The 561,665-nt window shown below is 35.2% G+C and overlaps 60 protein-coding genes, 1 long non-coding RNA gene, 6 other non-coding genes and 3 pseudogenes across 105 annotated transcripts; 36 read left to right on the forward strand and 34 right to left on the reverse strand.

Moving 5' to 3' along the window:
- The first annotated feature begins 584 nt into the window (after positions 1–584).
- LOC121238572 (autophagy-related protein 8f-like) lies at positions 585–4,885 on the forward strand. 6 transcript variants are annotated; one of them, XM_041135502.1, is made up of 6 exons: positions 585–1,075; positions 1,326–1,380; positions 1,517–1,572; positions 3,884–3,945; positions 4,330–4,448; positions 4,641–4,885. In XM_041135502.1, exons 2-6 carry the CDS (start codon positions 1,344–1,346, stop codon positions 4,727–4,729), a joined length of 363 nt encoding a protein of 120 aa, XP_040991436.1. In that variant the 5' UTR covers positions 585–1,075; positions 1,326–1,343; the 3' UTR covers positions 4,730–4,885. The 6 variants fall into 6 exon arrangements, with proteins under 6 accessions (XP_040991436.1, XP_040991438.1, XP_040991434.1 ...); XM_041135504.1 differs by having other exon boundaries at positions 640–1,075; positions 3,893–3,945; XM_041135500.1 differs by lacking the exon at positions 585–1,075 and adding an exon at positions 1,094–1,213.
- Positions 4,886–9,928: 5,043 nt separating this feature from the next.
- On the forward strand, positions 9,929–10,480 carry LOC121239441 (root meristem growth factor 10). The gene is made up of 2 exons (XM_041136689.1): positions 9,929–10,051; positions 10,160–10,480. Exons 1-2 carry the CDS (start codon positions 9,929–9,931, stop codon positions 10,478–10,480), a joined length of 444 nt encoding a protein of 147 aa, XP_040992623.1.
- A 5,203-nt stretch (positions 10,481–15,683) lies between these two features.
- LOC121238575 lies at positions 15,684–17,696 on the reverse strand. Of its 6 annotated transcripts, none has more exons than XM_041135513.1 (4): positions 17,540–17,674; positions 16,704–16,767; positions 16,497–16,565; positions 15,684–16,320 (listed from the first exon to the last, which is right to left on the reverse strand). In XM_041135513.1, exon 4 carries the CDS (start codon positions 16,310–16,312, stop codon positions 15,992–15,994), a length of 321 nt encoding a protein of 106 aa, XP_040991447.1. In that variant the 5' UTR covers positions 16,313–16,320; positions 16,497–16,565; positions 16,704–16,767; positions 17,540–17,674; the 3' UTR covers positions 15,684–15,991. The 6 variants fall into 6 exon arrangements, with proteins under 6 accessions (XP_040991447.1, XP_040991443.1, XP_040991446.1 ...); XM_041135509.1 differs by having other exon boundaries at positions 15,684–16,342; XM_041135512.1 differs by lacking the exon at positions 16,704–16,767 and having other exon boundaries at positions 17,540–17,680.
- Positions 17,697–17,742: 46 nt separating this feature from the next.
- On the forward strand, positions 17,743–22,372 carry LOC121238573 (spindle and kinetochore-associated protein 1 homolog). The gene is made up of 9 exons (XM_041135506.1): positions 17,743–17,966; positions 18,063–18,187; positions 18,911–19,023; positions 19,120–19,198; positions 20,169–20,236; positions 20,806–20,911; positions 21,003–21,032; positions 21,783–21,896; positions 22,228–22,372. Exons 1-9 carry the CDS (start codon positions 17,870–17,872, stop codon positions 22,303–22,305), a joined length of 810 nt encoding a protein of 269 aa, XP_040991440.1. The 5' UTR covers positions 17,743–17,869; the 3' UTR covers positions 22,306–22,372.
- A 474-nt stretch (positions 22,373–22,846) lies between these two features.
- Positions 22,847–23,549, reverse strand: LOC121238576 (putative lipid-binding protein At4g00165). Its single transcript, XM_041135514.1, has one exon. The coding sequence runs from the start codon at positions 23,364–23,366 to the stop codon at positions 22,962–22,964; it is 405 nt and encodes a 134-aa protein (XP_040991448.1). The 5' UTR covers positions 23,367–23,549; the 3' UTR covers positions 22,847–22,961.
- A 503-nt stretch (positions 23,550–24,052) lies between these two features.
- Positions 24,053–24,126, reverse strand: TRNAI-AAU. Its single transcript has one exon. It is a non-coding gene; the product is annotated as a tRNA-Ile (tRNA).
- Positions 24,127–29,631: 5,505 nt separating this feature from the next.
- Positions 29,632–30,158, forward strand: LOC121238577. The gene has a single exon (XM_041135515.1). It carries the CDS (start codon positions 29,737–29,739, stop codon positions 29,926–29,928), a length of 192 nt encoding a protein of 63 aa, XP_040991449.1. The 5' UTR covers positions 29,632–29,736; the 3' UTR covers positions 29,929–30,158.
- Positions 30,159–31,258: 1,100 nt separating this feature from the next.
- On the forward strand, positions 31,259–34,663 carry LOC121238578 (flavin-containing monooxygenase FMO GS-OX5-like). The gene is made up of 7 exons (XM_041135516.1): positions 31,259–31,850; positions 32,516–32,586; positions 33,075–33,224; positions 33,310–33,392; positions 33,535–33,670; positions 34,088–34,261; positions 34,336–34,663. The coding sequence occupies exons 1-7, from the start codon at positions 31,322–31,324 to the stop codon at positions 34,489–34,491; spliced, it is 1,299 nt and encodes a 432-aa protein (XP_040991450.1). The 5' UTR covers positions 31,259–31,321; the 3' UTR covers positions 34,492–34,663.
- A 1,517-nt stretch (positions 34,664–36,180) lies between these two features.
- Positions 36,181–40,200, reverse strand: LOC121238579 (annotated as a pseudogene).
- Positions 40,201–43,939: 3,739 nt separating this feature from the next.
- LOC121238580 (protein RGF1 INDUCIBLE TRANSCRIPTION FACTOR 1) lies at positions 43,940–46,236 on the reverse strand. 2 transcript variants are annotated; one of them, XM_041135518.1, is made up of 5 exons: positions 45,957–46,236; positions 45,682–45,861; positions 45,463–45,537; positions 44,854–44,994; positions 43,940–44,543 (listed from the first exon to the last, which is right to left on the reverse strand). In XM_041135518.1, the coding sequence occupies exons 1-5, from the start codon at positions 45,960–45,962 to the stop codon at positions 44,202–44,204; spliced, it is 744 nt and encodes a 247-aa protein (XP_040991452.1). In that variant the 5' UTR covers positions 45,963–46,236; the 3' UTR covers positions 43,940–44,201. The 2 variants fall into 2 exon arrangements, with proteins under 2 accessions (XP_040991452.1, XP_040991451.1); XM_041135517.1 differs by having other exon boundaries at positions 45,682–45,870; positions 45,957–46,233.
- Positions 46,237–53,336: 7,100 nt separating this feature from the next.
- LOC121238582 (protein GRAVITROPIC IN THE LIGHT 1) lies at positions 53,337–55,530 on the forward strand. Its single transcript, XM_041135519.1, has one exon. The coding sequence runs from the start codon at positions 53,543–53,545 to the stop codon at positions 55,001–55,003; it is 1,461 nt and encodes a 486-aa protein (XP_040991453.1). The 5' UTR covers positions 53,337–53,542; the 3' UTR covers positions 55,004–55,530.
- A 4,853-nt stretch (positions 55,531–60,383) lies between these two features.
- LOC121238584 (axial regulator YABBY 1) lies at positions 60,384–63,972 on the reverse strand. The gene is made up of 7 exons (XM_041135521.1): positions 63,423–63,972; positions 63,111–63,263; positions 62,844–62,958; positions 61,677–61,725; positions 61,181–61,256; positions 60,896–60,961; positions 60,384–60,726 (listed from the first exon to the last, which is right to left on the reverse strand). Exons 1-7 carry the CDS (start codon positions 63,516–63,518, stop codon positions 60,655–60,657), a joined length of 627 nt encoding a protein of 208 aa, XP_040991455.1. The 5' UTR covers positions 63,519–63,972; the 3' UTR covers positions 60,384–60,654.
- An 8,453-nt stretch (positions 63,973–72,425) lies between these two features.
- Positions 72,426–77,436, reverse strand: LOC121238583 (Golgi SNAP receptor complex member 1-2). Its single transcript, XM_041135520.1, has 6 exons — positions 77,112–77,436; positions 75,873–76,069; positions 75,352–75,441; positions 75,160–75,225; positions 72,728–72,857; positions 72,426–72,642 (listed from the first exon to the last, which is right to left on the reverse strand). The coding sequence occupies exons 1-6, from the start codon at positions 77,242–77,244 to the stop codon at positions 72,545–72,547; spliced, it is 714 nt and encodes a 237-aa protein (XP_040991454.1). The 5' UTR covers positions 77,245–77,436; the 3' UTR covers positions 72,426–72,544.
- A 9,149-nt stretch (positions 77,437–86,585) lies between these two features.
- Positions 86,586–87,875, forward strand: LOC121238585 (auxin-responsive protein SAUR36-like). Its single transcript, XM_041135523.1, has one exon. The coding sequence runs from the start codon at positions 87,036–87,038 to the stop codon at positions 87,555–87,557; it is 522 nt and encodes a 173-aa protein (XP_040991457.1). The 5' UTR covers positions 86,586–87,035; the 3' UTR covers positions 87,558–87,875.
- A 3,870-nt stretch (positions 87,876–91,745) lies between these two features.
- Positions 91,746–94,130, forward strand: LOC121238586 (plasmodesmata-located protein 8-like). The gene is made up of 3 exons (XM_041135524.1): positions 91,746–92,692; positions 93,765–93,872; positions 93,974–94,130. The coding sequence occupies exons 1-3, from the start codon at positions 91,945–91,947 to the stop codon at positions 93,976–93,978; spliced, it is 861 nt and encodes a 286-aa protein (XP_040991458.1). The 5' UTR covers positions 91,746–91,944; the 3' UTR covers positions 93,979–94,130.
- A 17,851-nt stretch (positions 94,131–111,981) lies between these two features.
- On the reverse strand, positions 111,982–115,567 carry LOC121238588 (pectinesterase 2). The gene is made up of 2 exons (XM_041135526.1): positions 114,617–115,567; positions 111,982–112,869 (listed from the first exon to the last, which is right to left on the reverse strand). Exons 1-2 carry the CDS (start codon positions 115,464–115,466, stop codon positions 112,181–112,183), a joined length of 1,539 nt encoding a protein of 512 aa, XP_040991460.1. The 5' UTR covers positions 115,467–115,567; the 3' UTR covers positions 111,982–112,180.
- Positions 115,568–124,552: 8,985 nt separating this feature from the next.
- On the reverse strand, positions 124,553–124,625 carry TRNAR-CCU. Its single transcript has one exon. It is a non-coding gene; the product is annotated as a tRNA-Arg (tRNA).
- Positions 124,626–124,724: 99 nt separating this feature from the next.
- On the forward strand, positions 124,725–139,113 carry LOC121238589 (methionine aminopeptidase 1A). Of its 2 annotated transcripts, XM_041135527.1 has the most exons (16): positions 124,725–125,023; positions 125,449–125,499; positions 125,817–126,002; positions 127,244–127,319; positions 127,625–127,672; positions 127,776–127,820; positions 133,931–134,030; positions 135,674–135,725; positions 135,823–135,864; positions 136,362–136,423; positions 136,507–136,605; positions 137,240–137,313; positions 137,412–137,481; positions 137,664–137,729; positions 137,811–137,899; positions 138,840–139,113. In XM_041135527.1, exons 1-16 carry the CDS (start codon positions 124,956–124,958, stop codon positions 138,915–138,917), a joined length of 1,206 nt encoding a protein of 401 aa, XP_040991461.1. In that variant the 5' UTR covers positions 124,725–124,955; the 3' UTR covers positions 138,918–139,113. The 2 variants fall into 2 exon arrangements, with proteins under 2 accessions (XP_040991461.1, XP_040991462.1); XM_041135528.1 differs by lacking the exon at positions 138,840–139,113 and having other exon boundaries at positions 124,735–125,023; positions 137,664–137,752; positions 137,811–137,903.
- Positions 139,114–141,808: 2,695 nt separating this feature from the next.
- LOC121238587 (lysosomal Pro-X carboxypeptidase-like) lies at positions 141,809–145,081 on the forward strand. Its single transcript, XM_041135525.1, has 9 exons — positions 141,809–142,278; positions 142,827–143,016; positions 143,142–143,275; positions 143,407–143,519; positions 143,699–143,948; positions 144,094–144,249; positions 144,379–144,458; positions 144,638–144,687; positions 144,803–145,081. The coding sequence occupies exons 1-9, from the start codon at positions 141,838–141,840 to the stop codon at positions 144,943–144,945; spliced, it is 1,557 nt and encodes a 518-aa protein (XP_040991459.1). The 5' UTR covers positions 141,809–141,837; the 3' UTR covers positions 144,946–145,081.
- Positions 145,082–147,319: 2,238 nt separating this feature from the next.
- LOC121238590 (SEC12-like protein 1) lies at positions 147,320–153,478 on the reverse strand. Its single transcript, XM_041135529.1, has 10 exons — positions 153,074–153,478; positions 152,568–152,668; positions 152,193–152,325; positions 151,993–152,084; positions 151,308–151,407; positions 151,140–151,212; positions 150,937–151,057; positions 149,605–149,724; positions 147,792–147,862; positions 147,320–147,701 (listed from the first exon to the last, which is right to left on the reverse strand). Exons 1-10 carry the CDS (start codon positions 153,245–153,247, stop codon positions 147,499–147,501), a joined length of 1,188 nt encoding a protein of 395 aa, XP_040991463.1. The 5' UTR covers positions 153,248–153,478; the 3' UTR covers positions 147,320–147,498.
- A 5,265-nt stretch (positions 153,479–158,743) lies between these two features.
- Positions 158,744–161,604, forward strand: LOC121238591 (probable phytol kinase 1, chloroplastic). Its single transcript, XM_041135531.1, has 6 exons — positions 158,744–159,121; positions 160,280–160,347; positions 160,451–160,582; positions 160,686–160,801; positions 160,888–161,002; positions 161,108–161,604. Exons 1-6 carry the CDS (start codon positions 158,789–158,791, stop codon positions 161,292–161,294), a joined length of 951 nt encoding a protein of 316 aa, XP_040991465.1. The 5' UTR covers positions 158,744–158,788; the 3' UTR covers positions 161,295–161,604.
- Positions 161,605–178,955: 17,351 nt separating this feature from the next.
- On the forward strand, positions 178,956–184,199 carry LOC121238592 (glucosamine inositolphosphorylceramide transferase 1-like). Its single transcript, XM_041135532.1, has 4 exons — positions 178,956–179,578; positions 179,790–179,912; positions 181,728–181,895; positions 182,288–184,199. Exons 1-4 carry the CDS (start codon positions 179,201–179,203, stop codon positions 183,968–183,970), a joined length of 2,352 nt encoding a protein of 783 aa, XP_040991466.1. The 5' UTR covers positions 178,956–179,200; the 3' UTR covers positions 183,971–184,199.
- Positions 184,200–186,031: 1,832 nt separating this feature from the next.
- On the forward strand, positions 186,032–193,195 carry LOC121238593 (3-phosphoinositide-dependent protein kinase 1-like). 2 transcript variants are annotated; one of them, XM_041135533.1, is made up of 11 exons: positions 186,034–186,741; positions 187,907–188,087; positions 188,219–188,271; positions 188,634–188,735; positions 188,801–188,909; positions 188,995–189,073; positions 189,296–189,461; positions 191,133–191,267; positions 191,362–191,528; positions 192,286–192,508; positions 192,659–193,195. In XM_041135533.1, the coding sequence occupies exons 1-11, from the start codon at positions 186,571–186,573 to the stop codon at positions 192,740–192,742; spliced, it is 1,470 nt and encodes a 489-aa protein (XP_040991467.1). In that variant the 5' UTR covers positions 186,034–186,570; the 3' UTR covers positions 192,743–193,195. The 2 variants fall into 2 exon arrangements, with proteins under 2 accessions (XP_040991468.1, XP_040991467.1); XM_041135534.1 differs by lacking the exon at positions 191,362–191,528 and having other exon boundaries at positions 186,032–186,741.
- An 818-nt stretch (positions 193,196–194,013) lies between these two features.
- Positions 194,014–196,224, forward strand: LOC121238594 (60S ribosomal protein L24-like). Its single transcript, XM_041135535.1, has 5 exons — positions 194,014–194,165; positions 194,561–194,636; positions 194,792–194,893; positions 194,985–195,133; positions 195,825–196,224. The coding sequence occupies exons 1-5, from the start codon at positions 194,155–194,157 to the stop codon at positions 195,979–195,981; spliced, it is 495 nt and encodes a 164-aa protein (XP_040991469.1). The 5' UTR covers positions 194,014–194,154; the 3' UTR covers positions 195,982–196,224.
- A 6,029-nt stretch (positions 196,225–202,253) lies between these two features.
- LOC121238595 lies at positions 202,254–202,853 on the reverse strand. The gene has a single exon (XM_041135536.1). It carries the CDS (start codon positions 202,757–202,759, stop codon positions 202,502–202,504), a length of 258 nt encoding a protein of 85 aa, XP_040991470.1. The 5' UTR covers positions 202,760–202,853; the 3' UTR covers positions 202,254–202,501.
- A 3,407-nt stretch (positions 202,854–206,260) lies between these two features.
- On the forward strand, positions 206,261–206,710 carry LOC121238596 (annotated as a pseudogene).
- An 8,511-nt stretch (positions 206,711–215,221) lies between these two features.
- LOC121238597 (dihydrolipoyllysine-residue acetyltransferase component 1 of pyruvate dehydrogenase complex, mitochondrial) lies at positions 215,222–228,930 on the forward strand. Of its 3 annotated transcripts, none has more exons than XM_041135538.1 (23): positions 215,222–215,477; positions 216,653–216,703; positions 216,905–216,959; positions 217,035–217,071; positions 218,362–218,408; positions 218,524–218,568; positions 218,744–218,817; positions 219,358–219,427; positions 219,909–220,100; positions 220,195–220,239; positions 220,359–220,432; positions 220,821–220,890; positions 221,149–221,550; positions 224,612–224,672; positions 224,771–224,815; positions 224,903–224,986; positions 225,582–225,658; positions 225,828–225,890; positions 226,770–226,840; positions 226,986–227,046; positions 227,593–227,653; positions 227,735–227,815; positions 228,461–228,930. In XM_041135538.1, exons 1-23 carry the CDS (start codon positions 215,371–215,373, stop codon positions 228,517–228,519), a joined length of 1,932 nt encoding a protein of 643 aa, XP_040991472.1. In that variant the 5' UTR covers positions 215,222–215,370; the 3' UTR covers positions 228,520–228,930. The 3 variants fall into 3 exon arrangements, with proteins under 3 accessions (XP_040991472.1, XP_040991474.1, XP_040991473.1); XM_041135539.1 differs by having other exon boundaries at positions 215,442–215,477; positions 218,291–218,408; XM_041135540.1 differs by lacking the exons at positions 219,358–219,427; positions 219,909–220,100; positions 220,195–220,239; positions 220,359–220,432.
- Positions 215,920–216,044, forward strand: LOC121240149. The gene has a single exon (XR_005935476.1). It is a non-coding gene; the product is annotated as a small nucleolar RNA snoR80 (small nucleolar RNA).
- A 488-nt stretch (positions 228,931–229,418) lies between the features above and the next one.
- On the reverse strand, positions 229,419–231,528 carry LOC121238598 (uncharacterized protein HI_0077). The gene is made up of 4 exons (XM_041135541.1): positions 231,225–231,528; positions 231,005–231,124; positions 230,357–230,587; positions 229,419–230,046 (listed from the first exon to the last, which is right to left on the reverse strand). The coding sequence occupies exons 1-4, from the start codon at positions 231,444–231,446 to the stop codon at positions 229,666–229,668; spliced, it is 954 nt and encodes a 317-aa protein (XP_040991475.1). The 5' UTR covers positions 231,447–231,528; the 3' UTR covers positions 229,419–229,665.
- A 178-nt stretch (positions 231,529–231,706) lies between these two features.
- On the forward strand, positions 231,707–235,646 carry LOC121238599 (mRNA cap guanine-N7 methyltransferase 2). Of its 2 annotated transcripts, XM_041135542.1 has the most exons (10): positions 231,707–231,963; positions 232,077–232,171; positions 232,420–232,491; positions 232,572–232,681; positions 233,653–233,775; positions 233,864–233,956; positions 234,401–234,469; positions 234,650–234,738; positions 234,854–234,951; positions 235,252–235,646. In XM_041135542.1, the coding sequence occupies exons 1-10, from the start codon at positions 231,783–231,785 to the stop codon at positions 235,393–235,395; spliced, it is 1,074 nt and encodes a 357-aa protein (XP_040991476.1). In that variant the 5' UTR covers positions 231,707–231,782; the 3' UTR covers positions 235,396–235,646. The 2 variants fall into 2 exon arrangements, with proteins under 2 accessions (XP_040991476.1, XP_040991477.1); XM_041135543.1 differs by lacking the exon at positions 234,401–234,469.
- A 295-nt stretch (positions 235,647–235,941) lies between these two features.
- Positions 235,942–236,014, reverse strand: TRNAR-UCU. The gene has a single exon. It is a non-coding gene; the product is annotated as a tRNA-Arg (tRNA).
- A 684-nt stretch (positions 236,015–236,698) lies between these two features.
- LOC121238600 (phosphatidylinositol-3-phosphatase myotubularin-1-like) lies at positions 236,699–248,470 on the reverse strand. 4 transcript variants are annotated; one of them, XM_041135544.1, is made up of 20 exons: positions 248,267–248,470; positions 248,047–248,115; positions 246,770–246,844; positions 245,907–245,978; positions 244,479–244,548; positions 243,557–243,606; positions 243,020–243,309; positions 242,824–242,897; positions 242,677–242,740; positions 242,396–242,461; positions 241,677–241,776; positions 241,461–241,574; positions 241,000–241,169; positions 240,663–240,747; positions 240,133–240,360; positions 239,474–239,533; positions 239,256–239,320; positions 237,963–238,242; positions 237,364–237,797; positions 236,699–237,266 (listed from the first exon to the last, which is right to left on the reverse strand). In XM_041135544.1, the coding sequence occupies exons 1-20, from the start codon at positions 248,381–248,383 to the stop codon at positions 237,098–237,100; spliced, it is 2,652 nt and encodes an 883-aa protein (XP_040991478.1). In that variant the 5' UTR covers positions 248,384–248,470; the 3' UTR covers positions 236,699–237,097. The 4 variants fall into 4 exon arrangements, with proteins under 4 accessions (XP_040991478.1, XP_040991481.1, XP_040991482.1 ...); XM_041135545.1 differs by lacking the exon at positions 236,699–237,266 and having other exon boundaries at positions 237,280–237,797; XM_041135547.1 differs by lacking the exons at positions 248,047–248,115; positions 248,267–248,470 and having other exon boundaries at positions 236,784–237,266; positions 244,479–244,557; positions 246,770–246,825.
- Positions 248,471–250,241: 1,771 nt separating this feature from the next.
- LOC121238601 lies at positions 250,242–253,544 on the reverse strand. Of its 4 annotated transcripts, none has more exons than XM_041135549.1 (2): positions 253,388–253,544; positions 250,242–252,587 (listed from the first exon to the last, which is right to left on the reverse strand). In XM_041135549.1, exon 2 carries the CDS (start codon positions 252,520–252,522, stop codon positions 250,720–250,722), a length of 1,803 nt encoding a protein of 600 aa, XP_040991483.1. In that variant the 5' UTR covers positions 252,523–252,587; positions 253,388–253,544; the 3' UTR covers positions 250,242–250,719. The 4 variants fall into 4 exon arrangements, with proteins under 4 accessions (XP_040991483.1, XP_040991486.1, XP_040991484.1 ...); XM_041135552.1 differs by lacking the exon at positions 253,388–253,544 and adding an exon at positions 253,198–253,377; XM_041135550.1 differs by lacking the exon at positions 253,388–253,544 and adding an exon at positions 253,115–253,377.
- A 3,068-nt stretch (positions 253,545–256,612) lies between these two features.
- Positions 256,613–260,071, reverse strand: LOC121238602 (GABA transporter 1-like). Its single transcript, XM_041135553.1, has 7 exons — positions 259,789–260,071; positions 259,445–259,675; positions 258,679–258,776; positions 257,878–258,064; positions 257,645–257,775; positions 257,218–257,451; positions 256,613–257,095 (listed from the first exon to the last, which is right to left on the reverse strand). Exons 1-7 carry the CDS (start codon positions 259,913–259,915, stop codon positions 256,715–256,717), a joined length of 1,389 nt encoding a protein of 462 aa, XP_040991487.1. The 5' UTR covers positions 259,916–260,071; the 3' UTR covers positions 256,613–256,714.
- Positions 260,072–264,879: 4,808 nt separating this feature from the next.
- On the forward strand, positions 264,880–272,967 carry LOC121238603 (pre-mRNA-processing ATP-dependent RNA helicase prp5). Its single transcript, XM_041135554.1, has 7 exons — positions 264,880–265,112; positions 267,111–267,713; positions 268,445–268,533; positions 268,923–269,022; positions 270,231–270,485; positions 271,505–271,677; positions 272,349–272,967. Exons 1-7 carry the CDS (start codon positions 264,957–264,959, stop codon positions 272,617–272,619), a joined length of 1,647 nt encoding a protein of 548 aa, XP_040991488.1. The 5' UTR covers positions 264,880–264,956; the 3' UTR covers positions 272,620–272,967.
- Positions 272,822–273,262, reverse strand: LOC121238604. The gene is made up of 2 exons (XR_005935145.1): positions 273,124–273,262; positions 272,822–272,989 (listed from the first exon to the last, which is right to left on the reverse strand). It is a non-coding gene; the product is annotated as an uncharacterized LOC121238604 (long non-coding RNA).
- A 3,990-nt stretch (positions 273,263–277,252) lies between these two features.
- On the forward strand, positions 277,253–283,087 carry LOC121238605 (glucomannan 4-beta-mannosyltransferase 9-like). Its single transcript, XM_041135556.1, has 9 exons — positions 277,253–278,186; positions 278,313–278,411; positions 279,697–279,949; positions 280,430–280,540; positions 280,640–280,776; positions 281,107–281,220; positions 281,393–281,592; positions 281,719–281,913; positions 282,490–283,087. Exons 1-9 carry the CDS (start codon positions 277,848–277,850, stop codon positions 282,653–282,655), a joined length of 1,614 nt encoding a protein of 537 aa, XP_040991490.1. The 5' UTR covers positions 277,253–277,847; the 3' UTR covers positions 282,656–283,087.
- A 368-nt stretch (positions 283,088–283,455) lies between these two features.
- Positions 283,456–283,538, reverse strand: TRNAL-UAA. The gene has a single exon. It is a non-coding gene; the product is annotated as a tRNA-Leu (tRNA).
- A 2,209-nt stretch (positions 283,539–285,747) lies between these two features.
- LOC121238606 lies at positions 285,748–288,356 on the reverse strand. Its single transcript, XM_041135557.1, has 6 exons — positions 288,276–288,356; positions 287,555–288,225; positions 286,955–287,076; positions 286,838–286,878; positions 286,650–286,748; positions 285,748–286,216 (listed from the first exon to the last, which is right to left on the reverse strand). The coding sequence occupies exons 2-6, from the start codon at positions 288,129–288,131 to the stop codon at positions 286,072–286,074; spliced, it is 984 nt and encodes a 327-aa protein (XP_040991491.1). The 5' UTR covers positions 288,132–288,225; positions 288,276–288,356; the 3' UTR covers positions 285,748–286,071.
- Positions 288,357–289,355: 999 nt separating this feature from the next.
- TRNAH-GUG lies at positions 289,356–289,427 on the reverse strand. The gene has a single exon. It is a non-coding gene; the product is annotated as a tRNA-His (tRNA).
- A 13,065-nt stretch (positions 289,428–302,492) lies between these two features.
- LOC121238607 (transcriptional activator DEMETER) lies at positions 302,493–313,053 on the forward strand. Its single transcript, XM_041135558.1, has 19 exons — positions 302,493–303,225; positions 303,929–305,770; positions 305,873–306,238; positions 306,660–306,750; positions 306,852–308,253; positions 308,409–308,488; positions 308,585–308,669; positions 308,765–308,856; positions 308,928–308,996; positions 309,122–309,158; positions 309,268–309,350; positions 309,901–310,338; positions 310,513–310,549; positions 310,633–310,690; positions 310,980–311,119; positions 311,232–311,297; positions 311,486–311,600; positions 311,686–311,724; positions 312,608–313,053. The coding sequence occupies exons 1-19, from the start codon at positions 302,493–302,495 to the stop codon at positions 312,721–312,723; spliced, it is 5,889 nt and encodes a 1,962-aa protein (XP_040991492.1). The 3' UTR covers positions 312,724–313,053.
- Positions 313,054–315,772: 2,719 nt separating this feature from the next.
- On the forward strand, positions 315,773–319,477 carry LOC121238610 (ribosomal protein S14, mitochondrial). Of its 3 annotated transcripts, none has more exons than XM_041135563.1 (3): positions 315,773–315,976; positions 317,371–317,690; positions 319,032–319,477. In XM_041135563.1, exon 2 carries the CDS (start codon positions 317,375–317,377, stop codon positions 317,684–317,686), a length of 312 nt encoding a protein of 103 aa, XP_040991497.1. In that variant the 5' UTR covers positions 315,773–315,976; positions 317,371–317,374; the 3' UTR covers positions 317,687–317,690; positions 319,032–319,477. The 3 variants fall into 3 exon arrangements, with proteins under 3 accessions (XP_040991497.1, XP_040991496.1, XP_040991495.1); XM_041135562.1 differs by lacking the exon at positions 319,032–319,477 and adding an exon at positions 318,178–318,435; XM_041135561.1 differs by lacking the exon at positions 319,032–319,477 and having other exon boundaries at positions 315,776–315,976; positions 317,371–317,957.
- Positions 319,478–320,932: 1,455 nt separating this feature from the next.
- Positions 320,933–328,734, forward strand: LOC121238608 (serine/threonine-protein kinase CTR1-like). Its single transcript, XM_041135559.1, is given in 16 exon segments — positions 320,933–321,407; positions 321,615–321,916; positions 321,999–322,036; positions 322,039–322,139; positions 322,429–322,532; positions 323,065–323,270; positions 323,827–324,024; positions 324,148–324,188; positions 325,329–325,397; positions 325,507–325,607; positions 325,731–325,815; positions 326,147–326,245; positions 326,523–326,591; positions 326,712–326,843; positions 327,561–327,655; positions 327,940–328,734. Coding segments are annotated over 16 exon segments (2,013 nt in total). The 5' UTR covers positions 320,933–321,134; the 3' UTR covers positions 328,040–328,734.
- Positions 328,735–337,271: 8,537 nt separating this feature from the next.
- On the forward strand, positions 337,272–340,425 carry LOC121238609 (trihelix transcription factor PTL-like). Its single transcript, XM_041135560.1, has 2 exons — positions 337,272–337,802; positions 338,639–340,425. The coding sequence occupies exons 1-2, from the start codon at positions 337,399–337,401 to the stop codon at positions 339,894–339,896; spliced, it is 1,662 nt and encodes a 553-aa protein (XP_040991494.1). The 5' UTR covers positions 337,272–337,398; the 3' UTR covers positions 339,897–340,425.
- A 4,910-nt stretch (positions 340,426–345,335) lies between these two features.
- LOC121238612 (cytochrome P450 77A3-like) lies at positions 345,336–347,370 on the forward strand. Its single transcript, XM_041135564.1, has one exon. The coding sequence runs from the start codon at positions 345,459–345,461 to the stop codon at positions 347,085–347,087; it is 1,629 nt and encodes a 542-aa protein (XP_040991498.1). The 5' UTR covers positions 345,336–345,458; the 3' UTR covers positions 347,088–347,370.
- Positions 347,371–350,742: 3,372 nt separating this feature from the next.
- On the reverse strand, positions 350,743–354,479 carry LOC121238613 (RING-H2 finger protein ATL8-like). The gene is made up of 3 exons (XM_041135565.1): positions 353,875–354,479; positions 353,210–353,307; positions 350,743–351,400 (listed from the first exon to the last, which is right to left on the reverse strand). Exons 1-3 carry the CDS (start codon positions 354,025–354,027, stop codon positions 350,971–350,973), a joined length of 681 nt encoding a protein of 226 aa, XP_040991499.1. The 5' UTR covers positions 354,028–354,479; the 3' UTR covers positions 350,743–350,970.
- Positions 354,480–364,137: 9,658 nt separating this feature from the next.
- LOC121238614 lies at positions 364,138–364,965 on the reverse strand. The gene has a single exon (XM_041135567.1). It carries the CDS (start codon positions 364,850–364,852, stop codon positions 364,241–364,243), a length of 612 nt encoding a protein of 203 aa, XP_040991501.1. The 5' UTR covers positions 364,853–364,965; the 3' UTR covers positions 364,138–364,240.
- A 16,321-nt stretch (positions 364,966–381,286) lies between these two features.
- LOC121238615 (UDP-glucosyltransferase 29-like) lies at positions 381,287–382,903 on the forward strand. The gene has a single exon (XM_041135568.1). The coding sequence runs from the start codon at positions 381,342–381,344 to the stop codon at positions 382,698–382,700; it is 1,359 nt and encodes a 452-aa protein (XP_040991502.1). The 5' UTR covers positions 381,287–381,341; the 3' UTR covers positions 382,701–382,903.
- Positions 382,904–383,547: 644 nt separating this feature from the next.
- Positions 383,548–391,720, forward strand: LOC121238616 (protein GLUTELIN PRECURSOR ACCUMULATION 3). 3 transcript variants are annotated; one of them, XM_041135569.1, is made up of 16 exons: positions 383,548–383,683; positions 383,773–383,870; positions 385,514–385,652; positions 385,749–385,777; positions 385,900–385,996; positions 386,135–386,190; positions 386,303–386,410; positions 386,801–386,857; positions 388,460–388,551; positions 388,697–388,781; positions 389,422–389,574; positions 390,141–390,238; positions 390,683–390,847; positions 390,929–391,041; positions 391,225–391,315; positions 391,462–391,720. In XM_041135569.1, the coding sequence occupies exons 1-16, from the start codon at positions 383,622–383,624 to the stop codon at positions 391,519–391,521; spliced, it is 1,503 nt and encodes a 500-aa protein (XP_040991503.1). In that variant the 5' UTR covers positions 383,548–383,621; the 3' UTR covers positions 391,522–391,720. The 3 variants fall into 3 exon arrangements, with proteins under 3 accessions (XP_040991503.1, XP_040991504.1, XP_040991505.1); XM_041135570.1 differs by having other exon boundaries at positions 383,773–383,866; positions 385,534–385,652; XM_041135571.1 differs by lacking the exon at positions 383,548–383,683 and having other exon boundaries at positions 383,776–383,866.
- A 417-nt stretch (positions 391,721–392,137) lies between these two features.
- On the reverse strand, positions 392,138–393,978 carry LOC121238617. The gene is made up of 4 exons (XM_041135572.1): positions 393,229–393,978; positions 392,782–392,892; positions 392,501–392,581; positions 392,138–392,408 (listed from the first exon to the last, which is right to left on the reverse strand). Exons 1-4 carry the CDS (start codon positions 393,442–393,444, stop codon positions 392,334–392,336), a joined length of 483 nt encoding a protein of 160 aa, XP_040991506.1. The 5' UTR covers positions 393,445–393,978; the 3' UTR covers positions 392,138–392,333.
- A 2,238-nt stretch (positions 393,979–396,216) lies between these two features.
- LOC121238618 lies at positions 396,217–402,498 on the forward strand. The gene is made up of 3 exons (XM_041135573.1): positions 396,217–399,007; positions 401,317–401,627; positions 401,946–402,498. Exons 1-3 carry the CDS (start codon positions 396,720–396,722, stop codon positions 402,314–402,316), a joined length of 2,970 nt encoding a protein of 989 aa, XP_040991507.1. The 5' UTR covers positions 396,217–396,719; the 3' UTR covers positions 402,317–402,498.
- A 418-nt stretch (positions 402,499–402,916) lies between these two features.
- LOC121238619 lies at positions 402,917–414,118 on the reverse strand. Of its 2 annotated transcripts, none has more exons than XM_041135574.1 (7): positions 413,898–414,118; positions 413,778–413,821; positions 412,086–412,249; positions 407,389–408,224; positions 405,864–407,231; positions 404,185–404,299; positions 402,917–403,492 (listed from the first exon to the last, which is right to left on the reverse strand). In XM_041135574.1, the coding sequence occupies exons 3-7, from the start codon at positions 412,117–412,119 to the stop codon at positions 403,254–403,256; spliced, it is 2,592 nt and encodes an 863-aa protein (XP_040991508.1). In that variant the 5' UTR covers positions 412,120–412,249; positions 413,778–413,821; positions 413,898–414,118; the 3' UTR covers positions 402,917–403,253. The 2 variants fall into 2 exon arrangements, with proteins under 2 accessions (XP_040991508.1, XP_040991509.1); XM_041135575.1 differs by having other exon boundaries at positions 413,755–413,821.
- An 8,142-nt stretch (positions 414,119–422,260) lies between these two features.
- Positions 422,261–425,419, forward strand: LOC121238622 (serine/threonine-protein kinase D6PK-like). The gene is made up of 2 exons (XM_041135577.1): positions 422,261–423,080; positions 424,517–425,419. Exons 1-2 carry the CDS (start codon positions 422,296–422,298, stop codon positions 425,313–425,315), a joined length of 1,584 nt encoding a protein of 527 aa, XP_040991511.1. The 5' UTR covers positions 422,261–422,295; the 3' UTR covers positions 425,316–425,419.
- A 904-nt stretch (positions 425,420–426,323) lies between these two features.
- Positions 426,324–428,835, reverse strand: LOC121238623 (60S acidic ribosomal protein P2-4-like). Its single transcript, XM_041135579.1, has 4 exons — positions 428,680–428,835; positions 428,497–428,595; positions 427,021–427,244; positions 426,324–426,600 (listed from the first exon to the last, which is right to left on the reverse strand). Exons 2-4 carry the CDS (start codon positions 428,582–428,584, stop codon positions 426,574–426,576), a joined length of 339 nt encoding a protein of 112 aa, XP_040991513.1. The 5' UTR covers positions 428,585–428,595; positions 428,680–428,835; the 3' UTR covers positions 426,324–426,573.
- A 1,273-nt stretch (positions 428,836–430,108) lies between these two features.
- On the reverse strand, positions 430,109–433,969 carry LOC121238621 (pentatricopeptide repeat-containing protein At2g27610-like). Its single transcript, XM_041135576.1, has 2 exons — positions 433,465–433,969; positions 430,109–433,343 (listed from the first exon to the last, which is right to left on the reverse strand). Exon 2 carries the CDS (start codon positions 433,309–433,311, stop codon positions 431,218–431,220), a length of 2,094 nt encoding a protein of 697 aa, XP_040991510.1. The 5' UTR covers positions 433,312–433,343; positions 433,465–433,969; the 3' UTR covers positions 430,109–431,217.
- Positions 433,970–434,775: 806 nt separating this feature from the next.
- Positions 434,776–436,786, reverse strand: LOC121238624 (copper transport protein ATX1-like). Its single transcript, XM_041135580.1, has 3 exons — positions 436,629–436,786; positions 435,918–435,993; positions 434,776–435,103 (listed from the first exon to the last, which is right to left on the reverse strand). Exons 1-3 carry the CDS (start codon positions 436,635–436,637, stop codon positions 434,949–434,951), a joined length of 240 nt encoding a protein of 79 aa, XP_040991514.1. The 5' UTR covers positions 436,638–436,786; the 3' UTR covers positions 434,776–434,948.
- Positions 436,787–440,065: 3,279 nt separating this feature from the next.
- Positions 440,066–447,047, reverse strand: LOC121238625 (hippocampus abundant transcript-like protein 1). 3 transcript variants are annotated; one of them, XM_041135583.1, is made up of 15 exons: positions 446,491–446,621; positions 444,963–445,040; positions 444,606–444,717; positions 444,189–444,301; positions 443,990–444,112; positions 443,718–443,890; positions 443,486–443,561; positions 442,069–442,155; positions 441,737–441,817; positions 441,588–441,620; positions 441,322–441,375; positions 441,172–441,213; positions 440,534–440,612; positions 440,378–440,448; positions 440,066–440,283 (listed from the first exon to the last, which is right to left on the reverse strand). In XM_041135583.1, the coding sequence occupies exons 3-15, from the start codon at positions 444,697–444,699 to the stop codon at positions 440,188–440,190; spliced, it is 1,122 nt and encodes a 373-aa protein (XP_040991517.1). In that variant the 5' UTR covers positions 444,700–444,717; positions 444,963–445,040; positions 446,491–446,621; the 3' UTR covers positions 440,066–440,187. The 3 variants fall into 3 exon arrangements, with proteins under 3 accessions (XP_040991517.1, XP_040991516.1, XP_040991515.1); XM_041135582.1 differs by lacking the exon at positions 444,963–445,040 and having other exon boundaries at positions 444,061–444,108; positions 446,491–447,047; XM_041135581.1 differs by lacking the exon at positions 444,963–445,040 and having other exon boundaries at positions 446,491–447,046.
- A 3,976-nt stretch (positions 447,048–451,023) lies between these two features.
- LOC121238626 (nifU-like protein 4, mitochondrial) lies at positions 451,024–459,333 on the reverse strand. Of its 2 annotated transcripts, none has more exons than XM_041135584.1 (6): positions 458,946–459,333; positions 458,650–458,811; positions 458,160–458,335; positions 452,030–452,133; positions 451,761–451,872; positions 451,024–451,338 (listed from the first exon to the last, which is right to left on the reverse strand). In XM_041135584.1, the coding sequence occupies exons 1-6, from the start codon at positions 459,196–459,198 to the stop codon at positions 451,270–451,272; spliced, it is 876 nt and encodes a 291-aa protein (XP_040991518.1). In that variant the 5' UTR covers positions 459,199–459,333; the 3' UTR covers positions 451,024–451,269. The 2 variants fall into 2 exon arrangements, with proteins under 2 accessions (XP_040991518.1, XP_040991519.1); XM_041135585.1 differs by having other exon boundaries at positions 458,650–458,806; positions 458,946–459,087.
- Positions 459,334–467,442: 8,109 nt separating this feature from the next.
- LOC121238627 (probable aspartyl aminopeptidase) lies at positions 467,443–486,832 on the reverse strand. Of its 4 annotated transcripts, none has more exons than XR_005935146.1 (11): positions 486,607–486,832; positions 486,402–486,492; positions 483,998–484,133; positions 483,387–483,659; positions 482,174–482,321; positions 481,432–481,671; positions 480,780–480,912; positions 480,426–480,607; positions 479,458–479,570; positions 478,562–478,720; positions 467,443–467,472 (listed from the first exon to the last, which is right to left on the reverse strand). XR_005935146.1 is itself a non-coding variant. In XM_041135587.1 (10 exons), exons 1-10 carry the CDS (start codon positions 486,772–486,774, stop codon positions 478,612–478,614), a joined length of 1,584 nt encoding a protein of 527 aa, XP_040991521.1. In that variant the 5' UTR covers positions 486,775–486,832; the 3' UTR covers positions 478,192–478,611. The 4 variants fall into 4 exon arrangements, 2 of the variants coding, with proteins under 2 accessions (XP_040991521.1, XP_040991520.1); XR_005935147.1 differs by lacking the exon at positions 467,443–467,472 and adding an exon at positions 470,174–470,190; XM_041135587.1 differs by lacking the exon at positions 467,443–467,472 and having other exon boundaries at positions 478,192–478,720; positions 480,426–480,598.
- Positions 470,197–476,568, forward strand: LOC121238629. Its single transcript, XM_041135588.1, has 5 exons — positions 470,197–470,750; positions 471,738–472,446; positions 472,629–472,998; positions 475,545–476,102; positions 476,242–476,568. Exons 1-4 carry the CDS (start codon positions 470,453–470,455, stop codon positions 475,593–475,595), a joined length of 1,428 nt encoding a protein of 475 aa, XP_040991522.1. The 5' UTR covers positions 470,197–470,452; the 3' UTR covers positions 475,596–476,102; positions 476,242–476,568.
- LOC121238630 lies at positions 474,039–474,675 on the reverse strand (annotated as a pseudogene).
- A 1,293-nt stretch (positions 486,833–488,125) lies between the features above and the next one.
- LOC121238631 (protein YIPF5 homolog) lies at positions 488,126–489,078 on the forward strand. The gene is given in 2 exon segments (XM_041135590.1): positions 488,126–488,653; positions 488,655–489,078. Coding segments are annotated over 2 exon segments (747 nt in total). The 5' UTR covers positions 488,126–488,203; the 3' UTR covers positions 488,952–489,078.
- A 2,621-nt stretch (positions 489,079–491,699) lies between these two features.
- Positions 491,700–493,649, forward strand: LOC121238632 (iron-sulfur assembly protein IscA-like 3, mitochondrial). The gene is made up of 3 exons (XM_041135591.1): positions 491,700–491,965; positions 492,337–492,454; positions 493,206–493,649. The coding sequence occupies exons 1-3, from the start codon at positions 491,767–491,769 to the stop codon at positions 493,309–493,311; spliced, it is 423 nt and encodes a 140-aa protein (XP_040991525.1). The 5' UTR covers positions 491,700–491,766; the 3' UTR covers positions 493,312–493,649.
- A 4,750-nt stretch (positions 493,650–498,399) lies between these two features.
- LOC121238633 lies at positions 498,400–511,694 on the reverse strand. 2 transcript variants are annotated; one of them, XM_041135592.1, is made up of 16 exons: positions 511,567–511,694; positions 510,203–510,695; positions 509,669–509,903; positions 508,485–508,762; positions 507,155–507,319; positions 506,265–507,026; positions 506,043–506,134; positions 504,744–504,806; positions 504,551–504,639; positions 504,374–504,439; positions 503,153–503,806; positions 502,737–502,811; positions 501,555–501,625; positions 501,366–501,423; positions 499,538–499,772; positions 498,400–499,276 (listed from the first exon to the last, which is right to left on the reverse strand). In XM_041135592.1, exons 2-16 carry the CDS (start codon positions 510,595–510,597, stop codon positions 498,594–498,596), a joined length of 3,921 nt encoding a protein of 1,306 aa, XP_040991526.1. In that variant the 5' UTR covers positions 510,598–510,695; positions 511,567–511,694; the 3' UTR covers positions 498,400–498,593. The 2 variants fall into 2 exon arrangements, with proteins under 2 accessions (XP_040991526.1, XP_040991527.1); XM_041135593.1 differs by having other exon boundaries at positions 510,203–510,536; positions 511,567–511,674.
- Positions 511,695–514,545: 2,851 nt separating this feature from the next.
- Positions 514,546–520,458, forward strand: LOC121238635 (ACT domain-containing protein ACR12-like). The gene is made up of 10 exons (XM_041135595.1): positions 514,546–514,789; positions 516,085–516,139; positions 516,960–517,082; positions 517,566–517,660; positions 518,834–518,918; positions 519,074–519,133; positions 519,568–519,623; positions 519,817–519,922; positions 519,991–520,059; positions 520,174–520,458. Exons 1-10 carry the CDS (start codon positions 514,557–514,559, stop codon positions 520,234–520,236), a joined length of 945 nt encoding a protein of 314 aa, XP_040991529.1. The 5' UTR covers positions 514,546–514,556; the 3' UTR covers positions 520,237–520,458.
- A 963-nt stretch (positions 520,459–521,421) lies between these two features.
- On the forward strand, positions 521,422–522,617 carry LOC121238636 (germin-like protein subfamily 3 member 2). Its single transcript, XM_041135596.1, has one exon. The coding sequence runs from the start codon at positions 521,813–521,815 to the stop codon at positions 522,452–522,454; it is 642 nt and encodes a 213-aa protein (XP_040991530.1). The 5' UTR covers positions 521,422–521,812; the 3' UTR covers positions 522,455–522,617.
- Positions 522,618–523,476: 859 nt separating this feature from the next.
- Positions 523,477–525,729, reverse strand: LOC121238634 (protein trichome birefringence-like 36). The gene is given in 6 exon segments (XM_041135594.1): positions 523,477–524,008; positions 524,098–524,256; positions 524,412–524,593; positions 524,732–524,903; positions 525,381–525,685; positions 525,688–525,729. Coding segments are annotated over 6 exon segments (1,161 nt in total). The 5' UTR covers positions 525,715–525,729; the 3' UTR covers positions 523,477–523,692.
- A 5,228-nt stretch (positions 525,730–530,957) lies between these two features.
- On the forward strand, positions 530,958–554,107 carry LOC121238638 (proline-, glutamic acid- and leucine-rich protein 1). Of its 3 annotated transcripts, none has more exons than XM_041135597.1 (13): positions 530,958–531,381; positions 532,366–532,482; positions 534,627–534,691; positions 536,229–536,334; positions 537,247–537,336; positions 541,012–541,071; positions 541,184–541,313; positions 541,380–541,582; positions 541,737–541,921; positions 542,220–542,347; positions 550,737–551,014; positions 551,903–552,146; positions 553,132–554,107. In XM_041135597.1, the coding sequence occupies exons 1-13, from the start codon at positions 531,112–531,114 to the stop codon at positions 553,707–553,709; spliced, it is 2,454 nt and encodes an 817-aa protein (XP_040991531.1). In that variant the 5' UTR covers positions 530,958–531,111; the 3' UTR covers positions 553,710–554,107. The 3 variants fall into 3 exon arrangements, with proteins under 3 accessions (XP_040991531.1, XP_040991532.1, XP_040991533.1); XM_041135598.1 differs by having other exon boundaries at positions 530,965–531,381; positions 541,389–541,582; XM_041135599.1 differs by having other exon boundaries at positions 531,243–531,381; positions 532,370–532,482.
- Positions 554,108–555,755: 1,648 nt separating this feature from the next.
- Positions 555,756–559,103, forward strand: LOC121238639 (pentatricopeptide repeat-containing protein At4g18975, chloroplastic). 2 transcript variants are annotated; one of them, XM_041135602.1, is made up of 6 exons: positions 555,756–556,227; positions 556,329–556,457; positions 556,597–556,710; positions 557,422–557,565; positions 558,020–558,291; positions 558,323–558,697. In XM_041135602.1, the coding sequence occupies exons 1-5, from the start codon at positions 556,198–556,200 to the stop codon at positions 558,269–558,271; spliced, it is 669 nt and encodes a 222-aa protein (XP_040991536.1). In that variant the 5' UTR covers positions 555,756–556,197; the 3' UTR covers positions 558,272–558,291; positions 558,323–558,697. The 2 variants fall into 2 exon arrangements, with proteins under 2 accessions (XP_040991536.1, XP_040991534.1); XM_041135600.1 differs by lacking the exon at positions 558,323–558,697 and adding an exon at positions 558,758–559,103 and having other exon boundaries at positions 555,757–556,227; positions 558,020–558,232.
- A 570-nt stretch (positions 559,104–559,673) lies between these two features.
- LOC121238640 (replication protein A 14 kDa subunit B-like) lies at positions 559,674–561,032 on the reverse strand. 2 transcript variants are annotated; one of them, XM_041135603.1, is made up of 3 exons: positions 560,880–561,032; positions 560,240–560,498; positions 559,674–559,994 (listed from the first exon to the last, which is right to left on the reverse strand). In XM_041135603.1, the coding sequence occupies exons 2-3, from the start codon at positions 560,493–560,495 to the stop codon at positions 559,930–559,932; spliced, it is 321 nt and encodes a 106-aa protein (XP_040991537.1). In that variant the 5' UTR covers positions 560,496–560,498; positions 560,880–561,032; the 3' UTR covers positions 559,674–559,929. The 2 variants fall into 2 exon arrangements, with proteins under 2 accessions (XP_040991537.1, XP_040991538.1); XM_041135604.1 differs by having other exon boundaries at positions 560,945–560,969.
- Between the last annotated feature and the right edge of the window lie 633 nt (positions 561,033–561,665).

The raw sequence follows: 561,665 nt of genomic DNA on the forward strand, positions 1-561,665 counted from the left end.
AAAAGTAAGTAAATTTGAACTCACATAAAAAAGTAATTTTTTAAAAATTGGATTCTACTTTTTTTAAGAAAATGTGTGGATTTACATATCTTAAAAATATATCTAACATGAGTACTGATATATATACAATTATTTTTTACAATATTTTTGCAATTATGTGTTAAAATAAAGATATTTAATATAAAGTGATCTTAATTTTACTAAAATATCTCTTATTTAAGACGTAATTATATAAAAAAAAATGATTATAGATATATCATTTTCATCCAACATTACTCTTGGAAAAAAAAAAAAAAAAAACATTAAGTTGCGAGTTATTTCGAAAATACATAGGGTACCCCTACCTACTCAATTTGGAAGGTCCTCAACCTGTGTCTGCAACCTTTATGTGTTCATGACAAATAGGACAAATGACCTATAATGCTCAGCTAAGATTTTACCTATGAGTGATGAGTATGAACCATGGTCAGGGAATAGCCATGTTGGAGGGCATCTTCTTCGAGCCCTTTAAAGAGTTGGTGGATATTATTAACAATGGTTGAGATCGCAGAGCTAGTCTTCTTCAACTGAAAACGAAACTTTCCTAATTCATAAAACCCAGAAGTCACTCTCTTGAAAGTGTGGAGTTCTTTCATCCAATTATCAGGTGTCATTTTCTTTCCATTGTTAGTTTCCTTCCAAGTAAGTTCATAAAATCAATTCAATTTGAATATCTGAGACGCTCCTCGTTCAAGTGTCAGTTTAAACAGTTTCATGAGAGGATTCTAACATGGAGACCGGAGAGTATACCCACTTTAATAATAATCAAGAACTGTTTGTAAAATAAAATAAAATAAAATAAAACCACTCGTTTTGGCTTTTACGGAAGTACCCCTAAATTCGTCAAAATCAAAGTTCGTCAAATTACAAAGAAACGTTAAGCAACGGGACGAAACGTTCAAGGCGGATTCTAGAAGGTGCTGGCCTCATTAATGGTTTCATCATTATCATCATCAACTCTTATCTTGCATAGTAAGAGCTCTGGAAGACTGTTTCTTTATCTATTCGGTTTTTCCTCGCTTTGTTCATTATTGGCGTAAGTTTTTCTTCAGCGTTGTACATTACTTTCTCTCTGTCTTTTAGATCATATTTGTTTCCCCTGATTTCTGCAGAAATGTACCAAAAAAGAAAAGACAGTATTTTGTTCGGGCTGTGGTTCTTAAGTCAAGCAATTTTATTATTTCCAAACTTAAGCAGTTGTATTAGGTATAATTGTTTTGGGGTTTTTAATATTGATTGAAAAGCTTTTTTTTTTTTTCTTCCTTTGATGTCGTTGTTCTTATTAGTCAGTAAATCCAACAAGAATGGCTAAGAGCGTATTCAAGCGAGAGCATGACTTGGGTATGGATTATAATCCTGTTGTTTTGCAAAATACTTATTCCATCTTATATTGTTTGTAAAACCAATTTAATTAATTACAGTTAATTTCTATACTTATGAGCTCAATTCCATTAATCTATGGTGGCTTTATTTGCAGAACAGAGGCGTGCTGAGGCTGCGAGAATTAGGAAGAAATACGTTGATAGAATTCCAGTGAGAATTGGATGCCCTTTTATGATTTATGAGTTTAGCTTATTTTCCATGAGTTGAATTCTGGTATTTAACTTTCCATTTGATAATACCTGGAGTTCTCTTTATAGGTCAACTTGGGTTTCGTCTTTTGTATCTTGAGGTTTTTTTTTTTTTTTTTTCATTTCCGAACATGATTGCATTTGAATTGTGCATCGTTTTTCTCTCCACATTGGGATTGTAGTAACTAAATCTTAGTGAGCACATGGTTTCTCATATTTACTTCTAATTAGGCATAGCGATATAGGTTTAATTATTTAAGTATGACATTATTGTTGATTACGACTTTAGGACTTGTTTACATGGTTTTTTTTTTCGCGGGGGGTGGTGATTGAATGCCCTTCAAGCTGCTAAATTATTTCTTTTTATTCTGTGCTCAAAATGCTACTTGGTGCAGTTTAGCTGTGTTTCATGACGTGATGAGTTTATTGGATAGGCTTAAATTAGGTATTTTCCCCTTAACCATGGTTTTGGGCTTAGTCTTGAAGAGACGATCCTTTCACGGTTGGAAGGGAAGACAAAGATTCATGTAGCTGACCGAATACATACTTGAATCCTCCTTAAATCATACCTACTGAACCTTCTCCAACCTAAAGGTTCTTATTTGAGGTCTGATAAGTAAATGATTGTAGGAACATGGTTGTTTATGATAATTTCGATTCCATAAAAATAAAAAAATTCATGGTTTACTGATGATTGACATGTAGCTCTATTGCAAGCTGTGGGTCCAACTACTTGAATGTTTTATGCTTGGGACTGGAGGGATGGAGTTAGCAGAATTTCTTCCAGAAACTTTAGTAACTTCTACTTACTTTTAGTGGTCTCCTATTAGTGAGCATATCAATAGTAGCTGTAATTGAAAATTTTAAGATATAAAAGGGAGAAGAGAACAGGCATCCATCTTCTTGTTTGCTTGCATGATCAAAAGAGGGGGAAAGAATAATGTATTGTCTAAATTGGTAATTGGTGAGAGTTGGAAGGAAAAAGCAGAACAACTAATTAAACCTGGTATCCTCCCTCTTCAAGTTCTTTCTACTTGAAGGAATTGAAAAAGGGGTTTTGAGGGGTATGATATGCCTCCAAATCCCCTCAAATCTTCTCTGCCTCCCAATCCTCTTCCATCCAAACATACCCTTAGTGTTAAATAGTACTCCAATGGGTCATGCAGTGAGGGCCTCTGTGTTAAACATTTTTAGCATCGAATATTTGCACCTGAAACAAACTTGTTCCAGGTGTTTGAAACCACCCCTCACACATGCAGCGTTTGCTTCTTTTGTGTACTTCGTTGTATGTTAAATTATTGTATCTTTGTTAAGAAGTTCAACAACATTAAGGGGTTGTTTGTAAGAGGTTTCATCTCATCTCATCTCATTCCCAAACATCACTCAATCACAGACTACTTTTCAATTTCAAATATTCAACATTTTCATCTGATCATTATTTGACAAACTTCCAAACAAAACACAAAAAACAATTCAACTTTTTCAAATCCCAAATCAAATATAATATTAAAAACTTATATTCTAACAATATTTGAACTTTATAATATTTTTATTCAACTTTTTCTCTTTCTTTTTCCAAAACCCAATAAAACATCATAACTCAAAGCATTTCACTACTATTCACAAATTTCTCATCTCATCTCATTTCATTTCCTTTTCTCTTTCTGTTGTATCTTTTGTGAATTCCTATACCTATGACATATGATATGGTTTTATAATCAAAAGCCTCATGATCTGCAATGTTATGTCTGAATTTACCTGAAGATATGCTTCATGTGTTGTTAAACTCTTTATTTCTGCCGACCGTTCACAACATGATAGAGGAAGTTCGACTCTTTATCAGATGGATACTTTTTTTCCCTATGTATGTGCAAACATTATAGCAGCAGATGCTGATGGCAAGACAAGATTCTGCCCTGTTAAGTGACTATAATGGAATTGAAGTCACTCATTTAATCATGCCTTTTATACTTGGAAACCCAATCATTTAATAAGCATCAGACTCTTGTAATCTTTTCTTTTTCCTAATCAAGCTCCATATACTAATCTGATTGTTCACTAATTTGTTAATTGAAAATAAAGGCAACTGTTTAAAACATCCTTTGAAGTATGAATTTATTTTGCAAAAATAGTGTTTAGACAGTTCCATTCTTTTACTTGGTTACTGCTGCTGTGTTTGATTTATGCTCAATACAGTTATAAATCTATCACATGGGTATTATTTGATACTGTCATTTTAACCAAATTGTCCTTCTGTTTTTTATTTTCTTTTGTCCTTGAAGGTGATTGTAGAGAAGGCTGAGAGAAGTGATATCCCCTACATCGACAAGAAAAAGTGAGTCCAGTTCCATGTCCTAATACTTTATCTCTCTTGTTCCTTTGTCTTTTCAAGATGATTACTGTTGGCGATAAATGAGAATTCCCCATAGTTTAAGTGCTTCTCTGTGTGTATGTGAGTGGGTCCCTGTTTTCTCTTTTAGAAAACTGCACGAAACAAAAGAACCCAAGACTTGTCTTGGCTTCTAAAATGAAGACGTCTTAGCTACCTTTTTGCTGCCCTTCCCTATTCCAGTTCTATGTTTGACCTTCAAATAGAGATAAAAGCGAGTATTGGAATAGAAAATGAGGACACATTACCTAGGAGACCAAATTTGTGCTCAAGTGTCTGCTTGCAAGTGGTGATAATTTTTATGTATCAATGACGATTACAAAATTGCAGATACCTTGTCCCTGCTGACCTGACAGTGGGCCAATTTGTATATGTAATTCGGAAGAGAATTAAACTGAGTGCAGAAAAGACAATCTTTATATTTGTGGACAATGTCCTTCCACCAACAGGTAACTGCTGTTCAATTTCATGAGCTCTGTGCACCCACGTGATGCTAGGTTTTAATTTCCTTTCTATCGCTGATTGATTCACTGTTACTCCTAATCAGTTCATAACTGAAGTGGAAAGATCACGAAGATAGTGGTTTGAAATGGTATAAACCTCAAGATCAATAAGTACTAATTGTGATTAAACATTTGCAGGAACTATAATGTCCACCATTTATGATCAAAAGAAGGATGAAGATGGATTTCTTTATGTTACTTACAGTGGGGAAAACACATTTGGGTAGAATAAGATTGTGAAGCCTGATTTTCTCTTTCACCGGTTTCCTATCCAGAATTTTCTGGCATCACAAAACTGGCATCGTGCCAAATGGATGTACTTGTTCTGTGTCGACCTGTACAGTTCTACTTTGTACATAACATAACAACAAACTGTTTATTGATGTTCCTGGGGCGTAAGATATCACAAGGGTTCTTCAGCGCCCTTGGGAAAAAGTGATTCTGAACTACATAGAAACTGAACTGACTGCACTCATCTTTGCTCCTCTTCTTTTCTTTGTAAACAGTCTATGATTTGTGACTTAATTTGCATAACGAACGAATTGATTTGGTGAAAATTTTCACCAAATTTAGGTCGTACTTACGTACTGTAGCCGCTATGCTTTGGTTCCAAATCAATATGTAAAGCTGCCCTTAATTTCTTAATTCAAGATTAGATTATCATTTGATTCAGAGTTCTAGTGATCTTCTTGTTTGAATGTTTTCATTATATAGGAGACGGTAGTATCTTCTTGTTCAGATGAAAGTCGCATTGTGATCATGTTTTATGAGAAAGGATAGATAATATTGAAACTTTTGCATATTAAGCATGTGATTAGTGCAGTCTGAATTAGTTTTGCTTCTTGGTTTGTGTCCTTATCAACCTAAGTGGGTTGTGATTCTCCCTGACTCTTGGACTTGTTTCAAATTAGTTCTGTTATCAATTTGAATACCTCCTAACTCAATTATTATTGGGTATTATCACCATTCCGCTTATAAAAGCCTTCTTTTATTTATAACATTCCCTCTCGAAAAATCGAGTAACTAATTCTGAGTTTCTCTAGACCAAGATTCGCCTGAAATTTGTCTATGTCGTTGGGTTTTCTGTTCTATCAGCTATTATCCATTTCTATGTTCTTCTCACTCTTGCCAACTTATTATGGGAAAAAAAAAGGTAAAGAAAGAATAAGGATGGCAACACGTACAGTTTATGCATGGTTGCTCTGTAAGTATAATTCAATGGTTGCTCTGATTCTTGACATTCACGAATATCATTCTGCGACTTTGAATTATATATTGACTCTACCTTAAGGTAGATTCATCGGTCGTATATATATATAGAATTTGTATATATCCTCAAGCAGAAGAGAAATCATTGGTTGTCGATATAATTAGGATTATAATTATTTACAAATTTGTAATCTAAATATTTTCTACAATTTAAACATATATAAGCATAAGATATGTATTGATCCCATTATATACAATTTAATATGGTGGTTCCAACATTATTATCAATGCAATTTGTCCAACTATATAGCCATCCAAATGAAATCCCCTAACGGACCGACACACAGTGGCTTAAGTACCACAACTAATTAATTCAGACAAATGCAGAAAAGTCAGAATCATGGAACCGGCAGTTGTCTAGCATAAGCCGAGGCTGCGAAGATTAAGCGAGGTGCCGTGGGGACACCGTTGCCGAGCCGATCGAGGCTGCTCGACTTTTGAAAGACACACACACAGGACGTGGGACGAGACGATCGTCAACGCTCAGCCCGAATCCCCAGCCACCTCGGCAACTGAGCCTGTCCCGCCGTCTCTCTAATCCAACCGAAACATCCCCCCATGCACGAGGCAAATGAATACAAACAAGCGTCTTCTATTTTTTTTTTTTTTTTTTTTTCTGTTTTAAACAAAAATTCTGATACAGGGTAGGTAATCTAATCTCAAGGACATTGATTAAAAAAGTTGTTGGCGGACTCAAACTATCTGGGACGTCCATCATCATATATTCTAGTTCTAGCATGCAGTAGTTTTGGTTCAATCGACCAAGTATAGTCTTTCTTTCATGGTCTCCGTTTACACTTGCCGGCATTCAATGGTTTGGCTTATTGGAAATGGAAGTTACCTTATGTTGACGCTCGAGAGTCGAGAGGAAGAGAGGAGTTCGAGCTACTAACATGGCTAAGGCAGCTTAGACTTTAGGGTAGTAATTAACGCACGAGAGACGACAAGAGATCAAGAGGCCAGAGGTGAGACCAGCATGCGAGAGAGAATGAGGATCTGACAGTCTCTACGCGCGGTTCGCCGAGAATAAAAATTCAATAAGGTGTATATATATATATATATATATATATATATATATATATTATAGAGAGAGAACTACTATAGATATAAAGTAAATCTATAAATTGATGTGATTTCATAAAATCCATTTATATCTACTTTATAATAAAAATAATTTTACAATCTGACATCATATCAAATCACATCAGTTTGTATGTTTACTTTTGTATAATCACTTTGTGGCTAAAGTATTTTCTAAACTAATAATGGTCATCAACATCCCAAGGAGTTAGTGTTAAATATGGAATATCATTAGTCCCGAATAATATTGCATGTTCTTGGGTTCGTAAAGTTAGGCAGCTAATAGGTTGGTCGATCGGCAATACGGATGCTTATCGATCGATCCCCATAAACGATGCTGATTATTTCATGATCACTCCTAATTCCCATCAGTATTCAATAGCAAAGGAGGTGTCATTGTTACTTAATTCGATCAACTTCTTAGCTGAGGCAATTGTATGTGCATGACTTAAGTTTGTGATCAAGAAACAGCTAGCTTGATTTGGTGATCTCGTTTTCTTTTATTTAATAGGTAGTATAAATGTGTATCACTTTTTAATTACTCTACAAAAAGGGACTACTCCTACACTAGTCAATGACGTGTTTCATGTGCTAGCTAGTTTGATTAGATGTTGCACGTTGGAATGACTACTTTTGTTATAAACGGTAACTCCCGCGCGCACATCATGATCGAAAGAAACAAAGCTTAAGTACTCACACCACAATTCTGTAGATGGTTAAGCAAAGATGGATGTACACAACGTTTTGAATTATACAACATTCAAAGTTCGATCGGAAAATGTGGGTAGCGTGGAGAATTACTCCCCCTTTTGTCGAATTTCCCCAATGCTAGACATCGATTTTGCTATCAAATGTCCTGATAATACATAGAGGATGAATGAATACAAAATTAAATAACCTGATCATAATTCATTATATTGGGATGAAATCATGCATTTATGCCTTGGAAAAAAAAAGAAATTAGTCAAAATAGGCTTTGGCGGCTACAATTGGGTCATGACCGCGTGGCATTGATTGTATAACATGGATGCTTGCCACGTGTCTTGCAAAGCCGGTAATGACGGTTAGCGCACTCTCTAGTGTTCCTCGGCACAGGAACAAAGGAAGGATGGTCCATGCATCCTTGTCTCCTGTCCCCACATTTCTACCGTTCCCATGGGCCATATGCGTGTTTTACTGATCATGTGGGCCCTCGTTTCAACTGGTCCAACAGCCAACAGGTTCTATCTCTCGTTTTGTCCCGTCTCCAATCGCCATGTACATTTCACATGCATTCCATCTTCATTTTACGTTAAAATGTTTTTTCTTTTTATTATTTGAATACGAGAATGATATCATGGTCCATGGATGCAACTTCTATACAAGTACATAAATTTTGTAGACGGTTAATTTGAAGTTCGATAAATTGAGAATTTAAAGTGATGAATGCAAAAGTATGTTACGGTTAAATTAAGAATAAAGAGAGGACTGGTAGTACTTTCTGATAGGGAGCCGTATGTACACCCACGTGCATCAAAATTATATATATATACACATTGAGCAGTAAAATTATGTGAAACTGAATTTAGAAAAAAAAAACTTTTGGTATTATATTTATTTTTGCACGTATTACAAAAAAACTATTTATTTGTGACTAGTTATTTTTAGAACAAAATATTTTTATTGCAAATAGTCGTTATCGTCGCAAATATTAATCTATTACAAATATTTATTTTTCTTGTAGTAACAATGTGTTAATATTTAAGATTACTGATCTTGCATAATTATATATTAATGTTGATTTTTTGATAGATTGTACAAAAGCGTGTCGTCATGACTGATCAATATTTAATCACCGCATGCACTAATTTGCTACATATTATTAGTCACTAATGGGAGCATGCATGCAAAGACAATTATTTCTAACTCATAGGGCGCAGATTTGGGGGGATCGATCGTATAATTAGTGAAAATAGTAGAACTTGTCCTCGAAAAGAATATGTTCATTATCTCTTAAATGCATGTCATGATTGTTTTTGAAAGAAAAGAAAAGAAGAAAAGGAAGACCTAATTATCGGCTCTAGCTTTTGGAATATTATTAATGCTGGCCTGCTAACTCATGAAAGTCATTTTGGCTGTTTGGAATAAGCGTGTAAACCAACTCAAACATGTTACAAAATAGAGCTAGCATGACGTGCTCACCGAGCTAGCTAGCTACTTCCTGAAATGCGTCGGTCAAGCACTAATTAGATAGCAATTAGCTGCGAGCCCTGGACCTGAACCGGACAAACTTTAACGCCATGAATTTCATGAACCCTCTCTCTCACTCTCTCTCCCTGCACTGCACATATTCAATTTTCTATCCCTGAGACATTGCCGGCCCATTGATCTCATGCTCTTGGCTTTCAAGGCAATCAAGGGACGCGCACGCACTAGTCATTATCACAATATCAAAGCTAAAAAGGCTTCCTACTTTTTGATGATAGAATAATATTGTGCATAAGTTTTTCAAGGTAAAAAGGCAGGTAAGAGCAAGAAACAAGGAGGCAAAACTAAGCAAAATAGTGGATCTCTAGCACAAAGACAAGCTGGAGTGGACTAATTCCTCGGTAGAAACTCTTTTTCTTTTTCTTGTTGCGTCCTCGGTACAAACAATTAGGCACACTCGCTTTCCTTATTATTATTTTGTTTTTAATTCTCTTCAATGCTGCTTTTATAAAAGAAAATCTCTCTTTTGGACTCTCTCTCTCTCTCTCCATATATTTAGGAGAAGGCCTCCGAGTTGGTTCTCTTAATTCCTTGGGGGGGTCTGTTTTCCGGGACCAATATAGATTGAAATGTGAGTCTGAGCAGAGGGAAGGGACAAAACGGAGGAGGCCGCCCATATCTTCATTTCATTTATTACTTCTCTTAACCCATACATCTTCATGTTCTGCAATATTAGAACCTCTTAAATCTCCTGATGTACCCGCATTTAATGCTTTTTTTTGCTCTCTCACTACATATAGACCGCTACCATTTCTACTAGCTGCCAACATACAGTTTTCTTTAGTTTCTATCTATCAACCTTTCGAGCTTTCGAGACTACATTTCTTAAAATGTCACTCCATTCTTGCCTTCTTCTTTTCCTTCTATGCCTTTCTTTGCACGCATGTAATGCCCGGCATTTTCGTGCAGTTGACAACAATCTGGAAAAGAAAATTACCCACTTTTCCAACGAGGTAAGTGCTGGTTTTTTATTCTTTTTTTTTTCATCTGTTCTCATCATTCATATTCATTTCTTTTTCATCTTCTTCAACTCCTAATTTACATCCTCTGGGTTTTTGCAGAATGATGAGAAGATGGGTTTTGAATATGAGATTTCAGCTCTATCAAATGTGAAGTCTTCCCCGGCAAAACAACATGGAGAGGCAAAAAGAGGTAGCATAGCTGTAAACCCCTCAAATGACAGTACTACTGACCAAAAGCGAAAAGAGACAACTACAAACCAGAAAGTTCCTAGAGTGGAAGGAAAAACTCCAGTTTCTGTTCAAACTGAGTCTCTTGCATCGGTTTCTTGGCGTGTGCCTCACAAGAAACCCAGTGAAAAAAATCCCGGGTTCAACTTGGACTATTCACCACCAAAGACACACCCTCCTTCTCACAACTGAGCAAGACTTCGAGAAAAAAGGAAAAAATCAGAAGCTCCCTAATTAACTTCTTCTTGTTTTTCTCTGCTTGAAGAGTATCTTTTTCCTAGCTATCATCCGACCAGAGTCGGAGAACCAAGGTATCACTGAAGATCAACTTGTTACGGTCTCGCTTATCCTAGGCTCAAGTATGTAGTCTTGCCATGCAAGCGCATATAAATATAGCACCTTATTATATATGGCTGTAAAACATAGGCTAGCTCTTAGATTTCATGTGTTAAACGCCTTTTTTTTTCCTTTACTAATGTACCTCAGATAATAACAATATCGGTGAGAAATATCTCTACTTCTTATCATTTTCTGATCTTATTATTCAGTCTAGCTAGGATATTGCTTCACTATTATGGCTGTTTTGTCACAATCACGCCATAATCTTTTCGAAACTAATTATCACTGCGCGCTTTGTTGATCTTATTAAACTTGACCTCTTCACCATGATGATCATCATTCTCATACTGTTACGTACTACACCATAATATATTTTCTTTTCCGTATATATATGACGCATCATCTCCAATATAAGTACAGTACGAACGAGTTGCTATATATTCTAAGATATATAAATTACTTCAGTTCTTGATATGCAGTGATGATCAGTATCATGATTACTCGCAGTGTTGCAAAATCACTCGCAGTGTTATTACGACTAATATTAGTGTTGCAAAATCACTCGCAAGATCAGTCATCAGTGTTATTACTCAGTAATCGCACCGCGAATTAATGGGACTGCAGGAAATGAGATAAAGAACCTCCTTTTACGTGAGCTATAGGTTTGAGACTACCGTAATAAAGTCATGAAGTACCGCATCTTATATAGTATATATGGTTAATTATTATAAGTTGGTTAGGTGTACTACGTAGTTTAGTAGTTAATGCATGTGTAGGAATAGCAGTGTTCAAGTTGACGCTATCAAATCATGATATTCTTCATTAAAGAGGGTGGAATTAAATGGTGGTCAAGAAAATGGAAAATGCATGCATATACATATTTAGACGGTAAAAATACATGGAATGGATGCATGCATGTGCATATCAACGTAGTGCAATATTGGGCGTGGATGTATATGTAGTGTGTGCATCAGCATATCAGTAGATACCATGCATGCTGTGACGAGATCTGATCTCTGATCTTCTTGAAGAGTACTTCCTGATCATTAATTTTTTCCTCTTCTTATTGAAGTCCCTCTTTCGGGCCTCCTCCTACCTGCCGCCTCAGCTTCTTCTTCTTCCTCCCGATCTTCTTCATATAGATGCTATGGTACTTCCAGGCATGTGCACGTTAATGCGTGCGTACGTAGTGCAGTATCATGAAATGAAATTGCATCTGTAAACATTCAAGGCAGGCATAAATCAGTAGACATGACTGCATTGCCGAGTTCTCAGCTGATCCCTTAATTCCTGGCATATTATTTTGCTTTTAAATATAAGAGTTATTAATTAATTGATTCTAATTCTTCTTCTTCTTCTTCTTCTTCTTCAAATCACAGCTGAAGTTTTGAATTAAGCTTATAATTGCTCGAACCCTTCCCATCATTCATTTTAGTTGAACAACTAGTATGCATGCATGGTTAAATGATCCTATGGTAGTAGCTAGTAATTACTAGTATATATGCATCGTAGTAGCTAGTATTTGAATTGAGAATGCTACATATATAAAGAGATTATACAAAAATAAACTCATAAACTGACATGACTTTACATGATATGTTAGATCTACTTTACATTAAAAATAACTTTATAATCTGACGCACTGCATCAAGCTACGTTAATTTGTAGATTTATTTTTATGTAATTTATTTGTGACTAAAGTATTTCACATTTGAATTTATTTATTTATTTTATTTTTTCGTGTTGGTAGAAGTATTTGAATTTAATTGACTGAAAAGAAACATAAGAATCCCATAGATGGGCATGTGTCGGGTGTGAGATGATGTGGTTGGTTACTCTTAAATGAGGGCGGCAGTTAAAGATTCATGTACCTGCTCTCTTAATTAGTTTTTTTTTTTTTTTTGGGTGAATTACGTTCCTATGATATATATTGAATGATATATAAATAGTAGTGAAATAATAAATAATAGTAAAAAAATAATAAATTACTTATTGATAAATTATTTATAAATAATAATAAATAGTAACGAAGTAGTCTAAAACTATTTCATTTACCAAACACAATCTCTTATTTTTGTTGGGGTCCATATGACAAAGGAGGTGAGGATGCAATGGTTTTCGATCGAGTGACATGACCAAAAGCAAATTCAACATCGTTTCTCTAATTTCAATTTCATGTTGGAGTACTTATAATATGTGTACAATGTGAGAGGCTTAAATCTCGCATTATATACTAGTATTAGTGAAAAAGTGAAATATTATTAACATATGCATGTAATATAGCCGGCCAAATCTATAAACTTTAGGTTTTGAAGTAAAATCGTGTCCCGACCGACGCATATATATAAATTAATGTATTAAAGTACAGAATTTCAAGCATAGCGATCGGTCAATAAATTAGCTTAATTAATCTTGAGATTAAGTTCTAATTCTGAAGTAGTACTCATGTATATATGTATCTCTCAAATTGAGCAATCATTAATTCTTTTTTCTTGGCTACAAGAACGAATTAATTAATTCGTACGTTATAATTGTCTCACGCACGCTATATATATAACCTTAAAACCTGCTTATAATTCCCTAGAAAATTAATACTATTCATCGATCCGTGCATGCATGCCTTACTTCCGGAGATCAATATCATTTCTTGATCGCTTTCTTATTATTTTTTAAACTAATAATTAATTAACTAGTCAGTTTTCACATCTGGCAGAATATATATTAATAAAACTTATTGTATTTCTAGCCTCGATCAATCCAACGATCGATAACAAACTAAATAGATCATCATTTGAATGAGTTAATTTATTCTTAAGCTGATGTTTAGTGTATGTAAACCATCCATATCACTAATTACATGGTAATTAAGATATGATTTGTAATATTTAAATTTTAAAATTTATCTTTAAAATTAAATTAAATTATATAAATACTTTATTAAACGTGCTCTACACACCGACAATAGGATTCTACTTTTGATATAATTGATCAAGCAATTAAAATTTTTTTTTTCCCTCTCTGATCTGTCTTCGATCTTTCTGATAAGGTGGAACATTGGTACATGTTTAGCACAAATGGGGCTCCATTTTGCATTCCGTACCACACGGTGTCGGTTAAGGAAAAGAAAAAGAAAATCGTTAGAAGAATCGCATATGATCGATCAGAACGTATGGTAACCGTTGGATGCATATCATGATCACCAAGCTAGCTAGATCAGGGGAACATCACTTGGTCAAATTATTTAAGTGAAAAATAAAATAAAAGGAATGGTGATTAGGATCCTGTGCCCGACATAAGAAGGGCCGACATAGAATGCAGCAGTTTCGAGAGTGTTCCCAAGACATGATATATAAATAAATAAATAAATTATTCTTATGTAAATCAAGCCAATATTAAAATGCATGCAGGCCTATGATCAATAATACGAAAAGAAAAAAGCAGATATTTTTGCTACAAGCAAACAAACATCCCATATCTTAATCCTGAACAGACGCCCACAACTACGTGAATTTGTCACTTCCCAATGTGATGAAAAGGGTTTAGAATAATTAATTTGAACTCCAAACATCTACCAGACATTGTTCTTAAATTTTGTTCCTCTAATTTATTATTAATCATGTCTTGTACATGGAGGATACAGATTCAGATTCATTATATTTTTAAATATATATTTCTTTTATATAAAATTATTCAACTTTACTTATTTATTTTTAAATAATAAAATGATATATAGTGTCATTAGAAATTTAGATACTCATATCTCGAGATATGTCTATGATCTTTATGATTGGATTCTTGTGAAAAGTTTTTAGGCCTTGGTTATTCCTTTGGACAGCTTCGTGCACTTTTGAAGGGTACTCAAATAAGAAGCTAACAATGTATTAAGTTGGAATAGAAATAGTTGGAAGAGAGATTGGTTGCGAAGATTTGCTTGTCCCGGGCCAAGATAATTAATTTCTCTTTGTTTTCCTCCTTGCGTTTGTTTATAAGGCCACACCAAGGAGAAAACAACATTTTATCAAGATTGATATCTTCATACAGACCACATCAAAACTAATTAGAGCACTCCCAATAGATTTTTCATCTTATTCTTTAAAATATATCACTAAAATCCATTTTTTCTATTTTACATATTGATTTTTACAATATACCATACACCAGTTTCATACAAACCACATCAAAACTAATTAGAGCACTTTCAATGGATTTTTCATCTCATTCTTTAAAATATATCACTAAAATCCGTTTTTTCTATTTTACATATTGACTTTTACAATATACCATACACCAGTTTATCTATTTTTTCTTCATATCATTTAAATATTATACTTTTTAATATTTTTTATTCATTTCAAATATTTTCTCTAACTAACAATAATATTTTTATATCTTTTGATATTTGTAATATCTCATCATATACAATATCATATAATTATGTTCTATTTTAAATTAATCTAAATTTATAAGTTAAATCAAAATATAAATTAATTTAAAAAAAAAAGAAAAAGAAGATATTTTGTTTGCATTTGGAAAATAGTTCACTTGAATATACGGAATTGTTATTCGAAAGGAACCCAGAAGCTAAAAATCATTATTTGAGCAAAACTTGGTGCCTAGTGGTGTTATTTGAAAGAAACCTAGAGTCTTTGACGGAAGAAAGCGTGGGAGAGAGAGAGAGAGAGAGGGGTCTGAAATGAAGATAAAATATTTTAAAGAAATGGGAAAAATCAGACAAGGAGAGAGAAATGAATTAAAAAATGTTTCACATAGATGAACATTTTACTCTAGATGTAGCTAGATCACTGTAGCAAAATAGAAAATGAAAGATGAAATACAACATACATTGTATATCATTTTTGAACAAATTTCTTCATATTTTAAAGAAAAATGTATGATTGAGCATCTATTGAGAATGCTCTAAGGGCTTATTTGGATAGAGAAACCATCTCACTTCATCTAATTTCATCTCATTATTATAACTTTTCTAAATTTCCACACAAAATATAATAAATAATTCATCTTTTTTAAATATCAAAATAATAATAATATTAAAAAATAATATTCTAATAATATTTTATTCAACTCATCTCATCTCATCTCATCTCACTATCTAAACGAGTCCTAAAAGGCACTCAGTGCTTGCACATATGAAACAACATTTTATCAATATTGGAATCTTGGATATTGACCAAAAACAAGGAAGAGGATTGTTCTTCCTGAATTCTAACAAGCTCTTGAAATCATCATCATTTGAGATTTCTTCGATTCTCAAAATATATTTTGGGAAGCATAAGCAGTCTGTTTCCATACTGTGGAAGTATTGATGGTAAAAGAGACAGTGAATAGAATTAGCTGCAAACCCAACTATCTGGGGGGTTTATCGGCAGATGGTGAAGTCTTTTGAACCGATGCGGCAGAGCTTTTGGACTCCTCAGCTTCAACGAGCTTGCGTAGTCTCTCTTGTAGGACCCGTACCCTGTCCTCAGTCTTGCGAAGCTTCCTCCATCTGTAGGTAAACCATAGTCCAAAACCACCATACACAACAATATATGAAGCCCACACGTACGGATAAGTTTCTGCGTTTTCTTTGATTTTCTGGTACCGTTCTTCTACCATTGCTCTCCATCCAAGAACTGGGGCACCTGTGGTTTGCTGATCTTCTTCTCCTTTTTGTTCATTTGACATTCTTTTTACTGTGTGACACCATTAGGCAAACTGATTAAGTTGAGGACACAGGAGAACAAATTAATCTTTTGCATTTATATAATAGGAAGAAAGTCATGTTCATAACCTGCTATAGTTATGCTATTTCAAGTGCATATATACTACAAATATACTTCAAATATTGGGACATGCTAAACTCCTATACCTGGTATAACATATGCTTGGTTTTTTTTTTTTTTTTACTCCCTCCCTCCCTTATTCTGGTAACTTCGTTCTACCACCATAACCAATACATCACATATTAATGATTATAGTAATAGCAATTCTGGATATCATGTAAACTTGAAAAATCTCTAATTCTTAAAATTCATTGTAACAAAAAAATGCAAGAAGCCATTGTAGTCTCATTTACAATAAGAAAGCTGTCAGCGATCCTCCCAGATAGGCGGGTTCCCACATCCCAACCCCACATCTTCCTAGGAAAAGGAAAAAACTTCACATCAAAACATAGCCTATCAAAGAGATTTTTTATATTTGTAAAACAAGAAGAGAAAAAATGTCAATATACTGGGAGAGTTCCAACACAGAATTAACACGAATGAATCATGAATGCCTCTAAAATAACGATACAAAAACTCTGGTTAAGGCTTACACAGGCTCAAAATACCACAGGTCATGTAAGACTTCTAATTCAACTGGTTGATTGGCATTAAGAAGATAATAAAACGGCAAAAGTAAATATGAATGAAAGAAATTAAATAACTACGAGAGAATGTTATTATCCAATCCATCCGCCCCCCCCGGGAGAGGGGGGGGGGGGGGAGAGAGAGAGAGAGAGAGAGAGAGAGAGAGAGAATCTTTTTCCTCGTGAGTGATTGAGTATTACGCTTCATTGATTTCATATAACCCATACATTTTATCGCCCGATTCCAATACAAAACAAACAAACAAGTCAACTCAAGTTAGCCAAAGAACCGAAGGAGACTCATTTAATTGAGTTAATTTCCCTTGTTAATATGTTTCTCTGAGGCAATAAATTAGGAAAAGTTAAACCCTTAATTTCAATAACCCCTATCCAGAATTTATCACCGTTTATGGATATGAGTTATAATATCCCAAGAAGTCAAGCAAGCAGAGCGAGAAGGACGTTATGCAGGAAAAAAAAAAAAAAAACAATACAAGATTACAATATTTAGCAACCCGAGTGGAGCGATTGAAAGAAAAAAAAGTTAAAACGGATTAAGATACCTGGCCAAATATCTCCCTAGTAAGTTGCAGTAATTCTGCGGAAGAAAAATTCACAGAGAAAATGGCAGTCTTGAGAGAGAGAGAGAGAGAGAGAGAGAGGGTTTAGAAATTGGGGGTTAGGCTTTTGATTCTTGAATGTCGAGAGGGAAGATGGATGGGCCTAAAACATTCGGCCCTATTATTTTGTCTCGACAAAATCCACAATAAACGCACAGTGGACAAAACGGCATCGTTTTTGTGAATTTTCTGATTCTCTTCCCGCCAGAAACCACTTCTTGTGATTCAGGAAAAAAAGTCGAAATTCAATTCTAGAGAGAGAGAGGGAGAGGGATGGAGGCGAAGAAAGCTGGGTCATCGTTGGACGATCTGATGTCCTCGTTCAACACTCGCATAGCCGAACTTCAGGAGCTCGTTATTGCACGTAACAGTGAGTCGTTTTTTAAAATCATATTTTCTTTTTTCTTTCAGCCAATATTTCTGTATGGATTACGTCGAATCGAACGCTACCATGTTTTGTTTTCAGTGTACCCCGCTACAAGCATCACTGATTTGTCTGCGGTGGATGCTGCATTGAAGGCGATGGAGCTTCAGCTGCAAGCTATCAAGGACCGCTTGCGCGACGAAACCCTTGCCATTCCCAAAGCTAAAGTACCTCTCTCTCTGTCCGTTTCAATTTTTGTAATACTTTCTATTCGATAGCGAGAGTGAGTTAGCGTTTCTTTGTTGGCCATTATTTAATCGATTTTTCATTTCTTGGGAATTCAATTTGAGAGAGAGAGAGAGAGAGAGAGCGTGCAACTAAGGTAGTGGTGAATTAATGAAGAATGATTTTCAAGTTTGAGTTTTGATTTTTGTTAGTCTCATGTTTTATGAAAAGAATCGATGTTATTAATATTTCGGGGTTTTAATTTTTATTAATTTGGCTTTGAAATGGCAACGAATGGATGAAAAGAATAGATGCTATAAGAGACGACAACAAACTGTAGGAATAGAAGATAATGGTAGTTTATAGTTTTTTTTATTATTCTGGATTTATATTATCATGGTGATAAATGAGATGATTCACTCGACAGTGCCTCATACCACCATATCACATGGTCAAGTTGTTTTCTCATAATACCAATTTATTTCTGAGCTAGTTTTGGGAAAAGAGAGGACTTCAAGATTTTAAAACAAATAAATTATACTTGTGGTTTCTTTGGAACCAATTCCTTTATAAAACCTTGACTACTGCTTATATATTTTTTTCTTTGTGAAAATAAAAGTGTACTTAATTTTCACTTGATATTTCCATATGTTTTCCCTAAGTAACCAACTGGAGTGAGGATTTGAATTACTTGGTTGACTGTCACTTTCTTCCCATGGTTGCAGAGCATCATCGGCGCATCACTTCAACAGCAGAAGAAATTGCAGAATATGTCTGTTTACGTTCCATCATTTTTACCTGAAAGATTGTCAATAACAAACTTGGAAACTAATAGATGGTAATACTATTTTTTCATCTTTACTAGGTTATATTTTGTGATTTGGTGTTATTTTTGTCCCTTAGGTAACCAGTTCTTGTCATTGTGGGGTTTCAGCTTGCTGCCAGAGTTCTCCAAACAAGATCCAGGTTTTGGGTCTTTAAAACTCGAGGAAGAGCCTGCAGCATTACCTAAGGCAAGTGGAACATCTATTAGCAGGATTAAATGAAAAAAGAAATGACTTGGATTGGAACTGCGTCTTTATGCATTTTTTAACAAAGTCTGCAATACTTATAAGAAAGTGTAGGTAAACCATCTTAGAAGTTTACATTAAAAATTTAGTATCCAGAAGCATGAGTAGGTCCCTTGCAATGACCTTTAGCTCAAACATCTCCTCCCTTATAAGAACAGGAAGGAGGGTATAATCATGTTTAGCTTGCTGTCCTTGCATTATTGTACGGTGAACCAGCTGGCGTATCGCTAGATGTTTTTTAGACATACCAGTATATGGTGGAAAAAGTTGATTCCTTCAATAGCACTAGCTTAAAAGTGGTCAACATCCATGGTTTGAGGCGGCAAGCTCAGTAATAATTTGTAGGTTCTCTTTTTTGGTCTCAAATAATGTTCAAGGCAGAATTTCATAGTGGATGTTTCTATTCATTGATAAATAAATATGAAGGCTCCATGTTATCATGATCTATCTGGAAATGAATCTTGTAAGGGACTTACATTGTTTGATTTCTGAGTGGGCATAAAAGATGCAGAAGGTTGCATAAGTATGTATATTGAAATGTCTATCCTTTATCATTGAAATGAATATCCTCAAACAAAGACAGCCATAACTTGTAGCATGTTGAATGGGAGTCTGTGCAAGAACATGAATTGAAAAATAGCAACACTACTTCACTCAGAAGAAACTTTAACCCGGTTGTTCACGGGGACTACACTGTCAATTCAACTTTTTGGAAGTCCTTTTTTTTTTTTTGGCCATTCACCATTAAATTCTGAGTTGTCTCTGGCTATAATGGTTTAGACGAATACTTGGTGACCCCTTCTGCATGCTAATTTTCAAAAGAACTGTTGGCATCATCATTTCAAGTCATGCAGCTGCACTGTGGAGAACTTACTGCAAGAATATGTTTTTCTATTTTCTATTTTCAAATCAGGAGAAAAAAGGTCGTGGCTCTCCACCATTGTGGTATATAACAGCTGATGAACTGGATTCTCTGTCCTCGTAAGTGCATTTCCTGCAATATTTGTTACAGATTTGATGTTAAAGAGAGTTTCAGCTACACCATCTGCTTATGAATCATAACAGCCTACTCAAAGCTGGTCAATTACATTGTAGCATTTGTAATGGATGTCTAATACCACATCTGTAAATTTGTACACCGGGTTACTGAATATGTAGTTCTGCTTGTATGTCTGAAAGTAACCTATATTGTGCATATGCACTTATATGTTCCAAAATTCCAAATCCCTCTCTACAAATAGGGAAGGAAAGGGAACCATAGTTATGATCGTCAGCTGTGTTTCAGTCTCTGATGTTTTCCACATATGTGCTTGTTTTAAGAAACAGAGGTGAACCTCTTTGAAAGTACCCAACAAGTATCAGGCATGGTTGTGAAGTTGGGTATCAGGCATGCCAATTATCAATGGGAAAATGAGTCCATGTCATAGTTTTAGTCTACAGATCCTTGGTAGTTCTAGTCTTTATTTTCTCCTGGGGAATATATGGTACATTAACTTTAATTTTATAAAATGATATTCCATTAATTTCTCTCTAAGAGTCGCCAAATACAGATACATGAGAGGAAGGCTGACACAGGAGAAGGTCAATGCAGCTATCAATGACATGGCCACTTATGCTGAAGCAAATGTGCAGCTTATTGCAGCTCCAAAGAAGAAGGTCCATTTTCAAGTTGTTTGATTGTTTCTGATACCGAGAAATATGTGTTTAATCTTAAACCCATCCTAAATATGGTTCTTTCTTGATGAAGCTGGCAGAAAATCTTTGGGAAAAAGCCCTGGTAAGTGAAGTACACTTCAATTAGGTGACTGTTATATCTCCAGATGAATGCTTCCCTGAGCCCCTTTTACCTGGCTGGTGATTATGTATCTTCAAAACAGTGCTGGCTCGTTGGAAACTATAATCCAAGTTACTGTGACAAAACTATAATCCAAGTTACTGTGACAACACTATCTAATTCAATGTCTTGGGGAGCCCAACAGACCCATAGAAGTGCCGATTTTGTAGTGCAAATCGCCAAATGTGCTGCTATCAATGGTTTAGTTGGTTGCATTCCCATTCATTCTGTCCTCACCCGGCTCCTAGATCCCTACTTTGTATTCAAACCACTTTGATCCATGTCCCCAAGTTCTGTTTTGTGATATTTGCCCAGGGAAAAAATCTTATTAGGTCTCATATGACTGATGATTACTTATCTTTCAAATGGCAATGGTCAGCACCATCTAATTAAAGGTTTACATCCCGTGGCATAATCTCAAAGCGATAACCAGGGGGAACCTGTACTCTTATTTCAGAAAATTGGCTTGTATATGTCATGTCACAGTTGATTACCTCCTTTTTCTTTTTTCTTTCTTTCTTTTTTTTTTTTTTTTTTTTTTTTTTTTTTTTTTTTTTTTTTATAAAGGAGGACGACACCCCAATTTATTCAACTCCTCACTTTTGGCTGATTACCTCTTGATCTTGTCTTCAAGCATGGTAATTAAGGTTTGGTTTATGTTCTTCTAATTTTCTGAACTGCTGAAACATGCAGGAACTAAGAGATATTGCAATGGCAGAAGCTGTTAAGGGAAAACACTTTTTTATAGAAAATGACATAAAAGGACCAGCACTGAAACTTGACAATACTGGAAAAGCGATACTGACTGTGAGTGTTTCCCTCTTATAGGCAATTTGAATAGCTAGTCCATGCATTATCATTGAAATGAAATGATCTTTGGCATAATCTCAATGGTCACTGTCATCTATACATGCTTCATGTACCCTATTTGATTTCAATGATATACTCTTGTTAACTTTCTGTTCTCCGTAAAGTGGATTTGATATTGTCAAATTTGCAACAGTAGTTTCATGTTGTATGCTGGAATGTCTGATGCTTGACTTGAAATAAGTAAATAGATGTCCTTCATGACTGTCTACAAGGTTTGGTTTCTTCTGTAAAGTGAACCTCGTCATAGTGGCATCATGGTGTTTTGCAGGTCCTTCGTCATCTTGGTCGGATAAGTGAGACTCGGATTGGGCATCACCGAGTGATTATTCTTTTGAAACCTCAATGAAGCTTCCCAAAGAATCCCATCTTGAGTGTTTGTAATTTGTAATCATCCACTGTTTTTCTTTCAAAAAAAAAAAAAAGAAGGGGGGGGGGGGGGGGGTAAGGGGTCACAATTATATGTTCTTTATATGCAAGGTTTAGGAAATTAGCCAAGAGGTTGACGTTGGTTTTCAAAACTGAACTTAGTAAGCATTGTAAAATCTCATTGAAGTTTTTCCAAGAATACTGGTCTGATATAGATTATAGATCTATTTGGTACACATCTGGTTCATTTACGTGCTATAATTGAGATTGTATCTCATCATTGTGTTAATAATGTTTACTTGGAATATTAGAATTGTGGTAATTATTATCTTCACACTATATTTGGGACAGTTTTGGATGATACCTCATTGACAGAGAGACAGACAATGACCAAATCTATGACTTAGTAATTCCTTGCATGCTAACATATTGTCATGTTTCCATTTGTCCATTAAAGAATTTCGCAAAAATGGTCAATAGAAAGATCTTGAAATTCGAGGGCATATGAAGAGAGACTTCTGCGCAGACAATTTTGCTTTATTAAATGAGAAACACAGACCAACAAGGTTACAAGAGCATCAAAATCAACACTGATCCAGAAAAGAGACATCTGATTCTGAGACACTCGAGCTTCATCTATGCACACACAAAGCCTTCAGGGACCTTCTTGCCGCACCCATTAACAAGCAAACTGAGGGCAACAGGTACCTCCAGCTTCACAACTCCCAATACATTTGCCTTAATAGCGGTGCACAAACACAATGCAGCTTCAAGATCTGCTAGGCCTTTCACCACCGTACAGCATTCCTCGCTTGGTTTAGTCCCCACAACCTCAGTTACCAACCCTAGCCAGCTGCCACAAACCCCAAACTTGAGAGTGTCTTTTGGGCATTTGGCAGGCTTCTCTGGAGTAGAGGGAGTTAAGGGAGGACTTTTTGGAGTGCATGGAACGTTACTAGATGAAACAGTGGTGAAAAATATGACGTTGAGTAGAATGAAAGAAGCTGCTGCGGCCTTGCAACCCCTGAAGAAACCCCCCATTTTATCATACAACAAACTAGAGGCAGGCAGCAATTCTCATCGGGTATGGATTTGAGGTTGGTGTTCAGCCTATATTATAATAGAAGCAACAGGCGAGGCTAACAAGCATGAGTAAATAATGGCCACAATTAGGCGGCCATGCATATTGCAGATAGATTTTTATCCTCGGGTGATTGGAACTACTCAGCAAAAGATCTCTGTCCATGGCCAAGAACATGGATTGGGGGCACCTAATAGGTCTAAATCTTGTCTAAAATCCCACATGCATGCACATCTGTTTGTCAGCTTGGGTACTTGTCTCTGTTCTACCATGGCAGAAACATCCAAGCGAGTTCAAAGGCCCATATGCTTGGATGCTGCTTTATAAGTTTGTCTGCTTTCTTCAAGGATTTTTGTCCTCTGGGACCATTTTTTATAAGAAAAAATAATGACGACTGAAGAGAGTAGGAATCATTTTTCCCTAGATCTTCTTTCAAAGATTAATTAATGCCAATAGCTAAATCGATCATTATTCTATATTACATATATATATATATATATATGAGAAAAAAATGGCATTTTTAAGAAGTCTGCTGCTATCTGCATAAGTTGACATCATCGCCAAGCCTAAATGCAGCTAATTGAGAAAAACTTAGATGAACGTAATTTGTAAGCACAATTCACAAAATTGTAAAACTTTCATGCTTTGGCCCATGCAGGTCTCGAACCTGCGACCTTCGCGTTATTAGCACGACGCTCTAACCAACTGAGCTAATAGGCCACGGTCTATCAGTTGCTCTACTCTATTAGGTGGATTGGACTAACATTTCCGACCTGATTAGATATAGGGACTGGGAGTTGCAAGAGTACAATTTAAAACTCGAAATCATATCTTGTTCAGAAATTCAGTTATGAATTCAAAATTGAGAAAATTAAACTTAAACTTGCATGCAATCTAAAGGAAATTCTTAAGTCAAAAGAGAGAGAAAATAAGTTCAAAGTTGCAAATACAAGGCAATGATCCTGCAAGTGACAGCTAAACACCTAGTTTCAAAATCAAGAGCATCCATTTTTTTATCTTTTATTCATTTAGTAATGTTATATACAGTCTTAGAGTGTACACATTTATATTCCATTTGAATAAAAATGAGAACCGCCATTAAAAATAAAATTTGTTACATGATTCTTAAATTTATCTATTTTTAAGTATGTGAAACTTACATACTAACTATACACCAATCATTTCTCATTTTTATTCCTTTAATTGTATATTCTGAACCACGATTAAAAAGCGATTTTTTTTTTTGGTGATATATCTGATCTAATATTGCACAAACAGTAGATATATCTTATATATAATAAACGTCAATAAGCAGGCAGGTGTCGTTCATAATTTCTTCCGAATTTGCCCCTATATTTCAATTCATTTTACTGATGTCTGCCGTCATGTGTGTGTTTAATAAATTTTGTGTAAAATCACTTTTCCTTTACGGGAATGTCCCCGCAAACTGGTGTCGGTTCTGCAAAATATTTTAATGTTATTTTCTTTTCCACTTCTTCCGGACTTCACATAAATTCTACTATTTTATCTACTTATTTTTTTAATCTGTTTTATTTATTTATTGGATATAGTTTCTTTTACTTTTGGATATGGTTTTATTTATTGGATATACTTTCATTTACTTTTGGATATGGTTTTTTCGCATGGCTGACGAAGCAGTCACTGCTTGGATTGTTTGGCATTTGTTAATGTCGAATTTGTAGAAATTGGATAGTCTTTCACGTTCTCTCCACGTCTGCCACCGCTTCCACCGTTTGCAGTATTATTATCAGATTAGTAAAAATTAAATAATTTTTTTTTTTGTTCTTATCCTTCTGTTCTGCTGATTTCACCCCTTCTCGATTCATATAAAAGCAAAACTCATTTTTACTTTCTACTCTATTTCCTGTTACGTCCTACACCTTTAAAATCAAAATCCTCTCACTCACATCGCACAAACTTTCAGTGGTTCAGTGTTGATAGATTAGTTCCTGGTTTTGAAATTCCAAAGATAACTAGGTATGTAATTCTTTTCCTTCTCCGATTAATTTTTCCTCTATTTTTAGGTCTATTATATGGGTCTGTTTGTTCTCCTTTCAATTATGTCATATACAATATCTGCTCTTATGGACTCGTCCTAACTTATTTTTATTTTATGGATGCCTAAATTCTTTTTTTTTTCACTTTGATATGCTCTGTTTTTTTCCTTTGTTGCTTCTTCTATCGTGAATCTACAGATAAATCAATGGATGTTTTTTGGTTTTTTTTTTTTTTTTATGCTCTATAGATCTCAACATATGTTCACATATTTGAAGAGATTGTACGAATATATTTATGTCGTTATTTTGCTATCATTTTTGTTTGGCTGTGATCTGAAATTATCTGGATTCTTTGAGTTTATAAAAGTTTTTTGTTATGTTTTGTAGATCTGTGGTTGAACTCTTTATTTGTTAGATATTTAGCTTTGGAAGTAGAAGAGATGTCGGATATCATCTCTCACATCTAAAAATCCTATTAGTTTTTTTTCCCTTTTTTTTTTTTTGGTGAATCTGTAAAGAAATGAATGGATATTGTTTGTTTTGATTTTTTGTTTTATAGATGTAGATCTCAATACAAATAGAAGTATGAAATTTTTTTATTTTGTTTTGTAGATTTATGTATCTTTATTTATGTGTTATAATTTTTTTTTTTCTCTCTTGTCTCATTTCACATTTTTTGTTGGTTCTGTGCAGTTGTTCATCTGTTATGTTCCCTTATAAGAAACAGTACGTTGGTAATGGAAAGCTATTCAGAGTTATTAATACATTTTACATTTTCTTCACCTCTTCATCTCAATCCATTGCACACAATTCTTTACACCACTAAGGCTTAAATAAAATAAAATAGAATCCACATCAAGCATGACAATAATAAAACAAAACAGCACGACCATTAATAATAATAACATATGTTCTATTTAAGAATTATAACCATACATTTTTCTTGTTTATTTTTCTAATTTTATTTTTAATAGATTTGTTACTTTTGTTCTTCATTTAACGTTCTTCAAGCTGGATCTTGTCAATCTCCTCAAAGTAAATATTTTTTCTCATATTATAGAGTTAAAAATTTTTACATTATAATTAGAATATATTAATTGCTAATATCAATAAATAATAATTTATTTACAATTTTTAGATATTAAGTTTATTTAGAAACATACATAGTGCATCAACTCCAATAGTCGCTTTTGAATCTGTAATAGAAAATTGTGTCGTTGTAAATGTGTTTGTGAGAATTTCTATATTATAGTTATGGATATTCTGCAGATAATATATGTAATATTTTTATGATAAATGAGAAAATTTTAAAATATAGACAAAACTATTACATTTTATAATTATATATATTAATCTATTTTTTATTATTACATATTTTTATAGCAAATTCTTATTTTTAAAAATATTTTTTAAATTTTTGCTACAGGGCACACGTACAATACACGTGTTTGCCCTTTACTAGTACTCATGAAATGAGAGAAAAAGTAGATATATATACTTAAAAAAGATAAATAAGATGTGATCAATCAATTGTTTATGGGCCCGGTTTTGTGATTGTTCAATGTTCACAATAACACGTGCAGCTGACTCCATCTTTAAGCTCCCACAAAAACGCAACACCTGTCACCCACCTTTCATTTTCCATTGGGGATTTTCTAAAGCCATGCATCATCAATTTTATAACAATGGTGGGCGGGTTGACCTGACTGACCCTTGGAGAGGGGGTTAGCCTTTTGTTTAATCTCATCCAGAAAATGGCTTGGGCTTTACGACATCAGAAAAAAACCACCCCAGCAAAGGCTGGTCATCTTCTTTTCCTGCACGCCATTCAAAAGTGTGTACATATATACAGCATAACATCCATATAGAGTGAATATACAACAGCTGAAAAGCCAAAACCATGAGTACGATGATCAGACCCGGTATTACGTTCGTGTTGGGAGCCATGTGTGGGATCGTTGTAGCTCGTGGGGCACAACGTTGCCATCATCACGAAGCTCGCCGCAAGTGGTCTTGTCCTCGTCAAGCTCCAGTTGACAAAACTACCGCAATCCCAGGAGTGGATGAGAAGACTGTCGAAACTATCCCAAATAATTAGCGGCCACCTCTCACGCACAGTACCTTAGTTCCGCTTATTGTCGTATCTTGTTGTATTTGTAATAATTAATTATTAATATGAAGAGTAGTTGTCATGTTAAGAAGGAAATGACGATGTGCGTTTAATTTGGAGAGTTCGATTTGTGGGTGATCAAGTTCGTTCAATGGTTTATAAGAATTCCATGGAGTTTACATTCATATGTACTTGGGAAAACAATAACGGTCAATATATATCCTGACATCTTGCTCTTTTACATTCTGGCTCAATTGATTTTTTTTTTTTTTTTTTTACCATTTAATTTCCACGACGAGAACTTTGGTAGCCTGAATTGGGTATGAAAATGTGAATTTCCAGATCAAAAGGATCGGACTCATGCAGTTCTGTTCATCTTTATAACTCAGATACAAACAATGGATCTGACATTGAAGCATGATCAGTTTTCCCTTATTAACTAGCTATATGTACGTAACATTCAAGCTGAATGCCATATAGAGAGAGAGAGAGAGAGAGAGAGAGAGAGCCCTGCAGGCAACTTGAATATTCCAGTACTCGACAAAATTCTAAAAAAAATGATCACCTGGTGGGGTTATTTCTTATTCCAAATATTTCAACAAATCTTATGTTTGCAATAATATATATAGGTACGGGAACTTCGTATATATTTTCTCTTTTTCGATAAATTAAGGTTCGGTTTAGATTAAGAAGCGATTTCAATTCATTTCATATCATTATTACAATTTTTGTAGATTTTCATACAAAATATAATAAAAAATTCAATTTTTTCAAATCTCAAAACAATAATAATATTAAAAAATAATGGTCTAATGGTTAATGTCGTGTTTCACACACCTTTGGGCTAAGTCCTGACAACTCAGGTCTTTAAAAATAGATCATGTACAAGGTAGAAAAGACTGTGGCTTTGAAAGGGCAGCCTAAGGGCCGAAGAACCTTCGATGTCAAAGTTAATAAATATTCATAGAGGGTAGCAAATAAGTAAGAGAATCTAGAAATCAGAGAGTTTTTTTATACTTGGAGCTCACTATTTATACAATGTCTGGAGAGTGTGCATGCTTTCTTCTTTTGTATGTTGTCAAACCTTCTTTAATACGGTGTGGCTCTACGTCGACTCCATAAATGTGGCGTGTGACTTAATCACATCATTAATGTGATGTTGTTTCCTGACCCCTAACCTGGTTTATATGAGCCGTAGATGACCTGATGCAATGAATTAAGAGTCTTTCGTGTTTCCCGTGCATTCTATACAAACACTATTCTCGAGGACTGTCGCGGAATGTCAAGTCGATCATCTTGTCGACTAGACGGCGCCCCTCTATGGTTGATGTTCTGTTCCTTACTTTGATAGGAAACCTTTTGGGCCGGGTTTTGGGTCGAGACCCGATGATCCTTTCCTGGGAGAGAAAATCCTTTTATACTAACAATATTTTATTCAATTTTTAACTTTCATCTCAACTCACTATACAAACGGCACCATAACAACTGACAATAAGCCAATCGGGATATATATATAAATGAAACTCAGGATATTTGACTAGTTAATTATTAGGATAATATCATTGTGGTATTCAGAAAATTATATTTTACACTATACACCAAATAGACCTAATTAATTACTTGTAAGTTACCACACGTCACATCATGTACATCTAAGAACATTTCAAATTTGGGCCATAATATATGTTTTTATTTTGACAATTTATATATGTTATCATTCTGTGCTGATTCACTTGAAAAATGACCCCGATCGGCATAGTTTGTTTTTAGAAAATATCTAATCTTATTTAATTATTATAATTTTAATATAAAATAAAATAAATAATTTAATTATTTTAAATTTTAAAATTAAAATAATATTAAAAAATATATTCTAATAATATTTTATTTAATTTTTTAACTTTAATTTCAATTCATCTCATCTCATTTTATTTGTAAAAACAAACGAGGCCATTACTTCAACAGCAAGGGCCGACCCTTGGAGGAGGAGTTACCAATACAAGGGAACCTTATCTGCAAAGTCTTGGGCAATACGATACCTCTCAGTAAGTCCCCCAAACTTATAAAGACACACGAGTATTCGTACGCTCAAAATAAGTCAAACCCATCAAACCTCTCTCACCAAGTTTTATCTTTCTTCCTGTATATACAACCATACAAAGTATATATATTTGCTTGGCTTTTTGTTGATTGATCAGCCAAATGGGTTTGATGGGATCTACGTTCTCGTTAATGGTGGGGACTCTATGTGGGGTTTATATAGCTCAGAACTACAACATCCCCAACATCAGGAAGCTAGCCGATTCTGGCTTTACGATGGCCAAGCACGTCGAGGAAACCTATCGCAAGCCCAAGACCAAGACCAAGACAGAGGACGACGAAGGTCTGAATTAGAATCGTTTTGCAAGGCCAAGATCACCACCATGCAACTTTATTCAAAATAAATCTAGCCATCTTCTCATGATGCAAATATATATATATATATATATATATATATATGAAGTTCTCCTCGAATTATATATATAGGTTAGGAATAGGCCGTGTGTATGTCAGTATGTATGTGGTTGTAGTCTATATATATATATATATATATATATATATGAATTGGTTTGAATGTTCAGGTCTTTGATTTCTTGGTTCAAGTTTAGTGTTTTTGGGTAAATATTTTGTGTTATCTTTCTTGACATCTTGTGTTGTTGGGAATATGAAGGTTATGATCTCATTCTCCATGATTCACAACTTGGATTATTAATTTTCGTTTAAGAACCAATGTGATTTGAGAGTTTAAGCCCTTTTGGTCTTTTGGATGCCTTTGCCCCTTTGCCATAATGGTTTGCGTTTGAGATGATTGTTTATCCTTCCATTTACAGACAAGAGTAGCTCATTATTTTTTTCTCCTATAACTTCAGCCAACTTTTACTCAGAAAATGGCATGATTGTTGAGGCTACCAAGCTTGCTACAAAAGCCCTAAACTCTACATATTTTGCGGTTTCTTTCATTTTTCATTTCTCTTCTGATGAATAATTGCGATTAGTAAACTATGAAATTTGATCTCTCATCACTAAATTGCACTAAGCAACCCATGACTCAGTAGTATACCTTGTGCCTTGCAATAAGATTATTTCTATCGTCTAATGATTCGTATAAGTTTCAAATATACTTCGAATTTTTGTAAAACAGTCAACCTCATTATGAAAAAGTATAAAATAGATTACTTTTTTAATAAAACTCACTTTTTTATAAAGGTTGTGTACAAAATTTGTACAATTTAATCTTATACATAGCATTACTCAAATACTTAATTACTAGCTTTAGATAATTATTTCTTTTAGACAGAGATCGACTCAAATTATCCCACCAAATTGATTGATATAATTTTTAAAGAAAAACAGACAAACCTATACAATATCAATGCTATTTAAAAAGTATAACATAAGCATCCAATATCATGTCAATTTCTATTGGAATTAAACTGTACGATCGATGAGCATAGACTGTCCGTACCACTACCATGTATTCTCTCATTGGATATCGGAAATGTTGATATCATTTCATATATCTATTATATCATTATAATTTTTTTAAATTTTTATATAAAATATAATAAATAATTTAATCTTTTTAAATTTTAAAATAATAATAAAATTAAAAAATAATATTTTAATAATATTTTATTTAACTTTTACTTCTTTACCGAATTCATCCTATTTAAAATTAACATCCAAACCGCATCTAATAAAATAGGAAAAAATGTAATGTTTTCTCTTCTTTTATTGCAAAATCCCAATGAAAGAACAATCCTTAAGAGTAGCAGTGATCGGAGCTGGCATGGCCGGCCTACTCGCCGCTCGTGAGCTTAAAAGAGAAGGCCACCGGGTCATCGTCTTCGAGAAAAGCAGTAGGCTCGGTGGCACCTGGGTCTATGACCCACGTGTAGAAACCGACCCATTGGGTCTTGACCCGTCCCGCAAGATTGTCCATTGCAGCATGTACAGCTCGCTCCGGGTCAACCTTCCGAGGCGGCTCATGGGCTTCTTGGATTACCCGTTTCTGAAAAAACAGGGTGGGGACCCAAGGGAGTTTCCGGGTCATCGGGAGGTGCTCCGGTACCTGGAAGATTTCGCCCGAGATTTCTGGTTGGTTGAGTTGATACGGTTCGAGCACGAAGTGTTCCGGGTTGAACGAGTTAATGGAGTGAGTCACGAGTGGATCGTTGAGTGGAGGACTCGGGAAGGTGAGTCAGAAAAAGAGGTGTTTGAAGCCGTGGTTGTATGTAACGGTCATCACACAGAGCCAAGAATCGCCGAGTTTCCAGGTTTTTCCCAAACAGGAAGCTTGTCTCCTGGAAATGGAATTGTTTGTTGTTATTTCTCTCTTTCCTTTCTCAAGTGGGAAGCATTTTAATGTTATCCGTTCGGGACAAAAGGCGTTTTGATGCTGTATATCAAGGAGCTTGATTTCGAGTTACACTTAGTACTGCTCAATGATGTTGGATTGCTTTTCATTCCTAGTCCCGAAATTATCATCAACCATTCTCCAATCTGCAGGGAATTTTTCATTTTATTTTTCCTACTTAAATAGCATTGATTCCTTTGGGATTGACCAAAGTTGACAAAGGGGTTTTGCAGATGTGAAGCACAAGTTGGTTGTCTCCAGAAATATATAGAAGTTACGAGGTTAAAAAATGCACCCATTTTGCTGATTAATAGTTGCTTAATCTCAAATACAAGAATGCAGGCCAAGAAAAAGAATTTTTCTAAAGCTAAGTATAAAAACAATGTGGCATATATAATCATCATGTGGTAGTAACTATTTCTCTGTTAATAACAAAATGGATTTTTTTTTTTTTTGGTGATAAGTAATAACAAAAAGGATTTTATAGAGTTTCTTGCTCTTGCATGTTTTGTTGCAGATTGTAATTCTTTACTTTTCCTTTTTATCCATTTTCATTACCCTAGCCAGTTTTGTACTATGTGACAGGCATGGATACTTGGCCAGGAGTGCAAATACACAGCCACAACTACCGGACGCCTGAACCATTTAAAACTAAAGTATGCAAATGTCAGCATTTGCTTATTTCCCATCATCACCAATTTCCTACTTTTAAAACATCGAGTTAGTTTACTGCTATATATCGCTGATAATGCAACGAACGTTGTTAAGCAAAAAAAAAAGGGTTAATGGAAGAATGATTTATAAGCTGTTTTTACTCATAAAAAAATATTTATAAACTACTTTACAGAACAGGGTTCAGGTATGGTTTTGGTCCTCACTATTAAAGATGTTTCTTGGGCATCACCAGCGTGCAAACCGATGCATGCTAGGGGGCCCGATTAAGTCATGCTGCAAACTTGCTGCTAACTATATTTTCTGAAGAGTGGAAATTGACAGTCTTCTCTTAGTCTCTTCACAACTTCTTGCACATAGCTTTCCATGACTTGCTTAAACTGAAACTGTCATCTCTTAATATTTCATGAATTCCCGTTGTGGCAACTTGCTTCCGGTGCTTTTCTTAAGATTCTACAATCACGGTTGACAGATTGTTGTGCTAATTGGAAATGGACCTAGTGCACATGACATCTTGAGAGAGATTTCCTCTGTTGCAAAAGAAGTTCATCAAGCCCTACGAGCCTCAGATGTCCATTTCAAAAAGTTGGAAAATCGCAATAATATCTGGCAACATCCAGTGGTATTGTATTCTCTATACTAGAAAATTATTGTTTATCAAGAAGTTTGAAATTGATTAGTTGCTCCCCTAATGGGATCTTCTGCAGATAGAACGCGTTGATGAAGGTGGTAAAGTAATATTCCAAGATGGATCATTTGTCTGTGCAGATATCATCATCCACTGTACTGGGTAATTCAATAAAAGTTAGTCTGCTTTGTTTTTTGTATCTTATTGGATATATTAACTACTTTTGTTTGTATATAGCCGAATGACTTCCAAAAAATTCAATCTCTCCTGTTTGATGTGGTTGAATAATATTCTCCTTCTGCAGGTACAAGTACCATTTCCCATTCTTAAGAACAAATGGAATAGTGAGCGTGGATGACAACTGTGTTGGTCCCCTGTACAAACATGTTTTTCCGCCAGACTTGGCTCCTTGGCTTTCTTTTGTTGGGCTACCCTACAGGGTAATGCTCTTATTCATCATGAATTTGAAAATGAGTGTTCTAAAAAAAGATAAATAAGTTCTTGAAGCAACGTTGGTTTGGCATGGTGAGATGAACTAGTCACGTGGATTTCTCTCTTTTTAGTTACTTATTCCTAATTTCTCATCAAACATTCTTGCAAAGAAGTGGTTCTGGTAGTCTCCACTTGGTCGAAATGATGAACATTGGCATTCAAACTTTTCTTTAGGTATTCCATCTTATCTACACTAGCAATTTCTCGGCCATCAAAGCATCAAATTCTATGTTCTTGTTTAGATGATGAGATCTACTTATTCAATAGCACTCTTTTAGTGCACATAACATCTCTCTTTGGGTATATTCAGTAGTTCTTACTGTATCATCTGTTAGGCTAAGTATTATAATTCAATGTGCCACCAGGCTGTTCCCACGTTAATAATTGAGTTACAGTCCCGTTGGTTGGCAAAAGTTTTATCTGGCAAGTTAGCGCTTCCATGTCATGAAGAGATGGCATCATCTGTGGAAGAACTCTACCAGCACATGAAAGAGAGTGGAAGGCCTAAGCATCACACTCATCAGTTTCAGCAGAACAAGGTTTGACAGTGCCATAGTCAGTAACTCTCTCTCTCGCGCACACATCATATTGACTTTTGTTTCTTTGGTGTCAGTTTGATTATGAGAACTGGTTGGTCAAGCAATTGGGATTACCACCCCTGGAGGACTGGAGAGAACAGTTGTATTTCTATGCGTTGAAGAAGATTACCTCAGAAGCTGGTGATGATTATAGGTACACATGGGATATCAACAAATGGATGCAAGAATAATGCAATGTGCTAAATGCCGAATATTTTGTAAGATATAATGCGACGGTGATTAATTTTAAGGGGTGTAATATCTGTAACTTCACAATTTAAAAGATGGGTCGAGTTACTAGTCTCCGACTGTTGTACTATAATAATTACATTCTATGGCAATTACAACAATCTTTTTACTCGAGAGAACTATCTAAAGTTATATTCTTGTTTGTTCTACCACCCAGAAAGCCAAAAATAGTCTTTTTAAACAGATATTTGGATGTAAATTACAATAACAATGGTGAAAATAGGTATAATGAAAGAGAAATAGCAGAAGCTGAAATAAATTAAGAGGTTCGATAACGAAGTCAGGCCAGAGAAGTTAAGACACTGGGGATGCCTAGAAACGAGATGAGACTAGAATTTTGTGAATGGTATAGTAAAATGGTTTATGAATAGTAATGAGATAGATTGAATTAAATATTTATTGGGTTTTGGGAAAGGAGAAAAAAAAAGTTGTATAAAAAATATTATAAAGTTTAAATATTATTATAATATAATATTTTAATATTATTTTTATTTTAGATTTGAAATAGTTGAATTATTTTTTGGTTTTTATTTGAAAATTTGGAAAAAGTTATGATAATTAGTTTGAAAGCGTGTGTTTGAATGTTATTTTGAAAGAAAATGAGATGGGATAAGATGAGATGAATATTTTTATGGATATGCCCTCGCAACCCAACATTTTCAGTTTTTATTAACAATAGCTTTTATGATACACCTTTTCAAATGAAATACAATAAATTTCGACAACAGGATCATATCTTTTCACTTTTAAAATATGCTGACAAAAACCTATAAAAAATATGATGACAAAAGTTAAAATTAACCCAAAACCCATAACACCTTGCCAAAAGTCATCATTTCTAAGCAACTCTTAGTTCCAACTAAAAGTCTTATTTGTTTAAATAAGAACTCATTGAAATAATCCAACAATTCATGCACAGGATAACTAGTTATAATTTGTAGCCATTGAAATAACATCTCCATGTGACAGGAATAACCAAGTTGGAAGGCTATGTTAAAAGATGCTGCTACAATGATGGCGAGAAGAATGATCACATCAACATGCATTAAGAATAAGGATTTTTTTTTTTTTTTTCCCCACCTGTGTTGCTGAAGGATGTAAGACCATAATCTTGTGGCTGCCACGGGATGACCTGATATGTGGATGCTTGAAGGTTTCGCTTCAGCCTGTCTGTATATGTGTCTCACATGTATTCCTACTTTTATACCTGAGCCTTAGAATACAAAGATTTTTAAAGCCTGGTACTTGGATTGATCACATGCAGTTTGGACATTGGGGTACATTCTGTATAACTGACATAAGATTGTGGGGGTCTCTCCTTATGCAGTTTGGACATTGGGGTAAGGTTATAGCCTCACAAGTTGGAGAGATCCAACGCCTCTGCAAAAACCATATTCGTATACTAAGGAAACAGGAAACAGATCTGGCAGATCGGATGACTTATTGCAGTCCAACTTTTTGAACGTACCCCTATTGGTTAAGAATGAATTTCCTATCACTTCCAAAAGGTAACCTTTAAACTAAACGTTTCATTTAATAGCTAAGCATGTTTGTCTAGATAGAGAGATTCAGGAGGTAAGAACCATATTACAAGAATTTTAATAAGCTTTCCAGCTAAAAAACAGACCATAAATGAGATGCAACGGATTCATTCACCCTTTTTGTATCATGATAAATAACAATGAGCAAATACATTTACAGTTAAACCCAACCAAACATTTAGTTCTGCAACAAACCGGGTCATGGCCCATCTAACCACCTATGAACCAGAAAGTTGTCTTGAGACTTCGATAAATCAATCATACATAATATCATAATGTCAAAATAAGATAGGAAGAGGCTACAATTTACAGTACACACTAAAAGGAGAGAAGTCCCAAAACAGGTCTTGGGAAGATCAGGAGCATCAATGATATTGATTCCAATACCCAGTGCAGGTCCGATGTTTACTTGACCAAGTAGCCAACCAGGATGCTAAGGAAACCAACCAGCACCACATGTAAGAACGAGAAAGCACCGGCACCACTTTTGTCAATTTCTTTCTTCAGTAGATCTTGTCAAATGTGGTTATGACATTATGACAAGGCATAGCAAGTATGAACCACAATTTTATTGAGAAGACAGAAAAGCTGGATGTAGGAAAGTGATGTAATGCATAACCAGTTCATCACAGAGAATTTCCTTTTCATTTTCCTGATACATTAACTTTTCAACCAACGATGCAAGTGCAAAGTCCCAAGCCAGAAAAAGTGTACTGAAGAGTTCAAACAGAAAATACCCAAAACAGGGTAACCCGCATGAGTATAATCATTGACATAACTACGTACATTTCTTAAGGAACTAGAGTTTCCTTATACACATAACAATCAAATCCAGGATGTGAGGCTACAGTTCATCCCAAGCCCATCCCTAGACCACTAGGCTCTACCCTGACGGTTAATTAAATGTGTCTTAGCAATCTCACTAAAAATGTGTTTACATTAACATTACATGGCCATATCAAGTCATGGAACAACATAGCGGTCAAGGGATAGGCTCAGGATGGACTGTACACTCGGCCATCCTGGATTTGATTCCGTCCTAAAAGTTCTACTGAATTACCTGATAAACAGTTTTGATGAGTGGGTCATGTACCTGGGGTTTACTCCCCAAGGCCGGGTCCAATAGGCCCAGCCTAGGTGAGGTTCCATGTCATCAAAAAACTTATTTTCAGCTAAGTGAAATAGGATCTTCAAATGAAACAATTCGTGCAGGGACACATGACAAAACAAATAACACAGACCAAATCATATTCAACACAAGCAATACAAATCTGAACTACTGGGAGAACTGCAGGGGTGAAGAGATAATTGATACTATATTACACCCAAACAAAATCAATACCAGTTCCCTATGTAGATTCTGATTTTGTTGCAATGCAGAAGTTTTCTCCTCAGTCAACCTGGAAATTATTGACCAAGCCTGAAGAAAAAAGATGCATTATTAGTCATTTCCATGAAATGACTACAATCAAGAACAACCGGAAAAATAATAAATAGGTGTTTATAAAAACTCTAAGCAAAATTAAATGAGGTCACGGAGTTACATTAATAAATGGGCCAAGATAAAAGCAAGGGTTCTAAATCGCCAAGGTACACCTCTGACCTCATACTTAAATTACTTTATTTAAGTCATAAAGTCCCTCTAATGCTTGAGGCCTGGTTTAAATATCCCATGATCAGAGAGACAGACCAGGCTACCACCATCAATATTTCACAGGAGATGCCTTTCCCGGAACAACTAAGATAAAAAGAGCCTGGTTGAAGAAGTATAGTTTCCTAGAATAGCTCCTAACAATAACAACTCTTTTACTAAAATGTCACCAAATCAATTGCAATAGATGGGTGAAGGTTCCAACACCCACCTGCTAGGTTCTAAGTTCCAAAGCAAAATTTCTGTTTATGCTGGACCAGGCACAAATGCAATGTTAAATGGTAGTCACAATCAGCAATCATCACAATTTTCCCTTCGAATGAAGTGCCCCACTCAAATCAGTCTTGACACAGTACTACCTACAGGCTAACACATTTTCACGAGGTTGTCAAAACCCTATGACTCGGATGAAATTAGAAGGCATAAATGTCTTATTAATATAAGGACACCTAGTACCACCATTTACTACCCTTTATAATGCTTCTTGCCACTTTGTCTCAACATCTAAGGACATTCTACAATGAACCTCGAGAGAGTATCAAGCAGACAGCATGTCTGCCCTGGAGAATGATAGCTATCAACAAATGGTTATATATTGGCAATACCAATTAAGTGACAACCAACCATGGAGAAAGGAAAATATAAACTGAAGAGTTAACAGAATTAAACAAAAACACTCATAAACTATTAGAATGAACTATACAGTAGTCATTAAGTATGACAATAATTTGTCACAAGAGGGTAGAGGGGCATTTCACCTCTGAAGACTTCTCTTTAGGGTCCTCTAAAGATCTTGATACCTAAGTTTACAACATTTAAAAACATACCAAACCAAAAGAATACCTGTCAGTGTCTCCATCAAAACTTGTGGAATATTTTCGAAAAAAAATGTAAAGGGAAACAAAAAGGAATAAATTTCCATAAAGGCAGAGTGAAAACACTTACAGCATCAAACAATAACTGATTTTGATGCCCATTCTCAAGCACTGATGATCTGGGAGGAGAACCTTCTTCAGATTCTTCGGGGACAGGTGATGGGGACTTGCAGGAATGTAAATGACCCTTAACGTAAACTCTTCCACAACCTTACCATCCTCTTTGTTAAACTAAAAAACCAGCACACTTCATCTGAGTCAATGAAAGAAAAAACTCAAAACACAGAACAGACATAAAGAAGGGGAACGGGGAAGCCATGGCACCATTTCCTGGGTAATGTCTTTTGTGATTGCACCATCCAGTGCAACAACACTTTGAAGTAGAAATTTGTCCTTGCACTGCAAATCCGGGGGTGCCTCTTTTGGAGCTTGCATTGTAACTTCCAGAATACATGCCAACAAAATTAGATGGATAGAGACAAGTTACAACTCTTAGAACCTAGTGATAAGATTTTCAAAATTCAAATTTGAGCAATATATTTTGTAAGCAGATATAAGCATTTACGTACCCACACAAATGGCATAAAGGACCACTAACTAAAGTTACAAGTAAGTATTTACCGGTAACATTGCATGTGGTTCGAGGCAAAAGGACACCAACATTGGGACGGACACAATATTTTTTGGGGTTGGTTGTTTTAACCTAATCAATAGCAGGAAGTAAATTAAACATAATAACTTGATCATATATCATAGATAAACCAGATAAAGTAAACACACTGTTAAAAATTCTGAAGGAAACTACCTTGAATGCCACGTATTTATCTGTTTTATTGGTCAATTGTAAAGAACACGAACTCTGTTTCTTCAATTCAACTTAGCCATCACGTGTCAACAAAAAAAGAAAGACCCAAAATCAGAAACAATTTAAACAAACACATTACATAAGTCTCAAAGAGTAAAACTGACATCACAAACAACTGGACCAAGCAGTAAACATAAATAGCATAATGCCTACAGATACCGAAAGAAAACTAAAACTACTATTTTGGCCCAATTCAGGTGACTATAAATATTTTAAAAACAAGTCTTTTATTCTATTTTCCACAATTTTCTCCCCAAACAAAGCCAGGACGACGAAACCGACCAGAAACAGGTCGCCTATCAATTAAGTAGATAAGCTCACATGAGGATGAAAAACACCGCAAATTATACAATTCATGATATTATCTTCACCCTCCATATTTCTTGGCAACCAAGCAGAGAAATAAGGTAAATAGGAGTACGGAAAAACAGTGGCAAACGACGCCCCGTCGAACAATTTGCTAAATAATCAATGAGTTCTCGGTATTCCTATTAAGCCAAATGAGCCAAAAACATGACATGCAAGTTTTTCTCTCATATTTTCTAGATTTTCTATGGGACAAAAAAAAGTAAAGTAGACTGATAAAAAAGAAATTAAGCAAAAGAAAAAACAAACACTTACACTGGAATTTGAGTTCTGAAGGGTGAATGTTTATAAGATCCCCAGTACCCATGGCTATGAATCCAAAAAGGAACTATATTTACTTCTCCCAGACAGAATATTAAAAGTAAAAAGATTTTGTAAGAACGAGATATGGGGGTTTCGGACAACGAGAATGAGACATATGATCGGTTGAGCACAAACGGATAGCAGAAAACAGTTTTCGTGATTTCAAAAATTTGAAGAGAGAACGTCACAAGACTGATTTTTTATTGGAGTGTTCCATTTGTGCGTTAATCGGACGGTGGTGCATTGGCTGTCACCAAGATTTCGAACAGAGATTTTTTATTGAAGAAAAGGCACCTAAGATTTTCAAATTTATTATAAGATGTGATATGAGGAGAGGATACTGAAGAAGGGCAGAATGGTAAAAAATGAAATCAGCAGAAAGTTCTTAATTGTGGCAATTTGTGGACGCGAGGCCCGACCGGACAATGACAAATGGGAGCATCTTTGAAAAGTCACCTGCATCATCATGTGGACATGAGAAGCATAATATAACGTTGTTTTTATGAAAAATACAAGTTATAGTATTTACTTGACGCAGGAATTCTCAAAATATAATGGGTATGCAAGCAGGACGTCTTTGAAAAATACAAGTGCATGTTCTGTCTATGTGATTCTTGAGTCTTGACCACTTCACATGGACAAAAACAACACATGTAACTATGTTCCAATGTTCTCTATCCCTGACGTTTTTATGAAAACAAAAATGATGAATATGCATGTTTTGATTTAGAGATGAGTTGAATAAAATATTATTATAATATTATTTTTAATATTATTATTATTATTTTGAGATTTAAAAAAATTGAATTATTTATTATATTCTATGTAAAAATTTAAAAAAATTATAATGATGAAATGAATTGAGGTTAAGTTTTGAATCCAAATGGAGCCCGACTGGATCATATATAAGAGATGGGCAAGATTTTTACTTAAATCATAGCTTTATTCTATAAGAAATGTTTCAATCATAAGGTAATTTCCCGTAAATATGACGTGGTATATTAGGTTTAGAATTTTTTATTATAAAATAAATCTTATAAACTCATAAATTGATGCGTCTTCTTCCATTCTCCCATATTCTTACATCCACAATTGGATTGAATTCGTTTTACACCCTATTTTTCAGATAATTGTAGGCTCATGAATTTTGGCCCTAGTACATGTTGAGGAATAATAATCTAACATTATTTATGGACAAGATCTTAGACATATTTATAAAAAATAATCAATTCTCTATTGTAGAACTGATTTTATGAGATGAGTTAGACTCATAAATTTCTTCATGATATCAGAGTCTGCCACAAGACGAATGGGGGCCTACATTACTTATCCCGTGACAAGGATCAGGAAAAAATACTGGACTGCACGTGAGGAAGAGTATTAAGAAATAATCTCACATTACCTGTGGATAAGGTCTTGAGCATGTTTATAAAAAATATTAAACAACCGATCTCTCTTATAGAACTGATTTTATGAGATGAATAAGGCTCATAAAAATTTTAGTACATACCTTGTTTGCATGCGCATACATGTCATTTCCATCGATCCACTGGCTAGCTCCTCCGTTCATGGTGTGTAAAGCCATATAATATATGTTCCTCGTCAAGCGTGCGTAGATCCAACATTACTGATCTAAAATCATTCACTTCGATCAGTTCCCAGCCAACTAATTTGAAATCATGTCCTAGACATTAATTCACAAGTAACTCTATATATATATATATATATATATATATATGTACCTAGAGAGATCATCATAAGATTTTGTTATGGGAGAAAACAAAGAAAAAAACATTACCTCCTCTCTCTACAATTTCCTATTAAGTAAACTCTAGTGGCACGTACGTACGATATATGGTCGTTACTTAGTGGTTTTGTTTTTTGTAGTTAGTGACACGTACGATATATGGTCGTTAAATGTGCATGCATATAAACGATCCCAATTATTATTACGTGGTCCGGCCAGCTTGTGTGTAACCTGAATATTCCTCTAATAATAACCATATACTAGCTAGCTAGCTAGTAGTACTGATGAGTGATCGATGACATTCTAAGAACTGCAATATTTTTGCAGATACCACGTTGCATGCAGAAAGGCTCGAAATCAGGCTGGCTAGCTATATGCATGAATAAAACTACACTAAATACAACATGCGTCTACTGTCTAGCAAAAGACACCAACAAAAGCCATTATGGTACCTGATACGTATCAGATAGCGAGGCCATAAAATGCCAAAATTCTTGTCCTTTTTTTGTTTATTGCAGTTGAAGAAATGAGCAATTACAACGAGAGAGAGAGAAAGAGAGAGAGGGGTACGAAGGGAGCATGATCAGGAGGCCATTCTCGGGGCTTTTGATCACTGCATGTAGTAGTAGTACTTCACAACAATACGAAACCTTTCTTCAAAATTCTGTACAAGACAAAAAGGACATCAGCCAGCCAGGTAATGGATCATCATCATCGCAATGGGAAAAATAAAAACAAAATACTAGTTTGCTGGCCACTTGTTTTTCTTTTTCCCTAATAAATGGTCGAGAATTTCAGAAATGGGGGGGGTCAGAGAATCTTTCCTCTGCCATTGGATATCATTCATGTGTAGTGTTTTGGATAGAAATCCATTGGATTAGATTGTGAACTCATGCTAATCTAACTGTTTGTTCTGGGTTGATAATTAGATGATTAGGACCCATCATTACAACATCTACATAAAATCCCTTCAGAGGATCAGTGTATCTTAAATATTCCTATTTATGTATTTGGAACAATAATAACACGAATAAACCAAAAATAAGAGGGGGGGGGGGGGGGATTATATACAAATATAAATTTCGAAGTACTAAAGATGTCTAATCTCAACAAATTAAAAAAATTAGTTTGTATAGCGAGATGAGATGATTTTAAATAAATTGAATAAAATATTATTAGAATATTATTTATTATTATTATTATTATTATTTTAGAATTTAAAAAAATTAAATTATTTATTATATTTTATATAAAAATTTTAAAAAATTATAATGATAAGATGTGACCAAACTAACCGTAACTCTAAGCACAAAAAGGGGGCCAACTTTAAAATAAAAAGAGTAATTATGTTATTATTGTCATATATAGACTCCGCATATGATGAAATTGAATAATAGTATTGATAATAGTCAAAGTCTTCATGACTTCTCAAATGTGGAGACATTGGGAGGAAAAACAGTAAGTAAATAATTGGCAAAACCATTGCCTTCACATTGTTGTCACCATCCTTTCCTAGGGAAGAAGGAAATTTCAAAAAAAAAAAAACGAAAGAAAACAAATTAAGAGGATACGCTGTCGGTTTTGCCATTCTAGGACCATCCATTTAAAATTGGATGGTTGCCATCTTCTACTCTTTCAAATTGCATTTTTTTTTTTTTTTTTGAAAATTCTTTCAAATTGCATTGGTTCCTCCTAATTGAACCCACCTCCACCAACCCCTAATTTCTATGAAAAATGTGGTTTCCCCTCGTATTAATTGCTCCATCATCCATGCACCCTTTCTATGGTTGGAAACTTGAAAATGAATGCAAATCATTTTATTGTAAAACTTTTTATTATTATAAAAAATACTTCTCAATATAAATATTTTTTTATACTAATTGATGTGCTAAGCTTCCACATAAACTATATGCTTATTTTGTTTTAATAAGTAGACTTGTAAATGAATTTTTAATACACACATCAATGTCATCAAGTAAATATATATATATATATATAAGTTGCACCCTCAAGAACGACCCAAAATCAGAGTTATGCAATACTAGAACTCTTTAAACAAATTATATAAACCCCTAATACAAGGGAGTACAAAATATAACAGGAAACTTTTGTCGGTATTGTGAATCTATAAAGGGCCCAAAAAAAGAACCAATCCATCCACCACCTCGAGAAGAGAGTTCTTCAACAAAACTGGGAGATTTTTCCTAATATCCTGAAATTAGTCTGAAGGAAACAAATAAAGCTACCAAATTCATCATCCCAAACCCTCCCTAAATCTCTCCCATTCCATATCGGCGGCGAAATTCAATAAAGCGGAGATCTTTGTGGAGTCCCTTTTCTCCGGTTCATCAAACTGGCCGAAATTTCGGATACGGGTGAAAATACAGGTCGACATGCCGCCCGATATGCAGACAGGCTACTCCTCTTCTTCCTCACTATCTCGGTTGTGGCAGTGCTACCAAGCGTCTTGCAGTCCACCCCACCATATCCGCCCGATCCAGACGAGGTATGGCTCGAACCAGCCGGTTCAAGAACCGATTCAGGTGTCATCGAACCGTCGTCTAAACCCGGTGCGGGTAAGGACAAGGACTTGAAGTCGGAGAGGTACTCCGAAATCCCACCTTTCGTTCGAATGAGATAATCAATCTGTAACAAAGAAAGGGAAACAGTACGTAAGAAATGAGAGAAACCCAGGCGAGAATTAAAAATTGAAATGGGTGTAAGAGAATTGAGGAAGAGCGAGACTTGATTGGGACTTGTGTAGGAGACAGAAGAGAACAAATGGAAAACTGCAGACGTTTCGTCGTCGTTGTACACGAGAGACAGACAGAGAACAAAGTGGGAAAATTGAAGTGGAAAAAAGTGAAAGAACTCAGAAAGAGTACGAGATGAGAAGGTGAGGGAAGGTGGAGAAGAAAAGTAAGTGTGAGAGAATTTGGGTATAGGGTAAAAGGACCTTGCAGGAGAGGGAGCAGAAGAGGTATGGGTCCTGCAGGCTTCTGTCACAGGAACTGCAAAAGTTGCCGGAGCCCCTGAAGTTCCTTGTCTGTGGCCTTTGGTGCAAAAACACTACCTTTGCACTGTTGGTTGTGTATGACTGTAGAGAGAGAAGGTAAGACTAGCAAATTAATAATAAAAGATACACAACAAAAAATGGCTATGCAGTATTCATTCAACGTCAGTGTTCTTCATTTCTCATGGTAATCAACTCTTCTGTTCCTTTAAAGCTTTTTCCACAGGTGTTTATCCATAAATTTCCCGGTATGCAAAGGAAAAAAAAAGGAAGGAAAGGTCAACACAAGAAAATTGGAACAAGCACGAGGAACACAAACAAGGGGTTCCTCTAATCTTCAATTTTCTAACTTCAAGTTCAACAAAGTCATACTCCTCTGAGAAACCCAACAAGGAAAAGAAGAAAAAGAAAACACCTGAATTAACTCCTGTGTTTATTATTTCTTTTATAAATAAAAAACGTGGTTCTTTTGCGTTCCGTCTTCATTTTTAGGTTCTACATCGCAATATTCGCCTGTAGAGGATGAGATGACAGTTTCAATAATTTACTTACTTGAACAAAGGCACAGTCCATCAACTTCGCAGCATCATCCAACCTTATAACATCGTGGTAAACATACCTTCTTATCTGAAAGCGCCAGCATAAAGGATTTCAGTTCAACATTAAACGAAGGTCACGAACTAAAAAGAAGTTTTCAAACGGAAAATTTTGAAAGGAGATTGTAAGGAATTTTCAGAGATCGTGTTGTGGTTGAATTTTGAAAGCAGAAACCTGCAAGATTCGGTGAGAGCGGTGAGGGGACAAGCAGTGAGGGCAGAGACTGGTGCAACAGTCCAGGCAATAGACGTTCTTTTCATTCTTCTTGGCCTCTTCATGAATTATGCATGCGTTGTAGAACTTCTCTGTTAGAAGGACTTCAAGCCACCGAGGTAGAAGATGGGAAGCAATAAGCTGAGAAAACTAGAAGCAAAACAATTGAAACTAAACTACTAATTTTCTGAAGAATAAGGGAGAAATATAACAGCAAACGAGATAGAAATCCTTACCACCATGTTTTCTTTAATTTGCTATTGGTTTCGATTTTAATGAGAGAGAGAGGGAGAGTTTCACGGTCAGGGTTTCATTTCATGAAGATATTGGTGTACACCCCCCATTGATTGAGAGAGAGAGAGAGAGAGAGAGAGAGAGATGTGCAGGAAAAGGGCAACGGCGCCTGGTTATTGACACAAGAATTACTGTTACCAATGAAAGCGCAGTAGAGAGAGAAGGGTTGGCCTCATTTAAAGAGGAGGAGTGGGACACTATCATACAATTTACACTAATTTATTGTGCGAGGATTAGACGATAAACAATAAAAAAAGCAGAGATAACAAAACTCAAATCAACATGTTAAATACTTTTCCCTTCCCAATTGCTGTTTACTAAAAGCCCACGTCCCAAGAACCCTAAAACTCTAACCAAAGGGTTCTTTATGAATGGCTGGGTAGATGGGTCTTTCTCTCACAGCCTGTGCTAAGTGCTAAGTGACAAGACAAGAAACAGTGACTTTTTCTCGTTCTCGGTGGAAAACGGTAAAAAGTAGCGAGTGGGAATAGAACTTTGAAAATGACTACTTTTGAGTACCAGTTTTACCCATGAGCTTTACACACTGTGCCCAAATCATCCTCAAATTAAAGGTAAAATGTTATGTGAAAGAGGAATTTATGGTGGGTGGCAAAAAATATTTAATTTGATAAATCATATTGCAATGTATTTCAATTATAGTCTTATCCACTTATATAAATTTTTCTAAGAGAAATGACAATTTGTATGTATATGCATTCTCTACTTGAAGCTATTGAAGTCATGTTGGTTTTGAATTTCATTCCCATATATTTGACTGTTTTTGAGTTGAATTGCGTCCATTCAGAGTGCCTCGTGTACCGCTTTGTACTTGTAGTTCGCACCCAACCATCCTAATGAAAAAATCTAGATAATTTTTTACTGTTCACACAATCTTTACATATTATATATATATTTTATTAAATATTTAATATATATAAATAATAAATAAAAGAATTGAATTAATTTAAAAAAAAATAAACTTAAAATAAAATTTAAAAGAATATTAAAAAATTTAAAATATATAATTTATAGAAATTAAAAATATTGTGTAGCATTACTCTCATTCCAATAATGGATGTCAAAAAAGCAAAACACAAACGTTTACCCCCATCCAACAATTTGGGTGGATGCAACAACATCAGTCCAAGACAAATAAATATTTGAATCAACTCTTTGAAATAACTTATATGTATTTACGTGTTTTGTAAAGTTCATTTTATATTTAGATTAATATAAGATAAATAGATTTAGTGCATTATATTAAATCATGTCCATTTATAATTGTTTTTTATAAAATCGATCCAACTCTTCTCTAATTTTAATTAAAGGCCCCCTTTGATATCGCTTCTTTTAATACAATTACCTCACTATTATTTATTGAATTCAAATATAAGTTGAAATGATTTGTAAATAATAGAATAAAAGTTAAATTATTTATTATATTTTATGTAAAAATTTAAAAAAATTATTTTAAAATTTAAAAAAATTAAATTATTTATTATATTTTATATAAAAATTAAAAAAAATTATAACGATGATATAAGATAAATTGAGATAGATTTTGAATATAAACTAATCCTAATAATAAGGCAAGGTTATACGCTTTGACTTTTAGGCTTATAATTACCCTAAAAGTAATATTGTACTGGAATCAGGACCTTGACCCTTTGATAAGAGGCATTCATGATTTCGTTCGCCTTTTATTTGATTTACCCTGCTTATAATATTGTACTGGAGTCAGGACCCTGGGATTGAACCTCAAAGAATCCCCCTTTATAATCTTGTTTTACTGATCAGGCTTCTTTCAGGCTTGCTTCTTCAGGAAAAAATAAAAAAAGAACAGTCACGTTCAAGCTAAGAGTATTGATATTGAATTAATCAAATGTCAGTGAAACAAAAATATAGCTAAATTTTATTTAAATCAATTGTATTGAATTAGCTAAAATTTATTCAGGTGAAATTCTGACTACGGTAAATGAAAAGGAAAATCTAAACTTTGCAAGTCACTGTTCATGGATAAAATCCATATTTTATTGACAAATAATCTGATTTTATTTTGTATTTAGACTGTGGGGCGTATGATTTGAATTTAATTTCCAAACTTTTGATTATTTGCATTTTAATATTAACACTAGTTAAACATTATTATTATTAAAAAAAATTATTATATTATTATTTTAACTTAAAATTACCAATTTAATGTAATTGAATAGTTTTGACTTTTAGACAAAAACATCTAATTTTAGCCAAACTTTGACTTTAACTTTGGTGCTAGACTTGTGTCAATCCTCTAAAAAAGAACACAAAGTCACACACATACACAGTCAGATTAAGCTTGATCTGAAGGGTTGGTTTCATTTGCATAAAAAACAACGTGAACATCATGGTTGGAGTGCTCCGGTGCCCATTCTCACTTCATCTACTTCTCAAACTTACATATAAAAAGAGAAATTAAAAAAAAAAAAAAATGAAGAAAATCGTGCTTTCTGAAACTTTAATGCTAGAACACAGCTACACCTACACTGCAACACCTTAAGATCAGGCACACGTTTGCCTACATATCTGGTCGTGCTTTTCAACTAGCTATGCAAGTTGTCCCATTCTGACCTTAGTAATCGTGATCAATCAATAGTGGCAATGCATACATTATAATAATAATAATAATAATAATAATAATAATATAAATTATATTCTGCATCAACCGTTATATCAGTCAAAAACATATTTTTCCATTTTCCATTTTTTTTATCGCCTTGCTATGAAATATGTACAGTAGACCTTGGTAGTCCAGAGTTACAAAATGATTAGAGATGGTAGGGGGGTAACAGTGGTAATTTAGACAAGACAATGAGATTAGCAAAGAGAGGGTGGGGGTGCTTGGTGCCAAGATTCTTGAGGAGCAGACAAAAGAGGGGTTAGGCATTGGCGTGTGACCGTACGCAGTGCTCAGCAGCAGCAACAGCAACAGCAACAGCACTAGGCAGCCTAAAGCCAGAGCCACGCAGCTCTCTGTCTGAGCACAGCAGCCCCGACCTCATCAGCTCCAGATAACAATAGCATACATATCACATCCCACAGGTTCTTGCCTCCAACCCCGGGATCTCCTCTTTTATGAATTGACTAAAAGTCAGCCTCTTTTTTAGCCATGTTTAGCTTATAGCTCCTTTAGACTCTTGTCGATGTTGATTTGTGACCACACAGCAGCAGTGAGGCTCCTGTTTTCGTTGGAGCAAAATAAGTTCTCTTTCGATTGTTCAAAAAAATTGCCTAAAACAAAAGGTCAAAGATACTGATTTCTTTGAGCAGTAGCATGGAGTTTTATCTTTTGTTGTTATTTCAGTACAAGCCAAAATATGAAATAGCATGGAGTTGTGTAAGTTTGTAACACTATTCTTGGCTCGTAGCATTGGACTAGCTGATAATATAAATTTAAACTTTAGTTAAATGTGAGAAAAAACTTTTATATTAGACTAATTAATAGTTCAAAGCTTAAAATTTGAGCTACAGTAAATCTTAAATCATCTCTACATATGACTAGCTACTATTTACAATGAAAAATAATATTTTATTATTTTATCACTTCTCTCTCTCTTTGAATGATAAAACATGCATGACATGCACTAGTAAATTTTTTTATTTATTCTACTAATTGTGAATATTGATAGAGTAGGCATATTATTTCTACAAAGTATGAAAATTTAAGAAATATATGAATTGTATTTATAAAAAAAAAATTATATTATTATTTTAACTTTAAAATAGTTAGTCCAATATAAACTTATTTAGTTAAAAATTAATATTATAATTAAAAATTAAGATTCTAACTAAATTTTAGACTTGCGGCTATTGCCAATGCTCTCAATTCCCCTCCATTTGGGCGCAAAGTTTCGAAGATCTGCCCCAATAAATCTCACGATTTTTACCATGGTTGGGCCGGAAGAATGGTTTGAAAGTCCATCTGTTTCACGATAGCGTTTAGGTTTCTAGGCCCTGATCTATTCTTTGCTAGTTGGGTTTAGCCCACCTAAAGTACCGAAACTTGAAAAAAGTAAGACATGACGTTTATCCCTTTTCATTAAAGGTCAACGTAGTTCGACCTCCGAGGATGCTGAATGCATGCATATCAATTCGTTAAAGAACGTTGAAATGTGAATTAATTTAAATTTTTTATAAATAATACTGAGTTAAAATAGTTGAATAAATTTTATGAGATTATAAGTTTAAAATATATTTAGATGTTAGAATGAGTTTAAATATATTTATAAGAAGTAATATTATTGGGACCAACCATAAATATTTACTGTTTACTAACTTTATTGTCTCCCCACAGTTCGCCAAACCTTAAAAAAAAAAAAAAAAAGTTTTATATACTTCATATTAGCGCAAGGATTAAGAAACAAATGTCATACTGTGGGTTTGAGTTGTTAGGCCCAACAACACATGTCAATGAGTAATGCACTTGAAATGCTATGTCCAGCCGATGTCAATTGTCAGCTCACGTTTGGAGAACCATAAAGTCCCTTTTGGTAGTTGCAGGTGCTATTTACGTGGGGGTCCAGTCAACGAGTCCAAGTTGAACTGCACTCATTTGTGTGTTTGGATGTACAGAGGATCTTAAAAGTAAAGTGCATTCAGCTACTTTGTATATCCAAATAGAGCCTTAGGGAAAACCATTAAGATAAGGTAAATCAAGCTTAGTCCAAGAAAATAAAAATCAATTCAGGTTGAGTTGAGAGCAAAAAACATCAGCCAAAACATGTATTTTCATCAAATTTGGAAAACAAATCCAATCTCTCGTGAACATGGGAGTGTATGAAAGCTTTATTAATCATGTTTATAGGCTTTGTTTTTTCCTAATAGCTGGTATAATTTTCAAGTTGACGATCTCTGTCCTCTCTAAAGAGAAAACTGAAGCAATAACTAGGGAAGCTTGGGTTAATGTAAGGATGGAAAGGCAGGCAGACAGATATTTCAAAATCCACAACAATGTAGAGCTTCCTGAACTCTTATAACAAAAAGCCTTAATAGAAAAAGGGTTGCAAAAAGTTGTGTGGAATAGGTCAATATCACAAGGTTTAAAAGAAATTATCAGTACCTTTCTTCATCATTTCCAGGCTGGGGCCATTTAGGGGTTCTTTAAAAAAACAAACAAACTTGAACAATATTATAGTAGGCCCTTAGAAGAGCACGCCCACCACCTCTGTGGACAGCATGATTGCTGAGACAAGTTTCACAAAACCTGTGTCTTATGCAACAAATATATAGTCATAATTATGGAGCAGTCGACCATTGTTCTAAGCTCTAACAATATAGTATTAAGACATATAACAAATTTCCTACCTAATCTCAATTTTAAATGACGCCATGATTGTTCATAATTAGTTTAAAATAAAAAACATTATGCATTAAAAGTCGTTGAAAATTGGGGTTGTTGGGAGCTTTGACTAGCAGTGGGATCAAAGGCTTTTAGTTCACACTCCCCACCAGCTTTCACAGTGTGAAAATTAATCAGAGTACCAAAAAAACAAACTGTAACGAGAAAATATAAAATAAAGTAGACAAAGAAAATAAAAAAGAGTTGGAAATGAGAACTCACTCTTATATATGAAGAAGTTAATAAATTATATTACTTTTGTCCTGTATCATTAATCTCTCACTCCCAACTCTCACCTTGATTCCATGTGGAAACCCTGCCCAACCTTATATATCCCACACCAGAGTTGGTACCAAATGAATGTCATCATCCTAAATGGCATTTTCTCGTTGGGCCAAGCATATATATACATATACAAACAAACTGACGGGCCAACCTACCACTAAAGGTATGTCTTGGCATATATCCAAATAATTGATACGACTGATCTGCATCAACTTCCACTGATCTAGAGTCATTAGCATTTTCACATTTTTTCTCTTTGCAAAACGTTTCAATATTATTCCTCAAATACAAAAATCATGAACCCTCTTCTAATTTGTAAATAATTCTTTTAGTCTTAATATAGGAGCATTCATCATAAAAAAAAAAAAAAAAAAAAAAAACGTTTATTCTTTGCCACGTATTTATGATAAAAACGACAATTTGATACGATATTGGGCTAACATAAGTTGAAAAGTGAAACTAAAAAGAATGGTAAGTGTTGCGTAAAGTTTCATATTGGATGGGTAATTAGTCATTATGAGATACAACACATGAAAAATTATTCTTATCAGTTACTATTTACTACCCCATACCTTATGAAATATGAAAAAAAAGTTATAGATAGGCGTGGAGTGTGAAAGTGAATAGTAGCTGATACATATATTTCCTCATAACACATATGATCACTAATAGTTCTTCAACGATACTTCACTGTGTTGGATAGGTGACTCATGAACATGTTGTACGTATGTGTGTATATATATATATATATGAATAAATGAGCGTTCTGTCTCACATTGATTGTATACTAATTAATAAGAGATTTATCTTGTAAACAAATTAGGGAGACTTGTTATTTCTCTTATATATATATATTTTTTTCACTTCATTAATATTTCTAATTTTCCTACATTCTAGCCTTGGTTATTTGGTTGGTAGTTGGAAAGGTGGGATCATAACTTAAGCCGTGAAGAGTTCCACTACCAAGTGTCTACCTAAAGCACTGCATATATATGATTTAAAGGTGGATAAAGCAAGCACGATCTCATTCTAAAATACACTTCCTTCAGGGTACGAAATTTGGCATGGAAAGCCACTTTATCAATCTGACTCTCAGGACAGAAAAACACATTGGAGTGACAAAAAAGCACAGGTCACAACTCACATATATTTACCAAGAGACCCCTAAAGTGGCACCAAATTAATTCCCCCCTGATTTTATGCCATCATGGTTATCTTATTAACAGTTAAAACCTTGTTGGAAAGGAACTGAAATCTCAACCCATGAATGCCTAGATCAGTCTATGGATTTGATTTCCCTAATTAAATTACTCGTATATATGGCATCCAATTTTACATTGAGAATAGATGATCATATCTGTATAAACAGCTTTTAAAGGTTTACTGTAGGACAATGGGTGCTTCATACAGTCCACTATCACGGTCAAGTGGTCAACTAACTAAAGCTGAATTCAGGAAAAAAAAAAAAGTGGTCAACTTTCCAACACCAAACTTTTTTTACATGACCAGGCGTTCCATTGGCCAGTAGTAGGTATTAATCACCGCAGCTGTCACTTTAGTTTTGCTCTTATTACCGTTAATCAAAAGACCTCAAAAAGTCAAGGGGCCCCTCCAAAAAAAGAAAATAAAGGAGGACCCCAAAATTAATAAACAAAATAAAATAGAGCTCCAGAGTCCAGAGTCCGGCAAGCGAAGCCGAACCCATGTTGCCTTCCTTCCAAGACATTCAAAGCACCGCGCAACAAGCACGAGTAGTAGTGTAACCCAAGAATTCTCGTTCTCTCTGTTTCTTCCTCTCCTTCTCTGAGAGGGATAAAGAGAGAAGACTCCAATTCCTCTCCGAACAAGACCCCGAGAAAAAACGAAAAAATGCCGGACACGGATTGCTCCTCAAAACCCCCACAAATCTCTGAAATGTTCCAGAAATTTGCCCAGGCTTTTAAGTCCAAGACCATTGAGTTCTTCGCCGAAATCGAACCCGTCGAAGATTCCGATGGCTTTTCGCTTCTTGACTCCGCCGAAGAAGTCATCACTGACCAGAAAGTCGTGGTCATCAAACCGGACCCAATTCGCGGTTCCTCTCTGCCAGCACGGCCGTCACCATCACCACCACAATCGGTGATAACAAGGCCGTTGAGCCGGACCCAGAATATAATTATCAATACCCGGATGACCCAGACCCTGATTTCTTACATTTTCGCAACCGTTTCCTCGTTTGAAGCTTCGTACTTTCAGTTACAGGCTGCTCACGTTCCGTTTGTTGGGGAAAGCGTGAAGGACGCAGATAGAGCTTTGGTCTCACACCTCCAAAGGCTGTCTGAGTTCAAGAAATTCTATAAAGATTTTTGTAGAAACCCGGATTCTGGTGCTGATTTGCCAATTGGGTCTTGCTTGGAAGCTCAGGTGGAAGAGAATCAGAGCAAGCTGCGGATACTCGGGAGCGTATCAAACCGGTTGCAGACAGAGATTGATCAGAAAGACAACCAGGTCTTGGCTTTGAAGAAGAAGTTGGGTGAGATTCAAAAGTCCAATTTGGAATTGTCAAAGAGGTTGTCTGGTAATTTGAATTCATCTTATGAGGTTTTGTTTTCTGTTAGAGTATTTGATTCTATGTTACATGATGCTTGTAGAGAAACACATAGGTTTACAAAAATTTTGATCGAATTGATGAGAAAAGCTATGTGGGATTTGGATTTGGCAGCCAATTCTGTCTATTCGGATATTGAATATGCTAAGAAAGGGCATAATCGGTATGCTTTTCTGTCGTATGTTTGTTTATTGATGTTCAAAGGATTTGATTTAGAAGGGTTCGGATTGGGTGAGAATGAAATTGCGTGCAATGGGCAGATTTTGAGTTCAGAAAAGAATAGAACCTCTTTGAAGCAATTGCTCGAGCACGTATCTAGCAACCCTATGGAGTTGCTAAGTATGAGTCGGAATTGTGATTTTTCTAGATTTTGTGAGACTAAGTATCAGGAGCTTATCCACCCTACCATGGAATCATCCATTTTCAGTAATCTGGATCAAAATGAAACGATATTGAATTCGTGGAGATCACTGAGTGTCTTCTATGAGTCATTTGTCAGAATGGCAAGCTCAATATGGACGCTACATAAGCTGGCCTTTTCGTTTAATCCTGTGGTTGAGATTTTTAAATTGGAGAGAGGCGTGGATTTCTCAATGGTGTACATGGAAGATGTCACAAGGAGATGTATGTTTCCCGGTAAAACTAGATCAAAGGTGGGGTTCACAGTGGTTCCAGGATTTAAAATCGGAAGGGCAGTAATTCAGTCTCAGGTTTATTTAAGTGGCTTGCAATGTACAGAGTAGTAATCCATGGTTCTGGTTATGGAAGTTGTGACAATGGTAATGAACAGAACAATTAGATTCCATGATCCCAAACTAGCTGTTTTGGTTTTATTCTCACAGGCTTTGTTTTCTGGTCAAGGTTTAGGGATTGAGTTCCATGACGTATCAAAGAATGTGGAGAGGTTCCCCAACATAAAAAAAAAAGAAAGAAAGAAAGAAAGAATGCACCGCTTCCCTTTTCGCTCTGATTGGGAGAAACTGCTTGAAATACACAGTTATCAGCCTCTTGCTATGCTGCTGAACGGGGAGCTGCAGGTAGCATAGCAGGCTCTTTTCTGGCTATCTCACGATATGTAGCTGCAATTCGATCTGCTTTGTGAATTTGGTTTTCCTTATTTATGTTTGTTAACTCACATGTAGAGTAAACTGTATAGTACCTTCTTCTTTTCTCCCCCTGGTTTTTGGGTTCACCTAACAAATAATCATAGTATTTTGACTTTCAAGTGTAAATTGTTACTGCAGGAGAAAATAGACAAAATTGTTACATACCCTTTAGAAAAAAGTTTTCTTGGTCTGAATGACAGATGAAATGTTGGATGTCCACCACCATCTTATCCCAACTTTCTCTCTCTTTGGTACTGCTGAGATGTTAGACTCCTTGTGTTTTCTTTTCAAGTCGGCTTGGATTGAGCTTGATGAAACACTAGTGCATAGATTCTAGACAGCATAGTACTTGTTTCATTTCGACCACCGGCATTGTGACTTTGCAGATGATTTGTTAGTGTAAACTTGTATATAATTGTATGCCGCCCAGAGGCTCAATTTCCTGCTTGGTTGTGACCTTGTTATTATACCCACACAAAGCGGATGGCCTGGATTGGTAGTCAAGAATTGCTTCAAGAATACTGAGCCCAACTCTTTTGATAGCCAAAACATCAATCTTTTTTGTAGGGTTGCTACCTCCCTACCACCCATCCCGTATGGGCCGGGGGTGAGGTTTTCACCCCCAGCACCTGCCCCTGGGGTGTGGGGGCGGGGTACCCGTCTGGATACTAGGGTGCGGGGGCGGACACCCCCCCTCCCTCCCCCAAAAAAAAAAAAAAAAAACAAAGCATCTTTTGGGCCTAGAACCAGATTCATTTTGAGCCCATAAATCAAAGCATTCGCTCGAGCGAGGTGTCGAGCGGACATTTAGGACAGGCACTCGCTCGAGCTAACTGTCGAGCAAACTCATGGGTTGGCCTCCCCTCAAACTGATTGTTGAGTGGATGTCGAGCGAACTCATGGGTTGGCTTCTCTCTCAAGCCACAGTCGAGCAATAGTCAAGCCAAGTCTCTGAAAGACATTTTCAACAGGAAATCAAGCTAATTAGGTGATCCTTTTTTTCCTCTCTCTTCTTACACATGCAACACCTATTTAGGGGCTCTTAATACTCTAAACCAAAATGAAACCCTTTTTTTAGATACAAAACAACGTCATTTTGTGACATGGGGTTTTTTTTTATATATATAATTATATATATTATTAATAATATATAATATATGCGGGGCAGGAGAGAACTGGAGCGCGGCTGGGCCCCTTCTGTCCCCCGCCTCTGCTGGACGCCCTAGATGCTGGCGGGGCCACCCGCCCCCTGTGTCTACGGGTTGGATCCCCCATCCCACCTAGTTAGGGGCAGGCTGGGGGCAGTGTAGTGGGCTGCGGGGTCCCGCTGCCCACCCCTACTTTTTTGTATCTTAATTTTTCATGGAACTTTTGCGTGCAAGAAATTTGATGGTTTGGTCCTAGTTTTCGTTTTTTTTAAAATTTATTTTTATTATTATTATTTTTTAAACGGGTCGTTTTACATGATGTTTGTGTTTAGCTTATTCGAGATTTTGACTCCTTTGGTCATTTCCCAACTAATGTTGGGCTTGAAGACGTACATTTATGTACGTGAAGTTCCGACCTAGCTAGCTAAATCGGAGTTGTTCTATATATGGGCTTTTATACTCATTCAAACAGCATATATAAACCATGCACTAAAAACTCAACTATCCTCGAGCGGCCGAGCCCAATGAAATCGGCCGACTTATTAATTTGGGGAGTTCATTTCCAATTTGGTGATCTACCGGAGCCATCATTTTGTTTTGAATGAAAGTATATATGTGTTTAATTTATAAGATAATAAAAATCCAGTTTAGTTATAATTATGATTGATATAGCCTTCGAGGTCCAGCATATACATATCTGGAAAATATATGCCCCAAGTAATTATACACGCACACACTGACGCATGCCTGGGTAACAAAACCGATCGATGTTACCTGTCAATTACCTCACCGGCCCACGCCTTGCTCAGATTTTATTTGAAAAAACGAACTAGCTAGAATGAGGTAGCAACTAATTACTTGGGCCATCCCATTCAATATTTTATTTTTCTTAATTTGAAAAATATTCCATTGCAAAAAAATAATGTCATCTATCATGTCATGATACCATGCAAGTTGTCTGGTTATTATAAATCTGTTGATGGTTGTAGGTAATTGTATTTCTTAATTCGATCCATGCCATAAACACAAAAATGGTGCGCGCGTGTGACTTCTTTATATATATATATATATATGTATATATATGTAAAGTTTAGGAGAAATTATATATATTTTGTGTCTCCAAACTTATACCATTCTTTTTGCAATCATGTGCAGAACTCCAAGTAGATGTGGAGTATGCATGCTTTGTTAATTAGATGACTGATAATAGAAATGAAGAAAAGAACATGATGCCATGTAATGTCAATAGCTAAATGTTTAACGAGCTACTTAATTGATCGATGTGCTTTAGTGCTTGTACATTTATGCCTTTCTACTAGTTAGATATAACTGGATATCTACACTCCTGTTTGACCTTACTCACATCCTTAATTTGCAATATGGGTCGTTATACTTAATTGGTTTATAAAATTATAACTCATATCTAACGTATTAATCCTCTATAGTTTTGCATTCCAAATTAATCAGGATAGGAGTAAGGGGTGGAAAAGACTAGATTATACAAACAAGTCTGGTTTGGATAGTAAGTAATTGAGATGAGATGAGTTGAGATGGTTTGTGAATAGTAGTGAGAAATCTGAATTAAGATGAGATGAGTTAGAAATGGTTTGAGTTAAAATGTTTTACGAGGTTTTGAGAAAGAAGAGAGAAAAAGTTAAATAAAAATATTATAAAATTAAAATATTCATATACTATTATTTTTGTTTTGGGATTTAAAAAAATTGAATTATTTTTTATGTTTTGTTTGAAAATTTAGAAAATTTGTAATAATTAAATAATGATCATTAGATGAAAAAGTTGAAGATTTAAAATTGAAAAATATTTGTGTTTGTGGTGTTTGGCTATTGAGATGAGATAAGATGAGATCATGGGATGAGATGTAAGCAATATCTCTCTATCCAAACTAGGCCTAGATCGATCCCCAGCTTTGCTTTCCATGCAATGCATATATGCAATACCTTATTCTCAATATGTTTAAGGAATAACTAATTCATGTGTCCTATATATATATATATATATATATATATATATTGATGATTAAAGAGGAGCAAAGAGATTTATAAGGAAGACTATAAGCTCTTGCATGTGTTCTTTGCAGTATGCAGTTAGAAGAGGAATACAAGTTCCTAGCTAGCTAGGTATTTCAAATCCTAGAAATTATTACGCTATCGTACTGTTGTTTGAACATGCTTTTATAGTAGTATTTGTTGGGAAATATTTTAAAACGCTTTGTAAACTAAAGAATATGTAAAATAACAAAAATAAATTAGAAAAAGAAAAGCCGGTGTTGAGGCATGTTGTGATGGATGCTTTCCTTAGAGTAGATTCCGCCGCCACTAAATTTAAACATGCACTAGGTTTCTTGACAGTTTACTCCCAATATACAACAATGCCGGTTCCCATTAATCCCATTATCAGTGCACACAAAAGTAGATTATCGAACCCGATATAAAATAGTCAAAACTCAAAGAAAGAAAGACAAAAAGAAGAATTGAGTGTTTTTCTAATTTTTGTAGAGAATTTGGAGTTCATGAATTTGTGGGTGGGGTTCCCTATTTATAGAGAAAGAAATGACACTTATGAAAAGTCACAACTGGAATGAAATGACACTTGTGAAAAGTTACAACTTATATAAATAAAAATGTATTTTTGAGAAGTCACAACTTCTCAAATATTAGAGAATACATTAAAAAAGCTTCTAATTCACCAAAAAACACAACTCTTTGTTTAGTTGGCAAGCGGTTAAGACTTATATCTCCAAAATGTATACTTTGATTCAAATTACCATGACACATTTTCATTTAAATCTAGACAACCGAACCGATACATTGAACAATAGTAATGGTTCACATAATTTTTTTACTTTACATCAAATATTTTAATCTTTTCTAAGTTTAAAAACCAACAGTATTTATATATTTATATAGTATGTTTTGATCTGCATACCTATTTGTGTTTTGTCATAAGCACTTGACTATTTATGTGTATTTTGATGTATTTAACGTACTTATCTTTAATATGAAAAATAATATTATATGGAGGGGGAAGTTTTTGCCCTTTTGCAAAAATTGGATATATATCTGACTGTGAAGTGGCTCAAATAAATGTCAAAACTCATTAACATGGCGAGAAAAATATGCAATTAAGCCAATGAGCTTTAGCTCCAATATCATGATCTTATCCTTTAATTTACTAAAAGAGTGATCATCAAGATCAGCGTGATCATATATGGTTCAAGATCCACAGCAATCTATAAATTAGCTAGAAACTGAAGATCAATAAAAGCGAAAGTGAAATAAATCATTGTTTTTCTCTAAGCTGTACCTTGAATGATATTTTTGGGACTCATTGATACGAATCCAACATTTCAAAACAAGAATACTCATAAGCATACGCACATAATTATATGTTCTTTATTGTGGTGATCTTCTAAACTTTAAGAATAATACTACAAAATTTAGTTTCGAAATTCTGTTCGTTTCACTTTTGGATATTACGTACGTAGTTGCAACAGAATAATTAATCATGAATGACGTATTTTTCAGAGAAAGGTATCTCATAATTAAGGCTATATTCTATCCCAATTACGTACCAATTCCTCTTTCATGTACTGCAAACCGAGTGCATGACGCCTGCATGGGGATTATACATAATTAAGCAAGGTTTTCAAATCACATAGCCTAGGCGATCGAGATAATATATATATGCTTATCAATTAGGTTCATTTTGCTTGTCACTTGAGCCCCCGGCCCCCTGCTAGCTTGTGGTTTGATCATAAATTATATATGAAGTAACTAGACCGGTTATAAGAATAAGGATTAGGTTTTTGACACACGAATGGAGAGGTTTAACATTATTTGGGATAGATGATCAACACGCATTCAAATATGACTTTAATCAGTGACCATGCTTAGACCGGTTATAAGAACATTATGTATGATCGTCAGGTTGATCACCAACATTTAGTAGAGTTCAAAATGCTCTCCCCGGCCCACATGTACAACAAAAAATAAGCTGCAACCCAAACTTAGAGATAAATAGTCTGATATTAGAATTAAGAAACTGAAAACAAGACTCCTAACTTCTACAACATAGTGAAAGAAGAGAGAACGCAAAGCAGAACTGACATGCACTTCCTAGCTAGTAGGGGGAGACACCCACATTGGCAGGAGCAAAAAACCCATCTTTCACGACCACGTCCTGATCTCCTTCCTACACAAATTAACCCAAACACGCGGTATCAAATTATTAAGACAAAAAGCATTAAGAATTTATATAAAGTCACTTAGTTTTATGAGTTCTTTTAGCAGCCATGCATGCATATATATGACAGAAGAGAGGATGGATTAGGGTTTAGTGTATCTGTTGATCATGCACGTACGTTAACTCTCTTCACGGGTTGATCATCTGGCATAAGTCCGAAGTGGATGTGTGGGAAGTGGGCCCACTGAAAAGAAAAGAAGAAAGGTACGTACAAAGAAATAAGTTAAAAAAAAAAAAAAAAACAACTCGAAAATATATAATTGTAAAATACTGGTAATTTATATCATAATTAAATGAAGTGTATATATGGCCTAGTTAAATTAATTTGGCAAGAAAAATGAAACCCTAGTTAAAAGAGAAGAAGCCCCGGGAAAGAAAGAGTTGGGATTTTCTTGGATCTCACGTTCTTTGCAGCAGCACTAAAGGCCTCTCTGTGGCTTATATCAGGATTCCCAGCTTTAATTCGTTGGATCTCGTCCCTGCAGATTGAATAATTAATGTCAAATTAGTCACTTCATAGATACAAGCAGGAAAATGTCATGATATAAATTAAAAAAAAAAAAAAGGGAGCGGGAGCTACCAGCGGTAGCCCCAGCAGGACAAATTTCATTTCCCATATATATTGGGTGATGTTACTGGACTGCTGTCCTACCGATAATCCAATCGAAAGTTTAATATTTTTTTTTTGGTTTTTTTATCTATTTTTTAATATTTTTTTATACAAAAAATACATAAACTCAATAATATTTACTTACTTAATCATTAAAAAAATTAAAAACAAAAAAGAAAAGAATCTATCAAAACATCGGTATATATCATATCTGTTCAAGCAGCATTAATCATATATGACTAGCTATTATGTGATACATATGATCAGTATCGAGTTGAATATTTCTTACTTGATGAAGCGGTTGTAGGCAGATGGGACTCTCTGTCTCTTCTCCGGAGCTGGACATGACGGAGTGCACGAACATTACGCAGACAAAGAGACAGAGACATTAAAATCATTTTGCTGACAATTTCTGTAACTTTTGTGCTTAATTTCATTCTCTCTCCCTATATCATTACTTCACCATCGTCGCTAACGATCCATTTTCTCCTAGATTCTACACTATATTTCCGGGAGAAACTCTGTCTCTCTGTCTCTCTCTCTCTCTCTCTCTCTCTCTCTCCTCTCTCTCTCTCTCTCTATATCATTACTTCATCATCGTCGCTAACAATCCATTTTCTCCTAGATTCTACACTACATTTCCTAGGGGATCTCTCTCTCTCTCTCACACATCAACATCCCTTACAATTCGTTTTCTTCTCCCAGATTCTGCACTATATTTCGGGGGAAATTTTCCTCTCTCCCTCACCCCCTCCCACAGTGCAAACAATAAATAAAGACGAGTAGGTATTTTGAACATCAGTGTGATATAAGACCAAGTTAAAAGAAAGACAAGACACACTCGAGGACCCATTTCAGAACAAATAAAACATTTTTTTGTTTGTCGATTGCTTCTATAAAACTTAAGGGGAATTGTGGAGGATTATAGGTATTGGAGTCCATGGGGTAGGGTTTAAAGTTCAGTTTCAAAACTGTTAAAGAATAATACTGCTAGACGTGATGCGCGCAGATCTGAAGTGGGCTTTCTTCTACTACTACAAAAATTAGCTGGAAAAGCTTGAAGAAGGACGGCTAATCCCTTGATAACCGAAAGAAAAATTCCTCTTCTGCTTGCACGAGAGCAAGAAATCATTGGATTCTGTTGTGAAGTAAGATTTAAAAGCTTGCAGTCTTAATTTTTTCAAACTTCTTTCTGGACTTGATACAGACACCACTGTAAAGGTAAAGGAAATTTTCAACTCGATCCCTTAAAAGATAATAACTATGAAGTCATGGACTCAAAAGCATTTGGAGTGGCTGCTCATAGATATGCTAGGATAAGGTCATGTGTGGGACATCAAAGAAATTAAAAAAATAATAATAATGAATATATCACTTCTAACAACTAGGGATGCCCTGGAATGGCTAAATCATATGAAAGACATCAAATAAACAACTTAAGTGCAGGAAATCTCACGTCTGGAAACAACTGGAGGTTTAGGGATCTCCTCAGCTCCTCGAATAGGTGGAACCGATTCGTTTGGGTTGGGTTGATTGATCATAATGTTTGACGGAGCGCTTCTGATACCCTCCTGATATATTCCACCCGCCCAAAAAAAGAGTAACAACAACGTGATACATGTAGGAATCTTAGTTCGGAAAATGGATTAAGAAACAGCCCAAACAAAATGCGCAACAAAAACAGTGCGCTTTTATACTTGAAACCCTAGAGAATTTTATGTACCAGGAGATTTTGAGGAGTGAAGAAAGCATGTCCAAGATGAAGCTGGTTAGCTGTAGGAAGAAGCAGGCCGCGCATGTTCACAGACAGGAGGTTGTTGCAGTGACCACATCGAACCGTGACAGTCTTGAACAGACTGCTGCAGGGAACACTCACCTAACAAAACACACATATGTGTAAATAAACATGTACATATTCATTAAAGAAGAAAAGGATGACGAGGAAGAAGAAGAAGAAGAAGAAGAGGAAGGGGCAAAGGATAAGATAGATCGTGAAGACAGAGAGATCAGAGAGAGAGAGAGAGATAGAGGATACCGCGAGGACAGTGTCACAGAAGTTGCAATGGACATAACAGAGCTGGTCGGAGGGGGAGAGGTGGTCCGGAGAAAAGGCAGCGGATGAGGCAGACATTTTTCTTGATTCTCTTTCTGCCTTTTGTGTTTGATTTGATTGATGTTTGTGACTGATCAGAGTGATTTTGAGGATAGACAGATGACCTCCTTTGGATCTGATCTTGTTGAGTTACTATTAAGGGGAAGAAGGAGAAAGGGAAGAGAGAGATGCCACTAATATATTGGGCTATGGAAGAGACTTGGAAGGTGTTTTCCTAAGTATTTTATTGCTGATGTACTTAGGCAGTACAAGTTGTTGATGTATAATAAACAAGCCACGGTTGAGGGAGAGAGAGTACTGCCTGTAATAAACGGCTGAGGTTAATGAGGGAGGAAATGTATGGTTGGCATTCCCAATGGATGATTATCATGTGTGTATGCTAGAGAGAGAGAGAGTGAGAAAGAGACGCAGAGGCGGCAGAGGCGGCAGAGGTGGGGGGAGAGGGAGAGAGAAAGGGACGTTTGCATGGATGGGAGTAATTAGCTTTGGCTCATTCACCTGTTGTTTTCATAGTTAAGAGGTTGTGAAGGCTTTTCTTGGTTTCCTACAATTCCATTTCATGATTACCCCCACACTATAAAACTAATTCATGTTTGTTCTCAAGCCTCCGGTTAAGTTCCTTTTCTTCTTACACTGGTTACATGCATAAAGCCTTGAGTAACGGGCATCTGCCCTATGCAAGCTGCGCTCGTCCGTCTAGAAAAATACTCCAACACACGTAAATCATATGCTAGCTCAGCTCAAACATGTTTATAATCTGCTAGCTGTGCTTGATGTAGCCTTTTTGTTTTGAAATTGTTTCCAATGCATAGGTAATTAGGTTTTCTAGGCCTGTATACAGTTGGGCCGAAATTAACCTGGCCGATCTAAATCGATCGAGCTCGATGATCAAATGATATTTCAAACTGATCAATTATTGCAACCTGATTAATTAGGTAGTACTACTGATCATCAACCGGCCATATCTCAAAACATTGAATGAATTGGCCAGTCCAACCGAAATCGAACCGATCCATATAATTATGATTCTGTGAACTATATAGAAAAGATTAAACAAATATTTTATAATTTTAAAAAGAGTTAAAAACATAAACGTACATTTTCTAAGTACAGTAGTACTCTCCATACCTTCCTCTTAATTCCTTTACCCAAGAATGGTTTTTTTCCCTCTCTGTTTCTCTCTCAACTTCTCCAGTACTACTCTCTCGCCACCAACAGTACTAACGATGCCTCCCTCTCGCCAAATCGCCATTGCAATCCGCCACTTCTAATTTCCTCTCCCTCTCCGTGTCTCAGATTAATGGTCTTTTTATAAGCCTGGAACACGTTGCCTTAAAACACTAATTGTCCTTCCATTCGTGTTCAAAGCTTAAATATGATGCCTTCCCTTTCAGACTTTCATACAACTTTATTTGTTCTTGTTTTTGTTTGGAGATGGTTATTTTCTTCTCCTCTTTTTAAATGTCAATATAGTTTTTCTTGGTTTAATTGTTTCGAGATTGTGATCCTCATCAGCATGCTTTGCATGCACTCTCTTCCAATCTCGTGATATATATAAAGGAATTGCTCAACAGAAATGCCTAGCTCAATATATAGCCATGGGTCTTTTATTTGTTGTTGTAGATCAACTAGCTCCCAGCTCAGTGCCGTCCGGTAAAGCTGTACACCAAGGACCTAGATCGGTTTTCTTTGGCCGTCACAGGTGAATGCAATCAAGAACAAGCTGGTGTGTATATATATATATATATATATATATATAGATAGATATATATTTCTGCACAAAGTAGCAATAGATATTAACTTCAGATGACAGCACTAGTACTGATAAAAAGATCCCTCCTCCCTCCTGGCTGCTTATACATATCTTCTAAAACGTTCTTGGTGAAGATCAGAAATTAGTAACATATTATATTTAACGAGCTCAACTCGAGCAATTCTGTAGCGACAAACTAGGGCTCGCGTTTGTCTGAGTGTCCTAGAGGAAAACAACCACCAAATTATTTACACAATGATACCATAATCACGCATAAAGCATTATTCAGTAAATATTTTACCACCGATTTGACCTCTCAGAGATCGCTAGCTGTCTGATCTTTCTTATACGTACAGAGATAAGTAATTGTCAGTGTCAACAGAAGACAGAGATCCCTTAAATTTAATTTACATTTTACATTGTCCTTTGTATATATATTTATGTAGTCTTTCATATTTTTTGATAATGTTTGCCGATTTAGTTACCCATCTACCTATACTCTATCTCCTATAGAGAGGTTACTTTTTTGTTGCAACATGTTTGCTACGTAACTCTCATGACTCTACCTTATCTTGGAAAATAACGAAATTTAAATTATATAAAAATAAATATATATATATATATAAAATAAAAGCCCATAATCGCGGAAAAAAGAATCCTGCCATATTTCGGCCATTTTGAAACCATTAGCATCCACCTCATGATATATGCACGAGGGATTTCATCTCCCCAAAATTGACCATGAAGGTAAAAAAACCTACAGGCTCTGTGAAGTTCTTGTGCAACTCGAACGATTCACTAAAGGTCGAATACATGTTTGGCTGGATTTTTTGGATATCATGCCTTTGACTAGTCGATAGATTTTTGGACTCATATTGCATGCATGGGAGTCTAATTAATTAAAAAGGTATTCCACTTTTTTTTTTTTTTTTAAAAAAAAAAAAAAAAACCATTTCCACCAAATTAATGGGATGAGCACGATATATACGTACATTAATTGGAAGCTAAAGTCTTCCTGTTAATTACGTGGATTATTTTATAAGAATATGTTTCTTGGTTTTTTATTTAAAAATTAATTAATTAAGTTGGTTCTGAATTCCAACTTTTATGTAAGACATATAGACGAATTAACTGGATCCATTCCAATTCATGAACACAGTACTTATAATATATTTGACCTTTACTTCTTCTTCTTCTTTTCCACGGCCTGCTGATCAAGACCATTTGACTGAGAAGTAATAATATTCACATAATATATTTCACAATATATTTTATAATACATATTATAAAATAAATATATTTTGATAAAATAATATTATTTTATAAATTAATTTACAAAAATATCCTTCCTTTTATGTAAAATATTATAAAAAAATATTTGTGTTTATCATTTTTCTTAACTGAGATCGAAGACAAAACATAAAATCCTAAAAAGACAAAAACAAAGATGGGAATTAGAGTCAGATATATAATTGATTGTATGCTGCTAGGGATCAGACCTTCCATGACAAAGCTAGCTAGCTAGCTAGGCATTTTTCCAGCTAGCCCCGAGCCCATTCACCATATGAAAGTACATCTCACATCAATTCTAGGTGGATTTAATGAGCTTTCCCAGCTTGTTCCTCTGCATGATGTTACAAATTTCTTGATCAACTAATTATATTGTGATGCCAAATTGGAAGGTCATACTTGGAAATATTGCAATTGAAAAGGCTAAATATATAAAAATATATATATGTCGTCTTAGTTAATGTATATATCGATATACAAATATTATAAATATCACCAACATCAATGTTTTAGTGCTGTCAAACAAAAACAGTACGTGCTGATGATCACGGCGAAAATACTGTGGTAGCTAAGGCGACAGGAGGTACTGCACGCGAAAATGGCCCACCGATTGGTACAATACTGAGACAATGGGCATGTTACCCTTTGGCTTGTAATTACTATATAATTGGAGGAGTCCCTTTAGTTTTGCAAATGTACTACTGGCCGCGGGGAGTACTTTTATTTACGAAATATCTTGAAAATAAAGTATGCATGAGTTCAATATATATATATAGAAGCTAGCTAGCACCCTCAAGCTCTGAATTTAGCATATGCGTGAAACCTCTTAAATTTTACTATATTTCTTTTTTACCTTCCATGAACAAATAATACAGCTTTTATATAGGTTCTTTATCCTCGATCATAATTTGAGGACTGGTAGCTGATATGATCTGCGATATGTGACTTGTTATCTTAATTTCATCCCCATAAAATTAATTAAACTTTAAGGGCATGCATGACTTCGTCATTTCAAGTCTTTGTGGATAATAAGTTTTACGTGTAATCAATTCAGTTTTCTCAAAATTGCAGAGAGTCAATACATTTTTGTCCCAAGTGGTGTTGGAATGCACCGATGATTTAGATAGACGTGGAAGTACTGTTCTGAGAGCAATGACAGTGACCTGAGATAGCCCCTCGTTTCTTTACTTCTGAGCCACTGTCTATGCATGCGCATCTATATATTAACCTTGTGTATGTTGCTGATCATGACTTTCTTCCACAGTCTCAATGATACATGAGCTCTAATATATATTGATGAAGCACCAATAAGCTCATGAAGCAGAATCGAAAGGTCCAAATTAATTCAAGTTTTGAAATTTGCTAATAATTATGTGAACTTTGGGCTATTGACGAGTTTATTAAGCTAGTTAGGAATTCTTGAACGCTACGATTTGATATTCTCTTGCGTAACAGCTAGCCGCGTTAAGTTAATAAGCTGAAATTGTTGGGTTTTTCTTTCCTATTACCAAATTAAATAAGTACTACTCTGCATGTATTCATGCAATGGCGTGGATCGCCAATTCCTTATTGCTCAAAACCAAATCAGTTTCCACAATGAAAAATGCATGCAAATTAAAACTTGAGGCAATTTAAGAAAACGCTGATGTTTATTTGTATTTCATTTTGATACCTAGGTTTGGATTTTATGACTATATGCAATGTCAGGTGTTGATTGTAATCACGGTATTCCACCATTATAAGAGATGGCTATTAATAAAATTGTATTACCATCATCTTCTCTTAAAAGAAAAAAAAAAAGGAATATATACGATATTTACGGGCATTAATTTATGGCGGAATTCATTCGATCAAATTACGTTATAACTTCGTATCCTCGTGGTAAGATTAATGCTTAAAATATACGCTAGACTAATTACCCATATAAGAAAAGTTGAAATCTCTTCCAGCCTCGTCAAAATTAATGCGTTAGTGCGGGAACATCGCCCTTCGAAAACGATAGAACCAATTACTCTCTCCTTTTAACGTCTGAGAGAGAGGTTTCTGTCTTAAATACAATGGTCAAAAGGAAAAACCCTACTACGAACTTCCTGAACTCAGAAAATATACCAAATTTTGTGATGTGTTATTGTAAAGCCATATGTTTTGGTACCCTTGGGTATAACCAACAAACAAACGCCCTGATCATGTCAACTCTGGAGAGAGATAGAACTCCTTTTTATACCAGATTCCGGCTATTATTTCATAGGAAGTTAATAATTAATGTCAACTCCTCAGGTCAGGTCTGAAAGCAGCTGCATCCACTGATCATGTAAACAAGCACAAGTACATGCACGGTACTAGAGACCTTTCTCTGAAAAAGCCTGTGACTCCGCGCGCCACCCCCCCCCCCCCCCCCCTTCTCTCTCTCTCTGTCTCTCTGTGGGGCCGGGCCGGGTAGAAAACCAATAAAGATGGTATTTATAATTCAGCTGTGTTTTGGCAACCCAAACTGAGCAGTTGGGAGTGCCTATGTACAGTTTACTGAAACATGACAAAAGTTCACATATAAACTGGGTTCAACCCTATAACCTATCTATAGATATTGCATATCTTCTCAAGCATTGGCCTCTAGGCATTTTATAAATGCGAGACATGATGCATGGAACTCTTGCGCGCTTCATTCAGCTTGTTTGCTTCTAAACATGAGATCAGCCACCGCTAACGAACGGCGAACGCCCATAAATATTGGTAAATCTCGACTTCTGCTGGTTTCACTTCACGTACAGGCTTCCAAACCCTCCATCAATAGGAACTGATCACCAGGGTGGCATATAAAATATAAAAATTATATTCATAATTTTTACGCCACACATTATACATGATTTTTATTTTTTTTATTTTTTTTACTAAATGTGTATTGTATTCAATTAGTTTAGGAATAATAAATTTAAAAAAATAAAAGTAATAAAGGTATGTGAGATGACGAGCGGAAAAACTCAAATGTTAAATTCGTTACTTTGCCAAAAGACAAATATATTTTGCGAAAAGCTAGGATTCTTGACTTGTACAGCTTAATTGAAGGCTTGTTTTTTCTATGGTAGTATATGTTAGTTTTACTCGAAATTCATTATTTTGTTCTGATTGTATCCGAATTAAGAACCCACCTCTACACTCTGGTTTTGGGACACTTTAATGACATGATGTATATATGTCATTCGAGACTGTGGCGTAAGGTGGTTAGGTTAGCTGGCGTGAGCATTAATTTTGTCAATTTTGATATGTCGATGCCAAACCCCAAAACCACAAAGTTTTTGTGTTCTCATTTGACATTTCTCCGTGTCAGACTTTCCCCAGTAAAATTGATTCAATACGTGAGATTTTGATCTTACAATGAGAGATAAAATTAGTCGGGTCTGGATTCATCGTTTCATCACCTATCTATCTCAAAAACAGATAATAAAAGATGAATTTAATGATCACTTTTGCATTATTCTTTAATGCCCAGCTACTTAATTTGCTAGAATGTTCAAAGTAATTTATTGGGTTTTGTGCATTGGGTAAACGATCCTTCTATTTGTCCAGACAATGCCTGGCCCTCCCTTCCCAGAGAATTAAACGAGGAACAATAAATGCTTTCACACATGTATATAGCTTTCAGAATTACATTAGGGCTGGTTTGCTTTAAGATATGAGATAAGATTAAAGGTAAAAAATTAAATAAAATATTATTAAAATATATTTTTTAAAATTATTTTTATTTTAAAATTTAAAAAAATTGAATTATTTATTTTATTTTATTATATATAAAAATTTGAAAAAATTATAATAATAAAATAGTATGAAATAAAATGAGTTGAGATATTTTTTAAAAATAAAAACTCGTTAATCTAGAATGGAAAGAACTTTAATTTTATCTGAGTGAGAAAAAGAAAACTAGAGGTAGCTAGCCTAGCTAGTAACTCATGGTGAGCATCCTCCTCCTCTAGAGTTTAATTATTCACTTAGCTAACTTTGTACCTCAAAGGATTGAATTATAACAGACATTTCACCCTCCCGACTATACAAAATAAACATTGTACGTGTTAGGCCGCTTGTTTCACCAAATTATTTTATTCATCTTAATAGTTGGTGCACATTATAATTTTTTAGTAAGAAATCTTGCATAAGTCATTTGTAAAAAATAAAATAAAATAAAATAAAATATATCTTTTTTTAGTGACATCCATGGCTTTGGGGAGATTTGTGGGGGGCTGGTGGTGATGAGATGTTATCAAGACATGCATGGTGGTGGTCCAGCCTGAAAGTTAAGACACTCGCATGCAGTACCAATTAAGCTAATCAGGGGCGCGCTGCTGTCCGGGTCCCATATGAAGGGCCCCAAGGGGTTGTAGGCAGGGGCAGCAGGGCACCCTTAAAAAAGACTCTTGGTCAAAGGCCCATCTGGTCCCCCTGGCTATGCCCTTCTCTGCTTTTAAAATTTCTTTAGATAAAAAAATATATATAAAATAAAAAGTCAGCATTAATTATGTAATTACTGACATGATTTAATTAGCATCCATGTAGGCCTTTAATCGAACGTAACATTTGAATATTCAAACATCGTTCTTTTAAAATGCAGTCAGTCAGTCATAAATTGGTATAAATTAACGGTTTGATAGTCGTATTTCAGAAGGCTTTTGCATTTTCCGCTATTATTGTAACAAAGTTTTAGGTTGCGTTTAGATATTAAATTGAGTTGAATTGAATTGAGTTGAGATAATAAAATATTATTAAAATATTATTTTTTAATATTATTATTATTATAAAATTTAAAAAAGTTAAATTATTTATTATATTTTGTGCTAGAATTTGAAAAAGTTATAATGATAAATTAAAAAAGTTATACTTTAAACCCGTCTATCTATTTTTTACTAAATAACAACCATCCAATGAACAAATATCACGTATAGGTTCCATTTTATCAACACTATAACCGCACACAGACTAATCTTATGGGAACAAAAAGAAATCCGAAATCCTTCTCCCCTCCCCCCCTCTAGGCGATATCCCTTCCCTCCAGGCGAACCCCCTGCGGCCCTCCTCCCCCCACCGCCTCTTGCAACCACCTCACACTGGCGTCGAGCCCTCCCTCCACCCCCTTTCGCAACCACTTGGCATCGGCGTCAAGCCCTGCCCCCACCCCCTCTCGCAACCACCTCACACCGATGTCGAACCCTGCCCCCACCACCTCTTGAGCCGAACCCCTCACCCGTGGAACCTCCCTCCAAGCGAACCCCACACTCAGATCTCACCATCTCAGCCCAACACCCACCTCTCGCCCACCGCTTAGAACCTTCGTCGACAAACTCCCTCTCAACTTTCGCTGTTATTCAAGCATCTGGTAAAGTAATCTTTATAGTTTCATACTTTGCTCCACCGTCATGAAATGAAGATTTTGCAAAGCTGCGTAATGTACCTTGTGATTATTCATTGTCGCTTGTGGTTCTTAACCTTTATGAAAAATTGTAATTGGATTTGTGTTTATCTAAAATGGGATGTTTGAAATGACTCTGTGATTATATTTGAGTACGGCGGCGAGAGGGAACGGTGGCGATGGACATTGTTGAGGCAAACGCACTACTATTAACGACGGTGAATGTGAATGTGAATGTTGGGCAACAGACGATGATGAAAGATAATGTAATTATCAGGTGCTTTGATTTAATGTTTTTTAGCATAAAAACTTTCTGACGTGGCACCTTTTGACTAGGGACTGTTAAATGCCCAAAACCAGCCTGACCGTTCCAAAGAGGAACTCATTGACTCAAGTAGAATCCCTTCTAAATCCAAGGTGTTTATTATTAATCTTTTCGAAAAGAAAACAAAAGTGAGAAGAAGAAAGAAAGACGGCAAGCGTCGTCAGGAAGAATAATTGCCTATGGAGACAAAACACAGCTAGATTTGTTGGAACAGTTACATAAACAAAATTCGGAGAAAAAACACCATCATTTTCCATATCAATAAATCACACGATCTATAGTTACTTTGAAAGCCAATAGATGATGAGAAACAAGGTACAAGCGGCAATGACGGCTGACAAAATAAGAGTGTCTCTTGATCGCCGCCGTTTGATTGAACCTGCAAAAGATGTTACCATGATTAATACCATTTCGGCTTTAAATGTTAGTGACCAATAATATCAAGAAAGCACACTGGGAGGTACCAAGAAGACCACGGATTATGGGAAATTTGTCGCTTAGATGCTTCACTTTCCCTTGAACATCTCCAAACAAACCCTTTTGAGAGCCTAGGACCTGCCTCGTTGTTTGAGCCTGACTAATCACATCATCTATCTGCACAACAGTGAACCCAACATTGCAAATTTAGATGTTTATTTCTCATTAAAGCTTTCATTCAGAAAGGCACTATATTTCCAGAAGTCCAAATCCACAATGGTATTTAAAGGACGATCGAGAGTTCAGTGCTTACGATAGTAAACGATGTATTTAAAAAAAAGAAGGAAAAAAAAAAGAGAATACAGTAGACCTGCACATACAAAAACTGTAATGCGAGCATCCATACTGTGCAGATTTGAAGACGACAAGATAAGAAAATGGAGAGACAAGCTTGAATCATAGATTTTCCAAACTTAGTTTGATGGATTCAGATACTGAGGGATCGGTGGAATAATGCATCAACCTCTATACAGCTACTACAGAGAAGCCATAATATGGATGTGTGAGAGAGGGAGAAAAGGGGGGGGGGGGGGTGGGGGAGAGAGAGAGAGAGAGAGAGAGAGAGAGAGAGAGAGAGCACTTCAATTTCAATCTATTCACACACAGAAACTCATGGTCTTCATGAAGTCTATGATAGACAATCAAAGCTACAATGTTTCACCTTCTTACAATTTGCTATGACTATCAACTTATGCTGATGCGAAGCAGGCCAGAAAAAAAAATCTGATCTTGCTTATTCTGTGGGACACATGTCACACATCATGGAGAGTAGTGATCCAGGCCTCTCTGAGTCAGCACCATTTTTTTCCCATTAATTACAAAACTAAAATCATCATTTTCGTGTAATCCAGCCCAGACAAGATTCTTAAGCACAGGTTGGGGCCTTGGGGGAGAAGCCATTTCAGGTGCCAAATTCATGGTTAAAGTAATGACAGCAATAAGAAGGCAATCTTTCAACTGACTTAATTGTTTAACCGTGTTGTATTTATTTTATAGGTAACTTAAATGTTTCACCATGTGGATCGCTAACATCCTGAACTGCAAGGATTGAGTATTCTCCAGTTTCTTCAATTTCCCAAAAGCTTTTCCTCTTTATTAGTGTTTTCCAATACCAGTAGGGCAACATAGAATAACTTACTAAAAAAAACCATAGAATAACTCTCTGCACTAACCAGAACCAAAGATATCTCATTTCTGTGGCCAGCACTTATGCTTTAGTTTTCTTAAGCCTAGAAGAACCTCCCTTCTAGGATAACAGACAGCCAACCAACTATCTTTACACCCATTTTCCCTTGAATATTGCCCTTCCATATAAAAGCTCTGAGTAGCTCATTACTTTGCCTCATAACCTTGTCAGGCAAAAGTACACAAATATGTTTCCATGCCAACAGCACTACCTGCACAAACTGCATTAGGACCAATTCCAGTTTTCCTTCCTCTTCCTCAAGATAAGAGGACAATCCTTTGCTACCTAAGTAATAGGCTCACATCAACAGTTCATGTCTCGAAAGTGAAACCCAATGTCTTGTGGGGGAAATCTACCATGAGAAAGTTCATTTTGCAGTTGACTATAAAGCCACATAAAATAACTCAATGTCATCACACCTGTATCTTAATTATGAGATTTGGCTCACCCAAAAGACGGAATACTCAAGGTACTCTGAGCTGTCTTTGTAAACTTGAATACACTTCAGATATGAATGTCAGAAACTCTCAAACAAAAAAAGTATTCATAGCAGTTGGCAATGTGGAAAGTTATTAAAATCCAAGGATAAATAACTTCTAAAAATCATTCTTATATCACGGACATAAGATCCGAGGAACCCACTCCAATGTGCTTCAAAGACTCCGTGAGACCATTTCTCAGCCAAAATGAAGACACAAACCAGATTAACTTTGCAATCAGTTGCTGAAATTCTAAAGCCATTGGAATAGTAGTTGCAATAGTAACTCAATCATTGTCCCTGGGATAATCTATTCAAACAAAGTGTAAAAAACTACTTGTTGAGCTAGATTGCTCCATCTAGAGCCATCTCAAAAATTAATTTCAATGACATCAAATGCTAGACATTCATTTAGCTTTTCCTAGTCATGCTTTTTAACTCAACCAAATGTCCGCAGAACAATCATCTGATCTTCACTCCATATCATTTAATCATCTCTGTCTCGCACGCGCACACACACACATTTACAGTTCATCATGTATTCCAATGGTCCCACATCCAGATTTTAACAAATGATGCCATATATTACCCTATCCATTCATGTACTGCCAGTCAAAAACCTACAAATCTCATTTCTCACATCACTTAAAAAATAGAAAAATAAATTATGGCAAATGCATATTGATATGGGGAAATTTCTTCAAAAAGCGTACGACATGTAATATCACTATAAAATAGAATCTACTTAAGCTTACATGAGCAATACTTCCATGGATGGCTGCTCTCTCCCGTAGTAACTGCATCCTTGGGGACCCAGAGGCCTGCATGAAGTAGAGTAAAACAAACCTTTGAAAAACAACACAATAAACAGAATAAATAGCAACAATTAAAGAAAAACAGAAATAGTTGATGATACAAGATAAGGAAGAGCTTTTAACCAGACTTACCTTATACTCACTAATATCATCCCTGACTGAACTCAGAAGCTCTGCATGCTCCTTCATTGAGTTTATGTTTCCCTTGATTCTTCTAAATTCCTAAAAGAGAAAAACACCATTTCTTCACGGGACAGATGAATGTCGAGTATCACAAGTAATATTACACCGATAAGGTTCTGAATAAATGTCACACACACAAAAATAGAAAAAAGGTCACTGTAAATGTTGAAGCCACATGACTGAGCTAACAGTAAAACACAAACCACTTTTCCTGTTTCCCCATGAAAGACGATATTCGTTAAGAAGGTTTCCGAAATTTTTCAGTTGGAAAGTAAAATTGAACTGGACTATTGACGTTCTGCAAAATATTATAAAGTTTTTTTTTTTTTTTTTAAAAAAAAGTGACATATCCAGAAGACAACATAAATCAGATAGTTTTTTTAAGACAACTTTAAACCTTACTAAACTGAGTACAATTGATAAAAGTAAAATGCAAGGGGGTAAAAAAAAGTTAATGACAGAAAATAAACCTGGGTAAACTCGTGTAGAATATCTCTATGCCTTGCAAGCTTCTGAGTTACAGAAGTTGCTGGTGCAGCAGATGCAGCACATCGACTCATTGCATCATTTATATCCAATAGCTTCTCAAGCAAGGATTGGATTTCCATTTCCATGGACTTCCATGATCTGCTGGACCCAACAGAGGGGGACCCAGAATCTACATATCCTGATTTCAAAATATAGATCATTATAAGGGAGGTGCAATGACCAAGGTATTATGCATTTAAATTTGAAGATGATAAACCAAAATGTGGAGTGCCATTTTCTAAATCATCTGTTAGTTTTTTGTAGCACCGGAATGTAAAGCACCATTTCTTCTAAAAGCATACAATTTGCACATGGATATTTTGACAGCAGAATGTGATTCACAAAAATAGAAAGACAAGTATTTTCTATTTCTATCCGTATGCATATTAACTTGGGTTTTGGAACACTATTCATTTTGGGTACATAATCTTCTCCATAATGCTTAAGAGCTTGGGGAGATATACCTGAATAAAGTGCCACTTTCTAAATGACGAGTCTACTGAGTCGATTGAATTCATGCCATAAGAAAAGTGGTCGAAATGCCATATGCCCTATAGTGGTTTCCAGTTCTCAAACGATATAACCCGACGAAGAAACCCCACCCCCTCCCCCCAACGGGGCCCAAGCATACTGTAAAAATTCGACTCCTTAGACCAGTACCATGTAATTAGGTTAGGACACTAGGAGAACAGGAATGAATGGCTCTTAAGCACTGATTCAACACAATGTTGGCAAAACTACATGAGCCCTACATACTCTAGTCTCAAGGAATACCCAGTTGAATACTTTGAATTTTGACTCAAAGGTTTTTTAGGATGCAGCCAACCACAAGAGCCTCCCCATCTTCTTGGATCAATATAAAAAATTACGCATTTACAATGCCATGATTTCCCATTTACCATTGAATTCCATGCCCTTCACAGTTTCGCCTCTTTTTTTAACAGATCGGTAGCATAAATTCCAAAAGAACAAATATAATGATGGTTCATAAAATTTGGAACTCGAGGACCACAAATTTCCCAAATCCAACAGGGACACATCAATCCCAACGCCAGAGATATTCCGATTACAGAGAGTAGCTAATGGTAACCAAAATGCAATGCAGGAAACGAAGAAGAAGCAGCGAAATCAGACACAGAGAGAGAAAGAGAGAGAGAGAGAGAGAGAGGAGAGAAGGGTACCTCCTTGGGTGAACCTAACGCCAAGTTTAGCATAGGAAGAGAGCTTGACATCGAGATCGCCCTCGATCTTCCGAGCCTCCCTCCTGAGTTCCTCCCAACCCGACTCCTGCAACTCCAGATTCGGATCCGTCATCAGGAGATCTCCCGATTCTGTCCGCCCTCCTAGTCTGGTTCTATCGAATTTCTGCTAGTTTTCTTCTGATCCGAGGGTGGCTATTGGTTCAGTTATTTCAGTTTTCACCCTGCTGCTGCTGCTTCTCTACACTGGCTTTGTTCTTCTGTCTTTGTTCTGAATTGGATCGTCTGCTCTACCCGGATAGTAGACCTGCATGAACGTGGATCTCCTGCTCTCTTCAACAAATAGGGACCCACCTCGGGCCTACCATTGGCCAAGCTGGACACGTTGCAACCATGTGATTAAAATCATTTCTCTGTATTCTTTTGGTATTTGATTCAAACAAAAAAACAAAATACAATTCTCAGAAAAAAAAAAAAAAAAAAAACATAAAGAATTTTCAGAAATGATAAATGTAAGCGTATTGGAGAATAACTTTAGATATTATCATATAACTGTAACTATTATCTCATTGTATTGATTTGAAATTATCAAAGTTTGGATTTTTTTTTATCATATGTTTGGATTAACTCTTATAATCCTATTTTTCAAAATATTGATAAAAAGTAATAATATTAGATACACACACTTCTTTTGAAAAATTATAGAGTTTATTATTAAAAAATTAATATTTTTATCAATTTCATATTTATCTATTTTTTTAAAACGAATGTTTAAAACTTGCTGTTTGCACACCATATAATTATAAATATAATTTTTTGACAAATAACATTACAAATAAAATAAAAATAAGATAAGAGAATAATATATAATATTTTCCAAAAGAAAGTTGTTATCGATTTTACTATTAAGTCACTTACAAACCTATCCACCTATCCTAGTCCCCTTTCTGATCTCCACAAAATGTTTTATGCTGAAACTAATACGTATTCGATCGAACTACAGTTTTTGGGGTTTTTTTTACCAAAAAAAAAAACTCTTCTATAGTTCTATTGGGTGTTGGGTGGGAGAACCTGAGAATCACAGCTGGACTTAAGGAAATAGAACGGGCTGTAAAGAACCTTGAATTCACTACGGCCCAGCTTCATATCAGAGTTGATCAGTCGTTTGGGTTACACATTAATGAGCCGAAGACTGGTCCAAGGAATCCACCACCTGCTTTTTGTAATCAAGTGGTGTCGGCAACCCGCTCACGTGAATACGATTTACATATATTGAATCGGAAATCCGGGTTATAAATCCGGTACCCGAGTCTCATAGTCGTTCCCGGATAAAAGTGGGTGCATGGGTGATGCGATTTTCGACCCAGATAAATTCGGATCGAAAATCTTATCCGAAATCCGGTTACTCGAATTCCAGACCCGGATGAAAAAAAACCTTGACCCAGATTATAAGAGTCTTACCTGGAAATGAGCTTCCAAGTCATTTTGCACACCTTAAACGTCATGATCCAGTAGTACTCTCATATAAATATATATATATATATATATATATAAACGCAAAGTCTGACCAAATTAACCAGCTAGATAGATAGCTAGGTTCTAACTCGTGAAGCGCATACTTCAAAAGCCAGCCCCAATTATATTATAAGCACAAGTGTATCAGGAATAGAAGGAAAAAAAAAAAGGGTATATCTTTTGAGTTTTTGACTGGCCAGCAATGGGCATGCATTACTATAAAATCTTCTTCTAGATAGCTTGACACGTGGCCAAAACTTATAAAGTCCAAACTCATCATGTTAATAGGATATGCATGTATATAATTAGATAAAAAGAGAGACCATCTAGGAGATGATATGGGAGAAAATTTTACATTATAATTTGCATATTCTTAATTATAAATAATAGTACTACATGAGTGCAGGTCGGCCCTATATATATTAATTATAATAACTTAGGTCTATCAAATATGGAATATGATTCCCTTACAATATGGAGTATAGATGGTTGTATACAAAGTACTTATTGGTACGTACGTACGTTCTCAAGTGAAGCTTCTAATTAATTGCCATAAGTTCTAATTTAATTATTCATGTTACGTACGGGCCGGCCGGGTTCTAGATGATCTTCTCTCATTCTCGACTTAATTTCAATTTCAAATGCATGCAATGACTTGCATATTATATTATATATCCAATGTTGAAACTTCCAAACCACTAAATTAATAATGGACACTGTTTAATTTATATATAAGTTAATTAATTATGGAGTGTTATATTTAACAATTTCTTGAAAATCTAATTTAACATTTCATATACTGTATCAATTGCTTCTGCCTAAAAATCCAAATCTGATGTGGACTTGGGAAAAGTATTAAACTCGACAAGACCCCAACAACCAAAAATAAACTTTAACAAATAAAGAATATATATAAACACTAAAAATAAGGGTATAATTTCAACGATCTTTTTCGATTCTTGCACACCTTTAATTTCTTCAGTAAAGTTTTTATTAATTATTATGGTGTGAATTAAAGAAGCTAAAAAGGTACTGATTATTGGTCCTTTGGGTACACGCAACAATTGTTTCTAAATGTAGAATTTAAAAGTATTTATATAAATAATGTTGTGGTTAACGTGTAATTTTTTTTTTTTTTATATTATCTAAATCAGCTAGCATGCAGTTGATGGCCACTATTGTCAAATGGAATTTATCACCATTTTCATTGATGATTTTGTTAGTCATTATAGTATATATGTGTAGAACATTAGTTTATATTTATTCATTATTTTCCTTTGGATATTATACTTTGAAACTAAAAAGCGTTCAAAATTCAAATGTTTTGTCCGATTAGTCAAGCTGAGAGGAGAAATAATAAGCCTCTTTTGTTTTTAAGACTAAAACCTAAAATTTTGAAAATCTCTCATTTCATTATTACAATTTTTTCAAATTTTCACACAAAATAAAATAAACAATTCAACTTTTTCAAATCCCAAAACAAAAACAATATTAAAAAAATTATTTTAATAATATTTTATTTAACTTTTTAATTTTAATCTGAACTCATCTCTGAAAACAAACGATACAAAATTTGTTATTTATAAGAGTTATTAAAACATGTTCTTATTTTTTTAAGCAAACGATATAATATATATATATATATATATATCAATAATTACAAAAGAGACGGCAGTATCATGAAAAAAAAATATTAAAGTAAGAAAAATGATATTTGCAGTGTACTCAAGCGTTACACAATATTTTTTAAAAAATTGAGTAAATACGAAATCCATATGAAAAAAATAATAATTTTTTAATAGTGAACCCATTATTTTTCAAAACGATAGCGTGAAACTAACACACTTTACGACTGTATGTAGCATTACTCATAAAATAATATTAGATACTGTTCTAGAGTTTGCAAGCCTCATGCACTCTGTTTGAAAAAAATTTGAGTTCACAATTAAAAAATTTGATTTTTTCATGTAGATCATATATTTACTCATTTTTTTAAAGAAAATGCATAGAAATTACACATCATAAACCTGCAAATTAATATCATTTCTCAAAATAAAATATAAAAAAAATTGGAAAATTGAGCAAAAGATCAGTTGATGTGTGAATACACGATCCACAGAAAATAGATATCAAGTTGTGTAATGTACGTTGGATAGAAAACAGCCAAGGACATCCTTTTCATCGTCATGTCCCACCTAAACATATATGAAGCTAGAATCGAATTGATAATCTTCTTTTCAAGCCAATTTTTCAAAGTGTACAAATGTTTTTCTTCTGTTCAAAAGACACTTGTAATTAAATATGAGTACTGAAGAATCTCGATAGCCCATATATATGGACAAAGAAGAAAGAGTTAGAAACATCTTATTAATTGTTTGGATGTTTGTGTCTTTCTTTACAAAACATTATAGCTGTTGATGTCATGGTGTGCAGGCCGTCCATCCTTGGCCATTCGGTACATATTGTACGTGACAAAACAATACACATATATAGAAAAGTCCTAGCTAGCTGTCTCCCTCTAGATCATCTGGTCCCATGGACTGCTTTTTCTTCGATCTTTAAAAAAAAGAAAGAAGCAAATTAACCTTCTTTATTCCAAAGCAACTAATAAAGAAAGAAGCAAATTAACCTTCTTTATTCCAAAGCGACTAATTAAGTAAAATATTGTATTAGCATACAAATAGATTCAAGACTAGACCAAATGGGAGTTCAATTGCATCATTATGTAGAAGCAGTCAGGAAGAATCTATCTTCATACAAACAGACTTCATCAATAGCACAAACTCAAATATAGGGGAAGCAATAACAGCTCTGATGGCAATACAAGAGACAGTCAAAAGGAAGATTCTAAAAATTATCATAGAGGGAGACTCAAAGCAAGTCATACAAGCAATATCCAACTCATCAAAGATAGCGGATTGGACCATTCAACCCACCATTAGAGACATCAAGTACTTACTCAGACACTTTGAAGAATAGAGGGTGCAAAAAATACATCGTTTCCAGAATCGGTGCGCGCACAATCTTGCGCAATGGACAGCTTCCAAACTAGCCTATGGAAGCATACCCCAGACTGGATCCCACCTAGCCTTCTTAACTTTCACAATAGAAAGGATCCACCTTCTATTATATAATTATTGGATTGCATAATTAATACTCAGGTCATGTACTATTACTCAGTTTCATTAATAATATATTAATGCTTGCTGAGAAAAAAAATAAAATAGATTCAAGACACTCGCACTGTCTCTCAATCAGGTGCCAGTTCAGCACGGGAAGAATACGAATATATATATATATATATATATATTTATATATATATATATCAACGGCCAGCAACATGAAGAATATATCTACTTCTCCAATACGAGGATCATAGACACTTGCTAATTGAAACATAAAAGATAAATGATTTGTCAGTCATTGGAGGTATAAGCTATCTCGTACATTTTAAAAGTAATGACATTTTTAAAATATACTATATATATTACTTGTTCTTTTTACTTTGATATATTTTTTTTAATTAAAAAAAGAGAGAGAGAGAGAAGTGATATTACTTATAACTGCACCCATAACGTAACATGTTTAATGTCTCAAAAGAAAAAAAAAAAAAAAAACATGTTTAATATTGTTAATGTGACAGACATGATATCGAAGATTAACATTATGCGACTCTCGGCATGGATCTTAAATAACATAGAGTATGGAAACGTTCAAATTCCCAATATATAGGTACATAACTAGGTACTTACCATTAATCCCTCTTTTTTCTTTATTCAAATTCCTTCAGTCTTTGAAATTCATGTCGTTTTTACATTCTCAAAATCAGAATTGGTCTCTGACATCGAAAAAAACTCATATTGTATCAAATAGTCACATAAGTCGCTATTAAAACTTTGAAAAAAAAGTCCTCGTGCTCAAGTGTTTCAATCATTTTTCTTCGTTAAAGTCTCGTTTGTTAATGAATAATAGAAATATAAATTATCTTAAAAAGGTATTTTATTTTTAAATCGATATGTAGAACACATCATTCATATTATTTAAATTTGTAAGATTTTAATTCTAAAATTTATTTTTTAAATCAAATTATAATATATAATCATTTTATTAAATATGTAGACGATATAATTTTTAAATACATACGCCAACCAAAAATTGATTAAATAATGTGAAGGACCAAAAAAAAAGGGAAATGAAAACTCTAGAAAATAGTTACTTCAAAGAAAGTATTGTCCTGATTTTTCTAAAATTTATTACATTTTGATTTTGGGAAGTAGTTTGGACCTCTCAAAGTTTAATTAGGGTCAGACAAGAAAGAGAGAGCCGGTGCCTCGAGGCCCACCGCTTTAGAGAAAATCGTAGGAGTTACGCTAACTGTAACTGATTGGTTCACGTGGTGCAACCGATACCACCATTTTCGGAAATGTCAGAGCCGTTTAACTCCAGATGGCGCCAATAGAGTACGCTCCCCCGTACATCGTACGGAGAATGAAGGTTCGACGTCCTCCCTTGGCCGTAATGGTCAATGCCACACCACGATCTTTTCTTGGCAACAGGGAAACCTACTATGTATCTGAGGTGGACCAAAGACGTGTCTGCATGATAATTTATACTGAATCAAACACGTGGCAGTCAGGGAACAGAAGTAGACAATCAATCGCTCAAGTCAAAAAGACCATTTATACTATTTTACAGCGAAAAAAAAAAAAAAAAAAAAATTAAGTGCATTTGTTCAAAGTTCTGATTCCCAATTTATTTATTGAATGGTATTATTTAAAAGTTTTTATACTACATATTATTTATATTACATAATTTAATTTGTAAATTTAAGTTTTAAAATTTATATTCTAAATTAAATCATATTACTGATGTGTGATTTTTTTTTCAAAATCATTCTTATTGATTTATCAAAATTAAAACTTATTATAATAATTAAGATGGAGGGTATACCGTGTTATCTTTTTCATAATTAATCAACCATGATAAATTATAGTTATATAAGCAAATCAAACTTTATTTGATCTCCTAAATAAACGAATATTATTATATATCCTGAACCAAAACCAATTCCACTAATATTTGCTTAGATTGGTGAAACTTTTCAAATCAAAAGTTTGTCTGTCTTAGATACCACTATTGTAAGATTTGGGGGGAAATCTAAAAATCTAATGACAAAGAATCGTCAGAATACTAACTTTTGGTCATTGTTGATCAAGTATTCGAATTGATTATTTTTAGATTGTGAACTCTCATAAATTTCTATATGAAAAGTATTGGATAGGAGTTTTCAACCTATCTTAATTATTTGCATTAATGAATGTGACTGATGGAGAATCACAGATATATATATATATATATATATATATATATATATAAAAGCCAAGACCCTTATTCACAACTTTCTAATTGTTACTTTTTTCCATCAAGAAATAGAACTGATCGTCTTCAAATGAGTAATTTCTTTATTTTAATTACCTAGAGTTTAATATCAATAGAGAATCTTTTAAAAATAAATAAATATATAATATATTTAAAAAGGCGTGGCACGTAAGCCACCTTTAAGTCTCCCACAAGGATACGTGTTCTTTCATTCTCCCACTTGACTTATGTGATAGTCATTTAAAATCATCTTGATAACTAAATTTGAAAATGGCCACAATTAAAACTACCCAAACAACCGAATAAATATTTTATTCCATCATGTTCTTATAGACAAGAAAATATATTTTTGAGATAAAAGAAATGGGAAGGTCACATTGATTAAAGTTTTCACATCCAATAATTATATAACTTATTAAATTTATAAGCATGTTTGTTGATATACTTAATGAGAATTATATTTGCTATTTTAATATGTGTATGTCTCTTGCACTCTCTTTAAAAGAAGTGGATAAATATAACATCCACATGAAAAATTATTTTTTTAATAGTAAATCCTAATTCTTTTTTCAAATGAAATATTGTTTATTGCTTACACACTATATGATTGTATTTAGCATTATTCATATTCAATATATAAGTGATGTAAAATTATTTTACAATAATTATCATAAAAAAATATGAATTCTTAAATTTCTTCTATAATTATAACTGGTCGTACAATATATGATATTATACATGACCGGTTTATAGGAAATGTAACACTTTAATGATGCAAGCCTTGGAACTAAAAGTGAGGAAATTTGGGCCAATATCTACTTATTGAGTATTTTTATTAGTACGTTTACATTGAACCTTTTTCAATTTTCACATGTGCTATTGTACCTAGCTAAAAACATTAAAAAGAAACTGGATTTGAAGTCTATTTTTTCATTATGGTCTCATTTGCTTTCACAATTATTTTCGTCTAATCTCATCTTATCATTACAACTTTTTTAAATTTATACACAAAATAAAATAAACAATTCAACTTTTTCAAATCCCAAAACAAGAATAATATTAAAAAAAATATTCTAACAACATTTTATTTAATTTTCATAACATATCATCTTATCTCATTTGTGAAAACAAACGAGGCCTAATAATTTTATTTTACTACTTTTTTTTTTATTTAATATAGTACCGTTAGATTTTAGAAATTGAACCAAATTAAGTTAAAAAATACTATGAAGGAGGGAGGAAAAATGAAAACAAAAAATAACAAGGAGCTTTGGATGAAATGAGTTGGCCCCCAAGTGCGAAGTAGAACCAGCATTTGAAGCTGCTGGGAAGGAACATGCAGATGTGGTCGTTGCCGCGTGGCTTAGGCTCCATTAGCAGGATAATAAAATTGTCACGTAGACTCGTACCGCGCATGCATCACCCATGGTGGGTAAACCAGAGACTTGGTCCTTTTGTGTTTAGTCTTTACTCTTTCAAGGTACTTGTGTTTGGTTTGGTATTCTAAAGGCGCGTGCGTGTCCCATTCTACCAATTTCTTCTGCGACACAACGTACGTGGTTGGGTTTCTTTTTTATTTATTTGAGCGTGACCTTAATAGCACATTATCATTTACGAATACATAGATCTTAGAAAAGACTTTCATCGTGGAAGGTTACAATTCTAAAAAATAGGATATGAATATTAAATAATCATATCCGTCGGTCTATATCATGTAAATTTAAAGAAAAATTCTATTTATTGTCCCTATGCATCAAACTTTTTTTATTTTATTTTATTCTCTTATTAAATGTGTGATATATGAATGATGAGTACAAAAATTTAATAAGTACAAAAATTTAATAACTTAGAATATAAAAATATATATATATAATGTATAATGTAGTAAGATAACGATTAGTAAAATTCAAATTTAAATAATATTTTATTGCATGCCAAACTCTCTGGTCAACGTGGGTGAAGACATATTCTTGCTTTTGTTGCCTTCTAGTTGCTGTCGGCAAGGATAGCTTAGTACGAACGAACATGCGCCTGACTCTGCCATTCCAGACATGCAGTACTCCACACATCCAAAGTCAAACTCCGAAATCACCCACCAATTTCCGCCCTCAACTCAAGAGACTACCTGCCGGATCTGACGATAATCAATTCACTATTATTTGTATCTCTTTTATCTTTCATTCTTTGGTGTTTTTATGTACACGTTAAATAATTAGCAAATAATGAAATTAATAAATAGTTTTTTAATCATTAGGAGAAATATATATAATAATTAAAATGAGTTGATATATAATATTTCCCAATACTTATATTTACGTGTTTAATCTATTAATTAACACGTAAAATGAGAATATAAAATCTTAGTTTTTAGTATTTCTTAAATTATACACAAATATATATATATATATGTATATATATTATATGGAAATACGCATTCATATACGCGTTTCAATCGCACGCACCGTTTAAACCTCGCCGCAGCCAGTTATGATCTGACCGTTCCTTCATCTGACTCTTGACTTCCTCGCTCCTACGCTCGCTATATAACACTCGTTTTTCTTCCCAAAACTGCTGCGACGAAAGTACCTCACAGACGTACTGGTTTCTCATCCTCCTACTCCTTCCTACCTTTCTGGCCGTTTTTTTTTTTTTTTTTTCTGGTTTTTGCCGAGTCTTCAAGGTTTTCCACTTAACACCCATCGCCGAAAGAATACTAGTACTATATTTTCCACCATCAAAATTAAAGCCACTACCAGGGAGGTTTTTATTTTCGGATGAAAGAATCTTGCCGGAGTAGAGTTCTCCAGGATGTCAAATATACCAACATCACTCTCTGAAATCTGCCTCACTCTCTCCCGTCTCACCATGTCCGTCGCCGACCCATGGCCTTTTTCTTGAACCCCGTCGACGGCTAGAGAAACACTTCTCCTTCAGAAAAACAAAACAGAACAGACAAAACACCCATTTCATTATATTCACCGTCACCCAGAGCGTACTGTGTAAGTACGTACGATGAGAAAGTTCAGAGGATTCAAGCTCGGGAAACGCCTGGTCCAGGCCTCTAAATGGATCGTTCACAAATCCCGGATCCGACCTAAATACCACCGTCTGAATCCGCCTCCTCCCCCAGCAACGTCGAATAAACCCAAACTGAAGCACATCTCCAAACTTATCACCTGGGGCCGGCGGTTAACTTGCGGGGCGAGGACTCTGTGTTGTAGCAGACCCGGTTCGAGTTATATACCCGTAGGGCTTGACCCGGTCCAAGAGAAGGAGGTGACGGTGCCGAAGGGGCACCTGGCGGTCTACGTTGGCCAGGAAGACGGCGACTTTCGCAGGGTTTTAGTTCCTGTGATTTACTTCAACCATCCTCTGTTTGGTGAGCTTCTGAGGGAGGCCGAGGAGGAGTACGGATTTCAGCACGAGGGTGGGATTACGATCCCGTGCCGGATGGCGGAGTTCGAGAGGGTCCAGACTCGTATAGCCGCCGGCTGCGGTGGTGCCCGGCGGCTAACCTGGAAGCGCCACCATTGAAAGAGAGATAGCGAGATAGATTGTGCGGTGGTTGAACTGAGTTATGATGACGACGATAAAAGATTCCAAATTGATTGTGAAGATGATGTTTTTGAATTTTGTTTGTTACGGTACTAGTGCTTCGCTTCTTTCGATCTTTAGACTTTGTTTTTTTTTATTCGAAAGAACGATCTTTAGACTTTCTTTGTTTTGCTTTTCCTTTGTTTTCTTTTTAATCTTTTTCATACGTGGTGTGATGAACTATATATATATTTTTTTTTTTATAACTGAGTGACGGACTGAATTTTAGATGTAAGTAAATACATGATTTTTTCCCTATATTGTTTTTGTTTCTTTTGTTCTTTTTCTCTAGAAATTATAGACATTTATATGACTAGCAAAATATATTGTGCGTATGCGCATAACACTATTAAATTGATAATTATAAAGTATTTGCCTATTGAATAGTTAAAACTAATTATTTTAATTTAAGTGGTCGAATGTGCATATATAGGTGATCACCACCAATATAATAGACTTTCAACTACTAATTACAACGATTTTTGAGTAATACTACATACAGTGTGGAGTACGCAAGTATCGCAATATCGTTTTGAAAAATAGTAGAGTCCACTATTAAAATTTTTTTCATATAAGTTCTAAATTTACTCACTTTTTTAAAGAGATTGCACAACACTTGCATATTTCAAAATTATAAATATCATTTTTTATGATTTTTATCATCTCTAGTCATTGGCCTAATGGGTACGAGTATCGAGATTTTTTAATTTTGAGTGGAAGGAGGGATGAATTATGGATATATAAAGTAGTAGTTCATATAATTTGTATTTGCACATACACAAAAAAATTATACAAAAGTAAACTCATAAACTAACGTAGTTTTATGTGATTCATTAGATCTATTTTAAGGTAAAAATAAATTTACATTCTAATCATGTACTACATCAAACCATGTCACTTTATAGATTTATTTTGTATAATTTCTTTGTTGCTAAAGTATTATAGATCAAGATGGAGTATTTTTGATAATGTAATTAAATTTGATGGAGTCTAGTCAAATTGTACGTGTATATATATAGGGTGGTGCTACTCCCACCGCTGGGGGCTCTTGCTAGTTGTTTTGTGTATTTTTTTTATGATTTTTTTTACATGTATTTTTTAATACTTTTAAATATTTTTAAAAAAATAAAAAAATTATAATATTATTAAAAAATACTTACTTAATCATTAAGTAAAAAAAATAATAAAAAGAATAAAAAGTACCAGCAGGAAGAATCAGCGAGAAGAGTAGCATTTTCTATATATATATCTTCCGGATCTACGCCTGATTGATTTAAATGACATATTGGAGGAATCATTTAAGCTGAAATGTTAGAAATGTCCACGTTGGAGTTGCTGTTGTTGTCACCTTGATGAAAACATCAACACCCAATATTTCAATTCCTCAACCATAAAAGGAACAACGCAATTCTATAGCAAATATATATAAAAACGACCAAACATAGTACTACGCAGTGTCTTTTTTTTTTTTTCCCCTCTTAAATAATAACATTAATGTGTATGAAGTTAAGGAATATGGGAAACCAACTAATTAAATAGTTGTCGATTAAAATTAGTGATCTCTCGATATTTAGTATATTTATTTAAAAGTAATAACACCAAATGTAACCACAATATCGACCACATATTAATTTAAAGAGAATCTTGTCCTTCTTGATTGCGCGTGTCGTAATATACCATGCATATTTTGATATTTTTTTTTTTCTGATGTCCTACTTTTCTTTCATGTTGTCCATAGGAGTCCGTATCATCCATGATGGTGGTGGCAGTGCAGAATATATTATAAATCTGTAATGGTCTCAGGGTTGATGTGTGGCAAATTGAAGTTGGTGGGGGCGAAAATTGGACGATCTTTTTTCCTATGAAAAAAAATGGGTCGATTAGTCAGTCGGAATGGGTGTGCCATATATTTAAAGTTGTATGGACCCAAGTTCTCCTCTCTCAAGCCTTAGTCTAAATCGAAGCACATCATTCAATGTATAAGAAACGCGACATAATTAATTAAGTGCTCTTCCTCTCCCACAACTTGTTTATAACGACCAATTGCATGGTCCTGCAAGAATAATGATCGGAAAACTCGAATAATTTCGCCGGAAAGCGTTGGTTGAAGGGTTCACAGTCAAGCCTATTATTAATGAAGTTGGGTATATAGCACTGGATCAGAAAACGAAAGGTACCCCCCCCGGGGGCTTTTTAAGTGTATTTTACCGATCGATTGGCAAACATTAGAATAATAAGCTTTGTCATATATAGTAGGAACTGTATATATAAATGAAAATAACTCTGCCGGTCAAAAGTAAGCTGATCAATAATTACTTGATCCATACGATGATCTTAGAAATTAAATTTTCTAGCATTTGGGGGAAATATTAGGATGTGGGTCGTAATCAAGTTGCAATCACGTACAATATGCGTATAATAAATTGCCATAATGAAGCCATGCATTAGTGGTAGCTAGACTTGACCTTTTGAAATGGCCGTCCAGGCCATGCATGCAGGCACTGATAATTATTTGCCTATCATTTTTAGTAACGAGTAATTATACGTAAACGCCGCGTAATTATTTTAAAAAAGAGTGAGATTTATTATTAAAAAATTAATTTTTTTCATGTGAATCTTATATTTTATTCACTTTTTTCAAAACGATTACGTGAGAATTGTACAATTCACGGTTGTAAATATCTTTTATCTTTAGTAATTTATAATATATGCAAATGTTGATTTTTGCATAAAATATTTCTCAAACTATACATGATATATATATATATATATATAGAGAGAGAGAGAGAGAGAGAGAGAGAGAGAGAGGGGGGGGTCTGTTTTGGTTAATTTTGCCCAATTAAACGTTCATAATTTTGTCACGTATATATACGCAACGTTGACATGTATTAAAGCTATTTTTAGGTCTGGTTTGAAAAATAGTCGGGAGCGGACATCATGGGTCGCCTCGGATCACAACTTGCTGGACAGGGCGCACGGAGCCACTGGCCGGTCGCTACTTGATGATTCAAATTTCAACTCGCTTAAAATGGTCAAATCCGAATCATCAGAAGTATATATATAATGATCTACTTGATGGCTCCGGCTGATCAGCACCCGGCCTAGCTAGCTAGATATATAAAATATAATTAAGGCTGGCATTCCTCGTAGCAATTTTCAGCACTTGTACAGATCAGGCCTATAATTAAGCTTAAAGTTGATGGAATAGATATATTTAATTATTTATATTATATTATATCATACCACTGACGTACATTTTCTCCAGGCCGTCAGATTTTTCTTTAATAAATACGTGCCCAGCTTGTTTCAAAAGCTTGAATTGAGTTGATGGAAGTAAAATTATCTCTCAAACAACAATTATATATATACAAACCATGCATTAGCAACCAGAGAGTGTGCATGGCTTGTCACCGATCACTAGGAATCTCTCGATCGTATTATTGCCGACGTTGTCTATATCATCTTCACCAATAGCTTTACATGCAACCCTTCAAATTATCAATTACTTGAACTTTGATCCTTTTCCACTGATTCCACATCATGATCAAGTTGTTGCTTTGTTGTACGAGGCCAGGTCACCATAACCTTCCCGATCAAAACTTTGTTCCCAAACTTGGTTCTTAATATCGTTTTTATCTTGTTTTGGGCGGCGGGGGGCTTAATTCCATTCCTTATTTTCGGCAGAAGTAACTGCTTTATAATATATATATATATATATATATATATATATATATATTGATTTAATTTCTGTACGTGTTTGCTTTGGAACACTAACGTCCAAACCAGGTGTTTCTTTCTTTTGATTTATGACTCCTTAAGATGTTCCTTGTTTTTCCAAAGCGAAAGCCATCTCGTCATTTTATGGGTTGTACGTACTAGAGCATTTGCCCTACTTCCAATTAGCATTTATATATACTGATCTCGCCTTTTACTTTAGGCATAAAGGAGGCTGGCATCAACCAAAACCAGCTGAATAGCCATGTCTACAACCGCCTTGCAATTCAAATCATCCAAGGCCATATTGATTTCCTGGCCAAAGTTAAAAGTAGTCATGTTGTGGTTGATAATCTTTATGACTAAAACTCGGGAGAAAGTAGAATGCATATATAGAAAAGATGCTGCTACTATATGAATACATGGGGTCCATGAAGACCAACTATAGCTGGGGCCTTTTCTTAATAGGAAATGCTCCGCTATAGATTTCAAGAAAAACCAAAAAGCAACCGGCCACTACTCTCTCGGCTCTCTCACAATCACCACCAAAGCAGAACAAAAACAAAAGAGAAGGCAGGCCAGATTAAGGAAAAAAAACAAAACAACTGAAAAAATGTTGAGAAGGCTTCAGTTATACTCCACTCGCCAAACCGTCTTGGCTCTGAAACTTTCTTCTCTTTTCTTTCTCTTATTTTGTCTTAGTAGCCATGGATATCCCATCAACGTGTTCATCTATGCAGGCTGCTCTCAAGAAAAATCCCAACCCAATTCACCCTTTGAAGGAAACCTCAACTCTTTTCTAACATCGGTTGTTAGCTCGTCTTCTCAAGTGTCTTACAACAGCTTCGCTGTAGGAAATGGAAGTTCTACCTCCCCGGAAGGCACCATATATGGCTTATACCAGTGCAGGGGAGATTTGAAGATTTTTGACTGTTCGAAATGCATTGAAAGTGCAGCTAATCAAATAGGATTAGTCTGCCCATATTCTTATGGCGCTTCTTTGCAACTCGAGGGCTGCTACGTAAGATACGAGCATGTTGATTTCTTGGGGAAGCTTGACACAAGTCTTACGCATACTAAGTGCAGTAAAAGTGTAAGCGATGATGTTGAGTTCTTTAGGCGTAGAGATGATGTTCTTGCTGACTTGCAAGGGGCAATTGGCTTTCGAGTCAGCAGTTCAGGATTAGTACAAGGTTTTGCGCAGTGTGCGGGGGATTTGAACCCAACTGATTGCGCTTCTTGCCTTGCGGATGCTGTTGGAAAGTTGAAGAATGTATGTGGATCAGCTGCCGCAGCCGACGTGTTTTTGGCGCAGTGTTATGCTCGGTACTGGGCTTCTGGCTACTATAATTCTGCTTCAGGTAATACTACTCATTTCTCCCAAAATAATAATAATAATAAAAAATTAAAGATCGAAGTTTGTGCATGCTGTCTTTTATCCTGGTTATATTAATTAGAGCCACGAATTAGGTCATTGCAAGCCTTTCGCATCATTAATTCCTAATTAGTTTAGTGCAAAGCATACTGACCACTTCAGTTCTTTAATTTATTTCTTTATTGGAGAGAGGGAGACATGATCTTTATTTTTTGAAATCCAATCTTCAAAATGTAATCTTTCTAAAAGTAAAGAATTAAGGGGCACTAGTACTCAGGACAGCTGCTGCTTTTGGCGACCTCCATTCTGAGTGCCACTGATCCCTTCCCCCCCCCCCCCCCCCCCCCCCCATGCCAGCTTTCATCTTTATGCTTTAAACAATATCTTCAATATTTTTCTTTTTGTTTCAATCAAAGTAATCCATTCTTTTGGTTGCAAAAGGTGTAATTCTATTAATTATTAGACTATCATGAATGAGTGAATTTCCCGGCCCTCTTAGGCTACGTTTGGATAGTGAGAATACCTGATAAGTATTGAGAATGTTTATGAATAGTAGTGAAAAAATAATGAAAAAATAATAATAAAATATTAAAAAGTAAGTAAAAAGTAATGAATAGTAGAAAAGTAGGTAAAAAGTAATAATAAAGTAAAGAATAATAGTGAGAGTACCTCAAGTACTCTCACTTGCCAAACACAGCCTTAATTCGCAATATAATTTGCGACAAAGCTTATTCAAATTGTCAAATGATGGAAGAAAAAGATCATGATAAGCTGCATGCGATTCCAAGACAATCATTCCAACCCAAGTACTTAAAAGATAATATATATATATATATATATATTCTTCCAATCTTCCTCAGATTCTCTGTGCTTATGGAATGGATCAAACAAAATATATAAAAAATGTTTAGAAAGAAAGCCTAATTTATGGAACATGAGTTATGATATATAGGGGCTGCCGTGACTAATCTTCTATAATCTCTTAATTATGTATGGAATTAATTATGTTATATGGTACTAATTATTCCCACTACCTTTTGCATTGAACACCTCTGTAGATTCCTCTAACGAGGATCAAGCGGGGAAAACAGTAGCAATTATTGTTGGGGTACTAGCAGGTGTAGCCGTTCTGATCGTTCTTCTCTCAATTTGCCGAAGAACAATGGGTAATTAATTAATTTTTTTTTTACATGTGTTGCTTACAATTATCAGTTTAATTATTCATGGAATCACGGTAATGATCAACAAATATTCTGATCATGTACAGGTTAAGGAAATATATAGATCAAGATGAGCTTAATTCCTTAATTTGATCCGTAAGTAGAAGCTGGTCATGGTTTAAAAGGTTTGCAAATGTTTGTTCTGATACTCTTGTAACAGCTTATAAGTCAATATTGTACTTTTCTCGTAATTTTCATACAAAATTGTTTTGCACAAAAGATGGTAGATGTTATATATATATATATATATATATATATATATATATATATATCAACAATTTGACCTTCCTCCGATTGCTCTTTCTAGTTAGAAACACAAATACTCTGATAAATTTGCTAAACCTTACGCCAAGAAAAGAAGTAGTAACCGTGATGATTTTTATAAAAACACCTTATAATTTTTACAAGAAAAAACATTTTGGTAAGAAAAAGAGTTTTCAAAATCCTTCAAAAGGAAAATGTTTTAATTGTGGCAAATCTGAACATTTTGCTTATAAATGTACCAAAAAGCCTAATAAGTTTGAAAAAAAGTTTAATCAGTTAAACATTAATGATAATGATCAAGATGATCTATTTCGACTCTTAGAAACAAAATCTTCTGCATCATCTGACATTAATAAATTGAATTCAAGTGATTTTGAGTAATTCTCAGAAACTGAATCATTTGATTCTTCCAATATTAAGTTTGGTTGTAATGATTCTTATTGCAAACCTTTAGGTAAAACAATCAATGTCTTAACATTACAGAACCGTTCGACCAAATAAATATCCATTCAAACAGGATCTTCTGTGACGAATTAGATTGTCTCCAAAATTTTTGTCTGTTCGAACAGAAAAATTTTGGCGGTAAAGTAATTTATTATGCCGGGAAAAGTTTAAAACCGTTCGAACGTAAATGTTGTTGTTCGAAGGGAAAATATTTGGTGGCAAAACCTGGCGGGAAGGTGTTTAGACGGTTTGAACAGAACATATTTAGTTTAAAAATATTAAAACACCACATTTATACATTCGAACGTATAATATTAATCTCGGTATATAACTCAAAATATAAAATATATATATATCATATATACGAATTCATAAATTAATTTTATGTAATTAATTTAAAAATATTTTAATAATTTCTTTTATGTTAAATAAGATTTTTAGTTAAATAAATATTATCAGCTATACACGACATAATATAAATCAGTAATTAATCCAGAACAGAAAAAACATATTTAATTTATAACTAAAGCAAATTATCAAAACACTATATATTGTCCATAACTATGACAAAATATATATAAATTGAAAATAGAAACTATTGTGATGCGAGGTCTCTGCACATATCCTCGACTGCAGTAAATCATCTCTCAATCTGGCCAGTCGAGTACTGATCGTGACCTAAGTTGCATTACTGGCATGAATATCTACACATAACTCAAAGTTGTTAGCATTAATATATGCACGTAACTCAAAGATACTAGCAGTAATCTCTGTACGCAACTTAGACATGGCAATATGCACTACATCGATCAATGCTGATGTGTGTATGCCGATCTCAACATGCAGTATGTCAGCCATCTCCTCGTGAGTAGATGTGTGTGATGCCTCGGCCTGTGCATCTCTCTGAATATAAGTCCTGTCAGAAACATGTCCACGAAAATGGAGTCATGAGTGTCCGTGCTCCGTGACATGGTGGTGCTGTTGATCAGTCTCATCGGCTTCCGTGCACGCTCAGCAACTTCTAGCACTACCTGGAATGTAGCAAAAATCAAGTAATCAAGATCCCGAACGACAGTATATATGTCGTAATGTACCGAGTCTCTAACTGGATCCTCTCAAATTTATACCCCACGAGGTCGTTCAGAATGCTATGAGCAACCCGTATCATAAATTTCACTCGATTCATGCCAACCTCGGTCTTGTGCTACCGATGGTCAATATTACTGACGATTATCAGATTCATGATCTTGAAGAAAGAAGATAAATCTGCCTGCCTAATGCTTTTCGTCTCATTGTACACTAGAGCATCTGGACCAACAATCGGGTCTTTGACCTCATGATCAGCGAGTGTATCGACCTGATCTGTGTAAATTGGTCCGTCATCCTAAACGGTCTCTGCATCACCTGAAGGATCAGACTCTCTAAGCAGCAGGTTCGGATAAGCATCAACCAGCCTAGGAATACTAAAATATAACAGGAGCTCCGCAAACATAAATCATGTATGCCCCTCCATCGTCTGGACTGGTACCACCTAGCTATTTATAGAACTCAACAATGATATCACTATAGGAAATGAGCTACATTTCTTCTTCTCGTTGATCTAAGATTGGTGCCCAACCACAATCGTTGACTACTGATAGGAGGGAATGACCCTCCCATATAGTCATAAAATCAGATAATTTTACCTATTGCTCTAGTAAAATAGTCCACTCTCAAATTGTTTGGATGGAAGGTTCGCTTGATCTGCCACGTTTACTACCCCTATAAGATATTATTATGAACTTGAAATTTAAAAAATAAATAGATATTCAGCATTAGTAATAAAATCTAATATGAGAAAATATTCACAAAATTATATACTAATAGCAATTTAATAAATTAATTGATAGAACAATTTAATGAAAAGATGAAAATAAATTAATAAGCTAATATAAAATAATTGGTTTGAACGGAATTTGTAGTTGTCGAACGAACATTATAATGTTTGAGCAGAGAAAAATGTAGTCGAACGGAAAACATCTTTTCGGTTCAAACCGTTCAAACGTCAAAAAATTGTTCAATTGGACAGCTTAAACGCATTCGAACGGAAAACAGATCGAGCTCACCCATGGCTGAGTCAACTCAACGGCTATGAAAACACTTAAAAATACATCGATTCAGTGAGTTTCTCTCGTTTTCAAACGGTTAGGGATGGCGACATTGAAATACATTCGTTCGCGATATCTTATATGTGCAGAACTGTTCGAACACTATATTTAACCATTCTAACGATTGTAAGATACTGTTCGAACGGTAGTATTTACCGATCAAACAGTATTTGTTTCAAATTTAGTAAAAATGGGTGCTCACTACCCGCTGCACCGCCCCGTTCGCCCCGCCCCCGCCTGGCCGGGATGGGGGATCAGCCCCGCACAGGCGGGGGCCCCGCCCATATGAAAGGGGAGATGCGGAGGCGGGGGACGGAGGGGGCTCAGCCCCTCTCCGTAAATCCCTCGCCTCGCCCCCCAAGTTTTTAGCTTTTGACTTTTACAGTTTTACTTTTCCGGAATCTTCTTCAACAACTCAGTCCCTCTTCTCCCGATCTCTAGTCTTTGTTTCTCTCGATCAAAATCCTCTTTGTAGTTCGCACATGATCTCTCTCGATCTCTCTTGTCTTTGAGCCTCTACCCCTCTTATGTAGATGAATCCATTGCTTCAACCCTCTTCGTCTTCTTCCTCAAAATCTCCTTCCTCTGACCAGTTTTGTGTGCAGGACTCTTTATTTTGCAAGTTCTTGAAGTTTTTGTTTTCCAAACACGTCTGCGAGCTCCACAGACTACAGAGGGCAGAGCCTGTTTCCAAATCTTCAAATGAGGTTGTTTCGCTCCCCTTCGAGTTCACTCTGTGCTAAGACCCAGTACCTCTTCTCTCTCGATCTTCAAACCAGATTTTCACTTTCATTTTCTTTTAGGGGGTTTGAATCGTTTGATTCTGTCGGCAAGTTGTTGGGTTTGGTTTTAATGGTTTGTTGTTGTGGTTGTAAAAATGGTGGACGTTGGACACAGTAATAATCGATTGGGAATGGGAGGGGAGAGGAGGGATAGAAGTCCACCCCCGCACCTCGTGCAGTGGACTGAGTACCCCGCCCCTGCATGGACGGGGTAATATATAGTAGATTATATATACTGTAATATATATGTAATATTATAGTATAATAGTAATATATTATAATACTTTAGTATCAAAGTATTATATATGATAAAATATATATATGATAGTATATAGTACTATATATATGAGTTTATACTTAACTAATATATATCATACTATATATTCCATTATATTTTACTATGCTATATATGGTTCTATATATATGAGAGTATAGATTACGAGTATATATGATCTTCTAAATTTTTCTATACTTTACTATATGATCTTAGTATATTTGAGGGTATATATATGTGAGTATATATTACTAATACATATGATCTTATATTTTCCTTTATACTTTAGTATAGTATAATATATATGATACTATATATATGATAGTATATATTACTAATATATATGATCTTATATTTTCCTTTATATTTTAGTATAGTATAATATTGTTGTTACTTTATAGTATATTATTATTTAATATGTATAATGATGGAAATAAATATATTTAAACATTAAGGTGATACATTCAAACTGTATCCATTAACTGTTCGAAGGCTAAAATTGCGTTTGAACATATGAAAAAACCATTCGAACGGTTTATTGCAATGGTGAAAAAATATTCCGCCAATTAATGACTTGTGGGTTACCATTTGAATGTATTGTTCACCGTTCGAACTGTTTATTGCAGTGATGAAAAAATATCTCGTCAATTAATGACTCGTGGATTACCGTTCAAATGTATTTTATCACTGACAACAATCAAATCTGCTTGATCCATCATACTATTCCCAAGTGATTTTTTGAAGTTACTACTATTATTTGTCATGAATATGAATTTACAATGATTGTTATGACTGATTCCGGATTAGATATTAATTGTATCCAGGAAAGAATATTACCTAATAAATATTATGAAAAATTTACTGAAAAATTATTCTCGACTAATGGATCTCATATGGAGTTCAAGTATTATGAGCTCAATACTCCTCATGTTTACCATAATAATGTTTATTTAAAAATTCTTTCTTGTTAAAAATATGACTGACAAAGTTGGCATTTGGAATTCACTGGGGGGTATTTTTGACAATTTGATTATAGATGGTATTAAAGCCAAACTACTAAACCTGATTTAAAACTGAAAAGTATTTCTACCTCTTCTCATGTCACTTATATCTATTACACTACCAAGGATACTGACGTATCTAAACGTAAAGCCATAAAGGAAGAAGCTAATAAAGAAAAAGAAGATTGATGCAAACCCAAATTGATATGGGGTGTCTAGGTCCAAATTCTACGTTGATTGCATTGAAGTACTACCTTAAGAAGATGAATCTGTACAAACATGGAAGGAAAAACATAATATCTTCCTTGGACTGAGGGCAATATTAGTTATTTTCCTTCAAATCATATATTTATGATCATTATTGCTTTGTTAGTGAATATTTAGTTTCAAGTTTGAAAATGATTTTGATTTTGATTTTGACCAGATTTTTAGTAGGATTCTTGTTTATTTATGTATTAATTTCTCATACAATAATTTAGGTTTTTTCATTTTTTGAAAAATCTTCATAATTTCTAATTTTGCAGCTATTTAAGTCCGGCTTGTGGGCTTCATGAAATAATTTTGAAATTTACTATTAATCAGCATTATTCATACTTGTTTTCTCTGTATTTTGGGTGAATCTCTTGTCTTCTTTGTGTTGATCATCTGTTATACTAGTCATAAGAATAATCACTATTCTATCCGGCATCAGTTGGCATCAGAGTTTAAGCATCTTTCTTGGGGTTATATCTCATCAGTTTCCATGGCTGGTAGTCGTAGTCATCACGGGGCAGGTTTCGAACTAGGAAGTCCCACATCGTGATCGTAACGTTCAAGATGTGATGATTAAGGATTTGTAGAGACAGGTTGTAGAGTTAACCCAGCGTCTAACGGCGCAGGATATCGGTGATTGTGAGATGGAAGATCATGATTCCGATTCTAGTTTTGAGAACTCGTATCACAAGCGTGCTCTATTTTGGGAGTACGGTGGTAAGGAGGTGCATCATGGGGACTTTGGTTTCAGAGTTGATTTACCAGAATTTTCTGGTATTCTTCAAGTTGAATGTTTCGTTGATTTATTGCAAGAAGTTGAGTGGATTTACTACTTTGAGGAAGAAGAGTTTAAGGATGAATATTCTTCTATAGGGTGGAATGCTATACCAATCTACAATACCTATCCTGATGAAGATGATCTAGTGGATAAGGTAACTATTTTTTTTATTGAAAACATAGAATATTTGGAAAAAGAAAATGGTGGCGAAGTTTTGAAATTTGAAGATCATGAAACAACCTTTGAGACAACTAACTTTGTTGATTTTCTTGGAGTTGAGATTTTTTTTTTCAAATCCTCCTATGCAAAATATTTTTTTTGGATTTGAGATGTGAGAAAGAAACTTAATTTTGGAATATAAGATGCTGAATATTATTTTATTTCGAGCCTATAAAATCAATTTTAAATTTTTCATGATCATTGAGACGATACAACAAAGGGAGAGAAATATTAGTCTAATTGGACATCCAAAAGATCGACGCAAGAAAGCTTAGAATTCAAGGACGAGTTCTCTTCAACCCGATGAGAATGATGCAAACTTAAATAGATATGAGGGATCTAAGTCCAGATTCTACGTTGATTGTATTGAAGTACTACCTTAAGAAGATGAATCTGTACAAATATGGAAAGAAAAACTTAATATCTCCCTTGGACTAAGGACAATATTAGTTATTTTCTTTCAGATCATATATTTATGATCATTCTTGCTTTGTTAGTAAATATTTGGTCTCAAGTTTGGAAATAATTCTTATTTTGATTTTGACCAAATTTTGGTAGAATCCTTGTTTATTCATGTATTAATTTCTCATACAATAATTTAGATTTTTTCAATTTTGGAAAAATTTTTATAATTTCAAATTTTGCAGATATTTAAGTCCGGCTTGTGGGTTTCATAAAATAATTTCAAATTTTACTATTAATCAATATTATTCAGAGTTTTCTCTGTGTTTTGGGCAAATCTTTTGTCTTCTCTGTGCTAATTATTTGTTGAAACTAGTCTGCAAAATAATCACTATTCTGTCCAGCGTCAAAGAAGTTTCATCTTTATTTCCAACAGCTTCAGATATAGTTTCTTTTATTCATCACATCTAGCTTATTGTGATTAATAGAGCTTTTTGAAATTGGTTTAATTGCTTTATATAATGAATATAGTTCTGTTAAAAATAATGATAAGAGAAAATCTAATTACCGTACTACTTTTTCTATGTTAAAAGGAAATAGAAAGAAAAAAGAATGCCGTATAGAAGCACATACTTTTGTTTGATTTCCTTAAAAATTAATATGTTTCTAAGTTTAATTTAAATGTGTTAATCTTTCTTTTTAAGATGATGGAGCTAATTAGAGTACTGCTACTTTATGCCAGAATATATATATATATATATATATATATATATTCTGGCATAAAGTAGCAGTACTCTAATTAGCTCCATCATCTTAAAAAGAAAGGGCTGCGGATTCCATTCCCTTCATGCTATCCAACAAAATCCCCATGGCCTCATCAGTCCCTTTCAATATAATAAAATAATAACGTTTTTAAACCACTACTAATTTTCTGAAGCCATGTTTTATACCGAGTTGAGCAATTCTGCTGGTAATTAAGAGTATTCTTCATGTGTCATTGATCTGGTTATAATCAAGCTCGATCGTTCATATAGATCTGCCATTGAGGGAAGAGGCTCATATTATGGCCGAAGAAACAATAGAGGAAATTTTTTAATGATAATACTGTTTATAAGGAGATCACTGCGGCTTTCAATTAAAATTTTCGAGAGCTATATCTGAAAGAGGACTCTTTTAGACCTTTGGTAGTGACTTGTGAGTCATCTTTTAATAGACAAGAAGATATAAAGTGATTAATAATATCTGTACCGGAGCTTTCCACAGAAACCAAGAAGATAAAAAGTGATTAATACCATCAAACTTGCTAACCTCATCGCCCATGCATCACGACCCATATATACACACACACACATATATATATATATATATATATACACACACACACGAGTAGCGATGAAACCTCCAAGAAACTTTTGCCCACTAGAGCAAAATATATATGGTCATTTTATATATATATATATATATATGAAATATATATAGATAGAAATAAAAATAACATAATTGCATTATAAAAAACTGCAAAAAATAAACTAGAGAGAGAAGCCAGAGAGAGTATCGCTTTTAGAGATAAAAACCAGATAGAGAAGTCATGAGAAGACGACGCAGATGCAAAGAGAGAAGATAGAGCAAAATTTTAAAAATAACAACTTAAGAAATTTACATGAAGTGCAGAAAAAGCTAGAAAAACCACAACATACAAGCAAATAACATACAAAAAGAAACAAAATAACAAAACATAAACTGACTTCCATCTAACTACACAACCAAAAAAAACCTCCGACGCACAACATGCAAATCTACATCGAAAAAAAAATGAGAAAAAAAAAACCGTCAATAAAACGGAAAACATGAAAAAAAAAACAAAAAAAAAAACCTAACAAACCTACGAAAAAATATATTTTTTTACAAAAAAACACAAAAACCCACAATATGCAAATCTGAAGAAAAAAGTTAATTTTTTTGCAAAAAATAAAAAATACAAAAAACTCACAACATTCAAACCACAACATGCAAATGTGGAGAGAAAGGTTTATTTCTTCGCAAACGAACGATACTCAAACATGTAAACCTATGTAAAATCTCTAAACGAATGGCACAAAAAAAAAAAAACTCAACAAACTATTGTAAAATCCCCAAACCAACAACACCGAAAAGGAAAAAGATGCAAAAAAAAAAAGCCAGAGAGAAGCCAGAGAAAAAACCATCAATGAAACGGAAAACACGAAAAAATAAATAGCAAACAACACAAAAAAAAAAAAAAAAACCTAACAAACCCACAAAAAAATATATTTTTTTACAAAAAAAACACAAAATCCCACAACATACAAACCCACAACATGCAAATCTGAAGAAAAAAATTAATTTTTTCTCAAAAAATAAAAAAATACAAAAAATTCACAACATCCAAACCCACAACATGCAAATGTGGAGAGAAAAATTTATTTTTTCGCAAACGAATGATACCTGAACATACAAATCCACGTAAAATCTCCAAACCAATAGCACCAAAAAGGAAAAAAAATGCAAAAAAAAAAAAAAGAGAGAGAAGCCAGAGAGAGTGTTGCTTTCGGAGATAAAAACCAGAGAGAGAAGTTGTGAGAAGACAACGCAGATGCAGAGAGAGAAGAGAGAGCGTCGCTTTCAAAAAAGAGAGAAGAAAAAGCATTTGCAGATGCAGAGAGAGAAGATAGAGCATTGCTTTCGGAGAAGAGAGAAGATAGAGCTTTTCAAGAAGGGAAAAAGGTAGAGAGAGTTAAAACAGAAGAATAAAAGCAGAAAGAGAGTTAAAACTGCAGCATATATCTCGAATGAAAAGCAAAAGACTAAAATATCCCTAATTAAATGGACACAAAACACTAAAATAGAAGGAACAAAAGGAAAAAATATACAAAAAATAGATTGCAACATGGAGGACGACAAAAACTACTTTCACAACTATCCACGCTTATTATATATATATAGTGTGTATATATATATATATATATATAAATGTAAATCTCGCCTAGTACGTGCAATATATATAGAAGAAGGGACATGCAAAATACATGTGAGTTTTATGTGATGGTAAATAGTAACATTTTGCGACCAATTATTTGTAGTGAAAATATTTTTATCGTAAAAAATTAATTTTTATGATCTATTTCTTACTAATAAGAAAGTATCGCTAATAAATATTTTTGCAGTGAGTATCAGGTAAGTATTTGGTAGCAAATAAGTATTTGGGACATAATTTTTTCTAAAGAGTTTTATTTTATGGCACATAAGTATTTTTAATTATTAAATTCACATCGTCAGAAAAAATTTTGACTTGAAATATTTATCTTTGACAATTTTATTTGTCACGAGTTATAATTTATCGCAAAAAAATAATCATTATTTATTATGACAAGTTTTGGATATATTTAAATGATAAATTTATCTCAATTTATTATTATAAATTTTTTAAATTTTAATTTAAAATATAATAAATAATTTAATTTTTTTAAATTTTAAAATAATAATAAAATATTTTACTCTCTCAATTCACTTCAACGTCCAAACAAATCATAATGTCTTGCGGTGAACACCTTATAGTTCTTTTAGAAATAGAAAAAGGATAGAAGCTGAAATGGAGAAAAAGAGAGAACGAGAGCTTACGGAAATCGGGACCAGTTAGAGGAGGTGGTGGAATGCCATGGGTTGCAGCGGTTCGGCGACCTGGGCCCTGATCTACAGTTTGGAAGATGATTTTTGTTCTTTGTTCTTTCTGACGGTGCATTTCTTTGTTTTCTCTTAATTTTTTTTTGTTACTTTTTTGCTGTTTTTAATTTGTTAAAGTTGTGTTTTTGTTTATATTCGAGAGCATGTCTTGATTATTGTTTGCAGGGGATTTCTTATATGAGGTTTTTGGGATTTCTGGGTTTGTGTGGGCATTATGCAGATGAATTTCTCGAGGATGCTTCACAATCAGATACTTTACTTAATTAATTTCTTTGTGATCAGTTTTGTTTGTTATAACTAATGCAAAAATAGAAAAATGACAGTTAAACATTAAACAGCTTGCGCTAAATAAGCAAAAAAAAAAAAGGCATGCTCGTGTTGCTGCTGTAGCACCTAAATTGCACATTACCTATGTGCAGAAACATGCGGCATTGGATATGCCATTGGACCCATGTTCATTGGTGCACCAGGAACCACAACTCCGGGTACAGGGGCTCTCATGGTCGAGGTAACAAAAAAAAAAAGAGCTTTAGTAGTTGATATGTGTGGCTTTCTAGATCATACTTATGTCTAGCTCCGATTCATACGCAATTTGGCTTTTATTTGACTACCTTCAAAGTCCTCAAATTCACAAAACATAGGATTATGTTTAAACCGAGTGTTTTAGGTTTAAACATACTTCTGTCTAGCTCTGATTCTTCTGACTGCTGGACTAGTCTGAGTTGTAGGAGTAGCTTCTAATGAACTTCTGTCCATCAAAGACAAGTTTTAAGTTGTTCAGCCAATGGGGCAGGGATTTAAGCTTGTTAAATTCAAGGCATTTGTCTAGTTGGGATGGAGGCTGGGTGTTATACTCGGTGTTCACAGGGGGAAAACAAAACATTGTATTTTCTTATTTTCTTTTTAATAAATTAGTGGGTAAACGGGGAGAGCAAGACTGAAATTCTCCCTATGATTGTAACCATAAAAGCATCAATATTGTAAGTTTCAATTCACACTTCACAAACATTTCACAATTCACACTTCACAGTTTCTTTTTCACAAACACCTTCCTTGCATACACTGGTGCCATTTTACAGTGTTCCACTCCACTGTAATCCATTCCATTTTACATTTACAAGCAACCCAACAGGCCAGCATTAGGCATTCAATGTGACTTTTGATAAACCTCCAAATATTTTAGTTTTGATTTTGATGCATTGTGGACTGAGAAGATACTTGATATAGTTTGTTGCTGTCTGAAACTTAACTTCATTGGATTACTTATTCTAAAGCTAGTATATCTTAGGCTAACTTCATTGGATGTGGTTTGGATGTCTAGTATATCAGCCCGCAGTTGATGCGATGCTTTCAAGGCTTGCTGCCCCAAGGATTTCATTAGACAAATAGACTGATTTTGTTAATTCAACATCTGATCTTTCTAAGGAACATCCTAGATCGTGTGATGTCTGCCATCGGTCTGAGACATTATTAAATCCCATATTAGTCTGTTCAAGTTGCAAGGTTTTCTAGCCTTAGCCACAAATTACTCTTTGAAAAACTTGGTGTTCTCTCTGCTCGAGTTTTAATGATATCTTTTTTTACAGGTTGCTGTTCACTTGAGTTGCTATCGTAGTGTTAAAGAATCTACTGGGCCATGGTACTGTGAATTATGTGAAGAGTTATTGGTTATCAAAAAAAAATTATGTGAAGAGTTATTATCGGCTAGAAGCTATGGAGTTCCAACTGTCAATGTTTGGCAGAAGCACTTTTTTGTTGTGGAATGTGGAATGTGGTGCTTTTAGGAGTTGTGAAAGAATCACATTATATATAAATTAGATTAGAAGTGTGAATGTGTGCTTCTGATTATGTTTCTAGTGTTTGAATCTGGATGAGGCTTGGTACCTGTGCTTTGTCCTTAACATTTGTGCAAGTTTTAGGTGTGAGTCTGCAATATCTTTTTTTCTAGCACCTTACTTTTTTTGTGATTAAATGCAGGGAACAATTTTGAAGGAGGCTGATGTTTGCTATATCTGTCCAAACTTTTTGTCTGCATAAGGGTTAGCGTCATCAGAAAGTTTTTTGCTTTCATCTTCTGTATTGGACTTGATGGACTGATAAAAAACAAATCTTCTATATTTGACTGCATGGGCTCTTTCCAAGTGAGATCATTGATAGGTAACCAATCATGATTTCTTTTTCTGCTGTGTAACTACGTTCACATTCTAAAGCTAAATGCCTAATGAACACAGATCCTACAAAACCATTCACTTGTCATTCTAGAGATTTTGCTTGGTGCTTAATTATTGTCAAGTGCATTTGGTTCTTTTACTTAGAAGTTTTCCCTTTTGCTCATTTGCTCATTCAGTTCATTTTTTCATGATTTAGTACTTGTGCTTATTTCCTGCCATATTTATTGTCTGAAATAGGCATTTCCGGCAATATCATTCGTCACAAAAAACTTTTCTTGCGAGCAAGCTCCACTTGTGTGTGACATTTCCCACAAAAATTTTATATTTCCAACGACCATCATATGCCAAAAATAACAGTATTTGGGACAGCAATTAAATTCGCGGCTATTGACAGCATCCTTTGTCAGTTATTTCTAGGGAGTCTCTTACGAGTCGAAATAGCAGGAAATGGTCATTTGTGGCAATAATGCCGACTATTTCTGACAAAAATTCTAGTGAAAAAAAGATATTTTTGTTGTAGTAAGCGGAAGTCGTCAAAATATGGGTACTATATATATATTGTACGTGGCACGCAGCATTCACATCTTTTTATTATTCCCTTGTTATGCAGTTCCTGTCCTATTTTTTTAAAATAATAAAGAACTCCATAAATTCTCAAAACGTCACTTTATAGCACGCTTTATATATCGATCTTATATGTGGTGGTGACATTTTTTGTGGTGATCTTATTTCAGCTAACTTATTCCAATTTTTAATTTACTAATTAATTTGTTTGCCTCCATCTGATCTTCTCGTCAGAATTAAACTAGGCCAGGAGAGATACAGTAGAAACCGATGTGTGAGCTGAATTAATAGCATCTGCCAACAAACTTTTTATATATAGTACAGTATTATTGATTAGCAATTCATGTTGATGTAATTATTTTCTATTATTGAAAAACTTAATTCTATATATATATATATATATATATATATATATATGTTGATATGAGAACATGGACATGGTTGGAGGCAAGAAACGCGTTGATATATATATATATATATATATATATATATATATGCATGCATCATGTAGCTAGAATTGTGTCAATGATAAAATAGGATTAGAATGTTATATTAATGGAGGCTAGGGAGTACATGCATGCGTAGGTGCAAGCTGCCTGTGTTATGAACTCGGCGGCCTCTTTGCTCTTTAATGCGAATTGCGAACTTGTATTTGTGAATTATATTTATCATGGTTAAGGCACATGACTGGATCATCACCGTCCGATCATCGATAGATGCAATATTATCTAATTTTGATTGTTCATTTACAGTCAGAATCTTTTCAGTATCGATCTTCCCGGTTAAACTGAATTCTATAATCCTAAATTAACCTCCTGGATCAACTATATTATACAGTACCTATTTTTATAATTATTAGATTGCACAATATGTGCTATATATATATATTGTCTATATATACCCATTAAGGTGTACTTGGGCCAATATAATTAAGGATGTAGGTACCATATTGTTTCGTCACAAATGAGAGGCTATCAATAAATAAAAAAAAGAGTCGCGTCTTTTTCTCTGAAAATAATTGTGTGAAAAATAATAGATCCAGTACTTATTATCATACTGTGTTGCAATATTAGAGGGATTGATTCCGTTTGAATAGTAATTGTTTTCTGTGTCTTTTGATTGGATATATATTTCTGCCACTTTTGATGTTAAGAGCACTAGTAATAGAATTCTTTTTCAGATGACCAATGAACGGGACTTCAACCATGGTTGGGCTAGAGAAAGCCGTGTTATGGAGGGATGTATTTTTCGACTTTTTTGTTGGACAAAGGATTTTGATCTCAGGAAGGAGCCTTCTTTTGCTCCTCAATGAATCTTCCTGCTTGGCCTTCCCTTACACATGTATCGACCAGATTGTTTGCAGATCTTGGTTGCAAGGTTTGGGCGTTATTTGGGCACTGATAATGCAACTTTAAGTCGAACTAGAGCGATAGGGGCATGCATTTGTATGGAGGTGGATCTCACAGAAGAACCGATCTAAGGATTCCCTATCATTGTGGCCACTAGGAGATTTTGGTAGGAGGCTAAGTATGAGAAGCAGTGGTTTTACTGTACCAAGTGCAATAGGCAAGGACATTCTTTTGTGGTATGTAGAGCGGGAGAAAAGAAATAGTTGAGGGGGAAGGATGAACGACGTTATGAGATAGATGGTCCCTGGAAGGTTTGGTGTGAAAGACATCATGATTTACAAAATGAGGGTGTTCAAGAAACTGTTGTAGAGGAATTACCACATGTAGTAAAGGTTGGACAACCTAATAATGGGGAGGATTCTGGTACTGTACAAGAAGATAAGGTTACAAGGCCAGTGCAAAGGGATCAGGAAATGCAAGTTACGAAAGGGCAATGAGAGGGGGCCATTGGAGGGTTTGCGGAGGCAACTAGGGTTGTCAGGGTTCATGAACAAGAAAGGGAGAATGTGGTTCCAGTGGCACTAGACCATCGTTTGGGGATTCTGATAGGTTCACAAGATGATCTTGTGGCCAGACAGGTGATTATGGAGATAGAACCAATGCAGGAGGATCTGTTTTCTAAACATTTTGAGACATCAAAGGTGATGCGTGAGGATCTGCTTTTGATGGAGGCATCGTGGTACATGATTACTTGGGGTGGGCATTATGATATGGTTACTAAAGTGTTAGAGCAAGAGAGCAGATAATTGAGCATGAGACTGATGATGATCAAGTGTTGGGAGAAGATAGTCAACATTTCTAGGATAGGGAGGAGCATGTTGATTTGCAAGTGCCCTCTAAAGAAAAGGGATATGGTTCGGATAATGATGTTCGGGGCTCTATGAATATTGGTCAGGTAAATCACAATGTGCGAGTTTCTCAGTGGGTGATATCCCGCCCTAACAAACTTAATCTATGATTTGTCCCTTATTAGTATGGAACGTGCGAGGGATTGACACGTCCAGGAGTCAGTTGAAGAGTCTGGTGAGGAAACATAATATTCAGATTGTGGGGATTTTGGAGCCTTTTCAAGGTGAGGCTCGGCTGCCTCTTCAAAGCTCTGGGTTTTTCAAACTTTTGTGCTAATGAGTCTATGGGTGGTAAGATATGGGTCTTATGGAATGACGGTATTGAGTCTTTGGTTGCTTCGATGTGGCTGAAGTTAACATTCTGGTTATGCCATATATCGAAAACGTTGTCAAAGCTTACCAGGTTATCACCCTCAGACCAAAAATTGCTTAATGCGTTGGATGTGCCCATTGGTTCTATAAAACAGATACCTCCGAGGTTGCTCAAGTGGGAGAAGCCAGCAGCGGGTTGAGTAAAGTTGAATATAGATGGTAGCTGTAAAGGGAATCCTGAACATTGTGGCAGGGGTGGGGTGGTCTATGATGCTAATGGACAATTGCTAGCTGCTTTCTCAGAATATTATGGATTCGGTACTAACAATGAAGCTAAGTTACGAGCTTTGTCTACCAGCGTGAGCATATGTAAGTCGTTGGGATTTCTCATCGTTGAGATAGAAAGTGATTCCTCTGTGGTTTTTAATTGGGACATTCGACGGTGTTGCACTATTTGGTATTTTTGAGATTTTTGGGATGAGTTGTAGGCAACACATAAGAGTATTAATGTTATCATTTCGCATCAATTTAAGGAGGCAAACCAGGCGGCTAATTTATTGGCAAGACAAGCGGAAAATGGTATTGCAATATGATACTCAAGAAATGTTCCTCTTCCCACCAAGCTGAAAGGAGTACTTCGGCTGGATAAGCTTGGACTCCCGTATCTCAGAGTTTAATTATTTTGTTTTATCTATTAGGAGGGTTTTTCTATTGAGCTTGTAATTTTTCAGAATTTTTAGTTTGTTTTGGGTCTTAGTTTTGATACCTGGGTTTTTGTGTTTTGCTTATGTGTAACCCCCAAGTATCTAGATGTAACTACGATTTTCTTTCGTCATACATGAAGACTATCAATACAATTAGGATATTGTTCTCTTCCTTAAAAAAAAGCACTAGTAGTGGACTCAATAAAGTTATATTTTGACCAAAATTTAATTAGATTGCATAAAAATTCACTGTAGTGGACTCAACAAAGGTACAATACTTTTAACTTTGATTATTTTTACTAGCCAAATCCGTTGAGTCGAAGTTGCTGGCCAAATATTATTTTGGCATAAAAAATTATCTTTCCCACATGCTATTTGTTTTGCGCGAGCTCACAACTCCAGAAAATTCATCTTCGTCTCAAAAGCACGAAGTGCCCCAATCCCAAACTCAACTATAGAAGGCGACCTATCTCCATCAGTCATCATTTTAATGACTTGGCATCATCTTGTTAGAGTGCTTCAAGTTATAGTTCTGCAATATTATTATTAGTTGATGCTAATTTTTTCTTTTAAAATCTAATATCAACGTTAGAAAATTGATGTGTACTTTTTTAATAACGAATAAATATTTAAATTATAATTATAATTAAAATAAATAAAAATATCAAAATTAATATTTTAATAGAATAATGATAGATTTTAAAAGTCTGCTATTTAGTATTGTTAAAAAGTATATAGCTAAATTTATAAAAGTTAATTCTCTAACTAAATTTTGGTCAAGCTTTATTGTGTTCACTATTAATACTCTTAAGTTGTTACTTTCTACATGTTAGTCAGGAAGGCCATTATAAAATGGGGTGTTTATTGAGTGAAAAGTTATCCTCTGCATTCTCAAAATTGGAATGCTATGAGGTCTCGACGATGATAAAGCAGGGCTTCATCTTTGTCCCAATGCTATCCTTTTCACCCTCAAGAACACCTGCAACGACGGCTTTGGCAACCCTTTCTAGGGTTTACTCTCCCGCTTCCTCCCCCAACTCCAAAACCCTCTAGTCTTCCCCTCCTCCATCCCCATTCTCCTTGTCCACTTCCACTCTGACGCGGCTGCCTCACTCCCAAACCCTCTACGACATGATGTCTAAGGACCAGCTCCGAGAGTTCAAGCTCTCCGAGAAGAAGTGCCGCAAGCTCCAAGACCGCGTTTCTAAACTCCTCGACGAGGCCCCGTTTCGATGTACCTACATGGGTATAATAATTATTAGGGGTGTGTGTGTGTGTGTGTATGATCACAAGTACTTATAAATTGAACGACGATGATCAGGTTAAAATGCCACGCACCGATAAAGACATCATGATCAGAGTCTCAATTAGCACGGTAATGTATAAGTAGGGAGGAATGTATGTACAACTGTACTACTGTGTTCCACGGGGAGAACACAGGTGTTTTTGTCCCTTCCAAAAGGGTTTGAGACTAATTATAAGCAATTAATTATTTAATTATTAGCAACTGCTATTATATATATATATATATATATATATATATACACACACACACACTTACGCACGAAACAGTTCAATTATTCTCAGCTTGTCCATAAAATATTTCCCAGCCATATTGCCACTTGCTCAATCGATTTGCAACTTATAAGTTCATGACCTCATCAAAAAGGGCGAAAATTAAGATTACAACTTGTATATATATTAACACTTTGCTATTACTTATAAATGAAATGAAACAGTAGCTACGATCGAATATGACACAACGATGTAAATATTTATTATATATATGCTCAAATTTATATTCCTTATTTTGGTTTTTGGACAACATGAATCTGCATTTAATTATCACAGGAGGAACCGATCATGTAGAACCTCTCTAGCTAGCTGCTACCTGGCTATTGCAAATTAAAGTACATTTAATAACCAATTCAAATTATTAATTATAAATTTGAAGGCAACGACAATTTCTTTGTAAAGAAATAAACTAGAGACCAGACGTGTAAGGCACGTTGGTAGCCGGCAACCAAGAACCGCCACCGATGAAGTTTGCGACGGTGAATTGGGCAGCTGTGGATGCACTAGTAATGACATGATAACCAGGCCAATTGACCCTATTGGCGGTCGAGGAGCCAGGCCCTGTGTTGGCATACTCCCCATAGTACAATGTCTCGAGGGCAAAATCACCGCTCCATTCCATCCATCCAGCAGGGTCAATCAAACTGTCTAGGTACGTTTTCATGAAAACTGTGCGTGAATACTTCTGCCATGGCCTCCCTAGGTATGTATTGACAGAGCTTTGGGAAGATTTTAAATCAGAAGCAGCCGTGACTCTGCTAGCGTGAATGGAAATCCCAGTGTTTTGGTTAGGATCTGTCCTTCCTTGTGCAGTGATAGTATTGGTCTTGTTTGGAGGATAACGTGCGTAAATGTTGCAGTTTTGCAGAACAACAGCCGCATTGCCAAAGATAAAGTCCACCGTGCCATATATGTCACATTCCCTATAGAATTGCCTCTCGGAATGCACATAGAGAGTGTCTTGATACCCTTCAAAGCTGCACTTGTAAAATACTGAGAGATCGGACCCTGAACGCAGAGCCACGGCCTGATGATTTGCTGCTCCGGCAGTATTCTGGAATGTGATATCTCGGGCGATGAATCCGTCTCCCACCACAGCTGCAAGTTCCAAACAAACATTTTTTTTTATGTCAAACCAATGATATATCTTAATTAAATTTAGCCCAAAATCTTGATTAGACAAAGCAATCTATGATGGCCACCTTTAAGATAACTGCACTTGATCTTAAGCCACAAAAATCAAACCTTGAAACTTTCTCCAGGCGGGCCATACCTAAAGACTTGCACCAATTTTTTAATGATATATATGTTTTCCTTTCTTCAAATTAGCAAATTAATGGAGCCCTATTGGTTGCCAGAGGACCATCCAAGATTAATTTGTAGATACAGACTGTCTGGTCCATGAGCTACAAAGAAGTTCAAACTGGGTTAATCTTGTCATTTGGTAGATGACATGCATGGCTAGACACGTCTTCGACTTTTTTGACCAATTACAGACGTACAGCACTTGCATATACTATAATCTATTGCCCAGGTAATTTTGATCTTCGAAGTAATACTTAAAACCCAGCCATAAAAAATTCTACCCATCGGTCTCATTTACTAATTTTAAATGGTTAAAAATTATAAACTGTCGACTTCCATGAAGAAAAATCTGCAGGGTAATAATCAATAAATTAAAGCTGCCGTCTTTTTACGAAGAAATACCTCTAGTCCTGTGCAACCAACTATATATGCCCCAATTGGTATTATTTTAAGAAAAATGATTTAGTCACGAATTTATAAATTGACATGATTTGATATGTTACATACGTTAGATTGTAAATTTACTTTTGTTATAAAATAGTTCTAACGTATCATATGAAATCATATCAGTTTGTGAGTTATTTTTGTGACTATAACACTTTCCATTATTTTAGAACATTGATGCCATATATAATTCCAATATGTTCAACTCCAAAAATGGTCATATCGTGTAAATTTATAAAAGAGTGCTACTATTTTAAGATCGATGCTTACGTGACTTAATTTGATTTAGAAGATAAAAATTTTAAAATTCAAATCTTACAAATTAAATCTTATTATTTATATAATGTGAGTGATATGCTCTACACATCAACTTGAGAATAGAATAACTCTATAAAATATGATCAAAACTATATATATGTAGATCATGAATCATGGTCCCCATTCTTTAATTAAGTACTCCTTAAATTCTAAAATCAATTTTCATGGTGACATTAAATGAAATTTCCTTTTGTCCAATCTAGAAATCCGAAGGTGATCATAATACCCAAAATAAAACAAGATAATTATGATAAGAAACCAATCCTAGCAAGATACAGCTACCTAAACAAGTACATGAAGACCTCGCGGATATCAGAGACCTGAAAGGATCATCATGCATCGTCAACAAATAATATTTTAGCATCTCAAATTCAGATTATTCCACAAATCATGATCTCACTTAATTCCTTATTATCCACTCATGATGAAGAACCCATGCCAGTTGCGTTACGTATATATGCCGAATTCAATTTCAAATAGGTCAGTTAACACAGCAAATCATCGTATTACAAGAATTTCGGGTTTAATTAGTAGTGATCCCAAAAAATCACTGCTTAATTTCTTGCGTGAGTTGCTTTCATGCATCTTTTTGAACGTATCTAGTTCCACATCTTTCGTCTCTCTCGTAGAGATTCTCTAAATTAATATTTTAGGTGATACCCAATTAGCTTTAAACTATATAATTTTTCATGACCAGGACGAATCCAAATTATCCAGCACACAACTTCTAATTAATTAATTAATTAATTACCGAAGTAAATTAATTGAATTTGCTTACCAACAGTGGCTGAGTTGAAAGTTGTAGAACCTCCGCCAACACTTTTGCTCCCTGTGACTATGGTCTTTCCCATGCCATCTCCCACCAACATAATGTTGTTCAGATTTATCTGAACGTTTTCTTTGTACGTCCCTTGCTTCACGTATATCACATACCTCCCACTTCCCGATCGCTTCGACGCTGCGGTTATCGCCTCCTGTATCGTCTGATAATTCCCCGACCCATCTTTGGCCACAACGATGTTGGCCTGAGATGCCGGAGAAGAAGATTGCAGGAGTTTCCGGTCCCCGCCCTTGACCCAAGTTGGGAACCCATCTTTATACTCTGGCTCAGAATACGGAACATTGTTGGTAGCCAAAACGTTGCTGATTAACTTGGAAACATTGTTGGACATCAAGGGAAAGATATAGTCGGAGACCCCAAGCTCAAGGAACCCGGCTCGGCACGTCTCGAGGTTGGTCAGAGCAGTGCTGAGCCATGTTTGAGCATCAGTTTTAGTGCACTTGGTGCCAGGGTCTACAGTGTAGTTAAGCCGGAGAATGGTGTGCTCATAGAGCTCAAGACAATCATTCCATGCAGCCTTTTCGAGAGCGTTCCGGCACTTGGTGCCTAGTGAAAGCACGTTGCTTTTGGCTTTGAGGGTACGTTCAAGGGCTAGTTGCTTTGAAATCTTGAGGAAATCGGACTTTTGATGTATGGGGATATGGCTGGGCTTATGGGTTAAGAAATACTCACACGGCTGAGGGTGTGGGGTTTGGCTGCACCATTTTTTCACATCTTCTGAAGAGTAGCAAAAAATTGTTGGCAAAAATAAAAGTGTGACGAATACTCGAAGTGCCATAATATTCATGTTGGCCTTTCGATAGGTATTGGATCGATTGTTTAAATAAACAATAGATAGATGTGCTTAAGTAATGGGACGATATCGAGAGGGATTTTGGGGGTTTGTGTAGGCTTCATGTCCCCCAAAGGGCTACTTATATAGAAGATCAGGAATCAGTAGTACCCGTTGAAATAAGTTGGGTTACTGTCCGTGGCATTATTGATCACAACCTCTAATTTGTTATTAATTCCCGTATTAATCTTTTCCCTATTTTTTTTTAAATAATTCCATATATTTTCTAAACGTCACGTTAATTATAGCACGCAACATTAATTAATTAATTGGGGGGAGGGGGGCATTCTTAATTTTCAGGAGATCCGAAAATTCGATCTTTCTACTAGCGTTTCCTCTAGCTAGCTAGCTGATCTTATCATGCGGTCTTATATATCCCAATTAATTAATTTTAATTAATTTGTTTGCCCTCATCCCTAATGCACGTTGTGGGACTTGCATGTGCCACGTCATGATCCGAAAGAAAATTAAGATCGATCATACGCTAAAATTACCATTTTAAATTTTATGAGCTGAAATAACATCTGCCGACATGATGCAACTTTTTATAGCACGTACGTACACTATATTGATTTGCAATTAATATTGTTGATGTTATTTTCTATAAAATAAAAAATAAATAATTTTGACTCTAACTTTATATATGTTGACCTGAAAATTATGTCACAATATGGTTGGAGGCATGAAACAGCTTGCTGATGACCCATAGATATACACGCAACAATCAATAGCTAGCTAGCGTGCCGGATTAGGATGTATGTTATCGATCAACTGAACTTACCAAAATAATTTCTTAATTCCTAGCTAATTAGTACTTATTTTTTTAAATTATTGGAATATTGTATAATATATATATATATATTCGAATTATTGCATGCCCATTAATACTAGGTACTCTAGATGATCAGTACGTACTTATTATCATGAACTAATTATAACGAAAGCTGGACGACTTTTGGATTCATGAATCGGAAAAGATCGTATTTTCCCCCAAATTATTAAAACATGAGTTTAAAGCTGAAACTCTTTGACAATTATCAATTTCTAGAACTCTCTCTCTCTCTTTCTCTCTCTCTCTCTCTCTCTCTCTCTCTCTATATATATATATATATATATATATATATATATATACACACACACTAGTCAATATTAGATCACATCAAATTAAACCAGCCACTGATGATCGATCACGATGCGCGTCTAAACTATATGGTTAGGGCTCTAATTTTCCATTGAACTTTCGAATGTTGAACTGGGTGGCTTTGGTCCATGGCAAAATCCAAATCGATTTCATTCCCTTAGGTTAATTAAGACTCATATATAGACAAGTAAGAATGGAGGTGCGCGCATGATGATGAATTAGCTTTATATTAATATAATTGTCTTTATATATATATATACAGGTCTGCAACTCTACCTGCCTATTCCTTTTTATTTTCTTTGACTAAGGGCCTTGTATAATTCTTCAATTCTTCAAATATCAATAATTATACATGCATTTTTACTTTATTTTTTAAATGATACAAATTAAGGAAAAAAAAAAAAAACTCAAATTCCTAATTGGTAATGTTTATTAATGAAGACTCGATGATCCTTAATTTGGTCTAGCTAGCTAGGCATAAGGCCCATGCATGTACAAACTCCTTAATTCCTTCGGAGTGCATATATATATATATATATATATATATATATATATATGTCTCCCTTGAGAGCACAAAAAATAATCAGATAATACAGTTTGCTATATTGTATCTTCATTTTATACGTACCATACGTAGATAAAATCCTCTTATAAGAGCTGCTGCATGCCGCGTCACGCGTCACATACTCATGTACATGATTATTCCATTTGAATGGTAATAATTGTTTGCTTTCTTTTTGACTGAATATGCATCGATCTTCGTCATTTTTTATGTGCAGGTTGTGCTTTTCTTTTTAATATGTGTATAGTTCGTGAGACTTGACGTTAATATTATATATAAATAAGCCGCGTGTCGGGTGAGTGATGAATTATTGTCTGCATTAATCTGCTCATTAGAATATTGTTGATAGCTAGCGTACGTGCTTATTTGGTCTCACCTTATTGGTAATCATGTCTTCAAGTTTAGGTTGACTTATTGAGCTGATTTCATAGGCGAAGTTTAATGTAAAACTAGTATAGGCTTAATTTTATTATTAGATGTCACCAGGTATAAACAACCATCATATATATGAGGTTAAATTAATGCCACACACGGATAAAGACATTATATATGGTGATCGATAAGGAATGTACGTACAATTCGGGATGACAAGGTCATGATGTATTAATTGGATTTTGAAAACCTTAACATTGTTTTATTAATACGTTTCTCTTTTTCTTTTTTCTTTTGTAATCAAATTTAAACTCCCATTAATGGTACTACGTACGTTATACGTAGTTATTGCTTAAAAGAAAATTAGCTATATATAGCTTGATACCATGATCTGTCTGCATCCCTCAAAATTGCAGTGCCTAATTCTTTGTGCACTTTAATTTTGGATACAATTTATTTAAGGACAGATAATTAATTAAGTTAATCCTTTTGGATCAACGCTAAGTACTGCATGGATCGAGACACAGATTTAATAAGTAATTCATGTATCAATCTAAAAGATATTTTATAAGATATATATTTATATATAGTTATAAAGAACATGATCATGATCTGGCAAGAATTGAGATTAAACTTCAAACTTGAACACCAGAAGTACTCCTTTTAAATTCTCCAACAGAAGGTGTGTCTTCCCTTTTTAGTAGGAACAGTGTTTTTGTCTTTGACATGATCATTGTTGAGGGAAAAATGAGTTAATTGGCATATTCTTGTGAAAACCTATGTAAAGTTGAGTTGTAACAAGTGTTGATGCATTGGTACATGAAAAAGATTGAAGTGTGCTCAACATGGCTCGACTGGCGCTCGACTGGCGCTCGAGCGGAATCTTCCAGAGAGGTTTGCTCGATGGGCGCTCGACCTGGCGCTCGAGCGGAACCAGGCAGAGTGGTTCGCTCGAGGTGAGCTCGACTTAGCGCTCGAGCGGAACCCAGGCAGAGTGGTTCGCTCGAGGTGAGCTTGACGTAACGCTCGAGCAGAACCCATCCAGAGTGGTTCGCTCGATGTGCGCTCGACTAAGCGCTCGAGCGGAACCCAAACAGAGTGGTTCGCTCGAGGTGAGCTTGACGTGGCGCTCGAGCAGAACCCATCCAGAGTGGTTCGCTCGATGTGCTCTCGATGTTGCGCGCGAGCAGAACTCATCCAGAGACGTTCGCTCGACCTTCGCTCGACACCTCGCTCGAGCGGTTTCAGAAGATAACGTGCGCTCGACCTTCGCTCGACACCTCGCTCGAGCCAATGTTCAAGACAACCTAAAGATTCATGTTTTGAGCGCCGTGACTTGCTGGGACTATAAATAGAACAGATCAATTCTGTTCTGAGGTGTGGAAAAATAGAGAAAAATCCTAAGTGTTTCAAGAGCCAAAGAGAGAAACCTATTTCTCACCTTGTGAATCTCTCTTGGATAAACACATATCCACCACACCACACTCAAGATAAAATCTCATTCAAAGTCCATTGAAATGGACGTGTTGTTGGCCAGAAGGTTTCCGGAGCTGCTGTGATGCAGAGATCGAGAGGTTCTCGTGGAAAGCTATAGAAGGTCGGAGTTCCGACATTACATGCGTGTAGAGATCGAGTGGGTCATTCGTGATGTTGCAAGCCAAGTTTAGGAACTACAAAGGTTTTGTGAGTGTCTCTAAATTGGTTGTAATAAACTTTTTCTATAGTGGATTTTAGGTGATACCTTACACCCGGAGTGGTTTTAGAATTTGAAGAAGTTCTTCAAATGAGTTTCCATTTCGTGACCAAAATCATTGTGTTAATTGTTTTGGTCCATTGATTAACTGTTTATTTGTTTCTAATATTGAAAAGACGATCAAAATTGGAATACACTTATTCACCCCCTCTAGGTGTAGTGATTGGTAGAACCACTGCTTTTCAATCATGAATTAGTTATTTCTCTAGTCATGTCTTCCTTCGTACTTTCCAGCTAGCTAGTTGCCACTTCCTTATTAGTGCTATATATATATATATATATATATATATATATATATTCCTCAATCTCTACAATTATTTCTAAATTGTCGGTTTTAAAAATTTTAAAAAAAATGATGATCATGAAATCTAGTCATGTAGGTATATATAATTGTCAAAGAAAATCCTAAATACTTAGCTTTGGTAGTTAGATCTACATGTGGCTGCAACGTACGTGTTCTAATTAATTAATTTGTGGCTAAAAATTGTCCAAAACATATATATATATATATATATATATATATATATACACACACTATATATATATATATATATATGTTTGCTTTATATTAATAGACTAGATAAAAAAGTTGATCTATTTTTATCAAAATGTTTCAAACAGCTTGACCATGCATTTCTAAATAATTTGCTAACTCATTAAATAAAAATGCGGCCTACCTTATAACTAGAATTCGATCCACTTGTCAACGCTGTTTGATTAGTAATAATATGTATGCATTACGTTATCTTAATATATATTTGAAAATCAGGTGATCACCAAACCTAGCTAGCTAGGGCTTGCGTTGGAGCATGACTCGTTTATGTTCTGCATGCAACATTTGAATCTAATTTCAACCTCCCCCCAAAACTCAAAGAAAGAAAAAAAATAAGAGAAAATAATTAACTGAACTAATCCAGCTTTACGTTGTCTTGAAGAATATTATAAATTGAAATGCTCGAAACGTCATCGGTCAACAAAAGAATATATATGCTCTAGAATTTGGTCCAGATGGAACTCGGCCCTTGCATGCAGGTTTATCTCGTGCATGCAAACCTTTTCAATATTAATCCAACACCTTTTACCTACCAAAAAATTCTCTGATCTTTCTCAAAGAAAAAAAAAAATCATCTAATTTTATATACGTATACATGATGTGTATATATATATATATATATAAGGTGTGGTTCTGACCGGACTGTCAGAGAACGCCCAATTCCATGCATGCATGCCTAATCTATCTCATATAAAACTACAGAAGCCAGAATGAAATTAAGGTCAAACAAAATTAATGTCACTTAATTAGGATATAATATATATTAGTATAAGATTCTTATAAAAAAACAAAAATAAGTTGGAATATAAAATTAAAAATCAAGTAACTATAATTTGTGTAGGGATAGGCGCTAGTTATATATATATAGATATATATATATATATATATATATATAACAATCAAAGAAAATGATGTTCGATAAAATTATATGTCTATTTACACATAAATATTGCCAGTGGGAAACCTTAACCGGCTTGGTTGAACATAAGGCCGAACCACTTGGCAATGATACTGGAAAATAATAACTAATTCCATTGAAAATTCGACTTAAGGGCATGAATAATCAGCAATTATTCGTGTCTATCTGATTAGCCGTTCGGCTATTGGCCATTCGATTGTGTGTAATTCTACGCATGCATAATCCTTAATTTTCTATAACTAAAATACGGTTGCCCAAATGACTAGTACGAAAATTTAGTCATGCTAAAATAAAGCTAATTGTCACTATCTTATCTTATCATGAAGCTAGATGTGATTTTTAATTTGTGTGGATAAAATATATGGAAAATGATAGTATGATTTTCAAATATGTCCACTCTTATTTTTTTATTTTTTTAACGGTTAAAGAAGTGATTATTAGTGAATTTATATTTATATTTTATTTTTTCGTAATGATTAAGAATGTTTAAAAAATGTTTAAAACAAAAACAAAAAAGCTCATTTACATTAGTGTGCATATTTGGGTGCACATTTGGTGTACACCCTCGCATTGTCCAAAATATATATAGCAATGATAATTGAACACAATAATGGCACCAAAAATTATCATTTACATCCTCGTATAAACTACATATACTTAAGTCTCGTTTATTTTTATAACTCCTCTCAACTTATCTAATCTAATCATTACAATTTTATCAAATGTCCACATAAAATAAAATAAATAATTCAACATTTTCAAATCTCAAAACAAAAATTATATTAAAAAATATATTCTAATAATATTTTATTCAATTTTTAACATTAATCTCAACTCATATTTATAACAATATGAGTGAGCATTTGTGAAAACAAACGATGATTCAATCTCAACTTTAACTTTTAATTTTCAGATGATCCTTCATGGGGGAAAAAGCTCTTGAGAAGTCCAATTTGAGTAAAAACATGCATTCATTTTTAAAATTTAATTGAATACTAATCGTGTAACAAAATTATAAGTCCAATATATATATATATATATATATATATATATATATATTCTTAATTTGTTAATAAAATAGAAGTACTACCTCGATCGGCCTGCATGTATATCCGCCAAAAACTAGAATATTACATTATTTAATTTGATTGAATTACCAGTATTTTCCTGGGATTTTAATAGCCTTATTTGTTTATAAAGATGAGATAAAAGTTTAATAAAATATTGTTAGAAATTAATTTTTTAATATAATTTTTATTTTAAAATTTAAAAAAATTAAATTATTTATTATATTTTATATAAAAATTTGAAAAGTCTCATCTCATCTTTAATAACCAAACCAAGCATTAATCTCTCGACTTCGGCTCTTAAATTATTTTGATTTACCCTATTCCTTAAGCAGCTTATAAAAGCCCACCAAAAATGTTCACAGTACGTATAATTAACAAATATGGAAATTCACTGCTATCTGACGTTAGTTTTGACCCGAAGACAGCTTTGACGTAATGGAAACAGACATTATCATTCAAAGCAAGAAAAAGACAAGGAAAGTTAAAGAACATCATCGCTGATCTGATGATCACGTCGTTAATACTGTTATTATATATATATATATATACGACCATGAGTACATACCTTTCGTCTTATTGACTGCTATTAAAACTAGAGACATTAACTTAATTTGGTTTGGACTTTGGACTTTAAACCAATATTCGAGAATGAAGAATCAAAACCATGGATGCATGCAGCAGGTAGCTCACCAACAACTAAATTTTGTGTTTGACTTTGGAATCTAACGCTCGATCTTGAAGTACTTCCTTGGTTTACGTTTCCCGGCCATGCCGCCAGATCAACCCCCCACCCACTACGTACGATGGCATGAAAAATCAGCTTTCATAATGCCTATCAACAGCAATATGGATTCTTGAAAAGTTGACACTTTAATTATAAATATATAAAATAAGCTTTTGAAATTAGTTGGCAATTTTGTTAGTTGGAAGTATATATCATATCTGGTACGTATGATATTTATGTAAAATAATCTTATACATTTACCATCAATCATTTTAGTAATTTAACCCTTATGGATTTTTTTTTTCAAAAAGGAATAATGTTAAACAATATTACGAATCGATCTATCTACGCCTACACGGTAGAGGCACGGGTTATTAAGTTAAATTCTCTCTTAATAAGTATATTCAACAAAATATTTAATTAAAATAAAAATAACACGAGGAGTCAAGACTTAAGTTGAAATATTTTCTGATACTATGGGAAATAGATGAATTTAATTCTTAATTTATTCTACCAAAGGGAATAAGACGAACATTAATCTAAAGGCAGTGAGTTGGGCTTTCGTTTTTGGGCCTCTTGGATTGAGCACAAACAAACCGTACCAAGAAAAAGCCTACATCCAACCCAAACCGAATGTCAGAAATTATGCATGACCCAATGGCAAGTTGCAAAGCTATTTCTCGCTTTCTTTTGTTCCAAATCAGTTTATTCTTTTATTAGAAGGATGAAAAATTCGAATGAAAGTCCTATTATATTAGAAACAAAAAGTCTATTTGCACCCTGGAGGAGGACCCCCCGCGTACACGGGCCTCCACGTGGATAAATGAAACGCTACGTTTCATTTGCAAATTCCCTTCCCTGCGTTTCAACTGCAGATTTCCTTTCCTTCGACGCAACACAAAGCACATCTCTGCTTCCATCTCTCTGCATTCATTTTTATAGGCGAAGAATGTACCCATCCCAAGTGAAGAAGCTTCGCCACCAGAACCAAAGCCAAATACCAAACCAATACCACCATAAAAATCCAGTATTTTAACCAACTATTTTACTAGGTACCCGTCGTTGGTTGCAGAAAGGTAAAACTGTACTAATGGGTGGCTAAAGATATAGACAAATAGAAAAAAAAAACTACATAAAACAGAGCTGCTCATACCCACGACGAGGAGGAAAATGAAGAGGATGAAAACGAGATGGGGGTTCAACGGCACAACGGCTTCTAGCGCAGCGGTGCAGTTTCGACGGCACGAAGACGAGATGGTTGATGCCCGTTGCTTAGATGGCCAAGGAATGAAGAGGATGAAGAAAAGTTTTGAGATGCAAAACAGGGACGAGTTTGGCGCTTGGGAATTGGGGAAAACCTGCGAGAAGTTCCAACGGGAATACCAGAACAAAGAAAAACCTGATCTTGAAGCCGACATAACCTACTTTCTGGTACTTTACAGCTTCTGCAAGAGCCAAATTGATCTAAGTTTCCCTGAAAATAACATAAACTTTCGATCAAGATGGAGACTTTTGCAAGGGGCTAGAATTTGAGGTAGGTGAAAAGCGTGCCTGGCAGAGAAAGTGTTGGGAAAAATATGATTCGCAGGAACAGTAGATCGAGAGAAATATATAATGGTTTTTCAATACACGCTTTATTTGCAGATTAGTCATCGAGTTTTTTTTTAATATATATTAAAATAATAATATAAATGTGACGTGGTTACACGATTCCGCAACAGATACCTAACGGCGGGTACCTGTAACAGAATTGTATTAGAAATAACGCCGGCTGGCCCAAAATAAGACATTCTCATTTACTTTGAAGCCCAGCAGCCAAATTCAGGCTTTTCGAACTTTAGCATCTACCCATGTTTAGCCCACAATTTTGTAAATTGATAATCTCATGCCTTGTCTTTAAATTAAACTAAAAAATAAGAATATAGAATCATGGATACAAATAAAGGACGCGCCAGGTAGGGGTCGAACCTACGACTTTCTGCTTAGGAAACAGACGCTCTATCCACTGAGCTACAGGCGCAACTCTTTGCTTTGAAGCTATAGTACTTAATATTTTAATTGTTTCCACAATTTTTACGTCATGAATCCAAATAAAATGATCTTTAAAAGAAAATTAAATATAAATATTGAAACCCATCCTTTCCCTCTCTCTTTCTTCAGAGAGAACCCTAGCCCTCTCCCTCTGTCTGTGCCTCTGTAACCGTGAAAATCTAAGCTTTTGACCTTTTACATCATCGTATCGTACGGTTCTCTGCGAGTTTGGTACTTCAAGTTATACACCTGATCGAATACTCTGCGTTTTTTCTACTGGTAATCATAAAACCACTGTAATTTGGAAACCCAGTGCTCGATGGCGGAGACGACGACGACTACTACTACTCTCTCCTGCGCTCGATGTGGCAACCCTGCGCATCTTCAGTATGTTTATTTTTCGCTTTTCTGTTTTCTCAACTGAAAAAAGGATTAAAAATTATCTCTTTCTCTGTCTTTCTTGATCAAATGTGATTCTGTTGCTATAATAAGTATTTAGCTGAATTACCTATCGAAAAAATAAGTATTTCGCTGAATTTCTGTTATTAGAGAGAATTGATATAAATTGAGGATGTTAATGAAAAAGTCTAAAAATTGATTGAAACTTATCCGTTTGTGGTTTTTATGGTAGTGCTGAAGAAAATACGTAGAGAAACTTGAAAAGTAAGCTATTTGCACACATAACGCACGAACGTTTTGCTCAACGTTAGGTTCATGGCTGTACCAGAGCTGGTTTAGGATGGTCTATTAATTTTCTTGATGTTGTTGAATGTTCGCCTCACTGTCTCGGATCCAATTTGTTTCGTTTGTAGGTGTCCCAAGTGCATGGAATTAAAGCTTCCTCGTGAAGGTGCTTCTTTCTGGTTTGTAATCTTTCCCTGCTTCGCGTTTTCAATTTGGACAAATATATGCATTATGTATTTGATCTTACTGCTTGAGGAAGCTGGCAGAATGGTTCGTGCCCTAGGCTATCAAGGAGATATTTCTAGAACACATTATGTGTACTAAATTTTATACATACTGTGTGGACACAGGGAGAATGATTTCTTTTTAACTTCCTTCATCATAGTTCGCACATTGGGCTTTGGATGACAACTTGAATTGTATTTGGTCTTTGAAATTTGGAGTGAGCTATGCTTTTTTATTTTTTCCAGTTCGCATATGATTTATTTCTTGACAGCACTCAGGATTGTTTCAAGGCTTCTTGGAGCTCTCATAAATCAGTGCATTTGAAGGCAAAGCTGTCCTCACTTGGGACAGGTACTCCGCATGAACAAAATTCAGACTTACTTAATGAAGGTTGGCTATATTGCTTGAAGAAAGGACAGGCTCGAACACCAAAACTTCCCCATTTTGATTGGACTGGGTATTACTCAAGGATTTTTGCTGCCTTCATATTGATATATCTTACCCTTCTGTTTATCTTAGTCAGACATTTATGTCTGATGGTTTTAATTTAGATATTTCTTCTTTTTTGGTCTCTGCAGGACCTTTGGTTCATTCCTACGCCTCCTCATTTTATTTTTCCTCTTCATATTTTTTTTTTCTTTATTTTTGGGTGGGGGGATGTAACGCCCCTATGGAAAGTCCAAACCACATGGCTTGTACTTCAAAATGACTAGTCACTGATATAATTGGAGCTCATTAGAACGTTATAAAGAGCAAGAATTTCTCTTTCCCAAGTAACATGGAATCTCATACACCATCTACCCTTATCATTGTCATATGAAGTGTCACAATCTACTATTTATAACACCCAAATGGAAGGCCCAAACCACATGACCTATACTCTAAAAAGACTAGTCAATGATGCAATTGGAGCCCCCATTGGAATCTTATAAGGAGCTATAACTTCTGATTCACAAACAATATGGGATCTCATACACCACATACTCTTATCATATGGGGTATCATAGGGATCTCTCTTTTTCAATGATGAAAATCTTTTGTAGAAATGTTCAGGGCTATAAATGCAATATTAGAAATAGACATAAGATTTCCTTGATTGATTTAAAATATTAGGACTGATATCAACCATCTGCCCGATTAATAATAGCTGGGGAAAAAGCATAGAAAATTGTGCCATTATGATTGGTTGAAGATGGAAAAGTATGCCTGCAGCAAAAACAATCTTGAATAGGGGAAGAACCAGCTCGGAGCTATTCTTTTATTGGGGCCGTGTTCTTATTATGAACCTTATTGGTAGTCATTCGACTTTCCCACCCTAATATCATTTATGAGTATATGTTTTTTTTAATAAGTATGATTTTTTCTAGCTTTAACCCCTAGGGGTTGGCTCAAGTGCTAAAAGCCTTGGTCTTGGTGGTATGCTTCCTAGAGTCTAAGGTTCAAATCTTCTTGCGTGCAAACAATTTCTAGGGGCCATTGGACTAGGGGAACTTCCCCTTGAATTACCCGAGATGCACTTGTAGGAAACTCCTTGCCGAGGGCCTGTGCACCTCTAGAATTAGTTGGGACTTTGTTCTCAGACACTCGTACCAATCAAAAAAAAAAATTTCTAGCTTCTATCATTTTCTTGATGCCTGTTGCTTTGCATATTAATTTCTTTTTATTGTCAAACCATGATTACTATCTGTTCTTATTCAGGACACTAAGGCCATATCCAATAGCTGGTAGACGTGCTGTACCAGCCCATATTGAGCATCCTGACTGGGCAGTTGATGTGAGTTATTTTTACTTATTCTGTAGTTGGAATCATTTGTTTTTTTACATGTCTTTATCAGTTTCTATACACGTGTGTCCTGGCCTCTCACTAATGCATTTTCAATCAACAAATATGGATACACAGAAAAATTTTAAATGGACATTGTCTTTACTGACTTATCGAAAAAGAAATATGCTTAAGCTGTGTTGTTGTTGTTCTCTTCTCACAAAAGTTCTGAGGAACAGTCCTCTCTGTTTCTCTCTCTCACGTCTATGGTGTTTGATGGAGTTTTCATGCGACTTTCCTTGCCATTTAACTTGTAGGGTATCCCAAAAATTGAGCCCAATAGTGATCTGCAGCATGTCGTTGAGGTACACGTGCACTCACTCTTTCAGTGTTGTCTAGTTATGGCTATAATTTGGGCCTCTTTTCTTTTCTTTTTTTTCCTTTCTAATTGATGTATTTGTTTTGAAGATCAAAACCGTGGACCAAATTGAGAGAATGAGAGAGACTTGCAAAGTAAGTTCTATTTGTAAGTTTATGTTATAAGAGCAGGTTCTATAATTCAAGCAATTATTGTATGACATCTCATTCTTTCATCCGTGGTCTTCCTTTAACTATGCATTAATTGCCAACTGTATGCACATATAGTAACATATTACTGCATTCTCTTACTCATGTTACAGTGGTGTCGCATGATCTCTAGTGTTTTGCAGAGGGTAGGATAGTGAATCTGGTAACACTGGCTCATCTAAGGCTATCCTAGGAAGATGATTTTTGCAAAAATTCTTGAACATTGTTCAAAAGTTTTCACTTTTATTTTTAATTTTCCCTTGGGTTTCTTCTGTTGCTGATTCTATTTGTGAGTATAGTCAATGATTTTTTTGGATAGTTAGAGCATACTCGATGATTTGAGTAAAAATAATTAAAGAGCCTATATTGAAAACACAAATTCAATATTTTCTGTGAAAATAATAATGCTCCTTATTGTAGTTGTCTACATTTTTTTGGTACTTCTTAGGCAAGGTTTGGGATGGAAAGATGGGTGAGGGTATGAATAGGAAGAAGATAGCTTCGAATGTTGTTTTCAGTGAATTTAAGTCTTTTGTGGTGGTGAGGGATGGTTCTGGGGTGCTTATCACTGAACGTGATTGGAAGTTTGTAAAAAAACTGCACTTGGGTTCAGCTGCAACAAGTTGGTTTATCAAGGCACTGGACGACTGCTTGAAGTTAAGGAGAAGAGAGTTCTACACAGCTCATCGGGAAGGAGATAGGGGATTCATAGCTCAACGATGTTCCAATCCTCAAGGAGCATTCATGGCATTGGTGGAATATAAACAGGGGGGCCGTCGGAACTGTATTTTCATTCCTGAGGATCGTGAGGGAGCGGGATGGAGGAGGATGTTGGAGGTGTTGAGGGAGGTGCTGCCTCAACAACTCCAGTCGACGGCAGTGCTGCCTCATTCCAGCGGCAGCATGGATGCTTTACAGAAACCAAGTTATCTGGACATTACTAGAGGTACTGTTAGACTGGACTCTAGTCCTGACATGCATGGGAGGGATGGTGGTTTGGTTGGGGTGCAGAGTAGTGGGGAGGATGGTAGGGGACGTGATGGCCTTGACAAGGAAGGTATGGTTCGTCTCTTGTCAGATATGCAGGCTCAAATTAGTACTCTGCAGAGTAATTTGGAGAAAGTGAAACGCAGTGTTGTGGAGGGGGATTGGAGGGAGTTGGGCTTGGGGCTGGATTGTTCCAAAGGGAAAGGCCACTCTGCATATGGGCTAGGATACGCCCAGCAGGCCCAGCAAGCCCCCTGCGTGGCTCAACAGGCCCAGCCTGTCAAGTGACAGGCCGTGGAGACTGCTTGGAGACGTCGGCCTCCAAGGGCCGAAACTCCTTCGTCGTCGGGTGGGCCTCAACACCCACCGCCGACAATGGACCAGGGGCCGCCGTCAGAGGGGGTGGGTCTCCCGTCGTCACCTGGGGTGCTGGAAACAGTGGCAGAGCTCCGAGAAACAGGGGAGAAAGGTGCGATGGAGGTTGACGGAGGATGTCGAGGTGCTCACTCATCAGAACTAGCACAGAAAGTTGCGACGGAGGCTCTGAGGTCTCTCTGACGTTATTGCAACAGTTCTGTCCACTGGGGAGTGAAGTTTCAGGGGCGATGGTCATGGATCTAATTTCGGGACCTGCAATGATGGGTGCGACAGAGGTAGCCGATGCCCCTGCGACGTCGGGGTACGCCCAGATCATGTCGCCGACCACCGTCGAAGGCTCAGGAGTAGCTCAGGTACTGCCCATGTTGGCGGAAGTGGAGGAAGAGGCTCTGAAGGTAGTGGAGGTCGAAAATGATGAGCCTGTTGGGAAAACTTTGGAGGATGGGGAGGTGGATGAGGGGTGTAACACTCGGAACTTGTGGGTGGAGGATATGGAAGGGGGGATCGATGGGGGCACTGGGTCAGTGGTGTTGAAGGAGGCTGATTCTATGGTCCAACCAACGGATCAGCTCATGGGCAGCGGCTTTGAGGGCGATAAGGATGAGTTGGAAAGTCCTATCCCATTACGTATTATTTCTCCAAAGCCAGTGTACAATATAACAGACGATTGGCTGTTAAAAAAAGTAGAGGAAGTTCAAGAGTGTGTGGGAATTTCGTTTGCTGGGTATGAAGAACAATTTAAGGCCCTGTTGATTGCAATGGAGGCAGGGAGACCTACGGTTCTGAAATCAGCAGTGAAACGGGACCGGGAGTTGAAACGTCTCAAATGCTCTATTAATTACGACAACAAGGAGGGAAGTGTGGGGAGGGAGAGGTTGAAGGGTAAGGGCATTTCGTTATTTAATGAAACCTAAAATCCTCTCATGGAATGTAAGGGGGATCAATGACGTGAATAAACGTCTCCGTATTAGATCCCTCATTCGGAGTTGGAAGGCTGACATTGTATGCCTTCAAGAGACTAAGTTGTGTGGCGTTGGTAGATACATAATTCGAAGCTTGTGGGGCTGTTCCTTTGTGGGGTGGTGTTCTCTACCCTCATCGGGGGCTTCGGGAGGGGTGTTGGTAATGTGGGATAAGCGTGTGGTGGAGATGGTCGAGAATTGCATGGGGAAATTCACAATGGCTGTATCTTTTAGGAACACTGAGGATGGGTGGTTGTGTGTGTATGGGCCCAATGTAGAAAGAGATAGATGCTTTTTGTGGGAGGAATTGGTAGGTCTTCACTCCTTATGGGATTTACCCTGGGTTTTTTGCGGAAATTTTAATATTGTTCGGTTCCCTAGTGAGAGGGCAGGGGCCTCTACGTCGTCAGGGGCAATGGAAGCCTTTTCAGAGTTGATCTTTGATCTGAATCTTGTGGATCTTCCGCTGGTTGGGGGGGCCTACACTTGGTCCAATAGCCGAGGGGGGTCCCGGCTGGACAGATTTCTAGTCTCCTTTTCTTGGGAGACGCATTTTCCGGACCTATGTCAGAAAAGGCTGCCACGTGTTTGTTCCGATCATTTCCCAATTTTGCTTGATTGTGGTGGTATTCGTGGGGGTAGACGCTCCTTCAAATTTGAGAATATGTGGATGGAAGTTGAAGGATTTGCGGATAAGGTAAAGGTTTGGTGGGACAGTTATTCTTTTGAGGGTACCCCTAGTTTCATAGTGGCGGGACTTAAAGCTCTCAAGTATGACCTGATGAAGTGGAATGAAGAAGAATTTAGACATACGGAAGTGCAGAAAAATATCCTTTGGGATGAGCTGCAGGCTTTGGAGGAAGGGGTAGTTAATGCGGACTCTTTATTATGGAAGAAAGTGGTGGTGACAGAAATTGAGAAAGTATTGTTGCTAGAAGAAATATCTTGGAGGCAAAAATCAAGGGCACTTTGGTTGAAGGAGGGGGATAAATGTACTAAGTTTTTCCACAAGGTGGCTAATTCACATAGGCGCAACAATGCCATTGAAGTACTCCATTCTGGTCCTAGTGTGTTACATTCTTCTGAAGAAATCCAAGACCACATAGTGCAGTATTATGAGGATCTCCTTGCTGAAAAAGAAGAATGGCGCCCCAAACTAGATGGTTTACCCTTTGCTCAATTGGATTTGGATGTAGCTGGATGGTTGGAGAGGCCTTTTGATGAAGAGGAGGTGCATCTCGTGGTGAAAAGTATGTGCAGAGACAAAGCACCCGGTCCGGATGGTTTCTCTTTGGCTTTCTTTCAGGAGAGTTGGGACATTGTGAAGGAGGAAGTGATGCAGATTTTCCATACTTTTCATTCTAGTCAAAAGTTTGAGAAGTCACTAAACGCTACTTTCATTGCTCTCATTCCGAAAATAGCCGGTGCATATGAATTGAAAGACTTCCGGCCTATTAGTTTGGTAGGGGGGATTTATAAAATCATATCAAAGGTGTTAGCTAATCGTATGAGTTTGGTTATGGACAAACTCATTTCCAAACCTCAAAATGCATTTGTAAAGGGCGGCAAATCCTGGACTCAGTGTTGATAGCAAATGAGTGCTTGGATAGTCGGTTGCGAGAGGGCACCCCGGGGGTTCTTTGCAAGCTCGATATGGAGAAAGCTTATGACCATGTATGTTGGGATTTTCTCCTTTATATGCTTAGAAGATGTGGTTTTGGGGATAGATGGTGTGCTTGGATTAAACATTGTCTCTCAACCGCTTGATTTTCGGTCCTAGTCAATGGAAGACCTTGTGGTTTTTTTCAATCTTCCAGGGGTTTGAGACAAGGGGATCCACTATCCCCTTTCCTTTTTGTCATTGTAATGGAGGCATTGAGTCGTATGTGGAGGCTGCTGTAAGGGGGGGAATTCTTGCTGGTTTTTCAGTGGACAGCAATAGTAATACCAGCTCCATTTCGCATTTACTCTTTGCAGATGATACGCTCATTTTTTGTGATGCTGTAAGTGGCCAGATTCAAGCTTTAAGGGCAGTTTTGTTGTGTTTTGAAGCTGTTTCGGGACTCAAGGTGAACTTGGGGAAGTCGGAGCTGGTTCCGGTGGGGGAGGTGAACAATATAGCCTCTTTAGCGGAGTTACTAGGTTGCAAAATTGCCTCTCTCCCTATGACATATCTTGGACTCCCCTTAGGGGCGTCTTTCAAAGCAAAGAGCATTTGGGATGGGGTGGTAGAGAAGGTTGAGCAACGACTTTCAGGATGGAAACGGCTATATCTATTGAGAGGGGGAGATTAACCCTTATTAAAAGCACTCTTTCCAACCTTCCCACTTACTATCTTTCTCTATTTCCATTACCGGTGGGTGTGGCAAACCGGTTACAAAAGTTGTTTAGAGCTTTTTTGTGGGGTGGTATGGGGGAGGAATCCAAATTTCACCTTGTGAGTTGGCAAAGGGTGAGCTGTCCATTGGCGAATGGGGGGTTAGGGGTACGAAACTTGTGTGTTTTCAACAAGGCACTCTTAGGGAAGTGGCTGTGGAGGTATCATAAGGAAGGGAATTCGCTGTGGAGAGAGGTTATTGATCATAAGTATGGTTGTGAGTGGGGGGAATGGTGCTCTAAGGAGGGTAGGGGGACTTACGAAGTAAGCCTGTGGAAATTCATAAGGAAGGGGTGGAATACCTTTGAAAAACATCTTAAGTTTGAGGTGGGTGATGGAACACGTACCCGCTTTTGGTTCGATGTATGGAGTGGGGAGAGTCCTCTTTGCCTGGCTTTCCCAGGTGCTTTTAATTTGGCTGGAAATCAGCAAGCTCCAGTTTCCGAAGTTCTATGTCGTGCCAATGGGATGGTCACTTGGAATGTCACTTTTACAATAAATGCTCAGGACTGGGAATTAGAAGAGCTGGCAGAGTTTTACAGTTACTTATATTCAGCAAAGCTAGGGGTCAATGGGGGAGACCGTATGTTGTGGACTCACACGAGGAAAGAGAAGTTTACTGTTAAATCTTTCTATAAGGCGTTGACAGTCCTACAGCCCACTTTCTTTCCATGGAAGAGTATATGGAAGGTGTTATTGCCTTCTAAAGTTGCTTTTTTCACTTGGACAGCTGCTCATGGGAAGATATTGACGGTTGACAATTTAAGAAAACGAGGTATGGTGATCATGGAGTGGTGCTACATGTGTAAAAAAAGTGGAGAATCGGTAGATCACTTGCTCTTACATTGTGAGGTGGCTGGGGAGCTTTGGGCTGGTATTCTTAGTAGAGCTGGGCTAAGTTGGGCTATGCCCAAGAGTGTGGTGGACCTATTAGCGTGCTGGAATAGGTCTCATAGTAGTGCCCAATTAGCAGCCGTGTGGTGGATGATTCCTTTGTGCTTAATGTGGTGTTTATGGTTGGAAAGGAATGACAGATGTTTTAATAACAAGGAGCGTGCAATGGGGGAAATCTGGAACTTTTTTGTATTCTCTATTTTCCAGTGGTTTTCTGCTATTGTATTGAGGGGAGGGAATGTTCATGAGTTCTTATCTTCTTTCTAGTCTATTAGAATGTAATTAGGTGCCTCTCTTAGTATATTTCCTGTGTACTTGGGCACTGCCTAATTTCATTCACATCAATAAAGATTATTACTTATCAAAAAAAAGGTTTGGGATGGAACTGGGGTAAATTTAGTAAGTTCTGTTCATTGGCATAGATTCTGAAGTTCCTGTTTTACAACCATTACTCTCAGATTGCAAGGGAAGTTCTAGATGCAGCTGCTCATGTAATTCGACCTGGCGTGACAACTGATGAGATCGATCGGGTGGTTCATGATGCAACTATTGCAGCTGGTATGGGTTTTCCATTCTCCAGAATATAGTAATACTTACTAAGTCTTATTCCTGTTTTCTTTGTAAGTAATTAATAAGCACAAAAGGCACCACTTCAGCACACATGGAGTTCATAAGAGAGAATTTTATTCCTTTTTAAACTCTTGATCAAATTTTACATTTAAGCGTGCAATATATGACCAGATGGGTTGATTTAGTGATGAAGAATCAAGGGGAATAGGAAGCAATCTGTAATGGCCTAGATTCCACATGACGAGAGTACAATAAACTTGTTTGTCTCTTGAATTGAGTTTGCTATTGTTACATTTAAACTTTTTGCTGATTAGACACTAATTTGTTTGTACCATATTTGTCAGTGTGAGTACCCAGAGATCAACACATGGGATTAGGTTACTGGCTAGCCCGTTCAGACCACTGGCCTATTTTCACAGTTCAGTTTTTTTAAAATATATATATATATGTATGTATGTATGATAAGAAAAGATCGGCATGAGTATAAAAGTTTTGGTAGGAAGAAACAAAAAAAATGATTTAGGCCTCGTTTGGATAGTCAAATGAGATGATATGAGAAATTTGTGAATAGTAATGAGATTGTTTGTAAATAGTCGTGAAACAGTTTTGAGTTAAGATTTTTATTGAGTTTCGGGAAAGGAAAGAAAAAGTTGAATAAAAATATTATAAAGTTAAAATATTGTTAAATATAATTTTTTAATATAATTTTTGTTTTGGGATTTGAAAAAGTTTAATTGTTTTTTGTGTTTTATATGGAAGTTTGAGAAAGTTGTAATGATTTGATGAATAAGTATGAAAGAGAAATTGAAAAGTGTTTTGTGTTTGAGTGTTTAGATGTTGAGATGAGATGGAATGAGATGAGACCAACTGTGTATCCAAACGGGGCCTTAGCCTAATGTGTTGCACTCATTGCCATAGTAACGGAAATGGGTTTAATACATGGTGGCAGCAAACATTTGAACTTTCGAAACACTTATGCACATCACTTGCTCTCTAGAATTGGTTGAGCCAATGGGTCTTGGAGGGGTGTTATGCGAAACCCATCAATTTTACTGAATTTTTCCTGGTTTTAACTTGTTTTCTTGCTTGTCTTATATTTTAGTTGTAGCAAACCAGAGAATTGTGTCTATGTTACTTAGTCCAATTGCCATGCTGGTCCACTTATGGTAAACTGTGATTTTCATGGGGTACAGTGACACATGATGCTGTGTTAGACACTGATATCTGCTTGCGACTGCCATATTGTTGTCAGTTTTCATTTCTAAATCACTGATCAAAAAAGTTTTCATTTCTTAATTAACCATCGGGGGTGCTTATTGGTTTCCATGAACTTATTTTCTATGGTGGTTTGGATTAGAAGAAAGACAGTACTTATACCACTTTAAAGGGTTTTTTATGCATGTTTGGAGAAATATATATTAAGGTAAGATTCTAAAGAGAAACTGAGGGTAGCTATTCTTTCTTATACTCTGCTAATCATGTTAAACCATATGCCTTAATGTGATTTGTTTATTTACATGGCCATTGGTGATGCTGTATCTTCAGCTTTTTTGAGTTCTAGATCATGGCAGCATGCATTTCTAGCCTATAATTAATAAATTGTGCTTTCTTGAAATTCTACGTCAATGCAGGAGGATATCCATCTCCTCTCAATTATCATTTCTTCCCCAAGTCTTGCTGCACGTAGGTACTTCTATGTGTACTTTTTTTTTTTTTACTTTTCTTAAGATGGTATGGTATTGATCAGGTATATCTGCTTCAACCTGTCTCTTTGTTGCAGGTCAGTTAATGAAGTAATTTGCCATGGAATTCCAGATGCTAGGTATTTTGTCAAACCAATTCCTTAAAAAATTGGGTTATTGTCCTTTTTTAGTCATGAGTTACTTCATGTACATTGTTAGCTCTGCCACTCTCTCCAAACCAAAGTTTGAACACTATTCTCGATTCTTTGCTTCAGATATGTTTTCGTTTTGGGTTATCAGATTATGCTATAATTCTAAATTAAAACATCAATAATTTAAGTTGTCCAACAGTTAAAGGTTTAGAGCTTTTAGTCAGCAATGATAACTTCTAGGATTTCAGGTATGGGCTACGTGTTATATAAGTCACCTCATTTTCTATTCCATTCAGAGTGATTCTAGTTGGATCCGAGAACTGGGCTTTTGCCTGTACTTTCCTTTTGTGTGATCTAATGAGCCATGATTATGTTAATATAATGAGTTCTGCAAGTTATTAATATTTTTGTTTTCAGTATCTATAAACGTCAAGGTTAATCCTGGAGAAAACTTTCCTCACCAGATACTATTCTATTTGCTGCAGGACATTAGAGGATGGTGATATTGTTAATGTGGATGTGACTGTGTACTACAAAGGTGTTCATGGTACGAAGCTTTTTACTTGTATTATGAATTTCTATATTTCCAAAGAAGCTCCTTATTTAACCAATGGTTGATTCATCATGTAGGTGATCTCAATGAAACGTACTTTGTGGGTAATGTTGATGAAGAGTCTCAACGGCTGGTCCGGTGTACATATGAGTGCTTGGAGAAAGCAATATCTATTGGTATGTGTTGGATATGTCAGTTAAGTGATCTCTGAACTGTATGTGACCTCTCTGAGTTTGTAGTGCTGTTTTGGTTGGTGACCCTAGTACTTAAAACCAATGAAAGTACACTGCACTGACCATTATTGGTTAGCTTCTCACATTTTGGTGGCACCATGCGGACTCTGATTATGTGTTTAAAAGTTTATTTATTTATACTTGACATTGCCACCTTTAACCATTTGGTCGAAGTTAAGCTTGTGATTTTTCACAATAATATCTGCCCCACATGTGCATTGCACTGGCAGATCACTTCTTCTTCTTCTTCTTCTTCTTCTTTTTTTTTTTATGTTTTTGATAGGTAATCAAGAAGTTTTATTCATAGAAGTAGGCAAAGCCCAAGTACACGGAGTATGCATGAGTCACTGGTAGATCACTTCTATGGATGGGATAATGCAAATTGTCCTTGTTCTGGATATACCTCTAGTTTGCAGAGTGTTAAAATGTCACTATCATGCTTTATTGATATCTTCCTGTTTTATCTGAAATTTGCAGAATTTATTGTAGTATAATAATTTGAAGACTTTCAATCTTGTATTGAGTTTTAAGGACTTGAAATATAAAATTTGTTTTCTGCTTTTTTTGTCAAAATCAGTGAAACCTGGAGTTCGATTCCGCGAAATTGGGGAGGTCATTAATCGTCATGCTTCAATGTCGGGGCTTTCTGTGGTAATGTTTAACACTGATCTGCAATTGTAAGCATCTTTCATTCTATCATATGACTGATGGTCTTTGGAAACTCTTCTCTATTTCTGTTGCGCAAGTAGGTAAAATCATATTGTGGTCATGGTATTGGAGAGCTCTTTCATTGTGCACCCAATATTCCACACTATGGACGTATCCTAAATTAAGCTGTGGCTTTTTAAACCCCACATTTTTTATAGTATTAAATTACTTCATTCTTTTCATGGGAAATTAACGGTGGAGTATAACAAATGCACTCTTTGATAATACTGTGAAAAAAGTTCTATTACTTTTTGCTTGCCTCATTTATGCATCAGTGACCTTAACGCAAGCAGGAAATAAAGCCGTTGGTGTGATGAAGGCTGGACAAACCTTTACAATTGAACCAATGATCAACGCTGGTATTTGCATATTATATAAATATGTACTAGTTGAATTGATTATTTATCTGCTAGTGACATCTCAATAACTGTTCTGAATAGGGGTTTGGCGTGATCGGATGTGGCCTGATGGATGGACTGCTGTCACTGCTGATGGCAAACGCAGTGCTCAGTTTGAGCACACCCTTTTGGTAACTGCACATTTCCAGCTTCTTTTGGCATTGTTATTGGGTTAAGTTGGTCAATGTTACTGTAATTGGTTTGAAGTGGTCCTCGAAGCATATAATCTGAGACTACTACTAGACCACAGTCTATCATTTTGATTTGGGTGCACTGCCCATATTTCTCCATGACCTCCCACCCTCTTTGAGAAAATGCATACCTGTTAAACATGATCGTTGATAATTTATACTTAGCGTGTGATATTCCCGACTTCTTCTGAAGTCAGTCGTTCATCTTAGGAACCACTCACAACAATCCTTGAGAGGCTGTAGTTTAAGTTTGTAAATCAATTCCATTGTTTCGGTTGAAACTCTCTAACTCAGAAATGCTAGGAAGACAAGACAAAATGTGTTATTGTTTACACGGTAGGATGTTAACATGTCCATGGCTGATGCAAACTCTTGAAAAACTAGCCTGGAATATTCTGGTGATTGATCTTTTGAAGTTAGCCTGATGTCCTGCACTACCTAGCTTAATTTTAACATTGTTTCTATGATTTGAGTTATAAATTTGATTAACCTCTGAGCATATCAAGGAATTAAATGAACATTCAATACCATACATGCCGTGATTAGAATATTAAAAAAAAAAAAAGGTGCAATGCTATATTCCACCTAAAATCATGCCATCCTTTGTCACACGTACGTGGCTTTATACGTCATACACTTGGTAATCACTAGCATGTGCCATATAATAAGTATGACTGGGGATGATAAATTTAGGATATGGATCAGTATTTCTTTAAAAAAAAGATTTGTTGCGTATGTAGATGAATCACCATTCACCATGGTCTCTGTATTGATGTTTATGACCTCAGTTATGCTTGAAGCTCTCGTAAGATATTGACCAGACAACCGGTTGTGTTTGATTTAGCAAACGATATTTACTTTCCTTGTTATCCTCCTTTAGGTGACAGAGACCGGAGTCGAGGTTCTAACAGCGCGATTGCCTTCCTCCCCTCGTGTGTTTCCTTGGCTAAATGCATAACATCGGTGATTGTCTGTGGTGAAGCCAGATAGTGGATACAATACAAGCGAATCATCTCCCAATGACACCATCCCTAAACTATCGCAAATCATTGAGGACATATTACTTTTTACTTTTTCGCTAGTGATGTTTGCGACTGACTGCATAAATACCTTAAATTGATGCGAAAGGTGCAGAAGTGTGCTTTGGTGTTTCACATCTTGATGACCCTTCTTGCCCTTTTTTATTTTCTACATACATAATAGAACCTAAAAATGTTCCTAACATTTATGAAGATTTTTTTTAAATCTGAAGGGTCAAAGACTCAAGCTACATTCTTTTTTACTCTTGAGCTTAGAACAAATTAAGATAAGAAGCTCCCACGCATTAGATCAATGCAACAGATGCGACTAAATTCGTAGTGAAATTCGAACTTCGATGACTGTACTACGCAATTCCAAGATCCCATGGATCAAATGAGCTCAAATTTAGCTGTTTCTTTTAACATTACCAGGAGAGTGGAGACGTAGAGCTATTATCTAGTTAGTAGCTAGTGTGAGAGGTATTTGACGCGAATATATAAAATCTAAGAGAAAAGTGTCCTATCAAGTTCAAGTGTGAGGCTCTTCAAATAAGAGAGATAAACACATGAAGTGAGTTTTATAATATTTATTATTATTATTTGTGTGACTTCCTGCAAATTATATATGGTTCACTTCATTTATCTATTTCTCACTTAAAATCTTGAAATTCGGATTAAAATTAGAGGAAATATTAATTCAGAGTCTAGAGTTCCATGCCCATAGAAATTGGCACGGGCCACTTCGATCGACTGCGGTTAATTTACAAGCCAGGCAAGAATGATAAATTATTAAATATTAATATTTGGTTGGTTTGCCGAATAGAATGCTTTATTATTTTCAGCTTATCCTCGATCATGAGTTGGCAATTGCAATACCAGTTATTGGCCAGCGAGAGCCGAAAACGGTATGTGACTGTGTCCCTATGAGACATATATGATCTTAATGTATTATATTGTCTATTGACAGTGATAGAGTGCAAGTATTACTTTTTTAAAAATAATAAGTAAAATATGAGATCTATATGAAAAATGAATTTTTTTACTCATAGATTTTATTCTTTTTCAAAAGAAGTACGAAGTGCTTGTACAACTCATAATTGTATTTAGTCTTACTCTATATATTGTCAAACTCCATCTAATACACCTTAGCTAACTTTGCCATTTATATTATCTTCTTGATACGATAAACAAAAAACCATCCCATATTTATGAGAAAATATATTTGCAATTGTGAATTGTGCAACCGCCTAATCGCTTTGAAAAAAGTAAATAAAACATAGGACCCACATGAAAAAAATTAATTTTTTTAATAGTAGACTCTACTTTTTTTCAAAGCGATTATACAATGTTTACGCACTTCACGATTGTATGTGAAATTACTTCATATTTATATATACGTGCTAAAAATTTTATCTTCTAGTACTAACCATATAATTTTGTATATATATTCCAAAAAAATAAAAAAGTGAAATAGTTTCCGAATATTTAGTTTTTGCTTCAAATTAGTTACACACACACACACACACACACATATATATATATCCAATTGTATTTTTAACTAAATTTTCTTCTTTAGTTAATTAGTCCTTTTCTATTTTGAGTAAGGTGGTTTGTAGTTATAAGGTGATCTGGCTTGAAACTAAAATAAGACCACCTTATAATGTATCCAGATGATCTGGTGTTGACCGTCAAGCATGCATGCAAGTAATAACAGCTAGCTAGAGATCAGGTGGATAAGAGTCATAAGATCATTGTAAAGCTGCAGTTTTTTTTTTTTTAATTAATTGTTCTCTTTTCATTTTTAATTATTTATTCATTCATTCATTTTAATTTTGGATTCTCTGTTTTGGTTTAATATTTATTTAAATTATATATAATCTAAGTTAATTTTGTAATTTGTTTAATTTTTAGAGTATTTTAGGCTCTTATTTTCATTCCTTGTTTTTAATTTTTGTTATTTTTTAGAAAATTCTTGGGACTTTTTATAAATACTTTTTAGAGTTTTAATAACATAACTAACATGGAACTAAAATGACGCCACTAATCAACTTCTGATTGGTTACAAGCATACTCGTCACCACGCGTGTGGGAATTAGATAAAAAACCAATATAAATTGGATGAATTATAAAATAACTTATCAAAACTTCAAGAAACAGAGATTTGATTTCTCAATCTACATCCTTTTTCACCAACTCGAGATGGATGTCACTTTTTTCGAACGTCCCGATGATATAAATATATATATACCGAAATAAAAACGAATCATTTTTTTATTTTATTTTTTTTAAAATAAACATGAATCAATATTTTTAATACAGAATCAATTCCAAAATCATACATAACAAATCGCCATAATTTAATGAGTTTTGCTATACAACCTCCATCACACTCTATACTTCACACTTTTTAAAATTTTTTAATATTTTTTTTAAAATATTTTTTGAATTTATTCTTTTTAAATTATTTCAAATTTTCTATTCATTATTCATATAATAAATATTTGATAAAAGAAAAAAATAATAAAAATTAAAAAAAAATATGAAGTGTAGAGTGTGAGAAGGTTGTAAAAATTTATTCTAATTTAATTGCTTCGACAAGTGAGCCATATTTTCCTAGACATGGGATATTCATAATTAATGAGGCCAATTAATATTTGATTCTTTTTTCCTTGTGCGTGTATTTAACGTAGTATATATGATCACGATCCCGCATTCTAGGAACTAAAGAAAGAAAGTAAAAAGATTATTGACAAGGTCAATATGCTAATAATAACACACACCAACGTATTTGGATTTCAAATTGTATATATATAGGACGTACCTCGTCTTTCATGCACTGCTTCTGCTCTCCTCTGAAACATGGACATGGCCATTCCAGCCCCAAGATCTCGAGCTCTAAGTACTCTTTCATGGCTGCTGCTTATTTCTCTCTGCATTTCGCTTAGCGATTCTGCTTCACTACAGGGAAGTCGACCAAGGCTGGGTGTTCGACGAGGGCACAACAAGCAAAAAAGCGATCTCTTCAGCCAATCTCTTGCGGCCAGCTTCGATTATATTAATCATGATTATCAAACTTTCCATTACGACCAAACGCTGGATCACTTCAATTATCAGCCGCAAAGTTACGCTACTTTCCAGCAAAGATACGTTGTGAACTTTAAGCATTGGCGTGGAGCTCATGCGGCCGCCCCCATACTTGCATACCTTGGCGATGAGTCTACCGTCGACGGAGATGTTGGTTCCATAGGATTCATTTTGGATAATGTTGGCCCTTTGGGTGCTTTGGAGGTTTACATTGAGGTAATTCTTAGTATGTACGTACGTACGTAGAAATTAAGACGATCTACTAATTAACGGCAAATATTAATACGTACATATATATATATATATATATATATATATATATATATATACACACAGTTCGTCTTATTTTTATTTCATATTAATGAATCATTTATGATGGCAAGTCTGTCGAATTCACAATATAAGATGAAAACGGGATATTAATTACTAGTGTAATATATAAATATAGCATTAATGCTAAAAAAAATATTATAAACATAATTCAAGATCTAAAATTCTTACAAATTACTATAATGAAATATTACAAATTACAACAAGTTTTTTCCATATTAAACCAAAAAAATTAATATGTTCAGTGTTAATTAGAAAAATATGAGATTCTTGCAGGGAATTAATTGAACAAAATAAAAAAGAACAAAAGATAATAAAGAAAGATTACTTGCCATGATTTCTTAATATATATAAAAATTTAATTTTAGGGTTATATTTCGAATTTGAACATAAACCAAAATTATACGTACGTGCCAGCTTGAACTTTTGTGCAGCATCGCTTCTACGGAAAGTCGATACCATTTGGACTGCCAAGAGAAGAAGCATGGAAAAATGCCACCCTTCGAGGGTACTTCAACTCTGCCCAAGCTCTTGCAGATTATGCAGAAATAATCCTGCACTTGAAGAAAAATTTATCAGCTGAGGCATCTCCAGTTATAGTTTCCGGAGGCTCTTATGGTGGAAGTGAGTCATTTTTATATATATTTGCAGATATTGAATCTCACTTGATCATCACTACTCCATACCTAAATCTCATGATCACTTCCTAATCTCTCACCTTTTTTTTTTTTTTTGGCTCGATCTAACAGTGCTTGCGGCGTGGTTCCGCCTAAAATATCCGCACATTGCCATCGGAGCATTAGCCTCTTCAGCCCCCATTCTGTACTTCGATAACCTTACGCCATCGAATACATATTATGCCACTGTCACGGACGACTTTAAGGTGATCATAATCAAACCCTTTTTATGCATGCCTAGCTCGATTGATCTGTTAATTACTTCGAAATCTATATCATAATATAACTGAAGGTAGCTTCGTTCGTATGAACTCTATATGGGTATTAATGCATGCAGGATGCTAGCGTTAGCTGCTACAATACCATAAAGCAATCATGGGCTGAGATCACTAAAATTGCCGCTAAGCCCAATGGTCTTTCCATCCTCAGCAACAAATTCAATACTTGCAAGTAATAAAGCTGATTTCTTTGCTAACCTTGATTATGATATTAATAGCGATTCATTGGAAAACCCTTTTTTTTTTTTTGGAGGAAAAAGAGTTATTGCTTTCATCTCATAATAATTCACACTTGAATTAAGAAAGTTCTCGACTATATATTAATGCTCGATCTTTATTTGACGTGATCAGGCCATTGAAGAAGCGAACCGAACTATTTGATTACTTAAACAGCCTGTATTCAGTCTCGGCTCAGTATGATAGCCCTCCAGATTATCCGGTGAATAGAGTCTGCCAGGGTATTGACAAAGGATCCCAAGGAACCGACATTCTTGGCCGAATTGTCTCTGGAATTGTTGCTTATGGAGGAGGACAAAAGAAGAAGTGCAATGACTTGGGAGAGTTCTATTCTTCAGAAACACTTGAGGGTTGGGACTGGCAGGTAATTATATGCACATATTCTTATCATTATTTGTTATCAGTAATTAAGTTACAATTCACAAAATCACAGGTCAACTAGAGAAGCACATGAGATTCAGCATTTAAAAAAAAAAAAAAAATCATTTTCATCCTCTTCTTGTCTTCAGACATGTAGTGAATTGGTCCAACCGATTGGCTGTGGCGCAAATGACACTATGTTTTATGCTCAACCATTTGATTACAACGACTATAAAGATTACTGCATAAAAAAGTTTGGAGTTGCCCCTAGGCCCCATTGGGTCACAACTTACTACGGTGGTCAAGTAGGGTTTCTCTCTCTCTCTCTCTCTCTCTCTCTCTTTCTCTCTCTGTGCATGAATTTATTGCGTAATGTGTAAGCGATTAAAAAATAATGTACATTTTAATTCTGTTCCTTGATTGTGAAATTGCAGAATATAAAAATGATTCTCAAGAAGTTTGGAAGCAACATCATCTTTTCCAACGGCCTTCGTGACCCCTTTAGCAGAGCCGGGTAACTTCCAAATATATATGCACACACACACACACACACGACCCAAAGAAGAATTTCATCAAAACATGATTCACTCTTTTTGATATATCGATCCTAATATTAGGTATTTTAATTAGTTGCCATTCATATACGCAGCTTGTGCTTATAATTAATAATCTTTTTATCTGCTTATAATTTAGGGTATTGGAAAACATATCAGACAGCATAGTTGCCTTGTATACTAAAGAAGGTACATATTATATACATCAATTTCAGATGATGATTAATTTCAGATAATTAAATCACTTAAAAATCATGAATTGCGTTTCCAATTTTTAATGACGAAAAGTTGATTCTGCAAGCAGGATCTCATTGCTTAGACATAATGCCTTCAACAAAAGATGACCCAGATTGGTTGGTTGCGCAGCGAAAGAAAGAGGCTGAGATCATCAATGGGTGGATTCACAAATACTATGAAGATTTGCACATGATCAGTTCATCATCATGATAATGTACGTGCTGGCTGTAGTACGCTTACGTACTAATATCGGATTACTTACGATCGATCAGTTTGACATTAATGCATGCAGTTATCTCGTGTTAATTAGTCTTTTAGTATCGACCAAATTATACTGGTAAATACATTAATGACAATGCAAACTTTCACTTATATTTGAAGATGAGAATTTTTTTTTTCCCAGAAAGATACTATTTATTAAAAAATCATTGCTTCATGTGGTGGAGCATTAATACTTCGATGCATTTATATTAATGCTGGATTTCGACATATGGGATCAGGCCGGGTGGGCCGGTCGGGTCGCATGAAACATCATTAATGACGTTGTTTCTACGTGCAATTTACGAGTTTTTTTTGGTCAAGATCTTAAATTTGAAGTCGTGGTTGAGTGGAAAAGTCTGTTTTCTTTCTTCAAAGTACTTTTTTTCCTTTTGAGTTGTTAATTTGCAGACAGTTCCTAGGTCACTTTCTAATGCTTTTCAATTTTTGGATATTTTTAAAAGAGTTATCGTTTAAAGATGATGATCAGTACTTCCTTAATTCTACCAATCAACCACCTATATATATGTAACTGTTTCTAAGCATGTGATTCTCAAGATCCAAAAGAAGCACTAAAGAATCATTAAACATGGTCTCTCTGAAATTGTATATATCGAAACCTGCAACAAAAGAAACCCAGATTGGTTGAGCTTGCGCGCAGAGAAAGAAAGAAATTACTGTCTGTCGTCCATGCAAGGCATTGGGTCCCGGATTGGAGCTAGAATGCTCTGTTCATTTTTTGTTTTCTACTTTAATTCCTTCCAGTACATTGAGTAGAATGAGGACTTTTGTTGAGATTCCGGCCTCCTGTCCCTTAGGCTTGCTTAATTCCTTCAGAATTTTAATGCAATGTTGCTTAAAGAAGAAGAAAAAGAAAGGATAAAATGTAATTTTTCCCAGATATGATCAACACAAGATAAATGGCTGCCCAATGTACATATTCATGAATATGCGAGTAATTCCCAACTCACTTCAATATCACGGATGGCTGATTTGTCTGAGAATCCGACTATCCAAGTCCTTGTTTTTTTATTGTGAATGATTTCAACAACCTCTAAGCCCTGGTTTGGTTTCACAAACTTTTAAAATCATCACATCTCATTTTAACATCCAAATACTATTCAAATACAAATATTTCTTAATTTCAAAATTTCAACTTTCTTATCTAATCATTACAACTTTTCCAAACTTCAAAACATGAAAACAATTCAATCTTAACAAAAATTATATTCTAACTCTCTTTTAATTTTATATTTTTTTTGTTGGACTTGTTTTCTCTCCTTTCCCAAAACCCCATAAAAATGTTAACTCAAACCATTTCATGACCATTCACAAATTATCTCACTATTATTCATAAATTTATTATTTTTTTCTCATCTGTTTAACCAAATGAGGCCGTATACAATTTTCATGCATTTTTTTTTTTTTAAAGTAGGTTCCACCATGCAAAACATCAAAAGTGTTAAAAAAGGTTACATTTTCTAGTTGGACCCATTTTTTTACAAAGAATTTGAGCGAGATTTACACACTTTAAACTTGTACATACTTAGCATTATATCTTTTATTGTTCATATATAACTAATAATGTAAATTAATTTTAGAAAAACATTCATAAGTTTCTTTATCTTTTCATTCAATGAAAATTGTATTAATCATTCAACGATGAATTAAGTGTCCCATTTTCAGATTGATTTAAAATTTGTGCCAATGGCGGAGCCTGCAGCCAAGATTTTAGTCATGAACATTCAATTAATTTTGTTATCCACCTTATATTGTTGGAGTTTTACTACTTCTTGTTTATAACTTGGTTTCAATATCTCCATCCTTTTGTATTAATTTTCTTATAAATATATAGTATCATTTGTCGAGAAATAATTAATTAAGAACGTTAATTGATATTAACAAAATGTTAAATATTTTGTCTTGAGAAATTCCACAAGACAAAAGTTTATGCTATCATGTTTAAGTTTGGTGTTCATTAAGAATCTTGTGCACGAATTCATGAATTGGGGCATTATTTTTGTTCGAGCTTTTGTAAAAACTAAATTGAAACAGCAGGTAATGTATCATACAAAAGCTTCTCTTCTTTCTTTTTCCATTATTTTTCCCGCCGCTCGAGAATCAGGAATGGTTACCTAATTGCTAATTAATTCTGACCCCGATTCCATTAAAGCACACCTCCTCCCTCTATAAAGTTTCAAAATAGTTTCAAAACCCATTGGACGTGTGACTTACCATTTAACAACCCAAAAAAAAAAAAAAAAAAAATCCAATTAAATATATTATTTGTCAGTGTCAAGTAAATTCAATTAAATAAAAAAAGGAATTAGCCCAAAACAAAGGAATAAGCTTTATATTGTTCATTTTTCTTTTTTCTTCTTGCGTTTAAGTACTTGACCTGCTTGTTACCACGTTCAAATGACTAGTCTAAATCAATAATATCTGGAAGACTGAAAAAGCTAATAATCATGTATGCTGATGCTACTTCGTGCGAGTCTGTATCCCTCACATATCCAATGCTCCGAATGAACCCCAAACGGTTTGATCATCAGAAGATTGTGGATCTCCTATAACAGCATCAATATTAGGTCTTGCTGGTTGATTTCTAACAGGGACCTTCCAAAATGAATCAGAGTTCTGAAAGAATATGTAAAATGCAACAGCCGATGCCAAAAACATTCCTACAAGTAGTGCATATATCTGCCACTCTGCATGTTTAGACAGAAATCGAATTTAGAACTTGGAAGTGCAATATCCAAAACATTTAGAGAGAGACAGAGAGAAAGAGAGAGAGAGACCTTTCCAATCTGCAGGAACATTTAGCTTAGTCATGACAGCTCCCCATTCAGTTGTAGTGGTAAGCACAACCCTGCAATACATCCCACCCACATAAAATGGAGTAGCCAAAACCAGAAGGAAAAACCGTAAAGCATCTAGACTGATGACAATAGGCTTATTCCAAGAGAGTTTCCATGCAATATATCTCCTCCAAAATTAGTTATAAACGACTTTCTATTGCAATGAACTCTCTTGATTTTGTTTTCTTTGAGATGACATGCTATGACCAAAATTAAAAAGAAATAATTAGAAAACTAGGACTATAAGAGAATGACTTAAACCTTCAGAATGAGAAAAACCATTGAAATGCATGAGTCTCACCAAACCATAAAATTGACACAAAAAAACTTGAGAAACCATCATGTTTGCCTAACTTTTGTTGTTGACAAAGCGAATGTCATCAAAGACCCTCAAACTTTAGCTTCTCTAGCCAAAGAACTCTGAAGCAACTATTCATCAAGATCAATAAAAGAACAAACTAGAGTGATAAATCTTTTTGATGGAAAGACAAAGGGCCCAAGTCATCTGTAATTCACTTGATTATGCTGCAGATATGTTGCTAATTCCGTGAAGTTCTTTCCACCACCTCATGATCGTTGCTCTAAGAGACTTGAAGAGTGTTTAATTTCCTTTAGGTAAGGGACGCATAACTACAGAAAATCCTATGGCTACAAAGATAGGGTAACTGGGTTTATAAACAGATCAGGATTTCTTGTTGATGAGAGCCGCAAAGAAATAGATCTAAAGTACTCGCATAAACTACCAGATCTGGACCTGGGAAATTGACACTAAAGAATGCCCCACATCAACACAGCCATCGTTTGCAACTTTGTTGTCCTGGCAACACTCAAGTCAACATGGACCTCCAATTTGTCAAAAAACTATATTAACATTGACAAAAAAAAAAAAAAAAAAAAATTTGATTGGCTCCGGGTGTCCAGGAACAGCGTCCAATAACATTGACAAAAATTGTATTCAGATGCAACAAAAGTTCAACTGACCAAAATGGGGAAAAAGAAAACAGACGTAAGAACACTACAAGGTCATATTTTCAGTAAATCCGTTGTTTTTAAAGTAGCTATGGCACTAACAGATCATAGAAAAACACATGCTCATGTGCACAGAGAGAGAGAGAGAGAGAGAGATGTATAAGATTGATAGCACTCCAGCGAGCTCTAAAGAAGTCCAGGCAGTGTAATTGAAGGTCAGAACTTTCAGGTAGTAGACAAAAATTGCTCATAACCAAAGCATCAGGACGCAACTGACACAGGTCATCCATAATTTTTTTTTTTTTTTTTCAAAAAATGTGCTTCACATTCTTGGTAGAGCAAAATTAATGTTGGAGTTCTGAATTAGGATGAAGTAACCAAATAAAAACCTATGAAGCTTCATCTCTTTCATTGTGCCTAGTTTAAATCCTGGAAATGAAAAATAAAGGATAGACACCCCGAAAAAACAGGAAAAAAGTCCAACATTCTACACGCCAAGCAAAAGTTTTGATACAGAGCCCATTCAAAACTTTAAGCAGATCATTTATCTGTATTAACAATCTATTTGATGGACAAGGAAGAAATTTAGCTGGTTTCTTATTCAATTTCCATCTTATATAGCCCATCGAAAACATTAAGCAGATCATCAAGGGCCATTCTACTGATTACTAAGAAGATGAAATATGTATATATATATATATATATTTTTAGCTCGACAAGTAAGGAAGAAACTTCTCCGTCAATATTAAAAAACTAATAATAAAGTTTGATTGGTGGACCTTACCTTTCAGTGGGACAAAACTCTAGTACCGCAATAGATGCACCCAGGTGCAACCTCTTACTATAGTGACTGATCTCCATTTTCTTTACCTCAGCCACACAGATATCTCCATCCTTGCTTCCCCTACAGGAAGAAAGATTTAACATATTCTACGGAGAAATATCATGAAGTTCTGCAATACAAATCTAAGAATAATTCTATTTAAAAGCCTTTACACCACACACCCTCCATGTTGCATAATTTGATTCCTCCATGTTGCATAATTTGATTTCAAAGATAATTTTAAAATTTGAATCTTACAAATCAAATTATACCATGCGGATGGTGTTTGGTGTAAAGGCCTTCAAATATCACTTCTCTCTAAGAATCAAAGCACCATTTTTCATCCATGAAACACATAGAACTTGTATTTCCTCTTTGTACACTTAAAGTACTATGTGTACACTTTGTACACAATGTACTTTACACTTAAACACATAGCAAAGTACTTATATTTCCTCTCTCTCTCTCTCTCTCCATGAACCTATAAACACACAATACCACAAATGCCCTCAATTATCCCTTCCTACCGGAAGTCCACTGATAAATTATTGCTAATTGCCAAAGCAAAAATATGTTAATAAATACATTCCTCAACAAATCATCACGACTTTTGAAGTCATGTACGGTATATGAACACCATTTTCATCATTGAAAAATTATGTTCCTATCAATAGAACCAGTTTGCAATAATACCACACAACACAACCACTTCCACCTGATCTAATAGTCAAGAACATTGATAGCTAAAAGGTTGGACGGACATGGTAAGCATGTGCAGCTTCTCTCATTCTGTATCTTTCCTCTCTTTTAGCTATTAGCTTACTTTTTTTTGTGTATCCACTATCATCCTATAATGAAAGAGAATAAAAAGTGGTGAGGTTTTGTAAAAAAAGCAATGGATGAAATCGGCTTTCTTTCTTAACATATTATGAGTGGTCTAGTTTTTCAATAAAATTGTTCCACGTGAATAGTTTCCTCTATGCAATAATATTGATGAAAGTGAATAATTATAGGCTATGTTGAAAGTGCAAACTCATATAACAGTACAATCAAGTTTCCTGCCCTGCAATTAACAAATGCCTAAGCCTAGTTACCAAATAGTTTTTGTTTTATTTGTGATCAGTAAAAAAATACATACATATTTGGTAACTAGGATTAGGCATCTGTTTTATCTGTGATCAGTAAAACAAATACATGTATATTTGGTAACTAGGCTTAGGCATCTGTTTATTGTAAGGTCAAATCTAAACTAAACTCAATAATCAAGTCTAAATTACAAGGTTAAGTGCTTACAAAGCAAGATATTTCCCATCCAGGCTTGTGGACATGATAGAGACAGGTTTTCTAAGCAGCCTCTTATGTCCAATTCTATTCCATGTACTTATGTCCCAGACTGCCGTTACGCACTTATCACCTGTTCATTTAATACAATTACACTCTAAGTTGCTGAGAAATTAGGATAAAATATTTTGAACTGAAAACATGAGATCATTTACCTTTCTGAACAGTGCAGAATAAAAAAGGTTTTGTTCCATCCCTAGAAAACCGACATAATTCAATATTTTCATCCTGCAGGAAAGGGACATCAAACAAGGCACTATAATATAATCATCTCTGCATATTGCATAATACTACAACAGGCTGTTAAATTTAATAAAGCATACCGAGTTGCGAGTCAAAGTAGTCAAGGGAACACCATCTTCCGTCTTCCATATTCTTGCCGAACCATCAGTAGATGTTGAAGCTAAAAACTCCGAGTCTAGGCTAGTATATGATAAACAAAAAAGGTTGAGAAATTCAGAATCTAGGCCCAATATATCTCCAACTCCCTTAAAAAAAATTAGCCAACAGTTAGAAAGGAAAAAAAAATTATATGTTCATAGACCATCAAATTATAAATCTATACCAACATATGAAGTCAGCATCTTCGGTTGGTCTCTTAACCATGAGTATTTTGCCTCTCAAGTAACATTTTTAAAGCAAAGTAAAGGGACTAAAATGACCTTTTCCTAGAAATTCTCCTCCATTTATGAATAATTTCCTTTCAAATTTCAAATCCCACACACTCCTCCCTTTAAAAATAAAAACTAAATTCCCACACACTCCTCCCTTATAAAAAAACACGTAAAAGATTAAGGCAAGACCCGCTTCCAAGAGATTAGTTTGGCCAAAACTACCAATAAGGAAACTGTCCATAAATATGTAACCCAATCTAACCAAATGCATTATTAATTTGAGCATGCTTCGCATGGAACATTTGTAGTGTCTTGGCACGATTTAACTAACATTAAAAAATATATATTTGACAACTACACAGACGCAATACCAAAACGTATAAGCTTGAGTTACCTGAAGTCCATATCCCGTACAGATTTATGTGCTTTTGGTTCATCTAAAATAATGCGCAAGCTTGGCAACTCAAAGATTCTGAGATGCCCATCCTATACTTGATTGAGATGATATATATCAGAATACAAAAAACATTTCAAAATCAATAGTGCCAGAAAGCACATGATAATGATTGATTGGAATATGAGTCATTTACTCACCAGCCCCCCAGTCGCAATTCTAGATCCATCAACACTAAAAGCTATGCATTTCTGTGGACCAACATCTTGGAGAGGAGATAGTTCCTTAGCCAACAGCCTTGCGTCTGATTCTCCACCATAAAACTCAAACAATCTGCATGTCATAAAAGACATTTGTTGAATGAATGGACAGATAGAAAGCCTCAATAAGAAAATGTCCTGAATGCCTTCCACTCAACACCCCCCCCCCCCCGGGGGGTTCAAGTAGTTCATGCAGATCGTATTCAGAGGGTAACAATCATAATTTTTTTCCGCCAGCATCAGTTACAGGAAACAAAAACAAAAACAAATGAAGGGATATCACAAATTGTGAAAATTAATAACAAAGAGACTCACTTGCAGCCACCCATAGTGGTAGAGCAAACAATGTCTTCCCCGCTGGGGTGCACCGCAATTGAAACGAGATCGCCATCCACATGTTCAAGAACATAGGTGGTCTAAAGGAGGAACAAGAGAAAAACAAACAAACACCAAGTGAGATAAATCTCATAATTATGTTCCTCTGGTTGCTGAGAAAGTAAAGAAAACTGTTATTTAAACGAACATGAGAGCGACACTAATAAAGCTTATTAAATAATTTTAAAAAGGCCGAGTTGAAATTAATAAACTCTTAATGAAAAAATTAGTTCGCTTTGGCCCTTTGGGAACCGCTTCAGTCAAAGACTTCGTTAAAAACTCCCAATTAAGGAATTACCCCCAAAAAAATTCAGAAAAACATCGAATATCTGTTTTCCATGCTTCCAGAAACGGAAACTGATTCACAAACTTGAAAACCGTTTAAATTTGGATTTTAGAGAGAGAGAGAGAGAGAGAGAGACACACACACACACACATACACATACCAGGGGAGAGGAAGAGAGAGAAGTGGTCTTGGGATCGAAGGAGAAGATCTCGAGCTGAGAAGGAGAGGCATCCCCAAGCCTCGACCTGCCCAGCACCACCAGATTCACTTTATCGGGCCTCCGAATCCACGAACCACACGTAACCGGACCCTGGTTCGACCCGCCACCGTCCATCGATCAAATTTTCCAAAGTGAAAGAGAGAAACCGTTGACGTTGTGGTTGGAAAACAGGGAGAGAAAAAATCAGAATACTGCTCTGAGTCTTTTATTTATTTTTGACAAAATTCAGGTTCAATGTTTTTATAACAGGAAGGTGCAGAGGCATTCTGTGCAGAGCGCGATGCAAACCACGCCTGGATTTCCTATTTGTTACTTGCTTTCAATTGGGAATATGGGTGGGTCCTGCTTTGGGAAACACCGTCGCAGTAACAATGATAAGAAGAGGAACGTCAACTCTTATGCGACTTTGGGGGTTTTTAGCATATTCCGTATGGATACCCGCGGCGGAGCTAAGGGCCCGTTTGTTTTCAGAGATGAGATGAGATGAGATGAGATTAAAGTTAAAAAGTTAGAATAATATAATATTAGAATATATTTTTTAATATTATTTTTGTTTTGGGATTTGAAAAAGCTAAATTTTTTATTTTATTTTTTGTGAGGATTTGAAAAAGTTGTAATGATGAGATGAGATGAGATGAGATGAGATGAGATGTTTTTCGAAAACAAACAAGGCTTAAGAGCTTCGTTGACGTTATCTCCTTTGGACTCAAAATACTTTTTATATTTATTTTTCATATAGTATTATTTTAAGAGAATTCATAATTGAAAAATGAGAAATAATATTTAAAATTTTTTTTAACATTACTCTTAAAAAATACATCATTACTTTTTTGTACTCCAAGATGTATGAGCCGAAATTCCATTGCATTTCTTTATCATCCCTCGTGTTGAGGTTCTAGGCATAATAAATTAAGGTTACGTTTAAATATTAAGGAGATCTCAGATGGGCTTTAAATTACAATAAAAAATAATGAGTAGTAATAAAATAATTTAAAACTAATTCACTTACCAAACACATCTCAAAGATATTGTCATTTTCAACTATTTACGATAGAGAAATAATTTATCTATAAATAGATTATATAAAAATAAATCCACAAATTAATGTGGTTTGATGCAGCACTTCAAATTATAAATTTATTTTTATTATAAAGTAGATCTAACCAATCACATGAAATCACATTAATTTATGAGTTTCTTTTTTTGTACTCTCTTTATATATGTAGCACTTCTCTTCATAATATGCTTACAACCTTCGCGTATATATATATTTTTTCTAATCAAGCTTTGATCATATTATAGAAAACTGAATAGGTCTTGCAACAAACTAGAGGCATAAAATATAAACATAAATAATGAACATTACAACCAGGTGGGTCTTTTCCATTGTGAAAATCTAATAAACATTGGGGTAGCTTTATAAGAGGTATGCATCCAAACAACTTGTTTGTAACGGCCCATTGCATCAAATTATGCGTCTATCGATTTTGGTGTCAATGAATCTTAATAGGAGAACAATTTTGGAAGGACTGTAACATGTAGCTTATATCGGTTAGAACGTTGAGGATGGACCAGTCCGGGGAGGAGGATGGATTGGCCATGGCATCTGTGATTTTTTGGTTGTCTCCTTCGATGATAATGTTGGGAATCTTTCTGAGGCAGCTTATTCAATTGCAAGTTTTGCAACCATTGCATCTCCAAAGGTTGGATTGATTGAGGCAATATGTTTGGTAAGTGCAAAGATGATATCTCCCTCATGAGATCTACATATTGCAGCTGCAGTAGAGTCCTCATTTCTGACTGCTACATCATAGGAGAGAGAGTGATGACCTTGTGGGGGTGGGGACCATTCAGGTGGGGGAGGTTGAATCTGTAACTTTTTGCTCTACATTTGGAGATGTTCATTGAAAAAATTGGTCACTGTTCTGGAGAAGATAATGGGAGGTTGACACTGAAGGTTATGAATAATCTGATTTCTCTGAAACCAAATTGAGTCCATGGCAATGATGGCAAAAAGTTGGAAACTATGGAACTTTGCATATATGTTTATGGGTAATGATACTCTTTCCTCTGCTCTACAATCGGTCTACAATTGATTGATGTGTCCTCTAGTTTTTAATACACAAAAGTTGTTCTTTCTTAAATTCAAACAAAATTTCAAATCCCTTGGAAAAGAAACAACCTCATCCGTTTGGATCTTCTCTCATCTCCTATCGCGGCTCCGTCCACTGGTTGTCTTGGGTGTGAACCTCTCCTGAGCTCCCTCATTCGCCTCTCTCCCCCACTACCTCTCTCTCTCCCTCTCACGAGTTTGGCCGAAAACCCAATGTTTGTCTTGGGAAGAAACGCCATTTCCCACCCAGACGTTCTCTCCCGATCTCCCTCCCACGTCGCACGTCCCATAGCTCCACCCATTGTTCAACGGCACTGTCCCATTAACTCTGGCCTTTTCAAATCCCTTACGAAAAGAAACAACCTCATCCGTTCGGATCTTCTCCCATCTCCTGTCGCGGCTTCATCCACTATATGTCTTGGGTGTGGACCTCTCATGATCTCCCTTCTTCGCCTCTCCCTCTCTCTCTCTCGTTTGGCCGAAAACCCAATGTTTGTCTTGGGAAGAAACGGCCCTTCCCACCCAGACTTTCTCTCCCGATCTCCCTCTCGTGTTGCACGTCCCATAGCTCCACCCATTGTTCAACGATGTTGTCCCACTAACTCTGGCCTTATTCTTCGACTGGTTTGAGTCTTGGGGTCTTCAAGTAGTAAGGCAGAGAGAAAATAAGTAGAAAAAATAAGGACAAAAGAAAACATTAATGGTCGGGGTTAAGATTGAGGCTCAGATAACATGTGGTTGTTAATAGCTCGAGACAACAAATACGAAATTGAGAGATCCAAGCTAGTTTGTTTCTCTATTTACCAACATTGCTAACATGTTGTAGGCAATTTCTTCATATCATGCGGATTTACACTTCCATTGCCTACATCTATACTCGATTCTAATTTTTTTAAATATAATATTTAATGAGAAATTTCACTCCTTGAGACAAACAAGGACCAGAGCCCATCTAACTCTCTTTCTTTCAACTTCTTTTCATGGATCTGGAAAGCATCCTTAGCTCATGCCATCAACGCCACGGTGGGTTGTTGCTGATTGTGTTGGTTTAATATTAAGCTCACTATGAAACTGCTCCTTTAATAGCAATGGTCATCCCTGCACTTATGCTTCCTCCTCCAATGGTAGCAATTGCAGTATAAACATTGGATTTTCGACCAAATGAGAGAGAGAGAGAGAGAGAGAGAGATCAGACGAGATCCACACCCAAGACAAACAGTAGATGGAGCCGTGGCAGTAGAGGGGAGAGGATCAGATGAGGTTGTTTCTTTTCTTTAAAGGAATTTGAGATTTTGTTTGAATTTAAGAAAGAATAACTTTTATATATTAGAAAATAGAGGAAACATCAGCCAATTGTAGACCAATTGTAGAATAGAGGGAAAATTACCCTATGTTTATTTAGGGAGTTTCATGTCTCATCAACATGTGCCTCGTCAATTTATTTATGAAGATAACGATTTCAGCAACAAAAGTGGTTATGTGTCTCATCAACTAGCAACATGAATGAACCATCTCAATTTATTTATGAAGATAACGATTACAGTAACAAAAGTAGTTATGTGTCTCATCAAGTAGCAACTTGGAAAGAACCATATCAATTTATTTATGAAGATAACGGTTATAGCAACAAAATTATAATGTAAAAGTAATTGTGCAGGTTGACTATCTTTCATATATTTTGTTACATCTATTTTATAATATAAATAATTTTACAGTATAACGAATTATATATAATTACATCAATTTATATGATTATTTTTGTATAATATTTTTGTGCTTAAAATATTTCTCAATTAATTTACCATTCTTAATAAAATAATATTTTTGTTAATATTTATAAAATCAAATGAAAATAAAAGTTAAACTTAAATTTTTTTAAAAAATATATTATTTTAATTCATAATCGTAAACAAATTCTAACAGGCATTAGGTCTAAGATTTTTGTGCCAAATTGAGTTTTCCTATTTAACATGCCATTGGGTCACCCCCCACCACCAAATTAAACTAATATAATTATATCATTTTATTAAAGATAAGTTAAATTTATATAATTATCTTTCCACTTACAATATAATTCTCAAATTACCCAAAGTTATTGTCTATATTAAATTTAAAATATAAATTCTAATTTTATAATTTAACAACTTTTAAGATTAAGGCAAAACTACGTGTATCAAATTTTAATGATTGGATTTTAAATGAATGGATAAATATTAAAATAAATGATAGTTTGTGAATAAAATACAAAATTTAGATAGTTTATGGTTACATGAAAATTGACAATTTAAAAGAAAAAGTAAAATTTTACTTTTTTAGCACTTGTTGATGATATTATTTCTTCGTTCCTTCGTAATTTGGAGTGATAATCATAATTATGACCATCCAGTGAAAGAGAATTTCAATACGTTTTCAAGTAAATGATATGAAGAATTATTAATTATGAGTATTGTTATATGTACTTACAATAATGACGGAATCATAATCACATTTAACCTAGAGGGGCCTTGGTGTCCTCCTAAGCTTTCAAAAAATAATTAATATTTGATATTTAGATTTAAATAAAATTTGATAAAAAAAATATCGATCCCAAAAAATTTGAAAACTTCTTAAAATCTTTCAAATATATGAAAAATTTCTTCTGATCTCATCTAAAATTCTTGAATCTTCTTAAAAGTATGAAAAAAACAGTTTCTACATTTGATTTAAGTCCATAAATTTTGCCTTCAAAATATAAAAATGAGTATACATATCTGAAAAACTAAAAAATATACCTCCAAAATTTTAAAAACTCGAAGATATGAGTTTAAAAAAAAAAAAAATCAAAATCCGGTTGCTAAATTATGAATTTATATATCTATATGCGTTCATATATATTTCTTTTATAAAATTCAAAAGTCATTCATTTTTAAAAAAATTAAAGTGTAGTTTTTTAAAACCTTTAAACAATCAATCTTTTATAATGAAAACTACATGAACAAAAATAAATAGTTTAATTTCTTATTTTATTTGAATTAAAAATTTTAATATGACCGAGTTCGATAAATAAAAAAAAAAGTTATTTATAAATTGAAAGAAAAAGAAATGAAATTGCATCTATAATGTGTTTTTTTTTTTATAATTATAAAAAGTGTATAATATAAACATATACATGCACACACATAATCGGCATGGTATAGATTGAAAGAGTGACCGGGAGAATTGAACCGTGACATGAGCTCCCTTTATTCATTTGCTATTCGAGCAGGGGTCCCACCCCTCGCATAGACGGCCCCAAGCATTTACCACGGCAGGTGGGCGGGCTACCCTTATAAATATATTTATTTTAAATTATGATTATATAAATAATGATAAATATAATCGTGTACATCCTATAATTTTTTTGAAAAAAATATATATTTATATTATTATTAAAAAATTAATTTTTATTATATCAATCTCATTCTTACTCACTTGTTTATACACTGCACAACTACCAATACATTTCTCAATGTTCAAAGCAACTACATACAAACAAACAGAGTGGACAATAGATTAACAAATTCATGACGATGAGCCTCTTGTTTTGTAGCCCATCCGCTCTCCGCTGCAATCTCCATCCTCTACGCCGCCACGTGTGCACCCCCGTCCCCACTGGCCTCACTCTCTCCTCCTCCGCTTCGCTCACTCCGAAGCTTGCTCCTCCCTTCCTCCGTGTCCACCTTCTCCATCCTGCGCCGTGCGCTCCCCTGCACCCTCCCTCTTCTTCTCCCTGCACCCCACGAGCTGCAGCTGGAGATTTCCTGAGAGATTCCGGAGCCACCGCTGCTGTCCTCGCCGGCGCTTACGCCCTCGTCTTCTACTTTGATAACCTCACTCGGAGAAACCTCATCCAACAGGTTCTCTCTCTTTCTCTCTCTGGTACTAACTCATGTTTGGAACAAAATCCGAGGAGTAAATTAATTCAAATTTCTTTGTTTTTTGTTTTTTTTTTCATTTTTGGCATTGTTTGAGCAGTAGAATACTCTTCGTCTGATTGCATGTTGAGCAAAGAATAATGCTATATGCCTCCAATTTTGTCCCCTCCCCTCCACTTTATATATTTAATTTTTTTTAAATGGTTAAATAAGTAAATATTAATGTATTGGTATTTTTTTATTTTTTAAAAATATTTAAATATGTTTTAAAAAATATTTAAAAAATTAAAAAACAATTTATACTGAGCGGGACACAGAGTGGGCACACAGGACGGCAGACTAGCACCACTCGTTGAGCCAAAATTCTTGCTGGTTGCATAACGGAATAGCTGAAGGGATTTGAAAATGTTTAGTGTTGGTCACCGATCAGTGTCAGAGTAATAATAACGTAATATTTAAATGGATTTGAAAAGGAAAATGATAAACTACACCTAGCCACCAGTGGCTACTCCACGGTGGCCGCCACCAGATTTCAACCAGTTTTATAGTAATTTTTAATAATATAATTATATTAATATTTATTATTATTATTATTATTATTATTATTATCAAGCATCTTAAAACCTAATCTCAAGCTCATCTTAGGACTATCCTCCACAAACATTTCTCACATATAGTGTGGGTGGAGGAGTACGATTAGTACATGATGTGGTGTTTGATCATAGCCAAACATTTACTTTGAAATTTGAACCTGATGCAAGGTGGCTGTTTATTATAAACTGAACTTGGTTGGTCCTATGTCCTATGACATGAAATGAATATGGAAGGAAAAATGTTCTGCTAAAATAAAAGAAGATGTAAATGGAAATAATGGACAAGGTTGCAGGGGCATTAATGAATTGAGAGTGACAGCGTACGTAGGCAAAGCTTTTGGAAACAAGCTCTGGGTGAAACTGTCTGTACTTACTTGTTAATGCCACTACATTCTGCAGAAAAGATGTGTTTATATAGCCAAGTAAATCTTAATCAAATCAAAATCAAGAGATCCAATGGTTCTTTCAAGAGATTAAATATTATTTCCTTGTAATACACAAAGCTTTTCTTCTCTCCCATAACTTCTTTTTCTACTGATTGAGGCAGAGTTTAAGCAGAAAGATGGTCCATGTATTGTCTGGTCTGCTTTTCATGGTTTCTTGGCCGATTTTCAGGTATCCCTTTCCTTGTATTTCAAATCATAAAAGGTTTATTCATGTTAATACCACTGTTCATTCTACTTATCTACTTTGGCGGGCCATTCTTATCCTAGGATAGCACCTCAACTGAGGCTCGCTACTTTGCTTCTTTTGTTCCTCTCGTGAATTGCTTGAGGCTTGTCGTCCATGGCTTCTCATTGGCTTCTGATGAAAAGCTCATAAAATCAGTTACTCGAGAAGGAAAGCCAGAGTACGTTTGCCAATCATCAAAATCGAGCGATTCAGATTTCTTCTCTTTGTGATACTAGGATTATTCTTAAGCACTTTTGCTTTTAATATGTTCATGCTTTCAGGGAGTTGCTTCGAGGTCCTTTGTACTATGTCCTGGTATTGATCGTATGTGTTCTTGTTTTTTGGCGTGAGTCTCCAGTTGGACTGATCTCACTTGCAATGATGTGCGGTGGTGATGGTTGTATCTCTGTCTTATCCAAGGTCAGCTGGGAGCTATGCCCGGGTCGTTCCAATTACTAACTTTCAACTTGGTGGCGATTATAGGTGTTGCTGATATCATAGGCAGAAGATTTGGATCGATGAAGCTTCCTTATAATCAACAGAAGAGTTGGGCGGGTAGCATATCCATGTTTGGTTGTGGATTCCTGATTTCCATCGGGTTCGTTTGAAACTACCATTGTGGCCAACCAAATATGAGTTATTGAAATTTAACTTGCTATATATGGATTTAGGTATTGACATGAAAATTATCTTTGCAATGTAGGATGCTGTATTACTATTCAGTTCTGGGATATTTCCAATTGGATTGGGGAACAACAGTGCAAAAAGTGGCTCTAGTATCCTTGGTTGCAACAGTGGTGGAGTCCCTTTCAACCACAGATGTAGTAGATGACAACATATCAGTTCCTTTAGCAAGCATGGCAGTGGCATTTTTGAGTTTTGGTTATTGAAATCCTGAAAAGTGAGGGAATGATCTTTCAATATCGCTGAAATCCCAGCAAATTAATTACCATCGCAATCATTTTCTTTCAAAGTGTTTGAAATTAATATTGATCCATACTCATGATGATATTCTGCTTTCTTGGTGGAAAAAAACAAACATAAATAAAAGAAAAATATGGAGACCCGAAGTATTGACTCGTCCGTTTTGTGTGAGATGCAAATATTCTTACTATCAGAGTCACTATGCCATATTTCTCTCAGCGTTATCTGTAAAAAAACTTAGTTGTGATGAGATAAACATATCCTTTTGTATTTCCGCTATTATGCCTTATCATGTACATTCAAGATCTACCTTATCTGTAACATCTATATATCTCTACGTACTTCACAATAAAGAAAGCAAGAATTTTCTCCACAAGTTTCAATATTTGTTATGGTATCAGATAGTCGATCCTTACTATAGATGGTTTTTCTTTCCAACAATTCAACTGATAATCCCTCCAGCCCCTACTTCTTGCACAATGGTGATAGCCCAGGTGCAATCTTGGTTTCCCAACCCTTAACTGGTGACAATTACTCCACCTAGAGCCGCTCCATGTTCATGACCCTTAGTGCCAAGTACAAAACTGGTTTCATTGATGGTTCTCTCCCTTGTCCCTCTCAACGGACTGATCCCTTGTTTGAGCTCTGGTCTCGCTGCAACAATATGGTTGTCTCTTGGATCTTAAACTCTGTCTCCAAAGACCTTGCTACCAGCATCATTTTTATTGACATAACCACTTCTATGTGGAATGATCTCAATGAACGTTTTTCTCAAAGCAATGTTCCTTGTATATTTCAACTCCAAAAGGCTATCTCTTTCTTATCTCAAAATCAAACATCTATCAGCCACTACTTCACTCAACTCAAAGGTTTTTGGGACAAGCTTAATAATTTTCGGTCTATACCACACTACGCTTGTGGTGCCTCCAAAACACTCCTAGCTTATCAACAAGAAGAGCAGATCATGTATTTTCTAATGGGGTTTGATGAGTCTTTTTCTTCTGTTCATGGCCAGATTCTCTTGATGGATCATCTTCCACCTATCAATAAAGATTTCTCCCTTGTTCTGCAAGAAGAACGTCAACGTGAAGTTGCTTCCCTCAGTGTTCTTGTTGTGGAACCTGCTACTCTACTTAGCCACAACAATTAACCTACTACTCGTTCTGAGTCTAAATTAGGTGCTTCATATACAACCTCTAAATGCGAGCGCCCTTTCTGCAATCATTGTCGTATTCATGGTCACACGACTGATCGTTGTTACAAACTTCATGGCTATCCTCCTAGACATCAACTTCATCAACCATGCTCAGTTAATCAAGATTTAGGTACTAATGTTATTGCTACCACACCTCAACTTCCTATCACCAAGGAGCAATATGAACAACTTCTTGGTCTTCTCAATACCTCCTTTCCACAGCCTATGGTTAATCATGTTTTTGCAAGTAGTTCACAGCCTTCTTCTTCTCAACCTTCCACCAATCTCTCAGTTATTTCCTATTCTTTTTCTGCGTCTTGTTCCCCTCATCCTTGGATACTTGACACAGGAGCTATTGACCATGTAGTCACCTCAATCTCCTCTCTCACCACAATTAGGGGTGTAACCGGTCTGGTTTTGGATAAAATCTAGGACCGAACCGGTATGTATCGGTTTTGTATTTTTCAAAACCAATTACGCACCGGTTACCCTCCTAAACCGGTACTTCTGGTTTTACCGGTTTCTAGTCTGATCCAGTCCGGTTTTTCAATTTTTTTAAAATGTAAGTTTCACAATTTGTCATTAAAAATTTGTTTAAAAAAGAACTGATTTAAAAATATACGTTTTATACTTTTATTAATATATTAGACTATATAATAATATTAATATTAGACTATTGGTATAGTTATAAGTTATATATTAGTATTAGTTATAAACTATATATTTACTATTAGTATTAGTTATAAACTTTTAGTGATTTAGTATTAACATTTTATGTAATAATTTATAAATTATAATAAGAAATAATTTCATATATGAATATATAATTATATATATTATATATATAAATTTATAATTATACATAATATATAAAACTTATATATATAATATTTTGTATAAAACTTATATATACAATTATACAAATATTATTTTTTATATATATTTTTTATCAACTGATCCGGTCCGGTCCGGTCCGAAAAATCCTAAAACCGGAACCGGCCGGTTTTTACATTCTAAGAACTGGTCTCGGACCGGACCGATTCAAAATCGGTAAAACCGATCCGGTCCAGTTTGGTTTTTCGGTTTGAATTTACACCCTTAACCACAATCACTTCTTCCATATCTAATCTAGTCCATCTACCCAATGGCACCTCGATTACTGCCTCTCACATTGGTGCCATATCTCTTTTATCTTCTCGACATCTTACTGATGTTTTATGCGTTCCATCATTTACATTTAATTTAATCTCAGCCAGTAAACTCATTTCTACTAACTCTTGTTGTTTCATATTTCTCTTTGGTTTTTGTTTCATTCAGGACCAGTTGTCATGGAAGACGATTGGTTTGGCTAAGCGGCATCATGGCCTTTACAATTTGCTACCACCCTCTTCATCTCGCACATACTTTGCTTCTGCTTCTGCTTCTTCTTCTTCAACAACTTTATGGCATAGACATTTAGGCCACCTTTCTTTTTCTCGTTTATCATCTTTCAATAATGATGTACTCAATATTTCTATTTCAAAACATGAGCATTGCAATGTTTGCCCCTTAGCAAAACAACAACGTCTTTCTTTTCTTATCAGCAAAATTTCTTCTACTTTCTCCTTTGAACTATTGCATTGTGACATATGGGGACCAATGTCCCTAGCTTCTTACGATGGTTCCTAATGATTTTTTAACCATAGTGGATGACTTCACACGTTGTACATGGATCTATCTCATGAGTCACAACTCACATACTCGTTCTTTATCATCTTCTTTCATTAAACTCATTGAAACCCAATTCTCTTCCAAATTTAAAATTATTCATAGTGACAATGGCTTGGAATTTGATATGTCATCTTTCTTTGTTGACAATGGTATCATTTACCAATGCAGTTGCATTGCTACACGACAACAAAATGGTGTAGTCGAACGTAAACATCAATATCTCCAAAACGTTGCTCGTGCCCTTTGGTTTCAATCTCACTTACCCATGCAATTCTAGGGTGATTGTATCCTCACAGCTATTTACCTCATCAATCTTGTTCCCACACCTCTACTCTCTAGTCATTCACCATATGAAGTTCTTTTTAACTTTAAGCGAAGCTACTCTCATCTTCGAGTCTTTGGTTGCCTTTGTTATGCCTCTATCATTGCTCATAACAGGTCCAAGTTTCACCCACGTGCCCAAGCTTATGTCTTCCTTGGATACCCATTTGCTACTAAGGGCTACAAGGTTCTTGATTTACAGACCAGACAAATATTTGTATCAAGAGTGTCATTTTTCACAAATGTACATTTCCCTTTGCAACTGCAATTTCTACTACAAGTCCACCATAACACAAGAGTCCACCTGTCATGCCAAATCCAATTGTTTCCATTGATACGCCTACCCCTCAGCCTTCTTTGTCTATCTCACTTCCCACTAACGAATCCATCTCACGTCGTTCCACTCGTGCATGTCATCCACCAAGGTATCTACAAGACTATCACTATCAATTGGCCATGTCGTCATGCCAAACCAACTCTTCCAGCCAGCAGGGTTCCACAAAGTCAGGTACTCCTTATTCTCTATCTTCCCTCATATCATATAATCACTTATCTCCTGCTTATCGTAACTTTTCCATTGCACTTTCCTGTCACACTGAAACCAAAGACTTTCCATGAGGCTGTGAAACACCAACATTGGCGAGATGCCATGGCTGCAGAGATTAAGGCATTGGAAGACAATCATACATGGACTCTCACTCCTTTACCACTTCACAAACAGGCCATCGATTGCAAGTGAGTATACCACATTAAGCATAAATCCAATGGTAGTATTGAATGCTACAAATCTCGACTAGTGGCCAAGGGATACACACAGCAAGACTCGATTACCATGAGACATTTTCTCCAGTTGCCAAACTTGTAACTGTCAGATGTTTACTTACTATTACTGTTGCGGATAATTGGTACCTTAGACAACTCAACATCAACAATGCATTTCTACATGGGGATCTTCATGAAGAGGTCTTTACATGACTCTTCCTCCAAGGTTCATTCAATAGGTGGAGCACTCAGTTTGTCACCTCAACAAATCATTGTATGGTTTGAAACAAGCTTCTAGACAATGGTTCTCCAAGTTCTAGACCACATTACTTCATTGTGGCTTCACTCAGTCCAAATCAGATTACTCTCTCTTTACTCGGCACCAAGGTTCCTCTTTCATAGCTTTACCCATCTATGTTGACGACATAATTATTGCAGGTAACAATCTCAATGCTATTGATGAGCTAACAAATCATCTAAACACCCATTTCAAGCTCAAAGACCTTGCTGATCTTAAATTCTTTCTTGGCCTTAAGGTTGCATGATTAAAACAAGGTATCTCTCTTTGTCAATGAAAATATACACTGGAAATCCTTCAGGATACTAGTTTTCTCAGTTCCTGCCCTTCCTCCTTCCAATGGAGCAAAATCTGAAACTCAACAATTCAGATGGACCACTCTTGGCTGATCCTACTACTTATCGTCGACTCGTTGGACGACTTGTCTGTCTCACCATTACACGTCCAAACCTCACAACTCTGTTCAAGTATTGAGCCAATACATGTCTACTCCTCGGCAACCGCACATGGATGCATTACATCAAAAGCTCACCCAGCCAAGGAATTCTCTTCCCCTCTCACAGCCCCATGCACTTAAGGGCTTATTGTGATTATGATTGGGCTAGTTGCATGGACAGCAGGCACTCCGTTACAGGTTATTGTAACCTCCTTGGTAATTCTCCAATCTCTTGAAAATCAAAGAAATAAAGCATAGTCTCTCGCTCATCTGCTGAAGCAAAATACCGAGCAATGACTGTTACAAATTGTGAGATAACTTGGCTTGTTTGTCTCTTGAAAGACTTAACTATTTTGCATCTCCAACCAGCTCTACTACACTGTGACAACAAGGTAGCATTGCACATTGCCGCAAACCCAGTCTTCCACGAACGCACAAAGCATATTGACATTGATTGTCACGTGGTTCATGAGAAGCTTCAAAGTCGTTTGATATCAACATCTCATATCTCTTCTTCACAAAACATCGGTGATCTATTCACTAAACCTCTCGGAGCTGCTCACTTATCTGGACTTCTTTCCAAGTTGGGCACTTCAAACATTTACCACCCAACTTGAGAGGGAGTATCAGAGTCATTATGTCATATTTCTCTCAGCATTATCTGTAACAAACTTAGTTGTGCTAAGATAAACATATTATTTTGTATTTCCGGTATTATGTCTTATCGTGTACATTCGAGATCTACCTTATCTGTAAAATCTATATATTTCTACGTACTTCACAATAAAGAAAGCAAGAATTTTCTCCACAAGTTTCAATATTTGTCACTTACCATTTGAGCTATATCATTATAACCTTCAATGAATCATATTATTTTTGGAGTTTTGAAGAAGCCATTTATCCTAGAAATCCCCAATGCATTCGTAATTAGATCAAATATTATAGATGCATTTGGAGCATGAACATGTTCGTCCAGATTGTTGGGCTTGTGGTTTTGTCGAAGTTTTTCACCCTAACCTGAGTTCGGCCCAAAACGAATGGAAGCCAGGCCTGACACACACCAAAGTTTCATAGAACCTCAACCAGTATATGTATCATAGTTGATTTGTATCTGGGCCATCCAGAATACATTTATCGTTTATTTCAGGGAGCATATATTTATTTTTCGTTAGTTGCAGACTTTCCAAGTGAATATATTCCATCTTGAATTTGCAAACTATCCCAAGTGAAGAAAAGACAATAACATCGTACTCATTTATCAATCCGATTAATTTAATATCATTAAATGCAAAGAGCCATGAGGAGTTTTTTTTTTTTTTTTTTTTTTTTTTTTTTTTTTTTTTTTTTTTAATTTCAATTAATTTTTGCCATTTCAACGTTTTTTTTTTTTCCCTTTTTCTTGACAAAGAGCCAAAGAGGTAAGAGCTCCTCATAATGTTGGTAACTCGGTAGTACCATCTATTGGGACATCATTATAATATTAGAAAATATATTTGTAATCGTAAATTATGTAATTGTCGCGTAATCGCTTTGAAAAAAGTAAATAAAACACGAGATCCACATGAACAAAATTAATTTTTTAATAGTAGACCCCACTATTTTTCAAAACGATTACACGGCGTTTATGTACTTCATGATTATATGTATAATTAGGCTTCGTTTGGAAGATAAACTCAACTCAACTCATCGTTACAACTTTTTCAAATCCCAACACAAAATATAATAAACAATTCAATTTTTTCAAATCTCAAAATAATAATAATATTAAAAAATAATATTCTAACAATATTTTATTATCTCATCTCAATTCAACATCTAAACGCAACTTTACTCTTATAATATTGGGAGGGCCTAAAGAGAGTTCTAGAAGATTCAATTAACAAAATTCTTTTTAAGCCGAATTTGCCACCTCTCATTATAACCTCTCATCTATCAAAATGCATGAAAATATGCCACCTCTCATTAATAGCAACGCCCTAATTGATTGTAATTTCAACATCAATTCTCGTTATATCTCCTTCCCCATTCCCTACTCCCTCTCATTTCTTACCCCTCCCTTACGCTTTTAAAGGTGGGGCCAAGCCTATTTTGGTCCTACGCGGTAGCAAATTCTTCCTTTTGTCCGGATAAGTTCAAACTCCACTTTTGACCCTTGGGAGAGAAGCGTTGCGCTTTTTCTATGGTGCAGTTCACCAAAAGCCACCATTATTGTTGAAGAAGAAACAATATAATATATATTAAAGTTGAGGCCAGTGGTATGTAAATACTAAAATATTAGTTTTACTTATAATTTTATTTACGTATTGATGTGGCAGTTATTAAAAATTAAAAAATTAATAATAAAATTAGATTATCATAATATTGTAAATAAAGCTATATGTATGTATCTATTCATATAAATATATGTTACAATAAATGTCGTAATATAAATAATTTCATTTTTTAAAATAAATAATAGCCATTACATTTTTTTAAATGCTTGACTATTATTCTTGAATTAAATTATCATCATCTTTTAAGAAAAATAAAAATAAAAACATATACGTGATATAGGATGATAGGTGAATATAATTTGGACGCTTCTACGCCCACCACTCCTAGCTCCCAAGGAAAACCACCGTTAATTATTTTGGTATGTATTTTTTGTTTTTTTTTTATATGTATTTTTTTAACACATTTAAATAATTTTTTTTTTTTAAACACAACATCATTAAAAAATTTCCTTAATCACAAAATAAAAATAAAAAACAAAAACAAAAAAAAAAAATTGCCAGCGGTTATTTTTCTTCTTGTTAAAAACGATGTCGTATGGGTATGATCACATCAATCACGGTAACGAAAATAGTGAAAGCTTGGAAAGAGAAAGCAACTAGAAAAGGACACATATCCGTGCATAATACGAATATTATTTCCCTTTCAAACTTCTCAACCACACGTTCGTTATCCTCTATTACTCCACAGGAAAATAATATTATTACATTGGGTTTATTTTTTGTAAGCCGGAAATTGGCAGGCTAACCGCTAGGCAACGGTCATTAATTTGAAATTAATTAAGCTCGTGCATATATATTGTGTTGCCAATTTGTCAAATTCAAGGTCGACTCTCCAACTGTCTCTTAGAAACCTAGTAGATGAATTCTAGAATCCTCGTTGGTCGAATGGAATTCATCTAGAACACATATAGAAACACAAAAAAATGTTATAAAAATAAATTTATAAATTGACGTGATTTTATGTGATATTTTAAATTATAAAATTTTTTTTATTATAAAATAGATTTAACATATCGTACAAAGTGATGTAAATTTATAGATTTAATTTTATATAATCTTTTTATAATTGTAACATTTTTTCGCTAAAAAATCCAAAGTTTAATAGATGATCTCTATCAAAATCATCAAATGAATTACCTTATTTTTGGTTGCAAAAAATAAAAAAACAAATGATTTTTACAAAATCTAAAAGGGAAATTAAATTTTGTATCCAAAACAATTATGATTTTGTTAACTAGATAAGCTCGGCCGGGTCGGTCCATTAATTCCTAAGATGTACCACCCCCAGAACTGCCCTTCCAACACGATGCTTTCATTTTGGACCCATTCCTAAATGCCATGCATGTCATCCTCATAAACCTTATCGAACGCCATATATAATTGAAAACTACAACGTCCTGTTGGGTCAACTGTCATTTTAGTCAAAACTTAACCAAGACAGGCATCACGATCAGGTAGTCGTGGGGAAGAATGAACTGGGAAAAAATGAGTGAATAAGTTGCTGTTTTGATAGTGAGTTAAAATGAGATGAGTTGAGATAAAAGTTGAAAGTTGAATAAAATATTTTTAAAATATTATTTTTTAATATTATTATTATTTGTAGATTTGAAAAAATTAAATTGGTTATTATATTTTGTATGAAAATTTTAAAAAAATTGTAATGATAAGATTAGATGAGATAAAACACTTTCGCTATTCAAACGGGACATAATTTTTTTATTCTTGAAAGAAATGAATAATATTTTAAATATATTCTAGACTATTCTCTTATTATTATTGTTATTATTTGAACATCTTGTGTCAGAAAATGAGTAATACAAGATCACGAGGCTAGAGAAAAAATCTATCTATTTCTTTAATTCACTAGATACAATCTTATAATCCATTGATTTTATTAGCAAGAAATTAATATCCAATAATTTTTTTAAAAAAAATAAGCCAAATTCCATCAATATTAATTTCCATTTGCATGGTAACGATAAAGAAAATACGAGACACATGTTGGTGTTCACTAGACTTTAAGGACTAACTTAAACAAAAAGAAAAAGAAAAAGAAAAAACAAATGCAAAATTAAAGTCTACATGAATACGTAATATATGGAGAGAATTTTATTTTTGACCAACTACGATCATAGGAAAAATCGAAGCTGACAATGGGGCATACATAAGAAGAGTGTTCTAGTTGATGGCTAAGCAAGTGGAATTGTTTAGAAACTTCTACTAGATTTTTAATTGAACTTTTCTTTTTCAATTCTAGAAAGAGATGGGGATAGTTAGTTATATGAAGATAAATGAAATTCGATGATATTTATTAAAAATAATTAATAAATAACTAAAAACTTAGATCATAGAGTTGTATATATAAGCTTTAAGAGGTACTAAAAATTATATGTTAGATACAATAATCAATAGGTTCGCTATCTGGTAAATTCAAGGTTTGATATTTAGAAATTAATTTATACAGCATTAAACGTGTAAGTTATGCATAATTCTTTTAAAAAGTAAACAAATTTAAAATTCACATTAAAAAATTCATTTTATAATGAGTTTCACTTTTTTTTTTGTTTAATAAAAAAAAATTCTATACACCATACTATCATCTCACTTTCATCATACTAAGTAAGATTGTGATATATTTATCATTATTAACTGATCATTTATTACATATTTCTTTATCATTTAAGAGTGATAAATGTGTCACGTACTACTTAGTACGATCAAAATATAATGAAAATGTAGTGTATATCATTACTTTTAATAAGATACATAGAACTTGAATATCTTAAAATTATATCTAGTATTACTCATAATCTTTAACAGATATATACAATCCTAGGCGGATCACTAATGCATACTGCTTGCATACTAAATATAACTAATTTGAATACAAAGATATATTTATTTATTTATTTGTATAAGATAATATATCCATTGCCAGGAAAGTATTATTTAAAAAATAATAATAATTAAAAAGCTTCATTTGTTGCGTGTAAAAATGATCCTATGAATATGTAATCAAGCACTTGATAAATTTTATTGATTTGGTTATCAACTACTAACTTGTCCGATTTGTTTGAGGCGTTTAACGTTTCATGTATAAGATCAACTCGAATATATAAAATACTTTTAATTATATTTTAATTTTAACTAACAACTTTGACCGTTGGACACGTGTGAAAGATCGTTTGTTGAGAAATTGTATCCAAACAGGGCACGACACGAGTTCACTATTCAGCCAAGAAAAAAAATCAGAAAAAATATAAAATGTTGAGAAATTGTATCCATATTGTGACGCAGCAGCACGTGTGAAAGATTCTAATAACAACTACCGAGGGTCAAAAGTACAACACTCAAAAATTTAAATTTCACGCAGCCGTGATCTAATCGTTTTAAAAAAAAATTTTCTTTTTTTGTTATGTGTGTCATATTTATTTATTTTTTTAAAATAAATTATGTGACGCTTACTCACTCTATAATTTATAAATATCATTTCTTAAAATTTTAACATGAACAACTTCACTTTAATCCCTCCTGGCCTGCTTAATTTATTTCATCCCAAAACCATGCATGCACGGTAAATAAATCCTCATGGGAAGATTATGGGTACGATTTAAGACTAAAAAGTGGGAAAAAAAACAGGAAAAAGGGGGAGAGAGGAAGAATAAAATCTGGAAATAATAGATGGTACAACCTTTATTATGGATACGATTGGGACTGAAATTCAACAAGGATGAAAAAAAAAAGAAAGGTAACTACAAATATTGCTGATCTCGATTAGCTCCAAATCAAAAGGAATTGATATTCATTGTTCATCCAAAAGAGTGGACAAGACAGAAGACTACAAAAAGAAAAGATCGAAACCACCTGCAAATATCGTTCTTATTTATGTATTTATTTATTTTTTGGAAAATCTGCTGCAAGTGATCAGCTTTATCTTTTCCGTTCTCCTTCTCTGAACTTTCCACCTTCCGATTACAAAAAACCAAACAATGGATAATTGAACATTTGGGAATCTCAGAACAGGCTGGTATAGGGACAGCTAATGCCCTCTTTGTTTTTTTTTTTTTTTTTTTTTTCTTTAATACGACCAAGTTGTAGCAATTATGGAAGCTTTATGGACTATCCAAGTCGTGCCACGTAATTTATTTTATTTTCTTTTTAATCGGATATTCAAGAGATTTACCCCGGAATTATATAAATTATTATTTTTATTTAAAATGTTTTCAGATGAAATAAAATTGATATTACATGTTAGGAGTTGTAGAAAAATGATATTATTATTATTATTATTTTTTTGTAAACTTGGTCGAACCGCAATAATGAGAACGTAAAGAGATGGGAAATGGTCACAGGGGGCCAGGGGGTAGTCAAACCTTCAAAAGAAGCAGCCTTTAATTGGATATGGTTGAGATGATGTCATTTCATTTAGGCGCTTTGATTTTTAAAATTCAAAAAAAGAATATTAAGCGTGGCTTTGAATTGAATTCCATGCAACTTTGGTTTTGGGGCCAACTTTTTTTTCAGACTTTTCCATTAACTCCGTGAAAATGAAAATTATTTAGAGTTAGTACGGATGTAGAGGTAATCATCGCATTTTATTTCATTTAATTTTAATTAAAAATTTTATTATTATTTACAAATTACGAACCATTTTTTAATTTTTTTTGGGATGTCTCTCAGAATGTTCCATGATTTCGAAGAACATAAAACTTGGACATTTAGACCCGATCCCATAATAAATATGAATCGCCACACGAGTGCCGTCGTCTTTGACTTAACATCTTCTTTTGAATCTTCCGAAGGAGGCGATACAATCAGTCATTGTTTTCGATTTTAGTACGTTTTGGTGGGTGCACATTCAAGTTTGAACGTACATTTCTGAAAAATAAAAGAAGTTGGAACAAGATTTCTAGGCTTGTCCAGAACAACGGTAAAAACGTGGCATGCATGCATGGTGATGGATGGCAGGAAGATTCCTTTGTTTGATCATGTTTGGGTCGTACGTGTCCAATTTACTCAAATCATTTTGTTGTCCATGGTTACAAATGTGGATGGATGGATGGATGCGAGATGTGCATGCACTGGGTTGGTCCTTTTTCTTGGAAACTTCGTCACGCAGATTCATTGCTATTAGTTTTTTTTCTAGGCAATTTCGTCATCCCTCAGACCGTAGCAAGAGGACCAGGCCGATATAGAAAACTGTCTGATGAGATATTAGAATTCATTAAAAAATATTTACTTACCAATTAAGTAAAAAAATAAAAAAAAGGAATCGGTGACCACCATCTGTGGGTTTAGTATTTCCCTAAGAATTAAGTACGAGTAATGCTATACTTTCGTAATATAAAATGTGATCTTGTTATCACTTTTTAATCAATTTTTATTTTTAAAAAAATTAAATTAAAAAATTAATGGAAAATGTCTACTTATCATAGCGGAATAGATGTACTGTATGCATTATTTTCCACAAAATATTATATGTTCCATATTCTCTCTAGTTACAAATTTAAAAATTGAAAGAAAAATCTCCATTTCTATATTATTGTTATTTCTATTTAAATTTTAAAAAATTTTGTTTGAAATTTTCTTGCATACTTCAAGAGAAAAATATGAATATCTTGAGAAGTATAAAATTTCTTTTAAGATAATGCTTAGGTGCACACCAAATCTACACTCTAAATATGTACACTACTGAAAATGGTTTTTTTATTTTTTATTTTTTTAGAATAAATATTCTTAATTATTAATATATATGTATATATGCACAAGTGTAACTGTGTGAGAGTTAATGCGTGGCTTTGAGAGTTACCCAACATTTTCCTTTCTGATAGGTCAAGACATTGACTGTGCGACTTAAGTCTTTCGCCTTCCCTAGCTAATGTTTCCACCAATTACCAGCTGGCCTCTGCCAAAATAGTCCTATCCGGTCCCGATGTGACTGCTCTAGTGAGATTGTGATGTTTTAATATTTTACAATTTTAAGCTATAAACTTGCGATTTTTCTAGCAAGACATGAATCAATAATTTACCGCACCTGAGGTTACAACAAACGTTCTTGCCAAATTTGAAGCTGCGGACTTTGTTTGGATGCGAGGTAATAGATTATCTGTAAATAATAGTAAAAAATTAATAAATAATTTGTTAATAATAATAAATTATTTATAAATAATAATAAATTAGTCTGAGACTACTTCACATACCATACACAACCGAAGTTGTTTGTGTAAACTCTATTGTTTGCTAATTTACTTGTGCATTTTTCCAATATTCAAGGTTAAGTACGAAAAATAACCAAAGGTTCGTGCGCCACAAGTTGAAATTAATAAAAATTTTTTTTAAAAGAATAAGTAATTATTTTATATTTGCCATTGAAGAATAATTCGTGGTAGATAGGTATTTTTGCGCAACTTGATGAGAAATTGTGGTGCACATTTTATTTAATTAAAACGGTGTATGATAGAAACGGGGGAGTCTTTTCTTTTCATGATCCTCATATCCACGTGGCTCGTTGCTGGATAGCTATGTGATAAGTTTTATAGGGATCACGACTCATATAATTGGGGAGTGGGTCCAAATTATTGTGTTATTTTTGGGACATTTTGAGTGGTACCACTTTGAAATATTAACAACCTCCTTTAATAATTGAGAACTTTATTAATGCAGATTACGATATCTATAACTTTAATATTCATGCTTAATCCCTTAGCGAGAAAATCAAATAATATTGGATAACTATTTTTATTTCATTTATCGTCAATTCCATTTAAGATCATTTGAAATTACTCTCTTTCTATGATATTTATTGAATTTTTATTATTATTCATATAAAACTTATCCATTATATTAAATAGGGTGTGTCTACACCCATTGCTGCGAGCTCCTGCTAATCCATTTTAAGTTTTTTTTTTTTTTTAAAAAATTTCACATCATTTTAAGAACTTGGTCAAGTTCAAATGATTAGTGACGTCCTATCTATTTTACATGAATTGGAGAGAGGATAACCTCAAATTAAGTTCAAAACCATTACTTCAAGTGCCATTAGTTTTTATTATATTTTTAATCCCACTAGCTATAAGAAAAAAGGCAAAATTAAGTAGCTTGTATTTGTATTATTTATGTCTTCATTTTGAGGCATCTTCCAGCCAAATCAAGAGCCACTTCAACATTCCAATTATTTTACTTAATATAATAAGCAAACATATAATTAAAACCTTCACAAAATAAAGCAGCCTAGTCCATTGCCAACCCAGAAGGACCTGTTTCCATATGAACCTTTGTGATAGGAGTTGTTAACATGTAATTAAATAAACAGAAATGTTTTGGCCCCGAATTCCGGACCTAAATAGTATCCCGAATGAGCATTTTTTTACTATTTTTTAATTTTTAATTTTTGTACTTAGTGATTAAGAAATTATTTTTTTAATGTTGTTAATTTTTTTAAATGTTTATGATGATTAAAAAATACATGAAAAAAATAAAAAAAATTAAAAATTAAAATATACTATTCGGTGATCCTATTAGGAACATAATTTTGGTGACTACAATACCGCTCTTAAATAAAGGAGGCATACTGCTCTTAAATGAAAGAGGCAATATATAATCATGTACATACAAGAAAGTAAACGATCAAGATATTTAAAAAATATTAAATAAATAAATAAAAAGATTTGAGTCTCCATTTGGTAACGATATTTCCTATTTTCTTCCGTTAATTAATATATTAAATGATATTTATAATTTTAGGACATGCAAACTTCGCATATTCTTTTTTTAAAAAATGAATAAATTTGAAATTTACATAAAAAATTTATTTTTAAATAATAGATTTTAATTTTTTTCAAAGGAAATGCACGAAACTTGTATTCTCTAAGACCATATCTACATTACTAATTTTATTCGACATCTACATTCTCAGAATTTAGATTCTTAGAATAAAAGTTTATTCTTTTTTTTTTAAATAGTATCCAAAACATATTTCCCATTAAAATTAACCCAAATAAGTTCATAAAAAGAGTTAAAAAAAACTAATGTCACATATGATATATATATATATATATTATATAGCATATTTTAAAGAAAATTACATAATTCTAAGTGTAATGGGAATGTAAATTCTCAGCTCTCTTTGTAAGGAAATTATTATCAGAAATCTTAAAAGGGCAAGTTGGCCAATGGCTAGCTACAAAACACAACGTCTTGCTTTTGTTTTTTCGGAATAAAATACAATAAAAAATATGAAAAGAAAAGTATAACCTCCTGCAACTTTAATAATAAGATTAAATGTTTTTAGATGAGTTTAATAAAATATTATTAGAATATTATTTTTTAATAATATTATTATTTTAAAATTTAAAAAAGTTAAATTATTTATTACATTTTGTATTAAAATTTAAAAAAATTGTAATAATAAGATGAGATGATATGAGATATACTGAGATATTTCTATATCCAAACTCAACCTAAATCGAGATCCCATCAACTTATAAAATTAATTTCGGACTTGTTTACCATGTCTTTCCCTTTTCCACATTCCATGCATGATCGTGACGTATAAAATATTAACCAAACATGAATCAAGTCCAATCGTATCGGTTAAGAAATCCCAGATGCGGTTGCAAAATGCAGCCCTTTGATGAACAACAGCCACCAAATTCAAACTTTCACTTTTACCAAATAAATTCATAATCAAATGGAATCAAAGAATATTAGCCGTATCATAATTAAAGGCAAAGTGTATTTCCTTGTTTGACAACAAAACAATTCTTAAAAAATCTTTTTTTTTTTTTTAAGAGTGATTTTGAATTTAGAGATGAGTTGAGATGATTTGTGAATAGTAGAATAAAAATTGAATTATTTATTATATTTTGTGTGAAAATTTAAAAAAATTGAATTGTTTATTATATTTTGTGTGAAAATTTTAAAAAATTATAATAATGAGATGAGATGAGTTGAGAATGCAAAACTTATATTCCTAAACATTATTTCAATGGCCCCTCAAATTTTTTTTTTAAACTCTAGTAAAAATACATCTAAACATTGTTCTCAATCTTTCATGGGTTCCATCACTTTATAAAAACCTACCTTTTATGGCTCTTTGTTTTCAACACATCTAATCTGATTTAATTATTACAATTTTTTTAAATTTATATATAAAATAAATAAGTAATTCAATATTTTTAAATCTCAAAATAATAATAATATTAAAAAAATATTTTATTTAATTTTAAATTTTTATCTTATTTCATATCGTTTCACATATGTGAAAACAGACGAAGCTAGTTTTCAACTTGATTTTCAAAACTCTTATAATGAATTAATCTAACCACCAAAAACAATCATTTCTACACCTTTCAAATTATATTTTCAAATTATTAATTTTTTGTATTAATTATTTAAAAAAACTTAAAGAATCTAATTAATTATTTAAAAAAATTTAAAGAATCTAACTCTTCTCAACTCATCATTATAATTTTTTTAAATTTTAATATAAAATATAATAAACAATTCAATTTTTTCAAATTTTAAAATAATAATATTAAAAAATAATATTTTAATAATATTTTATCATCTAAACTCAATTCAATTCAACATCCAAACGCAACCATAATACTTTTAGCTGCAGATGTCTTTTAGGTCACTTGAGATCTCCACCGATTCCATCATTTATGGCAGAATGTGAAACACTTGAAGGGTCAATTAAGTCTATTCCATATCTAGTTGAATTTAATAAAAAGCAAATATTTTTATTTATACCCCTACATGGCTTATTTACCACCTACCACGCCTCCATGCATTTAGTTCTAAACCCAACCCTCTCATCCATAATCCATCACACCCCAAAATTCCGAATTAATTAGTTCAAAGTCGTTTTTTATGCCCTTTTTTTTTATTGCATTTGTAAAGAGAAATATTTGTTTTTTTTAATGAGAAATTGACTTTAGTCATTTATCAGAAAAAAATTATATCTATAATCGGATACATAAGAAGAAATTCTCATATCACAAGTTAATTATTGTATTTAGAGCTCTACCAGTACACAAATTCATTTGTGACTGATATAGTCGTAACTACTGCTATAACTCTCTACAGACAAACCGTCTAATAGACAACACTCTATCTAAAACAGATGCAAGAATATAATTTTATTATTTTTAAAGTTAGTTTTAATCATAGTCTCTTAATATCACAATTTTAGATATATAAAATCTCATAATAACTGTTAACTTATTCAAAATAAATGCTGCGTTAATCTAATCTTTCAATCTAAAATTATTATAGAAAATTTATTTATTTTTGTAAAATTTATTTTCTCTATGCTCCTTTATATCAATTTATAATGCTCACGATATTTATTTATTTGTTTCTCGAGCAAACAAGGGTTGCATCATTTCTTAGACCGTATTATTTCCACACGTCAAGCCCCACATTTTACACATTGAAACTTGGCCGCAATGTGTTGGGAGTACAAAATTATACACCACTCTCGAGATCGGCGAAATTTCTCCACCCTCTGCATAATCCTTATCTCCAATCACAAAAAATAAAAAATAAAAAATTAAAAAAAGGATATAATAAAGAAACAAACACAGAAAGAGGTCACGCAGAGTATATACATACAGCTATATATATATAGCTATAGTCTCTCCCTCTGTTTACATACATTTTTACCTTTTTTGCTAATCATAATCTCTTCATTCACACACACATTACCTTGCAAGACTCGACGTCGTTGCGTCGCCCCCTGAGAGGGAAACGTTAAAAAAATAAAACAAAAGCTGAGTGAGTCTGTGACAAATGCAGGTGATCGTGCGGTCGAGTGATGCCGTCTCGGTTTAAGGGAGTTTGGAGACAAGGAGGTTGTTTTGGGTGTCTCCGGTATGGGTGGTTTGAGTCCGACGATGATGGCGACGACGGCGGCCGGTTGTGGCGGCGGCGCTAATGGCGGGGGTGCAAGTGGTAACTGCTGCGACATGAGCGTGAGGTGCTGGTGCAGATGGCACTGTAAGGACCACCAGCACGGTGCTCACCACCGCCTCCTGTCCTCTGGGTTCCTTTTCTTCTTGGGTTGCTTCGTGCTGTTGGGATCGATTGGCATGCTCTACGCCTGGCTGGCCTTTACGCCCACCTTTCGTACCACCCTGGCTGGTTCTGGACCCTCCTCTTCGTTGCTTGGGTGCCGGGAGGACAATGAGGGGTCCTGGTCGGTTGGTATTTTCTACGGGGATTCTCCCTTCTCTCTCAAACCTATCGAGGCGGTGCGTTTCATTCATTCCCTGCTTCTCTTTCCTTTTTTTTTTCATTATAAAAATACGCACAAAAACGGGTTGATTTTTCTTAATTTTATTAGATGTTAATAGGGTTTTTCTTTTGTTACTGGTATTGGGTATTTTTGTGATATAAGCAATTGTGGGTCTGTCTTGTATTTTGAAATTGTCCTTCACTCTGGAGTCGGGAAATTGGGTGCAGATGAATGTGTGGAAAGATGGGAGTGCGGCCTGGCCGGTGGCTAACCCTGTGCTAACGTGTGCTTCGGTTTCCGGTGCTGGCTTCCCTAGCAACTTTGTTGCTGACCCTTTTCTTTATATTAAGGTGGTAATTCTTTCCCTTATTTTGGATTTTCCCCTTTGAGTTTCATTTTCTTCACTCCGTTGAGGTTTTCTCTATTTGTTGTGTTATTGTAAGTAATTGAGATCTTTGTTGTAACATGCGTTGTAACGAAGTTGGCTAATTAATGCTTGTTTAGTGCTTGAAGAATAGAAACAAAGGAATTGAATAGTTCTACCTGTACACACGCCGCGTTAAAAATGAATATATCATTGTATTTCACCATTCTTTTCATACGAGTTTCCTGTTTGTAAGGTTCAAAAATTTGAACTTGCTTTTGTTTAAGGATTTTTATCTCGATTTCTAGCTACTTTGTTTTACAATTTGGGTCAGGGACCCGGGAGGTATTATCCGAGGTAGATTTGTTAGTGCAGCTATTGGAAAGGTTAAATGTTCCGTTTTTCTCTGAGTGTTTGAAAGTTTGGTGAAATTAACAAGGCTTTGAAAGTTTGGTGAAATACACAAGGCTTTGTTACCAAGAGCATATCAACAGTAGGCTCCATGGTGTAAGATTTTAATTGTGCGCTATGGTTCACATACGTTCTGTGTTAATTATTAAAAAAAAAGTGCGTTCTGTGTTTATGATCAAACTTTATCTCTAAGGACCAATGGTTGCAATTCAATTAGCATCTTTTTTGGCTTCTGTGGATTGAAAGTTGACTTGGTTTCAAGTGTGAGAATTTGGGAGTCGTATTTTTTTGTTCTTAAGCGTACCCAAAACTAGCTAAAAAAGACGAAAACAATGCTTCAGAGGGGGAAGTAAAATACCGTTGTGACAATTTTGCCAGGGAAGGCCTTCTACTTCGAAATCAGTAACTGTGATTGTAAAAGCCCTCTACTGAAAATGAAGATATAAATTCAATTGGCTATTTTTTGTATGAACTTAGTTTTCTTTTCATGATTTAATTTAATATATCTATGCTATGCAACTCATATGCCTCTGATTTTGTGCATGCGCGTGGTTTTTAATGCTTTTATCTATTTTCCTGAAAAAAGTTGACGAATCTGTTGTTAATTTCTGCCATTTTATGCTCATCTTCCAAGTTTGGTCACGTTGCCTCTACTCAGTGATTTTTGCATTAAAATAACCTAGGAAACATTTCAAGGTTGTCTTGTCTACTGTCATATAAAAGCTAGAGTCAACTGTTGCTTTGTCTGAGAGACGGAAACATATAATATCGGATCGATTTGCCTTGTTACCTATTTTTGGCTTTCTGGAATTAAGCAGAAGTATTAGAAATAGTTCTGATGCTCCGCTGGTTATGTAGCTTTGGAGAGGTGACTAGTTTCCCTCAAGTGGCTTCAGATAGGAGACTGAATTCATAGAGAATGGTGATAACTGTCATTGATGTGATACTTATAAAAAAAAAAAAAAAACTGTCATTGATGTGATGAACGTTTTGGTTAGGTAACAATCTTAGGGTTTCAACACATTGGTGTAGCCTATTGACAGAAATACAAAAAAACTGGGAATTTTTTTTTTTTTTTATGAGTAATGTATGAGATTTAGGAGAATGAGGAGGCCATCAAGTGAGTTGACATAATATATATTTTGGAGATGTTGCCTGTGAAGGCAAATTTGCAGGGTTCATGAAGGGGGAATGTATCGGTGTTATTCCCTAAGAATCATAGTTAACTGGTTTTGAAAGTCCATCCTTTTTTTCATAACCCAGGAAACCCAGGATTGTATTATTTATGAGGGTCTCTTGGCCTGTTTTTGTTTTGAGTATTAGATTTCTTCATTTTTACCTTGTTTTGGAAATTAGTTTAATTTTCAATTGTTCTGGAATCACATATCAGGGCGATACACTTTACCTCTTCTATGAAACCAAGAATTCCATCACTTTGCAAGGAGACATTGGAGCCGCTAAAAGTACTGATAAGGGAGCAAGTTGGCAAGAAGTGGGCATTGCCTTGGATGAGGACTGGCATCTCTCTTATCCATATGTCTTCAACTACCTAGGCCAAGTAAGACTTTGAATCTCTTTTTTGTGTGCACATATAGACACATTACATAAGTAAACATCCTTAGAGCACCTTATAACATAATTTGTGCCAGCTATAAAATGGACTAATTGATAATGTTCTACCAGTAGCATCAACATATCAAAAGAGTAATGATACATGCAAATATTTTTTACAACTCTTTTTGGAACAATGTTTAAATGGAGGGCGGATATGTTAATTCTGAAATTCAAGGAAAAAAACTTGTTCAAGCAGTGAAATTGTCAAATGTCTCCTATTAAAAGAAAATTGTCAAGGAATCATGTAGAAGCTAGAAACATTCCATTACCAGAATATTTAAGTGAAAGCTTTGTGCATTGATTGCATTGCTTCATTTTTCTTATTGTTTCTCACAGATTTATATGATGCCTGAGAGTAGCGAGAAAGGAGAACTTCGTCTTTACCGTGCACTCAACTTTCCGTTGCAATGGACACTGGAAAAGGTCATCATGAAGAAGCCCCTTGTCGATTCCTTCATTATTGACTATAATGGAAAGCATTGGCTTTTTGGTTCGGATCACAGTGGTTTTGGTGCCAGCAAGAATGGACAGCTGGAGATCTGGTATAGCAACTCACCATTTGGTCCTTGGAAACCACACAAGAAGAATCCTATATATAATGCTGACAAGAGCTTGGGGGCTCGGAATGGAGGGAGGCCATTTTTCTACAATGGAAGCCTTTATCGCATTGGCCAAGACTGTGGCGAAACATATGGGAGACGAGTGCGCATCTTCAATGTAGAAGTTCTTACAGTTGATGAATTTAAAGAAGTTGAAGTCCCCTTCGGCTTAACAGAGCCTAATAAAGGTCGTAACTCTTGGAATGGTCGTCGCTATCATCAACTTGATGTGCAGCAGTTAAGTTCTGGTGAGTGGGTTGGGGTTATGGATGGGGACCGTGTACCTTCAGGAGATCCATTCTGGCGGTTTATTCTTGGTTGTGCTTCAGTTGCAGTTGTTGCTGTACTTGTCATACTGCTTGGCGTGCTACTTGGAGCTGTGAAGTGTATTATTCCCCTGAACTGGTGCGTTCGCAACTCGGGAAAGAGAAGCTATGCTTTCTTGGCATGGGAAAGGTCAAATCTGCTTTCTTCCAAACTGAGACGGTTTTGCAGCCGCTTGAACAGAGCACCTTCATTTCTACGAGGACGGATAAGACCTAATACATGTGTTGGAAGACTAGTTATTGCTATAATTGTTGTTATAGGCATTGCATTAATGTGTACTGGAGTTAAGTATATCTATGGTGGCAACGGTGCTGAGGAAGCTTACCTGTGGAAGGGCCACTACTCACAGTTCACGTTATTAACAATGACATATGATGCTAGGATCTGGAATTTGAAAATGTATGTGAAGCATTACTCAAGGTGCTCTTCGGTGCGAGAAATTGTTGTGGTGTGGAATAAGGGAGTACCTCCCAAACTGAGTGATCTGGACTCAGCGGTGCCAGTCAGGATCAGAATAGAGAAGGAGAACTCCCTGAATAATCGGTTCAAAATGGATCCTTTGATAAAGACTCGTGCTGTTCTGGAGCTTGATGACGACATTATGATGACGTGTGATGATATCGAGCGGGGTTTTAAGGTTTGGCGTCAGCACCCGGATCGTATTGTGGGGTTCTACCCACGGCTTATCGATGGAAGCCCATTGAAGTACAGGGGTGAGAAATATGCCCGAAGACGTAAAGGGTATAACATGATTCTTACAGGGGCAGCTTTCATAGACAGTCAAGTAGCTTTTGAGAGGTATTGGGGGGAGGAAGCCAAGCAAGGGAGGGAATTGGTCGATAAGTACTTCAACTGCGAGGATGTGCTACTAAATTTCTTGTATGCAAATGCAAGCTCTTCTAGGACTGTAGAATATGTAAGACCAGCATGGGCAATAGACACATCGAAGTTATCTGGTGCAGCGATTAGCCGAAACACGAAAGTGCATTACCAGTACAGAAGCAACTGCCTCCTGAAATTTTCAGAGATGTATGGAAGTTTGGCTGGCCGCAAGCTGGAATTCAACATGCGGAAGGACGGCTGGGATAATTAGTGACACCAAAACATTTTTACAGCAGAACTCCGACTCTTCCATCCTGTTCTTTCTTCCTTAATGTGGTATCATTTTTGGTTATTTACTGTTCATTTATTTCCCCTGTGTGAATTGTTTTCGGGGAACTTTAGGTATAAACATCTTTTGCAAAATGTATATTGGTTTTGTCATAGTTTTTGTTTTCACTTTGTTTTCTTGTCGAGAATGATAGAAGTATGGGTTGTCTTCACTCTCTCCATTGGAATATTGGTAAGAATCATGGTAAGCAATGTGGAATGCGAATCATCTTGTGCTTGATGAGGTATGATTGCTTTAGGGTGCTATTTTTGAAGTGACTTGCCTACTCTTTTATCTTAGGACAATGCTAGGGGACCGAGAGACCGAGAATGGTCCCCTGCATTGTATTGACAAATGCAAATGTAGTTATTTCTTTTTTTTCAATCATTTTTTTATACATATTTAAATATATTCTTAAAAAAAAAATTACTAATAGTCAATTCTTTAAGAAAAAATTTATTCATTATTAATTTTCTTATTATTCTATGATGTGATATTAGATGATAGGTTTACAAATGAAATATAATAAATAATCTTTAATAATTTAATGCTGTATTATAAATTGATGAAAATTGAGATGATAAGTAGTATTATTTGAGTCGTCAATTTCCTTTAAGAAGCACACCCAAATTTTTCATTCTACTCCACGTGCATGTTCATGAGAGAGAGAGAGAGAATATCTATTTCCAAAAGAAGATGATATAATTATTTTCGCAACTTTATTTTAAATAAAGAATATTTTTATAAAATAACTCATAAAAAATATCATTTTATAAAATTAGGATCAATTTAAAACATAGTTAATATAAAAAAATTGTATATTATCATTTGCAAATTTTATCATACAACTGCAGTACTTGAGAGTTTTTGATTATGGTGCCAACGTGGATGTGTTGGACCACAAGAACAAGAGGATTAACGTTGCGCCCACTTCTCAGTTTCGGTCCCAAGCACAAACGTACACCTACCTCTGTCTTCTTCTCTCAACGTGGACCACTGGAAAATACACCTCTCAGAAAAGTTAACAAACCAACATACAAAATAACATAAATGATTGAAAAACTATTTATCATTTCTCAGTTGTTATTCAATTATTTGTTATTCAGTTATTTAAAACCATATAACATATGGTGAGATGATGATATTTAACAGGACAATGAATATATTTTTTTGATAAAAAGAAAAGAAAGGAAAAAAAAAAGAAAGATTTTACTTATCATCTTCATACCACATATTACACATAATTTTTTTATTTTTTTCTCTTATTAAATGTGCGGTATATGAATGATGAGTAGAAGAAATTGATTAGTTCAAGAAAAAAAAAATTAAAAAAAATAAAATAAAAATAAGTGTGGTGTGTAATGTGTAGAGACGATGAGTAATAAGTTTTTTTTTTTAAAAAAACGTCGTTCAAAACCATCCATTGTAACGCACTTCCGAAAATAAAGCATTGAAAATGTATATCTTCGAATTCGATCAGTACATCTGTTGTCTGAGCACTTGGATGGACAGTTTGACCACCTTGATTTTTAAACTTTTCCAAACTCTGGGTTCACGTTGAACTGCCAAGTCTCACCTTCAAAAAGCAAAAGTGACTTCAAATGGTCTCCCAGATTCTTAAAAAAGAGATATCTTTAGCAGATTTGTTTTTTTCCTCGCCTATCTTTATAAGATCTATTTCACATTGATCCTAAAATAACAAAATCCAGATGCAAGTTTCATGTAAAAAATATTTTCTTATAAGATTATTTTGATTGCATAATTTGATTTTTATGGAAATAATATAATTTGTGTATTTGAGATATTGATATTTGATAACATTTGTCTTTAACGAACTTAAAAAAAACTTGATCTTGGATATGGCGAATTCTGCTCCTTATCAAAACAATAGCTTTGTCAAATCATACTGATTATGGAGAAAAGAATTCACAAGAATTTTATTTACAGACTAACTTTCATGGAGACATTATATACATATATACGTGTATATGTATTCTCTTATCTTAACATGGTATCCATATCCAATCATGGAGCATCAGCATCACCCCTAACCTCCTTCGCCCTTTTTTAGTGTAGAGAGAGAGAGAGAGAGAGAGAGAGAGAGATGATCTCCATCATTCAATCCCATGTGCCATTCTCTTCTTTTCAATCCCCATACCTTCCTCTCCTCCATCAAAAACGATACTGATCCTCTCTCTCTCTCTCTCTCTCACACACACACACACACATTATCCAATATACTTTCTAGGGTTTTGAAAATTGAAAAACCAGAGCCAAAGCTAAAGCTGATCACCTTCACCTACACAAAACATAGATACCCATAATATATAAACCCTCAATAAGGGCACTACTTACAACCTTTCCTTTTTGTTTTTCAGAGAATAATATCAAGCAGAGAGAGAGAGAGAGAGCGACAGTCTCTCTGTTCTAATTGTTCTCTGCTCTCCTGCCATTTTGTTTTCTAGGAGATAAGTGGTGGTGGGTGTAGAGAGATGATATGTAGAGAATTTTAGAGAGAGAGAGAGAGAGAGAGAGAGAGGGACATGTTGGCAATGGAGAAGGATTTTGATTCCAAGTTGAAAATTCAGGGGAATTCTTCCAATGGCGGGAATGTGCAGAGATCCAAGAGCTTTGCTTTTAGGGCACCCCAGGAGAGTTTTACAATTCAGGATTTTGAGCTAGGCAAGATCTACGGCGTCGGCTCCTATTCCAAGGTTTATATTTTATTTTTTCTAAATGTTCATCTTGGCAAATTATGGCTTTTTTGTTTGTTTAATTTGTTCATTTGTTTTTTTTCGTTTTCGTACAATCTGGGTTGTGTCAGTTTGTTGTTGTTGTTGTTGTTATTACTATTATTATATTTTGATTGTTATGTTTTGATGGTTGAGTGGTATTGGGTACTGAATGTTGTACATTTATATAAGCCATTTTTGGGAATATTTATAAATGGGAAGTAGTTCTCTGATGATGATCAGTTGGGCATTGCGCAATAAAATTATGAGGGTTCGTTGGTATTTCTATAGCGGTTTTCATTCATATGTTAAAAAATGTGATCTTTAATTATGATAAACCCAGGTGGGTAGAGCACAATAGGGCAGTTGGATTTACCAGTAAGATTGTTTGATAATTGGGCCCTGAAATCGTATGTGACGGAACATGGGACTTGATATCGGAGCCTCCTCCTTAGGTTGCTGAGAACTCAGGCAAAGATTGCATTTTCCCTTATTCCGTTGGTCCTTGCATTGTTGCTTTGTTGTTTTCAGAAAATGAAAAATGCGGTTCTTCCAAGTAGTATGGTTGTGTTCAGCTTTATAGCGTGCTGGAACTTTTACTTCTCAGCCACAAAAGAAAAAAAAAGGAGCAATTATTGAGTTGAGGAGATCATGTGGGTTATTGAGACAACAAGGCCTATTAAGATTAGTGGAGTTTCTCAAGTCTCACCTGCACTTTTAGAAGCTTAGAGCAAATATATAAATATCCACAGAGAGAGAGAGAGAGAGAGAGAGAGAGAGAGAGAGAGAGAGAGAGAGAGAGAAATCTCGGACTTTCAAGTCTCACCTGTTATTTTCACTGCTAGATACGCTTTACTTGAATTGTTATGGTTTTCATTTGATTTAAAGGCTAAGCTTGAACCAAATATTAGGCTTTCTGTTTCTGTGCTCTAAATATATCACCCATATAATTTCAGTTAATTTCCGCTGCTACATAGGTTTTACCTGTTTTTTGCTGCCATATTTTGGTTTTAGTTAATTTCAGCTAATCGTCCTTTTTTATATTTTAGCCTCTCTCTGATCCTTGGCAACATTTGCATATGTGGGCACATAGTATTGATTTCTTATTATTGGTCTTCTCTGAAAATCAAATAAATGATGCTAACAGGTTGTTAGGGCAAAGAAGAAGGATACAGGAACTGTATATGCACTGAAGATCATGGACAAAAAATTCATTACCAAAGAAAATAAAACATCTTATGTGAAGTTGGAACGCATTGTGCTTGATCAATTGGATCATCCTGGCATAGTGAGGCTATTTTTTACATTTCAAGATACTTTTTCACTATGTAGGTACTCTACTCTTAGTGTAGAGAGTGCCAGTATTCTGTAGGCACTCTTTTGTTCCTTGTCTTGTTTTTCTGGTTTTGCTTTATTTGGGATATTATTTGATATCAATTTCTTTTATTATGTTGTGTAGATATGGCACTCGAATCCTGTGAAGGTGGAGAGCTTTTTGATCAAATAACCAGGGTAAGCTTATGATGAAGTAATAGCATTCATACGCTGGAATTATCAAATTCGAATTACCCTGAAAATGCCTTCAAACGCCCTTTATTTCTTTGTGACCAAATGCCCTGTACTAGAGACAATGGAGCTGCTGAGCTGCTTTCCAGTCATCCTACTCTTCCCTTTTAACTTGCCTCTGTTCCAGGATGTTAAAGCTATCTGCATTACATTTAACACATTGCAGCCCAAACTCCTTTTTTTTTCCCCTGACTATTTGCTTTGTCAAAATATCTTGAATTCCATTCTTTTCTTATGTTTCCAGTATGTGGTATTGCCTTTTAGCTTGTCATTCCCCAATATCCACTATCAGTTACTTTTATCTGCAGAAAGGTCGCTTGTCAGAGGATGAAACTCGCTTCTATGCAGCTGAAGTTGTCGATGCACTTGAGTACATTCATAGTCTGGGCTTGATACATCGTGATATCAAGGTATTTTTTTAACTCGAAATATTCTATCAGTGGATGAATAACTCTAAAAGCTTCTCAAATTGCAGCCCGAGAACTTGCTGCTTACTGCAGAAGGACATGTTAAAATTGCTGATTTTGGGAGTGTAAAGCTTATGCAGGAGAGCCGAATTACAGTTCCTCCAAATGCTGCATCAGGTTAGATTAATTATTAACTAGTGGAAGCTGTTTAATACTAGTTTTGAGTGATGAATTAAAAAATCTCAGTTAATGCCTTGCCCAGATGATAAGGCCTGTACTTTTGTGGGGACAGCTGCATATGTTCCTCCGGAAGTTCTCAATTCTTCTCCTGCAACAATTGGGTGAGTGACTCTTTTCTTTATTAAGCAGGCATGCAAGTTAGACTGCATCATTAGTGCAATAAATACAAAATTCTTAACCTCAATATTTCTATTTGTAAATGATTTCAATACTTGTCTTTCATACTTCATTATTTTTCTTTTCTATTTTTTTTGTTTTGTTTTTTAACTTGTAATACCTATGTAGGATAACTTCCTTTGCTTTCTTTGAAAATATCAAAACAGAAATGACCTCTGGGCCCTTGGCTGCACCTTGTACCAAATGCTTTCAGGAACTTCTCCTTTCAATGATGCAAGCGAATGGCTAATTTTCCAAAGAATTATAGCCAGAGATATTAGATGTCCAGATTACTTTTCAGAAGAGGCAAGAGACATCATTGACCGGTTATTGGTAAGCTACAACCTCAACTGTGGTTAGCTTGAGTGCTTGTGTAAACGTGCTAATGTTATATATGGAATTCCTAGAGTTTTACTCAAAGAGTGTTTTTTATTTTTTTTTCCTTTCTATTGATGAATTTTTCGTTTTGCTATTAGGAAAGTTAATTAAAGCATTGACATAGGAAACGCAAATAAGAATTACACCGAAGTTATTATGGTGGGTTTTCAGCTATAATGTTTATGATATGACTCTGTTGTCGGGCAACCTCATGTTGGCATTGGTTTGAAGGTACATGGTTTGGTCTATTCTGTTTGAGGAAGAGAAACCAAAATCCTTCTTCCATTCTTGTTGGATGAAAAAATTGAAAAAGGCAACCACTGTTTTCAGTTGAAGACATTGAAGGTGGGTCTTGGGAACAATGTAGCTTCTTCCATTTTTGCTTGTCGTCCCTCCTTTTCCTACTGTTACTTCCATGCCTACTACAAAAAGCAATGGCCACCACTGCCACCTTTGGGTGTCTCGTTAATTTACTTTTTTGATTACTTGAGCTTTTAAACATTCACCATTTTGGTCTGTTGTTTTCCGGAGTTATTCCTCATTCCTGCTTTGCTGAGCCTAGGTATAGCATCATAAAATAACTGGTCGACTACGAGTATTGGCACCATCACTCCCTTGAGAGTCCTTCTTGTTCACTTTGTTGATTACAGAATTTCAAAGTATTGACCTTCATTTTCCCCCCTGAACTCCCACATATTCTTGCATTGCCAACAGTTATGCCTTGAAAAGAATAACACGAAATGACTGTCTTTTGAGATTGACTTCATAGAGAACTTATGTAATCCAAGACTGTGTAGCCTTTTTGTGCACTATTGGTTCTTAGCATGTTTGACAATGCATCCAATAAACTTTCTTACCCAGAACTGTGAGGTCATTTGCATTATCCTCCCCCCTCCACTAGCTTTAAATCTAAACAGTCAACTTCTAAACTGTGTGATTAGTTTAATGTTCCTGCTCTATAAAAATCTGAAATTTCATCATATTTAATCTTAATTTTGATATTCTTATCATGTGATGGCTAAAAGAAATAAAGAAAAGGGATGAAAGGAAAATGGGCATGTAATCACCAATAATGTGACGAACTCCTAAACTTCAAGATTAACGGGAATATTGGGAAGATTTGACAATAGGAGGGAATTGCAATTAACCTCACAATTTAGGGTGTTTATTGTTGAAGAGAAATATTGCCACTGTACTCATGGTTTAGGGCATCAAAGTGTCATTTATCCACCATTTTGTTTTTTCTGGAAAGTGGAAGGCCCTTCCTTCTGCTTGGTGATATGTTCTACTGACTGAATTTCGTCCTTCTGATATTGGTGACCCATTGGCAGATAATCATGAAATGTCCATCTAATTCCAGAAATTTAGATCATTGTTTGTATGAGCATACTATTTGATAGTTTTCCAAATTCAGGAGAATACTTTTTTATTCATCAATAAATGATCTTTCAAGTTTTATAATTTAATTTATCCCTCATGTGGGAATAACAAGGACATGCATGTCATGACAAAATATGTACTTTTAAGATGCGATAATTTAATTTTTAGATGCAATCTCAATTATGTATGATCATATTGCAATGTGAAGTGTTTAAATTCTCTAAAACAGCCACAACCATGTTTCAGGATTTAGATTCCAGTAGGAGACCAGGTGCTGGACCAGATGGTTATGCAGTACTCAAGACTCACCCATTTTTCAAGGGAATTGACTGGAAGAATTTAAGAGGGAAAACCCCTCCAAAACTTGCACCAGAGCCAGGGGTATGCCTTGTGTCATGCATGAAACTGTTTTGAAGAAATCTCACTCTTCCCAAGCATCACTTTCTTGGTTAAAAATAATTCTTGGAAACCTTAGGTTCAATCAAGTGAGGGTGATGATGCTCAAGATTCATCATGGAACCCTTCGCACATTGGGGACGGTTCAGCAGGAAAAGCTGATGGTAATTGTGGTGCTGCATCATCATCCGAAGGGCATGTCCATATAACTAGGCTTGCTTCGATTGACTCATTTGATTCAAAATGGTATTTGCTCAATGTCTTTTGCTTCATGCTTGGCATCAAGCTGTCAAATCATGTTTTACTGTTACACAAAACCCTGTGATTCTCTTACTTGAAATTCAATCTGATGTGAGTTCCAAGTTTTTAGAGACTGTAAATGTTATGTTGTGCTTGTTGACTTGGAGTCCCAACTTTTAATGTGCACGAGATGGTGGTTGGACCTGATCTTAAGTACACCATCCACTCCAATGGAATTGGTTTTGAGGAATGCCTTGCAGTATTTATGCACTTTGCGGATGGGCTTTCAGAATTGCATGGTTTTCTAATAATGCATATGCTTTTCTGGAAGGAATTTGAAAGGAAGATTCTCTTGAAATTTCATAAGGGACTTGGCCTCTTTCCTTTAGATTTTGTTGTACTTTCTCAATTCCAAACAGACTTTTAAATGTGTGGCATTGGTGGTTTGAGGAATGCCTTGCAGTATATTTGTGCACTTTGCGGATGGATTTTCAGAGTTGCTTGGTTTTCTAATAATGTGTATGCTTTTCTGTAAGGAATTTAAAAGGAAGATTCTCTTGAAATTTCATAAGGGACTTGGCCTCTTTCCTTTAGATTCTGTTATACTTTCTCGATTCCAAACAGAGTTTTAAATGTGTGGCATTAGTGGTTTTTGCTTGGCCACTCTCAGATGTTTTTGTGTTTTGTTTTGGTTGTTTGTATGCATACATGCTGGGTCACTTGCAGTGGGCATATCTAATTTCTATGCTGACCATGTTAACAGGCAACAGTTCCTGGATCCTGGGGAATCTGTTCTTATGATCTCATTGGTGAAGAAATTACAGAAATTAACCAGCAAGAAGGTGCAGCTTATCCTCACCAACAAGCCAAAATTGATTTATGTGGACCCTTCAAAACTGATCGTGAAGGGAAACATAATTTGGTCAGACAACCCCAATGACCTCAGCGTCCAAGTCACAAGTCCATCACATTTCAAGATTTGCACAGTATGCATCCTTGTTCACTGCTTTATCATCATCAACTGCATATTTCCTGTTCACTAATTTCTTATAATTTTTTATTTCTTGATTTGGCTGGCACAATAAGACTGCTGTTTTTTGCCCCTTTCTCTGATTCAAACTTATGTAATGGTTCAGCCAAAAAAGGTGATGTCATTGGAGGATGCGAAACAAAGAGCGTGGCAATGGAAAAAGGCGATTGAGGGACTTCAAAATCAGTAAAATTTGTTCGCGGCTTTGACAGCACATTCTTTGGATGTTATGATAGTGTAGGGCAACATGGAGATTCTAAAAAAATTGATAACTCCCTGAGAATTATTTATTCAACAAAGGAAATTTGAGTTGCACATTCGGATGTTCCAAGGTGGAAAGCTGCCCCCTCAATTTGCCCTCACCTCTCACACTGCTTAAATTTTATTTTGTGATGAGGTTGTTTCACGCGTTCCGTGGTGTAATCTGTACAATGTGGAGTTTTAACCGTAGGGTTGGTTTGTAGGAGTGGGCTCATCAGTGTACTACTGTATTTGATGAAAATTCATTAATGAAATTTCTTTTTGTGGGAATCATTAGATTCATTACTGTATAACAGCAATTTTGAGATATTTCCATTTTGTTTCTTGGCATTATGATTGTGAATTAGCCCTCCCATAATGAAAGCATAAAGAGTTCTTGGAACTTGGATAGACTCTGAACTTTGCTGATTTCTTTTTCCTACTGATCTGTCATCCTCCATTGCTTGAAAACTTTCAAACAGCTTACAACTAAAGTAGACTGGCATGGGAACTGCATTCATAATATGAAGAGATACATTCCTTGGAACCTTGATCATGGAGATGGAGGGGGGGGGGGGGGGGGGGGGGGGGGTACCCAAAGCTGACTTCAATGAACTTGGTCATCATGTAACATCTCTTTGGGAGGAAATCCTAGGACAGCCAGAAGAGCTGCGGGATGAGTGGATTTTGCTGGGTTTATACAATTGCGGCGAGAATAAAAGAGTTGCTTATCAGATTTTTTTTTTTTTTTGATGTCGGGAAACTCTCCAAGGCAGTGCCCTTCAGACCCACTCCTGCAAGCAACAGTTGCTTATCAGATTTTTAGTCCTTTCAATCTTTCAGGAAGTTATTTTTCAATGTGTCAAAAAAGATTTATTGCATAAGAAAAAATATATTTAAAAATGTTAAATCATGAAATCATTAGAAGGCCATAAACAATTTTAAATCATGAAATTGAAGAAACTAGAATCCTGGTTTAAGGTCAACTCAGATTTTAAATGAATATAATATTACTCCTTATTTAAATTTTTTTTTCCCCATTTTTAAGTGACTTCTTATTCAATTGAAAGTTTAATTTTTAACATCAAAATCACGAAAATCACAAAATGTTTCCAAACGAACTTGTTAATTTCTTTTGAACTTATTAAAAAAATCATATGGACTTGCGTTTGGGGCCCTCTCCGAACGAAGACAGGCAGATAGGCCCAGACCGCACATGTTGAATTGGGCCCAGCCCTCCTTCTACGGGCCACTCATTTGGAATTTCAATCATCCTCTTCGCATTTCAAGCTCAACTCTATTTACGGTTTTCATTTTACCTATTAGGGTTTCTGCGAAGGGTAAAGCCGGAGAGCAGCAGCCATGGTTCTCAAGTACGTCACCTTTTGTTTCGGTTTCTTATGCCTCTCTGTTTGGTCCATAAAATGGATTCGATTAGCGTTGGTAATAGACTGGATTGTATTGATAACTTGAGATTTTGATTGTTTATTGGAAACTTCTCTATATCCAATCAACATTACTGTGCTTTGATGCTTGTCTAGAAATGATAGAAATCATAACATCAAGATTTGCTCTATCATTCATGTGAAAGGGTAATTCGAGGTTAAATTATGGACTCAAAGCATTGATTGTGGTTTAGTGGTGGGCAGAATAAGCAGACACACTCTTGCTTGTTTTTGATCTGTCGTATTGCTCATTTAGGTTGTCTCTTGTTTTATGTACAAAAAAATTTAACGTATGTGCTGAGTTCTTAATGCTGATGTTTCAGGACTGAACTTTGCCGCTTCAGCGGCGCCAAGATATACCCTGGTGAGGGTATCAGATTTGTTAGATCAGATTCTCAGGTGAACTTTTAATTGAAACAATCATTGCCGAGCTTCCGGCTACTGCATTAAAAAAAGTTATTTTTTTCAACTTTTTTTGTTTGGTTGAGAAGACGGTGTTGGGTTAATTTCCTGTTGTTTGTGCTGATATTTATCTCATATTTTGATTAATTCAGGTTTTCCTGTTTGCTAACTCAAAATGCAAGAGGTACTTCCACAATCGATTGAAGCCTTCAAAGCTTACTTGGACAGCTATGTACAGAAAGCAACATAAAAAGGTGGAATATTTTCCCATTATCTTGATGATAACTCATCTTCATTCTACAACTGTCTGGTATGATTTATATTTTTACTTCATGTGGCTTGCAGGACATAGCTGCCGAGGCTGTGAAAAAAAGACGCCGTGCCACCAAGAAGCCATACTCAAGGTCCATTGTTGGAGCTACCTTGGAAATTATCCAGAAAAAGAGAACTGAAAAACCAGAAGTACGAGATGCAGCACGGGAAGCTGCTCTTCGGTATTGCTTCCTTTCCTTCCATTAACATATTGCATTGTTTGGTTAGTATGTTTTGATACCTGTCTTTTGAAATATATGGCATAACGCTTGGCAAAAAATTTTGCAGCCACATGATCAGTGCAAAATAATGTTTTTGTTCAGTTGTAGACAAATAATGTTTCTATTCATTTTAACATTTAAGTGACTAATGAAAAGTGACATGCTTAACTTTTTTTATTAATTTCTTTGTGTGAAGAGTGATTTTGGCTTACTTTGAGTGATTTTGGATGTTCCTCACTACAAAGGTTGCGGACACCTTTTAACTTGGATGATTTTTAACTGGATATGAGCAGAGTTAGCATACAATTTTTTTTTATTATTATTATTATTTTTTTTAAAGAGGGGGGGGGGGGGGGGGGTTTGCTAACAATTTCTTTCTTTCTTTTTTTGATGATGGGGGAACCACCCCATGACAGAGCCCTTAGTCACCCATGGAACCTAAACTCCCGGGGAGACTAGCACGGCAACCCACTGCCATGGCCTCCCATTTAAATCTCAGTTTGATCCCTTTGGAAATCGAACCTGTGACATAGGGGTTATTTTTGCTAACAGTTACTTTTGATTTGAATATTAATACTAGATTACTTGGGTGCCCTTTCCTACACATGGCTCTGGCACATAATTATCTGCTGAATACTTGCATTTTGTGCAGTGAAATTAAGGAGCGAATCAAGAAAACAAAGGATGAGAAGAAGGCAAAGAAAGCAGAAACGATGGCCAAGACTCAAAAGACTCAGAGCAAGGGAAGCCTGCCCAAGGGTGCTGCACCAAAGGGCCCCAAAATTGGAGGTGGTGGTGGAAAGCGCTGAGCAGCCAACTTAGACTAGTAAAATGGAGCAACTGAACAAGTTGTATTGGTGAGGAAGTTTTTGTAGTGCTTTCTTGTTCGTCAGTTTTGTTTTGGATATCCTTTCCTTTAATTTTTACAATTGAACTCAAGAAAGAGCAAGATTTAATTTGTATTAAGGTTTTTAAGCACTGGCCAGATTCAATATTGCTTACAGGCATTGTTCCGAATTCCTAATGAATGATGATCTCAACTTTTAGAAGCATTGTTGGTGTTATACCTAATTTTATCCTAGAAAAGTAGTTGTCCTTTCCCTTTCTCTTAGTGGCCTATGTACTGCGAGAATTCCAGCATCCACCACATCAGTTAATACCAAGTTCAACCTTGATATGGACGATTCAAATCTCACCCAACGATCAGCGATCAGGTGATAATATGGAAACGGTTGAAGATATTATTCAGCAGAAACCTCAATGACCGAGAATGAGTGGAATAACTTAGGATCAAGAAAAGCTGGTAAGCATACAGCACATCTATATAATAATCATATATAGCTTTTCATTACAATTCATAGCAGATTCTGAATCAGTAGTAACCCAAGTACATCAGTGGTGACTTTAAGATAATTTTCGGATTGACTTGCTATGATTGTGTACTCCAGGTCGTCAAACTCATCATCGCTGGTGTGTTTACGGCCGTTAATGCCCGGATGATTACTGTTGGTATGTATAAATTCCTTTAAGTTGAGCTCGTGGTACAGTTCGCTAACATTTTGGCCCTTGAGTGATAAGGATCCCTCTAAACATTGGATATGGTTGAAAAGTTTCCCGTGCCCAGATGGTTTTGATTGATATATGCTTGGGCATGATAGCACCAGAGTGATAAGTAAAAAAGATTGTAGAAGTGGGGAAGTTTTCGGGGCCATTGCCGGGCAGGTGGGACTTTACCTAGAGAAGAGCTTATACCTTTTTGTGTCTTGGATCAATGGATCTCTTGCCTCAATATAAAGGGGATCTGGAGCTACCTTCGGGACAAATATAAATTTGGCTTGTTGGATGGTGCAGTAGTCTTCTAGTCGTTAAAAGGTTCCATTCTGAGTGTTGATTTGGTCCATATAGACTGAGTTTAACATGTGGATTGCAGCATATTAATGCTTTCTTTATCGTCTGTTTTTTCTTCTCTTGTTGATAAAAGGTCAGGCGTATGCTGGGGTCCTTTGGATTTCCGCATTCTTCTCAAGCTTATTTGTATAGGGGAGAGAAAATAAAGAGTCAAGAACAAAAGTCATGCCAATTAATTGTCACCAGTTAGGGCGTCGTCATGCCAATAAATTGAGTTAGTGTTAGGTGAGATTTTGTATGAATTAAAATATGCTCAGGTGTATAATCGGAGTGATTGCCAATGAAGTATATGAGAGTGTAGGGTGTACTCATGGTAAACCAGTAGAGAGAAAAAATGAGACTTGCAGCGACCATAACTTCTCTATTTGCTACCAAAAAGAAAAATGAAGCTACATTCACTAATTCTTAGACTTGAATTGTTGTAGTTTTCTTAGTACGTTGTTCTATTGTGTTTATATACTTACTGGAATTCGACGTCAAATTTGGTATCAAATTCAAAACCACGTTCGAATGGATAAGCGCTTCGGGTAGAAACTTGAAGGAAAGAGGACTTTTGAGAGAGAAACTTGGTCAACTTTTCTCTCTCTCTCTCTCTCTCTCTCACACCAAAGTTCATATAGCCAAGCTAGTTGGGCCGAGAGCCGGCTGTTCTATAAGGCGAGTTAGGCGGTTGCTTAAAGCCCTATAGTGAAAGAAGGCTCAAAAATATACTAAAAGTTAATAATTATTAAAATAAAATTAAAAAAAATTATCTAACCTAAACGAGGTTAATCTTGAAAATTGGAAAACACCAATTCTTAAGTCCACTGTTAAAAAAAGAAAAAAAAAAAGACGTTAACAGGCTTTATAAACTCTGCAACTTCACTCAAAAAATTCAAAAGTCACAATAAAATCTCAAAAAAGACGATCCAATCTATTTGTAAAAAAAATTTCAGAACATCTCAATAACTTTCCTTTTGTATCTGAAATTTACAAATTTTATTTCATCTCTCTTGTACTCTAGACTCTAGCCTACAGTCTCTAATCTCTAACTTTTTTGCATCCATCTTGCTCGTATTTAGCACTGACAGCCTCTCCCATCGTTGCATCGCACTTGTAAACGTTGAGCGGCATCTCTGTTGTGCTATGGTCGATGAAGGTAAAGGTAAAGCTAAAAAATTGTCTTATATACAGAATAAAATTTTGTAGCAATAAAACAACCACGTGACTTGTCTTCTGATCTTTAGAACATCCTTTGTGTTTTTATTTTTATTTTTATTTATTGTCTTCTTCTTCAAGACTTCAACCGGTGGTTTCACAATTGAATTCATATGGCCCATGGGCCATGTATTCCTTCACTTTTTTTTTTCAATTTCTATAATGTATAATTTATTTCTTGATTTTGAATATTAATATTAATATATTTTATTTTATTGTACAGATTAACAATTTTATATAATGCTCATTTGTTACATAAAAATGAATCGCATTTGCTAAACCAGGTTCTATTGTTTTAGAGTAAATACTACATATAGTTGTTGAATATGTAAACGTCATGCAATTATTTTGAAAAAGAGTGAGGTTTACTATTAAAAAATTAATTTTTTTCATCTGTCCCGTATTTATTCCTTTTTTTCAAATTAATTGTGCAGCACTTACACACTCACGACTGCAACTATCATTTCTATTATTTTTTGTTAATATTTATTTTATTTTAGAATATTCATAAGCATCACGGTAAGAATGTTCTAGCCATATTATCAATTGGGAATGAAATATTAGAAGAACTTGAATATTAAAATTTAATTAACAATTTTGCATCTCAAAAAATAAGAAGAAGAATTTTTAAATAAATATATATTTTGATACAAGAAAAATGTCACATTTTAGCTGACTTAAAATCTATTGAGCCCGCCCTGAGTTGGGGGTTCTTTTCCAATTTCCACTGTAGAAATCTAATACATATTGAGGTAATTTAATAAGGGATATGCAGCCCAACATGTAGTTTGTTGCGGCCCATTCGCTCATCAGTTTTGATGCCAATGAATTTTCTGAGTAGTCCAGCTTTAAAAAGACTTCAGTAAAGTTGAGATATTTGTGAGGTATTGAAAATAGACCAGTCCGGAGATGTTGATGGGGAATTTATAGCATTTGTGACAACATGGCTATCACCTTCAATAATAATTTCAAAAAAGTCAGTATGCAGTGTTGGGTTTATGCTCCTTTGGAGTCCCACATTGGTGGGAGAAAAATAAGGAGGAGGCCCCATGGCCTATAAAAGGGAGGTTTAGCCTCCTAGTTAAATACACCAAGTCATAAGCTTAATTAGTAACTTGTGACTCTAAGAAAAGTCCTCTATTAGCTTTTTCTTGTGAAAAAAAAAGAGGTGAGAGTTAAAGTTTTACTAGTGAGAAAGTTTTGTGGATGTCATTTGGGGTGAGGAGAAAAATTATGTGATTGTAATAATTTTTCACATAGTGTATTTTCTTCTATAGGTCTGGTTGTTTTTCTCCTGTTTTTGGGAGTTTCCACGTAAATTCTTATGTTGTTATTATTTCTCTGGTTTTCTTCATATTTCACCAAAAAGTAGATCCTGGGGTGAATTTGGTAGGTTCAAATTCCTAACAAGTGGTATCAGAGCCACTAGGTTCTTTTTGGTGGGTGGAGCTTTGGTGTGGTAGTGTGGATACGTACAGTCTAAGGAGGTTCTGTCTAGGAGATTGGTATTTAAGTGGTCCAGTGTGACCCTCCAATCTTTCCTGGGAACCTTGAAGTTCTGTCTAGGAAAGAATAATCTTTCTTGGGAACTTACTTAGTGAGTACCATTCATTTCTACAGTAAAATTCATCGAGGCAATGTCAGGAAGTAAGGCTTCAAATTCTATCAGATATGAGGTGGGGAAATTTGATGGGAGAATCAATTTTGGCTTGTGGCAAGTTCAAGTCAAGGATATTTTGATTCAATCAGGATTACACAAGGCGTTGAAGGGCAGACCAATCCCTGAAGTCAGCAGTGATACTAGCGTGACTGATGAAACAAAGAGCAGATCTGTAATGAGCGATGAAGATTGGGAGGATCTGGATTTGAGAGCAGCAAGTGCGATACGTCTGTGCTTGGCCAAGAATGTTCTTGCAAATATTCATGGAATATCTATGGCAAAAGAACTTTGGGAAAAGCTCGAAGAGTTGTATCAAATAAAGGGCGTCTCAAATCGGTTGTACCTGAAGGAGCAGTTTCATACACTGCAGATGAGTGAAGGTACGACTATTTCAGATCATTTAAGTGTTCTCAATGGCATTGTCTCTGAGCTAGAATCTATTGGAGTTAAAATTGATGATGAGGATCAAGCCTTGAGGCTCATCTGGTCTCTTCCATCTTCCTATGAGCATATGAAGCCTATTTTGATACATGGGAAGGAGAAAATAATTTTTTCAGAAGTTACCAGTAAACTCTTTTCTGAAGAGAGAAGACTAGGTGGTGGAAGAAATGGTTCACCTGGAAACTTAGCATTGGTAGTAGCTGGTAATGGGAAGAGGAAGAACTCCATGAAGATGAAAGTAGTCTGCTGGGGGTGTGGACAATCTAGGCACGTTAAGAAAAATTGTCCAAGAGCAGGAGCAGGTTCGGCAAGTGGCTCCAAGTCAGTAAATGGAGATACTGGTAATGAAACTAACGTTGTGTCTCTCTCCATGGAAGACGATGTCTGTTAAAGGGACATGTACATCCTCATGGCATGCCGCTAATTCCCAAAGTTGCCATGATAGAGGATGTGTTAATGTTAGTGGGTCCACAAGTTTGTACACATGCATTGGTTTGGCATTAATGCAGGGTGTGGTGGAAATTTATGTCGATGGCTGATGAACTTCCAGGAAAGCCAAACGTGGAAGTTGCACCATAATTTTTCAGCAATGTTATTTTCGACATGGGCCGAAATTGAAATGCTTGGAATTGGTTTATTCTGAGTGATTATGCTTTTATGGTGGAGCATGATAGCAGAAGTTATGAAGATCTTCATTGCGGTGGAGCGTGGCTGTGGGATCGACCAAAGTCGCAAGGTGGAGATTGTTGGGTTTATGCTCATTTGGAGTCCCACATCGGTGGGAGAAAAATAAGGAGGAGGCCCCATGGCCTATAAAAGGGAGGTTTAGCCTCCTAGTTAAATACACCAAGTCATAAGCTTAATTAGTAACTTGTGACTCTAAGAAAAGTCCTCTATTAGCTTTTTCTTGTAAAAAGAAAAGAGGTGAGAGTTAAAGTTTTACTAGTGGGAAAGTTTTGTGGGTGTCATTTGGGGTGAGGAGAAAAATTGTGTGATTGTAATAATTTTTTACATAGTGTATTTTCTTCTCTGAGTCTGGTGGTTTTTCTCCTGTTTTTGGGAGTTTCCACGTAAATTCTTGTGTTGTTATTATTTCTCTGATTTTCTTCATATTTTACCAAAAAGTAGATCCTGGGATGAATTTGGTAGGTTCAAATTCCTAACATGCAGCTACCTCAATTGCCAATTTAGCTACCATGGCTTCTCCGAAATTTGGATTGACAGAGTCTATATGCTGAGTTGCTGTAAAAATAATTTCTCCAGAGTTTGATCTACAGATTGCAGCTGCAGTTGATACATTGTTTCTAACAGCTACATCATAAGACAGTGAGTAATGTCCTACTGGGAGAGGGATCCATTCAGGGATCCAAGTTTGGATCGAAACTTGGTCAACTTGAATGGTATAAACTAGAGCAAATGTTTAATGTTCCAATTTACTCAGGCGAGAGTTATGGTGATTTAAATTGCAGTACTTGTTTGTTTCCTTGGATTTATAGGATATAGGAAAGGGAAAATCTGGAGTTGAAGTGCCTAAGCCCAAGACAAATTTGATTAGAAGCTCAAGAAAGATAGTTGAAGGGCAACAAAAGCATGGATCCCAGTAGTCTTGGAGTGATTCAAAGGAGAATGTTAGAAATTTTGATTGTATCCTTCTCGAGAATTATGGGATATACTTCTAGATTATTTGATCGAATAGATTTTGGAATTTGAAGTTGATACGAAAATAATCAGAAACTTGTTTTGAAATTTCAACTTCAATTTACAAGAAATATACAGAGCTAATCCACAAAAGATTTTTATCCATCTCCAATCACCCGTTCGCCATATCTCAGAGAGAGAGAGAGAGAGAGAGAGAGAGAGAGAGAGAGAGAGTTGTTGCTGGACAAAACTTCAGCTATATCAATTTACAGACTGCATGTTCACAAAACTACAATAACTGGGTTTATTAATAAAGATAAAAAAATCCCTTCAATCCATATGCACATATATATAGTACAATCAATCTTAACAATAAAATTAAGCTCTCAACAGCAACACTGTGCTGTGCCATCAATCTGAGAAAACTAAAACCAGCAAACCAAGAAGATATCTATAAAATGGCGTATGATCCGTGATCATGCCTCCTATGACTCTTCTGGGATTGGAGACAGAGGGCTCCTTGAAGAAGGAGAGGACTCGCCACCAGAAGGCATGTCTCCAAGAGAAGCAATTATACGATTAATGCTTGCGGAGCGAAGTCGTCTAAAACTAAGGGATCTGTTCTTCTCGTCTTTGGAGAAGATGGTGGATGATTTGGAAAGGATGAGATATACCAAAGCCTGGACTAGAGCAAACATGGCTACTTTCATTAGCATGTCTGCTAAGCTGCCTTCCATCACCATTCTCGATTCAGAGCTGATTTTGCAGGAGAAAAGATTTACTTTATTGAGAACAGATGAGGTGAAATGAATGATGAACTTGGTTACAGGAACGTACCCCGCAGACATATCCTTTTATAGACGGAAACGATTATTGGAGACAAGTAAGCCTGCCACTTTGACTAGTTGTCTCGAAACCAGTTACACGTGTTAGATCTTAGAATGCTTACGTACGTACGTACGTTGAAGTTTCTGAAGAGTTGGGGGACGTGGGAAGCGGTCAATTTTGACAAAGGGTTCTGGATAAAATGAATAAGTGGCTGGATTTGATATGCACTATGCAGAGATAATTGACAAATAGAGTCGAGTTCTAGACCCCAGATGATGTGGACCCTCTTCTCCACGTGGCAGATGATCATCAATCAGACAAGTTAATCGAGAATGGTTCAAAGTGGCTGAAGGTTGACCAGATGAAACTCAATAATTATAAGGTGGGATTAGCTGTATGGTATAGAAGCTTAAAAACATCACATTCACATGCGTGTCTTTATATATTTTATTATTATATAAATTAGAGACGATCGCAGGGTCGGTGGGTCGCACTCATGACCGACCGGTTGCTTCTACGCACACGGCTATCGGATGTGGCACCACTTCATCTTTCTTTGTCCCTTGCAAGTTGCAACGCTTTTTCTCTTTACTCTTTTTACAAAATGAGCTTTTGTCTACCACGTCACGAAATCGCACTTTTAAATTTAAAAGCAATTTTGTTTTAATTTATTTTAAAAATTTTCAAAAACTGTTTTGAATATTGATAGATAAAAATAAAAAAAATAGTTTTTCCTAATTAAATTAAAATTGATAATTATCCATTTATAAAAACATTTGGTCTATAGAATTTATATAAATAAATTTACAAACGGTCATAGTTTGATATTGTTCATTTGACTGTAAAATATTTTTATTGTAAAATAAATTTAATGTATGATATTAAATTATATTATTATATAAATTTAATTTTATAAAATTTCAGCACAGATCTAATAGTTTTTATGCTTTTGCCTCCTCTCATGCATGTCATTTGAACAAAGACAAAATAGAAGAAGGAATTAGTGCGGAGATCAGCAAGGAAGCAAGGGCAGGTTCCTTTGAACTTTCCTAATGGGACGAAGCACTCCTTCCGGGGAAAGTTATTTATTTGTTTCCGTGGATTGTCTTCTCCCCCGCAAGTGCAAGTGCAAGTGCACAGTTTACAAGTCGAACTAATGGGTCTCTCGTCCAAGAAACAAATAGCCCATCTGTGTGGTTTAGTCCATAAACTGTGCAACAGTTTGGGATGTATTTTCACAAAAAATTATTGCTGATGACCTCTTAGAACGTCATTGGTACGATGGATACTGATATTTGATGCTCTAGTTAATTTTCCTTACAAAATGGAGTAGATTAAAATGTAATCATATATACCCTATCAAGGTAGGCATGACATGTATTTCCAAAAAAAAAAAAATAATAATAAAATAAAGGTAGGCATGACATGGGCTATAAGCTGCCCAACTGGACTTACTTGAAGCCCATTAGGAGCCCAATAATGTCCAGTCTTATCGGTTAACGTGTAAAATAGATAAAGAAAACTGTTAGATATACGAAGAGATTATATAAAAATAAATTCACAAATTAACGTGATTTTATGGAATCTGTCAGATCTACTTTATAATAAAAGTAACTTTATAATCTGATATATTACAACAAGACACGTTAATTTATGAATTTATTTTTATGTAATCTCTTCGTAGTTAAAGTATTTTTTATGAACAAATATATAATACAGCTGCAACTGGAGTAGAGTAGAGAAAGAAAAGAATCCTTTGACAAATTCAAATACACGTCTTAACCCAACTACCAGATTATTCAAATACAAATAATTCAGAAGAATGTCCCTCCCCCTAACCCAACTCCCAGATCATCAAATTACATACTAAGACCACCATGAAAACCTTCAATTAATTCCCATGTTTGGTCTTCAAATATTTCCAGAAACTTCTCTTGGGCAAACGTGTCGTCCCAGCATATATTACTCTTCTATTCACGATTGCATGGAACAAGCATGTATACCTTCTTCCAGTTAAACATCTTGTAGCTAGCCAGCCATGATCTATATCACTACAAGCGGGAGAGGTTTGAATTAACTGGGAAGTAGGATACTACAATTGGAGCTCCCGATGATTTTGATTTTCTTTTGGCTTTATGATCAGGTGAAAAATATTCTTTCACAGGGGGGCCTCCCACATCATCGTAGACCGGAGACTTGGAGCACATCAAACAACCCAAAAACGCTGAGAACAGAGACATGATTAGTGTGTTTCCCCTTCCGTATGTTGTTGGCTCAGATGTTTTTGATAATTTGGTAGACCAAAGTTGGAATGGATGAGCTGATGAGCAATGGATATTTTAAGTGTGAGTGATCATAGTTGAAGTGAGATGCTCCATTTATAAGTTCTATAAGAAATGGAAATCTTGGCTTGGAGAGCACGGGATAAATGCATGAGAGAGATCATGGGATGAACCCAAAAGCTTGGAGAGCAAGCGGAAGACCAAGCAATAGTTAATTTAGTCAATGCTCCCTTGGACATTTCCTAGCTAGATGGTTCTCACTACTTTCGTGGTAGCTATATTTATTTTGACCGCAACCCCAAACAATGACATATATATAGATATATTAACATGTGAAATCAGCAACTTTAAGTACTGATTGGAGAGCATGAAAAGTACCATAATTTAGATCCCAAATGAATTTGTACCCTCATCTCCACACGTTTCATGGTCATACATGAGACAAATAAAGCTCATCACAAACGGTCCAAGTGGATGAAGCATTGACCAAAAGTACTAGGAAACCTAGCAGCCTGTATGTTGTGAATATCTGTGCTGCATCCTACCTTTAAGGGTTAGTTTGGATAGTTAGATGAGATAAATTGAATAAAATATTATTAGAATATTATTCTTTAATATTATTATTATTTTGAGATTTGAAAATTTTAAATTATTTATTATATTTTGTATAAAAACTTAAGAAAATTGTAATGATGAGATAAGATAAGTTAAGAATATTTCTGTATCCAAATAGGAACGTCACATCCATTTATATATGTTAACCAAGAAAAGGTCAGACATGATGAAGATTAAAGAATATAATATAAACAATTACATATTTTTCTTGTTATTAATTTTTGAGATAATTGGTAATTATGATTTCACATGATATCAAAGTAGAGATCATAAGTTTGAATTTCGACTCTACATTATATTACATCTAATTAAATAGTACACGTGTTTGGCTTATACATGTTGAAAGGGAGTTTGACCTATATGTGAATAAAGTGTTAAGAATATTAGGCTTGTGCAAAAAAGTTAGAACCCGACCCCCCCCAAAAAAAAATAAAAGATTGAAGTAACTTGCAGGTTGAACCCATTGAAACCGATATTATAAGAAATCTCAGACTCAGTTAAGTCATTGAACGATTTGAACCCCATAGAACTCTCGAGAAAGCACTTTCTCACCCTTTCCTATCTGCCAAACAACCACCTATTCCCATGGCCTCACCTCAGATCTTCTTCTCTTTCAAATACCCCGACAGCCTCACCGTCGTGGCCATTTTGTTCTGCACTGCCATAGTCTACGAGGCTATCTTCTGGCTCCTCATCTATCGCATCAACTCCTACAAGTTGAGGTACTCAATTGACAAGGCTGCCAAGAAGATTGCCAAGAAATCTAAGACCAAAAAGATGGACCGCATCGAGACTAGTCTCAAGGACTCGAGCCTCGACCTCTCCCTCTAAAAGTTCAAGTCTGGTGTCGTTGTCGCCCTTGCCCTTTTCGTCTTCTTAGGTCTTCTTAACTCATTCTTCTTATAGTTTTCACCACCACGTGGTGCTAGCTCCGGCCTCTTCCTCATGTCAGATCTCAAAACTAATTGATCTAGTTCACTGCTACTCTTCCTCTCCTTTTTTTTTTTTTTTTTTTGTTTTAAATTCACATTATAATTGTTATATTCTAGATCACACGGAGTAAGATTTTGTTATGTCCTGGATCTGTTTGTATACGATTTGGGTTCCTATTACCTAATTTCAATCTCGTGTCGGGCCCATCTATGAGCTGGGTTTGTCGGATTGCAGCCCTTTAGAATATAGTATAAATAAGTAAATATTCTTTTTTCTGTTAACTTAAATTTCTGAGACAGATAATAATTTCACAAGAGGACAAACTTGACCGGCAACAAGGGTCGCACAGACTAGTTGCAGGATTCTACGCACGCAGCTAGCTATACATGCGTTCTTTGTCCTTATTCAAACGCAACCAAAAAGGTTGGAGAAAAAAACATTCTTTTATTTTCCCCTAATAAATATTTAACATTTTCCACTAAAAAAAAATACTAAAAACATTAACATATTGCGCGGGATAACCACTATTAAAGCTTGACACGCATGCATCCTCGTCTAATGATGCTAATTTTCAATAGTAAGAGAAAGCAAGTCGTGTAGCAGAATATATTTTGGCCATTGAGTTTTTATAGATGGTGTCATTGCAAATTTTTTAGTGAAATGTTGATAATTGGTGTGTAAAGTATACAATTCTCCTATATATATTAAATGGAGATTAAAAATATCACTACAAAAAAATGTTAATTTGTGACAAATTATTTGTTACAAAAATGACATTTTTTTTTTTATCAAAATGAGTCCAATATTCTCAACGCAAATAACTTGTGACATTTACTAGTTTTTCTTGTAACGTATATTTCCATCAAATAGTTTTTTGCCAGCTAAGTTACAATTGCTTATCTAACACGTACACTGATAATTGGTTTCTATATTTTACCGTATTGAAATAACTGAAGCCATGTCACAAGGCTTGAAAAATAAAAATCGGGCAAGGGCTGATTCAATGAATCGGGCAATTCAACAAATTGAATCTGGTAATTCATGATAATTTTGAATTGGATATTGATAAAAAGATATTAAAGATCATATTTGATGCAATTTAAGTATTTTACATAGTGTATAAAAGAGTATAAAATATAAATTCATTAATCAGTTTCAATAAAATATAATATGAGTCTAAATAGTTTTAATAAATATATAATTTATATGTTTAATCTCAATTGTCGACATCTTTTATCCTATATATGAAAATGATAAAAACCATTAAGTTATAAATACAAGAAAAATGTAGTATTTTATGCATAACCATAAATTCAATATAAAATAATCATCCATCTCCTTAATTTTTTGTTCAACTAAAAAAAATAAAGAATACATATTTTATCTTTTAATTTTTCTACTATTCTTATTGAACACAATAATAAAAAAATTAATATATATTTAGTTCTATCATATTTTTGTACAAAAAATTAAAAGAACAAACTTAGTTGTTACTTATTAGATAACTTAAAATTAAATATAATTTTGAATCGGTTGAAATCGGGTCAAATTGGTTTGAATCGATCCGGTTCAATAAACGATTCAAATATTTATTAAAAGTGATTTGATTTGTTACCGATTCAATTTAAATTGGTTTGTATCGAATAGTTTTTTCGAGCCTTAAGCCACAGTAAGTGGACATACACTACAACTTGACAGGAGATTTATCACATATTTTACATGCGTATCCCGAACTATCATCATTTTAATAATATACACGATTAATTATCAAACTAGCATTGACATAGTAAATTATTAAATTTTGGCTATTACACTGTGATTTAGATCTAATCATTAGGTTACGTTTGGATAGTGAGATATTTTCTAATATTTGGTGAATAATAGTGAAAAAATAATGATAGAATATTAAATAATAATAAATAATAGTGAAAAATAAGTAAATAATAATAAAATATTTTCAATATCTAGGTCAAAAAATATTGTCCTGCATGTTTTATGCATCATTTTCGTAGACCTTATTTTTCCCACTTTACTTTCCCACTCAGTACTGACAAAAGTAATTTTCTATTTATTATTTCTTTCTTTTTAATAGTAGTGGAGATGGGTAGATCGAAGTGGATGATTAATTTGGAGAATCACAAAAAGGAAAGCATTGGAGGAGTGGAGAGCAAGCAAAAATAGGCGGCAGGGTAGATTCCTTTCATTTTCTTATTGCTTAAAGAGTCAAGACAAACCAACTTTACAAGAAGTTGTCGGACCAAGGAATATTTTGCGAGTTGCGCAACGCTGAGGACGAATTTAATTAGCTCAAATTTAAAAAGCAAAGAAGATAATCTAGAGATGGAGCTAAGCAATAATAATTGAATTGATATCGGTCGTATGTTCACTTCATGATCACCAAGATTGATGTTTCATTTTCTGCAGCAGATATGCATCTGTCATCTGTGAGTGCTTATCCACAAAAAAACATTAATTGAAAAAGAGAAGGAGAGCTCAGATCAGAGAGAACAATCCTAAAGTTCAAATATTTCCGTCTACTTTCCTCGAGCAAATGTGCCAGCATAAATCAGGTTCCAACCCCGCAGTAGATAATAGATACCTCTTCAATTCACGATTGCATGGAACATTAAGCATGCCTTCTTCCAGTACTTCAACAACGTCTTGTAGCCATGATCGATCCATCTATTTATGGTAGAAAAACTCTACTCGACCTCGGGTTCTCGGTCGCACACCACACGCCGAACCCGGCTCCTTTCTCACGTCACGGTTCGTCGATTTTTTCTCCGTTCTCTTACTTCTCCCACTTCTACCTACTCTTCTCCCACTTCTCCCACTTCTTCTCCCCTTCTCCGTCATCTCGAAAACGAGCCCGTTCCCTCACCTCAGCCACTTTTATCCTTCTGAGAGGTTTGAGCTAACTGATGGCCAGTGTTCCGGATGATTTTGATTTACTTTTGGGTTTCTCTGGAGAACAATATTCTTTCATGCCGGAGCCCGATAGAGCCTCCCACATCATCGGAGACTTGAAAGGAAGAGCGCATGAAACAACCTAAAAACGGTGCGAAAATTAGGGACATCGTGGTTCCCTTCTGTATGTAAACAAACGTTGTTGGCTTAGATGTTTCTGGGTACGTAGTGAACAACCTTGTGGTTTTTTTGGCAGACCAAATGTCCAATCTTGATCAGTTAATGTGTAAACGAACAAATTTTATACAACTGCAACTGGAGTAGAGAAGAAAAGAAGCCTTTGACAAATTCAAATACACAAGTCTTATTTAATAACAAATAATTCAGAAGCATCTGATCCCTCCCCCTAACCCAGCTCCCAAATCATCAAATTACATTCTAATACCACCATGAAATTTGAAACCTCCAATTAATTCCCATGTTTGGGCTTCAAATATTTCCAGAAACTTTCTTGGGACAGATGTGCCAACCTGAAGGAACCCTGCATAACTCCTCTCTTCACGATTGCATGAACAAGCATGTACAACTTCTTTCAGTTAATTAAACATCTTGTAGTTAGCCAGCCAGCCAGCCATGATCTATATCACTACAAGCGGGAGAGGTTTGAATTAACTGGAAAGTAGGATACTACAATTGGAGCTCCCGATGATTTTGATTTTCTTTTGGCTTTATGATCTAACGAAGAACATTCTTTCACAGGGGGCCGCCCAAATCATCGGAGACCGGAGACTTGGAGCAAATGAAACAACCCAAAAACGCTGAGAACAGAGACATAATTTTCCCCTTCTGTATATATGTTGTTGGCTCAGATGTTTACGATTTGGCAGAACAAAGTTGGAATGGCCGATGAGCTGAGCAATGAATATTTTGTGAGTGGTCAGAGTTGAAGTCAGATGCTCCATTTATAAGTTCTATGAGAGATGGAAATCTTCGCTTGAAGGGCACGGAATGATGATGCATAGAGAGATCATGCGATGAACCCAAAAGCGTGGAGAGCAAGCGAAAGACCAAGCAATAGTCAATGCTCTCTTCGGTATTTCCTAGATGGTTCTCACAACTATCGTGGTTGCTGTTTTGACCGCAACCCCAAACAATGACAGATATATAGATATATTAACATCATGTGAAATCAGCAACTTTAACTGATTGGAGAGCATGAAAACCATAATCTAGATCCCAAATGAATTTGTACCCTCATCTCCACACGTTGCATGGTCATACACGAGACAAATAAATAATTGGCTCATCACAAACGGTCCAAGTGGATGAAATTACATTGACCAAGAGAACTAGGAACCTAGCTGGTATGTTGTAAAAATATCCGTGTGTGTAGCATCCTACCTTTCAAACATCACATGGATTTTTTTTTTCGCCTAACAAGTATAATTCACATATTGCATGCGTTACCAACTTATATTTTAGTCTAAGGTTTATTTTGAATAATAAATGAAAATAGGTAATTTAGCACAATTTTAACAATTGAATCTTTACATGTGGTGTTCGTTGCAATTTTTATTTGTGTAATATGCCGATGTTGATAATTTGGTCATGTGCAAACTTATATGAAATTCCTATTGATTGGAGCCTCCATTAATTATATTTTTCTCAAATAGTTTTTTGCCAGCTAATTAAGTTAGAAATTGCTTATCTAACACGAGTAATTGGTTTCTATATTTCGCCATTGACATAACTGATTAATTCCATGGTAAGTGGACATACGATCTACAACTTGACAGGAGATTTATCACATGATATTTTACATGATGGGTGCAAGTATTATTGTTATATATCTAATTTTTTATAGAATAATTATTGTTATGACATTTTATGAGTAATGGTAAATACAGTCTTAGAGTATGTAATCCCGTGTACTTATTTTAAAAAAAAAAATAGGATACACCATTAAAAAAATAATTTTTTTCATGTAGATCCTATATTTATTAACTTTTTAATTTCAAAGAAGTGCGCGAAATTTGCACACTTTAAGATTACAGATATCATTTCTCTTTTACTAATATACATAATTCATTATCAAACTAACAATTGACATATTAAATTATCAAATTTTGGCTATTTACACTCTCGAATAAGATCCGGTCGTTAAAGTTTATGTGTGGCATGTTTTAATTATGATAAATAATTGAACCAAAAAATGATTACATAAAAATATATAATCTCACAAATTGATATGACTTCATGTGATCCGTTAAATTATAAAGTTACTTTTATTATAAAATAGATCTGACGAATTAGATCACAAAATGTTACGCCTATTTATATAATTACTTTTATGTAATCTCTTTGTGGTTATAAGACTCATTATTTAATTATATGCATTCAATTAAGTACGTAACAAACATGTAGTTATAGTTGAACCTTTTTTCCCTTTACTTATACGCACTCCTGACAAATTGACAATAGTTTATTTATTTATTATTTATTCTTTCTTTCTAATAGTGGAGATGGATAGATAGAAGTGGATCATTTTGGAGAATCACATGAAAAAGGGAAAAAGGGACAAGTATTGGAGGATTCTTTCTTAAAGACAAACGCACTTAAAAAGTTTTGTTAATTAGCATGGACCAAGAAGTACTACTCCATGCGTCGATTAATTTTTAACAAATTTGCAAACAAGGAATTCTTGCGAGTTGAACAATGTTGAGGACGGGTTTAAGCCCATGAAGTGAACTGATCTGTGCAAATATTATAAATTGGACTCTCGTTGTGCTTTTACAATTTGATCTCGTTTAGTTACGCAGTTTAAATGAAATATGTTGTTAAAAATTAAATAAAATATTGTTATAATATTATTTTTATTTTAAAATTTAAAAAAATTAAATTATTTATTATATTTCGGGTATGAGTTTGAAAAAATTATAATAATTATATGAAATGAGATGAGATAGTTTGATTTTGTATAATCAAATCAATCTTTAATATTAAAACACATATGACCTTCGATTCAGGATGCGATGGAACACAATCATTAATGGGCACCACAAACATGTTTGCAATTATCTAAAAAGATTTTGAATTGATCAATCCAATCCCTCGACCAAATTTAAAAAGCAAAGAAGTTAATAATATAGATATGGAGCTAAGCAATAACAATAAAAATTGAATTGATATCGGTCATATGTTCACTTCATGATCACCGAGATTGAAGTATCACCTTCTGCAGCAGATATGCATGATCAGTGAGTACTGCTTATCCACAAAAAGCATTAAAAAAGAGGAGGGAGACAGAGAGAGAATAATCCTTTGACAAAGCATATGTGTACAGTCTTAAAAGTTCAAATATTTCCGACAACTTCAATGTGCCAGCATTAATTAATCAGGTTCCAACCCTGCAGTAGATACCTCTTTAATTCACGATTGCATGGAACAATAACTAGCATACATTCTTCCAGGACTTCAACATCTTGTAGCCATGATATCGATCGATCTATTTATGGTATTACAAGCGGGAGAGGTTTGAGCTAACTGGGAAGTAGGACACTACAGTCGGAGCTCCGGATGATTTTGAATTACTTTTGGGTTTCTCTGAAGAACATTCTTTAATGCCGGATCCCGAGCCTCCCACAACATCGGAGACCTGAAACGAAGAGCGCATGAAACAACCGAAAAACGCTGAGAAAAGAGACATCGTGGTTCCCTTCTGTATGTAAACAAACGTTGTTGGCTTAGATGTTTCTGATCAGTGGTGAAGAACCAAAAGTTGTCAGGGATGGGCAATGATTGAACTACGTGTGAGTGATCAGACTGGAAGTGAGATGCTTCATTTATAGTTCTACGAGAGAGGCCAGGGGAATGTTGGCTTGAAGAGCACGGAATAATATTGAGACATGAGAGAGATGGGTTCGAGTCCAAATGCTTGGACAGCAAACGGAAGACCAAGCAATAATCTGCAGATTCCGATATGCTTCTCACAATTTTCATGGTTTTGTCGCTACCACCATGGATTCTAATAGCTGGTGTTGGAATTGGATCAGTTGTCCACGGTCCACGTCCTTCCTTGGGCCGCTGAACACCTGGGCATAAACTCTCCTGGTTGCAAATATCACCGAGTGGCCCATTTGGGTTTAGTATGTGACTTAAGCCCAGTTTGGATACAAGAAATATTTCATCTCATCTCATTTCATTTCATCGTTACAATTTTTTTAAATTCTCATACAAAATATAATAAATAATTCAACTTTTTAAAATCTCAAAACAATAATAATATTAAAAAAATATATTTTAATAATATTTTATTCAGCTTTCAACTTTCATCTTAACTTATCTAATCTCAAACTCAATATCTAAACAACACCTATAGTTAATGAGTTTTTATACTCATCATCCCACACATCACACTTATTTTTATTTATTTTTGTTTTATTCCTCTTAAACTAATTGAGTTATTCTATTCATTATCCATATATCACACATTTGGTAAGCGAAATTTTTTTTTTTATGTATAATATGTAATGTGAGAATGATGATTAAAAGTTTTCACAGATAATATAACGCATTTAATTAAATAGATCAAATCGGTCAATCCTTTCATCATATATTTAAATAAATTGATAAGATAACGCATCTTACATAACTTCTTTAATAAATAAATTATGTTGAGCCGAATATGGCCCATTTTCATCCATTTCAAATTGTTTAATATAATTAAATGATACTACAACTTTGTCTAACTTGATCAACAAAGTTTAATTACTTATGCCTATAGGCCTAATTATTGATAATTATGCATGTATATAACTATTTATGCGACAAAATTAAAAAAATGCAAATAAAAACACATTACATTAAAATAAATGTTTATTTTAATTTATTTCTTCAACATCACATGAAGATAATTTATTTTATATAAATCTATTTTTATAAAATCTTTGTATAGGCCAAACATTTATTGACGATTTTGATAGTAATAATAATAAAATAAAAGAAATATTTTATTTAAAAAAATATTTAATAAAAATAAATTTACAAATTAACGTGATTATTTGATAGTAATATACTAGATTATAAAGTTATTTTTATTATCATAAAAATTTAAAAATAATGTTAAATATAGTCATGAATTATATAAATATCTAGTATCTTTTAAAAAAAAAATAAAATTTATTATTAAAAATTTTATTTTTTTATATAAATTTCATATTTACTAATTTTTTTAAAAAAAATATGCAATACAGCTACAAATATCATTTGCTTAGTTAAACGTGGACTTAAACTCGAACTTTTTTTTTGGTTAACAAATTCCTTTTAACTCAATATTATAATTTTTTTAAATTTTAATATAAAATATAATAAATAATTTAATATTTTAAAATTTTAAAATAATTATAATATTAAAAAATAATATTTTATTACCTAATCTCATCTCAACCAAAATAAATATTCAAAGGCAACCTAATAATTTAGTAATAATCATTAATGGAGCCTCCATAGCGTGGTGGCCTGTGGGTAGGTGGGCTTGTACTTGTAGTTGTTCTACGGTGCGTGGGAGAGAGAACAGGGACCGTTCCGCTGTCGCAAACTCGCCACGAGCTCGCCATTGGCGTCCCGACATGACTTTTTCTCTCTGAGTCAAAACTTTGCGCAGAGAAAAAATAGTCTTTCTCTTTGTTCGTTCACCCCCCCACCAAAAAAAAACCCTGAAAATCCCATATACGTGATTAAAGCAATAATCAATCGAGCAAATCTCCCTGTGAAGACAGAGAAGAAGAGAAATGGCGCTTTCACGTCTTCGGCATCCAGTGAAAGTGATCTCTTGTGCTCCGTCTCTGCTCTTAAGAGCCCGTCTTCTCTCATCCGTAGCTTCTAGATCCCTCTTTCGGTACTCTCTCTCTCACTCTCTCGCGCGGAGATTACATGTTATTTCCTTTCACTTTTTTTGGGCTCTTTAGATTGGTGAAATATCATTGAAGACCTTGCATTTGATCGAATTTGTTCTGGAAGGATGAGGTTTATGAGAGTTGGGGGTCCTAGAGGCTGGTGAGAATGCGTCAGGATTTGTTATTGGTTGCTCTATTTGGATGATCATATGAAATGTTTGATACCCCTTCTGCAAAAGAATTTGGTTTCGTTGATTGCGTAGTAGCTAGCCCCTGGAAATAGATTACTTCGACTTAAACTTGATGGAGTACTCTGATTCCCGTTTGTTGTGGAGGGCAACAATTAGCAGAACAGAGACCGAATGGTTTCACACTTACACATGTAATACGTCTTTAAGTAGTCTGGTTACTCGTGTTTCTCGCTTCTGTTCCAGTTGTGCTCTGACCAATTATGGGGATAAATGTTTCCTCTTGGTATAATGGCTCGGGCGCTATATTTAACGATTGTGGCTATCCTGATCAATGGTTGCTTTTAATGTCATTTGATCCCGGAAACACCACATACGTTACGTAATACCAACGTTAGGTTTTACTTATATAAAAAATATTATGCAAGCGTGACCCTGGGTCCTTACCACATGGGAAGACATAATTTAATCCATGGGTCCTTACCACAATTGTGTGCAAGAAACTTTGAAATTACAAAGATACTTGATTCCATAATTTAACAAATTTAAATAAAACTAAACCAGACGCTTGCTGTTACATTTTGCCAATCTGTATTCTTGACACCTTTTGGATTTAGTTCTTTAATTTTCCTTCCTCCTACTTGTTGGCCTTCACAAGATTGAAGAAAGATTGGTCTTTACTAGCCTGTATCTCATTTTTGTTTTACCTTAAGAAGGTATTCATCTACGATAATGGTCTTATTCTATAGTATGTGTGAACATTTGATATAAATACATATGAGAGTATTATCTATATGTTGGTAATTGTGTTTGCTTTGGGCATACATGTTGCTCTTACGGTTTTTATAGTCTTAATTCTGGTATATAACTCCTTATAATTCTTGATGTTGGACAGGTTATTCTTTTCTATGCATATTGTTCGAAAACCTTTTTCTCTATATAGCTGCATAAATGTACTTGTAACATGCTTTTTTAACCCACCGGTACAGCTCTCCCCATGTGCAAAATCTTCTTTTGGGTGGTCATGGATCTCTACTGAGGTTTGCATTCATCTGCTCTCTATCTATCATTAACTTTCAAATTCAGTTACAATTGCTTTACATGGTTTTATGATTCATATATCCGGACTCATGAATCAACTTTTATCTTGAAATATAACTATTTTGTTGCACTTGCTGGATTAATTTGAAGACTAAAGGTTCCATTTTTATTTTTCTTATTCACTGACTAAAATTAATCAGGCCTGCAAGTTTATGTATGCTCACTGGCGTTCATGAGAATTCTTTGAAGCTAAAGGTTAGTGTTTGAGATGCATTCCTAAATAGCTCTTCGTAGCAAGGGTGTTTTCTGATGCTCTCACAATTTTTTCAGCCATGGGTCGGTGGTGTCAAGCACTTCTCTTCTGCAGGTGCATGCCTTTTCCATTTAGTTACTAATCTTTGCTTGTATTCTTATAATTTGCGTTTTTTTCTTCCAATTATTCTCATGCCCTCAATGTGTTTGTTTGATACTCTTAAGGACTACAGAATATGCTATTTTAAGTCAACAAGGACCAGACCCTTTTCTTCACTTTGAAGCTTTCCATTGCCCAAGTATATATATATATATATTTTTTTTATTGGCATTGGGTGTCCGGAAATAGCATCTCAACTAATTCCGGGGGTGCACAGACCCTCAACAAGGAGTTTCCCGCAAGTGCACCCTGGGTAATTCAAGGGGAAAATCCCCCAATCCGATGGCCTCTAGAGATTGTTTGCGTCCAATGGGATTTGAACCTTAGACTTGGGGGAGCATACCCCCAAGCCCAAGGGTTTTACCACTTGAGCCAACCCCTAGGGGTTATCCATTGCCCAAGTATAATAATCTTTCATGACATTTCTCTTCACTTAAAAGCTATAACTTTATTTGAACAAGCCATCGAAACTTCTATGAAGAGCACAAAGGCTTAGATCAAGTACATAGGATGTATATGATAGAAGCCCTATTTAGGAACAGAAAAAGATACAAGGAAATTCTGAAAACTCAGCCCATTAGAATATATAGTAGCTGCCGAAAGAAACACAGTATTGAAGAAGAAGGTTTTAAGCTCTTCCGTTGTCTTCTCATGGTTCTCAAATTTCTATTATTCTTTTCCCTCCAAATACATGATGATAAGCATAGAGGAGCCATCTCTCACACTCCTACAATTTGTGGACTTCCATATAGGCCTCTCCAATCTGCAAAGATGTCTACTATCCTTCTAGGCATAACTCAAGCCAACCCAACTCTACCAAAGACATCGTTCGACAAGGCTCTGGCAACTCACAATGGAGTAAAAGGTGGTCTACAGATTCGCTGTCCTTTCTTGCCACAACAGCAATCAATCACAATAACATGACCTATCAGAAAGGGATCTTCTCTAAGGAGGTTGTCCAATAAAAAAAGATAAAATCTAAACTAATTCCTTAATACTGTCTGTTCTGTTTTATGTCATATGGTGAGACATGCAAGAATTGAAACATGATAGGTTTCAAGTATCACCTTTATTCTTATTTGTCAGTAAAAGTGTTCCTTTTCTTCAAGAAATGGAGTTCTTTTAGTTGTTTAGATTGTTAGCAGATTTGCGGTATTGACATGCTATGGATTAGTTTTTATTTCTTGGAGTATGGTTTTACAACTCTCAAGAAAATGATGAAGATATGTCTAAGTATTTATGCAGATCCATCACATACAGTACTCCAGATGCCAGCTCTGTCTCCTACAATGGTAAGATATGCGTAGATATGGAAGAAGGAATTGATTTTAAAATGTTATCCACTACGGTAATTGTGTGTGAGGTTTGGCTAATTTTTGTGATCCTAATTGATGCTCTTTTGTGCAGAACCAAGGTAACATTGCTAAATGGAGGAAGAAAGAAGGAGATAAGGTCAGTTCTACAAAAAGTTTCATATGATTCTGCGAGTTCAAAGCTGATTTTTGTTCAGTCAAATGTGCTTAATAATTGTTGAATATTGAATCCTGCTTTTTGATGGAGAAGGAATCAGTTTGTTCATCTCATTAACAAAATTTATGTTGTACTGATTGTTGATTTAATCTAACAGATAGAAGTGGGTGATGTACTTTGCGAAATTGAGACTGACAAAGCTACTCTTGAGTTTGAAAGTCTTGAAGAGGGGTAATGTCTATTTTTCTATATTAAATGGCATATAATACTTGAATGCATGATGCAAGCCAGTGCATTGTTTGGTACCACTCTTTGTGTCAGTTGTTTCATTTAGCATTGACAAGAAGACTGTTTTCTTTCTCGATTGGTCATCTTTCCATTCCCTGATTATTATGCGCACACTTTTCTCCATATATCCCTTTTCTCTTTTATCTTTAATATTTTTTTTGATAAGTAAAAATATTATATATATCAATAGGAGTAACCAAATACACTGGACGTATACAAGAAAACACCTAGCCCATACTGGCTAGCCCCAAATGACCCAAAAAGCGCATGAAAATTAGAAGACGGATCATAATATAATAATAATAATTTTTAATTTTTTTATCTTTAATTATTAAAATTAGAAAACACTCTTTTATCTTTAATATAATAATAATAATTTTTAATTTTTATATGAGACGTCGATCAGAGCTGCTTAAAGATTGCAAAATCTGATCCATCCTGAAATGCTTTCTGTGCTGGTTCTGGATGGGTTAAACTCTGCAGGTTTTTGGCTAAGATACTAGTACCTGAAGGTTCAAAGGATGTACCTGTTGGACAACCAATTGCAATTACGGTAACCTGTGATAATCCTTTATCCATGATTGCCTTTTCTTTTCATGGAAAACCATCTTCAGTTAATTTCCTTTTAGGGAACATATTCAATTTGTACAATGTTTTCTTGATAGAAAATATATATATATATATATATTGTGGGGCATCTATTATCATTTTGAGAATATTATTAGGTGAAAATTCTTGTCCCTCTCCCCTCTTCATTTCTTATGTTAGTTTTAGGCTACAATTAAGTATTTAATTTTTTCTTTTTTTTTTTTAGAAAAGATAAATGCTGTTCAAATATTATTATGCTTTTAGGGGATCTGATATTTTAAAGCCTTCTCTATCCTAAATCTTTTACAAACTAATTTTTCTTTGTTGGTGTTACCCTTAAGTTTTAATACATGACAGTGCTGTTTTAATTGCTTTTCAGTACTTTTGTTTGAGTATATATCCAAGGAATTAATTGTTGTCTAAACTAACTTATGTGTATATACTAGGTTGAGGATCCAGATGATATCCAAAATGTCCCTGCTGCTGTGACAGGTGGATCTGAGGTTAAAGAAGAAAATTCAACAAATAAGTATGTGGAAAATGATGATGTGGTCCTAGAGAAGAATTCTATCAAGACAAGTACAGCTGACCTTCCTCCTCATGTTATTCTTGATATGCCAGCATTATCCCCAACTATGGTAAGAAAGAAGAGAAACTGGTCTCTTCCCAGATTATCATGCTGAATTCTGTCCTCCTGCAGAAGCTTAAGGCTGCTTTTATATGCTTGTACAGAATCAGGGAAATATTGCAAAGTGGCGAAAGAAAGAAGGAGACAAGGTTAGTTGTCTTTAATATAAGGTTTTAAATCTGCTACTGCACTACTTCTTGCTTTTGAGTTAGTGTGTATAGAACAATTGCGCTAATAATTCCTCTTGATCATTTTTTTGAACTGACAGATAGAAGTGGGTGATGTTATATGTGAGATAGAGACAGATAAAGCTACCCTCGAATTTGAAAGTCTCGAAGAGGGGTAATATTCTCTTTCCTTACGCTTAGTTTGTTGTTGTACAGTCATTTATTTTGGCTGATACTAGATATGGAAGTGATACATAGTCCATGTCTTAAGATGATATTTATTTGTTTGGAGTCTAGATCACCATTGTGTTTGCAAGTATGATTGGTGTGTGGTCACTGACACCATTAGAACATGTCCATAATAGCGAGTTTAATAATGTTGAAATGTAACATAATTGCGGCTCAATTATGGATTTACAGCTTTTGGATCTAATGCTAGTGCCAGTTTTCTTTTCATATTTCTTCTTGGTGATGTGCAGATGCTTGAATTGTTATTAATGATGCCCTCTGTAGGTTACCCCCAATTTGTTTGCATGCATTTTTATGTGGATTGTTGGCTGTAGGTACTTGGCTAAGATACTAGCACCTGAAGGTTCAAAGGATGTGGCTGTGGGACAACCTATTGCAGTAACAGTAAGTGTGATAATGCTTTTACAGCTGTATAAAATGCTTTTCACCTTAAGGGTGCAAATGGTTTCAGTCCACACCTGTAAATGCTGACATTGTTGTGATCTAAGTTTTAATTTGTCTTGTTGCCCCTCCTTCCCCCCAGTTGCTTGTTTGGTAGTTTCTTCCAGAATTTTTACTTCATGGAAATGTTATCCTTTAATTTTTATTAGGGTTCTAGCAACTTGCACCAAATGTAAACACTATTGCCTGTTGTTTTGCAAGGTCGAGGATCCATCTGATCTTGAAATAGTAAAAAATAGTGTTAGCAGTGGTTCAGGAATCAGAGAGGAAAAGCCATCACATCACGTTGATAGAAATGAAGTTAAAGCACAGAAAACAAGCATTGCAAGGATTAGTCCATCTGCAAAGTTGTTAATTACAGAATATAGATTGGATTCATCGTTATTAATGGCATCAGGTGCTCATGGTACGCTGCTGAAGGGGGATGTTTTAGATGCAATTAAGTCAGGAAAAGGATCTTCAAAAGTATTTTCATCTAAAGAGGGGAAACCTCCATCACCTCAAACCCATGTAAAAGCTTCCCCCACAGTTTCACCAGATTCAAGGTCTCAATTAAAGCAGTCAGATTCTTTTGAAGATTTTCCCAATAGTCAAATTCGCAAGGTAGGTTTTATTCGACTGGTTGTTACGTTTGAGCAATGTTCTTTCTGTTTAGAATAGAATGGTTTTTCTTGTCATGTAGTTTCTTGGATTGAAATTTAAGAGAATATCACTGAATTCCTAGCTCATTACCTTTGCTACATTTTTAAATTTTTATTTATTTTTTTATTTCGGGGAACCTCTCCAAGGTAAGGCCCTTCGGAGCCACTCCTGCAGAGTAAATCTCGTTCCCGTTCACCGCACCCTCGGAAGTTTCCTTATACAGAACTGGTTAAATTACTGGCTTCTCACTAGGGGTGTGGCCCTAAAGGATTGTTTGCACCCATAAGTTGTTGAACTTGGACCTTGAAAGGAGTGATACCCCAAAAAAAGTTCATAGAAGGCTCTAACACTAGCCATGCTAGTGGCCTAGAGTACAATATATTCAAAAGACTAGATGACCACAGTGTAGTTTATCACTATGGGAAGGTGATAAACACAAAAATTTGTTTCATGAGAAGTTAGAGGTTCAACAATACAAGGCATGATGAGAATAAGGTGGATAAGGTGGTCTAGAGAAGATTCTTTGACTGCCCCAGAACCAGGAGTCATTGGTTCAAGCTGATCAACCTCCAGGACAAGGAGAAAAGCCCAAGGGAAACACAGTAATGTGTTCTCTCGTAGATTGAATAATATAAAGAAAAGGAATTCTATCAATGATTCACTAGTCAATAATTCTTACTCATTTAGATGAGAGATCCTATTGACTTGTAACCCCCAGGGGTTGGCTCAAGTGGTAAAGGCCTTGGCCTTGGGAGTATGCTCCCCTTATGTCTAAGGTTCAAATCCTTTTGGGTGCAAACAATCTCTAGGGGCCATCGGATTGAGAGATTTTTCTCTTGAATTATCCGAGGTACACTTGCAGGAAACTCCTTGCCGATCATCTGTGCACCCCTGGGATTAGTCGAGACACTATTCCTAGACACCCGGTGCCAATAATAAAGAAAAAAGATCTCATTGACTCGTCTTGACATGGACCTTAGTAGGTATAATGGGGAATTTGTGTCAAAATATTTAATTAAAAAATAATAAGATGAGTAACTAAAAACTCAACCACTTTGTTGCATGAAAACAAATATTTTTTTTTATAAGTAATAATATTATATATATATCAATAGGAGTAACCAAGTACACTGGACGTATACAAGAAAACACCTAACCCATACAAGAGAGCCCCTAATTACCCAAAAGCCCATGAAAACCTACCTAAAATACACCAAGCCCGAAATGGAATGTAACACACTTCCCTGACCCTAGCCCCTAGATTCTGTAAAAACCCTCTACCCGAAAGCCCTCCCTTTTAGCCTTCCTTTGACTTGAACTAGCTCCCTTAGTATTGTAGTTGATTGCCCAAGAAAGATTCTTTAACTCCCTGCTTTTGTTAAACTTAGATTTGGTTTCAAGCGCGTAGCTCGCCTCAATTGTAGAAAGTAGTGCTTTAAATTGGTCTTCATATTCTCCATGTTTTCCATATGAAGGTCCCAAGGTTTGTAGAAACCTGCTATCTTTATTCAGAATCCAATCTAATGTTGAACCTGCTATATCGTTAATTGAAGGAAGAGAAACCAGGGGAATGACATTATCCCCAGCCACAGTACCTGACTCCACTCCCGACTCTAAACCTTCCCCCACATGAGGCACCAACGACAATTCTAAACCTTCCCCCACGCGAGGCACCAATGACAAATTGAGAATTTCCTTCACGCCAAATGGTTGCTCGACAACTATATGGTTGTTGTCCCCTCCATCTGTTACCATTATAGGTTCCTCCCCTCCATCAACATTGCTTGTATTTGCTCCACCCCTTGACAATCCTTGCCCGTTTGCCGTGCCTGCTTCCTCAATAGGGGAAGCACTTCCTTTTGTTATCCCGTTTGCATCTTCTATAAGAGGTTCGACTGTTTCTTCCAAAGTACTCGAAACCTTGGGGGGACCCCCTCTTCAACTAAAAATGAACTCTGGACAAAAGTACTAACTTCATCTGCAACTGGTGCCTGAGACCCTATAGCTCCCTCAGAAGGCATAGTGACACTGGCATGAACAAAGATGCCAGCGTCCAACGACCCTATCGTTGACAACACCCTTTGCCTGCACACTTTCCATCACACTTGCCGTCACACTTGTTCCCATGACTAGGTCCAGCCCCTTATCCACTTTAATCATCAGATCTCTTACAATTCCATAACTCCCTTCAATTGAGATTTGACATCCCACAAGACCCACAAAACAAATATATTCCGAAACAGTTAAAAGCTGACTTTTTGCATACTTCTTGTGCTTGGGCTACACCCCTTTTGACTTTAATTGATAAGTCTATTTTGTCAAAAAAGTATATGTAATGTCTGGTCAAGCATTTTCATTCCTTAACAGCTAGTTAATTCATGTTTTTATGTACCCTTAAGGGCCACTGTTTTGTGCAATCGTAAAAGTCTTAACCGATCCCATAGAAATGTGTGGATTTAATTTTTTTTTTTTTTTATAATGCGTGGGTTGAATTCTCGAGAACAACCACTCCATGCAAACATGCAAAAGGTAAGAACTGTTTTCATATCTCTCCAAGTAGGATCCTGCTAAAAGGACCAAAACTTGAAATGCCCTTAAGTGACAAATCCAATACATAGGTCTACTAGAACTTTATGTCTGATGTACGAGCACAGTTGATATGATAAACAAGGGAAATTAATGTGTACGCTATGCAAATATGAAACGCGCACACACACACGTTACATATTTGCGTCAGCTATACAGGAAGTGTTATTACTACGTTTAAATACCTAACACGACCTGTATTTTAGCCATTGCTTTAGATCCATGTTTAAAATTGAATTCCAATCTAAATTATGGGCTACCAATAACGATACCTTTGAGCTTTACAACCTCTGATTTTTAGGCTCTTATTCTCTTATTTGACTATGAACTTTCCTTTTTCTTTTCCTTTTTTATTTAGTGAGGGGAGAGGGGGAGGTGCTTGAGTTGCGGTTGATGGTTACTGGTGCTGTTAACATTATGATTTAATATTATGCAGGTGATAGCTAGAAGGTTATTAGATTCAAAACAAAACACACCGCATTTATATTTATCATCAGGTTCTGACACTCTATGGTCTACTCTTTATCTTTGTTAATGCTGATATTCTATGGCTGCTAATATAATTTATCTGTCTGAAATACTCGATGTTCATCAGACGTTATACTGGATCCTCTTCTTTCTCTTAGGAAGGAACTCAAAGGTAAGGAATATTACTTCAAATCTTTTCCTTTGGTTTCGTGGGCACGAGTACTCTGGCGGATCATTCATTTAAGTTTCCCACTTACAGAGCAGCATGATGTTAAAGTTTCAGTGAATGACATTGTCATCAAAGCTGTTGCTGTTGCTCTGAGAAATGTACCAGAGGCAAATGGTAAAGACATATCACTTAGATGGTGTTCTACGTAAACTACTCGATGCCTGTATAATTGGTGTGCAGGACTTCTTTTTTTCACTCTTGCTCTTCGTATTGCCTGTTTCTGATTGTTATATTCACAAGTCTTGCCAACTTTTCTTTTCTATCATTCCAGCAACCTTTAGCTTGTCTTCCTGTTGATTAATGTAGATGTTCCTTTCCATTATTGGTTTGTATTAGCAGCTATCCCTCTTCGGGGGAATTGTATTAGAGATACATGTTTGACATCTTTTTACTTAATACAAGTTTGGGAGTATTTCCTTAAATTACCTGCATTGAAATTATGCACCAGTGCTTGTTTGAGGATGTTTCCTGTGTATTATTTGTCTGTCAGATTGATGAATTCAATGGAATATGTTGCTTGGTGCTATATTTAAATAATACTGAGGAGTTCATTACTTTTAATGCTGGATGGTTTGTTTGTGTGCATACGTAGATTCAGAAATGCTTGCATGTTTATATCTTCAGATGGTTTTGGTTTAGTTTTATCTAGAAAACAGAAATCTCTCTATAGTATTCTAATGCTTAAATCTGTTCTTTTGATACATGGTAGCTTACTGGAGTGTTGAGAAAGGAGAAGTCATCCTATGCGATTCTGTTGACATTTCAATTGCAGTGGCAACAGAGAAGGTGTGATGCTGATAATTGTGGCTTAAAGCTGAAATCTAATACTTGTACTCCTCTTTGTTTGTTTTGCAAGTTTGGCTCTTCAGTTACAGTTTTGACGTTTTGGTACTAATAAAAAAAAGGCTCAAGAGTTTTAAATCATCCCCAACCTCATCATATTATATTGCTTCAGGGATTGATGACTCCAATAGTGAGGAATGCAGATCAGAAGACCATATCATCAATATCCTTGGAGGTACTCTATAGTCTAGTAATTTGAGTAGTTTTTAGTTTTGATGACTTCATTTTGGTTCCTTATTCAAACCCCTAGGGATTGGGCTCACGTGGTAAAAGTCTTGGTGGTATGCTCCCTCTTGGTCTAAGGTTCAAATCTTCTTGTGTGCAAACAATTTCTAGGGGGCCATCGGACTGGGGGGAACTTCTCCTTGAATTTTCCGAGGTGCACTTGCAGAAAACTCTTTGTCAAGGGCCTGTGCACTACCGAGATTAGTCAGGACTTTGTTCTTGGACACCCCGATGCCAATAAAAAAAAAAAAGAGTAATGATTTGTGCAAGTCCCAAAGAGACAAGCCCTGCACAGTCACTTTGTAAAAAAGTGGACCCCACCATAAAAAAGTGTAAAAAAACCTTTTCTTTTTTAGTGGGACCCACTTTTCTTACAAAGGGCCTGTCCGGGGCTTGTACCTACTCAAAAAAAAAAATCTGGTTCCTTGTTCAAGTTAAGCCTGGGTTTTTTTTTTGTTTGGTATTTTCCTAAAAGGAAACCATCATCTGCTTGGATATGATTGCACTTCAGAAACATGCATCCATAATTATGTCCTCTTTGTTGTTATGATGCCTAATAAAATGAAATTTGGACGGAATCTACTGCAAGAAAATGGTATTACTCAAACATGGACTTTAAAGTTAAAAAATCTAGTGCTTTTGTGGATCTACTTTTTATATATATATATATATAGTTCTATAAGTAGATTCGTAGATTTATATTTTTATGAATCCACTTCTATCAAAAGAAAATAATTTTTCTAGATCGACTTCCTCTCTTCGTTGATCATCATTCAATTTTGTTCTGGATCACCATTGATTGACTTCTCTGCTGATTTTTGGGCTTCAGGTCAAGGAATTAGCTGAGAAGGCAAGGGCAGGGAAGCTTTTGCCAAATGAATTCCAAGGAGGAACTTTTAGGTAAAAATATTGTATGTCCTTTATTGTTTTTTAATGTCCTCTACTGCACACACTGTTTGTTTAGATATTATCCCTGGTGACCGAATTATTTATTCACTTTGTTAAGAGATACAATTTTAAAATTTTATTCTTTGTCTTTATGCAGCATTTCAAACTTGGGAATGTTTCCCGTGGACAATTTTTGTGCAATTATAAACCCCCCACAGGTTCTCTCCGTCTAACTTGATCTACTTCTACTTATTTCTTTATTTGGTCAGTAACATTACAAGTGATGATATCAGCTCTAGACTACAGAATTTTTATTTTGATCAGTCAGCTCTAGAATACAGAAATCCCCTGGTAAAAATTAATTGATCCATGTTAAAATTGATGGTATTCTTTTCATTCTCAAAAATTAAATGGAGGATTTCTCTCTTTGTTAGAGGAACGCCAAGGGTTATTTCAAGAACTCTAATATTAAGAGGACATAAATTTAGGGTTGCTTTGAACTCGACAGTTTGCTCGACAGTTTCATTTTGCATATGGGGCAAATAACCTTACCCATTTTCTTAATGCAACCTGCCTAAATAAAATTTATCGACGGTAGTTTGAGCTGCCAAATCTTTTTTTTTTTTTTTTTGCACCATCATCTTTCCCATTTTCAGATTATCAAAAATGGTTTAAAAAAGGATAGCAAATCCCTGCAGTACTCTTACATTTATTGATATTGCATGCATTATTGTCTCTTGTATCAATTTGTTCATTTCCTGCAGTCTGGCATCCTAGCTGTTGGTAGAGGCAACAAAGTTGTTGAACCAGTAATTGGAAGTGATGGTAAGATATTTCTTGCCCATTATTCGTAATAGTGTAAACCTTTAATACCGGATTGGATGACACAATTTATTTTTTACCCAGGAGTTGAGAAGCCTGCCATTGTCACAAAAATGAACCTAACATTATCTGCTGATCATCGTGTTTTTGATGGCAAAGTTGGAGGTACAATCTTCTTTTTCCAATATGGAAGGTTTTGTGCTAATGTTCCATATGAATCTTTCTGAATTCTCTATGCTATTCAAAATCAGTTTCTATATCTTTTAGTTTAGGACCATTTATCTTGCAAACACTGTCTTGCACAGTGGACAATGGTATATGGTTTTGCTACTTCTTAAGCCATCTGGTTTTGTAGCCACGTTAAATGTGAGCAATCGTGACACGAGGCCACAGGCCCACGGTTGACTTATCAGAGAAGTTGGCTACTAAATTGCCCCTGCATTGGGTAACAGACCAAGCTCTTGCTTGGCTTGAATGTGGTGATGGGTTTGGTGAATCACAAATTGGGGGCCTCACTGCACACAATATTTGAACCGTTTTGATATTGGAAACCAGTGAAGCTCAGACTTGAAAAATGCACTAAATTCTAATTGCTGGTGACAGAAAAATATAACCGACAAAGGGTTCTGATTTATTGTTCTTGTTTAAATTTGTAGTCTTCTATTATCTTGATCATTGGCTCATGAGATGATTTGCTATATAAGCAGTTGGAGGCTGTTTGAATGCCCGTGATAACATAGCCTCATCAGTCATCTCTATTTATATTATTGGAGTACTTGCTTATCGGGTTAAGGCTATTCTATCTTGCAGGTGCATTTCTCTCAGCTTTGCGTTCAAACTTTAGTGATATCCGAAGACTTCTTTTGTAATAAGATGAATGGAGCTCTCAAATTGACTCATGGGACTTTCCAGAGATCAACCATGGAGGCGGATGCAATTCAAAATTCGGTCGAGATTTTTTTTAGATTAACCATGTTATTTTTTTTCGTGGAGTATCTCTGCTTGATTTGCTATTCTTGTACCATCTTGTTTACGGGTTTTTTGTTGGTTCCTTCCAACTCCCCCACGGAGAACTGAATGGTTGAGTGCATAAGCCATGAGGTTTTGCATTTTGGTTTCAAATGCTGAGGTTTAAAAGACAATTACTCTGAAGTTTTCTGGACGAGAAAACGAAACAATTGTGCCAATGTTTTGGTCTTTTTCATCAAACAGCTTTATGTTACAGTAGGAATAATGATGTATAAAAGAACAATGAAAAAATAAATCTCTTTTACAGTGAATTTATTCTTGTGTCAAGTTATCAACAACCTTCGAGAAATTTTTCCGGACAGTAATATTGATTGTATTGATGATGGTGGTGATGGTGAAATGTCCACTTTTAGTTCCTTAATGAGACCAAAGCTCGATTCTAATCTTCGTTTGGATAATCTGCTATATCCGTCTGTTGCAATAGAGTATAACATGCATTCTACGGCCACAAATTTAAGTAGACCATTTACAGGGGGCTGCTGTTTTCCTATTGTGGGAAGGTCAGAATGTTTAATGACCAAATGACAGGGAGCTAATAGCCTAATACCCCATGTTTTACACTAAGCAATGTGCCAGTTAGAGCATTAACTGCAACAGAAGCTACAGAAATAAGAAATTGAACAAGGGAACAACAAAAGACCAGAGTAAATTAATCTCTAAAAACTGAGCAAGGATTATGCCAATTGCCAGTTAGATCACAAAATAAACAAACCTCATTGTCACCCTGACCCTTTGTATTAAAACAACCCCATGACATTGACAAAAAGTAGAGCAGATACACTGACCATCTTCAACCCAGATACACAGTCACTATGGACTGAAAAACTCTCTTGGAATTTTTAGGATCCACACTGCGGCTGGCAATCTAAAATAAGAGGAGAAAGGAAAGGACACATTTGCTTCTTTAGAACTCTAGAGAAAAGTAAGGAACAATTTCGATTTCCTGAATAATTATCAGAAGATTCTCTCTAATTAAAGAATTGTTGTCAATCTAGGGTAGCCCCTTTGACAGCAAGTGGTTCATACCATTGAGGGCCAAACCCAGCAGCTTTTCTTGCCTCTTCATTGAAAGGTGGTTTCAATGGTCCTCTGAAGTATTTCCTCACTATTGAGTGAAACTTCTGAATTACTTCATCTTCCTCCTGCGTTGTTTCACTTTCTCCAGCCCCACCTGGAGATTCCAAGCCGCCCTGATCCTGAGCTGGATTTCTAGCCCTCAGGCAAAGATATTTAAACCATTTAACCCCAGCAGTACAATGGGTAATCTCCTCTGGGTAAACCACTCTCTCTAGTAATTCTGCTGTCTCATTATCACCTCCATTGCGAAAACGAGAAATTGTTGTGGGCAGCACATCAAGTCCTCTGGCCTGCGTTCAAACTCAAATAGTATGAAAACGTCATTCACTGATGGAAGGTTTAGACACCAAAAAAAGGATATAGTCTAGTGTGCATTAAAACTCCATGAGACCTTACGCACACATAGAATATATGGCTAGAGCCACAAACATAGAATATACAAACTACATAAATGTATGTACGGAAAAACGTATGTATTTGAAATTCATAGTCAATTACTCCGGTGACCCCACGGTCCATATTGGTCCAAATAAATCCTTTTCAAAACAGTAAGTTTTTTTATAAAAAAAAAAAAAAAAATTACATACAAGGATAAAGCACCTCGTGGACACAATGCTCAACCGCCAGACGTGCCAGGAGATCGTTGGAAGTAGCAGTAGCAGAGTCCCATAGGCCATCGTGAGCAGGTAATGCTCCATAGAAAGAACCCATCTCTGTCAGCCGCTTCAGTAGGAGAGTGAAGTGTCGGCCCTCATCTTGAGCCACCTTAACAAAATCGGTGAAGAACTCTCTCGGCATTGCCTCTTGCTTACCGAAACGAGCAATTATATCCTATAAGAATCCAGAATTACTATTTTTTTATAAGATAATTATAAAACAGACCAAAGAAAAACAATGCATGAGATGCATAGAAAGGGAAATTAATGCATCCATAAGAGAGTAGGTTAAAGTACATGAGCATGTCTTTGAATAACTCAGGCGTGCTTTCTTCACATTTGGATATCAGTTCTTTGCCTTCGAAAGGTAAAAACAGTATCAACGTGCGCCCAAAATAAAATTTTCGAAAATTTATTTCAAACTTTCTTTTTAATGGGTAAAATCTTCTTTCATGCATGATCTCCGAATGCATAATCCTCTGTTAGATCTTCCGAAAGAATGATTTTCTGGGTTATAACAAAAACAATTAGCAACAACTCCTAACAAGAACTGTTTCGCGAAACACAAAGAAATGAGTGAAAGAAATAGTACCCAAGACAAGTCAATAGCCCAGCTCTCCGTGTGCACAAGACTATGAACAATGGCCTGCCTACTCTGCAAGCTACCCGCTTTTCCGAGCTTCGGCATGAGACTCGGTGACACCAACTTAACCTGCGTAAAAGTTTTCATTGCCGCATTTCATCGAACGATAGATTCAAATGTGCATTCCAATATAATCAAATCATTACGGGGAGCTTTCAAGTGAAAATACACTGGCGAGCCTGGCGGGGCGTTCTGGGACGGGGAGGTCCACGGAAGGGTCGTAGGGCTGAATGATGGTTCCCTGAAGCCATTGAGAAGCGAAGGAGTCGCCGATCCGGGCCTTCTCGTATGGATCCGCCGTGTCGAGGACTCGTAGCGCTGCCTCTACTAAGGTCTCGGCTCCATCTTGCTGCCGTTTTCTCTCGTTCAAAACCGTGCATGAGAATTTCATCTCGCACGGCTCCGGAGTTATAAACAAAGAAAAACTCGTCTTCTTTGCCTTTTTTTTTATATTATCTTCTTCGTGCGGCTCTAAGTTATAAAAGAAAGAAAGCAGTCTTCTTTCCCCTTTTTTTTTTTTTTTTTATTAGTTTCTTTTCTGCTTTGCCATCAGTAATACAAGACAGATTTGGTCCTAGGGCACAGATTTGGGCCTAGGGCACAACCCATTTGGACCCTAGGCCCAGGGATACTTATTTTAATACTGATTTCCAGCTTCCATCCCCCAGTGTCCCGCGCGCACTCGCACACGCATTTCTGCAGTGCCTCGAAAAAAAAAAATAGGCAAATGAGTCAACTCGCGTGCCCCAGGACGGAGTCGACTCACCATAGGCTCCACGAGTTCGCCAAAACCGCCCTCATCAAGATCTTCGCCCACCCTTACGCCAGTGTATGCGAGTTGTACTGTGGAGGAGGACTGTACATGGACAAGTGGGACGAAGCCCAAATTGGTCACTACATGGGAATTGGTATATAATTTGTTTTTTCTTTTTTAATTTTCGTGGATTTTGCGTTTTGGTTGCATTTATTTGTTAGCTATTTTGTAAGTGAAATGAGATTGGGTTCTTTGTTAATGCTGTAGATGTATCGTCCTCTGGAATAAGCCAAATAAGAGAAGCGTGGGAGAGCCAGAGGAAGGCTTATACTTCTGAGTTCTTTGAGCTAGACCCTTGCTTGGTGATCTTTTCATTCTTATTATTAATTACTACTTGTCTACCCTTCTTCATTTTCACTTATTTTTATGACGCAGTACTACTTCAGTAATGTGTTCCCGGATGCTAGAATTTATTTTGATAGCTCTATGCTATGAATTATTGCTGTTGTGTTTGGATGCTGCATTATCTTAGCTGGGACTTAGGTTGCTTTAATTTTCATCCAGACATTTTTTTCTATCCTCCTTACTTGACATTATAATGCTTTGGCAGGAAAATATAGAGATGCATTTACAGGAGAAGACCAATCAAGCTGATTTAGTGTGCTGCTTGCAGCATTTGCAGGTTTTTTTTGTTTTATATCCTCTCTCTCCCTCTCCCTTCAGAGTATCAGGTTCCAAAATTTAAAGGATCTCTACTTGCAGTTGTGCTTCGAAACTGAGGAGAGAGCAAGGAAACTTTTACAGAATGTGTCATCTTTGCTGAAACCGGGGGGTTATTTTTTTGGTATTACTCCTGACTCATCTACAATATGGTATGATATAGTGATTGTTAAAGACCTGTTATTTTATTTTTGGAGTTTCTTGGTTGATCGCATTGGGATTTTATTTGTATGCTTGCTTGTATGTATTGGGACTAGCCAGTTCAAACATTTGAATTTATTTGGTAATTCCTTAGTTGTTTATGTAATAAGAATAGTGCTACATTTATGTGCAATTTTATGCACAATATTATATGTATTGAGTATCCGTCCCATTTTATTAATTTTTTATTTTTTAATTTGAATTTCGAATTTCAAAATCTTCACCATTTTAATAGCTGTCATGTCAGCACGTATGATTATGTGAGTAAATTTGTAAGTATAGATAGCATTTTCCATTTAATGAAGGGTGCTTTATTGGTACCGAAATGAATACAATGGGGAGCTCATCTCTCTCTCTCTCTCTCTCTCTCTTTCTCTCAGTTGATTTGGTGGCTCAGAAAGATTTTGAATTGTGATCAGATTCTAAATTGCTGAAATTAATCAAATTTATCTATCCAATATTGTGATTCTCATTTCTTTTTAATATCTTCACAGGACTGAGGTCGATGCTTTAAAACTTTTGGAGAGTATATAGTTGATTTCAGTTTCCATTGGCCCACAGTCATATTTTTGGTTGGCAGTCTGAATGAAACCTGATTTCATATTGGAATTATCAAATGATTTTAATTTTATTTATTTAACATGGGAGGTGTAGAGATAGTGTTTCATCAGGGTCAAGTGACTCAAGTCTGGGATTGACAATACCGAACTTATTTTAGATGAAGAAAAAAAAAATCTTTGTGATGTTAAGACTATAACAGGCCTTATCTGGGCCAGGACTCATGAGTTTGTGCTCAATTTCCATGATCTTTTCTTCTACTCATGACCTTGCTAATTCCTGGTCATCGTGACCAGTGCCGTATAAGATCTTTCCTCTTATAAAATGAGGGTTATAATACAAAATTAACAATTTGGGTATACAGGGCAAAATACCAGAAGAATGTTGAAGCATACCATAACAAAAGCAGCAGCATGAAGCCAAACATTGTTCCCAATTGCATTCGATCAGAAAGCTACATGATCACCTTTGAAGTGGAAGAAGAAAAGTATGTATAAATTTTAGATCTTAAGCATGCTTAATTCGAATTGAAGGGTGATATAAAATTGGTCCTTCGGTCGGTCCAATCATTCCAGGTTCCCATTATTTGGAAAGAAATACCAGCTGAAATTTGCTAGTGATATATCTGGCGAAACCCATTGCCTGGTTCATTTTCCAAGTTTCATCAGGTTTGTTTCTATCTCATTGTTTGTGAACGAATCAACACTAGTTTTAGGATTTTTTGCTTTGCTTCGCAACATGGAAAACCCAATTTCTGCTCCAATCATTTGCGAAGAATACTCATATTGATTTTGAAAGCTTTTATAGCAATGTTTCTATTTTGGTTGCAGACTTTCTTTAATCCTATAGACTGCCATGAACCCTTTCTGGCCCCAAAGTGACGGTAGATTCGCCAGAATTAGAGTTTATAACTTTGGGTGGAAAGAGTGCTAATCTAATAACCCACTCTAGATAGCCAACATATCACTGAACTTTCTTCTTCTTCATATGTACTTTAATTATTAGGTTTGAAGTAAGGGAATGATTTATTTATTTTTAATTCTCAATGCTCTCTAGCTTTGATGTTGGGTGCAAAATATTCTAATAATAAACTTCCCTGATATATAACTCAGGTTGGCAAGAGAAGCTGGTCTTGAGTATGTCGAGATTCAAAACTTAACAGAGTTTTATGATGATAACAGGTTTGCAGATTTGTGTTGTCTTCCTTGGCTAAGTTCTGAAAGAAATTAAAATATTAATGATCCAATCATTTCCTTAGACTCCACTTTTGATTAAGATAGTGCAGTAAGTTGCTTGTAATTGACATTGTCTGACTGAGCAAGGCTGATTTTTTATTTTCCTTATTTGGTTGTTGCCAAAAGGGCCCAATTTGCAGCCATGCTAATGAATTCTGGTCCAAACCTTGTTGACCCACGGGGGAGACTTCTTCCTCGATCTTTTGATGTTCTAGGTGATGCATTCACATTTCATTTTTTACTTATCAGCCTTTTCTCTGCCATTTATCACTTGCGTTTTGCCCAGTTCAGCAGTTTACTAACTGGTCCTTTTGGCATTTCCTTTTACAGGTCTTTATACCACCTTTATATTTCAAAAGCCAGACCCAGATATTGCTCCTCCAATAATGACCCCTTTATTGCCGGAGACAAGTTACAATCATGATGAGGCAAGTATTTCTGGCATAGGCTTTAGTAAGAGGATGATGAGTGACATTGTCTCGTAAAATCGAGTTGAGAATTTCCCCTGATTCAAAAGGAAGAATGTGACTGGTTTAAACTAAGTTAAAAGGAAAATCTTGATGTTACCTCAATCTGACTGTAGTGATGGAAACTCGAGTTGCCTCTTTCAACAATGGCCCCTTTATATAGCTTTGCTTTTCTGATGCAGAAATAATCCCCTGCGTGGCCCTGATAATCTTTTCTTCAATTATTTATTTGTTTTTCCTTGGTTTCTCTTGCTCTTGTAGAGAGAGTGGCAGGGGACTAGTCGGAGAGACGATGAAAAGAATGGGCATACAGAGCCACCACCTCTTGGATTAGGCAAGATTAATGACCAGAAAGGGATTTTGGGTCCTGGCCCTGCAGATTTACGTTTTTCAGAGGCACTTTGACCTGATTGGAAACAAGCAAGAGGGATTTGGATGGGGAAGGGAAGCACCCAACATATTGTGTCGCCACCAATGCGAACTCATTTTGTTCATGCGGTTGTAACAGATTTGGGGTCCATCAACTCTTTTTTTTTTTTTTACTTTGAATTCATTTGTATGTAATTGTTTCTCTTTTCGATGGCCTAAGCATGTGTATATCGGTTTTAACTGATGAACCAGAGCTTTGACAAATATAGTTAAAAAGCCGTTCTCCATGTGACAGTTTACTACAATATCAGGGTGCCATTATATGCTCAGACCCATGATTAATTGTATTGTGCCAAGTGATTTTTTCCCTTTAAAAGTAAGGTTTGGATTCCGACACATCACTTGCTCTAATTCACCAAATGATTAGAAATGAAAAATAAACTGTTATAGGGTTAACCCATGGGTTCATGTCGATAAGAGGATTAATAATTTCAATCAATATTATTTGGTTCCTAAAGATGGAATGTTAGACGTTAGTGATGGGGTTGAAGGACAACAAATGACTAAAAAGACAAAAATAGGCACGCCCAGTGGGACTCGAACCCACAATCGCCTGATTAGAAGTCAGACGCCTTATCCATTAGGCCATGGGCGCCTTGGCGAGCATTATCAGTATGCAAAAATATTTACTACAATAGAATCTGTTGAATGTCAAACCCTTGATTAATCAAAGAAAACCAACCGCAATGTCATCTTTAATATCAGAGCCTATCTAATGATTGGTCTTATTTTATTAAATTATTACATCAGTTCTTACTTTTAAAATAATAAATTTATAGATTTATAGATAGAACAAATAAATAAGGAAAATGATATTATTTTTTTATCCCTCAAAATCACTACTCAGGTATTTTAAAGTATGTTATTTTTATAAAATATTTTACTAAAATACCTTTCATTTTAAAATATAATTGTATAATGTGTTGTAAAGAATTACATGTGTTTCTCATTTTTCTCTATGATGAAATTAGATGCGATCGTTTGTGACTGACGTAGCAGAATTGAACTGTCAGCTCCCGGACACACAGGAACCAATCCCCCTTCCCGTACCTTGACAAAAACCCAAAAGATAATAATAGGCTTATTACCCTTTTACTACTCATTTATTACTATTATTTTATTTTATTTTACTTGATGATTAAAGAAGTGACTATTAGTCAAGTTATATATTTTTTTAATTTTTTCTTAATGATTAAGGACTATAACTGATGTTACTTCCTTATACAACTCTACAGGAAAAAGAAAAAATTATTATTTAGGTCGAATAACCTTCCATATGATGGCATGCGTCAGTTCATAATTTTTCTGGAGAAGCAAAAGTACACACACGGACAGCTTACAACACAACACAAAGCTTCGCAAGGTACAAAATTTTATTCATTTACATTCACGGCATTGACATAAAAGAGATGAACTATATAACGTCTAGTCCAGCAGCCTCTACAAAAGCTAATCTTATTCAGGAAATTAATGGCACTGTAATTAATTTACCTGGGCTGGGTCAACATCCTGACAAAACCTACGTAAACTTTAGCCTCCACGATATACCTTAGCTCTTGCATCTACACTTTCTTCAAGCTTTCTTATTGCGTTCCTCCCTCGTTATACCAAGATGGTTCTCTCAGTTAAACTCTGTACCAACAGTCCTGGGACCCATCCCAAATGCCTGGGGTCCATCTTAAGTCCATTTTATTTCGGGTGAGGTAAAAAAAAAAAAAAAAAAAAAAACACGAATCTCTTCTGAGCAACATCTAAGTCTAAATCTACTTAAATCCTTGCCCGAACAGTGAAGCTCAACCAAGTACTGCGACAGAATTGGTGCTGGAAGCTCACGCTTGGCTCCAAATCTACAGTTTTTACTCGGATTAAAAATAACTATCATAAATAGAAAGCTTATCAAATGCATCAAAATTTGCCTTTAGCCCAACAAATTGGCTACTCAGCTGAGCACAACCAGCATCTGGCCACCTGCAGACCCCATCTCGGGTGCGTAACGGACATAAAGTTTCACATACCCGACCAATTGGATCGTTAGGAATAACATCCTCGGCCATTACCGTAATAGATACAGAGAGATCTGATTTCTCATCATGCTGCACAGTAACATCTGATTTTCTTTTTGAAGTGGAATTGATGAATTTCTGTGGTGTTTCTGCAGGGTTGCTCTCAAATCCAACAGTACAATCACCACTGCTTGAGAAGTGAACCTTGCACCCCAGAGACTGTACTGCTCGCTTTATCGCTTCACCTTCCTTACCGGCCCTCTTTGCCAGGTTCATAGCCGAGCTGTTGAGCTGCTTCTCATTTCGTAACTCGGCACTCAATGATTCCATGGCAGTTGTAATTTCTTTATATTTCCTTTCTGCAACATCTTTCGCCTGTTAATACATCCAACTCAGTTTGAATATAAATAGCAATTTTAGAACAAAGTAAAAGTACATCCAAAAAGAAATCTTTTTTTTCCGTTTTTTTTTTTTTGGGGGGGGGGGGGGGTTCTATTAGGGAAGATTTTATAGCCATAGGACAGAAGTAACGTCTACCACCTTCTGCAGCTCAGAAAACTTTATAGCCATCTTTCGACATTGAGCTTCAAGCTCCCCAGCTTGGGCTTCTGAAGGACAAGCCCAACGAAGATGAAATTCGGGCCAGAGTGTTGGGGCTAAGGCTGCTGCAGGAGGCAATAGTGGACCATCATGTTTCAATGGATCATAAAAGAGGTTGTAATGCACATGAGAGCTTCCCTCCGAAGCACGCAAATCACTCAAATAGGCCCACAAACATCCACAAGCTTCAGAAACACCACATTGCTGTCTCTCCTTTTCGCTGAACATCAAAGTAGTCGATGAGGAAAAAAACAAGAGGAAAAAAAAAGAACTGACTACTTCCTGCAACAGTCAGCATCACAGAAGTTCACTTCCTTTATTGTGTATTTCACAATGTTATTCTACCTTCCTGATAGAACCTCATATGATTGGATGATCAACCAGTCATTGGGATAATTTTGTATTCATTCAAGTGTGTTAAAAAAAACAAACAAAAGAAAGAGGCATAGATATCATAAGAGCAGCCGTTGAAATTTTTTATTTTATTTTTCTTCGCAACCATAAAATCAGCAGGCATTGAAAATTTATAAGATTTGGATTTCTAGTTAAAATTTTAATATTCCATATATATGAATAGCACAATGTGATGGAAAAGAGAAGAAAACATTTGACCCATGATGCAAATAGAGACGACATAGACAAAACACCAGATTCCAGTGCTCAAGAACTAGAAATGTTAACCTAATCCATGAACTCATGAAATAAAATGATACCAGTTTACTGGCGTAAGAGAAATCACACCATTCAACCACATAATATGATTAAATTTAAATTTGCCAGCAATTTCTGAGCTTCCTATTTAGCACATATACGTGTGTCAATTCCATTCCATTTCAAACTTTTTTACCAGATTTTGATGCATTCCAGACTAGTTTTCCCCATTTAAGCACCATGCTATATATACACTCACTATAAGTCCAATGCTATATATGCACTAACTATAAGTCTACAAGCACCAAATGTTGAAGAAGCATTTTGTCTACCGGCATGATAATTACACAATGAACTGAGTAAGAAAATTGCACCCCAAAAGCAACAAAAATGAGCTTTCCCAGAACGGTTAACTAATTATCAAGTGTTATTCCACATCCAGTGTTTGAATGCAAAATTGCAAAGTTACATGAATCAGATGCATGCAACTTTGACGCATGCTAGAGACCAGAGTCTTTGGTCTCTGGCAAAAGCAACTTTAAATCCCTCATATTGAGGCCAATGCTGACAAAAGAAACTTACCTATTACAGAAGAAATTTCCAAAACGACAGGAAAGCACAGAGTCCAAGAAATCCACCAGGAAATCCTAAATCACCAAATGGCATACATGTCAGCGAGCAATTAGTTTCAAACCAAAAGGAAAAAAATAAAAGGGATCAAAATAAGATGCTCATCAACAGTCAAATATTCAAACAAAAAAACATGACACTTATTGTCAAATTGGATGAGGGCTGCATACCGAGGAAAACTCAAAAGCAAAAGGATACATCCGCAACAATTGTGAAATGCAATCAACCCACTGCAAAATATATATAAATCCAAAATTAACTACAACCAAATCATCATGCAAAAAAGAAACCGGGGGGGGGGGGGGGGGGGGGGGGGGGGGGGGGGGTGTGGGGGTTGCAGGAAAAAAAGGGGGGTGCATGAGACCAAGTGTCATTTTAAACTCTATTCATGCCATACTTGACATCAACTCCTAACATGATCTCAAGTGGAGAGACCATACGCACTCAAATGGGCCAGGAGAGTTTTGACAATGAGCTACAGGATGCACCAAAATGAGAATAATTGTTTGGCGGCACATTGAAAACCATCAGTCTAAGAACCTTTTGTCAAGAAGTGCCATTTGAGTCAGACCACACACTTCACCCCATTATTATGAATACATTCATAAAAAATAAGCCAGAATATTAAACACCAAGGTTGTGGGCCCCTTTAAATCTCGCCTGTATCATTTAAGCTCAGGCTCTCTATACCTTGCCCTAGCTTTTTGGGCTCAATGCTGGGCCAGCAGAAAGTGTGAATAAATACTAGGATGCCGACAATAATGACATGAGAAGAAGCTGAGAAACAAATTCTAGTGACTCCCTAAATTTTATATCAAGGTGCACAAACCTGCAAAAATATGGGAGAATAGTTGTTTGAATTCTGCACATGAGATGAACTTGGAGCTTGAGACGTAAAAGATCCTGATGACTGGCGTATAGGTGATGATGTGAAACTCCCTGCAGAAGACTGCCTTGTTAACTCAAAGGGAGAGCTGCTGCTACAAGTTACTGTTTGAATTCCTATTCTATCGGAAAATGGATGACCAAATGCTAGCCAGTCTTTCTCAACAAGCGCCTGTACAAAGATGAAAAATCCAAAATGTCAAACACTTGGAATAGGAATAAATCCGAAGTAACTAAGTCATTCTTGATATCACTTCTCAATCGGATAGAGTGATGGGGAAACTTGCTCGGTTCCTTCTTTTTGGCCTTTCTTGATCTTCTTAATTTTGGAGTCAGATTTTTCCTTCTTTCTTTCTGCTGTCTCTTGTATGCTTCCCTTGTTCGACAGCTACTCTCCTTTGTTTCTTGATAGAATCATTATAAAAAAACAATAGAAAACTTATAGAACATAGACCAGTAACACCCAGTTCATACCTGAAACCCTGAGAATGTCCGATAGTATGGATCAAGCAGCAGACTGGCAAGTGAAACCAACTGAGTTGTTCTATCCCACCCATCACTACACAAAACATTGGTGCATGTAGAGTCAACTCAGAAAAATAGATAAGGTAAAGTGTAGAACATCTTACAAATCCACTACAAATTTCACACGCAATCAACAAACATAAATATCTTTGGGTTTTTTTCATAGGTAAACAACTGAAAGATCTTTGTACATATGCTATAGCAAAAACTAGATGAATTTTTTTATGAGTAGAAATATAGTGCTGTTCTTAAAATGGGACATTTTTAGTAGTGAAAGAGCAGTAACCTGCAATGTATAAGAACTGATGCCGATTCCAAAGCAACACGTGCAGCAATCCAAGCTGAACCAGCCAAGACATTCTGAACATGTATTAACCAACCACTGTCACCAAGGGTTGACACTGAAGCAGACATGCTGCTGAGATTGCCTCCACCCCAACTCCATCCACCATGCCTCTGTCAACAAAATTAGTATCAATACTGTCATGATTACAAACAAGGCATTGCAGACAAAGTTCATCAAAAAGGAACAATAAGATATCAATCGAAGTCAAATGAAAATGACTTGTGAGATTATCCCTGCCTCGGAGCCCTTAAAAAGGTGAGACAATTAACATAGTCCAGCACCAGAAATTTCACTAATATCTAATATCTCTGTAGATGGACTTCTTTCCCAGATAAATGAATCAATTAATATAGTCCAGTGCGGTTAAGAAGCCAGATCTATATAAGATGTCTGAGACTAACCAGGAATGATGAAATTCCATCTGATGAAGTAGCGCCATAAGTGTCCAAGTAGTCTCTAAGTCGAGCAAGACTATCCCTCATCGCATGTATGTTATCTATCCCAAAGAACACTATCTGATGAAAATAACAAAGAAGAAATATGACGGAGTAAAATATTATAAATCATAGTTTATGACCATGAGACAAATAATTTGACAATACAAGCCGTCAAGAGACCTCAGATTGAAAATAATTTGAAGATGACTCTGAGCCACCTCCCATTGCACCATTTGCCAAAGCATTTTTCCTGGGTCTTGCATCGGCAATATATAGCTTCCTTGGAGAAAAAAGAGGGAAAAATAAAAAATCAATCAATGTTAGCCCAAAAAAAACAGAAGAAATAATAAAGCTTTCAAGAAATTAGCGTATTCTATTGAACCCGCATTATGGAAGAAATTAGCAGCAAATGTTAACAATCATAATTAATACCCCATAACAACACTTTTATTTAATGTAACCATAAACATTAATAATATATATGTAACAAAGCATACCACAGAAAGAGGTAACTACCATTTCTTACCAAAATATACATATTGAAATGATAACATAAAACCAGTTTCTTACCTCTGAAAAAAATAAATAAAACCTGTTTCTTATCAGCATGGAAAGAAAGATTTCTCAAGAGTAAAAAGCAAAGCCGCAAATCTTTGTGGCTCTACACTTACACAGATTATATTGATGCACATGCAGCAGTTTTTTTCCATTTTTATATGAGTCATTCAAATTTTATTAATAGCGTCAAGGATAGGAACACGAGTACCACATGCAGCAGTTAAACAATTTAACTTCTAAATACAAGCTTCATGATTGCACATATTTGGTAAAAATCATAGAATACAACATTTTGCATCATATGGAAGATAGAAGGAAAGGAACAACTTTTATATGCATACCTTCGTACCCCACTCATACCAGAAAGTTGAGTGCAAAGTGCAGCAACAAGTTTTTCATCAGTGTTGCTGCACACAAATATAGAGAATTGAACCCATGAAATTTCAAGAAGAGGCATATGAATCAAAGGTAAAATATAACACTTCAAAACTCCGTATATAACATATAAGATATTCTGTGTTCTGTACCACCTTTTTTCAGATTTTATTTTGCTGCTTCTTTCTCACCTTTTGGGGTTGGGTAAAAAAAGGGTGGAGTTGATTTGACAGAAACTACAGGTTACCTCCTCATATTCATCATAAGGCCAACTAATGGTTGGGATGAACGTGCAAGGACAGCTCCAGTTCCTATAATTCAACACATATGTAAAACATAAGCAAGTCATTACCAACATAAAATAAAAAATTAAAAAAAAAGGTTCATTGCTTACCAGGATGACACCATGAAACTACAGGCAATCGGCATCTTGCACGGAATGTTGAAGCCTGAATCACTTCTTCATCACTAGCATCAATAGCCATGCAAAGTTATTACACGCCCAGTTCTAGTCTCAAAATGAAGACAAAGTTTATCAACATTACAAATATTTCAGCAAAAATCAGAGTGCATAGATATCACTGTCTTACCTAATGCCCTTTGGCACAATCAAGGCAAATGGATAACTTTGGCACATTGTATAGTTGGAATTTATGCTACTTATTCTCCACATATCATTGTATAATGTGAATGACCCATTCTCAATCATACTCATCGATGCAAAATAGGAACCTTTTCCAAGAAGCCGGAAATACTCATTTAGTAACCTCACCCTTGGGTTAGTATTGTTGAATTTGGAAGGTCCAGAAGTAAAAGCATAAAGATCCCATAGACTTGCAGGCTTAGTACACCTCAGTAATGCATCAAATACTGCACGTCTCTGTAGAATTCAAAAATCATACAACATGCAGAAGCAGCTTGGGGAATTGAACATCAATGATTAGCAATGTGGTATTGTTGCTTAAGGCACTGTCAAGTAATTAACTATTTTAAACTACAAAGTTACAAACTAAAACTTATAACTGACAAGAAAAGAAAATGTGTGTGGTAACAACTGCATAAAATTTATCATTTCGAATATTAAACAAAGGAAATCAAACATAGTAACAACTGAAAGTGAAATTAACCTGCTTCGTTCTAGGGCGGAAACCAAAGACGATAATTCTCATATCCTTCCCTGAAAAATATGATGGGGAACTTTATTCCTCTTGCAATCATCACAAAGAAGGAGCAAATAATAATTAAAATAACTGGCTATGTTGTATGGGGTCTGCAAGACATAATAAAATAGCCATCATTCCAGTAATAATTATTGGGGATGAAAAGGACAATTGTCTAATAAAATCGTTGGAAGACTATATTTTAACAAAATATAATCTACACGATTCATTTTTTTTTTTTTTATAAGTAAACGATTGTATTAATAGAATAGGCATAGCCCAAAGTACAATCTACACTATTAAATTGGAGGTCTCATGCATGATTTCTTTCAGAAAAGTATTGTAGATGCTTCTTTATATTCTAGTCTAATTCAAGGCAGATGTGAGAATCCATTCGCAGATTCTTAAACTTACTCATGCCTTTCATAAATGGGAACTTGAGTCAGCGAGTTCTCCTTTTGATTTAGTATACTAGTTAAAATATGAAGCACCTATTGCATGTATTAGAAGCTAAAATGTGGTGAACAATTCGATGTCTGTTCTTATTAGGAGGCATTCAGGGGTCATAACAACATGCAAGGCTGTTTTGTTCTTTTCTGAATAACAGCATTATTCTTCACACCATTAACCACCACCAAGGCAACATCTAGATACTGACTTGAACACTAACATTCACTGCCAACACATCACGCCCATCCCTTGAAATAAAATGTGGCTCAAAGAGTAAATGCAGTTGGCATTCAAATTAAGAGCCAGTAAGTCCTCAAAGAAATAATAAAACCTCTCTCAAGCACAGCCATGGATTGATTGATAGAAGTTATAATGATAATTTATTGAACAATAGAAACGTCGAGAAAATCTAATAGAAGGAAACTATTAGAAAGCATACCTATGACCTGAAGAATTCGTCGTGACGGTGTCTTGTCATATTGACGAGGGGCTGATTGAACCCTTGCAGCCTACACGCACTTAAAAATAGTAAATTAAACATGAAACTACCTCAAAACAAAAGAATACCAAAAATTTGAGGTGGAAATCCGAATGTCAAACAACATGACTGATAAATATAGGAAGGTTTCAGTCAAGACAAAAGAATAAAAATCGAAATGAATAATATCAGATAGATGAATGTTTCATCGCCAGAGAAAACTTCAGGATGAACTTGAAAAATGATGACAGCACAAAGCACCTCTCATGCCTTCCTATCAAGCCATACTTTTGCCATGTCTGTAATTTACAAATCATTCATCTCCTAGAAGATCAGAGAGAGAGAGATGAAGATGATGATGATGTTAAGCATGAAGGAATAATTAGGTTGCCTCTGCAAGGGCACGAGTCAACCAACCTCTAAAGTTGCTGATAGAGAAGAAGGGTGTTGGATTAGATCTTATCAACACATACGAGGGCGTCATGTATATAAGCTAAAGCTCAGGACTGATTTACCTCTACCGATAGAATGCCGAGATCATTTAAGAGCAAGCCTCAATATTCAATATAACTAGAAGTAAGCAGATAGCCAGACTTATGCATATCACGCATAAGTAGAAGTAGGCAATAGCCATTTATTTGGCCAAAAGAATAAATCCGTGATCTGTGCATAAGAAGAGTTGATAAAACCTGATCAAAACATCCCGTGCACTTGGGCTATGCCTCCTTTTCCTATGAATAAAAATTATTGACTGCCTATAAAAAAAATAAAAAATAAAACCTGATAAAAGCATCGTCAATTTCTCCCTTGATTTTAAATCCTACCTCTTGCATTCATGCTATCTTGAATCTCAACCATCCAGAATATCATCTCCTTGCATTCTTTTTTTTCTAAGTCTCCTAGCATTCTATCTTCAACCTTACCATCAATGGCAAACATTCCTATGTAATTAGAGATCAAAGCAATAAACCCAACTCAAAAGTTTTCTAGCATGAGTTTGTCACATAACAGGACTCTTCCTGCTACCCTCAAGTAATAGTTGATAGAGTAAGTTAAGGCCAGAAAATCAGCCAAGACAACCAAGTTTGGAGTCATCTATAACGTTGCTAATACAAGTTAAATGCACTGAAGTACTGATGCACCAGAACTTGGGGTTTCATGCTCCACTTGGGACAGAGGAGCACCTGACTAAGGAGGTGAAGAAAAAACAGAAAAACATACACTTTAAATAAGAAGGAAAGCTAGCACTATCTTGAGCTGACACCCAGATATAAAGTGTTTTCAGCACAGTGGAACAGATGAAAATTAAACATATAAAGAGTTTTGAAGAGTGAGGCCTTAAAATCCATCACTGACTCTCAACAAGAAACTACACAAATGAGAGCTTACCATCTTGCTGAACTTCTCTATAGTGGCCAGTGGAATTGTGCCAAGTCCAATGATATTCCTTGTTCCCTCACCCTTAAAAAGGAAAGAAATAATAATAGAAAACTATAAGCTATGACAAACACTCACAGGCAAAAATACAAAATAAATAAATAAATAAATATAAAGACATGTATGTGTGAGTTTACATATATTTATACATCCAGCAACATGCACTTATATGTATATACAACAGATTCTAATAAAAAGAGCAAAAAAGATGAAGAAAGAATACATGCCAGTGCATTTCTATTTACTATTTCTTCTCTTATTTTTATTAAAAATAATAGAAGGAAACTTTAAAACATTTCTCATATATGCCATTTTGTCTTCTGTTCTTCATTCTTTCTAATAGAAGCAACCTGTATAGGTTACAACTTGTTGCCATAAATGATTTATATCAAAGATTAATATCATAATGGGTTAGACTTGGGACATTGACCGCTTATACCGTCTAAGGAAACACAGATCCGTCCAATACCTGCATGTCAATTTTATGCTTTATGTGCTCTACAGTTCTGTTTACATGTTTTAGAGTATAAAACTGCAAGTCATAGAAATTCTACTGCAATCCAAACATCTTGTCAACTACAGCTCAAACAACCTCTGGTTACAAGATACAATACAACTGAATCAAGGTTTCGATGCTGCAACAAAAGTATCTTAATTCTTCCACTCTTTTTTCTTTTCTTTTTTTAATTTTTTGTGAGGCACACCATGGTAAAAGATAGGTGAGAACCAGAAATCAATTTTGGAATGCAGTGCACATTGACGCCAGTAATATTTCCTTATGTTAATGTGCAGATAATATTTAACTCATTACTTACAAGAAAAATAAGACGAAAATTGGTTACTATCAAGATACCCGCCTCATCAGTATTAACAAGAACGACGCCGTATCCCTGAAAGCAAAGTCCAAATACTTAATAAACCTTGTCCATACATTTAGATAGCAAACAAACAGAAAGGGTAGAAAAACAAATGGAATCACTATTTCTTGTACATAAAGTACTGCGATACCACAGCTATCCCTCACAACTTTTGAATTCTTGCAAATAAAAATCTTACACCGAAAATATCACAGGTTGACAAGTTTTATATCTTACCACAAACAAAAATAAAAGAAACAGATAAATCAATTTTGCTTAGATTTCCCTACGCAAAAACAAGACCCTATTTTGCTTAGTTTTCTTATCCACTGAATAGACCCACTCGCATACTTCCTTCAAGACGATATGACCTTCCTCAGCTGACCTATCTCGCAATTCCTCTCGCATGCTTTTAAGCTAAAATGCTCAAACTTAACCATCAACACTTCTTGATAATCACTTTTTTGCGCTATCATTGTACATACAATTCATTGGGAGCCAACAGTACCTTTTTGCCCCATTCTTACTCTCTATTCTATTATAAAATAGATTAGTTTAAATAGTTGTTTAGAAAGAAAAAGATTAGGACTCCTTTGGACACTTTGAGTATCTCAAAATTCTGTAAATAGTAGTTAAATGATCTGTAAATAGTAGTGAAATGGTTTAAGTTAATGTGTTTTATTACATTTTGAGAAATGAAAAAGAAAAAGTTGAATTTTTTCTTGTTTAAGTAAGAAGATATTTTATTGATATTGAAATAGGCACAGCACAAGTACACAGAAAATATACATGTGATTACACCTAGTCAGGAACTAGAAACGAATACAAGGAAATCATGAAAATTAAAGTCTATAACAATGGCCACATAAATAAAAATATTATAAAGTTAAAAAATTGTTTGAATATAATTTTTTAATGTTATTTTTGTTTTCAAGTTTAAAAAAGTTGTATTCTTTTTTGTATTCTGTTTTGAAGTTTGTAAAAACTGTAATAATTAGGTAATGAATAAATGAAAAGGTTAAAGATTTGATATTCAAAAATGTTTTGTATTTAAGTGATATTTGGAAAAAAATTGCAAAATTTCTCATCACCAAACGTGCCCTGAGTTTTGTTTCTAACTATCCATCAAACAGCAAAATATTAACTCTCGCTTTCCGTCGCGGACATGAGAACTAAATAATTGAAATTCTAGGAAAAATAAAGAATCCAGTAATTCAAGCAAGAACTGGACGAACCTGGACGACGAATTCTTCAGTTTCAAGAAGGAAGTCCAAATTCACATCCAAAATGGACCGTGAAACGGGCTGCGGAAAATATAAATTGGGAGAAGAAAGTGATTGAGAAGCAAATTCCATAGATGGCGGTGCGTATGAGACAGCAAGAGAGATGAAAAGAAACCCTGGAATTGAAAAAAACAGGAGGATAGGAGAGAACTGCACAGAAGGGAACATAAACCTCGATTTTGGTCCATTCGAGGGCGTCCCAGCTAGAGGCGGCCTCCAACTTCTCGGACTCGGAGGTGTCTTGGAGTGACGTCGTTCGACGACTGCTGCTTGGAATTGGCAAGGCCATGAGGCAAACCGCTCTGAACCTTTTCCTGCTCAGGGAAAGGGACGCGGGGGGTTTGGTAACTTGGTTGTATGTTACTGTTGCCTGTTGGCAAGCGATCTATTTTCTTTACTCATTTAAAATATATATATATATATTATTTATTTTTTAATAAAAAAAAAAAAAAGTAAGATTTAGATAATGATATGAGATGATATAATTTTATGTTAAAGTTGAATTGTTTATTATATTTTATGTAAAAATTTATAAAAATTATAATGATGAGATGAATTGAGATGGTTTTTAGATTGAGGCCTCTCAACTCATTAAATATATATTTTTAATGGAAAAAATTATATCTATTCATTAAATATCTATTTATTCTTGTTGCAAGTTTTAGAGAAAATTAAAAATAATCTATCTTATTTTATATCTATATATAGAATATTACATATTATTTGAGAAAATTTTATTGTCGCTTTTATGGTTTGGATCTTCTATAATTTTTAGATAACTCTGTTATTACGATTTCAAATTTAATTTTTCGTTGTAAATGTATAGCATGAGTTCTATAATTGTTTTTTATTAGGTTAGCACGAGTCCTAACTTTTAAGTACATGTTTCCTCCTATTCATGGGACATGGTCTCAACTCTTGAATATGAAATGAAATCGTGCATTGGTCATCAATAAAAAAGTTACGGTCGTTAATTTAATGAATTCATAGTTATCTAATGATTGATTTATTGGTTGGAAGAGGTCCTAAATCATTCATTATCATGTTCTTTTTATTTGTTACCCCTTTTTTTTTTTATTCACAAACCTATATTGGGAAATTTTCATTTGTATATAATATATTCCAATAATGTTCTTATATTTTAAGGGAGAAATTGGGCATAAATAACTGGATTTAAAATTAGCATGCACGTTTTTATTAGATATAATAGAAGAAAACAAACACAATCTTCCAAAGTGTGACGTTGGAGTATCATGTAGTTGGATCCGTGACAATGTCAGTGCATGCACTGAACATGACTATCTAAGATAGTAAAGATACCATTTGATTCCTACACAATATATTTTATAATATATTTCATAATATATGTATAAAAATAAAAATATTTGTATAAAATAATGTTACTTTTATAAACCACACTTTATAATATAGTTATATAAAGTGTTGTAAAAAAATGTATGTTTATCATTTTTTTTTTTACGATATGGGATGAAAACATTTGAGAAAAAGATTACATTCACCTAAAGTGAATTATATATTATTGACCGTATAAATAATAAATGTTTTTGAGGAATTTTATGCATCATCTATGATTCACTCTCATACTCCACACTTATATTTTTTTTCATAAGATATAGAAGTGTTTTCATAAGATGTGTGATAATGAATAATGACTAATGATAAAAAATTTTCAATATTTTTAATCTCACTTCATGTATTTATGTCATTATTTTTTATCTCGTACTGTACCGGTCGGCATGCTTATATTTTTCGTATCAACCCAGTAGTCAATACAGGCATCATATATGTTTCGTACCAGCTTATATTTTAACTTGTACCGGCCGATATTTCGACCTTTAATTTTTTTTATTTTTTTAAATTATAAGTTTATTTTTTACTCTCAATTCAGACTAGGTTATTAATAATTTATATATATGTATTTATATATAACTTATTCATATATAAACTATTATTTTGAAATATAATTTAAATATATTTATATAATTTATTTATATATCAACTATTTCGAAACGATATCGATATTGAAATATTTTATTTTAATGTTTTGACTGGTACGTTATTTGATACCGTATTCAAAACATTGATTTGACTCAAAAAAATAAGGGAATAACTTGATCCAATAATGCTCACCATCAATACAGATCGCCACTTAAAAAGATAAAATATCATTATGTAAGAACAGCCTTTTATATGTACCGACACGATTACGACAAACAGGTAGTGCGAATAAGTACACCTTTCAGGCTTAAGGTCCAATAACATGGTATACTTCTTATAAAAAAAAAAAAATAACATAGTATAATTTACGAGGAAGAGAAAAGAGGGAGCCATCTTTTTTGGCGACAAGAACTTCTCACCGAAAGAAAGAATGTTTACATGCTCGAACAACACCATTGACTCCGAAGAATTTCAGCATTGATATATGTATGGAGTAGGTGGGGCTCTCTCTCACACAAAATGCGATCGATGTTCTTCAAGTTGAATTGAGAAGCCTACTGTACCAGCGAGTCAGTTCCGACCGTCGAACAATGTATAACTCCTCGAGGCCAGTCTGTTGCAAGGACTTCAGTTTCAGTTGGAAATTGCTATGAGCTGAAATTGATGTCACTTGTCCAGATCCAAATATTCATCATACATTCTACTGCTAGCACACCCCATTAAAGCTTTTGCATTGAGTTCTCTACCAAATCTCCAAACGTAATTCAACCCAACAAGAAGCTCGATGATTGTTGCTTCCGTCTTCTCTTGATTTGCGAAGTAAAGAGTTTGTACCAGAAGAACGTTCGTCCTGGAGATCAAGCTCTGCTGTTCAAAACTCCTCTCGGACTGCCATCTTATCATGTTATGAGCAAGTGGTGCCAACCATTCCAATATCCCTGTCATTGCCTCGCTCCACTCCTCTGCCAGAACCGTATCATAAACAGATGAAGCCAAGTTCTTGGTGTATGGTTTCAGCTTTGCCCTAAGGGTAGTTCTCACACTCGTGGGTAACATATTGTATAAATCATCTCTTGCATCAAGACCAATCAAGTGAGGAGATGCTGCTAGTTTCTCGATTATGATAATGACATTTGCATAGTGCAGTGCTAAAGCAGCAGCACCAAGTGTTTCAGGTGGAGCATCCAACAACTTGCGCCTGGATTCGAAGATTGACATATTAGAATGATCAGCCTTTCCAGAAGCAAGAAGGTCTGCATTAAAACCATTGGCTCCATTGAGATTCCTGGAACGAACAGCTATCGGACTTAAGTAACAATCGACGTGAGAATTACTTCCAGCCATCATGCATCCTTTAAAAGGTCCAACATGAGTTAGCCGGTCAGGCTTTTTTTTCCCATGAACCCCAGGTGACCGGCCATGGCCCTGCCACCACTTATGCTTTATTTCATCTGATACAGAAATTGGACCTGATTTTGGCATTCCCCTTGCAAGAGGGCCTGAAAAGAAGTTGACATTTTTATTCTTTGCTGAAATAGGACCCGACTTCATGGTTGGTCCACCGATAGGACCCGAATAGAAATTGTTACGTTTACTTTTTCTAAAGATTGGTCCTGATTTAGCAATAAAACCCCCAAGGGGACCTGAAGCAAATTTACCAAGACCATTCTCAGATGGATGAACCGAAGATTGCAACAGAGCAGAAACCGACTGGTTGTGAGGGATATAATCAGAGCTCATATCTCTTGAATCCCTGAGATCAGCATCAACCATCTGTTGAATTCCAAAGACATGTTTCATCCTACTGAATATTGCCAACAGAGATCCTGCCAAGAGACGAACTGTGTAATCATAACTCCTGATCCACAGAGAGATCTGTTGTAAATTCTTCACCTCCTGCCGCTTAAATGCAACCTTTTTCTGATATTCAAGCAAATTTACACCGCCTGAGTCATCATTACCCTTTATTCTCCTTAGAGTCTGTTCTAGATCAGCAAGTATTTCCATCTCCTGATACAAGTTTGCGTTGGCGGCAATGAATCTTTCCATCTTCTTGACTTTCTTTTCCATCTTCCTCCATGAAAATCCCCACCCGTATGGGTCAGTACCAATTTTGATCAACTCGCCAAATGCATTCTCAAAACTCTTCAAACTAGGATCACTGCACTTCTTGCCAAGCCTGGCCACAGATTTTGCCGCATGTACCATATTCTCAGACATCTCTGCACATATCAAATCACCAATGAAATCCTCATCATCTGAGACAAGCTTCTTTATGCCCACTGAGTTTGTGATCTCTTCTCTCAACCTAGCAACTTGGGAGTCACTTAAAGACTGCCATAGATGAATCAGCTTAGACATCAAGCTTGCAACTTCGAATGCTAACACTCCAATCACCACTTTCCCAGGACGGGCCTCATGATTTCGTGGAGTCTTCCACAGACTGCGAAACCACGACTCTGCAACCATCTCTTACCCCAGAAAATCCAAGGAACAATATCTCTAAGCGAGATTCACCATCATATTGTTTTATTCTGCAGTAAATATAAAAATAAACACGATTAAACAGTCAGGACAAAAAACAGAGAAAATCCAACTTCTTGCACCAAACACTCAGAAAATCAGAGACTTCAAAATTGTCCTAATTTTTTTGACAAACCCTCCTTTGTTCTCGTATTCAACTGTATCACTGAAGCAAATCGAAATTTACTATCTTTTTTTAGTTGGGAAGCTAATCGAACAACAAGAAGCATGAAATCAAAACCTCTCTCTTTTTTTAATTCCTTATTTTCCACAATTTTCTCAGCCACCAAATCAACCAAAAAGAACAATCTCACAAGATTACACGATTTAGGGATTAGTCGGGACGCTCTCCCGAAAACCTGGTGCTAATCAAAAACAGCTTACACGATTTAGAGGCAACTAGTTCTTCTTCATCTTCTTCTTCTTTTCTTTTTCTTCCTTTTTTTTTTTTTTTTTGGGCAAGTAGCAACTGCCAGTAGTTCTCCAGAAGATATGCACAAACAAGAAAACGAAAATGACGTGAACCTAAAATTCATACCCCAAATCCCACAACCTCAGCCGCCATATCGTCCAGATTCCAAAACCAAATTCATCAAAGAAGAAAAAAAGAGAAGGAAATCCCAAAACCATTTCCTCTGCACCAAAAGTGTGCGCTTTCACTTCAAACATTACGCTTGATAATGAAAAAAAAAATGGTAGACCCGATATCTAAACCATGTGTATCACACAGATTTATACAAACACCATGAAGCAACTAAAGCAAAATGATATATTCTAAGAAAAACAAAAACGGAAATAGAGAAAAACTCACCGATCACGGGTCCAAAGTCCAAAGCAAAGCTGGGAAGCTGAAAGAGAGAGGAGGGGAAGGAGCTAGGAAGGTGCACTGGAACTAGAGCCACATGGAGAAAATAGAGAATTGTAGACAGGAAGAGCGAAAACGAGTGAAATTAAAGACATACTAGTGATGTTTTTAACTTTTTAGTGCTCATTTTGCATTTTAGACCCTACTACATTTCTCTCTGTGTGTTTGTCCCACAATTCTCGTGTGTTACATAAAAAATCTCATATTTTTTCAAAATTGTCGGTATCATAGTATCATCAAGGTTAGCAAAGAAAAATTTATTTACACGAGTCATATTACATATAATTATACAATATATAAATATTATATAATTATTTTGAAAAAAGTAAGTTTATTATTAAAAAATTAATTTTCTTCTCATATAATTTTCTATTTTTTTTATTTTTTTTAAAAAAATTACGATGTATTTACACACTTACAATTATAACTATTATTTCTCTTTATACTAAAAAAATCTCCTTATACAAACCTGTTTGTATTAAAAATCCCTATACAAAATCTTAAAAACAAAAACCTTGACAATATTTGTATACATTTGAGTAGATCTTATGATGATTTAAAAAAAAAAATAGATCTTATAAGTTTTATTAACATACAAATACATCTCTTTTTTCAAATATATTTTTAATAGATCCCACCATTATCCTAAATATAAATACAAATGCAAAATAAATATAAAAAATTTTTCTCAAAAGTTTTGACATACAAACATGCTAGTACGTTTTCTGCAAGTATTTTCTGAACTGCATCCATCAGTGAAAATAAGAGACAAAACAAAGAAATTCCTAGAATTAGCAGTTACACGTACAAATAGTAATAAATTTAGGGGCTGAAGTGCAGAACGTCAAAAGTGGGGAGGTCTGTCACAATCATTAATGGCAATCACGCGGAAATGTGTCGTTTTACAGATTTGACCCCTCTGCTAATCGGCCGGGAAACTGTACGGACGGTCCATCGAGTCGGTCCGACTAACTGTTTTTTTTTTTTTCCTAATTTTTTATAAGGAAAAAAAAGAACAAATGAATGCGTAAAACTCTGAGGCCGGGTTTGATGGTCAGCTGAGATACAAATTATTTCATATTCAAATGATAAAATATAAAATTTTATCTCATCTAATATAAAATTTGATCTAATCTCTAGTTTTTTAATTATTGCTACAGTAGTATCATTTGTTATAAAGTTTTATCTGCCTCTATAGTAATGTTACAGTTGTTCTGCTATAAAGTTTTATCTACCTCTATAGTACATCTATAGTAGAGTCGGTTGATTTGCTATAAAGTTTTATCCTTCTATGATATCGCTACACACTAACTACCACATTTTTAATATATATAATTATCAATTAAAATATTTTATTTTATTGTAATATATAATTAAAAAAATATATTTTAAATTTTATAAAATATAGTATAATAAATAAGTCATAATTAGAATAATTTCGTTTAATAAAGAAATGTGTTCATATTTGATAATATTGAAATAATCTAAATCACGGCCAACTAAAAAATATATATTTTGAGAAAGTCAAAATGTTTATGAGTTTTTAAATTAATAATATATATTAGTTATTTTTAATATATTCATAATATTTTATACCCAATAATTAAAAATATTTTTCAATAATTGGTGAGACCCATCATTTTATCAAATTCTTAAAAAGTTAAAAGTTAAAATCATTTCGTTTCATTTCATCTCATCTTACTATTTAAAATTTTTTTTTTACAAAATATTTTATTTTATTTTATTATTCAAACACATATTTTTTTATAAATTATTTTATCTTAATTCAAAAATTTCATTATTATTTAAAATATCTCATTTTAAATTACATAACCAAATGAGAGAGAATTGAACACGGAAAGATTTTCTTAAAAAAAAAAAAAATTGTGCTTGAGTTGGCAACGCGGGGTGGTATGGTACCGCGCGTGGTACCCCATTAAGTTTTTTTTTTCCCTCCTTTTACTTTAAGTTATAGAATTTTATTTTTAATTGAAGAAGTAAAAACATGTTGAGATGTTGGGGGAAAAAAAAAGGGTTGAAATTGGAGTGGAAAACACTCAAGTGCTTGGTTGCCAAACATGCATCTGGGTTAGGCTTAATGATTTCTTAACGACTGTTTGATTGTGATCTCTTTGACTAATTAGTAAAGGTGGCTTTGCGTGATATGAATGAGAGTTGCACAGCATGAAATGCTTTATGACTCGAGACATTATCCTATGAATTGTTTCAGTCTGTCTGTCTGTCTACCGAGCACCAACGTGTAATAGTGCTTATCAAGATCGATGTTCAGGCCTCAGGGGTCCGACGTTCTATATGATTTCTTACCGAATATTCCCGTCTAACAACGTGCCATGCACTCCTAGTGAGATGATTGGTTTTTTTTTTTTTTTCCTATAAGCATGCTCATTTGCTTTGACTTATTGTTTAAAAAAAAAAAAAATCTAGTTTCCGGAATTAGCTTATGGGATTTGGAAAAGTATGGTGGGCAGTAAATGGGCCCTATGGTCCCAAACGATTTTCTTACTCCAAAGAGGCAATCTATTATCAGAAAAAAGTTATCTCGCTGCTTTACCTAATTATAATTATACAAAAAATAAGAAAAATATTGCAAATATAAAGTAATTATAAAAATTAACTCACAAATTAACATGATTTTGTATAATCTATTAGTTCTACTTTATAATAAAAATAATTTTACAATCTGACGTATCACATCATATTACGTTATTTTATAAATTTACTTTTATATAATCATTTTGTGTTCAAAGTAAAAAATAGAAATACGAAACTAAGAGAGCATTTGATGAGGAACATAAAGGAATACAATGCGTACGTCCCCAATACGCACCATAATTGATGATAACAAATAAGAGGCTTGTTAATTTATGTATAGTCCAAAAAGTAAGCTAAAACCTTCTTGGACACTCGTTCATCTACTTGCATAACAAGCTTAATTTACTAATCAGAGTCTAACTTAAGGATCCAAGCCTTTCTTTCGCCTAGCATTCCCCAATAAGACCACTTTATTCTTCTTTATAGGCTAGCTCACCGAGGAAAATACTAGGTATTTGGCATCGAAAGTTGAACCAACGTATGGAAACATCCTCAAGCTTGGGAATGAATCTGGAAAGAAGTGCCAAAGCATATGGAACATGCAAGAACAAATACTACTGTGTTATGAAATGCGGCCTTAATTAAGCATCTCTCAAACATCATCATGTGTTCATCATTCTTGTATGAGATCTGATACACTACACCTAGCTAATGTAGTTTTTACACGTTAGCAAACAATCGGTATGTTTTGGCATCAATAACTATTTGTCGAACAGATGCTACTGCACCTACAACGGACAACACTGAGGATACTACTGCTATCAATGTGTTCAACCAGAAAACAAGGCTGCGCTTTGAGGGCTTGAAAGCCACGTTGTAGACAACCATTGGGAAAATAAAATCAAGAGGAATGCATCCAAATGACCCAAAAAGTGCCATGATATCTCCGAAGAAAGGTAGCATAGCTGCCAAAAGTGTAGCTATAATCACTGATGAGGACCTGGAAATCAATCTTGGCACAACGTTACGAATGGAATATTGATCCATTTTGGGGTCTGCAAATAACTTTTCAAACACTTCATTTGTTGGTTGCAAGTAAACCTGCAAATTCAACCAATTCAATGTATCAATGAAATTTATTAATGCTTCCAAAAGATAGAGTGAAGGACTATTAATGTCACGTCAAGCAGGGTTTCCATGCTAGCTAGTTGAGTTGGCCTTACCACTGCGACAGCCGATATTTGCGAAAGGGTGAAAACATTGATCATCAAGAGAAACCAAGTTGGCAGCAAAGGCTTTTCGTTGCCCATAAAATTGGAAAGAACTGTCCCCATGGCCTGATTGCCGAATGCCCAATACCCGGAGATTGCAACGCTGAGAAAAGTCGTGGCTATAACAGTATAACAGACGCATAAACCTTTGAACATCTTGCCCTTTACTGGAGGAGCTATGGTTGCCTGCATTTATATGGAAGAATCTAATTAAGTCAATTTAATTAGTTGATCTCTCGCTAACATATAATGAATAGCATTAATTCAGTACTACTGATGTATAGGATCTAAACGTTGTTTAGCAAACCAGAGCTCCAATTTAACCAAAACATGGAACTAACTCATGTATGGTTTGTCGTTGAAAAAGAGTACTACGTACCTGTATTTCAGGAATAATTCCACAGGCATAAGTAGTAGAAATGATTGCCACTGCATTAGCAGCACCAAAAACTCGATTTACTCCCGTGCCGTTTACAGAATAGTCCCTAATAGGAGCGTTCTCGGAATGCCCTGTTAGAGAAGTGTGTACGTACGTGTATTACGTGAGCAATGCATGATATATAAAATGTTTTGCATGCAAGCATGCAGGAAATTGTGGGTTGAGGTAAGTACCGATGTTTATTGCACCGGCTGTAACACAAGCGCTGTAGGTAAGACAAAGCACAAGAGAGATAAGATTAATATGCCTCAGGGAGTGGAATGATGGTATTTGGGCCAACAACAGCAGTAGCCCACCAGATATGACAATGAATTGGTATAGCTTCATTGTCCCGTTTGGATTTGAGAGCAAGTAAATGAACTGCGCGCCAACAAATAAACAAATTTGTAAACCAGAGAAACAGATCAACTTTGAGTGATGCTACTTAAAGTCGTGAAATGCATCATTATCGTATAATTGTTTTAAAAAAAAGTAAGGTTTATTATTAAAAAATTAATTAATTTTTTTTTTAATGTGAATGACTTATAAATTATAAAACAACCTATAATTATGTGCCCCGGACCCCACTCCGAGGCGATTTCTTTCTGCTTTTCTATTTCCTAGCTAGTTTTATATAATGTTGGGTCAGTATAAAGTAGCAATGTCCGCTATTATTTTCAAAAGCAAGTTCGAAAAAGTAAGTTAAAGTGATTACATTCAAAATTAGCCTGCAAAGTTACATACTTTATGATTGAGTTCTGCCATACCATCAGAAAAAAATGGTTGGTTTTATATCTGTATGTACAAGTCAAAGCGAAACGAGGAGCAATGTTAAGGGCAAGTCTAGACGCCGCCCCCATGGAAACAGAGTCGTTCTTTCCATGCTTTAGGCCATTTGAAATACTTAATGGAGATGTTGATTAATAAATATAATTGGGTCCCATGGAGACGTATGAAATGACTTTAATTAATAGGTAAATATTGATGGTACTGACCTTAAGGCTCTGCCCTCCTAGAAGACTTCCAGCCACAACTGCGCCATAGCATATTCCAAATTGAAGTGGCCCAATAACATATTTGCCCCAGCGAGGTCCTGCCAACGCATATATATATTGCTTTGATATGTTAGCATAAGTTAAATATATAAGACTGTTTGACTTAAACGTCGGTTTGGATTGTGAAATGATCTCAACTCATCTCATCTTATCATTACAATTTTTTTAAATTTTAATATAAAATATAATAAACAATTTAACTTTTTCAAATTTTAAAATAATAATAATATTAAAAAAATAATATTTTAACAATATTTTATTCAAATTAATCATTTAAAATATTTCACCTCGTTTAATCTCAACTTACTATGCAAACGGCACCTTAAAATATCGTGAGTAAAATTATTTTAAAGAAAAACTACATATGGATTTTCATTGATTGGATGAAACACTGAAAATAAAAAAACAAAAATGCATTCCGAGATACGATGATTGGTACAAAAAATACTATCATCGAAACCGACCAAAACTTGAAAGAAAAACCATAAGGAACAGTAACAGAACAGAAAGAAAAAGAAAAATACCCACAGTTTGTCAGATAGCAAAGGATATGATGATTAGTTTCATGTTATTTGTAAGCCATCCGGGAAAAAAGATGCCATAAGTATTGTTTCATTTGCACATGATGTTTTTTTTCTAATTAAACATGAGTAATATAGAAGGAAATGGCACGAGAAGCAGAGTACATGATGAGTTGATGACCCACCTAAAATATCTCTGGCCATGTCCCGAAACCGGAGGTGGCGTTGACCAAGCTGTGCATGGTGCTCCAAAACCAGAGATAGAAGATTATAGGAATAAAAAGTGACCAAACCAGCAAGAACCAGGCAAAGAATTCCACCCGCCCAGCCTAGCAAGGTCAGCGCATAAGGAAGACTCAGAAGCACCGGCGCCACGATCGATGTGGTCAAATGGTACCCGCAGTGCAGCCATGACCCTGAAAATACCTCGAATCATCCACAAATAACTACAATATATAACATGGAAGTTGAAAGAACTGGATAGCAACGTGAAAAACAAGTACTTCTTAGTTAATAACTACTGATTCACCTCTGGATTTGAGGACGAATAAAGCTCCAGCATCGAGCTCTTTTGAAGGATCAAGAAGGCCATTTTGCTTCCCAACTGCGGATACAGTACTCTTGCAGCTGGAGTTTGGAACCAGATCAGCTGCCATCGCGCTAGCTCCTGTTTTCTCTAAGAGATCCTTGGCGATGAATATACCGTCTGTGCAATAGAATCCAGTTTAGGGATGAGTGGATGAGTGGATGACAGTATTTAGAAAGAAAAAAAAAAAAAAAAAACAATCCGGCGTGATCCAGTCAACGGCGTCACTATAGACTGCTAAATATTCAAATATCGATATAGAATTAAATAGTGAACAGTCAGTTATAGTTGAACAACCATCTGTATGTCACCCTCTTCTAGAGAAAGCAACGTGAATGAATATATAATATCGTTAATATATGGAGTATATATATATAATCCATTATAAGGATAATAAATTATGCTTTTTTTGTTGTCTCCGATTTTTATTTTCATGATATTTGTCTCAAAAGCCTGAATCTCTATGGGATTGAATTCATAATTTTATATCAACTAGTGCTTAATCTTTTGTATATAATTGATAATTAATTTAATAAAGCATAAAAAGATAGTAATCTTAAACCTATTAGTGAGAAAGCATTAAAATAATGTTGAAATGATTAAATTAAATATTTCATTTGGTTACATATATGAGATGAGATGAGATAAAAGTTAAAAATTGAATAAAATATTGTTAAAATATAAGTTTTGTTTTAGAATTTAAAGAAGTTGAATTATTTATTATATTTATAGGAGAATTTAGAAAAATTGTAATGAATATATAAAATGAGATAGTTTTATCTACGTAACCAAACTAGCTTTATTTTTTTAAGATTAACGGCTTGTGAAGTATTATTTTATATTTGAATAATAGTATATACAATTTTGAAGCATGTAAAATCGGTTCGATTTTGGAGAAATTTTGGAATCGAATTGGTATATACCGATTTTGAAAATTTAAGAATTGATATAGACCGATTCATTCAATTTTTCCGATTTCGGTCCGTTCCGGTCTCGATTTTTCGATTTACCTTTTACACGTGTGACACTATATACGTTTAATACTATAATTTTTTTAATACTAAAATTAATTATGAGAATTTAGTATTTATTATTAACAATTACTAATTATTTAATATTCAATTATGTATAATATAAGTAGTATCTAACTTATTAGTGAGATTAAAAAACTTGAATAATAAGATTAAAATAGTATAATTAGTGTCTAATTATACTAGTATATTAAATTAATATACTTGAATAATAAAATTAAAATTTCATATTATATTAATTAGAAATGTAGTATATAATATGTATATATATATAAATTATATATAATATAAAAAATTAAAAAAAATATATATATATAAATCCGGTTCAATTTAAACCGATTTTTAAAAATCGATACCACGCTGATTTATGATCGATTTTTTTTTAAAAAGCCTCACCAATCCGACTACAATCCATCAAACCCATCGTTCCCATTTTCTTACACCCATACTACGTGCAAAAATAGATTTTTCTATATCGTTCGTTGAAGACTGTTTTGGACGCTTCGGTAAAAGTAGTCCTTGTAAGGTTGACAGCCAAGTACATTGATAGAGACATAAAATACTTTTTTAACCAATTAAAGTCCAAAACACAAACACGAGCTTTTTATTAAAGATTTTCATCCAATTAATTGACCGCATGATCGACGGAGTAGATCATGCCGTCAATTAATTTAATTATTTTTTTATTATTTTCCTATTTTTTATTATTTTATAATATATTTAATTTTTTATTATTTAATTTTAATTATTTTTTAATATCTTTAATGAAAAAATTAATTTTTTTATTCTTTTTTTTAATTATTTTTTTAATATCTTTAATAATTAAAAAAAATTAAAAAATATATACAACTTCACTAATAATTATTTTCTTAATCATTAAATAACAAATAATAATAAATAAAATTAAAAAAATAAAGAGAGTAGTAAATAAGTAATAAGAAATAATAAACCTATTATTATTCACTTTTCTATTTTTAGTTAAAATAAGAATTAGACAAGATTTATATATAATTTGTTAATAAAATATTATTATTATTTAATTAATTTACATCATACTTAATTTTGATAGATTTAGATTCAAATATTAATAATATTGTATTAAATATTTGTTTTACGGTTCTATCCCTATCATAATAATATGCCAAGTTTTTGACCCACGTGGTTGGAAGTTGGAACAAGTCTGATACTGACAATTGACAATTGACAGGCCGGACGTGATTACTTTATAATTCATTTAAACCCTTCTTCGTCTAATTTGAATTTATAATTTCAGTAATCGTCTTTGAATTGACTGATACGATTAGAATTTAAATTCCTCTTAATTCATCTCAATTTATCATTATAATTTTTTTAAATTTTAATATAAAATATAATAAATAATTTAATTTTTTTAAATTTTTAAATAATAATAATATTAAAAAATAATATTTTATTATATCAACTCAACTCAATTCAATTCAGTTTAATATCTAAACATAACCTAAGATTTGTACAAAAATAATATGTTTGACTATTCGTATCATTGGCCATGCACAATAAAGAATTTAAAGTTAGTGTGGAAGTCAAAGCAACCCATCGCGTGCTTTTTATACACAAGTGGCAAGTTTAGGTAATTTTGTTGGCCTATAAATTATGATTTACTTAGTATTATTTTTTCTTCCTATCGTTACCAATATGATAATTCTCTCTTCTTATGTGGTTAATTAAAAAAGAAGGGCTATAGTCATAAATAAATTTTATAAAAATAAATTTATAAATTAACATGACTTCATATAAAACGTTAGATTTATTTTATAATAAAAATAATTTTATAATTTAACGTATTGCATCAAGTCACGTCAATTTGTAAATTTATTTTTGTGAGATTTGTTTGTAACTAAAGTATTTCTCTAATTAAAAATGAAAGATTACCAACGAACTTCTTAATTTGTAGATTTTTATAGTTTTTGCCCTTTGATCGATGTCCCGCAGAGAAAATAAACATGTTGAACAATTATGGTGGAAATGTTGAACCTTCATGCTTATATTATAAAAAAAATGGTTTTGACCAAACGTTTTGATAATAAACATTAATTTTGACAATCTAAAGAAATGCAAGTTTGAGATTTGAATGTGATTTCTAGAACCTCACTCGTATAGGTACCGTTTACGCTATCCAAGGCATGAGTAGAGAGAATTTCAGAAGCACTTCAGTGCCTAAAATATATGATGGCTGGAATATTATGATTCATTATATGATATTTAATTAGAGATTTGGTTTTAATATTATCTTAATTAGAAATTCAAATACATCTATTGAATTTAAATTGTGCGTTCCTTGTGCCTTGATATAAGATGATTAAGATCCAACTAAAATCTTCTCATCTATATGCATTGTGGAAAAAAATACAAAATTTATGTGCAGTTACTTTTATACAGTCTTTGTGTACTCTATTAGTTGGCTGCATCACTTTTTTTTATTATAAAATAATTGTTTTTTATCAATCACATCAATGAAATACACAAAAAATATACAAAAATAATTGTATGTAGCAGAACTCAGAAAACAAATTTATAAATTAACATTATTTGATGTAAGATGCCAAATTATAAAACTCATTTGATTCTAAAGTAAGTATTACATGTCACGGCAAATCCCTTCAATTTATATACGTATGAATAATGTTATATGCAGTCGTGGAGTTCTCAAGTGCCGTACAATCGTTTTGAAAAAAAATGAAATCTATTATTAAAAAGTTAATTTTTTTTCATGTGAATTCCGTATTTATTTATTTTTTTCAAAATAATTATACGGCAATTGCACACTCATGACTACAAGTATCAATTGTCTATATGTATTCCTATAAAACTTCTGTATAATTCAAATATTCATCGATGTATTTCGATTTTGTATGTACTTATAATACCGATATGGCCAAAACAATAAAGCAATACTTCGAAGAGGCGAGGAGTCAAAAGAGCAGTGCTTGCTCTTAGCCAGTATCGATCCAATGCCATGCAGATACAAAAATTAAGACAGAATGATTGACGTGAAAATTTTAACTTATTGGCAGACATATATGGTCATAAAAGTCTACATGAAAGGTAAGTAAAAGGGCGCGCATGCATGCATGGGCAGATATAAACATGTTTTGGGGGCAAACAAAAATTAGATTAGAGCCCCAAATTCCAAGTGATTTTCTTTTCAAACAAACAATGCTTAAGGGAGAGTTCCACTCCATCAAAGCAGCCTAGCTCTTTGGTTCCAAAACCACTCAGGTCAGTTAATCAAGGCAGATCATAGACTAACCGATGGAAGACAACCTGACTGAAAAAGCGAAAAAACACCATTCAATATATTTTAATTATAATCGTCATTTTCATGACACGTTTTTTTTTTTTTTTTCTTTTTGAGTCGGTGAGAGAGTTCGAATTTCAGATCTCCATTTTGACATAATATTAAAAGAATGAACAAGTGAAAAAAGAGTGGTGCTAGAGTCATCGATAACTTATCTCGAATGATGCATTTTATTTTTTCATTTTTTATTTTATTTTTTTATATATTTTTTTTAATTAGCATAAATATTTAAAAAAAATAAAAAAATCATAACATTATTAAAAAATATTTTCTTAATCATTCAATTAAAAAAAAAAATTTCAAGAAATCCTCTGGATCCATTTTCGGGATCCAAGCATTTATCGTGAAAAAAACCACAATTTTTCAATCACTTCACGTCATGTCAAGAAAAATTAAAAAACTAATAGGTTGATAAGTGAAAGTATTCCTCGAAGAACTTCAATTTATCCTAGTTTAGGCCATAGGGTGACTCTTCTATGTTGTACAAAACAATGGGAACGGTTAGATTCTTTTGGGCAAGTGACCACTGACCAGTTATAAGCCCGATTTCCTCAGTCCAGCCCAAATAACTTTATTGTTTTTGGGCCTAATTAAACGTATGCCTAAATAAAAAATATCATAGTTTACCATATTACCCATAAACTCCTTCCTAAATATCCATACTGCTACTTCAACGAAGGTTTGCAGGAGCCGACCTTGAAACCTCTCTCTTTCTCTCTCTCTCTCTCTCGTTGTTTGCGGCAATGGCGAAAGGTGAAGATGCAGTGAGGAGGAAGAAGAGCAAGGTGAACCGGAAGAGGCTTCAGAAGCAGGACTCTTCTGCTTCGGTCTCTGCTCGGGTCGCCGCCATTATTGCCTCCAAGAAGCGCCGCAAGTCTGGAAAACGCCGCATGTGCGAGGTATTTGTTTGGTTGCTTAGATGATGTATGGGAAGATGGTGGAAACTTTGTGGATGTTCGATTAGTGCAACTGATTTGTTTTCCTCGCTTTGAATGGAGTTGCATGAATTGGGTTTTGGTGTGTATGTAATTTTTATTATAATGCTCTGTTCGGTTGTTGAGAGTACGTTAGAAAATACTGGAAACCGAATAGAAAGTACTTGAAGTTTTAGTTTATTAGTTTGTTTTCGCGGACCGGGAATGGTTGCTTGAGTTTTTTGTTTTTTGTTTTTAATCGGTAAACAAATTTTTATTGATCAAAAGAGTAGGCGAGAGCGGGACATATACAAGAGCAACGCCTAAGCACGTTAGCTTAGTGATACAAGAAATTCATGAAAGGTCATGCCATGAAAATCAATTACAATCGACCAATGGAGTAAAGTATTGAAAAAAAAGGTTCTAAGCTCATCCATTGACCGCTCTTGGTCTTCTAAGCTTCTTTCATTCCTCTCCCTCCAAATGCACCGCCATAGACATATTGCTTGAATTATTGAATTTGGTTTGATGTTTGAAATTTATTTTTTGGGACGATTTTCAGGTGTGGGTTTTGAGTTTCATAGCATGCATTGGTTTGGATACTCGGTTTGGTTGCTGAGGAAATACTGGAAAAGAATAAACTGAAAGAAAATCAACGAGGCTCCGGTGCTTTGCTTTTTTTGGGTTTCTTATCAATTTTAATAAAGTGTGTTTGAATTATTAATTCATTAATAAGATATAATCATGGACCTAAAAGACATGTGAGATTATGAACAATTGATCAAATTCCGGTGCCACGATTATTTTTCTTTTTCTTTTGAGATTGTGTTAATCGGGTTTTATGTTTGTAATTTAATCACATCACAGGGGTAAAAATGCATCTTTGATGAGGCCTTTTTTGCATTTCAAACATTACTATCCTGAAATGTTGGGATTTGTTGGCATGCTATTGTATTTGCGGTGAAAATATTGTAAACTAAAAGAAATTACATATTGATTTGATAGCTTTAATATTGTTTTCATGTTTGTTTGAAGTGAGGTTCAATGATTATCATGTGGTTATACCAGGATATGTCTGATCTTAGCCAAAAGGCCAATAAATGTATTTATTTCATGATGTACTGATGTGTATTTTGCTTGGCCTTCATTGTATTTGGAACCACATAAATGCTCAGATTGGTCCGTTGAGAAAAGCATTATGGAAAGGAAATTAAGAGTTGATTTTTTTGGTTTTCATTTAAAGGCTGAAGAAACAGACACAAAAATGTTTCAAATACAATAGTTCATACATTGTTATGAATATTTGAAGACACCACAGTAAAGGATAGCATTTATCTGATTTTAAGTTGTTTGAAATGAGGGTTTGAAAAATGATGTATTGGATTTGGTTTTGTTTAACTGGTGTCTGATACATGTATTTGTTTTGTAGTGAACGGAAATCAACAAATTGCCAGAATTGTTTATCGTACTTTTTCTGTAATGAGTTTCACTGCTTTAGAATCAAATGATTTATGGGCATCTTCATCATGTCTTCATGCGACTTTCAAATTTCATAATGTCCATAACATACTTGTACTTATGTGTGAGTGATAACTCCTAAGGGTTGGCTCAAGTGGTAAAGGCCTTGGGATTGGGGGTATGCTCCCCCAGGTCTAAGGTTCAAATCCCCTAGGGTGCAAACAATCTCTAGGGACCATGGATTGGGGGATTTTCTTATTGAATTACCTGAGATGCACTTGCTGGAAACTTATTGCCGAGAACCTATGCACCCCCGGGATTAGTCGAGATATTGTTCTTGGACACCCGGTGCCAATAAAAAAAAATTTATGGTCGAATGAGATCTTTGCTACAGAAAATGACCCAATGTACCTGTTAATTTTCTTTTGATATGACATGCCTTATACCGATTTATGGAAATTTTTGCGATGATTTTATCCATTTTCCAAGTAGATTATCATATATGACCCTATCATGGCACTACAGGGGATGTGTTTTAGCCTTCCTACTCCTGATGATCCTTTCAACGACAAGCTTGGGAAAAAGGATTTTGAGGGAAAGGAATCCAAGAAGCAAGTACCTCGTCAAGAAGACGGGAGGTGTTTTGTTCATGGGAAGGGTGTTGCACCGAGGAAAGGAACCCAAACACCAAATACGGATTTCAAGGATAAGGTAAAATGTTCAAAGATATCTATTAATGATCTTGTTGACCTAGAAGAAAAGGTTCAAGTGATTCAGAACGTAGGTGACCATGGTCAAAGTGCATTGGTCCGTGAAAACTCAAATGGTCCATCAAAGTTTCTTATTATGTGCCTGAATTCAATCGAAAATGCATTGCGACATGATGGTACCTTCATTAGTAAAGAGGACCAGCCGTTGTTTGTTAATTCATGGGGAATCGAGTTCTGGAAATGTTATTCAGCTGGGAAGGATATTTTGGAGACAAGTGGAGCTAGTTCTACAGTAGAGCAAATTGCTTGGATGATTTCCATTGCTGCTGATACCATTGCAAGAAAGGAGAAAGAAGGTCTATCATTTGCGAGCCCCTTTCTTTTATTCCTTGTACCATCCCAGGAGAAAGCAGCTAAGGTTTTGTAAATATATTATTTTTCCTACTACTTTCAATCTTAATTGTTTTTCTCCTCTTGATGTCCTAAAGATATATATATATTTTTATTTGTGGTTTCTTCACTTTATCTCAGTACCTTAATTTGCGGGTAATTGGGAATTCATGGTTTTGTGAAAAGTTGTTATGATGATTTGAGTGCCTTACCTTTTCTCTTTCTTCCTTTGTTAAAATCTTTCATCTGCAGATTCTTTTTTTTTATAGGTAAAATAAATTTTTTTTGATAGAAAAGTAAGCGTAGCCCAATTACACAAGTATACAAAGAAGTTCAAATATGAAACTAGAAAGGGATTTGGCTAGGTGTTATTCACTGCATCTGTGAAATGCTACTAAAGCAAAGTGACTCAATTTCCTTGCACAAAACTATGCGTCTTATATATAAGTGGCATTTGCAGATTTTTTTTTTTTTTTTTTTATAAGTAAAATTTGCAGAAAAATTTTAATGAGCTCAAAATTCTTTGAAAAGAACAATGGCCTTATATCATGAACATGGATTAACAAATACCCTTCAAATGAGTTCTCATATATTTCTAGAAATGAGGAAAACAGTTCTCATGTATGTAGTCAGAGAAGCCAGTATTTAATTTTATCAAGTTCTGTTATCCCCCTGTATGTAGTTGGAAAACAGTTCTCATAAATATCTTTCCAGTATGTAATTTATTGATAATTTTCTATCCTGATTTATTATGTGCAGGTTCGCTCAGTCTGCAAGCCTTTGAAGGCTCTTGGAATACACTCTGTGAGTATACATCCTGGCGCATCCTTGGATCACCAGATTCAAGGGTAAGTGTAGCATCTACAATTTTGTTTTTATAACATACATTGGTGATGTAGCCAATGTATTTGATTAAAAGGTAGTCATTGCTTGCACACAGACAAGCTTACCTGCTTACCATGTCATTCAATAATTTATTGAATATTTTTTACCTTCCTTCTGTGGCAAATGACCTGTATAATAATCAAGCCTAAACTGTTTCTGTATGTGTGCATATGTACGTGCTGGCATGCACATGTGCTTTTCTGCATGGATGTAATTGCTTATTTACATATGCTTTCATCAAATTGGGCTCCATCTTTACATTTGCTATTTGCTCAAATAGTATCTCATTTAATGAACTCGGGTGTTAGTCTTTGTCTTGCTTCTCATTCAAAGTTTGTTTTGTTTTTTACAGTTTAAAGAGCTGTGAGCCTGAGTTCCTTGTATCTACACCTGAGAGGCTGCTGGAACTTGTTATGTTTAAGGCCATTGATATATCTGGTGTTTCCTTGCTGGTATTTTCTTCTATGTGAACACTATTTTAGTTCTCCATCATTTCTTACCTGTTTCATATATTCCTCTGCTGTTGGCTCTTGTCCTTGGGACACAGCCCCTAGATGGTGCTGAGTGGCATAAAAGTAATCCATGTTGCTAACTTCAGTTTCTTGGGGTTTAGGCATAGTCGAGTTGAGAAGGCTCTTTTCCTATCACATGCAATTTCCTATCACATGCAATTTTTTAAAAAGATAAAATGGAAACTAGATATATAAAGATGTTTTGTGCTGATGATAAAATTATGGGCTATAAGTTTCCTTGGTTGTTATGGATAATTCTTTAGTTGCCATCCTGTAGGTCTTTTTAAAGATATTATTTTTTTTTTCATTTGTCGACAGTTTACGTGTGGAATTTGTGTTTTGGAAACATTAATCATGTCCTGACTAACTAGGCAAGCAGATACTTCTGCTAGCAAGTTGTATCACCATCGGATACCAGTACTGTTCGGATACTCTGTGATATCCGAAATTTATTTTCAATATTGGATCCACTTCTTTTTTTATACTTATCTACTATCTGAAACTATATTTTTCATTTTTTATTGGCAATCAAGAAGTTTTGTTCATAATTTTTTAATAGAAATTTTCATATTTTTATATAAATAGTGTTCTTGCCTCTCACCTAAGTGGGGGTTTCTCTAGTATACTTCCTGCATACATGGGTTTCGCTCCTCTGTGCTTTAATAAGATTGATTTATTTATCAAAAAAATGTTAAGATTTGAACTTTGTTTAGTATTGATGAGTAGGGATATGATTACGAATAGACAATGGTTTATGACAGGTGTTTTGAGTCTCTGACTCTTGTAGTGAAAGATTCCTTTGTTTGGTGCTTGTGTGACTGAAGGTTATACAATTGAAGATACAATGATGTGGTTTCTAATGTAAGGGAATTTGTTTGTCTTCCCCATATGATCCTTGCAGCTAGCCAGTTACATACCTTATTTTCTCGCAATTCTTTGAAAACATACCCTAATCCTTGTTTCTGCTTCATACATCGTCAGTGGCCACACTATTCCACTTTACTATATGGGTGTTTTGTCTTTGAGTGATTGCTGTATGAAAATATAGTTGGTACTATGTCATTGATATAACGAAAGCCCTTGATTGTCATGGGTTTGCTACTTCAAGCTTCATTCATTTCTAATTTAATATTTTGATGCTTGTATAGGTTGCTGATGGACTTGAATCTCTTTCAAATGGTGGTAATCCTGATATGATGAAATCCATTAGGCAATCAATTTCAGGAACTCCCCTTACTGTGGTTTTCAATGATTGCTTTAATCATGCCTCTGTTCCATTGGTTCAAAATCTTCTGTCTGGATCAATCCATAGAATATCTCTTAACGATACGATTACCAGTCTAAGTTCATGCATTATCCAGTCAGTGAACGTGTGTGCCTCAGAAGATGAAAAACTATCAAAGGTATGTATGCCAATCAGTATGTTGAGAAACAAAATTGAACTCGAGTTTTTTTCTTACTTGCACAGCACAAACAACTGTATGAAAGCTCTCCCTTTGTTGAGGCACTTCCCTATTGTTTTGCTTATTTGGTATTATAGTAACAAATTTGTCTTTATTCTTTTAATATCTGTTTTACTGGAAGTTTCTATTAGATTTCTCTAATGTATAGGGAATTGCTATTTCGTACTTCAAGGATCTTTTACCTGTCAGGGTACAGCCTAGTGGTCAAAAGGATGAACATGGGATGAGCTGTAAACTCAGACATCCTGGGTTTGATTCCGCACTATGAGTTTCCCTGATTACCTGATACGTAGTTTTGACGGGTGGGTCCAAAGGGCGTTGGTGAGTTTCTATGTCATCAACCAAAAAAAAAAAATTTCCACTGGATCAGAAAGAGAAACCATGTCACCAAACTTGCAATTTGTGATTGATTAAATTCCTTTTGGATATTTACCAGATGTCAGTATAGAATACTCAGTTTCTTTGTATTGAAGTGACTGAAACAAGTAGCAGACATGTCTCTTATGAGAAGATGTGTTGCCTATCATTCTATTCAATACTGAGATACCATGCTGACTCATTTTTTTCTGTTTCACTGATTAGAATGTCTCTGGATGTCGATATGCCTGTACTCTTTGTTTTACACACCCTTAACTAGCTTTTCAAGTAATTAGCATTTGGTAAACATGTGAAGAAAGCATTGTGCTGATTTTAGTAGAGTTGTATAATTATTGAATTATTTGAAGCAAAAAACCACTTGGAAGATATTCTCTCTGACAAAGTTTGAGAGAAACCATTTAGAAAACATCATGAATTTATCTCTTGGGGAGCTAGCTTTTCTATATAATTTTGGTAACACTGTCACAAGGGTAGAGTTTGTCCATGAATCTCTGTCCATATTTTATCAACGAAATTATCATAGTCTGCAATACGTATAACCAATTTGTATAGCATTTTCTTACAATCAGTGATTTTTGCAGGGTATCCAAATTCTTGATCAAGCTTATGGAGATAAATTGTTGTCTCAGCCCTTGAAGGTGCTATACATATTGGTTAAAGATAGCAAGTTTGGTGAAATGGTCACTACCCTAAAAAACAAGGGTTATTTTATATCAACGGGCTCATCATGCACCATATCAAACTTTAAAAACAGGTGAACAAGAATATCATATTCTGATGATTCTGTTGCTAATATAAATCAGAAGTTATTTTTTCTCCATCTAATGGGTTTGAAGCCACAATTCTTGTGTTGAACCCGATCGATCATCGTCAAAATGTTTTGTTTGGTTGCATGCTGTAAACCTTATGGCTTCTAGGTAAAAGGCTGACGTTTTTCTTGGCAATTGTGGTGGCAAAAAGTACTTACTCCCCAAAAAAGAAGAAAAAATGGTCAACAATTGGAAGTGTCTGATCTCGGAATATGCTGTTAAGTTGAACATTGCATTGTGATATGACTGGATGCTGGGCTAAAGGGTAGAATGTCTGTGCTTTCAGGTTTTTTAAAGGTGAAGATAAGGGTTTGGGATTTACTGAGGCAAGAAAAGAATTAAGTTTTGAAAGGTTTTCTGTTTCAAGACTTGAGGAGGGTTACTGGTAGCGAGAGGATTAAGGGTGTGGAAGTGAGTTTTGTAAAGGGTAAAGAGATGAATGAGTCGCATGGGGAAATAAGTTTTAGCTTTATGTCCCTGATGAGAACCCGCATGCAATTGGAACAGTAAAATGCAATAGGTGAACTGCCCACTTTGGGTGGGAGTAAATAGAAACCTCAATACAAAGGATGTGTACATTTAACTGATCTTATTTTTCTACTCTTGTTTTTGACAGCAAAATGAAAAATGAAGTTTCCATGATCAATATGGAGCAGATAAAAACCACCGATCTAGAGGAGTATGGTCTTGTAATAATACCCAATTTCGTACTTCCAATTGACAGTTATGTGCATGTTCTCACTAGGATGGCTCGCCACACCGTCAATGGTGCGTTGCATAGCTTTCTAACCAAAGAAAATGCAGCCATTGCTGAACCATTGACTGATATCCTTGAACAATGCGGACAGGCAGTGCCTGAAGCTTTAAGAGACTTGTGTCTGACATAATCCACACGGGAACAATGAAGTTGGGTGTGCTTTCATCATTATTTTGTCTAAATTCTTTCTACCTTTGCTGCTAACATACTTTGTTGAAAATGCATCATTTCTATTTTGGTGTTGCCGGCCAGCTTTTGCAGCGGTCACTGAGAGGATATTAGAGTGTCATATTCTCATAACCGTTTTGTAGAGTTCAGATAGAGCTCAATTCTTGATAGATGACATGGGAAATGAGGAATATCCATGATCCCAGCTACTAGGAAGAGCAATTTGCTTATCATCTATCTCTATTTTGTAATGAAGAGCTTTAGTTTCTTCTTGCCAATTACATGTTAAGTAAGAAAGTAGTCTCTCTAAGGACACTCATTTAGCAGTGTACCTTCCTGTTTTTTTTTTATAAGTAATAAAAATTTTATTCATACGAATGGAATAGGCATAGTCTGTGTACACAGGGAGTATACAAGAGAAACCACCTAATTATATTCTAGCTAAGGCCTTCTATTAGCAGTGTACCTTCTATTATGCTCAAAATATCTTTTCTCTTGATCCCATCCCTCTAGCTTATAACATTATTGTACTTTTCTTGAACCCGACTGTATCAATGCAAATTATAATGCCCAAAACATGCAATCTGAAATATTTAAATTTTTTGTACCATTTATGGGACATCTGAACATCTCCAATCTTCTGAGATTAGGGAATTGAAGGGTGATATCAGAACTCTATATTTCTGTTCTCATGGTTTCAAAGAGATCGGATCTCCTATTATTTTAATGGGATATACATTAATACTTATCTCAGTCCAGATGAGGGAGACTTCACAACCTTTGGGCAGCTTATTACCTACCCCATCGTTGAGCTGTTAAAATCAAATATATGTTTTCATGTTGAATCATATCACTTAGTTTAGTCATTTTTTCCATTTGTTTTTGTAAATCAGATAGACACAATCGTGTAACTTAACGATATAATTAATTATTGAAAAACAATGTTAAAATGAGTTTATTAAGGATGTCAAATCGTGAACCACAGACATTATAGGTTGTTGCCTCATCCTAGACTCAAACCATTGTCGGTGGCACTTCTGATTTCTAAAATGAACAGCTTTTTAAAGAATCTTCCGAAAACACACACTTTAAGCTTGTTTACTTTGTAGCTGCTTCACATTCTAATTACCAACTACTTCTCTTCCAAGACAACCATTGTCGGTAGCACTTCTAAGTTCTAATTTTCAAATGATTATCTCAATTTTCCCGAATAAAAAAAATCACTGTTTGGTTACTTTGTAGCTTGATCCATATTCTTACCAACTCTTTTTTTGGGGGGAGGCTGAGTAATGATACCTACACAATACATTTCACAACACGTGCTTTTAAGTGGGTATTTTTGTAAATTGATATTATTTTTATAAAATATTTTACTAAACTACCCCTTATTTTAAACATAATTGTGTAATGTGTTATACTGAAAAATATCGTGTGTTTATCTTTTTTTCTTTTTTGCTTGCACCTTGACAAATCATGTGGTTTGTCATTTGCAAGCTCCTTTTCCTCTTCTTTTTACTTATAGTGCGAGTGATCTACAAGCATTTTGACTCATAATTTTCTAGTATTTTCTATTAAAATAGCTGGTTGGTGAGCATTGGAAGTAGCTAGCCAAGATCCTGGTGAAATAAAAATGATGCGCCATCCACCAAGACCTTGAAAGTTGAAAGTTATTAAATAATAAAAAAAAATAAAGTACATTCAATGTGATATGCTTCTGAGGGCTCTCTCTCTTTCTAGTGTCATGTCACAACGCCCAACACTTCCTGATTTGAGCTAGACAATACATCTCACTCCCTCCCCATTGATCAACATGAGTACCCTTTTTTTAAAATTTAACTCTCAAATTTTGACCAAAGAACGGATTATTCTAATTTGTCTAAATTAGAAGACATGATTTCCAATGACACCCCACAATCACATTAAACATAAACATATATATGAAGCTAAGGTCTTGCAAGTAGTTTTAATTATATATATATATATATATATTTATTGATTTATGATTCTTACAATCTACCTCGTACGTACATGCATGAATGATGAAATCGGTACGCCTCTAGCTTTGCATCATGATCATGTGCGCTGATATATATTCTCTAGGTCTTTGCTAAACGCAATCATGGCGCGCTTTGAATATGATGTATATATTCTAGTATGATTAAGTTCTAGTTAAATTTAATTGGATGGTACAACCAAGGAAACATCGAAAACCCACTTCAATGGTCATCATGATGATCATCATAAACATGATGAATTATTAACCCATTTGATTTTCTGATCATATTAATCATTCTTGATCTTTGGTCATTCGATATGATCCTAACAATCTTTGTTTTCAATCAAGCTGCTAAATGGACCCCCCCTATATATATAATATTCTGGCGCATGCATGCTTTTTTTTTTTTTTTCTTTTACAGCAAATCGAAAACTATATATCATGCATATATATGGAACTTGATTATTTATGTGCCACCCGGCCAGAAGTGATCGATGCATTTATCATTAATTATTATTATTATTATTGAGGGCATTAATTCCTCGATCGGATGACTTTGATCTTTTGAGATCTAACAATTAATAATAATTAGTTGGTACAAAAAAGAAAGTTGTTTGGAAAAAAACATATGTAGACTAGTCGGATCGATGATCATTTAGATAACTTTCAAGGGACATTATGTAAACCTCAATCTAAGACAAATTAGACCCTTGACTATATATATAATTTGACAGTCCAATTACCGATCACAACGTTGTCGATCTATAATATTAATTATTCCATGCATGCAACAATCAGTAGAGATCAATTAAGAAGATTAATTAATACCCTGCCAATTTATTCAACACTTGTCAAAAAACCATACCCTACTTTTTGGTAGATGGGAAATTAAGACCTTTTGGCAAGTAATAGATGGGAAAATTCTAACTACCAAACCCTAATTTTCGGTTCACCATTTATATACGTGTATATATATAGCTGTCTCTGTTGATGACCCGATCCCGAGGCGCTAGAGAATTACAGGATAATTTAATCCTATTATTAAGGACACGTACTGATGATCAATCATAAGGGATTTTCTTTTGCCTTTGTGTGCAGGTGGGCTTGTGCACCTACTGCACATGCCGACATGCGAATAGTTGTGTATGTTCAAGATCATTTTAATTAGGTTGGTGGTACATACGTAATACTGTTGTCTGCTTAAGGATTTTAGTTCGATTTAGATTGAGAAATGATCTTTTTGTATCATTATAATTTTTATAAATTTTTATATAAAATATGATGAATAAATTAATTTAACTTTTTTAAATATCAAAATAATAATAATATTAAAAAATAATATTTTAATAATATTTTATTTAATTTTTAACTTTTACCTCAATCCATCTCATCTCAATATTTCTATTTAAATTTAACTTTAATAAACGATCGAATGGTTTTTTTTTTTATACATTTGGGAGAAGGGGATTTCAAACTCCAAATTTCTATTTAAGAGGTTGGAAATTATGCAAATCACGTCACAAATTTTGACAACGATGATCGAATGCGTTAAAGATGCATTAATATCTTTTAAGACTTCATATAAAGGGAAAAAAAATGTCAAATTCGATCCTAGCTTATAACTTTGGACATAAATCATCTGCGTATTTTTAAAACTATGTGCATGAATACGTACGCGCATGCATTCGCGCTAAGTACAGTACTTAACTCATGTTGAAGTACAGACTTTTATGAACAAGAAAATGATTTGAGGGATATTTATAAGATTAAGGCTACGTTTGGGTAGTGAGAATATTTGAAAAATGTTGAGAATATTTGTAAATAGTAGTGAAAAAATAATGAAAAACTAATAATAGAATAATGAATAGTAAGTAAAAAGTAATAAATAGTAAAAAAATAGGTGAAAAATAATAATAAAGTAAGGAATAGTAGTGAGAGTACTTGAGGTACTCTTGGTACCCAAACGTAGCCTAAGGGGCCCGGAGGATTCATTATTATATAAAAAAATTTATGCACAGTCACTTTTGTGTATTTAAGAGAATCTTCAACATCTGAAAAACATGAGTATTTGTAATCAATTATTTATAATGAAAAAGATTACTTATGATGAAAATAGATTTATTTTAATAGAAAATAATCATTTTGTTAGAAATAACTTGTCATAAATAAACAGTTTTCTTGTATATATATATATATACACTCCTTTATCATATTTTGTTACAGATGTAATAGTACTGATTATCATACCATCTTCTACACGAGCAATCTTTTGTTAATTTGTACGTAGTACTGTACTGGAGCTGCTTGTGATCTAAAAATTCATCAATCTGCAGGTGACCATAATATAATCTATTATTCGCAGCCAGCTTGCACCTTCACAAGACTAGATCATCGATGATCGTGAAAATGATAGCCAAACTAGTTTTGAGTATAATTAGTAATAATTCTGCAAACTTTTTAACTTTTCTCTCATTGAAGAGATTTAATTTAAACGCTGTCTGAATATTCTGTCAGTCATTAATGCGAAATGCGAGCAAGCTTCGGATCAACGGTCTCTTTCTCTTTGACCAATCTTGTTTTGAAATAGTATAAGAGAGACACCCAGACAACAAAACCCAAGCAATTATATAAGCCCCAACAATAATAACCAAAACCTGCTGGCCTGCTGCCCTCTAGCAAGGCGCTAATTCTCTCCCTCTGATCTCCTCCGTGCAGAAAGAGAGGCAGATAGATAGAAGAGGATATTCTTTCGTGTCACATGCATTCCTAGTTTTTCTCTGTAGTGCATGCCTTGCTTTGAGGTCTATCTAGGGTGAGTACGTCTGAGTGTATTCTAAAACTGGATATCTCAAACTTCTATCTTCCGTGATCATGAAGCCAGTGGGTCTGCTTCTGCAGCAGAAATGCTATGATCGAGTCCACTAACAGTCCAGCTCGATCTCTCACTTATTACCTTGGCGTAACTCAGAAGCAAAAATCACAGCAATTCAACCAAAAAAGCTAGCTAGCTGCTCATACGAAATAAAACATTCGTGTTCTTTTCGCAAAGCTAGCGGAGCCAGCCAGCCCTTTATAACCGATCCAGATCAGTATTTTACAGATTCACATAAATTGAGCTTTCTCTGTCTCTCTGATCAACTCAGACGTACAGACTCCAGAGAGAGAAACAGAAAAATAATACAAAAAGTAGAGCAATGGACGTCAGCCGGCTCTCAACCGCGACCATACTTCCCGACACGTTCCAAGGCGCCCGCGATATTGACATTTCAGCTCAAATCGGATTGATTTGGCAACAAGCCAAAGCACCACTGATTGTGCCGCTGCTGAAACTATCATTGGCAGTGTGCTTGGCCATGTCGATAATGCTGTTCTTAGAGCGAGTATACATGGGCATCGTCATTGTTTTTGTGAAGTTGTTTGGACAAAAGCCGGAGAAGCGTTACAAATGGGAGCCTTTCAGGGACGATGTGGAGCTTGGCCATTCAGCTTACCCCATGGTTCTGGTTCAAATTCCTATGTACAATGAAAAAGAGGTTTGTAAAATAATATATAATATTCTTCCCAACTTTTGATTAAATAATTTATTTCTTCGATCGATGTTTGTGTATCTTAGTTTCAATTTATATAATATAGTAGTGAAACGTACTTGATGTATATAGGTGTATCAGCTGTCCATTGGAGCTGCATGTGGGCTTTCTTGGCCATCTGATCGGATAATAATTCAAGTTCTTGACGATTCAACTGACCCAGCCATCAAGGTTCGGCATCAAACTCACCTATATACTCTTAAATAAAATAGAAATAAAATAAGAAAAATTTCTAGTGAATTTTTTTATATAATAAAATAAGTATACGGATCAAAGTTACCTCAGTGTATTTTTATTTTTTTTAAATGTTATTATTAGTGAATTTTTATATTTTTTTAAATATTTAAAAACGTTTCAAAAAGAAAAAAAGAAAAAAGAAAAATGGAGAATGAACTATAAAATAAAGATCTAAATAATTTAAATTATAAGCAAATCACAAATTAGAACGTATCTATCCCTGAGTAGAATTAATTACAAACTATACCTTTATCTTTTGGAGACCATCTCTAATTTCTTTATATATATAGTTATTATATATTTTTTGTTAATGTAAATGTGGCTTTCATATTTTGCACTTAGTATTGAAATTTTTTTTATGATTTTGAATAGGAAAAATCTATTCATCATATATCTCCACACACCACACATTCCACTTTTTTTTTCTCTTATAAAATGTTTGATATATGGATGATAAGTAGAATAATTCAATAAATTTACGAAGAATAAAATAAAAAAATAAAAAAATGATATGTGATGTGTATAAATGATGAGTAGCAAAGCTCGAATAAAGTCTACCGGCCTAAACGATATATTAATAGGAAAATACTAGTATGCCGCCCCAATTTGACCACTCTTTTTGACCGTTTGGCAAAATTTTTTTTTTTTTTACTTAGTGATTAAAGAAGTGTTTTTAAGTGTATTGATGTATTTTTTTATTTTTTAAAAATATTTAAATGTATTAAAAAAATGTGAAAAGAAAAAAAAAAAAAAAAAATAGATTGGACGACACGACCAACGATAAATACTGGATGGCAGAGTAGCATTGTCCATATTAATATACCTTTTAAAAAACATACTGCTCTAACGTCGCCCCTCTTAAAAGGTGATGCAATAAGCTACTCATTATACTTTTAAAAAAAAAAAAAAAAAAGCAAAAAAAAAAAAACAACTTGATAGCACCATTTCTTATTTTTATAATATATGTATAACCCTTTTTACTGTTAGTTATTTTTATAAAGTATTAAGTAAAAAATACACCTCATTTCAAACAAAATTGTAGAGATGATTGTAAAAAGAAATTGTAAATTACTTTAAAAAAAAAAAAAAAAAAAAAAAAAAAAAAAAAAAAAAAGAAAGAAAACCACCTTTTCTGTTAAAGGTTACACTCCAAGGAACAATTATATATCCATGAAAACCCAAAAATTGCCCGATTCATACTCATGCAAAACATTTCCAGGACCTGGTAGAAGTAGAATGCCAAAGATGGGTAAGCAAAGGCATAAACATAAAGTACGAGATCAGAGACAACAGAAATGGGTACAAAGCAGGGGCTCTTAGAGAAGGCATGAAGCACAGCTACGTCAAAATGTGCGACTACGTTGCTATCTTTGATGCTGATTTCCAACCTGAGCCTGATTTTCTATGGCGCACCATACCTTTTCTTGCTCACAACCCAGAAATAGCTCTTGTTCAAGCTCGCTGGAAATTCGGTAATTTAAACCTGATTAAGCTTTGTTAATCCTTGTTTCTTGGTTGACCCAATAGTCTTTGTATATATATGTTGCTTACATGTGTATTTAGTTTGTCAAATAAATGATAAATTTGTGCTTTTTCTAACTTGTGTAAGATTTCTGTATAGACCAATTAATATTTCTCAATTATGCTGATGAAGGGATTCCTTTCGTTCGGTTTCGTAAAGTATGCAACTTAGGATGAACTGAATGGAAGACAGCCATATCTTCTTAGACAATGCTTAATCTTATCATAAATTCTACATTTTTTGACTATTTGATTATATTATCATAAAATCTCAACTTGAATCAATTGGCAGGGCTTCCTCTTCAATTTTTAAGTTTCTGTTGAACAATCTCTATGAAACCCGAGAGGAAAGGATTAGTTTTCATTATTTTGCGAAACATCTAAACAGTAAACTTTTGGGTGAGAAGTCTGATGGCCACATGTTATTGCAGTAAATGCTAACGAATGCTTAATGACAAGGATGCAAGAGATGTCCCTGGATTACCATTTCACAGTGGAGCAAGAAGTGGGGTCCTCAACATATGCGTTCTTCGGTTTCAATGGTAAACCAATGTACCAAAAGAGCTGACATTTTTCGTATTTCTCTGCATAATAAGCTTCTATATGAGATTCAATCATATAACATTGAGAACTTGATGCAGGGACGGCTGGTGTCTGGAGAATTTCAGCGCTAAATGAGGCTGGAGGATGGAAGGACCGCACCACAGTGGAGGATATGGATTTGGCTGTCCGAGCTACCCTTAAAGGCTGGAAATTTGTATATGTTAGTGACCTCAAGGTATTAACGATATAACCCTGCAAAGCAAACAAAATTAGTTTTATACTGATTTCTGTCCTCTAGCAGTGGGCTTTTCATTAAACATTTCATTGACTAAATCTCTACCTCAATGAAATAGCACAAGGCCTATTTTGCCTGTGCATCCTCTTACAATTGCCCTCTCCCAGACTACTTAATCCTGCCTCCAGCTCTACCTATTTTATTCAATTAATAATTCACAATTGTCGTTACTTATATCTGACAAGTTTTCTCTGGACTTATCCTGTACTAAGTTGTTATTATTTGGCCTTTTCAAGTTTGATCTAACATAAATGTGATTATAAATTTCAGGTGAAAAATGAATTGCCTAGTTCTTTGAAAGCCTTTCGTTATCAGCAGCACCGATGGTCTTGTGGCCCTGCTAATCTCTTCCGAAAAATGGCCATGGAAATTATAAGAAACAAGGTATGCTTCTTCTTACCTTCTCTTAATGTTTTCTGCTCCATTTAGAATGATAATTAATGATAGAAACGTGAGGCCAAAGGATTTTTTTTTTTTAATTCAGTTTTTAGGTCTAATGTTTGCTTTGTTGACAATTTCACTGCTTACTATTTTTTTTTTTAACAATGTATTGCAGAAAGTCTCACTGTGGAAGAAGTTTTACGTTATCTACAGCTTTTTCTTTGTCCGTAAGATCGTAGGTCATATCGTCACATTCGTCTTTTACTGTGTCGTCTTGCCGGCAACAGTCTTGGTTCCTGAAGTGGAAGTTCCCAAGTGGGGTGCCGTCTACATTCCTTCTATCATTACTCTCCTCAATGCGGTTGGAACTCCAAGGTCTCTCTCGTTTCAATACTCTCTAGCAATCCGTCAGAACTACTAGCTATATATGAAGGATAACCTAATAGACAATTCTAGTATTATTAATTTCTAAACACGCTTTAACTGTATGTCATCTTGCAGATCATTCCATCTACTGATCTTCTGGATCCTCTTCGAGAATGTCATGTCACTGCACCGGACTAAGGCGACATTTATAGGTCTGCTTGAGGCAGGGAAAGTAAATGAATGGGTTGTCACTGAGAAATTGGGAGATGCTCTCAAGACAAAATTAGGAACCAAAGCTCCCAGGAAACTGCGCTTCAAGGTTGGAGGAAGGTATTATTACCCGTAATTATGAATCACTACCATGACATGTTTAAAATCTCTTGAATTACACTTGTCCAAGTAACAAGGTGAACCCTATGTTGGGGTACTCAGAATAATATCAATTCTCAAGTAGGTGTAATGAGTTTTAGGTACCTCTTTGAGGATCTCTCCCAAGTTGGAAAGTAAAAAATGAGCACAGCTGAAAGTAGAGCACTAGGGTGCTTTAGTAGTAATGCCTGTGTTTTAGATATGCAGAAAACAGAGGAGAAAAATATCAAGTGATATCCTTAATACTTGAACTGGAATGGTTGTTCTAAAGTCCCGCATGTTTTCTTTCATTTCCTTGATATGTTCTGCAACAATTGTTGCAGCATTAAGTTCCAACCATTGAGTTGGAATCCAGGAAGATAGATGCATGTCACCTCCATTTATAAAGTTTGCTTAGAAATAAATGAAAAGCAAAGCATTTGATCCCTGCATCTACATTGAAAATTGAGGAGATGAGGTTTACATTTGTTTCTCTTTTTCTTTTTTTCTATTGAGTATATGAAGGCTTTCATTTGTTTATTGATTGCACAAAAACAGGCTGCATTTGCTAGAGCTTGGTGTCGGGGCCTATCTCTTCTTCTGTGGGTGCTATGATATTACCTTTGATGGGAAGAACCGCTACTTCATATACCTTTTTCTCCAATCCATTGCCTTCTTCATTGTAGGGGTTGGTTATGTTGGCACCTTTGTCCCCAACTCGTAGCTGCAACTCGCTTGGCAAAGAATAATCTCAAGTCTATTTATTTTGTTCTCCCCAACAAAAGATGAAAACACGGTTCTTCTGGAGCTTCTTTTATTCAGAAAAGTTTCTGTTTCAGCTTATTAAAACAAAGACTGGTCATTCTTTTATTTGGAGAAATTATTGAAACACAAATTACATACTTGTGGGTATAGTCAAACGAAGTTGTATAAGTGTAATTCAAGGAACATTTTTTTTTTTAATCTATTTGCAGTTCATTATAATGAAAGGATGCAACAAGCAAGAATTGTTGACCAGAAGTAGATTGTGCATACTTTCTAGATAGGTTTGCTCAAGTACTGTTTGTAACAGAGAGTTGAGAATTTGTTTGGGAATTTATTTGTTCTCTAGAAGGCTATTGGAGTTTGAATAAGAGTTGAAAGTTCCACAAGACTATCCATCTATAATCCTTGTTTTTTTTTTTTTTTGGTCTCAAATTTCCAATGTTAGAAAAGAACTTAATGAAACCACACGAATGATTAACCCAATACGGAACTTTAAGGTCTCGTTCGCTTTCATAAAATATCTCATCTTATCATTACAATATTCTCAAATTTTTACACAAAATAAAATAAATGATTCAACTTTTTTAAATTCTAAAACAAAAATAATATTAAAAATATATATTCTAATAATATTTTATATTAACTGATCTCATCTCATGTGATCGCGACTTTCAAAACTAAATAATGAGACAAAACCAATTTTTAACGACATCACAGGCATAAATGATAATCAATAATTTCGAAAAATTTAGAGAATGATGCTGGCTATGGGGTTCGAACCCATGCGCACTTATGTGCAGAAGATCTTAAGTCTTCCCCCTTAACCTCTCGGGCAAACCAGCTGGCCTGTCTACTGTGATTAAAATAAATAATAAATTGTAAAAGTAAAACTATTGTGCCGCTGATTATTACCGCTCAGTGTGACCGCTGGTTTTTTTTTTTTTTTTTTTTTTTAATTTAGTGATTTTAAGTGTATTAATGTATTTTTTTATTTTTAAAAAATGTTTAAATGTATTAATAATAAAAAAAAAACCACTGGACAGTACGCCAAGCGGTAAGAGTGGAGCGACATAGTAGCCCACTCAAATTATAAACAATACACGAATTTTAGTAACCTAAAACGTTCAATCCCCGAGGGGGGCATTTTCACGCTGTCAGTCAACCGTGAAATCTCTCACTGGATGCATCCACCACCATGGCACAAAGGTGACCAAGAAAGAAAATACATTTCGGAGTAACAAATACAGTCTAGTCTGTAGAGTCCATTTCTCTTTTGTTTTCGACACTCTGAATAGGACACGCTGCACAACATGTTGCAGGTGGAGGGGGAGTAGACAATCTTCCCACCTTATCCCAAAGGCTTTAACTTCCATAGTGTACTACGAGAATACAATATAAAACTAAATTATTTTTTAAACATAATTTTCCCATTAGTTTAAAGTTGTCCTTCAAGAAACAAACGACACCTAAATTTAATCAATCCTTTATATATTCGTTTGGATATAATAGAAACAATTTCAATCCATTTTATTTCATTTCATCTCATCATTATAATTTTTCAAATTTTTATACAAAATATAATAAACAATTCAACGTTTTCAAATTTCAAAATAATAATAATATTAAAAAATAATATTCTAACAATATTTTATTCAATTCATCTAAAACTATCTTATCTTATCTCATCTGATTATCCAAACGAGCCAATTGATTAATCACTTTAGATAAGTATTACACAAATAAGAACCACCCTTCTTGATTTTTTCTCTTCCAGGCAATATTTTTTCTCTCTTCCAGCAGATCGGTATAATCCTCCCATTTTCATCTTCGGCCCCTCCCCCTGTCTGGCCAATGCCGAACTTGTCTATAAATTTTTTTTCCCAGTTTTTCTTTTATTTTCGATCCATAGCACCAAGATGCGTCGATCTACTGCCTACCGACCTCCTACGATCGCCACGCTCATTACCACCAGATTCTCTAACTGTTGATCTATCAGATGACAGACGAAAACCTACCAAAAGAGCAGCGCATATATCTCATATGCGGCTCACACTGCACTCGCCACGCATGGCACCATTAGGGTCACCTTCTTTCCAAGAGTGGCGCATGACCTACACGTGCCTCTACAACCAGTTTCGGTCATTTGCCAGTGAATCAATCCATCTTCTAGTTGCTACTTGCCTATATTCCCGTTTTCCCTAACTAATGGTCATGAAAGTCTCATTCAACCAGCCCAGACCAGCAAAGTGCAGCACACAATAATCCACTACGATTTCTAGTTGTAGTTTTATAGTCTATTTATCAAATTATGTAAAAACCGTTTCAAGCGGCTACCCCTTCGTGTGAAATGGGTGGGAGCCAAATTTTTAGCTCTAGATCCCTCTGCTTTATTTCTCTTATGTTGTACGTGTTGGTTTTGGGATGATTGTTGGGGACTCCCACCCCATTGAATCTTATATCTTGTAACTGCTTGGTCTATGAAAGGCTTGCTTGCTTTGAAAAATAAAAAAAACCGCCCTAACGACCGAACACTTGTGGTCATCCAAAACCACAAATCATAGGCCATGCTTCCTGCATAGAGTTTCAAAGCAAGTAGAAGCCACTCCATATTTTTATAATCCACCATGCATTGTTTCTTGACCATCCAACACATCTCAAAAATTGAATCCATAAAATAAGTTGATATCATCAATAATATCAATATTCTGTCCCAACAAAATGGCACGGGTTAGAGCTGCTATATATAGAGTAAATAACGAATCTCAAATTCAGAAAAGGGCAGGATCGGCTGTTTGGTAATCAGCTTCATGTAATAAATAACTCAACATCAAATCGTCAAAATTGAAGAGACATGTAGAAGGCAGCCTGGGGCAAGCAGCTTCACTGTCCACAATTCCCTTGCCCACCCAAAATCTTTGCAATTATACTACCCTTATACTTCACAAAATCGACATAAGGTATTTCTACCTAGTGGCTACTGCCACAATACTGGATTCCACCCCCCTATAATAGCATATGAAGGATAAAAGACACCCAAATGTTGTGAATAGATAAAATGATCATCAATACCACCTTTTAAGAAACCAAAAACAACTCAAACGTTAAGAAATTAACATCTCCAATTTGATGAGTATAATGAAGTTTGAAATTCTCAAGAAAAACAAAAAAGTAGAACCTACAAAATTGAACAAGCTTAACGCTTAAATTGACGTTATTGCAGCAAATTACTTGACTTGATGCAGTATCTTGAATGGTGGAAACACATCCTCCAAGAAAAAGTAAGATCTTCTGAAGATTGTTTTCACTTATTCGTAAAATTTCTATAAATCGTACCCAACTAATACCCGTTTATTTCAGGCAAGTATCTTATGAGAATTATTCCAATAGGTCATAATGACCATACCCATGAAACAGAACATTGATGAGGCTCTCTTCATCCTTTTGATATTCTTCACCATACTTTGCTATGTTTACCAAACCACCTGAGCTTCTATTTAACATGAAGACAGATATTGGAGTCCTGAAGTATAAATAGAGCACATTAGATTCGGGGCTTAATACAAGTATATAGATCACACAGCTTAAAGATGTTATGTAAAGTTGTTCTGTTTCAATGTGGATCAATTGTTGAGACAGAGACTCCATCATGTTCACACACTATCAAGTTCCACATCCTTCCATTTATGAACTCTCAATCCCACAATTGTAACATATAATCACAAATAACAGCGAATTATTTCAGGAAGTGTAATTCAACTGTCCCAACTCCCCAGGCATAAGGATGAACATTTTCTATATGGAATGAACGGTTAAAACTCCAAGCACAATCATCAAAATGAGGATTCAGGTTCTCATGCAAATGGATTTGAGATATCATACTAGTCGAAAGATTGGAAAAGGGTTTATTAAATCCTTGGGACAAAAAGGGGAAAAAAAAATCATCTGAAACTCACTTCAAAACGTGAGAAGCCATCAGCAATTCAGGTTCTCCACCCCACACATAGGGTTGTTGAATTCTCTTCACATATGCATCAAAATCTCCTTCAATGAACCTATACATATTACCTAAAGTAAATTAATCACAATTTGGCGAACTAACCAATTCAATGCGCACTAAGAAACCAATTATCACAAATCTTACCATTCTGTTTCCTTCCGCCTCTTCAAAAGCTCATCTACAACCTACAATACCACACCTGGTTAGAAATCAAGGTTATTCTAATTTCAACGAATAAAAATGGGTTCTTATTAGCCATACCTGAGCTCTTAATTCATCAGCAAGTTCTCTCTGACGATTCTCATCCGGAGCTTCTTCCCCAATTCTCAAGCAAGCCCCATGTGCTAATGCTCTAAATAGGCATCGACCATCCGCCAGAACCCCTGTAATGACATCATCAACATAAATAGAACAAGTACTTCACTATTATAAAAAATTCCGCCACATTGAACAATCACTTGGAAAACTTTTGAATCCATTCTTCACACAGAATATTCATTCGATGTCAAATATCCAGTGGAATTTCCTGTTATTTATTATTTACTGCAATTTAAGAGAAATTAACAACACCTGACCAAAGGCTTCCAACATTTAAAATTAACTTATTAATCAAATTGGGTTTAATATAAACTCATACGAATCATCCATATTAAATAGATTTATACTGTTAGGATTATACTAATAGTTCATTAACTATCATAACTTTACGCTGAAAACAAACCTTAAGAAACTGAATCCAGATAAAAAGATCAACTTCATCGAATAACTTATTCATCAACTCGAGTTTCATTTTTAGAAAAAAAAAAAAAATTCGAGAACTGAAACAAAAGATGAAGACAATTAGTATGGAATGCAAGTGACCTGTGACCCTGTAATCAGCAGAGACATCATTGTTCGTATTAGCGTTTGAGTCGATTACATCGCGACCGACGAGCTCATTAATCTTGCAAGCGTTCAAGTCAATTGAATCGTAAGCTTCGATTTTTTCTTCCAAAACTGCCGCCTCAGGATTGCCATCGATTGCCAAATCCAGCGGCGCGAGGCACGCGCAGACGCCAAAGAGCAGCCGAGCTGAGTCGGGCAGGTGAAGCCACCGGGCGGGGCGTGCATCCCACGCGGCATTCCACGACCCCTCCCCACTCCGCTCACGCCTGAGCATCGCCTTCCGCCGGAGCAGGAGATCGCTCGGTATACCGGCGGCTCCGCAGGGCATGATCGCGTGCCATATGGACGCTGCACCACCGCCGAACGAACCTCCAAGCCGACAAGCACTAGAGTGGTGGCGACGAGGCTGCCGGTCTCCGCGGAAGCCAACGAAATGTATCGGACTCCGGCGTATCCGGCTGCTGTACGGATAGTGAAGAGCCTGCGAGCCGTGGACGGAGGAGGAGGAGGAGAGGATCCAAGGCTTGGGGCGCACGCACAGTACAGCGAGCATGACCGAGAAAGCAAAATAGGCGAGTGTACGATGCGCTTGGGTGGTTGTACTGGTGCTTAACCTACGCACCCATTCTCTCCCAACATCGATGCCAGTGTGTGTGTGTGTGTGTGTGTGTGTGTATATATATAGCTCAAAGCCACGCTCTCTGGTAGCCGACCCGATTCGCAGCTTTTTCCCTGCGACAGGAAAAGCGAAGCAAATAATTTTGGAGAAAATAAATTTTCCTATTTTTGAATCTTGAGTGCATAAATAATAGAAGAGACAGAAAAATAAACATTCTATTTAAAACTCTTAAATTTAGATTAGAAGAAAAAAAACACTCTTAAATTTGAATTAGAAATAAAGAAAATCTTCATGTTTAATTAAGGGTATAATCTTGCCTAAGACTTGACAGCTGTAAACTTCCAGGCGAGTTGCACGTGCAGCAGCAGCGGTGAGCAGGTCACGTGTTATTTAACAAACGAAATTAAATTTATAAACTCGCTGTAATAAGTTATAGTTGACGTATTAAGTCAAATCAATATATACAACAAAAAATTTTCTTTTTTGTCTCTACATGCCATTTAGTCATTATTTCCAAGGTGATGATGAATTATATATAAAAGCCTCTTTTTTTCCCACGCATTAATTTCTCCCCCGTTTTGTCTTTTTCAATGGAGTAGTACCACATCCAGCCTTTTTGCGACATCATTATCGAGGGTCAAATGTCCCTTAAACCCCCTTTTACCAAGTTCTTTTTTTTTCTTTTTTTTTTTTATTTTGCTTGAATTGACAAGAGTAATATTAATTTAATAATGAGGAAACAATTTTGATTTTTTTTAATTTTTTTGGAAAATAATAAAATTACTACTAACTAACAACTTGTATACAACTGTATTATATAATATAATTATTTTAAACTTTATTTTGAATTTTATTTTTTATTTGATGTGTTTAAATATAATAAAAAATATTATTTTATTTAAAGTTATCTATAAATTGTGAATAGGATGTTAGTTCTTTTTCCTATTTCTATCGGCCCATGTTGGAGTTACGTGGGGGCCCAAAGAAGCCGCTCAATACATGTGAAAACCTGAAGGGTTTGGGTCTTGGGTTTTCACTCACAAGCCCAGGTCAGGTATGTCATGGCTCATGGTACTAATTAGCAGACATTAATTCATGCTATAGATGGAGTTATATAGATTAGAAAAGAAACATACAATCTAAAAATATGAAAATGAATGTGGCTGCTGGGATTCGAGCCCAGGTCTCCACGGCCACAACGTGGAATTCTTACCACTAAACTACAGCCACAATTTTGTATTCTAGTACTCTTTTTAAAAAAAAACATTAATAGTACTATACACGGGAAGGAAATATTTAGATTAACTGTTTTCACATTACTTCACTATTATTCATAAATATTTATTTTTATTTATAAATTATATTTTACTACTATTCACAGATGATTTGAGATATTTTTAATATCTAAATGGAGCCTAGCATCAAAGGAGATTGGAGACCCACTTTATATGCTTCTTGTCATACACACGCAAATATATATGGGTTGAAAGTAATACTAGAATTTCTAGCTAGCAAGCAATTAAGAGGTGGCCCATGCCGGTGGCTTTTGCCCTAAGTCACACGTACAGATATCGGTTATAATGATCTGATCAAGGATGAGATCGATGTTGGATTTGAATGGCCACCGACAACAATCTGATCCATTGCTTAAGAGAAAAGAAATGTTGATTCTCATGCATTTCCGCGTCGATCCTATCAGCTTGGACAGTACTTGATCTCTTTTCTCTTTGTATTTAATTTTTAGGGCTTTTGGAGGGATCATGAGCAGACTACGTACGTACATGATGAGGCGCTTTAATTTTGTTCATGTGTCCATAACGATCGATCACTGATCGATGGTGGCATGCATATGATATAGATCATCAGATGCATATATAATATACTCTCATTGGGTGCGCGCCAATTAGGTAGGTATATCCATTAAGTAGTAGTAGTAATTACCAACAAGAACAAGAGCAAGTACTATGTGTTTAAGAACATTGGTTGTAGCTCCGGTCACCAGCACTTGAATAAACATATATACAACATATGCAGTTTTTTTAACAACTTCATCTATCTTAATTTATAGCTTAATTAAACTAGTTAGGGTTTTTCTCCGGCAGCTTTTATCTTTACATGACTTTCTTGTAAGCAGGAACGAAAAGGCGGCCGACAGTAATACTAATTCTTTCTCTCTTCACACGTTGTATGTGTTAGTACTGTGTCCTTTAATTCGGCCGGTCCAATTAGTTCTTATGAAATCTCTACTTTTGTTATGACATCTGTCTTAATTCGATTCTAACATCTTTATTATTATTATTTTTTTAAAAAAAAGATGCTTTGATCTCTTATTATAAATTTGTTGATCATATGATTTATAGGGCTGATCAGGGTTGGCATTCGAGTTTAACCCTTAATGCATGGTTATTTAATTTGAAATTTGTTTGACGTGCGTACGGCACCTTAGCTTCCAATTAACTAAAGTCGTTGGCGGAATATGATAAGGGTATAAAGGTATATAGAGATACCCGTACTATCTCCATGTGCAGTACTGTGCACCCTAGCTACCAATTCCATTGGTACTGATCAATTTCTTTTTCTCCATTGCAAAAGTATGATTTGGATTCGAAGATAAATTGAAATGAATTGTAAATAATAATAAGATTTATGAGTTAAAATTAATAAATAATAATAACTAATAGTGAAATAAATTGAAATAAATTGAGATAAATTATAAATCCAAACCGGACAGGTTTCATAGACCTCGATCGTGAGAATCAAATCTATATATATATATAGATTGATCAGGATATGCTTTAATTTGAGTCCATATATGTTAACGGTGGGCACATAGATGCAGTACTACTCATGCATGAGCCATTAAATTAGGTGCTAAAGTTTTCTCTAGTACGTACTAGTACTAGTACTAGTACTACTACTACTTTAAATTAAAAAAGAATAAATTAAGATCGCCACCCGGTAATTGGGTGGGGGGAAAACAAAATAAGTCTAATTATTTATTCTAAGTTGAATAATCTTTCTAAATGTAAGTCCAGGCATTGGTTATAGCTAGCTAGCTAGCTAGCTCACGTACGTACCCAACTCGATCGGCAGTCAACTCCATAAAAACGTAAAAAGTAAGCTTAATTTACAACGTTATAAATCAGTCACTATTTATCTTTACATTCCTTATTTATAGAATACGAGGTATGGGGTAGAATATATGCACGTACGTTGTCCTTTCTTGTAAGCTGCAGAACGATTCCTCTGCAAATCGATCAATATATAAAATGTTCATATACCCACGCAGGAGAAAGAAAAAAGGAATTCGAAATTAAAAAAAAAAAAAAGGAACAAACAACGATATTATATATTGTATATTGGCTATAAATTTTGTATAAATTTGTCTTAAATACATTCATTTTTATCATTTTCCATATGCCCTCAATATGATATATTGGCGACCTCAGCAATATTTGAGAATGGAGATCATGACCGAGGGATAAAAGGATGATTCAGCTCGATAAATATATATATATATTAGCTAGAGAAATGATAGTTGCAGTTGTGACTGTGTAAGTGTTGTATAATTATTTTAAAAAAAATGAATAAATACAAGACTCACATGAAAAAAAATAATTTTTTAATAATAAATCTCGTTTTTTTTTCAAAACAACTGCACGACGCTTATATACTTTACAACTATAGCCAGAACTAGTAGCATGCCCCCACATGCCATGAATATTTCCCACTTTGTACTTTAGCATGTGATTTTGTGCAGCATATATACATCAAAAGTACAAAACCATAAATCTAATTATGGAAAAAGCAGTTTTGCTGCCTCAAGGTTATCGCTCTAGGTGACCGCTTGGGATTTTTTTTTTTTTTTATATACTTAGTGATTGAGAAAGTAATTTTAAGTATATTGATATATTTTTTTAATTTTTTAATATATTTAAATATATTAAAAACATGTGAATAGAAAAATGAAGAAAAAAATTTACAAAACCCACTATCAATAACAATGAGCGGTGCTCATCTAATGAATCAATGATACACAGAAAAGATGAATAATAATAATAATAATAATAATAAATACTTTGCTAGAAAAATATTATAGGAATTTGAAATCTTCTTAACTTACCATATTATATTTTTTTTTATAAGAACTCACCATATTATATTTAGAAAGAGTACAATATATAGCATCCAAATTTGTTATCACCCTGGCGCTAGCTATATAGCGCTAGAGGTGGCTAGTTATAATCTTCATCATCGACCACTATTAAGGACTCTTTTAGGCGCCATTTGTATAGTAATTAGTTGAAATGAGTTAGAGTTTAAATGTTAAAAGTTAAATAAAATACTATTATAATATTATTTTTTAATATTATTATTGTTTTGAAATTATTCAAAAATTTTGAATTATTTATTATATTTTATATAAAAATTTGAAAAATTTATAATAATGAGATAAAATGAGATGAGATGAAGTACTTTAATATCAAACAAAATTTAATCGATAATTCTGGTAATAATTACTGTAATCAGAGTTTTCGTGACCAAGTAGTAGTACTTAATTACTGTCCACAGTCCATGAAAATAAAGTTAAGAAAGATTGGCCCATGCATCATGTCTAGCTATCACGTTATATAATTAGAGCAAAGGTGGATTAAAGATGCAGAAGGCAAAGACGTACCTGGAAAGGAAGGAATATATGAGGTGGTTACAAGAAACTCTTAGGGTTTGTTTGAATAAAGAAACGATTTCATTCCATCTCATCGTTATAATTTTTTTAAATTTTTATACAAAATATAATAAAAATTTTAATTTTTTTAAATTTTAAAACAATAATAATATTAAAAAATAATATTTTATTTAACTTTTAATTTTTATCTAAAATTATCTCATCTTACTTCACCTCATCTCACTATTCAAACAACTCCTAAAAGATATATATATTATATATATATATATATATATATATTATATATAAAAGCTAGAAGCATTGTATTTGAGGCCACGCGGCACCCCTAGGCCAAGAAAGACATTCAGCTTCTCGATCTTACTTAAATCCAGACATCTTCTATGTAATATGATTTGATGTATCATTGAATACGCATGTCTAAGTCTTAATTTATTGATTTATTTTTTAAATATTATCGTTGATTTATTGATAGATGACACGACATGAAGCATAAAACGGGAATTACAATCTCATTCTATGCAATAAAATTATATTATAGTGAATAGTAGTAGAGATATAGCATTTAGTATTTACTCAACATAAAAAGTCACTTGACATACTTATTTGAGGCAACATATATATATAATATGCGCGCATGTCACGTGACTAATATTGTCGTGCCAATATTGTGGAAGGTATGTACTCTACATGAGCTTATAATTAAGTAAAATCACTCTAAAAAACTTTTATGTTGGACTGACAAAATTTTAGTTGTACCAAATAAAAAACATATATGCAATTGAGAATAACATTTACAAAATGTTTTATACAAAAACAAACGGAGTGCAATGGAACTGTAATAAGAATAATTATTCTCATAAACTACTATTCATTACTTCACACCTTATACTCTATAAAAAACACCTCACACCTTATAAAAAAAATATCAGGTGTGGAATGTGGAGATAAATAGTGGTTGATATATAGTAAAACCCACTGTCATAATTACTATCCGTATATTGAAAAAGTTTTCTTTTAACCATTAATTACGACACAAAAACTATTATTTGTTGCTGTTTTTATTTATTTTAAATAAGAAAGAATAAAAATGCAATCCAAAATATAGCTAAATAGATTCCTTTTCAAGAGCATATAATATATATGAATAATGTTAAGTATAAGTTTTAAATAGATAAGTCTTATACAAGTATTTTGTAAAAAAGTGGATCCTATTAATAAAAATAGTTTTTTTACACCTTTTTAAGATAGGGTACATCTTTTTACAAGAGTCTGTATGAGATTTATCTATTTAGAATTTATATAAATCATTTCTCAATATATATATATATATATATAAAGAGAGAGAAATAACTGCAATGGCATAATTATTGGTAAATCACAACATGACACTTAGGTCTCGTTTGTTTTCATAACTATTGTCATTTCATTTCATTTCATCTAATCATTACAAATTTCTCAAACTTCTATACAGAATAAAATAAACAATTCAATTTTTTCAAATCTTAAAATAAAAATAATATTACAAAAATATATCATAACAATATTTTTTTTTTATTTTATCTCATCCCATTTACAGAAGAGAAAAAGCTTGTATGCTGCCCAAAATGTACCGCTCTAGTGTACCGTTGCAATTTTTTTTATATATATATTTTTTTACTTAGTGATTAAAAAAGTGATTTTAAGTGTATTGTTATATTTTTTTATTTTTTAAAAATACATAAATATATTAAAAAAATAAAAAAAAATTAAAAAGCCACAAGCTGTAGAAACGAGCGGTAGAAACGAGCTCTTTAAAGAAACAAACTAGGCAACTTTCAACTTTTAATACATTCTGCCAGCGGGTGGAAAGCAACGTATCTGTATCTCTCTTTTACCACATGTCAAAAGCCATCCTACTTACTAAATATTAGAATAGGAAGGAGGACAAAAAAAACTACAAAAAAAAAAAAAAAAAAAAAAAAAAAAAAAAAAAAAAAAAAAAAAACAAACCATCCTACTGACTTAGTAAAAAAATAATAGAAATTAAAACATTTACTTAAAGTGAGTCTAAAAAGTAAAGATTATTTTTCTTTGAGGTTACTTTCCATGAATAATTAAAATAGTCAGGCCATAAAAGTTAACAGGTTACAACTTATAAGTATTACAATTTGAATATTGGATGAGATAAAGATAAATATGTTAATTGTTTTTACAATATTTATTATTATTTATATTGATCTTTTAAATAATATTAAATTTATAATAAATATATACAATTCATTTCATTTCATATATATATATATATCTCGATTTAAATGAGAAATTATAAAAAAATCTAGTCCAAAACTATTAGATAGATATTTACTCTTTCAATTAAAGAGTAATGCTATATACAAGTTTTAAATAGACAAATTACGCAGATGCACTTTGTAAAAGAGTGAGTCATATTAAAAAATAATATATTTTTTAACACTTTTTTAAGGTGGGGAATAATTTCTTTACAAAGAAACTGTGTTACTTATCTATTCGAGACTTGTATAAATTATTTTTCTAAATTAATATATTTTGATTCTAAAGTTATGCATGGCATGACCTTTTAAGATAAAGTAATTTAGTCTAAGTTATTCTTTATAAAAAGGTAGGTCATCTTAAAAAAGAATATATATATATATATTACATTTTTTTAATATGAGGTCTAACTTTTTTATAAAGAAATTGCACGATATTTATTTATTTGAAATTTATGTAAATTATTTCTCTAAATTTATATATTTCGATCTTATACCCGTCGTGACCTCCTAAGATAAAGTAATTTAGTCTAAATTATTTCATCATTTTACCCATTAAATTATCAAGATTCCCTTTGAATAGAAACTTCTAGCTAGGATTTCACTTTATCGTGACATCATATGTCGTGAGGAAGAAACTTCAATTTTTTTCAAAATATAAATAATTAAAGTCAAGTTCTTCTTGCTTGATTATCACAACCTTGACTTGATTGAAACACTCCTTCCAATTTTGGATGTATCGATCGATTTAAATTTTTTATTTCAATTTACCACGCTAGTAATAAATAAAGCAATCGAGAAGATTTAGGATCAACAATTAATTTAATTTATGTTATAATAACATCTATGAATCTATGACCACGAAGCTTTTGTCGGATTTCATCAATTTTCCCTCGTACGTTCGAAACTATTAAGTATTAATATATTATTATGTTTATTGAAAATAAATTAATAAATCAGTCGGCAGCCGCCTTAAACATATGTAGCTTAGGTACTACACTTTAAAAGTCGCGCTAGGGGTTAAAAATTAAAAAACTTAAAAAGAAAAGTTTAATATATCTTTTATTATTATAATTTTTTATTTATTTTTACATTAAATATAATAATTAATTCAATCGTTTTAAATATCAAAATAATAATAATATCAAAATATAATATTTTAATAATATTTTATTTAATTTTTAAATTTTATCTCAATTCATTATTTAAACAACACCTAAATTCCTATTTTTTTAAGAGAAAAAAACAAAATACCCTGCTTCACATAGACTCTCCATCAAGAAGGTTATTTGGTATTTTTTTTTTATATATATTTTTTAGTTTATTTTTTATATTCTTAAATATTAAAAAATAATTATAAAATACTTCCTTAACTATCAAACAAATAAATAAAATCATAGCCACCGTCGTAGCTTTTCTAATAAGTATTATCCAAAAACAAATGATTGGACTGGAATGTGAATGCTTTATAGAAGATTGGACGGGTAGTCAGTAGAGTACTGACAGAAATAGCAGTATCATATTTGATATCATTAGCTCGGAATAAGATAAAAAGATGATTTTAGAACAAAATTAAATAAAATATTATTTTTTAATATTATTATTAATTTAAAAATTAAAAATATTAAATTATTTATTATATTTTCTATAAAAAGTTAAAAAAATTATATTGATAAGATGAGATGAAATCATTTCTATATCGAAACGGAATCTTAGAATACGTTTAGATGTTGAAGTGAGTTGAGTTGAGTTGATAAAATATTATTTGAATATTATTTATTATTATTATTATTATTTTAAAATTTGAAATTTGAAAAAATTGAATTGTTTATAATATTTTATGTTAAAATTTGAAAAAATTGTAATGATGAATTGAGATAAATTGAGAAGAGTTATGCATCTAAACGAAATCTTAATCTCAAATTTAAAAATTTTTTAACAATAGAAAATAAATGAAATTAGTTTATACTTTAAAATAAAATAAAAATGGTTATCGATTTCTCTCACCAAAGTTATACTTTTTGTTGACTTTCTCGGTTTATTTTTCTGAGTGAAAAAGGGTATAGGATTGACAACAAAATGTGATTTGCCTATTTGGACGTGACTATAATAACACTCTATTTATTGCAAATTAAATAGGATAAACTTTAGACGGTAAAAAATCATAGAAGCTGCCTCAAATTAAGTCTGAGCCATAATTTAGACTTTGATCTCAGTAAGAAATTTAATAAATTCGTAAACAGCTAATATCAATAGTCTAAAATGAATTCAGATTCAGATTCAAACTCACAATTGTCAAAAGCTTAATGACCTAATAACATATAATCCGATTCTCTAAATAGAAAATCTGGATTTGAACCCCCATCCCTTACATTAGATTTTTAAATTCAAACTCACAATCTAATAAATGCATGTCAAACCACTTCTAAGTGATCTAAAAATCATTTAGCCACCACCCTTAATGGTTATTGACTTTTTAAATTGAAATTATATGTAAATACAAATTCTCAAAGTATAAATTTTTTTAAACAGATGATCATAGACTCTTGTTTAAACACTTTATCGCAATTATGATGTTATATTATAACCTGTGGATATATCAATATATAAAGTTGCATATTTCTAATTTTTACCTATTAATATATATCTACTTTATTATAATAAGTGACTATTTAAATGTGAATAGTAATTTTTATTATTTTTTCGCTAACTTTTATTATCTTTCTGTTAAGTCTATTAAGTCTTATTTTACCAATAGATTTTTAAAATCCTTGATTATTTGACGTGTAGCTCTCTTATAGAATTTAATAAATGATCATATTTTACCAAAAGGTCTTTAAAACCCTTAACCATTTGACGTGTAACTTCTTTATAAAATTTAATAAAGAATCGTGTTTTATCAAAAGATCCTTAATAGCCTTGCAATTAGATACTTTGTTGAAGTTTATCTTTTTTTTTTTAATATTGATTTTTTATCTTTATTTAACCTTATATTTTATTTTATCAAACAAATAAACTACTGATTTATTTATTTATTTATTTATTTAAATCATTATTTCATATGCACTTCAAGACTAACGCACTTAGAGCCGTTCCCGTGTATATATATATATATATATACGGACCAAAATATTATCCTTGGAATGTGAAAACAATAAAACGTTAGCCTTAAATCCATCCTATCTATGGGCTATGTTTCCGGCCGGATGGGGTCCTCAAAGTTTTAGTAATTAACCGTGTACCTAAAATCCTTCACATCATCCAATAAATGGGGTGGTAGGTGACAGAGGTTAAACGTCCTTCTATTTACCCAAACTAATGAAAATTTAAAACTCAGCCTAATTCCCAACTGGTCCACTTGTTAATATATATATATATATATATATATATTATGAAGGAACTCTGCTGTGAGGGCAACGTACGTCAGCTTCGATCGAGACCATTGATCTGATGATGGATTTAATTAAACATTTTCATTTTGTTAATTCCTCCAAATTAATTGTGGATTTGTCCTTTTGATTCCTTGATCTCTATTTTTTCCCCTCGGAATTATCATCATTTATTCTGTATTTTTTTTTTTAAATTTCACCTTAATTTTACTATCTGATAAGAAATTTACAATTATCTCCTTCACATGAAGTGGTACTTTTCAATTGTCATTGTTGGATTTTGATGGAATTAATTTGATGACCCAAAAGACAAATTGTCCCGTCTCAGGTGATTCGTTTTTATAATAATAGATAGCAATATTAATAATTTCATCCAACATCCGCATTTTTTAATTTTCAATGAATTTACATCTATTTAACCACAGAATCAGGCTATCAGCCACTACATTAATTACTCAGGTGATGACCAAAACCCATATAGCATTTCAACATGACAATTGTTTTAGAGATCGAGAGAATGAGCACAGAGTCAATCGAGATCTGTTCTTCTTAATGCTAAATGATGACGAAAAGGGAATTTTGTATGGAATTTGAAGAAGATGCAATAACCATATGTGAAAGTATGCCCGTAATCAACTACCAACATTCATGATTTTTGTTTAGAATCGAAAAATATCTTAATTATAATAAATTTAAATAAAAATAAATTTATAAATTAATGTGTTTTCATATAAAATATTAAATTATAAAAATATTTTTTATTATAAAATAAATTTAATCTATCTTATAAAATTATATAAATTTATTTATTTATTATAGATTTATTTAAAGCAGTAAATTTTGCCATGCAGAAAGGACATGGACCACGTACGTCCGTACTTTTCATGCACACTGATAAGACTGTGACTGTCCTTTTTTCTGATCTTTTTAATTAATTAATTTATTTATTTATTTATCGGAGTCTGATAAAACTGTCCTTTCTCTCGATAGTAGTATTTTATTATTTACTTTGATTCTCGTATCGGTGGGTCCCACCTCTGTCTTCGTCCAAACCACAAGGTCTTTGCTTGGTTTTTAGGCCGAATCACGTGTTTTGGTCCAGCAGAGATGGCCTGACTGTTACAACTCGTTTTTCACGCACACGCAGACATACGAATAGTGCTTCAATTACAATTTTATCCTTGCCCTATGGTGGTACATAGAATGTATTATCCATTCATTCCTATAATTAATCACACTTTATTGGTATAACATATTTTAAATAATTTAATAAGATAGACACAAAAAATAAAATTACTCTTACTTGAACCGATTCATACATGTCAAGTTATTCAAGCACTCCCCATTTTAAGGGGCACCCACCCCTTACTTTTTCTCAATGAAAAATCCCCATCAAAACATTTAATAGTAGCATGAGTGTTATGGTATGTCAATTAATGTAGCACAAATTGATGCAACATATCTCAAGTTTACCATATAATCCAAATAATTAGGACAAGTTTTGAAATAGTTTCTATAGAATCATGAACAGTATTGTAATGTTGCCGTCTTAGCAATGATAACGCATATCTATATAAAATGTTAGAAAAGGATATGCATGTGAGATTTATGGTTAAAGTATTTTGACTATAGTATTTTAAATACTGGAGGGTGCATAAGATTCCTGCAAAGAATGTCTCGCAAGTGCACATTGAATAATTTAAGAAAAAATTGCACGACCTTAAGAATTAGAACGTATGATTTAGGTTACGTTTGGTTCCTAAATTCAGCTGAGCTCAGTTTAATTTTAAGCTGAGTCTAACATCTAAACACTAAACTCTTAAATTACTAAACCCATCCCAACTCAAAACATTCTTACACGTGGAACTCACAACTATTTTCAACTTAAAATATCTTTATACGTGAGATCCATAATTTTTGTTAATTTTTCATAAAAAGTACTAAACTCATATTAACATCCAAATATACTTTAGACTTAATTTAGATCAGCCCCACATAACTTCATCTACTATTCAACTTACTATTATTCATAAAAAACTCAACTCAGCTGACTATACAACTCATCCTAAAACCACTAAAACACTCCTTAGAGTTCAACTAAAATAATTGAACTATAGATTCGCAATGCAAATCAGTTTACAAATTTTTAAAGTCCAAACTAAGTCCAGTATAACGTAGAAGTCACAATACCAATAAATTCTACACTTCAACATATGCGATATATACATACATCTGTATATGTGGGTTGGTCGACTTCTTAATTAAAACACAAAGTATATTTTAAAATAATTAACAATTATGCGACTAAATTGATAAGCTTTATCAATAACATATTAATTGAGAATATGTAGGACTTTTTTTTTAAGAGAAATATTATCATTCATTCGTTCACCAAGAGAAATTTATATTTGTGACCAGATATATGCAAAGATAATCTCCATATCAACCATTTGGAGCTATACCAATGCACTACTAAATTGATTTAGACTTCACTGCTGCTGATAGTCTTTACAGACAAACGTCCAAAAAACAACACTTTACCTAAACAGATACTCAACATCACATTTTATAGAAAGAAATGACTCAACCTCTATGAATCAATCGTCTAAGAGACGAACTCTTTTTTTATTTTTACTATACAATAAAGAAAATAAGAACGAAAAAATATAGATTATAGTTTGGATTAATTCCAATAGACTTTGACGGCCCATAAAGGCAACAAGCTTATCTCTTTTCAATCAAAAAAGTCAGATTTGAAGATCTAATTATAGTGATTTCAGTGATCCAGCGCGTGTGACACGTGAAGACCACGCACAATTGTAAGCAGCGTGTAAGGACCACACTCAGTGATTTCAACAAAACCTCCACTGTCTTCCAAACGATTTGCAACCTGAGAATCTTTTTGTACTGCGCATGTCTCTTAAGAGTTATTGAAAAATTGTACATCTAACTTTTTTAGATTTAAAGAAAGAAAAATAAACTAAAAAAAAAAATGAGGAAATGAGAAGGAGAATATTTAGGACTGGTGCTGTTAAAAGCACCAGCGAATAAACATTAATGGCCAGAAGGTAAGTAATCTGGATTTTTGTAAAGTAGTTTATAATTAAAGAGGGTGTGCCCAATATACAAATACAAGAAGTGCCCAAACTGGTGTGGGCATGTCTTATATATAGTATGGTCTATGGCTCTGGTTTCTTTTCGTGCCTTTTCCCTCTCAGTACTCTTCTCTATTCGTTTCTCTCTCCTGGCTTAACCCTGGAGACTGACTTGATAACTTCCGGCATTGACTTTACCCACGCCGGCTGCCTGACTCCACTCCCAGATCGGTGAGCTCAATATACTATTTATTTATTTTTTGGTCATTTATATTTTCAGGTTTAATTCATGTTGACTCAAACCCAAAAAAGTTGTTACACTTCTTCCATATCACGAAAATATTCCCTGAAGATTGTCAATGTTTTGCTCCCACAATCCTAGCCATTTAAAGCGGATTAAATTGGCCGATATGTAATTTAATACTCTATTTGAGTAGTAGTTTTCTCTCTCAAATAAGTGATATTTGTTGCTATTTTGATTTTTGCTAATTTCCATATATGTTTCTCAGGCTTTTTCCATGTTTTCCATCGAATACAAGATAAAGCTGGCTGTTGCTGTTGAGAGCATACGGGGAATGATTTTCTAGCATTTATAACAAAGATGCTTCTTTTGGGTTGTTTTTGTTAATCTTGATGCATGTCAATGCACGGTGAAGGTTGTATGGGAGAGAATGTGTTTGGATGTTTTGGCAGTGTGGGTTCAGGCAAATGGGGTAAAGCTAGATATTGGCTGTCAGAAACCTCCGGTATTTGGATGGTAGCTGTGAAATTCAGCTGCTCCAGGAAAAATTAGAGGCTTCAAGAGCAGGGACTCAACAAAGAAGTGAAGGGACTGTTGAGATTGCTAGGTGAGACGGATGAATATTAGAGGGGGGGTTTCATTTCCAGAGGATAAAGAGCTTCAAATAATGGATTCATGGATGCCCGTGACACCAGAGAAGCCAATTCCAACAAGATCTAATCCGATCCTGGTCAACTGGGATGGGAACCAAATGGGGAGAGCAAATTGGCAGGAAGTGACTGAATTCTCAAATGGGTATGCAGAGATGCCAAATTACAATGGGTTGCAGCGAAATTCGAACCCAACCGGGCAGGTGGTTCAGAAAGGAGGGTACTATGGCTATGATGCAGGATTGGCTCAGAAGAACAGGATGATCAATCACATTGCAGGGTCTTACACTCAGACCTTACACAGTAACAGCACAGGTTGGAAGAACGATACATTTGCACAACTGCTGCAAATGCAGAATGCCACCCTTATAACCACTGCAAACAGGGACCCGAACGGAAGCCAAAACATGGCAGCAAATAGTCCCCTGATTCCAAATTCGCATTTGCACTCTCATGTTGATTGCAGCCAGAGAGATTCGACCACCTCTGATGGCCTGTTGTTCAACAACCAGAATCACTACGCAGGTTTTGACACTTCGAGTAATTTGGCAAATAGGCCTCTGATTCTGGAAATGCATTCTCGAGTTGACGGCAATCTAAGAGATAAGAACCCTGCAAGTTTGTTTTTTAGCAACCAAAATCACTACTCGGGTTCAAACTCATCGGACAACAGTGACAACTATACCCAGATACCCAACTGTAAGACATTTATAATTTTTTTTTTCATTTTGCATTTATTGGTGCCCATTTATGCAAAAGTAGGAATGCGTACTATTAATTATCCAAAGAGGATCATCGTTATGATTTTTTTTTTCTCTTCTGTTCATTTTTAATTGATGAAGATAGTATACAAATAGAACTGGGTAGCATTAGATATCATGTGGTGATGAATCAATTCTATATAGCACTTTAATTATACAAGAAACATGGACTTGTATCTACACATCCATAATAGATGACTACTTCATGAAAATTGCACCCATGGACATTGGGTTGTTTGTACAAAATTATGTTACCCTCTAATTCTTCATATAAGATAAAAGAAAAATTAAGCACTTCAATTTATCTGCAATAATTAACTTGCTTTTTAAGGTAAGAATTTTTAATTATTATAGTATTTCGTTATGAAGAATAGCACCAAATTAGTTTCTGTAACTGCACACTGCTACTAGGAAAGGACAAGGTATTCTCTAATATGCTACAAGGCCTGATATGTAATTGCCATGATTTGATGTGTTTACTGACCTCATTGTAAGTGTTATCAGATAAAAAAAACAAAAAATTGGAATGCCACAAGAAAAAATAAGTTTGCCTCCTCTGGATTTACAAAATTATTTCACTGTCAAATTATCTTTCATTATTTTCAATAAGGAAATCAATGAAAACTGTTTTTCTCCTATAGATGGATTCCCCGTACCTTATGAGCCGCACTGGGAGCTAAATTCCGCACCAGCAGAAATAAATGCTTCCTCAAGTGTTACCAACACACTCCAGTTCGCACCAATAACACCAGATCGGGTCAAGAAGCTGGAGAACAACCAGCATTCTGCAACACCGAACATAATAAGAAATGAAAGCTCAAGTGAGGCAAGGGACAATGATACTTCACTTACATCATTAGGAAATCAGTCACCTCTGGACCAGAGTGATGAACTTTTACAGAGCATTGTAAACTCATCTCCTGCTGCCAATAATACATTACACAAAGAAAATAAAGATTCTGAGAAGGGAAGTATTCCTGGCATGGATCTGAACGAGACACCCCATCAGAAACCGCAAAGACGAAGAAAACACAGGCCCAAGGTAATAAGGGAAGGCAAGCCCAAAAGGACTCCAAAGCCTAAAACTCCAAAAAATACCAAAGAGGCCCAGACAGCAAAGAGGAAGTACGTGCGCAAGAATATTCAGAAAGAATCAGCACCTGAACTGGCTGATGCTTCAAGGGAGACAGTCAATGCTAAGGGCAGAACAGCTGCAACATCCTGCCGGAGAGCATTAAATTTTGACGTGGAGAAGATCGTTGATGAAAGCCAGGAAAAAGCAGTTGGTCAGCAGGAGTTACCTCATTGGAATAAAGGGGCCTTTAGTTTGAGTTCAGACTCTCGAGCCACAGAATCGTGCCCTGGAACTTACAGTGTTTCTGGAACAAAGTCTGTTGTGCAGATTGACCAGTGGACTGGCTTAATGGAAGAACAGCAGAAATCTGGAAACATAAATGATCTAATCCATTCCACAAGTCAATTGCAAACTAACTATGTACCACTGCAACAAAGGCAAGCAGCTGCAGCCTCATCAGCTCCAGAGAAAGACTGGTCCATAGAAGATCCACATGTGATAGGGATAAATATAGATGAGAGATATTCTGACCCTTTCCAAAACAGCTGTAGCAATGGATGGAATCCCATATCACAACAAATCCATGCTGAAGGAATAGACAAAGTAGTCTTTCAAGCAAACTCTAATTTTGATAGCATGGAGAAAGAATTGTCTAGGAATACAACCCAATCAGTTCCAAAGTTTCCATCTAATTCCAGTGCAGCAAGAGGGTCCAAGAGAGAACATTTTCGTACTATCGAGGGCACAAATCCCATCATTTCATTGTTGTACCAAGAGATCCAAACGGATGAACATTGCAAAAAGGGCCAAGTTCTTGGCAGAGGTTTCTCAGAAACTTACAAAAAAAAGAAAACTGTGAGTGGACTCCATACAAACATCTCTGGAATGCCTTGCGTAACAGAAGTTGAAGATGGTTCGGGAAAAGCTAAAACAAAGCGAATGAATGATAACAGTGCAAATGGGCTTACAGAAACAACAAACCATGAGATATCAAACTTTTACTTCAGAAGTCCTAAAATTGCTGAGAGGCAAAGTGAGGCCACTGAGGCCAACAAATTTACATCTGAGAGGTGCAATCACTCTATGGCTGCAGGACAGAATTTGCCGATGCAAGAGATTTCGTCTGATCTGCATTCATATGCAGAAGTGACGAAAGAGACCAGCAGATTAACTTCAGTCCATGGCTATCCCTCCCTAGCTGCAATTGAGGATTGTTACATGCTCCAACCATCTCCTCCCAAACAAGTCCCTGAATCGGAGAACCAGGTACTTCAAACTTCCCATGTTCCTTCAACAAAGCGAACCATAGGACCCATTCCATCAAGATTAGTTTCAGCTAGAAGAAATAAAGTTCCAAAAAAGGACGATGCCTTGTATGCTTATCAGAAATCCCCAGCAAAACCACGAGGTAAACTTTGTATCTCAAAGAATTTGGAAAATGTGGCATTTCATAAACTTAACATGATATCCTGGTACGTTCTACTCACTAGATTGGTATCATTTGATGTAGGTCGTCCACCAAAAAAAAGGATATATGCCATACCCATAGATGAGATCATATATAGATTGAAGAGTCTAGATCTCAATGAGGGGAGCACTGAATTGGTAAGGGACGAGCAAAATGCAGTTGTCCTATACAAAGGATACGGTGCACTTGTTCCATACCCAAGGTTTGAACTGATGAAGAAACATAAACCACGACCTAAAGTAGACCTTGACCCAGAAACAAATAGAATTTGGAACCTTTTGATGAATACGGAAGGAAGCAAAGACTTTGAAGGAACTGACAAGAAAAAGGAGAAATGGTGGGAAGAGGAAAGAAAGGTTTTTCGTGGTCGAACTGATTCATTTATTGCAAGAATGCACCTCATTCAAGGTAGAGTCTCTTATAGTTATAGCCTCACATTCAGTGTTACACAACTAGAGCACTATTGATGTTAAGTTCAGAATGATCAATATAAGGAAAAAGTAAAAGTAAGGCAAACAATAGAAATGAATCATCAGTCCAGAAAATTAAAACAATAAAAAGGAGACGAGAAAAAAAGAAAGGGCATAGATACCAGAAAAACATAGGGGCCGTAGATTTGATTGTAATAGAGTTCATACAAGAGTCACAGAAAATTTTACTGGAATATTCTGAATGAGGAAGTCAAATTTGCATTTTTCTAGTTTCCACAGGTAGACCATATATGACGCCTTTTATACTTACACATGCACCAACAATAAAAATAATCTAGTAAGATACAAAGGTATTCAACTAGCTGCATATTTACCAGATATAATAACACTCTTCACAGGAGATAGACGCTTCTCACGATGGAAAGGATCTGTTGTTGATTCGGTGATAGGAGTCTTCCTAACCCAAAATGTTTCAGACCATCTTTCAAGGTAAATTCACTAATTTTCACAGAATTCTGGGTAGATATTTCCAGTGAGTAAAACTTGAAGTTTAAGAAACAATATTTATGATTTTTTTCCTACCTTCGCAGCTCTGCTTTCATGTCTTTGGCAGCACGATTTCCTCTTCAGTCAATGAGCAACAGAACATGTGACAATGGTGGGACAAGCACACTGTCAGAGGAATCAGAAGTCTGTATAAATCAGGATGACACCATTGGATGGCAAGAAAAGGTTCCAAGTCGACAAATCTTCAGTTATAGCTCTGTGACACACCTTGGATCAACAGAGCATCAAAGAGACAGTGAAACTACAGGAAGAGAAAGGAACATAGTGGACGCACATAGTCAGAGCATGGGGGAAGACGTCATATCATCACAAGATTCTTTTGATTCCTTAAACGTACAGGGCCCTGGAGGACCAAGATCCAGCTCAGGCTCCAATTCAGAAGAGGAAGATTTTATAACTGGCTGCAGACCAAGTGAGATTCACTTTCCAACTTTAACAAATCTTCTACAGATGGAGAAAACCACATTCCAGGAATTTTACAGCCAAAATACTTGTTCACTAGCGGATGAGGGATCCAGGCAAGTGCACAAGCAATCTAAAAATATTGTGCATGCCCAGAAAATAACAAGATTGCACAGAGCAGATGATTTCAATGGCCCTTATGCATTTACTTATCCTTTAAGCGACTACCATTTGCACATGAATCCAGAATTTAGAATTGCCGAAATAGAGAATTTTAAAGCATTTAGTGAAGAAAGCATATATCCTTTGCCTTCAATTGATTTCAGATCCACAAAGAAAAAAGATGAAAATACCAAGGGCTTTAGGACTGAAGGATGGGCAGGAAGTGAAGGTGGAAGAACAGTACAACAGAATGAACTACTATGTTCTCAAGAAACACAAAGAATGGGCCCCTCTATACCATTAAGCAACCACTCAGTACACCAGGAAAGCATTTCTCAACCAGGTCCTCACACTGTTTATGATTTGTCATCCTGCCACAATCACCAACTGGAAATGAACAAATTCCTCAGATTGGAAAGCCCATCTGTGGCAGAACCTGTAAAACTTGCAGAAGCACTGGCTAAAAGGCAGAATAACGCCACACAGCAAATTCCAAGTCTCCCTAAAGTCACAGAGAATGCTGGAGAAAGAATCTCAGTAGAAAATAAGCAAATGCACTTGGAAAATAGATTTATCAAACCAAATTCAAATGAGCAAGCTTATTCTTCTGGTCATGCTTATGATGAGACAAGTTCAAAAATTTCAAAAGCCAAAAAAGGAAGGACAGAGAGTGAGAAAACGAGTGCAGTTGACTGGGACAGTTTAAGAAAGCAAGTACATGCCGGTAGTAGGAACATAGAAAGAAGCAAAGATACGCAGGATTCACTGGACTATGAAGCAATAAGACTTGCAAATGTTGCTGAGATTTCTAAGGCAATAAAGGAACGAGGGATGAATAACCTGCTAGCAGAACGAATCAAGGTACACGTGTTAGAGCAAGTCTCAAAAGCCTTCATATTTCAAACTATCAGCTTCAAATGGCTCCATGAATGAATCATTATTCAACAAATAAAAGTATTCTTCACCAAAAGAAAGAAAAAAGACAAAAAAAAGTAAGTGGTTTCACAACATTGCAGGATTTCCTGAACCGACTGGTTAGAGAACATGGAAGCATCGATCTGGAATGGTTAAGAGATGTTCCCCCTGATAAAGCAAAGTAAGCCATTCCACAAACATCTTACTCAGTTACTCTACTTTTCATATAAATAATGTACTCATTTACATCTTAAAAGAAAAAATGTCTGTGCTACAGGGATTATCTATTAAGCATACGCGGACTTGGGCTGAAAAGTGTGGAGTGTGTGCGGCTTTTAACACTCCATCATCTAGCTTTTCCAGTAAGATTTATATGAAACTACTTCTCACTTTATCAGCTTATAAGGGGTGAAGAAAAAATCAGCTAATTAATACATTACATTGCTCTTTCCTAAAGGTTGACACAAATGTTGGAAGGATAGCAGTTCGACTGGGATGGGTCCCCCTTCAACCCCTGCCTGAGTCACTTCAGTTACACCTCCTAGAATTGTTAGTACATATCCAACTAATAATTATGAATATTTCCAATGCTAAAAAATGCTAATCAAAATTCCATACAGGTATCCGGTGCTGGAGTCTATTCAAAAATATCTCTGGCCAAGATTATGCAATCTCGACCAACGAACATTGTAACCCCAACGCACCTTTTCATTCATTGTTTAATAGTATTTTCCATGCAAAAAAAGTAGGACAAAAGATTTCCTATTCCGTTCCGATAAAGCTTTTTCTGACTAATAAAGTAATGCTGATACAGGTATGAACTACACTACCAATTGATTACATTCGGAAAGGTATGTAAATGTGCAGTTATATATATGCTGTTGCCTTTAACAGAACATTTATCAGTAACAAATAAAGAAAAGATTAATATATTTGCAACGTGCTTTGATATCTATGCAGGTCTTCTGCACAAAAAGTAAACCAAATTGCAATGCATGTCCAATGAGAGGAGAGTGCAGACACTTTGCAAGTGCTTTCGCAAGGTTTGCACTCAGATATCTGTCCCATGGCTATGTTTGCCTCTACCATTATGAAGGCATATAAGCATAAGAAATAATTCATCAGAAACACTAGCATTTTCCTGGAGTTATATTCAAAGCCAATAACTTGGAACTAATTTTTTGTACTAGATAGATCAATATGCAATTTAGTAGCGTCCACAAGGCATATAAAAGATAAACCACCAGTGGCTCCTAGTCCTTTTGGCATGAAGTAATTGACATTTTTGTGCAATATGACTGCAGAAGAGATATGAAACTTCAAGTGCCTAATTTAAGAGATATTAATTTTACTTCTTGTCAATGGCAAACAGAGAACATAAGGCAGCCAAACTATCAGAAAAATTAGAACTCGAAGAATAGAAAAATCCAATCCTCTCAAAACCGCCCAACCCATATTCTCATACATATCAGTAGCATGTACTCTTGATGAAAAGAATAAACTCATTCTTCTCAGAACCCCCAGCTCATCCTCCCAGATGCATGGATCCAGTATTCTCTTAATGAAACTGACCACAAGCATTATTTGTTTCAGCGCAAGGCTTGCACTGCCAGGGCCCGAAGAAAAGAGTATTGTGGACTCAACTGTTCCCATTCCAGATGAGAGAAATCCAGCCATAGTTATCAACCCCCTGCCACTCCTTCCACCTGAGATCAACTCACTCAAAGGAACAGGTTATGAAAGTCGAAAGTGTGAACCAATCATTGAAGAACCAGCAACCCCAGAACAAGAATGCTCAGAGATCTCAGAAAGCGACATTGAGGACACATTTTATGAGGATCCTGACGAGATTCCCACCATCAAACTCAATATCGAAGAGTTTACTGTAAATCTACAAAACTACATGCAAGAGAAGATGGAACTCGAAGAATGTGAAATGTCAAAGGCTTTGGTTGCCTTAAAACCAGAAGTGGCTTCTATACCTACAGCTAAACTGAAGAATGTGAGTCGGCTACGAACAGAGCACCAAGTGTAAGTACATATCTCTTGCAAAAAATTGCAGCTTTCAATTGAATATTAAGGAAATCTAGCCCTAATTGGATAAACCATTATTTGGAAATTAAGTTAAAAAAAATGATGTGTATGTGTGTGTGTGTAAACTCTGCTTCATGCAATCTTGACAACTTCCATCCTGGAATGATGCAGGTATGAACTTCCAGATTCGCATCCGCTCTTGGAAAGGGTTAGTAATCTTGACATTCTAAAGTTATAGAGTGACCTTAAACTAGGAAACCGTAGCTAAGCATTACCTTATCAAATTTGCAGATGGACAGACGAGAACCTGATGATCCAAGCCCATATCTTCTTGCTATATGGACACCAGGTAAGCACATAACATATCATAGCTTCAGTTGCTATACTTGCACGTGAAATAATCTCAGAATACAAATAAAAAATAGCAAGATACATTCTTGAGATCACCCAGTGCAATTTATATGTATATAAATTTTAATATATAACATAGTCAGAACTCAAGAAAAAGTGATGGGTGGCCCAAGGATATTCTATTTTCCCACAACTATTATTCTCCTGTAACAGATATGAGGATGAATAGTTTCACAGGTTTGGGTTTGACATATATTTACAATCATATTTGCAAAACTTGTTATTAGGCGAAACAGCAAATTCAATTCAACCACCAGAAACAAGCTGTGGTTCCCAGGAGCCTAACAAATTGTGCAATGAACAGACATGCTTCTCATGCAATAGTGTGAGAGAAGCTAATGCACAAACGGTCAGAGGGTCACTACTGGTGAGTGAATTAAATTCAATGATACATAGGTAACACTCCTGAAGGTCAAGGGAAAAAAAGGCATGACAGACTATTTTAATCTTTTGCTGATGTTTACATCATCTAAATACAGATACCATGTAGAACAGCAATGAAAGGGAGCTTTCCTCTCAATGGTACATACTTTCAAGTTAATGAGGTAAGTTTATCAAATATATATGCTTATTCTCTTAGTTCTAGTGTCCATAGTAGATACAAGCACAATCAGTCTGGCATTATGAGTGCTGACAGGATGACTATTTATTGTTTTGTCCAATCATACCAGTGAATATTTAGAGCCTCTAGTTCCATGGTTATAAAACTGAACTAAACTATATTATTGTGCAGGTATTTGCAGACCATGAATCTAGCTTGAACCCAATAGATGTTCCAAGAGCATGGATATGGAACTTGCGAAGAAGGACTGTCTACTTTGGAACCTCTGTAACAACAATATTCAAAGGTAAGATGAAATTATATGCAAGCATTTACTGAATAGCTATCACATTTTAGTTAAAAATGGAGCTTACAGAAAACTTGTCTACCAGGCCTATCGACCGAGGGAATTCAATTATGCTTTTGGAGAGGTATGGACTATAACTTTAATTACCCACCTTGCTTTACTGATATGATTGGGATCATCTCATGTCAGTTGCATATTACAAGAAAGAGGATGAAACAATAGATAGCCAAATTTTTAAGTTAAAAAAGAATGCAGTTGGCTTTTCCAAGTCTCTCTCAGAAAATTATAGAGGATTAGATCATTGAAAGTACTATAAGTTACAAATGACCTTTGGTGGGGGTGTGAATGACTTTGTAAAACTCAATTTCATGTTACTTATTGTCTGTAAATGAGGGATGTATGAGCATGTGGCTGTGCATTAGAGAGAGAGATTGAATACTATATTAAACAATCAATAAAGACATATTACATAGTAGTAGTTCACAATATTATAGGTAGACTGCTCTTCTAATTTCATGACATACTTAACGTGCATAAGCATACACCACGTAGGTGATTTACTAACGAGGATTGCATTTAACACTAAATCATCACTGTACCAGTCTAACATTATTATGTACATCTAGCCTGTATAACCAGCCAATGGAAATCAAATGTATGCACATGTAAGATTTGAAGTTAAGACCCCTAACATACCAATATTAAAAACTATATGAGTAATCTTTTTTGGTAATGGAATATATAATAAATTGCCTGGTTGGTTTCTAAATCATCATGAAACCCATAATTCTCGCCTCATTTCTTATTGTTCACCTTTGAGTGCTGCTAATTTACTAAACATAACTTTGAAACTCTAAAAAATAAAACCATCCATATGATTTTTCTACCACAAGAAAACGTGATCTGTTGCTTAGTAGCAAGCACAGCATCCCCCCAAAATATATCGTCATAATATACCAATATTCTATCATGTAATACTTGGCTAATCTTTAGAATCGTTTTGGCAGGATTTGTCTGTGTGAGGGGCTTTGACCAGAAAACACGGGCACCCCGACCTCTAATGGCTAGATTGCACTTCCCCGCAAGTAAGTTGGTCAAGTCAAAAACTGAGAACAAGAGATAAACAGAGAGGATCACTAGCGGAAGGTACAAACCAAGGCTGCTGGTACCAAAAAAAAATGCTGACCAGATGATCAGGAAGATCATTTACTAACAGATTGCTGTAGGTTCAATTAAAATTCTTCTAACATGCTATGCATCACTACCTGCTAGACAGGGAATAGGGCAACCCATGACAAGAGGAATGTAGTTTGTAAACAATTGAAATTATGATCATTATTTCATTCTTGCTCGTGAAAGAGCCATTCTTCAAAATTTGGCCACTGTCACTCTAGACACATATGTTATGTAACACCATTCCGCTTTTAGTAATCAATAAAATGATGAATCATTGGATGTAAGCTTGAATGTATAACGTATTGCAACATCAAATGCTTCCCACACAACTTAGCAACACAAATGCATTTCGGCATTACACAATCATCCCAATAATGCTTATTAAATTCTTTGTTCATGAATTTAGTCACATACCTATGATTCCAGTGTCTTCGAGATATCTCATCAATTCGTATGATGATCAATACAAAGTTAAAGAAATTATCATCCTTAAAATCAGTATAATATATCAGTGCATCCACATCATGCTTGCTATAATGTTAAAGACTAATATGTGAAAATTTAACAGTCATCCATCCAAATTAGATGGGACATTAGGCTCCACATCGTATGAGATGAATCAATGAATCATACAATCAGAAGTGGTACTTTGCTTAAAATTTTGCAATAAACCTGTAGCTTTATTAAACCTTTGTTGCAATACAGAGCTCAATTACGTGACAATCACCTCGTATCATGATTCCATCCTGGTGCTAAAATAAACATTCATTTTTTACTTCTCTTCTCAAAAAACTCAATTATACGATAATGTCGTGTCAAACTGGTTGTTAACACATATCTGCCATGAATTGATACACAATCATGGTATGACTAACAAGAGATGTCAAACTACAATAGAAGCTAGAAAAAATCTAGAGAAATGGAATCTAACATCTTCGAGAACCTAGAAGAACCATAATCAAATGATCTATACAAAAAAACTATCATATGAACAAGACAAATGAATCTAAAACATTATTCCTGAATTTCTGCCCGTATCCATCACCCATTACCTGAATACCAGTAAGAGATACAGATAATTCACCAATATATAAAAGTAAAAGTCATCTATGAAAATTCTTTTGACGATTAGGAACTCCGGAGACCATGCAGACACAAGTCTTATACCCAATTAAACCACAGAGCATGCAAATACAAGTGTTGTACCCGGTTAAACCCTAGACCCGTGTAACGAGCCCCATCACAAGAGTGATATATGAAAATTTGACACTATTGGACCTAATAAAACTTGATCGCAATGTGCTATAGGAAGTTATTTGAGTTAATTAATCGAAGCCATTTAGTAATTTATTAGTTAGTCTTAAAACAGCATGTCAGAAATTGATCTGCGCAATTAAGCAAAATACCGCAGCAAACACACACTCCTTCCATATCAAAACAAACAAGGTGATGTGATCGACTCGGCCATCAACAGACATATAATAAGATAACATACGAAATTGCAGCACAAGAATTGAAGAAGGAGGATATTCCGATGTACTCTGTCTAGTTGTTGAGAGAATGTGGAAAATAAATGACACTAAAACCTTAAAACTTAGATTCTTCATCAGTTCGGGGACCAGAGAAGACAAGTCCTAATGTCAAACAGGTCAAGCACAAAGCGAGAACATTTAATCAAAATTTCCGATTTTCTTATCTCTCTTTTTAATTATTACCGGAAACGACGGTGAACGTGAACTCGTAATTTTCTTTCCTTCGTTACCTCGGAATTCTAAGCAACCAAAATTCGATGAAGCAAACGCGATAAATAGAACATAAGTAGAGCTACGGTTTCTAAATGGCGATTTCAGATCAAACTCCGAAACAGCAAGCGTACCGTTTTACATTTGGAGTGTAGACGAAGGTGAAGCGTGATTTCTGATCTGCAAAAATCATTGATCGTACACGTGAAAAGAAGCGGATTGCCGATCGAGAGGGACAGTGAGAGTTGGCGTGTTGGATTAAAATATTGGGAGGGTTTTAAAGCTTCTGCGATTCACTTCCACATATAATGGTTTGCCTTTTGCCGCCACTCCGTCTTCCCTCCACATTGAAATTTTTGCTCTGTCGATCAATCGGTGCATGGGATTTTGGTGAAACTTCTCCTTGTATGGACACGTGGTGAATAATTATAAACTCCGATTTTTATGAATTATTCAAAGATTTTTTATATATTAAGATTTTAAATTTTATCTTTAATACTTTATTAAGTGCACACGCCAGCTTAAACATAATTTCTTTTTTTCTTTTCAGGTTCGACAGATATATATTAATGCAATATAAGGGAAGAATATTTTATGGTAATCATTGTAACATGGTAAGTATTTGATTTTATCATGGTATTCATTATAATTTATATTGTAACAATATGTTATACTAAATCATTATAACTAATATTAATATATAATTATACTAATAGCTTAATATTAATATTATTATATAGCTATAATTAATACCAATATATATATATTAATAGTTTAATATAGACTGTAGTTATACTTATACTAATATAATTATAGTAAATCATTATAACTAATATTAATATATAGTTATACTAATAGTCTAATATAAACTATAGTTATACTAAATCACTATAATTAATATTAATATATAGCTATATTAATAGTATAATATTAATACTATTATATAGCTATAACTAATACTAATATTTATTCTAATACTAATAGTCTAATATAGACTATAGTTATACAAAATTACTGATATAGTTATAGACTTATAAGAGTTTAGTCTAATTAGACTATTAGTAATAATTTTGAAAATATTACTAAACGGCGCCGTTGCACCTCCACTCTCCCAAACCTATTTAACCTAAGACCCGCCCATCTCTTCCTCACTCTCTCACTCTGCCTCGCAGCCTCTCTGCATCTCTGCCCTCTAATGCGGCCACGGCCCACGCCGTTGCACCGTGCACATCTCGCCGTCGCCCCCTCAGCCTGAGTCCCATCCCTCTTGCCGTCGACCCCTCTGAAACACAGACCCACTCTCTCGCCGTTGCACCTCCCCTCACGGCCTCACCTCTCGAGCTGTTCCCGTCGCACACACAGCCCCTCGGCCCCTCTCTCAACGCTGCGCTGCCCTCTCTGTCTCTCACCGTCTCACGCAGCCGGCAGCCCCTCTCTCACGTCTCCCTGTCTTCGGCGGTAATTTTTCTTGGAACAATCTCGGATGTGTATATCATTTTTAATCTCCGTTGGTTTAATTGTTATGGGAACTTTTTTGTTTCAAAGGTTTATTGGTTAAATGGGAACTTTAGACATCTTTGAGAATTTTCGTCTAGGTGTTGCTTGTTGGACTTAATTCCTATACAATTTTGTGCATCTTTCTTTGAGGTCAGGATTGTTTAGACATATGCTCCCAGTTGTTAAAAGAAAGCAGAACAGAGAAACTATTTTACTTTGGGTTGTCGATTTCGATTTCAAACACAACAAAGAAAGTCTAATACTTCCAAGTTGAGTGAGACTCTTACGTCTGCAATGATATGGTTGGGTTGCGGACTTCCTAGGTTTTTTTTTTTTTCCAAGGACCACGTTAGCCTAAATCAATGTTTGTTATGCTTGATTAAGCATTTGAGTTGAATGAAAGCTTTCAAGTGGCTTTGCTCCATTGCCTTCAGTCCCATATCTCTTGTATGACTTCCAAAGATGAAATCTCCCATTTCTACCAAGTAAAAAATGAAAAATAAAACATCTACTGATTGTAAAAAACGTACCTACCAGTTGGATGCCCTTTTGAAAGATTTATTTGCACTCATACATAGATGGATTCAAGATATTAGAAGTAAAAAAAAAAACAGTTAAAATCATCTTCTTGAGGATCTTTATTTGTCTAACGTAAATAGTGAAGATCATTATTTTTTATAAACTTACTAAACATATTATATTCTTTTCTAGGAATTTGTATTATAAATTTTTTAAAATTTTTGTGTTTCTTAAATTTACTATTATTATTCCTTTCTTAAATCACTTTTTATAAATTTACTAAACATATAATTTTTTCAGAAGGTTTATGCAAATGTGGGGGCAAAGAGCAGCCTTTTACCTCTTAAGATAGGATACATTCCCAAGCATTGTATTGGGCTCTCATCCATAAACAGTACTATTCCCCAAGAGCACCTGCTTTCATATGTAGTGATGAATCTGATCTGTAATAATATTCTAGTTAGGTATCCTTTTGATGCAGTTTCAGATTCCATGCATTTGTCTTCAGCTATTGGTCTCTCCCACACATATATTTGTTCCAAGTTCTAGATTGCTAGCTACTTTCAATGCCTCTCTCTCTCTCTGTCTCTCTCTCATGCATTCACTAAATTAAAACAGGAAAACCGGACCGGAACCGGTAAAACCAGATGTATCGGTTTAGGAGAGTAACCGGTGCGTAATTGGTTTTTGAAAATGTAAAACCAGTAGATACCGGTTCGATCCTAAATTTTGTCCAAAACCAGACAGGACCGGACCGGTTACATCCCTACCAATTTGGGCTATATCTCCGTCTCGCTATAAACACTCCATTTTCTCTTTCGTGATCAACCAATCAGGTTAATGGAGATCCAGAAAGAGAACCGCAACATCCACGACCACCAACGCCGTCAGATGGCGGCGAAATTCGAGCTAAAGCGCAAGCTTTTCAAGGCCTTTATAAGAGATCCTGATCTCCCCACAGAGGTTCGGGAACAGCAGCAGTACAAGCTGGCCAAGTTGCCCAGAAACAGCTCCTTCACGCGCCTCAGAAACCGGTGCATCTTCACGGGTCGCCCTCGTGGCGTGTACCAGTTCTTCCGGATGTCCCGTATCGTTTTCCGTGAATTGGCCTCCCGAGGTGCTCTCAATGGCATTAAGAAGGCTTCTTGGTAGAGAAGTAAGGAAGGGATTATATTTTGTACTTCTGTTAGATCGAACGAATGAGATTTGTTCTTTTTAAATGAAATATTTGCTTGTTTATGGTGATGTTAGAAATAATTTTTCAGTTTTGAGATTCTTTTGGTTTTGTTTTGAATGTTTGGAAAATGGGTTTCAAGAATGTGAAATGCATATGGGTTGGCATAGAATTTTCTATACATAGAATAACAAATGGTATTTGGAACCAAAATGAAAGAATTGTGGTGGAATTCATTTGGTCTTGAAATTTGATGTGGTTTCGCTGATGTTTTTCTGAATGATTTTACAAAATCATAACTTGATGTCTGAAATCGGTCAAACTCGAAGCTTGGAACTGGGGTTAAAATGGGTGAGTAAACACAGCTGAGTTATCTGTCTCGGTTGAGTTAGATCTGTTTACCTGGTCTGGGCCTCATTTCAGTGATTTTTTCCCATTACATTAAAGCGTTGATTTTGATATGATGTGGGAGACAGGGAAGCGGGAAGGCTTTCCTATGTATTACTATGTAGAGAACTGATTGAAGCATGTAACTTTGGACTTGGATCTCCCCCTTTGCAAAAAGGGCATAATGAAAAACATCACTGAACTAAATTCCATTTGCTTGTCCTGTTACAAAATCAAGTGAATAGGAAAATGTAGAGTTTTTACCTACTTTTATTTGAAACAAGTGTGTGGATTGGAACTCAAATTGTTTGAAACCTATACAATTGAATTCTTTGTAGAATTGATTCTTTGGTATATGGGTCCAATTACTTGGCAAATTAATGCAGAAATCTATTCAGAGCTATATTCTTAACCCTATTCATATCGTAGTGATGTGTCCTTTATACCTTTATCCTTATTCTCTGTACTGAAGTGGTTCGTGCTAACTTGATGACATTGTATCACTCGGACCATACCCTCTTCTTCATGAAAAACCTGGTTTTGATGAAGGTTGTGTAACATGGACTGATGCTGCCTTTTGATAGCATTGTCTAACTTGACTAAGTATGTCTTCGAAGTAGCTCCGACACCGAATCTGACTCCATATTGGTCAATTGGTTGATTAGTTTAAGATTCCCCGAGTATCCTTATTTTTTGTACCTATTCTCAAATTTATGGGGAAGTAATACTAAAAGGGTAAATATGTTTGATGTCTGATTCACTTGTGTGTGTTTGCTTGAAGTGTTAAATGTCACATTGAGGATTGGTCCTGAATGGCATTGATGGAGTTTCTCTTTATGCTTTACACCATTCTTTAATTTGCCAAGTTTCCAGGCAGCCTGAGAGAAGGAAAGTGAGATTTGAACAAATCGTTGTGTTTGTGTCATTTGAACTTAGATTGATCAAAATGGAAAGCAGATTGCAACAACTCCATTTTGGATGTAAGATCTTATCTTTTCGGAATCAGGAAGACAGAATAAATAAATTAGAAGGCAGAAGACTAACCACGCACATCAGCAATAAGGATTTCCTGCAAGGTCCCCCCACAGGAGTTACAGAAGCATTACTCCATGGAATCCTGTAGCTGATCCGGTGGACCGGTTGATTGTAGAATTATTTGAAGTAGTCCTTCCTCATATTCAGAGCTGATGTTCGTGGCAGCCAACTGCATTCCAAAGCTCTGTTCTGACGGGTAGAAGCCAAAGGAAACTGGATTGGAAAATAGTTGTTAGACAGAAAGGAAAACAAAACAAATTTAATAATGTTTTGGAAGGATTGTGCAATGGGTTCTCTTTTGTATAAAGCATGCTCGTTTTGGCTAGCTTGCAACCTGAATAGGATTACACTGCAATTTTATTACTTTCATCATTGGTATTTTGTGCCAATGTTAAACCAGTTTGGGTGAGCATTAACAACGCTGCTTAAAGAGAGAGAGTGAGAGGGGAAAAATAGTTGCTGGGCATCTACCATACGAGGCATGGTATCGTGATTATTCAACGGAATAAAATTAATGTTGTATAAAAGAGTAATGCTATATGCAGTTGTGGAATGCGTAAATGTCATGCAGTTGCTTTGAAAAAGAGTGAGGTCTACTATTAAAAAATTAATTTTTTTATGTGAGTTTCGTATTTATTCATTTTTTTCAAAATGATTACGCGGCGCTTATGCACTCATACTACAACTATCATTTCTCACATATTTATATGTAAATCTTCTAGGCTGTATCTATATTTAATGGCCTAAAGATTGACTTAGGATGAGCTGTAGACTCAAACATCTAAGTTCAATTCGATGTTAATAATTGAGTAATGCTATATACAGTTATAGAGTATGTAAATTTCATATATTTTATTTGAAAAAAGTTGTATATTATTAAAAAATAATTTTTTCATAAATACCAAATTTATCTTTTTTTTTTTTAAAGAGAGGTCACGAGATTTGCACATCATAAGATTGTAAATATTATTTTTCTTAAAACTTTATCTCGAGGTATCGTATATATACACAGTTTGGGTGTATCGGATTCTGTATTTGATCGAGATTTCTTAACGAATTTAAATATTTACAAATTATAACATAAACATATCACTGAAACCCATTCTAATTGTAAAATGGTCAAAATGTTAATTCAAGTTTTGAGGGATTTTAAATCATTTCATATTATCTCATATAATCATTATAATTTTTTTAAAATTTTAAATAATTGATTTTTTTTAAATTTTAAAATAAAAATAATATTACTAAATAATATTTTATTTAAATTTTAACTTTTATTTCATCTCTCTCATCTGTATAACCAAGCCAGCCTAGACTATTATCTCTCAAGAGTTATTTTGAAGAAAAATTATATGCATCAACTACTATTTATTATCTCACATCCTATGAAAAGTGGGTAGCGATAGGGTTACTATCATTTTACTACCTATTTACTACTTATAATGTATTTATTTATTTTTTATCATTTTATTTTTAGTATTTTTTTAACATCTTTAATCATTAAGAAAATATATAATTTTACTAATAAGTATTTTCTTAATTATTAAGTAAAATAAAAAATTTTAAAAAAATTAAATATAAAAAGAGTTGTAAATGGATAGTAGAAGGATAATAATTTTATTATTATTCATGAAAAATATTCTCACCTCTTATTTAAAAAAATTATAAATGTGAAGTATAAAAATAAATAGTGATGGATGCAATAGATTATTCTTTCTTGAAATCATGGGGACCCGGATCCGTCGGACTACGTCCACTGAATTTGGGCGTACGGTACGTTTCTTCGTTTATGTGCTGATTCCATCTAAAGTCTGGTTCCATCGCATACAGGCTCCACCACCACTCGCCAATTCGAATGCTTGTCGAGCCGACATTCCCAAACGGACCCCCACCCAATTTTCCCCGTCCTTATCGGCGCTCCAATCAATGTGCTTAAAGCTCAGGCAGTGGCGTAGGACTGAGCACCAAATTCCTTAAGACGGAATCCGGATTCTCTTATAAAAGATGTACGGTGATCACACTGACACGAGATCGACGTCTCCAGTGGCGTCGTCGGTGAAGGATTTCGACGTGTTGGGTCACTACAAGGGGACGGGCTCGTTCAGGAGCTGGGCGCAGAAGACTGCGGAGAGCTACCAGCTCCAGCTTGCTCTGGCACTTCGCCTCTCCGCCCAGGCTGCCCGTGCCGATGATCCCAATTTCTTGGATTTCAAATCCAGCGACTGGGGAACTCCGTCGCCTTCTGCTTCTGCTGAGGCTATGTCTCATCGATTCTGGGTATTTCATTTCTTGCTTGCTTATGGGTTCACTTATTTTTTGTAAGTGAATTACGTACGTAAGAGTTAGGGAGGTATTTTGTAGAGCTAAATTGTAATTTTGGCTTGGTTTGATGTTTGGATGAAAATCCGATCGCACAAACTTAATCAAGACGACATTTACTTGCTTGAATGCCATGGCTCTGATTTCTATTCTGATGTGTACCAGGTGAATGGCTGCTTGTCATACTTTGACAGAATTCCGGATGGTTTTTACCTTATCCATGGGATGGATCCATATGCGTGGACTCTAAGTACTGATGAGCAGGACAGTGGTCGGGTCCCATCGTTTGAATCGTTGAAGGCTGTTGACCCCCGTGACGATATGTCAATCAAAGTGGTTTTGATCGATAAATCTAGAGATCCTGGTTTGAAGGAACTGCAGAATAGGCTAATCATTCTTTCTGGTGGCTGGATTCCCATAGAAGAGATGGCTGATCAGCTTGCAATCATTGTTTGTAATCAATTGGGGTGGGCTACATACTACTCTTTGATTTTAAATGTTTAATTGGAATATTGTTTTCTTTTAAAAAAATTCTGTTGTCGTTACAAGGGGTGCGGCGTCTACAGAAGAAAATTTGGGTGCACGCTGGGGGAGAGTTTTGAAGTTCTGAAAGACTGCCGAGGCTCTGTCATACAACCAATTGGAAGCTTATCAGTAGGCCTCTGTGTCCATCGTGCGTTAATGTTTAAAGTAATCCTCGCAACCTTAATGCAGTTTGATGTACTCTTTAGCAATTTGATTTTGTTTCATTATAGCAATGTGTGTGTGTGTCTGTGTGTGTATTTTATAAAAAGACTGATATGTACCCTCGAGTTTTTTTATCTCGTACCCTTCTGTTACGAAAAACGATGTTGACATAAATGCTTTTCTTGACTATTATTTTGATGATCATCGAAAATATTTCTCATTTTGGCATTCTGCAGATATCTGCAAAAAGGTCTTGGAGGATTACGCTGCACACTAATTGTAATTTTGGCAGGTGCTAGCGGACATAGTTAACCTACCATGCCGAATTGCAAAGGGCTGCAAATACTGTAGAAGGGATGTATCTGCCTCCTGCCTTGTGCAATTTAGCCCTGGAAGGTATGTTGTGTTAGTCTTATATTTCAATAAATGATGGTAGCATGAACTATTTAAACCAATAAGCGAGGCGACATGAGCCAACTACCAAAGTTTATATGTAGTAGTAAGAAGGAATGGAAAGGAACCACAACTTGTAAAAAGATTTAAGAATTGTAATCTCTGCAGGATACTGGGTATAATCGATTGGAAATAAACTGAAATGCAAAATCCAATAATGAGGAATAATCTATTAAAAAATTTATATCATGTGAATGCATTAGTAAAGGACTAACAATTAACATGGAGGAGTTTGGAGCTTGGAGTAACGAGTGCAAAAATACTGGTATTCACAAGACTAAAAGACTTAGTAACTGGACAAACAGTGGATATTTCGTGAAGAATTATTCTAGGAAAAGATGAGAATAAAGAAGGCTTCGGGACTTGATGATTTTTCATTTGAGCTTGTATGTTTAGCGTGTAGCCAGATAAGCGGAGAAAAGCATTCAAGTACCTTTAAATAAGAAATAAATTGAATTTACATTTATTTTTCCAGGGAATATTTGGTTGATTTGATTGGGATGCCAGGAGCATTAAGCCAGCCAGATTCCTCGCTCAATGGTACATCCTCCATCTTGGTCTCTTCACCATTATGTCATCCAAGATTTAAACAAGCTAGGGCAGAGAACTCCAGTATGCTAGCCAAACTATATTTCTCCGATTGCCAGCCACTTCATCTTCAATTTGACAATGATTCTTCAGGTAATTCTATATGCATGTACCATTGCATCATGCTTTTCTGATTCAGTTATCGTTGACCATTTTCGCTTTAATTCACTTCAATTAATACAGATAATTTTTGCTTGAATTCAGAGTACATATATACATATCAACCAGTTGCTAAGTATTATTATTAGTTGTCTGCCTTTGAACACAGTTCCTCTGGAAATCTGGTTGTCCCCCACATCGAAGTTTGTAGTTGTCAACTAGTCAACCCATTCGTGCAAGGGGTGATGTGCAATTTGTTGTAAAGTCAAAGTAGTAAGATTAAGTATGGTGATTTGTCAATAAGATTTGATGGGTTGAACAATTACTATTATCTTATTTAATCATTTTCTAAAATGTTAAGGTTAAACAAATAGATCAAACAAAAAAAATATACAGTCCTTTGTCTGAAATGGTGTTGGACATGTATGTTCAACCCAACAAAATGCTATATATACAAGAAATGCTTGCACCTAACTATGAATGATGAAATAAATGACACCGTGGTGATCTTTTTACTAATCTTAAAATGTCATTGTCTCCATTATGACAGGTACTGCTTTCAATGAAGATGACAAAACTGGCTCAAAGGTCTCTGGTCATATGAGTTACTTTGATAGAAAAAATATTGTACACACTTCAAGCGAATACCATGATAGTAAATCAGTTAGTTCAAGTATACTTAATCTTGATGAAGAGGACTTGGTTATCCCATGGAGTGAACTTGTTCTAAAGGAGAAAATTGGAAAAGGTACCTGCTATTTCTGACATTGCTTGATGTTGTTAATTATAAAGCCTTCCCATTTCTGTTCATGCATGTCATGTGTATCATGTAAATATTTTGGGACTGCTCAGGATGATCATTGATTTTCAGGTTCTTTTGGAACTGTTTATTATGCTAGCTGGCGCAGTTCAGTAAGCATTTTTTTCCCTTTATGATTTATCTACTTATTTTTTAATCTTTTGGTGGATGTTATCTTGTAATAAACAGTTTTTTTATGACTTTTGGTTATGAAGTTCTTTCGGATTTGTGGCTAGTGGAGTATGTAGTTTCTGTGTTCTTTTTTCTTCCTTGAAGATTGAATAGTTTTGAGTCTGTTTTTGTAATCACGTGACCTATTTGTCTATCATTTGTAGGATCAGATCATAATCCATGGTTGCAAAGCGAAATCTATTAGTAGTTTAAGGAGCAAATTGAAACTTTGTAGTTTAGGGTGCCAAGTGAAAAGACGTTGGCAGTTTGGGGGGTCTAAAGTATAATTATTTTTTATTGTAATTCTACCATCATAAGGTAAATAATCTGAATTTAGGTTGGTATGCACAATAAAGCAAGTGAATATGAACCCTTCTCTCTACAGGTAAAATAAACTTTTTATTAAGAAAGAAGGGTGTAACCCAGAACACAGTGAGTATACAAGATATCCACCTAACAATCAAAATGAAATATCTCCAAATATCCCTCAAAATAGAAAAAAAAGTTGTACTTTTGAGGAAACCATTGGAAAAATAAAAATGGTCAAGTTTTAAGTAACTGCTTTAGTGTTGACTCCTTTAAGCAAAAAGTACGCCCACATTTACTGACCGACTTCATTGTTTTTTATCTCACATTTTTTTGATAAATTGGTCCTCAAGGTTTTTTTTCTAGGGTTTCATCACCATTGAACATTTTAACCATGTCTGGTATCGAGATTTTCTTGTCATTTTAAGTGTGGCTGGACTATTGGGCACTATGGTCCCCAAGTATATAGTCAGTTGTCAATCTTTCTAGCAGTCATAGTACCAAACCTCCTTGATTTATAGTCCCTATTTCTGGTTCTGCTGCCTCCTTCACTGTATTAGGAGAAACAGTGTTAATAATTATCACTTGAGCTTCATATTTGGAGCGGTGGTGAAAATTATTGGCTAGTGTTTCCAATATGCTACTTAACCCCCCTCATGCGGTGTGCTTTTGTGGAGTTAGTTGTTAGGCAGTTTCGATAGTTTGATTAACTTTTTGTCATGATTTAAGTGCCACCAAGATATCCATTTTGCTAGTACTAAGATTGGGAATCACAGGATGTTGCCGTCAAAATTCTTATTGAACAAGATTTCCATGCAGAGCGCGTCAAGGAATTTTTAAGAGAGGTAAAATGCGTAGCTCTTACTTTTTTGGTATTAATATGATTGAGTATTTATTGTTTCTGGTTTTTAACATCTTTCATTTTGATTTCACTGCATTACTTTTGCTTGCTAGGTTGCAACCATGAAACGTTTACGACATCCAAATATTGTTCTCTTCATGGGTGCTGTTACTCAGCCCCCAAACTTGTCCATAGTTACTGAATACTTATCAAGGTATCAAGATTCCCTGAAATGATCTGCTTCTACATCCTTTAATTTTTTTACATATCAATAGCGATTCATTCTACGAAATAAGTTTCATATGTCACTGAACATAATATTTTCTTTGCTTTTCAGAGGTAGCTTGTATACACTTTTGAAAATGCCTGATGCTGGAGTGATATTGGATGAGAAGCGTCGAATAAATATGGCTTATGATGTGGTATGCCTTTGTGGAGTCAAGATAGTATTATATTTTAGTTTGCAGGGTCAGCTTAAGTGGTAAGGGTCTTGGTCTTGGGAGAATGCTCCCCCATCTCTAAGGTGCTAATGATTTACCCAATCTGTTTGATGTGGGCACATTACACGGGTTTGGAGTTTAATCAGTTAAAAGACATGGTTTGCATGGTTTTTGGAGTTTCTTTTTATCAGAAAAAAATAGTTTGCAAGGGTCAACTGAAGGAATTAATTGTTGGTGAAGATTTCATATCATTTTCACATCAGACATTAGTTTATAAATTTCTTTGGACTTAGCTATTTATTGATGTGTACAGGCAAAGGGGATGAACTATCTTCATCAACTTAGACCTCCTATTGTCCATCGAGATCTGAAGTCTCCAAATCTTTTGGTGGATGCGGCATATACAGTAAAGGTTACTGTCAAATACTATTTGTGCTGGTCCCTGGATGTTGAAAATTCGTTTTTCCCCATAAGTGTGCATTCTTAGTTGCTTGTTTCTTTTGACTAATGTGCTACAATGGTCTTCAAAATGGCTCCATGAACCTCATGAATATTCATGCTGGGTACAATAATGATCAACACATATTTTTGCATATATATATATATATATATATATACACATATATATTGTTGGAGTGATGGGCTGAAATAATTTGTCTTTGTATTTTTGGACATACTTGATCATCTAGGTTTGTGACTTTGGCCTTTCCCGCTTGAAGGCAAACACTTTTCTTTCATCCAAAACAGCTGCAGGGACTGTAAGTTCTCTACAAACTTTAAAATTTGTTATCTATCTCATTCCAGTAATCTTCTATTTTTGAAGAAAGCATTGAATACTTGCAGATACTAAACTAACTCATGTTACTTCTTTGTATTAGCCTGAGTGGATGGCACCAGAAGTTCTCCGTAATGAGCCATCTGATGAGAAGTCTGATATTTACAGCTTTGGTGTAATCTTGTGGGAACTTGTGACCCTGCAACAGCCTTGGAGAAATTTAAATGCACCACAGGTTGTTTGTCAATTAACTAGCTGCAAATCAATGATTTGTAAAGCTATAGAAAAAGCTGGGTCTTTACATGTGTGCACTTGATCATTGGTACAAGGAAGGTCTTTGAAGAAGAATATAACAAAAGTTTAGCCGTATAAGAACAGCGTCAACGGGGTGGAAAATATTTTATAAGTGGTGAAGGGTATTGATTATTGAATCTATCTCTAACTAAAGAGTATTTGACTGGCACTGTCTAAAACTGGTCTGTTCCTAGAACTAGCAGTGAGATGGCTGCCACTGAAGTGCTAGATATGATGAGTAATATTTTCTTAAGACTGTTTGAATTCAAATACAAGGACCACATTGACCATTTTCTGATATATTAATATGACAAGCTGCTTCCAAAGACACATTCACAACATGATAAAATACTTCTACCAGGATGGCTTAAATTGTCATCAGGTTTAATGGCTTTAGTTATGTATGCTGTTAATTCTTAGTCCACTGGAGGTCTTTATGGATCAATTCTTAGTTAAATTTACTTTCTCAAAATGATTCAACAAAAAAAAGTAGTTTTTTTCTTTTTTCTCAACTTAATCTTAAATTCTAAGCTCTAGATTTGTAAATCATCTTCAGAATTTATTGATTTCATATGTAGCATAGGGGGACTTTCCAACATATGTGACTCATTTTGTTGTTAAGGTGTAGCTTAACAAATATGATTTATCCTCGTTTCAGGTTGTTGGTGCTGTCGGTTTTAAGGGTGAAAGGCTCGAGATTCCAAACACTGTAAATCGTGAAATGGCTGCCTTGATTGACGCCTGCTGGGTTAGGTAAGTCGACAATAACGAATTACACTCCTTAGAATCCAAACTCTAGGGCCTAGAGTGGGTCAATATACTCTAGGTCTTGGAGCTCAGGAAGAAAGTTGAAGATAACAATTGTTAGGTGAAATCATTCACTATTTCTCTCTCTCAGAAATGGAGTGGGGTTCATGTCTGTGAAACCCTGGTCCGCATAGGGTAATAAACTCACATGATTTTGCATTGCTCTCTCTCTCTCTCTCTCTCTCTCTCTCTCTCTCTCTCCCCTAATGCTGTGCTGGATGATACTGCAGTGAACCCCGGAAACGCCCTTCATTCTCGCAAATTATGAAATCTTTGCAGCAAGTTCTCATAAATTCCAAACCTCAGCGAGCTCGTGCACACATTCCATGATTTATCAAGAGGACTGGAACACTAGTAAGATATGTATATATACGTTCATGCATGTGCATCGTCGCCCTTTTGATGCTCTCTCTCATAGTAGCCAGAATTCTTATTGTGCTAATCATTCAGGGCCCCTGCCCAGAAAGCGTTCATGGAAAAATAGGTTTGTTACTGATCTCAGTTTCTATTTTCTAAGAGGACAATGTCTACTTTAAAAAAGGAAGCATAGCCTGGAATTCCTGCTCTCTCACCTGGGGGCATTCTGACTTAACCCCAAATGAAAAAAATATATATCAATGAGTTTGCCAGAGAGAAATCAAAGAACTACCCAGTATCCACTGCCATGGTTTGCAAGTTTTGGGTCTTGTACTTTCCAAAAGCTAATTTGATGTTTGAACCCAAAAGCCTCAAATAGCAATGATCAGAACTCTATTGTTTGTGTCCCTGATGTTTGATGGGAAGACCTTTGATGCAGAAACTCGATCACTGCACCAGTTGAGTGAAAAATATTTGTTGCTGACCTGGCATCTTTGTCTCCCAATATTTTTCTTTTTAATTTTTTTTATAGGCATCTCCCAAGATATTGATTATCCCTACTACTAAAACATGAAACGTGTTCTTTGCTTCTGTGATACTTATGTACTTACTGGTGTATGTAAATCCTACTGCTTAAGAGCTTCAACAAGATACTGGAAATTGTTTCAGTGAACGCTTTTGTCTCTATTATGCCTGCAGAACCGATCTTATAACAGACATGTTTGGTTTGCAGATCGAGCATTAAGAAATGAGAATGTCTGCTCTCCTATTCCTTTGCAAATAGCATTTCTATCTTTTTGTTTGGTCACAAAAACGAAATTATCGGTATATAATACAGTTGATGTGTAAAGTGCACCATTATGATTATTTAAATATATATATTTTTTATAAGTAATCAAGAAATTATATTCATAAAAGTAGACAAAACTCAAGTACGGATATAGGGAGTATATATGAGAAGTCATCGCATAAATGTTAAGATTTGATTAATAAGTTTTAAATTTTAAGATTTTTCTTGTAAATTATGCCACGTTAGCATTTTACCAGATGCGTTATCTACACTAATTTATAATTAAAAATTTTCTTTTTTAATGTACATTTACAATCATGAAATCTTATATGCACTCCAAACCCTAGCAATAGATTTCAGTGTGCACCCTCGTTATAATTTTAATTGCATCTCATTTGCTTTTTAGTTCAACGTGTAACTGCATACTTTTTTCTTTTTTTTTTTTTGGAAAATGAATCTCATCCCGCCAAGTGTACGGATAAGTGCATTTGTGTTTTTTCTTTTAGCATTTGTTTGTTTGTTTTTTTAAATATTAAAAAAATACACACAAATGCTTAAAAAAAAGCAAATGCACTTATCAATACACTTGTCACCTTAGCATAAGGCTGTACAAGAAACTGAGAAACCGACCTAGACCGATTCAGACGGGTCGTCGGAGCTCAGAATCGGCCGAAACTGGTGGAGAACCGGTCAGCATGTGACAAAAAATAGAAAAAACTGCTATCGGCCCGTTGGTTCGAACCTGGTTCTAACCGCTGAACCAGACAATTAAAGAAATTATATATATTTTTTAATATATTATGTACTCAAAACGACGTCGTTCTACTTAAGTTTAAGTGGAACAATGTCGTTTTAAGCTTGTAGTTATATTTTAAACACAACTGAAACGACGCCGTTTGATATTAAACCAATACCAAACGGCGTTTTTTTATTCATAACGTATTAAAAGAAAATTAAGCAGAACGACGCCGTTTCGAAATTAGATTGTCTTCTTTCTCACTTTTTCTTCCCCGATCTTAGTTCTCATCCTCTCCCTCTCTCTCTACTCTTTTAGACAAATCTCGCTGATGAACTGACCATGAATCGCCAGAGAACCACTAGTGTTGAGACGGCCAGTGTTTCTCCTTCCCATCAATCGGTTTCGGCCGGTTTTCTCCCCCAAAAATGAAGCATCGAAGGAGTCAGTTTTTACCCCTACCGTAGAATTATTTATTTTTTTAACTATCTTGTTAGGTAATAACAAAAAATCTTGGATCCATAATTTTTTTTTTACTGGATGGATCCCCAAAACATATTTAGGACTAGTTTGGTTTCAAAAACCTTTAAAACTATTTTAATCAATTTCATCTTATCTTAGCATCTAAATACTATTTAAACAGAAATATTTTTTAATTTCAAATTTTCTAATTTTTAACTTTTTTCACATAATTAATACATAATCATTACAACTTTCTCAAACTTCCAAACAAAATATTAAAAACAATTCAACTTTTTCAAATACTAAAACAAAAATTATATTATAATCCTCTTTTAACTTTATAATATTTTTATTTAACTTTTTCTCTCTACTTTCTCAAAATTATATAAAATTCTTAACTCAAACTATTTTATTATTATTTATAAATTTTCTTATCTCATTTCATCTTATCTATATAACTAAAGAGCAGTGCTACATCTCCCGAGAGATGTAGTCCGAAAGTCCACCGAACAGGCATTTAGCATTTCTTCGGGGCATTTAGCATTTCTGATAAAAAAAATACTTTCTTAATCACTAAGTAAAAGAAAAAAAAAAAAGATTTCGGGACACATCTTCGGGGCATTTAGCATTTCTGATAACTAAAACTTGAGAAAATGAGTAAATCTCTCAATTATCTGAAGTTTGAATCCCAAAACTTCTATAAAGATGAGAAGGAGCACGGACTAACGCATTCAAAACCCATTAAAAATAAAAATAAAGACCCATAACTTTTGCTATCTTAAGGTCCAAATCACGGGGATTATGGGCAACTTGACTTTGCCCATCAAAAGAACCAAGGCCCAAAGAGAGATCGGTTCAACCTAAAATAAACACAGCGAGTGGAAAAAGGATAAGACCCCACAGTTACATAACGAGCTGTGAAATTGGTAGGTAAGGTGGTTATAATTATGAATAATTTTTCTTATCAGTCCTTATTAATCTCCATGCCTCACAGTACCTTATGAAGAAAAAAAAAAACTTGTTAGGTGTGAAATATGGAGGTAAATAATGGCTGATACATAAGTTATAACTTATGAGAGCTTTTAATTCATGGACATACTTACAATTCATATAAAAGAAACGACGTTGCTAGCTAAATAGAAAAGTCATCGAACTTTCGTACTGATATATTTGATTTTTTTTTTTTTTTTTACGTGAATAATAGTAAAGTGCTCATTGCTGCTCTCAGCCTCTCATCTTAATAAGGTGCTTATGTGACATGGTTTAATTTAAGAGAAATATTATAAAATTTAAATTTTATAAATCAAATGTTGATGAGACCAATAAAAGAACTCGTAACAGCTTTCTAGTTGCCCTCGGCCTGAGAATGGATATTTGAGTGGATCGGTAACATGATGGGCTTCATTCCTTAATCCTGTCGCTCGAAATCACGACTACTTGTGGGAAATGGGCAGGGGGATTCAGAGGGATTATACTAATGAATTTTCCTTTAAAAACAAAAACAAAAACAAAAATGCTTGAGGGGACACTCGTTACTGTCAGTAAAGGAATGAACAGAGAGGAGTACACCAAAAGATTCAAAAAATTTCGAGGACTATAAACAATGTGACAAACTTCATATCGATTCATTCGGAAAATGGAGGGCTAGGAGACAATTTTGTACAAAGACCCTCTTTTTGAACACGATATCTTGTAATGATGCCTTCAAAAAGATCCCAAAACCTTTTAATTCTTTCTTTCTTCTTCATTTTTTTCCTCTCTCTCTCTAAGAAAATCATCATCCTATTCCCACAAACAAATACATCAACAAATGCATGGGGGGTGGGGTCCCATCCCCATCCATCAAAACCGTCCGTACCCAAAAAAAAAGGGTTGATGAGAAAGCTAGCTAGGGTTATGATTTACAGCTGGTGTGATTTTGGATCCCACTGATCTTTCCCTTTTAGGCAAGGACAAACCCACCCACCCTCCTCCTATCTCCATAGTTTTTGTTTTCGACTTTCCCACAGCCGGCCAGCTTCATCTGCTGGCCAGATTAGACCAGCTTGATGATCATTTATCCATGTCATCATGGATGTCCATGGCTTGCTTAATTTTAAGGCTCGGCTAGATGAATATATAATAATACGGCTCGGCTCATGATCATCAGACCCGTGAGTACTAGTACTGGTTGCATGACAAGTTGGAAGGTGGGATCAGCAGCGTCTGATGTAAGTAATCAGAACTGATTGCATGTGTCTGAGATTCTTTCTTTCTTTTTTTTCAATCAGAGAGATTGAGGGTGCATCGCTGCATGCATGCATGGGATGGCCGGTGGGTGAAGGATTAATTAGTTCTATGGCAGTAGTACTAGTACTACTGAGCAAGAAAAAAAAAATGGCATATAAGTCCTGGCGTCATCATCATGCATGGGAATAATGTACATGTTTAATTTGGGACCACTCTCTTTCCCTGCAACCATAATTGAAAGATGATACAACAAATCTTCTTGGGGTCTTGATCTGATCATAAAGTCATCTATCTGCACTAGGGAAAAAGAAACACAGCTCTTCTTTTGGGAGTAAAACTTACTGTTCTGATTGTTTGGTGGAATATTGATGTGAGGTTAGTAATTCTATATTGAACGTCTATGGCTATCGTGAACCGACTGAGACCATACATATATAGACATGGTGACAGTCTCGCTCAACTTTATATATATATATATATATATATATATATATAAAATATTTGATATCAAACCTCATTCATATATATTATTAGGAATATTAAGATGATCAACAGTATATATATATATATATATTTTATTAATAATAATATTAAAAGTTACAGACAGTGAGGTTAGAGGATCCTAACAAGAACCCAATCAAGCAATTACGGAGCAAGAAATTAAAAAAAGAAAAAGAAAATACAGTTCGGAAAATAACTTCTACATGAAGTAGAGCTAGACCCATGTTTAATTTTGTTTTGTTTTGTTTTTTTGTTTTTTTTTTGTTTGAGTTGGGAGACGGGGGTTTTGAACTCTATACCTCTATTTTGGAAGCTGATCGTTATGCCAATTAGGTCACAAACTTTTGACATTTAATAAGAGAAGATCACCTGATCAAAGGTATTTTGTAGACATTAATTTCAGTGTTTAAACGACAGCGATGTGTAGTAGACCTCTCTTCCATATTTGAAATAAGAGTAATGTTATAAATCACATTCTATATATTTTTCTTTCATCTAAAGATGTAGCATTTTTCATCACTCTAACTTGGATCTATCTTTATTTTTCTAAGAAAAACTCGAAATTAGTTGATGGATAATGACACGTAACCATATTAGCTAGGATAAGAGTAGTATGACGGTGTAATTTATAAAATTTTATTTAAGATAATATATAGGCGCCAAGCAAAAATGGGTGATGGTTGGACTTGGACAGAACGACTGAACAGGAACTTATGGTCTTCTCAATGCTGCATGTGCATGCTATAAATGGGTAGATTTGCACAATTCTACCTTTCAAAATCCCTAATATAAGCACACAAAAAAAAAAAAAACATTAAAATAATTCAAAGAAGGTTAATTGAAACAGCTAGGAGTTGGGAAGGTTGGCCTCCGTCGTCCCGGCGGGAAGTTTCTGATATTTTTTTCTTAAGAGATCATTCGTGTTAAGTGGGAGCTCTGGGGTCACAAAGAAAGTATATATAGTATTAATTTTCACTCAAAAGCCATACTTAAGCATTAACTAATCTGTCTTTCATGTGGATTTAAAATTTGAAGGAAGTAGCATTTAGAAGAAAGTAATGTACGCGTTATCGCTGCTAGCTGCATGTTCTTCAGACGACTCCTCGGCAAATGGTTAAAAAGGCGACAAGGGTATTAAATTAGTTTGTCCTTTGTATGGGAGGCTTGCATATACGGCCTGTTAAAACTAGGTCAAGCTCATGTTCATCTTCTCCCCACAAAAAGGGGGAAAAAAAAAAAAGAGGAAAATAATATGGAAGCTCAGCTGATGATCAATTGTTTGGGTAATTTAGTATTTTTAGGTATTATGTGAATAATAATAAAAAAAGTAATGATAAAATATTAAATAATAACAAATAATAATAAAAAGTAAGTGAGAAGTAATAACAAAATAATAAATAATAGTGAGATATTTTAATAATACTTCAATACCCATATAATTAGGCCGCGTAACGTATACAATATTTTTTACAATACATGATGATGTAAAATGATGGTATTTTTGTAAAACAGTGTTCCTTTTATATGATATTTTATAATAATACTCTTCATTTTAAAACATGATTAATTATGAAATATGTTATGAAAATTAAGTATTGTGTGTTTATCATTTTTAATTGACTAGAGTTCTTATATATATATTTAGACCGGGACAACCGAATAAAGTTATAATTTATCTCCACAATAATTTAGTAAATTGGTACACGTACGATTTTAGCAGGCCACTGATCAAATTTAATATATTAATAATATGGTCAAAATGAAAGAGGAATTTTTTTTTTTAACTTGTGCACATGATGTACGTTACGCCGATCGAGCTTTAATTTATTTATTAGTCAGAAATTGAGGTTTTTAAAAAATAAAATAAAATCTACGTACGTTGCAAAGCTTTTTCTTGTTATTTCTTAAAATTCAATTGCTAATTAATTTTATTAGAAAGATAAATTATATATATATATATAAGTCCCGATCATGAAAAGATGATCTAATATAATAACTTGGTTATTATAATGATCTCGTACGTGACTGAATATATTCCCTGAAAGGTGAAGGAGATTATTGATCAACTACGTACATTACTTGGTCGATTTTCTGTTTTTTTTTATAACCGAGTTTAACTTATAACTTTGTGCCTGATATATATTTTAACTGATCATTTTTATTTATGCGAGGAAATATAGCATATATAATATGCACAATATATCTAAAAGAAAATATTTTGGCCGTAAAGCGATTACATAAAAATAAACACACAAATTGATGTGACTTCATATAATATATCAAATTGTAAAATCATTTTTATTATAAAATAGATCTAACAGATTTTATAAAATTACATTAACTTATAAATTTATTTTATACAATTCTTTTATGTCTATAATCTATTCTAAATATACAGGAGTGATTTATCCAAGGGAAGTGCTTCTTGCTAGACTTGTGCTCTGCTTTTCATCACGTACGTACAGCTAGCGCTAGCCTCATTTTATTCGGATTTAGAATTTTATAATAATATTAAACTTCTAAGGCTCTATTGTAATTAACTAGCAAATAACATATATTTTATAACTATTCATAAAACATATATAGTATATATATATATATAAGTACACCAGAAAAAAAAAATGAAAAATGATTTAATCGTTTCTGGGACTAGCTAGCTATACCTAGCTCATGTACGACCGAGATAGAGAATGGTGAGGATGGAGCAAGAATTTTTGAGAAAAAGTAAATTTCGTTTTATCTATTTTCGTTAATGCTTGTTAATAACTAATTTGTTTATTTCAATAATATTATCTTTTGTCCTGCGAACTTTAATATCCACATCCCTAAATCAATTAAGACTTGAGGCCTCACAAAATAATTGCCAACCTATGGGTAAAAAATTATAGTAAATTATAAGGTTGATGTTATATATGCTCTATATATCAACTGGGTTTTCAAGAAACATAATTTACACGAGTTATTAATTTAGATAATTAGATTGGAAAATCTTAAACTATGAGTTAAAGATTGAGAAGGATATATAGTTAGAGAAGTGTTACGGCTATAAAAATACCTAAAAAAATAAATAAATTCACAGACGTGATCGACTTGGTCTAATACGTCAGATTTACTTTATAATAAAAATAGTTTTATAAATTAATGTATTATATCAAATCATGTCAATTTATAAATTTATTTTTATGAGATATCAATTTTATCATGACTAAAATATTTATCAAATATACTATACTCTTGTTAAAAAATAAGAGATTTTACTTTAAACTCAGGAATTACCAAATTATTTGCGATGTACATGATCAAAAACTACTGGCTATATATGCAATTACATTGCATTAATATCAAATTATAAAAGAAGGGCGAAAATAAAAAGAGGTGTAGGGAAGACCAGAGGAAGAAGACAGACCAAACTCCGAGCAGATCGAACGAGCCAAAATGTTTAGCCGCGCTAATGATGATCGGTCAAATACACTGTCCACGCGTCATCTAGGCAAAGCTGTAATGGGATTGTGGTAATCGTATGATGTCTCGCCATTTGTCACTCCCTTGTTAGATGTTTTATATTACGTACTACGTATGCTTTTAAAATACTCTCTCTCTCTCCCTCTCTCTCCACGGGAGAGAGCGAATGTGTACGTTTATCAATCAGTACTGTGGGCTGGTGCGTGGGCCAGGCCAATATGTCTAGTTTGAATTTAGTTTTTCTAATATATATATAACGTGAAATTATAATTTATTTTAAAATTTTAAAATAAAGTTTATTATTTAATTTATATGTTAACACTTTTCACATGGTCAATATATACTAATTATTGAATCACAAATTCGGTTTGATGTGTTTAAGATTTTGAGCTGATATGGATTGAGATTTGCATATTGATTTATTTTAAATTATAGTAATAGTTGTTTAAGAATTTATATATTGTATTCTCTACTGTATAAATTATAGGTAAAATTCAACAGAAAAGAGCTTGTTATGATCAAGTTTAGGTAAGGATCTCACGTGACATCCAATGTAATCTCTGGTCTTTTAATTTTGAGTAATGCTAGATATCGTTTTAGAGTTTGCAAGTCTCGTGCACTCATGTTAAAAAATAGTTGAATTTATTTTTAAAAAAATAATTTTTTATGTGATCCTAAATTCATCTATTTTTTTCAAAGATAGTGTAAGATTTGCACCAAATCTCATTTTTCTTTTAACTTTTATTAAAAAAAAAAAAATCAATATGGGTGTATATGTATATGTGAGTATATTTGTTAAGAAAAATGATATTTATAATTATAGAATATTTTTTAAATATTCTACATTCTTTTTAAAAGAAAAATAAATGTGAGATCAATAAAATTAATTTTTTTTAATAATAAATCACTTTTTAAAAAAAAAAAAATATATACTGCACAATCACATCTGTATCCAGCATTTGCTAATTTGCAACAACGAAGGTAGGTTGGAATGAGTTTGTGTATAAGTTTGTACCTACCTTTGTTTTGAGTGACGAAAGAGTGATGAATGAAGCGGTGGACTCGGATCCTGTCCCCCAAGAAAAAGCTCTCTTTGTGCAGACTAGTACCTGACTTACCTATCGCTCTCTCTCTCTCTCAAACTTAAGAGACATGGGTGACCAATATGGCCTGCCGGATTTCCGGCAGTTCATGGTCGGAAGAACTCATTTTCCGTCCATAGCACAGCCTACCGAGTCGTTCTTTCCTCAAAGGAATGCGGCAGCTCCACTCCACTACGAGCCTATTATGGTTGGAGAGGTTTTGCCTCGAGGGCTTGTTGGGTTTGGCCACGATTCCCCTAGCAGCGTCACTCCCACAACAGCAACTGCAACCAGTTCAGCTGCTGCTACGCTCTGTGGTTCAGTGCAGATGGATAGTGGATGGATGGGGTATGATATGGAAAATACTAGATGGCCGAGGCAAGAAACTCTAACCCTTCTTGAGATCAGATCTCGTCTCGATTCTAAGTTCAAAGAGACTAATCAGAAAGGACCATTGTGGGATGAAGTTTCTAGGTATATTTCGACAAACTGCACCATATCCCACTTGTCCTTTCGTTTTGATTTTTCGCTCTCTCAGTTTGTCACTTTTCTTGCTCAAACTGGGTGATGCTTGATTAAGAAACCCTATTTCCTTTTCTTGATATATAGTGAAGAAGATGACTGCTTTTCCTCTTTCTTGATACACTTTTATTTTATGCCATTATCGCAAAAAGGTGACAAGCTTTTGAACCAATTAGTGTTTCGGTTCCCTAGTTTAGTCTCTGAAAGGGACAATCCATTTAAGTTAACTGAGAGACACAGGTGTTCTTTTTCTCTGATAATTTCTGGTTTTGTCTCGGAAGTTTGGCTGACTCGTTCTGAAAGCTTTAGTACCCATCTATATAGATTGGGTTGATCTTGTTTTATCATGACATGGCTCGTCCGAGAGTCTCTCTCTCTCTCTCTCTGTGAAACCCATTTTACCTTTGTGTAATAAATATATAGCTCAGAAACCTCTTAGCTCAATTAGGGCAATGGAATCTAGTATAGGAATGCTTTGACTATTTTAATGAAATTCAATTATTGAATGATGCTCAGCGATCGACGAATCATTAGCAAATTGACATGTTACTTAATCTTACTAAGGTATTAATTATTCTTTGACAAGGTTTTTAAGGAATGGATCTTAATTCTTTAGTACGTCTAACTACCTGGTCATCTCGTTTGAAACTTCCTAGAGGCTAGCCTAGCTAGCTAGGAAAAACACCTGAAACTACGATTTTTTTACTCCTAAACTCGATTTAAAATTGTTGTTACCATCTTATGTTAAGATTTCCCCATATTTGTTGCGCTGTTTTGTTTTCATTCAGGCTAATGGCTGAGGAATATGGATACCAGAGGAGCGGGAAGAAGTGTAAAGAGAAGTTTGAAAACTTGTACAAGTACTACAAGAAAACTAAGGAACGGAAATCTGGAAGGCAAGGAGGGAAGCACTACAGATTCTTCCGGCAGCTAGAAGCAATATATGGAGAAGCAAGCAATCATGCCACAGTTTCAGATACCCATCTTGCTAGAAACAGCCTTCCTAATTATCAGATTCCACATAATGTGATTAACCAAGAAAATCAAGAAGTTGATCTTCGGACCCCAAGGCTATCTGATCAGAGCCTCAGTTTCTCTAACTCATCTGAATTCGAGACTTCGTCCTCGGAACACAGGATGAATTATCAATCAATGGAGAAGCAGATAGGGATGAATGAGATCAGGCCGGAACGTTACTCAAGGAATAAGAAGAACTGGAAAGCAAAGATTGAGGATTTTGTGGACTCACAAATGAGGAAGATCATGGACACACAAGAGGTTTGGATGGATAGGTTGTTGAAGACCATTGAAGATAGAGAGCAGGAGAGAGTGTTCAGAGAGGAAGAATGGAGGAAGCAAGAGGCAGCCCGGTTTGATCAGGAAGTACATCATATCTGGACTAAAGAGAGAGAGTGGGTTGAAGCTCGAGATGCAGCATTAATGGAAGCTTTAAAGAAATTTATAGGGAAAGGACTAGAAATGTCCCAATCAGCTGAGCCAATGGCTGTAGAAACTCGAAGCCACTCAGAAAACCAGGATGAAAATGGGAAGGAAATTACCTACATTAACAACAGTAGATGGACAGAATTGGAGGTTTCAAGTTTAATAGAGCTGAGAACTAGCTTGGAACTGCGGTTCCAAGATGGTGGGCATTTGGACGAAAGTCTTTGGGAAGAGATAGCTGCAAAAATGGGTTCCTTGGGCTATGACAGAAGTGCAGTCGAGTACAAAGAAAAATGGCAGCATATTAGCATTTATTATAACAAGGCAATAATGGAGTGTAACAAGAAGCGCAAGGAGGATTTAGATTTGAGAACCGGCAGTTATTTTCAGCAATTTGATTACTATCTTGGACAGGAAATTTCTAAACAAAGGCCAGAGAGCATCGGGCTTCAGCTGACGAATGAGGGTAGTCTTCCACCTTCAAGTTCCAATGATAGGGACCAGGCCGACGTCCATCAACATGGCTTTCGCCATGGAGGAGAAAACTTGTGGGAGAAATATGGTGTAAGGTACTACAAGGGGAAGACCAGCAAGTTTAATTAGCTCAAACAAGACAGGCCGACTTCAGTTCTTCAAATCTCAAAATTACAAACCGAAGTAATTAACTTCTTCAGGATTAAGGTAAGATCGATTTCTGTGGGTTGATCAAAGATAGGTTTGCTTTTCGGTGTAAAAGTTTTGTGACTTGGGATGCATGTGAATATGCTGTTCATGACTACTTCAATCTGGAAGCTTGGAGATTCCAAATGCCAAATATACGACATCATGTGTTTTTTCATGTCAAGATATTTTCCGAGGGGATCATGAGCTAATATCAATATGCTAGCTAATTGAAGTTTGACAAGGGGTTTGTGCATTCAGTACCGTTGTTGATCAATGATTCAATTGACAGAACTGTAGTTTTCAAAGTTTTGTTTTTTCCCCTTTATTTTTCTGTTTGTATTCCTCTGATTTTTCTTTTTACGAGTGGATTAATATTATCTGCTGCAGATCATGACCTTCCAGCTTGTTGAAATATGATGTGCTAGCTATGAAAGCAGAATAATATTGGCCAGTTTGGTTATGATCATCATATATATTCTGAATAACTTTCTGGCCGGGTACTGCAGGTTTTCGTACAATGATTTTTCTGCGACATCAACCTTAATTAAAGCATTTCAAATGAACATCAATCGTTCCATCTCTTACTGTCATGTATGTAACTTGATGATCATGAGATGTCTGTCTAAACTTACAGTAAGTACATGACGTTGAAGTCTTAGGCCGGAAGAGTTTGTTTGTCTGAGCAAGAAACTAGCACTGATCAGTACAGTACTGCTTATATAAAAAAATGAAAAAGGAAAGAATTAAGAAAACGCCAGCCGCAGGCTAGGCCGGAAACTTTGCGAAAACTAAGGATTTCTTGATCTTGATGATCTTCAGGCGACGTTGGACGTTGTTTTCTGTCCTTCTCAAATAATAAAAGGTACTTGGGATAAAACAAAGATTATAGAGAATTTTCGTACGCCCACTGTTAACACGATCATCCTTGGCATCGACGGATCGAGAGGATATGCATGTTATAAACACCCTCCGGTCGACTTGATCAAGAGTCCCCGAGACCCTCGATCGGTCGGTCACTTTCTTTCCATTATTTTTTGATCATGTGTACAAGGACTTTACACTGACATGTTAACCTCAACACAGTTCTTACGTAAACCAACAGTTTTCATGATGTCTCTAACAGTGTCTGTACAGTACGTACACCTCCGATAACGATAACGGTAATAACTCCTTTCCGAGATCGATGGAAAAATATAAATACATACTTTATACAATAATATTTTAAAATGAGTAGTATTTTTATAAAATATTTTATAAAATTAATATCATTTTACAAAAATCTATTTATTTTATAATATATATTATAAAATATGTTAAGTGGATATCATTATTCTTCTACCAAAGTGTGGTACAACGTTGTGGTTGACCCCTCGTCATGGTCAAAGTAATACATGAATGCCGAAGGCCGGCATGCTTTGAATGCTTGGGCTTCAGCCCGATAGGAATAGCTTAGGGCCTGTACGTGCGGCTAATACTTTACTCAAACTTGACCCGAAATGAAAAATCAGTTGTCAAAACTTAACCCAACTAGCCCATGTGAATTAATTATTTTGAACCTTTTCCTCATATTCAGAAGCCATATAGTGCCTTGCTTGGCTCTCTTTTTCCCCGCAGAATAATGCTAGATATAATATTAAAATGTTTATATTTTATGTATTTTTTTTTAAAAAAATTAAGTTTATTATTAAAAAAAATATATTTATCTATTTTTTTAAAAAAAAATGCGAGGGACTTAGATGCCATAGGACTGTAAATATCATTCATATGTATTGTTGATTGTTGTTTTATATCTGAGAATTAATCCCACCCTCTGTAATATTCTTATTATAATAACATAAATTAGTGTTCTTATAATAATAATAATAAGAAGACGACGAATCAACCTCAGTACCACTCACTATGTTCTTACTAATCTTATGTACCATTAATCCACCTGTTTCCTTTTAACAAACAGGGCTTCTTCTCATTCTTCTTTGACACTGCGTTTAAGATTGGGAGGCATTTGGCCCCCCAAAAGGGGTTTTAGATCCCCAGGGAGTCTCTTCTCTTAATACCCATATTCTCATATGAAAAAAGATATTTGCAATCGTAAATTGTGCAACTGCCGTGTAATCGCTTTGAAATAAATAAATAAAACACGAGATCTACATGAAAAAAATTAATTTTTTAATAGTGTGCCTCACTCTCAACGTTTACGTATTTTACGATTGTATGTAGAATTACTCGTATTTAAGGTTGATTGTTTACCATATTAATAATAAATCAGCAGCTGATTCAGCTCCTTGACCTGTCCATGCAGGCAAACGCCCTCTAAATCCAAATGTTTCACTTTACTGGAAGAGCTACCTCTTTAAGAGACATCAATGGAGTAACTCCTTTTAGTCACAGACATCCATTGGCCAATAACAAAAGGTGGTAATCCCACCAGTTCGATCCATAATTGAATGAATGCAACGTACCGTGGGAAGTAGGTAGCAGTTGCAGCAGCAATTTGTAGGTGTCTATCATTTTTAAGCATTCTAGAAGTGGGGATCTCTTCTCTTTGTTATTTTCCCCTTCTTATTATTAATGATGACAAAGAGAACCGACTTCTTAGCCCCACCTTTCTGCAAATATCATTTGCATCTCTGCCCATTTGTGGGGAGGCTGGCTACCCCTAGATGCATTAATTTGTTCTTTATCTGCTAAATATCTCTCGTCTGATTCGTGTAGACATGATCAATTGAGAATGAGATCCTTTCTAATTACTTAAACCAAATTGAATCATCCAATGCAGAAAAAAATAGACATTTTAATTAAACACTGGTCATGCGGGATTCATATTATATGAAAATCTTATGCGATTAACATTAATGATGCGTTTATCTCTCTTTAATATTAGATCATTCAAATACAAGTACGTAGTACCTTTATAATCGTCACGAAGAGGAAGTTAACATTAATCACTCTCCAATTAAAGAATCATGCACGTTGCATGCATCTAAATGTTTACTTGTCCTTTGCTTCAACCACTTTCATTTAGTTTATGTTTGGGTAATGAGATATTCTCAGATATTCTATGAATACTAGTGAAAAAGTAATGATAGAATATTGAATAGTAGTAAATAATAGTAAAAAGTAGGTAGAAAATAATAATAAGATAATGAATAGTAGTGAGGTATTCTTAGAATACCTAATAGAATACAAAACAACCATTCTGATCTATTTGAACTGCATATTTTATATGTTAATTTAAGTTCTATTTTTTCTAATTGGTTAGACATTAATGATTTAACATATATCAAATAAAGGTTATGAATTAGAACAAACTCTTCATCATAATTTAATTAAATATTCCACACATTGAGTCTAGAAATGTAAATTCACTCGTTTACATTGCTTAATTTTTTAGAACAATTCTTGATAATGCAAAAAAGACAAAAGGATCCTTCCTTAAATGCATACCGACCATTTAATTTAGCAACCATTTATTGGTTGGCGTATATGCTTGGGCTTCTGCTGAAAAAGTAAATCGGAATATGATGGGCAATGCGTATTTTAAAGCTGTTTAAACTGTCTAAGCAAGCTGCTAATTAAAGCTTTACAAGAACTGAAGTAGAAAACGTCTAAGAAAAAGTCCAAGAAGAGTTTGAGAAGTAAAGCAAAGAGCTCTTGTACCAAGCTACCGTGCACCGCTCTGTAAACCCAGAAGCAACTTCTTTGGTGGGTTCTTAGTAAAACCGATCCAACTGGATTGGGTAGATCCTTTGATTTTTGTACAAATGCCTATATATTAATAAGAAAAAGTCTTGAGAGCAGCCCTTGTTCAAGCATAATTCAAAACACACCTTACGTGGCAAAGTAAATTGACAAATTTATCCCTATACAAATTGACAAAGTCCCATGAAGTCCCCCCCTTCCCCCGAATTCGAAAAATTGAAAATACTCCATTGCTACTGGGGGCTGATCTGAGCTACGATGAAGAGGGAGGAAGTTGCCGTGACTGGGGTTTGACGATGGGGGTTGCTGCGAGATCGTGAGGCTCGGTGGTGGCGGCTGGGCTGGTGTACGATGGCGGCATGATGGCGAGAGAGGGGGAGACCTATTTCGGGTTAGGCTGATTTGAGCTGTGATGGAGGGTTGCCGTGACTTGGGTTTGACGGTGGGGGTTGCTGGGAGGTCGTGCGGCTCGGTAGTGGTGGCTGGGCTGGCTTACGGTGGCGAGCAGCAGTATTTCGGGACTAAATCTGTGTGAGACCCATTTCGAGAGTGGAGAGGACGTTGCATGTAGGGGTTGGCGTGGCGGCTCGAAGGTGGCTGGAGGGTCGCCCGTGTGAGGGAGATCTAGTGAGGTGGTCGGTGGCGCTGATGGGTGGCCAACAACGACAGAGAGAGGCCGAATGCGATTCGGTTGCTTGGCGAGGAAGGAGTACGCGACATGGCTAGGGAGGAGTACATGAGCATCAGAGGTACCGACGGTAGGGTTGGATGCTGATGATGGTGGTGGCCGGTGATTACAGATGGCGCACGACGGGACTGGGTGGGCTGAGAGAGGGAATCGGGTGGGGGTAGGTGGGGTGAGAGAGGGTCAGTTTTGGATTTTTTTTTTTTTTAAAAAAAATATTTAAAAAAAAAACGTCACGTATGCTACGGATCAGTCGTGAGCACAGCTCTATTAATAATAATGCACATAAACTTTTTGTGTAAGTTAATACCGGTGATGCATAAATGCATTTTTATTGTACTGAAAAATGAGTTAATGATTCAAATGAAATGGTGATCGATGGAGGTGGTTGTCTATTTTTCGGTGAGGCTGAATTTATTTATTATTGAGTCTGACCTATGATAATTCATGGAATTCGAGCCAAGTCAACACTTTTATGACTAAATGTAGAGGTCTGATGATCGATTCAGGTGACATAATTGGCCTCGTTACTGTTTGTGCGAGAGACAGAGAGACTGAGCTCTCAAATTTCTAATGCTGCTCCAGCCTCAAAGTGTTTGATGGATAAAAATACCATCAAAATAGAGGATCAAAGTCTCAAGGACCATGGATTTACCACTGTTTGTTAGAGTTTTGATCCAACTTTAAACATTTTTCGAGCAGATCAAAACTGATTACATTTTATAGCAAATGGACACTTTCCATTTCTCGTCTGGAACAAAAAAGAAGTTGATGATCAGCATTCAATTTTCTTGACTTCTACCACTTTGAGCTGTGAGCCACACCGCACTAATGTACGTGTTTCTTCCACTATTGTCTCCATCTCCGAATTTACTCGGACGTTCATTTTCAAGGTCGTTTCAACAGGTAATTGCGCATGCAATAAATGCATGTGAATCATTTCTGTTGTCCTCGATACTCCATCGATCCAACAACATAGCCTATTCCGCCCATGGGTTTCCTTTTTGCCTAATACAGTTTCCTAAGCTCTAGCATTTAACAATTTGCGCCCACAACGCTGTTTTGATAGCAAACCTTGACGACTGCTTTTGCTTTTATTAAAGCCCACCTGCAATTTCATGCTCATCCCATTTTTATACCGTCATCCAACCTTACCCCTGTACTTCATTTTCTTCCTCGCTTCCTTCCTCTGCAGCTTTTCAATGGCTTCCTTGCCATTATCTTCTGCTTCACTCTTTTCAAACTACCATCTCTTTTTCACAGTCATAGCTTTCCTTCTTTCGGGCTTGATTTTCTTCCTCACCCAGAAAACCAAGTCAAAGTCGCTCAACCTTCCTCCAGGGCCACCCGGATGGCCTGTCGTTGGGAACCTTTTCCAAGTAGCACGATCGGGAAAACCTTTCTTTCAATACGTAGAAGATCTTAGGCAGAAGTACGGCTCAATCTTCACCTTAAAGATGGGGACCAGAACAATGATCATCCTGAGCGATGCGAAACTTGTCCGAGAAGCACTCATCGAGAAGGGTACTCTCTTTGCTACTCGGCCTCGTGAGAATCCTACCCGAAACATCTTTAGCAGCAACAAATTCACCGTTAACGCCGCCATTTATGGCCCTGTCTGGCGGTCTCTGAGGCGGAACATGGTGCAAAACATGCTTAGCTCGAGCAGGATCAAGGAATTCTTCAGCGTGAGGGAAACAGCAATGGACAAACTCATCCATAGGCTTCAAACCGAGGCCAAGGCAAATGATGGGGCCGTTTGGGTCTTAAAAAACGCTCGATTCGCAATGTTCTGCATTCTTTTGGCTATGTGTTTTGGCCTGGAAATGGACGAAGAGACAATCGAGAAAATGGATCAGGTAATGAAAACTGTTCTGATCACCCTCGACCCGAGAATCGATGACTATCTTCCAATCATCAGCCCACTTTTCTCAAAGCAAAGGAAGAGAGCTTTCGAGGTTCGAAAAGAGCAAATTGAATCTATGGTCCCTTTAATCGAGAGGCGTAAGAGGGCACTCGAAAACCCAGGATCCGATAAAACTGCAACATCGTTTTCATACCTCGACACCCTCTTCGACCTAAAGGTGGAAGGACGCAAATCATCACCGACCGATGCCGAATTAGTCACACTTTGCTCAGAGTTCCTCAATGGTGGGACCGACACGACAGCAACCGCCATCGAATGGGGTATTGCGCAACTCATCGCGAACCCAGAAGTCCAAGGAAAGCTCTACGAGGAGCTTAAAAGTACAGTTGGTGATCGAAAAGTAAACGAGAAGGACGTAGAAAACATGCCATATCTACAAGCAGTAGTAAAAGAACTGCTACGCAAACACCCACCGACGTATTTTTCACTGACACATGCTGCGACAGAGCCAACAACTTTGGCAGGGTACGACATACCCACAGATGCAAATGTGGAGATTTATCTGCCAGGCATTAGTGAAGATCCGAGACTGTGGAAGAACCCCGAAAAGTTCGACCCCGACCGGTTCATATCGGGCAGAGAGGTGGCAGACATAACTGGGGTAACTGGGGTGAAAATGATGCCATTTGGGGTTGGGAGGAGGATATGCCCTGGTTTGAACATAGCCACAGTGCATGTTCATCTCACGCTTGCCAGAATGGTGCAGGAATTCGAGTGGAGCGCTTATCCGCCAGAAAGCAAATTGGATTTTGCAGGGAAGTTGGAGTTCACTGTGGTGATGAGGAATACTCTTAGAGCGCTAATCAAGCCAAGGGTTTAAGCTATAAATTAGAGCTCAATGATACCTACAATCTCTCTCTATATATATATATATGCATGATATTTCATGGTATGCATACCTTTTGTTTACATTTGAGTTGTTTTCCTTTTGTTTTCTGGTTTAGTACTTCTTCTGCAATTTGGGTCGTGAGGATTGAAAGTTGATCTGGTCCTGTTTGTTCTGTTCTGTTTATAATTCTGTTACTTGGTCATCTTATCAATCCTGGGTTTTTGCTTTGAGATTCTGAAAATGTTTTAAGAATGAAAAAAAAGTTATTTTTGAATTATTGTTTTAAAAACTAAAAGCTGCTCTAGTGATGAATGAATGGTACGGATGAGATTTCTTCTGCCATGAGTGGAGTGAAAAGAAAGAAAAATGTTGTAGAGAAGATAGCTACGACATTTGTGGTCATGATCAGTTTAATCTTTACCAGAACATGATTTCTACATCATAACTTTTCAGTGAAATTTGAAGTCGTGAATAAATAAAACAAGTCATATCTTTGAGAACCTTTTCCATCTACCGTTACCGTGGCCATAGATTACTCGAGGGTGGCTGCCGGCCAGGCAGATGACGCCCATTAAATATTTGCAGGGTACCAAGTACTTTACTTTTCTTTTTCCTTTTTTTTAACACCAATTTTTCTTAGGCATTTCCATCCCATATTTTATATCACTGTTATTCTTTAATTATAAGGAAGAATTTAGAGAAAAGCTCAAAACCCTCCTCCTATTCCATTTCTTATTTTAAGATTTTGATTTAAGGGATAAACAGTGATTTCCTATATTCTAATATAGGGAATCACTGTTCATCTCCTAAATAATCTTTTATTAATATTTTATTCTAATAAATAAAATAAATTCTTTTTCCAATCAACTACACTTTCTCTTATACTCATATTTATTATAATTTTAAAAATAATTTAAATTATTACTAAAATATAAAAAAAATTAAAAATGCTATCATATCCGTAAAAAATAATTTAAATTTTTGTTTAAAATATTCACTCTAGTAATAGTTTAAAACATAAGAAAAAATAGTAAGTAGTTAAATTTATAAATGGAAGTAAGAGAAAAAAGTAATAAAGAAATAATAGAAGAATATTATTTTAATAGAATAGAGAAATAATAGGGAATGAGATGTAGAATGTTTTTTAAAAATGAGTAAAATTTAAGATAAAATTATAGAGAGTGTCATTTTTAGCTAAAATTTAAGAAAAAATTTAAGAAACCGGATGAGAATGCTCTTACATATGTTCAAGCATTGGCATTATTTTTATCAAAGTCATTTTTTAATTTTAGCTAAAAATACATGTTTTTGCATAAAATCAAAATCATTCAAGATATAATTCTACATTAGATTAGTCAAAATAATAATATCATATTATTTTTTTAATAATAATATTTTTAATTTTTTTTTCATATTTTACAACTACACTAATCATATGTTAATTAATAATTTAATTTTTACTTAAATTATTTATTTCCCAACTATTATTTTTCCTCACCCTATTATTTTTCATCTACAAAAAATGTGCAAGAACCTTACCTCCTGCTTGTAACTAATATACAAAAAATGTACATGTATATGAGCAAAATTTACATGAAAAATGTGCTGGAGGTTAGGCTTGTATATTGCACAAAAATGTACATGTTCCTCCTGCACATGTACAGGAACCTTACCTTACGCTTGTATATTAATTTTAATAATTTTCTGCTTGTGCAATATATTAATTTTTCATATACAAAAAATGAAATAATTCTGTTGATATAGTTGGTTTATATTTTTAGAATAGAATAATTCTTTTGAATATGAACAGGATCTCCAAATTTGAAGGAAATTTTGGTGGTACTATAGCTCATATGTAGAGCTTCTTAATTTTGACTATTTCAATATAGACCATTTTAATAATATTTAGCCAAACTTTGGAGATGCACTGACATTTCACTAATCTAATGCTTTAATTCCCTTCCTTTTGAAATCTAGAGGGTTTGTATAGTGAGTTTAGATAAGATAAAAGTTAAAAGTTGAATAAAATATTGTTAGAATATCATCCGAGCAAAATCAGACTTAGCTTTTAGACCTCGTCAGAATTGATAGAGAGAAGACATGAGAGATCAGGCATGAGAGAATCGATAGAGAAGACAAACAAGAGACAATATCATAATTGGGAAAATTTCCATCTCGAGTTATTATTTATTTTATTGATATTTATTTAAAACTGACAATTAGCACCAAAATTAGTAAATTTTAGTAACAACTAAACATGCACCCTCATTGGTCTGATATTTCTTAAAACCAAACCGATGGTGTACAACAATTATAGAATTTGATGACTTTTAAGATTAATGCTGATTGTTATTTTGATTATTTAGGATGCAATTTTCCTAAATAATCAGAAAATTGTGATATTCATATCAATGGAGCTAGGCATTTATTATAGTATGAATATAGTTAAAGTTGAAAACTGCATGATAGTGGTGTTCGGTGATATGATGTTTAGCTGTCAAAAGACTAGGGTGGACCAGTGCTGCATGTGAACTATTGGCTTTATGGGGACTCAAACTTAGTTAGCATTAATGTGATTATATATGCTGTCTTTGTAGGTGTATCCATGGCCATTCTACCACTGCCTTTGCCTCACTCTTTGCACCACTCGTATTTAAATCTCTGTCTCTCTCTTTTTTATTTTTTATTTTTTAACGTCGGGACTAAAGTAGGGTCTTTCAGATCCATCCTTACAGAGTAAACTTCGATCTCGTGCACCACGTCCTCAAAAATTTTCTTATACGAAACTGGTTAAATTACTGATTTTTCATTAGAAGATGTGGTTTCAAAAGATTGTTTACACCTATAAATTGTTAAACTTTAGACCTTGAAAGAAGTGATACCCAACACCAAAATTTTCACCACTTAGGCCAACCCCTTAGGGTTACTTGTATTTAAATCTATTCACTATATATATTAAAACAGAATATTATTTTCATTTGTATTAGAACACAATATTTTTGTTAGATAATACTAAACAATAAGAGTAATTCTATATAGTTTTGCAGTTGATGGAACGGCATATTATTTTGTTTCAAAACTTTTTGTGCAATTTATTGCTAAGATTAGATCTGCTAGCACCTAAAATCAAAACCCTCGATATGGTTGGGTGTCACTTGTCAAAGGCAGTGGTCGTTGAGAGCATAGTAGTTAATGTAGGCATCCATCGTGTTGCTGTTTGTTTGTTTTTTTTTTTTTTAACTGAAAAAAAAAAAAAAAAAAAAAAAAAAAAACCCTTGTCCGGCCACCAAGGGTGACCAAACCTGGCTCAATCCTTTCTCTATTTGGTATCAACATTCGGTATGTATGAAATGAACATTGACCTTTCTTAAGTGAGCTTTAGGCCTCGTTTAGTTACGTAGTTCAAATGAGATAAAATGAGATAAGATATTTTGTTAAAAATTAGATAAAATATTATTATAATATTATTTTTATTTTGAAATTTAAAAAAATTAAATTTTTTATTATATTTTGTGTGAGAGTTTGAAAAAGTTGTAATGATTATATCATATAAGATGAGATAAGATTAGTTTGGTTTTGTGTAACCAAACTATCCTATGATCTGCTTTAGAGAGAGAGAGAGAGAGATGACCATGCAACCCCCAGCAACCTTGAACTAAATTCTAGTTATACAAATGAACTTACAAAACTGCCAATAACAAATTATTATTTTTGCGATATATACAGTAAGCCACAAGAGAAGAAAGAGAAAATGATCGACTTCCTAGATTACAGTCACAATGGATTCAATTCAAAGTCTTCAGACATACCAACTCTGATTCTCTGACTAAGAAGTCATGGTGAATGCAGCTTAGGTTCCCAGAAATCGACAAATTTAGGGGTTTGATGGGCTTTCTACAAGCTTGGTTCCCGAGTCTTTCATTCTCTCATTACCCTCACTCAAAGGGAAGACACTCACCCCAGCTTCTGATCTATCAACCTCGAGTGCAAAATGATCCTCTTGAATGGGGTTCATCCCACGGTTGCCATGGGTTCTCACTGGAAACCCAGTACCAGTCTCTATACAGTTATGAGAATCAGTGTCAAAGGACTCCACATTGTAGTGAGATTGAAAAGCCGAACTGAACATGGGTCGCACTGCGTGCTTGCAGTCAGGATGTTCACGCAATGTTATCCGGCAAACAGGACAGGTTGTATGTTGCTGCAGCCATTTGTCTATACAGGTCACATGGAAGGAGTGCCCACAGTAGGGGAGGATGCGCAACATATCTTCACCAAGGAATTCTGCAAGGCAAATTGGGCACCTGCCACATGTAATATAACATTACTAGGATATATTAGCAGGAAATGCGAGAAAAAATAAATATGAATTGACTGTATTGACAGGAAAACAAACAAGAGGAACAGAGAAAATGCTTAAGAGAAGTTCAAAAAATAATTGATATTGGTAACAAAAATGTCATGACGTAAAACGCTACTGTAGCCAAAAGATGGAAGGAAATATAGTTATGTATAACTTCAAAAGTCGATGAGACGTTCTATAATCAGTTGATGAATTCATAAAGAGATGGACCTTCAGACCAAGCATAGATTTTGAGCCTGGGTTGACCAGAGGATAAAAAAGATAAAGAAGGTCTTCAAAGAAAGCCGTACTCCTAATAGCTAATCTCATCTGCGATTCTTAAGCTCCCCCATCAAATGTAAACAGTCTATTCATTATGAATGCTAAGGCTCAAGCAGCTCAGTTTTAACATTGCATCTTTCAAAGTGTGTTGGATACTGACAAATCACATCCTCTGCAGGTCCAGCTTCATTGAAACTAGATGCAAAATTTACCCTTCCATATGCCAGCGAATATTTGATTACCAATGGCTACCAACTTAATGGTAGCAATGGAGTATACATGAACCATCCACAGTCCACTTTTAACAGGTCTTGTAGACAGTTTTCTGTCAAAATTATAGCACAAAAAGCTTGGAGAGTAAGAGTTGAGGTAGTGAGCTACAAGGTTAAATAATCTATAGTGTTCTGCCAAGGCACCAACATACAATGATATAGCTGTCGTATAGATCCCAATAATAGTTATTACAAAAATGAAGAAACATTCTCCATATGATACCACCTAAATCTTCTATTTATGAGCAAAAGGAAATATGACTTTTTCCACACGCTAAAATCTCATTCAGAACTTAATTACCTAAACTTATCATCCATTCAACAAGACATCACGGAATATCCAACAGAACCTCCGCCCCGAAGTGAGAAATTTATATGCCAAATGAAATAGAAAGTTTTCTGCATACAAAATAAAGCTTCTACAAAGGTTGATCTACAACATACAGAAACTCCAGGAAACCAACAAATTGTTATAAGAATAGAACTACTCATCTGAATCACCAAGTCCTGCAAAAGGTGTTGATTTGCAAACCAAGGGAAAGTCCTTATGAGAGAGAGAGAGAGAGAGAGAGAGAGAGAACATGAAAGGGAGGTCAGTTATGGGAGACTAATGATTATTTATGCAGTTAAATCCAGGTCCATGCATTGGTGTGCTCATATTCCAGCTTTAAGTAGAAATAAATTGTTATATTACATTGCACTTTACCACAACATCTGTTTATTTCATCAATTTAGTATAATCTTCTAAATCATATCTTTTATTGATTGCTCTGTCCCATGTCTCTGGGAGTTCAATTCACCTTCCATCTCCTTGAATTATCAAATTGATGAAAGAATACACATCTGAAGCCACCTGACTTGAAAAAATTGCCAAAGTGTTTTCCAATATCTACCAAAGAGATACCCACTGTATTGACATTTGCAACTAATCAGTGAAAATTGATTCAGACAATTATGCCCGCAGAAATTTACTCAAACTTCAAATGGCTCTCCGTAATGCTTCATCAATACATGCACTATGTTGTATATTTTGTCCACAATAGAAATGCTATGTGCTTTTACAGTATAAACAATAGCAAAAATATGACAGACCCGGAAAATCCTAGGCACATAACAATCATATTGAATAGAGAACATCACTCATCTAAACAAGGATTTGAGAGAAACACATAAAAACCAGTATAGTGAGGAGTTCACCAAAGAGAGAAAGAACATACTGAGCATCTTCTGCAGTCAAGAAAGAATCATCGGTATACTTCTTTATTGGAAACTTTGCGACAACTACGGGTTCAAGACCATTTGAGGCCCGATCAAGCTGTACCATAGAAAAGTTAACAATGGTAAGTGCAAGGCCAAAGCATAGCATTATATTTAACAGACTCTGCACTGCTATAGATGAAATAACTCATAAATGACACGAGGCTGGAGTCGCAATGGACTATCTTGCTTATGGAAACTCTATAATCCAAAACACAGTAATTTTCAACTTTCCTGTAGGACTAAAGTGGGTCAATCGAGATTGTCAAGTAAAATACAACCAAATATGAGAACTGTATACGCAAGAAGTGTCAAAACAATAAGAGGTCAAATGTTATAATTTTGAACACGAAAACCCACAAAAGTCTAAAGAAAACTAGAACCAAAACCCTGGTAGTTCCAGTGAAACCACTGAAGCAAACAAGAAATTCATTTTGGAGAGTAAATGTAAAATAAATTCTCCATTTTTATTGCAATAACTGATTTGGAATCCTAAAAGATCTCCAATTACTTGTGCAACCCAAGACTGCCTAAATTTTTAGGACACCAAATATTTATATACATATAAACAACAAGAAAAAAAAAGGGGCATACAATACTGGGATCGGATTGAGAAATGGCTTACAATACTGGAAGCGATAGGAAAGGAAAAGGAGCGCCTGGAAGTATTCAACTGAAATCGAGCGCAAACAAGGCGCGTGCACACGAACACGATGAACATAATGCTCACCGCAAACCCTATCACCGTCATCACCAAATTTATCCCCGACGATATCATACTTTCCCAAACGAAAAAGTAAAATCAATCCTTCAAGACTAATATTTAGAATTACAGAGTTATCAATATCTCAATTCTGTTCCCCATAGAGACATGGAATCCCAGCCTTTAAAAAGACTAAAAAGAGTACAGAATTCACACTCTGAGGATGGAGTTTTTGTCACATAGAAACCCAGATCAGAATTCAAAACACCATCTCTCTGACCAACTAAGATCAATCAGAGCTATCATTGTTCTGAGTTTTCTTTAGGAGTTGGTTTTGAGAAGAAAAGTGAAAGGAGGTAACTGTTTCATTGTGGAAGAGAGTGTAGAGAGCAGTGGAGAATATGGGAGCTTCGGTGAACTGGGCAGAGCCAGCAAGTAACAAAAGTCCAAATAGAAGAACTATGTGGAGAAAGAGACAGAGACAGATCAATCAGATCCAAATCCACTGTTGCATGGAAAAGAAAACCATTTATCTATGTTTTTTTTCTTCTTTATATCTATTATCATTTTAAAAAATTCTATTTATAAATCTCATATATAACATACTATTTTTTTAAAAAAAATTTTTTCTCTTATCAAATATATAGTATATAAATAATAAATAGATAAATTTAATTATTTTAAGAAAAATACAACAAAACAAAATTAAAAAAATTTTAAAAAATAAAAAAATATGATGTATAGCGCGTGAGACTTATGAATAGAAAAACTCTTTCTATTTTTAAGTTTTTCATATTTAGGTTTTATTTGTTTTCACAGATAATATGAGATGAAATAAAATGAATTGAGTTTAGATAAAATTTAAAAGTTAAATAAAATATTGTTAGAATATATTTTTTTAATATTATTTTTGTTTTGGATTCTGAAAAAGTTGAATTATTTATTTTATTTTGTGTAAGAATTTGATAAAGTTGTAATGATGAGATGAGATGAGATGAGATGCGAAAAAAAAGGTCTTAATGTATTTATTTTAAATTGAAGAAAATTAATTGTATTGTTTAATTTATTTGTCACTTTATTAAAAAACTAAGAAGATCTCTTTATGTCCTTATATTTTCAACCTCTCTTTATTTATTTTCTCAATATTTTTTTTTTCCATCGTTTTAATTTCCCATCGAACTTGTTAGCAAATGCGGATACTAGAAATACAAGAAAGCCTTTGGATTAGCCTTAAAAATTCACCAAACATGAGAATATAAAGTATACAAGAGCATAGTTTAAAAGCTCGTATAGAGGATGCATATCTCCCATGCTATTGACATAATAAAAATAAATTTTAAAGATAAATTTTCCAATTTTTTTTTTCAAATTAATTGTATTGTGTATTCTTATATTGCCGTCTTCTTTTTACCAATTTTTACAATACATTTTTCCATCATTTTTATTTCTTATTGATACTCGAGTTTTAGAAAAAAGCCTTTAGACTCGCATGAAAAAACTCACCGAACATGCATATACTGACAAATTTTCGCTTGCCTAAAGAATACTTGAAAAGAAAACAAATTGACTTTTACTACTTGTATTAAAAACTCACTAAACATGCATATATCGACAAATTTCCAGTACTTAGAAAGAAAACAAATTTCCAATACAGTCTAAGCAAGATGAGTGGACCAAGATATGGCACCTGCATATCCCTAATGCCAATAAGACCTTCCTTTGGAGAGCTTGTCTCGATGCACTTCCAACAAGAGCCAATCTATCCACAAGAAAGGTACGTAGTTGATAATCTTGAGTGTCCTCTTTGTAACAACATCCTGAAACAGTGGAGCATGTGTTGTGGGAATGCATTTCAGCTAGTGATGAATGGGGGCAATGCACAACCAGTATTCAAAAAAGTGGATCACAAAGCCTGGCTTTCAAGGAACAAGTGGAAAAAATGTTTGCTGCATTAAATCAGACAGATATGGAGGAATTTGCTGTAGTTTGCTGGTTGATATGGAAGAGGAGAAATTAATATATTTTTAAGGATAAATTTACACATCCTTCTACACTAGTGCAGGGATTTACTCCTTGAAGTTAGACAAATCTCAAAATCTTCTAAATGCACTGAAACTAGTGTGCCTATGAATGAAGCATGGCAGACCCCTCTTCGAGGAATTTTCAAGCTAAACTAGGATGCTGCTCTGGACAGAGTTCATTGCAAGGTGGGGATTGAAGTTGCATTCGTGACTGGGAAGGCAAGATCAAGGCTACACTTTGATTGACAAGGGACTTGTTCCCTGACCCTTTTCGAGTAGAGGCAGTAGCGGCTCTCCAGGCCATTATATTTTGTTATGACTTGGATTTTAGAGATGTTATTTTGGAAGAAGATCTTTGCAAGTAGTTCAAGGGCTCAAAAGTTCTGAAGACATTGGAACAGGTACTGGTTGGTATGATATTGGTTGACTCAAGATCTCTACTGGCTAATTTTGATACTTGGGCAGTGCAACATACTGGTAGGAACAAGTCCAACAACAGCGGAATTGCTCGTGCTCATGGAAAAGAGCGCTGGGTTTACATAATTCTCTCATTGTATTGGAGAAGATTCCTCCTTGCATTCTCTCTCTTTTACAGAGACTTTTGAATAATACAATGCTCATGTTTTAAAAAAAAAAAAAAAAAAAAAAAAAAAAAAAAAAAAAAAGAAGTTCTTTTAATTGCAAGTCGGTTCAGATTGAGTAAATATCTCCTGCATTACCTTTTTTTTTGTTTTTGATAAATATCTTCTGCATTACTAATTTAATATGAAAACTTATAAATTCTTAAGAAAAGTTTTTAACTTTTAAATATATATATCGACAAGTTTAAAAAAACTTAAGAATATACTACCTACTGCTAAGAGCGTTTATATTGGTCTATGCATATGTATATACAAAGTTATATTTGTATAATATGACCCTAAAATCCTCTACTCTGACTTATGCATTTCTAAATATTTAGCTAGCTATGAACAGTACTTATTTAAATTTAGATAACCATTATTCATTCTACAAAATATATTTTAATTATTATTTCTCTCTCCTCCCACTCTTTCTCTCACAATTCTTTCTTTTTCTCTCTCCTTCAACAACACAACAAATATTCACATGCACAATCATTTTATTATTATAATATATTATATATATTTTTCATTTTATTATGTTTTTAATATAATATATAAAAAAATTATATTTTTTATTATTGCATTTGTATTATTAATGTCAAATGTATGTAGTGGATGCTAATTGTAAAATATATATAAAAAAATTTATTTTAATAAAAAATTAATAATAATAAAATATTATTATTTTATTATTATTTTATCTCAAATATACATAAGTCAATTTGAGAATTTTGCTTAAATGGCAATGCGGGAATTTAAAATTTGATCTATGGCCATTTCTTCCATTAATGCATATAGAAGCTGAAAATTCCCACAGCTTGTCTTAGAAATACTAAAAGAGAAAAAAAAAAAAAAAATCTTCTTAAAAGTCAGAGCATATATACATCATTCACATCATGATTGACAAAGTAAGAATTAATTTTAAAGATAAGAATTAATATTTTTAAGACAAGTTTAAAGATGATCTTTCTCTCTCTCTTTTTTTTTTTTTTTTTTTTTGTAGGAAGATCTAAAATTTTAATTTCGGCTATCTAATATATCAGTACCAAATAAAATCTTTTCAAACAAGTAGTTTATTGCATCGCATGCAAATTAAGATTATTGCAAAGGACGTGGGTGGAATTAACCTTCATGAATTTTCGTGAGGGTTGTCTGATCAGCTATCTAGGGAGTCACAGACCCATGCAGCACCAAGTCATGCATGATTATTATTATAATTATCATAAGATTTTAAGTAGCATATAATAAGCAGAGAATACCAAAATAAATTAATGAAATGGAGCATAAGATCAGTACTCGATCGATGTCTCAAGGAAAGAAAAAAAAAAAAACAAAAGGGAGGAATTTTAACTGAGGAAATGTGGAATATTAGAAACCTTATCAAAACAACGTCACCATTAATATTGTTTGAAAATTTTGGACGATGTGAGATCAAAAAGCAAAGAGAAACGAAAGAAAACACGAGTAGATCATCACAGAATTTTAACAAATTCTTTTTTTCTTGCTATATATGCACAATTAAAGGAGACTTCCTTTTCAACTTGTTTAGAGAATATATATATATATATATATTTATTTATTTAATGATTACCAATAAACTGAATGAATGATGATCATGATTCATATCTGCATATATAAATTCCTTTTTAAGCTGCCTAAATCTGCTGCTAATGGAGCTAATTGAGATGCTATTTTCTCGACGTTGTTACTACTTGTTACCATCTTTACCGGCAAGTTTTTCTATGAGGGGAAAGTGTAACCCGCGACGTGATTTGATTTTCTATGAGGGGAAAGGGACGACCTAATTAGGTGGGGAAAGTCCATGTCATTCCCCAACAAAGTGGAATGGCCATAAAGGTGAAAACAACAGATATGGTACTACTTCTAGTACAGTGTTGTTTGCTGCTTTACGGCTTGATTGACGAGAAATTTAATCTATCAGTAATTATTTATTTTTTTATTTTATAATTTTTATTTTATAGAATATACAATAATAATTAATAATTAATGCATAAAATTTTTTTAATTGATATTGATATCAAAATGGTACTACTCTGCATGGCCTCGACCAGTTTTAATCCTTAAACGACCGACAACAAAGTTAAAAAATTGTGAGTTCATTTGTGGAAAAAGAAAAACTAAAAGATGAATATATTATAAAGCGATCCAGTGCATGCTTGCGTTCTTAATTAATTTCCTGAGCAAATGATACGGCAACAACCAACTACAATTTATCTACTACTTTTTCATAAAATATAATTTTTTTTTAAAATTTTAAATATATCAAATCAAAATTAAAATCAAATTTTAAAAAAATATTATTTTATACTATAATAGTTTAAGAATAGTAAATTAGTTGGTGGTTTATCATTTCTTTGATTTCTTTATTATTTTGATATAGCAGCTCCGGCCACTAGAGCCAAAAGTACCCTAGCTAGGCCGGCGGTAGCCACTTTCAAAAGGGGTTGGTTAGTTGGATTGGGGAGGAATATTGGCATAAGTAATCATACACACCATACATTATATAATATATTATATAATAATATTATAAAATAAAAATATTTTTTATTTAAAATATAATTATATAAAATATTTTAAAAAATATTATATATAAATCATTTTCCTATTAGCATAGGCATCATCAAGAGTCAAAAGTACAAGCAGGGTCGAAGTACATATCGGCCTTACTTTTTAAAAGAAAAATTAAAGTTTCTACATTGGAGGAAAAGGTCGTTGTCTCATATATCTTCCAGTCAATTAGACCAGTACTCATGTGACAATATCGAAGAAAAACAAAATTCATGAAAAATTGTTTTTTAAAACTTTAATTTTAGCCATCCAGATTCTGAAAATATAGATAGATAGATATATCAGCATTAAAAAAAAATGGTTTCACCAACCCAAAAAAAAAAAAGTTTCACCAGCAAGAATTGGTCAAAAGATTCTGATATTAAGGAATTAATTAACTTCTCATTATTAGCCTATTAATTTTGAATCCTAATTTGTATTCTAATTAATTTTGATCAAAATTAAGCCTTATTCATTTGATCCATGCAACAAGATTTTGGAATTTAAAACTATGGGGTATAAATGCTTTGTGCAAGTTGGGCAGGCATGGCCCAATTTAATTAAACAGCTTTCGATGAGCCATATATGCACGCATGTCATGGGTTTCTTGTACAATATGAAAATTCTATATATATTTGACTTGAAATAATGCATGGGAGATTATTGAAGATAAAACCCACTACTGTATATAGAAAGTACTGAAATAACATCTGAAGAAAAAGTACTCACAATTTATTTTCCAGCCTGAGACGAAGTAGTACTGGCACTTCCTGATTTAAATGAAGAGTAATATTATATATAGTCGTGAAATATATAAGTGTCATATAGTACTTTTGAAAAAAGAGTTAGATCTATTATTAAAATATTTTTTTATGTAAATTTTATATTTATTCACTTTTTTTAAAATTATTGTAGGTTATTTATGCACCCATAATCATTTGATATCATCATATCAATATTCTACAAGAATTTATATATACCAACGATCGAGTACGTGACTCGTGTGCATGATCTAAATGAAAACCAAAGCAAGGAAACAAAATCCTTAGAAAACAACAGTACAAATGAAGCAGATCACACCCATGAATTAATGATTTGTTCCAATCCAGCATGAATGAAATGGCCGATTGAACTTCGAAGATCATCACTCTTTTGCAACATGATCTATTCGAACAAAGAATATCCTATATATATACCAAACTGTAAATAATAAAAATGCTAGCCTCCATGCATGGAAACCAATATATATATGATATATAGCTTGCTTATTTGGAACTGCCTCCCTTGCCATCCTGACCACCTTTCCCACCACCTTGTTTAGTATCTGATGATCCGCCCACATCAATAATCCTTACCTTGAACCTTTCGAGCTTCAAATCATCACCGGATATCTCACGCGGCGAACCAACGTCGCTCATACTCCTCTGCAGTATTGGTAATTGAGCTTTGATCATTCGACCTGATTTAACTTCTTGGGATACCTTTGCACCATCCTTCTTAAACATCTCATCAAACTTCTCGTGAAGATCGGGAAAATTTGTCTTGAACACTTCCTGTCTTCGAACGTAGAGTTGCCTGAAAAACTCTAGCAAGGTCAGTAACCGTGGATCGATTGCTTTTTCTGCTGCCATGTGATAAATTCTATGACAATTGTCACGCATATCGCCAGCATTATTGATTTCTCGAAGCAGATGATCACCACCACTTTTCAGTCGCGATATATCAGAATCAGCGCTGCCTGGAATTAAAGAAGTACTTCTTCTGGCCGTGCTATGCTCATGATCCGATGGATCCCCGTAATATTGGTGTTTCTCCGGTGCATGACCCGCTTCTGCAGCATGCAGTACGTTAATCTCCCGATCAACGTCTTTGGATACGTCGGTAGAACTACTCTTGTTTTGAAGGTTACCCATATGGCCGAGAAGATGTTCTTTTTTTTTTTTTTTTTGAAATCAGAGGTTCTTGTTTTTGAAATTAGATGGTTGATCAGCAAATTGAAAATGATAATATATATATATATATATATATATATATATGCGTGATAACAATTCTTATATATAAATTAATTGGTTCTTATATATCTATATATAGTCTATATATATAATACAGATCGAGGTGGGTCGTACGTATATGTATGAATTAATAAAAACATGTTGGAAGGAAAATAAAAGATGGTTGAATATATATAATACTAAATACATGAAAATGCCAACCATATATGACTTGGCCAGTCCAATTAAGCTACCTAGCCATATCATGACTTGGCCAGGTGTCACCGACTGTACCTATTTGTTTGGATTATATATTCTTTCTATAACGACAGCAAATTAATTTATATATGTGTTATAATATATAGCCCAATCATAGCACATAATTAATTAGAGATTATATTATTTTGACCAACCTCATAATCTCGTGGTCTTAATTAATGTGGCTGTCAACTTTTATTTTTCTTAACCTAATACCAAAAGTAGATCCCTACCCCCCCCCCAAAAAAAAAAAAAAAAACCTCCTGATCTGATTTTTTTTCCTCTCTTCTGTCTCATTCCCTCATTTTTTAATTTATTTTTCTTCCTTCAAGGCCATGAAAGTGAGATATATAGTTTTCCGACAACTCTCGAGAGATATACACAGTATAAGAAGACTCTCAGACCACAAATCATTTGAAAGATAGTGGCAGTTTTACAAAAATACCACTCATAGTCTTCACGCACCGCTTATAACTGCGAGTGGTCCTCATAGGTCACCCATTCTAGCAGCTCTTCTAGCCACACGTATCAAATCACCAGAATCGCTACTACCAAATCTTTCAGATTTGACTTATGTGGTTGAAAATGGACAAGTTTGTTGCCTTCACGTGCTGTCAAAGTCTACCAAAATTGGTCCAAACTATAATCCATCATTTTTCGTTTTTGTTTTCCTTATTATATAGTAAAAATATAAAAATAGTTTGTCTCTTAGACGGTTATGTCTGTAGAGGTTGAGTTTTTGTTTAGGCAAAGTGTTATTTATTAGACGTTTGTTTGTAGAGAGTATCAACAACAGTGAAGTCCAGATTGGTATAGTAGTATACTGATAAATCTCTAAATGATTGATATGAAGATATTACGACATATATCTGATACTGGATATAAATTTTTTTTAATGAATGAATGAATAATAACATATATTTTCCTTCCAAAAAAAAAAAAAAATTATGTGTCTGTCTTATATATGATTTATCACCGGTAATATAGTACTATCGCGCTGCAGCCATGATTGATAGAGATCATCGAGTGGATCATGCATATCGATTCTTGAAGATTTGGGTCGATCATTTGTATGTTTGACTTTCTTCAGACGGTACTGCCTGATCAGATGCTTGGCGAATTAGCGTATTTCCCGGCCAGGTCTTGTTCTTAATTTATAAATAATAATGATGAAAAAAAATTAATGACGGATCATGTACGTACATATATACGATTAAGCAATTAGTATATGGTCAGGATCATTACATCATCATTAATTTTATTATAATATTTATAAAAAAAGCCTCATTTTTTTAATATATTGATCATCTTCGTAATTTGGTTAATTATAAGCACATGATCATTGATCTTTTTCAATATTCATTGCTCTATATCTCTCCTTCGTTTCTATGTTAGTGATAACCGGCCAACATCTGAATTAACCGGCCTAGAGTTCAATTCATGGCGTACTACATATATAGTACACGCCAAAATAACTTGCCATTTAAGAATTAGTGTAAATATTACAAGCTATATATAAGTTTTTTAATTTTCTCTAAAATTCATTAAACATTAAAAAGCCAGATCGATCAAGTTACAAAAATAAAATTACTACATGAATTGAGAAACAAGAAATATATAATATTTCAGGAAATCTTAAAAAGTATTTATTATGATATAATGCAGAAAATTAATACGTACAAATTAAACTGCAGAACATTAAAATCATCTATAATGCTTTTGTTCTGGAAATGTGGTATATAAAAGGAGCAAAGCCAGAAATATATATGTTTCTTGCCAACAGCTGCGCGCTTGTTGATCCCGGTACACATACAATGAGCATCTTAAAGCATTCTCATTCAGTTTTCTAAAATATTATTTTTCTTAAATTATAGGGTTTGTATTTGGGATTTTTTTCAAATACACGTTTCATCCGGTTTTTCATTTTAAGAAAAAGGATTAGGATGTGAACAGTAACTCCCTATATTTGAAGAACTATTGTTCAATCCCTAAATCACTTTTATATATATATATATATATATATATATTATATATAAGGAGTAGTTAAAGATGTAGAAATAAAATAGTAGAAATAATAATAACGAAATAATAAAAAAAAGTTATTTTAATAGAATAAAAAAACGATAGGTAATGAGATGTAAGAAATTTTTTAAAAATGAATAAAACTTAAGATAAAATTATAGGAAGTTTGGTTTTTAACTAAAAATTAAAGAAAATTATAGGAAATCGGATAGGAATACTCTTATTTGATAACGGTTTCAGTACTTGGTTTCGTTTTCCCATAATTTTGACCCGTTAAAACTTTCTAGAAAAAATAAAAAATAAAAGAATGAATATTGATTCAATTATTTTCTTGGCATTTTGGATGTATTATTCATTCATTTGAAAAAATGTTACATAGCTTCTGTGCTGAAAATAATACAAAGCTTGAATAATATTGACACAATTATATTTTAAAAAAACGTGTACATAAATAAATGATTTATTATAGAAAATGTCGTAAAAAGTTAACCAAAAAAAAAAAATAGAAAATGATTTACACACAATATTTTTTATAATATTTTACAAAATTATATTTTAAATGAAAGATATTTTTATAAAATATCTTATAAAAATAATATCATTTTACAAAAATACTCTCATCTTATAATATTATTATAAAATATATTGAGAAAATGTATTATTTATATCATTACTCAAAAAGAACAACAATAATAAAAATGCTAACAAAACGAATAATTTTGACAAATTAATTCGCTAATATACATGTGAAGGCGGCGCTGACCATTTCCAAGCCTTCCACATCTTTCATTATTCCTATATGCTTTCATTTTGAGGCGCCGCCCTGACCACCGCCGCTGCCATTACCGCCTTGAGGAGCACCTTGTACTGGAACATCGCCCTCCAGAGTCAGTTCGCGTACCTTGAAGCGTTCGAGCCTCAACGGCAATTCCCCTGCTTTGTTGGACGGTGTTCGTGGCGAGCCAACACTCAAACTCCTCTGCAAGGTTGCAACCGGCCTCCTGGTTCCTCTCCCTTCAACTTGGGCTACAACTACCCCACGAATTTTCTTAGACAACTCCACAAACTCATCGTGAAGCCCCGGAAAGATCTTCTTGAACAGCTCCTGTCTCCGAACATAGAGCTCCCTGAAGAACTCTAACAACGATAACAATCTTGGATCAACTGATTTTCCAGCCTCTGCTTCAAATCTGTAGTAATCATCGACCATGTCACCGTATTTATTCCCGTATAGTCCACTTTCCAGCAGTGACATATCGTCTAAAGTGCCCGGAAATGGCGAACTCCCGGAGCTTGATGCGATGTCCGTCATTCCCTGATCAGCAGTCCGGTAGCCGGCCAGTAGTCCATACGCTTTCCATGCATAAGATTCCGGCCGTGGTGCATCGTAGCGGTTGTCGAGCTTGTCCATGGACATGGATTCTTTCTTTATAATTAGGATGGAGAAAATCCCACGAAAACGAGATTCAAAAATTAAGCTAGGCAAGGCTTGGTGAGTGGAATATGAATCCGATATATAGTTGTGATCAGTGGCTTAGGGCAGTTGGGCTTTGTTGGGGTATTTATAAAGAGTCTAGTCGCTCAATTTGACCGTTAGTTCAAATTTAATATTTTATTTTATTTTTAATTTTCTAATTCACATTTTTTTATCATTTTAAAATATTTTTAAAAAATATAAAAATATATCAATATATAAATAGCCACTTGCCTATTAAGTAAAAAAATTAAAATACATAGAGTGTCAAAATGAGAAGACAAAATAAGTAAGCCAAGTAGCATTTTTTATTAATTTATAAAAGAATAATTCTACTTATCATTCTCACACACTACACATCATATTTATTTTATTTTATTTTTTATTTTTCTTATAATAAGTATGTGATATATGTATGATAAATAGAACAACTCATTTATTTATTTCGCTTTCTTAAAAGTAGCACTGCATCTAGAATCGTTAATATTTGAACTAATTTTTAAGGATCTCATGACCAGCAAAATTGGAAATCATGATTTCCTTCAATATTGGATCAATACTATTAATTAAGGAACGTTATATATAATTTGCACAAATCGTTTCAATAATATCATAAAGTTAAATATGTTCAGCAAATCATGTTGTCCATCCATTAAGAAGATAATTATACATACATACATATATATATATATATATAGACTCACACAAGCATGCTAGCAATGATCATAAGAAAGATGAGTAATACTATAAATACAATAACAGATTCCGCAAATATCATGCATTTTTTATTTAAAAAATGAGATTCATCATTAAAAGATTAATTTTTTTTTATATGAACCTTATATTTATTCAATTTTTTAAAAATTAGTACCCGACACGTGTACTATTTATAACTACAAATATCATGTAATATATATAGATACATACATAAACACACAAGTTGAAAGAAGAAGTAAACGAATATGATCTAAAAAAACTCAATTGCTTGACTTGAAGTTTCAGAATAAAGAACAAGACGTGCGTCGTTGGACCAAGCCCTTACGCGAAAGGAACAGTTAGACAATCTATATCTATAAATATCATTTAATATATATATTTATATATAACACAAGTTGAAAGAAGTAACGAATATGATCTAAAAAAACTCACAATTGCTAGATTAATCTTGGCTTGACTTGACTTGAAGTTTCAGAATAAAGAACAAGACGTGCATCGGTGAACCAAGCCCTTCCGCGATAGGACCAGCTTCTAACTTCTACAAGAAAGCTAGCTCATGTCACGACGATCGACCCGCCTAGCTGTTTGAGTAACAAGAAAGCTAGCTGTTCTTATCAACTACATATGGATAACTTTGGCCTTTTTTCTTTTTTGTTTTTTTTTTTCTAATTTTGATTTGTACAAAGCATGCACAATCGATAGAACAGTTTTTCAAAAACGAGTAGTGCCTGTCACTACTCAGTCTAACATTACTCAATAAAAAAATTGTACGTTACTCAGTCAGCAACGTGTCAATAGCTTGAAGTATTGAGCACGTCAAAGCTGCTAGCTAGCCAGGAAACTTCCAGAAGCATATGCTTTTTATAATATCATTTTGGCCTAACATCTGTTTTTTCTTTTCTTTTTGGGAATTAATTTGTCACACGGCATCTTATCTCTAAACGACACATTTTCGCCTAAAATTTGATATTTTCGGTCAATATTTTACGCCTTGCGGTCCCAATTAGATTTTTATATTTGGCAGTGTCATTTATGTCATCTAATTAGCATGTAACCGCTTGGAGTCGATCTCATTTATTTTTATAGATGAGATGAAATAAAAGTTAAAAATTAAATAAAATATTATTAAAATATATTTTTTAATATTATATTTATTTTAAAATTTAAAAAAAATTAATTATTTATTTTATTTTATATAAAAATTTTAAAAAAATTGTAATAATTACATGAAATGAAATGATATCATAAGATCAGGATTTATTGAAAAAATAAGCGTGGGTCGACATCCAAGTTACCCACATGCATAAAAATATATAAGAAATTAATATCCAAATGCATGCAGGGATTAATATGCTTAATTAATTTGCACTTTCTAATTATCATATACATTTCAAACTATCAAAACTAATTATATATTAATATACTTTTAAACTATCAAAGAGTGAATTTTGTACCTTCCATTAAGATCTATCGACTGTCAATTACGCTTGGGTGCTGCTACACAGCTCCCCAACTTGCCCCCTCAAGAGTCAAGTGTACCGCCCGTGCCATTTTTTTTTAAATGTTAAAAAAATACATAAATTCATTAATAATAATTTTTTAAAACATTAAAAAAATATAATAACAGTACACTTGAGGGGAAAACGGTCTAAAATTTTTTATTAAATAAATTATTCTCATCAGTTACTATTCACTACCCCACATCCTATGAGGAAAAAAAAGGTATAAGTGTGGGGTGTGAGAGTGAATAATGGCTGATGCATAGAATTCTTCTTTTCATTATGCTTATGTGTCATATCATCCATTTTCATCAATCTTAATGGTCATGTGACTAATTGATCAACAGTACCTCACCTTAGTCAGTCATAATTTTATATACTTACTAATACTGATCAATACTACAAAAAAAAGTTTATTTGTGATCAGGTATTTTTTACAAAAATAAATTTATTTTTATCATAAATAATCTGTCATAAATATTCGTTTTTCTTATAGTGCAACTTCAATATTAATTTCATGTGACTAATTCAACAATATCTCACCTTTATATATATATATATATATATATATATATATATATATATATATAACTCAAGCCGTAAATACAAGCTTGTTAATTTTATATCTAACTTTTGTGGTTGAAAAGAGACAAGTTTGTTGTCTTCAAGCGCTGTCAAAATCTACCGGAGTTGGTCTAAACTATAATCCAAAAGAGTTCGTCTATTAAACTTTTGTCTATAGAGAGTATCAACAGCAGTGAAGTCCATACCGTTCTAGTAGTATACCGGTAGAGCTCCAAATGGTTGATACGAAGATATCCTCGCATGTATTCGGTCATAGATGTAAGTTTTTCTTAATGAAAAAATGAATGAACTAATTAGCAGTACTTCAACCCGTGAATATACATGAGGTATACATGAACTTTACAGCCTATAATTATTCTTCATTACTCTCTGCATGATGATGACCATGATCGTGTGTTTCCTTGGAAGCTAGCGATCTGTTTCTAATCTGATCTTCATAGGCGTTGTTCTTGACATAACGCGGCGACGACCAGTACTATTCATGGGGTAATATATTATTATATATATAAGAAAAGTCTTATTGCAAGCAATTTTGTGCACCAAACCGCGTATCAATATTAAATGTAAGATATTCATTTAATGAAACAATACGAATTAAAGACAAAAATGATTTTCATGAGATATAATAGCTTATTCTTCTCAAAAAGAAAATTCTTTTATTTCTTTTAATAAAAAAAAATTATGTATGTGCTGATACACAGTTTAGTCAACCAAATTACGTTACCTAGCAAGTTCCATATATATGTAACAGAGTCCTTGGTCAAGGGCTGCTACTCATGTAAATCAGTTGGACTTACATTTTAGCGGCGATTCCTCCGAATTGCCGCGATAACTTCTACCGTACGTACGTACTAAGACATGCACACAGATCCGTGACGGCCCGTCGTTCGGTCTAAAACATGGAGCTATATGTCTTTGATCTATAGCAGGGAGCAGTTTTAATTGATTCCAAAACCTTATCTAATTTCGTCATTAATGATAACCATGCACATATAATAACATGCAGGAGATCATGTCTGATATTAGTAGTGATCTGAAATACAACTTTTCAGGCCCTATATTCCACAACGCAAGCAAAAGAATTCCCCTACGTACATAAATCCAACTTGAACAAATACAAAACAATTCCCCTACAACTCAAATGCCAATTGCCAACAATGAAAGAATTTATACACTGACCCATTAATAATAATAATAATTCGAATTTAACCAATAAATTAATTAAAGAATTAATTAATGTTATAATTTGGTATTTAATTACATGTAGATCGATCGAAGCGGCGGCCTGCATAGATTTGATCCATGCAGCTTCAAATATTATTATTTTTTGTCAGTTTAATGACCCTATTTGCCTTGGGTGCCTTGTTGATCATCGCCTTGTGGAGCACCGCCATCCGTGTACACAGTGCGTATCTTGAAATAGTCGAGCTTTGATGGCGAATCTCGATCTCCTCCTGCAGACATTGGTCTAGGCGAGTCAATGCTCAAACTCCTTTGCATCACCCGAGCTTTCATTCGATGATCCATTTTCACTTGGGCAGTCACTGTCTCAAATTTCTCAAGCAACTTCACAACTTCGTGCTGAAGGAGCTCCGGAAATATGTTCATGAAAACTTCCCGTTTTTGAACGAAGAGTTCCCTGAAATATTCCAACACTGACACCAACCTCGGATCCATTAATGATTTTTCAAGCTTGTCTTGAAACCCGTTATTACAGTTAATGCCACACACGAACTCGTCCATATCTCTCTGCAGGAGACCACTTTCCAACAGTGACAGATCATTGGAGCTACCAAAGAAGCTCCAATTCCGGTTACTGCTTGATTCCGAATAGCTTGTAGAGGCTTCAATTTCCTGATCACCTGACGGATACCCTTCAGGCCTCTGCATCTCTTGACCATCACCCGCCATGGACATGGACATGATCATATCTTCAAAAGGCGGCTGAAACAAGAGCAGCTTGAAGAGTACTGGGATTGATCAGCAAGCTTAACGAGGCTTTTCTTTGAAGATCAAACAAATGTAAACGTATGTAGCTGTATCAGTATCAGTATCAAGGGGAGAGAGTTGGCAGATCAAAGAGTAATCAAGATGAAGGAAGAATGCCAAAAGGAGATTTCTAGGATCAGTTTGTATGGGATTCGTTGGTCTGCGCCCTGGCCTTAATTTATAGATCAGGTTGGGAGCTGGGATCGAGCATCAATTCTTGAAAGGATCAAGATTCAAGAATCCAAGCGGTGGACTTTTCCAGGCAATGACTCGTTCTTCCATGTCAAAAGTAATACTACGCGTCACTTGACTTGTACAGTATTTTTTTTTGGAGCCAAGCTGTTATGAGTTGTCACCAGTTCAATGTACTGGGCCTCGCCTTTATTATGGGCTTTCCGGCTTTACCCACCCAGAGAAGGGAGAAAAAACCACATGGTCTTTTGACTCCAGTTAGTTATAACTTATTTGGGCACAACCGAGTTGAATTAGAATTAATTATAATTAAAGCAGTCTAAAAAGTCGGAGGGAGGGTTTAGGGCACACCCAACTTGAATAAACAAGCTTTAAAAAAATATTACTTGAATAAACACAAGGGTTAAGACTAAGAGTGCAATTCATAGTTTTGTACTTTTTTCCTTTTACCAGTAGGTTTCTTTTGTTAGAATTTTGTTAAAAAATAATTCTATTTTCAAGTTACGTTAAAATTGTAAAACATCGGTAAAACTATTTTTGTACTTAAGCTCTGAACATACTTCCAAGGAACTGAGGAAGCGCATGTATTACTCCAATATATATATATAATAAGTGTCAATAAGCAGGTGTCGTCCACCTCTTTTTTCCAGTTTTATCCTCTATTTTCAATTCATTTTTCTGGCATGTCCTTCACTTTTCTTACGTTCTGCTATCCACACTATTATTATTATTTTTTTTATCACCGCTTGCACCGAATGCTTTAAAGTATAAAATCGAATTTATTTTGCCTCTTCCTATAAAAACGTCGATCCTTCTGGTTTCAAATTCTTATTTTTTGCACCACCGCTTGCCCCGAATGTTTAGAGTATAAGATCCATTTATTTTTTCTGCTTCATGTGAAAACAACGATTTTATCAAATTGTGATTTTCTTTTTGTTTTCCACCGCTTCCGCAACTCTTATAGGATTCTATTATTATTCTTTTTTCCATCGTTTTCTGGTTTCCGCAGCTTCTGTGGATTTCTATTCCAGTTGTTATCTGTAATTTTTTTTTATCACCGCCTGCACCAAGTGGATTTAAGAATAAAATCTAAATAAATTTTTTTATCACTACCTGCATCGAGTGGATTTAAGAATAAAATCAAGTCTTTTTTGCCGCTTCCTATAAAAGCCTCGATCTTCAGATTTTGATTTCCTTTTGTTTTCCACCGCTTCCGAAGCTTTCCACCACTTTCAAAACTCTTATCGGATTCTATTTTTAATCTATTTTTCACCGCTTGCGACTTAGTATAAAAGTGATTGTCATCTTTCAATTCCCCCAAATTTGATTTTCTGCTTGTCAATTTCTGCAAAGCGTGGTATGCTTTCTTCTACTTCTTCTTGCCAGTTAAATACTTTTAGTCCGAATAATCTTCTCCCTTTGCTCTGTGAAACCGCTATGTTATTCTGTTGCTAGGCCGGAGACCTTGACATTGGCCATGCGGCCCCCAACGATGCCGTCACGCTCAAAGAATCGGATAGAGAGGGGATTGACCATAGAGAATAACGAATAAAAATGGAATCAAATACTTCACTTCGTATATGGAGGACAAGATGGGTGGAGAGGCAGACGATGAGCCTCCTAACTCGGCTAGAGAGCTTGAACCCATGTGATGGCCAACAGTGCGGTTTGTGGAAGCTGGAGGTTGGGGAGAGCAGAAGAGGAGCAGGGAATGATCTGGACCCTCCACTCTCACAATGGAAATGTACTGGACACTTACACAGAGTTTTTACCTTCTGTGTCTCTGACACTGCAAAGGTGGGTGGTTGGTCTAGGTTTACGACTGCGTTTGGATGTTGAACTGAGTTGAAGTGAGATGATAAAATATTATTTTTTAATATTATTATTATTTTAAGATTTGAAAAAGTTGTAATGATGAGTTGAAATGAATTGAGATGAGTTTAGGAAGCAAACGAAACGTAAATGGGTCTTCCAATCTGCTTTCATAAGAGGTTCTGAGTTCGGACGGTTCGATAAGGCTACGTTTTTGTTCTTTATGGCTATGGATTGAGGCCACGTGTTGTGTGTCAAAGCCAGTAATAGCGGATAAAGACAATGGGCATTTTGTAAAGATGGATTTAGGTCATACATCACACTGAGGTTGTGACTCCACTGCAGCGAGGGAAGTTTTTTCTAAAAACGAAAAAAAGTGATCCTGTTTAAGAATTCGAGGATCTCGACGCATGTGAATGTACACTTGTAGACCAGTTTGCCGCATGGCTAAAAGAGGTCATGTTCTGCTGGGATAGAGTGTATTGATCATGCGTGGAAGTATTTGTTTTTTTATGGTTTACTTTAATGATGACTTGAACTTGAATTGGATAGCAAGTCAAATCAAAGATTTTAAATTTTTTGAACTCACATGTAAGATGCATGTAAAATATAAGAATTTTTAATGGATTTGCTACGTTGAATATAGATATGTAAAGAGAGAGTTTTGTTAACGCAGGATTGAGAGTTGAGATGAGAATTTTATGTTTTGTTTAAAAATTTATTTTGTTTGATTTATAAATTTATTTTAACTTATTATTATATTTTTTTAAAATTTTAATACAAAATATAATAAATAATTCAAATTTTTCAAATTTTAAAACAATAATAATATTAAAAAATAATATTTTGACAATAATTTATCATCTCAACTCAACTCAATTTAGTTTAACATCTAAACATAACCTAAAATATTATGTCTTAATATTATTATTGTTTTGAAATTTGAAAAAGTTGAATTAGAATTTGAAATAGTTGAATTGTTTATTATATTTTGTATGAGGATTTAAAAAATGTGTAATGATGATATGAGATGAGTTCAATATCTCGTTTACATTCAAAATCCACATCAACTAATCTCATCTCATCATTATAAATTTCTCAAATTTTTACACAAAATACAATAAATAATTCAATTTTTATTCTACTATTCACAAACCATTTCAATTCATTTTGTGTTTTGTTTTGTGCCCCAAACTAGCCCGTCGATGAGATAAAATTTTATAAAAACTAATTGGAAGAGAAAAAGAGTTAAGAAAAAATTATAAAATTAAAATATTTTTAGAATACTATTTTTGTTTTGACATTTAAAAAAGTAAATTATTTTTTACTTTTTATTTAAAATTTTGAGAAAATTTTAATGATTATTTTAAAAAATTTATATTTCAATTATGTTTGAAAACGAGAAGATACGATAAGATGATATGAAAATTTTGAAATGAAATTTATTTTCAAATAGACATTTATTTGAAAATAAGTAAGGGGATGAACAGTTTTCTCATCAATTACACCTTTTTTTTTTTTTTTTTTTCCATGGTTCTCTCGTGTTTTTGCTCTTTTGCCGATTAAGGTGAGTTTGAATATTGTGGTTTTTTTTATTTTTGGATAGGTTGGATACTAAATTGAGATGAAAATTAAAAGTTAAATAAGATATTATTTTTTAATATTAATATTATTTTAAAATTTTAAAAAATTAAAATGTTTATTATATTTTATATGAAAATTTAAAAAAATTATAATGATTTAATGAAATTAGTTGCAACAAATTGTGTTTTGAGATTAGTTGCAACAAAACAACTGAATATGGAAAAAATGAGAATGTTTTATGTTATAGTTGCAAAAAAATAGAGACTTAACAATTAAGGTGAACATTTTTTCTCATATTCTGGAGTTCAAAATTTTTACATTATAATTAGAATATATTAATTTTTAATATCAATAAATCATAATTTATTTACTATTATTAGATATCAAGTTTCTGATATTTTTATGAACAATAAGAAAATCTTAAAATATAGATAAAACTATTACATTTCATAATTATATATATTAATCTATTTTTTATTATTACATATTTTTACAGAAATCTCTTATTTTTAAAAATAATTTTTTATATTTATGCAATTGGGCACACGTGCAATGCACGTGTTTGCCCTTTGCTAGTATATATATATAAAGTAGAACGGTTTCTTCTAAGTCTATCTATATGTTACGTTTGTTTGAAAACAAATTAAAAAAATATTTTTTGATGAAAAAATTACAATTATTTGACTTTTTAAAGATTATGACTATATCCTTAAAATTTTAAAAGTTGTAATTATTTAAAAATTGTATGGGTATTTTCTTCCATTAACAATCTTTTTAAAATAATTCGAATTATGTTTCACATTATTGAGGAAAATCGTGTTTTTCCTCAACTGTACTTTTTAGCTTATTTAAGATTAAAAATGTTTTAATATACAACACCCAAACAATTAAATATTTTTTTTAAAGAGCTCTTAAGACTATTTAAACGCTTTTTAAGACCCTACCGCAACCCCAAACACGTCCTAAATGCATGTTTGGGATTGCGGTGAAAAATATAGTTTATAACTTTAGCGCTTATAATTTATAACTTAAGTAATAAATTTTACTATTAAAAAATTATTTATTGTTTGGTAACCATATGTTTAAAGTACTTTCAAATATGTTATATTTGTTTGGAAACAAATTAAAAAAGTATTTTCTAAAATAGAAATGGCGATTATTTAATTTTCTTTAAAGATTATAATCATATCCTTTAAAGTTTGAAAATTATAATTATCTGAAAGTTGTATGTCTATTTTCACCTATCGACATTTTTTTTTAAAATTCGAATTATATTTCGCATTATCCGAAAAGCATGTTTGAGGAAAAATATCAAATTTTCCTTAAACGTACTTTTTGACTTATTTGAGATTAAAAAATACTTTAATATGTAACACACAAGCAACCTAAATTCTCTATTAAAGAGTTTTAAAGACTATCTAAATACTTTTTTAAGACTTATAATGCAACTCTAAACAGATTCTAAATTTACCTCATTTTATTAGATTAAATTTTTAGAATAAGCCGTAATTTCATGCCATCCTTTTAGAGGAGAAAAAGAAGTCAAGAGTAGCAATGATAAAAAATGGCGTCCGAACCAAGCTTCAGCATGATGATAAGATTCACTGACCTTGAACCATTCAAATATATTCCGTTTTCTCGAATATGATGGATGGAAATTAGTTTTCGTGGAGGATAAGTTCACGGCGCTAATCTATGTTAGCGGCCCCAAAGTAGGAAAAGATAGAAGCTGCCAATTTGTCCAACCAGCGAACTCTTACTAAGAAAATGTCAACAAAGACTCAAAACATCAATTAAAAGTAATCCGGGGCTGAAGGGAATTAGGCAATCAGTATCTATTGTTTCTCTTTCAACTCAATAATAATAAGAGGACATTGTCCCCACTCACTCCTAAAAAAAATTCTATAGTTTCGCCGGAAAAGGTGGAGGCCTCGTCTTCCCATCTCCTTCCTTCATTTCTCATTTTTCATTCACATTCTCTATTTTTTTTCTTATTTTTTATTTTATTATTTTTTCTTTCAAGATTAAAAAAATCAAATTTATAGTTTTCTAATAACTCTCGAGAAACACGCGTAGCACAAAAAGACCCTTAGGCTGCAAATCGTTCGGAAGATAGTGACAGTTTTGCATAAATCAATGCACGTGGTCCTCACGTGCCGCTCACAATTACGCATGGTTCTCATGTATCACCCCTTCCCACAGCTCTTTTCGCCACACGCACTGGATCACCATAATCGCCAACACAAATCTTTTAGATCTAACTTTTGTGACTGAAAAGAGTCAAGCTCATTACCTTCACCCACCATCAAAGTCTACCGGAATTTAAAAATATACGTGTCTGTGTCATGATCATGTGTGAAAGTTACCATATCATCTGCAGACCCAATATCAGAGATAAAAAAGTAAGAAAAACATGGTCATGAAACGTACCTTGAATGTTTATGGTGCCAAGTAATTAATTTGTAATCCATCCAACCAGCGTAAATCATACTCAAAAACCTATATGCATGCGCAGAACACAAGATTGGGAGTGGTAGTACCATTTTTTCCACATATCATCATGAATATAGGAACTTTTATAAAATTTATGAGATTTTGTGAAATTTTAGACCCAAATTTGTGGAATTCATGCAAAAAAATTAATAGCGGAGGAAATATTGTTACCTGCTAAAACCCTAGCAAAATTCCTATTGTGCCGAACTACCCTAGTAAAAGTTACCTGGTCGGTTTTTTCATAATATTATATAGTATATATATTATAGTATATTATAATATAATAGTAATATAGTATTAGTATAACTACTAATACAATAGACTATAGTGATAATATATAGTTCTTTATATAGAATTTTAAAATTTAATATTATATTAATTAGTAATTTATCACATAATATAAAATTATTCTATATATAATATAAAAAATCATATAAAAAATAATTTATACAATATAAAAAAAATAAAATTATATATATATGATCAATCGATTCGGTCCGGTTTTAGAAAAAAGAAAACCGAAACCAGACCCATTGATCTCTTTGAACTTTTTCCATTTCTTCATACCGGCCGGCCAATAAGTTTGTGCTTGATCATCTAGTGCTTTTTTCATGTCTTTGTCTCTTACATATTCATTGCAATCAAATTCATTCTTGCCTACTTTTTTATGATTTTCTAAGCCACCTAGAAGGTTTCCATCCGGTTAGACTTTGATCACTTGGATTTCAAAACATTCTTTCAGCCTGTAATTATCCAAGCAAATTCGATTCATAAGATTGATACAATTTGGGAAAAGAAAATAGGTAGGGCATGTTAGTAATTGGATTTAAACCAAAATATATATATATATATATATGTATATATATATAGTTTTTTCACTTCACGAATCGCATAAAACGAAGGGTTAAAAAAAGAACAACATTGCATGAATGTTCCATAATTTTTTGCATCTAATTTGGATCCGTGCATGCAGTCAAACAGAAAGTTGCATGCACAATTGGTAATTGTTGGATTACATTAGAATATTACCGTACATATTATAGAATATATTCATAATATTCTAGTATATATAGAAACATCTTTGTCGAATCGAGTAATCAATTCGAACCGACATACCAATAAAATCAGGTTTTTGACTAAAATATATTCATGTATATATAGAAACATCCTCGTCGAATCGAGTAATCAATTCGAACCGACATACCAGTAAAATGAGGTTTGTGAATGAATGGTAGTACTTGATCGAGGTGCCGTGGAGAATTCAATTGCAAGTCGGTGCATGAAGTTTGAGTTTATTTTTCTTCATTGGTACCTAATTTGTAGTTTGATACTCGAGAGGGAACGTACCTACGTAGCCAGCTAGTTTAGGCATTAAGGTGATGAGAAACACTATTAATTTCCACCAAATTTTTCTACCGAATTCATGTATTTTTAGAAGAACATATATAGAGGAGAAAAAAAAATACGAGATTCAATGAGAATATCAGCTTCCCAACTTGTACAGAAATTAAGTCAGATCCACACTACTAGAAAATAAGTCATTTCTAACGATTTTAATATCGTCTAAAAAAAAATCGTCGCAAAAGGTTATTATTTCTGGTGATTTCTAAGCCGCTGTAGAATTCCATCGCAAAAGTGAGAAATGCTGAGAGAGATTTATTGTTCACTTTTTTTGTAATGATTTTTTTCATCAAAACAAAATATTGTTACTACAACGGTTTCTTATTTCCGTCGAATTTTAGCATCGCCGCAATATATTAGTAGTGCATGTGTGCATGCAACCCCGGCCCAAAAGCCAAACATTCTGATCTTGCTAATTGAGTTCACTGGAGGTCATGCCGTGAATTAGATGATCAATTGAAATAATTTGATCTTCCTAATTTTTTGTTTTCCGGTGCCCTTTTTTATTGAGATCGTGCAAATTAATTGCATTAATATGGTGATTAGTACTAGATCATCAATTCCATGCGGCCTAAGTATGGTTCTCCAAAATAATAATGATAATAAATAAAGGTAAGAAGTGATGACGCCACCAGACATCAACCTATGACTAGTACTTGTGTTGAAGTGATCTACATTAATATTGTCCTCAAAGTCCTTGTAGGAACAATCAATATCCTTTGTCCAACGAGTGTTATAGCCACAATTTTTTTTTTATATATAAAATTAAACTAATAAATTGATCACATGTTCACTTAATATAATGTGTTACATCTACTTTATAATAAGGTTGGATTTATAGTCACCGCTCTCAACTCTCATTGGGAGCTACGTTAGTTATATTATCATTTTTTTTTCTTTTTCTTACATGTATTTTTTAACATTTTTAAATAATTTTTTAAAAAATATAATATTATTAAAAAATATTTCCTTAATCACTAAGTAAAAATAAATAAAAAATTATCATAACGTAAGAATAAGTGGTAAGAGTAGTATTTTTCTTATAATAAAAATAGTTTTTACAATCTTATGTACCGCATTAATTTGTAGGTTTATTTTTATGAAATCTCTTTGTGACTAAAATATTTCTTATATAAATATATAGTTAATATTACAAACAAATTAATTAAGCTGCAGCATGCATGATTTGATATTATTTCTTAATTATCTGAATTAGATGGACCTTATATAATTTGGGCGCGCATGATTGGGTGCATATATGGGTGATGAAGTTATATAAGTATCATAGAATATGCATGCATGGATCCTACGTTGGAACCATCATTAATTGTGTTGAGGTACGTTGACAATACATCCCGATGCCCTTGTAGGCGCCATTAATAATTAATTTAGGTTTGGTTTGGTTTGGTAAAATTAAATTATTTCATCTCATTTCATCACATATAATCATTATAATTTTTTTAAACTTTCACACAAAATATAATAAATAATTTAAATTTTTTCAAATTTTAAAATAAAAATAATATTTTAATAATATTTTATTTAACTTTCAACAAAACGTTAACATTTCATCTCATCTTATCTGAAGTAAGGATTTAGTATGCCAGCAATTTGAAACCATATATATAATTTGGATGGATCGAAGTTAATTTGTAATTACGTCTTAAATGGAGCGGTCGATCGTATGTATATCCTTAATTTCTTCATTGAAAGTGAAGATCAGTTGGTGATTAAAAAATAACAAAATTATTATGAAGTTGGTTGGATATAACGACCAACTTCATACATATTCAGATTATCGATCGGCAACTTTTATATATATATATATATATACACACCCACTAGCGGTACTGGCTAAAACACGTTTGCCACATCTGCCTAATTGAAGAAAAAAATAAAGTGTGACTTCAAATATTCAAATAGTCTAATGCATAATAGTGAAATTACTATTTATTTATGTTCATCGTTTATTATGAAATTTAAATTATATTAAAAATTCAAATTAATTACATAGTTTTATTCTCTTAAAAATGTTCAGTAAAACTTCATCATTTATTTAATAATAATAAATTAATATTTTATAAATTAAAGTTGATTTTAAGTGTATGATATAATATTTATATTTTAATTATCTATTTTATGTTAGTTTAAATAAACTAATAAATATTTAAACTTCTAACATTAGATTAAATCTGAAGATTCGAGGTGAAGGGTTGGGATTTAAAACCCCAAACCCAACCTTTTCCCCTACTTTTCCTTTCTTTCTCTCTTTGTAAAAACATACAATAGTAACAATTCATTAATTAAATAAAAGCTCTTTAAAAGCATATTGTGAACAACACCTAATTAAAAACACCATTATTTATATAAATGAGTCAACATACAAAATCACCATTCAATTGACAAGCTCATGAGAGTTGCATATTTAAAATCACCAAGTTTATAAACACAATTTTTTACATAAATATTATCAAGTTTATAAGCAATAATAATAATAATAATAATAATAATGCATGTTGAAGTTACAATCAAATATAATTGTCCAATATATGCATGTCAACATGCGTATAATGTCGTACGGTATGTAGTAACTAAAAGTCGACGAATTCAAATTTGTTTGTTCAATAAAAGAGTCGAATGAAAATAAAATTAGTGAGTCGTGTAGTATATGTCAGATTAATAAACCGATCGATGCTGCAAATGGCGATCTACAGGGTAGAAATGATAAAAACGTAAATAAGATAGAAATCAAGTAATAATGTAATACGAAATGAATAATTTGGTTTCACTCACCAATTACGTGCATGCTAACTAGCTAGCTGCATGATTTGATCATCACCACATGATATATATAATTATATACTAGCTAGCTAGCTTTTTCTAATTTAATATGGACTCTTCTCCATAAATATATACATGATAATATGGTTTGCATTATTCCTAACAAGACATACTATTCATTGGCTGTAATTTAAAAAAAAAAAAAAAACAGAAGAGTGGCTCTACATCTACCGCTGCTTTGTTGAGAGTTCCCGCTAGTGTATTTCATGTGTGTGTGTTTTTTTTTTTTTTTTTGCTTTTTTTCACATGTATTTTTTTAACCTTTTTAATTTTTTTTTTTAAAAAATAGATAACATCATTAAAAAAATATTTATTTAATTACCAAATAAAAATAAATATAAAAAAAAATTTCCAGAAGGAGCCAACAGGAAGACTAACATTTTTCAAAAATAATTGTGCCTGCCTAGTGTATATATACGTATGAGCTTATGTGACTATGTCATACTGCACGCAGGCCAACCCAACTAAAAAAGTCAGGGTCATTTTTGTCAATACACTAAAAGAGTTCAAAACCTTTAGAATATACTACACAACAAATGATTTTTAATGGCAATTTTTGTAATTATTATAAGCTATTTATGTACTTTTTTTGTAAAACTGAAGACTTAAAAGGGTACAATTATAATAATAATTAGTTACATAGGGATATATGCGAATAAAAAGTGTAAAAAAAATACTATTTATTACTGTTTTTATGAGGATAGACGGAATAAAAAGTGTAAAAAAAACACTATTTATTACTGTTTATAATACTTAATCAATTATATAGGGGCATATGTGGAATAAAAAATGTTAAAAAAATATTATTTATTACTGTTCATATGAGAATAGGTTATACCGAATAAAAAGTGTAATAAAAAACACTATTATATGAGGATAAGTTATGCGGAATAGAAGGTGTAAAAAAAAATTCCTATTTATTACTGTTTATGTTACTGTTCACATGTGGGTAGCCTTTTTAAGATATAGGAGATATTCACGTACTAATTTTACTAGCTACCAATATCACCATCATATTATATATCATCAATCATGCATATCTGTATGTAGCATTTATCCGAACTGTATGCTGGCGTTTACTTGCGTAATCGTTAGTACTTTCGCGTGCCTTCCGTTGACCGTTCCACGTCGTTGCCTTTCCCTTTCTGGTCCCTTCTCTTTGGCCACGTATCCAAACTTTTTTCTACGCTTCGGGCCTCTTCTCGCACCGATCTCCATCTTCTCCATTCACGTACCATGCATATAAAATCTGTCCCTCCCTAGCTTTCCATGTACAAACAAGAAACCAATATCCCCCCCAAGACATAGGAAATTAAAAAATGGAAGGTAGACATTCTCGTATCAGCGTCCTGATGTTTCCTTGGTTAGCTCACGGCCACATATCACCTTTCCTAGAGCTAGCCAAGAAGCTTACCAAGAGAAACTTTCACATCTATTTTTGTTCTACGCCTGTAAACCTCCGCCCCATCAAAGAAAAGCTTCCTGAAAAGTATTCACTTTCAATACAGCTTGTGGAACTCCATCTTCCTTCCTTGCCCGAGCTTCCTCCACACTACCACACAACCAATGGCCTCCCACCCCATCTCATGCCTACCCTCAAGAAGGCCTTTGACATGGCCAGCCCAAACTTCTCCACCATCGTAAAGAACTTGCGCCCTGATTTGCTTATCTATGATTTTCTTCAGCAATGGGCACCATCTATTGCTCTGTCTCGAAACATTCCAACGGTTGAGTTCTTACCTACTAATGCTGCCATGACATCTTTTGTCATACACCTTACGAAGAATCCTGGTGTCGAATTTCCTTTCCCAGAAATCTATCTCCGGGATAATTATGCCATTAGTAAGTTCCAGAACGTGCTTGAATCATCTGCAAATGGTATCAAAGACATTGAACGAGCAGTAGAATGCTGTGAACAATCTTCTGAGATCGTTTTGATCAAAACTTTTAGGGAGATTGAGGCAAAATACCTTGACTATCTCTCAGAGTTGACGGGGAAGAAGATTGTGCCGGTAGGTCCCCTTGTTGATCAAGACCCTGTTCACGAATATGATGAGAAACCGGGAATCATGGAATGGCTTAATAACAAAGAACGATCATCGACTGTGTTTGTTTCATTTGGAAGTGAGTATTTTCTGTCAAAGGAGGAAATAGAAGAGATAGCATATGGGCTGGAACAGAGCATGCTACCATTCATATGGGTAGTGAGATTTCCTGGAGGTGCCAAAGTCAGTCTTGAAATGGCACTTCCAAAAGGTTTCCTCGATAGGGTTGGAGATGGAGGAATGGTTGTGGAGGGATGGGCACCGCAAACGAAGATTTTAGAGCATTCTAGCATTGGTGGGTTTTCGAGTCACTGTGGATGGAGTTCTGTGCTGGAGAGCATGAAACTTGGGGTCCCAATCATAGCCATGCCCATGCACCTTGATCAGCCACTCAATGCAAGGCTGGTGGAGGAAGTGGGTGTGGGTGTAGAAGTCGAGAGAGATATGAATGGGAAGCTTAAAAGAGAGGAAGTGGCAAAGGTGATCAGAGAGGTGGTTGTGGAGAAAGCCGGAGAGAGTGTAAGGCAGAAGGCAAAGGAATTGAAGGAGAAACTAATCAGTAAGGGAGAGGAAGAGATTGACGAAGTGGTTCAAGAGGTGGTGCAACTTTGTAGGAAGAAGAACAGGCACTAGCTCGAAATTGTACACAACTTTTGCATGCCTCGTAGTACTGTATATCGGTGTATTGATCGACTTGGCAAAATAATTAAAAATAATTAAGTTCTCTTCTGTAACATTATTTCCGAAATAATGTAGAGATGATCACAGAGGTTTATGCACACAGGTTAATAATATAAATAGAAACGATATATATATATATATATATATTTAGATCTCATTTATTAATACAATATTAATTTGATGAAAAAATTTTATATAAAAATCTTACACCACACACTTTCGTGATTTTTTATTTTTATTCTTCTATTTTAATACTTAAATATGTTTATTTAAATAAAATGATAAATTATATATTAATTATGGAGACGTGTTGTGACGCTTAAGTATTCTTTTAATTGACGTGGCAGCTAGCATTTCAAATTAGTTAGTATCTAAAAAGCTTCTCAAGGGTTCTTTTAACTTGTTATCATGTATATTATTGTGGCTTCAAAAGATTTTCCATGATTGAATAGTAAATTTGCTTGTTAGTTTATGGTAATTATATTTTAATGTGATTAATTTTAAATTAAGTGTGACAGAAATAAGAAAAAAAATATTACATTGGAACAAAGAGATTGACCAACGGCCAAAGACAATTAACAAAAGAACATCACGTCACATCTCGAAAAAATATCCCGAAGGATTGTCCCGAAAAGCATATTTTATTTTTTTATTTTTCTTTTCCATTTTTTCATGTATTTTTTAAATCATTATAAATATTTTTAAAAAAATAAAAAAAATTCACAAAGCATTTCTCTTAACAAAAAGTCAAAACAACGAAAAAAAACTGAGGGGCTCCTCTCACACTCGTACGTTCCATGAAAATATATATACAAAAAGAGTTTCTTCCTTTCTTCGACCATAGAGGATCTGTGAGTCGGCAAAAGCCACAAAATGCATTACTGGGTTAGAGCTGCTTCGTCTGATTTCGGGGGCACTCTTCCGCAACCTCGCAGGCATTAACTCTCTCTCGTCCTGTTTCTCTATTTGCGTACATATCTTTCAAGGTTCTTTCTTCATCTGTTGTTGTTATTGGGCTTCTCAGTGGTCACACAGCGGTCAGCGTCGGCAAATCGAAGGTGGTCGTGTTTGGGGGCCTCTTCGACAAGAGGTTTCTCAGTGATATCATGGTTTATGACGTTGGTACTCCTTCTTTCTTAATGTCTATGGGGGGCTTCCTTTTTATTTTCTCAGCTCGATTTCTGATAATAACTTCGTTTCTAATCTGTTTCCTTATTAATTTGTTTAAATTCTGTCTCTGAATCTTTTGGGTATTTCTGGTTTTACTGTTTTGTCAATTCAATCTCAAGGCTTTCTTCAGTTTTTGGTTATTTGGATAGAAGTAATTGAAGATAAGGAATTTACTTTCAGTTTTTAGTTTAAATGGCGTGAATAAAGTATGAAGAGCTGTTTTCTTTTTTTATTGATGAAATTCGTGGGGATTTTAGCCTTATTAATCAGGGGATATGGATTGACTGGATGTAAGATGTCAACTCAAATTCATAGCACGTCATTTTGTCGGAGTAAAATCTTCAAAGCCCAAATTGTCATACTTCATTAAAATTCGTATCAAGCAGTTTAGACTAGCAATCGTCTTTCAAATTCCTTGATTTTGAGTCCTCACATCCAAATGCAACTTTATCGAATTGTATGTTACACATAAACACACAAGCCTTACTGAAACTTTGGGGGTGGTCATCTGAATTGGTGTGCAATTCTAGTGTGTATAGTTGCCTGAGTACTTGGTTAGGAAAAAAATGTTTGCTTATGTCTTTTTATGCTGCTATGGTATTCTAAATTAGCAAAGAAGTTAAATCTTTCCCTGCATTAGGTATAAGGATAACTATTTCCTTTATACGTTACTGATTATGAACATTTCCACTTAAGCAGTCGTCATTGGGTGTATTTTAGTGCAGCTCAGGCATGTTACTCTAGTAGTATGAGACTTTTATAGGGAACTCAAATTCATTTATATCATTTGATGCCAGTCAGATAAGGAAGTAAGCACATTCTTCTTTGAGTGAAAACCTTTTAACCAGGGAAAAAAATGAAAATGAAAAGCCTGACGTGTTTCCACAGTAAGCTTATTCTTGGTACAAATATGAAAAGGAAATGCTGTAAAAGGCATAATTCTTCTCAAGAAAGTGGGAATGATAAAGTTTATTGTGTAGTTGAGGACCTCAGGATGTAGTTACAGACCCATAATCAAATGGAAAAGACCAGAGAGAGAGAGAGAGAGAGAGAGAGGAGAAGGAACACTGGGATTTCAATATGTACAGTTGTGAAAACTCTCTTTTCGATGCTCCTCCTAAAATTGGTATTATTCACCAAAGCCACCCATGTTAAGAGTATCTTCCTTTGTATTTGGTGCTTGCATATGAGTTTCAGGGAGAGAGAGAGAGAGAGAGAGAGAGAGAGATACAGAGACAAGGACAGAGAAGAGACAATTGTACCTTAATTTTGGCTTTTGATTTTTTCATGCTTTTATCTGGGCAGGTGGTTGGTGGAAACGGTTTTAAGAGAGAGATTCAGATTGGTCATTTGCCCTAGCCACGAAATGATTAAGATTGCATCCGTGTATTTGGCGAGTGTGTGCGTTTGTTTCAGAGAGAGGGTCGGAGAATAATTAGGATACATTTTTTGCCTTATTGTTTGTCCCAGTGCACACCCTTTTTTTTTTTGGGGGGGGGGGGGGGGGGGGGGGGGGGGGGGGGGGGGGGGGGTTGGTGTTGGAGATGGTTCCAGATTCTCAAATTCTCAATTATGTGGTTTTTTGGTTGACTCAGAGAACAAACTTTGGTTTCAGCCTGAGTGCACTGGAAGTGGGTCTGAGGACCAGGTAGGTCCAACCCCACGAGCATTTCACATTGCTGTTGCGATTGACTGTCACATGTTCATCTTCGGTGGGCGTTCTAGCAGCAAAAGGTCTGTACACATGCAACAATTATATGTTTTCTGCTCACAAATTTTGTCTTGTTACTCTAAAGTCGCATAGACCTGATGATGAGGTTGGATTTTCAGGTTGGGTGACTTTTGGGTCCTAGATACGGGTAAGAACGTACATAAGTTCTTTGAGTAAGCATGGTGGTGATGGATGTTGAGATCCTACAATTAGTACTTTTTTGGTTTCTCTCGACTTATTGGGGGCTTACGGAACTTATGTTTGTTCCAGACATATGGCAATGGTCTGAGCTCACCAGTTTTGGTGACTTACCATCGCCACGGGATTTTGCTGCAGCTTCAGCTATTGGAAACCGAAGGATTGTTATGTGAGTCTCTAAAAGTTCTCTATGTGGCATTCTTCAACAAATGGTTAGTTTAGGTCTTAGGTATTGGACTTAAAAGTGACAAAAATAAAGGATTTTGTCCTCTATTATTATATTAAACAAGATACTAATTGGGTGCAGGTATGGTGGCTGGGATGGTAAAAGGTGGTTATCAGACGTGTATGTCTTGGACACAAGTAACTTCTTTACCATGGCTTTTCAGTTTTGCTCTGTTATATATATTGTGAGGGAATGTTTAATTTGATTGGTGTGACATAAGATTTTAACCTGGGTTGCTTTGTGAAACAGTGTCTCTTGAGTGGATGGAATTGTCGGTGTCTGGAACATTGCCACCGCCTAGATGTGGCCATACAGCTACTATGGTGGAGAAAAGGTTGCTTGTCTATGGTGGCAGAGGTGATGTAGCAAACTCTTGTTGCAGCAGAATTAGGTTTCATAGATACTTCAATAACGAAAAAATTGATTTGCAATGGGCCTGAATTGCATTAAATATATTTCATTTTCTTTTGTGGGACGTGTTTAAAATTTGCCAATGTTAATTTTTAAGTAGTTCATGGCTCTTTTTGTCGTTACCTTTGGTTTTTTTTTTTTTTTGGTGTGAGGGTACTGAGAGATGTACATTGATCTCATTTTCACCAACTTTGTGATGTCGGTTATTGTTTATATATGTGATACTAAGTCAAGTGTGTCTACGTTGTGAATCACTTATGATTTAATTAATGGTGGAGTTAATTAAATCCTTTTTTTTTTATTTGACATGATTGCTTCTTTTTTTCACTTCAATAGGAGGTGGTGGGCCAATTATGGGTGATTTGTGGGCCTTGAAGGGTCTTATTGAAGAAGGTTAATAGTTGCTCCAATTTTTATTTTCCTATTCCTTGTCTTTTTTTCCTTTGCCTTTTTTGGTTTTCGTATTTCGTAATTCGGGTATATTATCTAATTTTCATCAAGTTATTTATCAAAAAAAAAAAAAAATTTCTAATTTTCATCAAGTGAATGGATGTAAATATATCCTTGTCTCAACACATCCCGACTATGTTAATGTGTTGTAGTTCTGGTTTGCATTTTGCTTAGCAAATATCTTGTTCTTGATATTATTCATTTATATATGCCTATATTCTTAATAGATATTCGCAAGTTCCAAGTTCTAGTGTATGTTTTGATTATATAGTTGTTTCCTTTGCAAAACATGCAGACAAGTTCATTTCTTGTGCAAACACATGGTAAAATTTGGTCTGGCTTAAGTTCTAATATCTTTTGTTACTCAAATATGCTAGAAGCCATACAAAGAATCTCAAACAATCAATTTCTAGTTGCATTTAGGTGTTCCTTGAAAGTTGGAAATTGACTTAAATGGCTTTATCATCTTTATAGTTGAGTTTTTTTTAGCAATGATGGCTTGCCTTAGAAGGTTCTAGAATTCAGGTTGTATGGAGAATGACCTATAGATAGTTCTGCAGGAAATGTGTGTAATAGGAGGAAGTAGCTTCTTTATGTTTTATAAGCAGCTTCTTTATTGACCTGTTGTATCTATACCAAATGAAACTTTGGCAGTGGAGTTAGTATTTGATATACTGGGATAATTGCGTGTTTTCTTTCATAGATAAAATAAAGTTATTTATTACTTGAATTTCTCTTAAGTTGGTTTGGGATCTGTCACAAATTCAAGTAACATTTGAAAGGAAATTTTTTAGTCCGAGAAGCTTCCATGCAAATTCGGCTCCAGAGTAGGAGGATCGCCTATCATGAAAAGTTACTGTAAATAAAATAAAATTCCATTATTGTAAATGTAATGATAAATATGGACTGCATCTGTCACGACATAATGATATGGCAACTGATCTTGAGTCCCTGAAACCAATGTCGTACACAGTTCTGTTGTTGGACTCCACTTACATGGTAGATGTAGATCTCAATCTACACGATGGATTCCTACATTCTAATGCTACTTGGAACTCAGTATTTATGTCTGTGTATCGATATGCATTGGCAATATTGTTGAATAATACATGTAGAAAGGAACGTTTGTATTCTCATTGCACTGAAATAATTAATGATGCATAAAATTAATGATTCTCCTCAAAGATAAATGGATGCATTGTGTAAATTTGTTTGTCTTCTAATAAGTGTTTTTAAGAAGCATTTTTTTTTTTTTTTTGGTTCACTTTTTTTAGAAGTCCAAGCTTATTTGATAATGAGATTTGTCTATTTCCATCTTCTAACAAGTGCAGTAAAGAAATTATCACCAGCATTTACCTTGTTTGAAGTGCACAATTGCATGTGAATCTGTGGGGTCATCTGTTTTGCTTGACCAATTTTCTTGTTATTATTTGTTCATATTTCTCAATCAATGTGCAAGTTTCGGTTTTGTACATCTCTATAGCTCTATTAGAGATTCTTTGATAGACTAAGTTGGATTTGTCTTGTCTTTGTTGTGCAAGGAAGAGAATGAAACACCTGGATGGACCCAGTTGAAGCTTCCAGGCCAAGCTCCTTCTCCTCGATGTGGTCATACTGTTACTTCTGGAGGACACTATGTAATAAACACTTTCTGTTTTCCTTGTGATCTCTTTTCACACATTCATTTTGATTTTGTCATTGTCAGTCCTATTTATTATGTCAATGCTGAAACATTTTTCTTCTAGATTCTCAAACCTGACTGCTAAAATCTTGTCTTTGCAGCTGTTGTTGTTTGGAGGGCATGGGACTGGTGGTTGGTTAAGTCGTTATGACATCTATTACAATGACTGCACTATTTTAGATAGGAGTGAGTGCTTTCCTACTTTGCTTGTTGGATTTATAGCAGATGTTTTCTGAATGTTTCATGTTGATTATTGTGAACCATTTGTATTATTATGCTATATATATTCTGACCCTGAATGAAGATTTTAGTTGATAATCACATTTTGAAGCAAAGATTTAAAGTTTTGTCACCAGACAAATTAAATAGAAAATGCCAGTCTGTCAGATCTTCAGCAAATGTCATGACCATGACTTGATTCTTCAAAATCTTTTATATTTTTTAATTTAGGTGTTAGGGGGAAATATGGTCCAAAAAAATCAGGGAAGGTGCTAACCTCATGTTGAAGGAGTGGAGTTTACACCCTCCTACATCTGTGTTCACACATACATATGAACATCTGGTTAAAATTATGTATATATTTATTTATATTAGAGCCCTTTTAGCAAAGCTTCAATATTTAAAATTGAAATGTAGGATTTAAAAATTTTCCTTTAAATTTTTACTTCATTAAGTTTAATGGTATGTGTTGCAAGAGGACATAATTTTTAAGGATTTAGCTTAAAGGGCATCAATGGTGGCATTTTTCTTTTGTCTAGTTGGGGCTCTATAGCTATGCAAATGACACATTACAAAGTACTATTTATATTTTCTTTTTGGCAATTAGTGTCCGCACAGTGGAAACGCTTACCTACTGGAAATGAACCCCCTCCTGCTCGGGCATACCACTCTATGACATGTATTGGTTCACGTTATCTGTTATTTGGTGGCTTTGATGGCAAATCAACATTTGGCGAGCTATGGTGGTTGGTTCCAGAAGGTACCGATTTTGCTTTGAATTAGTTTACTCATTGTGTCATTTGGCTGTTGTTTGTTAACCCTTTTGCTTTTCAGAGTTCCACCGGGATGTGTTCCGAACCATCCATGCTGTGAATTTGATTCTTTAATGAACTTTTAGGGCAAAATCTTCTCAATGATGATGCATCAGTTTGTCTCCAACACACCTTTTGTTTGGAGCATTTACAGAATGTTGAATGCAGTATCATTTATAAATGAAATGTTATGGTGTGCATGCATTTCCATTAGATGTATATCTAGAAGGCATTTTCTCAAGTTAGTTGCAAGATATGTTATAGAATTCTTGAGTTAGTTGCAAAATATGGGCAAGCACTGTAGTCTGCTGGTAATCTATTCTGTAAAGCTTTATAGTTTTTTTCTTCTTCTGATAAGTAAGAAGAAAAAAACTTTATAGTTTATACAATGTAAGTGATATACTACTGTCCAGCACAATTGGATTGGATTCTTCTGCAGATTCCATGATGAGTCAGAATTGAGAAGTAAATTTCAACTTGTCCTTAACTGTTGCCAGCTCTGCTTGTTTTGTAGAGGACCCTATCGCAAAGCGGTTGACTGCATCTCCATTAAAAGGCCTTCCTGAAGATAAGGATGTTGCAACAAATAATAATATTCAGTCTGCACTTGAGGTATAACTTCTGATTTTGATGATATAGCTTGTTCTATTGAGCTTGTTGACCAAGTTCGATTACTCACTAGGAGTTTCCCTGGAATACCTGATACACAGTTCTAGCAGGTGTGGTCAGGATTTGCTACCCAATGGTGGGTCTGAAAGGTCCTGCCTTGGCGAAGTTTCATGTCGTGAAAAAAGTTAAAATAATTCAACAATTCACAGTTTTGAGCTTCTTTATTGACGTTCTCAGAAGTTTCACGGTTAATTCCCTTTACGTTAACTGACTTTTGTACTTACAAAAAAAAGTCCCCTTATGTTAACAAAGTTCAAATCAGAATCATAGGTTGTACTCATCATTCTAATGTCAATTTTCCCTTGACTGCATTTTGATCATTTTAAATAGACCACCTAGCTGGTTTCGAATTTTAATCATGTGATCGATCCTTAATATTTTGGACAGGGAAGCCAAAGGGAGCAATCTGCTGTCTCAGAATTACAAAGAAGATTAGAAATTTCAGTTTCACTCTCTAGTTCTGGGCTTCCAATTGTAAATGAGTTGGAAGACAAAGAATTCCTTGAACTAGCATCAACCTTGACTGGAGAAAGAGTCTCTAGTAATTTACAGGTTTAACACATGGAAGCAAATTTGGTTTACTTCATTGCCCATCTCTTAGGTATTCTTAACTGACTTTGTTATGGAAAAAAGGCAATTGAGGCTCTTCGTGATCACTGGAGGAAGGCTGTACCAAGGTCCATACCACTTAAGGAGCTAGGGCCTCTGCTTCGCGACTACCAGCGATTGATTGCCCATCATCAATTGTAAGAATGAAGCTTTTTGCACCAACACTTGTTTATGTTCACTTAGATCATACCAGCTTTGCAGCAGTTGTTTCCATAAGTGGAGCCGGCTTAACTTCTGGTTTTGACCTCTCTCAGTAGAATATCCTTAGCTATTGGTTTAATCAATTTCATGGGTCTCTTAAATTGTTGTAATGATGACAGGGCTAATAATGGATCTGATCTGCATTCCATTGAGTCTGGTTTTCTTGGGAAAGATGCTTATCGGTTTTACCATATTAAAAATGCTTCTCAGGTATGAGCCACGCAAGACTGTTTAGACCAAGTCCCACTTTTTTCCTTTTGGTTGTTTTCCTCTATGATTTTAATGCCTTGTGTTCTTCACATTCTTTCATTCAATTTTCTCCTTTCTTACATCGATCACATCTTGGTTATTTTCAGTTGCGAATGGATGATATTCCCAAGTTGCTGTCAGAGTACAAACAACTCCTATCCAACTAAAATAGCATATGGGGGAATTCTTTCAAAGAATGGAATCTTGCATGATGGTTTTCCAGGTTTTGTTTATGTCATTAAGCCGTTAGGGAAGTTTGCTTCTTTCTTGGAACTACCTCAAATTAACCATCTGCCCAACCACTTGACGCATGGGTAAATTAGTACAATGTATACCTGTTCAGTATGAAATCCTATAATTCTTGCTCGTCTCCGCTTGACGTGTTACTTGTTTTGTGATTCCTCTATTGCTTTGGATCATTCGTAATTACGCAGTAGCATATTACCATATCATGATGTGTTATTCATGTCAGATTTATCTATAGGATGCATTGGTATCTATAGTTAAGGTGATTGTGAGGACTATAAAACTGTTATCAAGAAAATCAAGTGAACACGTGCTCAGCCCATATTCAGCCCTAACTTCTCAGATAAAGAATGTATTTCCCCCTCTCCGAGTTTGGATTGGCACTCTGAAGTCCATCGACCATGCATGTAAATCTCTTCAATAACTTGTTATTAGTCTGGTACTAAAAAGGAAAAAATACTTCAAACTATAAAAAAACTGAGACTTTGCTTGTGCGGATGACGAGAAATTTTCTTTTGACAACTGCCTTGATTGGCATAGGACAATATTTTGAGGATGACATTAATGTGTATATTCGTTGTAGGACATCTTATCTCAATGGGAAAAACGTTTTAAAGTAGATGAAGGATTACAGGCTTCTTAAACGCCTATGATTAAAAAAACACCTATGTACTATTAATTAATTATATCAAGTACAAGTTCACAAGCCAAACCACGGATGACATTGGAGATCTTAGTGTGTGGATTCTATATGCTTGCTCAGCTCCTCGAGTTTCTTCATTCTCAGTCGCTCACTCTCGGTCAGTAACTGGAAATAATATCACAAAGAAGATATTAGAAAGGAAGAAGGAGAGTAGGAAGAAGGGGAGATGTTCAGGCCGAAAATTCTGGGACTGTTACCTCCATTAATGTGGCTATTAGCTGAGTTTTTTCTTTGTTCTTTTCATTGAAAGCCTCTAGGACTTCTTTGTATTCCTTCTCCTGCGGCCAGCCAATCAGAGAGAAAATTCGCAGTGATAACTGAGTTATACATATAAAACTTGTGAAATTCGAAGAAAAAGACTAAACAAAATAAGTTATAGATTGTGATGATAATGCATAGGAAGTTCAAGCCTGGATGCAAATTAAGTATCAGAGATGAATATTCCAAGAAGAACAATGGAGATACTAGAAGCAGATACCTTCTTCTGGCAGCTCTGTCCCAGCGGCTTTAGATCTCGGTTAGCCATGTCAATCTTCTTACGTACGGTAGCAACTTCCTTTCGCATTGGATCTGCGAGTACTTCTAGCTCCTAGTCGATTCCATGAACAAAAACAAATGAATTAAGGGTGAGAGTTTTACTTCAATGAAACAAAATCTTTTTTTCTTTTCATAAATTCAGAACTTGGGTAATGGTTTGAAGTTCGATGCATCTAATGATTTTTTGCATTTGAAACCGCAAATACAAGTTCTTTCCTATAAGCACCAACCCAAACAAAGAAGTATCCAAGAAGAGGAGAAAGAATATAAATGGGGAAACTTATTTTACAAGTCCGCATAACAATCATAATTTTTTTGGAGTTATCAAAAGGTGCAATAAGAAAATAGTCATGGTTGATAGAGTTGTTGATAATTTTCTGAACCCTACTTCCCAAATCTGTGCCAAGCGCCTAGTTTCTTCTTCAGCACGACCCAACCGAAGTTCTACTTTCTCCTTCACCTCCATCTTCTTCCTCTCAATTTCTTCTTCTCTGGCTTGAATCGTAGATATGGCCAACCTTGTGATCTCCTCATCCTCACTCTCCTCAGTGGAGGAGTGCCTCCCACTGTTGCCAACGCTCCCAAGGTTCTTCATTTTTTGCATCGATCTCGGTAATGCCGGTCACTTAGGCTTCTATGCTCCCTCAAAATCAACCTCTATGTACTTTTGTAATGCTGTCAAAGACCCTCTTGTTTGCTTTTGCTTTAAAATACTCTCTCTCTCTCTCTCTCTCACACACACACTTGCTTTCTTCAGAAAACATTTCAAAGAAAGCAAGAACACGTACGTTATATATAGACAGGCGTACGCAACAGGCATCAACTCCTCTAGTTGGAACGAAGACTCTGTACTTGCATCCTAGTAAAACTTTGTTAGCTAGGGAATTTGGTCCTTATCTTCTTTCTCTCTATAACCGAAGTAGTTAAAATGTCGAATCAGAATTGAGAGATCATGATGTTTTTATCAAGCATTGGGGTGACTGATTATGCACGTAATCTACATTGGCTGAGGGTGGTGGTGACAAGAACCAAGATTGCTTGAAGCAAGAGGAAGTTGTGTCACATGAAATCACACGGCTAGCCTGCCTTGCTGGGTGATCTGGGCATAGTACTTACTGATCCATATGCATCTATGGCTCTCACATCTGGGGCCAGGTTTTGGTGCATCGATCACAACTACTGCTCCAACAAAGTTCTATTTTGAAACCACTTTGATTTGCTTATGCATATATGTATATATATACACAATATAGCCGTCGTGGGCTACAACTTTGGCGCACTACTAGGAATATGAGTGCTTCATAGAAAAGAAAAGTTCATCACCAAAAAGGTTCTAACCAATTCGCCTTTCCAAAAGCAGAATTCAATATTTTTTTCTTATAGGAAATAATCTTCATTCATTCATAAAACGAAGTTACAACTGTGACTTGATACATACAGAAAAAATTTTAGATTACTACTCACAATTGGAGCTTCACCAGTACATAAATTTATTTGTGATTGATATGGTCTTAATTTCTATCACTCTCTACAAATAAACTGTAAGAGAGATCACACTCTGTCTAAAGCAAAATTCAATATAGACAAACTACAAAAGCACCCACCATTATATGACCAGGATTACTATTTATTTTTACAAAGTTTGACTAATCTTGGGATACACAAGTCATTGGGATGGAAAAAGTATGAGTGCTGAGTTTCAATACGTCTTTGATAAACCTCAATGCGTAAATGGTAAAAGATAATTACAATACCAAATAGTCATATAAATACTCATGAATTGGTAGAAGCGAGGCAGAGCACACATTCCCTGCAAAAACTGGTGCGTACGTACGTGGTAGGGGAGCATGAGAAGATGGGCTGTTGAACATGCGCTGCATTCTCGTTGTGGTGGTAATTAGCTTTTATTTTTATTCCTTTTCCTTTCTCTTTCGTGTTTCCTTTCTTTTGCTTTTTTTCCCCTTTTTAATAAGTATAGGAGATTAATGGTTGATTAAGTAAAAGAGTGATACTTTCGGTGTGTCAAGCACTCTTTTTTAAAAAATAAATAAATAAATATAAAATTTATATAAAAAAAATTAATTTTATTCTTTTTCAAAATCAATGTGCAAGCGTCACACTCCTTTTGAAAAATTGACTAAATATCAAAAATTATATATGCAGTCACTTTTGTATACTTTTTTGTACACTCCATTAATATGATTGGCTCCGTCATTTTTTTAATATAAAATAACTGTTTTAGTCAATCACATCAGTAGAGTGCACAAAGTATACAAAAGTGATTGTATGTAACAGAACTCAAATATGAGACCTATATGAAAAGTTAATTTTTCAATAATAGATCTTACTCTTTTTCAAAAGAAAAAATCTTCTTGCAAATGATTTTGCGCACCAATATTAAATATAAGATATTCGTTTAATGAAACAATATAAATTAAAGATGAAAATGATTTTCATAAGACAAAAGATTTTATTCTTCTATCAAAAAAAGTTTTTTTTTTTTTTTTTGTAATAAAAAAAGCTATGTGAGTATTGATATGCAGTTTAGTGCACCAAATCGCTTGTACCTAGCAAGTCCCTTTTTTTATAAAAAAAAATAATAAATTATGTAAGAAATGATGGAATATATGTCGGTGATAATTTAGGGAAGAACAAATAGTTTTTGTCAACAAAATCTTAAATATTTAATAGAGTTCTCCATACAATACAAGTATGGTTTCCATAGTTTATTTCTATTATTTCTTGTGATATCATTGATTTATCATATTTTTTTACGTGTTAATTAGAAACATATGCTCTAACAATTCATTGACACCAATAACATCGAATTTTCCAACTGTCTTTGAAAGTACTCATTGTGTAAAATTTACGATCCCAAATTTTCACTCCAACTAAAATCACTCAAATTCATGAAAAATCATAATCATAATTTTTTTTTATTGGCATATTTATAGAATATGAGTGATTTTATTCTCAAGTCAGTGTAGAGAACATACTATTCATATTATTGATTCGCTACTATTTGATTTGCAAAATTAAAATGTATTATTTTTCTTATAAATTAAATCCTGATAGATCTATATAATGCAGTATATGTCCTCCATGACATGTGAATAAAATCTTTTATGAAATATATATTTGATAAGAGAGATATTTTAAACATAAAGAGATCTTATAAAAGTAAATTCATAAATTAATATATTAAATTTATTTTATAATAAAAATAGTTTTAGAATTTGTGAATTTACATATCTAATTCAATTTTGGGGAATTTTCACGTTATTCGTGGATGAACGGTTCAGATGTAAAAGAAAATTTGCGGCATAGGATCGTATGCTACACCCACTAACCCAGAATTCCCGCATTACTCTAGAAAGTAGCCGATGAAACAAGGAAACCAGCACCGGGGATAAAGTAAACCGCCCTATCTTCTTTCTCATATCTGCCTTCGGACCCCATATTTCGTCGTCAGATTGTCTGGTAGAACACCTTTAGATGTATGAGAGTGTTTCTGGATTCTCTAATACATGAATTTTGAGAAACCGAAGCAACAAAAGAAAATTGGTTGAAAAACCATGGAATCTTACCAACATCAAAAGGTTTGAAATCTCTCTCATCCTTAACTCCTGCTAAATGGAAATCAAAGCCCTTTTCTGGGCCTTCTTTCTTTGATCCCTAGTTGTAATCTTTGTGCGTATTTATAGGGCTAGGGTCTCAGATACCATCCTACCGTGCTTGAAACATTTTGGCTGTGTCTTTGGATTTGGGCTTTCCAAGTCCTTCATCTTTTGATCTTAAGATTTGGTAAAATGACTCAATCTAAAAGTAGAATTTTTAAATTCTAAAGGATTTAACAGTGTATCGATTAGTGAACTAAGGATGCAATCAAGAAGGCATGAAGATTATTCTACAATTGCCCCGGGTTCAAAGTTCCGTGCTCAACACCGGTCGAGAATGGGTACTGACCCTTGCAATGGTACTCTTTGTGATCGGTCTCAGCTCACCCGGCAGAATTCGAGTCCTCATGAGTTAGATGGGTCGAGACGGGTTGTGGGTGCTAGTCGAAGGAGTGGTTCTGCTGAAAGGGGAGATTATGCTTGGCATTTGGGTGGTGGTAGTGGGGGTAGAAGAGATAGGATGCGATCAAGGTCACCCCCTTTCGAGCAAGTGAAAAGAAGGGCTCAGTTCCATGAGGGTGGTATTGGCATGCGTAGGGATTATGCGCTGCCTATAGAGTTGCAGCGGAGATATGAGTTGGCCGATCGTACTGATGATAAGGTTGGTGATGATAGCTTGACTTCAACAAATGTTTATGGATATCAGCATTATAGTTCTAGAATGGGTAAAGAGAAGGACTTTAATGAAAGCAGATTGTCAGAAGCTGGTGGACGTAGAATGTTGGGTCAGAAATCAATGGCAATGGAAGATGGCATACCTCGGGGGTCATATCGGTTGCCTCAAGATCGAGGTCCCACATCAAATTATAGAGAAACTGGTGGGCACCTATCATCCTCATCACAAAGTATAGATATACCACGGATTGAGCACGAAAGGCTTCAGTATCGGGACCCTGTAGCTGTGGATAAGTTACCAATCATGGAATCATCCAAAGATGGAGAGAAACCCATGTTTCAATCAAGGGATGTTCCATATCTCGTTGGGTCTGCATCCCACTCCAAAGATTCTGCAAGAAACTTTCCTCTGAAGGATTTGCCAATCTCCTCTTCAAGGATGTTGAGGGATGAGTTTTCGGATTCTTATCAGGATGGCATCCACTTGCCTCCTGATGAATTTTCAAGGAGTGGCAGAAATCTTATAGATCCTATTGGCTGTAACATGTATGGGCGAAGTCCACTTATAGAGTCCCCTGGACACCATGAAGCTAAACAGAGGAATCTGACATATTGCCAAAGAGGTGCATATAGTCCCACCAGGGTTAAGTGTGAAGATCATTCATACCCAAAACTACGGGGAACTGCAAACGATGACTGTGAACATCCTCCTGATGACTTATACAGAGCGATTCCACCCCGTGTTCCACTAGAATATGACCTTGCACAAATCAATTACGATCATAGAGATATGTCAAGACCTAGTAACATGCACCCTATCGTAAATAGGGCTCATGATAACAGCGATGATCCTTACGGAAATCCTCACAAAGGAATTATATTGGACCATTCCACTTTACCAAAGCATGCAGGTTTAGACTACCTTGATATGAATAGAACATCAAATACATCAACGCAAGGTGGGGAGTATTTGGGTTCTGGATGTAATGATGTTGACTTTGGAAGGAGAGTGTCAGAACACTACAAAAATGCACATTTGAGTGCATCACAAGACCATCATTTAATACATTTGAGATCAGATTATGCTTTTGGAAAAGATGCAGGTCCAAAGTTTCTGAAGGAAAGGCTGCAGAGTCCTCCTATTTCTAAATATGATTCAGATATGCACAGACATTCTGTAAGAACGCAGAGAATGGAGGAGGAGTTTGGCTTATGTGAACCATTAGATAGGGTGCTTAAAAGAAAGTACAGTGCTGATGAAGAATTAGGCGGGCATGACTCTAGAAGATTCATGTCAAAATGGGATGCGGCGGGAGAGCTTCAGGATCTATATGATAGAGGTGAAGAGTGGATTGATGATGATACAAGTGGTTTGTATTCATCCAATGTTGTGGGATTTGACCGTAATGAATACAGAAAGCCCAAGAGGATTTATGATAGGCTAGAACGTCATCAAGATTTTACATCTGATGAATGGTTATCATCTCAAGATTTTTTGGCACATACGCAAAGGCATTCAGTTAGATTGTATAAACATGGCGGTCAATTTACAAGGTATCATCCAAGAAATGGTTCTTTCAGCTCAAATAACTCGCACTATCTTGATAGAAGAAGTGGTTTTCACAAACATCCCAAAGTTTGGAAAAGTAATGATGATTATTATGAGGATTTGCACGAAGACTATGGTAACCCTTCAGAAGATTGGGCGAGTCCCTCAGAGTCTGAGCCAGCCGAGGACACTGAGAAATTCAAGCAACTGGTACATGAAGCCTTCCTAAAGTTCTCTAAAAAGTTGAATGTGAACCCAGCTGTCCAAAGACGATACAAGGAGCAAGGGAAAGGTGGTAGTTTGTTCTGCATTGCATGTGGCAGAAGGTTTGTTTCCTTTCTGTTTATATTCTTTCTAAACGCGGAAAGCCTGTTTTCATATTTTGATTCAGGAATTTCCTGGTACTTTAGCCAATGCAGTCGAGTGACTATGGACTAGCCTTCTAGATTTTTTGGTTTGAAGTTTGTTTGGAAATTTAACTAGGGTCCATGCTATTTAAGACCAAGATTATGTTTATCATTTAGATTTATGCACAGTGTTTGGAGATGGAGGGTATAGTGGTACCAATTCCATGTGCTGTGATCTTCTGGTGAACTGATAGAAGTGACTTTAAAGAGCTCATTCAAGTGCTTTCCATCTTCTATCCTTGCTGTTCCATCTAGCAAAGGGCTATTAATTGGGAATAGAGCTACTAATTAGAAATAGGGAGCTGGTCTGATTTTACTTCTATGTACTGGGGTTTCCTAGTTTTTCATTTACCAGTCATGACAAATTCACTGGTGCAAACTGGATATTGGTGGGAACCGGACTGTTTAGCGGTAGTCTTTCTCATTGTGAGTATATATAGAAGTGGTCATAGCATTTATATCCACACATTTCAACTCTCACTGTATGTATATCTATGTTTTGTTTCGAAATGTCCAAATATACTTCCCATTCATTAAGCTCATCTACTTTTCTTTGGCTTTTTAATTATTTAATCGGGAAAGGTACTTTGTTGAAGTCCTATTTGGAAAACTTTGGTTTATATGATCAATATTCCAGAGTTATTTTTAGCCAATGAACGGATGAGTTTATCCCTTTTTTTCGTTTGCATTTGTGGGTTGGGGTGCAGGGGATGCGAAAATATATTTCACTGAATCACTGGGGTTGGGTTCACTCACCAGATGTGGATGAAGAACTGAAAGGATTTGATGAGCCTAATTAACCGGCTCAAATCATCATGGCCTGTTTCTGAGCTCTGTGTATTGCATGATTGGAGATTGTTAAGTAATAAATTGAACATTCAGATCCAATGGTATGCCCGAGCAGGCAGAGAATGAATGTCAGTGGCAAAAAGGTCAAACTATGTGGATCGGTAGATATGTTGATAAAGCAATAATCAAGAGCCATGGGCTTGAAACCAAATCTAAATTTAAGAAAAGCAGGGAGTTAAAGAATCTTTCATGAGTAATCAACTACGATGCTAAGGGAGGTAGTTCAAGGCGAAGGAAGGCTAAAGGGAACCCATATAAGAGAGCCCCTAATGACCCAAAAGCCCATGAAAACCTACCCAAAATACAACAAGCCCGAATTGGAATGTAACACACCTCCCCGACCCCAGCCCCTAGATTTTGTAAAAACTAAGGCCTCGTTTGTTTTCAGGAAACTTCTCAACTCATATCATCTCATCATTACAATTTTTCCAAATTTCCATACAAAATAAAATAAACAATTCAACTTTTTCAAATCCCAAAACAAAAATAATATTAAAAAAATATATTCTAACAATATTTTATTTAATTTTTAACTTTAATCTCAATTCATCTCATCTCATTTGCGAAAACAAACGAGGCCTAAACCTCTACCCGAACATCCCACTACAAGAACGTCTTCACAAAGCCCTCACGTCCAGTGTACTTGGTTATTCCTATTGATATATATATATATATATAATATTATTACTTATCAAAAAAAAAAAATTTGGATAATCGTTCAAGTTTTAATCTGTCTGACCCTTACTGGTAATGCTCTCGGTCTAGGATTCTGTTTTGCATTTAAGAGAGAGAACTGCATACATGAGAAGAAGTGTGATGATTGTTTCTGTATTGGCGATTATTATGCCACCTGGAAAATGATTTGATTTTTAGATTGACACTGTGGTGGTACATCTCTATTTTAATGTGGGAGTACAGACTAAAGAAGGCAGCAGGCAGTAATGAGCCGAAAATAAAGTCTCCAAATGTCTGATGTTCTTGTCTGATTATGGGATGAGACCTGGAGTTAATGAGAGACCTCATTTCATGAAAATTTATGCACAGCTTGGCGATGGTTGTGGTGGATTTGGTTGATCCAAATATGGAAAGAATGGTTCTTGGAGTGCCAATTTATATTGCTGTCATTTATTTAATTCTTTTAAAGAGAATCGGTAGTTAACATCATTGTTTATCTAAGCTTCAAGGTGTGACTGTTAATTCATCTGCAAGCACGTTGAAGATTTTGTGTGAAATATTTTCTCTTTCCTCCGTGTTTTCATTAAGGTGGGAATCTATAAAACACAAATTTCGAGTTTCATTGGATGGTAATTGAATCGATTTTTCTTTCTTGATAAAGCACTCTGTTGGCATCTGTTTTTCACATTTCTGTGCTGTTACAGCTTGTCAAAGGAGTTCATGGATACTCAACGCTTGGTAAGACATGCCTTTATGTCTCACAAGGTTGGCCTGAGAGCACAACACTTGGGTCTTCACAAAGCAATATGTGTTTTGTTGGGGTGGAATACTGTTGCCCCTCATGATACCATAACATGGGTTCCTCAGGTCTTATCCAACGCAGAAGCTTTGGCTCAGAAGGAGGATTTGATACTCTGGCCTCCTGTCATTATCATCCACAACATATCCATGTCAGACAACAATCCAGGAAAGTGGAAAGTCATTACCACGGACGAGATTGAGGCTTTACTAAGAAGTGAGTGACTTTGTGGGATCAATGATGTAAAAATACAAATGGTTGAAAGATACATTAGAGTGGGCATAAAGCTATATGAGTCGAGTGTATATTTTGTCAAGTTTTAACTGTCAACAAATAAATCAAATCAAATTTGCAGTTAACATAAGAAGAAAGTTTGTGGTTATATTTGCTTATATTTGTAGTATCCATTATTCAAATCGACTGCAATAATATATTTTATGCAGGAACTTTAGGACACAAAATCTGTTAAATACAACGCCGGTAACCATATGTTCTGTTAATGTACTTGATCTCAATGGTTCTCCTTTGTTGCAGGGAAAGGTTTTGTGAGGGGAAGAATCAAGGTTTGCCTGGGACGGCCTTCGGATCAAAGTGTTATGGTTGTAAAGTTCTTGGGCACTTTCACTGGGATGGGAGATGCAGAGAGGCTTCACAAGTACTATGCTGAGAATAAGCGTGGTAGAATCGATTTCGGGCAACTTGCACTGAACAATGGCAAAAGCAGCAACAGCTGGGATGCAGGAATGCAGGGAGACAAGGGGGAGGAACATGTCCTGTATGGGTACATGGGTATTGCAGAAGACTTGGACAAAGTGGATATTAACACAAGGAAATCGAATTTGATAAAGAGTAAGAAGGAGATTCAGGACCTAGCAAATGCTCCTGTTAGACCTGAAGAGAGGTAGATAATGTCCACGTACAACTGTTATATGGATGGTGCTATAGTTTTTTGTTCCCAAAACTCTTGTAGGGAAAATTCCAGGTTTTCTTTTCAAGGGTCTCTCGAGGTACTTTTATACCTCCTGTTTTGTAGACAAGATGTCACGAAAAGTTGGTTTCTGTTATATAAACTATGTTTTGCTTTTAATGATTTGGTCCCTCTCTACTCGAAATTTTATAAAAAACTTTGCTCCAAGTGAAGACGAGAGAACTAACCCTACTCACAATGCTTATTTATTGTTACCCGTATGATGTTTAGATAAAGGTCATGATATCTCGTGTATTATAGATTTGAAAATCACCTAAATTCTTTAAAGTCTCCCTCGCCTTTCCTCCCACCCTGACCCAATTCCTCCAAAGAATTAAAAAACCAAACCTTCTTTTTTCTTTAATTGTTTTTTGGAATTCTCGAGACAGAGATGTGTTTAAAATGAGATGCGCCTCTCAAGAAAGCTCAACCAGCTGACCAAAAACATCAAGTGAAAACAGAATATTATTTTTTATTCTATGTCTATTTAGACTACTCACTCACGGACTTTTCAGAATACTAAGCACAGAATGCAGAATACATCTCTCTAAATATTCACATTCTTAAAACAGAATCTCCTCAGAGTTAAGAGACATCGGTATGACCTACGTCTCAAATTTTTTCTTGTATTTCTTTTTCTATTTTTTGTTTTTTTTTTCCCTAAGGGAATGAACTAACCCCCATTGTACACGATTGGTGTGAACATATAATAATACAGGATGTACATTCAATCAACATCTATACAAAATTACAATCATTCAAAGGTAACCTTCCTGACGACTTCAAAACCAGCCATGGGGCTGCAATCCTTCCTGTAATTTAAAAAAGGGGGAAAAAAATCGCCATTCTGAATAGCATCAGGAACACCTCATCCATCAGTCGAGAAAATAACTGGTAGTAGTAGCATCTGTTGATTCAGCAACTCGAGCTGCTTCTGAAATTTGAAATGCCATCACGGCCCTGTAAGTAGCTAAATCTGCATTCTCCATTAGAAACTGAGCCCTTTTACGTTTGAGAACAGCTAATTCCACGGATCTGTTTGCAGACGCATTAGCTTCTTTGACTTTGAGCATAGAATTCTTTTCTTCCAAAGCATCTCGTTCAGCTGCTATTTCTGCAAATAATACAAGATGAAGTGCAGCTATTAACGCAAAGGTAAAAACACCCAACAACTCATTCGCACCAAATCAAACACGATTTCAACCAAACAAGTCTCAATTATATTTTTTTACAAATACCACTATTGCATCCAACAATGTCTATCTTTGCAAATAAACAATTTGGTCTTTCCTCAAGTTAGGCAGAGCCACCATAAAATGTTTCAGTTGGTAGATCAAAGTTGATCTCATTCATGACCTTTTTTTAGATGAAGAATCAACTGCACCTCAACATGATTGAGCAGATTTACTACCCAGAATTTCTGTATGTCATATTTTCACAAATTTTGTTTTATCTCATAGGGAAAAAGTATCACCAGTAATAACATACAATTGCATGTCACTACAATTGCACACTTGAAAAACATTCTAAACTCGTGGCCGAGAAGGAGAAATAAACATTCTAAACAGAGTACCTATTTGATTAGTTTGTTACTTGGGTTATGCTTCTTTCCTATTAATAAAACTTTATTCTTACTTGTTAAAAAAAAAAAAAAACATAACTAATACATTTGTGCCAACTAACACCTTAGAATATTGATTTAATAAGAAACAAAATAATCATCATTAAACACCAAATTTTCTCCTTATCACTACTATAGAATTGCAAATCATTCAGGTCCCAAAATGTTAATATTGTATAGCTTACCTCGCAAAAAACTTGGTGGTTTGCCTCTTCCAAGTTGGCTTCGCTGTCGTTTGAATGACCTCCTCTTTCGTAAAAATGGCTTGGGAATCACTTGTGCCCTCTTTGCTTGATGACCCTGTGTTGCAAAATAATCCACACTAATCAAATGGCCACTTCAAATGATACAAAAAGAAACATTATTTCTCAGCTTGTATTGCCCCAAGGAAGGCCCAAGCCACATCTAGATACTCCAAAAGGACTAATTAATGATATAATCAGAACCCCATTGGAACTATTATAAAGAACCCCTAGGGGTTAGCTCAAGTGGTAAAGGCGTGGTATGCTCCCTCCAAGGTCCAAGCTTCAAATCTCATAGGGTGCAAACAATCTCTAGGAGCCATTGGACTTAGGGATTTTTCCCTTGAATTATCCAAGGTGCACTTGCGCAAACTCCTTGCTGAGGGCCTGTGCATCTCCGGGATTAGCAGGGACTCAGTTCCCGGTGCCAACAAAAAAACTATTATAAAGAGCAAGAACTTCTCCTTCCCAAGTAATGCAGGATCTCATATACCACCTACCATTATAAATCAGTATGGGGTATCAAAAATCTCCCCCACCCCCTTAAATTCCCGACGTCCTCGTCAGGCCAGTCTATCGTAGGTGGGATTGCGTCTCACATTTATGTCTAGGATGCACTCTGATACCATATGTAATACCCCAAGAGAGGCCCAAGCCACATCTGGGCCTATACTACAAAAGGACTACTCGATACAATTGGAGCTCCATTAGAACCATTATAAAGATCAAGAATTTTTCCTTCCCAAGTAATGTAAGATTTCATACACCACCTAACATTATCACTGATCAGTCAATATGGGTATCATACAACTCCTCTAGATGTCTAGGTTTTTTTCCCTTTGGGTTTTGGGATAAGGTAAATTTCTAGATTTCAAGTATTTGGCTACATTAATTAACCAAGTTCTTGAGCCCACAACAGCTAAGAGGATGAGAAGAATGGGAGTTGGAGATGTTCTATTCTACATTTTCAAAGAAATGCACCTCAAATGAAGCACACGATGAAATATTGAAGTATCTCAAAAACCCTCAACCAGCATAAAATATGTATTAGCAAGAAGTACAAATGGGGAGGAGGTAATGGTTAAGATTCATCTTCTTTGCAACATTTCTCCATTTTATGTTCCTCACGTATACTTTTTGCTAAAAAAAAAAAAGTAAATATATGCCATCAGAAGCTCAACTTTGATTCAAACAAAAAGTGAACCCCTTTCAGAATTGCTTTATAAGTTGACAAAATACACATCAACCTCACCCAAAAAGATAGGAGAGGTGAAGATAAGTGACACCAGCTCCTCCATTGATAGAAAATTTATATGCATGCCGATAGCATTACATTCAACCACCATACATCAGTACAAGGAAACTCTTTTTCTAGTACGTGATATTCTTCTCACATCTGAAGGAAGAAACTAAATTCTCTTATTTAGGTGGTTCTTACATACTTCTTGTGCACTTGGGTACACCCTTTGGTTTTAGTGAATTTGAAGTACTAAATAAAAAATAATCTTCTCATATATGACAAGCAAATAAACAAAATAACACATGCCTAAAGTATTATTGACACAATGCAAATGTAACCTAGAAAACTAAAATTAACATTGCAATTATATTAGTGCTTTTACCTGGAAAACCCTGACAAGCGCTGATCCCTTTTGCTTCCGTTTCTTCATCCAGTAATTACTCGCAGCTTCTACTACTTCACTCCCACCCAGACCCAGACAAAGATTAGAGGCTGCCTTTTCATCTGGAAAATCATCAGGACGACAGTAATAAGCCTTCTCAAATGTATCAACCATTAACTCAAAAGCATCCTTGGAAACATGATGATGAATATCATTCCCCGTAAGATAGTCATTATTGAATTTTTCCAGCCACTCCTCGTCTTCAGAATCCATGTCGTAATTTGGAGTGCTTCTTGCCATGGCTCTAGAGACCTCATCATCTTTTATGGAAATGTATGGATCAGGTCTGCAGAAAGTAGCATTGTTATTTCCATAGTCTAGTACTTCAAGAACCCCTGGCACTGGGATGTTCTTCACAGTAGGAACCAAAACATTTCGATCTGAACATTCCTTGTAAAGATCCTTGAAAGTGAACCAGTCCATTCGATTGGGAAACTCTAGCTTCCAACCATTATCCAAATTCCACAGTATATCATGTGTGAATCGGTTACAAGAACACGGCCTCATAATTTTTTCAGTCTTTTGTGTATATCTTGTGAATCCATCTTTCTTGACTACAAGAAGCCACTCCCTTGAGGCAGAGATTTCTAACATAATATTGGCACCCTCTACTCGGTAACACTTATCCGAGTCAATTACCAATATGTTTGCAGTGCAGCAAGATATATCTACGTCCTGCCTGGATCCACATGAGGTAGAACTCTCTTCTTTACTTTGTCTAAGAGAACTACTCCGAACTGGGCTCCTAATCTTATTATTTGTAACCAAAGAAGAGAAAGGCATACCATTTATCTTATTATGAATTGCATCAGAAACTACAGCTCCACTAGGTTTGTGTACACCAACCGCAGAAGGATTTCTAGCTCTCCTCCTCCTCAGAGAACTCCTCCTCTTCCGGAAACCACGAGAACTTAAACAATTCCTGGACTGTGCAGACCGACCAGCTAATTTTGAAGCTCTAAGGGATGGGTGTAATAATCTGTTCTCCAAATTATGTGCTTCATGCACCATGTTGTTGCATTCAGATGGATCCATCAAAGATGCAGACAGATCTCTCTCAGAAGGAAAGTATACTCCGCGTTCTTCACTCTCATCTTCTTCACTGTCTGTTATCATGTCACCACTTGTGTCCGCATCACACGAGTTATTCGCAAGAACAAAGGGCCAACACTTATACCTCATAACCATCCTGTAATGCATGTACATAAAACACACAGGAACTGTAGAAAAATCCAGAGAGAACAAGGGTATGAAGTCTATGGCCCCAAAAAACTTGCACATTCCAGAGCCACTAGTGATGGGAGGGTCCTGAAGAACATTTAAAACACGGAAAAATTAACCTAAAAACAACATAAAGTGAAACTCAATATTAGGATAAATTTTTTAATTCCCCTCCCCCAAAAAAATATAAACCTGAGTAGTTCACAAGAATGCAGTTTTGGCGAATCATATCAGCAAGACTTACCCGCAAGAAATGAATTCCACCTAAGGCATAAACACTGGCAATCGGCTCAGAGCTCAAGAATGCAGAGAACTTATTCAATCTCAGTGTGGCCCTCCTCACGTAAGTCAAAACGGAGTACAAAAAACTTACTATGAAGGAATCGCTCCCACCACCAGCGCCAACAACCGCAAGCATAGGACGGGGAAGGAACACCTCCAACCCCTCAATACCATCGATCTCCAAACCTTCACTGCCATCGATCTTTCTCCTTTGCCGACGAAAAAATTGAAGCCCGTACATTCTCTTTGAATCACCCAAATCGTAACTTCCAGTGCCTGTTCGCCTCCTCTTTCTGCTATAAACCCTCCCAAATAATTTGTCAACGCTATGGTTAACATTAACAGCATTCTTAGCACATATCGGAGCCTCCTCTGCTTTGCAATCGTCAGCATCGTTGATTTCAACGGCAGTAACTCTTTTGACACCGCCCAGGGCCCAGCCACTTTGCTTGCACCCGAGGCCGCCGTTGTTCCCGGGGTTCTTGACGAGCTTGAACCACTCTTCACCATCGTTGCCTCTCCTGAGCTTTCCCTCAACAGATTCCGGCCACAGGCGTCGCCCGGAACGCAGTACCCTGGCACCACCGTCCAGGCCCTTTACCACCCCAAACACCCTCGTGGTCCGCCTCATCCCGACCGACGGCATTGGAGTGCGGTAACGAACCGGAAAGCCGGCACAACACGTCGTTCGGTTCGTATACCCTCTCAACCCACCGAGTCCCCGAGACGATCTCCGAGTTATCGCAGACTCAAACGCAAACACCGACCCGCACTCCAACTGCAACTTTAACTCTGACCCCGATTTTTTAGCAAATACCGATTTCATAATCATGCAAAGAAAACGAGTACGAAATTCTCGGAAACAGAAAATCCTGTAGACTCGCCATTTGCCACGACCGAAACTAAGACGAGTTCCAGACTAGGAACCACGAACTCGGATCCGGATCCGGATACGGGCCAAAATTATTTCGGTACAAAAAACCTTACAATAACTTACAACTACGTGAAAAAGAAACGACAAAAGGAAAAAGAGCAAAAAAAAAAAAAACCCAAATCAGGTACCAATCGACACAGATTCACAAAGAAACGGAAGGCAAAGATATATCCATCTTTAATAAAATAAACAGAATTGAAAATCAAAATCAAAATATCTTGGAGCCTGAGATCTAGGGGGAGACAGAGGGGGGGTGGAGGGAGAGAGAGAAGATCAGAGAGTTATGGAGGTTCACGAAGTTCTTGTTGGAGAGAGAGAGAGAGGGGGGAGGAGAGAGAGACAGACTACTGGTCTCTATCGGCTAGGGTTTATGATAAAAACCACTTTTGGGGCGGGGAGGGAAGAGCAACTAACCACTACACCGAGTGATGAGAGCCGTTAGATTGGCAGAAGATGACGGTCTGGATCGGGTATTGAGTCAGAAAATCGGTTCGATTGCTCCAATGACCCACCAAGAGCGTTTCGTTTCAGCTTTTTTAGGTTATTTTTTATGAGAGAGAGAGAGAGAGAGAGAGAGAGAGAGGGGTCAGTGGATATTTTAGGATTCGCAAAAGGGTCAATTTTCAGTGAAAAGACGAGAATGGGCTTGACGTGGTTAGTGGGAATTCTCAAGGGATAAATAGCTGATATTGGAGATATGAGAACGGGGTTTTGAGTCTTTTGCATCGGGTTGAGCTGTCGGGTAATTCAGCTCCAGGGATGAAAAGCTGTAACATAGCTCAGCTGCAGTAAAATTAAGATGTTATACGTGTAAAAATTCACCGGGATGGGTAGGCAGGACCGTTTCGCCAGTTAGATCAGATAAAATCGATTGAGATAATTTATAAACAGTAATAAAATTATTAATTAAAATTAGATAAGATGAAAGATAAAATTAAATCTCACATTTGTATTCAAACAGATCTCCATCGATATCACAGATAATAAAATAGTTGTTAAAAGTAGAAAAATAATTTAAGTTTAAATATTATATTAAATTTTGAAGAATATGAAAGAAAAAGTAAAATATTATCCTAATATAATTTTTTAATATTAATTTTATTTTAAGATTTGAAAATTTTTTATTATTTTTATGTTTAGTTTAAAAAGTTTAGAAAAATTATATTGATCAGATAAAAAAATTAAAAATTTGAAATTTTAAAGTGTTTATGTTTCAATTATGTTTGAAAAAGAAATAAGATGAAATATATTGAGATAGCTACCCAATCCAGCACTTAATTAGCTCAAAAAATTAACTCTTAAATTTTTTTAATTTTATCAATTTACTATTTACATTTATAAATTCTATTAATCACATCAATATGATCATTTTACACAAATAAATTAACCACGTCCTTAATCACATGTCGTCAGAATCAAGCATCTAATAACGCAATATATATTAAAAAGTCGACACGTCACCTTTAAAATATAATAATTAAAAATAAAAATATATAATTACTACATCAGCTAAAAAATAATTTTAAAAATTACAATATATAAAACAGGAATAATTACAAATTAATGTTACACATTTTTTATACTTGTCAAACCTTCATAGAATATCACGCAATAAGCTAGCCATTAGTTTATTTCATAGAATATAGGATTTATTGATAAATTTCGCAAATTACATAAGACAATTAATAAGATTAAAAATTGAAAAGCCCATAGAATATTCGGTTTGTTATATTTTGAGAAACCGAATAGTAATTCATATTAAAAATTTGAACAGGCAATTATAGTGTATAGTCTATACTCCTTTTATTTTCTTTCTCGAGCCCTTAACGTGTCAGTTGCGCCAAACAAAATATGAAGCTACCAATATATTAGATAAGGCTTGGTTTCGAAGCTAAATTCATCTCAATTTATCATTATAACTTTTTCAAATTTTAACACAAAATATAATAAACAATTTAATTTTTTCAAATTCTAAGATAATAATAATATTAAAAAATAATATTCTAACAATATTTTATCTTCTCAACTCAACTCAACTCAGTTCAACATTCAAATGCAGCCTAAGTGAAAAGATATATACAAACCCCAATGCATAAACCTCGTACAAGATTTTTATAAAAAAGTGAATCTCGCCGTGAAAAAATGTGACAAATTTACTTTTTATTGATGAGACTCACTTTTTTATAAAAATACTTATATATTTAAAACTTATACCCAGCATTACTTTAAAATTCATATTTTCCTTGTACTAATAAAACTACTAACTATTTGACATCAAGAGATTGCTCTTATATAAAAAATAAAAACAGAGAACTTTCAAGAGACTGAGAAACCTTCAGGGTAAAAATAAAAAAGATGAAAAAAAAATTTTTTTGAAAGAATAAAGAAATGCATGAGAAATAAAAGAATAATGTTCACCAAATAATATATACAGTGCAATTCATGGTAAAAAAAAAAAACAATGTGCAATGTTTCACATGTTAGTCAAAAGTTCTCAAGTTTAAAGATTTTAGAGCATTCTCATCCGATTATCTAAATTTTAAGCTTTTAGTTAAAAATGACACTTCTTATAATTTTATTTTAAATTTTATTCATCTTTAAAAAATATTATACATCTCATTTTTTATTATTTCTCTATTTTATTAAAATAATATTTTTTATTTTTTTATTATTTTTTTCTCTTACTTTTATTTTTATTTACAAACTTTAAAGCGGCGGGAAAACCGATTCTAATAATCTACAACTTTCGTGGAAAGTGATGTACACCATCCAATGTCACATCACAAGAAAATTCTGGACGCCTTTGTGCCCACCCGTCTTCTACCAGACAATATCTTGGAGTCAAATGCCATGCGTAGTCATGGAAACCCAAGATAAAACATTACTGAGCATTATTTGGATTCAAAAAATATTTGATCTCATCTTATCTCATCATTATAATTTTTTAAAATTTTCATATAAAATATAATAAACAATTCAACTTTTTTAAATATTATAAAATAATATTCTAACAATATTTTATTCATCTTTCATCTTTCATCTAAAATCATCTCCTCCTATCTCTAAATCCAATCCAGCCCACAGCTCTGAAAATTTTCCCGACCAAAACCTCATGTGCTTAAATTTCAATTCTTAAATACCAACAGTGTTGAACAGCTAGGATTCCATGGGTGACTAGAAAACAAAAATTTCTGAAAGTTTCTTTTTAGATTTAAATGCACACTCACGAGTAAGCTTGTGAACCAATAAAGTTTGTGCAGGAAGCATGCTCATCATATTGATGGCTGGGATTTCAAAGAAAAACAGTTTTATAAAATGGGCAGCATATACCTGTAGCAACAATCTCCATATTCATGCAAGCAAATACATGGTTCCCTTGGTGATCCATAGTACTGATGATCCATGATTCCATAGTACTGATGGTTCCCTTGGCGGTTCATCAGAAATGCAAGCAAATTCAGTTTTTAAAGAGGTTCATGTTTTGTGTTCCAAGTTCTATGGATCATCAGAATTCTCCTATATGATTAATCTGCAGAATCATGCGATGTTCTCCAAAGACGAGGACTGAGTTGCTTTCTTTAAAAAGGGGGAAAAAAAAATCTCACCGACTAACAAGACTGAGTTGTCTTCTATATGACATTCCACATAAGAAATGATTAATTTACCAGAAAGAGAAAATTAAGTTGCTTCAATTGAAATTGAAATTAAACTTTTCATTCACTTACAGAGTTGAAGGAGTTGCCCTTGATGAAATGCCATCGAACAAATGCAACTCTTTAATCTTTATCCAATTTTCTTCAGCAATTGAAGTCAATGGAGGCTTTTCTCTTTTCGTTTCTTTCTTTTTTTTTTTTCTTTTTGTTCCCCCCTTTTCTGCTCATCTTCTTCACTGCACCATGCATTTCACAAGGATTCAGCTGATTTTCTAAATTGATCATGTAGCTACTTACAGAAGGATTTAAAAAAAACAAAATACCAGAACACCATGATTATAAAGGACACTGAAGTATGTCATTGACTAGGCCACTGAGTACGGTTGTTATCTAAAGAATAAACCAGCTCCACCACAAATAACCATTCAAGTAACAAAATTTCAGCCCGGAATGTACAGGAGTTAAATATGTTCTGATGGCTCAAGAAATATATCTAACCACATTACCTAGTTTTACAGTTTGGTCCACAACCATGTTGCTCTAATTTCAAAAGAGAGGGACTTGTCCTCAGCTATATATAATCCGTCTTAAAACTTACAGTTCGTTGGTGGTCAGATTGTTACTTTCTTGAGAATCAGCAATGCCAAATGTTTAGTATGTTAGGATTCTCCACCCAAATAGTTTAATGAACAAGGTGTCCAGTCCAGATGCAGTGGGCATAGGCAGATGCAGAACCATGCTAGCTTGGCAAAATACTTCTGAGAAAAAATATCTCCTATGAATAATACTCAATGCCTTAAAGAGTGTTGCAAAAATAATCCACTGCCATACATATAGGCATAGATCATAGGTCCTACCGTGACAGCATCCAATAGACAAAGATCTGATGATGCACAAATTTTGCTTTCTCATCTTAAATAACAGGGAAGCATGGAAACAGGAAACAGTCTTAATTATTGCCCACCAGCTGCGAAATAAGACCCCAGTATCGAGAATAAGGAGGATAGACTCCATCCAGGAAACATCTACTTAGGTCAGACATTTTGCTTCCTAGTCTTATATAATGGAAAGCATTGAAAGAAGAAACAATATCGATTACTGCCCACTTGCCGCAAAATAAAACCCCAATATCAAGGATAAGGAGCATAGACTCCATCAAGGAGACACCTACTACTAGGCCAAACAATGATAGACACCTACTACTAGGCCAAACAATGATGAGTTATTGAGGGAGGAAAATACTTATATCAGTGTCTAGCAAACAATAACTTTCTTATTCGCCTCCTCTCTTAGCCATGGCAGCAAGTCTCTCCCACAAAAGACAGAAGCCATTGCAAAACATTGACAGGTCTAAAAAACGTCTCTATCTTCAAATTTTAGGATTATGCACCAACTAATCACGGTATATGCTTGAACACTTTTTCCACCATGCTCACCACAAGAAGCGAAACTCGGTCAGTCCCATAAACCATTGCGTGGGTGTTAAGCAATGACAAGGAATGACAACGATGCAAATTCTCCAATCCAAAACTTTCGTTGCCCACCATTCCTTTAAAGTTTCAAATTCAATCAAGCATACGAGGGGTATGAGGAATATTCACACCCCATTGACCTAAACTCAGACCCTCCTGAACTATAATCCTAACAGAACCCACATTTTAAGCAATTGAAAGAAAGAAAGAAAGGCACAATCGCTCTTGCAAATTTATCAATTCGAAACCAACAAAAACAGCAAAATTACCAAAGGAATCGTGAAGAGTCTACCCCAAGCTTCAATTGAAAATGCCATGGAAGCACTCCATAAAGGCCTACAAAGTGTCCGACCCACGTTTCAGAAACAAAGCCTTTTAACAAATTCAGGTTAAAATCAAACAAGCACATTACCCGTTTAGTTGGTCTGAGCCTCGGAAGAATTTGCAGGGGTATCTCGGAGTCCGATCCCTGAAAACTGAAAAACGAATGTTTCGATGATAGAAACAGGATTTGAACTGATAATCGAAACGGGGGAGCCGAGGGCACGAGAGCCCTCCTAGACGAAGAACGAACATTGTCGGGATGACGCGAAAAGTCGCGTGGAATGTGATTTCGAAAACCCAACAAAAAATCGCGTGGAATGTAGTATTGTACAGTGCTATCCATTACCGAGAACCATGTCGGAGCCATAGAGAGATCCGGCTTGGGTCCGTTTCAGAGAAAAAAAAATTGGTTTATCTAGCAAGTAAGTTCCAATCAATTAATTGATTGATAATTAATGCCCCAAAAAAAAAGTGATCTTAGATAGTTAAGGAGGGATACAATATTTTAGCAAATACATTTAATTTTAATGTGCGATTAAATAATAAGTTACTTGCACAATTATTTAATAAACTCAATTTATTTAGGACCCATTTGAATTGAGAAGTAATTTCAACTCATCTTATCTTATTTTATCATTACAACTTTTCTAAGTTTTCACACAAAATATAATAAACAATTAAATTTTTTTCAAATTCTAAAATAATAATAATATTAAAAATAATATTTTATTTAATTTTTAACTTTTATCTTCATTTATCTTATCTCAACTCACTATCCAAACGACACTTGAGCTTGTTTGGAAATAGATATCATCCCAAAATTTTCATCTTATCTCAACTCTTTTTCAAACATAATTCAAAGATAACTATTTTTCAACTAATTATTACAACTTTTCCAGACCTTTAAACAAAAAATAAAAAATAATTCAATTTTTTCAAATCTACAAATAAAAATAATATTATAAAACTATATTATAACAATATTTTAATTTTATATAATTTTTTATTCAACTTTTTCTCTCTCATTTCTCAAAATCTAAAAAATACTATGTAACGCCCCGATCCCGAAGGTCCGGATAGTTAACTCATGTAACATAAAACCATCTCTCATAACATATTTATATTCTCCATATTCCTCATAAAATACAAATTCATTTATTCAAAACCAAAAATGTATGTTCCTCCATCAATACACCAAATAAATGTCTCGATGAAATAAATTAAAAACTCCACAAAAACCTAGAAATATCTATGACTCAAAGTACCAAAATAACATAAAATCATAAACCTACTAAACAAGACTCTCCAATAACTACTTGTACCCCTTGGCACTTATTATTCTACGATCATCAAACATTGCTAACACTTCCTACTCTTGACATCCAGCTGAGAAATCAAAATTATTTGAAAAATATAATTAAGATAAGGGGTGAGTTATCAACAACTCAGTAAATAAAGAACATATATTAGTATATAAATACAAGTATTTACAGAGTTCAAAATATATAACAAAACATTTACTTTCAAAATGCGTAATCAAAATATATTATAAAAAATATCAGAGCGAAAACTTTCATAAACCTTCATATTAAAAAATAAAATCCTTTAGCATAACACAAACTGAGACATCGTCTTCAAATCATATCAGAACATCACATCGAGACAGACATTATATTTAACTCTTGTGGTAGGGTTAAAAACCACCATTATACCCGTGGCATGGCTGTATACCAATATTATCACCCATGATAAGGTCATACACCACTATTATCACCCGTGGTAGGGTCGTATACTAATATTATCACCCATGACAGGGTCATACACCACTATTATCACCCGTGATAGGGTCGTATACCAATATTATCACTCATGACAGGGTCATATACCAGTACTATCACTTGTGGCAGGGTCGTATACCACTATTATCACCCGTGACGGGACCTTAACTGAACAAAACCGAAAATAGAATTAGAAAGTCATGCCAAAGGTTTTCAGCTGCACATCATATCATAACAGAATAAGAAAATAAATTTAGATCATTTCACATATTTAAAAACAAATTTAGAACATTTTTACATAATATGCACAAATTTTCATAAATTTCATATTCGTTCTTTTTGCATAGTTTATAAACAGAATATCAAAAATAACTTCATGTCTACACTAGTCATGACGAAAATACTTGTCTCTTTCATACAGATTTCATGAGTAATGCCGAACAAATAACTGAGATTGTTTCAAAAGTCTTTTCATAATAAAACATGCATATTTTTCATAAAATCAAACCCAGTTCATTTCCTTTATGTAAAGTCTAGTATAAAAACTACGCTTATCTATACTTCTTAACTTTCTGAATTTCTTCACAACAGTGATGAACAAAAATTACTTGTTACCTATAAGATTGCCATCAAATTTTCATAAATATCCGAAATCAACACATTTCTCAATACTTAAACCTGAAACGCTAGGTAACATATTTTCGTAAAAATCTAAATTTCTCGAAATCTTAAAATATTATAAATTCTCAAATATCTCGATATTCACTTAAAATCTATGACTATTTAAGCTCTAACTTATTTATTACTTGAATCTAACTATAAAAATTTAATACTAAATAATATAATTATAAAATTTTAAATATTTTCTATTAAACCATTTTTTAGACTAATTTAAAATGAGTCGGAGTACACTCAACAATAACAAAGATTTTTTCTTCTACCGTGAGACCTAAGCCCATCGATAGTAAAATCAAATCTATTGAAATATTCATAAAAACACTTGATAGTTTAATAACTTGAAGGGCAAAACAGTAATATCCTAGACTAAAGTTCCTAATATGTAACTTTACGTAACTTAAGAGTAAAACAACATGTAGCTTGCAGAAGTATGTACGTCAGACCCAAGGTACTTGTGCGACGGAGGCTCACCGTGAGAGAAGGGGCCGCGGCGGAGCTGGTGCGCAGGCAGATATCTCGACGGCGGATCACTAAGAGAGAGAGAGAGAGACGAGAGAGAGGGAACGGAGAGAGCGGGAGTACGTTGTGAGGGAGAAGAGAGAGGTTACCAAGAGAGAGACGGTGGCTTGGGTAGCGTACGGTGCCCGGTGGCACTTTCTGTGCAGGTGGTGACGTCGGGGTGGGAGTTGGCAGCATGGGGTGGTTGTTTTGTGGTGTTCCGCTTGCTCTGTTATGGTTGCTAAAAACAGAGGTTTGTTGAGTTAGGTGGTTGTGTAAGGTAGTGGCTCTCGGTGGTTGGCTTTTGGAAGTGCAGGGCAGCGTTGTGGCGGTTGTCGACTTTGCACGGTGGTTGTGCTATGGTGAGTGTATTATGATGTTGGGATAAAGAGGAACTAACGTGAGGGAGAGGCAGAAATCTAACATGGAGAGAGAGAGAGAGAGAGAGAGAGAGAGAGAGAGATATAGACTTACGGTGTAGTCTCGGCAAGGGGGTTGAGCTCCAGTCGTCGGCAGCAAGGTGAAAGCAGGGGCTGGACTGGGTACGTGGTGCTACGGTGCGGAGGATCTCGAATTTGTGGGAAAAAATTGTTGTATCAAGATTGCAGAAGTGAGAGAATTTAAAGGCAGGAGGGTGGCGTTGAATTGTTGGACTGGAAATCTATTTGTGACCACCGTAAGTGAAGATAGATCTTAGTCACCGAGAAGATAGGGAGGGTGAGTTCAATTTGGACTTGGTTAGTAACTGTCGTGATAGTAATCCAGCACTTCATTTGACCTGAGACTGGAATTACGTCAATAAGTATTAAAGTGACCAAAATTCTAACGCTGATTTTAAATATTAAGATGAGTCAAACTCGTCTAATAGTTATCTTTGGGCTTTTAGGAAAACTTCTTTTGTAAAATTCCAATTAATTAGGTTCACTCGGTCCATAAATAGTAACGAGCTTTAAATCCCATCAAATCTAACTTAGGCCCCTAAAAATCCAATGACTTCAAATAAAAAAAATCTTAATAGCCCGTGGGCTATTCCAAATTGGCCCATTAAACTTAATGTAGGCCCATTAAATCTATACATCATCCTTTATTCTAAATCCTTGATCAATTTGTCGAACCTATTATTTCCAGTCCTTTAGTCCTTCGATATTTATTCTTAACCTCACATATTCTCTTAAAAATGTAAACCTTGATAATTGATTCCATTACAAGCCTAATAATAATTTCGCTAGACAATTATCTTAAATTCTCCACATAAATATAATTAAATTCTCCACATAGAATAATAAAACTCTCAACATGCAATAATAACATCAAATAAATCTTGACCTATTCACAAAATTACTCAAAAAAATATAAAATGGGCTTTCCATAAATAATAACCTAAAACAAATTTATAAATTGCGGCTTGGCCTAGGTTTGGTGTTGGGCTCGGATGTTATATACTCTAACTCAAACTATTTCACTATTATTTACAAATTATCTTACTACTATTTACAAAATTATCATTTAATCTCGCTCTCCAAACCAGCCCTAAGTCTAGCATAAGGCTCATTCTCTAAGCCCTAGCAAAAAGGCCCCTTGAGTGGTTTATTCAAAAAGCAAATTGAAAATATCCCTGTTTTGCTAAAAAAAAAAAAAAACCTTTAAACAAATAAAATTTACATCAAAGATAGATTTTTTTTTATGAAAAAGTTAATATTGTAATGAACACATATCATATATTTTCTTAATATTTGGGAATTATGTCTGGTCACACCAAATCATCTTATCTCATCTCATATAATTATTATAATTTTTTCAAATTTTCATACAAAATATAATAAATAATTTAACTTTTTCAAATCTTAAATAAAAATTATATTCTAACAACATTCACTTCAATTTTTAACTTTTATATCATCTCATTGTATCTCATCTATGTAATAAAACAAGGAGTAATATGTCCAAGAAACCATAAAAGTGAAGTTATTTGAGATACAAACGAGAAGGGAGTACAAAATTTAGGAACTTAAAAAATCTAAACCTTAAATAAGGATGATGATATGGAAAAGAAAGATTTTTTTTAAAAAAAATTGAAACTTGAGCAAAAGAATTGCATGATATAGAATCAGGATGTCTATTTTATTTGTATTATACTTAATTGGAGAATTTATTGAATTATCGTATTAAATATTTTTTAAAAATAATTTCATTTTGAATTCTTGACTTAGGTCACAGTGTGCATTTAGCCACCCCGGTAAATGAACCCAGCTGAATGATGAGATCGATCTCGTATAAAATGAAATTAACCACTTTTATACTTTCACTATTTGATTGGGTAGCTTGATTTAATTTTAAGAAAGTTCAACATGCTTGAGTTTTAAATTGAAAATTAACATTTATTTTGAATTTAAAAATAAATGAATATTTTCCATAAAATAGGCCTTTTAGATCAGAAAAATAGGCTGCAGCATCATGGGCAGTTGAGTATAAAATAGTGGAAGAACCTACGGTTAGCCAAAAAAAAAAAAAAAAAAGAACTATCTATACATTTTTGAAACAAATATGATATTATACTTAGGTTTTGAATTTGAACTATAACTTTACATTCCATCACGTGTATGCCAGACTCTCACTTAATAAGTGGGTCTAACATGTAAAATATTTAATTAAGTCAGCCCGGTTTGTATTCGTAAACCATCTCAACTCATCTCACTACTATTCATTACTATTCACTATTTTAACTCACAAATCTTACTACTATTCACAACCCATCTCAACTCATTTTCGAATTCAAACGACACCTAAATATATCTCTTCTTATTAGTTCATATTATCATTTTAGTTTTAGGACATGGATAAATTTGTGTTGTATAATAGCTGATGATGAAATAAAAAAAAAAAACTAAAAAACATAAGCATAAAAGAAAAAAATAATCAACAAAGAATTGTACCTATACCTTACTCAATAAAATGAAAAGAAAAAGAGTAGAGATCCAAATAATCAAGCAAAAAAGGTGACTTATATTCAAAGAAAATAGTAGACAGATAATATATACTTTTTTTGTGGGCAGATAATATTAATTTATTCGGTTAGCGCTGTTAATAGCTTTTCGCTCGGTAATCGTTTCGGGTGCTTATTTTTACATATTTGGAAGACAAGAAGAGAGATCCCGCTTTGGGTTCTTCGAGTTAGTGAGAAAAAGATACGGACATGCTTTTTTTGTTGTTTAATAGGTACCAGCAATGAAAAATTCAGTATATATACATATATATATTATCTTCATGTTCTTCTAGATAATTTCTCAGTTACCAGATACGGGGCAATATCTCGTATTCTTCAAGTATTTATCGTTTGCAGGATGCAAATGACTTGAGATTTCACCTCAAATGATATAAGCTTTGAGGATCGCGAGGACAATGGATGAGTTCTCTTTTTTAAAACTTTTTTGTTATGGGTTGGGGTCATTGATTTTAATGGATTAAATGTGCATGATTTTCTACTTTTGGTTGTAAACCCTATTTAGGTACTTGTCACGTATATTACTTATAAAAAGGTAATTCTCATGTATATTACATGTGTACTTAGGTTATGTCTTATTTTATGAATAAAACTTCTTGATTACCTATATAAAAAAAATCTAAGTTGGTTTGAATTTGTTCTCCGACTTTAGACATTATCGAAACAAATCTAAGGACATTGCGGGCATTGATGATTTATAGTTGTTTCTGATTTAATGTGCACTATGTCGGTGTCTTGAACCAAACAGGATTTTTTGGATGCTTTTGGACCAAGTTTGATATTAGTTTGATACAAGTATTTTATCGATGGGAACTTTTAAAGCATTCTGCAAATTTTGTCTGGGCCGGACCTCGTCTTTTCTATAGTAACTCGTGTTTTAGAAAATCAGACTCGAGATGTGCATTTAAGTTCCATTTCAAATGCTCGAGGAGAAGAGCCTCAAGTTGTTTGCAATTTCTCAAGCGCTCAAGTATGCTATAGTATGGAGATCGTGGGATAGGCAGTGGTTTTCTTAGAAATACAAAAATTGATCCTTCTTGTCCTCAACATTGCAAATGCCAAAGGGATGAGAGTGTAGGTGCTATATCTTCTGAAGATGGTTCTAAGACATGGTTTGTGGATAATGCAAAGAAATTAAATCCCATAAACGCTATGGTAAATGCATCAAATATTCTGGAGTTTCAGGATAAATCTATGAGATCTGCTGTCATAGTTCAGCAACGGAACTTTACTTTATGTCTTAACTGTAAATCTACAAAATAGATCCAGTTTCTATAGTGCGATATTTGCATGGGATTCATGGCTGACTGTAAAGTCAGTTGCGTATATATTTATATATATGTATATATTGATATACACTACGCTTGTTGCATATGCAAGTCCATCTGAGAAAATTACTTGTAATCAATTGGTAATATTATTAATTCCCTTTTTGTACACATGAATCACTGTCCTGCAGAGTTGGGAGAAAACAATGGATTCATGTCATAGTTCTGGTCAAGGGTTGATGCCTGCTAGCTTCAAGGTGCGCACAGTTCCTCTGGATGGTGATGATTATGCAACAGAAGAGGTATTGAATCCTGACTTTGGAGAGGCTGCAATTGGCCGTGTTGCACCAGTTGATTCTGGTCAGTTTTCTCACAAGGTCAATTGGTTTTCTAAAGAGAAAAATCTCGTGCTTGCCTTAGTTTCTTGCAATGCTGAATCTTGATTGGGCTATTGTCAATTTCAGGATTATGGTGGATTATTTTATTACGTGCCTATGGAAAATGCTCTGGGGACCTCTCTGTTCAGGAGAGAGTTGATGTGCAAACAGGAATTAAGATGATTCTAAGGCTATGTATTGCGGATGGTTTTGATATGTTTCCTACATTATTAGTGACAGATGATTCCGACCTACATAGTATGAGTATTCTATATTAACTCAGATGCCGTGGTGCCAGGCAGTTCATCCGCATCCATACGAAAATTGGTTACTGAATTCTTGAATACTGGCCTATCGGAATTCTTCATGGAATGGTTGTGTTGGGCATAAACTGGCACACAGGTCTTATTCATGTGTCATAGCATTGTTCGTAAGCTTCTTTATTTTGTAAAGATGTGTTTTGCCTGTTTAGGACTATAGGCGGCACCGGTTGTCATTTTGTAAACTGTACATCAGGTAATAAATGGATGGCATTGTCTCAGGGAATCCATTACAATACAGGAAGACCATTCGCGTTAATTATCATCTTGTTTTGGAATTGCCAACTGTTCTCATTAGCTTGTGATGAAATGCAAGTTAAACAATCCTTTGTTATGTCATTTATGCAACTGATCAGAGACTAATGTTCATGCCATTCAAGGTATTCATGTTCCTGTGAATAAGCACAAGAGAAGAAAAAAATTGATTAAAAGGATATAAAATTACCATCTTCCTAATCAGATATGATATATAAGATAGTGATATTAACATCGTTCGTTATTTTGGGAGCAACCCACTTGATTTGATGGCACCTTAAATTTAAAATTATATTACCCATTTAAATATAATGCTATTGGGCCCTATTGGAACAAAAGCCGGCCATATGGCCCATTCTCACACTGCCGGCCCGTTCCGTCCTTCCCCAACCTTCAAAAACCTCTCCCTCTCATTTTCTGTTCTCCACTCTTTCGTCCATCAGCCATTTCCCTCTTCTGCAAAGGGTGGCTCCACCTCCGCCCCCATCTTTTTTACCACCATGCAACCATGTGTCGATGATGTCTCCGACGATATTGACAACCTTAGCATCAATTCTACCACCACTTCTGCTACCACAACTACCACTACGACGACCACCACTACCATTAGTACTCCCAATGAAACTAAGTGCAGCACGAGTTCAGGTTCTGAAACAACCACATGGACCGCCTTCAGCCACGCCTCCTTCTCCGCCAAGCCTCACGCGCCCTCCCACGATCCATGTTGGACGGCAATCCGTCGCATGAAATCCGAAAACCCCGCAACGCTCGGCCTCGAGGACCTCCGCTTCCTCCACCGCCTCGGCAGCGGCGACATAGGCAGCGTGTATCTGGTGGAGCTAAAGGGTGGCAACGGGTGCATGTTCGCGGCCAAGGTGATGGACAAGAAAGAGCTGGTCACCAGGAACAAGGACGATAGGGCAAGAATAGAGAGGGAAATACTGGAAATCTTGGACCATCCTTTTCTGCCTAGGCTTTATGCCACCTTGGAAACGCCAAGGTGGTCTTGTCTGCTGACCGAGTTCTGTCCCGGCGGCGACCTCCATGTTATCCGTCAAAACCAACCGGAAAAAAGGTTCGACGAGGCAGCCGTACGGTGCGTACAGTTACTAATTACGTAGCATTATTATGCTTGCTGGGTGTGTTGTGTTTGTAGAAGTGCCATATGGAGTATATAATGCATGTAGGGTATATATGGTTATATGGCATTATTTATGTTATAAATATGATTTTACGACTGCATGAGGAGGACCAATGATGCATCATGATAAGTGGGCCAGTGGGGTCCTTCCTCTGTTCAATATTGTTTGGGTGGGGTCCATGTGTTTGTTCTTTGTCTTTGGTGGGTCTGTCGCGCTTTGGATCATCATTGATCCCACTTTCACGTTAGATGATAGAAGTAGTTGAAATTGAGAGAGCACCACCAAGTAATTAGCTTCCACACATCACACATTTTTGGCCAAGTTTTATTCAAATTCGGCTGCTCCACAGTCACAATATTATTTAAATTAATTAAACCTTTTACTCATGAGGATCGAATGTGATATATCAAATCAATTACATGAAAATTAATGATCGTGATTATCAAAAGAGAAATGTTTACTTGCAATCTTAAGGTGCGCAGTTATAAGCTCTGCAATTCTTGCATACTCATTTTAAGAAAAATAGATAAATCTGTGACCAACACAATGAAAAAATCATTTTTTTTAACAGCGAATCCTTTTTTTTTTTTTTCAAATTGAGTAAGCAGGACTTGCACACTTTAAAAATGTATTACTCTTTTAAAAACTCTTCATTGCATGAAATTCCTTCCAGAATTCTAGCTAGATGATTATAATCCATAATTGTCATTTTTAATCAGTTCAATTACAGCAAAGGAGAACCACATGAAATAGGTCACCTCTAAAACGATTTATACCACCTTAATTTTACATTTGTGAGATTTTCATGATCTAGATTATAGTACTCTACGCCCTCTTACTTTATTTTAGAGAGATTGTCTTATATATGTCATATGGGTAATATTATTTAAGGCTACTTTTAACCTCACATATATAAATTATACTTTATTTTTCGTGAGAAAGAATGGTGAGAAAGAAACAAGAAAGAACACTATATTATAGTATTAATTGTTAAACTTCTATTTAATGATCCCCAAAGTGGTAATGTTTCTAAGCCTGTTTGATGTAAAGGTTAGCTATAGGCATGGTCGAAGATTTTCTCTTTTATTCTTTTGTCCCTACTTCAACTTCATGATCATAATGACCATCAAAGTGCACAGCAACCCAACCCATGGTGGACCCTCTCGTGAAAGATTGTAGTTATTCTGCATCTTCCATGGCTTCCTCCTCCTCACATTGTGGCCACATTATTTCCACTTTCTTTTGGTCAAAGGTCATGCATGGCCACTGTGAATCCCACTTTATTTTGCAACTCAATTATAGGATTATACTGTCTTATCTTTTCAATATTCATTTGAATGAGAACATGTTGATGATGCTAACATATTTTTCATGGATGTTTGTGTTTCAGGTTTTATGCTTCAGAAGTTGTGGTTGCCCTAGAATACCTGCACATGATGGGTATTATCTATCGGGATCTTAAACCTGAAAATGTACTAGTGAGATCGGACGGTCACATAATGCTAACGGATTTTGATCTCTCCCTTAAAGGTGACAGTTCTACATCAACAGCTCAACTTGTTTCTGACCAAAACCCTCAAGTTCAAAATTCTACCAACGAATACCAGAATGACCCTCATTCGTTTGATACCTCATCATGTATTTTACCCAATTGTATTGCGCCAGCTGTATCATGCTTTCATCCAAAACGCAAGCGTAAGAAGAGGTCAGATCATCATGGGACCCTCGAGATTGTGGCAGAACCAATTGACGTCCGATCAATGTCATTTGTGGGGACCCATGAGTACTTGGCGCCGGAGATTGTTTCTGGGGAAGGACATGGCAGTGCAGTAGATTGGTGGACACTCGGGATTTTCATGTATGAAATGTTCTATGGGGTGACACCCTTTAAGGGTATTGGCCATGATTTGACCCTAACAAACATAGTGGCAAGGGCCCTACAATTTCCAAAGGAACCAACTGTACCTGGCTCGGCTAAGGACTTGATGGTACAACTTTTAATGAAGGACCCCACTAGGAGAATGGGGTCTACAATGGGTGCTACGGCAATTAAACACCATTCATTCTTTGATGGGGTTAATTGGGCATTGCTAAGATGTGCAAAGCCACCCTACATTCCACGTCCGGTGACTCACCGGGACTTTGTCCCGGCCGACAAGGGTACAGGCAATTCGGTAGAGTATTATTAGAGAGGTGGGGATGAAGGAAGCTTCAGTCAAAGGTTGCTAGGTTTCATACACTACAGACACACTCTATTTGATGCACATGAAATCAAAAGCCTATTTTTTTTTTTTTTTTAAAGAAAAGCATGCCTTGGATACCATACCACATTTTGATAGCATGCCCATTTGTCTCTTTTTGTTTTCCCTTTGTTTAGTTTTGAATTGGGTGTTTATTTTCCAAATAATTTTTTTAGGAGTGGGCCTGTCAAGGCAGCTGGCCTGCTCTCAATATAATACACTAGTTTTGCTTTTATTTATATATTTTTTTGTTTTCGGGTACCATGCAGAATAAGCTCCAAATCATTAGTCATGAACTTTTCTTTTTAGTAATCAGAAGCTACATGCATTTCTTAATTGGATAAAAGACAATAAAACTAATAAATTGGACATTATAAATGGTAAGAAATCATGCACTGGTTGAGTTTATGTATTTATGGGGCTTCTACATTCGACTACTTGAATTTTGGATTAGATGTTCCAATATCAAATTCTGCATAAATATGCCCCTTACTCAAAAATTTTTCTATCAATCACTATTCACTACCTCACATCCCACATCTTATGAAAAACATCATAAACTCTATGAAAAATACTCTCACAACCTATGAAAAAGTTGTAAGTGTGGAACGTTGGAATGTATAGTGGTTGATGTGTAGAATTACTACAGGTACCCTCTATGAAAAATACTCCCACAACCTATGAAAAAGTTGTAAGTGTGGAACGTTGGAATGTATAGTGGTTGATGTGTAGAATTACTACAGGTACCCTCCCTTGGGACTTGTCAGAATGCAGATCATGGCCTATATAAGGTTTTGTGCTTTGGGCATTTTACTTGCCAAGAAAACAAAATATAATTCTTTCTGGGAAAATTTCTTGGAGTAAACTTTTTTCTGATACAATGGAGGCGAGAGTAGATGCTAGCACAACAGTAGTTGGTCAACTGAGAATAGAAAATGTAAATGATCTCTCTGGAGATGAACAGCTAGCTCCAAATACCACTGGGAATTAGTGGATCATATCAATATCTCAAGGACCAGAAAACAACGTGCAATATTCGAAAGAACAATACTAAGTTAATCTGTAAGATTTCTGCATAACTTCCCAGTCTTAAAGAGAACCAAACATTTTAAAAAAAAAAAAAACAGCCTGCAGAAACATGAACTTGTGATTTCTACCAAGCCATGAATTGGAGTAATCTTGAAACATAACATGATATCCTAATTTCTCAATCAAACAGACTGAAGCCCATATCCTGCAAAAAGAAGAACAAAAAGAAACATCAGAAAAAATGGGATTTGAAATTTTGAATGGAAATGTTAGCAAAAGCAAGTAGTTCGTGCCCCTATGTGAAATATTTCAGTCTATAGAGAGCATATGGAATTGTTCTACATTCCCACTATTCTCCAAGGAGTCTATTGGGCCCAGTCTCTTTCCCATGCTCCCACCAATGGCAGGGAACATCCCGAGTGAGGGGGTTGTCCCATTTAAAAAGTTAAAGATATCAATGGCTCAATTTGGATTGGTATTGCAGCAACACATTCTTCAAAAGTAATTTGATGGAATTAAGGTTCTTGAAACTGTGGATGGCTGGAAGAATTTAGACCTGACGGCCAATCTTAGAAGGTTACTTTCACTAAATTAAGGTAATGCAATTTTATTGCGGAATACTTACATCGTCTGATTCCTCTTTCTCTTCCACCTTTTCCTCTTTCTTTGGCTCTGCTGCAGCAGCAGCACCGCCACCACCACCTGTTGCTGCAACTGCAACAGCACCACCACCACCAGAAGGGACAGATGCCAATTTCTCTCTTCCAGATGCAATAAGCTCAGTAATGTCTTTACCCTTCACCTCAGACAGGAGCAGCTCAATCTTATCCTCATCAACTTCAGCTCCAACTACATAGTCAAGTTTTTTATATCAGAGATAAGTAACTATTAATGAATAATACATTTCTTTGATTTCAATTTACAGAAAATGTTAGCCATAATCATAGTATGAGAGCATCAACAAGGAATCCAGATTAATTCTGAACCCAAAATGGGCCAAGTAATTAAAAGCATAAAAAATTTCTAATTCGCATTAGAACTGGATTTACTACTAAAAGAATCAAACCAAAACAAGATTAAGATAGTCGTGGAAATTTAATATGACACCCAATAAATCAAACCAAAACAACAAAGAGAATTTCAACCGATTATTACATATCCATCTACTCAAAACATGAATTAATCGGCAGGACCAGCAAGCCTGTCCTAGATGATTATTTTATTAAAATCAGTGAACCCTGTACAACATGTACAAAATCCTTCATTAGTTGTCATATCAAAGAATGAAAATGGGGTATAGCATCCCCCCCCCCTCCCGGCCCGCCCAAATAAAATAAAAAAAAAGCTCAATTACTGAAAATCTTCCACTTGTTGCTCAAGATTCCACTACCAATGAACCCACTCAGACAAAAACAGAAGCCCAATTAGGTCAAGTATAACAATCATGCTCGGCATTCCATCCAATTAGTATCATATAATGTCTAGTTCTTCAACCGCAAATATTCTAATCCATCCCCATTATTAAAACATATAAACTACTGCCAAAACTAATCTAAGTTATGAGTTCAGATCAACCCTGGAGCGGTATTACAGACTACAGCCAACACAGAAGGGAAAAGCCCAAATCTACCAGAAACCAAACAAGTGATATTAGCTTCTCAAAGAAGGGATAAAAAAAACCGCCTCGATTGGTAAAAACTCTAAAAAGAGAAAGAGAAAATGCGGTTCATAGCACAACTAATAAAACAACCAACTTCAGTCCACTAATCACTGGAACTTGTTTGGCCAAATGATCACCTTTTGAGGCCAGATTAACGAAATAACCGTAATATATCCCCTGGATTCCATATAACCAAACAGAGCATCAAATTTAATAAACTTGGAAGCAACGACTGCAATCATCTGAACCCACTTGAAGGGAAGGAATACAAAACTAGTAAGTAGTTTTATTTTCCCTTTAATGTAATTAATGCAATCATCTGAACCCAAATTGACAGCCAAAAGTTATTCATCTGAAAGTTTTGCAGAAGGCAACATTTGTTTAATGAGAAAGTGATCTATTTACATATAAAATCACGAATGAGAGAGAGATAGAGAATACCGGATCCCAGGATGTCTTTCAAATTCTCAGCTGAAGGGCTGATGTTCCCTCCCAAAACAGCCAGCAAATACGCAGCTATCACCTTCATTTTACTTTTTCCTGCAAAGCCAACTCATCTAAATTAGGTTTAATCAATAAGTTGAGAGACAGAGACAAAAAGGTCGAGAAAGAAGGAGGGAATACTATGAGGGCTTGTGAATCCGAGAGAATGGAAATGAGCGCAACACAGCCGGAAGGTCCTCAGGGTTTAAGGACCGTTTTATAAGCTATACAACTAGGGTTAGGGTTTGGTTTTGGGATGTTTGGATCGATTCGGGCAGCAATAGGAATTGTTTGGGTATAGGGTAGTCCGAGTTCTTGCTTTCCCGGTTTTCCTTTTACGCTAGGAAAGGTCTTTTCGCGGGATAGATAATTTGCTAACCAGGATAAGATATATCATATCCATAAAATACATTTCACAATATATTTTACAGCACGTATATTAAAGTGATGATATTTTTATAAAGTGATATTATTTTTATAAAATATTTTATTTTTGTAAAGTTATAGTCTGCAAATAGATTTTTTTTTTTAAAGCTCAAATAGATTTTGAATGTGAGGTTAAAAATAAAGACAAACACTGTGTGGTCGATAAATCTTTGGGATAATTTAGGACTGTTCCAAATCCGGTAAACAAAGATATTGTGAGTTTTTATTTATTTATTTATTATTTTAATGTCGTAAGTCCGTAAACAAAGATAGAAATTATAAGAAAGTTGTAGTAGAGGTCTGTTTGGATAGTAAAAAGTATTTCACTTTATCTCATTTTATCATTATAATTTTTTTAAATTTTTATACAAAATATAATAAATAATTTAACTTTTTCAAACCTAAAAAAATAATAATATTAAAAAATTATATTCTAATAATATTTTATTCAACTTTTAACTTTAATCTAAAATTATCTCATCTCATCTTATCTTATTATCCAAATCACACTAAGTGCTATGTTATCATTAATTTGCGAATGAAAAATAATTATAAAAAAGTTTTAAATTTATATTATAAATTGATATGTTTTAATTTGGTACCTCATATTAAAAAATTTTGAAGATATTTATGATCTATGAAGACAAATCCACGTGTGATCGAGTTCGATATTTCTTTCAAACGTAACACAATCTTAGTGATGTGAACCGCGTAAAAAGTGACAGGAGAGGCGCCAAACCCCATCAATCGTATCTTCCCGAGCACTAAAATGAGTGCATCGTTTGTAAAATTGACTCAAAACTCTTAGCTTTGATCTTTTCTCTTATGCAAGCTATCGCGCCCGACGCAGGTTGGCAGACTCGGCTGTTGTTGCTTAAGAGCTTTGGTCAGTATCACCTCATGTTTCATACATTTACTCTCATTCTAAGAAAAGGGTGGGAATGTTCGCAGGTGTCTGTAGATTATGGAAGGCACGGTTTCTTTCTTCAATTCTCACAGAGCAGAATGAAAACAGCTGACTCACGGTTTCCAACTTCCAAGTCATGCAGCATTCACATTGGCAACATAGAATGTCATTTTTTAAAATGTGATAAATAAGTAATGGTGTCATACAATTTGATATTTTTGGCAGGTTGGAGAGGGATTGTGTAAAGATATGAGATTCAATTTAGTTTAAACGAGTTCACAGGATCATCTTTGGATTATAATTTCTGTACTAGCATGCATGGGCTATTCCGCAGAGCAGCATACATTGTGTCAATTCTGGTAGGATCAAGACTAGTGAACATAATAGAACATCATTTTGTAAATACTTTCGAACTTTAATTTGATGATGGATACAGTTTATCAACATGATTGGTGAATATTGTGCTCATGGCTTCCCAACCGCATGCATCGGCATACAGTGGATGGACATTACCGTCAAATTGATGAGAAGAAGTAGAACCTTGGCAGCTTCTTTGCCTTCCTCAAGGAGAATAGAATCAGCCGCGATGAAGTTCGGGTACCCAACTCAATTTTGTACTTCTTTTAATAATCCTGAGCTTTTCCTAGATTATTTCCCCTGTTGACAATCATGAGAGCTACGATATCAGCAAATCAGTGCAGGAAGGAAGTAAACTTGAGAACGAAAAAACTTTGAACCACTCCAGTTTCAAGCTTCTTTTGAGATTGAGAACAGCAGACTGTGGACCCTCTGAATTATGTATATTTTCTCAAACAGAAGAACGAGCCATTATAAGAGAACCTTGTCCAATAGTCTTGAGTCCGAAGAGAAGGGATCCAAAGAAAGATATTGCAGAGGATCAAGTCAAAAAAAGAAGTAAGCTCATATCAATTAGGGCATCGGCTTTATTTGAAATGGTCAACAGGAGGAGCAGGCCCGAGAATCAGGTGCATCGCAGACTACCCTCTGAAACTAAGGCTACAATGCCTTGAGTTTGCTAACCTCTCACCTAGGGGTCCTCCCACACCATCAGTCTTGAACATTTTTCTAATCTCCCGTCACTCGCACCTTTCAGTGTTACAACGTGACCTCAGACTGTCTACTTGCAAGGCATATAACAAGTCACCACCAATTTTGAATTTTCAAACATTCTATGCATGTGAAGTCCTCCTCTTCATAACATCTAATGCCATCATCTATTATCTCAGATCGTCATTGATTCATGTGTCTTATTTTCTCACATGTAAACGACTTCAGTATATTTCATGCCGTATGACCAAATACTTTTTCTATCCAATCTCCCTAGCTTAGTCACTGGGGTGCAACAAGAACATGGCATCAGGTACGTATCCTGCATCAAACAACTGCTCTGTTAACCCGTCCAAAACCTGATGGAGATTGGTTTCTTGGAATTGTCTATAATGACTTGCAGAAAAGTAATATATTTTGTTCTTCAATTCAGCCCAGCTATATCCTGTGTCTTTCTTTAAATCCTTTATCTTCATTATTTTTCTCACTTTTGCTACTTCATTCCACATCTTGGCCTCAGCGTATATATTTGATAGGGTGATATGAGCCGAAGTATCTTCTGGATCAATACTCAAGATCTTCTCTGCAGCATATCTTGCTAGAGCCAAATTCTTGTGAATTTTGCAGCCAGACAAGAGACACCGCCAGACCACCTTATCAGGATCCATGGGAAAACTCCTTATGAACTCAAAAGCTCTTTTTGTCTGTCCTTTACGGGCAAAAAGGCTGACCAAAGAAGCTATATGATCTGTCCTTGGGGCAATACCATGGTCTCTGATCATGGAATTAAAGTGGCCCCATCCCTCCTCTACAAGTCCCACATGCCCACAGGCAGATAAGACTCCAAGAAATGTTATATCATTAGGCTCAATTCCATTTCTCTGCATCATGCTATAGATCTCTAAAGCTTCTCTGCCAAAACCATGTTGTGCATATCCCACAAGCATGGTATTCCAAGAAACTAAGTTTTTTGTAATTAGGTTATCAAAAACTTTCCGAGCTTCACTTACTCTTCCGCACTTAGCGTACATGTCTATAAGAGCACTCCCTACAACCACATTGGTGTTGAACCCAGGTTTCATGATGCAGCAATGCGTTTGTCTCCCCCACTCGATGGCTGGGAGATCACCACAGATGCTCAAAATGCTAGAATATGTGTAAAGATTAGGTTCAAATCCTTCGATCAACATATCCTTTAGAAGCTCAACGGCTTCTCCATGATGACCTGATCTAAGATGTCCAAAAATCAATGCATTCCAGGAGACAACATCATGTTCAAGCATTTCCTCGAAAGTCTTTGATGATTCCCCGAGAAGCCCACATTTTGAGTAAAAATCCAGAACTGCGTTGCCAACAAATATGAATGAAATGAATCCCATTTTAATGATCAAAGAGTGGAGTTGTTTTCCAACTTCAACGTCTGCCATATTTGCAAATGCTCCAAGTACTGAAGAGAATGTCCTTTCACCAGGTTTCAAACCCGAAGAATGGAACTTGTGGAAAAGATCAATGGCGTCTCTTTCTTTTCCCTGTTGAGCATAGCCTCCCATTAATGCAGTCCAAGCCTGCAACTTTGGCTTGTCCACCTCCAAAAATGCCCGATGACTAGAGTGTAATTCTCCACACTTGGCATAAAGATTTATCAATGCTGTCATAACGAAGTTGTCTAATCCAAGTGCACACTTGATGATAAGTGAATGCAATTGCATCCCAACCTTCAAGTTCTCAAGCGCGGAACAAGCTCCCAACATACTTGCACAAGAAAATTCACTAACCTCTACTCCTTCCTTCTGTGACTGCATGAAAATCTTTAACCCCTCTAGATTTTCCCCACATTGACAATAACAGGCAAGTATCGAAGTCCAAGAAACTAAATCCGGCTTCAAAGTTGCATCAAATGCAAGCCGTGCAGAGTTCAACAAACCACATTTCCCATACATATTGATCAAGCAATTACTGACTCGGCCATTCAACTCTTGCTCATGTCTATAAATCCTTCCATGAATCTCCTTACCAGCTCGTGCGTCGCCTATACTAGCACAAGCAGATATGGCTCCAACATATGTATAAGGATTTGGATTGAAACCATCAATAACCATTAATCTGAAACAATTTAAAGCTTCTTCTTCGAAACCAGTTTGGGAATACCCAGATATCAAAGCAGTCCACGAAATAAGGTTCCTTTCAGGCATTGCATCAAACACTTTGCGAGCATCATCCATGCGACTGGATTTTGCGTACAATGAGATCAAATGGTTGTTTGCATAGACATCCGGGCGGAACCCAGATGTGATAATCTTTCCATGGACTGCTCTGCCTTTGGGGATACATCTGGTGTCGCCAAAAAGGCGCAGAAGACGACCAAAAGTCATCTTGAAGGAATTCGAAAACTAAGGGAAGGTGGCTGATAAACGAATTCGAGGACATCTTTAAAGATCGATAAGAAGCATTATATTAAGTAGAACCCAAAAAAATAAAAAAATAAAAACTAGTGCTTGTGAGAAAAGATGGGTCCTGGAAAATACCATATTTACCTTTACATGAGAACGTTCCATGCAAGGTCGGCAAGGTACCTATCTACAGAAGTTCCGTAAATCTTTCAAAGTCAAGTTAAATAAAGAGAGCCGAAACATCTTCAGCGCTGCCCTCCACTGACATCTCAAACTCAAGTAGCGTCAAAGGGACTTGCGACCGTATGCCATGCCTGTTCGAGCACTGGTCTGGTCTCATACCCATCAGGCTTCGTTGTATGTAGGCTTCGTTTGGCTATAGGCTTCATCGGCGTCGAGGCCTCCTGGTCTGTTGGCCGGTTGGGTTTGTGTATGGGCTGATCTGTTATGGTTTCCAGCCCAAGTTTTCAGCAAGTTGATAAAAACAAGTAAAAAGCCCAATTCATGTAGAAACGATGGTTGATACCTTGTAATGAAGGGACTCGACAGATTTTAGCAGGTTCCGTCTATCTTGTCCCTCTGTTTCCATAAACGCTGATCAACCTCGAATTTGACCACTTTTCCCTCTACCCTCCATCATTTTCTTTGCATTTCCATACATTCAAACAACAATTATTTGGGTAACATAACAGCCTTATATTTTACTTTAGGATCAGTATTTTGTCCCGTTGTGTAAATAAAAAATGTAAATTTTATTAGGTTAGTGGATAGTGTGGGAAGGGGTAAATAAATTAGAAAACTGCTACATACACAAAGAGATTATACAAAGTAAACTTACAAACTGATGTAGTTTTATGGGATTTGTTAGATCTACTTTACAATAAAAATAACTTTACAATCTGACGTGCAATATCAAATCACATCAGTTTGTAGATTTACTGTTGTGTAATTCCTTTGTGTCTAAAGTATTTCTCTTTGTAAAATCAAAGAGTTCTTAAATTTTCATTCTTATAAATCAGAAACTCATAAATGGTACATTCATGCTTCCATAAAAGGGATAAGATTTATTGATTTCTTTTAAAGGGCTAAGATTTAATCAATCCAAAACTCACAAATTTTTTAGTCTTGAGTTTGATTCTTAGCTGAAATGAGCAAAAAATGGATCACCAGACACCAACCACAAACCCTTTATCCAGGAGACAGCAACTTTGCTCTACAAAATCAGCAGCGTCCAAAAGAAATGGCTATCTATCATTCCAACTGGCTTTTACGTGGTACTTGTGCCTGCCAACTATATAGTTAGTTGCACCCATGGTTTCCATTTATTTGATTGTTAATTCGCCTTGTATTCTTCCTTATGATCTTGACCTCTCTTTGCCAAGTTTTTCTAGGCAGACATCTTAACACCCATTTTTAAAGTTTAATGTAAGAAAGAGACTATTGGAATTCAAAATCCAACAAGAGGCAGTGTTGCATTAATTATTCATTACTGAATTCAGATTTTGCTGAAGAGCAAATGTCAAACTTCATAGGTACACATGATATTGTGCTATATAAGTTCAACAAGCTATAATCGATTTATAGACTACATATAACAACAAAGCAAGCAGTGTGAAGATTTAAGCTGCAGCCACAGGTTCGGCTGGTTCTCCAGCTTCCCAGAAGCTAGTCTTCTTTCCAGTTTTTGAAACAGTCTGCAGAACTGCCTGAGGCTGCAAATTGCCTTTCACTGTCACCTTCTGCTCCTTCAAATCAATATCATAGGAGTCTACACCTGCAGATGGTATAAAAGTGCACTGATATGTATTATTTTAGAAGGTAACAACTACTTGAAGACCACGAGTCCCATGATAATAGCAGGAACAGCAGTTAATAGGAGGAGAAAAACCGCCAGGTTAAAAGCTCTGCAATAAATTTCCAAATCAGTTTAACTGTACACATTTCATTTTAAATCAATTATAATTCCTGATTTACCACAACATATTTTTTTTGAATGGAATATTAACAAAAAAAGGGGAGTTTTTAGTTGAATATACTGTCTATCACCTTAATCTTTGTTAAAAGAAAATAAAATGAAAAAACCATCAAAACCAGAGTCTCTCTTCACAACTGAATATGACATATGTGCCAATGAATTTAACCACAACTAGGGTAAAAATTGAGGAAACTGTAAATTTCTCAATCAATCAAGAAGATAGTCATTTTAACAAAAACAATTAGGACAGAAGAGAGAAAATAGAATGAACTCTAAATCATGTTCCTGGTCAAACAAAGGCATACTTTCAAATGTAAGATAGTAATAACCCTTACAATATCTAATCTTTTGTTTCTCGCTACTTTCTAGTGTTGTTCTAACTTAGGAACATACCACAAACACAATTTAGACTTGACAGAGAAATTTATTGAATAAAACAAAGACGAATACACACAAAGCCATTCAAGCATAAGCTCAATTTTAATCTTTGATTACATGCGTCGATTTACATAATCTCGATCAATTAGTAAAGCATATTTAAGGGCATTTGAAACGAGCACAAGCAAAAAACAATGGAGTGGAAAGAGGCTAAAATGAAAGGGGTACAACAAACCTTCCATTTTTCCCAAAACCCTTTTCACGGCCCCAACGCAACCTTCACATGACATGGCAACCTTGAGAACAACTGTCTGCACCAAAACAAAAACAGAAATTCAGGTTAACAGTAATGGAGGAAAAAAAAAATTTAACATTTGCCTATCAGACCATCAAATATTACTCTTCACTGGGAAGATTACAACATAGAGTCAAACATGGTATCGATCATACAACAAGACTTAGAGTGAACCTCTTCTATATGTTCCTTACTCATAAAAGTAAGCCAATCTTCCTCCTTACATTATATTTTCCAACCAATCCGAGCATCAAATCGATCTTTCGTTTAAGATTTCCACATATACTGGACTAAATCCTTTTTTTCCCACAAAATCAAAAAAATTGTGGGAATGACTCGATCCGTGCCAGTTTCAGGCTGAGTCAATAAAACAAAGTCAACCCTCCCAAGAAAAGGAAATAGAATCCCGATTCAGAGGACCTTAATGTTTGCACACAGGCTACATCAGCCTGAATTTAAGCTTTCATAAGATCAAAACACATTGAGATCAATGGCTCTATATTTGTAGATCAAATCATACATCACAGAAAGGGTAAAAGATGTACCTCCAATGAGCAGAACAAGTAAAATCAATGTTGTTACAGTAAACCAAAAAGAAAACCTTAAATGATATTCAGATTTGAAAACTATAGAAGGGTTTGACGGAGTTACCTGAGACATGGCTATGGATTTTAGAAGGTGGTGAACTAAGGGAGAGAAAGAGAGATTGACCCTGAGAAGAAGTTTTTTCTATGCAAGGAAACTTTGGCGTATGGGGTTGATTTATATAGAGAAGCTAAAGGAGAAATCTTGGAAGATGGTCGAGCACGTAAATGTAGAAAAGAAAGCGACGACTTTGTTGGGTCGGTTTTGTAACGGCAAATGGATTTATCATCCATGACGTAATGTTAAAAACTTAAAACGACGACTTTCTTTCTTTATATGCTAAATTCGCGTGTATTGCTACCGATCCATATAAAATCAAATTCATACACGGATACGACTTGATATCATAAGTTGAATCTATTTTGTAATAATAATAATAATAATAAATTTACAAGTGAGTTTGCACATCAAATCGCATGCCGATACTGACATATAAGATATCTGTTTAATGAAATGGTGCGAATTGAATATGAAAATTATTTTCGTGAGACAGATGACCTTCTTCTTCTCTCAAAATTTTTTTCTACTGTTTTTCTTTTCAATAAAAAAAGCCATGTCAGCATCGGTACGCGATTTGGTGCGCCAAATCACTTGGACCTAACAAGGCTCTAAAAGTAATTTTATAATCTAACATACAACGTCAAATCACGTTACTTTATAAACATTTATAGAATCTCTTTATATGAATAAAAGATTTCTCTTTTCAATAACAACTTGGATTATCATAGTACTTTGGAATTCGAATCTTGTTCATATCAGGAGTTGAAAGGGTTTGAAAGAAGTGGAGAGGACCACAAACAATTTCGTGGGTTGATTTCCTTTTTTTTTTTTTTTTTTCTTAGCTAAAAATGAGGCATTTGTTGACATGTGAATTTAATGGTTGTAGATTATAAATTGAGTGGTACAAACTCGTTTTCTTATGGTAGTACATGAAAAAAGGTTTGGTGCAGTACCGAGGGAGTACTACTGTACAGGCATCTTTTAGATCCAATCCATGGTCCCAAACTTCGAATATCAGTGTCTTCTACCAATGTGACAAAGAGAGTGGTGTCATTTCTTTCATTAACCTCCAATGCACCACATGCTCTGGCTATTACTCCCTTCTCCTAACCAGAACATCTCCAGATTCTCCACACAGAAAATACAATGCTCAATATCAGATTTTTTTCCCCCTAATTTTAATTTCATTGGAAGTGTTTTAGCGGTAGATATTAGGGTATTAATCGAAAGAGAGGTTATCTTTTATTATAGATCTTATCATCTCCAATCACAATAACTAATGTGAAATATTTTAAGTTGTTTATTTTATTTATTTATTTATTGTGGGAGGGAGGTTTCGAACTCCAGATGAGGACTGAGGGTTATACCGATCAGGCTACGTGACTTTGGCATATTTAAGTTGTGGATAAGTCATCTTTGTTTATTGAAAATTATTGAAAATATAATATATCAATCACTATGATTAAGAATAATAAAATTTAAAATGAAGAAAAGCATTTTTCATTATTCAAATAATATATAGAAAGCAGCAAACAGCAAGCAGTACACGCATGATTATCTCTAACAAAGACAAATCTTAGCTTGAGTCCCCCTTCTTGATGGTTGTGTTTGGAGCTTTTCCATTCTTCTTGATTACGGTATATAAATCATGAGTCCATTCTTCTTGAAGGTTATGGTCAACCCCCTTGAAATAATCTATCTTTCTAAACAAAGATGGCGACTCTCCTTCGATGAACAAAGGCGCAAAAGCAATTGTGCCTATCTATCTCAAAGAAATTGATGATACACTTAATAATATTTTAGACCTCGTTTGTTTTTACATATGAGATGAGATGAGTTGAGATTAAAGTTAAATAAAATATTGTTAGAATATATTTTTTTTAATATTTTTTTAATTTTGAGATTTAAAAAAGTTGAATTATTTATTTTATTTTATGTAAGAATTTGGAAAAGTTATAATGATTAAATGAGATGAAATGAGTTGAGAGAAGTTGTGAAAACAAATGAGGCTGTGTTTTGTCCAATGACATCTGGTTCAGTTCCTCTTTATCTATTTTATTTCCCTTGTCTTCTTCTTTGCGGAAAAAAATTCCCTCGGAAGGACATCATGTTTAATATTTGTTGGGTTAATGATTAATCTTCTATTGTGATTAAAAGCTTTAAAAAAATTGTTGTGTTGTATATTCATCCTTGGGAAGGGCGATTGCTCCAATCGCCCAAACTCATGAATCCAAGGATGCATCTGAGAATGGTGCTATAACTATTCAAGGCCCCTCCAAATCTAGCTTGAAGTTGAGCTCTATCAACATAACAATGAAATGATCATCAGGTGGAAAGTGCAAGGCTTATTGAGAATTGGATTATATTTTTTAGCATTATGAGCAGAAATACCAAGAAAGTTTATAGGAGGGAGGGAGGGAGGGAGGGGATGATATTATTGTTGCTAAGAAGTGACACAAGCTGTTAACAATTTGGAGGAAAATTTGTATAGAATTTCAGAGGTGGAATCTGGGTTTGTTTCATGGGAATCTCAGCTCCAAGGTTACATGGCTTTCTTTTCAAAAAGCAATATATATATATATATAGAGAGAGAGAGAGAGAGAGAGAGAGAGAGAGAGAGAGAGAGAGAGAAGTTTTCCCTCTCGTTGGTGAATGTACCAAAACATTTTGCATCTTTGAGAATATACAAAGAAAGGCACTTATCCTGGGGGTAGTTATAGTTTCTAGTATCACCAATAATCTCTACATTAACATGAACCATCAGTGAAACTGTGAAATCGATTATTATCCTGAGCTTCTCTCTTTTCCTTTGAACTTCGAAATTAACTTTATGGATCAGGGCAAACGTAATGGTCATCTTCTCACTGTGACAAGCAAGGAAATGCTCCTTCTCTTCCCCTCTTTAATGTCGTACGGGACAAAATCTGTACTTGGGACATGTCCTGCTGCTTTCAATTACATGGCTAATTCATCAAGTTTTGCATTTATCTTTTTCTACTTTAATCCAATCCAACTACACCCCCAGTGTCTTTCAGATTCCTTTCTCCTTCATGGCGGACCTAAGCTTTGCTGCTTCCTCCCATCTATGACTTAATGAATAAATACTTGAGAAGAGAACATAATTTTGCAGAGTTCCATGGTTCTAACTCTTCTGCTTGTCTTCCTAATATATAGCAAACCCGCATTGTTTGGACCGATCAAATCGAAAAGGCGGGTTCATTTCTGGATTTCTTTAATAAAAGAATTTTATAAATCAGCTCAAGTTAGGGTGAGAGTTGAGCAACACCACAGTACAAGTCTACATGAATAGGAAAACCTCCCATGCTATACCCAAGATAATTCATTTACAACGAATACATCCAACCTTTACATTGATTGTTTTATGATATATGGCTAGAATGCGCGTGTGAAAGGAATTAGTTGTAGAGAAAAGAACAACTTTCTGAAGAAAAATGCGTACTCTAAAATTTATATGCACTAACATATTATGACATCATTTAACTCTTGAGGATGCCAAATATTTAACAGCATCAGATGAGAAAAACGGTTATCGTACAGCAAGTGATCAACTATCACCTAGAAGTGGTGCTTCAATGACCTCCGAGTGGTGGCTTGAGATTGCTTCAGGTTTGAGTATGCAAGCGCAACATAAAGCAATAACCTGAGGAAATTAAAATGTTGAGTTAGTTGTGTGTGTGTGTGTGAGAGAGAGAGACAGAGAGAGAGGGAGGGAGGGGTGGGAAGTGAATGCTTACCATGGATATTGATGCACATACCAGGCTGAAACCTTTGCAGTTGAATGGAGCACTGTCAGACAGGAACCATGCTGAGACAGCAATTTAAGTACCAGTTAGCAACACACCAAATGATTGGAACATACATCAAACAAAAAAATCACTTGGTCCACTCACAAGTTAATGGGCTCATTACAAGTGGTGATAACAAACTTGCAATTGACTCCACCCCAGCGATAAATCCTTGTGCTTTTCCCTGTAAAAATAGAGGATGCAATGGAGTTATTCTTAGTGCAGGCAAAGTGCATTTTTAAAATCTGTTTGTACACTGTATTTGACTCAAGAGGTAACTGAACATAATTACTTACTTTCCATATTTCGTCATTCATTAAGTGATCGTGAAGATTCAGGTGTGAATGTACTGACGCTCAAGACATAAATAAAGATAACCATATTCCATAGATAACAGATTAAAAAAACAAAAAAAACAAGAAGAAGAAGATGATAAAAGATGATAAAAGATGAACTTCATCAAGTTGTCTGAAGCTCACTATTTTAAACACAAGCCATTTGAAAACATGCTCAAATTGATTTGCACTAACCAGAAGTTGATGAATCTGCCTCAATTTTTCTATCTGAGTTCAGAACTAGTTTAATGAAGCATATATAAAACGACAAGTTCTTCACCAATTGTATCACTCTTGAGATAATAGCAGTACTGTTTCTATTGCAATAGGCAATAAAAGTATACTTGTTGGGTAATATATCAATACATATGGAGTGCAAGGTGATATGGTCATAGACATTTTTCAGACCTGATTGGTTGAGCTCGACGCTTTTGAAATAATAGCATAAGTCTGCATATCAAGGAATTTGACAAGCAAAATGGAAATATCATTAGAATGGAATAACAATTCAAATATTGTTATAATACTTCTATGAAGAAAAGAACTTTCAATACTTACAGAAGGCGTTACAAGGACAACTACAACTTTAAAAAAGGCACTCATGTATGGAACCTGTATTGTAGCAATGCCACAGTATTATCACTAGCTAGTGAAACATATCTTAATATACTAGAAATTGATGAACAGGAGTAGGAATTTTATCTTCTGCTGGACACATGATAGCTTTTAAAAAACTCCAAAAGGAGGAATAATGGAATCTTAAAACTCCAAAAAAGGAAAGAATGAGCACCACTAAATAACGCAATCACCAAGTATGTACATACCCATGATGCCCAAGCAAGGCCATTGAATAATGCCTGCACAGCAAAAACCACCATGAGTGTTTCTTTTCTTTTCTTTTCTTTTTTTTCTTGGGGGGGGGGGGAATATTTGGATTGTGTGGATTAACAGAAAACGTTAGGAAGTGACTTACATAAGCTATTGATGCAAGTAAAGCTATGCACAGTATTATTTTTTCTCCAACCAGTGGATTGATTAGGGGAAGCACCAACATCTGGAAGCACAAAACCAAATATTTTTGAGCAACCAAGCAGATGGATTTAGGCAAAACTCTTGCATATACCAACCCATAACAATACTTAAATATAAATATGGTAGGAAATATTTAATACACTTGATTAACTGACTGGTAAATACCGAGTTAAACACAATAACTCACAATCTCCAGTTTCTTGCAGTGAAGTCAGAATATTCATTAGCAAGGTAATATCAAAAGGAAAACGTAACCTCCATAGTAGACATTACCTGAGAAACAATCGAACCTATTTCGACCATCATCAGAATTTCTGAGAATTGATTCTTTCCATAACCAAACGCAGCCTTCAGATAGTACTGCACAGGTATTTGCATCACCGTCAATTCATTTATTCGAAAAGAGAACAGAAATTGCTTCACTAATTGCTTTATTCTATTTTATAGATGAAAACTGTTATTCTAAGGCCTCTATACCACACATCATTCATATGGCATAATTTGAATTAGAAGATAAATTTTAAAATTTGAATCTTACAAATCAAAACTTACCATTTAAGTAATGTGGATAGTGTGCTCTACACACCGGCTTGAGAATATAATAACTCTTTATAGGAATAGGTTGACATGGACAACTACCCTATGCGCAGATAAATGGATTATCATGTGTAATACATGAGCGGAGAAAGCCTTTGGCTTGGTATTCCCTTCAAAATATGGAACTCTCAAGTGTATCTCCTGATTTCTCCACCTATCCATTACTCATTTTATTTCATCTCAACAACAAGGTATGATATGCTGTTTTATGGGTATTTCCCCCTTCTTTCTTTTTCCTTTTGACTTATCTTTTTTCTTTCATACAATCACATTACATAATAACAACTGCTGGTATTTTCCAGTAAGGTTTTGGATGAATACAAGTTGCTACAAAAATAACTCGAACAATAATTGCAATACCTCATATGATAAGAGGATAAGGTAAGTGGTGTATGAGATCCCACATTGCTTGGGAAGGAGGAGTTCTTGCTCTTTATAATGTTCCAATAAGGCTCCAATTGTATCATTGACTAGTCCTTTTGAAGTATAGGTCATGTGGTTTGGGTCTTCTATTGGAGTGTTACAAATAGTATCAGAGTCTATCCCAATTAGAAATGTGGGATTTGAACCATGCCACTTACGACGGATGGACCCGACGAGGACGTCGAGAATTTAAGGAGAAAGATTGCGATGCCTCATATAATAAGAGGATAAGGTAGGTGGTATATGAGATCCCACATTACTCGGGAATGAGAAGTTCTTGCTCTTTTTAATGTTTCAATGGGGTTCCAAATATATCATTGACTAGTCATTTTGGAGCAAATCACATGACCTATTGGGGCCTTATAGGCTATGTGGTTTAAGCCTTCTACTAGGGCGTTACAATAAGCTTTCTGTGGTTACTACTTTTTCAGAATAATGTGTTAAAGATTCCGACTGAATCGACTTAGGGAGCAAATCTGAGTTTCACACGAATTCCTTCGGAAGGGATGTTGGTATTGGTGACATTAACAATAATTCAAATTTTAAGTTTATTCAGATTAGACTTCATAAAATTCTTTTTATGAGTAAAATAAAATCTTATAGAAAGTGAAAAGGCATAGCCCACATACACAGGAAGTATACAGCTGAGAAGGATTAATAGAAAACATACCCATAAGACATATGTAATGCCAGACGTTCCCAACTCATAGAAGAAGGAAACAAGAGAAATGCCCCTTAGCGTCGGACTGTAAAAGAAAAATGAAGCCCTTATGACCAAAAACGATGTCTGATATAATGTTTTGCACGTAAAAGAGTCTGGCACAAAAAAACTGCCCAAAAGATTCCAGAAATGGAGTGCAAGCAGGGCAACATTCTAAACTCTCTGTTGCAGACAGATTTACCTGCTAAAAACTATTGTTGCGGCATCTCTCATCGATTTGTATCGTTTATGCAAAACCTTAATCATCTTTGACAAGCAAGCCGAATCTTGGTTTCTCACAGGAGCCAGTTTAACTGTCTCAACTAGAAAGAATTGCATATAAACTGGGCAAATGATCAAAAGGGCTATTGAAACCTGAAACAAAAAGCTTAACTAGTAAGACAATTAACAAGAGAAAACGATGACACAGTCAAGTTTTTTTTGGATAATGTCAAATTTACAGCACCAACATACCACAAAAATATACTTTTCAGGAAGACAAAGTGCCAGCAGATTTCCTAAGACATGTGAAGCAGAAGAAAGACCTGTAATCCAACTAAATGCTGCAGCCCTCTTACCGTCATCAACAACATCTGCCTACCAAAGGAAGGGAACATGTGACCACCTAATATTTCCTACTCATGATTTTCAATCACCAAGGAATGGCTCTCACCGCATAAGCAACAGCAATGCAGAAAATACTCCCTTGACTTAGAATATACGATATCGTACGGAGCACATAGTATGCATATACAAATCCCTTGGACCGATTCCAGGCAAGTATAGCTGAAACAACAACAAAGCAAAATCAAATATGTAAACTCATATGATGATCTTGACAGAATAGTCGATGAAATACAACATAAAGATAGAAAAAGAATTTTTTTGAAGTTCAAGAATGAAATTTGAAAAGGGCCAAATCTCAAAGACAAAAATAATTAAAAAAAAAATGCACCATGTAAGTAATGAACAATAATGGACATATACATTGGAAATTTCATTTAGGCCATTACCAAGTTTAAAATAATTTTTTTAACAGCATTGTTTATTTAACTTGCCAGATCGTGAAAAATACTCATAAAAAAAATACCGAAAGGAAATATGGAAGTAGATGTGGTAAGGAGGAGCATTGGTTTACGCCCATGCTCATCTGCAAGCTGGCCCAGAAGTGGAAGTATCGCCATCTTGAAAACTCCAACAATCTGCCAACAGATATATGTGTGACTAAATAACATAAAAGATGTACATATGATTTATAAGTTTTTATAAAAAGAAATTAAAATTAAAAAATAGATGAAAAACCCTTGAATAGAATACCATATCCAGCTTAAAATAAATACATTTCAAGCAAATCATTACACCTTATATTTAACTAAATAGCTTGGCATAAAGCTATATAATCATGATAAGTACAGGATATCCTTATTAAGGCATAGATAGTTGCAACCTAATATTTAAATTCGGCCAAAAAACTGGTTGAAATAGCAGCTGATCCCCCAGTGTCTCGAGAGAGTCTGCAACTTGTCTACATCCAAAACAAGTAATAAAAAGAACACAACAAATATGATTTAGCATAAGAGAGATAAAGGAGGAAGGGGGGACCCTGGTCACTTTTCCTTGTGAAAATATTTTTTCTGTACTTTGTCATAGTAATATACGTATTCCTGACTCATATAACGTAACTTTACTGGGTAGCCTATGTCAAGGATGAAATCAAGAAAGTAACATTACTAGTCAACGTTACGCATTATTCCCACTTTCAGGTCTGTTCAAAGGACCAAAATATCTAACACAAACCTAACAATAGTTTGGACCCACACGCAATTATGCAAGATTAAACATCACTTCCGAGGAACAATTACTAAAATCAACTTAATCCTTTTTTTAAGGTACCAGGCATGATGTTCATTAGGTATACAAAGGTGAATTATTTTGCACACTTGCTCATAAAATATATAAAGTCTATAGCTATTGATCTTTCATTGGGCCACTATGTTTCTCAGTCATATTTTCCAATAAGAAATTAGAAGGAGAATATACAGTTTATGGGTCGTTTTTGTAAGGTTGAGCTTCTTCATTCATTTAAGTCCAGACAATAGCCTCTTTAAAACAAAATCAGAAGTTGATATTGACATTTTTGACGTCTAACCAATTCATCCCGAGATATCAAAGAAAACACAGCGCTATGATCTTGATAAAATCAAGGAATATCATTGTAAATGACGCCTGGACCCTTTTTTTCTTTTGTTTTTTCTTCTTAGCCATTTGCTGAGACTGTTTGGTGACTGCAAAAAACGCAGGCAAATAAAGAGAGAAACGTCTATGAATCTCCTTTCTTGAAGCATAAAATGAAAATTAGCAAAAACTTCCAATTTGTTGTTGTTTTTGAAAAGGTTCCTTAGATCACATGAAAGAAAAGTTCCGTGTTCGCTAGTTTAGCACTATATTCCAGAAAATATGATAGCAGAACACGATCAACTCTCGAATCATTAAAGCAGAACAACAGCACCCATTTGGGTTTCCGAGAAGGATAGTGCTACTGGGACCGATGGTCCCGGTGAACCGATGCAGTGCATTTTCAGAGTTTTTTTTTTTTTTTTCCCTTCTCTTCCAAGTATTTTTTTTACATTTTTAAATACTTTTTTTTAAAAAAAAAATACATAAATTAAATAATATTCACTTTCTTAATCACTAAAAAAAAAATCACTCAGCAAAAAAAAAAAAAAAAAAAAAAAAAAACATCGGTCAAAGCATCGGTAGATCATCGGTTCAATAAGCATTTCCCTTCCGGGAATAGGAAGAAAAGGGAAAGTGAAATCCGAATATCGTGAATCGGACCAGTGCGCGCGCATGCTGTATGCCACAATTGCCTCAGTTATATAGAACAACTTTTTTTCCTTGAGCAAAGCTCTGTTTCTTTCCTAAATAAAAGCGCGAAAACAGAGAGAGACAGAGAGAATATTGTGTTTATTTACCGTTTGTTGAAGGCCATTAATGTAAATAGCTTCGGTGCAGGTTGACTCTCCCGGACACAGAGCCTCCGTAACAACGTCAACAAGAACCGAAACAGTCATTTCCTCGGCCACCCAATGAACGCAGAGTGGCAATAGCAAGTGAAGCATAGGCCTCATCAGCTCCCAGACCCCAGTCGTGTTCGGCGCCATGTCTGACCCTCCAACCACCTCGTCGTTTTGCTAATAACTCAATCGAACAACGTGGTCGCTTGGAACATACACGCATATGTATATATATGTATATAAATTTACGGAGGGTGGAAAGACTGGAAGATCAATAAGGGATGAGAGAGAGAGGATACAGGAAGACTGACACTGGTGGGTGAAAATTGAAATTGAAAGAGATCGGTCATTGGAGGAGATAGCGGAAAAGAAAGTTGGCAAACATTCGCAGCCCGAGGCCTGGGCGTGGGAACCCGTGGGATGGGCTTCTTCGCATGTGGATGTTTCACTTTACTCGTCCTCGATCCGCGCTGTCTGTACTCTTTCGGCCCACATCACCAAGTCTCACGGTGTTTCCTTTCATGAAATTAATGATACACTACACACAAACACAGGCCAAGGTCCTGATTGGATTAGGTGACGTCATCTCATCTCATTTTAATTTATTTAATTATTATAATTTTTTAAATTTTTATACAAAATATAATAAATAATTTAATTTTTTCAAATCTCAAAACGATAATAATAAAAAATAATATTCTAATAATATTTTATTTAATTTTTAAATTTTATTCCAACTCATCTTATTTCAACTCATTATCCAAACCTCGCCTAATTCTTTATAACTACCTTAGTAATGTCACTGTCATGACTCATAAGATCCGTTTGGAAGTTGAGATGGTCTCATCTTCTCATTCTATTTTATCTTATCTTAACATTCAAATATCACTTAAATACAAACAGATTTTAATTTTAAATTTTTAAAGTTTTAATTTTTTTTTATCTAATCATTATAATTTTTTCAAATTTTTAAACAAAATACACAAAAAATCAACTTTTCAAATCTTAAAATAAAAATTATATTCTAATAATATTTTAACTTTATAATTTTTTTATTCAAAATTTTCTCTCATTTTTCAAAATTCTATAAAACATCTTAACTTAAACTATTTTACTAATATTCAAACATTTTACATATTATCTCATCTCATATTAACATTTAAATGAGACAATGTGTGATTTGGATAGTGAGATGAGATGAGATAGTTTTAGATGAAAGTTGAATAAAATATTGTTAGAATTTTTATAATATTATTATTGTTTTAAAATTTAAAAAATTTGAATTATTTATTATATTTTGTGTGAAGATTTATGAAAATTGTAATGATCATGAGATGAGATAAAATATTTTCATTGTCCAAACAAGAGTCTCCTAACACAACTACTTTTTAACAGTATAATGCTAATTACAACCAGACGCATACCTTTTAAAAAATTAAAAATGAGTGAAAATCATTATTAAAAAAGCTCTTTTTTTTATTTTTTTGTACGTAAGTTTTAGATTTATTAATTTTTTAAGAAAATGCACATGACTTACATAATTAATATTGTACACAACATTTCATTTTTCAATATATTTTAATGAAATGTCACTATCGATTGATTGCAAAATGAGTTATAAAGTAGTAATAATATCTACATCAATATTTTGTAAATATTGAAAAATAATTCATTTAAATTTTTATCATTTTCAACCATATGTATTGATGCGACATGTTTTAAATGATATAATAGTTTTAACTATAATTAATAAATTTTAGATAAATTTAATAGCCAACAAAACTATTTCATACTTTACTTCTCATATTATAACAAAACTGACACATCCAAAACTCATATTTCTAAAAAATTACAATCTAACTATTAACATGGCCGTGACATATCCCCTACTTTTATATAAGTTTTATCGATATTAATATAATATGATTTGACATTACGTAGAGCATATTTAGCATCTTTTTTTAGTTGACGTTATTCCAATGTGCCATTTTATAATAATTTGGGGTGTAAGATGTAGAAATAGAGGTGTATTCAAATCTTCAAGGCGGCATGTAAAAATATCAAGACTCTCACCTTATTGTTGCTTGGGTGCAATAATATCACCAAGACATGACGTCATAATTTTCGTCCTATAAAAAATACTTTCATATTTTAGGCCCACATTTTATAATTAGAACTATTTAAAATATTATCAATAGGATGAATAATAGTGTTGAGGTTGGAAGAGGTGTGAAACATGCTGTTATAGGTTTTTTCAAATTTTTTTTTTTTTTTTTCTTTTTTTGTCAATGATCAACGAGTCAACTATCAACAATCAACGAGTCAGCTGGTCAAAGGACAAGGTTAAGTGGGTAGAACAGAACGGACTGGGCTTGAACCAAATTGGGCCAAAACAAATAAAAAAAATTGGGAGAAGCTTACTAGGGTTGGGAGAAACTGGGCTTGGATTGGGCTAGACCGGCCTAGAATGGGCTGGATCGGACTGCATAATGAGTCTGGCGTGTGATGGGCGTAACAAAGCACGCCGACTAAAGGAGTGGCGCTTGCGGGCGCATGCTAACGAGAATATGAGAGAGAAACAAACCTAAACACGTGAGGAACCCACTCTCAAGTGCAGCGGAAGCCAAGTGATGTGGTGGAGGAATGAAACACCAAAAGAATGGCTTGCACGGGCAGAGAAATCATAGACACCATGTTGATGTGGCTCTAATGCCATGTAGATACAGAGAAGGTTTTGGAGAAAATATTACATATATATTGTGTGTAAAACTGTACAAAATAGGCTTATATATAGTTGAATATGGCCAAAGTAAATAAAGAAATATAACGAATGAGAAAATATTCTAATCTAGAGTAATTACAGAAAATTAAGAATATTATCATAATATTCTAAAAATATTAGATATAATCTAAGATATATATGTATACACTAACAAAAGATATATACCATAGTAGAAAGTGTATAATCTTACCTATAATCAATTATATAAAACACGATTATCTTTTTTTATCGTGATTTACTTTGAATTTAGTCTAAACCTGATTTGGACACACACACACTCATATATAATATAATATATATTAATTAATAATAATATGTTTTGGGCATTGTGAATGTCTCGTGTACTATTTTTTCCTTTTAAATATCCAATCAGAAAAAGGATAAGTTAAGAATCTTTTGCATGTTCGAAGTCATGTGCATGGCTGCATGCACGGTTCTTTTATCTCACAAAAAACTCTAGCTCGAGCCTCGCCGAAAGCACCTCGTGGAAAGTGATCATGACTTAAAGCTTTTAGTAGTATTCATGGCGGAGGAGGATAAGCCGCCAATTTATGTCTTTGAAACAAATGCTACAGCTTTGCAAGAATGTAAAGGAAGGAAATTGATTTGGGAAACGGTTTTAGCGCAGAGTGAAAAATCTGCAAAATAAAATGCTGGATACATCAGTGGTATAGGCTCTTTCATGCCTCATGCATGAACCCGCTATGACAAGAGGAACAAGCAATAAAATATATTTGCCCTTGATCCGAGAGGCCGGTTGAAACATTTTCTACTGATCTCTCAAGAGTCAAGGCTGAGTTTCTTATATATATATATATATATATATATATATATATATATATATATATATATATACACGTAAAATTTCTCATTCAGCACAAATTATATAGTTTGCAGAACATTGTATGCATATTTATGAGAACAGTGCAGATACAAGCCCCCCACACACTGATCCTAACCCATTCCACTATAATCTAACGAAGAAACTTAACAGTATACAGTCTTTAGGCGTTCCAGTAATTTCCAAGAAAAATCATTGCGTTTGGTATTTTGCAAATATATAGTTCAGAGCCAAAATTACTAGGGCCTTGTAGTTTGTTTGACAGATTTAAGTTGAACAGGCTAAGCCGCTAAAGACAAAACAAAAAGGATAGTGCTAGCGTGCAGGTCAGCTTTGACCGTTGGACGCTAGTATAAATCTTCTTTTTTATCTTTATTATTTTTATATTTCTTTAACTTATTTAAATATTTTTAAAAAATAAAAAAAAATACCAATATTCTTAAAACACCATAAAAGTTTAAGTTCAGTGCTCCTGTCAGAGCAGTAGCAGAGCAGCAGAGGTTTAAATTTTGAGTGGCTCTACAGCCACCACTCCCGGCTCCAGCTCCGGCTCCGGCTCCCAGCGGGACATATATCATTTCCCTTAAATTTTAATACCAAACAAAAGGTTACAAAATACGATGACAAATTCTGCAGAAGAAGATCTCTCTCCCATTGGGCCGAAAAACAAGTCATGGAAATTGCGAATAAAAAGGCATATGGGTAGGCAAGTTAACACCCAAAAAAAAAAAAAATGAATGGCTAGAAATTAAACTTGAAAATGGACAGCTGCATGAGGCAAGTGGAGTCAAGAAGGAATGGAAGTTCTTAACCACTCTAAACCAAATTAGTTGTAAAAAAAGAACGGCTCAAACCATACAATCACTGCTAATATAACCCATCGAATCTATCAGAGAAACTCTTCCCCGTCTCAATAGTTGTGGGAAGACTCAAATATACAAAAATTTCTGTAGTTGCATGCCAAGCAAATAGGTGAAATAAATCATATGCTCTAAAAGTTAACAGACACAGATTGGTCCTGTACAGGAATATGTAATTTAGGTCCTCTTTGAACTCGCTGTTTATGATTTGCAACTTGCAAGAAAAAACCAAAAGAAAGAAAGTGAAGAAAAAACTACTCCATCATGCCAGCTGAGGCTGCATCCTCATTGTCAGCATCTAATTCTTGCTCCACACCTTTGACCTGTAAATACAGGAGATTTCCAGGAGTGAAACAAACTGAACAGGAAGATGGAGACTAAATCTGCTTGTAGTACAAAGAAAATGTGGAGCCCAACCATTATATTAAATAAAATGAAAGCACTGTGATTATGACATTTTGTTTTGGTCTTGACGTGCTTTGAAAAACATAGAGTACGAGCCTGTCTATTCTCTTGTGCACTTGCTAGTTTGCTAGTCAGCTTACATTCATACCCTCTCCCTCCCTCTCTCTCTCTAAAGAAAAACATAGCCACTACTGTCAGTTGCTAAAGATAATGGAAGGTGCCAGACAGCCATTATAGACATAAACTTCGCACCTACCAACAATTATAGACTTTAACAATTAAAAAAAACAATAATAGACTTATAAAACTTAACGCCTACAAAATAATTTTCAATCAATACCTCAGGAACATAATGCATCAGCATGTTCTCAATGCCAGATTTCAGTGTTACTGACGAGCTTGGGCAGCCACTACAAGCTCCTTGCATTCTTAATTTAACAATTCCAGATTCTCTGGAGAAATCAAAATCAAAAGCTTCAATTAATTTTTATAGGATAAAGACACATAAAATTCTACATATTGAATTCCTTGTTTTTATGTGATGGAAATGTACATACTAATTCCTAAAACATTCAAGAGATACTTCGAGCTAAATGAAGGAAAACCTACGGATCAAATCCACAATATTCAATGTCCCCACCATCATCTTGCACAGCTGGTCGGATACGGGTCTCCAGCAGTTCCTTGATCATTGCTACAGTTTCGGAATCATCCTGCATGGGCAAACAAAGATGCTCATAACTAGGAGATCATGCACCATAAAACTAATTGGGTATAATCATAGAAGTTCAAACAAAAAAAATATATGCTATTTTATTGAAGAGTAATTCTACATACAATCGTGAAGTGTGTAAACGCCGCGTATATATTTTCTCTTTATTGAAAGCAACTCAGATGTTCAAGTTAATGCACAAGAAAATACCAAACCCTGACATTTCAAAAACCAAAAAAGTGTTTACCAATATATAGAGGCAACATATTAGAATGTATAACATATCTTTTGCACTAAATAATCATAAGTTCTCTATAGCCCTTATCTGCCACTTCCCCCCTCTCTCATTTAACCCCTTAATATAACTAAGACCTGTGTGGCCTAAAACAAATGAAATGTCGGAATTCTAGCATAGGGGTTGAAGATACTTTTTCAGCAAGTACAGCAATTACATGACACTGGCATCTGGCAATGGTGCCAGCAGAGGGTTTTTTTCTTTTCCGGCCAGCAAAGTGTTTGTTAATGCATAAGGCCAAATGGAATTAGTGCCAGATACCCTAAAGCTCCAAGTGACCTGAATTTTGAGGTCCATTGGGAGTTCTTTTTCAAACTATGTGTAACGCCCCAATGGAAGGCCCAATCCACAAAGCCTATACTCCAAAAGGACTAGTCAATGATGCAATTGAAGCCCTATAGGAACCTTATAAAGAGCAAAAACTTCTCATTCCCAAGCAATATGGGATCTCATACACCACCTACTCTTATCCATATCATATGGGGTATCACAATCTACCCCTCTTAAATTCCCGACGTCCATTATAGGTGGCACGGCTCAAATCCAACATTTCTGGTTGGGATAGTCTCTGATACCATTTGTAAGCCACAATGGAAGGCCCAAACCACATGACCTATACTCCAAAAGGACTAGTCAATAATGCAATTGGAGTCTCATTGGAACCTTATAAAGAACAAGAACTTCTCATTCCCAAGCAATATGGGATCTCATACACCACTTACCTTTATCCATATCATATGAAGTATCACAATCTACCCCCCTTAAAATCCCGACATCCTTGTCGGGCCTGTCCATTATAGGTGGTACGGCTCAAGTCCAACATTTTTGGTTGGGATAGTCTCTGATACCATTTGTAACGCCCCAATTGAAGACCCAAACCACATGGCCTATACTCCAAAAGGATTAGTCAATGACGCAATTGGAGCCCTATTGGAACCTTATAAAGAGCAATAACTTCTCCTTCCCAAACAAGATGGGATCCCATACACCACCTACCCTTATCCAACCTGTCTCTTATACCATTTGTAACGCTTCAATGGAAGGCCCAAACCACATGACCTATACTCCAAAAGGACTAGTCAATGATGTAATTGGAGTCTCATTGGAACCTTATAAAGAGCAAGAACTTTTCATTCCAAAACAATATGGGATCCTATACACCACTTAACCTTATCCATATCATATGGGGTATCACACTATGCTTGCCCGAGAATTCACAAATCTATATCCTAGTATCTCAGATACTATAAGGAGATCTAAAATTGCAATATTTTTTTTTTATAAGTAAACAATTGTATTAATAGAATAAGCATAGTCCAAGTATACAAGATAATATACAAGAGGAAACACCTATCTAGGATGAAGAAAAGGAAACAACAAAATCATGCAGGTCTAGATCATTAAAATCTATAGCTATGACCCATAGGAATAACGTTCTAACAAAAAAAGATCTAAGATCCTCAAATGACACTCCTTGTCTTCGAACTGTCATTTCGCTCCTACCATAAGCACCATAGAATACAAATAGGAACCATCGTCCACACGGCTTTGATTTGTGGAATACCTCCTAGATTTGTCCAACAAGCCAAAAGCACATCCACTGTGGCGGGCATAACCCACAGTAACTCTAATCTGCTGAACACATGAACCCATAACGCTCTAGCAACATCACAATACAATAGAAGATGATCCACAGTTTCACCACTCTTCTTGCACATGCAACACCAGTCTATTATGATCACCCCACGTCTTCGCAAATTATCAGTCGTCAAGATCTTACCTAGTGAAGTTGTACATGCAAAGAAAGTCGCTTTCAGAGGCGCCTTATTACGCCAAATCCTCTTCCATGGAAATTGAGTGTTCTGCACCTGTGTGGGAGACTTATAGAACGATTGAACCGAGAATGTGCCGTTACATGCGGGTACCCACCACAGTTTATCATTTCCTTGGATGCTCAATCTCATAGAGGACATAAGTCGAAAGAACTCCTCAAAACTACCAACTTCCCAGTCTTGGGCCACCCTACTAAAAATGGCATTCCACTGTAATTGATCCCCAGCTATCACCATAAATTAGCCACTAAAGCATCTTTCTCACATGCAATCCTAAATACTGAGGGGAATAAATCTTTTAGTGTATTATTTCCACAACATATGTCGCTCCAGAATTTTATTCTAGAACCATCCCTCAACACAAGTCTATTATGACGAGAGAACACCCCCCATCTCCGACTAATATGCTTCCAAAACCCCAATCCATGAGGCCCACTTACCTCTCTACTACACCGACTTCCATAGAGGTTCCGGTTCCGTATTATATCGCCACAACCATTTCCCAAGTAATAATGCCTTATTGAAAATCTTCAGATTTCTAATACCCAACCCTCCCAAAGGAAGTGGGGAACATACCTTAGCCCATTTGACTAGATGGAATTTAAAGTCATCCCCCATGCCACTCCAAAGGAAGTCCTTGTACAATTTCTCAATCCGGATTGCCACACTTGCTGCAATTGGGAATAGAGATAAAAAAATATTGGTAGATTAGATAGAGTACTTTTGATTAAAGTGATCTTGCCACCTTTCGACAAATACAGTCTCTTCCAACTAGCCAATCTACGTTCGATCTTCTCGATCATTGTATCCCATATTGTTATATTCCTTGAAGCAGCCCCCAACGGCAAATCTAGGTAATTCATAGGTAGGGTAGACACCTTGCATCCTAGAGTGTTAGCCAATTGTCGAATATTACAAACATTACCAACTGGCACCAATTCTGATTTGTCAAGGTTCACTTTTAAACTCGATGCTGCTTCAAAACAGAGTAGGAGTGCCCGCAATTGGTTTTGTTATTCCTCACAGAATATAAGTGTATCATCTGCAAATAACAAATGAGAAATATTAATAGTGCTCCTAGTGGGGTCACCAACCGAGAATCCAGCCATGAAACCACTGCAAACCAACGCCGAAGTAATTATGCTCAGTGCCTCCATAACAATGAGATCTCAGACCTCGAGAACTGTTGAAGAAACCAATTGGACTACCATTTACTAGCACAGGGAATCTCGTTGTTGATATGCACCATCTAATCCACAAGCACCATCTCTCCCTAAAACCACACCTCCCAAGCAAGTAGAGTATGAAATCTCAATTAACATGATCATAGGCCTTCTCCATATATAACTTACATAGGATCCCCAAGTTACCAGATTTTTGTCTGCAATTTAGACACTCATTGGTGATGAGGACTGAATCTAGGATTTGCTTTCCTCATACAAATGCGTTTTGGGGTTTTTTTATAATCTTCCCCAACATCTTCCCTAATCAGTTTGCAAGCACCTTAGAGATGATCTAATACACCCTACTCACAATACTAATGGGCCGAAAATCTTTGACCTCCAATGCTCCAATCTTCTTAGGTATTTCTCATGTATACTTCCTGTGTACTTGGGCTTTGCCTATTATTATGAATAAAACTTCTTGATTACTTATCAAAAAATAAATAAATGTGGTGTTAAGGCTCTTTCCAAATTTTCTAGCCATGAACGACTCCCGAAACACCTTCATTAAATCCCCCTTCACCACTTCCCAACAAGTTTGGAAGAATCCCATAGAAAATCCATTCGGCCTAGGTGCTTTGTCTTTGGCCATTTTCCTCACCACATTATGAACCTCCATCTCCTCGAAGGGCCTCTCCAACCACGAGACATCCTGTGGGTCAATAGAACCAAAAGCTAAACCATCAAGCTTTGGCCGCCACCCCATTTGTTCTGTAAGCAAGTGTTCAAAGAAACCAACGACATGATCTCTAATCACAGGGACCTTAGTACATGCTGCACCATCTATATTCAACATCTCCATAGTATTGGCTCTCCAGTGAGAGTTGGCCACTCTATGAAAGAATCTTATACTTCGATCTCCTTCTTTCAACCATAAAGCTTTAGATTTTTGGCGCCACGAAATCTCTTCCAACAAAATAACCCTCTCTATTTCAGTAACCACCTTTGACTTTTGAGATATTTCTTCCAAGGAAAGAACCCGACCCTCCTTTGTCCTCTCTAGCTCCTGAAGCTCTTCCAACATGGACTCCTTTCGTTCCCCTATGTTGCCAAAAGATTGTGTTCCAAATCTTCAAGTCATTTTTTAAAGCTTTCAGTTTACTTGCAAAAATGAAACTAGGGTTTCCATCAAATTAATATGAGGACCACCATTGCCGAACCCTATCCACAAAACCTTCAGTCTTCAGCCACAAAATTTTAATTTAAAATACCAACGCCCTCCTTGGATACCACCACAATCAAGCAAAATAGAAAAATGATCCAAGCACAGATAAGACAGCCTCTTTTTGCATACTTCCAAATACTGAGCTTCCCAATCCGAGGAGACTAAAAATCTGTCCAATCTAGACCACGTATGATTATTTGACCATGTGAATGCCCCTCCCATGAGAGGGATGTCCACCATATTCAAGTCGAAAATAAACTCCAAAAATTATGTCATTGCTGGTCGCATTCTACTATCTCCTGAACGTTCACTTGGAAATCATACAACATTAAAGTCACTACCTATACACCATGGTAGTTCCCACCAATTATATACTCCAACTAATTCTTCCCATAACATACTTTTGTTGCTGTCCAAATTTGGCCCGTAAATACCAACAAAGGCTCACATAAAGTTATCTTCCACACTTCTAAAGAGCATGCTATTGTGTACTCCCCTATAAAGTCCTCCATTCTCTCCACCACACTTCTATCTCACATCACTAATACACCTCTCGAAGCCCATCAGCTGCAAGATAAGCCCAATCCACATATTTACAGCCCCATATACTTCAAACAATTCTTCTTGTAACATATTTCAATTTGGTTTCCTGTAAGCATACGATGCCCGCCCTCTACTCACGAGCAAATGTTTTATACGAATACGTTTATTTGACTTGTTAAGCCGTCAGACATTCCAAGAAACAATTTTGGGCTTCATAAAATAGGTGTTATTCCCTTCCCTTTATCTCTCTTGACTTGCACTACCCTCATAATTAAGAGATCACGTTAGCCTCTTTAGCTCCCTCTGTTTTTTAGAATATGATTTTTTAAGATCAACATGACCAGCTTCAATGGTTGTAAGCAATGCCATAAATTGCTCTTCAAAACCTTCACACTCCATCCCTACACAACATTGAATTTCCTTTACCTTCTGCAAAACCCAATCCGAAGCATTAGACTGATTTGGAAGCATACAGTTAAGAGGTATGGGTTCCCCCTCCCTATTAGCCCACTGTGAAACCAGCTATGTCCTTAGCTCACCCTCCTCAAAAAAATTCTCATGCTCCCATTCCGAAGAACCCTGTAACAAAATAAGGCTCCTAGAATACCCTTCATCTGCACTCACGTCCATTGTTTCCTCTAAAAATATGTCTCGGGTATCATCTGTTTGCTGCGTAGCCTTCATCAAAGAGGATACCCTCGAAGAAACGGTGGCAACCTCTTCCATGTCACTTGTCGGCATTATTTGGCTCAGATGCGCCGGAGATCCAACACACAATGGTGAGGAGCCGTCAGGTACCGTTGCAGAGGCCTCATGGCGATGTTCAATATTTAATTCCAAACCAAATGCTAATACATATAGAACATAATCTAATCTTTGAACTTAAGACTGAATAAAACAGCATAAAGAGCAAGCATCACATGATTCTACTCACTTTCATAGATATAAGATCAAGAATAAGAGTAATACCTCGTGAATAGCAGTGTCCATAGCTGCTGCAGCTTTTGAGTCTAGAAACAGTGGCTGCCCAGAAGAATAGAAATCCATTATTGCAGCAAAGATTTCCGGCTTTAGAAATTCCCAAGAAGCATCTTCTGACTTTGTCACAGTAACGAAATCAGATCCAAAGAAAACTCGAGTAATACCTGCATTAAAAGGAAACACACTCAGTGTTTAGTGCTACTCGTTGGTAGCCGACCAAATCAATACCATTATAGCTAAATACATATGGGAAAACCTACCCTAGCTGCTTTTATCCATTCAACTCAATTTCAGTAATATGAATCACGAAATTTGGCCAGAAATTGCGGGAAAAAAAAAAAAAAGCAACAACAAAAAATCCACCAAAGCAAAATTACATGATTTATATTGCGGCGAACATTCAAAATTCAATACTAAACTTTACAATTTGGCTGACAAAATATTTCACGTTGATAAACAAAAGCAAAAATAAGTTCACCATCGATTCCAAAAAGCGCTTTTGCCAGCGATGAGTTCAAGGCCGCCCGAGGATTAGGAAAGTCGGCGCTCCCAATTTCCATAACCGGTTTCCCAGGATAGAACATCAGAGAGGAAGGATTGGGCGTGGACTGCGTTTGTATAAACATGGTCCTCCTCTGCCCTGTGCAAATATTTATCAAACCCTCAACAACCAAAAATAATAATAACAATAAATCCCAAACGGGAAAAAAAGAGTTTCCTCTAAAAAAGAAAATTAAAACAATTGAAACAATTAGTTAAACAAAATTGAGGAACCTCCAGATGGGCCGGTCCATTTCCGGGAGTGTAAAGAAGGAATAGGGGAATATTTCAAAGCTCCAAGATTGGAAAAACGGTAAGCGGTTTCGCTGTCGAAATACGAAGTCGCCGCGGCTGAAGAAGAAGCGGCAGCGTGGATGAGACGGCGATGTGTTAAACGTAAGCTATTTTGATTGCAAGTATTCAATAGTTCTTGTGGAGAAGAATTGGAAAGGGCTCGTCCTATCCATCTTCCGAGTCCCCTCATCATCCCTGCTTCACTCTCTGCAATCTCAATCCCAAATTCCCAATTCTCCTCTCTCTCAGGTTTTTTTTTTTTTTTTTTTTCCGCGATTAGACAATAGGTGCTGCTACGTGGACCGATGAGGATCGAATCGAGAAGTGTAGTGTTATATTCTCTTTAAATTATTAGAAATTATTTACATCAGCTGTTGTAGGCTTGTAGCTACAGCGCACCGTGACAAAAAAGAAAAAAAAATCATGTTAAATGTGTAGAAAATACGGCTGATACATATCATTACTTCTAAATTATTTGTGTATATTTTGTCTCACATTCTAATTTTATTTTTATTTTATTAAATAAAATATGATATATTTATTATTATTAAATAATAATAAAAATTTAATAAATAATTATTTAATAGTGATAAATATATCAGTTCTTATTTAATCAAATAATAGTATATTATATAAAAAAAAATTTTTTTATATATTAAAAAATAAACACACAGATGCTTTTAAAAAAATTAAAAAAACATTATCGGTATACCATTTCTCACAACAATATTCTCACGATAAAAATTACTGTAACTTTTTAAGGATTAAAATTTTTATCAGTGAAATTGAAATTTCTAACATATACGATTATTTTTTTAAAATTACGTTTAAGTTAAAAGATGTTTATATAAAATTTAAATAAAAAATATTTTTAGTGTTTTTTTATAAAATAATACTAATAATATCAATTGGTTTTAAAACGAAATATATGAGATAAAATGGCACAACAGTATTAACTAATTGTAAAATAAATTATACCTGCACCGTTATTTCATGATGCTGAATTACAACTTGCCCATGATATTAAATATTGGATCATGCTATTTAAAATTATGATATTTCAGATGATAAGGATATAGATAGATGGTGAATGAGATCTCATATTACTTGAGAATGAAAAGTTTTTATTCTTTATAAGGTTCCAATGAGACTCTAATTATATCATTGACTAATTATTTTAGAGTATAGGTCATATGATTTGGACATTTTATTGGGTTACAGATGGTATTAGAGTCTATCACAACCAAAAATGTGAAACGGACAAGCCTGAGGAAGACGTAAGGAATTTAAGGAGGGAGATTATGATACCCTATATGATAAGGATAAGTGTATGTAGTGAAGAAGATCTCACATTGCTTTAGAATGAAAAATTATTGCTTTTTATAAAGTTTCAATGTGGTTCTAATTATATCATTGACTAGTCCTTTTTGAGTATATGTCATGTGGTTTGGGTCTTCCTTTAAGACGTTACAAACACTCTATTTGACAATCATTTACAATTTTTTTTTTTAAATTCCAATTGTATTTGAAAAATATCAATAAAAGCTAATTTTCATTTAAAGAAAATTTAAAATTTGAAAACAAAAATCATTTTTATTGATGGTTGTCAAGTGGGATGCCAAGGATCATTTTTCTTAAATGTTTGAGAGTTCACAAATGAATGGAATAAAAAGCAACAATTTGAAATGAAACAAAATGAATTGAATATATTGAATTAGAAGAAATGATATTAAATGAATTGAATCTATATTGTTTAAAAGAAGATAATTGAAAAGAATGAAAAGCAAATGGCCTTGTTTATGAGTACAATGAAAGTTAGTGAAAATAAATACTTAAACTTGGCCTCGATTTTTTTTTGCTTCTATCATCAATCATATGATTTTGTGTAATTAAGTAATGAATTGCAATGAAGGGTGCTATATAAGATTCCAATTTATGCAAATATGACATAATATAATGGGAGCAAGTGCTCCGATAGTGTCGCGTGTCCCACACACTTTGGTCAAAATAAATTAATTAGAATGTGTAACTGGACTTGCTACCTGCCCCTCCGCACTCCCCGCACTTGCTTGGGCGGGATTCAAGTTTGGTTTATGGGACCCAGCCCGTCAAGCATGGGCGGGTGAACTTGCTCGTAAGAGAGTGGGCAGATTGACTTACTAGTCATTCACCCACCGTCACAATGGTATTGCACGAGGGGAGAGAAAGAGTCCAAGATACTTGAGAGCAACAAAGAAAGGGAGAGAGTTAGAGACCGAATGGCGGCGACGAGGCATAAGAGAAAGATAGGAAAGATAGAGATGTTTGTGATGAGGAAAGTTTTATTTTTACATAAAATAAAGGGTTAATTACATTTTGCCCCCTCAAACTTTCACTCAATTTACAATGTGCCCCATGAACTAAAAATTGCAACAAAGTTGACCATTTTACTTTCAGAACTACCAATTCCCCCATTCTGTCTATTCTTAGAGTGAAATGTAACGGAAATATCGAACATCCGCTTCTCACGCGCCTAACTACCACTGAAAAGATAAAATCACCATTGACTTCATCAACTTCATAGCCCCTGTGCTCCTCATTACAGTCAAAATCCCTCAATATCTACCGCACTTCGCATCTGGGCATCTCGTGGAGGAGTAGAGCAGGGGCTTCACATCCATCTGCTGAAGATGGGTGTTCGAACTGATTTCTTTCTTTCCTAGGTGAAAGAACTATAGCATAAGCAAGTGATGTCAATATTCCAATACACGACTAACACGTATATTTCAGCATGTTGTGACAGATGTCAAATGATAGCACAAACTGGAGTGGTAAAGCACTACCGGATGGCCCATTTTGTCATTGCAATCAGCGGGCACGTCTAAGAGTATCAACCACAAACGATAACTACAAAATGAAGTTTTGGATATGCCCATATTGGACTCCTGGTTGTCAACATGGGGGTGGAGACATGTGTTATACATTTTTTGACTAGGTAGATGATAATTTTTACTCCACGTGCGGAGAAATTGTTGACCAGATATGAGATAGACTCAAATACAGAGTTGTGAGCTGAAGATTGAGAAGCCGAAATTGGAGGCTAACTTGGTGATGGAGAGTGAGTGCAGGGAGCATATCCAAGCACTGTTGTATAGGGAGAACGAAAAATCTAAGGACTTGTGTAAGAAATACAATAACTGCATATGGTGTGGTATCACTGTAATTGTTATGGTTGTTGCCATTATCTGCATGAAAATGTCTCATGATGGTGATGAAGGTTGCAAGAACTTGATGATAGTGTACGATTGGTTAATGTAATTTTATGAATGTGTATTGACTGTTGTTGTTGTTGTTTTGAACTTGATTGTTCTATTGGACAACACTTGTTGTGTTGACTTTGGTTGTTGTATATAATTTGGACTTGTATTGAATTTAGTGGCAATAGTAGGTTGTTCCCTATCCAAAAATTCTCAGTACATTGATGTCAAATTGTGATAATAATGATTAATAATAATGTCACCATACATATCAAAATCCCTCAATTAGAATGTCACCATAACACCATAAAACAAAAAGAGCATAACTATTGGACCATTACAAAAAAAAACATAACTATTGGATCATTGCAACAAAAGTAGTATATATTAGTCCCTTTCCCAATACCTAATGTAGTCTATTTCATTTTTTGTGTACAACAATAGTCAATATTACCAGTTTGGTCTCTTCCGTTTTCCCCTTTTGATTTTGGTTCATCCTCTCCACACGTGAAGATGACTTTATACCCTTCCCTTTTTGCATTGATGCATTAGTCTTGGCAGGAGGCAATTGGATGGCATTTCACCAACTCTGAATTGCACCCCTCCCCTTCAAGGATTGTCCCAAGAACACAGTTTTCCTTGTGCTGGATTGCTTGTATCAACTTCTAAGTCTACCAACACAGGTGGCCGTGTACTAGTTTGTGAGTGGTGGCCCTCAAGTTTTGCAAACCGCCTCTTGGGTGCTTGTTTGGTGATTAACTTTGGCACACGACCAACAACATTGGCTTGCAGTTGATTAGTTTTGATTGCTGGACTTGTTTGGCCTGCTGCCTAAAAAGGCTCTGACAGGGGAGTCTGCACTGTAGGACTTGTTTGGCCTACTGCCTGTGAAGGTGACGATAGTGGAGGTTGTGAAATGATCTAGTATCACATTTAAATGTAAACGAATAGAATCAACATTTTCTAAATATATGTACATTAATACTGTATAGTAAATAAGGAAGACTTAGCCACAAACCAGTTCATCTGTAAATGAAGCAGCTTGAAATTCTGCTGCAGAAGTAAAGGAGGGCATGCCTGCATTCTGACGCGGACATTTTCTTCTGTTGTGACCATCTTCCTTACACCCTGAATAGGTCATAGTCACACAAGTTTTCCATAATCTGTTTGTTCCTTGTTGATAGTCCTCATTTATTCTTCGATGTTTCTTTGGCCTCTCGAGTTGTTTCCTAACCTCAGGAGCAGTGGGCTTCTTGTATGTGGTAGTGAGCCACTAATCCTCACTAGGCATAGGGTAAATTAAATGCTCGTATGCTGCCCTCCACATCTCCACACTATTGTAATTGTGCACACATTCATTGGGGACTTGGTCAGAATACACAACATATGTATGCATAAGGGTATGTAATACTTGTCATATCTCATCTCAAACATAAGTAGGTCCTCTTGCCCAAATTAACCACATATTGCATAGTAGTATTGTCAACCTCAAACTGACCACCTCCTGCACAGGTTGGAGTACAATAGATGGATAGGTCATGCACATGTTCAAACTTCTCAACTATCCGATGTATTATTATGTTCTCCCATTTATCAATTCATTCCATTTTCAACTAATATCGCCTCATCAGTTTCTTCAATATAGTCTCCACCATAGTCGCAATTGGCTTATCTCATGCTTGCAAAATATACGCATTAAAACATTCATTGAGATTATTCACTATTAGGTCAGACTTACAACATGTGTTAAACCAATCTCTAGACTATTGTGATGGATTTATGACCTTCAGGTAGTCATATGTAGGCTCACTGAGGGCTTTCAGTTCCTCCATAGCTCTCTCAAAGTCTCTCTTGGTGTATGTTGTGGCTGCCTACCACAATTTCTCCTTCAGTGCCACACCCATGTGGCCAGCATCTCGAAAATTGGTAAATAAATGTCTCACACAAATACAACTGTTATTGTAAGGTACCAACTCCTCCATTGCAGGTTTTAAACCCTACAAGAAATATTGGATGAGTGACTCATTTAATATGTTGACTTAACGAAATATATTGAAAGTCGCACACAATTATCTTTTGTCTGTCATTGATAAATGTCCGCCCACCTTCAAGTTGCTGTCCAAGATCGTATATAAGTGTCTCAATAAACCATCCCCAACTATCCTTCAACTCTGTCTCCACAATGGCCATGGCAATGTGGTACATGTTTTCATTTGCATCCCTACTAACAGCACATAGGAGCTGCCGCTTAAATAGTCTTTTTAGGAAACAACCATCCAAACCAATCAATGATTTACAACCAACTTTAAAACCCTTTCTACAGCCTGCCAAACCTACGTACATAATTTGAAAAGCAGGAGGTAACTCAAGAGTTATTCATTCCACCCTAACTAACAAACAACTACCTTGGTTCCTTTGTTTCAGGGTCTCACAATAGTCTCATATATTGGCATATTGTTCCCTATGGCTGCCAAATATCTTAAACTAAGCATTCGCTCGAGTACGATACAATTTCATTTTACAAGCTTCCATTCTCTACTTTCTCTTAATCTCATCAACAAGTACAAGAATAGGCATGTTAGGCTGGCTCATAAACGGTGGCATCAGCTTATGGGCAATCCAGGATGATGTGACAATGGAGTTCTTATAACTCCTGTTGCACTCATGTTTTGGATTCATAGACTTTATCAGGAAAGTTTGTTGCCCTCTAATCAAAAACTCATAAACTCGATAAGGATATTTAGGGGTCTTGCAGACAATAGTAACCATATCCCCATCATTCTTTGCAAGCTGTATAGACTTACCAATATTTAGGTTCAACCTCCTTACAGTCTCTCTAAACTGTGCTATAGATTTAAACTTAATTTCAACAGATATTTTTGGATTCTCCAAGTCAACATGTTGAAACTCAGGGTAGTTAAAATCACGATGTCCTTCATCGCCACTATCAACAGGAGATTGAAGGACATCACTTTGTGCCATATCAGATAAGTTTCCTTATAATTGTCAAACTAAGCACTGTTTAGCATTTTAGAGAAATGAACACTAAAATAATAAACGAAAAAATATAGGAGTATTTTATACCATTGTCATTCTCCTCTGGCCACCTGGAAATGGATCACTACTTGGACCACTATTGTCCTGGTCTGTTTTAGGTGGCAGATGACTCCCTTCACCCTCATCATCTTCAACATCTAAAAGAGATTGTTGTGGCTCGTGTGCTGACATCAATGTCATACAACTCATCCTCACTACTCAACACTGCTTTCCAAAATAGATCATTAAGTCCAAGGCGATGTGCTTCTGCTTCCTCCTCATCCTCGCTCACATCCTCCTCGATGTGCTAATCATCCAAATCAGACTGGTGCACTCTAGTTCTTGAATGAGACACAAGATACAAATTAATTATTTGTTGACCCTCATATGTAGCCACCATAGATAGTACATCATGGTCAGATGTAAGCAAGTGAAGACCATTGTGCATCCCAAGCCATGCTATCTATAGTAGACTAGGTCACCTTGAATATAACCATACTTGGTCACAATCGTCTGTATCTCAAGCCAGGACAACTCATTCTTATCATAAGGTTCATGATACACATCAGTCTTACCCCCAACATATTTCTCATTGTGCTGCATATTAATTACCCTACCATGATGGACTTCAAAAAGTAACTTTCTCGTAGTCATCCTATAAAATATTGTCAATTAAATTAGTGTCGGTCAAAACAGATAAAATTAAAAGTAGTCAAACCAAGCACCAAACATAAAGTAAACAAAAGGATCTATTGGACCAAACAGATAAATTTGTCCATTTTCCTATGTAAGAGACTACCTCGATCACAACCCGACAACATAAACAACAACATACAATAACACCTCGGATAGTTATTCTCAAACTGGGACCACTAAAAGTCACACATCCAGCATACAACATTGGACTCACCCACGTGAAACACTGGATACAAACATCCTCAAGACCTAAACATTGGACACAAACATCACCAAAAAAGTAACATTGGACACAAATATGCTCAAAACCGAAACATTGGACATAGACATACTCAAAACTGAAACATTTGCCATGCAAAATTCCGTATAACGAATTGAACATATGTCCATGCACAAATATTAAAGATATGCATAGATGGAACAATAAATAAGCCCGCAAAGAAGATAAAAAGAAATTCGAGATTGACTCACCTCTGCGATACCACTACGCGAATAAGATAAAGAGAGTTCGATGAATACTGCCCAAAATGTTTGAAGCCACTCAGATTGGTGCATCTACCATGAACAACCAGTTCTCCAAGAGTTTAGGGTCAATGAAGTCACGGGTCTGGAGAGAACAAATGGGTTAGGGTTTTCAAATTTGGTCTCGATGAAGTCAGCGGTGATTTTATCTTTGCAGTGGTAATTAGGCACGTGAGAATAGACATAAGGGGGAATTGGTACGTTTTGAAAGTAAAAGGGTCCACTTTGTTACAATTTTTAGTTCGGGGGCACTTGTGAATTGACTGAAAGTTTGAGGGTGCAAAATGTAATTAACCCTAAAATAAATCAACATAGTTTGATTAAAAATAATTTCTTATAATATACGCAATATACATATATATATATATGTATGTATATATATACCCGGGCAGGCAAGATGTTGCCCCCACCCACCTCAGGCGGGATCGGGATGAATCAAGTGTCGGTACCTGGCCCCAACCCCTAGTGGCAACGAAGTTGAAATGACTATGATTTTGACTAAAGGTGGTGAACTAAAGGTGGTCAAGCATATGGCCCACTTGTATATCCAGGGAAGTGTTTATGCCTCACACACCATCTATGTAAATCTAAGAAATGCTCTTCCAATAAGGGTATAAAGTGAATATTCCATAATAATTTTTTTTTTCATTCTATTTGAAGAGCATGAGCTCATTTTCAATAAGAATATAAATTGTAATTACTAGTTAGTAGTGTACGGGCATTTACAGAATGTCTAAAGTTGTGTTTGGATGCTTGGATGATCTCAGATCATCTAAGTTATATTTGGATTTAGACATAGTTGAGCATCCAAAAGCACAAAGTGAATCCAAGTGAAATGAATTCACATCAGTCTGTAAACTATTCATGATGGAGCAAATAACTGACACATGATAGAGGGAAGAGAAAACCTCACTCAATGCACTTGGTAGTAGGCACCCAACCCTCTCTCTCTCTCTCTCTCTCTCTCTCTCTCTCTCCATGATAGAAATCCCTTATTCTTCCTCAAACCCTCTATAACAAACCCACCATGTCGTGCCTCCTGAAATTGTAACGACAGTTGAAAGCAATGCATCAAAACTTTTGGCCAATCGACATCCCACCTGTTCTATATTTCTCGTCAGACGTTCATAACTCCTTATCCAAAATGGCCACTCTTTCCCCACAGTGCAAAGAAAGTTCTTCAGGGATAAATTGTGCAGGGGATTCACGTTACGCTTGGTGTACAGTTTGAACGGGTACTCAGGGACTATCAACCCCTCTTACTCTTGCAATTCAGGTGCTTGAACAGTGGCAAAATCTCTATAAAGTAATTACAGAGTCTGAACCCCTACTCCCTTTTGCCTTCTACAACTAGTGTGCTAAGTAAACAGTAGCGATAATCTCTACAAATCTCTTTGGTCAATCAGATCCCTTGCCTTGTTTGCACTCGAATTTAATGTGAATTCCTCACATTTATTTTTTGCCAATATGAACCCGTGTAAAATTATTGAAACTCCTATGCTGTATTCGACTAACGTTTTATCATTTGTTGTTGGGATTTTTTTTTTTTTTATAAAAATCGACTATGCCCAAAGCAACATTACAGTTAACATCAAATTTCGCACATCTTTATGTCTAGTTCCAACAACTAGAGTTTGGGCCTTTATACCTGCACACTCAATAAAACAAAGGAGGAGAGGTTCGGTGGTGGCTGTGAAGCCTTCGATGCTTAAGTCAGTAAATCTTCTTAGTAGTTTATGCTAAAATGTGAGAGTGTGAGATAATTATTCGTACCTGGGGGTCCGACTTTTATACGAGGTTGCTGGGGGACATCTCGTCCTCCTTGTTTTGGAGTCACATCATTTCTACCGCAGTTATCAGGATCTTTTAATGTGGTGTGGAGTATGGAGTGGTGCTATTAATGCGATGTGGGGGTTGGGGGTTGGCGTCATTAATGCAGCGTGACTCCCCGAGTGACGCCTTACCAATAGATGGTAGGCGTCACGCTCCCTCATACCCTCTGATAGGGAATCTAGGGTCATCCGCGTTTCTCACCTACCCATAGGTACAAGTCATCAAGTGTTATGTGTCACTGGGGGTACCGAGGTGATAAGTCCCATTTGTTCCTGTCATTCATCTTTCTCACGTAGGGAATTGCTTCACGGGTTTCTTTAGCTTATGGGCCTGGTATTCCAAAAGGGTTCAAGAACCCCCTTAGAGAAGGATCATTGAGTCGGGTTAGGGCCCTCGTTGGTCTTCGTGGGCCTGGCACATAGGCCCAGAAGAGGAAAATTTCCTCACAATTACCATGCCACTAACATTCATTCCAAAGCAGCGCTCTTCCACAGTGAAGTTTGACCATAAAAGCCATGGAATCAAGAGATCGACAATCACGACTCCGAGGGCGAGCTCTTTCAGGGTAAGCAACGATCCACTCCCATTTGTGTTTTGCTTCACTATAGTCGATTTTTGGGAATTATTTCAAATATTATTTATGCATCTTGAGGGGTTCTCAGCTGCATACTTACCCTTTACCATCCACTTCTAGTTGTTTGGTAATTTGTTTTTCTTCCATTTTTGAAAATCATTTCAAACATTATTATTCGTTTGATAATGTGTATTTATATGGTGTTAAAAATGTTTGGGTTTTTTGTTATTTGAATTTTTCTCTAGTTGGAAACCACTTTAATTATTTTAAGTACCTATTAAATAATAATTTTGGAATAAAACGGGGCATGAGAATATACTTAATATTTTTATAAATATTTATTCAATAAATTTTGGAGCAAAAAATGTGAAAAAAAGATATTGAGAGAATTTTTTCATAATATTTATTATTTCTACTATGCTGCTTTATTTTGACTGCTCATGTATTTTATTTCATTTTTAATTTATTTCTTTTACTTACTGATTAAGGAAATGACTGTTAGTATATTGGTGTATAAAAAAATAAAAAGTAAAATTTATACTAGTAGACACGCCCATTGATCAAAATTGGGCGGAACACTGACACTACCCTTATTTATAACTACAACATGTACATAAAATAAATATTGAATCATTGTACCAACAAATCAATCATTAATAATTTAGGATTTGTTTGGATAGTGAAATGAAATAGTTTTAGATGAGTTGAATAAAATATTATTATAATATTATTTTTTAATATTATTATTGTTTTGAAATTTAAAAAATTTGAATAGTTTATTATATTTGATATGAAAATTTGAAAAATTATAATGATAAAATGAAATGAGATGTGATAATTTCTGTATCTAAAGTAAAATTAGAAAAATTTGCCTCGTTTGAATTTAGAGATGAGTTGAGATGGTTTTAGATGAGTTAAATAAAATATTATTAGAATATTATTTTTAATATTATTATTATTTTAAAATTTAAAAAAATTAAATTTTTTTATTAAATTTTATATAACAATTTAAAAAAATTATAATAAAAAAATAAGATAAATTGAGATGAGTTGAAATTTCAATACAAAATGTGATTTGCAGTAAGCTTCTGTACATTAGTTCCAGAATCTTACACAGTCCACCGGAAGCGACCCAATAATGCGCCCTGGCCCACCCACATACCGATCCTACCCCCACACGCACCAAATCGCGTTACAAATAATTGCACGCGCTCACCCACCCACGGCCCACCCATAAAAAAACCAATTATGGTCAAAACGTCAAACCCTATCTCTCTCTCTCTCTCTCCTCCCCACCCCCCCGGGCCGCCTTCTCTCTCTTCCCCGTCTTGCGTCCAGATCACCCTCCTTAATCCTCTTTCCCCCAACCCCCAAAATTCCGAACCCTAACCTTGATCATTCTCATGCAGTTCAAACGCTTAGACGGCCTTTGGGTTTCGCTCTCCGCCTCCGACCCAGACATCTTTTGATGTGTTCTTCATCACCACCGAAACCCTAGATTCTTTTCTTGCTTTTTTTCTTCCTGTGGTTTCTTTTTTCAATTAAAGGCCATGGCGGGCTCTGTGGAGGATCTCGGAGCCCCGGAGTCATGGGAGGTGGCCGATTTGGACGAGTCCATGAACCGCCTGATGCTCTCCTCCAAGAAAGATTCCAAGCCGCCCAATGAGCTAAACGATGACTCAGCTCCAGCTTTAGCTTCTTCATCGGCTTTGAATTTAGGTTTGGGCTCGACGGGTGGTGATGATTGTGAGAACGTGCCGGACGATGTTATCGATCAGGACGATGTTATCGATCAGGTCGATCAGTTCCTTCGCGAAGCGTTACAGAATCCTCGTGAGCGCTTATCAAGTAAGCCATGTGTCGATTTTCGTATTCGAATCTGGATACGTGTCTGTATGTGTCCGCGTATGTAAATGTAGAGGTGTTTGCGTATCTGTATGTAGAGTTTTGAAATTTCATTTATTGCAATGATTCCAAACAGGGCTTGGTTTGCTGGTCGGGAAGGTATGGCGTTATTCGCCATGAATATTATTTTACGCTTACCTTTCGACTTTAATTCCTTTTTTGTTCCTCAATGTTAATCCTATAGTTAGCATAAAGTTAATCTCTTTTGTGTAAGTTGCAATTCTACTCTCTTACCGTTATGTTGGATTTATGTCATTCTTTATCCTCTAGTAGTGAGGTCATTATGATGTTAACGGTGAAGAGTAGTTCTTTAAGTTTTCCGTGCGCGTCTATGAATGTAAGGAAGCTATATCATACTTCTTCATGGTTCACCTCAAGTATTTCGTATTAAACACGTCAGTGTGCCGACTCTGGTGACTAAGTACGCTGGGCAGTGGCTGTTTTTTCTCAGTCGTGTATGGTTTACAGCCTGTTGATTGGTTGATTATAGTTATTGTGGTCTTCTAATATAGTTTCCACAAAAAACAATTTGTGGTATTCTAATGGTCCCTTCATTGTTTACGTAAATGCTAATGAGAGGGATATCAGTTGAAGATAGAGAGTAACTTGGGGATTTTTAGTTGTAATTTTATAGGTAGCTCGAATAGGATCATTATGCTTCAATCAGTTTGTGATGTAAGTTTAGACTGACATATATAAAAAAAAAGGTTAGACTGTCATGATGCTTGGTTCAGGAAGATTCAAGTAGTTGGGTATGGAAATATCATCATCATCGTTGCCAGTGCTTTCATTTTTTGTTGTGTGTTTGAACAGCTGCATGTCAATGTTTTGGCCTTATAGTATTCAAGAGTGATTTTCTATGCCTCAGAATTCTTTTTGTTTTGCCTTTCATTTGTACACCAATGAAGATTTGTAATATTTTTCCTCCAGTCTTACGGATGGAGCAGGATGTTGAGAAGTTTATTCGCGATCCTACTCAACAACAGCTGGAGTTCCAACAGCTGCCTACATCCTATTTACGATTGGCTGCACACCGGGTGGCACAGCATTACTCACTGCAGTCAATGGTTTTATTGGACAATAGTTTGCCTGATGGTTCTGGCTCCAGAATTATTGTTCGCAAAACTTCTGAGTGCCAGGTTCCTCTGATTCGCCTTGCAGACATCCCTGTAAATTTACCATCAGAAGAGAGTAGTGTCATTAAGGTTGCAATCAAGCAGAGGCCACAGAAACGGTCGCAGCTTGTCAACAGTGGAAGTTCAAATTCTTTAAAAACAGGCAATTCCAAAAGTGTAGAGGAAAGAAAAGAGGAGTATAACAAAGCTCGTGCTAGAATATTTAACTCGAGTATTAATATTGCCGGTGGTGTCGGTGGGAAACCAGAAAGTGAGCAAAGGCTGCAGGATCATCCCCTGCATTGTTCCTTGGGGATTTCAAAGATTGAAGAGAAATCTGTTCCCGGCATTACTGATGTAAATTCTGGTATAGGTCTGATCGATTCTTCAATGAGTAGCAGTAGATCAGCTAGAAGTAGAACAGAGGAGCCAATTGGTAGGAACAAACCAAATAGTAGGGTGGCTATTTTTAGGGACCGTGAAGTTGATCGCAAGGATCCTGATTATGACAGGAATTATGACAGGTATGCCACTCTTCATTTAACTGTTCAAGAGTCTAAGATCTACATCCTATCCATTATACATTATTCTTGTGCATAATTTACTTATAAAAAAAATTATTCTTGTGCATAATTTAAACTCTACTTAGCTGAAAAGTTTCTCTGTTGGCGAACCCAAATGTTTGTGTAACTTTTTTTTTCTTCAGGTATATGCAAAGATTCGATCCTGGGTTTGGGTACAATGGGGGACCGTATACCATACAGCCTATGTACAGCCCTGCACTGAATTACAATTCTGAATTTCCGCAACTTGGGTCTACCCATAGGCCTCAGATTTCTCCTGAGCACCAACATCGTCCACTTCCTCAACACCTGCCTGGGCAATGGGGTGCACCACCAACACCTACAGGGATTGGCTATGGCCATCCAGAGACCATGATGACATCATTCAATCCTAATCATGTTGGTGCCCACTCTACATCTGCCATATACCTGCATTCCTCTCAGTATCCTTGTCAGCATCTTCGGATGCCTTTCATTCATCCTCATGAACAAGTTCACCAATCTTTTTCACAGGTATGCTGCCTTCAGTAGTTCACCTTTGCTTCTTTTAATAAAATAGAAATATTGATTTTATCTCAAACTGGAGGAGGCACCTTTTTTCTGTTTGCTACTATAGAGATGCCCTGCCTTAAGGGCATTGGGCACTCTCCCATATCTTTTAGTGGTAGCTTTTCTTTTGATTTCTATTGTTTGAAGTCAAAATTCAACATACCTATAAAAAAAAGGTGATAATTGAATAATAATGACTTGGTTGGTTACAAGACCATCCTTACTCTCTCCCCCTTTCTACAGGAAAACCCTCCTTTTCAGATACATAAACACAAATAATTAATCACGATGACAATGACGTCAGACATGTCTAACCCCTTCCTGCCAACTACCATCCTACAATCCATATTCCTTCTCACTATCCTCTACCGCATTTAGAATGGTGTTCAAAACTTGTAATTAAGAACTACAATAGAGAGCTTTATATGACGATGTTTCTTCTTGTTTTTTTGTTTTTGTGATAAGTTTTTCTATTTCCAAAAGGGCATTTATCATTTGACAAACCAGCTAATAGCAAAAATTTGTATATTTTGATGCACTAGTGTTTAGGAATAAGCTTATGCTTTAGATTCAGATAGGGTTCTCTTTATTGCACCATCAGCCCTTTATCACAAACCTTTCTCCCTCATTATTATTTTACGAGGTATATAGGAATGCCAGAATGAGGATCCCTCATTATCATCGTTTGATTCGGTTTGGGGTTGGTGGGACAAATCGAACATATCAACCGTCGGACTGACAAACGTTTTGCCGACGAAATATTAGCATTAAAAAAAAAAAAGACCAACTTTCTAGAATAAGAAGATAATTGGAACAAAACAGAAGTGGAACGTTGTGTTTCTTGGAAATAAAAACGAAAAACATATACTTACTAATATATTCACATATCCCTTTTTCATTTCTTCGTAATTTTTCCTTTTGGTTGCTACCTCTCAAAGTCTAAACACAGAGCTAGAAAAGGGGACTAGTCTTTGGTATTTTATTCAAAGGAAAACCAAAAGCTAGGAATGAAAAAACTCGGAGATATCTAAGTCATGCATGAGGGAAGCACAACAATCCTCTCGAGTGAAGAAGAAAAAGAAGCCTAGGGCCCTAGACAGCTCTCGCGCATTCCTTCAAAGCCACAACGGAGGAGGCTCGTTCAAATCAGTGGGCAAACCGTGGCGTGCGAGTCCACGAAAAGATGCCGTGGTAGGGCTCTCTGACAATGGAGCTACGCCCGGGGAGACAGTAACAAGAGCTTCTCGCCTATGCGTAGATGAAGAGTCCGACTGTACGTCGCAACTCATGTCGTTGAGGACGTGGCTGCGCTACAAGAACTCACCGAGGGCGAGACAGCCGGATTGGGAGTTCCAGTGGTCAAGGGAGGGGAGGGAGGTTGAGGTCGAGGTCGAGGGTGAGGCCCGCAGTGACCGGAGCAGGGAAGTTGGTCTTGGCCTTGGCTTCATGGAGGGAGCGAGCGGCGCCATCATATGCGAGAGCAGCTTCTACGGGGGTGTCGAATGTACCCAACCAAACCCTGGTCTTCTTCCACGGATCATGTATCTCAGCAGCATAGTGACCCCATGGCCTCTTGCGTACCCCTCTATAATGTCCCTCACGAGCGGACGCCATGAGAAACGGATAAAAGCTTCACACAAACACACATAACCATCCAATTTTAGCCTCATAGGCAATTGCCCTTATCTCCTCTGGCAGATTTAATCTTTGTTTCTTTCTTCTGTGGAGGCTACAGCTGGCAGACATTTGGTTTATAATATGTTAATCTCTCTGATAATAGCATTGGATTTATTTCACATACCAAAAACTGGCTTATAAATGTAGTATGTGGAGCTCTCTCTCTCATGTAGTACAACTAATATGGGTCTTGATGATGAAGGTAAACTGCTTTTTGTTCTTCCCAACATTTATATTTCTATTTGGTCCCCAATGTTTTTATCCAATGATATCATGCTTTAATTTTTTGGCACTGTTTCAAATTTACCCATCCATCCAAATTGGTTAAAACAGTGGAGCTAGACCCTTGCTAGGCAATCAATGATATGCTTTTCATGTTGCATATGTAAATGTGTCTGCGTGTGTGTTCATGTGTGCATCTATTAAATTTCCGTGTGTATCTTTTGAATGTAAATGCAAAAATGTTAAATCACAATACTTGGAGGGTAACATTGTTGCGATGTGAAGAATAAACATCAAATAGAATGATGTGTAGGGAAACTTCCAAGAGTGCGGTGCATGGGACCAAAGTTAACTCTGCAGGGTTGGGTCTGAAGGTCCCTGCCTTGGAGAGGTTCCCCGACATAAAATAAGAAAAAGATAAAAAAAAGAAGAATGATGAAGGTTGGAGGACCAGAAGTATACATCACCCTATTTCTTTTAGGAGGTCTGAGGGCCTTCTTTTTTATCATATCTGATGTCTCTCTTATGAATTTTGGTGGTCTTGCTCTGTTCCCACTTTCTATTTGGACTTTAAATCACTCTATTAACTGTTCTTTGCTTGCTTGGTGTAGTCTCGTCAACAGCAACCTGATGCAAATTTTGGATTAGCCCGGCCCCGATGAGGGGCATGGGCCACGCCTGCACGCTGCCAGCTGGAACTTAATCTTGAAATATGATGAGGGGCTGCCTCAATTGCATATGTTACTTAGCTGGCAGGAGTGCAGGCATATAAACTGAGGTGGACTGGAGTGGATGTATCACGCACACCAATATTTGATCCATTCCACCATCTTGGTTTTGATGGAAGCTTCTTACATCTTTGATGAATGATGAAGAAGCTCACCCCGTTTACCAATTCCATTGATGGAAGCTTCTTTCATCTTTGATGAATGATGAAAACAGCTCATGGACGAATCCTATCGTTCAATGGTGGTCTCTCATTTACGAATTCCATTGATGGAAAACTTCTTTCATCTTTGATGAATGACAAAGAAGCCAAATGGTTCGACCAATCCCATCGTTTAATTGAGGCCTCTTAGAGCTACAATTTACCACTGATGATGATGATGAATGGGAATAGAAGAAGATTTTACCAGAGCTGGGAATGTAATTGATCACCTTGGATGAAGGTCAGCCGATTCATCTTCTTCTTTATGGCTTTACGTTTTATTAACCAAGTGCAAAAAAGAAAACAAAATGCCTCCTTGTTTAGCTAGTCTTCAAAGTTCAACCTTTATACTAATATGGATGTTTTTTCTGTGTTAACAGCACCGTCAAGAATCAAAGCGAAGGAAATTACCTGGTTAGTTGTATTTGGCTTATAGGAGCTTTGGCGTGCATCTGAGATTGATTTTTTGAAGCTCTGATCATCACTTTTTATGCGTTCCTGGAACCTTAGCTTGTTGCAGAAATAAGAAAAGTAAAGCACATCATGTACCACGACAACGATCTTTAGAGCTCACTATCATCTTTTTATTTGGATATATTACTGATAGTTGTGATTAGCACAATTGTATTGAAGTATTGGACATGTTTAGCCTCTCTGGATGCCCTGAGCCAATTTAGGTTCTGTCGAATGGCATTGGCTCCTTGTCGGTTGTCCTGGTTCCTGCTATTTTTACTCACGGTTCCTTGCGCTGCTTTACACGTGTCAATGGGATATTGCTACATCATGAAGTAGGCATTCCACGTGTCAATGATCCAATTGGCCAAAAAGGATAATCAGAGAGGGTTAGTTTTAAGGCTCGTTTGTTTTTAGAAATGAGATGAGTTGAGATTAAAGTTAAAAAGTTGAATAAAATATTGTTAGAATATATTTTTTAATATTATTTTTGTTTTGAAATTTGAAAAAATTGAATTGTTTATTTTATTTTGTGTGGGAATTTGGAAAAGTTGTAATGATGAGGTGAGATGGGATCAAATGAGATGTTTTCCGAAATCAAATGAGGCCTTAATTTTGTTTTTCGAGGTTCAAATTATAGAAGAAAATACAGTAATCAGCCACGTTGTTCACATCACATGAACAACGAGAGCCTCACCTCCTCTTCGTTGTGCTGTCTCACATGCAAACCGCACAACACATGCAGCTTGTCCATGTCTGTTGGGGCAGCAGCGGCTCTCTCCCACTACGTTCTTTGTACCATCTGCATCACGAATTTCACTTGTTTTTCTATAAGTTGGCATCCTCTGAAGTTTGGCTGTCTCCCCCCTACATCACGAATTTCACTCTCTCTAAGTTAGCATCTCTAAAGTTCCTTGTGATATTCTTAAATTCAGGGTCCAATTTGCTACTTCAACATTTACCCATTGGAGAAATTATTTACTTCGTGTTTAATGCGTTACATGTCATAGGCGATAAGAACAAAGATGACAAAATCTTAACCATTGAGGTACTTAATTTATAAATGATGGATGAAATGCACAAATTCACAAGTGAATATCTCCATCTCTCTTTTCATTTCTGTTTTCCAGTTGTTTCTTTTGCTACACAAGCCATTGGTGCAAAGTCCTCACCACTTTTACGTGTACTGCTCTAACAACTTGATAAAAAGGCAAGTCTTCTTATTGAGAGTGCCAATGATGACCACCTCTCTCCCTCTCTCGTGTTTGACGGTTAAAGTCGTGTACAATCAAGTTCTTTCTACAGGAAAAAGGGAGACAAGGGGGCTTTGTGGGTGGATGTTTGCCGTTTTCAAGTAAAATCCTATGGTTTTTGCATGCTAGCTTTCTGTCTTCTATATTCCACCATATATTTATATCTGAAATGAAACCACATAATCAGCACAGCCTCTTCTGATTCCTCCAGATTGAAGGATACAAGGTTCGTTTCATGCCAACTCTGTCTCTGTCTCTCTCACAGAACAACATTGGTCTCTCTACTCACTATTGAATCTTCCATACAATGAGCAGCGAACCTCTATATACCATCATCGAAACACATGCAGATGCACACCCACATATCGTACTGTCTAGCCATTATCAAATCTTCATTACTTTCTAACCGACCTCAGTTTTGCCACTTACATCTCACTTATACATGCACAGGCATTCTGCTTGTATGCAAACGATTTAGTCACACTCAGCTTGTCACCCTGATCCTGCAACAGTTTGCTTTAGTTTATCTATTTGCCTAATTGTACTGAAAACTAAAGATATTTATCCAAGATTACCAGTTTGTGTTTCATCATTTCAGGGGCAACACACGTGGATCCAGATGGAGAAGCTGAACTCCCAGCTATATTTGCAAAACTGTTATATAATCGAACAAAATGAGAGGCTAAGGAAAAAAGCTCAACTGCTAAACCAGGAGAACCAGGCTTTGTTATCTGAACTGAAGCAGAAACTCTCCAAAGAAAAAATAGATACCAACAACCCTAGCCACAATATCAGCTCCACTTCTACCCCAGGTCCAGCTAGTTCCAACAAATCTTGACATATGATTACAGTTGCCTCGATCTCCTTACAGAGAAAAGGACTGATAGCATCCCTGCTTTTATGCTCATGTACCTTGCTACAGTTTCAGTTCTGACATCTCTTTCTTAGCAATGAAAAATAATATAATGAACTGAAGATTTATTTGATAAAGAACTCTCTCTCTCTCTCTGTGAGCAAATAAATAATCTCCAGTAGGCCTAGATCTTAAAAATCCACATTCAGCTTCCTGTCTATGCTTGAAAATGTTTGGTAGAATGCCTTGAAATGCTTGTAAGCAATGTCTACATCCTCCTTCCCACATATCTCTCTCATACTGCAGTTGAACCAAAAACAAGAAACCAACTTAAGCGCTACACTAAATGGAAGAAGTAAAAACAGACATGTTTCCCTTTTATTCACGAGACTCTAATAAGAATAAACTCCGCAGGGATTTTCTAATAAGAAGACTGGCAGTGTGGCACGGTCAAATCTGAAGAGCTAGTTCATAGATGTACAGAGACCAGTTGAATCACCATGTAGTGCCATGAACATGACATGGTTCACCATTTAGGTCATTGAACAGAGAGACAGAGAGAGAGCTGCTTTTCTGGATAGGGGTTACAGGTCACCAATTCAAGAAGTCAAGAACAGGCAGAGAGGGCAAAGAAGGAAACCTGCTCTGTTGAATTTCCCGTGCAAAAAAAAAAAAAACCCTTATATTGGCTACGGCTAATTGGTGTCTGGCTGTTTAACAACTCAAATAACTGGTGTATTTAAAATTAATTCAGATGCTCTCTAAAACCTTCCTCCCACAATTTCTTAAAGTAACAAACTTTACCAAATGAATTTAACATGGATGAAAATTATTATTTGGTACCACCAACTTTCATTGAAACTGGGATGAAGCAATCTTTGTCCAAACATCTAGTTTTAATATTTTCAAACTGCCCAAATTTTTCCCAATCCAGACTCGAAAAGAAAATAACATTTATAAATTCACAGCTATTTGAGCATCTACATCCTAGGGTGGGGAACCTCTAGCTATCTAGAAGAAGTAATCTAATTTGCTACCTGTGCATGGAAAGTTGAGCAATGCCACAATCAACTGCCCGGATGCCAACTCCTGAAGCCAGAATTGGACCTATGGTGGAACCACATCCCATGTCATTTCTCACCACAAATTCCTACACAAGCAAATAATTTGGTAAACATTCCTGCTGCCTCAAGGTTTGTGGTATGTAACATGTTGCTAATATTCTTTAGTGTGCAAAACATGACAATTAAGTTATACTACTCCATCACATTAAATTCTACAAATTATTTCCAAAACAAGTAGAGTTAGGCCATGTTTGGAAACTTGATGAGATGAGAATATCTCATATCAAATTTTTTCATAATTTCCTTCCCAAACATCATTCAAACATAAAACACTTTTCAATTTCAAATCTTCAACATTTTCATATAATCATTACTTACATTATAACTTTCCCAAACTTTCAAGTAGAACACAGAAAACAATACAACTTTTTCAAATTTCAAAACAAAAATTAATATTCAAACAATATTTTAACTTTCATATTTTTCTCTCTCCTTTCCAAAACCCAATAAAAAATTTATTCACAAACCATTTCACTACTATTCACAGAATTCTCATCTCATCTCATTACCCAAATACGCCCTTAGTCTTGAAGAATAGCTGGATTTTTGTAATCATAACATATTGCTAAATCTTAATGGGGATCATAGATTCATAGATGTTTCAAACATCTTTAATACAACCTACTTGTTAAGTCTTCAACATCAAGTTTATGTTTACGGAAGAGACCTCGAGTTATGACCTACAAGGAAGAAAAAAAACTTCTTTGGTGACTAGAAAAGAAAACATCTATTCCTTTCTATAAAGAATCCCTTGTGTCACTGATCTTTTGTCTTGAAATGGATTGATTTTGTAATATATTTTATAGGAATACTCCGATGGCATACCTAATATAAGATTATAGGAATAATCCATGGACATAGTCAATTTCAATGACCATTACCTGAGTTGGAAGGTTATGAATTTTGCCAACTTCTTTGAATAGGAAAGCCGTGACACCACTAGTAGCATAGCGCTGGTTTGCATTGTGCTTGATAACAAGTCCCTTTTGCATTTCTGGGCGATGGTGTTCTTCATGCTTATCCATGAAATTTGGATGAACTCCATGAGCCATATCTGCTGACACTACAAAGAGAAAGCATCCCAAAAAGATACTTCGGAAATTGAATTGTGTGCACTAATGAAATAAAACTGAATACAAGTTACAGAAACATAAGAATAAATACAGACTTCTGCAAATTTGTGCAGCTAGTACCAAAGTCAAAATTGTATCAAAATTGTACAAATTGAATGATACCAAGAAATGAGTGGCGAATTGCACGCTCAAAAGCACCTTCACCAGCATACTCATTAACTAAGCAACTAACTATGCGCCTCATAGCCTGAAACATGGTTGGTGCACCAGCTCCCTGAACTGAATCTGAACCCACCTAAAGAAAAAAATTTGAACAGAACATTTGTTAAATGGCTAACATAGCAAGAGCCAATGCAGATAAAAGATCATCCACATTTGCAAATCTATTAAGAGTAACAAGCAAATGTGCAGTAGAATAAAAGAAAAAAAAATGTTGAAAGCCATCTGATTCCGACAACCAATTTAGAAAAATAGCATGTTGCTTACAAGCTGGTTGCCCATTAGCCACTCATCTCCTCAAATATTTGAAAATGGATAAAATCGCAAACATAATAATACTTCAAAAGAGAATTGTGATCCTTCTAGCTCCTTCAATCTAGTAATAAGAGAGTCAATAGTAAAATATGTTCAATCAATGGGAACTAGCTCCGATAGCAAAAAGAAACTTTTAAATAACATATTCTTTCATATAGCATGTTCTAAAGTTTAAAAAAAAAAAAAAAGATTTTAAAGCATAACTGTTATTTTAATAAGCATACAAGATAGATATAAAACTCCATCTACGCAAACTTAAGAACCAGTAAAAGATGTTTACCTCTTCATTATCAAATAAAGCAACCATCCGAATTGCATGTTCGCTTGATAAATCGCTAGATGATTTACATGAATCAATAAGTGCCCGTAATGCACAATAACTGGAAGCAAGGTTGTCCAATCTTCCAGAAAAAATAAATTCATCCTTCCCACCTCCAAGGCAGCTAGGCTGGGTATCACAAACATTTAACTCAATGCTCACTATGTCATCAATGCCGCAGTTCAGCTCATCTGATAAGGCCTGGGAATTGAAGTTTTAGATTAATTTCAAGAATGATGATCTGACACCTTCAACTACTTCATAGAAATGTATATATTGCTCCATTACATTAAGCAGTTGTCTCAACAAGTAGGTAAACTATTTTTTCCTGGGCAATTAAAAAGATTTAGTTATTCATATGGAAAGGTATGATAGGAATTAATCAGATAGTAATGTGTTTCAAAGACAGTAGGCACAATATTAGAGATTTAGCTATACAACTCTCCCAAAACTATGTAAATAAAGTCATCTTAGATTATCTTAAAGAAATTTCTCAATGAATTTCTGTTGTTCATGATATTGAAATGTGACAAATTTGATTGTGTGACGTGATTGTTTGAACATTTTACCTTTTCATAGAAAGAGTATGCTCAATTCACAATTCACCTAGAAGCATTGGTATGCATTTACTTATATACATAAAAAAAGAATTGGTATGCATTCATTAATTTGCTAATAACTGGAGGAAACGTGAATGGGATACCTGCATAAGCAGTGGATGATGAGCAGCTTTTGAAGAAGAAGCTGTACTTTTCTCTTTTGACTCCAGAGAAGTTTCTTCTAGTTTTGTTGAAAGTAAGGGAATCAGATGAGTCTCTAGATTCGGTTTGAATCCATCCTTATTCACTGTGCTAAATAACCAAAATATTGATTCAGAAAGAAAGCCAGCAGATAGCCTCAGTGATCACATGTTGCAGGTACATCATACATACAATAAACTAGACATACATAATAAGAACCTGTTCTAAACTTTAAAACTCAAGCATCCCTCAAAGGTCATTCATTTGCATACATGCATGTGAATGATCTTTTAGGGTATGCTTAGATGGAGGGAGAGGGAAGCAGAGGAGAAGTGAAGAGATGAGGGTTACCCTTCCGACTATTAGTAGGTATTTTCTTTAATTCTCTCAAATTGAAGGGAGTTTCAAGGGAGAGGATATGGGGTTCACCAATTTCTGTCAATTTTTTTTATCCATTGACCGTTGATTGAAATTACAAGCAGTGCCTGAACAGACCCTTATCACTTGTCTCACTTTATTCTCAAATTTAAAAATAAAATAAAATAAAAACCTTATCCTTTTCTAAAATTCCCACCTTTCAACCAAAGCAAGGAAAGTATAATCTATTCCTGCTTCCCCTCACATATTATTTATCAAAACATCCAAACAAAGGAACAGGTAACAATTCCTCCTCTCCTATCTTTTACTCTCCAACCTCCTTTTAAGCTCTCCTCTCATCAACCTCGAAACCTAAAAAGTTCAAGATCAATTCTCATTGCATTATATTAGAATTTTTACTTATATATATAAAATAAAATAAAATAAATCCTAAAGTGGTTCCATAAAATTGGTCCTTAGCAATCACCAGTTTTTCTCTACTAGCCACATTTCAGAAACCAAGCTTCCCTTCAAACCAGACAGTCAAGTTGAGCTTTATATTAGAATGCCTCAAAATGCAGCAAAAGATGCATCCTTTATGCAAGTCAAGTTAACTACCATTATTTAGTCGAGTCTAAATTTACTCTAAAATTTGACTCAAGATCGATTCAAAATCTACGAAGATGTTAAACTCTAATCTTCATATATTACCATCAATGTACATAAATAAATTTACTATGGAACTATCATTCATGTGTTTTATGTTACCAATGGAATTAAATGAAAAAGAAGATAGGCTTTAAGGAGACAGTGGCAAACCGGTCAAGATGAATGGCCAGTGTTGGTATTCGTAACAGAGGCCTTTTTACTTTGACAAGCTTATGCACAAAAGATCCGTCACTACCTCTCACTATCACCCTTCCAGCAACACTTAAGTCTCTGTCAAACCAAGTATGCCATAAACCACCACCATAGGTCTGCACATTGACCATCAGATAACCAGTCTTGGACAATGCAGATTTTGGTTTTAGTTTTAGACAAGGGCTGTCTGTGTGAGCAGCAATCACATGAAAACCATTACCAACAGCATACCTACATAAATAAGAGAAACCTTTTATTAAAAAATTTCCATTAATCCAATGTCACATAAGACGGGTAAAACTAATGAAGAAACTGAACAGGAAATTTTAATGGTTGTGTATGGACAATCTAGAAAGCAGCAGTAACAACTGAACTTCTATTTAAGGAAAAAAACTGGTTGAAAAACTATGCAACAATAAATGAGGGCTATTGAAAATTTCCAACCTAAAAGTGTCAGTGATCACAGTCTACAACCTCCTTTGCGCCCAGTAGTCAGTCTTATATTGTACAAGCCCATGTATGCAGATTGAATTGAGTATAAATTTTAAAAGAGGAATTATTCCACTCACTTTTCCCCAATTGCAAAAGCTACTAAACAAGACATATTTCGTGTGAAGAAGTATCGTCCACCAGGCTTTAGGTCCCATTCGTCATTCTCATTTAACAAATGAAAACCAGCATCAATTAGTTGTCGTTTAGCTTCAGCTGCAGATGAAAATAGTGTAAATGAGAGAAAAGATCAGACCAAACACCTGATCACCTGAAATTCAAACTAAAAGTGATTCCACATTTCTTTCCTCAAGATATATGGATCATTCAGCCACAACAGTGAAATAAGTACTTATAACTAATATAAAATAGCTAGACAAACTTAATAAATTTAATAAATAAAATCCTATTTTAAAGTTAAGTTGGAGGACTAAAGCATGATCAGTGAATGGAAAAGATTTCAGAACTGAGCAAACTTATTTGACAACAATGTCACCACACTGAATTTGTGTGGGGCCATTAAGAATATCTTCTTCTTTTTTTTAATATAATTAATAAGAGATTTATTACCATAAATAGACATAGCCCAAGTACACAGGATGTATACAAGAGAAAAAACCTACATACAATGTCTAAAAGGAAAGAAAAAACTAGAAAAACTCCAATATTTCATCACCATTCATTACAATGGCCTTAACCCATAGATGTAAAGTTTTAAAGAAAAATTCCCTAATTTCTTCCATCGATCATTCTGTCTTCAAAACATCTCCTGTTCCTTTCTAGCCAAAATCGGCATGCCTAGTGGGACTCAAACCCACAATTGCCTGATTAGAAGTCAGACGCATTATCCATTAGGCCATGGACGCCTTTGCAAGAATATCTTCTTCTTCTTTTAATACAAGATTTTATTCCTAAGAAATTGACATAAGCCCAAGTACACAGAACGAATACAAAGGAAATACCTACTACTTTCCAAAAACGAAAGGAAAACTAAAACAGATTCTAGAAATTATCTTCCATTACAAAAGCTTTAGCCCACAAACTCAAAGTACTAAAGAAAAAATCCCTAAGTTCTCCCAATGAACGTTCTTTGTCTTTGAAGCATCTCTCATTCCTTTCAAGCCATATGCACCACATGAGACAAGAAGGAATCATCTTCCAAACACGAACCGCATTCTTGCAACCCTTCAAACCCTTCCACCCTACTAATAAATCCACCACTTCCTTAGGCATTAACCAAAGTAAACCAATCCGATTCAAAACCTCATTCCACAAGAACATGGCCACTTCACAATGAAGAAAGAGGTGATTAACAGATTCCCCATCCTTCTTGCACATGACACACCAATCAACAATGTACATACCTCTCCTTCTAAGATTTTCAGTTGTCAACACTTTGCCCAAGGATACCACCCAACAGAAAAAAGCAACCTTGGAAGGAACTTTCACTTTCCATATGTTTTTCCAGGGAAATTCACAACTCATGTGACTGGTTAATATTCTGTAAAAAGGGGGACTAAGAACTTACAATTTCCTGCAGGAATCCACAGCATGCTGACCTCCCTACCTAGCATCAACTTTGAACTGTAAAGTCTTTCCAGAAAAGCCTTAACATCATCCACTTCCCAGTCATTAACATCCCTGATAAAGATAACATTCCACTGAATATTATTGTCAATGCAACAGAAAGAATTTCCTACAACTGCATTTTGATCCCTTGCAATTCTGAAAAGAGAGGGAAAGTCCAGCTTACATGAAGAATCCCACACCACAAGTCATGCCAGAAAAGTATCCTCTTCCCATCTCCCACCTTCAATCTAATATGATTTGAAAAAAGCCCTCATCCTTTTCTAATGAACTTCCACAAACTCACCCCGCACGCACCACTAGTATCTTTAGAACACCAACCTCTCCACAAACTACCATATTTTACAACAATAACATTTTTCCAAAAGGCATTACTTTCCAAGAGGTGGAAAGTACCAATATATTCTAGTACCAATATATTTGCTTCGAGCTATATTTTTTCCATAATGCTCGAACTCCATCAGTACCAAAAATAATATTACTAATAACAAGTCTCAAAACTTATTATTGAAGCCACCCGATTTTGAGATGTTCCAAAGTTGAAGTTCATGTTCATGTCACAAAGTTGACAAATACTCAGACCAAAAGCTCGTTCATTCCATACTTGGCTCAAAAGGCATCTACCCGTGAGATATTAAATTTTACATTTACAGTTGTCCGGAACTTAACTAACAAGACCTGGACTCAGCGGTATGTTTTCTTTTCAAGCCAAGTTTTGCTAAAGCTTCGATTTGTTTTATTCAAAAAATAACAACCAGAACTCAGTTATAAAATTGAGTTGCACACAATAAATATATGTATAAGGAAACATAAGACTTGTAATAAGAAAGAATAAATTAATCAGAATCCGGAAAAACCGAGGAACATAGACCAAAAGGAAAACAGAGCGTTTTGTACCCGCCGCATGAAACTGAGTCCAGGACTCGTTGAGATAGTCCAGAAGATCCCCCACTATAGACTCTCCCGATCCAACCGTTGAAGATGAACTCTGAGAATGCCCATAACAAAATCAGCTTTTAGAAAGAAGAATAGAACCATATGCAAATGCATACAGATAAAACATATATGGAGAGAGAGAGAGAGAGAGAGAGAGATTAGGGACCTCGTGGGTTGATTCAGAGGTGGAGCAGAGAGGCGTGAAGGAGAATTTGCGACGGAGATTGGGGTTGAAGCAGTAGGAGGATGAGGGAGGGCATTTGGGGAAGAGCAAGAAAGGTTTGAGAGCCGGAGATGAGTGGTGGAGGAGTTGTAGTCGAGATATCGCCGCCATTTTCTTTGGCAAGCTACTGCCACCGTGTTGTGAACTTGTGCTTCCCCCTCACTTCTTCCGCAACGGTTCGATATTTATAGGATAAAGTCTTCTTAAGTCCCTGTTTGGAGCATATTCAGAGTTGAAAAACTCTGGACTTCATTTGTTTTCTTTTTCCTCCTTAAATTATCGAAGAAAAATACTTTAAACATATCTTAAATTGATATAGTTTGATGTGATATATTAAATTATAAAATAATTTTTATTATAAAATAGATATAACAAATCTCATAAAACTATATCAATTTATAAATTTATTTTTATGTAATCTATCTATGTATGTGATAGTTCTCTTTATCGAATATACCTGAATTGGTCTATTATGTATGTGAAAAAATAGAGATATTTTTAAGATGGAACAATGACTTGTACAAATTTTAAGTATATAAATTTAATTTAATTTAATTTTTTGATTAATTACACTTTACCTCTTCGAACTTTCACTTAATTCATAATATACTTTTGAAACTACTAATTGCATCAAAGTGGATCCTTGAACTTTCAAAACTTTCCAATCCTCATATTTCCGTCTACCAGCAACGTTAAATCTAATAAAAATTCACTGTAAAGATGTAATTTTTATCTAATTTATTATCATTGATAATATAAAATATAAAATAATATATGCTATCAATTAATAATAGATCATTAATCAGATAAAAATTACATATTTACAGTAAATTTTTATTAGATTTAACGTTGCTAGTAGACGGAATGGGGGGATTTGGAAGTTTTGAAAGTTCGAGAATCTACTTTGATGCAATTAGTATTTTCAGAGGCATATTATAAATTGAGTGAAAGTTCGAGTGAGCAGAATGTAATTAATTCTTAATTTTTTTTTGTAAAAAATGAAACCTAATAATAAAAAAATATATATATATAATTTGTTTGAAGCACACTTTTTTATAAAACACTTATACGTGATTTACACATTTAAGATTGATTATTTGTATTTAGCAATATGGTTAGAAGGGATTTTGAATAAATTAAAATTTGATCAAAATTTGTAGAAATTCTTGAGCATTAAAATATTTTTATGAGTGGTTTTGATTTAGAGGTGAGTTGAAATGGATTGAGATGGATTGTGAATAATAAAAAAAGGATTGAATTATTTATTATATTTTGTGTAAAAATTTAAAAATATTATAATAATAAAATGAGTTTTAAATCCAAACGAAATTTTAGTGTATTGTTTACAATTATAAATAAAATAATACATAAAAATTAATAATATATAATAACTTAAAAAATAATATACGGATGTCCACCAGTTCAGCAGGTTAGTCGTCACTTCGCCTTTTTAAAGGTTCTTCGGACAAATATAAGTGCACAGACAATCCACTTTTCCGAGAAACCCAATTCCTCAAAACCCAGATCCTTACCCCCCAAAATGTCGAAGCAATTCAACGTCCCGCCCGTTATTTTCCCTTCCGGTGGAGACCCACCTGAAGGCCCCACATCCGCAGCCCTACGGCGGCCAACGCCGCCGTTTCAGCCACGCCCATCCGCCACGAACCCCATCCCTTTTCTGTCCTTCGACGTGGGCTCCGCCGCTCAATCTACCTCCTTCGCCGCCCCTCATCTCGGCCCAACAATTACCACCGCAAGCTCAAACTTCGACGAAGAACCGCCTCTTCTCGAAGAGCTCGGCATCAACACAAAGCAAATCTGGAGCAAAACGATTTCGATACTCAACCCGTTTCGCCCAAACCCGAATCTCCACTCCGAGGCGGACCTCTCGGGTCCGTTCCTGTTCTTTTTAGCTTTCGGGCTTTTCCAACTGCTCGCCGGGAAGATCCATTTCGGGATAATCCTCGGGTGGGCCACCATCTCTGCTGTTTTTTTTGTACATAGTGTTCAACATGCTGGCCGGGCGGAACGGGAGCTTGGATTTATACAGGTGCTTGAGTCTGGTCGGTTACTCTATGCTGCCGATGGTGATTCTATCGGCGCTCGCGCTGTTCGTGCCGCAAGGCGGGCCGGTCATTCTTGTTACGGCGGCAGCTTTCATTGCGTGGTCGACGCGGGTTTGTGCAAGGCTTTTGTTGGAGGCAGCGAGGTGGGATGAGCACCCGGGTTTGGTTGCCTATGCTTGTTTCTTGATTCACATGTTGTTTTCGCTCTTGGTGATATTTTAAGTTGGATTGGGGTTGGAAATTGTTTTCTGGTTTGTGCTTGCCAATTTGGAATTTCTTTCTATTGTAGTTTGAATCCTAGATTGTTCAATATTATTATAAATCCGATGCAAAAGGAAAATTCTTTGTCGTTATGTTTATGGCTGGCATGAGCGCTGGTGTTTAGGTCACCGCATGCATTATCTGCAAGAAGCTGCACATGCAATGGAAGATAATGCAGAGATGAAAATTCAATATGGCCTCGTATCTATGCAGATATCTTGTCATGTTTTAGTGGCCGTTCGTTCTATTCCATTAGAATTAGTAGCCTGCTATTACATTTTGATAGTGTGGATTCCCTCCCCTTGACATTAGTGAAACTAAAAGGAATTGATCATTTCCTCACGTAATTCACCATATGGATAGGCGTTGGACTGCATGTTGATTCGCAATTTTGAAGTGTGTGCGTGAAGCCCATTTGATAATGATGCTCTGTGATTTTTGGTTACTTGTTGTATGTCCATAAGCACTAAGCTATAATGATGCTTAAGTTACTCTTTTATCAGTGACCTTGTCAATGTGTCTCTGTTTAGCTGTAGATTGAGTTCATATGCTGTGAGTGGGAGGAGTGTGTGCATGTACGTGTTTGTAAGAAAGGAGGGGGTTTATACGAGGTAGCGTGACTCTATGAAAGAGAGAAAGACGGCGTGTGTTAATGAGATAGTGTGGCATATCTTGACATTGACCTTGTGCCAAATACTGGTATTTTCACTTTTGAACTGGTTTATATTATCCATCTTAGGGATGAAAATTCACTATAATTGTTCAAAATCACATTGGTCCTACTCAATGCAAAAAATAAGAGATTAGGAGTACATTCATGAAGGGTGGAAAAATATTTTTCGACTTTTGAAGGTTGGGTGTCATGTAGACCTTGATTTTGGATACCTGAATAATGCAAGAACTATTCGACATCTTGGAGTGTCATTGATGTGATGGGATTGCGGGATGAACAGGGTGAAATTTCAGCTGGTGATGCTACCTGGATTTGCATTTGTTGAGGAATTGATGCCTTTAAACCTGAATAGTTTTGGTCACTATAGTATCTACCTGTTCGTAAGTTTGCAGTGGATAACATGTTTTCCTTGAAGCAGTACAGTCACCAATTTAAAACTTCAGATGCAACAATTTTTTCTGTTGGATGCCATGTTTGGTGGCATAGGTCCCCATTTCACGTTTCTATAGTAGGAACTGGTGATGCTGCTTGGTAATGTTGGTGGAGGTTGAGTGGAGCGGTTGCTGTCGCTCATTTTGATGATGAGGGGTTTCTGCTTTACATTTTGGTGACAGTGACATTGCTGCTACTAATATAATTGAGTGTGCTTAAGATTTCTGCAGGCCATTGCAACTTATATTGGTGGTGATGGTTATGATGCTCCCTCGGTTGTGCACCCTTTCTGACCTGTTTTTTATTTGCCGTAAAGAGATGAAACCTCCACGAAAGCCGATGCAATCCCCGAAGTCTCTAAGGCTAAGTTTGAATAGAGAAACACTGTCAATTCATTTCATCTTATATCAACATTATAATTTTTATAAATTTTCATATAAAATATAATAAACAATTCAATTTTTTCAAATCTTAAAACAATAATAGTATTAAAAAATAATATTTTATTCAATTTTTATCTCAATTCATTTAATCTCAACTCACTATCTAAATCTAACCTAAATCGTCTCGATCATCACAAGAAGTGGGCATTGACTCAGAGCGCCTAAGCCAGTTTGTAGAAACCTTTTTTTTTTTTGCCACAGATTTTTACTGCCTTTAGGGTGAAAGACATCTTAAATATTTATTTGGGAAACCCTTAATCGGGCTTCTGCATGATGAGTGTTTATCTCATCAGATTAAACCATCTAATTGGACATTAAATAAAAGAGGATTTACATCCTCACCTTCCAATGTTTTGTTTAAAAACTGGAGATTGAGGTGCTGGTCAGATAATATGATAGATTTGATTGCTAAATGGGCTGCCGATGCTAATATTGTTGGTCTTTTAAGGGCAATGTAGTACCCAGCAGTTTTGTAATGTTGTACTTGATTTTATTAATTGATGTACTTTATTAATAAAAAAAATTAAATATAAATATACGAGAAATGTCTCACTTGCAAAACAATTTTATAAATATAAATTTATAAATTGACCTAATTTGATATTATATATTAGATTGTAAAGTTCTATTTACTATAAAATAGATTTGAGTCATTTGAAGTATTATATTAAGTTACGTTAATTTATAAGTTTATTTTATAATTTTTTTATGAATTTAGCATTACTCTAAATATATAATCTATAATTTTCATTTAAACTTGCTTGACGTGTTCTCAAAGTTTTATGTCTTTATTTTTTTTAAAAAAATTCTATACACCATACTACCATTTTATTTTTATTTCACTAAATATGACGTGACACATTTATCACTATTAAATGATTATTTATTACATATTTTTTTATAATTTAATGATAATAAATATATCACATATCATTTAATATAATCAAAATAAGATGAGAGTGCGATGTGTAACATCACTTTTTTTTTTTTTAACTACAAAAAATGGTTAAGTGTCCATTTTTATTATCAAAAATTATCTTTTTACGTGTTCAAAATCAATTACGGATCTAACTGATCATTATTGAGCGTCCACCACGCTCGTAGCTGGCGCGTGACTGGAAATCTCTTCGGAAGAGCACTATTAAATTCTTAATAGGCAAAAGATGTCAATTGGCACAAAAAAAAAGGAAAAAACGGAGAAGTAGAAGAAGACGAGAGAAGCGCAAAAATGGCAGCATCTTCATCTTCTTTATTGGCGAGATCGGCCAAGAAGGCCGGGCCGGCGCTCCGGCGCCAAGTCCTAGCCTTGACGGACACCGCCGCTGCTAGAATCAGGCAGCTGCTAGAGCATCGGCAGCGCACTTTCCTTCGTCTCGGCGTCAAGGCTCGCGGCTGCAACGGCTTATCCTACACCCTCAATTACGCAGGTCGTCCTTCTCTATCCTAAACCCTCAATTTACTCGTTTTCACCTCCCCAAATGTGTGAATTTGTAATTCATAAAATCCTTTCGACTGAAGTTCTATTCAGGTTCTAGTTGAAGCGTAATTTTTTTTCCTCTTTTTTGAATTTCAATTTCCCTTAGAAAATTCAATTGAGTTCTACGCAAGTTCTTTGTTATTGGTTGAACTATGAATTACGGCACGTAAAGATTTAGGAAGAAAGCTACAGCGGTTTTGTAGATTCGAACTTTCTGTTTTCTATCTTTCATGTGATATATATTTCTTTTGAAGCATTTGAGAGATGCAATCCTTTGCGTAATATGACAGCTATTGACCTTTGGTGGATTTGTGTGTTCAGACGAGAAGGGGAAGTTCGATGAGTTGGTTGATGACAAGGGTGTGAAGATACTGATTGATCCAAAGGCACTGATGCATGTAATAGGAACCAAGATGGATTTCGTAGATGACAAACTCAGGTACGGAGAGCATTCGACACGGTTGTTCAAATTCTATGGTAGTCCATACAGAACGCAAACCGAGATATGCGTACGTATTAGTAATGAACACATCTGATTTAGCATCCGCTTTTTCCTTGAGCTGGTGTTGCATTCTTATTAATTACAATGTTCTAGATTTTATTTTTTCCCCATATTAAGGAAAAATAAACATTACATTAAGAACACTGCGATCTTGTTTTGAGCACCGCATTATATGGACGGACTAATTGTTCTTTGAATCATGAGTTATGGTACATTAGAATAGGTAATTTTATCAGTTTCCTATCTTATGGCCATAGAGAAGGTGGGAAAAAAACGTGTTGATTCATCATTTGGTTTTTCTAATGATGATTATAATTTGGGATTCCTCACTTATAATGTTCTAAGATGTATTTCCACGAACAAAAGAACCAAAGTTCAACGTGTTGAGGTTTTGTTGATTAGAAAAACTCTCCTCTCTTCTCTAAGCGGCTGAAGTTCTTTCCAGCATGCATGTGAATGAACAAAACGAATTAGTTGTCAGCCCTTGAATTAAAAGTAGTGTCAAGCTGCACTTGGGAACTGAAAAACTTATGGCTGCCGGATAAATTTTTGGGACCTGTTCACGATTTTTTGGTTATTTATTTATTTATTTATTTCCCATAGCCAAAGTTTGTTCCTTTCCTGACTATTCTCTGTGTAGCCTCCTTGTTCTTTAACTACTGTTTGTGGTTTCTCTTTTTTGATACAGATCTGAATTCATATTCATTAATCCAAACTCTAAAGGACAGTGTGGTTGTGGAGAGTCTTTCATGACAACAAGTAGTGCAGAAGCTGCTAAGCGAGGAGGCAGCTAAAAGATTTTTACCTTTAGGAAATATGTTGTATATTGCAAATCTGAAAATATAGAGATTACCAACAAAGCGTCGTTTGAAAGAAGAAAGGATCTCTGAGTGTACCAGAGAGAGACAGTGATGCCAAACCAGAGCTTGTATAGTCTTTTTACTGCAGAATTCCTCCATGTCAAGTTTGAATTCAGTAATAAGAACATCTTGAATGTACAAAGTTACACACTTTGTTCACAAGAGAGATGAGGATACTTTTCACTAAGTTTGTGCTTGCCTGTGGATATGTTAATTCAGTCTTGCAGAGGACCTTCGTAGGCATATGATGGATGATCTCTTATTTTTCTTCATTGAAGTTGTTGCTGAAAACGTTTTTCTTTTTATCTTTTTCACGTTTCTTTGTCTTTTCTCTCTTGGAGGCCGAAAGTTGTGAATACTTGCAATATAACGGGGCAAGTGCCATTATTTTGAATTAACATTTATATGAATACCCGCTGCTTTCAATACTTTTCTACAGAAATTTGGAGTTGTTTGGATGTGAGTTGAAGCTGAAATTCTTTGGACGTATCCAACATTTTATTTCTATAAAAAGTGTACCTGGGCATGGATGAAGAAGTGAGATGAGATGAGATAATTTTAGTGTTATTAGAATGTTATTTTTAAATATTATTATTGTTTTGAAATTTGAAAATGTCGAATTATTTATTATATTATATGTGAATTTGGATAAATTGTAATGATGAGATAAAATCATTTATCTATGCAAACGACCCTTAATGTACGTTTGGATGGATGAACTTGGGAGAGAGGATTCGGATTTTTGTTTGGTACATAAACTAAAGATGAGATTTGGATTTAAATCAAATCCAAGCAGGATTTTAATCATCAAAATCCTGTATTTCAATTTCTATTTATTGAAAAGGAATTTCAAATCATTCTAACAAATATGTTACAATGAATTCAAATTCTTTCCTTTCTAAAATTCATCCAAAAAAAAAGTTTTAAAATCAAGAGATCTGAAATTACGACAATTTTTTTTTTTTTTTGTTTATATAAAATGAAAGTTTAAATTTAAATTCGTTTATCCAAACGTAACCCTAGGAAATTTACGAGGATTTGAAAAATTGAAACTCAAAAGGACTCTCTTTCTTAATACTTATCCTTTTGTCGAGATACAATTAATTGTATTTTTATATGCACAGATGCAAATTCATGCTGTGTCTGTAATAACGCATGGCAATACAAATATACCCATTTTATTTATACACTAAATTATCTACGGAAGTAGAATCCCAAAAACAAAGTACAAAGAAAAAAACAAATTGACAAAACAAAAACAGAGAGAGAGAGAGAGAGAGAGAGAGAGCAAGCTGATCTAATTTATTGAAGAAGCAAAATTTCACCTAATGAGACCACCAATCTTCTGATGCTTCTACCAAAATAATCCTATCCAGAACAAAAAAGATATTTACAACCGTAAATTGTGTAATCGTCATGTAATCGCTTTGAAAAAAATAAATAAAACGAGTTTTGCTATGTACAATCAAGTTTGCGTACCAATCTAGAGACCACCAATCTTCTGGTGGTTCTACCAGAATAATCCTATCCAGAACAGAAAAGATATTTGCAACCGTAAATTGTGCAACCGTTACGTAATTGCTTTGAAAAAAGTGAATAAAACGAGTTTTGCTATGCACAATCAAGTTTGCGTACTAATCTGCATACTAATGTTGTTGGCTTCATATTTTAAATTCAAATTAGCATTATTTTCAATAAAATCTACTTTCTGGCCAATCATATTAAATGGATACGCATATTAGTGCACAAAATCGCTTACAATTAGATTTTTCCGAATAAAACACGGGACCCACATGAAAAAATTTTATTTTTTAATAATGGACCCCACTAATTTTTCAAAACGATTACGCGGCGTTTATGTACTTCACGGTTGTATGTAAAATTATTCTATCCAGAAATGTTGAAAGATTGCTGTTGTTGCTCCTCCCTTACAACAACAATGGCCATTTGCATGGTTTCCAAAAGTTTTGCCACCTTAAGAATGCCATCTCCCATATCTTTATACCCCATAGTTCCACTCCATTGGCCTGTTCTCCCTAACCGGCTAGCTTCATCTTGCTGGGGCTTGTACTTCTGAGCCTTCACCAACTTCATCATTGTTCACGACAACCTATTTTTCTCACAACCTTTTTAAGTCTCCAGCATTTGGAAAAATAGACGCAACATGTTTATGGGTGCCGGTGGATGTGTAAGAGAATAACAGCATTGGTTTGGATAACAAATTACCCACCGAAAAAAGCTATGAAACTGTCTTCGTTTCCCTTTCGTCCGAGATGAGAGGGGATTGGCATCTTTGTTATGGCAGTGTTGTTTAGCTTTACAGCGTATGCGCCAGAAAAACAAATGGCTTCACGCAAATTAAGCAACACATTGATTTTAGAGCCTAAGTGCAGGTATATATCGTGTATCGTTTTAAAAGCCTCCACCGTTATGATCATCGAAAATCTGTCTATGATCTCAAAAAAGCTCTTCTCCTATTACTGATCCCAAAAAAAGAAAAGCAGAAGTTCATCCTCTAACCATAATCAATTGAATGCCTCTAATTTGTCCATCTTTCCAAGTGTACTAATTATCATATATCAAATGACTTTTTCCAAGATTTCCAGGGCCTGCATTGAATGATCCCTTCTCTTACATTCAACTGAACCACCTTTCTCTTCTCTTAGACTCAGGAGTCTCAACCAAGAACAAGAACTGTTTTATTTTTTTTTATAACCGAGGGTGTCCGGATCAGCTTACGCGCACCTCGACTAATCCCACAGGATCTTGAAGTTAATGACCAGGTAAACCTCCAATGGCTCCAAAGGGACTCGAACTAATGACCATTGGGGAGCAAAACCAAAAACAAGAACTACGATAGAAAAATAATAAGAGTTACTGTTGTTACCAAATGCAGAATTCAATAAATTAGGCACCATTTAAACTTTTAGAGGATATCAAGGCGATGACCCATGGTGAAGACAGGTGACTGGTAACACAGGCAGTAGTAACCAGCAATAGCATCAAGACCCTTACCCCGGCGGCAGTCTTTTGTAACAAGGAATTTGTATTTCCATGTGCAGAACCTCAACTGACAACCTGAAACACTAGCTTGAAATTTGAATTCTCGTTTTATGAAAACTATAACTTTCCCAAACCACATATATAATCATAAAACTAAAATTTGCCCAGAACACATATATAATCCTAGGACCAAGACAGCCGGTCATGCCTCAACCGCTCTCTAGTTGGTATGACCAGAATAAATAGACTTACAACCCACATATCTGCAACTAGAGCCACAACTGATGCTAGTCCTGTGACTTGTATAGATATTGCCAAAACCAACAGACAAGAGTGAGGACATATACAGCAACAGATAATACAAAGTAATTCGTAGAGAATTCACCAGTAAAAGAAAAATCGTAGAGAATTCCTCCTATAGCTTTAGAGTCAATCAGAACCAAAATATGAACTCGCCAAGCTTAAATGATTTGTGCTCCTTTCTCTAATTTTATGCATCCCCAGTACTAGATTATTCTGCCCTCATAAGAGCTCTCCAAAACAATGTCATGCCCGTTAAGAAGCAAATATTCTGCTGAAAAGAAAAAATGTTCTCATATATAGTTCACAGGGTGTATCTTTTTCTATCTCTAGAACTTTTTTTAAAAGTAATAAGAGATTTTATTGGACACGAATGTATAGGTGAAGCCCATGTACATAGAAAATATACAAAAGAAAACACCTAAATACATTCTAGAATACGGAAAGTGACATCAGAAAATCATGAACGGAAGTTCCGATATTCCCTAAAGCTGAAAACCAAAACAGCAAGGAATGTATAAAAAAGTTCCAGATTTGTTCTAGAGAACGCGCTATGTCATTAAAGCACCGCTCATTCATTTCCATCCAGATACACCAGATGATGGTGAATACCATCAGCATATCTCGTGCTTTATCAACCACACATCTAAAAACCCAAACATTTAAACTTCGACAATCAAATAAAGAAATAAAAGAACACAGGAGGAAAGAAAGAAAAAAGCAATCAACAAGATAATAATAAATTCATTGATATTGAACTGCAAAGATGCGTTGCCTGTGTCACGGTAAAGACAAATTTCTATTTCTGGTTCAGATCTTACTGCGTGGCTATGCAGCAAAGGCACAAAAATATTATGAAATAAACTCAGGAAAGTCCAACTTGGTGAGCACTAGAGCACAGGACAAGACAAAAGACAAGCATATCCAAGAAAGCCAACCAACAATTAGATTAATAAAAAGAAAGAATGAAACTAATGGAAAAGAAAAAAGACAACAATGATGTGGACAATTACTACAAAATATGAAATAAATAAATAAATAATAATAATAATAAACATACCTCGAGAGATTCCCTTTCTGAACCACAAGTTTCAGTTTAAAAAGGGATTAAACAGTGAAGCAAATATCCAGTCTCCGAGATCAAAGCATCCCTAAAAAGGATCCCAGAAGGGATGCAACTCAATTGTAACAAAAATTTTGTTCAGACCCACAAGACACTCAGAACAACATGCTGGAGATATGAATTCTGGCAAGAATATAATATAGGGACTAAATCCATATTCGCAGCATATTTTTCTTAAGAAAAATACGGCAAACTTAAGTTTCTCCCTTAGGTACCAGTTAGTGCCTATCAAGCATAAGAAGTATTAATAAGTAAAGTACTACAAAATTGGTAACAAAATTTTACAGCTTGTATTGAAAGAAAAAAATTACAACTTGCTAAATTGCAATTTAGTTTTCGGAAAAGCAATTAAATTGCTCACCTAATAAAGGAACAACGTAACTATAATGAGGGCACATCCCATACAAAGTGCCATACGAAGGCCTTTAAAGTACTTGAAATTTTAAGTGTGAAGTTTTCACTTGCACACAGATTCCAATAAGCATCACAAAGTAAAATGTGATGCAGTGAAGAAAGCATAAAGGAAAGATAAAACAGAAGGCAATGAAAGGTAAACGTAAGTTGCAAAACTGCTAAGAGTTGAGATATTATACGTATCAGGTAAACAGTTAAAAGATTTTTCCTTTTTCATTAACTAATTTCTTTCAATGAGTGTACAAAAAGAATGGCCTTAATTACAAGTGCTAATAGCTAGAGGCATAACTTATATTAGCAGGTTTTCCCCAGCAACAGCACTATCATTCGTATCTAAATAGTTGTATAATCCTTGGGAATATACAGTGTACTGTCTTCATAGAAGCACCTCTGAGAGGTCATCCATAGGTATGTCAAGGCCCGCTGAATAATGGTCTTGCAAACCGTCATCATCAAAGTTCAACAAAGTACTTAGATCCTCGGGCCCACAAAAGTCATTGGCTACATGAAGTTCTATGTTGTCTAGTTCATTCAACCGCAAATTTGTATCATTTCGCGGTTCCTTGATCTCTTTAGATGAATCCTGAGGAATGTCACCACCAGACATCAACCTTGTGTCTCCTTTTGCACTGCTGCCATTGGCTACATGAGTTGTTTCTGTAAACTTGTTAACAAATCCATCCCCAGAAGGTTGTAGTCGAGTTCCCTTCAGCTTGGGCTTTGTTTTCATTTTACGCTCTCCCTTAAAGTTACCCATTGATGCATAACTGACTTTTGCAACAGAATTTCTGCCAGCCATGTCTTTGTCCCTTTCTCTCTCGCTTCTCTTTCCTTTTGTTCCACCCACTTGGTTATTACCAAGGGTTGATCTGGCTCTTGAGGAGTCAGTGCCACCAACATCATCAAGCAGCACCTCCTTCTTCTTCCCTCGGTTAAATATGGGTCCAGTTTTAGCAAAATCCTGGTCAGACGGGTAATTAAGATTTCCAACATCAAATGAACTGCTGCCGGTTTTATCATTATGAAGATCATGCCGCTCAGCTCTATTAGGGAAGGAACCTGTAGCGACAGAAAACCCATTTAAGTGTGTCAAGCTAGAGCAGGAAACTTATTAAAGATACTAAAAAGACCTGGAGTCATTTAAAACATAAGCCCGCATCAAGAGGGGTGGTGAGTTTATATCTAATATGGTCACCAACCAAATGCCTCCAGTCTTATGTGTGGCAAAATAGGATGACCATGGGTCCATACTAGACAAAAAAGTAAATATTCCTTGAAATCAGAAACACGCTGACACACGTGCGAGCGTGCATCACAAACCTGATATCCCAAGCTCTAGTTGAAAGTTTTGAGTCTCAGGAGGAAATTTTATAGTAGCATCGCAGTGGGGAGGGGCAGCAAAAATGAGATCTTGAAGTGCAGGCTCAGTGAAGCAACTTTTTCCTGCATCTTCATATGTCCGACATCTAGAAAGGGTCCTCTTCATAAAACCCAAGGCAACTTGCTTTGAAACCCTAGTGACGCCACATTTTGAAGCACTACTTCCTCGTGTAGCCTGTCAATATTAGCCAAAGGTGAATTTATGATATACAGTAATGCATTGTTCATAATTAGATTTTCCAGAAGGCATATTCTAAGGAACTTTTGAACTGGAATAACATTGCTTATAGCCAAGTATTATTAGAAGCTTAAGTTTAAAAGGAAACTCACCCACCCCACTCAATGCCCAAAAATGAAACGAAATATAAATGTGTGAAATAAAAACCTTTTTTTTGTTATCATTAATATTAAAAAATATTAATAACTAGGTGTAATCATAAGCAATGTTTTCATATCTTTATATCAATAAAATTTCTTATTACTTATCAAAAATAAATAAATAACTAGGTGTAATCACATGTATATTTCCTGTGTACTTGGGTTATGCCTATTCTATATCAATAAAATATCTTATTACTTATAAAAAAATATTAAAAAATAGGGTTAACTTAAAGTACTCTATCATTGCCCCACTCAACATCATCCATGCATAAACTCATGGATTATATGGTGCTTTGGCACCACCTTAATGAGTAGGAATGCATTCCACTCGCATTCTGCATTCTGGTGTTGCTTCAGAGCAGCAACCATTTGCTGCGTTTATTTTATTCATAAACAACCCTTCCTAAATGTCAATAGAGGTTTTATCCACCTAATGAAGGCAAAGGAGGAAAGATTGTTACTCTTATCCAAATCCAATTTAGTACACCTCATCAAAACTCCACCTTCCACGAATTCCTTGGAAAGATACTAGGCCCACTAATCCATGACTCCTTCTCCCAACGAAAAAAAAAGTCTAGAGGGTAACAAATGCTAAGGAAAGAAAAACATACGCTATTTGCTCCTAGCCTCAAGATAGTTTCCATCGAAATAGTTACTTCTCACTATAGAATTATTCAAACTAAAACAGTTTAAATCCACAACCATTTGGTAGCGTGGAAGTTGTCAATGAGGGGATTTGTTTTTTCACATTTGCTGACATGGGTACTTCATTAACGAAAAAAATAAAAAACTAAAAAGTTTATAGGTCGATCACAAAGATCATACGAAAAAGTTACATGTGAGATCATTTGCTTGCACAGTGCATTCTAGTAGAAGAGCACTCAGAAAATATTCTTGCTTCCCATACCATTATCAATATCTAACTTTCTATCAAGGTAATAAAAAAATAATCAAAATTACTTTTATGAGAATATCCATGCTTGATTTGCCGGTTTTCTGTTAGAACATTGAGGGGTTTAGTGGAATGCCGTATCCACTTGCTTGACATGGAGCATTAGGTTAAGCAGAACAACAGGGCATTCAAAGGAAAGAAGGAATCTGTGGGAGTTATCAAAATGGCTTTCTCAATGCTTCTTTTATTGCGTCTTTGCAGCATTAGGATCTTTCTAAAAGTGTCTAAGCTTGAGAATTTAGTGTGCATATCTTCAGTTTTTCTATTACGTTTCCCTTTATTATTTTTTATGGGCAGCACTCATATACACGCTACATACTTGAAGAAGTCTGCCTGGAGGGATGGTATCAAGAATAAAAAAGCATACGTAGGTAGCTTTCAATTTTCGAGGAATAATAACCAAACCAACAAAAACACACAACAAAAAATTATTACCAGCTGCTTTTTGTAGGCCAGCTCAACTAGTCTGTCCATTGCAACCTGTTCAAGGCCCCTGAAAATAAACCAGAAAATACCATCTTTCAACAGAAACGAAGAATTTTTTTTTACAGGTGCAACAATAGCTGCCCATACTGAAATAAGTCTGATATCCAAAGTACATTCAAATTACTGAAAGAGTCCTACCGTTCATCCATTTTCCTGTCTTCCTCAACTGCTTTAATAATTTTGTTCACATGAACCTTCTTTTTCTCAACCTGCAGAACATGGCCCAAAAAAATTCAGAAAACTGCTAAATAAAATCCCAAGAATATAACTGATCAAACAAAATTGCAGGATCTCTCATGGGCGGAAATCTTTGTGCTATATTTGGTCATCAGACAAATTAAGATCATTTTCTAAAAGGGAGAAGAGAGCAAATTAGATAGTGAGAAGTTGTAGGGACGTAAGAGAGGACACCAGAAGACCACATGTTTTGGGTTTTAAAGAACGTCTTTTGGCTTTTAGAAATTTTAGGAGCTAAACTATTGAGTTTTGAAGAAAGTTTATAGATGCCAAAATTTTGGTTTTAGAAAAAATTGAATGTTTTCAATTTTTTTATAAGTAATGAGAAGACTATCATTAAAAATTTTTCAAATTTTAACACCACAACAAATACCTTTTTTTTTTTTTATAACATCCCAACAATACCAGAAGAATAATGTTTACATCACTTTAATCATCATGAATCAAACAAGAAATTGAACATTAGAACAAGTGCAGCCCCACAACTTTTTTCAGCTATAACTATCTATAACTATTAATTAAATTGATAAGTCAATCAAGAAGAGAACAAAGCAATAAGATAAGAAACCAAAAGTGTTATGTGCGCATATTCCAAATTTCGTCTCAAAGAATTTTTAAACAAAAACCACAACCAAGATTTTAGTTATACTTTTTTTCCTCTTTTTTTTTTTTTTTTTTGGGGGGGGGGGGGGTGGTGTGGAACTTGCCAAAACCATCAAAATTCAAAAGCATTGTACATACTCCATTGATGATTACAGGAGCATAATCTCTCTAAGAAAATGCTAAAAGTTGCAGTTAGCTATTTAGCTTAGAAATGACTAGTTCCTCAAGTTAAGACACAACAATGCTTTTTCTGCTTTGCACTGACATTATTAACCTAGTTTTTCAAAGCCAGTGGGAGCTCCCTTACTCTCTGCCACTGCAATTAATAATCGTGTCATCTCAAACCAAGCCACAATTAGGGGCAGGAATATTTCTTTAATACTTTTCTTCAACTTTTAAAATACAATAAAATTTGGAAGTCACAACATGAAAATTTCAAATATTAGAGAGATCCAAAAAGAGTAATGTTTAGGAAGTAACCTTTTGGCAAAGTTTCTTTTGTAGTTCAACTATCTCTTGATCAATTGCTTCATCCTCTCCATCTGCCAGGGCAGGCTGTGACAAGACACCCATATGAGGGATTGAAAATATAAATGGCTTGTTTAATTTTTTTTTTTTTTAAATATCCATGCATGCATACACACACAAGGACGCCATTAAAAAATGTAACCCCACACTTCACTTGTCAAAAATAACTCCACACTTCTAACGTAAAGCTCACATGGAAACATTTAACAGTTTGATGCCCCTAACAAGAACGTAATTAAGAGAAGCGATATACATCCAAACACAAAAGAAAACAAAAAGGGCTTAAGGAACTAAAAGAAAAATCTCTTCCGAATGATTGGAAAAATTCAAGATTGCTATGCCAGTACTTGTGTAAATTAAATGCTCACCACTTTCTCCGGATATAGGCCAATACTCTGCAGCTCTAGCAACAGTTTATCTTCCAGACACATTTGATCATATGGGCAGTCAACGGAGAAAATCCCAGAAGTGTTTGTGTATTCAGCTAGTTGCCCATCAACACCATATTCAGAAAATGAAGGGAACGTCCCCTTATTTGAATGCATAAATCCAGGATTTTCTTGGAACAGATCCTCACTAGATAATTTGTTGTGGATGCTTGTATCCCTGATGAAGTTGGTCCTCCCATTACAAGAAAATTTGTTGATGGCACATTGCTTCTGAATTTGAAGACCCAAAAAGGACTCAGATTTGGATTCAGTCCTCATCCGGTTTGTGTTATCAACATCAATAGGGAGACAAGTCTCATTAGAAAAATCATCTCTATTATATTGGAAGGACATATCCCTTCCTTCATTCCTCTCTTCAAATTCTTCAGTTTCATCTTCCGCAATCAGAGCTGATAATACTTTCTGATAGAATGGAGTAGCTTCTGTTTTCATTTCCACATCAAATTTTTCAAAAGTATCAATGTCCCGATCTTGATTATCCAAATCGCCAGATGCAAGTTTCTCTTCCAGGCTTCTCTCTCTTTGTCCAGAATCAAGAGCTCGAGACCAACAATTCTTTCCAGGCACCTCGCTCTGAGATAACAAGATAAATTTAGAACTACTACATGAATAAGCATAAACTTTCTTAGAAATAAGAATACTTGTGCTCCAAAGGTGTTTTGCATCATATTTTAAGGGCTAATGGCGATGAAGTATAAAATGTCCAAGAGGTTAGTATATACGGATAGACAAGCGAAGATAGTGAAATGGAGAAATGATTCAATTGGAATATGACAGACAATCAAGGCGACTCAGCATGGATAGAACAGTTTTTTTTTTTTCAAATACAAATGGCATGGATCGAACAGTAAGATGAAATTAATCTCATGCGGTTAGAAATCATAGAAGATGTTTGTCAACAAAAACTAACGATGGACAACAAGATAACCAATCACATGGCTCATTTTATATGTGCTTGTAAAGAACCACAAGGGATCCAAATTCAACCAAATGATCTACAATGCCAATTTAAATCAAAGGTAGGCTAAGGGGGATTTTTCTTTTTAGGGCAAGCCCTTGGGGGCGTTAGATGGGCATGAATGTGTCCTTAACTATTATTAAAAGATGATAAAAACAAGTAAATATGCTCTTAGGCATTACCAGAACATTTTTGCCATGGCCGGGCAACCGAAACATGCTTTCACTATTCTCCTGAGTAGATTTCAGCTGAACCAATAACAACAGACAACAGAAAGTATACATGAGGAACCATTCAAAACTGACTACATCATATGACTCAAGTATGAGATCTTTCTAGCTCTGCTTTCAGGTTATCACCTGCTGTTTCAAGTAGGATGCATCCAATAAGCTGACACAACCAAAAATTGGTTCCATTTTCTTCCAGAATGAACTTGAGCAGGCAAGATCTGCAAAGTAAGCAGCATTATTCTAAATAAAAATGCTCATATACAAGAAGATATATATTGAGGTACATCTTTCAACTGAAAAAAAAAAAAAAACAAATACATACAGCTGGCATTGCATGCAAAATTGGCAGCTTTTGAAAGTTCTTCATGATCGTCATCCGATTCACCTGGAAGGTCATAAATAACATTTTACCATGGCAACAAAAGGTCAGTTATGAAAGCATTCTCTCTTGCGCCCTCTTAGCCAGGGCTCCCTATTGTATCTACTGGGCTAGGCCTATTCTTTGAGCAAGTTTTTTTACTTATTAAAAAAAAAAAGTTATGAAAGCATTCCGTCTCTTATTTCATTCCTTTATTTTATAATTCAACAGCGAATCACAGCAAATGAGAACTACAACGTTCCCCTGTCATGGTTATTAAAGCTGGGGAGACAGTGGATCATCTTCTGCTACATTGTGAGATAGCTAAACCCGTGTGGAGTGAAGTGTTCAGTCGTATAGGGTTAAACTAGGTGATGCCTGCTACAGTGGTGGAATTATTGGCTAGTTGGGTGATACCGGGGGGAGTTCCACAAATCAAAGCTATGTGGAAGATGGTTCCTAGTTGCATTATGTGGTGTATTTGGCAAGAGCGTAATGAGCGGACATTCGAAGATAAGGAGCAAACCTTAGAGGAGCTTCGTGCTTTATTTTTCCGCACCTTAATTCTTTGGGCTATAGCTGTAGATTTTAATGGCCTAAATGTACATGATTTTCTTGCTTCTTTTATAGCTACTTAGATAGGTCTTACCTCTAGTATATCTTCTTGTGTATTTGGGCTTTGCCTATTATTATTAATACTATCGTTTACCTATCAAAAAAAAAAAAAAACTGGAGTACCCAAGTCCAACCAGTAAAACTTTGAAACAAGTATACTTCCAATTTTATATATATCCCGTTAAAAGCTGGCATAAATGTTTCAAAATGCAATTTTTTTGTAGGCATGCTGCATGGGAACTTAACCTTCATGTGCTTTCAAGAAAATAACAAGATGTGGCCAGCCACTGGGGCAGGTGGCTGTTTTAGCCATCCCTGTAATTTTATTTTATTTTTAATCAGTAAACAAGATTTTTTTTTTATAGGTATCGGTAAACAAGATTTTAGCCATCCCTGTAAAAAAAAATATGTCCCTGTTCTTTTACTTCAGCTATTATTGCCACATATACTCACCATTTTTTGGGTTAAATATTCATTTATCATTTTATTCAAATCAAAATATAAAAGCACATATGACTAAATCTGAAAAGCTATAATATGATAAAGAAAACTGTGGATAATTAGTAGGAATATAAAACATAGATAAATGCTTAGTCCAACCTCCACAAACAAAAAATCATACTAAAATGGATTACTTTGAGAGCTTACCAGCCAAATCCAAGGGACTGCTGATTGATGTGTGTCCAAGACGATTGAAGGCCTTGCGATCTGACAGTTTCTTTTGAGGACGCCCTGACTTACTGAAAAATGTATATACACAAATTGAATATATAACAATAATGATTTTTTTTTTTTGTTTTAAAGGAGGGAGGGAGAGAGAGAGAGAGAGAGAGAGACTTCCATTCAACAGCACAGAAAATTTTTTTATACCTTCCATTCTTTTCAGAAGCAAGCCTCATACTTCTGGGTGGCTTTGCTGGTGTGTCCAATTTCTCGCCCATTGGTGAAATGCTAACCCTAGAAACTAATGATCCCCTGCCACTCCTTCCTTGTCTATGCACACCATCACCAGTTTTTTCTTTATTGATTACTTTATTCTTCTTTGTAAATGATACAGAAGGAACAGCATTCTGAACAGAGTTAACCCCTCTTTCATCTGCTACAAAACTTCCTGATCCTTTACCCTTCAATCTGCTTTCAAGATTTTCACCAGCACCAGATTCTTCACTTTCAGATAATCTGGCTGGAGATGAGACATGTTCATGTTTCACTCTAAAATGTTTGTCATTTCTGGCAAGAAGTGACCCGTTGGTTCCAATAGAAGTTTCCCTAGCACCTAGGTCAGAAGGTGAGCACCCTTCTGACGACATCTTCACCACATCATGGGTCGACACAGGAGACACCAGATTTGCTCTTCGGGTACGAGAGATTTTTTGTGGTCTTTGACCGACCCATTGAGCCATGGAAGGAGATCCTGAGGGCAAAGGACGCTTGCGATTATTAGACCCACCCGTAGAATGAAATTTATTTATGCTTGGAGGACGCTCAGAGACTTCAAGTGCCCCAGAAGTGCAAGGAAGATTAGGAGATGAGCTTCCTGACATTGCAGGGCCAGATCGTGGTGCTAGTGGAACCTTCCCCTTTGATAATGAATTAGGGCTGACTATAGCATTATCCTCACAAGAACTTAACCTAAACACAATTATGATAAATAAAACCTTGGAGTGAGTTCAGATAAAATAATCAAACAAAGCTTCAAACTACTTGTCAAGACAGGTACCAAGTAATAGAAAGATTGACACTAAGCAGTGTACACATACTTGTTTCCCTTTGCTATCCTTCGCTCCTTACTCAATGCAGACGTTAAATCCCTTGAAGGAAAGACTCTTTCAGATTCATTCTTGGAAGTCGCACGGCTGTTTGAACCAACAGGAAGGGTTGTACCATCTTTGTTAATGCCACTACAACCATTAGATGATCCCATTCTGCAAGATATGAAGTTTCAGAAGATTTATATAATTTTTTCCAGAATGCATGAAAATTATACTAATATTTTCAAGTCCATACATGAAAACAGAATACATGACCCTAATGAAGAATGGAACTGAAGTTTTTTTGAGGCAAAAAGATTTAAACCTATCATTATATTTCTGATACAATAGCACTAGTATAACTGACAGTATCAAACTTTATTGAAGTATACACTTACAAACACGTAGTGCAACTGTATCAAAAGAAAAGGAAACCACTACAGCCATAATGATAACAATGATTTGACACATTGATGAATTTAGTTGTCTAAAGCAAGAAATTCAGCATAAACATTATACACTATCAAAAGTAATTTAGGACAATTAATCTGGTTCATTTAATTGAGTTTCCTCATACTTTGTTCTCTACAAATAAAAAGTGGAGAGTTTGATTGGCTAAAATGATAAACTTGATATGCAACATTTTCCAGAATAAATCCTGTCTAAAAACAATACAAGACTAGATGAAATATAGTTCAGGTTGCCTCTCACTTGCTCTACAATTTTATCCATATGAGTTCTTTTTTAAGATTCGCTATTAATCCACCACAGGGAAGTTGTTTAAATATCATGCATGATCAGGTTCTTTGCATATTTAATCCTTGCATTCTTTTTTAAAATGTTGGTATTATCTACAAGACTAAACGGTACAGGTTAAGCATACCAACATTAGGGATGTAAACTCACTTTTTTGATAGGTAATCAAGAATTTTATTCATAAGAAAAGGAGGCATAGCCCAAGTCACAGAATGTATACATGAGAAGTACCTAACTAGGGCTTACAATCGGGGATGTAAGCTCACTTTAATGGCACTCAAATTCATTGAAGTTGCCAAACTGCAGGTAGTGTGGAACATAAACCTTAAAACATACAATGCGAGATGGGTAGGGAGGGAGGGAACTGTCTTAGCAACATGTTGTGCACCTTGATTTGGGAATCACAAACAAAGGTTTAGTTTTATGTAGGAATATTCTTTTCTCCCAGAAATCTGGTAGAATCATATAATAGAAATTATATCATTCTTCTCAAATCCCATTGCCATTCATAAACAATAATCAATACCTCATAAGCAAATTAGAAACTGAAGACATCATGACGCCAAAAAAGAAACACACATACCTAAAATCATGGACATCAGAAGACCGCAAAACACTCTCATTTTTAAACTTATGATGCAAAACTTGTTTTGGCTTTGCGTCACCATCTATGGGTCTGGTAGAGACAGCACCCACGGAACGCTTCCTTTTCATTTTCCGGTCCCACGTTTCTGTTCCAACAGGCAGTCGACGGATCTTTTCCTCAACAATGTCAGAACCTTCAACAACATCTATAATCAAATCTCTATCTTTTCCCATGAGCAGAGGTTGCCTCGAAGAGAAATTAGTTCGACCTTCAGCCTGAAGTATTTACAGGAAGAAAATGAGAACTCATGGTAGTCAATGAGATATTAAAGATATGTTGCAAAAAAGTTCCAAAATAAATCCACAGTTCGCGTTACAAAGGGATTTGAAACAATTACTGTACTTAGTATTGCATTTTGTAATATATTTATTGATCTTAAAAGGTCAAAGGTATTATTGAAAATGGGAAAAATTACAAATCATGTATGATTTTGCAGATCTAATTGAAGTTTAGATGAAAGGTTGTTTCCTTGAAAGAAGATTTAATGGAATCTCATGCTAATTTCCTTTCTTAATCTTTCTTCATTGTCAACCTGACAGGGTACCATACATCAGATTCTATAGCGCTGTGTTTGCCCTTTGGCTTGCAAGTGTTAGATGACCCCCTCCTGTCCCATCATCTCCTCCCTCATTTTCTAAAAAAGTAACATTTCTTCCCCGCTGTCCCTTACTTCTATTTTTTGAAATAGTCTTTTACTAGATGATGCAGTTTTATTAGAAGTGCATAGAGGGGCTACCCAAGTACACAAAAAATATACAGAAGTTTATAACCAACTAGCAAAATGAAGAAAATGATCAAAAATCTACTCTGAGCATCCATCCAAACACTTATAGCCTTTGTGTGTGATCAGAGCAACACCAAAGCACCAGAATCCATCACAAATATGTCATTAAGCATGATAGGGCAAGAGTAGTCCTAGGATAAGAAACACTTAATAGCACAGAATGACAAGTATAAGAAAATTTGCACGCGAACACACAAGTAAAACATGTCCTAAAAATTAAGGAATAACACGAAAGGAAACAATTGTTTATTAACAAATATTTTTTTCAAAAAATGGGACAATAAATTCTATAGGTTGAAAATAGAGAACAAATCTCAAGATATTTTAGTATACAAACCCGTATCTCCGCAACAGATGAGCGGACTCGCTTATTTAGACCAACATTTTTTGGTTTGTCCTCCAATCTTTGAGCCAATAGGTATCGCTCAGCTTGAGTTCCCATCTTCACAAAGTTTGAACCCACTGATCTTTCATTTGATAGCATATCACTCCGTTGTTGTTTCTTTGAGTTTAAAGCTTCACCATACTTATTCAGCTTATGAATGGAATCAGCAAACTTTTTCGCCCTACCCCTGAGAAAAAATTGTGGTATCTTCAGTAGAGAATGATTATTCAAATTCCATCATCATTACATTCTAGGTTCTGCCAATCACACCAAGTTCAATTTATCCACTACAAAGCACCTACAGCATGATATATGTGGCATACGTGTCCAAGATAAATACGACCAAAAAATTATGAACTGCGAGTAACTTCAAGTATCTTATTCAAAGTAGTTTAGAACCTGGTAATATGTATGGAATTATACGAAAGTACAAAAACATCATGAGAAAAATTTTATTTTGGAACAAAAAAAAAAAACTTGAACTACCTGGCCTTGATAGAAGCATCTCGCACAGTTGTTTTAAATCGTTTTAGTTCCTCTATAGCTACTGGAGGTAGAGGCTTTGAATGGGAAGTTCCAAAAGAATTATCTTCCACAGAGCACCCGAATGAGCTCCCCAATACCCGAGAATAAATTTGATCCCCCATTTTAACAGGATCCAACATTAAACAATCAGATAACTGGGGCAAATCCCCAGTTGATGTAGGACTCCCCCGGGAGCTGGAACCAAAAACACGACTCTCCCCGCCATCACGGAAGCTTCCAGACCTATCCAGACTAACACTGCTATAACTCCCCCTCTGACCATTTAAAAAGCTCCCTGTTAAAGAAAATTCCTCAGAACTAGCCGAACACGACTCAAACCTCACATTTCTGGCCATTACCCAGATTCAATTGAAACAACTCAAATTGAGAGAGAGCTTCCCTCAACAACACAATCCAGTGATTTGAGAAAACTAGAGCAGTGACCTAATGCAACCTGTTCGAGAACAAGTCAGCAATAAAGAAATAAGCACCAGTATAAATTCAAACCGCATGAACTATATTTCTTTTATTTTGATCGGTAAAAAAAATTTTATTGAGCATAAAATAGACAAAGGCCCGAGTATACAGGACACCTATGCACGCTAGCTAGTTTAGTGATTCAAGGAACTATAATTAGTCTGGAACCCACTGTTCACTCGAGTTTTTAAATTGAACCTGAAAATTTAGCATCATCTAGCAAAAAAAAAACTATCAATTGGGGTAAAATTTTTATAGAATGAAGCATTAATATGGCGCCCGTGAGGAAAAAATCAATTTTCTAACTAACTAAACCCGTCAGGCAGCTGAACTCAAAATTAAAATAAATAAATAAACTTCAAATGTAGTTCCCACCCCCACCAAAAAAACATCCAGTTCAACTCAGCGAAAACATAGGTAAGTACAGTCAAGTAAAAGTTTACATTTTCTAGTGACATTCCGAATTCAAAAATACAAATCGGAATTGTATTATCTATTTCTTTCATACATTCTAATCAAAACAAGACGAAGCAATCTTGAAACTATAACCCGCAAAAAAGGCCAGAAATCCAAGACTTTGTACATAAACACAGAAATTCAAATATTTTTTAATAACAGAAGCCTAGAACTCGTATAAATTCAGCAGAAGTAGAGCTTCGGAGATTGAAGAATTCAACGGACACCAAAGTCAGCAAGCTTTGAAACCCTAACTCGAGCGAAAAATTCTAGGGTTTCTCCACAAAAAAAAAAAAAAAAAAAAAAACTCCAATTGCACCACAAAAATTAAAGAAAATGGAAAAATTCTAGAGCGCGAAGTTAAAGATAATCGAAACACGACGTCGACGTACCGGCATTGACCGATCGAACTGGACATCAAATTGTAGAAAAGACGAGCAAGCAAAAGAGGCTGGTTCGGTTCGTTTTGGGCTCGAGGGCTGTCGTATTGGAGATTCTCGTCGAAACAGAAATTTTGAGGGTCCCGCAGAGATATATGTAGAGCTTGGGGAGGACATCCAGCTAAATCAGGGCCGTTAATCAGGTTTTCAACATCTAGGATCTGCGAAGATAGGGCCTACAAGAGACGTACAAATTTACAATCCCTACAATGCCGACCAGTTGCCAAATAAGAACAAGCCACGTCAAGCAAACTCTCCTAACCCTAGCCTGAAACGGCGTCGTACGTAGGCACCTCCAAAGCACCTGTGAATTGTAGGGATGTGTTTCGTGAATTTTGAACAAATATACTATTCGTCGTTTTTTTCATTATAATTTATAATTATATGAATAAATAATAAAATTTTAATAATAAATAAAAAATTTCTAGTGTTGAATGCATGTGTGCTCAAATAAAAATAGAATTAAAAAATCATTTGAATATAACTTTTTTATTTTAATTTTATAAAACTTGTTTTGGTTTTTATATTTTTTTAACTTTTTAATGAAACATAGATAAATGATTAAATGAAAACTTAAAGAAGTTTGGATTGGATTTGAAATTTTTTTTTTTTTTAAATCTTAAAACAATTAGTTAACCAAAGATTGATTATTGTTTTGAACGGTGTGTGGATGAGTGTCATAAGTGAGGAGCGATGTATAATTTTAAAAAGCATTTGGATGCCCAAACGATAATATAAAGTTATTAATTTCCTTATCATTGTATTCATTAAAAATTAGTTTGATTACACAAAATTAAATTATCTTATCTTATATAATTATTATAATTTTTTTAAACTTTTATATAAAATATAATAAACAATTCAACATTTTCAAATCTAACAAAATAATTATATTATAACAATATTTTATTCAATTTTTAATAAAATATCTCATATCATATTATCTGAACTGTATAATCAATATAAGCCTTAAAAAAATTGCCAGATAGAATATTTTTATAGACCCACCCACCCACAAAACTCCCTTTTTTTTTTTTTTACAAAATATTAACCATTCAATTATTTTTTCACACAAAAAGAATTATTAATTTACTCAAAGTAGAACATGAGAATCATTGGCTTATCTAAATTCCTTTTTTATTTTCGTAAATTCATTTTTTTTATTTCCGTTTTGTATTTTTATTCATTGAACCTATGGCTTGTTATCTTCACAATTCTACTCCTCCGTATTTTTTTTCCTTCACATTCAATTTATGTAATAAGAAGATGATAAAAGAAAGATATGAGGAATAAACAAAGAAAAAAAAACAAAAGGTATGTGAACAAGTATTAAAAACTCTAACTACCTAATTTGAATGGAAATCATTTACTCGTCAAGAAAAACATATGTTTAATTCATATGGAAAGGTCATAAACGTTTATGTGGAGTGATTTGATTTTAAAGACAAATTTTTAAATTTAAATATTACAAATGAAATATTATAATATAAATAAATAAAAAATCTATACACCATACTAACATCTCACTAGGTAAGATGTGATACATTTATTACTATTAAATGATCATTTATTACATATTTTTTTATCATTTAATAATAATGAATGTGCTACATACTACTTAGTATGATTAAAATAGAATGAAAATATGGTATATATCATTACTTTATAAATAATGACGCTGACGTGTTTTACAAGCTGACTTGCAAATAGAAAAACTCATTTCATAATCAGGGGGAGAAGAGCTATTGGTATCAAGCTATAATTAATGGGAGTTTTATAACCTATAGTGTGAGCTGCAATTGTAGTAATATTTCAAGAATTTCAGGGCATTAATCTTCTTCAATATAATTACTTATATAGATAAAGTTGACTGGGATTTATTCAATATAGAATTCAACACGAGTTAGTGTTTACAAAATTAAATTATCTAGAATATTTGTCTAAACTCTAGATCTTATAATTTGTACAAAAAAATTTAAAATCTTAATTAAATAATTGTTATATTTTCTTAACATTTGTGAAATATCGTCCTACCACAAAATATACGTGACGGGAAAGTCACTTGGAGTATAAAATTTGCTTGCATCTCACTTTAATTTCTATAAATTTAATCTATACATAATTGGCATTTCGTAATAATATTATATGGTTTCTAATTCTTTTTTAAGAAAGTTAGAGCTTAATTTAGAAAAAAAATAGTAATACCATATATAAGTTTTAAATAATTAAGTTTAGCTCGTTTGTCAAAAAGTAGATCCATTAAAAAAAATTAGATTTTTTTTATATTTTTTTATAATAAAATCTACTTTTTTACAAAGTATTGCAAAGTATATAAATAATTATTTTAAAAAAAATGAATGATATATACAATCTCTGAATACATAAATCTTATGTAAACTCTTTATAAAAAAAGTGCAAAAAACTTTTTTTTTTTTTTATGTGGTACACACTTTTATAAAAAAATTTATACATTTAAGATTTGTGCCTAATATTAGTATTAAAAAAATAAAAATGAATCATCCTAAAACTCTATTCTCCCATTAGATAATAAAAATATTTAATCTCATTTTATTTTATTATTATAATTTTTTTAAATTTATATATAAAATTTAATAAATAATTTTTTAAATTTTTTAAATATTAAAATAATAATAATATTATTAAAATATAATATTATAATAATATTTTATTCAAATCCTACGACAATCCTATCAATTAAGTTTAAACCGCACCTACGACAAAATACAGCTATTCGCCCCCACTTGTTGCTTTTTTTATTATTATTTATTTTTTTAATTTTTTGAGAACCTTGGTTCCAAAAGAACAAAATTTTGTACCTTTTACGCATGCGACCTGACGTGGCCTCCAACCAGCTCTCGCCGTCCCACCGAGTGACGCAACAAGCGAACGACCGCTCCAAACAGTGAAATATCGCACTTTATATGTACGCACGCACCCTGTCAAAAGTCAAAATTTGCTTAGCAATCCAACACTGTCAATCCAGCACTCCCATGGCCCTCGCAAACACCGCCTTCTTCTCCTCGTCCTTTGCCCTCTGTCGATCTAGGGTTTCTGGTCCCGGTATCGTTCCACAGCTCTCTCCGTGCGAGCCACTCACAGTTTTACCGGTTCGCTACAAGTGCTCAGAACCTGCACTCGCTTTCTTGAGAAAGAAGTAAGATGCAGACTCCGATCTTTTCCTTTACGCGCTGTTCGGTTGCCTAGAAAATATTCATGCGCAATTCGAAAGTAAAAAAGACAGCTTTTATATGCATAAAAAAGTAGAAATCGGAAGTATTTTTTGTTGTAATTATCACTATATCAGTGTCTTGCCCCAGTAAGACTGAACCTGCACTTGAATTACTTCAGGAGAAAACTATTGGCTTATTTTCCTTTGAATTTATCTTATTCGTGGATTTCTGTATTTTCTAAGCAGCTACACGGTGATGGGTGTACTATATTTGTGAATTTCACTTTTTTTCAAAGTAGTTACCTTACATTTCGATAGGATTCGGTTCCTTGTAAAAAACTCCATGGATCTGGAAGCTCTTTTTTGATAAATTAATTATAAAATAACTCTGTATGTACTGGTGCTGTGTTTGGCTTCTGAGAAATTGCTTAATCGATTGTCCGTGTGGTGGAGAAAAATAATAAGGGGAAGAAAAGAACACCGGGGTTTCGAGTCTCGTGTCCTCTTTAAACATCTCGAGAAAATGAAAGCCTTAAGTCAGGTGTGGTAACTAGATGTTTTAGCCTGTCTTAATCGATTGAACCATTTGAAGATCAGAACTTTCATTTTTCATTCAGTTTTGTTGCCTATGTTCTCTACTGCAATCAAAAGCATTGTATCTTAAATCTTAGATTTTGGCCCCCAAGGAATTTAAGACCATCTCCATTCTCAACCGATCTTAATACAGTTACTGAAAAATCACTAAAAAAGAGGGTGATTTTTGGGTATTTTTTAGACCTATTTGTTAACAGCCAATGGTTGTTGACAACTTCTTGTGTGAATAAGCTTTATTCTATTTGAGTTTGTCTTGTTTTCACGCTCATATTTAGTTGTCGACAATAAAGGTGATCTCAGAAGGTGGTGCTTGGCCGAGGCTAAAGAGATGGCTGAAGTATATTTTCTTCGTTTACTTTTCCAACAGAACATTAGGTTCTTGATGATTCTCTCCACTCGTACTGTTACAATCGCATTAATGTTCTGGAGGGATAATGATGAAGAAAGTTTCTTTAGGTCATTTGATGTTTGTGCCTTTGCTTTATCTTGTTCACTGATCTTGTCTTTGTAGTCCAACTTTGCGGTTTGTGACTGCATCAGTCGTTGTTAATTTGTTAATCACTTGCTTTAGTATTGTGTATGGTATGTTATTGTTATGAGGTCCAATTTCGATTCTCTTTGTGTGATCTTGTGAAAGGATAACCCTGAATCTTTTGTTGTCTAATGTTGCTCGTATTGTTATGCAGGAATATTTTGCATGCATCTACCGATGGTTTGAATGCAGTTGATTCAACCTCATCGGTCAGTAAAATGATTGTTTCTACCTTTATGTTATTTGTCTCACTCATTATTAAGAAAAATTGAGTTTATTTGTTTCATTCATTATTAAGAAAAAATGAGTATAAAATATGTTAAAGATGTTGAGTATTGCTGTACTAACAGTAGCACTCTTGAAATGAATGGAAAATCATGCTGATTTTTGGTCCTTCGAAGACTGGTTTGTGATTGAATTTGAAAATCACAAACCTGTGACTTAGCTTTGGTTCTCAAAGATTTCTTGAGCAATTGCATGACTAGATAGTCTAGATGAGATGCTTGATTGCCAGTTTTTTATTTTATTTTTAGGGTGGTTGAACAATTTCACTTTGAGCAGTATTATATGATTAGTGCTTTTGTCTCTTTAACCTTTTTTGACAAGTGCTTTTCCATCCATAACTGAGAGGGATTTGTAAGTGGACATATTCAATTTTGGATGTTTTTGCATGGAATTCTTTTTCTTTTCGTCTAAATCACAAGTACTGGCATGACATGATTCTTACCAATGACTGTTTACTTTTAAGCATTTAATTCGGACCACAGTTCACTTGAAACATGCTTGTCCGGTCCAAGTGGCCCAAATTATTTACAATCTATGAATTTAATATCTGATATTTATGCATTTTTTTTCTTATTACTTATAAAAAAATTATTTATGCATTTTTTCTTTTGTTTACAATTTTGGGGAGTTGGAAATTGGTTTAACACATAAATTGTGAGAATGACATCATATATCCCTCCAGTACAGCTAAGTTTTCTCTTAAAAAAATATATTTACTGATCGAGGTGATAACTGTAAATGCAGAAGTTTGATCGAGATGCTGATTATGTCCCTATGCCAATAGTTCTAATAGATCAAGATTCAGATTCTGATGCAACAATTGTACAGCTCAGCTTTGGAGATCGCTTGGGAGCTCTCATTGACACGGTAAAGTGGCTGCTGGCAACATGTGGCATTCACCTCTCTGAATAAACATTTGCATAGGATTAATACATCTTGAATTTCTGTATTCTCGTGAGGCACTCTCTTCATGAAACAAGTTTTCCTTGTTGAATTTCTGTGAAAGTTACTGGCTGATTCTCAAGTAGGGGCCACATTTGATCCTGGAATTCCACAACTTTAAGGGATTACTAGAAAATAGGTACGGGTAGGGATTATTGGTGAAAAACATACCAACCTAATCATTGACTGCGCTGTTTTGCTCAGTTCAAAACCACCAATGGATTGTTTGGAATTTTCTTTCCTTCTATTTAGTTATGAGAAAATAATTACAACGGTGTTGATTCTTTAGGTAAAAAGGCCCATGGTAGGTCGGAGCCGAGCAAATGCCCTCTATTTTTTTTTAAATACCAGTATGTTCTTTAAATGGTTATAGTTAACGACCTGCCCTTGTTTACTATGATAGGGCAGATGAAAGCATTGAAAGATTTGGGACTGGATGTGTCAAAGGGAACTGTTGCGACTGAGGGGTCAGTCAAACAAACAAAATTTTTCATCACACGATTGTAAGTAATTCTGTTGGCATCTCGCCAATGGTGCTTTGGTAGAGTTAATCCCATGCATGATTCTGAAGGAAAAAAATGAAGTTTTGTATAGTTGTCTGGTGCTAATTTTTCATCCACAACATAATATTCTTTAGTGTACTTTTTCCTTTACATTTTCTACCTTTAGAGACAAATTCTTAAAGCTCTGTTCTGAGATTGATGCGGGTTCTTTGTAGTTATTGAGCAACATTTAACTTTTAGTCTAGCAGGACAGAGTTTCAGTTACTAAGCAAGGAAAAAAACATGTATTTTATCTCAAAACCACTGGAAACTTGCTCCCTTTACCCTGCCCTGAACATTTTTTTTTTTTTATAAGTAAACGATTGTATTAATAAGAATAGGCATACCCTGCCCTGAACAATTATACGAACGTACTTGCTTTTCACACGACTTTAGACCATGGCTAAAGGACCCCAAAATGTATGTGCAAAATTTTGGGGCAGTAGTAGTGCATATTTTGTATGAACCATTGGCTGCAGACAGCAAGATGACACTGCTGTCTTTCCGTGATAAAATTATTGCCAGACACCTCACAAGGCTGGTCCTAGTGCAATATATCTAGTCTGCTCATTTTGAAGATACAAGCATTGAAGCAAACCCCCAATATTGAAGCCAAGAGTGTTGAAACTAGTTGCACTGTCTTTTTAGGTTGTGTTTGGTTGTTGAACCAAACTCAACTCATCTCAAACAAATCATTGATGGGACCACTATTTTTTTAACTCCATAAAAAGTTAAACTCATCTCAAACAAATCATTGATGGGACCACTATTTTTTTAACTCCATAAAAAGTTAAACTTATCTCAATTTATTTCATACATTTCAATCTAAAAAGTTAAACCATCTCAACCTAAAAAAGTTAAACCCATCTCAAGGGAACCCACAAAATACTATTATTCATAACTCAACTCATCTCAACATCCAAACGTAGCCAAATAATGTTCCCTTCCGAGTCTTTTTCTATTAGTTAGCAGAAGTTGATAAGATGCTTTAAATAGTTGTCTAAACGGTTAATGTATCCAACACTAGATATCAGAATTCTGAAAAAATTTACATCAGCCCACTGGTCTAATTATGTACTGTTACTTGTTTACATCTAGTTTTTAGCATTTACAGATTGAATTTGGTTATGCTAGAGACACAGGACGAAAAGTCGAAGATCCTGATATGTTGGAGAGAATTCGACTGACCATCATTAACAATCTTTTGAAGTATCATCCAGTGAGTATGCTGAAATACTCTATTTAGGTTTTATTTCGTTCTTTTGAAGTTTCCATGGATGAAAGTTGGAGAAAGTTCTTTCTCATTTATCTTACAGTTCTTACAAAAAGATTTTGTCATGTGCAAATCTCATGTTTCCTCTGAATTTCTTGTAGGAATCTAGTGCCCAACTTGCTATGGGTGAGGCTTTTGGAATAAAAGCACCAGAGAAGAAGGTGTGCTGAAGATCCTTCGAATTATTTTAAGTTAATTTTCTGGCATAATTTATTTTTCCCTTCTCTTTGCATTGGGACATACTTTTCAGAGATTGAACAAAAAATGCAGACTCTTATTTGACCTTGCATTTATTTGGATTGCATATACCAAGTCTCGGCATTTGTTGATTCCATTATGGCAATAGCATAGCAGCCCGAAAAGTATCTGTGCTAATAGCTGTCAGCCACAACATGTCAAATTTAGCGTTTGGAACATGTCAACAATAGTGAAGTAGCCAAGTACTGCTTTGCTTGTCTCATTTATTTGGCCAACAGTGATCAATTATGCATATATAATAGATTTTGGATCTAGGGGGTTTACATGGCCAGGATCTAGTTTGTCAACCAAGTTCCATTCGTGTTCTTTTTGTAACCTTTGTGACTTTCTTGTGCAGCTTGATGTTGATATTGCAACTCATGTACAAGTGAAGGAAGATGGACCCAAGAGGAGGTTTGCTACTTTTAATTTTGTTGTCTTTTACCGTTACAATTTATTGGTTATTTTATGTTTTCTCTACTGGTCCTACCTTTGCACGACCCGCCCTGTTGGGAGATCATAATCTGAGTGAAGTTTGAAGGTATTTGCAAAGAATGAGGGTGACGATCTCTCATCTCAAGTATGCATTTTGCTTTGCAATTTACAGTTTACTTTATATAGAGACAGCAGATAGACCTGGATTACTGGTAGAAATCATCAAAGTTATTGCTGATATTAACATTGATGTGGAATCAGCTGAAATTGATACAGAAGTATGCTCTCTCTCTCTCTCTCTCATACACATTATGTTATGATCAAGTGCTCATCTCTCATTCAACAGGGACTGGTAGCCAAAGATAAGTTTCATGTCAGCTACAGAGGGGCAGCGTTAAACACCTCCTTGTCTCAGGCAAGTTTCCTATGTAGATCTTCTTAATGATTAAGTCATTTTCAAGACAATTTTAGCGTACAATCATTATCAGATACATTTCACGCTCACGTAACGAATAATTTGAATGTACAGGTCTTGGTGAATTGTCTACGCTATTATCTCCGAAGGCCAGAAACTGATATAGATAGTTACTAATAACCGGAAATACCACTTTCGTGTCTGTAAACCCAGTGTAACTCTTCTTGTATCAAATCATATCCTTGAGCTGTAAAATTCCCCAAAAAAGTCAGACGCGATGGTTCTTTACTCGCATTCCGTAAGGCTTTTTTAACGGATGCCAGTGTCTCCCTTCTCGTTACCTGGGAAATGACTGATATAAATAATAAAATGCAATATGAAAACCAGCTACTTTTGGACATTTGGTTTCATTACACATGTTCTGCTGGCATACATGCTCAATTACAGTGAGCTAGGAATTCGCTAATACTGGTTTTCATTAGGAATCCTAGCACTGCCATATTTAAGCCCCGTTTGAATAGTGAGATGAGATGAAATAGTTTTAGATAAAAATTAAATAAAATATTGTTAGAATATTATTTTTTTAATATTATTATTGTTTTGAGATTTTAAAAAAATTGAATTGAGATTTGAAAAAGTTGAATTTTTATTGTATTTTGTGTGGAAAAAAGTTAAAAAAATTATAATGATGAGATGAGATGAATCGAGATGTTTTCTTTTTATTTTTCATTTTCAATTTAAAATAAGAACCTCGTTGGAAGGGAAAACTTTTGGAAGTGCCATCCAGTTGATCTCTAATGCCCTAGGAGAATTCTTGTTCTATTTCTCCGCTTAATACTGGTTTTATTTTTTGTACCTGATCGGTGATCTGACAGCGGATAAAGCGTACCAAATCCTTCATCTGGCTTTGGTTGGTTTTTGGGGTCATTTGCAATCATTCTAAGTTGGATGAATGGACTCCCTTTGAAACAATTTCTAATAATCATTGATCCCACTTCCTAATAACCAAAATATAATTTCATCCTTGTGTGAACCCAATCCAAAAAATAAAAAAAGAAGCTTTTAAGAATGACCAATGTTACTTGTACAAGACCCAAGAAAAAAAAAATCTCTATTATTGATTTGGGATCATGTATGTTTACGAGTGCTCTTAAAATAACGCAAAAGTCGAGATCAAACCATGTACACAAGCTGCATACAAACTCGTGTGATGCCTTTATATATCCTTATGAACATTTAATTAACAGTGTCAACGTTTTCCCTTCGTAGCAGTTGGAGTTTCTTGGGTTTTGGTCAAGTTTACAATATAGAGATTGAAAAATGATGAAAAGTGTTTAGGGGTGTGGGATTTGTTAGCTTTCTGTCTTTGAATATACGCCTTGTGCAATAATCTAAGCCACGAGCACAGTTGACAACCAATTCCCCCACTAGCTAGAAACAGCAAAAAGGCAAAAGCATTAAGCAAACCAGTGTTGATAGATGCTATCTTTTGAACCTAACCTCTCTTTATCCTCAAGCAAAGTGCACCATGGAAAGTCACTTCTATAAATACAGAAAGAATAACTTTTATTTCTTCAGCTAGCTATAGCTTTAAATTTTCCCTGCTTGATGCAGCTGTTTCCACAAGTTTTATCTTGCTCTTACAGTTGCATTACCACTTGTTTGTGTATGTTCCCTGTATTTAGTTTGTGATATAGAGCTATTGTAATTCCAACAAATCGAAGTCTTTGGATCCAATAACAGAGAGTAGAGGATGATGATGCAGAAAAGGGCAGTTTTATTAGTTGTTATTCTCCTCCACAGCCATGTAGTCTTTGCTACAGACCCAGATCCAGTTCTGGACTTCTGCGTAGCCCCCAAAGCATCTGCAAACAGTAACCACTCATGCAAGAACTCATCAGCCGTTACGGTGGAAGATTTCACATTCTCGGGCATAAAATTTCCTGGAAACTACAGCCAAACTGGCTTTTCAGCCATGCCAGTGAATTCAAATGTCTTTCCAGGTTTAAACACGCTTGGCATGTCATTTGTGAGAGCAGACTTTGATGTTGGTGGCATCAACGTGCCACATTTCCATCCTAGAGCAACCGAGACTGCGTTTGTGCTGGAGGGGAGGATTTATTCGGGATTTGTTGATACAAGTAACAGGATTTTTGCAAAAGTGGTTGAGAAAGGAGAGGTCATGGTGTTCCCTAGAGGTCTGCTACACTTCCAGATGAATGTTGGAGATACCCCAGCGAGTATTTTGGGGAGTTTCAACAGCCAAAACCCGGGCTTGCAGAGAATCCCAGCTTCAATTTTCGGGTCTGGAATCAAAGAAGAGCTTTTGGAGAAGGCTTTTGGATTGAGTGCTAGGGAGATCGCCAAATTGAAGAAGAAATTTGTTCCCCACTGATTAAGCTAGAGGGTAGAATGCAGTTGTGCCAACTAATTTTTGATAAAAATTTAATAAAAGTGTGGCACTGCATGGTTTACGAGCTAAGTTAGATTGTAGCAATTTATGCATACATGTAATGACGAGATTTATCGTTGATTTATAATAAAGTTCCATTAGTGCAGGCTCTTTCAACTAGTTTCTAGCTTGATTTTTCTCCTGGATGCAGGGTACATGACAATTCTATCACAAAAATATTGTAGAAAGCATCTGTTCAGGAGGCTGAATTTGGGGAACAAGATTTTGCATCCACCATGGGACAAGGGAAAAAGATAGCCATGTCGTTATAAAAGTATGATGCTTTCAAAATCTGTTTTCATTTGATACTTTTCACAGAAGAATTCCAGCAGAGCTTTCAGCAACATAAGAGTAGGGTTCTAAATTCAATAGTAATAATGGATTATAGTAATATTGCTAAGATCTTAGGCTTTAAGAGTGTTTTGGGGGTAACTTGGATGGTCTTCAGAACCATTGGCAGGGAATTTTCTCCCAGTGGAAAAATAAAGGAAAAAGCACCACCAATTACCACCAGAGAGCAGACATCATCATTTCAGACTTGGTCGTGGCCTCTAAAAAGCTATGAAGAAAACCATTTCTCCTGCCATGGCTTTCAAAGACAATTTGGAGCACGTGCACGTTCCAATTCATAATTAACCATCATTCTCGCGTGCACCGTGTTAGGTACCCGGCATCTAAGAGATGTATACAGCAACCATTGCAAAAAGTGAATGCCAAAGAATATGATTGCAAAATGGCCTACTATTAATACATACTTCCCCCTTTTCTGGAAAACTTAGGTAGCTGGTATCCTATGCTCCAAAATATCCTCCTTCAAGCCTTTTTTATTTGAAAGAATAAACCTTGAAAAAGTTTTATTTAAAACATCTTTATTTTCTTTGTTTAGTTTTATATATTACTGCATACAAGTTTGCTACATTCTTAAAAACTAACTTTTAGTATTTCTAAAATAACGCATTGTTCAATTTTGGAAATTAGTGTCTTTTTTCAGACAAATAGAGCATTATTAGAGTTTTCTTCAAACTGGGTTGGAGGAAGTTCCTCCATCACACGGATTAAAACACTGTCATAAAAGATTATGAGACACAATGCCATGAGTAACCATCACAGTCTCAGAGATTACAAAACAAACCCAAGTTATGCAGATCAGTGATTCTAACGACTTTACCTAACTTTTCTTACTACGTTCTTTGTTTGAGCAAGGCATTCAACATCTCATTCCAGATATCAGGCACCCCAGGGAGGCACCAATGGCTGCAGTCAGAGCCTGAGGAAAAGTCCCTTGGACGCTGCTTCTCTTCTTGGGTCATTGCCCTTCTGTACACAGAAGGATGCCCGTCTCTCCGAAGAGCCGACATAGTGGTAACATCTTGCAGATATACTGGAAATCTCATCCTTCTCAACACCCCTTGTAACACCAGCAACTGTTCAGGAACATGCTGGTGGCTAAAGAAAGCTAGAGGCTGCTTTTGATTATAGCATTTCCATCCATTTTCTCTGCCAATAAAAAGGACACCTCTGCTCAAAATGACTTTCAAGATAAAGAAAGAAAGTCAAGTATATTTGGAGTAGAATTTTCATTGTACCTGTTATGTCTAGGTGACATGCTCCGGAAAATGACTTGGGTTTTGTGAGGGTCTAGATTTAGATCGACCCATTTAGCCCATGTTGTGAGTCCTTTCTCGTATGCAACCATTGGATTCATGTTTTTAAATAGATTATTTCTCTCCATGAAATAGTCCCACCTAAAATTATTTATAAATCTAATTTAGAATCATGAATTGAGCTTTCTTATTTCCTCTTACAGCCTCACCAACACACATCAATGCAACACATGGACAAAGAATTTGATGAAATCATGAAGTGAGAAAAGGGAAGAATATTGCAAAACTTGTCTTACGAACTCCATTTATCGGAATGAGTCCACCAGTGAGCTGAATCAAAAACAAGAATATCAACGCCTCTCCAATACTTTGCATTCTCTTCAATCAAATCCAAATGCAAGATCCTCTTGTTTTCTGGCCCTTTTCTCAATTCCACTAGAAGTGGAGCCCAAGAAAACTCGATTGATATCTCAAAATCCTGTATGTGAAGATTTATACTACTTTATACTTATGCTAATTTGAGGTAAAATTGAATAACTAATTAAGTTGAACCTTCTACAACAATGCTGTATTAGGCTTAGATGTACTAACTCAAGAGGTTAATTAACATAATTACCATAGCATGGAAGGCCATGGTAGGACCATTGTAGATCACCCTTTTCCGAGCAGTTGGAATAACCCCTTGCACTAAGCAGACAAGGGATTCCCATTGATTCCTCATTATAGAATCTCCTACCAGCATTATTCTTTTCTTTCTCATCCTTCCAAGAAAATCCAATGCATCAAACCTGTACCATAGAGGCAAAGCATTGGTATATATGTGCTATATATTTTAGCAACACTCAGACATTGTCTAGATATTTATATTCTTTCCATTCTTCTATTTGGCTCGAGGTAAAACATCTTAGCTAACTCTTGATTGAGAAAAATGTGATGCATGCCCTGAATTTTGAACTTAACGCACTAAAGGGTTCTATGAATTTTGATAACTTTTTATACAAGTGATTCCATAGAGTTTCGGCAGTGAATAATCTTTTTTGGGTAATAGCAAATTAGATTGCTTTCCTTTTCATGATGTAACCTAGAAAGAAAATGCAAAATTGAGATGTCAACAATATAGACAGAATGCAAGATATTGTATGTGTTTTACTTTTTGGCATTTGCATATATCACAAACCTTTACTACATTCGTTTACATCATATAGTCATCTCTATGTTTTAAACCATGAGAACTAGCTAATACATTTTCTTTTTTTTACATGTACCTTGGAATAGAGCAACCTTGGGGCTTCCACTTCCACTTCTCGTAGTCAGAATCCGGGCGTCCATTCTTTTGGCAAGTCACAGCAGCACTAAGATATGGACAGTTTGTGTCGTAGAGAGGATAGGATTGATCATAAACCCATTTACCAATAGAGAAGTCACATCTATTTCTAGAATCATGGTGGCTTTGCACCATGACCACTTCGTCGTCATCTTCTTCATTGAGCCACGGCTCATCCTCTAGGTCAAGCTGCGATGAACATTCACCATGAAAGAAGCATAGCAAGATGTTGAGGAAGAAAAACAGGGGAGGAGATGAAACTTTGGTTTAGCCATTAAAGCCAAGGAGAGGCTTGCGACGAAGTTTCTAAGTGAAGAAGCATTTTAAGTTGGAAGGGCAATATGCTGACTAGAAGTGCTCGATCAAGGCATGACTTGCGCTGGGGTGGGCCCATGTGTCATGATCTTTTTACTCATTGCCTTTGTATCTAGTAACCGGTATCTCTATGTTCTTCCCTGGTAATGTGAGATACGGGAACAAAGTCTTGGGCAATTTTTTTTTTTTTTTTTTTTTTTTTAAAGTGGACTCTATCATCTTAAAAGGGTACAAGATTTCATCAATATAATCTTAATTTACACACTTTAAAATTATAAATATCATTTCTCTTTCTACTAATATTAGTAAAAAGAAGTCAGGAAAAAAAATAGAAAGAAAAATCCAAGCTTTAAATCCGATGGGAGGGGGCCGAGCCCCAGACGAAAGTGTGTGAGGGGTTACACGAAGGTTCAAAAACTCTTGGCCTGTACTCTTGAGTATGGGGAAAATGTATTTATTTGAATAATAAGTTGAGATAAGATGAATTGAGATGAAAATTAAAAATTAAATAAAATATCATTATAATATTATTTTTCTTTTAAATTTTGAAAATATTGAATTGTTTATTATATTTTGTATAAAAATTTAAAAAAATTATAATGATGAGAAGAAATAGTTTCACTATCCAAATGCAGTGTTCTTTTTCTTTTTCTTCCATGACCTCAAAATGAAGTGCTTTTTATCTCCATGTTGTCTACTCTAAATTCTAATAATCGAACCTCAACTCTATTGTGTTGAGTTGATTTGAAAGAGAGCGAGAGTGGTTGGTTTGGTGGTTAAAATACGGACATTAATCATAGCAAAGAAGCTTTGAGGCCGAGAGTTACGGGGACTTTAGGCCATGACATGATTTGTTTTTGCTTCTTTCAATGTCAGTAAAGATTTTAAAGTAACGATCATGGAGCCAAAGCCAACTGAAGACCCACCATGCATTTCATTACTATATCTTTCCCTCTTTTTAGGTCAAAAGTTTTACTTACCTAACCGAGCTTTTATGTTAGTGGGAATTTCTTCTAATGAATGATAAAGGCAATGCTAAACCTTGGTAGTGTCAAAGGTTAGATTATATGTCGAACTTCGCATTGAGACTTGACGGATCAAAATCCTCTCAAGTTCTTAAAAGATTTTAAGTGAGAACATTTATCTCTTTCACTTAAATTACTCAAATTCGGTTTAAAGTTAGAAAAGTTGTAACTTTAAACAAATTCGGTGTGGACATTCACTTAATTTCTACATAAATCAAATTTGTGTGGAAATTTAAAAAAATTATAATAATGAGATGGGATAAGATCAGACGAGATAAAACATTTTCACTATTTAAACAGGATCTTAAAGTTTGAGTAGAATCAACAATCGCTAGTCATATAGACGTTGTAAGTGTGGGGATTCAAGAATCACATGCCAATATAACAAATGGAAACACAATATTGAGAAATTGATAGATATAATTAATGAGATCAAGTTCGCAAAACATGTGTGCCAACATCTACATGATTTTTCGTTTTTAATTTTGCACATTATTTAACACGAGGGTGTGGTGATAGGAATGCTTGTGATGTAGCAAAGTATTTATTTATTTTTATAGGAAGTAAAGTATTAAGGTTTGAAAGAGAAATCAATCTATAATATCATGTCATAACCAATGTCTTATTAATATGATCGGACTTCCCACATTGGAAGGAATATTTTTATTAATTTTTCTTGAACTAGTTAATTAAGTGATTGATGTATTTATTTAGATTTCGAGGACACGCGACATTATATATATATAAGAAATTATTATTATTATTATTTTAAAAAGAGCATGTAATTCACTCAAAAGTCAAGTCGTCATCTTTTATAAACCCATAGAGTGTCCAATAAATAATATTGGTGGGTGATAAGAGTGTGATGGGAGTTATTTCCTAGGTTGGATCTAGGTCCAGGTCCAAGCTTAGGCCTAGGCCCAAACCCAAACATGGGAAACGGGCTGGGCCTCAGGTATATTGAAGGTCTAGATCAAGGGAATGAGTATATAGGAACATACGACAAAGAAGACAGTCTAGAAACCACTAACCAATAAATAGATGAGCTCGTCGACTGGAAATGTCACTACCCAAAAGTGACAGATAGGGAGACTTAAGGAAGAAGGAATGTCGCATTCAATGCAACCCATGAATATCCAGGGCAGTTCACACCGAGCATTAATAAAACTTAGGGAAGAAGGCTCGCCGCATTCAATGCAACCTAAAGTTCGGACTACACACGGCAAGCCTAAAGTGCTTTATAGCTCGACGAGTAGGCGGCATGAACAATCTCCTATAGAGTAGTAACACTCCACTATTGTGGAGACCAGGTCGGCAAGTCTAAATAAACACCACTTGCAACAAACAGGTTAACTTTTACATCTATTTTTTTTTTTATTATTTTCTCTTCATCTCCTACATAAAAACTAACTTAGGCATCAGAGGTACAACGGACCTCGAGGTCCCCCCCTTTCTCCACTGTACAGGTAAACGATCCAAGCATTGTTTGCGTATAGTTGTCCAGGCCTGCGAAACACGACATCAACAGTGGTGCCGTCTGTGAGATCTCTATTGTCCCATAATTAGCATGTCCTTCGTATGCCGACAACAACATGCTCTCAGACTTTGTAGCGTGAAACAACACAGTCCAAAGCAATGGAAGGAAGTCTCAATGAACAGACTGAAGTAATACGAAAACTCATGGAGGAGATGAAGACCCTTCGACAAGAAAACGTTGTCTTGCAAAGGGGTGATGGAGAACCAGAAGCAGATTGACAGAGCCATCACGACACGACAGCTGAAGATGAAGAGCGACGTAGGGTCAACTTACAGATCCAAATAGAGGTGGCTAAGCAGATAGGCCAACCCTCTACGGCAGATCAACTCCTCACCAGCTCAAAACTACCATACATCGCTGAGATTAAGGCGGTATCTTTACCTCCGAGTTTCAAAATCCCTTAGATGAAAGCATACGATGGGTCAAAAGACCTTTTGGAACATTTAGAAACTTTTAAAACCCATATGACCTTGCACAGTTTCCCGAGTGAGGTCGCCTGCATGGCATTTCCTCTTTCATTGAAGGGGCGACACGAGCTTGGTTCAGGTTTTTATGACCTAAAAATAGTGTCAGCTTCAACGAGTTGGCCCGTCTCTTCTTAACTCAGTTCATGGCCAGCCGAAAGAAGAGGATACCTGTTGCCTATCTCCTAACAGTAAAGCAGAGGGATGATGAGAGTCTTAAATCGTTCCTCTCTCACTTTAACAAAGAACGCATGACAACAGATGACCAAGAGGTTGGACTTGCCGACCTTTGCTAGGTACAAGCCGAGTTCCTTGACTAACCACAAAGGAAATGAAAACGCAAGGAGAAAGCATAAATCATATAGCCAGGTACACAAAATTATTTTATTAATCATACAGCCCAGCCTTTGCAGGGTACAACCTCAGTCACTTGACTGATCACAAAAGAAACAAAAGGAAAAGCGACAAAACAAAAGAGAAATGCAACTTGGTAAAGCACCATGTGCGTAGACTCCTCACAACTTGGACTTAACAAAACTCAGTTCGGACTAGTCACCAACGGTGTTCTGGCAAGACTTGGACTAGCCTTGTGGACTGTCTCAGCAGGCTTCCCCAATAGGCTTTCCCTAGAGAGCACTCCCAACGGTTCGAGCTTTATGCTCGCCTCATCGCCCGCCAAGTTCGAGCTTCGCCCTTGCCTCATACACAATCGAGTACCTCTCCCACCAGGTTTGAGCTTCACGCTCGCTCATCTCCCGCTAGGAATGAGCAAATAAAAGAAAGAGCGGAGGTAAAGGAAACAAGAACGGAAGAAACAGAGCTAAAGGAAATGAGAATTGGCATATTTTATCTTTAAATGCATAGGAAGGCAATGTGACCAGGAACGTTTTAGTTTTTACATCCCGAGGGCTTGGAGAAGGGGGACAGATGAATATGCACATGTAGATATTTCTACCCTCCATAAGAGCCCCCCGATTAAAATTCAAAGGAACACATAAATTTTCTTTATAATTTTTAGCCCCAAAATGGTGCTAAAAATTCATGGGGTACTATGAAGGGAGTTATTCCTTGGGTTGGATCCAGGTCCAAGTCCAGGCCTAGGGCTAAACCTAGTCATGGGAAATGGGACAGGTATATTGAAGGCCCAGATTAAGGGAATGAGTAGATATGAACATATGACAAGGAAGACAATCTAGAAACCACTAATCAGTAAATAGATGAGCTCGCTGACTGGAAATATCACTACCCATAAGTGACAAACAGGGAGGCTTAAGGAAGAAAGAAAGTCGCATTCAATGCAATCCAGGAATATCCAAGGTTGTTCACACCAAGCATTAATGAAACTTAGGGGAGAAGGCTCGCCGCATTCAATGCAACCTAAAGTTCGGACTACACACAACAAGCCTAAAGTGCTTGATAGCTTGGCGAGTAGGTGACATGAACAATCTCCTACAAAGTAACACGCCACTACAGTGGAGACCACGTCAGCAAGTATAAATAAACACTACCTGCAACAAATAGGTTAACTTTTACACCCATCTTCATCATTATTTTCTCTTTATCTCTAACATTAAAGCTAACTTAGGCATCAGAGGTACAACGGACCCCGAGGTCCCCCATTTTCTCCACTATGGAGGTGACGATCCAAGCGCTGTCTGCATAGAGTTGCCCAGTCTTACGAAACACGACATCAACAAAGAGCATTGTCATTAGTTTTATCAAATTCATCTCTAAAATCTAGCTAAAAATATATATATTTCATAAATCCAAAACCATTCAAACTATAATCTCACATTGGATTAATCAAAATAATAATAATTTTTTTAATTTTTTTTTCATATTTTACAACTACACTAATCATATGTTAATTAATAATTTAATTTTTACTTAAATTATTGTGAAAAATGTGGGTATGATATTTTGGAATAAATATCACTTTTGAAAATGATAAACGGGGGAAATGTTATAGAGCAGTTGGATATGATATTTCAGAATATAGTATTACTTTTGAGGATGAACATTGCATCTCCAAATATGAAGAAAGCATTGGAAACACTGTAGCTCATATTTAAAATTTCCACTAATCCAATACAGCTCATTTCATCTGATGCAGTGTCATTTGGCTATCGAATGCCACTGGCCAGTGCTCTAGCCATGCACTCGCATCCAAATTTACAATACGACATCGTTTTTCCACTAATTTTTACAATAGGTCGCAAACTTAACAACGGCTACCAAATCTAGGGTTTAACGGAAAGCCCCATTAAGGCTTAAACCCTTCACACGTACCCTCTCTTGGCATCGCAGAGCTCGAGCTTCAATTCGATTCCGATGGCGGCCTTCAATCACGTCAAGAACATGTACGATGTCTCCTTGAAGCCCCGCCTCCTTCGAACGCTTATCAAAGAGGATTTGCCCGACGAGACACACCCGTTTCGGAACCCTGCCGGGCTCTCCACCGTCGTTTCGATGATAAAGACGCACGGCCTCCTCTCCGAGTCCTCCTTCGGTGAATCTACGAATCAAAGGCAAATCGAGAACTGGAAATCCGCCGTCGATTCATGGGTTGAGCGCTTGGATTTGCTCGTCTCTCACGCTATGGTGTTCATCAATAAACTTCTATTTAAATTTTACATATATTTTACTTATTTTTTGAAAAGTGCTTATATTTATAGTTATTAATTAAGTTTTTGTTTTTATGATTAATTGAAATGGGTTTATGTTTTTTCCCCCCTAAATGCTCAATTGGTGTAAGTGCTGTATTTGTACAAGGCTTAGAAAAATTGGTTGGATAATGTTCGTTTTGATTTCAAGCAAGTTGGGGACGATTTAAAAAGTAACTTGCGTTTGTATTAACCTTTCAATTTGGTTATAAGAGAAACCGAAGGTCTCAGTGGTGTCATCCATTGGTTTTTTGGCTGGAATTATCTGACACTGTGACATCAGTGCGGGCTCCAATTTTCTTTGATGTCCTACTTCTGGCGTGTGAAATGCGTAGGAGGGCTTCGATTGCAATGGGGGCATCCAACTGCACCCGGAATGATCTCTTTACCATGTTTAGGGTGGATGGGTTGTAGCTATTCCTCAAAAGCGTATATTCTCAAATGACATTCTAACATTTTCCATGTCTGCCATATTTGCTTGAAGTAGAGGAGATTATATATGAAAAATGGAATGTGTATGTTAATGTAAAAGAAAGGAAAATATATGTGAGAGATTCTAAGAACTTCCTGGGTGAAAGAAAGAATAGATGGATATAAATTGCATTAATGAATTTTGTCAAATTATTTGCAGTGCACTTGATGAATATATTAGGCTTCTACTAATGGTGGATTCTCAACCTTTTATCAATGCTGATAGGGCTAGATTTAGAGTTGAATGGAAGCCATGGGACCAATGTCGTTGAATGGAGCAATGCAAAAACTATGTTTTGGATGATAATTATTTTCTTTAAGTTACCATAGGAATAGTCCATACCATGTGAAATGAAAATGAAAGATGAATTCTGTATCTTTTTTCATTTTACCAAAAGGCTATAAATCATCATCAGATAAGTACTCATCGGATTGTATGATTCCTTTCTAGCCAGATAAATGCTGGGCAGGAATCTGCTTACTGGGTGTGACTTGTCAAGAATGCAGTTCTGATCGTTTCTTGGCATCATATGATGGTTGGTTCCACAAGCTTCTACCATTTATTCAGGTATATGAGCTTGGTTTTATCGTGCACCATAATTGTCCTATTAGTGTCTTATGGCCATCCAAAGTTTCTGCTCTTATTTTTGTTTAGTGAAACAATTTTATCAAGAGTGTAGAGTGATGCAACCCGAGTGCATAGGAATTACAAGAGGACAAACACTACTAATAGAAGAGAAAAAGGAACAAATTGCAATGAATTCTAGAAACTAGAGTAGCTAGAGTTGCAACCATCCAAACATAAAGGGATTTGAACATAATGGCTTTTAACTCTATTATGAATCTCTTGTACTTATCAAAAAAAAAAACAGTCAATCTCTTGTACTTTTCAAAGGTTTGAGCATTATGTTCCTATCAAATACACCACATTAAACTTAAAGGTACCATCCTTCAAACTTCTAATTTGCTATGACTTCCAAATGGGCTTCACCAGATCCACTTGATCCCCAAAATTTTTTTTTTTTGATAAGTAGAAATTAATTAAAACCACGTAATTAGGCATAGCTCAAGTAAACAGGAAGTATACAAGAGAAAAACACCTAATTACAAGCTAAAGCTGAAAAACATAACAAAAATATTAAGGCTAATCCCATCCATTACAATAACCGAAGCCCAAAGCAGCAAAGTATGAAAAAAGAAGGCTCTAATCCCATCCACCGAGTGTTCTTTATTATCGAAACAGCACCCATTCCTCTAGTTCCAAATACACCACATGAGACAAAGAGGTACCATCTTCCAAACATCAGCTATTTGACAATTTCCTTGAATCCCTCTCCAACATGCCAAAAGAATCACCACCCTCTTGGGCATCACCCAAGCAATGCCAAGCCTAGCGAAAACCTCATCCCACAAAGCCTTCGACACATCACAAAAAATGGAAGATGGATATCAGTACTCCCTGGCCACTTCATATTGAAGCAAAAGATGATCAATGCTTTCCTTGCTCTGCTTACATGTACAACACCAATCTGTCCTATGACCTGCCTCTTTCTCAAATTATCCAAACATCAAAATCTTCCCTAAAGCTACCTTTCAAACAAAAATGATGCCTTCAAAGGAGCTCTATTTCTTCAAACACACTTTCAAGGAAACAAAGAGCGAACTTGAGGGTTGAACACATGGTAAAAAGATTTGTTCTTGAATGTCTGTTGTTTGGAAGGGATCCAACAGATTTTTTCCACACCACCTCCTCTCAACCCAACCTAATACATACAACTAAAGAATGAAGAGATTAACTTCACCTCTCAATCATGCGTTGATCTTATAAATGTAATATTCCAGCGTGTTATCGGAAATATGCGAATGTTCTGCTATCTAAGCATTCTATAACTCTATATACTAAACAAAGCCAAGAAAGTTATCTCCAAGAGTTGATTCCCCGCACCACTGTTCATACCAAACCTGACCTTCGACTCATCACCTGTCAAATCTACCAAATCTAAAAAAAAAAAAAAAAAAAAAAACTAACAAAATGTTTCTTCTTAAACAAAGTTTTAGGAAAATTGTGTTACCATTTTGCTTCTATTTTGTATGCATACACTTTCTTTTTTCATATGACATATATGGTATGGAAATGAGCTTCTACCCACCTGTTGAGATTGGTAATCTGAAATATGTGGTTTAGAAAACAATAAAAAAAATGCTAAATAAATCTCTAGTCTTTTATAGAGTAATAAATTATGAGAAAACCTACCCGTGGGTAGCCCATGTGGTAATGGCGAACTTGTGTGCATGCCATATGTCACAGGTTCGATTCCCCTTGGGATCAAACTGCGATTTAAGTGGGAGGCCATGGCGGTGAGTAGTTGTGCTAGTTTCCTTGGGGGTTTAGGTTCCATGTGTGGGTCCTAAGGGCTCTGCCATGGGATGGTTCCCCCATCATAAAAAAAAAAAAAATTATGAGAAATTTGCAATTGAAGATTGTAGTTTGTCTTTTAAATTGCTGAAATTTTGTTTGTATTTCAATGCTTAAATTTTTTTTTAATCGGTAATCAAGGTATTTTATTCATAAGAGTAGACAAAGCCCAAGTATACAGAGAGTATACATGAGAAATACCTAACTAGAGTTAACAACAATGCTTAAAGTTAAAAATTCATAAAATTTCTAAAATTCCTATAGTAATATGTTACCATATCTTTTGTTTTAAACAGTCACCAGCAGATTCTCATTTTGTGAAGGTGGCTTCTTGTGCCTCGCTGTCAGATATGTTCACAAGGTTAGATCTCCCTTTTTTTCCCAGCATAGAATCATAATACAAATATATTTTATGTCTTGAGCTACTTATCAAAAAAAATATTTTATGTCTTGAGCTGTGACTGTCGTACAACGTACTTTGGAGTTGCATGGAATTGGTGGATTGTGTATACGTTCAGATCTTTTTTTTTTTGTTAAGTAAGAAAGATATATTACTCAAAGAATAGGCCTAGCCCAGTATGTACAAGAGAGAACCCTACTAAGAGGGCGCCAAAGAGTGCTATAGCCCAAATACAAAGAGTGCTATAAAAAGATGCTAACAATTCCTCTAGCGATCTCTCCTTGTCTTTAAACGTCCGCGCATTACGTTCCTGCCATAGACACCGCATGATACACATTAGAATCATCTTCCAAACCCTTTTAATCTGATGTATACCACCAATGTTTGGCCAACTAGCCAGCACTGCCACCACTTTCTCCGGCATGACCCACGCCAACTTTACCCTACTAAGTACCTCATACCATAAAGCCCGTGCAATCTCACAATGCAACAGAAGATGATCTACTGACTCAACCCCATACGGTCAAATCCTTGTAAGGAGTTTTTTACATGATGGTGGACACTGAATCTTTAAGAGTTTTTTTTATAAGCCCAAGAAATTTTATTGATACTAAAATAGGCATAGCCCAAGTACACGGGAAGTATACAAGAGAATATACCTAATTAAGAGCTATAAGGAGTTTTTTATATGATGGTGCAACCTTAGAACATAGGAAGTATAAAAGAGAAACACCCAAGCAGAAAAAATACTAGCATCTAACTTCAAGATAATCAAAATCTCCCGCAATGAAGGCAGCTAGTAACTGAGGTCCAATCATAGAGAAAATTGCTGGAATAGAAACTACTGCTTTAACATCGGTAGTTCATACCACTCAAGATTCCAAATTTCACCTCTACGATGTCTTCCAAGATGCCCCTTTCAACATGCTAACAAATAAACAATTGTTTTACGCATAAGCGATGAAACTTCAAACAAGCCAAACATGAATGAAATTCATATAGTATTGATTTTGAATTCAATCTTGCTAAGCTGTCCCTGTGGGAGTGCATCTAATTTACAATTTTTTGGAGCTTGAGTTTTTCAAAACTCTTAATGAGGTTTGTAAGTCTTCTGAATAGGATGTTAGAATTATGGGAACACCCTTAACAGGTTTTCTAATGAGAATGTGAGTGCGTGGTCATATTGATGGGTCAATTTGAATGTGTTTAATTTGGAAATATTACTCGCCCTTCTTAGATTTCAAATGGAAGGTAATGGCTTATGGGGCTCCCTGCTGGGTTATCGGTTGTCTAACTTCTATTGCGTAATAATTTTCAGAGAATGCTGGCATATAACTGATGCATGGCTGATGGCCCCTATATTGGTTTATATAATTATATTCCAAGAAATTGTTTGTTCCAAACTGTAACTTTGTTCTTGATGAGAGTCTGCTATGCTTATAGCCTGTAGCTGTTAGTGATATTGTGAGTTTCATAACTTGTTTTTCCCTGGGGTTAGATTGGGTGGATTTCCAAGTCAAAAGAAGGATGGGACTTCCCATGTTGTGAAACTCATTCAACCAGTTTTGAAGCTGCTAAATTATGATAGTTCAGAGGCTATATGGGTAAGTAGCATTCGTTTAAAAATTGCTTCAGGCCTCAGGCTTTGCCTGGTAAAATCCATGCATTCACACTTTTCCTTTTCTTTTAAATTTGTCAATGAAACAATTTCCTCTGACAATTGAATCAAGCTCTTTCATTGTCATTTAACACTATCTTTTTATCTCATCATGTCATGATTCTTGTTACATTCAACACTGGAAGTGAAATTAGATTTGTAGAATCATTAAATAATTGGCTAGGAGGGGTATTGTGTGCTTGAAGCCTTTTTGTCCTGGTGTTTTCTGAGTATCAAATGCATATCAGTAATATTGCCAGATATTTATGAGTCCATTGGATGTCGCTACCATCTATATAGACAGATAACATAAAGGTTGATGCTATCTTGTGTTTGAAACCAGTTAGGGTCCAGCTTAGTGGTTAAAGGGTGAGCTTGGGTTGAGTTGTAGGCTCTCAGACATTCTAGGTTTGATTCTGCATTGAGAGCTTCTGTAAGTTACTTGATACATGGTTCTGGGGGTTGGGTTGTTTATCTGGATTTAATATCCAGGGATGGGTTCGAAGGACCTTGTCTTGGTGAGGTTCTATATCATATAAAAAATTTGTGTTTGAGCTTATGTATAGTCTCTCTCTCTCTCTCTCACATATATGGGCCCACACTCCCCATATATGTATGCGCCATGGTAAACTTTACAGCAAAAGCCTCTTTTTAAAATTAGTTGGGATCAGAGATGCCTTTTCTACTTCAAGATCCTTACTTTCTGCATATGTGAATAAATTATTTCTTCAAACTTAGTTTACCAGGTTGCATGAAGATATGATCTTTGTCTGTCGTTGATGTTCCCATCATAACATGTCATGTGACCTAGTTTTCTGTGTTCAAGTTTCATTTATCATCTCCATACCGGTGCATGCAGGAAGGAGCAGTTCAATTAATATGCACTGCTATAACTTACTTTCCATCTTCCATACATCGTCATTATGAGAGTGCAAGTCATTATGACAGTGTAAGTCTTTTTTTCTTTTTCTAAATAAAATCTTCAATTACATAAAAAAATATTGTAAAGGCTGCATCCCAATAATACCAAGTTTTTTAATTTGCCCTTTTTAGTGGAACCTAGATAATGTAATTTGCATAGTCTGATATAGATTGAATTACTGACACCATATTCTAAAAGTACTTTGCAACTCCTTTATCTTTTAAATGAAAGAAAAGCAAGGTTCATATCTGTTATAGTTTCCGTTTCAGATTCGGTGTTGTACAATCTAAAACATAATTAAAGCAGTAGCACCTCATATTAGAATCGTATACTTCGGACTGTAGATAACTGGCAATTCAATAATGGTTGCCTGGACATATGTCCTATATGATGTCATTTTTTTTTGATAATTAATAAGAGTTTTATTACCATAAATAGGCATAGCTCAAGTACACAGGAAGTATACAAGAGGAAATACCTACGTACAGCGACTAAAAAGAAAGAAAAAACTAGAAAAACTCCAACACTTCATCACTATTCATTACAAAAGCCTTAGCCCATAGACATAGTGTTTTAAGGAAAAATTCGCTAATTTCTTCCATTGATAGTCCTTTGTTTTCAAAACTTCTCCCATTCCTTTCTAGCCATAGACACCGCCCAGCATACTTCCAGCAAGCTAGTAAATTCACCACATGCTTTGGCATCACCCAAGAAATACCCATCCTTCCAAAAATGACTTTCCACAAACTTTTAGCTGCCTCACAATGGAGAAACAAGTGATTAATTGATTCGCCATCTTTCTTGCACATAGAACACCAATCAACAATACAAAGACCACTCTTTCTTAGATTTTCTGTAGTCAGAATTTTATCATGAGACACAAGCCAACAGAAGAAAGCTACCTTATTTTAGGGCTGTACAAGAAACCGGAGAACCGACCGGAACCGACCCAGACCGACCGCTAGAGCTCGGAACCGGCCGAAACCGGCGTAGAACCGGTCGGCAAGCGGTTGAATTTTTCAGAAACTGATGTCCAGTGGTTCGGTACAGGTTTGATCTTGGGCCGGACCGCTGAACCGACTGAACTGATATAATGTTTTTTTTTTAAAAATTATACATATATGAAACGACGCCGTTTCACTTAAGTAAGTGAAACGGCGTCGTTTTAGGACTCGGTGTTTGAAAAAAAATATAAAGAGCGAAACGGCGCCGGGAACCGTTTCTCTCTAGGGTTTAAAATCCCAGCTTTCTTTCTTCTTCCTCGTTTCTCCTTCGTCTTCTTCATTTCCCACGCCGCCCCCATCGTTTCTCTCTCTCTCTCTCTCTCTCTCTCTCTCTCTCTGAGGCTTCGCAGTTCGCACGCAGCGTCAGGGTCACCTTAGTCGCAATCGAAGACGCCGACGAACCAATCGTAGTTGTTACGCCGAGACTGATATCGACGGTTTTCTCCCCCTTCACTGGCCGGTTTCGGTCGAGATTTTCATCATTTTAAGGGATCGGTGCGGTTTCGGTTTTGGACCAAAACCGCACCGATACCTTCGGTTTTCACCCCTGCCTTATTTACTTATCAAAAAAAGAAAGCTACCTTATTCGGCACTTTAACTTTCCGAATACTTTTCCAGGGTAATCACTTACACCTTGGCAGGTTAAAGCATCATAATAGGAGTGAACTGAGAATCTGAAATTTCTCTCATGAATCCACAGCAAACTGTCTACACTTCCTTGGACAATCTTCAACTCATATAATCTGATGAGAAAATATGAAATTACAGTGACTTCCCAATCATTTACATTTCTCACGAAGTCAACAGTCCATTGAGTGCTATTATTCAAAAGAGAGAGAGAATCAGCCACAGTTGCATCTTGCTGCCTTGCAATCTGAAAAAGGGAAGGGAATTCATTCTTGAGAGTTAACTCTCCACATCAATAATCATGCCAAAAGTGAATTCTTGATCCATCCCCCACCTTAAATTTGACATGTTTAACAAACTCCCCCCAACCCATACGAATAGACTTCCATAATCCCATCCCATAAGCACCTTTTACTTCATTTGAACACCAACTACCCCACATACCCCCTTATTTAACATCTATCACATTTTTCCATAAAGCATCTCTTTCTAAATGATATCATAATCATTTCCCACAAAGAGCTTTATTAAAAAGCCTCAAGTTACGCACGCCCAAACCACCATTTGAAATCGGTTGACAGACCTTATCCCAATTCATCAAGTGATATTTCTTTTCCTCCCCTTTACCTCCCCACAAGAAATTCCTATATATCTTTTCAATTTTCATAGAAACCCCAGCCGGTAAAGGAAAGAGAGAAAGGAAATATGTTGGAAGATTGCACAGCGTACTATTGATTAAAGTGATTCTACCCCCTTTAGAAAAATATAATTTTTTCCAATTGGCTAATCTCCTCTCAATCTTCTCAATCACTCCCCAAATCGAAACAGATTTATGCGAGGCACCCAGGGGAAGACCAAGATATGACATTGGCAGCGATGATATTTTACACCCCAAAATAGTGGCCAGATCAGAAATATTTGACATTGAGCCCACTGGAACTATTTCAGACTTGGTTAAGTTAATTCTCAACCCTGACACAGCTTCAAAACATGGCAAAAGAGCTCTTAAAGACCGAAGTTGTTCTTGATTGGCTTCACTGAAAATTAATGTGTCATCGGCGAAAAGAAGATGAGAAACAATCACACTACTCCGAGAATCACCGTCCATTTCAAAACCGGACGAAAAGCTACCTCCCACCGCCGCTTCAATCATTCTACTCAATGCATCCATGACAAAAATAAAGAGGAAAGGAGATATCGGATCTCCTTGGTGTAGAGATACAATGCTCTATCCACTTACACCACCTCTCACCGAAACCATAACGACCAAGTAGATACAATAAAAACTCCCAACAAACATGATCAAAAGCCTTTTCCATATCCAATTTAACCAAAACTCCAGATTCGCCCATTTTAATTCTGTGATCCAAACATTCTTTAGCCGTTAAAACTCAATCTAGTATTTGTCTTCCTTTCACAAAAGCATTTTGTGACTTAAAGATAATTCTTCCCATTATTGCACTCATTCGATTGGCCAGCACCTTAGATATAATCTTGTAGACCCCATTAACCAAACTAATTGGCCTGAAATCCCGCATAGTTACTGCCCCACCTTTTTAGGAATCAAAGCTATAAAAGTAGCATTGATACTTTTCTCGAATTTCATAAAAGCATGAAATTCCAGACATACCTTCATAATGTCTTCCTTCACTTGTTCCAACATGCTTGGAAAAAAGCCATAGAAAACCCGTCCGGACTTGGAACCTTGTCTTTAGCCATCCCTTTGACGACATCTAGCACTTCATTTTCTTCAAAAACTCTCTCCATCCATGCTGCACTTTCTGGATCGATTGCATCAAAAGACAATCCGTCTAGCTTTGGTCTCCACAAATATTCTTCCTTGAACAACTTCTCATAAAAATTGACAGCATGTTCCTTGATGGCCTCTTGATCCGAAAGCAATGTCATAAATTTAGTGACATGGTGGAGATAAACCTTATTTTATGAGCTTTCATTGTCGTTTGTGTTAAAAGCCTAACAATTTTCCTTTTTACTGGACTTCTAGCCCTTTACAAAATCCTTAGATTTGACTTGTTGATTCATTCATGGTGAGTACTAAATACTTTTGCAGATGGAAGCTGCAATTGCTTCAAAACTTTTGTCAGGAAAATGCAGTGCTGATATGCTGAAGGTAACATGGTTGTTTTTGCTTTGTATGATCTGTATCTTCCACATGACTTAACAAGAAAACTATTGGTTGTATGCAACCTTGGTTCTGAATCTATTTGGTGTTCAACAATCAGAAGCTTGCTCATTGCCTAGCATTATTGCCAAAATCGAGAGGAGATGAAGATAGCTGGTCCTTAATGATGCAGAAGATCTTATTATTGATTAATGCCCATCTGAATGATACCTTCCAAGGTCTAGAAGAAGGTAAGTTTGAATGCAATCTTGGTTGTGCTGTTTCTAGTTGTAAGGATTGTAAGTGATAAGTTGCAGATGTTGCAGAAACTACACGTAATGAAGCTGGGAGATTATTGGTTCCACCAGGAAAAGATCCCCCACCCCCCTTAGGGGGTCATACGTCGCCAGGAGAAGTCTCAGACAATCCCACAAGGAGGTCTGAGAGATTATTAATCTCCAGTGTCTCTACACTGATGCTCTGCTGTTGTACAATGCTCACAAGTCCGTACCCTGTGCAGGTTATGATTAGCTCTTTTAAGATGCTTTCATGAAAAATTGGAATGCATCTAGTCGGCATACTTCTTTAATATTTAAGGGTATCGACCTGTTTCATTAGATGATCTTAAAACTGCAGATGCTGGATTTTTTTATATAGTATATTTTGGCTAGCAGGTGAATGTCCCCATTCAATCGTTATTAGTCCTTGTCAAGAGAGTGCTGATGGTGGATGGATCATTGCCACATGCCTTATTGCCCTTCATGACTTCCATGCAGCAAGAGCTCATTTGTTCAGAACTTCCAGTTTTGCACTCCTATAGTTTGGAGCTGCTCAGTGCTGTCATAAAGGGTACACGCAGGTAAACCGGAGTTTTTTATACATGTATAGAGGAATGCTTGGGATGCAATCCTAGCACATAGGAAGTAGACAAGAGAAACAGCAATTCAAAAACTCTGAAAAACTAGAATAAAAGCACAGTATCATGAGCTACTATCCATGTATAAAGCGTGTTGAGGACAATCTTTCTCAGCTTTACCGCTGAAGCTTGATTGTTGCTAGAAAAAGTTCTAATCATAGTTTAAAAAGGTTCGACTAACGTCTCAACATTCTTTATGTAGATGCTCACTTTCTGCCTATATAATTATTTTCATTTGCAGTCAGCTATTACCACATGCTGCTTCAATTGTGCGTCTGATTACATCATATTTTAAAAGATGTGCATTGCCGGAATTACGCATAAAGGTCTACTCAATAACAAGGATATTGCTGATCTCCATGGGTGTTGGTATGTATATTGTTGAATACTCTCTCTCTCTCTCTCTCTCTGTTTATAGCACCAAGCTTCACTGTTTTCATGTCACCAGAGAAGTGCCAGTGCTTTGAAAATATTCTTCTTGATCATTGAGTTTAGAAATTTCATCTGTTATATGACCTTTAATTATCCTAGAAAAAGCGAAATAAGTCCCTTATCTTTCTTCATTCTTAATGAGTGCTCTTGTTGCAGAACTGCACAATGGAAAGACAATGTATTTTCTGAGAAGCTGTTATGTACACAGCTGCAAATCTCTGCTTTAGATTTCCAAAGTTATTCTGAACTATAAAACTGTTCAGGTGGTGTTAAGTTTTAATGAGTCGGAATGTAATACCCTAAGTATATTGGAGATATAGATTATTTGAAACACTTTAACTTCTTGCACCCTCACATCTACATCTACATCTACTTATAACAAGCATGTACACACAAGCAAGCTTGAATTCTGTTATCTTTACTGAGAATGCCGTTACTTCCAGCCTTGTAACGGCAGGGATGCATGTTAAAATTTACCTGAACTCAAAAATAATCCTATATGATTTGAAGTAAAAGAAAAAAAAATTAAAATAACATTTAATGACCTAACTTAGAGCCTTGAGGCTCCAGAAAAGGTAACATAACATTCAATGGCATACCTTGGGGAAGCTAGAAGCAAAGCAAACCCAACATTCATGTGAGCTGGTATCAATACTTCATAGATACTTTGACTAGCTTGCAAATAGCACGCCTTCCTTTGTCCACAAATTACTAGTTCGAGCTGAATACCTTTCTTACCCGAAACTTGCATTGACGCCTTCAAATTGTTAAAAACAAGAAAATTTTCATGGTAGCTAATTTTAGATCTCAGCTAATCAACACCAGCAAGCTTGTAACTATTCTGCTTATTCAGCACTATCAGATGATTTACTGTAAATTTGAGGAAAGATAGATAAGTATTTTGTGTCTAATGTGGTGTTTGTGGAATAAACATAATACCTGGAACTTTGAAAATTGCAAAAGACAGTGGATGGGCTTAGATCCATTATGCTAAGAACTCTTTACATCTGAAGGTTTTCTTTGAATGGTCCTGGCTTTCTAAATTATATTGAGGTTTTATCTTTTTGTTTTCCCTATTCTTCCTAGTTGGGTGCTCTCTCTTGTATACACCCTATATGCTTGGGTTGTGCCCCTTGACACTTTGAATAGAATTGGCTTCCATATAAAAAGAGTATTTTAGGCTAGCTTAAGCATGGAATGTTTCTGTTGATTCATCAAATTGATGGTGGCTCAAAGATCTAGGCATGGTATGACAAAAATATCGGCTTCTCAATAACCTTGTCACTTCTATAATGTGGCTGTGTTTATTAACAATAATTTGGATGTTAAAAAAAAGTTAACTTCGATGTCGTATTTATCTGTTTTGGTAGTTTGGTGTCCTTTTTTTTTATTTTTAGCAGTAAACAAAATTTTATTGACCATAAGAAAAGGCAAAAGCACAAGTATACGGGACATATAAAAGAGCATCGCCTGTGCGTGCTAGTTTAGTTGGTCCTGTTGTTGATAAGATAATATATCAAAGCAAAAATGTAAACAGGGAAATAGTAACAGGAAGCCAATGAGAAATTTCCCGGGCTCACTGTTGTTGTCAGGGGTGAGATTTTTTTTGGCTCTTTTCCTGCTTTTGTGTATCTATTTGTGTTGCTGTGGATAATGTTTATTTGTTATGGCTTATAGGTGGGTGAGGCCTATATCATGGCTTCAGCATTGTTTCTGTTTGTCATAGACGATCTATTTTACCATAAGGGAAATCTGTTATGCATATATTTCCTAGTTATTTATGTATTAGAATATGGAAATATAATCATAGTTAATGCATAGAGCAAAAGTTACATAGCTAAGTTTGAAGAATACTCTTTTTGGATTGGTAAGATATTTTTTTATTGAACAATAAACATATAAACAAAGAGGAATAACTGAAGTGCACTGGCCGTATACTCAATCATCCTCTCGGCATCACAATCAAGAATGTACTTGGAGGATGATGTCGATGGAGCGTAGTTTTTGGATTGAAGCCAAGCTTTTTGTGATCAGAAGAATAGAGAGGAATCTTTTCTGTATTGGCGAGAATTGTAATAAGTTTACGAAGGCCCTTTACCTCAGTAGGGAGGTGGTGGTCTGGTTGGCTAAGGTGGTTGAGGGAACTCTGAAGTTCTCGAGTAATAGGGCTCCGTATCAGACAAAAAGGGATGGACATAGAGTCTTTTTGGTCCAAGTATGTCAAAATTCATTTGGCAGGTTCGTGAAATTGATGGAGTTGGGCACAAGTAAGGGAAAAAGAATTATTGTTATCCCTGAAGGGAGGAATGGAAGTGGATGGGAAAGGTTCGCTAGGAAAACGATGGAGATTGTTGGTTCAAATTCCTTTGTTTCTGCTCTTGGAAACAGAGGTGTACTTAACAAGGGTGCTGCTAAGAGGGACTCTAAAGGAAAAGAGGTGAGTATGGCTAATCCTCAAAGAGGAGCTTCTTCCTCACAAACAGCTCCTTATTTGTCTGCATTGATGGAAGCTATTAATGATAATCCTAGCCCCAATAACAATCATGGAAAAGGAATTATCAAGAAAGATGTGATATTGTCGAGGGAGAGGAATAAGAATTTTGGATCGAAGGAAGGGAATCAGAGACATCTTTCTGGCGATGAAGGTGACGGTTGGCATCTCGCGATGTTGCAGAAATTTGGTGAAGTCGAAGGGTCATTTTGGCATGTGCGGGCAAAACTTCTTGGTTGGAAGGACATGCTGGATTCGATGTTGAAGATGATTGATGAGGGATTGGGCTTAATAATTGGCCTGGTTTCAACTAGAAAACCAGATGAGTTAGTTGAGGAAATGGGGAGGTTGTATGGACCCAAGGCTTCTAATGGCTTCGTAGGGATGGGGTTTGTGAAGGGCCCATACAAGAAGCCCATTAGTCGAAAGAAGCAGTTTGGTGTTAGGTTTCAACGTTCTACTAGCCCGAGAAGAGAGTTACGCTAGCCCAAGCCCATGCTGGCTCTGCCACCTAGTCCGTCTTCACATAGTGGGTCATCGGCTGCGGGCGTCTCTCCTGGAGGTTTCCCGGTGACAAGTTTTGCTACAGTACCCACGACAAAAGAGACCTTGAACAAGACGAAATTTTTTAGAGATTAGTCTAAGGTGAGGAATGCCTCGACACAGATACTGACTTCACAGAAGAAGTCGACAAGTTTAGGGGATCCTCCCATCAAATTTCTGACAGGTTTGGAGGCTGAGGTGACTCATTCGACGGAGTTGATAGGTGAACCTGTTGTTCAGGAAGATGCGATGGAGGTTGGAGGCTCTTCAGGGGATTCTTTGAAGTCGAGTTTTGCGCCTGGCGTGGGGGTTGTGATGCCCTCCATAGATCTCACAACAGGGGAAGTTGAAGATGAAGGATGTGAGGGGGCAAATGAGACTGAGCAGTCAATCTCACAGGTTCCATGTACTTAGTTTTCTGACTTGCAATTGGTGATTGGTGGAGGTGAAGGTTCTGAATCTTGTGAATCTGGAGAATTTTTTGAATCTGATGAAGACCTTGATCCTGTTAATGGCCTAGAGTTTTTCATGCTCTATTAACCCAGGCATTGAATGGCCTAGCAATTATTCTGATTGGGTGTTGAGGAAGGTGGAAGAAATTAGAAATTGTGTTGGCATTTCTTGTGAGGAATTTGAAGAGCAGTTTAGAGCTCTACTTATTGCTATTGAGGCTTGACATCCTACTCTGGCCAGATCTGTTGCTAAAAAGGAGAGGGAGCTAAAAAGATTGGAATGCACGATTAATTATTAATCTAGGGATGGGAGTGCCTTTAGAGAAAAAGGCAAAGAGAGGGCTGTCAATGGTTTCTCACGAAGCCTAAGATCATTTCTTGTAATGTTTGGGGCTGAACGAGTATAAAAAGTGTCTCCGAGTGAAAAATATGATTAGGCAGTGAAAGGCTGAAATTATTTGTTTTCAAGAATCTAAATTGAAGGTCATTAACCAATCGGTGGTTCATAGTTTATGGAGTTGCAATTATGTGGGTTGGGTTGAGTTAGTCTCTGATGGAGCTTCGGGAGGCATTATTGTTATGTGGGATTGGAGGGCTGTAGAAGTAGTAGATCATTACGTGGAAGAATTCTTGGTGGCTTGTCACTTTAAGAATGTGGATGATGGCGTCGAAAGGGCTTTTGCTGGTGTTTTTGGGCCAAATTCAGATTCTAGTAGGATTGTAGGAGTATATTGTGGGAAGAAATGGCGGGTCTTTGCAGTTGATGGGATCTTCCATGGTGTTTTGGAGGGGATTTTAATATTACTCGCTTTCCTTGTGATCGAGTAGGGGACTCAGCAATTACTAAAGCTATGTCTGGATTTTCAAAACTCATTTCTGAGTTGCAACTGATTGATTTACCTATGACTGGAGGGGATTTCACGTGGTCAAATGGGAGAGAGCATGGTCCCGTTTGGACAGATTCTTGGTTTTGGTCTCTTGGGAAGCATTATTTCCGGAGTTAAGTCAAAAAAGGTTGCAGATAATAGTTTCTGACCATTATCCTATTTTGATGGATTGTGGGGGCATTATTAGTGGGAAAAGACACTTTAAATTTGAAAAGATGTGGTTGGAGGATGAAGGTTTTGTTGAAAGAGTAAGAAGGTGGTGGGCCTCTTATCATTTTACTGGTACACCCAGTTTTATTTTGGTTGGAAAATTTAAGGAGTTAAAAAAAGACTTGAAGAGATGGAATGCGGAGACTTTTGGCAATGTTGAAAACAATAGAAAATTTCTTATGGAACAGTTCATAGTTTGGAGGAAAAGGAGTTGACGGGTTCAATTTCTTTTGCGGGAAAGGAGATGAAGAAAGGGGTGCTAACAGAAATTGAAAAATTAACGCTTATGGAGGAAATTTCATGGAGGCAAAAATCCAGAATCCTATGGTTAAAGGACGGAGACAAATGCACGAAATTCTTCCATAAAATAGCAAATTCTCATCGAAGAAATAATGCCCTTGAAGTTCTTCATGTAGGTGATAATGTGATTTATGACAAGGAGGAGATTGAAGATCATATTGTGAATTTTTATGAAAGCTTTTTCGGGAATAATTTTCATGGAGACCTAAGTTAGATGGTCTGGCCTTTGAAACCATTGATCATCTTATTGCAGATTGGTTAGAGAGATCCTTTGAGGAAGATGAAGTTCTCGATGTTGTTAGAGGCATGCCTAAGTATAAGGCTCCCTCTCGGGATGGTTTTTCCATGGCGTTTTTCCAAAGCATGTTGGGATATTGTGAAGGATGATATTATGAAATTTTTTGAAGAATTTCATTCCTTCCTGAAATTTGAGAAGAGTTTTAATTCAACTTTCACTACTCTCATTCCTAAAAAGGCGGGTGCTGTAGAAATGAGGGATTTTCGCCTTGTTAGCTTGGTAAATGGGGTGGTATAAGATCATATCAAAGGTGTTAGCTAACCGCCTAAGTGTGGTTATGGATAAGATTATAACAAAGTCTCAAAATGCATTTGTGAGGGGAAGACAAATTCTTGATTTAATTTTAATTGCTCATGAGTGTTTGGAAAGTAGAAAAAGGATGGGGCAATCTAGAATTTTAGTCAAATTGGATATGGAAAAGGCTTTTGACCATGTCAATTCGGATTTTCTACTCTACTTGCTTGAGAGATTTGGGTTTGGGGAGAAGTGGTGCTCATGGATAAGACATTGCATTTCGACGGCTAGATTTTCTATTTTGGTGAATGGCTCTCCAGTTGGTTTTTTTAATAGCTCCCGTGGTTTGAGGCAAGGAGACCTTTTATCTCCTTTCCTATTTGTCTTAGTTATGGATGCCTTGAGTCGTATGATTGAAGCGGTTGTAGAAGGGGGTTTTGTGTCGGGATTCATGGTGGGTGATGTCTCATGGGGTAGCATTACTGTTTCACATTTACTCTTCGCAGATGATACTTTAATTTTCAGTGATACCAACCTGGATCATCTTTGAGCTTTAAGAGCCTTATTGTTATGTTTTGAAGCTGTCTCCGGGCTTAGAATTAATTTAACTAAGTCTGAAATTGTTCCAGTGGGTACAGTTATAAATATTTTGGATCTGGCCAAAATATGATTGAAGCGGCTGTGGAAGGGGGTTTTGTGTCGGGATTCATGGTGGGTGATGTCTCACGGGGCAGCATTACTGTTTCACATTTACTCCTTGCAGATGATACTTTAATTTTCAGTGACACCAACCTAGATCATCTTTAAGCTTTAAGAGCCTTATTGTTATGTTTTGAAGCAGTCTTCGGGCTTAGAATTAATTTAACTAAGTCTGAAATTGTTCCAGTGGGTACAATCTAGCCAATATTTTGGATCTGGCAAATATTTTGGGATGTAAGGTAACTTTGTTCCCTATGAAATATCTTGGGTTACCTCTGGTGGCCCCTCACAAATCAATGTCTATTTGGGATGGAGTGATTGAGAAGATTGAGAGGAGATTAGTAGGTTGGAAAAAGTTTTATTTGTCAAAAGGGGCAGAGTCACATTGATTAAAAGTACATTGTCTAACTTACCCACATATTTCCTCTCCCTCTTTCCTTTACTTGCGGGGGTAGCTACAAGAATTGAGAGGATTTTTCGAAATTTCTTATGGGACGGTAATGGGGAGGAAAGAAAATATCACTTGGTGGGTTGGAATAAGGTTTGTATCCCGGTGTCATGTCGAGGATTGGGCGTGCAGAATTTAAAGCTTTTCAATAAAGCTCTTCTTGGGAAGTGGCTTTGGAGGTACAACAACGAGAGTAATGCATTATGGAGGCAGATTATGGATGTTAAATATGGGAGGATGTGGGGGAATTGATGTACTAATGAAGTAAAAGGGGTGTATGGGTGGGTTTGTGGATGTTCATTTGGTTGGGATGGGGGGATTTTAACAAAAACATTAATTTCAAGAAAAAATCTATTCATCATCCTAACTTCCATCATCCCATGATGTGGCATTAGATAATAGGTTTATAAGTGAAATATAATAAATAATCTCCAATCATCTAATGACACATCATAGGATGATAGGAGGATGATAGAAGTTGGGATGATGAGTAGCATTACTCGGGGCTGCAGTGGCTGACTCTTGTCTGTTATCTAATAATATGTTGCATTGGAATGTGGAATTTACCAGAGAATTACAGGACTGGGAAGTGTGTGAAGCTGCTGATTTCTTTGTAAAATTATATGATACGAAGACCAATCAGAATAGGGAGGATAAGCTGCTGTGGGTGCATGATTATAATTCCAGATTCTCAGTGAGATCTTTCTACAAGATGTTAAATAGTCATGGTGATAAAGTATACCCCTGGAAATGTATATGGAGAGCAAAGGTGCCTAGTAAAGTTGCATTTTTTTGTTGGCTGGTGTCTCTTGAGAAAATATTAACCATGGATAATTTGAGGAAAAGAGGATTATTTGTAATTGACTGGTGTTTTGTGTAAAATAGATGGCTAACCATCTTTTCCTTCATTGTGAGGTGGTGACGAAGCTGTGGAACGAGATTTTTGCATGTGTAGGCATTGCTTGGGTGATGCATTTGTGTGTGGTGGACTTTTTGGCTAGCTGGCAAGGTTCAGTGGGATGTGGAGGCAGTGCAGCAGTGTGGATGACACCCTTGTGTTTGTTTTGGTGCTTATGGTTAGAGAGAAATGGGAGGTGTTTCGAAGATTGCAAACGAACTATGGGGGAATTCAGGGATTTTTTCTTTAGCACTATAAGTTTTTGGGTGAAGAACCTTGTAAGGGATGGGAATATTTGTAATTTTTTGCCTTAGTTCTATTTTGCTATAGCTTGTATTTAGGTGTACTCACTTGTATACATCCTGTTTACTTGGGCTATGACTATTTACTTGGAATAAATTATATTATTACCTATAAAAAAAAAATTTCTATTGATCAACATCAAAGAGAACAATGATTTTAAAAAATGGACTTAGTGCTATCAATAGGAACCTCTCTCAAAAGATGCCTATTTCTCTTCCACCATGCAGTTCACCTGGAAGTGTGTGTGTGTGTGTATGTTTTAGCCTTTTGTCTTTGAGTGATTAGCATCATCCTAGTATCCTTGTTTACTTTTGGTCGCAAAATAAATTTGTTGGACTCTTTTTATGTCCATTGCATCTAATAGATCAGAAGTAAACAAGGTTGGACTCCTTTATATGTCCATTGCATCTAATATTTGGCTTGGATCTTTTACTATTTTTTCATCTTGTTTTTGAGCATGGAGCTCTCTCTGGTTTTTTTTTTTTTGGTCTAAAGTTGTCATTGTTGTTTCCATGGAAGTCTCATTTCATGTTTGTACTAATACTCAGCCATATCATGATCAGGAGTTGCCATATATCTTGCACAGGAAGTAATCAACAATGCTTTTGTTGATTTGCATCAAGTGAGTGGTTGCACAACTTCTAGTGTTAACTCAAAGGCCTCTTCGGAAGCACTGCTGCAGCCAAGCCATAGGAAAAGGAAACATGTAACTACTACTGGATATCTTGAGGAGCAGCATGATCGTGGTGGTTTGCAAGTTGAAGCCCCAAAGAACCATTCAATATCTCCAATTTCTGTGAGGGTGGCAGCACTTGAGGCATTAGAAGCACTTTTCACTGTGGTATGTGCATTGTGAAGGATGCTGTAGCAGGGTATTTACTGTGCATTAATATTAAGATATTGATAGTCGTAATTCTTCCATGAAATCCCATTGATTCCCATAGCATACTAATTCTCATAACTGCACATCTCGTGTATGAAGCTCTAGTGGAAGCCATCCCCCCCACCCCCCCCCCCCCCCCCAAAAAAAAAAAAAAAGAGGTTAGTGTCTTATTTCATTTTGTAAAATGGTTTTAGTCAGTAGAAAATCTTAGAGTAGTAGTATATGTGCATGCAATTTGATAGGCACCTTTTGGAAATTACATCGATGTAGTTAATTGTACTTTTTCTGATATTATGTGGCATCTAGAAACTTGTATTTTAGACCTCAATAGGACTTAATGCTTAATGGAAGAGATAGCAGATTAAATCTGTTCTTGGATTTGAAAACAAAATGGTTCCGTTCTTACCTATTTTGAGGTTCAACTTGGATTGTAGTTCTTGTTAGGAAAATGGCCTATATATTGCCTGTACATCTTCCTGTGTACTTTTTTTGTGCTATGAATCATTATTATTTTTTAAAAAAGTGCTATGAATCATTATCACTTTTAAAAAAATAAGAATATAGCCTGTACATACAGGTTACCTATCTTCATAATAAAATTGTTGTTCCTCCTAAAAGGTAATTGCTATTAATTATTTGCTGGTCCACCTTTTACTTTTTTGGCTAGAATGTCTACTGAAACGTCACCTAAGTTATGATTCGCATAAGAAATATGTGATTTGTGGTCATTTGTGTTCTGAGTATGAAGAAAGTATTTAAATCCTTACTTGAGCACCTTGGCTCCTAAACCTTGATTCTAACCTTGAATGAATACTAATGAGTACTAAGTGTTCTAATTTTTTACAGGGTGGTGCTTTGAGATCTGAATCTTGGCGATCAAATGTCGATCTTCTTTTGATAAACACAGCAACAAGTTCTCTAGAAGGGAAATGGGCCAGTGAGGAGAAACATAGTTTCCAGCCCAATGAACCTACTTCTATTTGGGTAGATTTTCAGCTTGCAGCATTACGTGCACTTTTGGCATCTCTTCTTTCCTCAGTTCATGTCCGCCCCCCATATTTAGCCCAGGGTCTTGAACTTTTCCGGAGAGGTAATTATCTTCAAAAGTGAGCAAATTTATCATCTTTTTAATCATCATCATCATGATATCTATGGCTAATGATAATACTCGCTCTACAAACTGATTCAGAGAAATATGTTGATATGACAATTAGCTCAACCATGCTCTTCAGGATTACAATATTCAGCAATGAAGGATCCTGTCTTTTAGTAGTGCATATAAACTGTACGGAAGGGTTGGAAAATGTCATCCAGTAAATGAGTGGATAACAGAAAAGAGTCTAGAGAGAGTGAGGTCACAGAAAGTAATTAACACATTATGGGCACTCTCACAATTTAAACAATATAATATCTAGACTAGTGGAAGGATCATTCTTTCTCAGAAGGGAATCTTTTTCCATCTACTTGGAATCTCAAGCACCTGTGCCAACAAAACTAAGGGAATCCCAGAAGATATCAGAAGCATGCCAAATGAGTAGGAGTACTTACTCTATTATGTACTCTGTACTCTATTATCATCATTCAACTCTATCATTTTCCTACTAGTCGTCAGTTTACCAAGCATGCCCTTGCTCGTTAAGTTTTGTAGAGCTGTGTTGGTTGCTTCTTGTACTCTAGAAATATGATTAAACAGGTCACAAGGTGGACACAGCCCCCTATAGAAGTGTGTATATTTAGCTTTATGCAGTGGGGAAGGTATTGGAAGTATATAAATTTGCTTTTGTATCCAATTGAGAGGATGGTTAAAAGGAGATGCAGTGACGAGCTCAACTGCTTTCTCTTTCATACACAAAAGCTTCAAGCAGTTGAGAATAATCCTCAAAGATCTAGTTCTCTTAATTGCTGAGGTTCTGAGCAAAAGCTTTATTTGATGAGATCCGTAAAGAGTAATGTAGTTTTGCTTGACAATGGTGTGCATTTGAAGTGCATTGGCTGCTCTTAGACTTTGTTAGTGTTAAAATATGTTTAATTTTATTTACTAACCATTTGCTATAATCCATAAAAATGGTTTGTAGGCAAGCAAGAAACTGGAACAAAACTCGCAGAATTCTGTGCCCACGCACTTTTAGCCTTGGAGGTGCTTATACACCCCCGAGCCCTTCCACTTATGGGTTCTTGCCCTGCCACTTGTAACTCCTTCGAAGGAGTTAACCATAAATTGTCTGAAAATATGTATTCCGGTAGCCTGAAGCACAGTGGACCATTTGCAAGTGGCATACAGGGGATAAAAGACAATATTCCCAATTCGGATGATGATGACCTGTATGACAGCTGGCTGGAGAATGGCAAAGAAACTGATGCTTTGGACAGCGTCCCATGTAAGAGTATGAGGTATGATGAAGATCCTTCAGAAGCTGTAGGGGTTAGTGGTGAAGAAAACCTTTACGTGGATAATTCCTCTGGTGCAACAATTCCAGAGAAAAGGGGGCAGAAGCTAGCAGCATCTGGTGTAGATGGGATGAAAGGCAACAATGATGAAATTATGGTCGAGGCAGGCCGATTTGAAGAAAATGTAGCACGAGTTGAGGAACCTGTGTCTTCCAAAGATGCCACTGCTCCTGCATCAATTGAGGGTTCTTGGGCTCAGGGATAATACCTGGGAGATTTGGTTCAGGCAGTGGTGCATCAGATCATGTAGGCAATGTATCTGCATCTAGCAATGATAACTTGGTGGCTAAAGGCGATGGATTTGCAACCACCGGTATGAATTCTTCTACTAGAACAATTTCGGAGGAAATTGCCGGAGATGAATTTAATATGGATGGGGAAGATCCCTTCCCTGAAATTTTAGACGTCGAACCAGATTCTGATGAAGAACAATATTAGGGTTTTGATGATGTTTTCATGGTATAAGTGTAGAGTAAGAGGCAATGGCTTATGTCATGTGCAAGGATCCAGATTGTAAGTCAATCCACATGTTTTCTTTATCCATGGACTTTGTAATTTTTTCAATTAAGTACTAATTACCTAGAAAATGATTTTTCCTAAAAACTAATAGATGATGACTGATTCTCATCCTATCATAACATGTCATGTAATTGAAATCATCATGTGCTTCCATGTTACACACGGCATGCATGCAGGCTCGTATGAACATTAGGCAACGCTAGCTCCTACAATTCACAGCAAACACATCTTTCTTGATCAACAACTGCATGCGATTTTAGCAATTCTTCTAAGTATTCATTCACCTTCAAGAAAATGGCAGCAGATCAAGCTTTTCTCCTTGGCTTTGGGGGGCCAGGCTGTGAAAGGGGTTGGACTCATGTTGCGTGGTGCCAACAACGAGCTTGAAAAGCTCATGAACACAGTTTCAACAAATGAAGCATCCTGCGGAGGAACAGCATGCTGGAAGTGATCATGGGCGTAATTAGAGATTGGCTCGAAAGTTTTTTTTTTTTTAATTATTATCGGTAAATAAGAATTTTATTAAAAATATGCAAAGTCAAGTACACGAGACTTGTACAAGAATCACCACCTATGCATGACTCCAATAGGGTTTATATTTGGAGTTTTGTCTAAATACATTCTCCATCAGGTTTTCCATTTTAGATGTGAACGGTATCTCCCTATATTTGGAAAGTTACTGTTCATCCTCTTAATCACTTTTTATATATATATATATATTTTATAGAGAGTAGTTAAAGATGTAAAAATAAAATAGTAGAAATAGAAAAAAATATTTGAATAGAATAGAGAAATGATAGGGAATGAGATGTACGAGGTTTTTTAAAGATAAGTAAAATTTAAGAGAAAATTAGAAGAAGTGTAATTTCTAACTAAAATTCGGAGAAAATTATAAGGAATCAAGTAGGAATACTCTAAGAGCATTAGATTATGTATCTGTATATGCATCTACATATTTGTATAATATGACCTTAAATTGGACTGCATTGTATTATGTATATCTAAAAATTTACATAATTGTGAATAATGTTTCTACAAATTTAAAGATACATTGTTAACTCCCTAAATCTTATTTTAATATTTTTTTCTCTCTCCTCCCCCTTTCTCTCGATATCAATAGAAACTGTAACACACCTGATGGATAGTGTTTGGATAACTAAAAAATGTGAGAAAATATAAAGAAAATGGTCCGATTCAAAGTTGACTTAGCCTCTCCAATAGAAGAGAGGTTGGGAGCAAAATAAAAAACAATTGTATTTAGATTCTGGACACCATTACAAGTCCCTCATTCTACTACATATACGACTTTTGTGTTTGACTCTTGGGCCAGAGGCCACTTACTCTAATGATAAACATAAAGCCACAATTACAAGTATAACTAACAATAAATGGGCTATGACCCAACTCAACAAAATTCATGTAAATAAAAGAGATGATGGCTTTGGGCTATAGGCTGAACCCAACTAATAGCCTCTAATTACTCAACCCAAGCCTACTATGAATTTGGTCCTTCCTATCTCTATTGTAGACGTGTGACACAAACAAACCCTCTCCGAAAACATTTCTTCATCTTTGCTCTCTCTATCAACACCAACAAAAAGAAATCTGAAAGAAAAAAATAAATCATAATTGACTCAAAAATGCATAATTCAATATTATAATTTTTTTATGATTTTAAATATGCAAACAGAGTTTCTAATGTAATGGAGATCAGATACCGAGACCTCAATTTTGATGTGTCCTCTGCTCTGTATTGCTTTGGATTTGATTTTGAGGAGAGAGAGAGCTTGAGATTGATGGGGGAGAAAGCTTTGACCGAAGAGCGTCAGAGATTTCCGTATGTTTTTCATTTGCTTTGCTGTAGTTGCGTTCACATTAGCAACATTAAACAACTAACGTGACCGTGTTTCATTGGAGGGTGTCAATGGTAGTTTTACACCGGGTCCGGCCCGAAGAGGCTCTCTTCCAATAGATGCGAAGTGTAAAACCCTTCCAATCGCCAGCCCTTTACTTCTACTTCAGTCGCTGGTGTTGATGACTTCATAGAGTTCAAGGCGGGGGTTTAACATCCCAGTCCCAATTTTCTAACACCACGGCTCTTTCTCTCGGGGCTGGTCGCTTTTTCAGCGTGAGTGAGTAATAATTCTTTTTGGGGTTTCTGAATCTTCACTACCATGTTTAGATCACCTACAATGTCTTTTCTGGTGAGTTTTTCCACCTCTCTCTCTCTCTCTCTCTCTCTCTCTCTCTCTCTGTGCTGTTTTTGCTACACCCGATGAGTTATTCTATTGCATGCACCGTATAGGTTCGCCGGTTAACTCAGCTTGGAGAGGTACGGGTCCGATATTTTAACAGTTCCAATTACAGCAACATGTCGTTTCCATCTCAGAAATCTCTCCCAGGCCCTACAGCAACTACTGAGACATCATTTCAGGTATCTAAAAAATTTCAATAAATTGTTGTGATTATTTTGGGTACCTTTCCAATAATTCGATGGGTATTTTCTCTGTTTTCTTTTGTGAAGAAGTAATGGGTTTGATAATTGATTGGTTCAGTTGAATTGCAATTTCTAGGATGAATGCAACGGCCAACCTATGCGTCCGGAGAAGAATGCCGGGGGCGTGCAAGAGCGTCGAATTGGGGAGAATGTTTCAAGGAAGGATAAAGTCAATTTTCTTGTGAATACAGTAAGTCTAATCCTGGTGAAGTTCTTTTCTTTATGTAAAGTTAATGGCTGTATCTTTTGAGTCTCAACCAGCTTTTATCAGTAGGATAAAGTTATGTGAAACGTCTTGTAAAGCACATTAGAGACAAGCAGTTCCTTTATACATTTTCGTTTGTGTCACACTTATGATCAATTGAAGGGACGGATTGTAAGGAATTGCTACTATGATCCTAGCAAGAACTCCCTTAACCATTACGCTAGTGCAATTCATTTAGAGTCTCTATGTTGTATACAAAGGCATTGGAATATTGTTTAGGCTTTTCATTTGTATGTTCTGCTGTTTGCTGAGTGGCTTTTATCTCCCAACTATTACATTTCAGTGTTATTTGGGCATAACAGAAAATCTGATGTTGGATCTTCTTTTTACTTATACCTTCTATTTTCTCCAATCTATCACTAAATTGTTGTGGAACTACACTGTCCTTCAACTTTGTGCAATTATAAAATTTTTACATGCTAGTTTATAAGATGATGTTTAGTATAAATTCCTCAATGGATGCTTACCAGTACTTTCTCCTCTTTGCTATTATGGTATGTTAGATTCTCCCTCTGTCCCGAATTATTTGTGGCAGTTTGTACTGGCACAAATATTAATCAAAAGATTAAGGCAAGTGGTCTTCCTAAATATCCGTTACAAGGTCTACGTACATGATTAATAACCATGATGTTGCAGCTTCTTGATATCAAGGATAGTAAGGAAGCTGTTTATGGTGCGTTAGATGCATGGGTTGCATGGGAGCAAAACTTTCCTATTGTATCAATCAAGAGGGCATTGCTTGCTCTTGAAAAGGAACAGCAGTGGCATAGAGTTGTTCAGGTATGAGCAGTTTTCTGTCTCTTTTGTGTATGTGTGTTTTGTGTGTGAGAACATGATCTGTTAGATGCTGATGAAACCGAAAGATGAAAATATGCATTTTTATTGAAGATAAGGAAAAGAGATATAATACAAAGAACATGAAGAAGAGAGGAATTTAATTAAATAAATGTCAAGACAACTACAGGACTGAGGTGGAAAGAAGTCTTCGTCCCATTAAGAATTTACTTTTTTGACACCCTCTCCTTGTGATTATGTCTTAAATTTAGTCTTATGACTAATTAGCAAATATTTTATTTATTCATTTAGTTGTATTATTCTGATATGTCTTTATACTGAGTCATATTAAGAGTGTCATTTAGGGTTCTCCCTTTCAGCAAGCTGTTTTCTGTTCTATTATTTATTGGCAATGAGTATTTGTAGCTATAAGTCATAATCCTTTGTTAATCTCTGCTAGGTAATTAAATGGATGCTAAGCAAGGGGCAGGGAACTACAATGGGAACATACGGGCAACTCATACGGGCTTTAGATATGGACCACAGAGCAGAAGAAGCACACAAGATTTGGGAGCGGAAAATTGGGATGGATCTACATTCAGTTCCTTGGCAGTTGTGCAGACAAATGATATCTATATACTATCGAAACAACATGCTGAAGAGTCTTGTAAAGGTAAGCTTCTTGTCTGCTTTCAGTTTTTTACTTTCTTAGATGTGAGAAGAGATGATAAGTTATCATTTTTCTTTTTTGATAATTAATAAGTTATCATTTTACTTGTATAAATTCGACGTTTATCAAATGATTTGGATTCCATTTTTCTTGAATTCCTTCCCCCTCCCTTTTTCCTCTCAACTCCTATACCTATAAGAGTCATAATTGTTGCACATGTTGCTGCATCTACTCTCAATTTCACTGCCATTTAAAAAACAACCAACCACCATAAGCCTAGATGAAAGCTATTATGTGTACTTAGAGAACTTATTAAGTTGATTTTCGAGTAGTTTTTAAGTTTCTTCTATTAAGTAAAATACTAAGAATTACCAATCCATGTGATTTGGGGGCGGTGTTACATGGGTCCGATGTTTAACCGGGTAAAAGACATATCATGTTTATTGTTTGCACCTAAGGTTCCTCATCAGAAAAAAGAAGGCAGAACACTTGAGACTAATGTATTGATTTCATGCTTTCATGAGAAAGCTCTTCAAGGACTTGGAAGCTTTTGATCGGAAACCTCCAGAGAAGTCAATAGTGCAGAGAGTGGCGGATGCATATGAGATGTTGGGCTTACTTGAAGAAAAAGAGAGGGTGCTGGAAAAGTACAATGACCTTTTCACTGGAAATGAATCCCCGTGAAACATAAGAAAGCTTCATCTAAGAGAAAGAAGAAATGAGGCTAACACCTCATATGTCATGTTTAATGATAATTTATTAGTTCATTTCTTATGACAATGAAACTCTACTGTATAAATTTTTTGAGGACTGACAAAATGAAAACAAACTTTACAAATCGACAAAATGAAATGTTTAATCATGTTTTAAGGTAGTTGGTTCTTTAGCATTTGTTGATGTACATAGTTTTGCTGCTAAATGTGCACATGTTAAAGGCCTCTCCAATCCAAAAGCATGAGCCATTATGTTCCATGCTGACCGCATATATATATATATATATATATATATATATATATATAAATTGCTGATATCTTTATATGGTGATTCAATGATTACGGGTGCCATTAAAAGTTGAATCAATCATAGATAAATACTCATCATATGGAAGACCTTCCCAAAATTGTTTGTAGAAACGGTGTCCATATGAAGCTACTTGCAGTCACAACACTTCTACTTCCATTGGCATCCACCGTGAACTTTTCAACTCAGGCCCTTTCTCCCATGAACTTTTAAGCGGAGATAATCGGAAATTACTACAATTGCAACTGCTTTGGTTCCATAATTGCTTCAATTTGCAGTACTTAAGATTTGGTAGGTTTTATCGGCCATAGATACATTGAGCAAAAATTTAGCCACCGTGTTCTTACCAGGGCATCCAATTCCGACAAAAGGAATAAAGGGGATGACTTTTTCTAGCCGGATCAGTTCAGAGAGACGTTCCATATCATTTCCAAGTATTTTCTTCAATTTTCAATCAGATGATTTTGTTCTAGAATCAAACACTTTTCATGGTAGGACGAGAGGTTGCTGAAATATAGTAAATAAAGACTGGTACAACAGTTCCACTAGATTAGTAGGATATAAGACCTGAACCTATGTTCTTGAGAGCATGAACACCCATAAGCATATATCTTGGTAGTCTTTTTGTCAATCTTGAAACGCTAAACACTCCCATCTGTTTTCGCTGAAGGATGCCTCAGCTACATAAATAAACCTATGAACTCCCCGTTTGCAAGTTGGCATAGCTGATTGTACGATTGGGTGTCTGCAAAAGAGGTTCCAACATTTAGAAATGTAATTCCGGTTTCAAACAAATAGCAATTTAGTACATATTTGAGAATACCAAACGGGTATGAAAAAACCGTTAAAATTTTAAAATTTTGGAACTCAATGGAGCTTAAACGCAACAGATTTTGCTAATCCAGTTTAAATCTCAGTGGACGCTATACAACTATGAGTACGTGATTGATGGAATGAGCACCCTAGTTTTAATCGGTGGGAAATTCATACCAAATGTGTGGCCAAAGTTGGTCCATATTTCAGCACGAATGGACTGTTCACTCTCAGCAATACCGATCACCTCAACATGACTCATAGGAGAGACATCCGGCAGTCCTTTTATAATCAATTGACGTTCGTCTGTAGATTTTCCTGTCGTGATTTCACCATCAGATTGAATAACTTGAACCACTGTCCGAACCTTCCTTCCTACATACATGCGCAACAACTCTGCGTTGACGAGAACTGCAGGGTTTGATGTATCCATATCCTGAAAAGTGACCACCACAGTAAATGGGCATCACATCTGTAGGTTTGAATTGGTAGTAATCATACTTCAAAGTTCCAAAAGGAATCGTCGGACTGAGCAATTAACTAGAAGAACAGGTTAGCGACATGGTTGGGGGAAAAGATCAGGTCTAAATAGTGGATACAAACCCAGATCTCAAGATAAATGAAACTGGTTAGTCACTCATGCTTAACAGGCTAATCATCAAACGGGTCTGCTGCACATAGTGAGAGGATGAGGGGTCGATTCCGATCCCAGTTAAGTACCGAAAGAATAATTCACCAGAATAACGCACAACCTATTTGTTTCTTAAGAAAGACAAATCCACTAAACAGAAAAACTAAAAATAAATCAGCAACATACCTTTTAACTTTAAGAGATTCACCCCGAACAATGGGAATGCGAACCAGAATTTTATTTATACGAACCTTTGAAAGGCGGGAACCCTAGAGCTGTTCCAAACTGAAGGGTATATTTTGGCGGGAATTTTTTATGCGTCCATTTATTGTAACTAGAAAGTTCAAAAAACTCTTATTTAAAATTAAGGAAATAAGATAAGAATTTTGTAAAATGTATTGAAATAGTTTGTCAATGAGAGTGAGATAGTTTGAGTTAATGTTTTATGGAATTTTGAGAAGTGAGAAAAAAAGTTGAATAAAAAATATTATAAAGTTAAAATATTGTTAGAATATAATTTTTTAATATAATTTTTGTTTGAGAATTTGAAAAAATTGAAATACTTTTTATTTTTTGTTGAAAGTTTGTAAAATTTGTAATTATTAGTTTTAAAAAATTGTAATAATTAGTTTAAAAGTATTTATATTTGAATGATATTTAAAAATGAGATGAGATGAGATAAGATGAGGTAAGATAAGATGAGATCTTTGTAATGTGATGAGAATTTTAAAATGAAAACTTTTTCTAAACAAGCAATCGGCATGAAACTTTTCATTCGATTTCGAAAAAATCACTTTAGACACAAAAAAATTCTTAAATTGATGTGACTTAAAAATTGATTTTCAAATTTTTTTATAATTATAACACTTTTCTAAGTAGAATGATCACTTAAAATTAAAAAAAAAAAAAAAAAAAAACCTAATAAAAATCTTCTCGAGTTTCAAACTCAGGTTAAGGTTCCCACGACATACA

Source organism: Juglans microcarpa x Juglans regia, chromosome 7D (genome assembly GCF_004785595.1).
Source record: "Juglans microcarpa x Juglans regia isolate MS1-56 chromosome 7D, Jm3101_v1.0, whole genome shotgun sequence".
Taxonomy (NCBI): Eukaryota; Viridiplantae; Streptophyta; class Magnoliopsida; order Fagales; family Juglandaceae; genus Juglans; species Juglans microcarpa x Juglans regia.

Excerpts from the sequence above, each read along its gene's own strand:
- LOC121238602 (XM_041135553.1), bottom strand. The coding sequence starts at position 259,915 with ATGGCAGCTGATCTGGTTCCAAACTCCAGCTGCAAGAGTACTGTATCC. Across the intron at positions 259,676-259,788 it reads ATTCGTCCTCAAATCCAGAG|GGTCATGGCTGCACTGCGGG; the intron begins GTGAATCAGTAG and ends AGGTATTTTCAG. Across the intron at positions 258,777-259,444 it reads CATGGCCAGAGATATTTTAG|GACCTCGCTGGGGCAAATAT; the intron begins GTGGGTCATCAA and ends ATGCGTTGGCAG.
- LOC121238607 (XM_041135558.1), top strand. The coding sequence starts at position 302,493 with ATGAATATTAGAGGGGGGGTTTCATTTCCAGAGGATAAAGAGCTTCAA. Across the intron at positions 310,339-310,512 it reads CTACGAACAGAGCACCAAGT|GTATGAACTTCCAGATTCGC; the intron begins GTAAGTACATAT and ends GGAATGATGCAG. Across the intron at positions 311,725-312,607 it reads TCAATTATGCTTTTGGAGAG|GATTTGTCTGTGTGAGGGGC; the intron begins GTATGGACTATA and ends TCGTTTTGGCAG.
- LOC121238606 (XM_041135557.1), bottom strand. The coding sequence starts at position 288,131 with ATGCTCGCTGTACTGTGCGTGCGCCCCAAGCCTTGGATCCTCTCCTCC. Across the intron at positions 287,077-287,554 it reads TGCTGATTACAGGGTCACAG|GGGTTCTGGCGGATGGTCGA; the intron begins GTCACTTGCATT and ends ATGTCATTACAG. Across the intron at positions 286,879-286,954 it reads CTGATGAATTAAGAGCTCAG|GTTGTAGATGAGCTTTTGAA; the intron begins GTATGGCTAATA and ends GTGGTATTGTAG.
- LOC121238640 (XM_041135603.1), bottom strand. The coding sequence starts at position 560,495 with ATGGATACATCAAACCCTGCAGTTCTCGTCAACGCAGAGTTGTTGCGC. Across the intron at positions 559,995-560,239 it reads CAACTTTGGCCACACATTTG|ACACCCAATCGTACAATCAG; the intron begins GTATGAATTTCC and ends CCTCTTTTGCAG.
- LOC121238583 (XM_041135520.1), bottom strand. The coding sequence starts at position 77,244 with ATGACGGATCCGAATCTGGAGTTGCAGGAGTCGGGTTGGGAGGAACTC. Across the intron at positions 75,226-75,351 it reads ATGATATTAGTGAGTATAAG|GCCTCTGGGTCCCCAAGGAT; the intron begins GTAAGTCTGGTT and ends TACTTCATGCAG. Across the intron at positions 72,643-72,727 it reads CATAATCCGTGGTCTTCTTG|GTTCAATCAAACGGCGGCGA; the intron begins GTACCTCCCAGT and ends CATCTTTTGCAG.
- LOC121238594 (XM_041135535.1), top strand. Across the intron at positions 194,894-194,984 it reads ACAGAAAGCAACATAAAAAG|GACATAGCTGCCGAGGCTGT; the intron begins GTGGAATATTTT and ends TGTGGCTTGCAG. Across the intron at positions 195,134-195,824 it reads GCACGGGAAGCTGCTCTTCG|TGAAATTAAGGAGCGAATCA; the intron begins GTATTGCTTCCT and ends CATTTTGTGCAG.
- LOC121239441 (XM_041136689.1), top strand. The coding sequence starts at position 9,929 with ATGTCACTCCATTCTTGCCTTCTTCTTTTCCTTCTATGCCTTTCTTTG. Across the intron at positions 10,052-10,159 it reads TTACCCACTTTTCCAACGAG|AATGATGAGAAGATGGGTTT; the intron begins GTAAGTGCTGGT and ends GGGTTTTTGCAG.
- LOC121238603 (XM_041135554.1), top strand. The coding sequence starts at position 264,957 with ATGGCGAAAGGTGAAGATGCAGTGAGGAGGAAGAAGAGCAAGGTGAAC. Across the intron at positions 265,113-267,110 it reads GAAAACGCCGCATGTGCGAG|GGGATGTGTTTTAGCCTTCC; the intron begins GTATTTGTTTGG and ends ATGGCACTACAG. Across the intron at positions 270,486-271,504 it reads AAGATGAAAAACTATCAAAG|GGTATCCAAATTCTTGATCA; the intron begins GTATGTATGCCA and ends TGATTTTTGCAG.
- LOC121238633 (XM_041135592.1), bottom strand. The coding sequence starts at position 510,597 with ATGGCCAGAAATGTGAGGTTTGAGTCGTGTTCGGCTAGTTCTGAGGAA. Across the intron at positions 507,320-508,484 it reads TCTGATGTCCATGATTTTAG|AATGGGATCATCTAATGGTT; the intron begins GTATGTGTGTTT and ends CATATCTTGCAG. Across the intron at positions 506,135-506,264 it reads GCTTCTGAAAAGAATGGAAG|TAAGTCAGGGCGTCCTCAAA; the intron begins GTATAAAAAAAT and ends TACATTTTTCAG.
- LOC121238609 (XM_041135560.1), top strand. The coding sequence starts at position 337,399 with ATGGGTGACCAATATGGCCTGCCGGATTTCCGGCAGTTCATGGTCGGA. Across the intron at positions 337,803-338,638 it reads TTGTGGGATGAAGTTTCTAG|GCTAATGGCTGAGGAATATG; the intron begins GTATATTTCGAC and ends GTTTTCATTCAG.
- LOC121238593 (XM_041135533.1), top strand. The coding sequence starts at position 186,571 with ATGTTGGCAATGGAGAAGGATTTTGATTCCAAGTTGAAAATTCAGGGG. Across the intron at positions 189,074-189,295 it reads TCTTCTCCTGCAACAATTGG|AAATGACCTCTGGGCCCTTG; the intron begins GTGAGTGACTCT and ends ATATCAAAACAG. Across the intron at positions 189,462-191,132 it reads ACATCATTGACCGGTTATTG|GATTTAGATTCCAGTAGGAG; the intron begins GTAAGCTACAAC and ends ACCATGTTTCAG.
- LOC121238612 (XM_041135564.1), top strand. The coding sequence starts at position 345,459 with ATGCTCATCCCATTTTTATACCGTCATCCAACCTTACCCCTGTACTTC.
- LOC121238587 (XM_041135525.1), top strand. The coding sequence starts at position 141,838 with ATGGACATGGCCATTCCAGCCCCAAGATCTCGAGCTCTAAGTACTCTT. Across the intron at positions 143,017-143,141 it reads CGGAGGCTCTTATGGTGGAA|TGCTTGCGGCGTGGTTCCGC; the intron begins GTGAGTCATTTT and ends TCGATCTAACAG. Across the intron at positions 144,459-144,637 it reads GACCCCTTTAGCAGAGCCGG|GGTATTGGAAAACATATCAG; the intron begins GTAACTTCCAAA and ends CTTATAATTTAG.
- LOC121238578 (XM_041135516.1), top strand. The coding sequence starts at position 31,322 with ATGAAAGAACAATCCTTAAGAGTAGCAGTGATCGGAGCTGGCATGGCC. Across the intron at positions 32,587-33,074 it reads CTGAACCATTTAAAACTAAA|ATTGTTGTGCTAATTGGAAA; the intron begins GTATGCAAATGT and ends CACGGTTGACAG. Across the intron at positions 33,671-34,087 it reads TTGTTGGGCTACCCTACAGG|GCTGTTCCCACGTTAATAAT; the intron begins GTAATGCTCTTA and ends ATGTGCCACCAG.
- LOC121238591 (XM_041135531.1), top strand. The coding sequence starts at position 158,789 with ATGACGATGAGCCTCTTGTTTTGTAGCCCATCCGCTCTCCGCTGCAAT. Across the intron at positions 160,348-160,450 it reads GTTTCTTGGCCGATTTTCAG|CACCTCAACTGAGGCTCGCT; the intron begins GTATCCCTTTCC and ends ATCCTAGGATAG. Across the intron at positions 160,583-160,685 it reads ACTCGAGAAGGAAAGCCAGA|GGAGTTGCTTCGAGGTCCTT; the intron begins GTACGTTTGCCA and ends TCATGCTTTCAG.
- LOC121238584 (XM_041135521.1), bottom strand. The coding sequence starts at position 63,518 with ATGTCTGCCTCATCCGCTGCCTTTTCTCCGGACCACCTCTCCCCCTCC. Across the intron at positions 61,257-61,676 it reads GCCTACAACCGCTTCATCAA|GGACGAGATCCAACGAATTA; the intron begins GTAAGAAATATT and ends TTCAATCTGCAG. Across the intron at positions 60,727-60,895 it reads AACCCGTGAAGAGAGTTAAC|GAAGGAGATCAGGACGTGGT; the intron begins GTACGTGCATGA and ends TAATTTGTGTAG.
- LOC121238621 (XM_041135576.1), bottom strand. The coding sequence starts at position 433,311 with ATGACTTTTGGTCGTCTTCTGCGCCTTTTTGGCGACACCAGATGTATC.
- LOC121238639 (XM_041135600.1), top strand. The coding sequence starts at position 556,198 with ATGTTTAGATCACCTACAATGTCTTTTCTG. Across the intron at positions 556,228-556,328 it reads CACCTACAATGTCTTTTCTG|GTTCGCCGGTTAACTCAGCT; the intron begins GTGAGTTTTTCC and ends TGCACCGTATAG. Across the intron at positions 558,233-558,757 it reads TGCTGAAGAGTCTTGTAAAG|CTCTTCAAGGACTTGGAAGC; the intron begins GTAAGCTTCTTG and ends TTCATGAGAAAG.
- LOC121238595 (XM_041135536.1), bottom strand. The coding sequence starts at position 202,759 with ATGGTGATGGAAGGCAGCTTAGCAGACATGCTAATGAAAGTAGCCATG.
- LOC121238589 (XM_041135527.1), top strand. The coding sequence starts at position 124,956 with ATGGCGGAGACGACGACGACTACTACTACTCTCTCCTGCGCTCGATGT. Across the intron at positions 134,031-135,673 it reads TGATGCAACTATTGCAGCTG|GAGGATATCCATCTCCTCTC; the intron begins GTATGGGTTTTC and ends ACGTCAATGCAG. Across the intron at positions 136,606-137,239 it reads GGAGAAAGCAATATCTATTG|TGAAACCTGGAGTTCGATTC; the intron begins GTATGTGTTGGA and ends TGTCAAAATCAG.
- LOC121238586 (XM_041135524.1), top strand. The coding sequence starts at position 91,945 with ATGTTGAGAAGGCTTCAGTTATACTCCACTCGCCAAACCGTCTTGGCT. Across the intron at positions 92,693-93,764 it reads CTACTATAATTCTGCTTCAG|ATTCCTCTAACGAGGATCAA; the intron begins GTAATACTACTC and ends ACACCTCTGTAG.
- LOC121238588 (XM_041135526.1), bottom strand. The coding sequence starts at position 115,466 with ATGAATATTATGGCACTTCGAGTATTCGTCACACTTTTATTTTTGCCA. Across the intron at positions 112,870-114,616 it reads TTTCAACTCAGCCACTGTTG|CTGTGGTGGGAGACGGATTC; the intron begins GTAAGCAAATTC and ends TGGAACTTGCAG.
- LOC121238632 (XM_041135591.1), top strand. The coding sequence starts at position 491,767 with ATGGCAGCATCTTCATCTTCTTTATTGGCGAGATCGGCCAAGAAGGCC. Across the intron at positions 491,966-492,336 it reads CTACACCCTCAATTACGCAG|ACGAGAAGGGGAAGTTCGAT; the intron begins GTCGTCCTTCTC and ends TTGTGTGTTCAG. Across the intron at positions 492,455-493,205 it reads TTCGTAGATGACAAACTCAG|ATCTGAATTCATATTCATTA; the intron begins GTACGGAGAGCA and ends TTTTTGATACAG.
- LOC121238582 (XM_041135519.1), top strand. The coding sequence starts at position 53,543 with ATGCCGGACACGGATTGCTCCTCAAAACCCCCACAAATCTCTGAAATG.
- LOC121238615 (XM_041135568.1), top strand. The coding sequence starts at position 381,342 with ATGGAAGGTAGACATTCTCGTATCAGCGTCCTGATGTTTCCTTGGTTA.
- LOC121238598 (XM_041135541.1), bottom strand. The coding sequence starts at position 231,446 with ATGAAATTCTCATGCACGGTTTTGAACGAGAGAAAACGGCAGCAAGAT. Across the intron at positions 230,588-231,004 it reads GGGCTATTGACTTGTCTTGG|GATATAATTGCTCGTTTCGG; the intron begins GTACTATTTCTT and ends GGATTCTTATAG. Across the intron at positions 230,047-230,356 it reads TTGAGCATTGTGTCCACGAG|GCCAGAGGACTTGATGTGCT; the intron begins GTGCTTTATCCT and ends GTTTGAACGCAG.
- LOC121238619 (XM_041135574.1), bottom strand. The coding sequence starts at position 412,119 with ATGGCATTTCATCAAGGGCAACTCCTTCAACTCT. Across the intron at positions 407,232-407,388 it reads GTGGAATTCATTTCTTGCGG|GACCCTCCCATCACTAGTGG; the intron begins GTAAGTCTTGCT and ends AATGTTCTTCAG. Across the intron at positions 404,300-405,863 it reads CGCTTGTCAGGGTTTTCCAG|GGTCATCAAGCAAAGAGGGC; the intron begins GTAAAAGCACTA and ends TTTGCAACACAG.
- LOC121238576 (XM_041135514.1), bottom strand. The coding sequence starts at position 23,366 with ATGGGGGGTTTCTTCAGGGGTTGCAAGGCCGCAGCAGCTTCTTTCATT.
- LOC121238614 (XM_041135567.1), bottom strand. The coding sequence starts at position 364,852 with ATGTCCATGGACAAGCTCGACAACCGCTACGATGCACCACGGCCGGAA.
- LOC121238605 (XM_041135556.1), top strand. The coding sequence starts at position 277,848 with ATGGACGTCAGCCGGCTCTCAACCGCGACCATACTTCCCGACACGTTC. Across the intron at positions 280,541-280,639 it reads TGCGTTCTTCGGTTTCAATG|GGACGGCTGGTGTCTGGAGA; the intron begins GTAAACCAATGT and ends AACTTGATGCAG. Across the intron at positions 281,593-281,718 it reads AATGCGGTTGGAACTCCAAG|ATCATTCCATCTACTGATCT; the intron begins GTCTCTCTCGTT and ends GTCATCTTGCAG.
- LOC121238590 (XM_041135529.1), bottom strand. The coding sequence starts at position 153,247 with ATGGACGGTGGCGGGTCGAACCAGGGTCCGGTTACGTGTGGTTCGTGG. Across the intron at positions 152,326-152,567 it reads ACCACTATGGGTGGCTGCAA|ATTGTTTGAGTTTTATGGTG; the intron begins GTGAGTCTCTTT and ends TATGACATGCAG. Across the intron at positions 151,213-151,307 it reads CTACTTTGACTCGCAACTCG|GATGAAAATATTGAATTATG; the intron begins GTATGCTTTATT and ends CCTTTCCTGCAG.
- LOC121238638 (XM_041135597.1), top strand. The coding sequence starts at position 531,112 with ATGGCGGCCTTCAATCACGTCAAGAACATGTACGATGTCTCCTTGAAG. Across the intron at positions 537,337-541,011 it reads GTGCAAGTCATTATGACAGT|ATGGAAGCTGCAATTGCTTC; the intron begins GTAAGTCTTTTT and ends ATACTTTTGCAG. Across the intron at positions 541,922-542,219 it reads GTCATAAAGGGTACACGCAG|TCAGCTATTACCACATGCTG; the intron begins GTAAACCGGAGT and ends TTTCATTTGCAG.
- LOC121238623 (XM_041135579.1), bottom strand. The coding sequence starts at position 428,584 with ATGAAGGTGATAGCTGCGTATTTGCTGGCTGTTTTGGGAGGGAACATC. Across the intron at positions 427,245-428,496 it reads GAAAGACATCCTGGGATCCG|TTGGAGCTGAAGTTGATGAG; the intron begins GTATTCTCTATC and ends TTGACTATGTAG. Across the intron at positions 426,601-427,020 it reads AGAAAGAGGAATCAGACGAT|GATATGGGCTTCAGTCTGTT; the intron begins GTAAGTATTCCG and ends TTCTTTTTGCAG.
- LOC121238599 (XM_041135542.1), top strand. The coding sequence starts at position 231,783 with ATGAGTCAACTCGCGTGCCCCAGGACGGAGTCGACTCACCATAGGCTC. Across the intron at positions 232,492-232,571 it reads GCTGCTTGCAGCATTTGCAG|TTGTGCTTCGAAACTGAGGA; the intron begins GTTTTTTTTGTT and ends CTCTACTTGCAG. Across the intron at positions 233,957-234,400 it reads CATTTTCCAAGTTTCATCAG|GTTGGCAAGAGAAGCTGGTC; the intron begins GTTTGTTTCTAT and ends TATATAACTCAG.
- LOC121238617 (XM_041135572.1), bottom strand. The coding sequence starts at position 393,444 with ATGCAAAAAATGAAGAACCTTGGGAGCGTTGGCAACAGTGGGAGGCAC. Across the intron at positions 392,893-393,228 it reads GCTTGGCACAGATTTGGGAA|GAGCTAGAAGTACTCGCAGA; the intron begins GTAGGGTTCAGA and ends GGAATCGACTAG. Across the intron at positions 392,582-392,781 it reads GACAGAGCTGCCAGAAGAAG|GAGAAGGAATACAAAGAAGT; the intron begins GTATCTGCTTCT and ends GGCTGGCCGCAG.
- LOC121238592 (XM_041135532.1), top strand. The coding sequence starts at position 179,201 with ATGGGTGGTTTGAGTCCGACGATGATGGCGACGACGGCGGCCGGTTGT. Across the intron at positions 179,579-179,789 it reads CTCTCAAACCTATCGAGGCG|ATGAATGTGTGGAAAGATGG; the intron begins GTGCGTTTCATT and ends AATTGGGTGCAG. Across the intron at positions 179,913-181,727 it reads ACCCTTTTCTTTATATTAAG|GGCGATACACTTTACCTCTT; the intron begins GTGGTAATTCTT and ends ATCACATATCAG.
- LOC121238624 (XM_041135580.1), bottom strand. Across the intron at positions 435,104-435,917 it reads GGTTTTGGGAAAAATGGAAG|GTGTAGACTCCTATGATATT; the intron begins GTTTGTTGTACC and ends TACCATCTGCAG.
- LOC121238600 (XM_041135544.1), bottom strand. The coding sequence starts at position 248,383 with ATGGCCTTGCCAATTCCAAGCAGCAGTCGTCGAACGACGTCACTCCAA. Across the intron at positions 248,116-248,266 it reads TCGAATGGACCAAAATCGAG|CCCGTTTCACGGTCCATTTT; the intron begins GTTTATGTTCCC and ends TATTTTCCGCAG. Across the intron at positions 241,170-241,460 it reads ATGGAATTTCATCATTCCTG|AGGCATGGTGGATGGAGTTG; the intron begins GTTAGTCTCAGA and ends TTTTGTTGACAG.
- LOC121238613 (XM_041135565.1), bottom strand. The coding sequence starts at position 354,027 with ATGATATCGTCGGGGATAAATTTGGTGATGACGGTGATAGGGTTTGCG. Across the intron at positions 353,308-353,874 it reads TTCCTATCGCTTCCAGTATT|CTTGATCGGGCCTCAAATGG; the intron begins GTAAGCCATTTC and ends TCTATGGTACAG. Across the intron at positions 351,401-353,209 it reads TTGACTGCAGAAGATGCTCA|GTGCCCAATTTGCCTTGCAG; the intron begins GTATGTTCTTTC and ends TACATGTGGCAG.
- LOC121238626 (XM_041135584.1), bottom strand. The coding sequence starts at position 459,198 with ATGATGAGGGGACTCGGAAGATGGATAGGACGAGCCCTTTCCAATTCT. Across the intron at positions 451,873-452,029 it reads GAATATTGTGGATTTGATCC|AGAATCTGGAATTGTTAAAT; the intron begins GTAGGTTTTCCT and ends TGATTTCTCCAG. Across the intron at positions 451,339-451,760 it reads TGATGCATTATGTTCCTGAG|GTCAAAGGTGTGGAGCAAGA; the intron begins GTATTGATTGAA and ends CTGTATTTACAG.
- LOC121238636 (XM_041135596.1), top strand. The coding sequence starts at position 521,813 with ATGATGATGCAGAAAAGGGCAGTTTTATTAGTTGTTATTCTCCTCCAC.
- LOC121238627 (XM_041135586.1), bottom strand. The coding sequence starts at position 486,774 with ATGGCGGCGATATCTCGACTACAACTCCTCCACCACTCATCTCCGGCT. Across the intron at positions 486,493-486,606 it reads CCTCTGAATCAACCCACGAG|AGTTCATCTTCAACGGTTGG; the intron begins GTCCCTAATCTC and ends GGGCATTCTCAG. Across the intron at positions 480,608-480,779 it reads AATTCGCCACTCATTTCTTG|TGTCAGCAGATATGGCTCAT; the intron begins GTATCATTCAAT and ends TTCTCTTTGTAG.
- LOC121238635 (XM_041135595.1), top strand. The coding sequence starts at position 514,557 with ATGTACGCACGCACCCTGTCAAAAGTCAAAATTTGCTTAGCAATCCAA. Across the intron at positions 518,919-519,073 it reads ATCTTTTGAAGTATCATCCA|GAATCTAGTGCCCAACTTGC; the intron begins GTGAGTATGCTG and ends AATTTCTTGTAG. Across the intron at positions 519,923-519,990 it reads CAGCTGAAATTGATACAGAA|GGACTGGTAGCCAAAGATAA; the intron begins GTATGCTCTCTC and ends CTCATTCAACAG.
- LOC121238610 (XM_041135563.1), top strand. The coding sequence starts at position 317,375 with ATGGAGATCCAGAAAGAGAACCGCAACATCCACGACCACCAACGCCGT.
- LOC121238575 (XM_041135507.1), bottom strand. The coding sequence starts at position 16,312 with ATGTCAAATGAACAAAAAGGAGAAGAAGATCAGCAAACCACAGGTGCC.
- LOC121238572 (XM_041135500.1), top strand. The coding sequence starts at position 1,154 with ATGTACCAAAAAAGAAAAGACAGTATTTTGTTCGGGCTGTGGTTCTTA. Across the intron at positions 3,946-4,329 it reads CCCTACATCGACAAGAAAAA|ATACCTTGTCCCTGCTGACC; the intron begins GTGAGTCCAGTT and ends ACAAAATTGCAG. Across the intron at positions 4,449-4,640 it reads CAATGTCCTTCCACCAACAG|GAACTATAATGTCCACCATT; the intron begins GTAACTGCTGTT and ends AAACATTTGCAG.
- LOC121238616 (XM_041135569.1), top strand. The coding sequence starts at position 383,622 with ATGCATTACTGGGTTAGAGCTGCTTCGTCTGATTTCGGGGGCACTCTT. Across the intron at positions 388,552-388,696 it reads TTACTTCTGGAGGACACTAT|CTGTTGTTGTTTGGAGGGCA; the intron begins GTAATAAACACT and ends TTGTCTTTGCAG. Across the intron at positions 390,848-390,928 it reads GAGTCTCTAGTAATTTACAG|GCAATTGAGGCTCTTCGTGA; the intron begins GTTTAACACATG and ends TATGGAAAAAAG.
- LOC121238601 (XM_041135549.1), bottom strand. The coding sequence starts at position 252,522 with ATGGTTGCAGAGTCGTGGTTTCGCAGTCTGTGGAAGACTCCACGAAAT.
- LOC121238580 (XM_041135517.1), bottom strand. Across the intron at positions 45,538-45,681 it reads GCTCTCACCGAATCTTGCAG|ATAAGAAGGTATGTTTACCA; the intron begins GTTTCTGCTTTC and ends TGGCGCTTTCAG. Across the intron at positions 44,544-44,853 it reads TCTGCTCCCTCTCCTGCAAG|ATTGATTATCTCATTCGAAC; the intron begins GTCCTTTTACCC and ends TCTTTGTTACAG.
- LOC121238577 (XM_041135515.1), top strand. The coding sequence starts at position 29,737 with ATGGGTTTGATGGGATCTACGTTCTCGTTAATGGTGGGGACTCTATGT.
- LOC121238625 (XM_041135581.1), bottom strand. The coding sequence starts at position 446,679 with ATGGCGCCGAACACGACTGGGGTCTGGGAGCTGATGAGGCCTATGCTT. Across the intron at positions 444,302-444,605 it reads TACTTCCATATTTCCTTTCG|CTATACTTGCCTGGAATCGG; the intron begins GTATTTTTTTTA and ends TTGTTGTTTCAG. Across the intron at positions 443,891-443,989 it reads CTGAAAAGTATATTTTTGTG|GTTTCAATAGCCCTTTTGAT; the intron begins GTATGTTGGTGC and ends TTTTTGTTTCAG.
- LOC121238622 (XM_041135577.1), top strand. The coding sequence starts at position 422,296 with ATGCTATTGGGCCCTATTGGAACAAAAGCCGGCCATATGGCCCATTCT. Across the intron at positions 423,081-424,516 it reads TTCGACGAGGCAGCCGTACG|GTTTTATGCTTCAGAAGTTG; the intron begins GTGCGTACAGTT and ends TTTGTGTTTCAG.
- LOC121238597 (XM_041135538.1), top strand. The coding sequence starts at position 215,371 with ATGGCGCTTTCACGTCTTCGGCATCCAGTGAAAGTGATCTCTTGTGCT. Across the intron at positions 220,101-220,194 it reads CAGCATTATCCCCAACTATG|AATCAGGGAAATATTGCAAA; the intron begins GTAAGAAAGAAG and ends ATGCTTGTACAG. Across the intron at positions 221,551-224,611 it reads CCAATAGTCAAATTCGCAAG|GTGATAGCTAGAAGGTTATT; the intron begins GTAGGTTTTATT and ends AATATTATGCAG.
- LOC121238573 (XM_041135506.1), top strand. The coding sequence starts at position 17,870 with ATGGAGGCGAAGAAAGCTGGGTCATCGTTGGACGATCTGATGTCCTCG. Across the intron at positions 18,188-18,910 it reads TTGCCATTCCCAAAGCTAAA|AGCATCATCGGCGCATCACT; the intron begins GTACCTCTCTCT and ends CCATGGTTGCAG. Across the intron at positions 19,024-19,119 it reads AACTTGGAAACTAATAGATG|CTTGCTGCCAGAGTTCTCCA; the intron begins GTAATACTATTT and ends GTGGGGTTTCAG.
- LOC121238585 (XM_041135523.1), top strand. The coding sequence starts at position 87,036 with ATGAGAAAGTTCAGAGGATTCAAGCTCGGGAAACGCCTGGTCCAGGCC.
- LOC121238629 (XM_041135588.1), top strand. The coding sequence starts at position 470,453 with ATGGCGGGCTCTGTGGAGGATCTCGGAGCCCCGGAGTCATGGGAGGTG. Across the intron at positions 470,751-471,737 it reads TCCTCGTGAGCGCTTATCAA|TCTTACGGATGGAGCAGGAT; the intron begins GTAAGCCATGTG and ends TTTTTCCTCCAG. Across the intron at positions 472,447-472,628 it reads TATGACAGGAATTATGACAG|GTATATGCAAAGATTCGATC; the intron begins GTATGCCACTCT and ends TTTTTTCTTCAG.
- LOC121238618 (XM_041135573.1), top strand. The coding sequence starts at position 396,720 with ATGCAATCAAGAAGGCATGAAGATTATTCTACAATTGCCCCGGGTTCA. Across the intron at positions 399,008-401,316 it reads TGCATTGCATGTGGCAGAAG|CTTGTCAAAGGAGTTCATGG; the intron begins GTTTGTTTCCTT and ends GTGCTGTTACAG. Across the intron at positions 401,628-401,945 it reads GATTGAGGCTTTACTAAGAA|GGAAAGGTTTTGTGAGGGGA; the intron begins GTGAGTGACTTT and ends CCTTTGTTGCAG.